Source organism: Sus scrofa, chromosome 3, assembly GCF_000003025.6.
Source record: "Sus scrofa isolate TJ Tabasco breed Duroc chromosome 3, Sscrofa11.1, whole genome shotgun sequence".
Lineage (NCBI taxonomy): Eukaryota > Metazoa > Chordata > Mammalia > Artiodactyla > Suidae > Sus > Sus scrofa.
The window spans coordinates 28,820,145-29,345,357 of NC_010445.4; the positions used below are offsets into that span (position 1 = coordinate 28,820,145).

The window sequence follows — 525,213 nt, forward strand, 5'->3', positions numbered from 1 at the left end:
CCTGTCACATGCTCAGCACTCTAAGAGGTTATTCATGCCAGGAGGAGCTGCTGGTGTTTTAGCAAACTAGCACGTCTCACCTGAAGCTTGTAAAGCGCTAGACGGAATCGTAACTGTGATAATAAGGGCAGGCACTGATGCGGCTGCAAGGTGAGCCAGGGATCCTTCCAGGTGCTTTGCGTGTGTTTAAGAGCAGATGGGAGGTCCAGAGGCTGGGCTGGGGGGTGGCCAGCAAGCCTTGCCCGTGGGCTCCCCTAGCATTAGTTATATGAATGAGTTTTACTCCACAAACGTGGCCTTTTAAAATGTCACAATCCTTACAAAAGTTTTTATGGTAAAAAGCCCTTGCATTATTGAAATATACCTGACACGTAACATTGTGGAAAATTCAGGTGGCCGCCCTGTTGATTTGATACACTTACATGGCAAAACGATTCCCGCCATGGGGGGCGCTAACACCTGCAGCTCGTCACATGGTTACCATTTCTTCTTTGGGGTGAGACATTTACTCTCAGCAACTTTCAGTGTACAATACAGTGTGATTAACTAGACTCCCCCTGCTGTGTATTTGATTCCCAGAACTTCATCTTATACCTGATAGCATGACCCTTGACCAGCGACTCATTTTCCCACCTCCCAGCCCCTGCTAACCACGTCTCTACCCTGTTTCAATGAATTCAGCTGTTTTATTTATTGTATTCATTTATTTATTTATTTGGCTTTTTAGGGTCACACCTGCAGCATACTATAGAGGTTCCCAGGCTAAGGGTCGAATCGGAGCTGCACCTGCCGGCCTACACCACAGCCATAGAAACGTGGATCCAAGCTGCATCTGTGACCTACACCACAGCTCACGGCAACGCTGGATCCTTGACCCACTGAGCAAGGCCCGGGGTGGAACCTGCATCCTCATGGACACTATGTTGGGTCCTTAACCCACTGGGCCACAACGGGAACTCCAGCATCCTCGACTTTCCCCTCTGAGCTCACCTTCCTGCGTGTGCTTGGGGACTGGAATGCTCCAGCTGGCCTTGTCCCTCAACACCGTAATTGTCCTTTATCTCCCACTAAGCAGGAACCAGCTTTTCCTAGTACAGTACCTGCTACAAAGTCAAAGCAATGACCTTGGAAAAGTTGCTCAGTGATACTGAACCTTGGTTTCCAGTTTGGTACTGAGGTCCAATGTGCTTCTGCGCCACCTGTCAATTCTCTTTCCCTTGCCCCTGATGGAAAACTAGTTCATTCCTGGCTTCGGTAAAAAGGTACTGACTGGCCCACGTTATTGAAAAGAGCTAAGGCTTCAGGAATGGCTGGATCTAGATACTTGAATGTGGCATCAGGAATCCCTTTGAGGCGAGCCCCTGGTCCTGCGCCTGCGCCGCCCGCATCCGCGTGGCCGGCGGCTTCCCCATTCCGCGCCCTCTCCCGGCCCCAGACGCGTCTCGGAGGGGGCGCCTGTAGATGGGAGCAGCGTCTCCCATGAACATCCCCCAGCCGGCCCCTGCTTGGGAGCCGCCCCTGCCCCGAGGCTGCCAAGGGCCAGCCCTGAGCAGGTAGCGCCAAGGACCCGGAAGCTCACTGTTTTGGGTGTAAATTCAAATCGGCGGCATATGCGCAACGAGGGACATGGAAGGACTGACCAACAGGGACCTGCTGTAGCGCCCAGAGAACTCTACCCCGGATTCCGCGATGGTCTATGTGGGGAAAGAATCTGAAAGAGAATGCACGTGTGTACATGTTATAACCGAATCGCTGTCGTGCAGCAGAAATGATGACGGCATCCTCAATCACCTCTACTTCAATAAAACGATAAAAAATAAATTAACTCTTAGAAGTTCTCAGACCAAAAGATAAATAAATCAAGAAGGAATCAACAAGATATACTCTATCATTTAGCTATGGCTGAGTAGCAAACCACACCAAAACTTAGCACTGTTGGAGTTCCCATTGTGGCTTAGCAGGTTAAGCACCCGACTCGTATCCATGAGGATCCCTGGCCTCATTCAGTGGATTAAGGATCTACTCTTGCCAAGAGCGGTAGGTAGCATAGGTTGCAATGGCATAGACTGGCAGCTGCAGCGTGGATTGGACCTCTAGCCTGGGAACATCCTGTCGCAAGTGTCCCCCCCCCAAAAAAAAAAAAAAACACTTGGCAGTGTTAAATAATAATCATGTATTATTCTCACGTTGCTATGGGTTATCATCATGGTTCTGCTCATACAAGCTTGACTTGGTTGACCTACACTGCCAAATTAAAGATCTTTACTAAGACTGAAAAAAAAAAAAAATCAAATTGGCTGCTTGCTGTCTGTGTGACCTTGGGCAAGTGACTGCTCCGTGCCTCAGTGTCCCTGTCTAAAAGATGGGAGTAATGACAGAACCCTCCTCCCAGGGCTGGGTGGGGTTACAGCACAGGTGTCAGCAGTCTTGTTGGAGGTTATGAGCTGAGAGGTGAGCCCTTGGGTCCCAGAGTCAGAGGAACTGGGTGCAAATGGCAGTGGCCTTGGGCAGCCCTGTACCCTGAACTTGAGCCTCCCATCTGAAAGATGGAGACCACGCAGCACGTCCCCCATCAGACGGCCGTGAAGATGAAAGGGGACAGGTTGCTGCAGGTGACCCCAGACAGCTCCAAGGGTAAGCAAATGTTACTCTGATTGACACAGATGCTGGGGCCCAGCCGGCGATTAGTTTAAATTGTGGGCAAAGTTCCCACAATCTTTTTCCTTCTGGTCCTTCCGCCACCCAACCGCACATGTTTTGAAGTGTCCCTGAGCTTGCAAGGGGACCAGCGAGGGGGCCCTTCCACCAAAGAGTCAGCAGAGGAGTTCTTGCTGTAGCACAACAAGATCAGCGGTGTCTCTGCAGTGCCAGGACGCAGGTTCGATCCCTGGCCTGGCACAGTGGGTTAAAGGATCCAGTGTTGCCGCAGCTCCCGTGTAGGTCATGACTGCAGTTCAGATCTGATCCCTGGCCCCAGGAACTCCATGTGCCATAGGGCAGCCAAAAGAGAAAAAATTAAAAAAAAAAAAAAAAAAAGCAGAAAGGCTGGGTGGGAGAGAGGGGTCGGGCGACCGGAGACCCGGCTCCTGGCTCGGCTTCATCTGACCTCACACATGCTGGGTTTCTCAGGCTTTGGTTCCTCATCCACAGAATGGACAGAACTTCAGGTTTGATGCCTGGGCTTAGGCTGGAGACGGTTTCAATGGTCTTTCTCCCGGGGGACAGGCTAAGTAGTTTTCAATATTCATCATTCCCTGGACCAGGGCCAGCTTCCTGGCAGGCAATCTGTGTGGCCTGGGACCCCCACTCAGAAGGACCTCATGCTGGGTGGAACGCTCTGCTGTCACCATTCATAATTTTCCAACAAGAGGCCCTGCATTTTCCTTTTGCAATGGTTTCCTTAAATTACAGAGCCAATCCTGCCTTTAACAAACCTTTTCTTTTTTTTGGCAGCACCTGCGGCATATGGATGTTCCCGGGCCAGGGATCAAATCTGAGCCGCAGCTGAGACCTACCCTGCAGATGTGGCAATGCTGGATCCTTAACCCGCTGGGGATTGAAAGTGCGCCTCTGCAGGGACCCATGCTGCTGTAGAAACAGTGCCAGGTGCTAAACCTGCTGTGCCACAGCAACTACTCTGATAAATCTTTTCTGAGCATCAAAGGCGCATGAGGCTCTGTGGCAGATACCAGGAATACACTGGTGAAAAAGGTTGATGTTTTTGTTCTCATGGAGTCCACCAACTAGAAGGATTGTAGCGGGTTGGACAGTGCCCCCCCCCCCCAAAAGACACGCCTAAGTCCCAGGCAGCTGTGAATGTGACCTTATGGGGAGATTGGGCCCTTGCCGATGTAATGATATTAAAGATCTTGGGGTAGGGTCATTCTGGATTTAAGGTGGGCCCTAAGTTCAGTGACTGATGTCTTTGTAAGAGAAAGAAAAGGAGATTTGAGACACTCAGACACAGAGGAGATACTCAGAGGGAAAGCCCACATGAAGACAGAGGCAGAGATCAGAGCCATGGGTCTACAAGCCGAGGAATGGCAGGATGGCTGGCAGCCGACAGGGGCTGGAGAGAGGCAAGGCATGGCATGGATTTCCCCCTGGAGCCTCCAGGAGGCTCCAGCCCTGCTGGCGCCTTGGTCTGGGACATCTGGCCTCCAGAACTGTCAGAGAATCCATTTCTGCTGTTTGAGGTCACCAAGATTGTGGTAATTTGCTAGAGCAGCCGTAGGGAAGTGAATATGAGAGTAGTCGGGGATTGATCAACCCATCACACAAACAGATGTGAAATTGCTGGTGTGACCAGGGACACACTGGGTGCCTGTGTTGAGGGAGGGTTATCTGGGACTTGAAGTCCCAGCAGGAGTAACTAATGGGGTGGGAAGCGCATTTCAGGCTGAGGGAACAGCATAGGCAAAGGGCCTGGGGTAGGAGGCGCTCTGTGTAAATTATTATTATTATTTTTTTTTGGTCTTTTCTTGGGCCATTCCCGTGGCATATGGAGGTTCCCAGGCTAGGGGTCAAATGGGAGCTGTAGCCGCCTGCCTACACCAGAGTTACAGCAACGTGGGATCCGAGCCACGTCTGCAACCCACACCACAGCTCATGGCAATGCCGGATCCTTAACCCACTGAGCAAGGCCAGGGACAGAACCCGCAACCTCGTGGTTCCTAGTCGGATTCGTTAACCACTGAGCCATGACGGGAACTCCTCTACGTAAAATTGAGAGACACCCCACCCCACCCCCAGCAGCTTCAGGTCACATGGGTCGCTGATGTGTTTTCTTGGCCACAGAGGGCTTTTAGAAGCCCAGATCTGGACAGGTGTCACTTCGAGTGGCAGTGGCAGCAATTCAGTGCCTACGGTTTCAACCCACCCGTTTTTGTTCCATGTGTTTATGTTGCCAGCCTGGCCCCTGAAGGAGATCTGTGTGCCAGTCTCTGACCTGCCCAGAGCCTCTGGCAGCATCCTCTGAGCTGGTGGAGCTTGTGCCTGGTTGTCCAGGCCGGAAGTGCCATGTTTTTGCTGTTCCCAATCAGCAAAGGGGAGAGTTTACCTCTGCCTCTCATGGCTCTTTGGAGCTCGACAAGACCTGGCTGAAGATGTGTGAGGGGCCCCAGACCTGCCGTTTTGGGGAGCAGAACTTTCCCTGTAGGAGCTGGGGAGGCAGGCAGTTCTGTGGCCCTGGCTGCAGGTCCAGGGGCCCCAAGCTGCAGGGAAGGACACAGGAGGGGCCAGAGGGATTTGGGCTCCTCTAGGAGGCCAGCTGCATGGCCTGGGACATGCCACCTCTGTGCCTTTTTTTCCATCAATAAATCCAGAGAAATTACTTTCATGGGCTCCACCTCTGTAAACAGGGTTTCTACTCATACGTCCTTGGTCAAGTAGCTGTGAGAATTCAATGAAGTGACTTAACGCTTTCATTCACCAAATTCTTTTATTTTTTACATTTTGGAGTTAGGATTTTATTTTTAAAACGTTTCTATAGGTATTTTTATCTATAAAATATTTTACCTATAAAGTAGTTTATTTATTTTGCTTTTTAAGGCCGCACTTGTGGCATATGGAGGTTCCCAGGCTAGGGGTGGAATCGGAGCTACAGCTGCCAACCTACACCACAGCCACAGCAACACCAGGTCCTTAACCCACCGCACCAGGGCCAGGGATCAAACGGGTGCCTCCACAGAGACAAGTTGGATCATTAACCAACTGTACCACAGTGGGAACTCCTACGTGTCTGTTTTTCAACAGATATTTTTCAAGCAGCTACCAGGTGCTAGGCACGATTCCAGATGCAAGGGATGCTATGGCGAATAAAAGAAGGCAGAAATACCCGCTCTCCTGGAACTGACATTCCTGATCAGGGGTTTGCAAACTTCAGCCCAAGAATCAGATCTGGCCAGTCTGTTTCTGCACAGACTGTGAACTCAAAATGGTTTTTGCATAGTTAAATGGTTGAAACTAATTTTTTTAAAAGAATAACAAGGAGTTCCCATTGTGGCCCATTGGTAATGAACCTGACTAGTATCCATGAAGATGAGGGTTCGATCCCTGGCCTCAAAAAGTGGGTTAAGGATCCTGCGTTGCCATGGGCTGTGGTGTAGGTTGCAGATGCGGCTCAGATCTGCCATTGCTGTGGCTGTGGTGTAGGCTGGCAGCTGCAGCTCTGATGTCAGCCCCTACCCTGGGAACTTCCATATGCTGCAAGTGTGGCCCTAAAAAAGCAAAAAATAAAAAAAATAAAAATAAGAATAACAGGAGTTCCTGCTGTAGTGTAATGCAGTGGGATTGGCAGCATTTCTACAGAGTCAGCACGCAGGTTTCATCCCTGGCCTGGGAACTCCATATGCTATGGAGCGGCGAAAAAAAAAAAAGTGCTTCCTGACATGTAAAAATTATATGGAATTCAACTTTCAGTGTTGACAAATGTAGTTTTATTGGCACACCACCATGCCCATCTGCTCTTGTATTAACCGTGGCTGCTTTGGCACTACAGAGACCACAGGGCCTTCAAAGCTGAAAGTGGTTATTCTTAGGTCCTTTACTGATAAAGTTTGTCGGCTCCTCCTCTGGAGGCTTGCTGTTCACAGTGTGGTTTCTGGACGACAGCAGCAGCAGCCCCTGGGTGCCTGCTGGAAATCCAGACCTCCTGAGCCAGAATCTGTATTTTTTTTTTTTTAATGTCTTTTTGTCTTTTCCAGGGCCACACCTGCAGCATATGGAAGTTCCCAGGCTAGGGGTCTAATCGGAGCTGTAGCTGCCAGCCTACACCACAGACACAGCAACGCAGGATCTGAGCCTTGTCTGCAACTTACACCACAGCTCACGGCAACGCCAGACCCTTAACTCACTGAGGGATCGAACCTGTGACCTCAAGGTTCCTAGTCGGATTCATTAACCACTGTGCCACAACGAGAACTCCAGAATCTGCATTTGAACAAGATCCCCTGGGGAATCTGGTACCTGTTAAAGTGTGAGGTGTGCCGCCCTAAAACAATGCATGAGAGTTCCCTGGTGGTGCAATGAGTTAAGGATCCAGTGTTGTCACTGAATAATTTTCACTGCGGTTGTGCGGGTTTGATCCCTGGCTCAGGAACTTCCACAGGCCACCGGCGCGGCCCAAAACAAACAAACCAAGACACAAAAACAACAACAAAAAAATCCATGATGAGTGTAAAATGCCAGGCACAGGGCAAGCCCTTAGTTCGAGCTGCAGTAAGCTGAGAAATGGTCCCCCATGAAAGCCACAGCTTAACTACCAGAACTTGTGACTATGCTACTTACATGGTTGCAGGGACCTCGCAGATGCAATTAAGGATCCTGAGATAAAGACATACACCTGGATTATCAAGGCGGGGCCCAAAGACGTCATCACCCGGGTCCTTCTAAGAGGAGGTGGGGGAGTGGGCAAAGAAGCCGAGGCTGAAGAGGGAGGAGCAGCCGTGCCAGCAGCTAGAAACTGGAAAAGGCAGGGAGACAGTTTCTTCCTTGCGGAGGGGGTCCCCCCCCCAGGAGGCGTGCAGCTCTGCGGACCCCTTGATTCCGACCTTCCGAACCGTAAGAGAACACGTTTGTCTTATTTTAAGTCCATAAGTTTGCGGTGATTGTTAACAGCAGCGATAGGCGGACGCTAGAGCGGCTATTATTATTACTACCAGTGCCGTTGTTGTTGGTGTGTGTTGAGTGCTGGCTCTGCCATCCCCCGACTAAGTTGTTTCAGGCCAGGTATTAAGTCTCAGGGTGCCTGTTTCCTGGTCCTTAGAATGGAGGCGATGCTCTGCCTTCCTCGGGTCGTTGTGGGGCTTCGGTGGCACGATTGATGTGTGTGGGGTGGCTCATGGGTGGGTGGCCATAATTATGGACCTTGGTGGCCAAAGGGCTGGCTCTGGGTGACCTCAGGCGAGTCATTTACCGGTTCCCCTCCTACCCAGTGCAGATCAGGATGGGGCCTCCCTCCTGACGCGCTGAACCGAGACCCCAAGCATAACTCCGGGTCCAGGCCTCATTGAGGAGAAGGCAGGTGTGTTGGGGGCCAAACTGAGGAGCGTGGAATCGAATCTCTAAACTGGGGGTGGGGGAGGGGGCTCCCCGAGGTGTTCTGATTCAGGGCTCTGCCCGGCTCCTGGCGGCGGGAGATCATCTGCCATTGCTTTTCCGAGACGCGAAAATGCCCATGCCTTTGCTTTCCGTTGTAGCAGCAGCTGATCCCTCATGGGGTTTCTGCCCTCACTGGGCTGGGGGCTCCGCTGGCTCCCCGAGGAGGGGGAAGGGCGGCGGAGCCCAGGAGGGGCCCGGCTCCGCTCCTCTGCGGCTGCGGCGAGCGGAGCCTCGGCTCTCTAACCAGCCTGGCCTTCCCCGCCTTTGCTGCTGTGGGTCCTGGGCTCGGCTCCCCAGGAGCGTTTATTCCACTGAACTGGGACCATCCGTCTGTGGAGGGAGTTCCTTAACAGCAAGGACCTGTTAAATTGAAGGCAAGGGCTCCTGGCATGCAGCTCGGGGCCTGACACACAGAGAAGATTTGCTGGCCCTGTGACGGGATGACCAAAGTGATGGAGAGGCCCCAGCACAGACAGGCAGGCGGGGCTCATGGTGGAGCCTCTGCCAGTACTGGTTGACCAGTTGTTCCCCTGAATCACTGGCAGCAGCATTTCCTGAGTGCCTACTGTGTGCTGATGGGATGCTGAGGGCTGGTCACCTCATCAGGTGTGGGGGACCTCAGTTTTCTATCTGCTGGGGACCCAGGCTCAGAGAGGGCGGGGTCTGAGGCAGTGGTGGGTGATGCTGGCTAAGCCCAGTGGCGTGTTCTGTGGGAAATGAGGGCTACTGAAGGCTTTGTGCTTCCACATTGGTTTTCTTTTGTTACTCCCCACCCCAAGTGTTTTTTATGCAAAATGTTCAAACATGCAGCAACCTTGATTTATGAACATTTTACAAAACCTAGCTTATCACCGATCCATCTATTCCTCCATGCATCCGTCCACGCATCCTCTTTTGGGGGCATTGCTCTTAATTTTTTGTTGTTGTTTTACGGCCACACCTGCGGCATAAGGAAGTTCTTGGGCCAGGGATTGAATCAGAGCCACAGCTGTGATCCTTAACCCACTGTGCCACAGTGGGAACTTCTTGTTTTTGCTTTTTCTTAGAATTTTAACCTTATACAAAATAGGGAGAATAATACAATCGATTTGGATGCACCCAACCTCAGCATCATGGCATTGGGCCTGTTCTGTGTCTTCTTTGTTCCCTGTCCCTGCTTCTCCCTTCCTCCCTTGCCCCATCCCTCCCTCCCTTTTTTTCTTTCCTCTCTTTCTTCCTTTTTTTTTCTTTCCTTCTTTTCTTTAATTTTTTGGGAGGATTTAAATTTTTTTTTATTCTTTCATTTGTCCAATTCAATTAAAAAAAATTTTTTTTTAGGGCCACACTGGTGGCATCTGGAGGTTCCCAGGCTAGGTGTTGAATTGGAGCTACAGCTGCTGGCCTACACCTACAGCCACAGCAACACCAGATCCGAGCCGTGTCTGTGACCTGTACCACAGTAACACTAGATCCTTAACCCACTAAGCAGCATCAGGGATTGAACCCACAACCTCATGGTTCCTAGTCAGATTTGTTTCCTCTGCACCATGGTGGGAACTCCCCTCCATCCGATCTTGATTCACTTACTTACCCATCAGATACCTGGCTCAAATCCAGTTCCAGCTTCCCAACCTATGCACCCTGAGCAAGTCACAGGACTTTTCCCAAACTCTTCTCTGTTGTGCTGGTAACCAGGGCTTGGCTGCAGGGATGCACAAGGCCCAGCCCGCAGCTGGTATTCACAATGGGCAGCTGCGTTTTTTCGTTTTTTTTTTTTTTTTTTAAATGACTTAAAAAATATTTTTTATTATAGTTGATTTACAATGTTCTGTCAGTTTCTCCTGTACAGCAAAGCGACCCAGTGATACATCTACATACATTCTTTTCCTCATATTATCTTCCATCATGTTCTATCCCAAGTGACTGGATATGGTTCTTTGCGCCGCACAGCAGGACCTCATTGCTCATCCATCCTAAATGTCATAGTTCGCATCTACTAATCCAAGACACCTTTTCCTTTTATTTGTGCATTTTTTTATGCAAAGGTTTGGTGGGGAGCCCTCCCTGGTTACCTCCAGGCTAAGGGGCTCTGTCAGAGACACCAGCAGCCTGGTGGGCAGGGCAGAGCTGATGGGCACGGGCTGAGTGTGGGCTAAGAAGAGGCTCAGGTAGCCAGGTCCCAGTGGGTCAGGCCTGGACCACCCCACTCTGCACCTGCTCTGCAAGCCTGGGCCTTGGACACCCACACGAGGAGGCAGGTGCACAGCGCAGGTTAGACTGAGGTCTTCCCTCTCCCTGCCCCCCCACTGCCACCTCCCTCTCTCAGTCACTGTACCAGAGGCCCAGGATCCCTCCTGAGAGCCACTCAGGTGGCTTCTGGGGCTCGGTATTATTAACAAGGCACTATTTTGGAAATTCACATAACAAAAATAACTTCTTTTCCTGTCTCTCTCAGTATTTTCTTTTTTGGGGGGGGGCTTTTTAGGGCCGCACCTGTGGAATATGGAAATTCCCAGGCTAGGGATTAAATCAGAGCTACAGCTGCCAGCTTACACCATAGCCACAGCAATGCTGGATCTGAGCTGTGTCTGTGACCTACACCACAGCTCAAAGGAATGCTGGATCCTTAACCCACTGAGCAGGGCCAGGGATGGAACCCTCGTCCTCATGGATACTAGTTCTTTACCACTGAGCCACAGTGGGGGCTCCTAAAATTAACTATTTTATTTTAGCTTTTTTTTAGGGCCACACCCAGGGCATATGGAAGTTCCCAGGCTAGGGGTCGAATCGGAACTGTAGCTACCGGCCTACACCACAGCCATAGCAACGCAGATCCAAGCCACTTCTGCGACCTACACCACAGCTCACGGCAATGCTGGATCCTTAACCCACTGAGCAAGGCCAGGGATCAAGCCTGCATCCTTATGGATGCTAGTCAGATTCATTTCCGCTGCGCCACCAGAGGAGCTCCCAAAATTAACTATTTTACAGTGAGGAGTTCAGCCACTTCTATCTAATTCCCAAACATTCTTTTCACACACCCACCCCTGCCCACCCCCCCGGATAAACCCCTGTACCCATTAACTCTCTCAGCCCCTCAGTCCCTGGCAACCACTCATCCGCCTCGTGTGTCTATGGATTGACCCACTTGGGGTATTTCATATAAATGGAGTCGTGGGACATGGCCCGAGTGTCGGGCTGCTTCCACTTGGCCTGTTTGTTTTCGAGGTTCATCCGCGTCGCAGCTTGTGCCTGGGGCTCGTGCCCAGCGAGCACCCTTTCCCAGGTCTCCTTGTACCCAGGTTCCTCCAGGGAAACCCCTGAGGCAGGGCTGCAGGGCAGTCGCTGTGCACACCTCACCTGCCTCCTGAAGGTCATCTCGCCACAGCGAGGCCAGACGTGTTAATAGCAGATGTTTTCATTTGGGGCAATCTCAGAAAGAATGCAAAAGAGGCACCACCTTATTTCACGTGGTCTTTTCTGATGCCCAGCACATGAGCACCATTAGGAAAGGTCCCTCCTGGTGACAGTGGAATTCCAGGTGTCTGGGATAGAGGAGTAAGGGGGCGAGATAAGCTGGGAGTCAGGAACCTTCTGGATACCCCCGCATCTCACCGAGTGGGCAGTTGCTAAGGTGACCAAAGGCCCCGGGTTGTCCAGGACTGTCCTGGTTTTAGCACCGGATTCCCATGTCCCAGGAAGTCCCTGCGCCCCAGACTAACTAGGGGTGGTTAGTAACCCCTGTGACTTCCTGGAGTCCCTGAACTTGGACCACAGGGCTGAGGGAGGGAGGGATGGGAGCCCCCATTTCACTGCGGAAAGAGAGCGGGGAGGGGAGAGGGGAGCAGGAGGAGGAGGGCTGGCCCAGGTATGTGTCAGCTGCCCATGCTGGACCCTCTAGTGGAGCCGTTTCACACCCAGGGCTCGCTCTGCCGTACCTGTGCCCACCAGCCTGGTCCAGGACTGGGGGCTCCCATCCTCCAACTCCACGTGCCACTGCCCAGCTCACCGAGCCTTTGGGAGGCAGGACCTGGCTTCTTGCCACCTGCCTGAGCGTCCCTTCTGGTGCCTCCCCCACTTCTCCACTCGTGCGTTAAATGCCCCTCCCTCTGGGACCCCCTTCCAAGAGCAAAGTAGACATTACCCCAGGGTTGGGTGGGGGTCAGCTTTTCCTGTTTGAGAGACAGGGGCTGCACTGTGTCTAGAGAGCTGGGGGTGGGCCAGGCTCCTTCTGGGAGACAGGGGACTCCTGGGTGACACCCTCAGTAGAGAAGTGAGAGGCTCCCTTTTTAACTTTTATTTATTATCTTTTTGGGTCCCCACCTGCAGCATATGGAGGTTCTCAGGCTAGGGATTGAATTGGAGCTACAGCTGCTGGCCTGCGCTACAGCTCAAGCAATGCCGCATCTTTAACCCACTGATTGAGCCAAGGATCAAACCTGCATCCTTGTGGATACTAGTCAGATTTGTTTCCACTGCACCGCAATGGGAACGCCCTTTTTAATTTTTTTTTTCACTTTTAAAAGTTTTATTGTAGTATAATTGATTTACAAGGTTGTGATAACTTTTGCTGTACAACAAACTGATTCAGTTATACACACATCCATTCTTTTTTGGATTCTTTTCCAGTATAGATGAACACAATACTGGGTAGAGTTCCCTGTGTTATACAGCAGGTCCCTGTTGGCCAGTCATTCATATACCACAGTGTGAGGCTCACTTTTTCAAATAATTTAGTTTTGGAGTTCCCGTCATGGTGCAGTGGAAACGAATCTGACTAGGAACCATGAGGTTTTGGGTTCGATCCCTGACCTTGCTCAGTGGGTTAAGGATCCGGTGTTGCTGTGGCTCTGGCATAGGTTGGCACCTGTAGCTCCAATTAGACCCCTAGCCTGGGAACTTCGATATGCTATGGGTGTGGCCCTAAAAAGCAAAAAAAAAAAAAAATTCATTTTATAGAAATATAGTTGATTTACAATGTTTGTGTGTACAGCAAAAGTGATTCAGTTATACACCCACACATATAATTTATTTTTTACATTCTTTTCTGTTATGATTTATTATAGCACATTGAATATAGTTCCCTGTGCTATATAGTAGGACCTTTCTGTTTATCTATTTTATGTATAGTAGTTTGTATCTGCTAATCCCAAATGCCTAACTGATCCCTCCCTTAAGCTCTTTCCCCTTTGGTAATCATAAGTTTGTTTTCTATGTCTGTGAGTCTGTTTCTGTTTTGTAAATAAGTTCATTTGTACCATATTTTAGATTCCACATATGTGATATCATATGGTATTTGTCTTCTCTTTCTGACTTAGTATGAGCATCTCTAGGTGCATCCATATTGCTGCAAATGGCATTATTTTATTCTTTTTTATGGCTGAGTAATATTCCGTTATATAAATACACTACATCTTCTTTATCCATTCATCTGTCAGTGGACACTTAGGTTATTTCCATATCTTGGCGATTGTAAATAGTGCTGCTATGAACATAGGGGTGCATGTGTCTTTTCAAATGAGAGTTTTCTCTGGATATATGCCCAGAAGTGGGATCATTGGATCATATGGCAACTCTAGCTTTTTAAAGAACTTCCATTCTCTTTTCTGTAGTGGCTGCACCAATTTACTTTCCTAACAATAGAGTAGGAGGGTTCCCTTTCCTCCACACCCTCTCCAGCATTTGCTATTTGTAGAATTTTGATGAGGGGCTCATTTATTTATTTTTTTTTTCTTTTTTGGCCACCCTGTGGCATATGGAACTCCCAGACCAGAGGTCAGATCTTAGCGGCAGTTTTGACCTATGCCACAGCTGTGGCAACACCAGATCCTTCAATTCACTGTGCCGGGAGGGGGTAAAACTTGAGTCCTCGTGTGCAGAGATGCTTCTGAACCCCTTGTGCCTCAGCAGGAACTCTGAGAGGCTCATTTTTTTTATCTGTCTTTCCATTTGTACTTCTGTCCAGGAAGCAACCCCTGCCCCATCCAAGACAGGATCCTGATGATAAGACAGGGGACCCAGCCATGTCTGTGTGTCTGGGGAGAGAAAAGATGTGGGCTGTTTGCCCCCAACGTAAAACCCCCAAGTCAGCAGGCCAGTGAGTAGAGCAGGTGGAAAAACCAGAATTGGACTGAGGTGGAGGATTTGGAAAGCAGGCAGCTCTGGGCTCGGCTGCAGGTGTCAGTTTAAATGTCCTTGACTAGGGAATGAGGGCAACTTTAGGACAAGGGCCGTGTCTTACCATGTCCCCCCATTCCTCATGTTTATCACAGGGCATGGCACATGGGAGCTGCTCAGCAAATCTTTTCTGGACGGATGATATCAGAGGGGGACTGACTCATCATGGGCCCCTGGGCAAGTCACTTTTCCCCTCTGCAGGCTGGACAGGGAGTCCTAAGTGTCCTTGGACCTCCCAGCTTGAACAGACCCTGCTCACCCAGCCCGTGCTTGGTGTTTGGCCATTGGTGGTCCTGAAGTGGTTTGTGGGTATCGCCCTGCCCTTTCAGGGAAGCTGGGCAGTCCTACATCTGGCCTCAGGACATGCTGCTTTGCGGGGGCGGGGGGAACCCCTGGACCAGCCCCAGGCTCCAGAGAGGGAGCGCTCACATGGTGTCGGGCTCCAGCTCCACGCGCCAGGAAGATTGGAACAAAATCCAAAATCCTAACCATGGCCTGACCCTGAATCTCCACCCCCTCGCCCCCACCAACCCCAACCCCACAACTACCTCAGTTCTCTCCTGCCTCAGGGCCTCTGCAGAGCTGTTCCCTCTGCCTGGAACACCCCCCTGCACCCCCGCCAGTCTTCCTCTCTCTCTGCCTCCAGTTCACACTTCAAGCCTTGCCCAGGTGCTGAGTTCTCTGAGCCTCCCCGGACTCCCGCCCCCATTACTCTGCCTCCAGACACCCTGTTCTTTCCCTCCATAGGAGTCTCATCATTTTATAGTCATGGTTTGTTCCTTCTCTTTTGGGGACAGGGCTGGGTCCGCCTCGTTCCTTACTGAATCCCCGTCTGGCGCAGAGTAGATGCTCAGTAAGCATTTGTTGAATGAATACGTGAATGAGGAGGATGTTACCAGTCTTTGCTCCCATCATCCCCTGCTCCGCACCCTCCACACACCGCCCTCCCCTCACCAACTGTGTCCTGCTTCCACGTTGCTGACTTACCGAGGGCTGCTTTTTTGCCGGGCACTGTGCTAAACCCTCTGCGCAGAAACGCTATGAGGAGGGTAGCCCCCACTGCCATACTTTACGGATGCGGCAGCTGAGGCTCAGAGAGGTCAGGCCCCAGGCCCCAGGCCCCAGGACACACAGCACAGAGGGAGGAAGCAGAATCCGACTGACGTTTGCTCCAACCTCTGGGCCTGTGCTCTGAATCTCCAACCAAGTGTCCTAAGGTGGGCCCCCGTCCTGGCCCCTGCCCCCTGCAGAAACAAGCAGGAGCTGGAGAGTTCCACGGGGCCCCAGCTGCCTCACCTGGACAGCGGCCTGGCTCCGGGTTAGGTTTCGCTGTTCCTCACTGCCTCCCAAATTAGTTCCACGTTCAGCCCAGGGCCTGCGGTGTCTACTTGTTTTCTGTAACTGGAGCTTCCCCAGCTCTTGGCCCTGAGATCCAGAACTCGGCTTCGGCTCAGGTTCCTGATTTCCTTGGAGGGTGAGATGATGTGAAATGATTTCCCTGGCAGCGGAGAGCCCAGCGGGGGGGTCAGTTTGTTGTCCCCACCACCCACCCCATGAGCAGGTAGGGAAGGGACATAGTGTATCAGCAGCGCCTCCCTTTCTCATTGCACCCTGGCAACAGGTGATGAACCCGAGAGCTCAGAGTGACTGGGTGACGGACCCAGTGTCACACAGCAAGTGAGAGGCGGGGTGCCATTTTTACCCAACCACCCAAGCTCTTCCTCCCAGATGCCCTTCCAAGACCAGAGCCTGGAGGCTAAGTGGTGAAAACCCAGATTTTGCCACACAGGGCTCCAAGTTGAGCAGAAAAAGACCAGATTGAGTGCAAACAGTGATCAAAGCAACACCCGCCAACATGAGACAATGTATATTTTTAGACAGTGAGTGAGTCAGCCCGTGATGATTCACAGGCCTGGCTGGGCTTGCAGGGCAGCCCCAGGCCGCTGAGGGCAGGGCGGGAGATCAGCCACACCGGATGGACCAGGGCAGGAAGGCTGGGAGGGGTTGACCAGGCTCAGCGGGGCGCCTCCTTTGCCATCCACTGTTCTATCAAGGGTTCGATCCATACTTTGAATATCGCTTGGAAAGGGTTCACACCAACACGACTAGAAGTTGATGGTATAGCAGCTTTGTGACACTTTGTAACCACCCACCCTGGACTGGCCATTGTGCAAGGAGCCCCGAGACAGTGGCAGAGAAAAGTAACAAAGCCCTGACCTCTGGCAACTTCTTTGTGGGCCGGTCTCCATCGCAACAGTTCAGCCCCACTGTTATTTTATCTTTTGGTAAAAGACGTTTCATTGAGATTTTGCTACATAAATAGCGAGGAAAAGCTGGGAAGACTGAAGGGAGCAGCTGTCACCTCCTCCTGCGCAGGTCACTAAGGGACCTAAGAGCAGTGAACTGGGGAGGCAGAATCCGCCTGGGTGCTACCTGGCCCAAGAGGAGTCTGATAGGAGAGGAAGAGGGAGGGGCTAGCAGAACAGCAGCCTTGGGCGCTATGTAAATGAATGGGCGTGGCTATGTGCCAATAAAACTTTATTGATAAAAACAGGAAGTGAGCCAGTGTTGGCCTGGGGGCCATAGTTTGCTGATCCCAGTTCTCTAAGATGCCTTCATCCACTCCCTGTCTCCCCTTATTTGCCCGCCACTGTGTGACAAATAGATCCGTCTCCCCACCAGGACCCGCCTGAAACCTCCTCCCTTGCTTGCTAGTTTTACAGGTAAAAAAGGCTACAATGAGAGTTATTGCCATGGCTCAGCAGAAACGAATCTGATTAGCATCCATGAGGACACAGGTTCAATTCCTGGCCTCACTCAGTAGGTTAAGGCTCTAATGTTGTGGTGAGCTGTGGTGTAGGTCACAGATGTGGCTTGGATTAGGCTGTGGTGTGGGCCAGCATCTACAGCTCTGATTTGACCCTTAGCCTGGGGACCTCCATATGCTGCAGGTGTAGCCCTAAAGAGATGGAAAAAAACCCAAAAAAACTGGCTACAGTGTCTACTTTCAATGAAAAGGCATTCTTGTTTGGCTTCACAAGCCCCCTACACACAGGGGTTTATGGACTATGTTGGACTGTGGCCTTCTGGGGCAGCAGCTTCCACATGTCACTCTGTGTCCAAACATGTGCTTGGGGCAGGTAGGAATTGGAGAAGCCTTTGCAGAGCATCCGCCAGGTGGTACCCAGGCCCATACATCTTCTTTGCTTTAGATAGAAACTGGCAACGAACAAACAGACCAAAAAAAAAAAAAAAAAAAGGTGTGTGTGTGACAGAGCAGGGCCTCTTCTGGTCTTCTGCTCTGTCCCTGGGGGGTCTGGGCAGTCCCATTTGCCCATTTCCCACTCTATATTCACTTGACAAGTCCAACAGGAGAGAGAGAAGGGGCAGTGGTGAGGGCCTTGACCTGTACCCCAGCCCTGTGTGTTGTGGGCACACAGTCCCGAGCCTCAGCTTTCTCATCTGCAAAATGGACAGAGATAAGGCCCACCTCCCGGAGTTTGTCAGAGCACCTTGCTGGCTTGGCTTCTAAAATTCGAGACGAAGTGTCTGACATATTAATTGTATATGTATTTATGGACCGATAGTCCCCAACGTAAATGATGGTTTTCCTTATGATGGTTAGACTGAATTTTTTATTTTATTATTGTTTTTTTCTTTTAACGGCCACACCTGTGGCATATGGAAGTTCCCTGGCTGGGGGCTGAATCAGAGCTGCAGCTGCCGGCCCACATCACAGCCACAACACCACCAGATCTGAGCCACATCTGTGACCTACGCCACACAGGGCTCCAACCATGGCCTGAGGTAACACCAGATCCTTAACCCACTGAGTGAGGCCGGGGATCGAACCCACATCCTCACACAGACAACATTGAGTCCTTAACCCACTGAGCCACAACAGGAACTCCATTTTTTTCCCTTTTACTTTAAATGGTGTGAAAGCACTACACATTCAGTAGAAGCCATACTCGAATGGTGAATTTTTATCTCTTCCAGATGTCATATGTGGTCTGATCTTGTCGCGTGATGCTGGGCAGCAGCAGCCACGTGTTCATGAGTGTCAACAACTGATACCCTTACAACCATTCTGGACCCAGACAACTATTCTGATTTTCACTTTCCGCCCAGTATTTAATAAGTTACATGAGATATTCAGCTTTATTATAAACTAGGGTCTGTTAGATGATTTTGCCCAACTGTAGACTAATGTAAGTGTTCTGAGCACATTTAAAATTCCTGTCATGGCTCAGTGGGTTAAGGATCCTACACAGTGTTCATGAGGATGTGGGTTCAATCCCTGGCATTGCCATGTGCTGTGGTGTAGGTCACTGATGTGGTTTAGAACCTGTGTTGCTGTGGCTGTGGTGTAAGGCGGCAGCTGCAAGCTCTGATTTGACCCCTAGCCTGGAAACTTCCATATGCTGTAGGTGCAGTTCCAAAAAGAAAAAGAATAAAAATAAAGTGGTCCAGGCTCAGCTATGTTAGGTGTACGAAGTGCATTTTCCATTTACGATATTTTCAATATCCGATGGCGTATCAGGATGTAACCCCATGGCAAGTAGAGGAGGATCTGTGTGTGCGTAAGTTGGGAGATTATACGGAAGAGGCCTGTCTTAGTAGCCCTGCCATATGCAGTCACTACCCCAAAGCAGCCTATGGAAAGATGACCTGCTCCTTCTGCAGCTAAAAATCTATAATATTATAGAGAACCTGCTCTATGCCAGTTCTGAGCTAAGCCCTTCAGAGCTTTATTTCACTTGGTCCTCAAATAGTCCTGTGAGTTTGGTACTGTGCTTTCCCCCCTGCTACAGATAAGGTGCAGAGAGGTTAAGTCAATTGCCTGAGGTCACACAGCCAACAAGAAGGATGCAGACCCAGGTACCTGGGCCTCACACACGGCCTGGCAGAGAGTAGTAACACTTGCTGGTATGTTTTGACCAGAAATTGGACCTAAGCCTGTCTGGATGCAAAGTGCACCATATTATGAGAGATGAATATATTATTACCTCCAAAAAATTAACCAAAATTCCATATCATCCGGTATCCAGTCCATATTCACATGTTCCCAGTTGTCCCAAGCTATAAAAACATATATATTTCATAGCTGCTGGAGTTCCCATTGTGGCACAGTGGGTTAAGAATCCAGTTGCAGCATTTCAGGAGCTGTGGAGTGTGATCCCCAGCCCAGTGCAGTAGGTTAAAGGATCCAGCATTGCTGCAGGGAACTTCTGTCTGCAATGAGTGAAAAAATACCATATGTATATGTATGTCATCATTGCCTTTTTTTTTTTTTTTTTCCTATCTTTTTAGGGCTGCACCAGTGGCATATGGAGGTTCCCAGGCTAGGGGTCTAATCAGAGCTGTAGCCACTGGTCTACACCACAGCCACGCCAGATCCGAGCCACATCTGTGGCCTATACCATAGCTCGCTGCAATGCCGGATCCTTAACCCGCTGAGCAAGGCCAGGGATCGAACCCGCAACCTCATGGTTCCTAGTTAGATTTGTTAATCACTGAGCCACGATGGAACTCCAGTCATTGGCTTTTAAAAAGAGGATTCTAGGAGTTCCTGTCGTGGCGCAGTGGTTAACGAATCTGACTAGGAGCCATGAGGTTGCAGGTTTGATCCCTGGTCTTGCTCAGTGGATTAAGGATCTGGCATTGCCATGAGCTGTGGTGCAGGTTGCAGACACGGCTGGGATCCCGCGTTGCTGTGGCTGTGGCATAGGCCAGTGGCTACAGCTCTGATTAGACCCCTAGCCTGGGAAACTCCATATGTCGAGGGAGCGGCTCAAGAAAAGACAAAAAAATAAATAAAATAAAATAAAAAGAGGATTCCATCACACTCAGTTCATACCCTACATTTGGTTATTTGGTTATGTCTTTTCAGCCTTTTAATCTATTTTCATCCTCCCATCTTTCATTTCCCCTGTGACATTGACTTTGAAAGAATCTAGGTCTTGGAGTTCCTGTTGTGACTCATCGGGTTAAGAACCTGACTAGTATCCTTGAGGATGCAGGTTCAATCTCTGGCCTCGCTCAGTGGGTTAAAGGATCCAGTGTTGCCTTGAGCTGTGGCATAGGTCACCAATGCATCTTGGATCTGGCGTTGTCGTGACTGTGGCATGGGCTGGCAGCTGCAGCTCAGATTCGACCCCTAGTCTGAGAACTTCCTCATGCCGCAGGTCTGGCCCTTAAAAAGAAAGAAAAAAAAAAGACTCTAGGTCTTTCATCTTATCATTGAGCTCAAATTCTTATCATCTAATTATCTGCTCCTGAAGTTACTTAACGTTCCTCTGTCCTCTGCATGTCCTGTAACCTGGAAAGCTTAAACCTTGAGACTTAACTAGATTCTGATGCAACTTTTTAGGCAAGAATCCCCATGAGTGGCATTTTGTTGCATCACCCTGGGGAACTCACACTGGCAGTTTATACCCCTCAGTGATACTGAGTTGATTACTTAATTTAGGTGTTGCCTACCCGGTATTTCTGTTATAAACTCTGTTGTCCCCTGTGCAATAAGCAACCCATGGGGTGATGTCTTGGTACCAGATCAATATCCTGTCCCTAAATGGACTTTTACCTGGGGCTCCCACAGCCGGTAGAGATCCTTGCCTGAAACCGATATTGCACCTGAGGTTGCAAAACCGTGATTTTTCCCCCGTCATTCCTTCTATGTTTTTAGATGGTATTTACTTCTGCAGAAAGAGCTTTCCCCCCACTTTTATTTTCTAAGTACAGCCAGATCTCATTATTGGTGGTAGTTAGGTTCCGTTGGGTCATCTTGAACGCTAAACCATCACTCTTGGAGGAAATACCGGCTTAGGTTCTTATGAGCCTTGGGTCACCATCTTTTAGTCCACCAGTCACTATACAACCTTGTTTTATGTGCATTTCTGTTTTAAGACTTATTGTTCAATATGTTTTTGATTCATTAAGAGTGAACTCATGGCCAACGGCACTAAAACTCGTGCCTGAAGGAATCTCATCTAACACATATTTTCACCACAACGCATATCACAGCCTCTTCTGCTTAGAAACCGTAGACAGCAATTCACTACACTTGGGGCCATTTTAAGCAGCAAAATCACCAACAAATCCCACAAAAATGTGGGGGGAGAAAACACCCCCTGGCTTTCAGTAGACCATAAAAAGGACCTTTGTTATTGAGAGCTGAAATAAGAAGGCAGAGAATTGCCTTGTTGAAGCTTACCTGGGCACTTATATGCCAGGCTAATTTTTTTTTTTTTTTTTTTTTTTACCACTTTAGGCATGTTGGAGAATGACCATGACAGTTGCTGGGAGAATTGATATGGGGGTTAGAAATAAAGTTTACTGAGTAGACAAACTTGCAAATACTGAATCTGGGGATGATGCGGATACATTGCGTGGATCTGCTCACAGGAATGTTTGTTTACTGAGTACCTTGCTGTTCAGCATGGGCACTGTTCTTCCAGATGTGCCCAAGTCTCAGTTGAGCCAAGGGGACTCCCTTCATGTTGGCTTTTGTGACCTTCTGACATGACTCTTTTTGTCTTTGATAACTTTCTTGCTTTTTGGTACAAGATATCCTAAGCTGATTTGGAATCAGCCATTTCTCCAAAGAGCCTCGGTTAAGAAGAAATGGTGACTTGTGGGTGCCGAGGGGGAGGGGGAGGGAGTGGGATGGACTGGGAGTCTGGGGTTAATAGATGCACACTATTGCATTTGGAGTGGAGAAGCAATGAGATGCTGCTGTAGAGCACAGGGAACTCTATCTAGTTGCTTGTGATAGAGCATGATGGAGGATAATGTGAGAAAAAGAAGATATATGTGTGTGTGTGTGTATGACTGGTCACTTTGCTGTACAGTAGAAATTGACAGAACATGATAAATCAACTATAATTGAAAAAAATAACTAAAAAAAAGAAGAAATAAAAAAAAGAAATGGTATTTAGAAACCAACAGCTGAATATTGTGTGCTCACTGCTACTGGGGTGTCATTGCACTTAGACCATTTCAGTGGACAGAGATAGAAAATATATTGATACCCGTATACATATTAATATTTCTGATTCAAATTTCAGTTGGCAAGAGTTATTTCTTAATGACTTTTTATTGCATTAAAAAATATGACATAAAATTTACCATCTTAACCATCTTTAAGCAAACAATTCAGGGACATTAAGTACCTTCACATTGTTTTGCAGCTATCACCCACCATCCCTTATCACACAGTTTTTATCATCCCAAACTGAAATGATACACTCATTAAAAAATAACTCCCCAGAATCTCCTTGTGGCACAGTGGGTTAAGGATCCTTTGTTGTCACTGCAGTGGCTTGGGATGCTACTGTGGTATAGGAACTTCCATATGTCATGGGTGTGGCCAAAAAAAAAAAAAAAATCCCCATTACCTTTCCTTCCCAGCTCCTGGTAACCACCAGTCTCCTTTCTAGGCATGTGACTACTCTACATACATCATATAAATGAAATCATATAATATTCATACTTTTGGGACTGGTTCTTTCCTTCCTTTTTTTTTTGGTGGAAGTTCTCAGGTCAGGGATTGAACCTGTGCCACAGCTGCTGTGATGCTGAATCCTTAACCATCTGTGCCACAAGGGAATGTCTGTGACTGTTTTTCTTTCAATTAACGTAATGTTTTCAAGGTTCATGCAAATTGTAGCATGTGTCAGAATTGCCACCTTTTTCAAGACAGCATAATATTCCATTGTATATTTATACCACATTTTGCTTATCCATTTATCAGTTTGTGGAGCTATGACTTGTTTCTACCGTTTGGTTATTGTGAGTAATGCTGCTATGAACATGTGTGTACAAATACCTATTCGTTTGAACTACTTTGACATTATATCTATAATTCTTTTCTCTTACACCGAAAATCTAATAACATTCATATTTATCCTTTGCTTTATCCTACAATAAGTATAGCATATTTCCAAAATTGTAATAGCAATGACTTCTAAAATAAACCTACAGGAGATGGAAAGATTAATGGGGAGAGGGGAACGAGGAATGACTGCTTAATGGTTTGGGGATTTTATTGGAGGGGAGAAATGAAAATGTTTTAGAACTAGATAACAGCAATGGTTGCATACCATTGTGAATGTACTAAATGCCGTTGACTTGTAAGCTTTCAATGGGTTAGTTTTATGTTTTGTGAATTTCACTTCAATTTTTAAAAAACCCATGGGTGCTGTTTAAGATTCCTTCACATTTCTTTTTGTCCTTAGAATGTATCACTCTGAGGAAGTGCAGTCCGATCACTGTGTTCAAAAGTTCTGAGAAATACTCTTCTCAGTGTGGTTATCAATCTGATAGACACTTGGGTTCACTTGTTTCTGTTTTGGATTCATATTGGGGGGTTGCTTTCTTTTCCTCTTATCTCATTTACAGAGAATAAAACAACACACAAATAAAATGAGGTCAGGGATGCCACTCACATCCCTCCCCGCTCTACTCCAATCCCAACCAGCTTCCTTTGCGTGACCATTTTCACCAGTTTCTGTTCATTTTCCTTTCTTTTTGCAAAAATAAATATAACAGGGAATTCCCACTGTGGCGTGGTGAGTTAAGAACCTAACTGCAGCAACTTGGGTCACTGTGGAGGTGAGAGTTCAATTCCTGCCTGAGAACTTTTATATGCTGTGGGTACAGGCATAAAAAATACAAACAAAAAAAAAAACCCAAAAAAGGTAGATATAGATATTCTTATTTCTTCTTGTCTAATACAAAAGCGTGCTATATTCACCATTATAGGCCTTGTTTTTTGTTTTTTCTTTTTTGCTTAAAATATAAACAACAAGGAGTTCCTACCATGGCTCAGTGGTAACAAACCTGACTAGTATCCATGAGGATGCAGGATCGATCCCTGGCCTCGCTCGATAGGTTAAGGATCTGGTGTGGCCATGAGCTGTGGTGTAGGTCGCAGCTGTAGCTCTGATTGGACCCCTAGCTTTGGAACTTAATATGCCACAAGTGTGGCCCTAAAAAGACAACAAATAAAATAAGCTATAATAGCATTTTTATCAAACATTGTGAATAGTTTTCAGTTTGTAGTTTGCCTTTCACATCTGCATAGAACAAAGATGAGGAAAAGTGTTCCTGCAGGCTGTCAGGGGTGACTGCTGTGGGGGTTGGAGGGAAGTTTTGAAAATTGAATAGAATTTACTCGGGGAAGCAGGGGAGAGGCAGCTGGGAAAAGCCTGTAGCAAACCAAGGAGGCCTCAGAGGACTGGGTCCAGGACCAAGCCCCTAAGGCAGGGGTGGAGATGAGGTTTGAGGTGCTGGGGAGCCACCGAAGGCTCTAGAGCCACTGGGTGGCTGGTGCCTCTGGTTGGTGATGGATCCAGGGCTGGGAGGGGCAGCTTAGAGGGTGGCTTAGAGCGTTTCCTGGGACCCTCTCTGGGCTCTTAGATTCAGAGCTGAGGGCAATTCTGGTGGCTCCCGAGACCTCTCCCTCCCCTGCTGCCCTCTCTCTGCCCCCGGGGTGACTCCACCCTGTACCCTTAGGTCCTCCCCCTCCCATCCTCCACCCAGGGCCTCCCTGTTCCTCTGGAAAGATCTAGGCCCCAGTAAAAGCATGTACCCATTTGTGGGGACGTGATCTTCGAGCCCACGCCTCCTTCTCACCCCTTGGCCACAGCCTCGGTGTGTGTCCTGGGGTTCACGGGATCATCTCAGTGCGCTGGGGGCCCTTGAGGAGCTGGGGGAGCAGCCGAGAACAGCCATCCAATCCCAGAGCACCTCTTCCAAAGCCCAGGAGGCTCTCTGGACCCTGGGGAGAGGGAGAGCAGAGAGAAGACAGCCTCGGGCCTCTGAGCGGAGTGGCCCAGAGCAGATGTCAAAACGACTTCCCCCACCACCCCTTTATCTCGGCAGAGAAGAAGGACCCTGGGCTCCTCAAAGGATCGGGGTCAGGTGGGGGCCAGGGGTCCGCATAGAGCTCACCATAGTCAAGCAAGAGATGTGCCCTGTTCCTGTGCCCCTGCCTCCCCCTGCCCAGGCTAAGTGCCCGCCCCGCCACACCCTTCCTTTGGGTCAGCGGGTGCCAGGAAGCCCTGAGTGACCTTATCTGTGGGGACACAGTTGGACCCAGTGGGCCTGAAGATCCTTCGATGTCCAAACTGAGATTCTTTCCTGTTTTAAACAGTCGTATTCAAATATAGATCACGCACCATACGTTTCAGCCATTGGCAGGTGCCATCCAGGGAGTTTTAGTGTGTTTACAGACAGGTGCAACCATCCCTAGTGTCAATTTTAGAACGTTTTCAACCTCTCAGAAAGAAACCTGGTACCCATTAGCTCTCCGCCCTCCCCTCCGCCCTCTCTGGAGCTCCAGACCCCACCATCTGCTTTCTGTTTCTTGCATGTCCCGAGTTGGACTTTGATATGAATGAAATCATGGACTACGTGACCTTTTGTTTCTGGCTGCGTTTCGCGTTTTCAAGGTTCGTCCGTGTCCTGGCCCGTGTCGGGACTTTTGATGGTGGATGATCCTCCATCGTCTGGACACATTCCATTTGGCTCGTTCAGTCGTTGATGGACATCTGGGTGGTTTCCGCTCTTCGGCTCCCGTGAATGGCGCTGCTACAAACATGTGTATGAGTTTTTGCGTTGGGGCTAAGTCGTCCGTTCTCTTAGGTACGTACGCAAGAGGGCAACTGCTGGGTCACAGGGTCACGCTGTGTCCCGCTGTGGGAGGAACCACCTGACTGTTCCACAGCAGCTGTGCCGCTTTCCAGGAGGGTTCTGATCCGCTTCTCCATCCTTCCTCCTCTGTTCGAGGTTCTGGGGTGCAAAGGACAAGCTCTCCAGTCTAATGGGCTGCACAGTCCTGTTGGTCTCTTCCCACCTGTCCAGCCCCGCCTTCGATGTGAGAGCTTGCTCAGGAGGAGGTCACAGCAAACAGAGGATGACGCTCTCAGAACGTTCTGTGTCCTCTGCTCTAACTCCTGCCAGAGTCCCCGATGCGGGCACTGGCACACGATGGCCAGTTCTGGGATAAGGAAGCTGAGGCTCTGAGAGGTGATGAAACTGGCTGGGTATGAAACAGCTACCTAGTGACCAAGCTGGGATTTGAACCAGGCTGTCCGAGCCCAGAGCCTGTGCTCATAACCACCCGTCTACACTGCCAGTGCCCCCTTGGTCTCGAGCCCTGGTGGGGCATCTCATGGGGAGAGGGCTCCTGTTCTGCCCAGAGAGCCTAGGGCTGGAGTTCCGATGGTGTCCCTGACCCTGGGGGACAGTAGGGGTCGGTAGGGACTGGTCCCAGGTCCATTGTCTCAGTTGGCACCTACGTAAGTTCATGTTGCCCAAGCCTTCTGGCTGGTTCACTCGGAGGCAGGAGAAGGAGCTGATGCCCCAAATAGCAGTGCTCCTTCCCTTGGCCCCCCTGCCTCCTCCCTCCTGGGGTCTGTCCTCAGCTAGATGGCCTGGAGGGGGTACACGTGGGCACAGCCACCCCCCTGGCAGTCCCTGTATCTGCTTTACAGATGAAGAAGGCTGCTTGGGGCCGTCCCACCCTCGGGCAGGGTCTACCCAGGGTTGGGGGGGCCTTCACTTACCTCTCTGGGTCCAGGAGGCCTTCTCGTTAACAGCTTCCTCGAGGTGTACTTAACATTCCCCAAATATTCATTTGTTTGAAGTGCACAATTCTATGAATTTTGGTCAGTTCACAGCTGGGCCATCCTCATCACAATCTCAGTTTACATTTTCATCCCGGAAAGGAAGCCTCTGCCCACTTGCTGCCATTCCCCCGCCGACCCTCAGATCCAGACAGGCACCCAGCTGCTTTGTGCTTCTCTAGGTTTACCTTTTCTGGCTGTTTTATATAAACAGAATCATACTGTATGTGGGGTTTGTCCCCCTTTTTTCTTTTTCCACGACACCCATGGCAGATGGAGTTCCTGGGCCAAAGAGCAGATCCAAGCCACAGTTGCAACCTATGCTGCAGCTGTAGCAGTGCTGAATCCTTCAGCCACTGTGCCAGGCCGGGGATCGAACCTGCATCCTGCCTATAGAGATGCTGCCAACTCCACTGTGCCACAGTGGGAACTCTTTGTACATGGTCTTTTGTGATTGGCTTTTTTCACTTAGCATGCTTTTTTGAGGTTCATCCATATTGTAGCAAGTATCAGAATGCGCTCCTTTTTTTGGAGTTTCCGTCATGGCTCAGTTGTTAATGAATCCAACGAGGAACCATGAGCTTGTGGGTTCAATCCCTGGCCTTGCTCAGGGGGTTAAGGATCCAGCATTGCCATGAGCTGTGGTACAGATCGCAGACATGGCTCAGATCTGGTGTTGTTGTGGCTGTGGTGTAGGTGGGTGGCTATAGCTCCGATTGGACCCCTAGCCTGGGAACCTCCATATGCCACAGGTGCAGCCCTAAAAAGACAAAAAAAAAAAAAAAAAAAAAAGAATCCACTCCTTTTCATGGCTGAGTAATATTCCATTGCGTGGAGTGCCACTGTTGTGTTTATCTATTCATGAGTTGGCGGACATTTGGTTGTTTTTACTTTGGAGCTGCTGTGAATAATGCCACTATAAATATGCCTGCATAAGTCTATGCAAATGCTATGCTTCCACTTCTTTTTCATTTTGCAGATACCCAGGTGTGGAATTGCTGGATCATGTAGTAACTCTGTTTAACTTTCTGAAGAGCTGTTTTCTGGAGCAGCTGCTCTATTTTACAGAAAGTTTCCAGTTCCTTCTACATCTTCACTAATGTCTTTATTGTCTGGCTGCTTGATTCTAGCCATCCCCATGGGCATGAAGGGGCATCTCGTTGTGGTTTTGACTTGCATCTCCTCTCATGGCCAGTGATGCCGAGCATCCTTCTGCGGTCTGGTTGACCTCTTATAAACCTTTTTGGGAGAAATGTTCATTCAGCTATTTTGCTCACTTTTGATTGGGTTGTTTGTTTTCCTCTTATTGAGCTGTCAGAGTTCTTTACATATTCTGGACCCAAGGGCATCGAATGTCTCTGTTTTCAGGGCAGGTCCTGGCGGGGCTCCACAGTGGGTCTCTACCTGGACTACGGAGTAAGTTCTTTTTGGAGCCAGAGTCCAAACTGGCTCAGCTGGAAAGGGCTCAGAAGAAAATATCAGGGCTCAGGGCCTCTGGACCCCAACTGGCTTGGGACTGTAGTCAGAATGGGGGGTGAATAGGGGTCTGTTCTGACGCCTGCCTGAGAGGGGAGATCCTTGCCTCTGACCCCTCACCCCGACTGTCTCCCTTCTTGTGAGGGGGTCTCCATAACCTCAGAGCCTCCAAGCCTGCCCTTGACCCCAGCTCTCACCAGAGGGCCTCAAGGTGGCCTTTGGGGTTCATGCCCTACTACAGAACCCCAGGCTGGGAGCTCTCCAGGGCACCCTTTCCTCATCCTCTCCCCAGCCCACCCCCTAAGCATCAGGAGCCAGTGTGCTTCAAAGATGCCAGTGTGAGCCCAGAGGCAACCAGAGCCCACTTTGGTCACCCACCTCAGGCGTGTCTGTCCCGAGGGGCTGTGGTCTACCTGGCCTTGGGCCTGTGAATAAGTGACTCTTTGCTGGAGAAAATCCCCAAACGAAGGGGCTTTCTGGGTGGCCTGGCTTTGGTTCTGGCACCTCATGTGGGTTGACTGAGAGCAGCAACAAGAGGCAACCTGAATGGAGTACATGGTCCTGTCCCAAAGCCATGGCATTGGAAGCCCCGGGTTCAAGTTCCCTTCCTGCCCCTCTGTGGGTGACATCATTAACTCTGTGCCTCAGTTTCCTTTTCTGAAAAATGGGACAGTGGTGGCTGTGGCCAAAGAGCCAGGGTGTCTGGTTGGCTAAGAGCCAACTGAGAAGGTGGCTCTGGGTGTCCTCCTCCACCACCTCATGTCATGTCCTTGCGTCGCCTCCATGGCCTCCTCCAGGCCGGGCAAGGAAGGTCCCTTCTGGATTTCGGCAGCCCTGCCGGCTTGCTCAGCAGTCCTTGCGGGGGCGGGGCTGGGGCACTCTTCCTCGCTGTTGCTCAGGGGGCTCGGGACCTGTCCTCCTCCTGGCTTGTCACTGACCGGCTTTCTCGCTCGGCCCAGGCCTGGGGAGCCTTGCGGCTGCTCCTCGCCAGACTAGATTCCTGGTAGAGTGGCACCCCCTGGGGTTTGCTGGCATGACTCTTCCATTCCTAAAAGGAAGGAAATCTGGTAGGAAGGGGACCAGGACAAGGCATGTACATTCTCTGGGACCTCTGTGGGCGGCCCAGCTTCCCTATTTCATCCCAGAGTCAATGGACACCACAGCACTGTCCCTCTCTGTATGTTTGCTGATCTGTAAAGTTGAGGTCACATGGATATTAATCGCTAGCAGTCATCACCCCGCCCCCACCTCCCATACCCACCTGTAGTGAGATAAAGGATGGACAGACTTTTTTTTTGGCTGTGCCTGTGGCACGTGGAAGTTCCAGGCCAGCAGTCGAACCCTTGCCACAATGGTGACCTAAGCCACTGCAGCAGCAATGCCAGATCCTTAACCTGCTGAGCTACCAGAGAACTCCAAGATGTGTACACATTTTAAAAGGGTAATGCAGTGGCCTCTCCCTCCAGGAGCTGAATCGCCTGGGTTCGATCCAGCCTCAGGTAGCCACCCAGTGACTCTCTGTGCCTCAGTTCCTCACTTGTCCTGGTTTTCTTGCAAATATACAGTCATACATAAAGCACGTTCAGCATGGTGCCTGGTCCACGAGTGCGAATGAACATGCTGGGCAGTGGTGAAGGAGCCCCATACCTTCCTCTGCTTCTTGGTGTGCTGACTGCCCTGTGGCTGCCTTCCCCCATGGGTGGGAGGTGACAGCCAGCAGTCAGGGGGCCACCTGCTGCTTGCTCAATATCCTGGAGTGTGGGTGGGAAAGCATTTCTTCCCACATTTGGCCAAGGAGAGTCTTATGTAGGGTTGCCAAATAAAACACAAGATACTTGGTTGTTTATTCAGATACATGTTGAGTGCATTTTTAGTATGAGTGTATCTCAAATGTTGCATGGGATATACTTATACTAAAATTAAAAATGTCTTGGTTAAGCTGAAATTCAAACTTAACTGTCTGTCCTGTATTTTTACTTTTGCCAAATCTAGTCCTGATTGTCCACTACCACCCTGGGCCCGGGGCCAGCCCTGGGCTCCCTGATTTAGGGTGTGCAGAGTTGGGACTGCTTTAAGCCAGTCAGGATTCATCCCCGAACCACCTGGCCAAAGGGGCTGTTGGGGAGATCACCCCGGCTCCCTGCAACTGGGAAGATGCCAGTTACTGTGTGTCCTTCCTTTGCTTATCTAGAGGGAGACCTGGCCTGGAATGAGAAGTCTACAAATTCAGGTAGTGTTTGAATCTCAGTCCCTCTTGTTCTCTCTGAACAGGAGTCTCGCCCATTCCACAGATGGAGAGACTGAGGCAGGGAGCCCGGGGAAGGGAGGTGGCCAGCTGGATGGCTGTGTCTTTTCTGACAGTGGGAGGCCCCTGAACCGCCCATGACTGAGCATCACCTGTCAGCATCTCTTCATCTGTGAGCATCTGGGATTTTTCCAGGGCTGGAGTGATGTTATTCACACCCTTCATCCCTGGGTCACACAGCCATCATTCCCATCCACGCACCGTTTTTGTCCAGGGAGAAGCAGGGCCCTGCTAAGCATCCTTCTGCCTCACTGGGAGCCCAACATGGGCTGGTAGACGCCCTGGGAGATGCCGGAAGTGAAGTCCCCTCTGGGAGGGTTATTTCTGCTTACCGTGGAAGCTCATACTCTGAAAATGACCAGCCCAGGGTCACATGGTGACTTGGCCACAAGGCTGGGACTCAAACCCAGGGCTCCTGGCTTCTCATCCAAGTGCGGTTCTTTCCACTCAACAGCCCACTGCCAGCTGGACTGGGTTTTAAGGTAACCCCACATCTTGTGCCAGCTGCACTCAGGGTGGAAGGACTGGGCTGGGACTCCCCCCACTTTAAAAAGTCTTCTGGAGCTCCCTGGAGGTCTAGTGGGTAGGACTTGGTGCTTTCATTGCTGGGGCTTGGGTTTAATTCCTGGTCTGGGAATTGAGATCCCACATCAAGCCACTGCATGGCATGGAAAATGAAATGAAAATAATAATAAAAATGAAATTAATACAATCAAATAATACAATCAAATAGAAAGTCTGGAAAAGGGACCTGCAGGGCCCGGGGGTTGAGGAGGGAGGAACCAAGGCCCTCTTCTTGGAAGCTGGACAGAATGGGGCACTTGTCCTCCTGGTGAAGAATATGACGGTTTTCAGTGGTACACTGGTGAGCCATGTTTCAGATTTGTAGTTATTAATTTACCATAAAACTGTAGGTGGGCGAGAAGGGTAAATAGCCCCTCAGACTGATTTCACTGGGTAGTGCTAGGATATATCCATTTCAAAGAAATAATGGATTTTTTAAAAAGTGGTCCTATTATGGAAGGTATTAGGTGAGTGATAAGGGAGATGATATGTGTGGGTGGATACAGCGGATCTTAAAGGCTGGGGAACTCATGATGACTTTGCACTAAGTGGCCTCCGTTGGAAGCAGCCAGAAGCCAAACCCTCTACCCTGGGCTTCCTGGCCGTGGCTGTAGCCAAGCTCTAGGGATGGGGTTGGAAACAGTGACTCCCAGCTGGTCTGCCCTGGAGGTCATGGTGACCGAGTGGGGCCCTGTGTCTGCCTATTCTGGCCAGCAGGGCCTTCATCCCAGGGGTCCTCATGTGGGCCAGAGGCCTGGTCTCCCATTCCTGGGCTGGAGCCCCACAGAATAGACTCCCACTGCTGATATCTGGGGACCCTCTTGAGGCTACATCAGTTCCCCTCTGCCCCCCCCCCCCGCCACCCCCATGCTTGTGTTACCTCAGCGTGGCCCCTGTGTGTTCTCTTGTCCTTCTGACAGGACTCCAGGGGGCCAGGTGGTGTGGGCTGTCGCCCACTTTACAGATGTCCCCTAGGGAGGGGGTGCACCTAAAACAGCATAAAGTTCAGACTCTGGGGGACTGGGTTCCAGTTCCGCCACCTCCTCACTGAGACTCTGAGGTCTTGTGCAGATTAAACGGGATAAAATAGAGGGTGTGTCTAGCAGGGGGTGCATACAGCAAGCACCAGATAAGTGCAGAGTTCTGGTGTGGCTGTTGTTCGGGCTCTGGACGCCCAGTTCGCCGTCTTCCTTTGTTTCCGGGCCTTTGGGAAGTGTCCCTTGACATCAGGTATCAGGCTTTGGGTGGGCAGAGAGCCAGGGACCATCCTTGGAAAGGCGGGCAGATAACAGGATGGCATTTCCACCCCCCCACACCCCCCCACCCTGCGGGCTCCTTCCTTGCTCCAGGCCCCAGTGATGGAATGTGGCGTCTGGGAGACCAAACAATGGGACTGAGACCTTTGAGTCAAGCACTGTCTCAAAGAAGGGTCAGCCTGGGGCAGGGGGCGGGCCCCCCTTGTCTGAGGGTCTGAAGTGCTTCTTCTAGGGGACGAGTCATCTGGCAAAGGCCAGGAGGGAGGAGGGGCTCCCTGGGACCTGTGAAGGCCTGGCTGCCATCCCTGGTCACTGCGCAGTGTGCTAGCCTTCCAACGTGAGTGTGTATTTTTTTGTCGTTGTCTTTTTAGGGCCACATCTGCAGCATATGGAAGTTCCCAGGCTGGGGGTCACATCAGAGCTGCAGCTGCCAGCCTGTGCCATGGCCACAGCAATGCCAGATTCAAGCCGCATCTGCAAACTACATGCCACAGCTTGCAGCAACACCAGGTCCTTAACCCACTGAGCAAGGCCTCACGGTTACTAGTCAGGTTCTTAACCCAGTGAGCCACTCCATTGTGGGCATATCTTTTTTTTTTTTTTTTTTTTTTTCCTGCTTTTTAGGGCCACACCACAGCCTATGGCATATGGAGGTTCCCAGGCTAGGGGTTGAACTGGAGCTACAGCTGCCGGCCTACACCACAGCCACAGCAACACGGGATCGGAGCTGCGAGGCCAGGGATCAACCTGCATCCTCATGGATGCTAGTCAGGTTCATTACCGCTGAGCCAGGAAGGGAGCTCCCGTGGGTGTGTCTTGATAACAGACAGGCCTTTGACCCCTTCCAGGTGTCAGGAGCGTGGCCAAAGGTGCAGAGGTATGCACTGCTGAATGGGATCCACTCTTGAAGGTGCCAAGACAGAACTGACACTGGGTACACAGGAGCCAATTCTACCGGGGACGGGGAAGGATATAGAGAGAGGGCAGGGAAGGTTTCAGGGGGAAGATGCCTGCAGAGGAATTAGTCTTGGGACAAAGCAGTGGGATCAGTCTGAAGGACAATTACGCTCCTCCCCCAAACAAGGCGTAGGGAGCAGCCTGTCCAAAGGCCCTGGGGTATGAAAGAGCCGCAATGTCAGCCCAGTTGGGTGGCTTAAAGCCCATCAAACTGTTTAGTGTTTTTTTGTTTTGTTTTGTTTTGTTTTGTTTTTTGCTTTTTAGGGCTGCACCCAGGGCACATGGAGGTTCCCAGGCTAGGAGTCGAACAGGAGCTACAGCTGCCAGTCTACACCTCAGCCACAGCAATGCCGGATCCGAACTGCATCTATGATCTACACCCCAGCTCACGGCAACACCAGATCCTTAACTCGCTGAGCAAGGCCGGGAATCCAACCTGCGTCATCATGGATGCTAGTCAGACTGGTTAACCACTGAGCCACGACAGGAACTCCCAACCTATCAAACTGTGGCAGCTTTATGGATGGAGTAAGGTTGGGGTCAACTGAGGGATGGGTGAGCTGCTCTTCTGGGACACAGGGCACTGCCTGTCTCCTGCTCCCAGCCCAGAACGGAAAATCACAGTTTCTGCAGAAACTGTCTCAGTGCATTTTTTTGCCTGAGGAATGTTATCATCCAGAGTCTAAAGAGCAAGACTGCGCCTCCCAGTGCTTCCCGTATTTGCTGACCAGCCGGAAGGGCAGCTCCTCCCCCGGTCTGGGGGCAAAGGTCGTGTCCCCTGTAGGCTGACCCCTGTGAGCAGAGCTGTCCCTGTGCCAGGCCCCGCTGACCCAGAACCTGTGCGTGTGGGTCAAGACACCCCTGCAGCCGCCTTGGAGGCCACCCTGCCGGGACTGCAGGAAGCTGCTCCCTGGTCTGCTGCTGGGGTTCCGGGGTTCCTGGCTTCCAGCCGGTTCTTTCCTCCTCTCCTTCCCTTCACCTGCAGCAGACAGGGGGTAGGGGAAGCGATGGCGAGCGGGGCGGGTCTCGTGCCTTTTCTGCCATGTAACTTCAATGGGAGACCTTGGCCTCACTGAGCCTCCATGTCCTCATCTGAAAAATGGGCACACCACCGCCTGGCTCCTGAGTCCATTACAGGAGGAATGTGGAATGAGGCAGGGTGGCCTGGAGCCTGCGGAGCTGGACTTGGGCCTCAGGCAGCTGGCTGTGGGGCAGATGCTTCAGTCTTGCAGAGGGAATCCACACAGGCATGTCCTCGAGGGGTGCAGGGGTGCCCAGGAGACACATATTTTAAAGAGAGCAATGCCTGGCCCCTGAGACTTTTTTTTTTTTTTTTGGTCTCCAATGTGAATAATTTCTGAAATCTTAGTGTCCTCAGAATAGCATGTCTGCTTAATGGGCGTTGGCATGGTGTGTGTTTACTGACGCCGGGGTGCTCGTGGGGCCCTGGGGAGGAAGTGGGCAAGGACACAGATGAAGCCCTTGGCTTTGTGAGCTCACATCCATGGTGAGGAGAGGTGGAGAGAAAGGAGTCCAGTAACAAGATTATGTCAGGGAACCGTGATTTCCAGAAGGAAGTCAAATCAGGCAAAGGGAGAGCGAGCAACCGCGGAGGGCCCCTGGGGACACCTGCCCTGGAGAGTTTGGGAGGGCAGGCTTCTCAGAGGAGGTGACTTTTGAACTGAGTCCTGAAGGGGGAGAATTAATACAGGGTCCAAAAATAGGCATCCCTGGCTGAGGGAATGGCCTGGGCCAAGGCCCCAAGATCCCAAGATCCCAAACAGCCTGTGATGTTGGCCTGTTTGGGTGGTTTGAAGCCAAGTAAGGTGTCACTTTACGAAGGAAGGCTGAGGTCAGCTTAGAAACAAACGTGTGCTCCCCACCCACCCATACCCTCAGCTCAAGCCACGGCAAGGTCTGCTGGGAAAGCATTCTAGGCAGAGAGAACGGCACGTGCAAAGGTCCTGAGGCAGGAGGGAGGTGAAAGAGGGTCAGTGAGGCTGTTGCAGAGGGAAATGAGGATGGGGGGAACATTCAGCGAGGCTGAGGTTGCCAGGGGCCACATCATACTGGACCCGCAGGTCTTGGGGATGGGTTGGGACTTGACCCAGTAGATATAGTGGTTATGTTATATACATACATACAAACACATATTATTATGTTATATATATATAACTACATACACATGTATATATTTGTCTCCCAGTGGCTTAGAATGGAGGAAGGGGCTAACTTCAGTCCCGTGTGCTGCAAGCTTTCAGTAGAGGCCCTTGGAGGCCCCAGGGAACTGAGGCCCCTCCTGCTGGGAAGCTCAGGGATGCTGTGTGTGAAGCAAAGTTCCCAGGGTGAGGGGGAGTGGAGGCAGCTAGAACCTACTGGCAGTGTCTGGGGGAGCTGCTGCTACTTCAGGAGGGCGGGAGAAGAGGGAAAGAGGGACCTGGGGAGGTGGCCAGAGGCCGGTCACCAGGGCTTCTCTTCATCTGAGGACGAGGGGCAGAGCCAGCCGTAGGTGGGCTTTGTGTAGCTTCTACAGCACTAGATTTCTTTCTCTGTGCACATATGCAGGTTTTTTTTTTTTTTTTTTTTTTTTTTTTTTTTTTTTTAGAATTGCAATGTTTAGAAATCAGGATTTAAAGCAATCCAGAATTCAGACTAGTTTGAACAAGGGAAAGCTCTGGCAGCCCTGGACCCACATGCCCATCTGACAGGCACCAGTTTTGAGTTGAGTGACAGCTGCCACATCCCGGGCCTGTGAGTTCCCCTTGTCCACAGTCTCCACCACTCCCTATTGTTTCCCACCAGCCTCCTTTCGCTCTTTGGTCCTCAGCCTCATCCCTGGAGGAATGTGAGTGTACGGTTCCTGCTGGAGCCAATAGGGTGCCACATTAGGGGAGCCATGAGGCCAAAGTGGGGACTTGGAGGGGACAAGGTGTACCAGCAGCCCAGGGAGTTGTGGTCACCCTGCCCCACCCCCGCCAGGTGCCGACGAGACTTGAGCCCAGGCAGTGGGCACAGGTTGGAAGGTGGCGCGCACCAGCCTCCAGCCTAGACGGGTCTTCCAGGGCTTCTCATGATGACGTGCCGTGGATCTGTCGCCTTCTCCCAGGCTGTCTCCATCCCCTGCCCCATCACGCCCTTCCGGCTGACCTTTCATCCCGTGAGGAAGCTCTTCATGTCTGGACAGACGCTCCATAAACTGCACCATAAAGGCGGCCGGAAGGCTGTTGTCAGTGGTAATTGAAGGCTTTCCACCCCAGCCGGGGGCACCTCCTGTCAGAAGCCTCCTTCCTGGACGCGTGGGAGGCAGGGAGGCCTCGGGACGGTCCCCAGGGCATTGCTATCCCTGCACATTCCCTCGCCTGCCGGCAGGCTCTATCCTCCTCACTCATAACCACTGACCAGGGTTCTCGGTGACTCAGCATCCTGTGCTGACAGTGTCTGGGGAAACCAGAGCCCCTCCAGACTTTGCAGAAGGCGCTTGTTGGGTCCAAGTTGTCATTTCCAGTCTGGGGTCTGCCCTGCCTCCACTACGGAGGCGGGGTCCGGAGCGGGCGGAGTGGCAGCCACGTGCAGCCCCTCCCCCCAGCCGCTTCCGGTGCTGGAGTCACTTCTAGATGCTTCCAGCAGCTTCTTTCTCCTTGCACACCTGCCCTTGTGTCTTGCTGGGTGTGGCCTTCTCTGCTGGGAAAGTCCTCGAGGGCTGCGGGCCGTGGTGGGCGTGGCTGCCTTGCCAGCCCCGCCCCCAGCCCAGCCCGCGGGCCCCATTGTACAGAGCGGAAAGCCGAGGCTGGGTCCCACAGTGATGAGTAAGCAGGCGTTGTTTCTGAGTTACCTGGCAGACATCCTCCCTTCCATCATGAAGTTCCCGCTGCTGTTCCCTTGTTCCCGTGTGATGTTGAGAAGGCCAGGCACTGTGGTGGGCTGGCGGGGGGCCCCCTCCCTGCTCCCCACTGCAACTGGTCAGGTCTGACTGGTCCTTTTTTTGTGTGGATGCCAGTCTTTAGCCTGGGTGGGGGCTGGGGCCTGAGGACTGGGCTAGCTGAGCCTTGCAGTCACCTTCCCAGCCCAGCGGGTGGCAGGTCTTCAAGTGGGAACAGAGAGGCATTTCCTCCCCTGTATTTCCCTCCCAACTCATGCTTCAACTATGAACATGCTTTCAAACTTAAAATCATTCCCATAAATAGCATTTCCGTGCGGAGGGCCTAGCACTCACTGTTTGAATCACCCGTTCCTCAGTCTAACACTGTGTGACCTTGGGCAAGTTTCTCAACGTCTCTGTGCCTTGGTCTCTTATCTGGCAAGTGGGGTGGTAACCGTTTAGAAGTGCTGATTATTGAAGGATATAATTTGCACGGGGTTCTTCGTGCGGTGTCATGCAGTCAGCTCTGTGCATGGCTGCGGCCACCCTGTGAGCTTTGTGCCACTTTCAACCCATTTTTCAGTTGATGAAACTGAGGTTCAGAGCAGGAAGTGGGCCACCAAGATCAAGCCATCATTTAAGAAAAAAAAAAAAAATCTCTTGAGGGAGTTCCCTTTGTGGCTCAGTGGGTTAAGAACCTGACTAGTATCCACAAGGACGTGGGTTTGGTCCCTGGCCTCCCTCAGTGGGTTAAGGATCTGGTGTTGCCCTGAGCTGTCCCATAGGTCACAGACATGGCTTGGATCCCTTGTCGCTGTGGCTGTGGTGTAGGCCGGCAGCTGCAGCTCTGATTCTACCCTTACTTAGCCTGGGAACCTCTATATGCCGCAGGTATGGCCCTTAAAAAAAGACAAAAAAAAAAAAAAAAAAAGTCTCGGAATAATAATGCCATTGAAGGGCTTGGCCAGGATGCACTGGCACAGCCATTCCCACCCCCAGGGTGCACTGAGGGACCACCCCATCCCCAGCCTCTGCTTGTCTAGGAGCCACCTCCTCCCCAGCTCCCAGACTCTGGGGAACTGCTGTGGATTTAACCCCTTCTTGGCAGTCTCCCCCTCCCCAAACCCTTCCCCATTAGGAGCCCCCTCAGCCATCCCCCACCCCCTACTTTCCAGAACATTCTTTTTGGGAGTTCAGAACAGCCCTTGGATCCCCTTTGGACCCCGCCCTGCAGATGGCCTGACAAACGTGCGACCTGGCGTGGCTGGATTCCACAACGGTGGTTAAGCGTTATTTGTTTCCTTTAATGCACATGTATACACGGACAGCTGTGTCTGGAAGGGTTCCTGGGCTCAGAGCGGGTGTGAGTCAGGGCCCCGGGTGCATGCCTGCTCGCCGGTGTCTGGGCTTACGTGAGCCCACTCAGGCATAGCAACATTCTTAATTTAATATCTTTGTGATGGAAAATTTCAAAAATGCACAGAAGTTGAGGGGACCAGACAGGGGTTCCTGCATCCCCACGGCCCTCTGAATCTTGCAGTCTTGTTTTGTCACCTCCTGGCGGGCTCCCTCTGCTGCTTTTTTCCCTTTTTGGTTGGAGTCCTTGACAGCAAACTGTAGACATCATACACACGTGTGTCATTAAGAAAAAATTTATTTCTGAAATAATTATAGAGTGGCAGGAATTATAAAGACAGTACAGCGTGGTCCTATGTACCCTTCACCTAGTTCGCATGGTTACACCTCACGTAATTATGCTGCGGTGTCAAAGCTTGGAACTGACACTGGAAGAGAGGGTGTGTGCGTGTGTGCACACGGTTCTGTGCCATTTTTGTCACGTGTGTGGATTCACTTCATCACCAGGCTGCAGTGAAGAATAGAACTATTCCTTCACCACAAAGATCTCCCTGTAGAGCCGCACCCACCACCCTGCCCCCTACCACCTCTGACCCCCCGCCACTCTGTACTTTGGTCATTTGAGAATGTTATATAAGTGGAATCATCTAGTGTGTGCCCTTGGAGATCGGCTTTGTCTTTTTTTTTTTTTTTTTTTTTTTTTTTGGAAAACAACAGAATGCCCCTGAGATCCGTCTGAGTTGTTTTGAGAGTCAGCAGTTCCTTCCCTTCTGTGGCTGGGGAGGGAGTGGCCATGCCACCGTCTGCACCACCGTTCACCTGTTGAGGGGCGCCCAGGCCATTTCCAGTTTGGAGCTATTCTTTTTTCTTTTCTTCTTCTTTTTCCTTTTTAGAGCCACACCCATGGCATATGGAAGTTCCCAGGCTAGGGGTTGAATTGGAGCTATAGCTGCCAGCCTACACCACAGCCACAGCCACACAGGATCCGAGCTGCCGCATCAGCAACCTACACCACAGCTCATGGCAAGGCTGAGTCCTTAACCCACTGAGCAAGGCCAGGGATTGAACCCGCATCCTCATGGATAGGAGTTGGATGCATTTCTGCTAAGCCACGATGCGAGCTCCTGGAGCTATTCGGAATAAAGGCTCTTCAGGTTTTTGTGTGGATATAAGTTTTCATTTCTCTGGGCTCCATGCCCACCCATGAGTGGGGCTGCATAAATATCCGAGTTTATGTTTAGTGTTTGAGAAACGGACAAGCTCTTTTCCCAAGTGGCTGTGTAGGTTGACAATTTGTAAGAGAAGCATCAATTAGGAGGCGCCCAGGGAGGGAGCCCAGGGGCCTGGCAGCCTGTGTGCTGTGCTAGGTGTCTTTCCCACAGCAGGTGTTTGCTCCCTTCTTTCTAGAAGAGATGACCAACGGCCAGAGCTAGCAAGTGGGAGCATCAGAGCTTGAATCCAGCCCCCTCTGCTCCAAAGCCTGTGGGGGTGATACCCTCCCTTGCTGAGTGGCAGGAATCGGTGTGGACTCTCTTGGGGAGCAGCAAGCAGACCGGGGGCATCGGGGAGGAAGAGCCTGCTGAGAAGAAGGGGGCACAGGGATTTCTCTCCTCGCCAGGCTGAACTCCTGCCTCCTGACCTTTGCACCGGCCCTTCCTCTCTCCATCACTGATGGGGCTGTTGGTCTGGTGCTAACTGCCTCTCATGTCACCTGGCTCCCTGCAGGGAGGGGGCTCCCCGCCACTGCCCCCTGCACCCCGGAACCTCCAGCGTTCCCCTATCCACCTGAGAAGCTGTGAGGTGAGTGCAGAAGACCTGTTTTTTGCCATTCATTCTCCCTGGCAGCTCTGAGCCCCTTTGCTGAGCTTTGGTATCACAAAGATGCTACTGGCGGCAAGGACAGCAACACCTGCTGTATACCAGGCACCATGGCTGGTGCTTGAATATATGATTTCATATGATAGGCACCACCAGCCTGAAGGCAGGCCTTATGCCACCGCTTTAGACACACATGCTGAGGCTCCCCTGGTTCACAGGTGGCAGAGCTGGGATTCAGAACCAGGTCCCTCCAACCAAGGCCCAGTCATCTGGCCAAGCCAGATAGGATGGTCTCTCGTCAATTCAGTTGAAGGAGTCTTGTCTTTCATGCCCAGGATGAGGTGGCCTGGGGCTCTGAGACACCTAGACTCTGCACAGGGGGCCCACCTGCCCAGATGGGGGTCTGTGGTGGTCCAGGCATTGGGGGAGCAGCCCTTGGGCTGAAGCCCTCACCTGGTCCTTCTCCCCAGCTGGCCATGCCTTTCCTTCCTGGCTGTGTGAGCCCAGGTGGGTGACTTGCATTCTCTGAGCCTCCCTGTCTGCTCTGCATGGGGAAGTCAGCCTTTCCCCTCCTGGGCTGGCCCAGCCACCAATGCCTTCCTAACCTGGAAGACAGCCAGAAGGAGGACGAGTGGGGAGTTCCCATTGTGGCTCAGCGGCTTAAAAACCTGACTCATATCCATGAGGAGGCAAGTTTGATTCCTGGCCTCACTTGATGGGTTAAGGATCCAGCATTGCCAAAAGCTGTGGTGTAGGTCACAGATGTGGCTCGGATCCCGTGTGGTTATGGCTGTGGCGTAGGGCAGCAGCTGCAGCTCCAATGCCACCCCTAGCCTGAGAATGTCCATATGCCACAGGTGTGGCCATAAAAAGAAAAAAAAAAAAAAAAAAAAAACGAGAGAGAGAGAGAGAGAGAGAGAGAGAGAGAGGAATGGACTGGCAGGTGAGGCCCCTACCTGGGATCCCAGCCCTGGCCCTGGTCCCAGCCCTCTCTGTGACCCCGGACGAGTCGCCTCAGTTTGGGGTCTCTGTTTTCACTTAGCAAACCTGGCTGCCACGACAGGATTTGCTGGGCTGACTCACGCGACGGCTCTTTGTGAACCACGATGCTCAACCTCAATGTGGAGCCTTTCTGATCCATCCAACCACAAGTCTGGAGCGCTGTGTTTTGATTTCTGATCCTGCTGCTCTGTTGTGGCTCCAGTTTCACTTTTTAATGTGGCGTTGGGCCAGTGTCTTTCTGAGCAGATCACATTTTCTGTACTCGGGGGCTGGGGTGAGGGTGGGGAAGAGAACGCCCCCTCTGCGCTTGCTCGGCCTCACTGGCATTTCCTGAGCGCTGCCGCCGCCACATGCCGGGCTCAGTGCTGGGGATGGAGGCGAGGGCCGGGCGTGGTCTCTGCCTGCCAGGGCCCCACAGCCCACTGGGGAAGTGACCAGAGCATCAAGACACAGATCTGCCCGGTTAGGGGGAGGAGGACCAACTGGGCAACTTCACTGGGACACAGAAGCCCAAGATGAGTCAGAAAAGACTGAGGGGGTGATGCACAGGGAAATAAGCAGAGAAGGGGGTTCTCGGCGGAAGGAGCGCACAGCCCGAGGCCTGGTGGCGTGCAGTGCAGTCACACCCCCGCCCTCCTCCGTGTGTCCCAGGGTGTGTGAGCTGCCCATCACCCTCCCCTGTGGGACGCTAGGTTCACCTTAAGACTGGGCTGCTTCTGTCATGCCCAGCTGGCACCTTGGGCCTGCAAAGCATCTTCCTTTATCCTTAGTGATTAACGACTCCATCCATCCATCTATTCATCTGTCCATCCACGCATCCACCTGTCTGTTCATCCATTACTCATCTATTCATGTATCCATTCCTCTCTCCATCTATCCATTCATCCATCCTTGCATCCATTGGTCTGTCCATCCATCCATGCATCCACTTGTCTGTTTATCCATTAGTCATCTATTCATCTATCCATCCATCTCTCCATCTTGTCTGTTTCTCCATCTATCCATCCATGCATCCATGCATCCATTGGTCTGTCCTTCCACCCATCCACGCATCTTGTATGTTTATCCATTGCTCATCTATTCATCTGTCCATCCATCTATCCATCTTATCTGTTTATCTATCCATCCATTCCTCCATCCATATTCATCCATCCATCCATGCATCCATCTGTCTGTTTGTTCATCCATCCATCCATTCGCCACTTTACCATGCACTCATGTATCCATCCATGCATGCACCCATCCATTCATCCATCCATGCATCCGTCTGTCAATTTGTCCAACCATCTATTCATCCAGCCAGCCAGTCAGCCATACAGCCACCAAATATTTTTGAGTGCTGACGATGTGCCAGGTCCTGCTGGGCAGAGCCTCCTCCGGGCGGTGCAGGGCAGGAGATGAGCACACGTGAGCTGAGGTTTGATTCACTCCCAGCAGGGGCCCTGCCCAAGACGGGCACACCCTTGCCGCTGAGTCCCTCCCTCTCCGTCCTGAGCTGCCTGGTCTTGCTAGGAGGGAGGTGGCCCTCAGCTTCCAGCTTGGGAAACTGTCCCTGAAAATATGCTCTTGAGAGCATCACCTCCACCCATGAGGGTGAGGAAATCGCCCCAGATCACAGATGACTGCACAGCCCCCAGGACGTGGTCTTCCTGCCGCCCCGCTGAGAATACCCACTCCGGCTGCCTTTCTAGGGATGTGAACCCCCAGGGCATCCTGAGTCACTGCTGAGAACGCTTTTAGCTTTGTCTCCCCACCCCAGGCTTTGTGTTCCCAGACAAAACTCCAAATATTCACACTGCCTGTTCCCATCCCAGCTGGTCCCAGAGCCTCACAGTGGCCCTCTTTCGTTCTGTGACTTAAAGCAAGTCCCCACCAGCGGTGCTTGGGAAAGCCAGCATCACTAACCTCACTGTGGACGCTTCCTGGCGTCCTGAGCCTCAAAGTCCGCAACCGAGGCTCTGATCTGGCTGTTTAGAGATTTGGACAACTTTGCGTCCAATTTTAAAGTAAGGCAGTTTTGGAGTTCCTGTTGTGGCTCAGTGGTGACGGAACTGACTAGTACCCATGAGGACATGGCTTCAAATCCTGGCCTCACATAGTGGGTTAAGGATCTGGAGTTGCTATGAGTTGTGGTGTCACAGACACAGCTTGGATCTGGTATGGCTGTGGCTGTGGTGTAGGCCAGCAGCTGTAGCTCTGATTCGGCCCCTAGCCTGGGAATTTCCATATGCCACAGGTGTGGCCCTAAAAAATAATAATAAAATAAAGTAAGGCCATTTTACCCTAACCCTAACCCTAACCCGCCTTATCCTGTAAACAGGAAGATTAGCTGACACTTCATCCACGTGCCAGCTTGCTAGGAGTGGGCTGGGGCCCACCAGGACTGTCCCTTCAGGTAGAAGGTGACCTCCCCATGATCCTGTTTTGGGATGGAGAAAAGCATGGAGAGAGACAGGACTGAGTCGGTCAAGGTCAAGAGGGAAGGAGCAGTGTTGCCTCTCATAGGTGCTCCTGTGACCCCTGGTGTGATGATGCTGGTAGGGTTGAAGCCTGGTGGGATGGCTTTATTTCAGCTGGGGGGCCCAGCCATTCCTTCCGGGAGGGGTGGGCTTCCTAGAGGGAGGAAGCTCCTTGTCCCCCAACCTGGGAATAAGTCCATCTTCGGCTAAGAGCTCAGTGTGGGGAAGGTCAGCCTAGGAAGCAGGGTCAGAAGTGACCACCTGAGGCTTTGGGGTGTTGTGGGCCTGGATCTCAGAGGGCAGAACTGTGCGCTGTCATGATCTGTGCACACGGGTCAGAAGAATTTCCAGATTCAAGGCAAGGTGAAGAAAGGACAAATTGATTGAGGCAAGAGATGCTGTTAACAGAGTGGGCCTGCTTCCTGATGATTGGAGAGAGCCAACCCCAAAAAGAAAGAAGAGTTTCAGCGGTTAGCGAACCTGACTAGCATCCATGAGGATGCAGGTTCGTTCCCTGGCCTTGCTCAGTGGGTTAAGGATGTGGGTTGCCGTGAGCTGTGGTGTAGGTCGCAGATGAGACTTGGATCCTGTGTAGCTGTGGCGCAGGCTGGTGGCTACACCTCCATTGGACCCCTAGCCTGGGCACCTCCATATGCCGCGGGTATGGCCCCAAAAAGACCAAAAAAAAAAAAAAAAAAAAGAAGAAGAAGAAGAAGGAGAGTTTAAGATGATAGCTGCTGCAAATGCAGCAGGACAATTTCCTGATGACTAGAGAGAGCTGACCCCGGGCAAGTGGTCATGTGTGTTTTTAGAGCCTAGGGAGAGGAGACGTCTCACGATACACTTGCTGGTTGGTGGGGGTGAGGAGTGGGCCACGTGCCTTTCCTAGTAGGGGCAGGAAGGGGTAACCTGGTTCCTCAAGGTGGGGGAGGGGCATTACATTGAGACAGGTGGGCTGCTGCTGAGGGTCTGGTAATTCTGCTCTTGGCCAGAGGCCTTGTGTTTACTCTCCTTGGAGAGTCCTTGAAGCCCCCCCCCCACACACACACACCTCTTTTGAGATGGGAGGTAAGTTAAGAGTAAGACAGGTGGGCGTCAGAGGTGCGCTGAAGATGGGCTTGGGGCTCTGAACAGAGGACCACTGTGGCTGGTAAAGGCCCGGGGAGTACGCCCAGCCCCAGTCTGGGTACCTGGGGTGGGCCTGGATGAAGCTTTGATCCCGTGGGATCCTAGTCAAGTCAATATGATTTGCAACATGACTCTTGTTACCATAGGCTGTGTCTTTGGGATCTGTTTTATCTGATAAATGCTCATTGTGGATCCACTTTAGGGGAGGTCCTCCCTTCAATCAAAACCACATTCTTGCCTCAGGGAAAATGCTGTCTGGGGCCTAAGGAGGGCTTCCTGGAGGAGGTGATGCCTTGGTAGGAGCTGTGAAGGATGCTGTGAGCATCTGACCAGGTGAAAGGAACAGAAGGTACAACAGGAGGAGGCACTGGAGCACCCTGGCTCGTGGTGGGGACAGAGGGACTGGGGCCAACTGGCACCAAGGGGTGAGGCTGGTACACTAAATGCTCATTGGAGCCTGGGACAGAATGGCCTTGTCGAAGGGCTCAGCAAGGTGGAGTTAGAAATTTTCCCTTGTGCCAATGGGGAGCAATGAAATAGTTTTCAGTAAGGGAGTCAGTTTATAGAGCCCTCAGCTGGGCGCGAAGAACAGATAGCGTGGGGGTACTCCTGTAATGCCAAGGGGTGGCCAGGGTGGTGAGGAGAGGCGAGATGTGGGAGGGTTTAGAGGGAGCCCTGAGGACCGATGGCTGGTGGTGGATGAAGGAGGCGTTCTCCTCCCTGGGAGGTCAGGGAGCAGAGCCAAGACCTTCGGCAATGACACACTCAGGGGGCAGTGCCCTGGAAGCCTCTCCCCCAGACACCCTAAGAAGAGGTCCTGAGGTCACTAGTCCATGATGTCAGGAGGCAGGGAGGAGTTGAGATCTGAAGGATGCAGATGGGCTGGGCACAGGTCAAGGGGAAAGGCAGGGGCATCCATGGCAGATAGCACAGCATGTGCTAAGGCCCTGTGGCTGCTAAGGCCCTGTGGCTGCAGAGACGAGGACAGCAGCAAAAAGGTAGCTTGCGTGGCTGGTCAGGAAGTGAGGCATGAGAGGTCAGAGGGTACAGGAGCCGGACCACAGGGACACAGGGGAGGTCACTGAAATGCTTTAGGTGGTGACATCATCTGATGTGCCTGCCATGGTCACCAGGCTGCAGGAGGTGACATTCTTAGATCAGTCCAGGAGCTGGAGCAGGTGTCCAGATGAACAGTGAACTCATATGACTCCCAGAACCAGAAGAAAAAGTTAACTGTGTATATACCATATGCCTTTGTTTCCTTGGGCAGCCATAACTGCCACAGACATGGTGGCTTAAGGCACCAGAAATTGGGAGTTCCCGCTGTGGAGCAAAGGGATCGTCAGTGTCTCCTCAGTGCCAGGGACACAGGTTCGATCCCCAGCCCGGGCTATAGGTCGCAAACTGTGGCTCGGATCTGATCCCCGGCCTGGGACCTCCATATGTGGCCAAAAAACAAAAAAACCCAAACCAACTAACCAAACAAAAAACAACAGAAATTGGTTCACCCAGAGCTCTGGAGACTGGAAGTGGGAATTAAGATATTGACTGGACCACTTTCCCTCCGAAGCCCCTAGGGAAGGGCCCTTCCTTGCCTCCTCTAGCTGCCAGTGTTTGCCAACAAGCCTGGGAGTTCCTAGGTTTGTGGCTGCATCCCCTCCCACCTCTGCCTCCTTCATCACATCACAAGCCTTTCTCAAGTCTGTCTTTTCTTATAAGAATCCTGATTGGGAGTTCCTGTCATGGCGCAGTGGTTAACGCATCCGACTAGGAACCATGAGGTTGCGGGTTCGATCCCTGCCTTGCTCAGTGGGTTAAGGATCCAGCATTGCCATGAGCTGTGGTGTAGGTTGCAGACGCGGCTCAGATCCCGCGTTGCTGTGGCTCTGGCGTTGGCCGGCGGCTACAGCTCTGATTCGACTCCTAGCCTGGGTTCCTCTATATGCCACGGGAGAGGCCCTAGAAAAGGCAAAAAGACAAAAACAAAAACAAACAACAAAAAAAAGAATCTTGATTGGATCAGGTCCGACCCTAATCCATAGTGACCTCATCTTGACTTGATTATATTAGCAAAGACCCCATTTCCCAATAAGGCCACATTCACAGGCACCAGGGGTAGGACTTCAAGGTACCTTTTTAGGGGAATCCAATTATCCTACAACATTAAGAGGATCCTGATTTTATTCCAAAAACACAAACACACACGTGGTTACTCACATTCTGTTCCTTTCTTTTTTTGGTGCAGCACATGGCAGTTCCTGGCTGGGGGCTGAATTCGAGCCGCAGCTGTCAGGCTACACCACAGCCACGTGGATCTAAGCGCCACCTACGACACAGCTTATGGCAACACGAAACACGGGATCCTTATCCTTACCCGACTGAGAGAGGCCAGGGATCAAACCCACATCCTCATAAAAGACAACAATGGGTCCTTAACCCACCAAGCCACAGTGGGAACTCCTCATGCTCTATTTCTTTACCCTATGGAGGTTCCCAGACTAGGGGTCAAATTGGAGCCACAGCTGCCAGCCTACACCACAGCCACAGCAATGCCAGATCCAGGCCGCATTTGTGACCAACACCACAGTTCATGGCAATGTCAGATCCTTAACCCACTGAGCGAGGCCTGGGATTGGTTCCTAGTTGGATTCGTTTCCGCTGCGCCACGGAAAGGGAACTCCATTCACATTCTGTTTCTTGATGTGGATGCTTGTTACATGAGACACTCTGAAAACTGAACTATACATTTATGATCTGCACACGTGTTCTATTTCAATCAGCATATTAAAATATATGCACATGCTGAGAACAGAGCCTGGCGGCCACTGTACCATAAGGTTAATAGAGGCTTCCCCCAGGTGGTGGGTGTATGGATTAATTTCATTTTCTCCCCATATGTTCCCTGTTTTCTGCCATAAGCATGTGTTACCTTTATAGAATAATACAGCCATGCGTATCATAAAAGAAGAGATGGCATGGAACCCTTCCTCAGAGTCCTTTCCTGAGCCCAAAGCTATTGGAAGAGGAAGTTGGGGGTCTGAGGGGGAATTTGGTCTGCCCCAAAGACATATTTTTAGCCCCATTACCTATCCCCTTCAAGTGTCCTGCTAATGATTTGTGGTCCAGATGATCCAAACAGCCTTTCTCTGGAGCGTGTGGCTTGGCAGTTACCTCACCTGTGTCCTCTTCTGGAGGGAGGACGAGGGTAATAATAGAAGTGACCTCATGGGTGGCAGGGAGGCGTCTTTGGAATAATGCACGTGAAACCCTCGGCACAGGGCGGGGCTGCCACAAATACCCTCCTGATTAGGAAATGCCCCAGTACTGTGGCAGGCATCTCGGTGTCCTAGTTTAATGGTCCAGCTGGTCAGGGAGAGTCCAGGAAGTGATACCTCGCCCCACTGCACATGGTCAGCCTTGGGGGATGGTCGGGGGTGGTGGGGGCTTGGGTTCTCGGTATGTTTTCCCATTTTGCTCCCTTTTAATACGCTTGGTGCTCTTCCCCTGTTGGCCTCCTCACCTGTTGCACCTGTGTGCTATTTCATCGCGTTCAAGGCCATGCACTGCCATTGACGGTTAAGCCATCACGGGAAGCTTGAGAGGGAGCAGGTGAGGGTGAGAAGTGAGAGGGTGGTTGGGCTGGAGGAGGCAGCCCTGGGCAAGAGGGAGGAGGTGTTCTTTCCGCCCCAAGCCCCGCCCACTGCTGTGGACCACGCCCCTGGAGGCGGTGCCTCACCACATCTCGGATCCCATCCGCCTTGCAGCCCAAGGGCTTCAGAGTGTGAGCTGTGCCTTGTTTGGAATTAGGTCTCTTCTTTGGCAGTATCTGCCCAAATTACAAATGCAGAAACCTTCTGTCCTAGCTGGGCTGCTGCCCAACAATAATCCTACAGATAAACTGGGACTTGTGGGACATTATTTATGTACAAGGTTATCCTTTGCAACATTGTACAAGCCGAAGACTGAAAACAACGTAAACCCTCCATCAGTAGGGGGCTGATTAAAGACACGGGCACAATCCGTGTAGTGGAATACTGGGAATGCTGTATTCTGCTGCCGTCCAGAACAGTGAGGAACCTTCTCTAGGCTTTATTAGGGGAGAAAAGCCAGGTTCAGAAGGCTGTATGGCACATACCTCTGCGTAAAAAGGGAGGGTGCCTATCTATTTGTATTAGTTTATATTTGCATAAAGAAACTGATTGCCCACTGAAGGACTAAACGTTACTCGTGGAGGTGGGGGTGAAGCCTAGTGGTTGGCGCACACCGGCAGGGGAGGGGACACAGATTTGTTCATTGCCTGTCTTCTTTTTCTTAGGACCTATGTAACTTTCTAGTGTTCAAAATTGTAAATTAAAAAAGCATCTTCAAAACAAAGCATGTTTTGGAGTTTCCGCTGTGGCTCAGCGGGTTAAGAACATGACTAGTATCCATGAGGACACGGGTTCCATCTCTGGCCTCAATCAGTGGGTTAAGGTTCGCCACAAGCTGTGGTGCGGGTTGCAGACTCAGCTTGGATCCCACGTTGCTGTGGCTGTGGCATAGGCCGGCAGCTGCAGCTCGGATTGGACCCCTAATCTGGGAAACTCCATATGCTACAGGTGTAGCCTTAAAAAGAAAAATAAAAAATAAAAAAGGCAAGAGCATGTTTTAAAGCATGAGCTCGGATTCAGGTGTAACACTGAGTTTCACTTCAGCCTCTGATAGCTGTGTGATCTTGGACAGGTTACTCAACCTCTCTGTTTCAGTTCCTCCATCCTGGAGGAAATAGGGGTAGTAACCGTTCTAATCTTGGGCTGTTGGGAGAATTAAATGAGATCAATGTGCCTGGTGCCTGACCTACAGAAGGCAAGCAACAAGTGTGAGTTGGTGGTGGCAGAGGGTTGACTTTCTGAAAGCAACGCAGCTTGGAGCAGGCATCAGGTGGCAGGATGTGAACTCCAGAGCTGCAGTGGCCCTCTCTCTCTGGCATCTGTGTCTTCCCTCTGCCACAGGGGCCCTGGCCTGGTGGGAGCCGCTTGTTAAGTGACAGTGGGGGCTCTTCCTGCTCCTCGTCCCTTTGCTCAGCACAGGCAGCATGGAGAGTCCTTGCAGCTTTGAGTCCTGGGTTTGGGAGAAGGGGGTTGAATTCAAGCACATGAGCATCCATTGGGTTGCTGAAGCCAGAGCGTGGCGAGTCCCCTTCGAGCTGGCCTTGGCCTCCTGTCCTGCCTGACCCATTGGCTCCGCTTCTGGAAACCCAAGTGTGAGGAGAAGAGGGTATAGTCTCTGTGTGGAAGCCCACACCTGCCCCCAGCCCTCGTGCTGCATGGATGACAGCAGCAGAGAGGGGTACCGCCTGCCCACAGTTGAGCTGTCACCGAAAAAGGAGCCAGACTGCGGACTCAGGTCAGAAGTCTTCTTACCTCCTGCCTGGTGAGGGCTTTTTCCAGAAGGTTCTACCCACCATGGCTTTGGGGACTGGTTTCGCTAAACAAACAGCCCTGGTGCCTCACTTTGTTCACCTCTGAAATGGGGGCAATCATGTTCCTGCCTCTTCCACGTGAGGACAAGCTGAGGCTGGCTCTCCCTTTGGAGAGAGCAGGGAACTGAGGACTTGTGCCCTCATTTGCGTGTCTGCCTTTACTCAGTGGAGCTGGTCCTGAAATCTGAGTCCACGTGGTTTCTGTCATGTGCCTGCTCTTGAAACTAAAGGGGATGTGTAAGACACAGCTCCAGATGCCGGTGTGGTGGAATTTGAGTTTTACACACACATTTCAATTTCTGTTGCAGCCTCCAACCCGCCAGTCTGGTGGAAAAGTTTAGCCTCGGTTGGTCAAGGCTAAACCACTTGTGGGCATGGATGCCGGGGTCCACAGGCCCTGGCAGAAGCAAGGGATGCGTGAAGGTGTCAGAGGCCCCTTGAGCTCTGGAAAGCTGGGGCTGCTTGGGACCCGACCCTGTGGTCAGGGTCCTGCCTCTTTCTCTTGGGAGCTCTCTGACACCCGAGAATCAGAATGGGTGTCTTCTTCCTCCCCTCCTTCCCCTACGTAGCAGGATCTTTGCCCTCTTGCTTCCAGCATGTTCCTGGTCCAAACATGGCACCCTGGCCTCAATTCCCTGGAGGCCCCAAGGGCTAGAACAGGGGTTGGCAACCTTCTTGTCAGGCGTCAAATAGTAAATACTTCAAGCTTTACCGGCTGTACAGTCTCTGGAGTAATGACTCAACTGTGCCCTTGGGGGTCAAAAGCAGCCCCAGCTAAGGCATAAGCAAATGGGCATGGCTGTGTTCCAATAAAACTTTATTTACAAAAATAGCATGCAAAAGAAACAATCAACTTGGGAAAGAGGACGGGTGTTCCTCAAAAAAACTGAAAACAGACGTGCCTTATGATCCAGCAATTCCACTTCGAGGTGTATTTCCTAAGGCACTGAAATCAGGATCTTGCATTTCCCTGCGTGGCGCAGTGGTAATGAACCAACTAGTATCCATGAAGATACTAGAGGTTCAATCTCTGGCCTCGCTCAGGGGGTTAGGGATCTGGTGTTGCCGTGAGCTGTGTTTTAGGTCGAGACGTGGCTCAGATCTGGCATTGCTGTGGCTGTGGTGTAGGCTGGCAGCTGCAGCTCCCATTCGACCCCTAGCCTGGGAACCTCCATATGCTGCAGGTGCGGCCCTAAAAAGATCAAAAAAAAAAAAAAAATGAAAGAGAGAGAGAAAGAGAGAAAGAGAGAGAGAGAAAGAAAGAAAGAAAAAGAGAAATCAGAATCTCCAAGAGCTGTCTGCCACTCCCATGTTTATTACAGTATGATTCCCAGGAGTTAAGGTATGGAAACAACTTAAGCGTCCACTGACAGATGAATAGATTAAGAAAATGTGGTATGTACATACAATGGAATATTATTTTAATTTTATATTAGGGTTAGTTGATTTACAATGTTGTGTTACTTTCAGGTGTACAGCAAAATGATTCAATTGTACATATACACGTATTCTTTTTCAGATTCTTTTCCCATACAGGTGATTACAGAGTATTGAGTGGAATTCCCTGTCCTCCAAGTAGGTCCCTGTTGGCTGTTTTACATATAGTGAATATCTGTCAATCCCAAACTCCCAGTTTATTCCCCCGCCTATTTCCCCTTCGGTAACCATAAGTTTGTTTTCTATGTCTGCGGGTCTGTTTCTGTTTCATAAATAGGTTCATTTGTATCTTTATTTATTTATTTATTTATTTAATTTATGGAAGTTCCCAGGCTAGGGGTTGAATTGGAGCTGCAGTTGCTGACCTAGGCTGCAGCCACGGCAATGAAGGACCTGAGCCGCATCTGTGACCTACACTACAGCTCACGGCAACACCAGATCTTTAGTCCACTGAGTGAGGCCAGGGATCAAACCTGTGTCCTCATCGATATTAGTTGGGCTCATTACTGCTGAGCCACAACAGGAACTCCTGTATCATTTTTTAAATTCCACATATAGGTGATATTATATATTTGTCTTTCTGTGTCTGACTTCATTGAATATAATAATCTCTAGGTCCATCCGTGTTGCTGCACGTGGCATTATTTTGTTATTTTTATGGCTATGAAATAAATATTCTATTGTGTGCATGTACCACACTTTCTCCATTCCTGTGTAGATGGACATTTAGATTGTTTCCATGTCTTGGCTATTATAAATATATAAATTAACATATAAATTTATAAATATATAAATATATAGATTAAATCAATAAATATACATTAAATTAATAAAATATACACCATTTCATTATGAATTTAAATATATTGATTTAAATAGTAAATATATATTTTATTAAGTTAAAAAAATATAAAATTTTATATTATTAAATTAAAAAATATATAAATAAATAAATATATATGAGTGCCGTTATGAACACTGGGCTGCATGTATGTTTTCAAATTATGGTTTTCTCTGGATAGACGCCCAGGAGTGGGATTGCCGGATTATATAGAAGTCCTATTTTTAGCTTTTTAAGGAATCTCTAGACTGTTCTCCACAGCGGTGGTACTCATTCTACATTCTCACCGAGAGCGTACAATGGAATATTACTTAGCCTTAGAAAAGAAGGAAATCCTGCCATTTGTCACAGCATGAATGAGCCTGGAAGACGTGTTGTGAGATAAGCCAGTTACAGAAAGACAAATGCTGCAGGATCCCACTAAGACGAGGCATCTAAAATAGTCAGACTCACAGGAGCTGCGTGGTGGCTGCCAGGGGCTGGGAGATGGGGGAGGGGGGAGCTGCTGCCCGGTGGGTATAAAGTTGCAGTCGAACAAGGTGAATCATTTGCAGAGATCTGTGCAGTGCCGCGCCTGGCCTTAACAATACTGTACTGTGCCCTTAAAAATTTGTCAGGAGGTAGATCTGTTCTCGTGTTAAGTGTTCTTACCACATTTCAAAAAAAAAAAACCCTAAAACAAAACCCCAAACCAGGGAGTAGCTGGTTGCCCCCTGACCTCCGCCTTTGCAAGCCAAAGCCTTTATTAAAGACATGGTTTCCATGGTACCCGCTGAAGTTCTGGAGGCGCTGAGCTCTTAGCTCCTAAAGAAGGAAAAGGAGAAAATGCCTCGAGGATTGAGACTTTTGTAAGTCAAATACTCCCTAATTTACCTCTGAGGGGAGGATACATTTTCCTACCTTGATTTGCCTAAAGCTACCTGTGTGTGATGCCCTGGGGTCATCCAGCTCTCAAAAGCTCTTTTGTGGCCACCCCGAGTTTTGGTAAGTCCCAAGCACTCCCAGATGTGTGACTCAGGCCTCTTGACTGAAGTCGGTCTGAGCTGGAGTCCTTTCTGCTTCTGTGACTTTGGGGAAGATGTCCTGCCTCGGTGGCTGGATCTATAAACCCAGGAAACCCACACCACCTCTGGTCAGAGTTGTACCAAGGCTCATGTCCAGCCCTGGGCCCAGCAGAGGCGGATGTTTAACAATGGGAACCGACAGTCCAGCCTCTCTCATTCTAATCGTCTTGGGGAGAAGGGACTTGAGGCCATCAGTTAGAGATGCTTAGAAACGCGTAGGAATGGGGAGTTTCTGTTGTGGCTCAGCGGAACCGAATCTGACCAGCATCCATGAGAACAAAGTTTCAATCCCTGACCTCGCTCAGTGGATTAAGGATCTGGCCGTGAGCTGTGGTGTAGGTCACAGACACAGCTTGGACCCCATGTTGCTACAGCTCCAATTGGACCCCTTGCCTGGAAACCTCCATATGCCTCGGGTGCGGTCCTAAAAGGAAAAAAAGAAGAGAAAGAAAACATCGAAATGACAGGATTCAGCGAGTAGAATCATCCAAATCCTTCCTTCTGTGTTGTCTGTGGACTCCCTATGTAACTTCCCTGAGCCACAATGTCCGCATCTGTGAAATGGGGATAATGGGCGGGACCAACTTTTGGGTGACTTGAGTGAATCAGCGCACAGTGCTGGGCATGGAGCCTGTGCGTAATAACGGGGAGCCATTTACTGTCTCACCTCTGCTGGATCCCCTCCTCACTGCCCTGTGTTTAGGTTTTCCCAGCAGCCGGGGACCCCCTGAGAACAGGGTCCAGGGCTTGGCTGGAGCAGGGAAGGTGCTCGTGCTGAGGCTTCACTCACGCAGAGCCTGGACACCAGCATCTGCCAGAATTTCTAAGATCATTTCATCATCTAGTGTGAGAAAAAGAATGCATGTAGGTACATATATCTAAATGCATAATATATATGCATTATATATAATTATATGTATATGATGGGGTCACTTTGCTGTACAGCAGAAATTGACAGGACATTGTAGATCAACTATAATAAAAAATAAAAATCAAATCTTTTCATCTCCATCATCTCTAGCTGCACAGGTACCTGCTCCCTTGGGCCAGTAGTCCAGGCTTTCCACTGAGACAGACCTGTGCTGAGTCCTTTAAGAATGTTTTTTGGTTTAAAAAGAAAAAAGTGTGTTGGTTGAAAGAAAAATATGAAGCAAAGAAAGAGTACAGAAGGAAAAATCATTCGTGACTCAAGTTTGGGGAGGCCTGGAGTAGCGTAGAGAGCTGGCTTGGGTAACACGGTAACGTGCGAGGGCGGCTGGGGATGGCGCGGCAGAAACCCGATTTGGCAGGTGGAGGGGGTGATGCTTCAAGGACTTCTAATTACTCCAGGCCTCAGTTTCCTCATCTGCAAAATGGGGGAGGTGAGAATGGTGAGAATTCACTGAGGTCAAGCACATGAAATGCTTGGCACGTCTGACGCTTGGGTATTAATTTTTAGGCTGGGAGGGGAGCTGCATGTGACATGGTATCCTGGATTGGGTCCTGGAAGAGAAGAAAGGGATGGAAAAACAGGGGAAATCCAAATAAAATCTGGAGTGTACGTAGTTATACTAATGTACTGATGTTAACAGCTTAGTTCTGACAAAAGTACCACTGTCACGTGAGATGTCAGCGCTGGGGAAGCTGGGGGAAGCGTGTGCAGGAACGGTGGAACCTTCTGTCCAAACAGTTCAACCTGTTTCCCAAATAAAGCTTAGTTACAACCATTACAATGAATGCAGGCAAAGTGCTCTAATCAGAGACGGGAGGTGCTGAGTCCAGGTTAGGAAATGAGGGAGAGGCCTTCTAGGGAAAAGGCAGGCTGAGTCTTGGAGGAGGAAAGGGGCACAGCTGTCTCAGGGGGGGCAGCCGGGAAGCCAGCCCTTCCCAGCCTCCTGGCCTTTGCACCCGCTGTTCCCCCACCTGGAACCGCCTAGTCACCACCTCCCCATCATCTGGCACACAGCAAGAAGTATTACCCTGCCAAGAGCTCTCCCAACCCCCCACCTGGGTCCCCCTCCCTGTCACACGCCCTCAGCCATGTCCCGCCCCCCACCCCAATTCTCTCACTTCTCAGCCCATCTCACCATTGGGATGCTCTAGTTGTGGGTGAGATTCAGGACCAGCCTCGAGGGTGGGCCTCCTGCATATTCGCTGATGGCCCCACACCCAGGAGGGCTTGGTTGAATGCCCTGCGGTTATATTTTGAAATTCTTAATAACTTTTGAGCCGGGGGCCCTGCATTTCCATTATGCACTGCCCACATGTAGCTGGTCCGGATGGGGTTCCTGGGCTGAGCATTGCCCCCTGCTAGACCATCGTAGTAGCTTCCTGTGGCTGCTGTGACAAATTGCCACCAAGTTGGAGGGGCTTCAGCAACACAACTTTTCTTATCCTGCGGTTCTGGAATCGGAAGTCCCAGCTGGGGCAGCAGGGCTGCGCTCTTTCTGGGGGCTTTCCTGCCTTTTCCAGCCTTGGGGGCCATGCGCATCCCTTGGCTCGCGGCCCCTTCCTGTCTTCAAAGCCAGGGGTGCAGTGTCTTTTCTCCCCTCTGACCTCTGCTTCCGTCCTCACATCTTTCTTCCCTGGCTCCGACCCTTTTGCCTGCCTCCTATAAGGACCTGCGATTAGGTTGGGCCCAGATGATCCAGGATGATCCCCGCATCTCAAGATCCCTAATGTAGTCACATCTGCAAAGTCCTTTCTACCATCGGTGTAAAGTAACCATACACCGGTTCCAGGGATTAGCACGTGGATGTCTTTGAGGGGCTATTCTTTGGATCTCATCTGCTCTCCATTGTATTCTCCTGACCTAGGATGGTGCCCAGCTTATAGCAGATGCTCAATAAATAAATGAATGAGTGAATGAATGGAATGAGGCATTGAACATGGCTGGAGCAGCCTCTGTGAGCACCAGGAAGGCAGGAGGGCAGGGTCTGGAGAGTCACTTTGCTGGGCTGGAGCTCTGCCTGTTGGTATGGGTGGTGGTCCTTGAGAAGCTAGCCTGAAGTGACAGAAGCTCAGAGAAGGTGGCCAGTTCCCATGGAGGGCCAGCTGCGGAGGTCCATGGCCTTTCCAAGTCGGCCCAGTGTTCCTGATGGTCCTCAGTGTCCTTGGCTGCCTGGTCACTGGACACACGCACTTTGTTTTTCTCCCCCCACATTGTCACCTCCTTTCCAGAAGGGTCTCCCTCCTGTGTATTCTGGGGTGGTGGGCGGGGGCGGGAGCAGTAACATAACGGGATGGCAGGACGCTCTGAGAGGGACCATAAAGGGAGGCCTGTCATCACGGTGGGGAGGCAGCGACTCTGTGGCCTGGAGGTCCCTCAGCGTGTTTTGTAGATTAGAGGAAGAATCAAGGATGCAGGTCAAGCCCCAAGCCCCTGGTCCTCTCCTCAAACCAGCTGGGGGATGGTTATTCCTTGGGTTCCAGCAAATGCTGAGCACTGACTGTGTGCCAGGGGCTGAGCCCCTGGGGATAGTGCAGCAAAAAGGCCCCTGATCCTCAAAGTCTCCCCAGGGGACACTCAGAACAGCCCATATTGTGATTAGAAGAAGAGGCAAGGACACACGTCAAGGTCATTTCCGAGAGAGCAAAGTGCCATGAAGAAACTACAGCAAGAGGATGGGGGAGGGTCCCCGAGACGGGTACAATCAGGCTCTGGGCGCCCGGCCCTGAGGGACACACGCAGGAGCCATGTCGGGAGCTGGGACACGGAGCTTCAGGCAGAGCCACAGGCCTGGGTGGAGGGGAGGCCAAGGGTGTACAGACTAGAAGGAGGCTTGAGGGAGGGAGGGGATGGGGCTCCTGGTGGCCTGTGGGAGGGAGGCAAGGGGGCAGGGGTCCGAGGTGACTGGCAGAAGAGGGCTTATTTGGAAGATGCTCTGCAAGTCAGCCCACCAGGACTGTGAAATTGGAGCCCCCTCCCCACCAAGATGCTGCCCCCCACCTGGGGTCCCAAGCCCCGTGCCTCTGCAGGGCCTATGGGGTGTGAGACGCCAGCCTCCCTGCCTCCATCCTCAGCTTCTTCCTGAAGGGGGTGCCACCCCATGTCAGGGTGAGAATTGGGTCCCCCCTCCTCCCCAAACCATTTATCCCAGGAAGGCTCTGTCCCCTGTGTTCCATGAGGCTTCCTCTGTATGCTGTGAGTGTGACCCTAAAAAAAAAACCAAGTAGCTGCAGCCCAGTGACATCCCAGAGTGCCCACTGGCCCCACCCATGGAACTCCCACGATCAGCACCAAAGGCTTAGTGCTCACAAGGCCAAGGCCCTGGGACCATGGCAGGTGCGCTCTCTGATCTGTGTCTGTGTGGTCAAGGTCAAGTGTGTCCAGGGTTACCCATTGCTGCCCATCGCCTCCCTGACCCTGGCCCTCGGACGGCTCATTTCCTTGTCTTCCTGGCTTCCTGGGGAAGCTCTGAGTGTATTTTGCTTACCTGCAGCTCATGTGTTTTGAGTGAATGGATGCAGGTGTCTAATCCCTCCTCTGCTGTGGGCTTTGCCTGGGTCACCTCATTCTCACCCATCAGGAAGCCTTACCCCCATCCTAATGAGCCTCTCTCCCAAATTCCTATAGGAACATATGCCTAGTATTGTAACACAACTTTTTTTTTTTTGTCTGTTTAGGGCCGCACCCATGTCACATGGAGGTTCCCAGGCTAGGGGTCTAATCGGAGCTGTAGCCACCAGCCTACGCCACAGCCACAGCCATGCTGGATCTGAGCTGCATCTGTGACCTACACCACAGCTCACGGTAACACGGAATTCCCACTGAGCGAGGCCGGGGATCGAACCCTTATGGATATTAGTCAGGTTCGTTAACTACCGAGCCACGACAGGAACTCCATAACACAACTCTTACGTGTTAGCACTGGCAGTGAAGCCTTTGTTCTTTTGTTCATTTATTCATCCATCTGACACACCTTTACTGTGGCCCTACTATGTGTCAGCTGCTGCTCTGGAGGCTGAGGGTCCGGCAGTGAGGGAAGTGGCCCAGAAGCCAGGGTGTGACAGTGAGAGGGTGGAGGTGGAGTTATTGGTGAAGGGGTATAAGGGGTTGGTTTTCTATTTTTGGCTGCCCCCTGTGGTATCTGGAGTTTCCAGGCCAGGGATCAGATCCAAGACCCAGTTGCAACCCATGCCACACCTGTGGCAATGCTGGATCCTTAACCCACCATGGGGGTGGAACCTGTGTCCCAGGGCTCCCAAGATGCCTCTGATCCTGTTGGGCCACAGCGGGAACTCCTAAGGTCCAGTTCTTGGCAATGGTAAGGGCTTGACTCCAGGGGGTGGGTGGCTGAGATGGGGAAAAGGATGGCCAAGAAGATGAAGGACTCCAGGGGCCCGTGGATGGGCAACAAGGTAGATGGTGGACCAGCTGCAACCCAGCACGTCTTGCTGAATCCTCACAGCAACCTGGGAGGGCTGGACACCCCACTGCTAACCCATTGTCCAGATGCAGGAACAGATGCAGCAACTTGCCTGAGGTCACACCTCAGTCTCTCCTTTGTAGACAAGGGGATTTCAATCCCTTCCCTGCTGGAGTGCCTCATGCACCATGGTGCTGCAGGGGCTCAGCCTGCATAGACCTCCTGGCTCTAAGGGTAAAAGAATTCTTTTTTTTTTTTTTTTTTTTTTTTTGTCTTTTTATGGCCCCTCTTGCGGCATATGGAGGTTTATAGGCTAGTGGTCCAATGAGAGCTGTAGCTGCCAGCCACACCACAGCCACAGCCACAGCAATGCCAGATCTGAGCCTCATCTGTGACCTACGCTATAGCTCATGGCAACCCACTGAGCCAGGGATCAAACCTGCATCCTCATGTATACTAGTTGGGGTCTTTATCGCTGAGTCACGTTGGGAACTCCCAAAGAATTCTTGTCTTCTCTGACCGCTTGGTTCCCCGTTCCCCAGGGCAGGCAGCCCTCTGCTCTGTCTCCTAATCTTGTTTGTGTTGCTGCTGGAGCCACTGCCTGTCCCCTGGAGCACTGGCAAGGGACGAGGGTGACATTTGTCTTCATTTGTGCCTACTTGGAGACAGACCTGAGTCCAGCCTCATGTCGGGAAGTGACGCCCCTTGAAAACCCCAAACTGGGATCACCTCCAGTGCGTGTCCGTGCTCCTGCTTCCCCAGGTCTTCCTCAAGCTCCCAAAGTAGGGTTTAGAGCTTTCTTTTCCCTCCTGGTGCATGAAACTGTGACTCTCTTATTGGCTGGAGGGGATGTTCCTCCCCGCAGGGGCCATCAGGACCCCTGTGGGCATCTGGAAACAGCAGAATAAATTTGGGGCTGCCCAGGATTGTTCAGTCACTCAACACACACTCATTCAGCAGCACATTTTTATTTAAAAAAAATCCAAATCAGGAGTTCTCTTTGTGGCTCAGCGATAACGAACCCAACTAGTATCCAAGAGGATGCAGTTTTGATCCCTGGCCTAGCTCAGTGGATTAAGGGTCTGGCGTTGCCTCAAGCTGTGGTGTAGGTCGCAGGCTCAGCTGAGATCCAGCATTGCTGTGGTTGTGGTGTAGGCCAGCAGCTGCAGCTCCAGTTCGACCCCTAGCCTGGGAACCTCCATGTTCCACAGGTGCAGCCCTAAAGAGGAAAAATAAATAAATAAAAAATAAAACAAAACTGTGCCCTTTGACCCCATCACCTCACTTTAGGGCTGGGGAGTTGGATGCAAGAGGGTCAGTGCAGCATGGCTGGCTGAGTGAAGCTCTGCAAACAGCCTAAATATCCATCTGTGGGCGGGGAGGCAACACCCTGCAGTGTCCTGGGATTTATCACCAATGGGGAATATTAGGAAGCTGTTAAAAAGAGCAAAATTGATTTCTACTCTATTGGCCTGGGAAAATATGGATGGTACTAGCTCACATCTGTGAAAATGAAAGAAACAAACCACGTACAGGCTGATGGATGATTCTGCAAAGAGAAAGGTTTAGAAGGAAAAATGTCCACTGTCACCTCCTGGGCCATGCAGGGTGTGTGGGAGGGGCTTGTACGGTGAGAGTAAAGGCACAGAAGGAGACCCGGCTTTTTCTTTGATCCCCTCTGCTGTTTGGCTTGTTTCAGGAAACATGCATTGCCTCTGTAGCTTGGAAGGAAAATCTAATAAAACATTTTTAGAAATGTACCATGCTACATTCCATATTAACAGAGGTAGAGGCTGCATTTGTCTAGTAGGTTCGCTGTGTCTGGGGCTGTGCTTGGCACTCAGAGACCTTAAGAACCAAGGTAGGCTGGGTGCATTTATTACCTTGATCTTTCGAATGAGGAAACCGGGGATCAGGGAGGTTGAGAGACTTGCCCAAAGGGGCACAGCTGGCAAGCATCAGAGCTGGTGCCTGGGGACAGACAGACAGGGGTCTTGCATCCTAGTACATCATCCGGGTACCATGTTTGAGGGGCCACAATGGGTTGGGGTAAAGAACAGACTTGCCTATCTAGGGGTTGGGTGGGAGCACCTATATCTGCCTCAGAAAATGGTCCTAGACAGTCATGGCGTGAAGGGGGCCAACACGCTCACCTCCAGGTGGGGCAGAGTTAGAACCTACTTACGTCAGGCGTGGTTGCAAATACCTAGCTGTACTTAGAAATCACATGGGGACGTAAGGTCCTTTGTCACTATGGTAAGCAGTGACAACCAGCCCTCAACAGTACCTGGAGAGAGTTGGCGTATAAATACTCCAGTTCCCTTGCCTCTCAAATGGGTTCTTGTGGAGGGGTGAGTTCAGTATTGTCTCCCGAGGCTCCTTTGTGGGAATGAGCCCTGGCTGCTCCTGGAAGTAACTTTGTGACCTGCCCCCACTGGCTTCCTTCCTGGTCTCCCCCTCCCCTCCCTCTGATCCTCTCTCACCCAGATTACTGCCACGGCTCTGATCCTTGTCTCAGCGTCTGGTTCCGGGGGAGCTCAAGGTTACACCTGAGGCTGCTGTTCATACGCGATCCGATCTCTAAATCCTCTCCAGTCTTCTTCCAAAACAGATCGCAAATCCCTTCCTCAACTCCCCAGCCAACAGCTCTTCCTGGACGCTTGCAGCAACATCTTGGTGCCTGTCTGTCCTTCCGTGACCCATCTTTAATCCATCATCCACACAATAGAGGCATCTCCTGAAATCTAAATACAATCATGTTCTTCTTCGGCTTGGAATTTCCCATTGCTGTCCCAACACACTCAGAGAAAATGCCCAGCCGTGTCTCATAACTTCCGCTTTAGACTGAACGTCTGTCTACCCTGAACGTTCATAGGTTGAAACCGAATCCTCAGTGTGATGGTAGGTGGAGGTGAGGCTTTGGGGCGGCGATTAGGTCACGAGGGTGGAGCCCCCATCAATGGGATGAGCGCCCTTATAAAAGCGACCCCACCAAGTTCCTTTCCCTTTCTGCCGTGTGAGGACACAGTGTGAACTTGGAAGTGAGTCTTCATCAGACACCAGCACCTTGACCTTGGACTCCGAGCCTCCAGAACTGTGAGAAATAAATTTAGTCGTCTGCACAGGGAACTCTGTCGAGTCACCCATGATGGCACATGTAATGTGAGAAAAGAGAATGTATACATGTATGTGTAACTGGGTCACCATGCTGTACAGTAGAAAAAATAAAAGGTAAAACATTTCAAAAAAAAAAAAAAAAAAAAAAGTCCTTGTCTGTAAGCCACCCAGTGTGTGGTATTTTGGTTCCAGCAGCCCAACGGGACTAAGACAGCCCCCAAGACCCCGCCATCCGTCCCGGCCCACACTGCCCTGTCTTCACCCCCTCGCCTTCTCGCCCACTCTGTTCCCACATCCCTAGAAATCCCCGTTCTCTATGCTTCCTCAGGGCCTTCGCTCGCGCAGTTGCTTCACCTTGAATTATGATTCCTGTTTCGCTGTGCGTGTCTCCATCATCCTGGTGGACTCAGCTTAAACATCACCTGCTTGGAGAAGCCGTCTCCCATCGCCTGATCTAAAGTGACTTCGTTCCATTCTTTGCTCTGCTCAGAGCCTCTTGGTTTCTCTTGCAATATTTTTTGCAACTTGTCATGACCTGGTTACTGGTTTATTTTGTCTGTCTTTTCCCTGAAACGTCAAGCTTCCTGAGATCAGAGACCTGATGCTTTCTGCCACATACCCAGCACCTCGGATAGTGACTGTCACCTGGTAGGTGTGCAGGTGTTGGTTGCTGGATAAGTGAGACCCCAAAGTGAGTGTTCTGGGAATCTGCGGCTTCCTTCACATGGATGAGCTGGTAGGGTCTTTGGTGGCGTGTCTGTTCTCTGAGTGCCCCACACTCAGGGGCTCTATCCTCTGCAGGTGCATTGTCATAGTCTCTGCCTCTGAAAGGCTCAGATTCTAGAAATGGGAGACCTGGGTTAGCATCTTGGCTTAGACTTTTACAGTGGTGTCTCAGTCAGCCTTGGCTGCATGACAAACAACCCCCAAAACATAGTAGCTTAAAACCACAACTTATTATTTTTATGATTCTGTGATTAGCCTGGTGATTTTTTTTTGACTTTTTTTAAAAGGCCACACCTGCCACATATGAATTTCCTGGCCTTGGGGTCGAATCAGATCTGTAGCTATAGTCTACACTACAGCCATGACATTGCTGGACACCAGCCACATCTGCAACCTATGCTGGATCCTTCCCCCACTGAGTGAGGCCAGGGATAGAACCTGCATCCTCATGGACACTATGTTGGGTTCTTAAGGCCCTCTTTTTTTTTTTTTTTTTTGGTCTCTTTAGGGCTGCACCTGTGGCATATGGAAGTTCCCAGGCTAGGGGTTGAATCGGAGTTATAGCTGCCAGCCACAGCCACAGCCATAGCCACGCCAGATCCAAGCTGTGTTCTGCAACCTACACCACAGCTCATGGCAACACCAGAGCCTTAACCCACTGAGCGAGGCCAAGGATTGAACCTGCGTCCCCCTGGATGCTAGTCAGATTCGTTTCTGCTGAGTCATGATGGGACCTCTCCCCTCTTTTGGTTTTGATTGGGTTCCCTTGGCTGGAGGGTTAGCCAGACTGGAAGGTCCATGGCTTCCCTCGCAGGTGTGGCAGCTGGTGTGGGCTGTTGGCTGGGTGGCCACAGTTGGCTTCTCTCATCTTCCAGTGGGGAGACCCAGAGGCTTCAGGTCAGCAAAGACAGTAGCTGTCAGGCTTCTCGAGGCCTGGGCTTGGGGCTCGAACAACACTCCTGGCATGTTCTCTTAGTTGAAGCAAGTCAGGAGGCAGTGGAGAAGTAGAATCAACTCTTGTTGGGAAGAGCAATAGGGAATTTCTGGACATATATAATCTACCACAGTAGGCTGTAAAGTCTTAGGCAAGTGACCTAACCTCTTTGTGCCTCACTCTCTGCCTCCCCTCTGGCATCTATTTTATAGAATTGTTTGTGAGAATTAGATTATGCATGCAAAGGTTTAGAAAATGCCTGTCTCTTAGAAAATGCCCATTGAATGGGAACTGTTATTATTGCTGTTATTAAAGTTATTACGGGAATTATATTGGGAACTTAGCAAATGATAGATGGACAGGTGGATGGATGGATGGATGGGTAGGTGGATGGATGGATGAAAGAACAAATGGCTTTTGGCATTCAAGTGACATATAGACCCAATGCTTTACCTGGTGATAAGTCATTTCATAGAGTTCAGAATAAATAGCAGCTCTTTGTCGTTGAGTTCAAACAATCTGATTTCTAAAGAGACCTGCCCTCTTGCTCAGTTTACTTCTTGGTCATCTGTATTTGGAAACTGGGGAAGGTCAGGCCATTCCATGCTGCCTTTGTGCACAAAAGACTCTGTACAGCGCTCTCCTTTTCTCTCCACCCCCCACCCCTCTTGCCATCTCCACGACCTTGGTCAAAAGTAACCAAACACTAACAATTGTGACAAACACAGCCTGGCTTCCCGCTGGAACGCTGAGCCACAGACCACGTGTGGTTGCAGCCCAAGGAGTCTGGCTGACATACGTTCCCCGAGGCGCGCTGGCCAGAGAGGGGGCGGCTGGGGTGGGCGGCCCAGGTCCCAGAGCAGAGCCCCCTACTCCTTCTTCAGCCTGCCTCCCAGGGTGCCCTGGGCAAGGGTGGACATAGTCTTCCTGGAAAGGATGGCCTTTAAGAACATTCTTTCTGAGGCTGGCCCGGTGAATTGTGAGAAGGACCTGTTGGTGACATTTTTTCCTACACCAGCCCCGCACCAGGTGTGGGAGAGGCGGGGAGAGGGGAGGGCCGGGGAGGGGGCGGCTGTAACCAACTACCACAGACCTGCTGGGAGAAGACGAGAGGAATTCGCCCCCCTCACAGTGCTGGAGGTTAGAAGTCTGAAATCAAGGTGTCAGCAGGGCCACATCCCCTCCAAGGGCTCGGGGAAGACTCCTGCCTCGCCTCTTCCGGCTCCTGGTGGCTTCCCACAGTCCTTGGCATTCCTGGCTCTTTGTTGTGTCACTCCAGCCTCTGCCTCTGTCATCACACGGGCTTCTCCCTGGGTGTCCTCTTCTCTCACAAGGACATCGGTCATTGGATATAGGTCCCACCCCAACCCATCAGCAAAGACCCTATTTCCAAACAAGGTCACATGCTGAGGTTCAGAGCGGACATGAATGTGGGGGATGAGCATTCAGCCCAGCAGAGGAGGTAAGGCAGAGGCAGATAGGCAGGGATGGATAAGGTCAGGGTGCAGAGAGCAAGGGTTCTGCCATGCAAACCAGAAGGCCATGAACAGAGCAGCTCTGCCTGTAGACCTGGGGAAGGTCTGGCCCCTCCTGTGACTTGGAGGGGCCCACCCTGTCCTTCTCCAGCCAGGCTTCTTCCCACAAGGCAGGGAGCCATGGAGCCAGAGGGATGCACCCAGATGGTCCCCGCTTCTGGGCCACGTTCTGAGTTCCCAGGACTCTGGAACTCCCTGCCCCAGTGCCCTGAGCCATTTCCAAAGCTTGCTCGGGCGTCTCCCCAGAACTGCCCTGCTGAGGGCAGGCAGGCTTCCAGTGTGTGCACCCCTAAACTTAAGCGGGGCTCAGGGCCAGGCGTTTGTGGAGTTTAGGACCAAACTTGGAGGGGGGTGGCCTACAGGTGTGCAGAGTGGAGCATGTGGGCAGAGCCGCAGGTGCTCTGTGGAGCTGCAAGGCCTCTGGGAGAGCTCTGAGTTCAGCCCTGGCTTTCAGGTCGGGTTGAAGGTGGGAGGCCAGAATGTATTTTATTTACATGGTTTCTAGCTTGATTTATAGCTTTAAATCCATAGACATACAATGGGCCTGCATTTCTGTTCTTGCTCCAGGTCCTGCATACATTACAGACTGTGAGTTAAGATGGAAGCATCTGGGAGCTTCTGGACTCCACGAACTACCATCACTCTCTGAATTGTGTGTGTGTGTGTGTGTGTGTGTGTGTGTGTGTGTTTAACGTTTTGTCTGGTCTCCCATATTAGCATATAAGCTTTATGAGGGAGTTCTTACTATGGTGCAAAGGGATTGGCAGTGTATTGGGAGCGCTTGGATGCAGCTTTGATCCCTGGCCTGGCACAGTGGGTTCATGATCTGGTGTTGCCGCAGATTCAGCTTATGTCGCAACTACGGCTTGATTCAGATCCCTGGCCTGGGCACTGCATATGCCACAGGGCAGCCAAAAAAGAAAAGAAAAAAAAAAAAAGCTTTATGAGAATAGGACCTTTTTCTTCCCATCTGTAAAATGCGATTAATGCTAGTCACTGCTTCAGAGAGTTGCTGGAGGAGCAGGCGAGGGAGTGGATGATTTTGTGGGCCTGAAGCCTGGAGTGTGGGGCCTGGCCGGAGGCAAGTGCTCTATGAGTTTTGCTTGGGCCGCTGTTGGTCGTGTCTGGAGCCACAGCCCAGGGGATGGTGCCTGGGAGGGGCTTGCAACTCTTTGTGGAATAAATGATAGAGCGGCTAAGGATGCAGGGGAACTGTGTCTTTCCTGCCCCAAAGTCTGGTGGGACCCGGGGGTTGCATGATTCTCAGAACTTCTCCAGAGGTAAATGTCTGCCGTCCGGTCAGTAAACCCGGGCTCCCCCAGCAAGCCATCAAGACCAGACTGGCAGAGTCCCCATTGTGGCTCAGCAGTAATGAACTGGACTAGTATCCATGAGGACACAGGTTCGATCCCTGGCCTTGCTCAGTGGGCTAAGGATCCAGTGTTGCCTTGATCTGTGGTGTAGGTCGCAGACGTGGCTCGGATCTGGTGTTGCTGTGGCTGTGGTAGGCCAGTGGCTGATAGCTCCGATTTGACCCCTAGCCTGGGAATTTCCATATGCCACGGGTGCGGCCCTAATAAGACAAAAAAAAAAAAAAAAAAAAAAAAAAAAAAAAAAAAAAAAAAGAAAGAAAGAAAGAAAAAAAAGACCAGATTGACATTTTGAGCCAATTCTTCTGGATGCCAAGAGGAGCCATATTGGAGGAGAGGGGTGGGAGTCTATCATATAGGCATATATGTAGGAGAGCCACATGGGAGGTGACTCTAAGAGGCTGAGGTTTCAAGAAATGAAGGCAGCCTGGGCAGGGGTGGGGAGGCGGACCAGGGAAGGAGTAAACTGCTTGCTTCCAGGGCTGCCAAGGAGGTCGATGGACAGGACTCGGGGAGGCTTGGGTGGAGGTGGGAGGGTCAGGGATGGCACCTGGCTTCCAGTGAGGCCCCCCAGACCGAAGGAGGTGCTGTGCTCGGGAGCAGGGACCCTGGGGGGAAATCAGCCTTGAGGGGAGGCCCCCAAATTCAGTGTTTTGTTTGTGTCTTTTTAGGGCCACACCTGCAGCATATGGAAGTTCCCAGGCTAGGGGTCGAATTGGAGCATTAGCTGCCAGCCTATACCACAGCCACAGAAATGCAGGGTCCAAGCCATGTCTGTGACCTACACCATAGCTCACAGGCAATGCTGGATACTTAACTCACCGAGTGAGGCCAGGGACTGAACCAGCGTGCTCATGGATACTAGTCAGGTTCATCATCACTGAGCCACATTGGGAACTCCTCAAATTCAGTTTTGAAGAATCCAACTGTAGTGGCTCAGGTCACAGCTGCAGCTCAGACTGGGTCCCTGGCCCAGAAACTTCCATATGTCACAGGTGCAGCCATTAAAAATTTTTTTTCAGGGAGTTCCCATTGTGGCTTAGTGGAAATGAATATGACTAGTGTCCATGAGGATGTGGGTTCGCTCTCTGGCCTGGCTCAGTGGGTCAGGGATCCAGTGTTGACATGAGCTGTGGTGTCGGTTGCAGACGTGGCTCGGATTTGGTGTGGCTGTGGCTGTGGCGTAGGCTGGCACCTGTAGTTCTGATTTGACCCCTAGCCTGGGAACTTCCATATGCTGCAGGTGTGGACCTAAAAAGAAAAAAAGGGGGGGGGAATTTCAAATTTGGACAAGTTGAATTTGATGAGCCCCCAAGACATCCGTTAGACCAGGTCTGAATCCCTGCACACATACTGGCAGTATTATCTGAGCTGGGCTTCTTACCTCTCTGAGCCTTAGTTTTTCTATCTGAAAAGCAGAATACCGCATCTGGTGATGGCAAGGATCCTGTGTGAGAACACATGCAAACTGCCCACCCCAGAGCCAGGCAGCATGAGGCGAAAGTGTCTCGGCATTATTCACACTCTGTCAGTTAGAAGCAAGAGGCACACAAAGCAAACTGGCTTAAACAGACAAATGACTTACTGTTCCTTTAACTAAAATCCAGGAAATAGATCTGAGATCCCCGACAGCTGTACCTGGAACTCAAGCATTGTCACAGGAGCCCCCTTTCTTCCTCAGGCTCCTTCCACGTGTGTTCACACTGGTCACTAGCTCAGCACCTCCAGGGGCAAAAGGGGCTGGGGAGGTTCTTCTCCTATAATTCTGGCCAAAAAAAAAAAAAAAAAAAAAAGCACAAGGGTAATTCTGATTGGCCCAGTTTGGTCATGTGCCCATCCCACCACCAATCACTGTGGCCAGGCCTGGGTCACATGATCTTCCCTGTCCTGTGGCTTCCCTGTTAGTGAAAGATGAAGCAATGTGAAGAAAAGCAGCCAATGTTCATCACATCATTCTCTGTCTGTCCAGTGGGAGTTTGGGGATGGGAGATGTGTATGTAAAATTTCTAGCACAGTAGCCAAGACACGGAGGCAACTTAAATGTCTACCGACAGATGAACAGATAAAGGAAGTGTGGTATAGAAAGCGGAATATTTTCAGTCCTAAAAAAGAAGGACATCCTGGAGTTCCCTGGTGGCTCCGTGGGTTACAGATCCAGCATTGTCATTTCAGTGGCTTGAGTAGTGGCCATCATGGGGCTCTGATGCTTGGCCTGCTGGGAACTTCAACAGGCCATGAGCTTGGCCAAAAAAAAAAGATAGAAAGAAAGAAATCCTGAAATATGTGAACACAGGGCTGGATGCTGGGGACATTAGGTTAAGTGAAATAAACCAAACACAGGACAAATACTACATGCTGCATGATACCATTTATACGAGGAACCTAAAATAGTTAAACATAACCAGTGAGTAGAATAGGGATCGCCAGGGGATGGAAGGAGGGGGAAATGGGGGGATATTGGTCAAGGAGTACAGGAGTTCCCACTGTGGTTCAGCGGGTTAGGACACCTGACAGAGTGTCCTTGAGGATGCAGGCTCGATCCCTGGCCTCGCTCAGGGGTTAAGGATCCGGAATTGCCACAGCTGTGGTGTAGGTTGGCAGCTGCAGCTCTGATGTGACACCTGGCCTGGGAACTTGCATATGCTGCAGGTGCAGCTGTAAAATAGGGAAAAAAAAAGAGTGCAAGGTTTCAGTTCTGCAAGACAGGTAAGTTTTTGAGATCTAATGTAGAGTGTGGTCATGAAGAGTTAACAACACTGTATTGTATCCTTAACATTTGTTAAGAGAGTAGATTTTTTTTTCTTTTTTTGGCTGTGGCATGCAGCGGCTTGATGTGGTATCTCAGTTCCCAGATCAGGAACCCTGGGCCACAGTAGTGAAAGCATCAATTCCTAACCACTAGGCTCCCAGGGAACTCCCAGCTCAAAGGGTAGATCTTGTGTTAAATGTTTCTATCACAATAAAAAGGGAATGATAAAGAAGGCGGGAGAAAACTTTGGGAGGTGATGGAGATAATGATGGCGTCGACTGTGGTGAAGGCTTCACAGGTGTGCACCTATCTCCAAACTCATCAACTTGTACCTATTAAACACAGACCACTTTTTGTATGTCAAAGCATGTCTTAACGAAGTGATCTAAAAAAAAAAAATACAAATCAAGTTTCTGGTGCACGGTAGGAACACAGTTCTTGGTGGCTCCTTGCACTGGGATTCTGGAGGCGAAAGGCAAGAGTGGTCCCCCATGGCATCCTTACCGTTGGAGTGTTTTAAAGACTTTTCCAACAGAAGCCTCTGCCCACCCCCAACCCCACATTCAATGGCATCTGCTTTTCCTCAGCCTCCTTCAGCCTTTCACCAGCCTTCAGAGATGGCACGGGAGAGCCTCAGTCAGGGGAGGCTGGAGGCTTCCTCCAGCCCGGGGCGGGGCACCTTGCTGTCCTCCATGGTCAACTACAAACAGGCCCTGGGCATTTCTGTCCCTGACCCCAACCTGGCAACTTGGCCACCCCGCGACTCCCTATTCCTCCAGGACCCGGGGGGCTGGCGGGTGGGTGGTGGGGAGGTTCCAGGACCTCTGGCATCCCCGCAACAGCCTGCACTCTGGGGAGAGGCAGACAAGATCAAGAGAACAGGTTCTGCATAATTAGACAGAGACTTTGATGGTTCATAACGTCAGGGAGAACATTCCGATGCCCTGGGGCCAGCTGCAACGTGGATGCTCCTTTCAGCAACCTGCTTGTGATTGGAGCTGCCAGGGCCTCCCTGCCAATCAGCAGGGGCGCTGCGGAACCTGGAACTTTATAGCTTAGCAACGAGAAATCTGGAGGAACTCTGGAATTAATTTAAGGAAAGGGGAAGGGAGAAAAAAAAAAGAACGGAATGAGTAGCCAAATAATCAGGCTGCATGATTTTATTATTACCTTTGTGGCCAAGGCGAGTCATGAACATTTTCAGTATTAATTACAAGCAGAAAGAGAACCAGCCAGCTCCCTTCTCTCAAACTCTGTGACAATGTTTTGTTTTGATTTTTTTTTCTGAGCTGGTACTGGGGGGGGGAGAGCCAAGAAAAAAATGGGCAGGACAGGTACAATAATTAGAAAAAACACACCCGATCCTGTCTGTCGGCACTCCGTCCAGAAGCCTATTGGCCAGGCTTTCTCTGGAATCATCATGTATCACGGGCCATCAGGGATGTCTGAAATGAGAACCGGAGGTCAGGGGGGCTGTAGAGGGTTGCTGCAATTTCAGATGGAGGCCCAGTCAGAGGTGATGGTAGCGTTGGTTGGTCCCTTTGATGACTATTGATTTGGCATCGATTATGTGTCACCATTGACACAGGGGCTGTAAAACACAAGTGAGCATCACACACTGGTCCCTGCCCCATGGGCTGATGGTCTAGCTGGGGTAGGGGAGCCTAGGTATTCATAACCAGTTAATGGTATAAGTGTGAAACCCCAGTACTTCTGTGGGGACTTGCTGCTCGTTCTCAGCCAGCTCCATCCTGGGGCCCCATGTCTTGGAAAACATCCATTCAGATGCCTTGCTGGGAGAAGGCATGATTAATTCATCCCAGTTGGCCCAGGACTTTCTTGGCTTAAGCATTTCAAGTTTCCAGTTTTAGGAAACCCCAGGATGGCTGGTCACCCCACCCTGGGGACAGGATAAAGTGGGGCAGGAAGAGTCAGCCTCCTTCATGGGGCTTCTGTGCCCCTTTTTCCCAGGCAGCCTAGACACAGGCTAAACAGCGAATTTGCTGTGCGGCTTGATACAAGTTACTTGGCCTCTCTGGGCCGCTGTTTCCTCACCTGCAAAGTGGAGTTTGACCTGGAGAGTTTTTGGTCTCCTGGTGGTTCTGGTTTTCCAGCATGCATTTCAGAGCTTAATCAATGCAGAGGGCTAAGCTCTGTGCTCCCTATAGAGCCATTACCTCACTTCTGCAGGCCTAGCTTCCTTCTCCATAAAATAGGAGAAAGAAAAAAAAAAGAAGAAAAAAATGGAGTTCCCATTGTGGCGCAGCGGAAATGACTCCAACTAGTATCCATGAGGATTCAGGTTCAACTCCTGGCCTCGCTCAGTGGGTCGGGGATCTGGCATTGCTGTGAGCTGTGGTGTAAGCTGCAGACGTGGCTTGGATCCTGTGTTGCTGTGGCTGTGGTGTAGGCTGGCAGCTGTAGCTCCTGATTCAAACTCTAGCCTGTGAATGGCCATAGGTGGCAGGTGCTGCCCTAAAAAGCCAAAAAAAAAAAAAAAAAAAATAGTAGGAAGGGAAGTACTTACTTCATGAAAATATGAGCACTTATCTAGGTGAAGATATTCTATGGGCCTGGCATGGCTGGACACTCAGTAGTTGGAAAGTATGGATATCCTGGTTAATGAAAATTATGATACGAATTGTGATATTCCCTAAGTAGTGACTTCCAGTTTTGAAAAAACAAAACAAAACAAACAAACAAAAAACCCAACTCTCTACAATGTGTACTTTCTCAAATACACACTCTCAAGACTGCCTTTTGGAGTTCCTGCTGTGGCACAAGGTTATCGGCAGCGTCTGAGGGGATGCAGGTTTGATCCTTGGCCTGGCACAGTGATTAGAGGATCCGACATTGCCGAAGCAGTGATATAGGTCACAACTGTGGCTGGGATCTGATCCCTGGCTCCAGGAGCTCCATATGCTTTGGGGCAGCCAAGAAAGAAAAAAAATAATAATTGCCTTTTACCTTCAAGGGTCTAGTTCTCTTAGGTGGAAACTAGGTCCTATTGGCCACTGTCCCCCCATAATAATGATTTATTGAGTTAGCTGAAGTCACCCATTTTATAGGTGAGAAAATCAAAGCACGGGAGGTTAAAGATCTCGCTATTACATGAGGTCAAGAGTTGAATCTGGATCCAGTTCGAGGTCCTGTTTCTCCATTCATTGGCCTCTACTCCTCAGGGGGTGCATAGGGAGGGCAGGAGTGATGGCAGAGGGGTACAAGGAGGCGGATGCGGTGGTGGGTGGGGCTGTGAAGATCTAAGAATTCTCCGTCGGGAGCAGCTATGGTGGGTTGGGCACAACAGCAGCAGCCTGGTGCGATCCTCATGTGGACAGGAGGCTTTTGGATGCTGCTTTCTCACCTCACTGGTCGCCATGGAGACAGGAGAGGGTGTGCGGACATGCACGAGACGAGACGTCTCTCAAACCTGCTCCCCAGGCTTGCCCCAGAGATGCCAGCATGGGTGGGCAGCCCAAACCAATACCTTTGAGCGAAGAGAAGGAAAAGGCAGATCCTTACTTCTTTATTTGTATCATGAAAAAACTTTAAGTGTACACAAAAGTAGAGTATATGGTACAGCAAACCCCAGCGACCCGTCACCCAGCTTCAGGAATCACTGATTCTCAGCCAATCTTGTTCCCCTTTCTCTCCTTTCTCATCCCAGATACTCAGAAGCAAATTCCAGACATCAACCATTTCTTCAGCAAATATTTTAGCATATGACTCAAAAAAAAAAAAAGAATTTTTTTTAACCACCATTACCCCTACTCAAACTACCAGTAATGTTTTAATATCAGCAAATATCCAGTGTTCAAATTTTTCTGGTTGTCTCATAAATGTGTCCTTTCTAGTTGGTTAAAATCAGTATCCATATAAAGTTCATACGTTATGACTGGTTGACATGTCTCATATCTTTTGGAATCTGTGGTTTCTTCTTTCCCTTTTTCTACTCATGCAATTTATTTGTTGAAGAAACTTGTTGGTTGCAGAATGTCTCCAACTGGCTTTTGCTTATTTCATGCCCGTGCTGGGGTTTCACATGTTCCTCTCCCAACTGTATTGCTTGTAAATCAGTAGATAGATTTGGAAGTTCACTTAGATTCATGTCTTTTTTTTTTTTTTTTTTTTTTTTTTGGTATTTGTATGACTACTTTCTAGGGGCTGTTCCATATTTTTATTTAAAGGCACATAACATGTTGTTGGTTCTGTTTGTGATGTTAGTAGCCATCAATGGCTGGATCCATTAGATGCTGCAAAATGGTAGCTTACTAATTCTTTTTTTTTTTTTTTTTTTGGTCTTTTTGCCATTTCTTGGCCTGCTCCCATGGCATATGGAGGTTCCCAGGCTAGGAGTCGAATCAGAGCTGTAGCTGCCAGCCTACACCAGAGCCACAGCAATGCGGGATCCGAGCTGCATCTGCAACCCACACCACAACTTTCACACCACAATGCCAGATCCTTAACCCACTGAGCAAGGCCAGGGATCGAACCCGCAACTTCATGGTTCCTAGTCGGATTCGTTAACCACTGAGCCACGACGGGAACTCCAAGTGGCTTACTAATTCTATCCTCTGTCTTTGTTTGTTAGCTGGAATACTTCTAAAAGAAGCTTCTCCTAATCAACTCTTTGGTTACCATAAAGTATGGTTTATACCAGGAAGGATAAATGCTTGGTTCCTCCCCTTTATTTCACAAAAATAAGAAGTTGGTTTCCCAACATTCTCCAAAGATGACAGAATATATTTTTCAGTTTTTCTAGGTAACATTGTAAACTTATAGATCTGGATATATGTGACATGTTTCCATCCACTGTGGTTATTTTTCTTATTGAGGCTCGATCTACACCATCTTTGTCTTCCTGCCTCCATTTTTTTTTTTTTTGTCTTTTTTTTTTTGCTATTTCTTGGGCCGCTCCCGTGGCATATGAAGGTTCCCAGGCTAGGGGTCGAATCGGAGCTGTAGCCACCGGCCTACACCAGAGCCACAGCAACTCGGGATCCGAGCCGCGTCGGCAACCTACATCACAGCTCACGGCAATGCCGGATCGTTAACCCACTGAGCAAGGGCAGGGACCGAACCCGCAACTTCATGGTTCCTAGTCGGATTTGTTAACCACTGTGCCACGACGGGAACTCCCCTGCCTCCATTTTTTGACATCTCCCCAGAAATCTCTGACAGCTTCCAAGATACCTGGATGACAAGCTGTTCCAGGCTCATCTTGTACATTTCCTGCCTCAGACCTGAAGTCAGCCCTATCCCCACAAAGCCTCCCCAGAGCACAGAAGTGGTAATTAAAGACCACAAGGTTGGTGCTGGGAGTGCTCACTGTTATTGAGTTGCCCAAAATAAAGTATGTGTTTCCTACCTGCATCCAGGTAGGAAACACACACTTTATCTTGGAAGGCAACATACTGAGGCTTCTAAGTCCAATCTGGGGCTCCATTTCTCCCTTCATTTCTGCAATCCACATCTCCTTCTGGCCGTGACAGTGTGCAAAGCCTGCTTCTAAAAGAGGAGTGCTGAGGTATGTCTCCCATCAAGCGGGAAGTGTGTGACAAAGCACTTAAGTCTTTCCTTCAGAAGTGAACCTGAGCTCTCTGATGAGGAGGCTTACGTGTGGCTCTGAGAAAAGGCCATGTCGGGGCCCACAAGGGACCACATTCTCATGGCAGGTGAACCAACGTCTTCCACCATCCTTTGTGGGTGGATCCTCTCACCTAACTTTTCTCAATCCTGGCTGCACATTTGAGTCACATTGGGAATTATAAAAAGCCCTCTCAGTCACAATGAAGTCAGCATCTTGGGGACCCTAACATCCATATAGTTTGCAGCCAGGGTAGAGAATCCCTCGCTTCTCAGCCAAAGGAAGAGAAGGAAGTGAGGAAGATAGTAGAGGCTGCCTCCAAAGCCCATTAGCTTGGGTTTGAAGTCTGGCACTGCCAGTTCCTAGCTGTGACATCTCTGGAATGGCACTGATCCATAGAACCTAGTAATCGAAATGTCCAATATGGTAGCCACGAGCCCCATATGGCTATTAGTGCAATGAGGGAGTGAATTTTTTTTTATTAAATGTTTTTAAATTTATTTATTATTAGTGTATCATTGGCTTACAAGGTTGTGCCAAGATTTTTAAAAACGTAACTAATTTACACTGAAATAGCCACAAGTGGCCAATAGCTACCAACTTGGACAGCACCACTCAGGAAAATTACTTAACATCTAGGAGCCTCAAATCTGTAAAACAGGGGCTAATAAGAGTTACTTCCTTGGGCCGCTGTCAGGATTAGGGATAATGTATATTAAGTGCCTGGTACAGACAAGGCATTCAATAAAATGCTGTTTATTTTCCTTATTAACATCAGCCTGTCACTCTGCAAAGAAAAAAACAAAAGCTGGTCTGGAAAAATGAGTGCTCAGAAGCACCCCACCCCAGACACTAAAAATGCTCAGCTCTTCCAGAGAAACTCTCAGAAAATAGTCCTTAATTGTACAAGTTCAATTGTAGCAGGAGGTTATCAGTTGCAAGGGCTGTATTTCATTACAGATCTAGCCACAGCTCAATAAATTAAGCAATCACTCAAAATAACATGTTGCTTTAATCCCCTCTTGGAACAAATTCAAGTTGCTTGGTTTTATATTAGCACAGCTCTTGAAAGGCAACTCACATTGGCCTCATTTCTGTATCCTCAATTCATCAGCCCCTCTCTGGATAAATCTTTGCATCTCCCGACGAGCGGGATGGAGGATTCCATGCTGAGCAGATCTCCTTTTATCAAAACGGAGTGTTTCCACCCTCCGGTCTTTACACACGCGTTCCGTGTTTCATCCTCTGAACTCCCGGGCAGGTTTGTCTGCAAAAAGACAGAAAGAGACTGAGGCAACAGCCCAGTTTTGAAACACCTTCCGCAGCCCGGCTCGGGCACATAAAGTGAAATGGCTTTTCCACCCTCGTCTTCTTTCTAGTGGTTGATAATCTCACAGTAGAATTTCGTTTCCCCTAGAAACTTGGCACCGGAGGTGTCAGCCCGGGAACATATTTGTTTGAGTAAATGAAAAGAAGAATATGTTTTGACCATATTTAAGTTCTAACCGCACTAAAGAAATAAATACTGAGCTGCACAAGGCGTCACTGCACGGTTCTGGCTCACCTCCCCAAACTCTGCCTTTGTTTATAAAACCCAAGTGAGAACTCTGAATGGTTTAGCACCTCTGAAAGCTGCAGGGACAACCTCGGAGGCGGTGTCCGCCCCCACCCCACCCCCAGGACAACATGGAAAGTCCACTTACCTGAGTTTGGGATGGGCTTTCCCTGACCTGCTGCATCCTTGCCAAGGTGGGCAAGAGTGCTGGAAACAGACACCCTCACACGTGCATGGTTTGTTTGTTTGTTTGTTTTGCTTTTTAGGGTCACACCCGCAGCACATGGAGGTTCCCAGGCGAGGGGTCCAATCGGAGCTCCAGCCACCAACCTATGCCACAGCCACTGCAACGCCAGATCTGAGCCACATCTGCGACCTACAGCACAGCTCAGGGCAACACCGGATCCTTAACCCACTGAGTGAGGCCAGGGATTGAACCTGTGTCCTCATGGATACTAGTGAGATTCGCTTCCGCTGCGCCAGGATGGGAATGCCACCCGTGTGTTGTTGGGCGTGAGAATGATATCACCGTGGTGAAGGGCACGGGGCAGTCGCTGTAGAAATTAAAAATGCCCGTATCTTCTGGCCTAGAAATTCCACTTTGAGGAATGTATCTGATGAGTATACTTGGACCCGTGCCAAGGAGTATATCCGTTATAAGAGCAAAATCCTGGAGTGACAGAAATGTTGGCCAGCAGGGGACAGGTTAAGTACGGTGCCTTGCCAGAAGTCATCAGGAAGATGGTTGTGGGTTGGAGGGCTGCCGTGGCTTCAGGATGTATTATCACACCCCCAATGTTCTTAATGTCACAAGCAAAAAACATATATGCTCTCGAACACGCTTAGGAAACGTACGAAGATCATGCAGATGCACACAGGGGCTACATTTAGAAAGTGAAACTGGAGTCAGAGCACAACTGCAAAGGGGCTCCTTGATTTCCCATATTTCTGTACTGTTTTTCTTACCATAAGCATGATAGTAGTTTTAAAAACTGGGATAATGAAAAAAAAAAAAAACAAAAATGGTGTTTTCACAATCATTACACACTCTGACTGGAGCAAATGTGACACAACCTGAATACCCTTTTCATTACTTGTCTGTCAAGCCAATGGAATGGGGGTGGGAATCTTGGCTTTCTGGTCTTTATGCAAATAACTCAGTGGGCTGAAAGGTGACCCCCAGAGAGAGAAAAGATACAGACACTTCTTATTCCCCAGAAACCTTCCTCGGTTTCTGTACGGAAAGGGGTGTGATTAAATTAAGGATCCGAGAGGAGGGGTTTCTTCTGGATCATTCAGATGGGCCCTAAATGCAATTCCATGCACCCTTATATAGAAAAGCAGAGGTAGCTCCAGAGAGAAGAAGAACAGATGAAGATGGAGGCAAAGATTGGAGTCATGTGGCCACATGTCCAGGAACACTGGGGCCACCAGAAGGAGATGAGGCAAAGAATGGATTTTCCTCTGGAGCATCTGGGAGCCAGGTAGTCCTGCCAACTTCTAGCCTCCAGGACCATGAAGTGATAAATTCCAGTTGTTTTAAGCCACTCAGGTTATGGTAATTTGTTATGGCAGCCCTAGGAACCTACCACACCACCTGACTTTCCTCATACTGGTTAAATGCACGAAGTGCATAGGGAGAAAGAAATTTGGTAAGACTCTGGTTTGGGTGAATTCAGTCATTCATCCCAGATATTTACTGAGCATCTACCAGGTGCCAAGGATACAGCAGAAAACAAATCAAAGACGGCTGCCCACCTGGAGCGGCGGCCATTGCAGTGAGCGAGAGAAAGAGAGAGCAGATAAAATAAATACAACACAGAGAAAGACCAGGGGTGGTGGAAGTGAACAAGAGTGAGAATGAGAAGGCATGGAAGAAGGGCAGGGGTCAGGAAGGGGACTGGGAGAACGCAGTTCACTGAGAAAGCAACATTGGAGTAGAGACCTGAAGGAGATGAGGGCACCAGCTGTGTCCACCTGAGGGTCGAGGATCCAGCAGAGGAAACCAGTATAGAACTTGACCCTGTGAGTGACTCGTTGGTTGATTAGAATCCACAGGAAGGAATGACCCTTTCTCCCCACCTCCTCCTCTCCCTTCCTTCCTCTCTTCTATACTTGCTGCCGGCTGCCCGCCTGCCAAGTGTGCCAACAGCTGGGGGTGCAAAAGTGAGTGAGACCTGGGTCCCCAAGCTCAAGGTCACCACTCATGAGGGGGACAGTCATAAATAAATCATTACAAATGGAACCTGGTGGGCATCAGAGCAGAAGCAAGGACAAGCTGCAGGATCTGCCCTTGGTGGACAGAGGGGTGGGGAAGAGAGGTGGGGTGTGGGTTGGGGATGAGTTCGGGTGATGGAAGCAGGCAGGAAGAGGGCAGGACTTGAAGTCCAAGAGCAAGTGAGTAGTTCTGATTCAGCGGTAAATTAAGGGTGGGGGGCACGGCCTGGAGATGTGTCTAGGGAACCCATCATTCTCAATCAAGTACAGCAGGCACACCTAGGGGAGGCTGAGGGACGATAACCTACCCCTTTTAGCTTCACACAATACATGAAGAGGCAAACAGTTCCCAAGTCCCGAATCAGAACGCTTTGGACCATACAGAGTTGATGTGAGATCCACTATTAGGGGAGCTATGATGAAGGAGAGACGCTGATAATGCTCTTGGATACAGAGACAGAACACAGAGCGTGCTCTCGTCCTCCCCTGTCCCCTATCCCGCCCCTGATCTCTCCCACCCTCCAGACTGGCCTCAATCAGCTGCGAGGCGGAGGCTGGAGATCGGGTGCGAAAAGCAAGCTTCCCACCTGCTCCAGTTTGGACAATCCTGGATTGGCTCCGTTTGGTCACATGCCCAAACCTGGACCAATCACTGCGGCCAAGTTCAGAAGTGGGCTGCTGTGATTGGTCCTTGTGAGTCATGACACCCCCACCTGGATCAATGACGGTAGCTGAGGCTTGGGTATTGTGAGCGATTGTCTTTGGCGGTATTCCCACGGGCCATCGTGCCTTTTACTAAAAGTGGGAGAGAAAGTGCTGGCAGGAACAAAAACAAAAGCCAAACCGAGAGCCACCTATCTCCGCCAGAGCCTTCTCCTGGCTGTGCGGCTTCTACGCTTACTCTGCTGAGAATTGCCTCAATGGTGAGTCGGGCTTCGCTTTAAGATCCACTCTTGTCTATAAACCCCACCGCTGCCTGCAGGATTTACTCAGACTTGTTGTAGTTGGGTTTTTGCCATTGTTATTACATTATTTAATCAAATATAAAATGTTTTTTAATTCTTTAGTTTATGATGGCCTCTCCAGCCCCCGAGGGTAGGAACCGTGTCTATCTTGTTGGTTACTGCGTTGCTCCGGCCCAGTACTCAGCCCCTTTTCTATATAGTAGGTCCAGGAACGAATGAATGAACATTCACACATTCATTGAACATCCTACAGAGAACAGGAGGCACCACAAGGTCGTCACCAGTTCGCTCAGTCTCTCTCTTCCACATTCTCCCTTCTTCTCTGTCATGTTGGATTCCCCTTCATGACAAAGTTCTGTTCGTCTAAGTCTATCCTCAAGTGTCCTCCCAACACACACTGCAAAGCCTTGAATCTCTGGGTGGATTCTTGGGTTGAGCGCCTTAGATAAGCCCAGGAAATCAGGTTCATTGGGTTGGTGGAGACTATTCTTTGAGGGCGATAACGGAGTTCTGTTTGGGCTGGAAGGGACTGGGAGGGACTGGGTGCCATGATAGGCTGCCAACGTCTGCCCTGACCGCCTGCCTCTGATGGGACTCCTGGTCCTGTTGCTGTTCTGGATAGTTTGCTGACCAGCGGGCCTCTGTTCTGAAGACTGCAGCTCTGGCATTTGCTGTGGGATCAGAGTACACTCAGTCTAGGACAAAATGGAGTGGCCAGATAAAACAACTGCAGGCGCTTAGGGAAGAAGGCTTAAGACAAATGGCTATTTTTTTTTTTTTTAAAGTACTTATAACCCACATGTCAGCTGGGGTCATCTTATTTTTGGAGATTCAAATGGAATGGGCTTGAACTTGGTCCCACATGCCATGGGAGACCCAACTTTCCTTGGAACCTTTCCAGGGAATGGGGGTGAAGGGCGTTTGTGTCTCTCCTAGTCACCCAAGGTTCTGAATTCCTGCATCCAATGAATCCGTTCTGCTTAGGTGCCCTTTTGCTGGCCTCGTGGGCACATGACCTGTACAGTTGTAGAGGGTCTACTTTGATTTTAATGCTCTACTGTTGTCATCCTGAACTTCTTAGTAATTTCTCTCTTTCTTTTTTTGGATGAGTTAGGCATAAATGATTTTTCTAAATTTAACTTTAATTTTTTAAAATTATAGTTGATTTATAATGTTGTGCCAGTTTCTGCTGTACAGCAAAGCGACCCATTCATTTGTTTACACACACACACACACACACACACACACACACATTCCCTTTCTTACATTATCTTCCATCATGGGCTAACCCAGGAGATTGGCTATAGTTCCCTGTGCTATATAGTAGGGCCGCACTGCTTAATCCAGTCTAAATGTCATAGTTTGCATCTACTAACTCCCAATTCCCAGTCTGTCCTACTCCCTACCACCCACCACTGCAACCGCAAGTCTGTTCTTGACGTCTGTGAGTCTGTTTCCGTTTTGTAGATAGGTTCGTTTGTGCCATATTTTATATTTCACATATTACTGATATCATGTGGTATTTGTCTTTCTCTTTATGATCTGCTTCACTTAGTATGAGACTCTCTAGTTGCATTCACGTTGCTATAAATGGCATTATTTCACTCTTTTTATGGCTGAGTAGTATTCCATTATATACGTGTACCACATCTTAATCCATTCATCTGTTGATGGACATGTAGGGGTTTCCAAGTCTTAGCTCTTGTCAATAGTGCTGCTATGAACACACAGGTGCAATGTATCTTTTTGAATGAAAGTCTGTCCAGATTTATGCCCAGGAGTAGGATTGCTGGATCATGTGGTAGTTCTATATTTACTTTTCTGAGGAACCTCCATACTGTCTTCCATGGTGGTTGTACTTAGTCATTGTTGAACAAAGGGCTGCACATTTTCATTCTGCAAATCAGGTAGCTAGACCTGCTTGATTCAGGAGCTTTCCTTTCCCACCCCACGCTGACCCACTCGAGACTCTGCCCCAATTCCTCCACTGTCCCTAAAGCCCATCCATGGAGTTCATGTGCGTATAGACTTGGACTGAAGCTTTCGGATGAAGGAAAATTTTGGCCTTCGAGCTAAGTTAACAGCATCAAGTCCAGTGTATGAACTGGCTCAAAGCTACTCAGTGGGAAACAATGAAGGAGGAGGGAAGGCCGATGAAACAAGAGAGGCCAAAGGTGGACCCGTGAATATACTCAAAGACACAGAGCTGGGCACTTGAGATGGGTGAATGAGATGGTAAGTGAATTATATCTCAATAAAACTGTTGGGGGAAAAAAAAAGTCATGCCTTCCCCACTCCTCCCCTCATCCTGCCAGGAATCCTTAGGCTCCAGACTCCTGCCTTTGGGGAAATCTGTCTTCCACCCTCTCTCTGCATGTGTGCACACACGCACGTGCACACATACACACAACTTCCATCTCTCCTTCCCATTACCTTCTTCTGCCTTAAGACACTTTTTTTTTCTTCTTAGGGCCGCATCTGCGGCCTATGGAAGCTCCCAGGCTAGGGGTCAAATGGGAGCTGGAGCTGCCAGTCTGTGCCACAGTCACAGCAATGCCAGATCCAAGCGACCTACACGGCAGTTCATGGCCATGCCTGATCCTTAACCCCCTGAGCTGGGCCAGGGATTGAACCCTCATCCTCACAGACACTATGTTGGGTTCTTAACCCGCTGAGCCACAACGGGAACTCTGGGACATTTTTCATTCTATTTCCATTCTCACCAATATCAGGGGAGGGCCTTCTCCCACAGTCAGGGTGCCCCACGGAGGTATTTTCTTACAACACTTTCCTCTTTAAAGGCTACTCAGTTGACAGGTATTAAAATTACAATTTTTGAAGTCCCCTTGGTGCCTATCATGGCAATCACTAACGACTCCTCAGAGTTGTCAGTTCCAAGAGCTTCATCATCCCCTCAAGGAAAGAGGAGTCAGCTCAGCCTCTGCCAAGCGCCGCTGGTCTCTGTTCTATTTTTTTTTTTTTTTCCTTTCCTTTAGGGCCACACCTGCAGCATATGGAGGTTCCCAGGCTAGGGATCGAATCAGAGCTGCAGCTCTGGCCGACACCACAGCCGCAAGCAACAGGAATCCAAGCCACATCTGAGACCTACACCACCGCTCACGGCAATGCCAGATCCTAACCCACTGAATGGGGTCAGGGAGCGAGCCTACAGCCTCATGGATACGAGTCAGTTCTTAATCCACGGAGCCACAGTGGGAACTCCTGGTCTCTGTTCTTGAAACACAACTCAAGTCACTTCACAGAGGTGGGAGAGGCTGCGGAAGAACGAGGGCAGGGCCAAGTTCGTTCTAACTGAGAGGCAGGTTTGAGGGTCTGGACCAGGGTAGGCAAAGGAAGAGCATGTGGGCCCAAAGCAGCCTGCTGCCTGACTTTGCAAATAAAGTTTTCGTGGAACACACAGCTGCCTCCATTCATTTTGCTGATTGTTGCCGGCTGGCTTCTTGTTACAGCAGAGTAGCTGTGATAGGGACAGGATGGCCTGCAAAGCCTAAACTATTGAGGATCTGACCCTTTTCAGAAAACGTTCACTGACCTCTGAGATGGAAGATCCAGGCTCCTCACACGCTGGGTGTGTGGGCTTGGACAAGTCCATTCCTCTCTCTCAGCTTGTTTCCTCGTGGCAAAGCCAGACACAGTAACACTGCCTCCCTTCTGTGTTGCTTGTGCAACAAAAATGACTTCATCCGTGTGGAGGGCTTAGCTCTTATAAAACACTCAGTATAGGGTGATGGTTATGATGTTATTTAGAAAATGAGGATGGTTAACTCCTATTTCACATGATTATTCTCTGAAGCGACCGGAGATCAAGCCTGTGAAAACAGGTGGCAAAACACACGGTTATTATTGGTGCGAGCATCTTAAAGGCTTTTGAGATGATTCTCTGCTTCTCAGGAAAGCTAAGTAAGTTTTTTGAGGAGCAAATGGGGGAACTGGGAGGGTGGAGCTAAATTCTCATTTCGGAGGCAAAAGGATCTTTAGTCCCCAAATCCAAACCCTCTCGTTGAGCTGTCTGGGAAACTCTGCCCCCTGATCCTTGGCTGGGACTTGAACCTGCGCAGAACTAAAGCTGAAAAACCTGGCTGTTCTTTGGGCCGCCTTGGCATCGTCCCCAATAACAGGAGCTCAGGAATCCAGGCCTGTGTGTCTTTAAACACTTGGGTTGCTGCTACGGGCTCCACCAGAACCTGTTTAAACAGTAATCTGCTACAAGATATTAGCGCGCAGGTTCACAGGGGTGGGGAGACCTTTGTCTCCATACCCTTCAGGGAACTGTCCAGAAGCCAGCTGGGGGTGGCTGCCACGGATGACCTGCTTTAGTTTGGGAGCTACAGCCGCCTCCCATTCATTCTTTGTTTCACAACTTTTAAGTGAGCAGCTAATATCTGCCAGGCCCTGGGGATACGGCAATGCATGAATCACCCCCTGCCCCCGGCAACTGCCCTACCTCCCGTCTAATGGGAGGCAACAAACAATCTAATAGGCATCTGGGTGATCTGGTCCTGTAATAAGTCCTGCATTCGCCCCAGGATTTCAGTCCCACACTAAATACTGTACCGATGAACTGGAAAACCAATCTGGACCAGCTGTGTGATACACGGATGGCAGGAGTTAAGCGTGCCGGCTTCGGAGTAAGTCAGATCTGGGCAGGACTGGCTCTGTAATTTGCAAAATAAAAACGTGAGCCCCTTGTTCCAAAATTATTCAGAAATTCACAGAGTTCCCTTCGTGGCCCAGCAGAAATGAATCCAACTACCATCCATGAGGACCCGGATTTGCTCCCTGGGCTCTCTCAGTCGGTTAAGGATCCGGTGTCGCCCCAAGCTGTGGTGTAGGTCGCAGACGCGGCTCGGATCCCGAGTTGCTGTGGCTGTGGCGTAGGTCGGCACCTGCAACTCCAATTCGACCCCTAGCCTGGGAACTTTGACATGGCCACAGGTGCAGCCCTAAAAAGCATAAAAAAGAAGAAGAAACTCAGGATGACACGAGCAGAGCATTGAACTAGTGGGGTCCACAACCATGAAGCCAGCCTTGTACCGGGGGTCAAACTGCTTTCCAGCTGGATACCCTGGATTTATCTCTTCACCTGCCTCAGCATCCTTTTTCTCATCTGAACAAGAGGTGGGAAGGCCTAGGGGAGGGCTGGCTATTAAGTGAGAAGGCAGCAGGTAAAGCATTGAGCAGGAGGGCGAGCTCGGTGTTACTGTGTTCTCTGCCAGCGGTGACGGCTGCCTTTCATCCTATGAGAACAGCGCACATTTATGATTCTGAGATGATAGCTCAGACTTAGCATATAGTTGATGCCAGACGCTGCCTTTAGTTCTTTACAGATGTCCATTTCATCCTGCACACAGCCCTATTGTGTAGGCACCATTTAGCACCTAGAGATGGGGAAACTGGGACCCAAGGAGGAGCGGGAACTTGCTTGAGGTCTCACACCAGTCAGTGGAAGAATCCAGATTCAAAGATGGGACATCTGGCCCACAGGTCTGTGATCTTAACCCACCTATGTGTCCTGGGAGTTGACACATCCCTGACACGCCCATGTGGGTACACGCCCCTTCCCTGAGAGGCTAACACGAAGTTGACAGTGTGGCAACATCCCCATAACACGGGAGTCTTTCTTTCCCTACTTGCTCTTTCGTCCATCCTCCCAAATTCAAGTGGGAGCCCCAGGAGGGCAGGGATTGTGTTGCTCCCTGATGCTCCTCTGGCACCTGGCACTGTGCTGGGCACACAGTAGGCCCTCAAGAGATATGTGCCAGTGAAGGCAGGCAGGAAGCAGAGGTCTGTCCAACTGGAGCATGCTGATCCGGAATCAACAGCCATAGTTTCTGAAACCTCAAGACTGACGGGCTTAAGAACTTCTCTGGGGGAGATCCTGTGGCTGGAGGGGCCATCCTGCCCGCTCCTGGCTTTTCTCACTTGGGGTTCTCCCGCCATGCATGATGGGGGGTGAGAGTCATTTAAGGGGTGCCCCAGGGCCCAGCCCCCCTCCTGGCAGGCTGCAGGGTGAGGGCACGGGTTGTGTGCTGGCAGCTGGGCCGCAGCTGTCCGCCAGCCTCTTGGTGCCCGCCCCAGCTGGCCAGCTGGGCCTCGATGCCACCCCCCACCCCATGACACAGCAGAAAGTGAAACCCAGGCCCGCCCTTGCTGGCTGGGACCCAGTGCCTGCTGTTTCCCCATCCCAGGGGGTGGTGGGGAGCTGGTGCCCAGGACTGGCACCGGGAGGCCTGTCCAAGGAGTGCTCTGCTGGGCCGAGGGTGCCCACCACATTCTGAGCTGGGCCCTGTCTGTGAGCCATCACGGCTACTCAATGGAGCCCCGTGAAGCCCTGATCTTCACACTGTTCTGAGACAGAGGGTTGGTTATTCTCCCCATCTCACTGAGAAAGCCGAGGCTCAGAGAGGTGCCCCGGCCAGGAAGGATGGCGCTGGGGCATCAGGATTCTAAAATAAGAGACAAATCAGAGCTGTGAGTGGGCCTGGGGGCAGAGATCTGAAGAGGCCCACTGGCATTGGCAAGCAGGGCAGGGGTGCGAGAAGGCGACAAGTGACACCCAGGTTGTCGCAGGTAGAGGCCTCCAGAGGTTAGAGCTGGCAACCTACCCCTCCCGACACCAACTCCACAGGTGCAGAAAATCCCTAAGACAAACAAGGACTCTTAAGTAAGCAGACTATGAAAGCTGACAGTCACCTTGAGTTCTGCCCCATCCTCAAGCCACCTGTACTATCTGTTGCTTGCTATTTTTCTTCTGAGCCACTCACCTTCTTTATCTTATATAAATTGATGTAAAAAAAAAAAGAGTCCTTCTAGCAGTTCCCACTGTGGCTCAGGGGGTCAAGGTCCTGACATCGTCTCTTTGAGGATGCAGGTTTCACCTCTGGCCTCGCTCAGCTCGCTGCTGCAAGCTGCGTGGGGTAGGTCACAGATGCGGCTTGGATCCAGCGTTGCTGTGGCTGTTTCCTAGGCCTGTAGCTGCAGCTCCAATTTGACCTCTAACCCACAAACTTTCACATGCCCCGGGTATGGCCGTAAAAAGGAAAAAAAAAGAAAGAGCCTTTCTACCTCTAACCCTAAACTGAAAACCAACCGCTTGGTATGAATAGAAATTAGTTGTTAGAATGTTAGAAATACCTACTAGAATAATTTACTTCTCTAGCCAGGTACCATTTCAAATCACCGAGTAGATGGGCTTAAAAACTTGGGAAACTCCTATTCCAAAATGTGGGTTTCCAGGGTAAGGAAACGGAGGCCCAGAGAGGTTGAGTCACCTGCCTGGGGGTGACACAGCGAAAGAGTCCCAGTGCTGGGGCTTCTTGATTCCAAGATCCTACAAACTGCCGAGCTGCAGTCTTCCCTCCCATCTGCGTTGTCTCCGTAAGTATTAGCGCTAACGCCTTGGACGTTTGATGCCTTGGCGACCCCTTCTCAAAGCATCCTCTGAGCCTGTGTCCCGCTTGAGCACGTGACCACATTCAAGGTACCGGTGGGAACCCTTTCTGGCCAGAGCAGGGGGTGCTGCCCCTCCGTTGCCAGAGAAGGAAACCAAGACAGAGTGGGAAAGTGGGCTGACTCAGGGAGCTGGTGAGCAAATCAGGACTGTCCAGGGCCCCTGGCAAGGTGAGGATCCCAGAGGCCCAGGCTGAATGTGAATCGCCTTGTCAAACAGGTAACACTTGTTTCCTTCCCACTTTCCCCACCTCCCCCCAGGAACCCCCTGAGCAAATGCTGGCAGCAGCCCCGGGCTGTCCTGTTCCCCCAGCCCGGCCTCTACCATTCAGCCCCTGGAGGGCCAAAAGAGCATGTGTGGCAAGCAGCGTCTGCGGAGGGCATCTTTTTATTTTTCGGGGTGGTCCCCAGTTCTGAGGGCCGTGAGGGGACCAAAAGGGAGAGTTTGGGGGAACATCTTTCTCTCTTCTTTTCGTTGCTGGAGAAACTCGGCTGCCGTCCTCCCAGCCGTGCGCGGCTGGCCCAGGCACCCCCGAGGAATACTGCAAGAGCAATAAGGATTTTTAGGGGCATTATGATAGTGGAATGGAAACACATCTGCCCCCAAAAGTCCCTCATTTTCCCTGCGGTAACCAACCAGCCGGGCAGGAAGTGGTGGCTCTCGGGGCACCAAGAGCCAAAACTAAAAAGGAAAAAAATGTACAAAGTTAGAACACACTTTACACAAGCCAGCATTTTCCTGGTGCATGGCTGCGGCGGCGGCGGCGGCGGCGGCGGCTCCACCCAGGCTCCCGACGGGCTGATAATTGGCTAAATGTGTCTCCATAGTGTGGCTTCACTACAGACGCGCCTCCTCCTCTGTGCCCAGAAAATCAGGCCCTGGAGTCCCCAGAGCAGGTGACAAGGATTAGTCCCTAAGGCCAGCGACTCTCGGGAGCCGGTACCATCTCCCCAGGATCCCAAATGATGATTCCAAACTCTCATTAACAACCCAAGTGAATCATGGATCCTTCAATCCCTCTTTTTCTGGAAGGTGGGGAAGTTGTCAACGTGGAAACCCGGACGAAAATATCTGGAAAGCAAGCAGCTGTTTCCAGGGCTTGTCGGAACAAGTGAAGGGCCAGAGCTTAAGGAGGGGAGCCTGGTGGTTATTGCGCAAGGGGCCAAAGGCAGAAGATCACGGCTGAGGTCCAGGGTGCTGGCTCTCAGGTCTGTCCACTAACAACTGCGGAGGACTAAGGGGGCAGGGGCAGGGGCTCCCCCAGGGTGAGGCCTTCAAGGTCTCTGCAGACAGCCCCCCCCCCCACGCCAGCCAGCACCCTCGGGCCTCAAAAGGGTTAACCCCTCCACAGCTGCTGACACCGGAGGAGGAGGAGGAGGCTGCTCGCTCAGCAAGCTGGCGTATCACCCTGGGCCATCGCGGGGGAGAGGGGCTGAACTCGGCCTCCGTGAGCTCTGTGAATGGAAGCGGCCTGATCACCATCAGAGGGAAAACGGGGCCAACAGACTTCCCAGCGCAGAACCCACGACCTGGGCTCTTGCTGGCTCCTTGGCACCTGTCGCATGGCCAGGACGCTCTGGCAGGGACCCGGGGCATCGGTGGGGGTAAGCACCCAGCCACCCTGGCCAGGCCTGCGGGGGAGCCATTCTACACTCGCCATGTGACAGCCGGCAACCCGGCCCAGATCTCGCCTTTCAAGCAGCACCTAAAATATTCGCCGGGTGAACCCAAGGCTAAATATGGCCTAGCCTACGAGTGCCTGGCCTGGACCTTTTAATGCCACTCGGAGATACAATCAGGAACCCACGGGGCCTTTTGGTGGCCTGGAGTCCAGTTACTGAGGCCAAGTGGGAGGCCCGTGGGATTGGCTGACTTGGGGCTGGGTGCCGCTTCCCGGGGCGGGTGCGTCCCGGTGCCAGGGCTGGGCAGGTTCCTCTCCTGCGTGTTTTACCCCAGAACGCCCCTACCCCAGTTCTCTCTCTCTCTCTGCCGATGCCTGGGGTGGCTCAGATGTAGGTCCCCCTGGCCCCCACTGCAGGTCCTCTGATGGCCTGCCAAAGCCTTCTCCCCACTTCCCAGGCTGCAGCCCTAGCCCCTTGGCATGCTGACTGCCACTGGCTAGAGAAGACAGGCACAAGCAAACACACACGCACACGCACGTATGAACACTTGTGCGCGCACACACGGTAGCCTGCACGGTAGCTTAGATGTGTCCCTGCTCCGTGGCTGGCCCCAGCCCACGCCCCCTTGGCCCACTCCAGGGATCACAGCCCTTTGCAGCAGGGAGAGAGCTGCAGCTGAGGCTTGGGAAGCACAGCTCTGCTCTGGAACCTGCCAGACTCCAGTCAGCTCTTAGCAAAGCGGGGTTCTGCCCTCCCCAAAGGCCACGTTGTAAACTGGGACAGTCAACCACCCAGAGTCCCTGGGGAGGCCGCCTGGGGAGCCTAACACTCCCCCACCCCCTTCTAGACTTGAAATGCTGTGGGTGGGAAGGGGGGTGAGAGTTCTGGGAGGAGAGGCCCCACCCCACCCCCCGGGCACCTGTCTGGGGCCTGTTTGGGCTGGGGTGGTGGTTCGAAGGCCACGTTTTGGGCCTGGGCTGGCAGCAGTCCAGGCTGTTTGGGGCAGAGATGCCAACAGGCCCGGGCACTGATCTCATGCATGATTCCAGCGAGAGCCTGGTTTGCTGCACGTCTCTGAGAAAACTTTCACACTGGCCGCATGGTCCCTTCTCCTGCCTGGGCCAGATCCTCTAGCAAAGGCTAATATCTCTGCCTCCTTCTTGCCAGTGCCTTTTTTTTGGCCAAAGGCTTTCTTGGGACACCAACCGTCAGTTTTCATTTTCTAGGTGTGTCCCCCCTCTTTCATGTGAGTGGTGCAGCCTTTCCAGAGACACTGAGCAAAGAGTTTGCTTTCTGGTTCCTTCAGCTCAGATGTTTTATATAAGGAAGATGATGTGAAATCAGAAACTTGAACGCTTCCTAAGCATTTGCACACGCCCCCTACCATGGAGGATGCTGGGAAAGCAGCATCTGATGACCTGGGGCTTTGCAAAGAGCCCCAGAGGAGGAGTAGGGGGCTTGGGGTGACAGGGACCCTGAAGTCCCCTCTTCCCAAACTCTCTTCAGCATCCACCCCTTTGCCTGAAACGTCTGCGTGGCTTCTAGGCCCAAAAGGTCTGTGATTGTTTTATATCACATCTGTGTCAGTGTTTCCCTTGGGTATGTATGTTCACCTTGTTCCAAATAGAAGAAGTGAAAAGAACATGTTACATGTTCCCAAGTTTGGGGTGCTGGGCAAGAAAGAAAATTCCAGAAAGAAAATGGATAATTTTGTTTGCATTTGCCCTTTCCGGCAGGTGGGTCTAGGGATCAGGTTTGCCTTAACTGTTCTTCATTTCTACCCTTAAGCCTAAAATAGCTGTATTTACTCCACCATCCTACTTACAAGAGACTGAAGTGGTTTACTATCAGGCTGTGAGTCTACCTGGCAAGATTCCCCTTTCTGCTCTTAATATAAGGGGGTGGGAAGCAAGAAATAGGGGAGAGTTCCTTTAGGGACTTTTCCACTTTTCATTGGTTTGAGTCAGAAACGCATGTTTTATTTTCCGTTTTTTACAATTATGTGTATGTGGCCACACCCGTGGCAGGTGGAAGTTCCCGGGCCAGGGATCAAACCCATGCCACAGCAGTGACCAAAGGGCCGCTGCCGGGACACCACCAAATCCTTAACCCACTGCACCACAAGGGAACTCCTGCAGGTTTTATTTCTAAAAGAGATGACAGTTTCACCACTGCCCCTCTTCTACAGATTTTAACCCCCTGCTCTTCCATATTCTTTTCTAGTGACCCATTTTTTTTTCCCTCTGAGAGTCCTTATGGCTTATGTATTGCTAAGAGTGAAGTTCAAGTTGCTTTTTTTTCCCCCCTAAATCCACACTTCTTTGGGAAGTGGGAGGGAAACAGCAATTGTTTAGTGCACCTTCACACAGAGGGGCAAAGGCAAAAAGCCAAAATATATTTAGCAGTTCCACGGTTGAGCTTTTTTTTTTTTTTCTTTTTGGTTGTGGGGGAAGGTGGTGGTCAGAATATGAAAAGAAGCTGTGACTCTTTGCGGAATTAATGACCTCTTCTCACTGCAAAGTACTGATTTATAATCTCTTCACCATACTACTGCGCCTGTTTCCAGACTCAGAGAGGGTGGGGTGGGGGCAGTTTGCTCCATGTATTCAAAATGACACGCGCCCTTTCAGAGGCTGCATAGAAGCAGGGACTGTACTGTTGCAAGTGCTCGAGTGAAAGCGGCCCTGGTTCGCATGCAGCACTCACTTCTGATTTTCCACACTTAAAAATTCGCTAATTTGAACATACGGCTTCATCGCTGCGATCCTAGCTCAGTCGCTTGGCCCGACATTTGGTGCTCCGGCCTCGTTAATTCACGTAAAACACCCTATTTGTGGAAGTATCATTAGAGGCTAATTTGGTGAGATATCCTTATTTAGCAAAGCAAATAGGATCTGACAGTCAGCTCTCTGGCGCTACGACCGGGGGTGACAATTCAGCAATTCACAACGTGACAATTTCCCATCCCCAAGCCACGCTGGGATTGTGGACTCCTGAAAATTGTGCTGTTTCATCGCATCCCAACAAAGGGAAAGAACTCTAGAAGTAGAGAACTGTTTTGGCCAAGCCACCCCCCCCACCACCCCATCCTGAGCACAGAGGCCATCGGTGTGTGTAATGTGTCATGTCTATGCAACATGAATCTTCTAGCAGGGGCTTTGTAGTCCAAAGTTTTTCAGGTACAGTTCACTTTTCTGTGTCCTGCTGTAAACACCTGATTGAAATCAGTTTTGCAAATAAATAAACTTGAGGTATGTGGATGTCTATACAGGTTACAACTGAAGGGCGTGTGTGTGTGTGTGTGTGTGTGTGTAAATTAACACAACTTAATAAGGTTAATGTTCTGGGAGGGGCATTTGTACCTCCACCAGCCTTGCCTTTGAGAATTCCCTGATTATCCAGACACATTATCCAGAGTTTCTTATAACATGACTAAGATCGAGGTAGACAAGCATTGCAAAGAAATACTGCGATTCCACGTGAGAGCAAGCAGGCAATCCTAATGTGACTCCGATGCACGCTTTCTGCGGTGTTTGATTTTGGGGGTGTCAAACGGTTTGACACGACCCATGGATGGCTCATTCCCTTCAAATCCTGTCCACTCAAACATCTCATTAAACTACTAGGGGTCGGGGGGGGGGGAGTACTTTCACCTTCTCATACTCTTCTCGGCCTTCCAAAGAAAGGCCCTTGAAAACAGCAGGTTCCCAAACTGCGAACATATACACACACATACAAGAATATCCCCCAAAGGGCCTTGCACTTTCACCAAAAGTGGCAAACCTCCCTCCCCTTTCTCCAACCGACTTTTCAACTGCGGCTAGCTCTGTGCCCCCTCCCTTCAGAGGCTGCTGGGACCTGAATCCCTCGACGTTTAGAATGACCCCAAAAGCGGGACTTTGTGGGCCAGTTGGATAAAACATAAACTCATCTCGCCCTCAAAACCCCGATTCTGGGACCACAGCCTCCAAAACCTCCTTCCTCCAGCAGGGTGTCCAGTCCACCGCTCACAGCCCGGGGCAGGCTGCCTTTGAGGCAGGATTTTGGAGAATCCTGGGTAATTAAAGGAATCATTGCTGGGTTTTCCTGCAAGAATGACAGGGGTGATAGTTCATCTTGTTCAAAAGCCAGGGTTGCAGGGCGGAGAAGGGGAGGCATATCTACCTATCCCATGGGGGTGTCTTTTCCCTCCCTGGCCCCCAGACCCATACTTGGGCCTGAAATCTTCCCCGAGAAGAGGCTGAGCTGCTGAATGTCCAAAATGTCCCTTAGCAAAGCGCAAAAGGAGTACCTGGGGTGCCTCCAGCAGCCCCACACACCCCATCCTGCTAAAGTTTAGTTATTTGTGCTCTTAATTGTCTTATTAAAGTCAAATTTGCTGCTTGCCCAGACTGGGGGAAGTGATTTCCATCTTAATAGCTCAATTAGCCTCCGGGTTCTGGAAAGGCCACCCCCCAACACACACCTTTTCTCCCCACTTTAAACCCCCTCCTTTTTTCACAACTTCTCCTAAAAATAAATTATAAATATGGATGTGTCCTCAGAGGATCTGAGCCGCACATTCCAACGCTCCCCACGGTGGGGCTTGGAAGCAGGAGAAACCAGAAACGCCACTCCCCCGACCCTCAAATCAAAATGCCTTTTCTCTTTTTTCTCCTAACTTTTACCAGAGCAACTTGGTGAGGTCTTGGGCCCTGACACCTCGATCCGCACCCCGGAACCTAGATTTTTTTTTTAACTCCTGTCCAGCAAAATAAAGCCAACGTGCTATGGCCGCCTGCTCCTTGGTGGGAGCGGCTGCCAACTTTACTTCGGGGAGGTGGTAACTCTCTGGGGACTGTGCTCCCGGCTTTCTGGGACGTCCCCCGGGGCTCGGCCCTGGGAGGCTGGCACGGGCCCCCCAGCCCGTGCCAGCGCGGCCCGGGGCGCACGTGGAGTGGCGAGGTGCGGCGGGCGCCGACGGCCGTGCGGGCGGCCTGCTCTCCGCACGGCATTGATATCGGGGTCACGCAGCGAGTCAGTTTCCCGAACGGGCTTTCCGGGGTGGGGGCGGGGTGGCAAGCTTGCAAATCGCCTCGTTAATTTCCCAGCCTGGGCATTAGGGAGGTGGGGGGCTGCCTCACCCCCATCCCACCTCCTCGCCTAACACGCCCCTCTCGGGAGCTAAGGAGGGAGGAGGGGGTGGAGGGAGCCCAGCTCCGCCGCCTCGGGGGGTGGCAGCGGCGGCGGCGGCGGCGGCGGATCCCCTCCCAGACAAGCGTCTAGCGCCGGGTCCCGGGAGAGCCGCGCGCTTCCCCCGCCGCCACCTCCCAGGTCGCGTTGCCACCCACCCCCCCAAGCAGCCGCCCCGCACCCCCTTCTGCCCCGGGGGGCCTGGGCACCCACCTGCCGCGGCTCCTGCCCTGGCCCGGGGGAGGGGTGCCATGCAGGAAAAACGGGGAGACTCACCGCCGCTGCCTCCTCCGGGGGTGCAGGGGGCCCCCCGGGGCTGCGCCTTCCCGGGCTCCCGGGAGGCGTGTGCGGGGCTGGGGGCGCCCCGCGGGCCCTGCCGCCTCCGCCTCGATTAGAGTCCAGCCTCAAATCCTTCACCATGGTGCGTGTCGGGGGGACATTCAGAAAAATATCCCCCCACCTCCCCAGAGCAGATCCAAGTGATGGGCGGGGGGCGTAGAAAAGCCTTTCCTGCCGAGAGCGCGGAGCCGACGGGGCTGCACCCGGCCTCCACGGTCCGCTGCCGCCACAAAGCCGCGCCCCCGCCCCCCCACCCGGCCCGGCCCCCCCTCCCGCTCCCCGCACCCCACGCCCTATGGCCGGCCCGGGGCGGGGGCTGGGTCAGCCCGGGGTTGGTCGCGCTGGGGAGGCGGCGGCGCGGCGGCGGCGGCCCAGGCGGCGGGGCGGCTCCTCCCCGGCCCGGGAGAGAGGGCGAGAGCCTGGAAGCCGAGCGCGCCCGCCTGCCCCGGGTGGGGGCTGGGGCGGGGGCCGGGGGCGGGGGGGGGCCTTCCTAGAAACCCTCGCCAAATATAGTCAGCGGATAGGGGCATTCCTAGAAATGCGGCGGCGACGTCAGCCTGGACCTGTGGGGGCAGAGCCTGGGGTTCTCCAAACTGGGGGGCACGGGGAGAGGGGAGGTTCCCCACCTCCAGTACCCCCGTGGCCCGGAGGAGGGAGCCTAGGCTGGGCCTCCCTCCTGGGGGGCGGGTAGGATTCCTCCAAATGCGCTCCCGGGATTCCTCAGCCAGGGGCGTCTGAATGGGGACACATCTACTTAAAATTCAGACTCGCCCCCCCTCCTCCTTTCGGGAACACTCCGTGCCAGTCGGCGCTTTGAGCCCTTCCTCCGATTTTTCACACTCCCCCGACCCACCGTAGAAGTAGGGGCTGCAGCAACGCTGGCTCCCACACCTGGCCACCTACCCCCTTGGTGGCCCCTTACCACCTCTGGCATCACCGGAGTCCCCTAGAAGCCCCAAGTTTGACATGGGATGGGCGTGTTCTGATCCCAAGAACTCCCCCAAAATACCAACCCACCTTCAGGCCAAAAAATAAAGTTGTGCTTCCCCTTCGCCATTCCAAAGCCCCCCTGTTTCCACTTTCACAGTGCCGGGCTCTGGGAGATAGGCTGGAAATTGGGGAGTGGGGGTGGGGCATGAGCGTACCCTCGCTACCCCCCAAAGATCTGACCCCTGGTGCTGACACCCGCTCCCCTCCCCCTATAAGCCACTCCCCCCTCCCCAAACTACCTAAGGTTCCAACAGTTAGGGTGACGATCCCTCACAACCCAGTGACCTCTCGGAAATCTGCCCCCCACCGCACCCTTTTCCCAGAACCCCCAGATCATCCCAGAAGTGTTGATGAGGATCCCGAAGAGGATCCACATAACTGAGACATGACTAGTCCCCTAGAACCGCCAGGCCTCTTTTCAAGTAAATGTGACTGGACTCAGCCTCCCAGGATCATAAAAAATGTATTTGCTGTCCTCTGTTGGCCAATGGGTGTCACACTCAGAAAGCACATCCCTCAGCCCAGTGGGCGCTTCTGATGCCGTCAGCGGGGGTCCTAGGGACCCCAGCCAGAGGAGATGAGCCACACAGCCCCCTCCTCTCCTTCTGCTCCAGCTGCACTCCCACTTTGCCCCCACGTCCCTGGGAGGGGTGTCCTGGTTTGCAGCCACCAAACTGGACTTAGACCCACTGGCTTTGTGGCTTATGTCTCTTTTCCCTCTTGGGCCCCAATTCCAGAAGTCTGGAGGGCCATGCTCAAGGAGAGGCAAGGAAATCTGTGGTCGGGGGGCCTCTGGGCTCAGTTTGGGCTGGGGGACTGCCCCCCCACCATGGTTTCTCCAATAGCAGCCTAGAGGTGCAAAGGGGGGCTAGGTCAGCCCCCTCTTAAGGCAAAGGACTGATCATTGGATCATTGCTAATCATCAACCCCATTTCCTCTTGAGGACCTACTATGTGCCTAGCACATGGAATTACTTTTTTTTTTGGCTGCGCCATCAGCATGTGGATGTTCCTGGGCCAGGGACTGAACCTGTGCCACAGCAGCAACCTGAGCCCCTTCAGTGACCATGCCAGGGCCTTAACCCACTGCACCACATGGGAACTCCCTGCAATTGCTCTCTTAATGGAACTCAACCCATTACCTTACCTCCGAAGCTTAGAGGTCAGTGGTTCATTGAACTGATGCTTGCTTGCCTCCTGTGTGCCAGGCACAGAGCTGACACTGTGGCCACCGTGGCAAACAGGACAGGTCCTTCCCCTTAAGGAACTCATCATCTCAGAGAGACCCACATTAGCAGGGAATTACCACGCTGCTCTCATGGTCTGGGGCATGAGCTCTAGAGCCCCGCTGCCTGGGGTCAGGGCACCACGAGGCTGCGGCTGGGCGAGGACACCCCACCTGGTCCCACCCTGCTGCCGCCATCAAGGCTTCATCGTCTCCTCTGTCCCCTCTTGTGGGTAGAGCCAAAGGGAATGGGCCTCCTGCCACTTCCCAACAGCTGCAAGTCCCTGGGCCCTGTTGAGCCTCCCTGGCCCCAGTTTCCTCACCTGTAAAGTGGGAGTTATAATCTCTGCCTTAATGGACGTTTAGGGGGATTAAATGAGACACAGTCTATGGAGGAGGTTTTGGCCATCTAAATTTTTTTCTCCTGTATATTCTTTTTCTTATTTTGTGGTTAGAAGTTGCAGTTTTAAGTATGTTGACAGAACATAGCAAAAGCTTCCTAGGAAGTAGAAAAAAAGAACTTAAAAATACTGGGAAAATGGGCTTCCTGAGCATATTTACAGACTTTGGCTTAATACCTACTCCATTGGAAATTAATTATGTGACTTTTATAGGAGCCTTAATATTTCCAATCACTTGGAGTAGGGAGGGGACATTTCAGTGCTTTTCCGTCTATACCCAAGGTGGAAAGTCACTCCGTTTCTGGCTGTAAAACCGACAAACACCAGAAATGGTCAGTCTGACATCCTGTTGACATACTGTTCTGTTCCCTCGTCGAAAGATGTTTCTGTTAAGTGTCCCTTTGCTTCTTTGTCCTCGTTGCTCTGATCTTCCTACAGCTTCAGGTATGTTTCGGATTTCTTCTCTTGTTGCTCTCGTTCTTGGGGGGAGGAAACCAGTTGGCCAAATTCATAGGTAAAGTTAAAAACCAAGAATGGGGCTCTTCTTCGAATGTTGACATCCGACTGAGAAGGGCCTCTGAGCTCGTTCACCAGAAAGTTGGCGGTGCTGGGTGTTATCACCTGGACGGAGGAAAAAAACTGGGCCAGCAAGAGGGGTGGAGTCCAGGCAGGTGTAGCCCATCCGAAGCCGGCCCCTCTGGGGAGCTGGCGGAGCAGCGGCCTGGCTCAGAGTCTTGCAGGAGCTGCCCCTCCACCCACATCTGTGTGTGGAGCCCTGGGATTCTGGAAGCTCCCCTCCTCACCCCCAGGAGCTGGGTGCAAAAGGCAAAAACAGGCTCTGCTGGGACCCACAGGACCCATGGCAGCAAGGCCCTGCCTTTACCTTGAACTTTAAAAGTGCCCTAAAATGCGTCCCTCTGATCCCTTCGAGGCCTGCCCTTGCCCGTCCTGGCTCAGCTTCCCGTGACTCAAGCTAGCGGCGGGCCTGAAATCCAGTGACGCTACGGAAGCATCGCCAGACTCTGGAAAACAGCCCACTCCTCGGCCAGAAGCCCCAGAGGCCCACCCTGGCCTTCTCCCAGGAAGGAGCCCCACCCGCACCCAGGTATCTGGCCCCGGGGAGAGGGCCGAGCCCCCAGGCCAGAACCTGGCAGAAGGAGCCTCCGGGAAAGGCCTGGACTCCTGGCTCCCAGGCCCAGAGAGAGAGAGAGAGAGAGGGAGGGAGAGAGGGAGGGAGAGAGAGAGGGAGAGAGAGAGGGAGAGAGAGAGGGAGAGAGAGAGAGAGAGGCACGAGCATGGGTGCTGGCCTCACCTTGCTTCTCTGTAGGTTTTGCTCAGGGCTTTCAGGATGGAGACCAGAGGACCTCGCCAACACCCGGTCACTGCCATCTCCTGAGACGCCTAGAATGTTGAAAATGAACACCTTCCAAAGCAGGAATGCAAAAATGATTATACAATAGGTTTTTAACATCTGCATGGAATAAATGTGTACCCTTAAAAACCAGATACACACAAATAGGAACGCAGTCACAGCAGTGCAGTTAGGCTAGACGTGGGACAGTGGCAGGATTTACATAGGGTACATTCTATTTTTTTTTTTTTTTTCTTTTTAAGGCTGCACTTGCAGCATATGGAAGTTTCCAGGCCAGGGGTTGAACTGGGGCTGCAGCTGCTGGCCTACACCACAGCCACGCCAGATCTGACCCATATCTGCACCTACACCCACCACGCACGGTAATGCCAGATCCCTAACCCACTGATTGAGGCCAGGGATCAAACCCTCATTCTCACAGACACTATGTCAGGTTCTTAACCCAGTGAGCCACAGTGGGAACTCCCAGAAAATACATTCTTATGTGCTTCTGGCGAGATTCATGGGACAGAAGTTTGGAGTGGCCTGATGGCCACCTTGCTCCCTCAACCCTATCAGGAGGTGGCTGTGGCCACCCTTAGGATATCTTCTGGAGATAATGTTTAAGAATCTAGCCTTAAAAATCTTTCTGAATTCCAGGACTTAGGCCAAGTGGCCCCCGGCTCTGCAATGTCAGGTGGAGGCAGCTCCTGGCCTGCCTGGATCTCTTTAGGGCCACCCAGGGCCACGGGTCCCTGTGGGCCTGCAGCCTTGTGTTTCTTTATGAAATGGAAAAGGCTTGGGGGCAAACTGTTTCCTCAGGACCTGTGGCCCTGGTACCCTGCCTTGTCTGGCACATGCTGGAGCGAAATAAAGATTTGATAGAAAATGAATAAAAGAAGGAGTTCCCATTGTGGCTCAGTAGTTAACAAACCTGACTAGGATCCATGAGGATGCAGGTTTGATCCCTGGCCTTGCTCAGTGCGTTAAGGATCCGGCGTTGCTGTGAACTGTGGTGTAGGTCACAGACACGGCTCGGACCTGGCGTTGCTGTGGCTGTGGCATAAGTCAGCAGCGACAGCTCCGATTGGACCCCTAGCCTGGGAACTTCCATATGGCGCAGATGCGGCCCTAAAAAAGCAAAAAAAAAAAAAAAAAAAAAAAAAAAAAAAAAAAAAAAAAAAAAATATTGGAACAGAGGCAGAGGGCCTGTGATGTCAAATTTCCCAGGAATCAGACAACTCCAGGTCCTGGTGGACAGCAAGACACACTGGCCTTGGTGAGACTGAGGGGTCTGTGGTTCCTAGTGGGCTGGGAGCAAGATGCTCACCCGCCAAGGGGATCATGACCCCAGCCCTCCAGAGGCTGATGAAGAAAGGCTTTGGGATGAAAAAAGAAGGCAGAAATCGGGATGTGACTTGGGACACGTCTTCCTGAATTTCTTTCCTCATTGACAACAGTGATTTGCATGAAGTGCGTGTCTGGGTCTGGCACATACTAAGTGCTCAATAAATTGTAGCGATTGGAGTTCCCATCGTGGCTCAGCGGTAACGAGCCCCGCTGGTATCCATGAGGATGTGGGTTCAATCCCTGGCCTCTCTCAGTGGGTTAAGGATCCGGTGTTGCTATGAGCTGTGGTGTGTAGGCCGCAGATTGTGGCTAGGATCTGGCGTTCCTGTGCCTGTGGCAAAGGCGGCGGCTGCAGGCTCTAATTTGACTCCTACCCGCGGAACTTCCATATGCCACAGATGCATCCCTAAAAGGCAAAAAAATCAATCAATCAATTAATCAATCAATCCTAGCGATTATCATTAGCTATTCAAAAGGAATGTTGATGCTGTGACTTGGGACTAGATTTATGTGGGGGTTTCTCCCATTTCCCCTTTAAGATGTGGTTGGTGTCAGTTTCATCCTCACCCCTTCAGTTCAGTGTAACCAAAGCGGAAGCAGCACCAGGGGCTGGGTGGGTGGGCCAGCCTGGCCCAGCTGGACCTTGGTCACCTAGAAATGCAGAGCCGGCTTCTTGGAATTTCAACAGTGTGGCCAAATTGTATCATGAAACTAGAATAATGCTCTGCCTCCAGCCTTAGGTGGAAATTAAAGAGTTGGTCAATGTTTCCATCACCATAGAGTCTTCTCTGGAACCCGCAAGACCATGGACCTGGCACCGCTGCCACCCTACCCCCCACCCCAGGCCAACATCAACTTAAGAATATATGCTGTTATGCTGTTGGATTTGGAGTTTTTTGACAAGAGGTTGCAACCAGCAGCCCACAGGCCAAGTGGAGCTCACAGATGTGTTTCATTTGGCTTGCAGAGCATTTAAAATAATAATAATACATTTGATTTGGTGGCCAACGTTTTTAAACCAGGAAATTTCATATTTTTTAAAAATCCAGATTTCTGGCTTCTCTTAAAAAAAATTAGATGATAAAAAGATTTGGCAGCCGTGGGCCTGCCTTCCCACAGGGTAACAGTTGGTTGGAGCAGAATAGTGGATAACAGGATGCTAGTCAGTGAAGGCTCGCTGCTGTAACAAACATCCCCAAGTTTTCAGTGGCTTACTTACCACAATACAAGTTTATTTCTTGCTCATGTCACAGTCCAAGAAGTGGGGGTGGGGGTGGGCAGGGGTGTCCACATGATACTTAGGAACACAGGTGTCTTCTGCTTCTACTTCTGCTTCATTCCTCCTACCTTGAGCTGGAGGATGGTGACAGAGGCTGTGGGAAAGCAGACCAGTTTTAACTGTATCAGCTGCAGAGTGTCCCACACTGGTGAGAACCAGTCATGAGGCCCAACAGGGAGCCAGTGGGACTGTGAAATGTAGTGCCTGGCTCAGGGTCCAGGAGGAACACAGAGGCTTATAAGCAGTAGTATCTCTGTTTCAAGTGGCTGCCCTATATGCTCTCTTCAGACCCCTCCAGGGTCCGGAACTCCAGCGGCATCTCTGGGATGCAGTGATCCATGCATGACACCAACCGCAAGGTAAACAGGTATGGATTTGAGCCTGGGTTCCACCCCTTCATAGCTGTGTGAACTTAGGCAAGCAAGCCGGTTAACCTCTCTGAGCTTCCTCAGTTGAGCATACCAGTGCTTGGACTGCCAAGAGCATTGCGAGAGGGCCAAGACTCAGCACCCAAAGAATTCACAGTAGATGTTGGCTGGTGGCATGGTCACTGGCTGGCTGCTGAGATCCACTGAGTGATCGGACAATGGGGAGACCTAGCCCTGAAACCCGAAAGTGCTAGAACAAGGTGGATTTTAGATCCCTCACAGAGAAGGCATTAGGTACTTGGATAACCTTGTAGAAATGTATTCCCCTTTCACTTTCTAATACCCCTTCTGATCTTGTGAAAGGAGAAAGTCTCACTTGGGTGTTGCTCTGTGTTTAACACTTTCCTGACACTTACGTAGCCCCCTGTTAAGTAAGGGAGCTCAGGCTTCTGGCTCATAACTCTTCACTCGTAACCATATCGATATGCTATATACAGACACCATTTTGCTTTCACTGCATTTTATTTTATTTCAATTTATTTATTTATTTATTTATTTATTTTGTGTGTGTGTGTCTCTTTAGGGCTGCACCTTGGCATATGGAGGGTCCCAGACTAGAGGTCTAATTGGCGCTGCAGCTGCTGGCCTACGCCACAGTCACAGCCGCCAGATCCGAGCCGAGTCTGAAACTACACCACAGCTCATGGCAACGCTGGATCCTCAATCCACTGAGCAAGGCCAGGGATCAAACCCGAAACCTCATGGTTCCTAGTCAGATTCCTTTTCGCCACGCCATGCCGGGAACTCCCCTATTTCAATTTAATTTTTATGTTGGAGTACAGTTGTTGATTTACAATCATGTGTTTCAGGCGTACATTTTTTTAAAGATTCTTTTCCCATATGGATTATTACAGAATATAGAGTAGAGTTTGCTGTGCTACACAGTAGGTCCCTGTTGATTATCTGTTTTATGTATAGCGGTGTTAATCCAAACCTCTAAATTTATCCCTCCCTTGACACCTTTCTCCGTTGTTAACCATAGCTTTGTTTTCTAAGTTGTGAGTCTGTTTCTGTTTTATAAATAGGTCCATTTGTATAATTTTTTTAAGATTCCACATATAAGTGAGGTCATATGATATTTGTCTTTCTCTGACTTAGTATGGTAATCTCTAGGTCCATGCCTATTGCAAATGGCATTATTTCATTCCTTTGATGGCTGAGTAGTATTTCACTATGTGAAATACACATACCACATCATCTTTATCCAGTCATCTGCTGATGGACATTTAGGTTGCCTCTGTGTCTTGGCTATTGTGCATAGTGCTGCAGTGAACGATGGGGTGTACATATCTTTCCAATTGTAGGTTTCTCCAGATATATGCCCAGGTGTGGCACTGCTGGATCATATGGCAACTCCATTTTGAGGAACCTCCATACTGTTCTCCATAGTGGCTGTACCAATTTACATTCCACCAACAGCATAGGAAGGTGTTTTCACTGCATTTAAAAATAATTATCAGCTATTGGAGTTCCTGTCATGGCGCAGCAGAAACGAATCCGACTAGGAACCATGAGGTTGCGGGTTCAATCCCTGGCCTCGCTCAGTGGGTTAAGGATGCAGCATTGCTGTGAGCTGTGGTGTGGGTCGCAGACCGGGTCAGATCTGGTGTGGCGGTGGCTGTGGCTGTGGTGTAGGCCAACAGCTGTAGCTCCGATTCAGTCCCTAGCCTGGGAACCTCTATGTGCCACGGGAGTGGCCCTAAAAAGCAAATAATAATAATAATCATCATCATCAGCTATTTATGGCAGATGATGCTCTTTTTCCATTTGCAGAAGTGAGATAACTTGTTCTTTTGAAATAAAAATGTCCATCTTTATAGGTTAAATAAAAATGTTAGTGGACTAGAGTGCGGCGGTACGGAGTCCGGCAGAAATCAAGAAGGGAGGATGTGAAAGACTCAAGCTTGGGGCCTTGTCAGAGGAGATCGTGGATCCTGAATCTCGACTTCCGCGCTCTCACACGTGCTTTTATGCTTTCACTACCCGTGTAGCTAGAAACAACAAATAGGGTATTGTTTGCACAATGTTAACTCTGTGTAAATGGTGTCACGGTGGATCATCTTCCTATGCTTGCCCTCTTTTGCTCCTCGTTTTTTATTTTTATTTTTTTTTATCTTTTTAAGGCCACACCTGTGGCATATGGCCATTCCCGGGCTAGAGGTTGAATCAGAGCTGCAGCTGCCTGTCTATACCACAGCCACGGCAACACCAGACCTGAGCCACATCTGTGACCTACACCGAAGCTTGTGGCAACGCTGGATCCTTAATCTACTGAGCAAGGCCAAGGATTGAACCCACATCCTCATGGACACTATGTCAGGTTCTTAACCCACTGAGCCACAATGGGAACTCCATCCTGCTCCTCTGTTTGTGAGTTTTATCTGTGTTGAGCGATGGAGTTACAGTTTATACATTTCAACTGCTGAATTTGAGTCCACGCTGTGAACCTCCCACTGTTTATCTTTTACTCCCCTTCACGGACACTTAGCTGTTCTGAGCCACTCTGCTTCAGCAGCTGAGTGGATGTGACTGAGAAATTCTACACAGTTTACAGCTCAGAGTGGGATTCTGGGCTCTCATTTACATGGGATTTTCAGCAACACAGTGGCCTTTTACTCGCAGTGTCCTCTCCCCTGTGTTTCCTCTGTCCCCACTAGTCCCTGTTGTCTTGTGCCCAAGCAGCTTCACAGGTTCACATGATCTGTCTGGCTCCCGTCGGCATCTAGGCTTTCAACCTCTGGGTTCTTAGGAGATACATGGGCATGTAAGCTCGTAACTGCAACATCTTGCGATAGGTGCTATCAAATAGATACCCCCTATGGTGCTGGTGATTCGCAGACGAAATAACAATTAGCTCCAGCTGAGAAACTAAGGAATGACTCAAAGTCGTAGTTAAGCTAGTATTGGTTAGGCAGGGTTTTGAGGCATGAATAGGAGTTTGCCAAGAAGATGGGGGTGGAGGAAGGACATTACAGGCTGAGAAACAGCATGTGCACAGGCATAGAGGACTGAATTGAAGGAAGAACAAAGGCTGTGGCAAGAGCAGGAGGGAACATGGTAGGAGGGACACTTGGGGCCAAGAATACCATGCTGAGGAGTTGGGATTTATCCTGGTGGCAGTGGCGGGCTTCTTGTGAAGGACCAGGGTTTGAGAGAGGTCAAGTGACAATGGAAAGAGATGGAAGAGGAAGGAGACTAAAAGCTAGGTGTCTACTGCAATAGTCCAGACACCAGACCTCTAAGGAAAAATGGGATAGTGAGACCTGAAGCTACACAGAAGAGGTGGCCATTAGGAGAGAGGTTTGGAGAGTGACCAATGAGAGGCACAGGTGAGGAGGAGGGCTGAGTCAAGGGTTGGGGTAGGCAGAGTAATGGTCTCCCAAATATTGTCCACACCCTAATCTCTGGAACCCATGAATATGTTACATTTTGTGGCCAAAGCGATTTTGAAGATGTAATTAAGTTTTTTGATTAGTCTGGGTGATCTATGTGGGCCCCACTAAATCCATGTGCTCTTAAAAGCAGAGAATATTCTCTGGCTCACAGAAGAAAGAAGCAGAAAGGGAATTCAGAGAGATGTGAGGAGTTCCCATCATGGCTCAGTGGTAATGAACCCGACTAGTATCTGTGAGGATGCAGGTACGATCCCTGGCCTCGCTCAGTGGGTTAAGGATCCAGCATTGCCATGAACTGTGGTGTAGGTCACAGATGCGACTCAGATCCCGTGATGCTGTGGCTGTGATGTAGGTTGGCAGCTGTGGCTCTGATTTGACCCCTAGCCTGGGAACTTCTGTATGCCATGGGTGCGGCCCTAGAAAGACCAAAAAAAAAAAAAAAAAAAAAAAAAAAAAAGAATTAAGCGAGATTTGAAATGTGAAATGGATTCAGCCTCCATGTATGGACAACTGCAGAGGGACCTGTGGAGCCAAGGAAACAGAGACCTCAGTCCTACGAGTACAAGAAACTGAATTTGGCCAATAAAATGAATAAACGTGGAAGCAGATTCTTCCAGAGCCTCCTGATAATAGCCCATCCTGTCAACAGCTTAATTTAATTTAATTGATCAATTTATGTTTTAAATTTATTTTTAAAAATTTTATGGCTGCACTGCAGCATATGGAAGTTCCCAGGCCAGGGACTATATCTGAGCTGCAGCTTTCACCTGAACCACAGCTGTGACAACACTGGATCCTTTAACCCACCCAATGCGCCAGGCCAGAGGTTGAACACACACCTCTGCAGCGACCTGAGTGGATGCAGTTAGACTCTCAACCCACTGTGCCACAGCAGGAACTCTATCACCTTGATTTTAGACTCGTGAAACTCTGAGCCGAGTAACCCTCCAAACCAACCCGGGCTTCTGACCTACAGAAACCGTGCTGTTTTAAGGCGCCAAGGCTCTGGCAACTTGGTGCAAGAGTAATAGAAAATGAACCCAAGGATGAAAGCCAGGTTTCTCCCTGGGCTCCTGGGCAGATGATTGGCTGATCAGATTTTGGTGTTCCCTATAGATTTTGGTGTTTCCTATCAGAGTCTTCCTGCATAATAATATCACCACAAACGTAGCAGCTGACAATTACACATGTGTCATCTCTCAGTTTGGGGGTCAGAATCCAGGCACAGCTTAGCCAGGTCAAGGTGTGCCTGGGGCTGAGGTCAGGATGTTGGCTGGGGCTGGATCCTCAACACCTGGCCAGTGTACTTGTCACCTGAGGCTGCCATAAAAATATACTACAGACTGGGTGGCTTCAACAGCAATATTTATTTCTCACAATTCTGGAGTCTGGAAGTCCAAGATCAAGGTGCTGGCAGATTCAGGGTCTGGTGAGGGCTCTCTAACCAGCTTACAGACGCTGCCTTCTCGCTCCGTCCTCACACAGCCCAGAGAGAGCCTCTGAGAAGGCACTAATTCTGCCATCAGGGCCCACCCTCATGACCTAATCTCCCCTGATCACCTCCCAAAGGCCTCCCCTCCACATACCATCACACTGGGGATGAGGGCTTCAGTGGATGAATTTTGGTGGGGGGGTGGGGGGCACACAAATATTCAGTCCACAGCAGCTAGGGAAAGACTTGACTTCATGTTCCTGTAGCTGTAGACAGAATTCAGTTTCGTGCCTCTGTTTTGTCCCTGTTTGGGCTGGATGATGGCCTCTGTTCCTTGCCACATGCCCTCCGTGCCGGCCCTCACGTGGCCGCTTGTTTTAACACATCAACAAGAGAGTCTTCTGGCAAGATGGGCGTTGCCATCTTATGTGACAACAAGACGTGACACTGTCACCTCTGCGGTGCTCTGTGGGTTGGAAGCAGGCCACAGTCCCACTCACACTGAAGAGGAAGGATGACCGAAGGGCACGAATATTAGAAGCCAAGGATGGTGGTACCTGGGGTCTGTTTGCCAACACTTCTCAAAGGAACATGTGGGCCTTCTTCTCTGGGCCTCTTGTGAAAACTGTTACAGATTTTTTTCATCTGGTGGGGACCTGAGGGTCCAGGGTCCTTTTGGACACCCCCATAAGTAAAAATCAGCTCAGCTCACCTGAGTTGGGAGGACAGGGCAGGGGCAGAAATGCACACGGTCCCGGAAAACGTTTGTCGTGCGCCAGCCTGGTGATTTGCTAAGCAAAACTCCAGTCGATGTGACATAAACAACGTCTGTTGCTTCCAGGGGCCTGCCACAATATTTTCTTTTAAGTGCTACTCACGCCTGAAATACGCTTCTGGTTTTGAAATGTGGTTCTCAGCGCCTGCTCAGCAACAAACCACTCGCTCCCTTATTAAGCGTCCCATTTTTTATTCTTTAGTGTCGGTTTTTGAAGCACATGATGTCAGCCCAGATGGGAGGCGGGCCAAGGGGAGGGAGGCTCCCCTTGGATCGGGTCAGAGTGGAGGACAAGAGCGAGGCTCCCTGCAGGACACGCTCAGCGTCTTGCGGATGCAGCGCCAGCTCTGGGTTGATGCCTGTGCTCCCCGGCGCCGCCGGCTCTTTACTCGTCACATGTTCTCTTTTTTTTCTGTTAGCATAATTTTTTTTTGCTGCAAAAATCGTGCATCCAAAGTAAGACAGTTTTTCTTTCCAATGCCTGCCATGATATTAGGAAGAAATTAGTAATTATTCCTGCAACTCCTGTCCACCCCTTGCCCCACCTGGAGGTATTAACTGTCAATAGCATGATGGGGAAACTTCCACCTGGCATGTAACATCCTTCAGATTCCAAAAAGCAATCTACACACCCCTATGTGTATTGATAAATATGAATATTTATTTGTTGCATCTTCTATATGTTATACAATTTTTAATTTAAGTGGAGGGTTTTTTTGTTTTTTTGGGGTTTTTTTTTTTGTCTTTTTCGGGCCACACCCATGGCATATGGAGGTTTCCAGGCTAGGGATCTAATCAGAGCTGTAGCTGCTCAGGATCTGAGCTACATCTGCAACCTACACCACAGCTCATGGCAATGCCGGATGCTTAACCCAATGAACAAGGCCTGGGATCAAACCCTCATCCTCATGGAAACTAGTCGGGTTAATTAACCACCGAGCCATGACAGGAACTCCTGAAGTATAGTTAATTTACAATATTCTATTAGTTTCAAATATACAGCAACACGATTCAGTATTGCGTGTGTATATGTGTGTGTTGTGTGTATATACTTTTTCAGATTTTTTTCCATTATAGGTTATCATTAGATATCGAGTATGGTTTCCTGTGCTGTACAGTTGGTCCTTGTTAAACAACCCATCTATTTTATATATAGTAGTTGTGCTTATTTATTTAGACAGAAACAGTGTATCAGAGTTACCAGCTATATAAGATGAATTTACACAACACTGTAAATAGACTAAACTCCAATAAAAAGTAATTTAAAAAAAAAAGACAAGTTCTCGAGGTCTGCTACACAACCTGGTGCCTATATGAACAGCACTGGACTGTGTACACACACATTTGTTGAGAAGGCAGATCTCATGTGAAGTGTTCTTATCACATACACACAAAAAAGCAAAGGGACATAAGAAACTTGAAGGCGATGGCTATGTCTGCTACCTTGAATGTGGGAGTGGTATTGCAGGTGTATGCACATGTCCAAACACATCAGTTGATATGTAAAATAGGTGCCTTTTTTTGTTTTTTGTTTTTGTTTGTTTTGCTTTTGCTTTTTAGGGCTATACCCTCCCCATAGGGAAATTCCCAGGCTAAGGGTCGAGTCAGAGCTGCAGCTGCCAGCCTAGGCCACAGCCACAGCAAGGTGGGATCTGAATCACGCCTGTGACCTACACCACAGCTCAGGGCAACACCGGATCCTTAACCCACTGAGTGAGACCAGGGATCGAACCTGCGTCCTCATGGATACTAGTCGGATTCGTTTCTACTGCCCAGCAATGGGAACTCCCCACACACGCGCCATTTTTGGCTATCAGTTGTAACTCAACGAAGCTGTAAGATGAAACCCTTAAAAACAGGATGTCAGCTGTTCCCTATTAACCGTATCTCATTAGCGCCCTTTCAGATCATTCCTTTCGATGGCCAGGCCGTGCCTCCCTGGGGCAGCTGGCTCCCGGTTTACTGAACTCTCCTGCCTGGCGGAGGTTTGCAGCGTTGTCCTCAGAAGAACTCTGAGAGGAGCAGCCGGAGCGTGTGCATCACTGCAGTTTTAGGATGGGAGACAGCGAGGCGTGGAGAGGTAATGTGTCGGGTGCATGGTTTTCCCACCTGTTCCTGCAGTAGATGAGGGGCAGAGAAATCATTCCAGCGTGCTCTTGCTTCCCGCGGCCACATGGTGTCATTGTTGTAATTTGCTCCTGTGCAGCCCCTGTGGACAGGACCCCCGCCCTTGTTCACACTGGGATCATGGGTTCGAGTCCTATTAAACCTTTTTCTGTCACGAACTATATCGTTCATGAGTTATCCTTACTCGTCTCTCTAACTTTGGCCAACAGGAGGGTGGGCTGGAAGAGTAATTTCTTCTTAACCCAGAAAGCTCCTTCATGCAAATCCACTTTCTCCCAGTGGTCAAGTTTGGAAGTCTCAAAGGGTCCCTCTCTTTCCTCCCACCCCCAGCATCATGGGCCTTTTTGTTTGTTTGTTTTCTCTTTTTTTAGGGCCACACCTGTGGCATGTGGGAGTTCCCAGGCTAGGGGTTGAATCAGAGCTGCAGCGGCCAGCCTATGCCAGCAATGTGGGATCCATCTGGACCAATGCCACAGCTGGCAGCAATGCCAAATCCTTCACCCACTGAGCAAAGCCAGGGATCAAGCCTGCCTCCTCAAGGATACCAGTCAGGTTCTTAACCTGCTGAACCACAGTGGGAACTCCCAGGCCTTCTTTTCCCGTTACATTTCTAAGGGAGAGCAGTGTGATTCTTCACAGAACAAAGACCTCTAACTTCAAGGTGACTTTCAGACCTGACATTCATACGAAAGGCACAGAGATCCAAACGCAGCTTCATAAATTCATGAACACAAGTGGTTTAAATCAACACAAAACATCTTGCTTATGCAGACGCACAATCAACTTTACCCATTTGCGTGGAAACAGGACCTGAATCCAGGATTTTGCTTACTAGTTTCTGATCCTGCAGCCTGCCCCACCTTGGTTCTACAGCTCCCTGGCATCCCCAGATTGCAACCAGCAGTGATGGTTTTGAGATTGGAGTATAATCTTCCAGGTTTAAAACCAAAAAAACCAAATGAAACAGCAAGCTCCTCTCCATACCTGAATATATACCCTTATTTTCTGCAATTATTTTGTATGTAAATGAAACCTCCAGTAGATTATGTAAATTTTCTAAAGTCTGGTCTTCACCTGGGGCAGAGAGGGGAGTGCCCTGTATGGGGGGGGCAGTGGTGGGGGTGGATGAAAATGAGCTCCTTTCTAGGAAGGTGTCACACAGGAGTACTGTTTCATTTTTTAGAGGAAAGGACAGGAAAATTTGTGTGGATGACTAACTAACCAGTTCCACAGACACTGGACCCCCTGGGGGGGCAGTGTGGGTTTTTTGGTTTTTGTTTTTAATGGGGAGGACTATTTTAGGATACATATATTTTTTCTTTTTATGGCCACACCTGAGGCATATGGAAGTTCCTGGGCTACGGGTCAAATTGGAGCTGAAGCTGCTGGCCCCCACCAGAGCCACAGTAACTCCAGATCTGAGCCGTGTCTGTGACCTAGGCTACAGCTTGTGGCCATGCTGGATCCTTAACCCACTGAGGGAGGCCAGAGATTGAACCTGCATCCTCATGGATACCAGTTGGGTTCTTAACCCACTGAGCCAAAAAGGGAACTCCTATTTTGGGATGTTTTTAATGAGGAGAAACAGAAGTGTTTTTTTGTGATATTTAGACATGATGGACCTGTTGCTAAAACTCGGCTCTTCCCACCTGTGCCAAAGAGAAAGCAATGCAGAAACAGTGTTGGGTGAAGGAGAAAAAAATCGCTTTTATCGCTTTGCCAGGCAAAGGAGGCCACAGTGAGCCAATGCCTGAACCACTGCGCCCCGCTTTGGGCAAGAATTGTAGGGAGTCTTCTGGTCTCAAAGGAGAAAAACAGGGTTTCAGATAAGAATCAGAGCTGGGGCAGACATGCATTCTTCTTTCTCTCAGGGAATCTTAGTCATGGAGGCTGGTGTCTGGAGATCTCAGGGTGATCCTGGCAGTGGTCTTCTGGGTTACAGCCTAGAATAACTGCTTGCAAAAAGGGCACATTGATCTGAAAATAGAACCAACTAGAACGTTTCAAAAAAACATCATGTGTGAATAATCTTATTTATTTATTTTTATTTTGGGGTCAAACCCACAGCACATGGAGGTTCCCAGGCTAGGGGTTGAATTGGAGCTGTAGCCACTGGCCTACACCACAGCCACAGCAACGCGGGATCCAAGCCGCATCTGTGACCTACACCATAGCTCACAGCAATGCTGGATCCTTAACCCACTGTGAGAGGCTAGGAATCAAACCTGCGTCCTCATGGATGCTAGTCAGATTCATTTCCGCTCACCCACTGGGAACTCCCCATGTGTTAATAATCTTTAACCCACGGGCAATTGTGTTCAGGATGCTTAATCTTTAGTTTACAGGTGATTGTGTTTAGGGTGCAATTACAGTAGGGAGAAGAAAAGGAAAGACTCTGAGGTGTTCAATTTTAATTTTAAAGTATTCATTTCTAAAAGAAGCATAAGGAATCTAACTTTGCTCTTAGGTGTGTAAGATGCCTGTATTATTATGTGCGTCCCTTGAGAGGGAACCAGGATCCTGCCCGAGGCTGTACTGTTGTTTCTGGACGGTTCCTCCCTTGTCTCTGCATCCCCTCCGCTCCCTCATCAGGCAACTGTCTGCACCTGCCCCTTGGAACTCAGGGAAGATCACAGAGGCTGAATGAGGCCCATGTCCTAAAATCAGGAAATGGGGGACACAGAAAGCTTTTGTGCCCAGGAGCCCCACAGGGCCCTGCTTGGTTTCAGACATCCCAGTGGAGAGCAGAGAACAGAAAACACTCAAAGATTTATGTGACTTAATTCTGGATCGTTCTAATTTGCCAGAGTTCTAGTAAGTTACCTTTGCCTTTGTGGGTTTTGGAGGTGATGGGGTGGAGGGGGGGTTACATCTGTGGTACAATCATCTGGTAGAAAGTCCAAACGATGGTAAGAAGTAAAGGAATCCTTTCAACAGCTCCCCCATCCTACTGCCCTCCAGAGAGAAAAGAACTGGTATGTTGGCCGGGATCCTGCCTTCTTTGCTGTGGATGCTTCTTTGCCTTGCTCCTCAGTGAGGTCTGGGGCTGGTCACATCAGCATCGCCAGGACGCAAGCTCCACCCACAGACCCACACGGAGTCAGACCCGCATTTTAAGGCGATTCCCAGGTTGGAGTGTGAGGAGCACTGGTGTCCACTGCTTTTCTGTGTGTTAACTCGCATGTTTGTATGCGTACATACGCACGTGCTCCGGGGTTTAGAACGTGGCCTTGCAATAAGCCCCCCTTTAGCCGAATGGTTCTCAATGTGTGGTCCGGAAACGAGCAGCCTCAGCATCACCTGGGAGCTTATTAGAAACGCAAAGGTCAGGCCCTCCTGCAGACTTGCAGAATGTAGGAGGCTTTGAGGTGGGGCCCAGCGGCAGCATTTTAACGAACCGCCCCCGACCCCGTCCCAGTCGGGGGTGCGGATGAACGCTCACAAGTGTGAGAACTCACTCCTGGCCGCTCCCCCAGGCTCTCCGGCCCTCTTCACATCCATCTCCCACCTCCCCCAACTGAGAGAGCCCACCCTTGTTCACAGGGATACCCCTAGAATCCAGCTCCACCAGGCACACACCGGGAGCTCCATTAATGCTTTCTTCCGCGAAGAATCTCGCGCTGATACAGGTTTCCCCAATTTAGGCCAAGTTGGTTTTCAGATTATACAATATGCCAGCTTCTGGAGGTTGAGGTAATTATAACATCTTTAAGTGCATTCGAGCAGCCCCGTGGTGCATCCTCTGCTGATGCAAAGAAAACAGGTGTCTTGAGTGAGGGGAGGGAGGAGGGCCGAAAGAAAGAGAGGGAGAGATTTGGATTTTCTCGTCGGAGCAGCTCCAAGTCTGGGCAGGATTTCCTCCTCTAATGCAGTGCCTACAATGGATTTCCTTTTAAAAATAGCAAGCCAGACACCAGCTGACTCTGGGTGTGGGCTCAGTATCAGGCAACGGTAGTTCTCTCATTAGAGTGGACGCACTGGACTTTAATATTTAGAAGAATGCTTAGTGGCTCTTGAGCCAAGTTCCATCAGCTGTAGGGTTTGTTTTGTTTTGTTTTTGCGCTAAAATCGTCGATCGGGCCACGGTTTCGAAGTGACTCCTGGGGCTTTGGACTTTGCGACCCCCATCCGTCCGGAGCCCTTCACTATCCCGCACAGAACAGGGGTCCGAGGACAGCAGGGGACGCTGTCTGTAGGGAGCCAAATGCCCGCGGGGCCAACTTTGTGGCAGGCTCAGAATCACCGAGCTCGGACCACGCGGACTTTCACTTTCTGCTGGATGGGGAGTGTCTGAATCCAAAATGAGAGAAAACAGTTGGCCGGGTGGGCACCTAAACGCAAGGATCTGAATGTGAGATCCAGGACCTGTAGACCGTAACCGAGGTCGTCCGCAAAAAGAGGTCCTACCCCTAAAAAGTCTTCCACGAAATCGGAAGAAAGATGTGAGGCACGGACGGGGTTCGAACCCGTGATCTTCGGTTTACGAGACCGACGCCTTACCACTTGGCCACCGCGCCTGCGTTGCAATGGCGGCTTCGTAAGCCTCTATCCTGGCGTCGCTCCCGTGAGCCCGCCCGGCGGGCACGAGCGCGGGCGCGGGCGCAAGCGCGCCCGCCCGGCCCCGCCCCTTCACCGAGGCCCGCGGGGCGGGGCTCCAGCGTGCGCGCGCCGGCACTCCCCGCGGGCTCCAGGCAGCTTGGCTGGCGGGAAGGTCCTTTGGCCTCTCTGTGTTCGAATGCGGCCAGGGCGGCGTCCCGGGAGTCCCCACAGGAGCGGCGGGAGGAACTCTTCTGGAGCTCGGGAGCGGGCGGACGCTAGCTGACGTCTAAGAGCCCGGCTTCGAATCCCGGCTGGGTCGGAGCGACTCCACGACCTCGGAAGACCGGTCTTGGAGCCTCAGTTTCCCCACTAGGGCGGAGGAAAGGTGGCAGCTCCCTTACTAGCCCGACTCCCGGACCATCCACGGCTGCCCTGCACGGAGCAGACGCTCAACAAGCGTTGTTGAATGAAAGTGTAAGTTTTCTGGAATAAGAAGCCCAAATCGCCTCTTCCCCTAGATTGCCACCGTCGAGCCCCGGGACCAGCATCACACCTGGGAGCTGGTTAGAAAGGCAATTTCCCTGGCTCTCCCCACACCTGCCAAATTAGACCTGCTGGTGGAGCGGGCAGCCTGGGCTTTACGAAGCTCGGCAGGTGATGCTGATGCTCAGGAAAGTCAGAGCCCCCGATGCCCTAGACGGTTGATACTCATGTTCACATTTATATATTGAAACATGCCCCTTTATTTTTATTCAGATGAACTTCCGTGCACTTTGATGTTCCAGAATTAATGTATGGATGTGTTAACGAATACAATGGCTTGTAGTACATAATACGATATCATCACAACAGGTAACAGCATATATTATTTTAAAAATTGTTTCTCTTATACATTGATGTGATATTTTCTCATACGTTAATGTGATGTATTGCAATTTGGCGTCATAAATTATATATACTATGATATCATTATGCATGCGGAGGTTACCTTATTCTCTTTAAAAGCTACAAGGTTTCCCAGCCAGCGGCTGTATAACAATTGATTTAATCAATTTCTGGGAGTAAGGCTTGGGTTGTCCAGCTTTTTGTGCCTTTGCTGCCTGGTACCAGTGATGCTTGTAGGATGTAAGACAAATTAAGAATGTCCACAGCCCACCATTCAGATGTATAGGCAAATAGCAAATAGGAAACTTATAAATAACATGAAACTGGGTTCACCAAGTTGTTTTATTTATTTGTCTTGTCTTTTCAGGGCCGTACCTGCAGCATATGTAGGCTCCCAAGTTAGGGGTCCAATCAAGGCTGTAGCTGGTACGCCACAACCATAGCAACGCTGAATCCGAGCTGCAGACGCAGCCTACACCACAGGTCACCGCAACACCAGAGCCTTAACCCGCTGACTGGGCGAGGCCAGGGATCAAACCCACAACCTCATGGTTACTAGTAGGGTTTGTTAACCACTGAACCACGACGTGAACCCCAACGCCGTGTCGTTTTAAATGTCAAATTTGGGGCAAGGGACTGGAAAAGGGCTGACATTTACCCTCAGATAATGTGCCAGAGTGCTTGAGATCTACATGCAAACCTCACTGCAGCTCCTTAATTAAAAAAACGAAACAAAAAAAAAATCCCCCAAACCTGGGAGTGCCCGTCATGGCGCAACAGAAACGAATCTCACTAGCATCCATGAGGATGAGGGTTGAATCCCTGGCTTTGCTCAGTGGGTTGTGCATCCGGTGATACCGTGAGCTGTGGTGTAAGTCATGGAGGAGACGGGGATCCAGCTTTGCTATGACTGTGGTGTAGGCCTGCAGCTGCAGCTCCAATTTGACCCCTAGCCTGGGAATCTCCATATGCCGTGAGCGCGGCCCTAAAAAGCAGCAGAAGAAAAGAACTTTTTTCAGATTTAAAATATGTATTCCTGAGCATTGCTCACATATAGGTGAGGATAAAATTGGTTCCACTGTCCTCCTCTGGGGGGGCAGGGGTTCACTGAGATGTTGCCATTATTGAGCAGAAGTGATGGGGCTTATAAGAAGCAAAAATAAATTAGCAAATGAGAGACCATCCCATGGGCGCTGAGCCCGGAACTAACAGGTGGAATGGAAATCAGATTGTAACAGGTGCTTTTTTCAGCGTTGTCTTCTGAGGGGAGGGAGGGGACTGAATGGCAGAGGTGTATCTGTACCTTGATGGGCAGGTGGGATGCCCGAGGCAAGGAGGGGGTGTCTGGAGTGTTCTGAGGGAGGCTGGCCCTCCCACTTGCCTTAAAGTAGAGAACACAGGTGCTGGGCCTCTGACCCTGCTTCAGTCAGGGCCACAGATGCTGAACACCTGCCTGGAGAATCGGTCTCTCCTGGCCCCATCGGTAGGTCTTCCGGAAGTACCGGAGAGGAAACTAACATGTGGATTCCTCCAGGGTGACCTCCAGGTCCTCCTTGGCCGGTGCCCCCCAGCCGTGGTGCCAGCAGTCTTGGTGCTGAACTTCTAATAAACGCTTCCCCCGTGAAGCAGAAACTTTCAGTTTCTCAGTGATGAGGTGTTGTCCACTGTTCACCCTTAGGGAAGGGACTTAAACCCAGCCAGTGTTTGCTGTGCTCTTACAGGGTCCCTGGGGCAGGTGGGGGCCTTCCTTTGAGGAGCCTGGGCAGGTGATGTTTTAAGTGACAAAGTGTCAAAATTGATCTGGTGACAGGATGGAATCTTTTTTTCTCTTTTTCTTTTTAGGGCCCACCTGTGACTCATGGACGTTCCCCGGGCCAGGGATCGCATCTGAGTTGCAGCTGTCAGCCTACACCACAACCATGCCAGATCCAAGCCGTATCTGCCACCTACCCAACCTGCATCCTCACGGACACTGTTATCTGGCTCTTAAGCCGATGAGCCACTACGGGGACTTTGATGGAGTAATTTTGATCTTTTTGGTTCCTTTATGTAATTGAATTGCCTAGATCTGAAAAATTCGTAAGTGTCTGCATTTCTTACATATTGAAACTTTGTCACTTTTTTCCATTTTAGAAAAAAACCCACAGTTTTCAGTCTTTTATTTTCCTGCCCCCCTTTATTTCTCCATGCCTGTCCCCAGAGCAGGAATTCTTCATCTGGGGCCTCTTGCGCTCAAGACTAAGAAATCTGCGAATTCCCCCAAAATATATGTGAAGTGTGGATGTGTTTCTGGGAAAGAGAGGTCACAGTTTTTATCAGGTTTGCAGGAAGACTTACTGAAGGGCCTAGAAACCTCCAAACCTTTTGATCTCCACATCCCATGGTTCGTGATTCACCCAAAACCCACCCAGAAGCAGTGGGGTCTAAAGTGGATTAACCAGGGAGTTCCTGCTGTGGCACAAAGGGATCAGCCCCAGCATCGATGGTGCAGTGCAGGGGCGCAGGTTTGATCCCTGCGCCAGGCGCAGTGGTTTAAGGTTCCCTGCCCTGGGGAACTCCATAGACCGCCAGAGGCCACAACAGGAAAAGGAAAATACAGAACAACAACAACAACAAAACCCAGTTGAGAGTTTGCTTGAAAAAAATGAGGGCATCTCTGAGAAACTCTCTGCCTTCCAGGTGTGGCCGCACTCGGAGGGCTCCTCTGGCCTGGCTGCCCCCCACCTGCTGGCCGCTCCCTCTCCCCAGCCCTGGTGCTGTCACCCCCTGGCTTGGCCAGTGCTTGGAGAAACTCGTTTTCTTGCAGAAGAGGCAAACCCCTCCTCAGGCTTGGCTGTGGAGGTCACCTGAGGTGCTGACCGCAGGCTTTTTTCTCTGATAACCTAAATCAAAGCTTTGCCTGGAGAAAGCTCACTTAGCTACCCACAGCTCCCCTGCGAGGGCACTCAGGACTCCAGAGCCCGCAGCCCCCTTTCATTGCTTTATCTGATAAATTCAGCATTTTAGAGCAGCTGAGCACCTCGAATGTTTGGTGGGACCAAGCAGGTGATAGGAACCTGTGAACTGAAAGGGTGCAGGACACAGGGTAAGGGGCTGGGGGGCCAGGTGATGTGGCACCACTGCACACTCACTGGAACTGCCACATGTGAGTTCCAGTTCAGTCCCATCTTTCAAATCCTATCTTTTTATTTATGTATACAAACATTTGTATTGAAGTATAGTTGATTTACAATGTTGTGTTAGTTTCAGGTGAACAGCAAAGTGATTCAGTTATATCTGTCTCTCTATGCATATATGCTTTTTCAGATTCTTTTCCATTATAGGTTTTTACAAGATACTGAGTACAGTGTGCTGTGCTAGACAGTAGGTCCTTGTTGTTTATCTGCTTGATAGATAGTAGTGTGTATCTGGGTTTTTTTTTATTTTTATTTTTTGTCTTTTGTTTTTTTTAGGGCTGCACCCGCAGCATCTGAAGTTCCCTGGCTATGGGTTGAAACAGAGCTGCAGCTGCCAGCCTACACCACAGCCACAGCCACTCCACATCCAAGCTGTGTCTGCAACCTACACAACAGCTCACAGCAACTCTGGATCCTGAACCCACTGAGTGAGGCCAGGGATCGATCCCATGTCCTCATGGATCCTAGTCAGGTTCATTAACCACTGAGCCACGATGGGAACTCTGTGTATATGTTAATCCCCAATTCTAATTTATCCCTCCTCGTCACTCTCTGCTTTGGTAAGCATGGTTTGTTTTCTGTGTCTGTGAGTCTCTTTCTGTTTTGTAAACATGTTCATTTGTATCATTTTTTTCAGATTCTACATAGAAGCGATAGCATATGGTATTTGTCTTTCTCTTTCTGACTTATTATGAGAATTCTAGTTGCATCATGTTGCTGCAAATGACATTTTATTCTTTTTTATGGCTAAGTAATATTCCAATGTACATATGCAGCACATCTTTTTTTTTTCCCCCACTGTACAGCAAGGGGATCAAGTTATCCTTACATGTATACATTACAATTACATTTTTCCCCCCACCCTTTGTTCTGTTGCACATGAGTATCTAGACAAAGTTCTCAATGCTAATCAGCAGGATCTCCTTGTAAATCTATTCTAAGTTGTGTCTGATAAGCCCATCAGGCAGCCACAAGTCTTTTCTCCAAGTCCATGATCTGAGGAGGTATTCATTTGTGCTGGATATTAGATTCCAGTTATAAGTGATATCATATGGTATTTGTCTTTGTCTTTCTGGCTCTTTTCACTCAGTATGAGATTCTCTAGTTCCATCCATGTTGCTGCAAATGGCATTAGGTCATTCTTTTTTATGGCTGAGTAGTATTCTATTGTATATATATACCACATCTTCTGAATCCAATCATCTGTTGATGGACATTTAGGTTGTTTCCATGTCCTGGCTATTGTGAATAGTGCTGCTATGAACATGCGGGTGCATGTGTCTCTTTTAAGTAGAGTTTTGTCCGATAGATGCCCAAGAGTGGGATTGCAGGGTCATATGGAAGTTCTATGCATAGATTTCTAAGGTATCTCCAAACTGTTCTCCATAGTGGCTGTACCAGTTTACATTCTCACCAACAGTGCAGGAGGGTTCCCTTTTCTCCACAGCCCCTCCAGCACTTGTTATTTGTGGATTTATGAATGATGGCCATTCTGACTGGTATGAGGTGGTATTTCATGGTAGTTTTGATCTGCATTTCTCTTATAATCAGCGATGTGAGCATTTTTTCATGTGTTTGTTGGCCATCTGTATATCTTCTTTGGAGAATGTCTATTCAGGTCTTTTGCCCATTTTTCCATTGATTGATTGGCTTTTTTGCTGTTGGGTTGTATAAGTTGTTTATATATTCTAGAGATTAAGCCCTTGTCGTTGCATCATTTGAAACTATTTTCTCCCATTCTGTAAGTTGTCTTTTTGTTTTCTTTTGGTTTCCTTTGCTGTGCAAAAGCTTTTCAGTTTGATGAGGTCCCATGGGTTTATTTTCCTCTAATTTCTATTGCTTTGGGAGACTGACCTGAGAAAATATTCATGAGTTGATGTCAGAGAGTGTTTTGCCTATGTTTTCTTCTAGGAGTTTGATGGTGTCCTGTCTTATATTTAAGTCTTTCAGCCATTTTGAGTTTATTTTTGTGCATGGTGTGAGGGTGTGTTCTAGTTTCCTTGCTTTGCATGCAGCTGTTCAGGTTTCCCAGCAATGCTTGCTGAATAGACTTTCTTTTTCCCATTTTATGTTCTTGCCTCCCTTGTCAAAGATTAATTGACCATAGGTGTCAGGGTTTATTTCCGACTCTCTATTCTGTTCCATTGGTCGGTCTGTCTGTTTTGATCCCAGTATCACACTGTTTTGATGACTGTGGCTTTGTAGTATTTCTTGAAGTCTGGGAGAGTTATGCCTCCTGCTTTGCACCACATCTTCTTAATCCATTCCTCTGTCAATGGACATTTAGGTTGTTTCTATGTCTTGGCTATTGTGAACAGTGCTGCAGTGAACATGTCTTTTGGAATTATAGTTTTGTCTGCATATATGCCAGGAGTGAGACTGCTGAATCACATGGTAGTTCTGTATGTAGTTTTCTGAGGAACCTCCGTACTGTTTTCCATAGTGGTTGTACCAATTTACATTCCCACCAACAGTGCAGGAGGGTTCCCTTTTCTCCACACCCTCTCCAGCATGTGTTATTTGTAGATTTATTAACGATGGCTATTCCGACTGGTGTAAAGTGGTACCTCGTTGTGGTTTTGATTTGCATTTCTCTAATATCAGTGATGTGGAACATTTTTTCATGTGTTTGTTGACCATGTATATCTTCTTTGGAGAAATGTCTGTTTAGGTCTTCTGCCCATTTTTTGATTGGGTCATTTGTTTTGTTGTTTTTGAGTTGTATGAGGTGTTTGTATATTTTGGAGATTAAGCCCTTGTCAGTTGTATGGTTTAACTATTTTCTCTCATTCTGTAAGTTGCCTTTTCAGGTTTTTTCCTTTTTTTTTTTTTTTCTTTTTTAGGGCCACACTCTCAGGATATGGAGGTTCCCAGGTTAGGGGTCAAATCAGAGCTGTAGCTGCAGGCCTACACCATAGCCACAGCAACTCCATATCCAAGCTGTGTCTGCAGCCTACAGCTCATGGCAACATCAGATCCTTAACCCACTGAGCAAAGCCAGGGATCGAACCTGCATCCTCATGGATCCTAAAGTCAGATCCGTTTTCACTCTGCCACAATGGGAACGCCCCTTCTTTTTTTTTAAATGGTATCCTTTGTTGTGCAAAATCTCGTAAGTTTGATTAGGTCCCATTTGTTTATTTTTGATTTTATTTCTGTTGCTTTGGGAGACTGACCTAAGAAAACATTTGTGTGGTTGATTCAGAGAATGTTTACCTATGTTCTCGTCTAGTTTTCTGGTGTCATGTCTTATGTTTAAGTCTTTAAGCCATTTCGATTTCTTTTTGTACATTATCGAAGTGCAAAAATTTGAAATTTTATGAAGTTTTAAATTAACGAAGTCCAATTTATCAATGTTTTTCTTTCACGCTTCATGCTTTTTGTGTCCTATATAAAAAAATCTTTGTCTACCTAGGTTGCAGGGTTTTCTCCTAGAATTTTTATCGTTTAGCTTTTATGTTTTAGGTCTATGATTCATTTTGAGTCAATTGTTGTGTATGGTGTGAGATTGGGCTTGATGCCCATTTTTTTCACATACCCAGCACCACTTGTTGAAACAATTCTACTTGCTCTGTGCAATTGCTATGGTACCTTTGATAAAATTTAATTGGCTGTATACGTGTGTGGTCTGTTCCTAGAGTTTGTGTGGTATTCTGTTAATCTACATAGGTATCTTTATGCCAATTACCCTGTAGTCTTTGATTGTATTTTTTCTTTTTTGTCTTTTTAGGGCCGCACCCTTGGCATATGGGGGTTCCCAGGCTAGGGGTCCAATCTGAGCTGTAGCTGCTGGCCTATGCCACAGCAACGTGGGATCCGAGGTGCAGCTGCAACCTACACCACAGCTCACGACAACACTGTATCCTTAACCCACTCAGCTAGCACATGGATCGAACCCGAGTCCTCATAGATGCTAGTCAGGTTCGTTAACCACTGAGCCACGATGGGAACTCCAAGTCTTTGATTGTATTTTATGAGGAGTACTGAAATCAAACATTATAAATCCTCCAACTTTGTTCTTCTTTTACAAAATTGTTTTATCTATTCTAGTCTTTTATTTCCATGTGATATTCTATGTAATTTTCCGAATCAGCTCATCAGTTTCTTCAAAAGGCTGCTGGGATGTTACTGGGATTACAATTGAATTTGGGGAAAATTGATGTCTTAGCACTAGTGAGTCCCTCCACCCATGAGTATTTCAGTTGTTTGTTGCTGGTGCCTCTGAGTCTTGGATTCTACGTTTATTTTGCTGGCATTTCATTGTGTGAGTTTCCTGTGATTTTCAGCAGAAGAGTAGCTAGAATGTTTGTGGTATCTGTGTTTCCCTTCTTTTGGCTCCATCCAAGCTTGAGTCCTGGCCACAGGTGGGTGGTGTGCAGGATTTTTCAGAACATAGCAAGCTGAGGACAGAAGCAGGGAGTGTTGCCTGTGTAACCTGGGAAATTCAGAGGCAAAGGCCTTCTAGCTTGAAAGAGACGCAGTGGTTGTTTCAACTCCCTTTCACAAATAATGCTAACCATATACAAAATGGTACAGAGATGAATTCTGCTGGAAAATTACAGCTGAATGGAAGGCTCTGGTATCACCTCATCAAATCAACCTTAGCCCCTCTAACCTTGGAAGATTATGTTTCAATTGATTCATTCCAGAACCAGAATGAGATCAAGTTGGCAGCTATGAATAATAAAAAAAGTTCTATTCTTCCTTTTTTCTCCGTTTTATTTTTCAGATATGCTCTAAAAAGGTCAACCAGATTATCTGAGGCACTAACATTAGCGGGCAGAGTTGACAACGCTTTTATAGATATTAAAAGCAGGCGACAGTTACAGAATAATTTGTTCTGCACTCAGCAGGGGATTCTTCCCCTCCCAGCCCTCATTCCCCTCCTCCCACTCCTCTTCCCCTAAGAGGTGACCACTCTTAGGAGTTTATTTGGGATCATCTCCTATATTTTTCTTCATTCTTGTGTTGACAGGTGTTTATACATAGGAAATGTAGTGGGTTTTTTGGGGGAAGTTCCCACTTTTACAAATGGTATCATATGGTACATTTTCAAATTTTATTTTTATTTTTTGGCTGCCCTGCAGCATGTGGAGTTCCCTGGCCAGGGATCAGATCCGAGCTGCAGGATCCTTAACCCACTGTGCTGGGCTTGGGATCAAACCTGCATCCTGGGGCTCCAGAGATGCCACTGATTCCATTGTGCCAACTCCTGTATATGGTTTTTAAACATTTTATTTTTTAAACTCTACAAAGCATGGAGGTCTAACCATGTCATTCCTTGTGGCTTTAGCTCACTCCTTTTATTTTTATTTTTATTTTTGTCTTTTTAGGGCTGCATCCACGACATATGGAGGTTCCTGGGCTAGGGGTCAAAGCACCAGATCCGAGCTGTGTCTGCGACATACACCACAGCTCATGGCAACACCAGATCCTTAACCCACTGAGTGAGGCCAGGGATCGAACCTGCGTCTTCATGGGTGCTAGCCAGATTCGTTAACCACTGAGCCACAATGGGAACTCCTTTTTTAATTTTTTCTTTTTGGCTCTCCCCGTGGGATATGGAAATTCCTGGGCCAGGGATGGAATCCAAGCTGGAGCTGTGACCTATACCATAGCTTTAGTAACAGCTGATCCTTAACCTGCTGTGCCAGGCTGGGGATCCAACCTGTGCCTCCAGACATAAGCCAGATCATTAACCCACTGTGTCACAGCAGGAACTCTAGCTCATTGCTCTTAACTGCTGTGTGCTAGTCCACCGGGCACTGCAGCACAGTTTTAATAAATCCCCTATTGCTGGCCACCTGCTCTTGCATCTTTGCATATGGCTCCCTGTGCACACTTTAGCATAGATGTCAGGGTCATTGCTTTCCTAGGATAACTTTCTGTCGTATTGTAGCAGCCTTAAGCAAACAGTTCTACAAGTGTCTGCTTGCTGGTGAGTGAGTCCGCCCTCCGTGTCACTGGGCTAGAGTGGTGGCATTTGCTCTTGCTTGAGTCTCTCATTTTCAACTGATTGATTGATTGGTCTTTTTAGGGCCATACCCGTAGCATATGGAAGTTCCTAGGCTAGGGGTCAAATGGGAGCTATAACTGCCGACCTACACCACAGCTCACGGCAACACAGGATCCTTAACCCACTGAGCGAGGCCAGGGATCAAACCTGTGTCCTCACGCATACTAGTTGCGTCTGTCACCGCTGAGCCACAGTGGGACCTCCTCTCATTTCCAATTTTGTTTGGAGTTGGTTGGGAGGAGGCAGAAAAAATTGGCCACATACTTTGTGTGATTTCCTGGCTGATGTGTTATGGCTGAGTATGTAGGTGTCACACCAAACGAGTTCCTTTGGTTTTCAGTATTATGAGCTGGGAAGAAACATGATGTAAATGTCCTAAATGGCTTCCTTCATGTATACTGAAGCGCTCTTTTTCTTTCTTTCTTTCTTTTTTTTTTTTTTTTTTTTTTTGTCTTTTTGTCTTCTCCAGGGCTGCACCTGAGACATATGAAGGCTCCCAGGCCAGGGGTCCAATTGGAGCCGCAGCTGCAGGCCCACGCCACAGCCACAGCAACAGATCCAAGCCGAGTCCTCGACCCACACCACAGCTCAGGGCGATGCCGGATCCTTAACACACTGAGCGAGGCCAGGGATCGAACCCGCAACCTCATGGTTCCTAGTCGGATTCGATAACCTCTGCACCACAATGGGAACTCCTGTTGCCACTTTTTGTTAAGCAGTACCAGCATCTCACGTGAATGTTGTGTGGTGTGTGTTTCTTAGGACTGCAAAGGATTATTTATTTCCCTTTTGGGTCATTCATCTTATATTTCAAAAACTTAAAACCCTTTCTCATTAACTGGAAAGTCATATTGATAGGTAAGACAGGCAGATAGATGGAGGTTGACCTTTTTCTAGGCCTTATATTTTAAGATCACTGTTATATAAGTGATCCTAAACCCTTGATCTAATGGGTTTCAATTTTTTTTTTTTTAAGCTAATGAGACGCTTTGGTGAATTTATGCTTGTTACTGGGGCATCTTCCACAGACACTGCCCCCCTTTTAAAAGCTAGGAGTCAAAGCAGTATAGACATGGTTAAAGATGAAAGATCCGTGATGAAGTTAAAAGTAACTCTTTAAAAATGTCACCTCCCATCATCAGACTCCAATTATCCTATGCTCAACTTTCCGCGTGGGAGGTGATTATTCCCAGGGATGTTCTTGGCAAGTTGAAAAGATAAATGGGTGGAAGCAAGTGAGAGCAAATGTGATAAATTTACTCACAGAGCAGAACGTACCTTTTGCACGTTCCCCTCGTGTCTCTGCTGCTGGGCTGTATGACCAAGTGGGTAAAACGTGGGTGGAAAAATGTCCGACATGAAAGGTGGTCTTTCCCCTGTTCCATTATGGACACATTCGAATTGCTTATAAGACTTTTTGGGAAACATTCTGTTGTTCTGTCTCATTTCATGGATCTTAAAAGTCTGTCACTGGAGTTCCTGCGATGGTGCAGTGGGTTGAGAATCCACCTGCAGTGGCTCAGGCCACTGCTGAGGTGCAGGTTCCATCCCTGGTACAGTGGGTTAAGGATCCTGCGTTGCCACAGCTGTGGCGTAGGTCACAGCTGCGGCTCAGATTCTGTCCCTCTCAAGGGGACTTCCCTATGCCATGCGTGTGGCACAAACAAACAAACATGGAAATGCTATAAAACTGGGTTGTGATGATTGTTGTACAACTATAAATGTAATAAAATTCGTTGAGTGAAACAAACAAACCAAAGAACCTGTGCCTGTGTTTTCTCGTGATGCTTTCTGTCTCTGTAGCTGCTCCTGGATGCCAGCTAGAGGCTCTGGCAGTGGAAACGGTTTCTTTGGGGTTTACCTTTGCACATTGGCCAGTCGGTGCGGTATACTTGTGAGTGCTGTCTAATCCTATGCCAGCTCTAAAAATAACACCAAGGGAAACTCTTTGGAGAAGTTTAAACATCTAGACCTCCGCTTATCTCAAAAGCCACTAATAAAAGTTCCATTCAGATAAAAAACACCTGGTGGCTTTTTTTTTGGAATTGGGGTTTAGACTTTGGTTTTTTGGTTGTTTCTTGCTCTTTTGTAATTCATCCTGCTCCCCGCCCCCCGCCCCCAACAACCATTCCGCTTTATGTCACCGTATGTTAGTCTTGCATATCCTAGAGTTTTATCTAAGTGGGCTCAAACAGTATGTATTCTTTTTTTTTTTTTTTTTTTTGTCTTTTGTCTTTTGCTGTTGTTGTTGTTGTTGCTATTTCTTGGGCCGCTCCCGCGGCATATGGAGGTTCCCAGGCTAGGGGTCTAATCGGAGCTGTAGCCACCAGCCTACGCCAGAGCCACAGCAACGCGGGATCCGAGCCGCGTCTGCAACCTACACCACAGCTCACGGCAACGCCGGATCGTTAACCCACTGAGCAAGGGCAGGGACCGAACCCGCAACCTCATGGTTCCTAGTCGGATTCGTTAACCACTGCGCCACGACGGGAACTCCAACAGTATGTATTCTTTCCCCAACTTTTTAAAAATTTTTTTTGCTTTTTAGGCCTGCACCTGTGACATACTGGAAGCTCCCAGGCTAGGGGTCGAATCAGCTGACTTGGTTCATGCAGCCTGATTAATATCAAAACCCATCTGCGTCGTACGTTATTGTGAACCAAGAAATCTGTTCCTTGTTGCTGATGAGCGGCCTGGACAGTTGGGTTGCTGCCAGCTGTTCTAAATAAAGGACCTTTGAAAGGACATAAAAAAGCTTTCCTTCCTCTTGGGCGAATATATATTTTTAGGAAACTGTTTTCCTGAGTGGTTGTGCCATTTTCCAGCCCCATCAGCGGCGCTGGAGAGTTCCAGTTCCTCCATGTCCTCATCAGCACTCGGTATGGTCAGGTTTGTTAATTTAAGGTAGCCATTCTGACAGGTGTGCAGTGGTATCTCATTGTGTTTCTTCTTCTTTTTTTTCAAACTCGATGAATTTTATTATATTTATAGATGTATGGCTATCATCCCAACTCAGTTTTAAAACATTTTTGTCCCAAACTCACGGCCCATCCCTACCCCCGCTCCCCCGCAAGCTGTCTCCTTTGGTAACCATAAGTTCTTTCAAAGTCTGTGAGTCAGTCTCTGTTTTGCAAATAAGGTCATGGCATCCTTTTTTTAGATTCCACGTATAAGTGATAGGCATTTCTCTAATGACCATTGAAGCTGAGCATTTTTTCATGTGTTCATGTGTGTATTTACTATTCATCTGTCTTTGGAGATGTGTCAGTTCATATTTCTTATGCATTTTTATTGGGTTGTATTTATTATTGCATTTTGAAGGCCCTTGATGTACTCTGGATACAAATACTTTAGCAGGTACATAATTTGCAATTATTTTCTTCCAGTCTCTGACTCTTTTCCTTCTCTTAACAGTGTCCTTTTAAGAGCAGAAGTTTTAAATTTTGACAAAATCCAGTTTATCTCTTTGTGCCCCTATGCATCACACTTTTCTGGTTATACCTAAGAAACTTTGCCAAACTCAGAGTTAAAGTATTTTTTTCCCCTACACTTTCTGCTGGAATTTCTTTTCTTTTTGCTTTTTAGGGCTGCACCTGCAGCATATGGAGGTTCCCAGGCTAATGGTCGAATCGGAGCTACAGCTGCCGGCCTACACCACAGCCACAGCAACATGGGATCCGAGCCGTGTCTGCAGCCTACATCACAGGTCAAGGCAATGCTGGATCCTTAACCCACTGAGGGAGGCTAGGGATTGAACCCACAGCCTAATGGTTCCTAGTCAGATTTGTTTCCACTGCCCCACAATGGGAACTCCTTGTTTAGAAATTTTATTTTTTGGAGTTCCCGTCATGGCTCAGTGGTTAACAAATCCGACTAGGAACTGTGAGGTTGAGGGTTCAATCCCTGCCCTTGCTCAATGGGTTAAGGATCCGGCATTGCCGTGAGCTGTGGTGTAGGTCTCAGACATGGCTCGGATCCCACGTTGCTGTGGCTCTGGTGTAGGCTGGTGGCTACAGCTCCGATGAGACCCCTAGCCTGGAAACCTCCATATGCCACGGGAGCGGCCCTAGAAAAGACCAAAAAAAAAAAAAGGAAAAGAAATTTTATTTTATTTTTTGCTTTTTAGGGCCACACCCATGGCATATGGAGGTTCCCATTCTAGGGGTCTAATCAGAGCTACAGCTGCTGGTCTACACCACAGCCACAGCCACGCCATATCTGAGCCATGTCTGCGACCTACACCACAGCTCATGGCAACACCAGATCCTTAACCCACTGAGTGAGGCCAGGTATCGAACCTGCAACCTCATGGTTCCTAGTCAGATTCATTTCCCCTGCGCCACGATGGGAACTCCCTAGAAATTTTATAATTGGAGATTTTACATTTAGGTCTATGACCCATTTAGTTAAATTTGTGTATAACATGGGTTGGGAGTGGAAGTTTGCTTTTTTGTACATAGATGTCAAATTGTTCCAATGTCTTTTGTTGAAAAGACCATCCTTTCCTCCCTGAATTGTCTTTATACCCTTGTTGAAAATCAGTTGTCCACATATGTGTGGGTCTGCTTCTGGGCTCTGTTTTGTCGCATTGATCTATTAGTTTATTTTTACACCAGTTCCACACTGTCTTAATTAATGTAGCTTTATAACAAGTCTTGAAATCAGGTAGTGTTCATATTCCAACTTGTCCTTCTTTTGACTGTTCCTAATTCCTTTACATTTCCTCATGAATTTTAGAATCTGGTAATCATTTATAAAAGAAGCATTAAGCTTCAGAGTCCTTTAAGAGTTTTGTTTCTGTTTTTTTTTTTTTTTTCTTGTTTTTTATAGCCACACCTGTGGCTCATGGAAGTTCCCAGACTAGGGGTTGAATTGGAGCTGCAGCTGCAGGCCTACGCCACGGCCACAGCAACACCAGATCCAAGCTGCGTCTGTGACTCAATGCCCTAGCTTGCAGCAATGCCAGATCTTTAACCTGCTGAGTGAGGCCAAGGATTTGAACCTGCAAGCTCATGGACACTATGTCAGGTTCTTAACCCACTGAGCTACAACGGGAACTTCTCCTTTAGGAGTTTGTCATCTTGCATTTATGTCTTTAATCCATTTGGAGTTTATTTTTGAATATGATGTTAGAGAATGTTCTTATTTCATTCTTTTACATGTGGCTGTCCAGTTTTCCTAGTGTCACATAGTGAAGAAACTGTCTTTTCACCATTGTATATTCTTGCCTCTTTGTTATAGATTAGTTGGTGATAGATGCATGGGTTTATTTCTGGGCTTTCTTTGCTGTTCCATTGATCTGTTTCTGTTTTTGTGCCAGTATCATACTGTTTTGGTGACTGTAGCTTTGCAGTATAGTCTTAAGCCAGGGAGCCTGATTCCTTCTGCTTAGTTTTTCTTTCTCAAGATTGCTTTGGCTATTTAGGGTCTTTTGTGTATCCCTACAAAGTTAAAAAATTTTTTTTCTAGTTCTGTGAAAAATGCCACTGATATTTTTATTTTTTTGTCTTTTTGCCATTTCTTGGGCCGCTCCCATGGCATATGAAGGTTCCCAGGCTAGGGGTCTAATCGGAGCTGTAGCTGCCAGCCTACACCAGAGCCAGAGCAATGTAGGATTTGAGCCGCGTCTGCGACCTACACCACAGCTCACGGCAATGCCGGATCGTTAACCCACTGAGCAAGGGCAGGGATCAAACCCGCAACCTCATGGTTCCTAGTCAGATTCGTTAACCACTGTGCCACGATGGGAACTCCATCCACTGATATTTTTATAGGGGTTTTCTTGAATCTGTAGATTGCCTTGGGTAGTATAGTCATTTTGACAACACTGATTCTTCCAACCCAAGAACATGGTAGATCTTTCCATCTGTTTGTGTCACTTTCAGTTTCTTTGAGCAGCATCTTACAGTTTCCAGAGTACAGGTGTTTTGCCTCCTTAGGTAGGTTTATTCCTAGATGTTTTATTTTTTTTGAATGTGATGGTGAATGTGATTGTTTTCTTAATGTCTCTTTCTTATCTTTCATTTTTAGTGTATAGAAATGTGAGAGATTTCTGTCTATTTTGTGTCTTGCCACTTTACCATATGCATTGATGAGCTGTATTAGTTTTCTGATAACATCTTAAGGATTTTCTATGTATGGTATCATCTGCAAACAGTGACAGTTTTACTTCTTTTCCAATTTGGTTTCCTTTTATTTCTTTTTCTTCTCTGATTGCCATAGCTAGGACTTCCGAAACTATGTTGAATAAAAATAGTGACATCCTTGTTTCTGATCTTAATGGAAATGCTTTCAGCCTTTCACCATTGAGAATGATGTTAGCTTTGGATTTGTCATGTATGGCCTTTATTATGTTGAGGTAGTTTCCCTCTATGCCCACTTTCTGCAGGGTTTTTATAATAAATGGGTGCTAAATTTTGTTATTTTCCCACATCTTTTGAGATGATCATATAGTTTGTATTCTTCAGTTTGTTAATGTGGTGTATCACACTGAGTGATTTGTGGAATATTGAAAAATTCTTGTGGAGTTCCCATCATGGCTCAGGAGTAACAAACTTGACTAGTACCCATGAGGATGCTGGTTTGATCCCTAGCCTTGCTCAGTGGGTTAAGGATCCAGTGTTGCCATGAGCTGTGGTACAGATCACAGATGTGACTTGGATCCTGTGTTGCTGTGGCTGTGGTGTAGGCCGGCAGCTTCAGCTCCAATTGGACCCTAGCCTGGAAACTTCCATATGCTGCAAGTACAGCCCTAAAAAAAAAGCAAAAAAAAAAAAAAAAAAGAAAAAGAGGAAGAAGAAAAATCCTTGCATCTCTGGGATAAACCCCACTTGGTCATGATGCATCATCCTTTTATTATATTGTTGGATTTCGTTTGCTAGTGGTTTTTTTGTTTTGTTTTGTTTTGCTTTTCAGGGCTGCACTTGTGGTGTATGGAGGTTCCCAGGCTAGGCATCCAATTGGAGCTACAGCTGCTGGCCTACACCACAGCTACAGCAGTGCTGGTTCTGAGCCGCGTTTGTGACCCACACCTCAGCTCAGGGCAACGCCGGACTCCCAACCCACTGAGCAAAGCCAGGGATCGAACCTGCAACCTCATGGTTCCTAATCAGATTTGTTTCTGCTGCACCACAATGGGAATGTTTGCTAGTGTTTTGTTGAGGATTTTTGTATCTATATTCATCAGTGATATTGGCCTTTAATTTTTCTTTTTCTTTTTTTTTTTTTTGTGGTATCTTTGTCTGGTTTTGGTGTCAGGGTGATGGTGGACTCATAGGATGAGTTTGGGAGTGTTCCTTCCTTTACAACCTTTTTGAAGAGTTTCAGAAGGATAGGTGTTAACTCTTCTCTAAACGTTTGATAGAATTTGCCTGTGAAACCATCTGTTCCTGGACTTTTGTATTTTGAAAGTTTTAAAATCATAGTTCGAACTTCAGTAACTTGGGATTGGTCTGTTCGTAGTTTTTATTTCTTCCTTGGTCAGTGTTTGTTTATTTCTTCTAAGAAGTCCATTTTATTGGCATCTATTTTCTTGTACTTTCTTATGATCCTTTGTATGTGTGTGGTATCAGTTGTAACTTCTTTTTTCATTTCTAATTGTATTGATTGGAGCCCTCTCCCCCCCACCTCCTTTATCTGGTGAGTCTGGCTAAGGGTTTATCAATTTTGTTGATCTTTTCAAAGAACCAGCTTTTAGTTTTGTTGATCTTTTCCATTGTTTTCTTTGTCTCAATTTCATTCATTTCTGCTCCAATCTTTCTGATTTTTTTTTCCTTCTACTAACTTTGGGTTTGATTTGTTCTTCTTTCTCTAGTTGCTTCAGGTGTAAAATTAGGTTGTTTGAGATTTTTCTTGTTTCCTGAGCTAGGCCGTATTACTATACACTTCCCTCTTAGAACTGCTTTTGCAGTGTTCCATAGGTTTTGGATGCTTGTGTGTCCTTTTTCTTTTGTCTCTAGGTGTTGTGATGTTTCTTCTTTGATTTCTTCCTGATCCATTGGTTGTTTAATAGCATATCGCTTAATCCCCACATGCTTGTGCCTTTTGCAGTTTCTTCTTTTAGTTGATTTCTGATCTCATAGCATTGTGGTTGGAAAAGATGCTTAATATGATTTCCATTTTCTTAAATGTACCAAAGCTTGATTTGCGGCCCAGAATGTGGTCTGTCCTTGAGAAAGTTCCATGTGCATCTGAGAAGAATGTATATTCTGCTGCTTTCAGATGGAATGTTCTATAGATATCAACTAAGTCCATCTGGTCTAATGCGTCATTTAAGGCCTGTGTTTCCTTATTGATTTCTGTCTAGACGATCTGTCCGTTGCTGTAAGTGGGGTAGTAAAGTCCTGCGTTATTGTTGACTTCTTTTATGGCTGTTAGCCGTTGCCTTGTATTTTAAGGTGCTCCTATGTTGGGTGCATATATATTTTACAACTGTTATATCTTCTTCTTGGATGGATCCTTTGGTCATTATATAGTGTCCTTCTTTGTCTCCTGTAGCCTTCTTTACTTTTTTTTTTTGTCTTTTTGTCTTTTCGAGGGCCACTCCCGAGGCATACAGAGGTTCCCAGGCTAGAGGTCCAATCAGAGCTGTCGCCACCAGCCTACACCACAGCCACAGCAACGCGGAATCCAAGCCACGTCTGCAACCTACACCATAGCTCACGGCAACGCCGGATCGTTAACCACTGAGCAAGGGCAGGGACCGAACCCGCAACCTCATGGTTCCTAGTCGGATTCGTTAACCACTGCGCCACGACGGGAACTCCACCTTCTTTACTTTAATACCTATTTTAATGTCTATTGCTACTCTGGCTTTCTTGTAATATCCATTTTCCTGGAATAGCTTTTTCTCTCCTCTCATTTTTAATCTGTACATGCCCCTAGATGTGAAGTGGGTCTCTTGTAGATGGCATATACACAGGTCTTGGTTTTGTATCCATTCAGCCAGGCTATGTCTTTTGGTCATGCATTTATTAAATTTGCCTATACGGTGATTATTGATATGTCTGTTTTTATTGCCATTTTGTTAATTCTTTGGGTTTGCTTTTGTTGATGTCTTTCCTTCCTCTTTGTTCTCTTCTCTTGTGGTTTGATGACTATCTTTAGTGTTGTGGTGGGGTTGCTTTTTCTTATTTGTGTGTGTACTCTATTATAGGTTTTGGTATAGCCGTCTCTCTGTATACAAGATTAAGTTGCTGGTCTCCTAATTTCAAATGCCTCTCCAGTATGCTGCAGGCATCCTCTCCTCTCCTCCCATCTGTTGGTTTTAATATCATATTTGTGTGTGGATGATTTCCTACCTTTCTTTATTTTTGCCTTTACCAGTGAGCCTTCTCATGTGTAATTTTCTTGGTCCTAGTTGTGGCCTTTTCTGCCTAGAGTAGTTCCTTTAGCGTTTGTCATAAAGCTGGTTTGGTGGTGCTGAACCCTTTTAGTTTTTGCTTGTCTGTAAAGCTTTTTATTTCTCTGTCAAATCTGAATGAGAGCCTTGCTGGGTAGAGTATTCTTGGTTTTAAGTTTTTCCCTATCATCACTTTAAGTATATCGTGCCACTCCCTTCTGGCCTGTTAAGTTTCTGCTGAAAAATCAGCCGATAACCTTATGGGGGGGGGGCTCCCTTGTATAATATGTGTTGCTTTTCCTTAATTGCTTTTTGCATTTTCTCTGTCTTTAATTTTGGTCAGTTTGATGAATATGGTGTCTCGGGATGTTCTTTCTTGGGTTAATCCTCTATGGGACCCAGTGTGGTTCCTGGACTTGAATTAATTCGTGTTTCCTTTCTCATGTTAGGGAAGTTTTTGGCTATTAAATCTCCTCACATATTTTCTCAGGCCCTTTTCCTCTCTCTTCCTTTTGGGGCATCCATAATGTGAATGTTGGTGCTTTTAATGTTGTCCCAGGGGTCTCTCCGACTGTCCTCATTTCTTTTCATTCTTTTTTCTTAATTCTGTTCTGCTTCATTGAGTTCCACCAGTCAGTTTTCCATCTCACTTACTCATTCCTCTGCCTCATGCCATCTGCTATGGACTCCTTCTAGGGTATTTTTCATTTCTGTTATTATATTGTTGATCTGTTTCTTCTTTAAATGTTTTATTTCTTTATTAAACATTTCTTGTTCTTTGCCTCCATTTTTTCCCCCCCTGAGATCTTGGGTCATCTTTACTGTCATTGCTCTACAGTGTTTTTCATGGAGGTTGCCTGTCTCCACTTCACTTAGTTGTTGTCCTGGGGTTTTGTCTTGTTCCTTTGTCTGGAGCGTCTTTCTCTGCCCTTTCATTTTGTCTAGCTTTTTGTGTTTGTGGTCTCCTTTCTGTTGGCTGCAGGGTTGTAGCCCTTCTTTCTGCCAGTGTCTGCCCCCGGTGGGTGAAATTGATCCAGGGGCTTGCGTAGACTTACTGATGGGAGAGACGAGCGCCTGCCCACTGGTCGGGGAGCTGAGTCCTCTCCCTCTGGTGTCAGGGCCATGTTGAGGGGTGGGGCTAGATGTGACTTTAGGTAGTCTAAATGTTGATGGGTGGGTCTGTTTTCCCACCCCATTTGGCCTGGAGCTTCTCAGCACTGGTGCCTGCAGGCTGTTGGGTAGAGCCATATTTTTCCAAAATGGCAGCCGCCAGGGGACCACACACTGGTGGTTATTCCCTGGGACCTCTGCCTCCAGTGTCCGGCCCCCACAGTGAGCTGCAGCCGATTGCTTCCTCACCAGGAGACCCTCCATGATCCGCAGTTAGGTCTGGCCCAAATTCTTAGGGAGTCTCTGCTTTGCTCTGGTACGCAGTACACATGACACTTTGTGTACACCTGCCAAGAGTGGAGTCTCTTTCCCCCTCAGTCCTGTGGAGCTCCTGTGCTCAAGCCCCACTGGCCTTCAATGACGAATGCTCCGGGGGCTCCTCTTCCCAGGGCCAGACCCCCAGGTCTGGGGGACCTGACATGGGGTTCAGAACTCTCATCCCTGTGAGAAAGCCTCTGTGATAGGGTTACTTTCCAGTTTGTGTGTCACCCGCACAGCAGGTGTGGGGTTTGCTTGTATTGTGAATGTGCCCTCCTGTCATCTCGATGTGTCTTTGTTGTAGTTTTGTTTGTTGTAATTTTGGTGTTTTCACGAGAAGGGATGAGCTCGAGTCCTTCTACTCTGCCGTCTTATCTCATTCGGCTCAGAAAGCTTGTTTTTCAGATGGACTCAACCAGGTGTGAGCCACCCTCCAGGCTGCTTCATCGGTCCATGCTTCCTCCTGTTGTCTTAGGATGAGAACTTTAGTTCAGCCTCTGGACCACATGGGGAAAATACTTTCTCCCTTTTCTTTGCCACACAGGGCATGGGATACATAACGCGAGTTCAGCCAAGCGGATACTCTGCCTCGAGTGTGACTCTTGAGCAAGTAGCATGGAGTTGCAGGGTAAGATGAGAAGTCACTCACAGCACGGCAGTGCACCCAGCAAGAATCCAGCAGTGGTGGCGCAGTCATCAAGCGGTGACTGTGCCAGTGACAGTGTTCGACAGTTTCATCACCAGAACCACTGGTTTTGGTGGTTCCTTTGAATTTTACCCATCAAGGCCCCCCAGCTTCCCTCCTTGTCTCGGGGCGCTCTGGTATCTCTTCCATCAATGCCATTCCCACTTCTCTGGTGAGGAAGTTTATCCAGGTCTGTCAGGTAAATCCATGGGTCGTCTCTGGAGAAGACCTTCTTTCTTCCGTTGTGCCATGTGCATGGCACTTGAGACCAGAATTCCTAGAGCAAGGTGGGCACATCGGACACCGCAGCTGGCAGGCTGCCCGTGGAAGCCTTTTGTATCCTGAAAGTTTATCATGAATATTGATGAGCTGTCGTGGTTTTCTGGTGGTGCCTTTTGAATTTTCTGCGCATAGTATGTCATCTGGAAACTGACAATTTTACTTCTTTTCCAGTTTGCTTTTGTTTCCTTTTCTTCCGTGATTGCTGCGGCTGGCCTTCCAACTCTGTGTTGAACAAAAGTAGCGAGAGTGGGCATCCTTGTCCTGTTCCTGATCTTAGAGGAAGGCTTTCAGCCTTTCCCTGTTGAATATAATGTTCGCTGTGGGTTTGTCATATATGGCCTTTATTATGTTGAGGTATGTTCCTTCTGTGCTCACTTTCTGGAGCACTTTTATCATAAATGCATGTTGAATTGTGTCAAAACCTTTTTCTACATCTATTGAGCTGATCATATGACTCTATTCTTCAGTGTGTTAATGTGGTGTATCACATTGATTTGTGGATACTGAAAAATTCTTGCATTCCTGGGGTAAGTCTCCACTTGGTCATGGTGTATGGTCCTTTTATTGTATTAGGGGATTTGGTTTGCTAATATTTTGTAGAGGATTTTTGCATGCATATTCATACTGGTCTCTAACTTTCTTTTTTTGTGATATCTTTGGTTTTGGTATCCGGTGAGGCTGCCTCGTAGAAAGATTTTGGAAGCTTTCCTTTCTCTGCAATTTTTTGGAAGAGTTTGAGAAGAATAAGTGTTAGCTCTTCTCTAAAAGTTGGGTAGAATTAACCTGTGAAGCTGTCTGGCCCTGGACTTTTTGCAGGGAGTTTTTAAATGAATGATTCAGTTTCATTACTGGTAGTAATTGGTCTGTTCATATGTTTTATTTCTTCCTGGTTCAGTCTTGAAAGATTGTACATGTCTAGGAGTTTGTTCATTTCTTCTAGGTTGTCCCTTCCATTGGCCCATACTTGTTTGTAGTAGTCTCTTATAATCTTTTTTTTTTTTTTGTCTTTTTCTAGGGCTGCACCTGTGGCATATGGAGTTTCCCAGGCTAGGGGTCTAATCAGAGCTACAACTGCCTGCCTACGCCAGAGCTACAACAATGCAAGATCTGAGCTGCGTCTGCGACCTACACCACAGCTCATAGCAATGCCGGATCCTTAACCCACTGAGCGAGGCCGGGGATCGAACCCACAACCTCATGGTTCCTAGTTGTATTTGTTAACCACTGAGCCACGATGGGAACTCCTCTTATAATCTTTTATATTTCTGTGATGTTGGTTGCAACTTCTCTTTTCTCATTTCTGATTATATTGAATTGAGTCCTCTCTTCTTGATGAATCTGGCTAAAGGTTTATCAATTTTGTTGATTTTTTTCAAAGAATCAACTCTTAGTTTCATTGATTTTTTTTTTTTCAGTCTCTATTTATTTCCTCTGTGACTTTATGATTTCTTTCCTTTTAGTAACTTTGGGTTTTGTTTGTGCTTCTTTTTTTAGTTCCTTGAGGTGTAAAGGAACAACCTTTAGGTTATTTGAGATTTTTCTTGTTTCCTGAGGTAAGCTTCTGTTGCTATAAACTTCCCTCTTAGAGCTACTTTTGCTGCATCCCATAGATGTAAAAAAATTTTTTTATTAACGTATAGTTGATTTACAATGTTCTGTCAGTTTCTGATGTACAGCAAAGTGTCCCTGTCATTCATATTCCTAGAGATTTTGGATTGCTGTGTTTTTGTTTTCATTTGTCTCTGGATATTTTAAAATTTCCTCTTTGATTTCTTCAGTGATCCATTGATTGTTTAGTAGCATCCTGTTTAGCCTCTATGTGCTAGTATTTTTGCAGTTTTTTTTCTTGTCGTTGATTTCTAGTTTCACAGAGTATGTGGTTGGAAAAGGTAATTATTATGATTTTGATTTTCCTAAATTTACAAAGCCTTTTTTTTGTGTGTGCGGTTTAACATGTGATCTTTCCTGGAGAATGTGCCTTGTGCACTCAAAAAGAATGTGTTGGAATCATACAGGATTTGTCTTTTTGTGAATGGCTTATTTCATTTAGAATAAGGTCTTCCATGTTCATCTTTGTAAGTGTGCTGGAATTTCCTTTTTAATAACGCTGAACAATAGTCCATTTAAATGATAAGCCACATTTGGTTTATCCATTCATTTGTCAGTGGACACTGGGGTTGCTTCCACCTTTGGGCTATTTTGAATAATTACGCTATGCACAAGAGTGTATAAATACCTCTTTAAGACCCTGCTTTCCTTTATTTTGGGTATATTCCCAGAGTGGAATTGCTGGGTCACATAGTCATTTTATGTTTAATTTTTTTTTGAAGGAACCGTCTTAGAGTTTTCCATGGTGGCAGCACCATTTTATGTTCCCACCAATGATGGCGCAAAGATCCCAGTTTCTCCAAATCTTCATCAATACCTGCCATTTTTATGAGTATCCATCCTAATGGGTATGAAATGATGTTTCATTTGATTTTGATTTCCTTTTTCCTAATGATGGATGATGTTGAGCATCTTTTTATGTGTTTATTGGCCATTAATATACTTTCTTGGGAGGAATGTCTGTTCAAGCTGTTTGGCCACTTTTTTTTTTTTTTGTCTTCTGTCTTTTTAGGGCTGCACCCGCAGCATATGGAGGTTCCCAGGCTAGGGGTCCAATCGGAGCTGTGGCCACCGGTCTACACCACAGCCATGGCAACGTGGGATCTGGACCACGTCTGTGACCTACACCACCGTTCACGGCAATGCCGGATCCCCGGCCACTAAGCGAGGCCAGGGATCAAACCTGCAACCTCATGGTTCCCAGTCAGATTCGTTAACCACTGAGCCACGACGAGAACTCCTGTTGGGCCACTTTTTAATTGGGTTGTTTTTGTCGAGTTGCAGGAATTCCTAATATATTCTGTCAGCATTTGTTTTATTTGGGATCTGTGATGTTTGTGTATGTTTGTAATCATCATATTCTTGGTGAACTGACCTTTTATCATTGTAAAGTCGTTTGCTCTCTCTTAGAGGAGTCTTTTTAAAATTTGAAGTCTATTTTGGGAGTCCTTGTAGTGCAGCAGGTTAACTCTCCGGCGTGGTCACTGCTGTGGGGTGGGTTTGACTCCTGGTTTAGGAACTTCCACATGCCACAGGCATGACCAAAAAACAATAAATAAAATAAAGTCTATTCTGTATATTAGTATAGCTACTCCTGTTCTCTTATGCTTACTATTTGCACAGAATAACTTTTTCCATCCTTTCACTCTTAAGTCTCTTATATACTTAGTTAATGCTTAGCTGTGCCTGGGACCCTCCATAGGGGTGCAGCCCTAAAAAGACAAAAAAAAAAAAAGAGTCTCTCGTAGACAGCATCTAGTTGGATTCTCTCTTATCATCCGGTCTGCCAATCTTTGTCTTACTGGGGGAATGGAATCCGTTTGCATTTGATTACCGACAGGGACTTCCTAGTGCTGTTTTACTTGCTTTCTGAGTATCTTCTACCTTCTTCATCCCTCCCGTCCGTATTGCCTGCCTTCATGTTTAGATGATTTTTGTAGCCGTGATGCATTTTGATTTCCCTCTCATTTTCCTTTGCTTAGTCTTTGTATATTTTCTTTACAGGTTACATGGCGCCTATACTTAACATTCTCATGTTGTAACATTGTATTTAAACTGATAACTGCTTTGCTCACATACAGAAATTCCTCTTTACAGCGTCCCCTTTATTAGTGCTGTCTCCAATCACGGCATTACATGTCGTGTACCCACTGATACACTTTGGAATTATTTTTTATGCTTTTGTCTTTTAAATCCTAGGAAAGAATGAAAAGTGGAGTGAAGATCCAAAATGACAAGAATGCAGGTTTTTACTTGTCCGTCTAGGTACCTTTACCAGAGCACTTCATTTTTCACAGCACTTTGAGTGAATTGTCTGGCAGCCTTTCATTTCAACGTGTAGGAGTCCCTTGCACATGTCTCGCGGGGCAGGTCTGGTGGCAATGAACTCTTTCAGCGTTTGCTTCTCTAGGAATGTCTTCCTTTCTTCCTCATTTCTTGAAGGTCACTTTATTGTATATAGAATTTTTGGTTGGCAGTTTTTTCCTTTCACCGTTTTTTCCATCCCCCCGCCCCAGCTTTACTGAGGTCTAATCAACTGTATGTGTTGAAGGCATATTTGATGGACATACACATTGCAAAAGAATAACCATCATCAAGATATACTCATAACTGGAAGCTGGTACCCTTGGACCAATAGCTCCCCATTCCACCCCCTGCCCTGTCCCCGATAGTTCCGCTCTGCTCTCTGTTTCTCTGAGTGTGGCCTTTTTTGAGGTCACATCTAAGTGACACCGTCGACAGTACCTGTCTTTCTCTGTCTACGGATTTCACTTAACCTAATGTTCTCGTTTCATCCACGCTGTCACAAATGACAACATCCTTCTTTTATAGGAGTGAATAATATTCCTGTGTTTGTGTCACATTTTCTTTATCTATTTTTTTTTTTTTTTTGTCTTTTTAGGGCACACTTGAGGCATATGGAAGTTCTAGGCTAGGGGTCGAATTGGAGCTACAGCTGCCAGCTTATGCCACAGCCACAGCAATGCAGAATCCGAGCCACGTCTGTGACCTACACCATAGCTCACAGCAACACCAGATCCTTAACCCACTGAGCGAGGCTAGGGATTGAACCCACAACCTCATGGTTCCTAGTTGGATTCGTTTCCACCGCGTCACAATGGGAACTCCAGGATTGTTTTCTTAATTTCTCTTTCTGATAGTTCATTATTGGTGTATAGATATGCAATATATTTTTGTATATTAATTTTGTGTCATGCAGTGTTACCAAATTTGTTTATTAGTACTGACAGTTTTTGGGTGGAGCCTTCAGGGTTTTGCTATGTAATACCATGTCATACCCAGATAGTGACAGTTGTGCTTTTTCCTTTCCTGTCTGATGACTTTTCTTTCTTCTTCTGATTGCTCTGTCTAGAACTTCCGATGGTATGTTGCAAAAAAATGCTGAGAGTGGGCATCCTTGTCTTGTTCCTCAGTCTTAAAGGAAAAGCTTTCACCTTTACTTTCTTTTTGAGTCAATTTTTGGTAGTTTGTGTCTTACTAGGAATTTTCTTTTTTTTTTTTTCTTTTTAGGGTTTCACCTGCAGCATGTGGAAGTTCCCAGGCTAGGGGTCAAAAGGGGTCAAATGGGAGCTGTAGCTGTTGGCCTACACCACAGCCACAGCAACTCGGGATCCAAGCCACGCCTGCAACCTACACCATGGCTCAGGGCCACACCGGATCCCCGACCCACTGAGTGAGGCCAGGGATTGAACCCGCATCCTTACGGATACTAGTCAGATTCGTTTCTGCTGCACCACAACAGGAACTCCAGAATTCATCTGTTTTATCTACAAATGAAAATTAAATTATCTTTAAGTAATGTATTGGCATGCAGTTGTTCATGGTATTCCTGTGTAATTCTTTTTATTTTTAAGCTTATCATTTTTTAAACAGGAACTATTTCCAACTTAGCGAAAGGAATGAGGGAGAATAAAGAATCGACTGACAGAAAACAAATGTTAATATTTTGCTAGATGGCTATAGACTTCCTAAAGAATAAAATATAGAAGAAATTAAATAAAACCGTCAATATTAGTTGAAGCCTGTTTTACACCCTCTGCAGTCTCATTCCTCTTCTTTCCAGAAGTATCTTGAATCTTGGTATTTATGTGCATCCTTACCTCCCCATATTTTTGTATTTTATATATTAAAACGTCAACAGCTTCATTGATTTAAAATATTCCTTGAATTATGTAGGCTTCCTTCTGGACTTTGCTTCCCCTCAGCATTTTATTTTGAGATTCTTTTAGCGTGATGCATTAGATTTTACTCATGTATGTCAATTGCTGTGTTTAAATGTTCACAAAACGATGTTGTTTTCAGTGTTTGCTTTGTAGACGATGCTTTTATGGTCATCTTTGCACATGACTGCTTGTGTGTTTCTCAAGGATGTGTATCCAAGAAACTGAGTTGCTGGGTCATGGAGTTTATTCCTTCACTTCACTAGATCTCGTAAGACTGTTTTATGGCTCCTGGGGTTGGGGATGTGCTCACGTGGCTGCAGAAGTCCGGGTCCAGGTAGGCAGTGCTTCATGAGTCCCTGGGCACGGCCTCCTCAGTGGGGTTCTCTTCAGATGCCCCAGTCTTGTGACCCGGGTTCTGGTTGGAGTTAACCCAGTAAAAGCTGTGCTGTGGGTGCTGTTCACCATCCTAGCTCCGTAGCTACCCTGTCCATTGTGCGAAATGGAGGGGACTCGAGAGACACCCCGTTGGGGTGAACTTTACGATGGACATGAAGTCAGTCTGCCATGATCAGTTGATTCTGTCACGTATCTGAACAAAGATGGTTTATTGTATGTGGCGTCTATAGAAACAAACGGTCTGGGTGCTGGGCTGTCAGAAGCTTGGACTCAAATCCACACTCTACTGTCTTTGTTATTTTGGGCAAGACGTTTCCCTTCTCAGTCCTTAGATGCACATGTATAAAATGGGGACAGTAAGAGTTCCTAGGAGTTCCCGTTGGGACTCAGTGGGTGAAGAATTCCTAGCTTAGGAGTGCCCGCTGTGGCACAATGGGATCGGCAGCGGCTTGGGAACGCTGGGCCACAGCTTCGATCCCTGGCCTGGCGCAGTGGATCTGGCGTTGCTGTGCTGTGGCTCAGATCTTTGTGGCTGTGACTCGGATCTGATCCCTGGCCCAGGAGCGTCACGTGCCACAGGGTGGCCAAAAAAACCAAAACACCTAGTTCCTAGCGTATACACTTGCCGGTGGTGTGTAGCACCATTTCATACGTTTGCTGCTCTTTCTGTTAACTGTCCCCAGCTGCGTTCCTGGGCCTTGGCGCTGTGGACCAGGGCCGGGGGAGAAGGGTGAGCGCCATCCACTTGGACCACCTTCTCTGGGTTTCCCGGTTGCAGCTTCCACGTCTCTCATGCACGTGATGTCTCGGTCAGCTTTCCAAGTGGCTTAACAGACATAATTTCAATCAAGACTCTAAGACTACGTGTTCCAGCAGCTCTGCAGACCTTTTCTCGAGCTTAGAGATGAATTGGGACAAAACCCCTGTAACCCCTCACTCTTCGGAGAACTTCACGTCGGGCAGCGGTTTGCCATTCTGCTTGCTGTGACTTGGGCTCCGTCCAGCCGCGGGTGAGAAAACAGCAGAGTCTCTGATGGGAAACGCTTAACTGTCAGCCTAAATGAAAGCCTCATGTCACCATTGATCAGACTTCAGCTTTGGACAGGACAGCGCCTTGCATCTGCATCCTTTGGGCGTTGGATGCTCCAGGTACACTGGGGTTACTGCCCGTGGGCCATCCTCGTATATCACTGGCCATAGCCTTGAGGGACATTCAAATAGTTGGTGAGCGGCCTTAGTTTTGGTCTAATTATACACGGTGGGTTGAATTTTAATAACTTGTGATAAAATTAGCAGGAAAGATAGCCGGATGTCAAGATGAGGTTTCTTTCTGGGAGTTACCATCCATCAGAGAGGGCAGCTAAGCGCCTTAAGGGAGGGTGAAGGCACAGTCGTTAGGTGACGTGGGAAAGCATTGAGGATTATGTGACACGTAAAATTGGTGGTGACAGGCAGTTGACATCTGGCCTGAAGTCCGTCTTCCTTGGACTCTGGACTCGCTGGTGTGTGGGTGTGAGTGCGTTTCCGGTAGCTCTGGTATCGCCTGGATTCTAGAGCAAGGGTGGCGCGGAGGATTCTGAAGACGCTGAATGAGGGCTGTGCCTGCCCCCTAAAGGGCTTTCGCAGGCCTCTCGAACCCCGAGAAACTAGAATGGGCTGCAGAAGATTCTTAGCCCTTTGCGGTCTGGGATCCCTCCGTGCTCTGCTGTCTGCTCTTGCAGACGTGCTTTCTCTGTTCTCTGGACCAGACCGGCCGGCAGCCCAACTCTGGCCTCCAGCCCTGGGCCCGGCCCCGAGCAGGGCCTCAGCCCGTCTCTGTTGATGCTGACCCCACGCAGGTGGCTTCCTCTGCAGCGCCCTTCTCGTGCCCTCACACCTCTGCCCCTGAGCCTGCCCCACGCCCCCAGCTCCGTCCCTTGCTCGCTCCTCGGAAGGTCTGGGGCACTTTTGCTCTTCCCTCTGACCTGCTTTTCTCCCCCTGAGGGCAGGATCTGGGCTGGTGACGTGTGATGTTACAGATGTTTTAGTCCCTTGGACGCATCATCTGCTTGTCTGTTGCGGCTGCTCTTGGTCCCTAAACGTAAGGGAGAGTAAACATTTTGTGTATTTAGGTAACTGGCAATCTTTCGTTCCTCCCCGAGGGTGACATGATGGCCACTTTCATAATTAGATATTGATATGAAAGTTACAGCTGTCATTCCGATTTGTTCATTACCATTGCATCTCACCCAAGCAAAGGAACCAGAGTGCAGTTCTCAAAACGCACTGGTAACCGCGGGCGTCTGGGTTGAGTGTCAAACGCCAGCTTACTGCATGAGTACTGAATTCTAAAGACTATTCTGCTTCGTCTATAAAAACACCTCCTACGAACAGTTGCTTTTGAAGCTTGGTCTCTCAGGAAGGTTGGTGGTGGCTTGTTCATCCCTGTCACAGGAGAGACTGATGCCTGCGTGTGGGCTCCAGCCCAGCCTAACTCTAACCCTAACCCTGACCACCTCTCCCCTGGGGGGTTTCCTGATGATTTGGGGAGAATGACCATGTGTTGGTGTACCTGTCATGTTCAAGTTCAGCTAATACCTGTTTCTAGTCTCAATCCCATGGTCCTGGCCTTAGGGGAGGGGCTTCAGCAGATGAATGAGCCCCTGGATGTGCTGTCTGTCTGCTGTGAGGCTTGATCTGGAGGTTGGTGTCACCACAGGGTCCCCCCGCCCCCCAAGGTCTGCAAAGACGCTTCTGAATAGTCGTAGTACATCAAAATGTTTTTTATTTGAGACACAAAAATGCAAAATTGCTGAGATATCAAACATTTCCCAATCAGCTACAATACAGCCACTATGTACAAAAGATCCGATGATAAATGTGCACACATATAAAAATACAGTATGCGTTACTTATGTACAGTACATGTGCAAAATGTATGGCATTCAAACATGATATGGAATTGATTTCAGGGGTGCAAACAGCAAATACAAAGGCATCATGGTTTTTCTTTTAAAAAACAACATAAAGGCAATACATGAATGGACCCCCGACTGCCATAATTTTTTGTTATTAAACTAGTGCTTTAAGAAGCAGGGCTCTGTGGATTGGTATCTTTCTCCTTTTTTTCATAGAGTGAGATGCTAAGACATAATGTGACAATGAAAATAAGAAGAGAAACACCTATCACGTTGCAGTTCTGTTGCAAGCAAGAAAACTAATTTGTACGTAGAAAAGAAAAAAAAAACTTTATTTCTGCTAACTGTGTACTATTCTTAACCCAACAAAACAAATCTATACTATTTTACATGAAAACAAGAGAGAAATATCTACATCTCTGTGAAAATTATAACCTTAAGTGGATAATACCTTTTTGGGACTGATTTTTGAGATCTCATTCGTCTCAAATTTTACATAAAAAGTGCCTGCTTTTGGCAAATACTTGGCAATGCCTTTGGTTCCTTTAAAGCAAGTTTGTATTACTATTACTCGAGGTTAAGTATTTTTTGGTAGCAACTAAACCCTTTCCTAAGTGCTTCTTCCTCCTTCCCAATGAGCAAATTTCCTTACGGCGCAATGCGGAGAGGTAACCTTTCCCGTCTCGGTGATTCCGGGAACTTGGTGAAAGCTTGTCTTGGTGGTTGGCACAAAGCTCTGCGAAACACGATCGCCACTAACATGCTGAGTCCAGACAGCACCTTGCAGATCTGAGACTGCCGTCCTGTTGTCACAGAGTCATGACATTTTCCCATGGGAGTCCCAGAGCAACGTGTTCTCGTGGAGGGGAAGAGCTCGTTTGTAAACATGTGCAGCTTTTTAACGACAGGCCTCAGAGGTTTCCGGTGGAAACCCTTTGCAATGATGCAGTTCCTCAAATACTGCAAGAAAGGGGGAGGCCTGAACCAGGAACAAGAACGACTGCAACTTAATTGCTATTTTCCAGTTTTGACTGAAACCACTTAATGGATGAGCTGCAACGCAGTCAGGATGCTCTCCAGACACACCTCCCTGCACTTGTGAGCTGAGTTCCATGACAGCCCTGGCCTTCCAGTTAGTGTTCTTTGATAGTGTGGGCTGATATTGTGGCCTCCGGGCAGTGGACACTTGGGTCTCCTGCTCTGGTGCCAGGATCAGGATGGATGTTTGCAGTGATGGACAGTAACACGCGGAGGGTTACCTGTGAGCCTGGACCCCGGGCCCGGGTGGCAATGCGGGTGGCCGCTGATAGCCATTGTCTCGGTGCAGGAGCGTGTGAGGGTGGGAGCAGTCTGTGGGCAGTAAAGGGGCTGTTGCTGCGCTTGTGGAGACAGCTGTTGTGTCAGCTGTGGTGGCTGGTTTCAGCCTGGGAATCCTGAAAGTTGCGTGGCCTGGAATGATCCGGGGGTGGGTGGGGGAACTGATCAGCTTTGGTGACACAATGGGTAACACGCTCCTGATCCCTCATCATGGCTCATGATGGCGCCTCTGCAGGTGGCCGCTTGGGGGCGACACCAGGCTGCCTTTGCCTCGGTTCTGAAACTGCACTCAATGGAATCCAGAAGCGTGCAGTTTGTGAAAAGGAAATCTGAATAGCTCTTTAGTGCTATAAAAATATTCATAGAAAATACAAGTCGTATCTGAGCCAGAAGTTCCGTGAACTCAGACTACATCTCTGTACACACACGTGGCAAATGCTATACAGTAGGTTGCACATTTCAGGAAATACACTAGAACTGAACCATCACCCTGTCCTAAGGGTTTCCTAGTATCTGCTTTGCTGAAATGTACAAGACGACCACACAGCCCCGGACTCCCAAGACGCTGCAGAAGCTGCGGTGTGACTCTCTCCTCCCATCCCTGACGACAGGACCCGATGCCCGTACACACTACAAAGGTAGGCTCGATGCTACTGTGTTTCAGGAATATTTAGGAAATAAGACTGGACGTGAGATCATCATTTAGGAGTTAGCTTGTTTCTTGGCGGTGTGATATCCTGCAAGACGATACACAATGGGACCACTTCTAACCACACGCCTGCCCACTGGGACGCCCGCCTCAGTCCTGACCTGTGTGGAAGGGCTTTGGAGCTCAGACAAAAGCCAGTCCTTTTTAGCGCATGCTCACCTTTCCCGTGGCACTTACCGTCGTGCACACTGAGTTGGGGTGGAGGGGGTGTGATCACAGACGCTGCTCCCCTCTGGTCACGTCCCATGCTGCACACGGTCCCTGGCCTCACCCGAAGCAGGAAGAGCCGCTGAGACCCTGGAGGGCGGCACTGATGTCACAGGTGCCCAGCGCACTGTGCAGGGTTCAGGAGGGCCGACGGAAGCTACGAGTGGCCTTTTCAAGGAAATGCTGCTGCGGGAAGGTTTGAACCCCTACGTGCAGAGGGCACCTGAGCAACTCATCATCCAAAGAGAGAATGAGGGCGCAGGAGTGGGTGCTCCCTGTGCTGCAGCCCCGCAAGGCCTGTTTCTACCATCGCTCTCAGAAGCAGCAGAGGGAGCCGAGGCTGGACTGTGGTCTGTGCCCGCAGCCGGGATGATGGGATGGCGCTATTCACCAAGGGACCCCTGCCAGCCGTTCAGCTGCCCCCTTCTGTCCCGCGATGTTTGCTGCTCCTTTAATAAGCCTTCAACTTCGGTCGCAAGGAAGCTGGTGCTCAGAGTCTAAATATGGACCAGAGAAGCTGCAGAGGAAACGCCAGGGCCCAGACCGCCCTTCCCCAGGAAACAGCCCCGGCCCGGGAGCCAGGCTCTCGGAAAGGAACGGGCACCCTGGTTCACAGGACTGGCTCCCAGGGGCTGGACTGGCTCCCAGGGGCTGGACGGGCCATCGCTACACGACGCTGGGTACATGCGCCAGCCCACACTGCAGGCCCGGCTCGGCCTTCAACCCTCCAGCAGCACCGGCCGGTCCGCCGGCGCCAGTGCTCTGGGCAACCGAACGTGGGGAGGAGGGCCTTTGCCCACGTGGGGTGAAGTTGACAAACAGAAAGAAAACGTGAAGGAAGATGGGTTCTCAGGCAAAACGCGAACCCAGAGGGGACTGCGGCTCCTCGCCAGTGCGGGCTCAGGCCGCCTCCTGCTTTGCCTGCAGGCACGTCAGCCCTTCCTGACCAGAGAAGGAAGCTGCCGGCAGCATCTGCACCCGGGGCCGGGGAGGGCACGCGCGTGGGCCCGGAGAAACAGCTCCACACGCGGGGGTGCATTTCAGGATGGTTTTTTTTTTCTTTTTTTTCTCCCCCTCCGTTATTTACACTTTGTCATACACTTAAAAGACTAGCCCGAAATAGTCTTGGAAATCCTGCGGTAGTTGGCATTTTAGAAAATTCTGAAACTACTCAACAAATATAACATTTTTCTATATAAAAAACTACTAATAAAACCTCCAGTTTTTCAATCGTCACCTTGATTACAGAGTGAGAGCGCAGGTGTGACATCCAGTTACGAGCCTGTCCAACGGCAACCAGGGCTGAGAGACGGCGCCGAGGCCAGCCAGTGCGGGGCTCTGCTGGCCAGCCTGGCAGCCCTGGCTGCCCGCGAGCGCCCCGGGCGTGTCGGGGCGCGACGACAGACCTTCCCGCTGCCCCCTCTGTGCCGCTCACCAGCTCAGGAGGGCAGGTGATGCGAAAGCCTCCTCTTGGTTCTTTGAGATGGCTCTGGTTACCTGAACGTCAGTCGGCAATTCCTTAAATACGGAAACGCGTGTGGCTCAAGTACTCTAGAAATATTCGAGTTATTAAAAGAAGTAGGACCACGGGGTGCCCAGTCCCTTAGGCCAACACAGGCTGTACAAATCGCAAGGTCAGGGGTGCACACAACTGTCTAATATACACAGTAAGTTCAACCTAAGCAACCCAGGGGGTTGTGCTCGTAGGCGTTTCAGTGTTACTAATACACCTGGACTTTTTACAGTGGATTGTTTACGACAGTAGTTTGTAGACACTGTCTGGTTGCGGTGGAAGGTCTTCCACTGAAATTTAAATTTGGAAATCTAAAAGAAGATTCCAGAAATCACAGAATAAACTACAACACGGAAAACAATTACACTGGTGTCTGAATGGAACCACAAGTCTTCAGCAGGACGCTGTCACTGGCCTGGCGGGTGCTGCCCCCGCCTCTGACCCCGCGGGGGCTCGGGCTGGGCTCCGGCCATTTCTGGGCCATGCCGTGGGCAGGGACCGCTCCCCTCCCTCCTCTGCCGGGTGGAGCTGCCCGCCCCGTCTTGGGGCGCACGGCCCCCAGGAGGCTCCAGTGTCGTGCGTCACCAGAGAGCCCCCGGGCCACCGCCCTGCGCACGGCGCTCTTCTTCATGGTTTATCTAAAGGTACCTCTCGTTCTTTACTCAAGTCTGGAGCAACAGAGGAGCCCTCGTGTGACTTCGCAGCAGGCCCTGTGCTCTATGCAACTGCAGACACGCACTGCGGGACGCAATGAAACGTCTGCACACGTGCTTTCCAGACCCCGACCGTCCAGCCGTTCTTTCTGTGACAACATATTATAACTGCAGGGATGCAACCGCGGAACTGTCTCTGAAAACGGACCTTTTCGAATCACCTTCCCCTGCTTCAGCGTCAGGAACTCCGAGACGAGACCTCGGCGACCTTAGTCCCACGGCAGCGGTAGGTCCTGCGGGTCCAGGAAGTCGGCAGAGAACATGCTGGGAGCGGCGGCGCTGAGCGGCGTGAGTGCTGCCGACGTGCCGGGCATGGTGATGTCCAGCCACTCCATGTTGTCCAGGTTCGAGTCCGAAAGGTCCAGCGACAGACAGGGAGCGCTGGCGGCAAACTGGGCCTCGGCCGTCTCCATGGGCGAGTGCGAGGGGTCCAGCACGGCCGCGTGGCTCAGCAGGTCGTTCTGGAGATCCTCGATCAGCGAGAAGGGCTCTCTGTCCTCGCTGCTGCTCTGCAGCGGAGCGATTTCATTAGCCGAAGGTAAAGTTCCATCCAAGAAAGCTTCTAGTTGGTTCTCCAGGCTGGCAGATAAACTGCCCATAGGTTCTAAGGATATGGGTGGTGCCATCTGGACCTGGGGGGGCGGCCGGGACACCACTGTGCTGACGGGCATGGTGGTGATGCTGGCTGTCACTGGTCGCATTTTGGAAATAGGAGAAGGTTCTTCTTTTATAGGGAGGGAAATCTCTGTGCAAAATAATTGAAGTAATTAGTAAGCAATGATTTACTTCTATTTAAAATTTTTTTATTAATTACTGGGCAATTATTTTGCTGTATTTGGGGGATGATTTATATACACTGTCCATCTGAGAGTTAGGAAGAGGATGCTGCTGGTTGGGTGCAGTCCTGGATAACCTTTAGGATGACAGGTCACTTCAGTTAAATAGATAAACATTTAAGCTGATAACATCCTGGTAAGGGTTTCAATTCTTTTTAGTAAGAGTAAGCCTTAAAAGCACTCTCCACCACCAGATAGGAGTCGACAGCTTTAGGTTGAGCATCCTTATTCTCAGTCGTTTTAGGCTGGAGACGGGCTCCTGTCTAACCCTAGACCTTGAGTCTGCTGTCACAGTGGCACATGACCCTCAAAGTGAATGTCAAAATGTATACCTTTTTTTTTTTTTGCCTCTTTGGCCGCACCTGCAGCATGTGGAAATTCCCAGGCCAGGGATCGAACCCATGCCGCACCAGTGACAACACTGGTGAGTCGCCAGGGAACTCTCAAAATGTGCATCTTGAGTTTATGCAGACTTAAAGTCCATTCTTAATATTATGAAAGATCTAATTTTGTTCTTTTTTTTTTAATCACTGTAGTTTAACTGTGTGCCCAATTAAGCTATTTACATTCTATATAAAATTCTTAAAAGATACAACATTCTCTGTGCCATTTCTGACTTAAAGCTGACACATGGCTCCTTGGACCTTCTTTTTCAAGCTGAGGTAGATTACCTTGTTTTCCTCTTGTTTGTCCTCTGTTCTGAGTTTGTATAAAATCACAAGGATTTAGTAAACAGCTTAATAAGCAGGAATTATGTGTTATTCCTTGACAGATCAAGTAGAAAATGAATGGACCATCTGCTATAGATACTAGTGTTCACTTGGCTAAACAGTATAAAGTCTAATAATAAAGTATATCTTAAAGTAATAATAAGCTATAATAATAATAAAGTATCTTTTTTACTTACAAGTATTTAATCGGTCTCATTTCTAAGCAGATACACTAAGAAACATGGATTTATATTGCTTAGAAGTTTTGAGTCTATGGAGGTGCCACTATCTGCTTATGCTTTTGTCTTTGTGTGTTTGAATTTTTCCAGTTTCTGATTGTTGCGAATAAACCTGCTAAGATATTTGGGGAAAAAAATCAATGATTGGGATGCATAAAGAGGTGACAGAAAGAACTTACAATCTGATTCCTATATGTGAATTGTCAACTGGGTATACTGCATGTGTTTTTAGGATAGTTTTGTTGCTTTTCATTATCCCTAGAATTGTTTTGAAAACTGAAAGTACAATCTAGACTAGTTTTACAATCAACTATTTAAATCTCTGTTCTCATTATTGGAATTTAGTATACGATAAAATAATACACTCATTATTTTAATATTTTGTCATTTAAAAAAATCATCCTTTTAGAAAAGTAACTCAATTGGTTGATGACTTTGTGACATTTTAATTTCAAAGTTTAAGTTGTAAAAATTATTTTTAATCATTTCAAAAAGTATTTTAACCAGATTTGGCAAAAGGCATTTCACCTATCTATCTACCTATCTATCTGCTGTGCCGGTGGCATGTGGAAGTTCCCAGGCCGGATCAAACCCACACCTCAGCAGTGACAATACTAGATCCTTAACTACTAGGCCACCAGGGAACTCGTTTATATATATATATATTTTTAACCTTAAATTCAGGCCATGGAATGTCTATTTCTTTAATTTCCATAGTTTAGATATCTATATCCTGAGTTTGGGTCTTAGCAGAAGGAAAAAAAATGTTGTTTGCACATGCAGGCCTGTAGTCAAATATCAAGAATTTTCTGTTATGTCAAATATTGTGACAAGATCATCAACCTCAAAATCAAGTAGAACCTACTATGAATGGAGAACTTTTGGTCATTGTTTTATAATCTGAATTCCTTTCATCAATTTGAGAATAATTTAAAATATTCCAAAAGAGCATTTGAATTTTTGAAATACTGACTTTATACTTACTTTTAAGAATATGTAAGCTGAGGCGGAGTGACCCTTGATTTTGTGTGTGTGTGGTTAACATCCCTTATCCCTTTTTAAGATGACAGATTGTAAAAACCTAACATTTTCAATAGTACGTAGAAAGTGCTTTGCCTCTCAATTTTAATAAAGTTACTAGAGCCCAAGCTGGGTAACTTGGTTTTTACGGAATTAACACACAAACTGGAATGTTTTTATTCCGTCACAACGACATGCATTTGAAGCAAGTTCTGAAATTTTTCAATGTGGAATTTAAATCTGGTTCTCCTGAGCTATTTTGAGAGAGTCTTCTTCAGCAGGCACCCGTTTTTAGCAAAATCTAACATTACGTGTTACACTGAAACAATGGCTTTTCTTCCATTTTAACAGCCTCAAGTTAACGGAGTTTAGAGTAAACTGAGTTAGAAGAGTATGTTTCTCACTACTCTGAGATCTGCTGCGAGCTCCAGAGGAAAGCTTTCATAAACCCGTGGTGAGACCTCGAGGGGGTCTGAGGTGACCGTGACCTACCTCCACTTTTTTTTTTTTTCGTCTTTTTGCCATTTCTTGGGGCATTCCCACGGCATATGGAGGTTCCCAGGCTAGGGGTCCAATCGGAGCTGTAGCCGCCGGCCTACGCCAGAGCCACAGCAACTCGGGATCCAAGCCACGTCTGCAACCTACACCACAGCTCATGGCAACGCCGGATTGTTAACCCACTGAGCAAGGGCAGGGACCGAACCCGCAACCTCATGGCTCCTAGTCGGATTCGTTAACCACTGCGCCACAACGGGAACTCCAACCTACCTCCACTTTTAATGAGGATGTCAAAGAGGTCGTCCATCTGCTGGCTGTGAGCGCTGGCAACCTACAGCAGGGGACAAGACACGTTAGCCTGCTTCGCATTAGCCTGCACGCGTCATACGCCTGGGGGCACTAAGGGAGCTTCCAGAACACCAGCCTACTCCACCACTGGAGAAGTTTGCCAACACTGAGGTCACCTGAAATTAAGCAATGTCCCCACCGCGTCACAGCGGCTCAGCTGACAGCGGGAAGGGGACCAACACCCCGCTGGCTGACTTGTGTGCTCCCCTTACTCTGTCGCCGGCTGCATTTTGAGGGGCCTCTCTCCTTTAGCATTCAGGTAAAAGATGAGGCATATATCAAGGGGCTCTCTATTTTTTTCACCTTCACTGACAGCTACCTAACATAACGAACTACCCTTAGACACAGTATATAATCTGCTAAGTTCTGGCATATGGACACATCCACAAAACTATCGGTAACATCAAGGTAATGAACGCACCCCTTTCCCCTAAAGCTTCCTCATGCCTTTTTGCGGTACTTCTTTCGTCTCCGGGCAACCCAGTCGTCTGCTTTCCTTGATTACAGATGAGCTTACATTTGCTAAAGTTCTATATGCGTGGAGTTAATACAGTGTGTGCTTTTTTGGAGCGGGGGTAGAGGTGGCTTCTTGCAACATAATAAATTGGAAATTGTACAGCTGAGGAATAGTTCATTCCTTTTAATTACAGAGATGTGGTCCATTACATAGAAAAACCAGTTTTTTGGACTGTTGCCATTTTTTGGCTGTTACAAATCAAGTTGCTGTGAACATCTGTGTATAAGTCTTTGTAACAGATATATTTTCTTTTCTCTTGGATTTTATGGAGGAGTGGAATGCCAGAATCACAGGGCAGGAAATCACGGGCACATTCTAAGAAATGACTGTTTTCCAAACTTCACCAGCAATGGATGATATTTCCAGTTGTTCTCCATTCCATCAACACGTGGTATGGTCACTCGTTCCCACTTTACATCTAAAAGGTGAGCCATGGTGGTGTATATTGTGGTTTCAAGGTGCAGATTTGCTATCTGTGTATTTTCTTTGGTGAAGTGTCTGTTCAAATCTGCCTCCCCACATTTCTTTTATTATTTTTTTTATTACTCAAATGAATTTATCACATCTGTAGTTATATAATGATCATAACAATCCAATTTCACAGGATTTCCATCCCACAACCCAAGCACATCCCCCCACCTCGCAAACTGTCTCCTCCAGAGATGATAAGTTTTTCAATGTCTGTGAGTCAGCATCTGTTCTGCAAAGTTCAGTCTGTCCTTTTTTCAGATTCCACATGTCAGTGAAAGCATTTGATGTTGGTGTCTCATTGTATGGCTGACCTCACTTAGCATGATAATTTCTAGGTCCATCCATGTTGCTAAAAATGCTGGTACTTTGTTCCTTTTAATGGCCAAGTAATATTCCATTGTGTATATGTACCACATCTTCTGGATCCACTCCTCTGTCTATGGACACTTAGGTTGTTTCCATGTCTTGGCTATTGTAAATAGTGCTGCAGTGAACATTGGAGTACATGTGTCTTTGCGAGTCGTGGTTTTCTTTGGATAGATGTCCAGGAGTGGGATGGCTGGGTCAAATGGTAGTTCTACTTTTAGCTTACTGAGGAATCTCCATACTGTTTTCCACAGTAGTTGTACCAATTTACAGTCCCACTAACAGTGTACTAGGGTTCCTTTTTCTCCACACCCTCTCCAGCACTTACTGTTTGTAGACTTTTTGATGATGGCCATTCTGGCTGGTGTAAGGTGGTACCTCATAGAGGTTTTGATTTGCATCTCTCTAATCATGAGTGATGCTGAACACCTTTTCATGTGTTTCTTGGCCATCTGTATGTCTTCTTTGGAGAACTGTCTGTTCAGATCTTCTGCCCATTTTTTGATGGGGTGGTTTTTGTTTTTTTGGTATGGAGCTCCCCACATTTCTTATGCATACTGTTTGCTTGGTGTTTCCAGCCATCCGCTTGTTTGTATTTACAGTCTGACTTGTAGACGTGTGTATCAGTTATCTATTGCTGTGTTACAAATTAGTCCAAAAAACTTAGTGGCTGACACTACTAAACAATGATTATCTCCTAGTTTCTGTAGCTCAGGAACTTAACCGGGTAGTTCTGGTGTGAGGGCTCACATGATGCTGTAGTCAAGATGCTGGCCAGGCTACAGCCATCTTGAGGAGTGGCCAGAGAATGTCCTTGTCAAGGTGACTTGCTTCCTGACAGGTTGGTGGTGGTGGTTAGTGGGCGACCTCAGTTCCTCTTCACGTGGGCCTCTGTGGAGTGCTGGACTGCCCACACGGTGTGACAGCTGGCTCTCCCCACAGCCAGCAACCCATGAGAGCACAGGCAGGGTGGCGGGGCTTTTATGCCTCTGTTTCAGAAGCCAAACACCATCTCTCCTGTCACGGCTCAGCGGTAATGAACCTGACTAGGATCCATGAGGATTCGGGTTTGATCCCCGGCCTCACTCAGTGGGTTAAGGATCTGGGATTGCCGTGAACTGTGGTGTAGGTCACAGATGTGGCTCGGATCCTGCATTGCTGTGGCTGTGGTGCAGGCCGCAGCTGTAGCTCCATTTCAGCCCCTGGCTTGGGAACTTCGATATGTTGCAGGTGTGGCTATCTAAAAAAAAAAAAAAAAAAAAAGACAGGTCACCAAGTCCAACCCAGGGACAAAAGTCAAAAAATTTGCTGATGTATCTTAAAACCTTTACACAGCATGCATTTGGGTCTAGTTTTGTATCTATTCTGACACGTTCTGCATTTCAACTCTATTGTTTACTAGTATGTCTTGTGTAATCATTGATATGGTTAAGTCTGGGTTTACCATTTTATTATTATTTTCATTTGCCTCCCCCCCCTTTTTTTTTTTTTAAATGGGTGTTGGTTTAATGTTTTAACAAGTCTGTGAGGCAGGTATTGTCTGCAGTTTAAATGGGTTCAGGACTTGCCAAGGGACATAGCTAGGATTGGAACCCCAATCTGTCGGATTTCAAAGCCCTGGTGCCAGGCCGTTCACTGGGTCTCCATGGACAACTTCCTGTGATTCATAATCTTGCCAGTTGACTCAATGAGAATAATATTATCCACTGAGAATGTGACTGAACACTCACATAACAGAGAAAGCTAGATTATTTTATTTTGTCTTTTTGCCATTTCTTGGGCCGCTCCTGCGGCATATGGAGGTTTCCAGGCTAGGGGTCTGATCGGAGCTGTAGCCACCAGCCGACACCACAGCCATAGCAGCTCGGGATCCAAGCCGCGTCTGCAACCTACACCACAGCTCACGGCAATGCCACATCCTTAACCCAATGAGTGAGACCAGGGATCGAACCCGCAACCTCTTGGGTTCCCAGTCGGATTTGTTAACCACTGAGCCATGATGGGAACTCCTGCCCTATTTTTTTTTGTTCCTTTTTGAAAATTTTTTATTAAAGTATAGTTGATTTACGGTGTTCTGTCAATTTCTGCTGTACAGCAAAGTGACCCAGTCATACACGTATATACATTCTTTTTCTCATATTATCTTCTGTCATGTTCTGTCACATATGACTGGATACAGTTCCCTGTGCTCTACAGCAGGACCTCACTGCTCATCCATTAAATGTAATAGTTTGCATCTACTCACCCCAAACTCCCAGTCTGGGTCACTCGCTTCCCTTCCCCTGCCGCCTCAGCAACGACATCTCTTCTTTGGGTCTGTGAGTCTGTTTCTGTTCTGAAGATAGGTTCATTTGTGCCGTGTTTCAGAGTCACATGTAACTAACTGAGATCATGTGGTATTTATCATTCCACTTTCCGACTTCACTTAGTATAGTATCCCTAGTTGCATCCATGTTGCTGCAAATGGCATTATTTTGTTTTTATGGCTGAGTAGTATTCCATTGTGCATATGTACAACATCTTTTTTTTTGTTTGTCTTTTTGCTATTTCTTGGGCCACTCCCGCGGCATATGGAGGTTCCCAGGCTAGGGGTCAATTGGAGCTGTAGCCACTGGCCTACACCAGAGCCACAGCAACTCAGGATCCGAACCGCGTCTGCAACCTACACCACAGCTCACGGCAACGCCGGATCCTTAACCCACTGAGCAAGGGCAGGGACTGAACCCGCAACCTCATGGTTCCTAGTTGGATTTGTTAACCACTGCGCCGCGACGGGAACTCCACAACATCTTCTTAATCCATTCATCTGTTGATGGGCATTTAGATTGTTTCCATGTCTTGGCTATTGTGAAAGTGCTGCAATGAATATAGAGGTGCATGTGTCTGTATGAATGAGTTGTGTCCAGATAGATGCCCAGGAGTGGGATTGCTGGATCATATGGTAGTTCTATATTTAGTTTTCTGAGGAACCTCCATACACTTTTCCATTGGAAAGTAACCACTTAAATAAGCCAGTATACAGATCAAAAAGAAACAAAAAAACTATTTGTAAAAGCAATGATAAATACAAGGAACAGTAAAAGGATAAACCTGAAGATAAAAAAAAAAGGATATCAAAATCATCACATGTGGGGAAGGAAAGTAAGAAAGTCTAGACTCTTCTTTTTAGAATGTGTTTGAGCCTGTATGACTATCAGGCTAAATAAAGCAAGCAGACATAGGAAGGGATTGACACACTTGAAAAACAGGGCAACCACAAATCAAACATCATATTCACAAAAATGTGAAAGAAGAGGACACAGGCGTAACATAAAAGGAAATCATCAAACCAAAAAAAAAAGGAATGAAGGAGAAACATAGAATCAACTGGAAATCAAGGTCTAAAATGGCAATAGATAAATACTTATCAATAATTACCTGAAATGTGAATGGACTGAATGCTCCAGTCAAAAGACAGAGTGGCAGACTGGATAAAAAACAAGAGCCTACATACAAAATGCTGTCTACAGGAGACTCACCTTAGGGCAAGGGGCAGATACAAATGGAAAGTGAGGGGATGGAAAAAGATTATTTCATGCAAATAGAAATGACAGGGAAGTAGGAGTTGCGATATTCCTATCAGATAAAATAGACTTTAAAACAAAGGCCATGAAGAAAGATAAAGGAGGACACTAGGTGATAATAAAAGGGTCAATTCAAGAAGAGGATATTATACTCATCAATATATATCCCCCTAATATATAGGAGCACCCAAATATATACAACAAATATTGTATTTTATGTCTGAGGAACCAGACATAAAAGGAGACATAAAAGGAGAAATTGATGGCAATAGAGTAATAGTAGGGAGGCTTTAACACCCTGCACACAATAGTGGATAGATCCTCTAGACAGAAAATCTGTAATGCATCACAGATCTTAAAGGACCCAAGAGAACAGTTACTTTATTGGTATTTTTGGGACATTACATCCAAAAAAAAAACCAGAATATACATTCTTTTCAAGTGCACAAGGAACATTCTCTAGGACTGACCACGTACTAGGGCACAAAAAGCTAACCTCAACAAATTTAAGGGCACAGAAATTATTTCAAGCACCTTCTCTGACCACAAGGCCATGAAACTAGAAATCACCCGGGGGGCGGGGGGAGGGAATGTGAAAAACCTGACAACCTGGAGACTAAACAACACGCTACTAAAAAACCAATAGGTCAACAAGGAAATCAAAAAATACCTTGAGACAAATGACAATGAAAACACAACCATTCAAAATCTAAGGGATACTGCAAAAGCCATTCTTAGAGGGAAGTTCATAGTGATACAGGCCTTCCTCAAAAAAGAACTCAAGAGTTCCCATGTGGCTCAGTGGAAACGAATCTGACTAGCATCCATGAGGATGCAGGTTTGATCCCTGGCCTCGCTCAGTGGGTTAAGGATCCAGTGTTGCCGTGAGCTGTGGTGTAGGTCACAGATGCGGCTCAGATCCCTAGTTGCTGTGGCTCTGGTGTAGGCTGGCAAGCTGCAGTTCCAATTCAACCCCTGCCTGGGAACTTCCATATGCTGCAGGTACGGCACTAAAAAGACATAAAAAAAAAAAAAAAAAAAAAAGAAAAGAAATCTCGAATCAACAACCTAACTTACCACCTAAAAGAATTAGAAAAAGAGCAAACAACCTAAAGTTAGCAGAAGGAAGCGTGGGGGGGGAGTCTAACTTAATTTTTCTACTTTTTAAAAGTGCTACTTCCTTAGTTATTACTGTAGGTATACAATTTACATCCTCAAATTTTTACAGGCTCAACGTACCATTCCCTATAAAATCTCAGTAAACATAAAGACCCATTTATTTCCTCCATCCTTTATTACTTAAGTATTATAGCTATATATTTTATAAACCCTTTAAGATAGTGTCTTTTTAAAAAAATTATTTCAGAATAGCCGATTTACAATGCTGTATTAGTTCCTTCTGTACAGCAAAGTGATTGAGATATATTCTTTCTTAATGATGGCCATTAGCCATTCTGGCTGCTGGGAGGTGGTACTTCATTGTAGTTTTGATTTGCATTTTTCTCATGGTTGGCGATGATGAGCATCTTTTCATGCGCCTTTGGCCATCTGTATGTCTTCTTTGGAGAAATAGCCATTTAGCTCTTCTGCCCATTTTTTAGGTTTTTGTTTTATTCCTGAGTTGTATGACCTGTTTATATATTTTGAAAATTAAGCTCTCATCATTGGCATTATTTGCAAATACATTCTCCCATTGCATAGGTTGTCTTTTCATTTTGTTTATGATTTCCTTTGCTGTACAAAAGCTTGTAAGTTTTATTAGGTCTCATTTGCTTATTTTTGCTTTTATTTCTCTTGCTTTGGGAGACTGGCCTAAGAAAACATTGCTACAATTTATGTCAGAGAATGTTTTGCCTATGTTCTTTTTTTAGGAGTTTTATGGTGTCATGTGTGAAAGTCTTGAAGCAGTTCTGAGTTTATTTTTGTGCACGGTGTGAGGGTGTGTTCTGATTTTACTGACTCGCATGCAAGTGTCCAGCTCTCCCAACACCACTTGCTGAGGAGACTCTTATCTCCACTGTATATTCATGTCTCCTCTGTCATAGATTAATTGACCACAGGTGTGTGGGTTTACTTCTTGGCTCTTTATTCGGTTCCATTGATCCATGTGTCTGTTTTTTTGTGCCAAATACAACAGTTTTGATTACTGTAGCTTGGTAGTACAGTCTAAAGTCTAGGAAGTTTATGCCTGCAGCTTTGTTCTTTTACCTCAGCGTTGCTTTGGCAATTCTGGGTCTTTTATGGTTCCATATAAGTTTTAGGATTATCTGATCTGGTTCCGTGAAAAAACGTCATGGGTAATTTGATAGGGATCACGTTAAATCTGCAGATTGCTTTGGGTGGTGTGGCCAATTTTATAATCTTAATTCTTCCAATCCAAGAGCATGGTTTATCTTTCTTTCCACTTCTTTCATCATGTTCAGTTTCCTTTATGAATGCTTTATCATTCTCAGCATGTAAGTCTTTGACCTCCTTAGGTTTATTTGCAAGTTTTCTTTTTTTTTTTTTTTTTTAACTCCCCAACATTTCATCATTTGTATAAAGAAATGTGACAGATTTCTGTTTATGTTGTAACTTGCTATCCTGAAATAATTAGTTCTAATAGTTTTTGTATGGAGACTTTAGGGTTTTCTATACACAGTACTATGTCATCTGCATATGATGACAATTATACCTCTTCCCTTCCAATTTGGATACATTTTCTTCCTTTTTTCTTGTCTGATTGCTGTGGCTAGGACTTCCAATACTATGTTGAATAGAAGTGGTGAGAGTGGCTATCCTTGTTTAGTTTCAGATTTCAGTGGGACAGCATTCAGCTCTTCACTGTTGAGTGCTATATTGGCTGTTAGTTTGTCATAAACACCTTTTCTTAAGATATGTTCCCTCTATACTCACTTTTGTAAGAGATTTTATCATGAATATTGCATCTGTGATAAAACATTGCATCTATGCAATATGAATATGCATCCATATTTTATCATGGATATTGCATTTTATCAAATGCTTTTTCTGCATCTATTGAGATGACCATGTGGTTTTAAGATAGTGTCATTTTTTATAGTGCAGATTTTCTGGTGCTGAATCCTTAATTTTCCCTTATCTAAAATTATCTCTAGTTCACTTTCATTCTTAAAGGATATTTTTACTTGATATGGAATTCTGGTTTGACAGCCAACCCCCATCCCCACCCCCACAAGAATTTTAAAGATGTTGTTCTATTTTTTCACGCTTCCATAGTTTCTGATGGGAAGTCAACTGTAAAATCAAATACAGTTGACCCTTGAACAACATGGGACTCGGGGCACACTCCCCCTCCCCTGGGGAGTTGAATATTCACGTATAACTTTACAGATGGCCCTCCATATCCATGGTTCCAACCAACCATGAATTGGGTAGTATTGTAGTATGTATGTATTAGAAAAAAATCCATGTACTCATGTAGCTCAAACCTCTGTTGTTCAAGGGTCACCTGTAGTTGTGTGTGTTGTATTGCTTTGTTTTTGATGTTTCAAGATTTGCTCTTTATTTAGCTTTCAGTAATTTGACTATTATATGACTAGGCCTTCTATTTATCCTGCTTGGTGTTCACTGAGCATCTCAAAGCGGTAAACTTCTCTTTTGTCGTATTTGTGCAAATTCTGACCAGTGGTTTTGTTTTGTTTTGTCTTTTTAGGCCTGCACCCACAGAATATAGAGGTTCCTAGGCTAGGGGTCTAATCAGAGCTGTTGCCGCCAGCCTATGCCAGAGCCATGGCAACACCAGATCCGAGCTGCATCTGCAACCTACACCACAGCTCTGACCTACACCACAGCTCACGGCAACACCAGATCCTTAACCCACTGAGCAAGGCCAGAGATCCAACCTGCAACCTTATAGTTCCTAGTCAGATTTGTTTCTGCTGCACCACAATGGGAACTCCTCAGTATTTCTTAAAATATTTTCTTTTCCTCTTTTCCTGGGACTCCTCCCACACCCATGTTATACTGTTTGATATTAAATAACAGGTCTCTGAAGCTCTGTTGACCTTTTTTAAAATCTTTTTTTCCTTTGTTATTCAGATTGGATAAGTTCTACTGATATTATTTATTTTGCCTTTTTTTTTTTTTTTTTTTTAGGGCCACACCTATGGCATATGGAAGTTCCCAGGCTAGAGATCAAATGGCAGCTATAGCTGTGGCCTACACCACAGCCACGGCAATGCCAAATCTGAGCTGCATCTGCGACCCATACCACAGCTCACCAATGCTGGATCCTTAACCCATGAGCAAGTCCAGGGATTGAACTTGTGTCCTCATGGATACTAGTTGGATTCGTTTCTACTGTACCACAACAGGAACCCCTCTTGATCTATCTTCAAGTTCATTTTTTAATCTCTGCCATCTCCATTCTGTTAAGATCATCTCTAATTTTTTGTTTCAGACACTGTAATTTTTACTTTTAGAACTTTCATTTTTTCAGAGTTCCTGACCGAACTGTGGCTGTGGCATAGGCCAGTGGCTACAGCTCCAACAGACCCCTAGCCTGAGAACCTCCATGTGCCACAGCCCTAACAAAAGACAAAACAAAACCCAAAAAACCAAAAAAACAAAAAACCACTTTTAAAAAATTTTTATTTTTTTTACATTTTAATAAAGAACTTTCATTTTATTTAAAAAATCCCTTCTATATCTGCTTACATTCCTTATTTTTTCTTCGTTACAAATATATTTTCTTTTAGATTATTCAGAATAGTTGTTTTTTTTTTTTTTCTGGCTGCACCCATAGCACATGGAAATTCCCAGGCCAGGTTTTGGATCCAAGCCAGAGCTGTGACCTACACCACAGCCGCAGCAACACTGGATCCTTAACCCACTGCACCAGGCTAGGGATCAAACCAGCACCGCCACAGAGACAAACTGGATCATTAACCCACTGCGCCACAGCAGGAACTCTGTAATAGTTGCTTTAAAATCCTTGTGTGCAAATTCTAACATTTAAATCAGCTGGGGGTTGGTCTTAGCTGACTGCCTTTTTCCCTTGAAAAAGGGTCACATTTTCTTGATGCCTTGTACATTGCCATGTTATGTACTGCTGTCATGGACATCAAATCATGGAGACTCTATCTTGTTACTCTTCTCAGATGAATGGTTTGTTTTAGTAGGCAATTGACTTGTTTTGGATTTGAACTGCAAAATGTTCCTCATGCAGAATTTCCAATCTCAGGTCAGATCTTTTGTTTTTAGTAGATTTGCTTTGACTGTATGGTTTAGGGATTAGCCAGAGGTGTGGGCAGCCCGAATTTGGGGATCTCCTCTCTGAGTTGAAGCAACCCCAGAAGGGAAAGAACTAGTCCTCTGGGTTCTCAAGGCATGAGGCTGGAGTTTCTTTATCAGTAACCCCACCCCTTAACCTGACCTAGAGCAAGAGCAGCAAAAAGAGGGCCCCTGTGCCATGTAATGCCTCTCCTCTCAGTGCAGACTCCTCATCAGAGTAGGACTCGTTCAGTTCCTTCTTCACCGACTCCACAGCGTTGCTTTTGTTTTAGGACCAGACCTCATGGCTGTTAACTGTGGGAAGATTGAACTTGTAGGGCCTTAGCTGTTGGCTAATAATGGAATTGGAAGTCTGAGTAAATCTATTTCAGAAACCTCAGAGTTCCTGGACTTTGATGCTCAGTGGTGTATCAAGAGTGCTACTGAGGGCTACTCATCTGAATAGAACCTGACTCCTTCAGTCTATATGCAAGAACCAGGGACAGACAAACAATCAGCTCTCTCAGATTAAGGCAAGAGGATGACTGTTGTTGGTACATCAGTCAAGTAAATGGTACAGAGTAACCTGCACATGAGAACCAGGTTTGAAGGATTTTCTTAAAAATGGCGGTTAAGCTCTTTCATTCTACCTCTGCTCCCTGTGAAGAGAACAGATGTCCCTTCTGGATGGGCCAAGGGGAGGACGATCTAGTCCAGCACTATTTGTTTCCGTTCTTTTTGCAAATATCTAGACAGAGTCCTGAAATTTGGCTTTCCCCCTCACACATAACAGCCCTTGCTGAGTCTGGAACAAAAAGAACATTTTACAACTAGAAAAGTGAACTTCCTTCCACACTAAAGGGATACAAAGAAGCATGTGGCACTGTCTGCTCCCTCAGGGAGCCAGTCCACCCTGGGCAACCTGCATGCCCTCTGTGAGTGTGCCAGACTGTGCACTGTTGCTGGTACTGAGCAATGTCTGCAGCTGCTCGCTGGGGTAATTTGGTCAAGGTGACCTCAGCATGGCTGCTGCAAAAAGTACCAAGTCCTTGTCCCTGCACACCTCACCCCATGCAGAGGCCCCACAGAATTGCGCAGGGGCTGTGGGCCAAGGGTCAGCGACATGACCCTGCTGATGCCCTGCTGTGGCCGTGAGAGCCGAGTCTTGTTCTGAGCAGCATGCCTCTCAGCAACCACGCAGCACTGACAGGGTCACTCCATGTCATCTTACGAGGCCAGGGTTCTTCCTCAAAAGTCAGGAAGCTTTATTATTTTTACATTAAATTTTTTTTTTTTTTTTTGCTTTTTAGGGCTGCACCCACGGCATATGGAAGTTCCCAGGCTAGGGGTCTAATCACAGCTACAGCTGCCGCCTATGCCACAGCCACTTTTTCTTTTATTTATTTATTTATTTATTTATTTATTTAATTTTTCAGGAAGCTTTAGATAGGTAGAGAGACTGGGAGGTGTATTCAGGGTTAGCTATGACGAGGCTGTCACTGATGGGCACTCACCAGAGGCCAGCTGCTTTTACAAACAAAAGCCCTAACTTTTCCCATCCCTGGAAGGGGTGTGGGGTGGGTATTTGTACATGGCCAAGCCAGGGGGGCTTCTGTCCCTTCCAAGGGCGTCTGCTCAAGATCTGAGCAAAGCTGCTCGCGTGGGCTGGCCTGCTGGGGAGAGAGGGAGCCGCTGCAGACAGAGCAGGCGCAGGCGCGGGTTGGTCATGAAGGCCAGCTGGCCTGATGAATGGAGGCTTTAGAAAAGGGACCTGTATTAACAAACTATGTGTGCAGGTCACACATCCATCAGCCCCTAACAGGACCCACCCCCCCGAAAAAGTTCAATACCAACAGTGAAATTCTCACTAAGAGGAATTGCAGGCTATCTGGTGCTGAAAACCATCCGGAGTCTGCAACATAAGTATTTTAATTTTAAATAGCACCTCAAAGGCAAACGAGGCTCCTCGTGATGACACCTGCGCCTCTGGGTCCAGACCGGGGCTGGGAGGCGAGGGGGCCCAGCACCAGGGCGCCCGGGGCCGGCTTACCTCGGGGAGGGACGACTGGGCGCTGCGCGTCTGCTTGATGGCTTCCTCGTAGCGGGGCGGGTCCTTCGCCTTGGGGACCGGGCTCCCGAACAGAGAGTGCGGGACCACAAACTGCTGGGGCGGAGGGGGCGAGGCGGGCTGCTTCGGACAGAGGAGGAGCACGCTCAGCTCGGGCCGCCCGCCGCCCGCCGGGGCGCTGACAGCGCAGGCCGGGCGCTGCCCCTAGCGGCATCCCTCCTGGGATTCTCCCCGCCCCAGGCTCGCGCCAGGCCCCGGGGCTCCCGGAGGAAGCTGCCCGCGCCCCACATCTGCCCAGCCGGGCAGGGTTACCTTGCTGGGAGGGTTGGGGCCGTTCTGCAGCGGCGGCGGAAGGGCTGTGCTTCTGGACGGCAGGACGCCGTTGCTTGTCTTGCTAAGAAAGGACTGCTGGGCTGCGGGGGCCGGTGGTGTCTGATACGGAAGAACCGAATTGGAGGCTGAGTTTGTGAACACCTGTCATGAAGAAATAGTTGCTCATCAATTTGGCCTTCTGCTCTTCTAGGAAGGAAAATTATGTTTTAGGACAAAGGCTGGCAAATTTCTTCTGTGAAGGCCACAGAGAGAAGGGGTCAAGGGTTTGCGGGCTGTGGGGTCCCTGCTATAACTGTTCCCCGGGCGCTGCCATAGCACAGATGCAGTCGAGAGCAGACGGCACGGAGGCGTGGGGGGGCGCAGGACACCTTTATCTCCAGGCACAGGCGGGGCTGCATGTGGCCCACGGGCCGTGGTGTGTGGACCCCAGCTTTGGACCCTCAGTGGCCTCTGCCCTCGATGGCAGAGGGGACAGCATGTTGCAGGAAAGCAGCATTTGCTCTGTGTGATCTTCATCTGCCCTCATAACCCCCAAGCCCACCACTCTCTTCCATCCCTGCTCCCATGTGCCAAAGCCATTTACAAACATAAATTTGGGACATCTCAAATATAGTATGTTCCAAATCACACTTTCCCCTCTCCTCCCACTGCCCCCAGCCTCTGAGGGAAAATAAGTCTTGGTTTTGCCTCTATTTGTTTTTGACACTTAGGTGAGCGGAGCCCTCAGTCTGCCCTGCTTTTTGCCCTCAGCTCTCACCCATCTCAGACGTGCCTTCTGGGTCGGGCCCTGCAGTCCGCTGGCCTAATCTGGGTCCTTGCCACCCATCACTGGAACACTGCTGTGCCTCCCTGCCTGTCAGCACTCCGCCACAGTGACAGCCTTGACACATGCGGGTGTGGTCGAGTCCCTCCTGCACTCATGGGCTATCCCGCCCTGGGGTAAAATCCTCATCTTTGGCTGTCAGGTAAAGCTGGTCCCTTTCCTATCCTAACTGAAGGGCCACACGTGCTGTGACCACATTCAATTTTCTGGCTTCTTGAAAATTTCTCCAAATCCTTAAAAGTAAGGCCTCATTTAAAATCTGCCCCCTTCAGAGAAGCTGTCTTCTACTGTCAGCCAGAGGTGAGAATTTCTTCCTTGGAACAGCAGGGTGGGTTGTTCGGCTCTCATCAAGAGCCAAAGGTTGTGGGGCCTTTTGCAAATGTCTGGCCATACTCTTCATTCTATAACTGTTTTTCAGAGAACTTGCTTGCTCATAAAAATTTCAATATACTTTATACTTCTAGCATTCTGAAAGAGGAAAAGCCTCCCCTCTGTATTTTTATTATAAAAATGCATGAGTATTTCTTTTTCCCTTTTAGGGCCACACTTGTGGCATATGGAGGTTCCCAGGGGAGGGGTCAAATCAGAGCTTCAGGTGCCAGCCTACACCACAGCCGCAGCCACAGCAATGCGGGATCTGAGCCATGTCTGCGACCTACGCCACAGCTCACACAATGCCAGATCCTTAACCCACTGAGCGAGGCCAGGGATCAAACCCACATCCTCACCGACAGGTGGGTTCTTAAACTGCTGAGCAACAATAGGAACTCTGAGTGTTTCTTAAGCATGAAAGTTTGTGTGTGTGTGTGTGTCCTTCCAAACAATACAACTTCCCGGGTGATGAGTTCTATAACTAGACTCTTTCTACTTATCCTGTCTGTCTGCTGTCTTTCTCTCTCCTCCCACAAAGAAAGCAGTTTTAACACTTGGACATTCTCTAAGCTTTTCACTCCATTTAACGTTATTTTGGGCCCAACGCTAACTCCTTGCTCACTGCACTCTCAGAGAGAGCTTGTGCATTAGCATGAATGTTGCTGCACCAAGAGGTCCTTTTGGTCTGCTCCTCATGCTGTCCTGGCCCAGAGAGGTCGCACCACCTTGAGGCGTAAATACAGGTGCTGAGGATTAAAACTCTGGGTCTAGGGAGTTCCCATCATGGCTCAGCGGTAAGGAACCCGACTAGTATCCATAGTGGCACTCAAACTCAACAACACTACGCAATACTTAAAATTCAAGTATTCATCACAACCATACAAATTCTCCACTAAGTTTGATCCCTGGCCTTGCTCAGTGGGTTAAGAATCTGGTGTTGCCATGAGCTGTGGTGTAGGTCGCAGACGTGGCCTGGATCCCGTGTGGCTGTGGCTGTGGCTGTGGTGTAGGCCAGTGGCTACAGCTCCGTTTCGACCCCTACCCTGGGAAACTCCATATGCCACAGGTGTGGCCCTAAAAAGACAGACATACACACGTATATACATACAACTCTGGGTTTAATCATTCTCAAGGTTTAAAACAGCAAGACCTGCTTTTGGTTTTTCTGGCAGGAGATGTGTGAATAGCTCCACCTACTGGATAGAGGGAGTCTGGGTGACTCTGGGCTGCTGAACAGAACTCCTGTGTAGGAAATCCTGGAAGACAATGAACCCGGCTCAACACCGTCATTTGAAAAATGGGGAAACGGACACTCAGACACATGAGTTCTGCATGAGGCACAACTCAGAGGAGGCGGTGAGCCTGAATGATGGCCAGACCTGGGCCTTCTGGCCCTTAATCCCTAGGACGGCCAACTCTTAAAAATACATCTTACTCAAGATAACCATGTCAGAAAATATCTTCCTTATCTTTAAAAAAATATACCTTTTTTTCCCCAGGGCACTGCCCCCCACCCCAATGATCGCTTCGAAAAGAAAGTTTAAAACCTAGAAAATTCTATATATGAGAATTGAAAAAATACTTCTGAAGCTTTTCCTGGAAGAGGGGCTTAACTGTTAAGATGAGCTACCTTCTAGTAATAAACAATCCTTTACTGTTTCTACAGCCAAATGGCATCTGACCCAAGGCTCACTCGATGAGAGACAGATCACAGAAAAGAACAAACAGGAGCTTCCCATGGAGGAGGGGCCTGTAAAAACGCCTGTTGAGTGCCAAGCGGATGACAGTAAAAATCGGCAAGAGCCTGTCACCCGTGCGCGCTCACCAACCTTTCGGACTTGCTGAGGCTGACTGAGCATGTGTGGCGTGAAAGCGTCTTGTTTCTGAGGTACAGTCTGGGCCAAGCCGGCGGGCAAGGTGGCAGCTGCTATCTGAGGCTGAGTCTGGATTCCGGTCTGTGGCGGCGTCTAGAGAAAAAATAAAAAATATTATTTATAAAGTCAAGGTTAGAATGAAGGGTTTAGATGTGGAATAACTCTGGAACTTGGGGATCATGCCTGAAAAAAAAGTTTATAGATAACGCGCTTCAATTCATCAGCACATAAATTTGAACCTTAATTCAAAATCATAAAGTTAAACACCAGACCCATTATATTTGTGCTCTGTTTCTTAAGTGGCTGAGATTTCCTTTGAAAATATTTGGGAAAGAAAAGACTTAAGTAAAAAGAACCTATAGCAGCTCTACACATAATAGGTCAGATATTAAAATTTTAATAGCAGCAAGGAAATCTGTGAGCCTAACTGTCCAAATTCCTGCTTTTAAGCGACAGTACGTGCAGCCTCTGGGGCCAGCCAGCCATGTGCCGGGGTTCCCAGGCCCGGAATGAAACACAGTTCCTGTTTCCCGAACAGCAACTCTCACGGAAGATTTGGACAGGAAAACAGATGTTTAGAAAAGCTAGATTGTAGAGCAGACATTCTATGGATTAATAGAGGAATTAGAACTTTTGCACACAACAAGGGCCTTTAGGTCAGGCCTCCTAGCCCCCAGGGTACAAGACTGTAAAAATCGCAAGAGCCTGTCACCTTTTCGTTACAAAACCTCCCAAGACTGCACTGCCAGAAACAGCTGCAGGTCTGTACGCAGGTAACGTTGGCATGAAAGGAAACTTCAGGCTCACTAGTCGTGTTTTATCGTCCCTCTCTATACCAGCCTCACTCCTGAATTTGTGGTCACATTTTCCTTGGTTTAGGCCTTGTCACCCTAACGGTGCCCTTCAAGAGCTACACCCGGGAGCGGAGTACAGGAGTGGGCTCAGGGTGAGGGCTCTGCGACAGAAGGCCTGGGTTCCTTCTAGAAATGGGCTTTCTCCCTTGGGTCTTCGGGGGAAGGGAGGAGGACAGGAAGCACCGCCATTTAAAGGACTTGATGCCTAGAAGGGAAACAGCTCTCCGTGACAGTGGCTATCCTCAGGATGAGAATGCCACTGGTACTGAAAAAGGCCTACGCTGCCCACACTGTGTGTGAAGGGGAGAGGCGCCCTGGTGGGTCCTCGCTGTGGCCAAACGGTGCTGGCTATGCGCCGTTTTGAATAACCCCTGGCAGGTGCACACGTTCCCTGAGTTGCGAGGCCTGATCTGGCTGCATTTATGAAGAGGCTTGGGTCAGAATTCCCCACCAGCGGCTTCAGGTCTACGCAGGCTGTAAGGCAAAGGAGCGAGAAGACAGGCTTCACACCTGGAGTCTGAGGCTGCCTACTGGGAGCTGCACTGAAGTGACACTGGAGCCCTGGATGGACACGGGGAGCAGCAGCTGCGCGGTCTGCGTGGTCAGTAAAGCCTGCGGCCCAGCGGCCCCGGCGGGCGGCGGGCCCTGGGAACTCACATAAAACTGCGGGACCAGGCTGTGCGGCTCTGCGGGGGCCGCGGGGACCTCCTGCTTGATCACTACCGCCTTTTTGGCAACCAGGCTCTGGCCTCCCGCGGGGGCGGGGGCGGGGCCAGGGCCGTCAGGGAGCGGGGCCTCGTCCTTGACGGAGGGAGCGGTGGCGGCGGCGGGGGCACTACGGGTCTGCTCGGCCTTGGCGGCAGGAAGGGCCGGGGCGTTGGGCAGGGGCTCCAGAGGCCGCTGCTGCTGCTGCTGCTGCCCTCGTTTCTCCACCTCCAGTTGCATTTTCAGAACTTCCACGAGCTTCTGCTCTTGCTCCAGTTTGCGCTTTAGCTCTTCGATCTGCTTCTCCTTCTCCTGCAGCTTGCGGTCCTTCTCGGCCGCATCCAGCTCCAGGTTGGACAGCGAGCTGCTGGTGGGGCTGAGGCTGTCCTCGGTGCTGGCCGCTCTCAGGGGAGACGAGCACAGGAACTGGGACGGCGACATCATGGTCATGATCTCGGTGAACGTGTCGGCCATGCTGGTGTCCTCGGCGCTGAGGCTCGACTGTTCGGAGGCGGAGGGCGAGACGGGCAGCGGGGAGCTCCCGGTCTCGAGGTGCGCCGCGCTGCTAGTCCCCGTGGGGGGCCCGTCTGCCTTGAACGTGGCGCCTGAGCTGGTCACAGAGTTCTGCAGTGTTGTAACGGGTAGTGCCACGGTGACTTCTGGGTTACTGGTGACGATGGCCGAGGTCGACACGGCCACGATGCCACCTGCAGCAGCGCCGCTGCCGCTCAGCTCCTGGTACGGTTTCAGGCGCTCGATGAGGTCCGGTTTGGTGCCTGACACCGGAAGACCCCTTAACTTCAGCTCTGTCTTCAGTTCCGACACCTGCAAGTACAAACAAATCGGGTCTCGTTTTTGGTGTTGTGACCTTCTGACAGATCTACTGGGCGCTTTGGTGACAGGAAAGGTGCCTGTATCTGCCAGACGGCTCTGGGTTACTGCATATACCAAAGTGGGACACTTTCTTCCTTTTTTTTTTTTTTTTGTCTTTTTGCCTCTTCTAGGGCCGCTCCCGTGGCATATGGAGGTTCCCAGGCTAGGGGTCTAATCGGAGCTGCAGCCACCAGCCTTCACCACAGCTCACGGCAACGCCAGATCTTTAACCCACTGAGCGAGGCCAGGGATCAAACCCGAAACCTCATGGTTCCTAGTTGGATTCGTTAACCACTGCCCCAGGACCAGAACTCCTTCCTCTTCTTTTTTTAAACAGGCGAGAACACACAGAGCTACAGACATAAAGGACTGGAAAGGCTAGTGATCAGGCAGAGGCTATTAGAGGGTAACTCCTCTGCTATATGAAAAGCTTTACTACCAGAGATGCTGATGATAAGTTACACTTATGGCGTCACCACCATGGCCAGACATATCTGGAAGTCTATCTTCACACGAGGTGTAGGAATTATTGGTCCCCTTTCACAGATGAGGAGATTGGGGCTGAGAGGGCACCACGGGTCCAAGCTCGAAGTTAACAGAAGACTGGGCAGAGGCTGGACCCGGAAAGGATGCCCTGGAGATCACATTCTTAGCTGTTATATTTTCCTGCTTCTCCCAAACTCGGCAACAAACAGGGAAGATTAAAAAAAAAAAAAAAAAAAAAAAAAACCTGCCTCTGTAGTCGGAACTGATGTGGGGCTTGCACATGCCATGTGCTAAAGAAGTGGAGATTTACCGCTGATTTTTTTTTTTGTTGTTGTTGTTTTTTGTCTTTTTGTCTTTTGTTGTTGTTGTTGCTATTTCTTGGGCCGCTCCGCTGCACATGGAGGTTCCCAGGCTAGGGGTTGAATCGGAGCTGTAGCCACCGGCCTACGCCAGAGCCACAGCAACGCAGGATCCGAGCAGCGTCTGCAACCTACACCACAGCTCGAGGCAACGCCAGATCGTTAACCCACTGAGCAAGGGCAGGGACCGAACCCGCAACCTCATGGTTCCTAGTCGGATTCGTTAACCACTGCGCCATGATGGGAACTCCTACCGCTGATCATTTTAAGAGAGACTTAATGGATGTTAAAAAAGAACGCACCTCTATACAGGTTATCCTACTGCTCGTAAAGCTGAATGTCTATTAGAAACCACCTGCATCTGCCAGACAAATCTGGCAAATGATTTACGTTTCTGTGACACTTATGGGTAAACACACCCCGCCTGCAATTATCACCTTTAAGTCATCCAAGCTAGAAGGCAGAGGCCCTGGCTTTCTCACAGGAGCAGATGCATTCTGTCTTGGTGTGTTAGGGGTGGTATTGTTCAGAGCTGGATTCCCACTGTTGTTATTCTTGTCATTGAGTGGCCTTCAAAAGAAAAAGAAAATTAGAGATTAAAATAATTTCTGGAGTTGACAGTGCTTCTGCTGACAATCTGTTAACTTACGAAGAGAAAAATTCCTGGTCATGGGTTGGAAGACTCAATATGGTAAAGAGGTCGATCAGATTAGACCCCAGTAAAAATCCCTGCAGGGATTGTTTGCTTGCTTGCTTCATAGAAATTTAGAATGTGATTCGAAGCTTTGTGTGGAAATCCAAAGGACCAAGAACAGCCACGGCATCTTTGAAGAAGAAAAGCCAAGCTGGAAGCACCAAACCACCAGGTACCAAAATGTATTACAGAGGCAGACATTACGAGGGTGCAGTGATAGTGCCAGGACAGGACGACAGCCAAATAGGAGAGGTGAGAGAAGCCAGAAACAGACTCCCCACACAAGGGCCCTTGAGTTAGCACGACGGTGCCACTGCAGTGCATGGGGAAAGGGGGTCCCTCCCATAAGTGATCACGGCCAAACTGGATAGTCACACAGAGAACAGGGAGGGCTCTTGACCAACCCTACGTCACACCACCCCGAAACCCAAGTGTGCACTGAAAACAAACTCAGGAGAAAACTCAGGCTAATATCTTTACAGCCTTTGATAAGCAAAGATTTCTTAAACAGGACACAAAAATCACTCACTAGGAGTTCCCACAGTAGTTCAGCGGTAACGAATCCATGACAATGTGGGTTCAATCCCTGGCCCTGCTCAGTGGGTTAAGGATCTGTGAGCTGTGGTGCAGGTCACAGATGCGGCTCAGATCCTGCATTGCTGTGGCTGTGGTGTAGACCGGCAGCTGCAGCTCCAATTAGACCCCTAGCCTGGGAACCTCCATATGCTGTGGGTGCGGCCCTAAGAAGACAGACAGACAAAAATCATTCACTAAAAAATGATACCTTTCAGAGAGTGAAATGTCAAGCTCCCGGAGAGGGTACTGGTAACACTTATCTCTGACAAAAGCCTCGTCCAGAATGTACACGAAAGCTTTTGCAAACTAGTAAGAAAAATAAAAACCCAATGGGGAAACCATGAACAAGCCAGTCACAAGAAAGTATATCCAGATGGTTGAAAACTATGTGACCAAATCCTTAACCTCATCGGGTGTGAGGAAAACAAAAATGAAAACCACCACCAAAGAGCTCTGCACACCCGGCAGAAGTGCTGCCGTAACGCGTGAGACCGACACCAACGAGCACCCGGTGCAGCACCTGGCACAGCCCCAGCTCACGCGCAGCTCGCTGATGCGCGAGGAGGTACGACCACGATGGAGAAGTGTGTGTGGTATCTACAACAGAAACACCCACGTCCATCCTCTGATACAACGACTCCGCTTCTAGATCAACACTTGACAGAGACTTGCAGGGTAGAAGATGTTACCACGGCATCTTTTATCACAGCCCCAACCAGAAGCAACCAAATGCCCGTCGAGGGTGTGATGGGCGGATCCATTACAGGACACTAGACCACAATGAAAACCAACTGCTGCCGTCTGCACCAACAAAGACAAACATACTGCTGGCCGGAACTAAACTAAAGGGCAGAAGTCGGGATAGTCACTGAGCAAGGATGCAAAGTAGTGAGGATGGACCCGAGAGTTCCATTTCTTGATTTTGGCAGTGACGGGGGGTGGGGGTGGGGTGGGTACGGTCACTTTGGTATCAATTTTCACTTATGATTTATGGACTTCTTTAACTTACACTACATTTTTAAAAGTTTACTTTAAAAATGTTGGTGAATCTGTGTTTTTATTAATTTCCCTAAACTCCTTTCCACACTGAAGCCAGGTGCTGCCAACGTCTTCTGATGGTAATAGTCTTGGCCACAATGGCATTCCCTTTTCTGGGTGTTTGATACTGTACAGCCAACTCCACTGCAGCCAAAGCCACTACGAATCCCATGTTCTGAAAGAGGGGTCTCAGGTGATGGTGCCTTTGGGTCGAGGTCTGTGGCTGGATGAGCTTTCCCTGGGAAGCCTGTGTTTGAAGCCATTTCTGGCCTTGTCAACAGCTAACTCTTGATGTGCATTTGAGTCTTTTAAAAACTGCCTGAGTTTAACTGAAATTAAATACTTGAAGTATTTAAAATGAAGTTTCTTGAAGTTCGGATGAAAGGAAAAATATTTTAAAATGCATCACTGGAGTTCCCGTCGTGGCGCAGTGGTTAACGAATCAGACTAGGAACCATGAGGTTGCGGGTTCGGTCCCTGCCCTTGCTCAGTGGGTTAACGATCTGGCGTTGCCTCGAGCTGTGGTGTAGGTTGCAGACGCGGCTCGGATCCCGAGTTGCTGTGGCTCTGGCGTAGGCCGGTGGCTACAGCTCCGATTCAACCCCTAGCCTGGGAATCTCCATATGCCGTGGGAGCGGCCCAAGAAATAGCAACAACAACAACAGACAAAAGACAAAAAGACAAAAAAATAAAAAAATAAAATAAAATAAAATGCATCACTATTTTCCTTTCTAAAAATTCAAGTCTTCAGCTGCACCTGCCACATACAGAAGTTCCCAGGCCAGGAGGGATAGCCAGAGCTGCAGGTGCCAGCCTATGCCACCGCCACAGCCACACGAGATATAAGCCGAATCTACGACCAGTGCCGCAGCTTGCAGTGATGCTGGATCCTTAATCCACTGAGCGAGGCCAAGGATCAAACCCACATCCTCATGGAGACTACGTCAGGTTCTTAACCTGCTGAGCCACAACGGGAACTCCAAGTCTTACTTCAGAATTATGAAAACATTTTAATCATAGTCTCTCATCCTTGTATTTATTATAATCCCAAGAAGCCTTTTAAGACAGTTTTTTTCCTAATTACTCTATGAAATGTTAATGCCATAGGTTATTGCATATCTAGGTACTATACATATGCCTGTACTTCATTAAATAAAAAATGTAGGAGTTCCCGCTGTGGTGCAGTGAGTTAATGATCCAGTGTTGCTGCAGCAGTAGTGTGGGTCTCAGCTCTGGCTTGGATTCGATCCCTGGCCCAGGAACTTCCATGGGATCGTGGGTGCAGCCAAAAAATTGGGGGGGGGGATTTAAAAAGTGTAAAATTCCCCTCAATCACCTTTTGCACCCTTGTGAATGATACTCTCTTCTTGAGAATGCACAATTACTCTGTTCATGCTGTCTTTTTAGTTGAGATTCTGCACGATGCTGTTTGTTGCTATGATTAACGCTACAGTGTTTAATTTCAACTTTTAAAATACCAGAAATAAGCTGATCTATCTCCACCCCCCCCCAATCTAACAGAGAAAACACAGGAGGCGAGCGCCTGATGAAGGCAGATGAGGATCCCCCAGTCCAGGGACCCGCTGGGACCCTCCTGCCACCCGTGTGTGACCCGCTGGGACAGAAGCTCCAGCTCTGCGGGTTCTTGCTCCTTCTGAGATGTCCGAGGGCTTTCTTATCAGTCAAATTCCAGGACTCTGGCCGCGGCAGGACTCCCACACTCAGTTTTTTGTATTGAAGTGTGAAAAAAGAAACAACGTGTTTGAAACAGCTCCATTTTTAGGACCTGGAATTTAAACAAAACTGACGTTCCACCTTCGTGTGGTGACATAAGACATAAAAAAGAGTGATCTCCCTTCCTAGTTCCTGGGTCTTTTTGTTCAGTGCTTTCCGGGGCCAGCTGGCCCAGTCACTTCAGTGGTGGCAATGTTTGAGGGGGCCAGGGAATTGGAGCCTTATGATGGAAAGACAAGGCACCTTCGAGTCTGGGTACCTTGTACCTCAGATGTTTCCTGCCTATTTACAAGCCAGCCTCACACAGACAGTTTCTTGCATGACAGAAAAGACTTTCATAGACAGACAGACAATGCCAAAAAATCCTTGGTGAGATGCTGAGTTCGCAGTTTCCTTATCTGGAAATGGGGTCAATGACAGCAGCTCGTCCTAGAGTCGCTGTGAAGAGGAGGATGAGCACACACTTGGGGTGCCACGAGTGGCACCTACACATGAACCCCACTGTGGGTCTCCTTACTGGGGCCCAGCGGGGTCGGGGGGGGGGGCGAGGGGGCTGCCTCCCTGGGTCCCGGACGAAGCTGGAAGCAGCGGTGGTCTGCCTTTGATACTCGTCCAGCGCTCTGGCCTTCCCTGGGTCCCTTCCAACGTCAACAGCCCTCTCAGGCCTGCTTGCTCTTAAAATAATAACATACTACAAAAATTCTTTCTTTCTTCATCTCTGTGCCCTGATGTTTTAGATTTAAGTACTTCACAGGAAGGTCTGAATGACTAATAGGTCTAATCTTCCTTGAGATATTTGGATCTTAAAAAGAAAAAAGTGAATCGATAATTATAAGCATATGAGGGTATATTTTGTGCAGAGAAGCTTTTCAGGAAGTCTTAATCCATTTCTACTCTTAGAAAATAGGGGCTCTCCAGGGAGGAATGCTTGGCCTACGTGTAGAAAACAAAAGGACGGTTTCTACCCATCATAAACTGAGTGGATGGACCACAGAGTATAATTTTTCCTTGGTATGAGATTTTGGATTGTTTTCTAGAGTTTCTTTTCTCCAAGGTAAGGATGCTTTTTTTCCTGAAAAATGAATGAAACGAAGGACAGAACCTTTGCATTTTTATCTTTGTTTCCCAGAAAAAGGTACTGAGGATGTATATCTAGAAATTCCCTTTACTGTTTCAATAAGGTAAGATGTCCTGCTATGAATTCAGTCTCGGGATGTGTCAGAACCCACTCCCTTCTGTCCCTCCTGACTGGGCTCAGAACTGGGGAACGTGTTCCTTCCCCGTGGTTGCTGGTCGCCGAGACCTTTTATGATCTTCTGAAGCTTCTATCACCCATGCCTTCCTTTCCATTATCAGTGCCTGTTCATCTTCTCGCATCTACTTCATCACAAAGCTTCTAAGTCTAGTTTTCCTATTTCCAGACCCACCTTCCAGACTGGTGCCAAACTATTCTTTGTTGAATTTCGATTTTACCATGTCACTATGGCCCTCTGAAACACCTACCACATGAAGATTAAAGTTTTCCTAACTTCACGTTTCTCTCAACATTGGCTCTGCTCAAATGTCTTCCACTCTTCCTAAAAACGAATCACGTTTTTTTCAGACCATTTTCCTCACCATCCAATAAACAGGCATTGTTTACTCTACCCTCCTCTGTACTCGTACCGAGATCATTCCCCTTGGCTTGCGAGGGTCCGCCCCAAGTTTTGCTTGTTTTTTTAGGGCCACACCCACAGCATATGGAGGTTCCCAGGCTAAGGGTCAAATTGGAGCTGTAGCCACTGGCCTACACCACAGCAACACCAGATCCGAGACTTGTCTGTGACCTACACCACAGCTCACGGCAACGCCAGATCCTTAACCCACTGAGCGAGGCCAGGGATCGAATCCATGTCCTCATGGATACCAGTCAGATTAGTTTCTGATGAGCCACGACAGGCACTCCGGTCCTCCTCAAGTTTCAGGCCGTTTCCCATTTAAATATCCTACCCTTTTCGTAAAGCTTTCCTGACCACTCCAACTTTCACGCTCATCTTTTTTTTTTTTTTTTTTAAACTGTTTATCCAGGTTTATACTTATGTTTTTCTCATAGCACCTAACTAAGACTATTCAAGTAAATAGCAGGCAAATCTTTCCTGGATGAGTAACTGTGCAAAGTCATTTCTAACTTGAAAAGTTCAGAACCTGCTTGGGAGGACAAAAAATGGACTGGAATGTGGGCTATTCTCACTGTGTTGACTTCAGACACTGAATGAGCTTTGATGACAATAACGTGAAACTAATCACTGAGCACAAATAAATTACAACATCCAACCTCTAGCAACTAATGGTTGCTCATAAAAAGCCACAGTAAGATCCACTTTCCGCAGCCAGCCCTGACCCCGCCCGTACTTGAGTGGCGCCGGCAGGATGGTCTGGTAGTTGTAGTGCTGCTGCTGCTGGCTCAGGATCTGGAGCTGCAGGAACAGCTGCTGCTGCTGGAGCAGCCGGGCGTAGTTGGAGTCCATCTGCGGCTCGTTCTTCTCCCCTTTCTGATCTGGTGGAATGTACTGGTGGTACTTGAGCTTCTTTACCCGGGGCTTGGGGTCTTTGCACTTTTTGCTACGGTGTTTGTCGTTTGGATTCTTGGGATGGCTTTGCTATTTTCGAGAAAAAGAAGATAACATTTTAAGAGATGCCCCCACATGCCATCTATGCTACTGTGCACCCAAATGATCTGAAAACAAAAAGCAACGCACCTGAGAAGCTGGTAGTGCCGCTCTGGGAAGCAATACACCACATACGTTTTAAGAGTCACGAGAACATTCCCATACTCCCTTTGAGCAAGAAATCTTGCTCCTAAGAACTCCTGCTGCCTTGTTCCCTTGGACTAAGGGCAAGATGCTCAGCTCAGCCTTATCCAAGTTTAACAAACATCTACTTCGGGTCTCCTGTGCAGACGCACTGCCTAGTGCTTAATACCTTATCTCCTGGCGAAAAACAGGTCTCACACTAAATATACAAAGGGAAAGATGATGTATATTTCACCGTATCTATGTCATATTTTATAGTCATTAAAAAATTCTACAGTAAGTAAAAGCAGAAAAATGCTTCTAATGAGAATAAACCAGAATATAAAGCTATGCATTTTCTGTGAAAAGTATACAGAATGCTAAGTAATATGAATTTTTTTCCAAAAACATTACATTTTTATTTTGAAAATGGGTTGTGAGACCCCATCTTCTGGTTTAGAATCAGATGACTTTTCTGAACTTCTCTCATCTCCTCCATTTATGAGTTATCAGGTCACTTTCCATATTTAAATTGTAAGATTCCTTCATTTGAAAAAAAAGTCCACCAACAAAACAAAACAACAAGGCATAGGAAATTATTCTTAAGCTCTTTTAGATAAAATAGTCAATAAGAACACTTTGAGAAGTACTAAATTAAATATAGCTATTGGTGTGATCATGTTTTAGAAGTTCATATTTAAAGATTTAGGAAATTGCAAAAAAACCCAGAAAACAAACCAAAAAAAGTCACCATATTCGGTACACCAGAAATCATTCACCATTACTATTTACTTTTTACCCATTGGCCACCTCTCTCAGTCCAACTGGCTTCCTTGTTCAGAGACTTCCAGTGTTCTCCCCACAGATGTGCTCGCGGCTACTCCCTCACCTCTTTTTCATCTCTGCCGAGATGTCCTCTGCTTGCTTGACCAGAGCATTCTATTTACAACAGAAATGCCCCCCCTTGTCTCCCCAGCATCGCCGGTCCTGGCTTTATTCACCACCCAGCACACTCTGTGTTTCACGTCTGTTTACTCCGGCTCCTAACCCAGGGGGGTGATGTGTGATGTTTTTCTTCATTGCTTTGTTTACTCCTCGTACCCACGACAGTGCCTCATACACAGAGGGGGCTTGGTAAATATCTGCTGAATAAATGAATGATGCCATGGGTAGGTTCATTAGAAACCACTGGAATTATTAGGCACTTAACATACAACGTTAGAAAAGATCCTTGCTGCTAAAACAGCCTCCTGCAATCTCACGATATTAATCAATTCAGTGTCATCTGCTTACTTTATCAACAATAAATAATAAATTTTATTTCTAGTCTCTTCTAATCTTTAAAATTTCATTTCTAATAATTCTGACGAAACGAATGGGGAGTTTGACTATAACGGTTATTTAATAAGACAACAGGAGTTCCCATTGTGGTTCAGTGGGTTAAGAACCCAACTAGTATCCATGAGGATGCGGGTTTGATCCTTGGCCTTGCTCAGTGGGTTAAAGGATCAGCATCGCCGCAAGCTGTGGTGTAGGTTGCAGACAGGACTAGGATCTGGTGTAGCTGTGGCTGTGGTGTAGGCCGGCAATTAGACCCCTAGCCTGGGAACTTCCATATGCCACAAGTGCGGCCCCTTAAAAAAAAAAAAAAAAAGACAACTGACCCAGCTACCGTCAGGAAGGAACCTGTTGAAGAGAGGGGGGACATGAAGGTAAAAACCAGCATTCCTCAGACTAACCCTTATGACCGCTTAGCCTGCACATATCTATTCTCTTGAGTAAGGCTGGGAAACAGCTTTCCTCATAGAAAAACCCAGAAGAATTGCTGTTTCCTAACGTGTACCTGCCCTTTCCTCATGAGCAGAGTTCCTAGGAGAGTCTGCTCAACCCCTGAATCTCACATTCTTAAACAGTGCCTCTTGCTCTAGAACCAAAGCCCTCCTTAAAGACAGAAGCTAGCGAGGAGCAGAAATTCAGAAACCAGGCAGGGCAAATTCTTAGTATTTGTAGGAAAAGATGGGTTGGCATTCAAACCCTCTGTGTGCTGTCAGTGGGACATGCTTGGGGTTGTGAGAAGCGGAGGTAAGAGCTGACTGCATTGGCACCGTTGCCACCTGCCACCTCTGGCTCCCATCCTAAGCGATGGAAGGTGGTGAAATACACTGACGTGCCCTGAAGCCGCAGGGACCTGGCCGCACTGATGAGCAAGGCGGACAGAGAGAGCCTTCTCTCCAGGAAGTCAAGGACAAGGACAGGTCTCGGACAGACGGAGGTGAGGAATATGCCCGGGCTGCCGCCGCCTCCGCAGAGCGCTGCAGTGGGTAACTGAAGAGGAAGGGAGAAGGCGAGGCTGGGGTTTGGGGATGGGGGTCCTTCTGCCCTGTCACTACCTTCCTCACTGCTCTGGGCCTCAGTCTCCTCATCTGAAAGATGGTGGGAGGCTTAGCTTGGTCTCTAAGGTCCTTTTTTCAAAGTTTGCGATCTGTGTTGTGCTAGTTCTGGCAAATGTTACACCTGAAATGATTAAATGATTCCTCAAGTTTACAATCCCTGCTTTATTTAGTAGTTCTAGAAACACTTTAAAAATTTTTTTAAATGTACTATATATTGAAAATTTTAATCTTCCTTGGGACTTCTTCTGAGTTGTTTTGACCAAGTAAAACGTAGGGAACAGTGCCACGAACCTGCAGCTTATCTGAAGAACAAACCCAGCTCCATCAGGCCAAATCTGCTAAATCAAAAAAACCTATTTGCTTCTCTAAAACCTTTAACCTGTCATGCATATGTCTGCAGTACCACTGAGTGTGACCTTGGGTATAAAGTTCAAAATCACGTTACCGCTGAAGACATCTGTTTGTGAGGGTCATGAATCCCACGTGCTGTGCTAAAGTCACTCTCCCTTACTCTCTTTTCCCCTTGTTTCATCTAAGTGGCCAGGGTGGAAGCGAACTCGGAACCACTGATAAAATGATGGCTAGTCTTTCTGCACTGCTGCAATTGGCTTATACAGACTGAATTTTGTGCTGCTCTGTGACCACAGAATGACAGGTCACTTGTTGAAGGTGGCGGCTTCAATGACTAAAGCGAGCAAGTCCTCCCAGGCTTTTGTTTTCAAGGCTTCAGGCTAAAAGGCAGGCCGAGCAACGTGGACATGGCTTTCGCCTCTGTGCTCGGGGCACCCACCTTCACCAGCGCTGGACCGGGCTTTGCTGAGGACACGGTGTTGGCGGGGAGTACGGGCGCCGCGGACCTTGTGGGGGGCTGATCCGTAGTAGGACTTTTCAAGAATTCAGGAACTGCTGGGGACACGGAAGTAAACTGGTGGAAAAGGCAGAAAGGAGAGAGTCTGTGAAATCGATGAAACGGTAAGGACAGAGAAACCAAAATTATAAGGGAATGACCTTGTTTTTAAAAACAAAAGAAAACTACAGTGTTATGTGTGAGGCCCAGATGGTGGAATGACACTCTTTTCCTCTGTCCAGCCAGTGAAAAGTTAAAGCTAAACAACGCTGGATTGACCCAAAAAACCTCTAGTGTTTTCTCAGAGAAATGGCCAGAACTGCCCTTTTTGGGCAGAAAAAAAGTCCAAGACTCCTGTAAAAATGCTCAAAACAGTATATGGTACTCAAAAGGTTTTCTTGCCACGTAGGTCATACTAATCGGGGCTAATTCAAACGTGAGTGACATTCGGACTTGCTTACAGCCTGACGCGCGGCCCCACCACGCCCAGGTCCACAGTCAGGCAGCCCTGGTAAGACAGCCTCCCCTGCTGGAGGCCCGCTCCACACTCGGCTCCTTGTGTGCTCGCTTGACAGACCGTGTTTCAATCTCCCAACCCCCATCGGTCCTCCTGGTCAGGACTCTTGTCCCCCCCCCCCCATTTCCTGCGATGGGAGAAAAAGTTGGAGAATAGAGTCTGGTGGGACTGACCTGCGCCTTGACAGTCCCCTCGCACCAAAGCAAGAAGCTATTTTGTTACAAAGCCAAAGGAAGCAATTACTGAATTGCAAGCTGGGGGCATACGTTAATAAAGGAAGCTAACTTTGCTAGGTTTTTATCAACGCCCCAACAAAGTGTTCTCACGAACAATCTTCGTGAAGGAGATTTTAAGCATTCATTTACTGGAAAGAGATAATGACCATTAAATCAGTTAAATGTTGCATATCGATTACTACGCTTGCCACTAGCCCGAGCTTAAGGAAAAACATCTTCCTTTCTCACTCCCACTTCCCAGAACAACTCTCAAAATCATTACAACAATCAAAATCAGTTCTCTTGCTGAAGTATTTGGGTTTAAAAATAGCAAACTGTATTTTCCCTCCTTAAAATAAATGACCTGAAAACTCAGAGGGCCATTACCAGCAAGAAATATGAAGCTTGGCACATACTAGTTACTCAATAAATATTTGTTTAATGGGTGAATGGAAATTCCTTGTGGCGTTACTCACACTGGGTCACACTCTCCAGCCCCGCTGAGCCTGTGAGATGGGGGGCGGCAGTTGGTTGTCCATGCCCGTGTCGCCTCTCTCCCTGGGCTTTGCCATTGATTTCAGTTTCTGAGTAACTATTAGCAACAGTAAGTGCTAACAACATAGGAGGCCATACTCAACCTCATTTCAAAGACTTCTCCATGAGTCTTGGCACCTCTGCTCCAGGAGGACTTTTGCCCCCAAGCAGCCCTGAGACAGCTGGCTCCTTGCCGAGCTGCTGACCTGCAGTGAGTGATGGTGGCCAGCTGATCACTGCTTTAAGGGATGTGGTTTTATGTCATTTGTTTTCCTTTCACTTTGTACTTTTTTTGGAAATGAGGATACTTATCTCTGGGCCAGTTTGCACATAGGGGAAAAACATTCTTTGGCTATTAAATTACTGGCATACGGAGCAGAACCAGATAACTGAATTTTGAAATATACATATATCCATAGATATATGCATTTCCTTGCAGATAAATTCTACGAACCTGGCAGGCTCTTTTACAGTCCAGCCCCCACTGACTGCTATGATAGTAACCTATTTGAGAGCAGCGTTAATGATCTGAAAAAATAACCCAGGAGCATGAACGTGGTGTCAACTGTAATATTTATGAACATCTTCGGCCTATATTCTAGATCTTGCCTGACGTCCACCTTGATCACTAATACTTCCATCTGAGTAGCTTTTTTGGTATTTCAGTGTGGCTTTGCTACCCAGAAAACCAGACTGCAGTACGATACCAGAACACCTCAACCAAGACACACTGGTCGTTAACTTTACCTAATATGAAGGTAAGTCTGCTTAGAAAGGGAAAAATAGCTCAGCGCTTCACATTTTGCTGTCTTTTAAATGTGTCTTACAAAGAACCCTTCTCCCATCTTAGATCATGTCTAGATGTGAGGATTCTAGTGGCTAGAGTTACCCCCAAAGTCCCATGACTGTTAATATTTTTGAGACGACAGTATCCCAAAAAGGACTAAAAGAATATCCAAGGCAAAGAGGCTACTACACTTACTTGGTTCCACCGTAAACTGAGCAGTATGTTAAAAATCTTAAAAAGAATGCTTTAAATATGTTTAAATGGACACTGAGAACTAAATTTACCTTAGAGACTATCAAAATTTAATCTCAAAATGATTCAGAATCTTTTCTCTTAAGAAACAAAAAAGTGGCAAATTTTGTTTTTGCTGGATCTGATACACTGTTCTCATCACAACTTACAGGTCTCAAGACAACGGTTCTTTCATAACACCGTGAAAGGAAACGTCCAGAAAACACTGTTTAACGGGGGACATTTACGCTTTCAATAAAACGCAAAAGAAAGCACTTCAAATATTAATGACTGAATTTTTTTTCTCTTATTAGAAATTAGTATGGAAAAGTTCAACTATAAAAGAAAAAAGACGTCAGAGCAACTGTGTAAGCTGAGTAGACAGAGATGTACGAGACCTCAGATATATCTGCACTGGCTCCTTTCTGAAAAGATGACACACTCGCCAAAGGCCAATTATTCTTCTCTGCTAAGTTCCTTTTTTATTAGAATGTCTTTATGCATATAGAGGGACAGAAACTAGATATTTAAAAACGAAACATTTCTGTGCTATAGATTTTAAATCTATACATGTGTTTTTAACTTAGGATGCAGCAGAGGTCTTTTTTTGTCTTTTGTCTTTTTACGGCCGCACCCACGGCATATGGAGGTTCCCAGGCTAGGGGTCAAATCGGAGCTACAGCTGCCGGCCTACACCACAGCCACAGCAACACAGGATCCGAGCCACATCTGCGATCTACACCACAGCTCACAGCAATGCCAGATCCTCAACTACTGAGCAAGGCCAGGGATCCAACCCGCAACCTCATGGTTCCTAGTCCAATTCATTTCCGCTTTGCCATGATGGGAACTCCAGGATGCAGCAGAAGTCTTAAGACAGCAATATGCAAATAAATTCAAAGTGCAGGAGTTCCCGTCGTGGCGCAGTGGTTAACGAATCTGAGTAGGAATCATGAGGTTGCAGGTTCGATCCCTGGCCTTGCTCAGTGGGTTAAGGATCCTGGCATTGCCGTGAGCTGTGGTGTAGGCTGCAGACGGGGCTCGGATCCCGTGTTGCTGTGGCCCTGGCGCAGGCCAGTGGCTACAGCTCCGATTCGACCCCTAGCTGGGAACTTCCGTATGCTGCAGGAGCGGCCCTAGAAAAGACCTAAAAAAAAAAAAAAATGCAATTATTCTTTCGATATTTCCATACTCCAGTCCTCAAATAAAATGAATGAGTTGAATAGAAATCAAAAACATATGCTTTGTATATTTAGTAGATGGATACGTAAAACTCTAACTCTGTTAAAATATATTATCTAGCACTGACCATCTGTTTCTGTAATACACATACAGTTATAAGTTTAAGCATTTCAATTTTAGAAATGCTTACATTAAAAATCATTGAACAGGAGTTCCCGTCGTGGCTCAGTGGTAACAATTTCGACTGGTATCCATGAGGATATAGGTTCAATCCCTGGCTTTCTTCAGTGGGTTAAGGATCCAGCATTGCCGTGAGCTGTGGTGTAGGTCGCAGATGCGGCTTGGATCCTGTATTTCTGTGGCTGTGGTGTAGGCTGGCAGCTGCAGCTCCGATTAGAACCCTAGCCTGGGAAACTCCATATGCCATGGGTGTGGACCTGAAAAGACAAAAAAAAAAAAAAAAAAAATCGTTGAACATTAAAATCCATTGGCGCAATTGCTAGTGGACATGTAGTTGGTGTTCAAATACCTGATTAGTAGTGAGGATCTGCATGTATCCCTCCTTGAAAAAAATCTTGTTATTTTAAAAAACTGTGGTAAAATACACCTAACAAAATTTACCATTTAAACCATTTTAAAATATATCATTCTATGGTATTAAGTATATCCGTGCTGTTCTGCAACCATCACTAGTATCCATTTCTAGAACCTTTTCATCACCCCAAAGTGAAACTCTACGTTCATTAACCAACAATATCCCATTTTCCCCTCCCCCAGTCCCTGGCAACCACCTCTGCTTTCTCTTTGTATGACACTGACTATTCTAGGTATCTCAAATAAGTGAAATCATACATTTTCCTTTTTGTGGCTGGCTCATTTCACTCAGCACAACATCCTCAGGGTTCTGTAGCCTGTGTCAGAATTTCTTTATTTTTAAGGCTGATTAATATTCCACTGTATGGGGAGCTCCCATTGTGGCTCAGTGGTTAACAAATCTGACTAGGAACCATGAGGTGGCGGGTTCGATCCCTGGCCTTGCTCAGGATCCGGCGTTGCCATGAGCTGTGGTATAGGTTGCAGACGCAGCTCATATCCTATGTTGCTGTGGCTCTGGCATAGGCTGGAGGCTACAGCTCTGATTGGACCCCTAGCCTGGGAACCTCCATATGTTGCAGGAGCAGCCCTAGAAAAGGCAAAAAGACCAAAAAAAAAAAAAAAAAATTCCACTGTATAGATATACCGCATTTTGCTTATCCGTTCATTTATTGATGGATACATAGGTTATTTCACCTCTAGCCTATGCCAAATAGTAAATAATGCTGCTATGAATATAGGTGTACAAATTACTGTTCAAGTCCCTGCTTTCAGTTCTTTTGGCCACATACCCCCAAGTGGAATTACTGGATCATATAGCAATTCTATTGTTAACTTTTGAGGAACTGCCATACCATTTTCTTTTCTTTCTTTCTTTTCTTTTTTTTTCTTTCTTTCTTTTTTTTTTTTTTGCCACACCCATGGCATGTGGAAGTTCCTGGGCCAGGGACTGAATCAGCAACACAGCTGTAACCAGAGCCACGGCAGTGACAATGCTGGATCCTTAATCTGCTGAGCCAGGAGGGAACTCCTGCTATACCACCTTCTACAGTGGACGCACCATTTCATAATTCCATCAACAGCACACAAGGGTTCCAGTTGTTCCACATCCTTGCTGACAACTTAATTTCTATTCTTTTGATACTTGCTATTCAAATGATGTGAGGTGGTAATGTGGTTTGATTTGCATTTCTCTAGTGAGTAATGATGTTGGGCATCTTTTCACGTGCTTATTGGCCTTCATATATCCTCTTTGAAGAAATGTCTATCTGAGTCCTTTGCGCATTTAATAACGCAGTTGTTTTTTGTTGTTGATTTGTGGGAGTTCTTTATATATTCTGGGCATTATTAGCTCTTTATCAGATATGCTATTTGCAAATATTTACTCCCATTCTGTGGGGTGCTTTTTCCTTATATTCACAGTGTGCTTTGATCCAGAGTTTTTAATTTTGATGAAGACTAATTATCTACTTTTCCTTTTGTTGGATATGATACCAAGCAATAAATTATTGCCAAATCCAATGTCATGAGGCCTCCTATGTTTTTTCCCTAAAAGTTTTAAAGTTTAGGTCTTATGTTTAGGTATTTGTCCATTTTAAGTTAATTTTCATAAAACTACTGTTATTCATTTTTGGTAGCTGAGTTATGATACTTGAGTAGACTGCAGAGAAAACAATGTCTGTATGTTTTAGTTAATACCAATAATAGCTGTCACTATGAGTCATAATAGGATGATGTGCTGGGGAATAATCTGTTGGCCTGATAAGAACAAAGTCATTAGTTCAGATCCCATGCAGGCCAGACAGATACTTTTCTCATGACATCTGGCCCAGATAATGCATGTAAAGTGAGTTGTTCAGTGCCTGGCCCAAGGAAGTGCTTGGCAAATGTTGGCAATTATTTTTTTATCATCTCAATTATATTCAATAAAAATGTATTTATTTATCAATAAATAGGAAAGGCCTATTTTGCACAATGCACTACTTCAGGCACTTTTCTATTGGTCACAGGAGAAATGAGTTAAGAACTGGGATGGAACATAACTTCACAGTTAATGTGGGAAACCAATTTAAAAATCCATAATAGTGGCAGTTCTTTCGATAAGTAAGTTATAAAAAACAAAATTAAAGGGGTTAATAATAGAAATTATAGTTAAAATCCTTGATGCCCTCTTCAAGCCTTTATTGATAAGTATCTGTAATAAAAGTATAATTTTGATTATTTAGTATATGTGTACACAGCCTGTTAGACTTTACTCATTCTCTTTGTTAGCTTAAACTTTTTATGTTATTTGGCAAAAGGTCATCTACTTGAAAGTTCCTTGAAGCAATGGAGAAAAAAGTTTACTAAATTCTCTTAGGCTTGTCTTCCTGAAAATACACAAAGCAAGTGACCACCAAGGCTCCTTTCAGTATCACTCTGAATTTGAAATTTGAAAATGAACACAGATCCTGTCAGAGCACACGTTCAGCTAAACATCTGGGTGTTTGTAATAAATGATTAATTAAATGACTTCAGAAATTGCTGAGAGAAAAAAAGTCTTCAGATTAAAAGGACCAGTGTCACAGCTCCTGGTACCCAAATGTGGCTCGCTATTCTTAATTTGCTACAGCTTTCCGTTGTTCAAGAGTTTGCTTCAGCATAAAATAAATTGAGCTCCAATATGTGATGTGTATTTCATTAATATTTTGGCAAATTCCTTTCTAGCTGTACTTTGATTGGAATTGAAAATACAAGGGAAAAGTCCAAGAAAAAGCAGTTTTGGTCTCTTACAGACCACACAGAAACATGTACTTCAAAGAATTTACAGTTGGGAGGAAGGACATGGTAGTGTATTATACTGTTCTCACTGTGAGGTCATTAGCTTTTTAGCACTATGATTGTTAAGAGAAGTGCATAAAAAATCTATTCTTTGCCTAGATATTATGCATTAAATGTTCATTTTTTTTTTTTTTTTTGGGTAGGGAATGTTTCTTTTATTTGAGTACTTTCCTATGGGACTTAATCCTCTGGTATCTATCTGTGTGCTGTGAGGAAGAATTAAGGAGACTACGGCATAAGACATTTTGCTATAAAGCAAGGCATATAGAAATTGTGAGCCTAATTTTCTTCCAACTAATTATCTATAAATATAACTTTCAAAGAACCTAAGTGAAATTCCCTAAACTGGTCTTGAGCTTTATCTTAGGCCAGTGTGGGAAAAAATGAAAAAACAAAAAAACAAAACTGAACAGGAGAGAATTAGAAAAATGTATTTAAGCCACAGGATTAAATGTGCAGCATAAAATGATGACTAATCACCACATGAAAAAACTGACTCAGGAGAACAAGAAGCAAAGGGAAATCTACATCAGAGCCACACAAAGTGTAGTCCGTGGCCCTCGGTTACCTGCCTGTGACAAGTCGGGAAGTCTTAGCAAATTTGATGCCACTTCACCACTTTTATTGTGTTTTACAAGAGGATTAGTCCACAATGCATTGTAAATTAAACAAACTATATAAAACACAAACATACTGGTTCTTCACTATAGGCAATTTTGAGGACCACTGGTCAATAGTAACTAAATTCAACACCAAACTCTTACATTGAATTTCCATTTTAAAGATTCAGAATTAAGAATCTTAATACTCGAAACACAAGATGTTTACATTGCTTTTTTAAAATGTGGCGCCATCCTTGCTCCCTGGAAACTTGCTCTCTAATGAGAAGCAATGTTTTTAGATACTTTCCCCTTAAACTATAAATGTGAAAGGAATTCTATCTAGGGAGATAACTATATTTAACATATATATCAAGTTAGCCGCCTTGACAAATTCTATAAACAAACTCTATATAACAGTGCTTTTCATAATTAAGGCACAAAGTTTGCACAAACAAAACCTAATAATCACTTCTAGATGATACAAAAATCCCAAAGACTTTAGAGGCATCATAAAGTTTGCCTCTGTAGTTGATTTAAAAAAAATAAATAAATAAAACAAGAACCTATAACATACGTACAATCCTACTTAAGGATTATTTTTCTTTGACATCGATATAGCATCATTAACATGGATGCACTTCTTTAATGGCATGAATAAAAGTACGATAGTGAGAATCTTTGTCAGAGTCCTTACTTGTAAATACTAAAACATTTCATCAAAGGGAATTTTTATGAAGGGACACAATTTAAGGAGGTTTTAGGGTATGTGGTACAGAAATTATGTACAGGGTAAAGGTGCAGTGAGCCAACCTTGATTCTAGGTTCTTTTACTTAAACATGTGAGCAGGGAGGGTACCCTTCTCTAAGCGGGTCTTTTCTCCTAGGCACCAGCTGACATATGAAAAGCAGACTGTTAATGCGCTGCATGCAGCAGGCGGAACTGGCGTTGCAGCAGCACTAAAGAGTGTTATAGGAGTTCCCGTCGTGGCGCAGTGGTTAATGAATCCAACTAGGAACCATGAGGTTGCGGGTTCGATCCCTGACCTCCCTCAGTGGGTTAAGGATCCGGCGTTGCCATGAGCTGTGGTGTAAGTCACAGACACGGCTCGGATCCCGCGTTGCTATGGCTCTGGTGTAGGTCGGCGGTTACAGCTCCGATTAGACCCCTAACCTGGGAACCTCCATATGCCACGGGGGCGGCCCTAGAAAAGGCAAAAAAAAAAAAAAAAAAAAAAGAGAGAGAACCTACTGGTACACGCCATGCGGGAAAGAGGACTCTGATCCTCTCTCAGACGGGGGCACTGTCATGAAGCTGTTACCAGGCAGATGGCTGAGGTGACAAAAATTCTGTATTTCTAAAAGCTAAGGCCATGCTGACAGCTGTCTGATGTCCTGACCTCCTTGGACAGAAGCGGAGAACAAGCAACCCAAACGGATAAGTAGAACTGTTTTCGAATGATATTTACTTGCATGTGTGCCATTCTTTTCAGCCCTGTTTTTAAAGCTCAAAACCAGGGTGCAGCAGAAATGTGACAACGATAGGCGCTCGTCTCCCTTCTCTCCTTTTCTACCTGCTTAGCCCTCAGACCATGGGCTGGTCACTGACCCTCATCCTTCTTCCAGGCCAGGTTCCCGTGAAGCTGAGGGAACCAGCCACCCTCGCCCTGTAAACTGATGGGAGAATATGAAGTGAGGCCCCCCCACAGGGCTTCTGATGACTCCAAGCGGAAGAGATGCCACTCTCAAATAGGAGAGCACCAGCGCTGCTTCTAAAGGCTGTGTCGGTCAGCGCTTGCGGTGCTGAACTCAACCCTCCCTGAGCACTTTTTCCGTACCAGGCCCTGGGTGAGAGGCTGAAGGTACACACACACACACACACATTTCAGATCACGGTGATGGGACAATGAAGAAGATAATGCTGAAAGACACAGCCCCTGACAAAAACAGATAGTCACAAATGAGAGGAAATGCTGCATAAAAATATGTAAACATTTTAATGCCCAAACTTGCACATTTCTCTGGACCCAGGCCTCCCCTAGTGAAAGAGTTAAGGCAGACAACTGCTGAATTCCTTTCCAATTCCAAAATTTATGATGCTTTGCTTTAACAAGAACATTTTCTACTGACCTTGACCAATCTCATTAAGTAGTTCAATAGTTCTGACTTTAAGATAGCTAAATATCATTAAAATTTCAGTGAGGCAAAAATACCATAAGAAAGAGAAAAAAACCAACATGTTATGTGTAGCTTAAGAGTTCTTATAAAACCAAAAGCAGCAAGAATAACCACTTTAAAATAAGAAATGTAAATTTTTTTCTTTTGTCTTTTTGTCATTTCTTGGGCCACTCCCGCAGTTCCCAGGCTAGGGGTCGAATAGGAGCCGTAGCTGCCAGCCTACACCAGAGCTACAGCAACGCGGGATCTGAACCACGTCTGCGACCTACACTACAGCTCCTGGCAACGCCAGATCCTTAACCCACCAAGCAAGGCCAGGGATCGAACCCACAACTCATGGTTCCTAGTCAGATTTGTTAACCACTGCGCCACGATGGGAACTGCCAGAAATGTGAATTTCCAATGTAGATATCAAAAATATTTATTAGCTTCCTCTGCATGCACTAGATTCTATGTTCCCTATATAATCTGATATATGATAGATGCTTGATAAATATTTGTTGAACAAATGAATTCAATCTAACCAAAATCAAGGGGCCAATTAAAACATTCAAATCTCCAGTTGTGCAAGGTTTAAAGTAGTGATATTGACCTACCTGGAGTAAAGACACAGTGACTATACAGAAAGACAAATACCAAATGATATCACACATATGTGGAATCTGAAATACGACACAAATCAACATATCTATGAAACAAAAACAGACTCACAGACATAGAGAACGGACATGTGGAGAGAGAGAGGGGAGAGGTGGGCAGGGGAGGGAAGGATTGGGAGTTTGGGATTAGCAGACACAAACTATAGTATGTAGAGTGGATAAACACCAAGGTCCTGCTGCACAGCACAGGGAACTCTATTCAATATCCTGTGAAAAACCATAGTGGAAAACATGAAAAAGAATAACTAAGTCACTCTGATGTACAGCAGAAATTAACACAACACTGTAAATCAACTATACTTCCAGAAAATTGTCTTTAAAAGACAGTGACTGTGGAAATCTGTATTACTTTTCTGGAAGGCAGTTACAGTGCCTACCTTTTGCCTAACAAAAGGTCAAAATCCATTTCAGCCTCTAGCAATTACTCAAAGAAATTATCAGACAAGTGCCCAATGATGTTTGTATGAAAAACCAGGGTGTAGCAAGTATATGAAAATACAACAGGGGCACATATTGTGTGTATAAGAATGAAAAATAGGAAACAACTCTAGGTAACCAACAATAGGGAACTGGTTAAAAGGGATATAGCACACCAGTTCAACTGAATACCATGTGGCAATTAAAATGATATAAATGCATATTCATTGACAAGGAACACTATTATGAATATTCATAAGGTATAAACATAGAAGCTTGTTCACATATGTTCACAGCACCATTATTCATAATAGCAAATGTCCACTGACTGATTAAACAGAATATGGAGTAACAATGGAATATTATTCAGCCGTGACAAGGAATGATGCACTGATGCATGCTACAACATGGATGGATCTTAAAAACACTATACTAAGAAAAAGAAGCCAGTCATACAAGGCCACATACTGTATGATTCAATTTATATAAAATGTCCAGAATAGGTTAATCCAGAGCCAGAAAGTAGACTAATGGTTGCTTAGGGCTGAGTGGAGGAGGCAACAGGGAGTGGCTGCTAGTGGGCTGGGGCTTCTTTTTGGGAAGATGAAAGTATTCTGGAATCAGACAGTGGTAAGAGCTGCACAAGTCTGTGAATATACTAATAACTTTTGAATTATACACTTTAAAAGGATGAGTTTTCACAAAGCTATTTTCGTACAGAAATAAAAAAATCCATCCTAACATTAATATGGAATCTCAAGGGACCCCAAGTAGCCAACACAATCTTGAAAAAAAAAAAAAAAACAAGGTTAGAGATCTCTCACTTTCTGATTTCAAAAGTTATGATGAAGCTACAATAATCAAAACAATGTGGTACTGGCATAAAGACAGACATACAGGCCACAGAATAGCCCATAAATAAAAACTTATGTATATGATTAAATGATCTTTGATAAGAGTGCCAAGATCATTCAGTGGGAAAAGGACAGTCTTTTCAACAGTGTTGGGAAAACCAGATGTCCATGTGCAAAAGAATGAAGCTGGCTCCTTATACCATATACAAAAATTAAAACTGATTAAAGTGGAAATTGGGAGTTCTCGTCTTGGCGCAGCAGAAATGAATCCGACTAGGAACCATGAGGTCATGGGTTTGATCCCTGGCCTCACTCAGTGGGTTAAGGATCTGGTGCTGCCGTGAGCTGTGGTGTAGGTCGCAGATGTGGCTGGGATCTGGCATTGCTGTGGCTCTGGCGTAGGCTGGCAGCAACAGCTCCGATTGGACCCCTAGCCTGGGAACCTCCATATGCCGCAGGTGTGGCCTTAAAAAGACAAAAGACAAAAAAAAAAAAAAAAAAAAAAAAAAAGTGTAAATTAACTATAACTAAAAAATTAATTGAAAACTTCTGTTCATCGAAGGATACTATCAAAAGAGTGAAAAGGTGGACACATGGAATGGGAGACAATATTTCCGAATCATATATCTGGTAAGGGGTTAATATCTATAAAATATAAAAGAATTCATACAGCTCAATAACAGAAAAACAAACACAAATAAAGGGGCAAAGGATGTGAAGAGATATTTCTCCAAGATGATAGACAATGACCAACAACCATATGAAAAGGTGCTTGACATCCCTAATGATTAGAGAAATGAAATCAAGACCACAGAGAGTATATTCAAGATCATGTAGTAACTTATAATGGAAAAGAATCTGAAAAAGAACACATACATATTCATATACATATATATGAATCACTTCGCTGTATACTTCAAACTAACACAACATTGTAAATTAACGACTTCAGTAAAAACAAAAACAAAACACAGTGAGATGTGGCTTCACACCATTGGAATAGCACCTATCAAAAGAATAGAAATTAACAAGTGCTTGCAAGGATATGGAAAGTGGAACCGTTGTGTACAACCGGTAGGAGTGTGAAGTGGTGCAAACACCTAGGAGAAGAGTATGGAGTTCCTTACAAATTAAAAATAGAGCTACCATATGATCCAACTATCCCACTTCTGGGTATCTGCCCCAAAGAATGAAAAACAGGTCTTGAAGAGACATTTCCACACTCACGTACAGAGAGAGCATCATTATTCATGACAGCCAAGCGCAGAAGCAACCCAGTGTCCACTGAAGAATGGAGAGACAACATGTGCTACATCTAGTCAATGGAGTATCATTCAGCCTTAAAACTGAAAGCGATCCTGTCACACGCTACACATGGACGAACCCCGAGGACACTGTGTTAGGTGACAGAAGCCATCACAAAGAGACACACACTGTACGATTCCATTTACATGAGATCTAACTTAGTCAACTTCATAGAGACAGAAACAGAACAGGGCTTGCCAGGTCTAGGGGAATGGGGAGTTGTTGTTTAATGGATTTAGTTACAGCTTCACAAAACAAAAAAGGTCTGGAGATTTGCTGCTTGACAAGGTGAATGCACGGAACACCACCCAACTATGCATTTAAAGCGGTTAAAGATGGTTAAAAGGAACAAAGGATGGGCTTTATGACATGTGAATTTTACCTCCAAAAATGTTGCATGAAAAAGTCTTAAGGAGAGTTAAAAAACTATAACATAAAAAATGTGTACACAGAACAGGAATAAAATGTAAAAATCTATTGAAGATGTTAACAATGGTTGAAGTACAAGTGAAAACCTCTATTTTTCTGCACTTTCAGACTTTTCTTCTGGTGAAAATGATTTATAAAAAAAAACAGGGCATTTTCTCTGCTTGGGGGTAGAAACGAGAAAGGTGGTACCTGGGCTGGAGTGTTTGCAGTCACAGGCGATGGCGATTCACTAACTTTTGGCTCACTTGGGGATGCGGCTGAGCCCTGAGACTCCTGGCTAGCTGGCTGGTCCGGAGACAAAGCGTCACTGCTGTCCTCGTCAAATGAGAAATCGCCCTGAGTTTGGGGATAGTCCTCCTTCCCAACGCCTAAACAAAGAAATGACTCTTAACTTAGCCTGCCTTAGGATACCAAGGTTAAAACAAAAAAGGAGAAATATGGTTTATAAGGATTTAGGAAGCTGGTTAAAAACAAAATTGAATATACTGTACTTCCCAATGGAAGAACACACCATTAGCTGTGATGACTACTTGGGGGGAAACCCAACTTGAATCAGATCAAGTCTTTGGATCCAACTACTAGTTACAGGAAGTACAGGAGACAAGACAGGTTTTTGTTTTTTGTTTTTTGTTTGGTCTTTTTAGGGTCACACCCTTGGCATATGGAGGTTCCCAGGCTAGGGGTCAAACTGGAGCTATAGTTGCTGGCCTATACCACAGCCATAGAGATTAGGGATGCAAGCTGTGTCCGCGACCTGCACCACAGCTCACAGCAACGCCAGATCCTTAACCCACTGAATGAGGCCAGGGATTGAACCTGCGTCCTCATGGATGCTAGCCAGATTCATTTCTGCTGAGCCACGATGGGAACTCCACGAAAGTTTTTAATGACACGTGAGGATGCAAATGCATTCAGAAAAATCCAAAATGCAGAGATGCTAGAGGACAAAACCAGCCTGTCCATCAACAACAAAAAAAAAAAGTAAGAGAAAGGAGGAAGAGCCACCCAGGAGATTAAGACTGAAGAGATGTGTCGGCCAAAGGCAAAGTGCAGACCTTGTTTGGATCCTGATTTGGAATCTAGCTACTAAAAAATCATTACAAGGTAACAGAGAAAATGGGGCTATGACTGGGTATCTGTTGATAAGTCCCAGCTCATGGAGAAGCCCTGCTGTACCTACCTTACCTTACCTTTTGGGGCCCATTTCTTTGGGAATGAATGTTATCATAGTTGACTGCACTACTGAGAATTACTGACTACAGACTGCCTGAGACTAAACTCCTACTAATGCAAAATACAACGGCCCCAAGAGTAATGGGAACTACATTAGTTTTTAAAGTAGGATATTAACTTTTCAAAATTGAAGAATAAGTAGTGTTACTCCAGGAAAAAAAAAAAAAAGTCTTTTTCTGCTAAAGTTTATGCCAGAAAAAAAGGGCAAACATTAGTAACTGATATGATAAGACTAGGATAAAATGGACAGATTCTACTTTTTTTTTTTTTGGCTACATCAGTGACATGGAGAAGTTCTGGGGCCAGGGACTGAACCTGTACCACAGCTACAACCTGAGTCACAGCAGTGACCACACCTGATCTGTAACCTGCTGTGTCACCAAGGGAACTCCAGGTTTTACCATTCTTAATGAATACATCTATATGCATTTGCTAGTCACCTTACTGAACTAATGCAGAACTATTTATCTTTCCTAGACGTAAACAAAACTAAAATAATGAAAAGTCTGTAAAAATCTTAAAACAACAGAAACGAAACATTATAATAATAAATTTAACTTAGAAAATGTAACAGAAAAATCAGAACTTAAACCTCAGATGTAGTAAGTGGAATCTCTGAGTTAACGGGTAAGAGATGCTAGTCTTAAATAATATAAAAACAGTAACAGCAATAATGGGAGTCAGTGCCCATGTTAACAATTTCTCATTCACCCGGAAAACAATGCTTGTGATTGGTGATGGCTTTTTATAGGACCAGTGCTCTAACCACTAAGCTATGGAGCCAGTGCTGGCTTTTTAAATTTTATCTAAATCTTCCAAGCTACTTTTTCTCCCAGAAAAGAGTAAAATTTTGGAGTCTTGCCTATAATTGCTTCCTTCACACTGGAGTCCACGGGAAGGATGTTTTTCTCTACCAGCTCCATAGGACCAGGTCGCTGAGCAATCTTTTCATTCAGATCATCAGCTAGTCGAGCTCTTTTCAACTTCATCTGAGTGGCCTGCAGGGATGGCTCTGCAAATGTTTCTAAAAGAAGAAACACAGTTTTAACCCTTATTTGAATTATTATCTCTAGTCCACGAAGTTGTTTCAGGCCAGCTAACTTAATTTAAACTGGTATAAACATACGTATGTGTTCCTAACATATTTGTGGAGAGGCACTGACGGCTTAAGAATGCTCCTATATTACAATTTACCTTTTTAGTCCTGGCTAGCTTTATCTTGTCTACACAATGTGAATGTCCTCAGACTCCAATTAACAGGAACTCAAGCCAAAACTGGGGTACTGCTGTTGCTCATTTATGGCAGGAAGGTCAAATTAACATTTATTAGGTATTGCGGATACAGAGGATGACAAGAGAGATGTGGTCCATGGCTCAAGAGGTTTGCAGTTTCAGACGTGGCTTCATCAGAAAGTCAATACCTAGACGAGGAGACGCTGAATCCCAGGATGTAAACTTCTCTGCGGGAGTCAGTGGGAAGAGCTACAAATCACATCCGGAGGCTGATCCCTGTGCGTTTACCCTCAGAGTCCTTTGCCACAGCTAAGAATGTGGGTGTATCTCTGAAGACGTCACGGTGGCGGGACGGTCAGTTACACAGTGGTCAGTGCCATGTAGAAAAACATCAACTCATCTACCCACAAAATGCATAAAGTCACAGAACAGATGTGAAACTGCTATAAATATCCTAACTCCTTTATCTGCAAAATTCTGTCAGTTGCTTGTGTTTCTGGTAACTCTCATGAACATTTTATTACATTGTTCTAAAAACTGTTTATGAGTCATTAAATATAAGGATGAAGTGTTAACCCTATATTGAAGTGAAAGGTGCTTGTCCCTTAAATTATTCAGTTTAAGGTCTTTTAATGACATTCCCCATAGGTAACCTCAGCATTATCTCATGTTCTTCATTGTGTGGGTTTGAGGTCCTGGCGGAGGGCCAAAGTGTCCGATAAACGCTCCTCCAGCACATCTGAGCCCTTCTCTTCTCACCACGCTGAGCTGGGTCCTCCCCAAGAGTCAATCCTGATTGTCCACACACTCGTTCAGAACTATTGTGATTGCTATTGTCAATACATAATTTAACTGTTACGGGAAAAATCGTAAACTTCAAACTTAAAATGATTATTTCTTGGAAACCTGAGTTAAATTCTTTGAAATGACTCAAAAGTTTTTTGGGAGGAACGAAATCACCGTCACATTACTTAGGGTAACTAACAACTGTAAAAGATGTGGGGAAAAATGATAAAATCTAGGATTTTTAAACTCCGGTTGCTTTTCACGTGTCTTTTAAGTTTCGTTCCACCAGGAGTGGAAATTGCAGATGGTGTACAATGGCTTCGCTTTACACAAGAAACATGTGAACTCCGTTCATTAAAGCCTTGACGGTCCCAGCCCTAAGCTGGAATACTGGCAAGTAAATGCCCATTTCTCAAAGTTAAAATAACATGTGTGCCCACCTCATTTTTATAATTTTCTCATGTAAATAACTACGGCCCCAATCTTGTTAATAAAATACGTCTAACCACCCAGGAAGATGACAAGTGGGGAGAGGCAGATCATGCAAATCATGCTTAGGCTGAGGCTTAAACGCTTCCATTAAGATCGAGGCAGCACAGTTTTCTGCCTTTTCCTCTCCCACTGACCCTATCCAAGGTGGTATCAGGAATACGTTTGGCAAGAAAATATTCCAAATGTAAATAATTACAGGCTGATGTTTTGGTGTCTTTCTGTTCCTAGTTTCACTGCTTCTTTATCTCCAGGAGGCAGAGGCTGTATTTAGGCTACTAAACGACAGGAAATAATTTAGATTTTGGCCTGCCAAACGTCTAATTCAATCAAAACTGGACTAATGTTAAATAAGGTGGGGGTGGTTTTAAGGTATTTAAAAAATTACAGATGAGGCATTCTTTCCTACTTCAAAAATCTCAACCTGAGAATAGATGTCCTAAAAACATCACTCATGGTTCATTCCTATACATGGTTAGATTTTTAAGTGTTGGGTAGTCCTCTTTGAGAAAAAGCAAATATGACTCCTTGTGGTAGTTAAATATATTTGCCTTAGTTTTAATTATATTAATAAAGCCTCTTACAATGAGAAGGCAACTGAAATAGACAGCATTATTTCTATAAATATGTCCCTTATGGGTCAAGATATTTTCAGGCACAGAAGCAGCCCAAGTTACTTACCAGCAAACTTGCTTATCTGCAGATTCACTTATCCCTGACAGCTGGTGGTTGCGCCTACCCTACCAGTGGAGTTTTGGAAAAGCTTTTTCAGTCCAGTAGACTTCGAGAACACAACCCAAGGTAGGGAAAGGAATCTACCTCTCACCTCCCACTCCAGATAGGGCAGTCACATAATCATAGATTATTTGGATTAGAAGAGACCCTACTTGGGACTATGGAGACCACCTTCATACTTGGAACTCCTTTTAAGGGCGGCAACTGGCATATGGAAGTTCCCAGGGTAGGCAATAAACTGGAGCTGCAGCTGCTGGGTTACAACACAGCCAGAGCAATGTGGGATCTGAGCTGCATCTGTGATCTATAGGCCACAGCTTGTGGCAAGGCTGATCCTTAACCCACTGAGTGAGGGCAGGGATTGAACCTACATCCTCATGGAGACTGAGGTTCCTAACCTGCTGAGCTACAATGGGACTTCTTTACGTCTTTAACATGGTGTCGGTCTGTGTTTACGCCCTATCACAGCAGTCTGTCTGTTTCTTATAGAGTATTTTCATGATCTGTAATTTATTTCTTTGGCCTGTTTATTATCTATCTCTGACACTAGAATTTAAGTTCCCCGAAGTGGGGTGTCCATCTGGCTCACTTGAGTCTCTGGTGCCTAGCTACCTGGCCAATGAACACCCCCCTTTGGGAAGTGATAAGTAACCATATCACTTCCCAAAGATTTTAGTTGGACATAGCTGAATGACCTTCGGGATATTATTCCTTATGTTGAATTATAATCTAATACTATGTAATGTCAACCTAAATCTAATACTAACCCCATCATCAGGCCAGACAGGACAAATCTAATCTTCCTTCTGCCTAATAACTGTCTCTAAATATTTGAGAAGTTCTCTGAATCTTTCTCTATCTTCTCAAGGCCTAACACTCTCAAGACTATCATAGGGTCAAGCTCCTATGATTTTGTCAACAAATTAGTGAGAACAAGGAAAGAAAATGAAAGTTGGGAATTTATGGTGGAGATAACCAGCTTTCAAGGGTGCTCTGTCTTTAGAGAGAAAGACATCAAGGCCCGGGCCACACATCTCACCAAAGATGGCATGGAACCATCCTCACCAGCTTCATAAGTGATGAGACTGGGGCATCAAGAAAATGCAGTGGGCCGCAAGGAGCCTGCCTGTGATAGTGGTCAGATCAAGCTGGCTTGTTGTGGGTAAGAAGCAACAAAGAGAATGGCCCTTGGCCCAAGTGGACAAAACAGGGTCCAAGTAGTTGAAAATCCAGGGTTAGACTTGAAGCAGTCCCACCCTTAATGACATAAGGAGTAGGCGCATATCCTTTGCCAATGAAGAAATCCTTTGGACGGGCAATGTTTTTCCAGAACAGTATATGGGAGAGAAGAGTCAGCCCTGCAACTGGTTATTTGGAGAAGCAAACCCTCCCCATGAATCTAGCGGAGCGTGTTTAGCTTTGGGCCTTCCTGTTGCTGTTCAGTTTGGAGAACGTCAGCCTGTGGGGTGACAGTTGTTAAAATGGGAGTGAACAGAAGAAATGGTGGAAGTCTCACTTTTTTCCTTGAGAAACTGTAACAAGCAGAAATAAAACTTTTACCTTCTAAAATGTGCATCCTGACAAGTTCAGAACGATCTGGTCGGCTCCGAATCTTGTGCTTCAAAAAGTTTTCAGTCTTAAAAAAAAAAAAAAAGACAGACAGAAAGTCTTACCATATATTGCTCATGAGTTACTGTGGTTTTGTACTTTTTTTTTCCTTCAAGGTACTCCTTTTAAATAAATTGTATACCCTTTTGGTCATGATTTTGAGAAAAAGAAAAGAGTAGAAATTAGTATTTTGAGAAACTATTATCCAATATGTGATTTAAATTGCAGCCTTCAAAACTGTACAGGGTATGCCGGTATAAAGAGAGCACTTTATAGACTTTTAAACTTGGAAAAGGCAAAGGCTCATAATTTTGAAGGTGATTTTTGAACAGAGAGATGATTTTGATCACTTAAATATCAAAATCAATAAAATCCACACTTTGGGTGACGTAAAAATCCACCTAGATAATCAACACGTTTCCTGAAAACCCTCATGTGTTTTCCTGGATGAGTTCATATCCTTAACCATAATTTCTTATTCAGAACTGTACTCAATTCTAAACAGTGGGGCTTTAAAATGGGTTTTGTATTTTATAAGACTCTAAGAGATCATTACTGCATCCTGGGAAAACTCTTAAGGAATTTTTTGAATATGCTTATTTTCATACCACACGATAGATGTTTCCCCTAAAACAAAAAGAACAAATAATGGCACTTTTAAAGAAAAATAAGAAACATCAATTCGATGTGCAACTACGGTGGAGTCATCTCAAAGAACAAAACAGAGCTGAACATATAGAAGCATTACTCGTTCAGCCAAATTCTCCCTCCTTTGGTCAAATAAATGTTCAGTTAACATAAACCCAGTAGGGAAACCACGCAAGGAAAGATCTGGTGTCAGTACATGATTTGGGCAATGTGTCTGCAGGGGTAACAGAGTGCAGACCCACTCCGCTATTATTCTAAAAGCTGTTGTTACGCTCCCAAAGCAAGAAAGTATGTACAAAACTAGTTACTGGTTTTAAAAGAACAAAATTTGAATGTTCTGTATTTTCCACAAACCTCCAAGATAAAACTACCCCAGGGTATATTACTTTACATGCCATGTATCCTGAAAATTCACTACATTTTCTCTATTGACATATTTAGGAGCAAGACCGTTACGTGTCCACAGGTGTTTTCATATGAAAGAGAGAAGGGGAACATTTTAAACTGAAATTTCTTACTCTGGCTCGTTCCAAGCTTTTTATCTGCTCATGGAATGCCGCTGGGCTCTTCAGAGCTGTGAGAGGAAAAGAAATCATCTCTGAGGTATAAATAGAGGAGTTAATTCTTCAGTCAAATGTTACAGTGTATCATGTCGATGTTTCCTCTTAATCTCATTAGTGTGCACTACAGTTCCATTTACTCACTAGTTCCTTTAGGAGATCAGCAAAATTGAAACCTTAAATGTTTCAGAATTAAAATCATGTCTTTCCACAAATAAAACTAGCGAATATTTAAAATGCAGCTGTATATACATAATGACAACTGAAAGATCAGATCAGGCTGGTTGCAGCCTACGCCTGGGGCAAATTACCATTACCAAGGGAACTGTCACACGCTTCCTTAGCAGGTCTTTGTTCTTAATGGCCATGTAAGCTACTGGAAAATGCCCACATGTCCTCAAGGCATTTAACCTTGGCGTGATCAGCCTTGAGTATGAGGACTCGCTGCTCTCCAAGTCTAACAGATTAGAGCTATCACTTACTAAAACCCCACAATGGGCTTAGCCCGCTGCTCAGTGGTCAATCACAGTTAGACTGCTGTTGCGAGGTACATATAAGCCCCAAGACAGATGACAGGCTCCAAGAGGCTAAACGATTCTTGAAGTTCTATAGCGAGATGGTGGCTGAAGTGGGATTTAAACTAGAATTTTGAATTTGGAAGGTTCATATGCTCTTTCTACCATACCACATGGAACTCATTCTAAAGACACTGGTTCTTTAACATGTTAACTGCTAGTGCATTAAACATTCCAGAATCCCAGAGAGGGGGGTAGGCAGTATTTATTAAAATATCACTCATTACAGTATTTCTATGAGTATCTTTGCAAAATCTCTTGCATGCATGGCCACCACTGTCTGATGACCCCCTGCACTTAGAACCGTGGGCAGTCAGATGCTGCGGGTGGGACACAGGACTAGGATACTTGGGCTGGCACATCCTAAACTTGACCAGTCAGCTCTTGGTAACATTCTTTTCAACTCTGGTACTAAGGCCAGCCAAGCAGGTTTGGCTAGGGACCAACTCCTAAAAGCAGACTACAGCTGGCTTAGCAGCAGGGTTTTGAAGCATCATACTTTGATCCGGTTTGATTGGTTCATATCAGGAATGTAGTGGTGGGGAAATCTGGCAGATTATCAAATCAGCTTCTGATAGCTGGTTTTATCACAATGCCGGATTTAAAATACTTAGATACGCAATTAAGAACATTAAGAACAGCCCAGAAAAAAAAGTTTCACTGGGAAAAATATCTCCTGCAGAGAAAAATCGTTCCTTATCACAAACCAAAAAAAGCTAACAGCAATGATTCTGAAGACTGGGAGACATAAACGCATTTTGTAATTTCTTTCTAGTTTTTTGAAGCCAAGTAATTTGCTTCTTGGGGAAATCCAAAAGTAAATCCTAATAGCCTATACAAAACGCCACTCTTCTCTAATATATAAAACCACCTCCACACTTGCTAATGAAAGGTAAACAAAACAACTTGGACAAATATTCCAAAATTAATTAACTCTCAAAAATGAAGGAATGAAGCCTACAGTGACTTGGGAAAGACCTGTACTTGGGCAAGAAATATTTTATTAATTACAAATAGAATGTTTATTAGTCCTGTAGTTGAGATACACTGAATTATACAGGCCATACTACAGCATCAGAGAATTAATTTGAGTTTAAGTAGAAACAGGTTTGGAATTAATGTATCATGTTACTTTTGCAAGCCTAAGTACCACTGGATTCATTATCTAGAGTGATTACCTCAGGTCTTAAAAACCAATACTAATGTTGAAGTTTGAGTAAGAACTGATGATAGCTTAATTACAGAGTTTTAAAGGCCTGCTGCGATAATATAAAATTCAAGTCCATCTTTTAAGCTGCATCTAGTTCCCAAAATGCATTTTAAATGATTCCATTAAAAGGTTAGCAAGGCCAAGGCCTGGCTTTTCCTTATAAACTCATTTAATAATTATAACTGGAGTAAATGGACAAAACTGAAAGGAGAGTGTGATTTAGCTGCTCCTTAGACATGCCCATTCTGTTACATCACGTTAGAAATGACGACGACACTTCTGTCTTACGTGGCATGATGCCCTGGTCCACTAGTTGTTCTCTCGTCCTCCTCTGCTGCAGCCTCAGCTGGAGCACTGCGAATAGGAAATAAGCACCGTTAGAGATGACGGGCGACTGCAGGACCCAACCTAGCAAGTTCCAGAGGAGGTACAACTAAGCTGTATTAAAACCCTTCTTTTTCATCATTGAATAAGGATACTACTACCTGGCACCATTTAACCTGTAACAAAAAAAAAATCAGTTTGTGACTTCTGCCTGTTTGGTGAACTCTGAAGTTCTCTCAGCTTTTCTGTGTAGTCAGTTAGTAATTTTAATTTGATGATTAAAGCTAAGTATTTGTTGTTTAAATATAATCACACAGGACTCGGCAAATAAAAACAGTTGGCTTACACAGTGTCTTATTCATAAAAACACGAATGGGCGGTTACTTGATGTTCCTTTGTTTTTTTTTTTTTTTTTTTAAGTTAATAGCAAAAAATGTATATTAAGGAAAGCCTGATGTATCTGGAAGAACTTACTCCATCTGGAACAAATTTTAAATAGCTTTAATGAAGGCCAACTTCATAATAAAAATTAAACCTATGAGATATTACTAATGACCCAAAAGGAAAATTTCTGAATTAAGATCTTAAAGTCTAATCTTCACAGCAACCTAACACTGTATATCATTCTAAGTTCTTAGAAAGCCGCAAACCAACTGATACCTAATCATTTTAATTAAAAGAGTAAATACATCTTTAAACTTGTAGAGAACAAGGCTTACATCACAAAATGTGGAAATCCAGTTTGCCAAGCTTAACTTAAAAAAAAAAAAAATTTCCCCTAGATTTCTCAAGCAGATTCCTTTCATAGCATCTCCATGTTTTTGCCTGGAAAACGAGCCATTTTCAAAAAAGAGTAATAGATGAAATAACTCAAAAATGTTTTCCTTGGTTTACCTTATATTCAATTTAAAATTTCCACTTAAAATTTTTATTTCATACCATGGATGAAAACAAAGATTAGGATTTTTAAGAGTTTGCTTAAAGGTTGTCAATATGCAAAAAAAAAAAAAAAAAAAAAAATTACCCATGTGTATTCCTTAAATGGTAGGGAAGGAAGACAATTTTTTAGCAAGAGAGTGATGAGGCTGGCTTGGACCAGGTTCAGATGTGATGGGACATAACAGCTCCTATTTGCAATGAACCCTGAGACCTGAAGATGCAGGGCCTGTGGCCCTTGGAACCTTTGCTTTTTGCTGGCCCTTGTGCTGACTGCAGAGCAGAGCACAGTCTTAGATACACTTCAAAAAATGTCTAGACTGTAAAATGCCTTTAAATATATTTTCATGTTCATTGCATATTCATGGTGTATTCTTTTCATACTTATTAAACACTGAAAAAACTTCTTTTCTCTTCTTTTGGGTGCCACAGGATCCCAAAGCTTATTGACATCCCATTTAGAACTGAAGCAGCCAACAAGACTCTACCACACAAAGCAAAAGAAAAACTTAAGGAGTCAAAAAAAAAAAAAATGCACGTTTCTCACATTAAAATGTTTTGTGATCCTTTGAATCAATTATGCTCTAACACAAAGATCTTTGCCCTGATACCTTACAGTTTACTGGGCATGGTATGTTCCCACTGTACTTTCCTAGGAACAAATACAACCAAGGGATGACCTGTGCATCTGATAGCACCCAAATGCCGGCATACTCCGACATTCTTCTATGAACACTGAAGTTAACGCTTGTCTGAATTTAGGGTGGTCATCTTCAAGAGGCAGAATCTTAAGAAAAGGAATATGGAGGAAGAAAAGGGTCAGAACAATCTCTGGTTCAAAGGCTGACACTTCTGGAACAGGGTGACCATGGCTGTTGGAGAATCTCTAGCAGCAGTTAGCTTTCCCTCCTCCCAAAGGAATCTTCAAAGAAAGGGAGACAAAAACATCAGCAGCCCCCCTTTTTGGGTAACAAACAAACAAACAAACAAAGCACCATACCAGTGAGACAAATGTACCACACACAATACGTATTTTTAGGCGAATGGCATCTTGGAATGACAGATCACATTTGCAACAACTTGATGACAACAGCTTGTTGGCCTTGAAGCATCTCCCCACTGTACATGGGTCAGCTGCCCTCAGGCACGTGGAGAGCAGCCCTGTCAGCTGTACTGTCTTTCACTAGAAATTGCATTTTCATGCTGTCGTGTGAGGGTATCTGCTACCATGACGGTAACATGCAAAATGAGTGCATGTCACTAATTGCCAGCTCTTAAATAAAACAAAGCCACTGTGTTTTCCATCCAGTTTTCTTCATGGCATAGCAATTAAGCCTACTAATTTCACACTGCTCAAAGGCAAGAGAATAGTCTTCTAATCAATGCTCGCATCATTGCCTATTAATTTTCCCAAGAAGCAATATCCTCACACTACAAGTACTCCAAGGAGGGGTGCAGGCAGCCTTCTGCAGGTATGTTCATTCATTAAAAGCCTATTAGGTGTCGGTTAGTGCCTGCAGGGTGTGTGCCTGGGATTCACGGGAAAGAGCAGCAGCAGCTGTGAACAGAGGGTCTGTTTCTAAGCAAAGACATTACAAGGAACATGAAAGGAGAAAGAGGCAAATAACTAGTCATGGTGTTAGGGCTGTGGATTACCCAGTTTGATTTAGTTTTCACCTGCATCAATAGGGGGGCAACACGAAACATCATGCTAAATAAAAGGCACAACGCCCCATCAAAAGACTGGCCACTTTTGGTTAACATTAAAACACAATTATAGGAGTTCCCATCATGACTTGGTGGTAACGAACTCAATTAGTACCCATGAGGACTTGGGTTCAATCCCTGGCCTCCGTCAGTGGGTTAAGGATACAGTGTTGCTGTGAGCTGTGGTGTAGGTCGCAGACACGGCTTGGATCCTATGTTGCTGTGGCTGATTTGTCCCCTAGCCTGGGAACTTCCATATCCTGTGGGTAAGGCCCTAAAAAGACAACCCCCCCAAAAAACCTATAAAACACAATTATAGTATTGGTTCAAATCAGATATAACCCAGTCACTGACAACTTGATGGACACTCTTTTGTGAACAACTAATGGTTACAAAAAGTACCAATCAAATAGGTAAGGCTCATAATTTGACAACATCTAACTTCCTTTAACTACTTTCCACTCATCAAATGAACAAAAACTTAACAAAGTAAATGACAAGCAACAGCTTCACCTTAAAGGCAGACCATCCAGGCTGGGACAAAGCTTGCATGATGTGAACAGCCTAACTGTCCTGGAACACTAGAAAACTAGAGTTGGGCAGCCTTTGGCAGTGCCCATCCAGACTCTGAAGGGGCAAGAAACTCGGGAATAAGAGGACCCGACTCTTAAAGACCAGGTAACATTCACAGTTGTGCATATGTGCTCATCTTGAGATGCTTTACCAGGTTAAGCTTGGAGACTGTCCTCCTCCCTTTGCAGCCTCCACACTCAGCATCTGCGTGGAGGGAGGAAAGGCCCAGGTCACTGGACGCTACTGGGCTGATGAACACTTGCAGTTCTTAAGACCAGTGGATAAACCAACAGGCTGGCTGATCTCTGGAAATGACATACTTTTGTTCACAAGACTGCTCTCCTGTAGCCACACACCAAAGAACAGATGCTGGTCCAGCACTGCTTTCCTATGGCAGTAGTGGTGGGGTGTGGGGGGCTGCCCCAAAGCCAATCTCGGGGGCAATGGCCTGTGTCTGAAAACTAACTCCAGAGCATTCCTCCCCCCACCCCCACCACGGGTGCCTTGCTGACTTGATAAACTGTACTACTGGGCTGATATCATTGCTTCTAACCTACTAGGAAACTGACTAAAATTCAGTAACTCCATGGCCATCTTGCTATAGAACACTGGAGGGAGGAAAAACAGTTCCAAAGAGTGAGTGAATAGTTACATCTTTCAGAAACAAACGACACACTAACAACTGAGTTCAAATAGAATTCATGTTACAATTGCTCACATTTGAGCATTTTCAACAAATGCCTTTATCTTGGAAAAATGTAGAAGTAAGTGAAAATAATCTGATACACAGTTCTAAGAAGTTCTTAAATTTATCTATTTTTTGTCTCTTTAGGGCCTTGCCCACAGCACACGGAGGTTCCCAGGCTAGGAGTTGAATCAGAGCTGCAGACACTGACCTACACCACAGCCACAGCATCACCAGATCCAAGCCCCAACTGTGACCTACATCAGAGCTCATGGCAACACCGGATCACTAACACACCGAGCAAGGCCCAGGGATCAAACCCGTGTCCTCATGGATGCCAATCTGATTCGTTTCCACTGAGCCACAATGGGAACTTCAGAAGTTCTTAAATTTAAGATGGTTGGGGTTAACCTGTTTGTTTTTCTCAAAAAAGGGTGTGTGTGTGGGGGGGGGGCACAGAGGTTTTAAAAAAATGTATCTCATTATACAGCTAGCATTGTATTCTCTGCAGAAACAGTTACTACAAGTTGAGAATCCTGTAACGACTCGGCTCTGTATTTCCTTTTTGCGAGTGCATGCATACATGTATGCGTGCATGCGTGTGTCTTTTTAGGGTCGCGCCAGCGACATATGTAAGTTCCCAGGCTAGGGGTCGAATTGGAACTAGAGTTGCCGGCCTACATCACAGCCACAGCAACTCAGGTTCTGAGCTGCACCTGTGATCTGCACCACAGCTCACTGCAACACCAGATCCTTGATCCACTGAGCGAGGCCAGGGATTGAACCCGCATGTTCCTGGATACTAGTCAGATCTGTTACCACTGAGCCACCATGGGAACTCCTGTAACAGCTCTGTATTTCCTGATGACAAAACTCACAAGAGGTACAGCAGGGACCCCCCCCATTCACAGAAGATGAAGTTATAGAGCCATCTGCTTTTTTAACTAGTCTGAGTACAAGTCTTTTTATTAAAAACAAAACAAAAACAAAAACTCTTCACCTACTAAAAGAACAATATATTACATTACACAAAATAAGGACATATAAAAAAGGAGAGGAAGAAACCAAAAAAGAAAAACCATCAATAATATCATCACCTGGAGAGACACACAACTACTGTTACCTTACTGGTGTACTTCCTTTGTCTCTCAGCTAAGCATATTTTTGACTCTCTGCTTCTACATACTATGATCTCATTGTATGTACAATGATAAGCAATCTTACTTCAATGGCTACATAAAATATTCTGTTGATAGACACGCGTATCTTTCTAAACATCCCCTTCTTATTTATCACTTAGGTTGTTTCCAATTTTTGCCAATACTATAACTAATGCTTTCGTGGATTTATTTATTTATTTTTTTGGCTTTTGTCCCCCCCCCCCCCCCTTTTAAGGGCTGCACCAGCGGTATATGGAGGTTCCCAGGCCAGGGGTCCAATCGGAGCTGTAGCCACCGGCCTACACCAGAGCCACGGCAACGCCAGATCTGAGCCGCCTCTGCAACCTACACCACAGCTCACAGCAATGCCTGATCCTTAACCCACTGAGCGAGGCCAAGGATCGAACCTGCAACCTCACGGTTCCTAGTCAGATTCGTTTCTGCTGCATCACGAGGGGAACTCCTCTGGTGAATTTTTTGTGTATGAAGTTTCTTCCTTACTTCTAGTTACTTCCTTAATTCTTAAAAGGAGTAATATCCCTATGTGGTCCATATAAGGCATGGCTGTAAAGTAAGGAGACTAATTTGTGTACAAACTATCATCTTTGAAATTACAGTAGATGTGTGAGAACATGTATATTTTATATCTGTTGCATTTAGAGAAAAAATGTTAATTTACTTTTGAATTTTTCCAAGGTGATGTGTCTTGTTACTTCTTAGGACTAACATTCATGTTTTCTATTGTGCTTCAACAAAGAGAAAAATGGTTATGATTTTGAAAATTCTAGTGTTATTCCTTGTTACAACCAACAAAAACAGTATTGTGTCAATATAAGCGTTTTCAACTTGCTCTTCTTTTAATACATAAAAGTAAAAAATTCCAAAAAATGAAAGGTAGCTTATCTAAGGGCAAAGAGGAAATATCATTGTTATTTGTTATCAGAAATAGTTTAGATATTAAAAGTCTCATCTTTTAGTTCCTTCCCCCTGAATCTTAAATGGATTAAAGTGCTTTTAGAACAAAATTTTAGAATTAGTTTCCAATATTAAAAAAACCTTAAAATATAATGATGTCTTTCACATAATACTTATACCCCACTTTAAAATTTTTAGCTGCTTTTTGAACCAAGGTGGTACGTCAATTCTCTTTTGTTTCTGTAAGTAGTATGTTTAAAGTGTTTCCATAATATGACATAAAGTGCCTTTCACTCTAAAGAAAAAAACCTACATTATGTAGCATTTTAAAAACATATAGCAGTATAGCATGAGTTTAACAAGCCAAAACAAAGCATCTTTTGGGGCCAGGGGATTTGCAAGGGGATATCTCAGGGCTATATATTATAAAAACAAGGCAGAAATGACACTTTCTAGAAAGCAGTGTGGCAGGCAGCCACAGTCCTAGAAATTCTTTATGAGCAGCTAGTTTCACTGTGGGGTCTGAGGAGGGTGGGGGGAGATGAGCAGCTGTCTGCAGGTCAGAGAGAGGATCCAATGTACATTACTTAGTTATAGGACAAGGAACAGAATCAACTGCAGAATCATGAGGGGAGGGGAAAAAAATCCCCAAGCCCTGAGCCAGTCAAGTGAAGGATGGGTAAACCACTGGGCAAAAGCAAAGATGGAAAACTAAAGAATATTCTAGAATTGGCTACATATTGACCCCGAAGTTAATATTAGGTGAAAAACAGAACTTCGTTTGGGTTTTTAAAAAATTTTAAAAGATATTTGAGTAGTTAAAAGACAATGAAATACTTGGAGTTTGGCAAAAATTTATTATGTGTTATTTAAGTAGTTAAATAGTTTAAATTTAGGGGCCTAGTCCTAAATCATTAAAAAAAAAACAAACAAAAAAAAGAAAACCAATTTAGAAAAGCCAACATCCTAATATTATCTTCTGAATTTAGATACTGGAGGGATTAACTGACCCCTAAGCAATACCTTAAAACAATTACATTTGAGAGCCCCATTCAATCCTGGCTTAAGTGTTTTATTGTTTTTATTTATTTATTTTTATTTATTTATTTTTTAATAGTTATTTCCCCAATACAATTTTTTTCTACTGTACAGCACGGTGACCCAGTTACACATACATGAACACATTCTATTTTCACACATTATCATGTTCCATCATAAGTGACTAGAGATAGTTCCCAGTGCTACATAGCAGGACTCATTGCTCATCCATTCCAAAGGCAATAGTTTGTATTAACACCAAGCTCCCCAAGCAACCCACTCCCCCCCCCCCCTCCCGGGCAACCACAAGTCTATTCTTAATTTTTAATTTCTATTTTGCTTTTTTAGGGCCATACCTGTGGCATATGGAAGTTCCCAAGCTAGGGGTTGAATTGGAGTTAACGGCTGCCAGCCTACATCACAGCCAACAGCAACTTGGGATCTGAGCTGCGTCTGCGACCTACACCACAGCTCAGAGCAACGCTGGATCCTTAACCCACTGAGCGAGGCCAGGGATCGAACCCACATCTGCATGGATACTAGTCAGATTCATTTCCGCTGAGCCACAACGGGAACTCCTGGCTTCAGGGTTTTATTAAGCAGCAATTCAGCAATAAAATTTACAACTGCATTTGGTGGTGGTTGTTTTTCTAATAATCCAATGCATTTTATTATATTTACAGTTGTACAACCATTATGACAACCATTTGCTTAATCAGGTAGAGGCAAATGAAATCTTGAAAGAGTTTATATCAAAAGAACAAAAGACTGATGAACAATTTTTCCTGTTCCTCAAAAATAAATGTTTAAGAAGGTGGTTATTGTTATGTTTCTACTATTATTTGAACGACTGGTGAAGAGAACCCCTTTCTTCCCAAGGGGAAAAAAAAAGGATTTAAAAAGACTTCATTCAGTTTTTTAGGGCAGTTAAGGTTTCCAACAAAATCGACAGGGAGGTACCAAGAATTCCCATACACTCTTCACCCACTAACATGAAGAGCTTCTGCCATTATCAACAGGATTAAAAAAAACAAAAACAAAAACACAATTCCATAAAGATTCACAAAATATACTTCTTTGCTGCAAATGTTTTTTTGTTTTTGTTTTGCCACCCTGTTGCATGTGGAATTCCCAGGCCAGGGATCAGATTTAAGCCACAGTAGTGACCTAGAGTGCAGCTGTGGAGACGCTGGATCCTTAAACCACTGTGCCAGGCCGGGGATCCAACCTCCAGAGCTCCAGAAACTCCATAAATCCCACTGCACCACAGCGGGAACTCCTGAATGAGTATTTTGTAGTCACAGGGTAAGCAGTCACATCCGGAAGGCTTTCCTTCTGAGCCTAGGACTCAGAGATATGCCACTAATGCCTCTATTTAAAAATCACGTTTTGTAGGGATTTTTCTATTTATTTATTAAAATAAAGTGATGCATGCACATTAAAAAAAGTGAAAGATATTTTCTTAGATCAGTCTCCCTAGGTGAAAGAAACAAAAGCAAAAATAATAAATGGGACCTAATTAAACTTAAAAGCTTCTGCACAGCAAAGGAAGCCATCAACGAAATGAGAAAACAGCCTATAGAATGAGAGGAAATATTTACAAATGATGTAACCAACAATATCCAAAATATACAAACAGCCCATACAACTCAATATCAAAAAAATCCAATCAGAAAGTGGACCAACCTAAATAGCCATTTCTCCAAAGAAGACACACTGATAGCTAAGAGGTATATGAAAAGATGTTCAGCATCAGTAATTATTAGAGAAAAGCAGATTGAAACCACAATGACCTCACACTGGTCAGAATGACTATCATCAAAATGTCTACAAAAAATAAATGCTGGAGAGGGGGAGGAGAAAAGGGAACCCTTGTACACTGTCGGTGGGGATGTAAATTGCTGCAGCCCCTATGGAAAACAGTAGGGAGGTTCCTTTAAAAACTAAAAATAGGACTACCATATGATCCAGCAATTCCACTCCTGGGTATATATCCAGAAAAAGTAAAAATGATATTTCAGAAAGATACACAAGAGGAGTTCCTGTTGTGGTGCAGTGGAAACAAATCTGACTAGTATCCATGAAGACACAGGCTCAATCCCTGGCCTTGCTCAGTGGGTCGGGGATCCGGTGTTGCCGTGAGCTGTGGTGTAGTCGCAGAAGTGGCTGGAAACTAATTACTCAATAATCAAATTTCTTGTTTCCCACCCACTCCTAGTTAGCCCCCATCACCACCATAATTCTATTAACCACCAACGGTGACTTCATCTTTTAATGATGTGATAACTACAATAACAGCTACATATCATATTATCACAGTCCCTGTCAAACTGAATTCTAGGTTTGTTCATTTCTTTGGTCTCTAATTTCCTTTCCAGACCTCATCCTTGTAGTCTAGCACCTTCTACAATACACACCATACAGAAGCCTTAATAAATGTGTGCTGCTTAATTTTGCATATATACTTGAGTATATAACTGTGTTACTATTTTCTAAGGAAAGAGAATTCTACCCAAATTTAAGAACAAGTCACCAAAAGGATTTTCTACGGGTAAGTGATTATTATGAGACAGAACCAAGACCATCTCACTTAGTTGTATGAATGTGAGGTTTGGGGTATTTTTGAATTGATGTGGGTGGTAGAACAGAAGGTGGAATCTAATTATTTTGTTTTGAAGAGTAAAAGAAGACTAAGGAAGGGAAGGCTAAGGGCAAAGGAGTAAAGAGTGTAAAAACTAGTAGACAATAACTTCTTTTCACCTCCATTTACAATTAATGTGAAATTCAGGCTGCATTAGAGAAGAGTAAAGAAAAGCACTTAAGTATTCTCATAGGCGGCAAAAAGTAGCAACCAAAGATTACGGACCTTTGGTTCTCTTTTCAGGGGTCTAATTTGCCAGTTATAAATAAGGTTCTTCTTAAAGTAATTTAAGATAATGGAATGCAAAGAGTATTAAAAATAAAATGGTGGTTTGTCCTGTAAGTCATGCTACCTGCACTGATTAAGCAAATTTCCATCTCCACTTCAGGCCTGAAGGAGTTACACGGTTTGCACATAAATCTAAGCCTCTGACACTACCAAGTGCAAACAGCATTTTCACCAGGAATTTTTATACTGTGATAATTTTTCATTTAGAAAAAAGGAGAGACAAAATTAAAAAAAAAAAAAAAAACTTGTGCAAATTAGTGTTTCAAAGTTAGGCCTCTGACTACATAGGAAATATTGCCTTTCGTTATAGTATCAGAAAGTCTACTGCGACCTTGAGGTTGGTCACAGTCTAGAATGCAGCATTTACCCTTTATTAGGAATTAAAGAATGAAAATGAAATGAAAACTAAACATGCTAGCAATCCAGGCTAACACACTGTAGGTTTCCTGCATTAATCTGCAGCATGAGGTCAGGAAGACAATGTTTTCAACACTCAGCCTTGGAAATTTACAGGCACTTTGATAACTCTGTGGTTGGCTGCTGCTTCTGTTTCCATGGAAACAGACTGCTAAAAATGGGGCATGTTTCTTTAAACTGATCATACCTTCACACGAATTCCCTTTTCCTTTTTGTCAAAAGTTGGAATGAATTTAAAATTTGCTTCTTGTGTTGTGGTGATGTGATGTCATGCCAGGGGACCTGGTACAGAATGGCAGGGACAGCATTAGCTTGTGGCGGGCATATAGAAAGGTACTATATCTATGAGCATTTTATTATTTTTTTTTATTTTTATTTTTTTGGTCTTTTGTCTTTTTTTTTTTTAGGGCCATACCAGTAGCATATGGAGGTTCCCAAGCTAAGGGTCAAATCGGAGCTACAGCTGCTAGCCTACATCACAGTCACAGCAATGCCAGATCCAAGCCTCGTCTGTGACCTACACCATAGCTCAGAGCAATGCTGGATCCTTAACCCACTGAGCGAGGCCAGGGACCCAACCTGAAACCTCATGGATACTAGTTGGGTCCCTTAACCACTGCACCACGATGGGAATTCCCCATGTGCATTTAAAAAATCTCACTTGGTCGCCAGGTAGAGCATGAGACTCTTAAAAACTCTCACTTGGTTAAAAAGTAGTGGAAATAAATTACGCAGTGGGATAAATGGAAGTGTAACACAAAGAGTAGGCACTTCAAAACCATCCACTTAATTGCCTGATTATCAAAGATGTAAAGGGGCTTTAAAAAAACACCTTAATTTGATTTTTCAGATGATTTTTTTTTTTTTTTTAAGGCCGCACTCTCAGTATATGTAAGTTCTCAGGCTTGGGGTCAAATTGGTGCTGGCTTATGTGACAGCTACAGCAACACCAGATTCAAGCCATATCCGTGCAACGCTGGATTCTTACCCCACTGAGCAGGGCCAGAGGTTGAACCCGAGTCCTCATGGATACTAATTGGGTTCGTTACCACTGAGCTACAACAGGAACTCTCGATTCATGTTTAATCTGTAGGAATATGCTGTTCCTACACCCGAATGTCTAGATTCCTTACCCTCCATGGTTCCAAAAGAAGATAATATTTATTTTTCTTATTTTGGAGGTAATCAAAAATTCTACATTTCACTGATGCCTTAGAATTTCAGTGTGGGAGTTCTTTCTCATTGTGGCTCAGTGGGTTAAGAGACTGACACAGTCTCCATGAGGATGCGGGTTCAATCCTTGGCCTTGCTCTGTGGGTTAAGGATTGGGCGTTGCCGTGAGCTGTGGCGTAGGTCTTGGATGTGGCTTGGATCTGGCATTGCTATGGCTGTAGCAGCTCCGATTCGACCCCTAGCTTTCGAACTTCCATATACCATAGGTGTGGCCTTAAAAGAAAAAAAAAAAAAAAAAGAATTTCCATGTACAGCCATAGGTAGGGGTGCTACAGCTCAAAGCTATTTCCTATTCCCTCTAAAATAGGAAAATATATAAAAGATTCTGAAATGCCTTAATGTAAATTCCTAAGGCAGCCTCTCTGAATAAAAGGATGATTAACAATGAAACAGGAAAATGCCAGAATATTATTTACCTCCAGTTTGCCCCAGAATAGTAAGCACATGCTACTCTCTTGAGGTCATTTGATCCATACACACATACACACCTTTGAACACCACAGGATTGAGCTGTGTGGGTCCACTTATATATGGATTTTGTCCAAAAAATACAGTACCTGTCTTTTCATTTCACAGACCTTTAATCAACTAACTGTAGAGAAAAGCTTGTGTCTGATTAGAGATCGCAATACATGCAATCAAAAGAGCTAGGGTGTGAGTCCTAATTCTACCCAAACGGCTTCAGCTTCCTGCCCTTGGTTAAGTCATTTATCATTTCCTTTGTTTTGGAGGCAGAAAGAGCAGGACCTGGATTTCCGACCGTGTGGGTGTGTCAGTGCCCGTAACTCCCGTGGTGTTCAAGGGTCAACTGGATACACACACGCATGTGCCAGTGTGTCCACAGCAACACAAGAGCATGGAGCAGCATCCGGCCTGGTGTGCAATCCTAGTGGGGGGGTGGGGTGGGCAGGGGGAGGCCCTCTGGGAGGGACGAGCTCTGGGAGAGAGAGACCCCCAGAGGCAGGACCTCCCCTGATGAAGGGGTGGGAGGCGTGGGGAGAGGTGGCGGGGCGGCTCCGTTGAGATCCTGTCTGAGGAAGGGGACCTGGGCAGGGATGGGGGCTGTGAGGAAACTGCTACGGATAAGTGATTTTTGAGGCAGAACGGACAGATCTGGTGACGGGTTCTGAGGCATAAGGAAAGCACTGGGGACCATGGCCGTCCAGGTTCCTGCCGTGAGCCAGTGGGTGGATAGAGGTGCCATAAACTGAGACAGGAAATCCTGGAGGGGTGATTTCATGGGAAGAAGTGAGGGACCCCTGGAGACATTAGGGGTGGATGACGGTGCAGGTCTGGCCCTCACAGTCTGTGATCCTCACCCACAGCACATCAGGGTTTCGTATCTCTTTTGTGTGTTTTTGTGTGTATATCTGGACTCCGAGATTATCATTCAGTTTCCCACTTCTCAGGCTATGAGCTCCTTGAAGGCCATTGCTCAGAGAGGTTGACCACCTCTGGCGTGATGCTATGGGCCAGCACTCCAATCTCAGCCACGTAACATGATTTCCCATTAAAACTTCAATTATGACTAATTTCATCTCAAAAGTAGCACATACCCATTCTTAAAAACATTTACCTACGTCTTGGAAGAGGAATCTTCTACCTTTTTCTTCCTACATTTATATTATTTGAATTTAAGGACCCTATCTTACCCTTCAAATTTATTTAAAAAATTTAATTTAGCAAGAACTCATTTATACAATACTTTCAATTATGTAGAACACTGGCAGAGAACAAAGAAGAAATTCCCAAAGAAATAAACACTGATGTTGCAAAGTTCATGTACTTTACTTATAGAAGAAGGCTTGGCAGCATTTTCTATTTCAGCTGCCTATGTGTCTGCTTCTCCCACTATGGTTTGATTTTTTTTTTTTTTTTTTTTTTTGGTCTTTTGTCTTTTTAGGGTCGCATCCGCCACATATGGAGGTTCCCAGGCTAGGGGTCAAATTGGAGCTGTTGCTGACAGCCTATGCCAGAGCCACAGCAACGCCAGATCTGAGCCGTGTTTGCGACTTACACCACAGCTCATGGCAATTCCGGATCCTTAACCCAGCGAGCGAGGCCAGAGATCGAATCCACAACCTCATGGTTCCTAGTTGGATTCGTTTCCGCTGCACCAAGACGGGAACTATCCTCAATAAATTTTAGTTGGATCAACAACAGAATCAGGATTCCACTATTACATTGTGTTTATTTGCTGCTTAATTTAAAGATTAGAAGCCGCAAATCAGAAAGGGAAAAGCAGCTGAAGGCGGCAGATGACAAAAATCAAATAATAATGATTTTAATAATCTAGTAATGATCTAGTTCATTCTGCGCATAGGCAAATGGTTTTATACACCTCAACAATGCCTTAAGGCACCAACATTTTGGGTTAGACACTAATTTGTAATTTACAACTGAATTATAGATTACATAGGAAAGTAATAGCTCACACTACATTAAGAAAGTAGAGGGTGATCTAATATTCTTTAAATACTTGTTGCATAAAAATAATGTATGTATGAGATGCAGGACACTGGGGGTGAGGTATAAATATCATCCAAGTAAGAGTCCCGTTGTGGCAGTCGGTTAAGGATCCAGCGCTGTCTCTGTGAGGATGCGGGTTTGATCCCTGGCTTCCTTAATGTGGGGTTAAGGATCTGGCGCTGCCACGAGATGTGGCATAGGTCACAGATGTGGCTAGGATCCGGTGTTACTGTGGCTGTGGCATAGGCTGGCAGCTGCAGCTCATCCAGTTCAACCCCTGGCCTGGGAACTTCCATAGGCCAAAGGTGTGGCCCTAAAAAGAAAAAAAAATATCATCCAAACAATGACTCTATCTTCATGAAATATTCTGGTTCAATAGTGAAGATAATACAGATTTATATCACAATGGCAAAAGGGGACAGGTGATAAAAAGATGCAGATCAAGTTATTGGAAATATATGATAGAGACGAAAATATTTTTACTGACAGGATCAGGTGACTTTCTTTAGGAAATGGCCCAAGGTTTGGGTTTTAAGAAACTCTGGACATGCAAAGCTGGGGTGAGAGGAACACTGTGAGCAAAGGAGGAGGGAAATATGGAGCGAGCTGCTGTCCCACCGAACTTCCAGCAGCGACGGAAACGCTTTAAAATCTGCACAGTTCTGTACAGTAGCCACTAACCACATGTGGTGAGCAGGTAGTTGAACAGTGTATACTGTGATGGAAGAGCTAAAGCTGAGAAACGTTTACTTCCTTTTAAGGACTTTCAATGTAAATCTAAACAGCCATCTGAGGCTAATGGACAGTGCAGGTAGAGTATGTATGAGATGATTTCTGTTATTTAGAAAAGTTCTGCTCCTTGATAAAGGTAGTTATTTTTTCGGGGTTGAATTACTCAGAATATCTCAGGCAAACTGCATTTTTCCCATACAAAGATCTATAGTTATGCCCCTGGACACTAGGTTAACCTACTCCACTCTCCACAATGCAATCCAACACAAACTTTCACATACGTTATCTCAACTCTTAGTAACCAGACTGGGACATAACTAGGCATGTGGCCCCACAGATCTGTAACTCCCCCCAACTCACACTGTTGAGCCACACCATAAAAGGAGCCCAGATCCCTGAGTCACTTCTTGGAGAAAGAGCTGACTAGTACAGCTGTCCAACCCACCCAGGACGATGTTCTGAGCAAGAAATGCACCTTGATTGGTTAAAACGATTGAGTTTGGGGGTTGTTAGAGCAGTCCAGTCCATTTAGTCAAAGTAATTAATACACAACCCAATTTTCTTTGGTATTTCATTTCTACCATGAGACAGCTCTGTGTACTGAACATCAATTTTTTCCTCTTTAAATCTACCTGCTACCATTTTTGTCTTTGATAAATATGGGATATAACTAGCTGGTAGCATCGGCATTTTAACTCATAGTCTCAGTAATGTTTCATATCAAACCACTTATGTGAACTAAATCATTTTCATTTATTTGATTTTCCCTTAAGTTTTGTTATCATTAATTTGTAGGTGGTCAAGGGAGTGATTTGTAATATCCTTCTTTAGTTGTTAGAAACAGAAATTAAGTTTAAATCTCATTCGTGCTGAGCACTACTAGGAAATGTTCTTTTGCGGATAAGTCAAAAGTTGAGATTCCTTCCAGCTGCTTTGACAAAAGACACTCATCTAAAGAAAGTAGCCTTTTTTTTTTTTTTTTTTTTTTGTCTTTTTGCCATTTCTTGGGCCACTCCCGCTCCCACGGCATATGGAGGTTCCCAGGCTAGGGGTCTCATCGGAGCTGTAGCCACAGGCCTATGCCAGAGCCACAGCAACGTGGGATCCGAGTCGAGTCTGCAACCTACACCACAGCTCACAGTGACGCCGGATCCTTAATCCGCTGAGCAAGGCCAGAGATCGAACCCACAACCTCATGGTTCCTAATCGGATTCGTTAACCACTGCGCCACTATGGGAACTCCAGTACCCTATTTTGAATTTGATCAGAATTTATGACATTTACTGCTATTCTCACCTAAAGCAGAAATTAATTAAATTCTCCAACTATACACATGGGTTGGCATTTATCAGAAAGTTTACATAAGCATCAACAAAACTGTATGGAGATGTGCTTCATTACTGAGACACTTCTCTGGTACATGGTGACAACTATTCACAGGCACTTGATACCTGGAACATTCTTCTCTTCAACTTTCAACAGTTACTCAGTTTCCTTCTTAAGGTGTCACATCAATTTTGAAACCTATGATTATGTGCTTACAAAGTCGGTTTTTCCCCCTAATAACTTTAGCTAATTAGTGCTGTCAACAGTAACAGGAATTCTAAAATGTCCCCAAATAAGCAAGAGCTGGAGCACCTGCTTGAGAAGCAGCGCACACTTCCCACCCTCACGGTGAACACACACGGGAAACCCCAGGGGCCAAGCTGTTTCTATGGACTAGAGCTCAATGGACAACAACCTAGCCTTCCCTCACCGTCTGAAAACTTTAGATTCAGACATTAAAAAATAAATAAATAAATAAATAAAATCCCAGAGATTGTTCTTTCACATACAAAACCCAACTTTGCCAAAAATGAGTGGAATACCAAGTACTGTTCATGTGAAAGATAATAAATATTTTAAACTAGGATCCCTTAACATGAGGCCTAAACCACACACGTGACAAAAAGTCAGACATGTGTCTTTTGACAAGACAGCTTAGGATCTGATTAGACTCGGGGGCATATTGGTGTTTGAACACTCACTGCTGCTGTATCAGTCAGCTTTCGTGGATTAATACAACTGACGTATCACCAGGAGCTAGAAGCAGATGAAGCTCAGCAGGGGCCTGTCCCGGTGGTCGACCCCACGAGTTTGATAAGCTGACCGCTGGTGCTCGATTGCAGACAGTGACTGTGACATCCTGAATTCCAGGATCTCAATCCTGCACAGGAACCTAATTATTTTTATACAATGACAAGTTAAAATGCAGCTTTCTGCAAAATTTATCCTATTTTTTCCATTCTAATTCAAGTCTAATCTTTCTGAGTCACTCCCTCTGAGGTAACATACAGATCACCTTTGGTAATTCTGTATGTTTTTTTGTGGGTTTTTTGTTTTTTGTTTTTTTTGTTTTTTTTTTTTTTTGTTTTTTTGCCCTGAGTCCCATCTAGAGCAGAAAAGTAGAAATACAGCCTGTTGAGATATAAAGCAAAGCCTAGTTTAATGCAACTGTGGTGAGACAGATGAATTTTATCATCCGATCACTTCTGTGGAGTGTTTTAAAATACAAAAGTGCTCTCCCTGTATACCTCTTTATACTGATGAATTTACATGACAGTAACAGGTAGATATAAAGACACTTCTCTACTTTGCCAATATACACGGGATTTTTAAAATTAAATTTTAAACAGAAGGGAAAAGTAACAAAGGGTTAAAAAAGTAAGAAGAGAGCTGGCAAACTGGCATTAAACTGGGCATCTCATAAAAACACTATGAAGTGGGTTCTGTTTATCTTCATTGCACAATTGAGGAAATGAAGGCTCAGAGCAGAGAACTTGCCCTGGGTCACAGAGCTAGAAAATGGGAATTGATTCTAAGTATCTCTCACTTCAGGGGCCATGCTCTTGCTCTTGAGACATGATAGTGCTGCACATGTATAAATTCAAAGCATGGTCACAGTCGTTAGGGAAAGAATTGATACATTATGTAATCATCTCAAGGCCGCTTTGCTGTTCCTGTTGATACTCCTACCCTGTTTTCTTACATTTTTAATTCTTGCTCTCCATGCTCCTTATCATACTGCCATTGTAACATCTTTTTATTTCCCTAATTTCATTTTCCTCTACTTTCCCAGTTTTTCAAGAAGCACAAAAATTGTGTAAAATGTATGGTATTAATACCTCATTAATGCTAAAGCTTGACTTAACTGACACACAGAGATAATCCCTGTTTTACGTTAATGATTTAAAAATTCGAAGTTCCTTGCAGGAGTCAGGAGACCGTGCCCTCAAAACTCTTCTGATACTGATTTTATGAGACTCTGCAAGAAGACTTACTGTACACAGGCAGAGGCAACCCTATTGTCTGGTTCCTGGCAACAGCTATTTATACTGCATTGTGTGTTTGTTTCCATCTAGATGTTTGTTTTTTCTACCAGTAGGCAAAAGTACTATCTTCTAAAAATGCACTAGTTTGTCATCACATTCTCATATTCTAAATGTATCCAAAAAATCAAGGAGGCATATTGTTTTGGAGAAGCACAAATGCTGTCCGGCAGGTAACTACGTTTACTGTCTGGGTCTCTAAAGGTGAGGAAGAGCGGGTGGAGAGTGGAGGGGGCGGCTGAGGGCAGGAGCTGAAAGCAGAGAAAATGAAAAGAGGTGACTGGGTGGGGGTGCAGTGGGGTTTCTCCCAAAGAACACCAGAAAATCAAATTCAAAGTAAACAGGCATGAGAAAGGTGACTTTCAAATCTCAAATTCAGGAAAAACTTATTCTTTGAACATTCCAAATTTTGTACTCAGTGGTCTCTGGTCTCCAGCGGCTATAGCAAAGCATGTCATGCACAGGTCTTGCACACTTGGGTGTGCCAGAACACAGGACGGTAATGCCCAGACCTTTGGACATTTTTCTTAAATCAATCAGTGCCATACCTGTGCAGTAGCCATTTACAATATTTGAGAGTATTCTTAAGCTTTCTTGCTTTGTTTAAAAAAAAAAAAAAACCCACAAAACTATGTAATGTGCTTAAGAAAACAAAACAAAACAAAATGATGGTGCAATGTGCATGATAACCAATTAAACCAAACATTTAAAGATATAATTAAGAGCTAGTTACCTTCTTGGTTTTAAACAATACAAACCATAAACATGCTAATTAGAAAAAAAATCATTTTCCTGGAATTACGTGCTTGTAAATCTAAAAGAAGCGGTGTTCTGAAAAACACTGAAAAGGAAATGGCCTCTCCGCAAGTGGGGGTGGGGGCCCCCCAAGATTGGAGAACATGAGAAAATAGACAAAATGAACCTGGAAGGATTTTACTGAAATGACGACTGGCTTCCTAAGCCCTCTCCACTGTATCCACTGCTGCCAAATCTCTAGAGTTCTATCAGTTCAGCAATCTTGAGAAAGAGCTATCAGGAACAGCATTAAGCTTTCCTTTCAGAGAACTTGGACCCGGTACACACTGGACAGAGAGTAGACAGACACACAGCATGGGAAGCAGACACACGCTGGGCCCGGCTGACAGGAATATGAATTCGGCAGTTTTGCCCCTGGCCACAGACAGACTGACCTTCCTTGAGACTTTTCTGGTTGCTCCCTTCAAGGCATTCCTTTTCTTTGAGCGGCTCAAAATCGCCAGCAGTTAAAATCTCCGGGAAGCCCTGTTGCTGCTTCTTGGAGCTATCGATCATGGTGAGAGGCTTCTGCAGACAGGCAGCATCAAGCAGGAGAAAAGCTCAATTTGCCGAAGGAACGGCAGAGGCCAGCGCTCAGAATCCCCTGGTCCCTGGCTCCTGGGTGCTCCTCACAATACCCAACCACCAGGCAATTCTGTCTTTTAAGCCGCAGAAGGCAGACGCTACCCCTTAGTTTCCAGCTTGACCTGCAAATCCACTTGGGCTGCTGGAAGCCCTAAACTCTCCCACGTAGTCGGGAGGCAGAGCCCCGGAGGCACGATGCTGAGAGCCCACCCCTTTTCCCAGCCAGCCCCCTTCCCCCTGCCATGCCAGCTTCCCCCGCACCGGGGACTTCGAGCTGCAGTTTGATGGTCCGAATCATCTGACAAACACTGACTCAAGCAGTTAAAAATAAATCCCCTAGTTGTTAAAAAGAGAAGACTTTGCTGATACCTAAGAAGACAAATTGCTGCCTGTGGTCTCTCTCCGGCTCTCTATAAACACAGCCGCGGACCGTGGAAATACTTTCTATCAGCCGGCCAAGCACATTCATTACTCATTAAGTTCTCCGGCTAAACAGACGGCGGTCTAGGGCATCTAGAGGAAGAGGGTCTTATCTCAGCAGAGGCACCACACTGAATAAACATGCTACTGGCAAATCTGGATAAAAACAGAGGCATGCCACCTCACAGCACTCTCGTGGCGTGCCTCTGCTGCGCCCGGCTCTCCCCGCCCCGGCTCGGCCGGCGCTGTCACAGGGAAGTGTCCGAACTGCGGCTTTCCGCCTCCGCCAATGCAGACCTGGGCGGCAATTTTCCTTTGTGCCACTAGTCGGCCGAGAGAGTTAACATCGCCATGATTGTGCTAAGGAAAAATCCTCTTCCCCCGCCGCGAAAAGCAGACACCGAGAGCTTCTAGCTCCTAACAGACTGATCCAGCGACCAGCCAAGTTGAAGTTCACCTGAGCTATCAGTGGGCACCTCTTCCCCGAGTCATGGTGCTGTCCTCTAGACACAGAGATGCTGCGTGAGGAAGATCTCTAGGTAAGGCAACTCCAGGCAAAGCGGAAACAAGTCTGCCTGCATACACCCCAAACGTGCATCTATCTACAGCCGACGCCAAAAAATAAATAAAATCTTATTTCAATGGTTCCAAGTATGTTCATTTGCAAAGAGCTCCCATAAAACCCCTCAGAGGTTGTGAGAGCAGTAGACGGAGTCCTCCTCCATGAGAGATCTGTTCACTTTTCTTAAAAAAATAATCAATATTTAGCAGTGTCTGGAATGCTGGAGAGTTGTCAATAAATACTTGTTGCATGACTGAGTGAATGAATTAAAGCAAAATACTCAGAGCTCTTCTTTTGATAATACGCAGCGTCACTAATTTAAGGTAAACAACTGCATACATGTTCTTTAAAGAAAGCCCATTTTTTCTCTTTAAAAGAAAATACACAAATACACTTTCTATGTGCATCTGACATGGTCCTTCTGTGGAATAAAGAAAGGTTCATTTTACAGACAGAAAAATCAATATTTTCATCAATTAACAGAGATACGGACTAGAAGAAGACTCTTTCCTTTGTCCCTGGTTCCAAGGCTGGTGTGCACTAAACCTGTGCTGTTCTAGAAAGATAGTTATCTACTCTTCTCCAGCATCTCTCGAGAATGAGATTACACAACACATGACATGCGTCTTGTCAACTGAAATTCCTTCTGAGGCAGTTTAAAGCCATCATTGCTGGTCTAAACCCCTGCAGGAACAAGCAGCGGACAAACTTAACACACTTCTCAAAAATGCCCTTGAATGCTGTTATTTCTGATCCTAAGGCTTCTATTCGTCAAAATTAACTGTTCCTACACCTTTAAGAGAGTGTTCTTACACTCCTTTAAGGAGTAAGAAAAATAAACATCATTATTTGCAGACATTCTTTCGGTCGGTCACTTTATTAGAAGTTTTATAAAGTTTATCTCATTTAACCCCCAATAGCCCTGTGCGATTCTTTGATTATTCATACATTATAGACATTTTACAGACCGAGGCCAAAGTCACAAAGCTTGAAAGAGTGGCAGGCCTGGAATTTAACCAAAGTCTTATTCGTTCTTCAAAGCCCATGTCTTTTTTTCTATGGCAATGCAGTGCCTGCTACCCACTAAAATATGCTCCATTTCCAGCATATTTTAGTTTGATCTTGGGACATGTTTAACAGCAGAGACCATAACTTTTATGGCCTTCTAGTAATTCTATTCCTAGTGAGGGCGAAGGAAGCCAACATAATCATACTAGAAGGCTTTTATGAAAGCAATTTAATTTTTCCTGAAACAATAACAGCAGCCAACTTAAGTGTTTACAAAGAGCCGCAGTCTAAGTACTCTTCATATAGTATCTCATTTATTCTGTTGACAGACCTGTGAATTCAATGTTGTTATCTGAATTTATAGATGAGAAAACTGAGGCTTAGAAAAAAATCAAATATTTTGTCAGAGGTCACATATCTCATAAGCGGTGGCCAGCTTGATTCCAGGGCCTACATTCTTAATTACTTTGCAAACAGAACAAAAACGATAAACCCCTAAATCCTTTTTAGGATGCTGCTTTTTAAATTGTGCCCAACTGCTTTTTAACTGCAAGTGTAGAAACCTGAGTAGATACAGAGCTACACCAGCCATTTAAAAATCCTTTATTGGCTCTGTGTATGTGTGTGTGTTTAGTATGTTTAAAAGTAAAACAGTTCTCTTTTAAGGATCCTCTGTAAGCTTATTGTTTTTGTATCCAATAAATATTAAAAAAAAAACGCAATAAGGAAACATTTTCTTGTTGTAAGTTTATATTACAAGTTTTGCCTCTGTAATTCTGAAAGGGAATAATGATTTCTCTAATAGTGAATATGCCTAAAAGAACACTTAATTTGCTTCCCACCCCTTTTATGGCTGCACCTGAGGCATATGGAAGTTCCTGAGCCAGGGGTCAAATCAGAGCTGCAGTTGTGGCCTACACCACTGCCACAGCAACACCAAATCTGAGCCTCACCTATGACCTACGTTGTGGCTTGCATCAATGCTGGATCCTTAACCCACTGAGGGAGGCCAGGGATCGAACCCGCGTCCTCTCAGAGACATCTGGTCCTTAACCCACTGAGCCACAGAGGAGGAACTCCCTACTTTGCTGTTTGAAAACATCTGCAATAATTTCACATTCACAGAGCATTTTCCTGAACCATCTGAGAGAAGGCTCTGGTACCCCACCTCTTTAAGTGCTCTGCTGTACAAGTCCTACAAACAAGGATATTCTCCCCGTGCACAGTATGACCACCAGTATTGGAAATTAACCCTGATATATGACTGCCGTCTAATTCAGACTCCATTCCAGCTCCACTTGCTGTTCCAACAACATCCTTTTGAGCAAAATTACATATGGCACTGAGTTTCCAAGTCTCTTTAGTTTTTTTCATCTTAAAACAGTTTCTCAGTCTTTCCTGACATTTCTTTCCTTGACTTTTGAAGATTACAGGCGAGTCACCTTGGAGAATTACCCTCGGTTAGAATTCACTTGATGTGTCTTCAAGATTAAATATAAGCCACGGCAGGAATATTTCTGCCAGCAATGCCACGGAAACAACGATGTGTTCTCTGCATCCCATCAGGTGGTGCACAAATTCAATCTGTCTCACAGCTGATGATGTTTATTTTTATTAATTTATTAAAGTCGTATTGGCCAGGTTTCTTCACTGCAAAGTTAATTTCTCTTTATAATTATTTTATGGGGCCGAGTTACTTATTTCTAGGATGACTGCCAAATGGTGATTTTAAAAATCCCATCATTCCTTCTACATTTCATAGTGGCACACCCTAATGTAAGGAAAAAACCTTCTCTTCATTTGGCTTATCTATTTGTATCAGTGTGGTCTCAGGGATTCCTATGTCATTCAAAGGGTTGTAACATGCTCTTACATTATCATTTCGAAGCTCAAATCATTCCAGAACTGGTCAGTGGGAATCCCTTTGAGCTGGCTTCCGCTCCTTACTGTTTTGACCTCATCATTTGAGCACTTTCTTACTTCTTGGCACACGATGGTCGAAGCTTACGATTCACTTTTCCTGCTCTGCTGAGAAACCATGGTGTGCTCAATGCTATCTGAGGGTCACTGTTCCCAGGCCTTTTCTGCAGTCATAGGTAGGGAATATGTCTGTGAGTTTATTTTATTTATTTATTTTTGGCCGCCCTTCAGCATGTGGACTGCCCAGGCCAGGGGTCAGATCCCAGGCACAGTTGCAGCCCTATGCCACAGCTGTGGCAACAGCAGATCCTTTAACCCACTGTGCTGGGCCAGAGATCAAACCTGTGTCCTGGTGCTGCAGAGATGCCACCAATTGCGCTGTGCCACAGCGGGAACTCCTGTGAGTTTACGTCTATTAACAGATGTAAACACAGACCTATATTTAAGTATGTACATATATATATGTATATTAAAAAGCCATGAGTTCAGCCCAGTGCCTCCAACTCCAATAACCCCGCAGGTTTATGCTGTTTCTTTCTTTTCTGTATTTGTAACCTCCCTCCCCTGTAGTGAGAACCTTGTCTCAGCCACTCCACTCATGGATGCCCTGTTCACCCCATTACTGTCACTGCAGAAGCCAATCCCTGTGTAGATGTCTCCTTGCCCCAGAGGGGCTCTGAAGCCTGCACTCCCACAGGACAGCTGCCTTGCCCAGCCCCAATGTCTTTTGGATGGAATCAGGGCTGGAGGGAAGAAGGAGACTAGCATTCTCTCCTGGTAAAAGCAGCCCGCAGGTGACACGTGAACTGCTTACTCAATGTGCTACATCATCCACAGGGTCATTTGGCTCTATTGTCATGAGGGACATTTAACGTCAGATGATAGGTGATTAAATTCACTTTGGCTATGATAAATCTGCTTCCACGGTGTTTGCGTCTACACTCAAAAGAGCTGTTTTAGTATGAAAGAGAATACCATAAATCTGGTCAATTTTCCCACTACCCCAAGCACAGATATTTAATAAGCGTGAGAAAAAGCGTATGGCTTGGAGACTAGGAACAATCCAAGAAAGGCTTCAGGGAGTCGGAACAGAAACAAACACGGCTCAAGGGACCTACACAAAAACTTGGCAGAGTCAATATATGCTTACAAAACTGCTGACAAAAAAGACCGTCGCTCTGATGAAGATATGCTTCAATAAGGAAAAACCTGAGAGTGCTACCAACTGGGCAATGTTCCACCAACGTAAAAACACTCAAAAATAATGAATGAACAATCAGTAGCAGAATGGAAAGAGATGGCTAAGCACTGCGCGTATGGCTTCAGGGTTCTGGCCCGAGACGAGGAAGACGCCCTTGTCGCCTCTGCCTCTTGGTGCTTCTTTGTAACAGGTCCTCTGGGGGCCGCTCCCTGGTTCACAGGAGCAAACGCAGGCTTCCTTCTCACAGTCTGAATGCAGTACCACAAAGTTTATGGAGAGGTGGTTGGTCAGGTGGGATGCATTTAGGGAGAAAAATTTCAATTCAGATGACACATAAGTATTTTTCCTATGGGTGTCATATTTTCAGTAAAATATCTATTTGAGCTTTAATTTTCTCTTAACATTATAAACACCACAATAAAATATTATACCTCTTGACAATTACTAAAGGGTTATGGTAAATCCCAATAATTCGATAATTATTTGGCCCAACTTGATAATCCTGGTAACTGAAAATATATATATATATTTTTGGAAACAAGGACATTCACAGAGTGCTGTCTGGGCACTCAGACAGTGCGTCTTCCAAGTCCTCCATCTGAACCACTGTTCAGATACACGGACACTGAGTAAGACTGCAGATATAGAGAGATTACGGAAATGACGGACGGTTTCATGGGGAGGGGTTCATTTTCTGACACGTCTAAGATCATAAGATTTTGGAAGAATATCAATGATTTGAGCAAGTAAGTACTGTAGCATAACTGATACTACAACTGGGCAAAAGAATCCAATATTAGGTCTGTCATCTGTGTTTATGATAACCTTTCATTCAAGAATACGGCCTCTTGTGTGGGCTTCATCCTCTCTGAGGACGTGAACGGCAACCCTGGCGAGGTTTCTCAGGATTGGAACTGGACCACACGCGCCCTGCCGATTAACCCTGCTTCCACTGAGGGAAGACAACTTGCCGTGCGGCAGAGGACACGTTTCCTAACTCCTCTTGGGCAGATCTCACACCACAGCGGCACCAGCCCATCGCAGCGTCCTGACAGCAGTTAAGTGACTGGTGCCCTCTGTCTCCTGCCCAAACCTTTAGTTTTGTGGAGAATCAAGAGATGACAGAAGGAGCTTTGTCAGTTCTAAGAAAGTCATCCAAATCCTTTCTCTGTTTCTAAGCCTGATAAGTTCCTTATAAACACATAAATACAGACAACTGGCTGGAAGATGGAAAACAAAGATTCTGCACCTTCCAAGCGGCCTTGCTGGAACTCTGAGGTATGGAACACAAGGGAGAAAGGGATGACTACATCTCAGAGGGTTTAGTGTGAATAGAAGGGAGGGGTGACGGGGTAAGAGGTTCAAGTCCTAGTGGGGACCAGAAGGCACATCGTGAAGTGATGACCAGTGTGATGCTGAGGTCAGCACTTGTAGCAACAAGGAACTGTCTACCGTAGGGCTTCTTGACCTTTTTCTTTCTTTTTTTACAGCCTAGCTCCTGATCCTTTTTAATATAACTTCTTTCAAATCGCTTTCCATGCAACTTTAATACCACAGACTTACTGTATACCTGTTTGTATGTTGTATGTATAGCTGTACATTATACATTAAAAAAGGATTTTTTGCCCATTCCCCAAGCATCAATTTTCACTCCTGTTGAGAATGCTTCATCTGCAAGAGGGAAAGCCAGTACTTCTTTGTTGAGGAAAAATAGTACAATAATAAGAATGAACTGTGTGTAGGAAACCCTCAATGAGAAAACAACAAATGTTCACCATCTGTGATAATGGTTTTTCGATCACAAGAAAATCTGGTGGATTCTTGAGGATCTTTCTGACCCTCAGCAGCTCTGAGGGAAACATGTATTGATAGTTGCTGTTGTTTTTTAAAGTGCAGTTCAGGAGTTCCCGCTGTGGCTCAGCAGTAATGAACCTGACTAGTATATGAGGATGCGGGTTCGATCCCTAGCCTTGCTCGGTGGCTTAAAGGACCCGGCATTGCCATAAGCTGTGGTGTAGGTTGCAGACGCGGCTCAGATCCTGCGTTGCTGTGGCTGTGGCTCAGATTCAACCTGTAGCCTGGGGAACTTCCACATGATGCAAGTACAGCCCTTTAAAAAAAAAAAAAAAGTGCAATTCAGATAAGGAATGAGTGTTTTTAAGTCACTCTTCCAGTGAAGGCATAGGTTTTTTGTTTTTTCTTTTCTGGTTGCACCCGAGCGCTGGTCCTGCACTGATGCCTGCGTCTGTATGTCTTGCCAGAGAAACCCCAAAGCTAGCAGACATGCAGCCCTTGGAGGATAACCAAGGAGGTAATTCCAGAAATGAACCCCAACAGATTCCACCATTTGGGGAGTGCCTGTTGGTCCTGTCCTAGGAATTTTATATGCGTTTTCCCCCAATTTTTATAATCACAGGAAACAACTATTTCCTGTGATTTCCATATAATATTCACAGCCAAGGATCAGATCCAAGACACAACTGCAGCCTGTGCCTCAACTGCAGCAATGCTGGCTCCTTAACCCACTGGACTGGCCAGGGACTGAACCCACGTCGCCACAGAGACAATGCTGGATCTTTAACCCACAGTGCCACAGCAGGATCTCCCGGTGAACACATGTCCTTAGTCCTGGTTTTCTCACCCTGACATTCTTGTCACCAAAAGCCTGCTTGTTTGCTTTTTCTTTTTACTATATTTACATGTGATTTTCAGTGGCATGTATTAGGGAAAGTTGGGAATTTAATTTTGGAGAGGGTGGTGATAATATCTAAGATGGATTTATGAATATTAGAGACAGGACGGTTTTGTGGAAGGAACATGACTTCAAACGTAAGTTGGCTGAAAAATCTCTGAGATCTTGGAAAAGTGGCCACATCCTTGTGCTGTGGCTGCCTCAGCCATAGAAGTGCATCAACAATAACAGCAGTAGTTGTTTCCTGTGATTATAAAAATCGGGGGAAAACGCATATAAAATTCCTAGGACAGGACCAACAGGCACTCCCCAAATGGTGGAATCTGTTGGGGTTCATTTCTGGAATTACCTCCTTGGTTATCCTCCAAGGCTGCATGTCTGCTAGCTTTGGGGTTTCTCTGGTAAGACATACAGACGCAGGCATCAGTGCAGGACCAGCGCTCGAACCAGGCCGCCACACACATTCTGATGCCCGGCCCCACCCGCTGAGGCTGCTGTGGGTGCATGTAAAGTTCATCATTTTTTGGTTGGGCCCTTAATACCTTCCAACAGCTTTCTGCGACTTGAGATTTCATTTACTAGATTAAATGTGAAATATTTATACTTGCAGAGAACCTTGCTGATACTTTTTCACTTGACGGGAACAATGAAATAGAAAAACTGCCCCAGGGTACTAATTACAGCCCAATAGTCAGCCATGGGCTCTGAGAACTGGACAGAACAAACCATAGGACATAATTTCAGGGACCCAAGGATGTATTCTTGGATGAGTTCTTTATGGAAAATTTAAAAATTTTGTGTTTTCAGAGTTCCTGTTGTGGCTCAGTGGTTAATGAATCCAACTAGGAACCATGAGGTTGCGGGTTTGATCCCTGGCCTTGCTCAGTGGGTTAAAGATCTGGCGTTGCCGTGAGCTGTGGTGTAGGCTGCAGACTCGGCTCGGATCCCGAGTTTGCTGTGGCTCTGGTGTAGGATGGTGGCTACAGCTCCGATTGGACCCCTAGCCTGGGGAACCTCCATATGCCACGGGAGCAGCCCAAGAAAAGGCAAAAAGACAAAAAAAAAAAAAAAAAAAAAAAAAAAATTGTGTTTTCATGTTGTTAACCTTGAAGAAAAAAAAGCCAAGTGTTGCCATGTAAGAATGAAGAGTAAAGAGAGCCGGATATTGTGATGCTGACATATTCAAGCCTGGAGAAGACAAAGTGTTTGCAGCCTGCAGGGGTTTGAACAGAGAAGATGGGAGAAATGCGTCATCATGGCAGGTGCAGCACTGGGGCTGAGCTGGTGCTGGAGCCAGGAGCACCGGTCAGCTGATCCGCTGCAGCCACATTTATGCAAAAAATGTATCTGTCATGGTAAATTAACATTGACTAGAATTTCATTAGCTTTGTAGATTTTTGAAAATAATGTACAAAAAAGTGTTCTTGCTTTACAGTTGTGTAAGTGCTACTGAGCACAAGGAGTTTACACTTCTTTTAGAGTTGTACCTAATTCTGCAACATTATACTAATAAAAATTAAGTCACCTACTTGTTCTTAAAGGGTCAGTACATTTCTTAAGTTTGGGAACCGCTACCTTCACTGTATGACACAAATGGGGAGAGGGGGCCTGTTTAACTTTGCTGCTGGGCTTCCACAACCTTATCCTGAGATGAGCTTTAAGTATTGGCCTTTGTTTAGCTCGTATGACTGGGTATCCTATTCTGCGATCTTGGGAGTCATGACAAAAGGCAGAGATAACACCAAGCATGGCTTGAGAAATTAAGGGAGCATGACGATGTCCCAGGTTCAATATAAAATCCTGCCGTGCCCTCACACATGCTCCCAAATGTTTCCTTTATCACTCACTGACTCACTTTGAATGACCGGCACCACTGTTCCAATACGTTTTTCTGCAAGTAACGGGCCCTGTGAGATTTATGAATACTGAGGTCTTCAGACATAAACTCCATTTCGCTTTCTCACTCTCGTCCTACCTTCTGTCTTCGAGGAAAAAGTCATCTTTTTTTCTTGTCAAGGGGAAGCCTGACACTCTGTTTAGGACTGTAGTTTCCTTCCACCTACTTACAAAACGGTGATCAGTGAATCCAACTTCTCCGCTAGGATCCTTTGTGCCCACTGAGACCACACTGGCATCAACTCTCGACACCCCAACGCACACAGAAACACATATACCCTACCTCGGATTCCTGCACTTGTTGCTTTCTAAATGGCAATTTCTTTTCTTTTGTCTTTTTAGGGCTACACCTGTGGGATTAGGAGGCGAATTGGAGTTGTGGCTGCCAGCCTGTGCCACAGCCACAGCAACTCGGGATCCAAGCCATGTCTGTGACCTACACCACAGCTCACAGCAACGCCGGATTCTTTAACCCACTGAGCGAGGCCAGGGATTGAACCTGTGTCCTCATGGATGCTAGTCAGATTCGTTTCTGCTGAGCCATGATGTGAACTCCCTAAATGGCAATTTCTAAATGCATTTTCCTTCTGCAGTTAAAATACCCTTGATTTTAAGATTATATGCTATACTCAGCACTAATTCATCTCTAATTTCGTAAGACAGGCTTTACTTGACTTTACTGGAAAAACAAAGTTGTTTTTCATTTGTTTGTTTCTTCTGTTTTTTGTTTTTTAAAGACAAGCAATGGGCTAGCCTAGACCTCAGTTTGGTCCAGCTCTAGACAATGCACTTTAAAACCAATCCATGCTGTCTTATTCATGCTTGTAGTCCTTACGCCTGCTCAATGAATGCTGCTGGTATAAATAAATGAATGCCACTCAAATGACCCATATGCACCCCGGCCTCTCCCTACCAACCTAATTCTGCCCACATTTCCTAGCTTGGCATTCGAAGTGATCAATGCTTTGTCTCCACTCTCCTGAGGAGCGTTATTAACCTGCAATGTGTTCCCTAGGCTTCAGCTCAATCAAGCTGCTTTATGCCCTAATACACTTGAGTTTTCCTTGTCTTTCTTTGCTCAAGTTTTCTCTTCTGCCTGAAATTCTCTTATTTCTGACCTCTGCCCATGGAAACTGTACCCAAGCAAGAACTAGGTCCAGTATCAATCTCTTCCAGAAGCTTTCCAGGATGTCGCTCAACATCCCCAAAGAGACAGGTCTGAACACTCAGAGCACCTGTCACAGGAGGACTCAGCATTCTGTGACTACTAAGATGATGGTGCAGGTCACCAATGGCTGCATGTCCCGGGCTGTGCACTGACGCACTGCATGTGTGCACAGTGCCGGGTACATCACACGTGCCGGCTCCATTTACTCTCCTTGATAACTCTATCTACTACTCTCTCCTTTTGCATCAGGGCACCAAGGGGTAAATAACTTGCCCAGCAACACGACTTCTAAGGAGCAGAAGAGAGACTTGTAACCGAGGCGGTACAGTGCAGGACACTAGCCTTTCGCAGTGGGTTCTGTGAGAGAATAAGCCCTCATGCCCAAAGGCATCCACGGTACAGAACAAATTAACTTTTCTCCTGTGCATCTAGACTGCTCTTAGCTATGCCATCCTTGGAATAATTGAAAAAAAACAGTCACTCTAACCACATTTGTAAGGATTAATTTTCTCACAGAACCTTGGTTGAAAGCGCTTTTTTTTAATCTGTGCTCTAGTCTCTAAATTATTTTTAATATTTATTCATTTAATTATAGCTGATTTACAATGTTGTGCCAATTTCTGTTGGACAACAAGCTGACCCAGTCATACATATGCATATATACAATCTGGGAAAGACTTTTTTTTAAAGCAAACTTTCTTTCGTATTAGAAAAGTAAAAAAATATTGCATAGGTTGCAGTCCTTGACAGTCAAGTGTATTCATGAACAACGAACATCTTCACGTAAGCATCTCTGCTTGGAAGACGCAGAGGGTACTCCACCGCGGAAAGGGGTGCTTTTCACAGCTCCTCTGCTTTCTCTCAACTCATGTGGATATTCTTCACATTCCTGATATCCCTTCCCCATCTTATTCAATTTACAATTTTCAAAAGCTGGACCTGCATTTCCTTCATCTGTAATGAAGTTCTTACATTCGTAGTCCACAGTAGATGGTAAGCATCTTCCTTACAGGAAACGACCTGCTACTTTTTTGTTGTCATCATAGGGTCTGACAGACATTTAAAAATCAAGATTACTGAGGTATAAAGACAGTAAGGTACATTCGCTCAGTGTATAATTTGGGGAGTTTGGATGGAGGTAGACACCTGTGAGACCACGGCCCCACTTGAGGTCCACAACATTTTCATCATTCCCGAGAGTTTCCTGCTGCTTTGCAGGACATCCTCAGCCTCAGGTAATCCCCGATCTGCTTTCTATCACTACAGAATAGTTGGCCTTTCCCAGTATTGCAAGTCAATGAAATCATACAATATGGAGTCTTTTGTGTCTGAATTCACTCACTAAGCAGAATGATTCTGCGAGAGATCCATGTGGCTGCACATAACACTAGTTGGCTCCTTCCCATTTCAGTTTTGAGCTACTATGAATCGTTTTGTCGTGAACATTTTTGTATAAATCTTTACATAGACAGTTACACTCCTTTTGAATAAAGGCTTGGTCATATAGGAAGTGATGCTTATCTTTTGAAGAAACTATGGTTTCATGAATAGAACTTTATTGGCAGCTTTATTTTTAACAGCTAGAAACTGCAAATAACCATCTATACACAGGTAAATGAGTATGTTTTGGTGTATCCATAAAATGGAATATTAATCAGCAATAAAAAGTAATAACATACTATAACATGGATAAATCTCAAAATAATTATGCTGAATAAAAGATGCCAGACAAAAAAAAAGGGAACATGTATGTGTGATTCCATTTATAAAGAATTCTAGAAAACGCAAACTAATCTAGAGTGACAAAAAGCAGATCAGTGGTTGCCTGGAGACTGTGTGGTGGAAAGAAGAATGATTACAAAGGGCCACAAGGAAATTTTTCAGAGTGATGAAAATGTTATTTTGATTATGGTGCTATCAAAATTCTTTAGGTTGAATACCTTAAATATGTGCAATTGATTGTACATACTTCAGTTATACTTCAATAACTTTTAATGAAAAACTTCCTTTTGTTGCTTTAAAAAAAAAAAGACAATGGCACTTCTGGAAACAGACAAATTGTTTGATGTGATATGGTAACTTTGAAAGAGTCTCTACTATTTACAAAACTTTAATGTCACAGAAGATTATGTACCTCGGCATCTAAACTCTGAAAACAACTGAGCAGCAGAACTGATCTAAAGACTCTTAAAACAAAAACAACCCCCCCCCAAATCCCATTAAAATAAATAAAATAAAACGGGGCCATATGTAATAATGGAGTGACTTCTCGTGTGTGCTGGTATGATGCGCGTGGTGGCGGAGGGTCTGTAGGACTCTGGTGGACTGGTGTGTGCTACAGATGAGGCCCGTGAAGGGGTAGTGACCCTGAACAGGGAAAACAAACAAACAAAAATGTCAGCAAAAAACATTTCATGCGACAAAGAAGGACATGCTTAATGCGAAAAGCCGTGATGGATGAGGATATGACAGTTGTGACTATGGACAAAACAATAGAACTACCCTTAGAAAACAAACAGGCCAGGAGAAGCACAGTGGCATAGACCGAAGCACACAAATAACAGGAGACTGTAAATGCTACTCTCAGTGCAAGACGGATATGCAGACAAAAAAATAAGTAAGGATACGTAAAACCAAAACGGCATGATCAATGAGACCTATCGCTCTATAGTGACCTTCACACCCTGAGACAGAAGACGCCGTCTCAAAAAACACGGCTTATGCAACAAACAATCATATTAGGTCACAAAGAAAACTCCAGTGAATTTAATAAAATAAAAAATATTATAAACACACTGATATCAATGTAATGTAACACTAGAAATTACTAATAAAATAAAAAACTAAAAAGGCTTGTCTACGTGGAAATTAATAACATCTATTAACTCACAGAAGAAAAAAATATAAACTGAAATAAAAGAATTTTTTTAAAAAAGAGTGTTTTGGGGTATAATCAGAATCTATGGCATATATTTAAAGCGATGATCTGAGAAGAATTCAAGTCCATAAACCATTATATCAACAAAAATGAAAGAATGAAAATAAACTATGTGCCTAAGAAAAAAGATTAAAAAAAAACAACAACCCAATAACAGAGCCCTAGTGGGCCCATAGGATGACATACATCATAAGGCTATGTGTAGCTAGAGTTCCAGGAGGGCAGAGACAGAACAAGGCTGAAAACATCTTTGCAAAGAGAATGCCTGAAAATTCCCCCAATCTGATGAAATACATATATTTACTGATTTAGGAAACCTGACAAATTTTAAGCAGGATAAATCAAATACATACAGAAACAAATAGCTTTTAAATACACAAATAAGCAGTTAAAGACTATAATAGCAGAGAAAACTCCATGAAAAAAAGCAAAAAGACAGAAACTTAAAAGTAAATTTAGGAGTTCCTGTCGTGGCTCAGTGGTTAACGAATCCAACTAGGAACCATGAGGTTGCGGGTTCGATCCCTGGCCTTGCTCATTGGGTTAAGGATCCGGCATTGCCATGAGCTGTGGTGAAGGTTGCAGATTCCGCTCGGATACCGCGTTGCTATGGCTCCGGTGTAGGCCGGTGGCTACAGTTCCGATTAGACCCCTAGCCTGGGAACTTCCATATGCTGCAGGAGCGGCCCAAGAAATGGCAAAAAGACAAAAAAAAAAAAAAAAAAAAAAAAAAGAGTAAACTTAAGATATGTGCAAAACTCCTAAAAAAAACCACAAAACAGGCTTGATAGAAAGATAGTACTTGTTCTTGGATAGGATAATAGCACATCATAAAAAGTGCTGATTTTCTCTAAGTTAATGTACAGATTTAATGCAATTTCAATAAAAATTTCAACAGGCTTTTTTTGGTGTGTGTGTCTTTTTAGGGCCGCACCCACGGCATATGGAAGTTCCCAGGCTAGAGGTCCATTTGGAGCTGCAGCCACTGGCCTATACCACAGCCACAGCAACACCAGGTCCAAGTTGCATCTGTAACCTACACCACAGCTCACGACAATGCCGGATCCTTAACCCACTGAGCGATGCCAGGGATTGAATCTGCATCCTCATGGATAATAGTCGGGTTCATTACCACTGAGCCACGACGGGAACTCCTCAATAGGCTTCTTAATGGAGTTAAATAAGTTGATACTTAAGTTCATATGGAAAAAATAACACCCAAGGTAAACCAGAAAACATACGAAAAAAAGTGCCATACAGGGAGGGAGAAAGAGCCTTAATAGATAAAAATAAACTCCAAGTAGATCAGGGATAAAATCATTTTTAAAATAATCAAATTATATGAAGACTCTAATATTGATGGAATCCATAGTCATAAAGTTTTCTAACTATGATCCTATACCCAAAGGCAATAAAAAAAAAAAGAATGATAAATTTTGGGTGCAGTAAAAACAAAACAAAAACTCTGATGGGAAGGGCTCATCTCCTCAATTCATAAATAACTCTTTAAAAATTTTTTTAAAGTTTAAAATCCTGACAGAGAATGAATAAATAATTCACACTCTCCTCCAAAAAACAGATTCTGAAATGGCCCTTACACTTATGAAAAGATGTTCAACCTTAATCATAATTATAGATATGCAATTAAAATTACATCAAAATACCAACAGGGAAAAAAGTTTGACAATACATTCTGGTGGTGTGCTTGTGGGGGAAACAAACATTCTCATACAACGTTGATTGAAATGCACCCTGCAACAGCCCTTTGAAAGAGGAATTTGGCAAAATCTAACAAAACTACAAATGCAATTACCTCTTGACCCAGCAATTCCACATCCAGGAATTCACTTGAAGGATACACCTCCAAAATTATAAAATGGTATATGCCCAGAGTTATTTACTACAGCACTGTGTGTTACTGCAAAATACTTGAAACGACTTAAATGCCCACACACAGGAGACTGTTTGAAAAACTATGGCACATCCACACCACAGAATACTTCACAGCTGTAAAAAGGACTAAGGAATAACTCCATGAACTGACTGGAGAAGGTCTTCAGAATACATTAGGTGAGGGGGTGGGGGGAAGCAAACTACAGAACAGTATCAATGTTACTTCTTGTGTAAAAGAGAAGTGGGAACAATAAAATACACTTATAACTGCTTCAGTGGCGGAGGGGGAGAAGAAGAGTAAACTAGAAACTAATGAGATGAATTGACTTCAGTGGATATGGAAACAGGGTGGAAAGGAGTAGCAGACTGGAAGGAGATGGGAAAAGAGGCAGGCAGCAACACTTTACTGAGAACATCATTTCTGGTATAGTTTTGACTTTTAGAAGCGTGTTAATGTATCATATACTCAAAAATAAAGAAATATGCAACACCCAAAATTGAATACAAACACAATAAATGAACCCAAGTGCATTTTGTAAAAATACAGATCTAAAGACACACACAGACTGAAAGTAAGGGGATGGAAAAAAGTATTCCATGGAAATGGAAATGAAAATACAGTTAGAGTAGCAATACTTAGAAAAATTTAGACTTTGAAACAAAGATGCCAATGAGAGATAAAAAAGGACGTTACATAATGATCAGAGGATCAATCCGAGAATACGTAACAATTGTAAAATTATATGCACCCAAAATAGGAGCGCCCAAATACGTAAGACAAATATTAGCAAAGATAAAGGGAGAAACTGACAGTAACACAGTAATAGTAGGAGACTTTAATACCTCACTTACATCAATGGAAAGATCATAAGACAAAATATCAATAAAGAAACACTGGCCTAAAAGACACATTAGACAAATGGACTTAATAGATATATAGAACATTTCATCCAAAAACAGTAGAATACACATTCTTTTCAGGTGTACATGGTACATTCTCCAGGATAGATCACATCCGAGGGCACAAAAACAAGACTTGTTAAATTTAAGAAAATTGAAATAATATCAAGTATCTTTTATGACCACAACACTGTGAGATTAGAAATCGACCATTAAGAGACTATAAAAACACAAATACATGAAAGCTAAACAATATGCTACTAAACAACTAGTGGGTCACTAGAGCAATAAAGAGGAAATAAAATAATACCTGGAAATGAATGAAAACACAACAATCCAAAATCTGCAGGATGCAGCAAAAGCAGTTCCTGGAGGGAATTTTATAGTAATACAAACCTGCCTGAGAAAACAAGAAAAATCTCAAATACACATCCAAACCTTACACCTAAAGGAACTAGCAAAAGAAGAACAAACAAAACACAAAGTGAGTAGAAGAAATCATAAAGATCAGAGCAGAAATAAATGACAAAAAAACCCAAAAAAAAACAAAAAAATAAAACCCAAACCTAAATCAATAGAAAAAAAAGTTAGTGAAGCTAGGAGCTGGTTCTTAGAAAAGATAAACAAAATTGACAAAATTGAAACCTTTATCTAGTTCATTTGAAGGAAGAGAGAGGACACAAATCAATATAAATTAGAAATGAAAAAGGAGAAATTACAACTGATATCACAGATATACAAAGGATCATAAGAGATTACCATATGCCAATAAGAAGGAAAACCTAGAAGAAATGTGTATATTCCTATAAATATACAATCTCCAAAGACTGAATCTGGAAGTAAAGGAAAATATGAAGAAACCAATTATCAGGAATGAAAAAGAATCAATAGTAATAAACTCCCCAAAACAGAAACCCAGAACCAGATGGTTTCACAGGTGAATTCCACCAAACATTTAAAGAGGAGTTAATAACTATTCTCTCCAAGCTATTCCAAAAAAAAAAAAAAAAAAAAAAAAAAAAAATTCACAGAGGAAGGAATTCATCTGAACTCACTGTACCAGTTCAGCATCAGCCCAATACCAAAACCAGACAAAGCTAACACACACACACACACACACACACACACAGAATTAATTACAGGCTAATATCATTGATGAACATAGATGCAAAAATCCTCAACAAATTATTAGCAAACTGAATTTAACAATACATTAAAAGGATCATATAACAAGTAAGTGGGATTTATCCCAGGGATGCAAAGATGGTTCAATATTCACAAATCACTGTGATACACATTAACGAACGAAAAATAAAAAGCATATGATCATCTCAACAGATGCAGAAAAATACCCGCTGACGAAACTCAACATTCATTCATGACAAAAACTCAACAAAGTGGCTATAGAAGGAACACATAACAACATCAGAAAGATAATGAAAGAAACTGAAGATGACACAAAGAGATAGATGTACCATGCTCGTGAACTAAAAAAATACTGGGGTTTTATTTGTTTTTGTTTTTTTGCTTTTTAGGGCCACACCCACAGGATATGGAGGTTCCCAGGCTAGGGGTCGAATCCGAGTTGTAGCCGTCAACCTACACCACAGCCACAGCAATGCCAGATCTGAGCCACATCAGCAACCTACACCACAGCTCACAGCAATGCTGAATCCTTAATCTACTGAGCAAGGCCAGGGATCTAACTTGCTTCGTCATGGATACTAGAGTCAGATTCATTTCCACTGAGCCACAATGGGAACTCACAGAAAAATCAATATTGTTGAAGTGACTATACTATCAAGGCAATCTATGGATTCAATGTGATGCCTATCAAAATAAAAATGGCATTTTTCACAGAACTATAACAAATAATTTTAAAATTTGTATGGAAACACAACTTGAAGAGACAAAACAATCTTAAAGACACAAGCAAAGGAATCATGCTCCCTGATTTCAAACTCTACTAAAAAATTACAGTAATCAAAAGAGTATGGTACAGGCACAAAAACAACACATAAATCAATGGGACAGAATAGAGAGCCTAGAAATCAAATCACATTTATATGGTCAATTAAGCTACCACAAAGGAGACAAGAATATAGAATGGGGAAAAGACTGTCTCTTCAATAAATGGTATTGGGGGAGTTCCCGTCGTGACTCAGTGGGAATGAACCTGACTAGCATCCATGAGGATGCAGGTCTGATTCCTGGCCTTGCTCAGTGGGTTAAGGATTCAGCATTGCTGTGAGCTGTGGTGTAGGCTGCAGACACACCTTGAATCTGGCATTGCTGTGGCTGTGGCAGAGGCCGGCGGCTACAGCTCCGATTCCACCCCTAGCCTGGCAACCTACATATGTCGCAGGTGCAGCCCCAAAAAGACCAAAAAAAAAAAAAAAAAAAAAGAAAAGAAAGAAAAGAAAAGAAAAGGTACTGGGGAAACAAGAAAGCTACACGCAAAATGATCAAACTTGATTACTTTTTTATACCATATTCAAAAATAAACTTAAAATGGATTAAAGACTTAAATGTTAAGATCTGAAATCACAAAGCTGGAAGAAAACATAGGCAGTCCACTCTTTGACACGGGTTTTACCAATATTTTTGGAGATGTCTCCTCAGGCAAGGGCAACAAGATCAAAAGTAAACAAATGGGACTACATCAAACTAAAAAGCTTTTACACAAAAAATGGAACTTTCAACAAAATGAAAAGGCTGCCTACGGAATGGAAGAAGATACTTGCAAATGATGTATCTGATAAGGCGTTAATGTCCAAGACATACAAAGAATTCATACAACTCAACATAAAAACAAATAATCTAATTTGAAAATGGGCGGAGGGCCTGAACAGACATTTTTCCAAAGTACACATACAGTGCCCAAGAGACACATGAAAAGATATTCAACATTGCTAACATCAGGGAAATGCAAATCAAAACCACAATGAGATATCACCTCACATCTGTCAGAAGGGCTATTATCAAAAAGCTAACAAGTAACAAGTGCTAGTGAGAATGGGAAGAAAAGGGAACCCTTACGCATGACTGGTGGAAATGTAAACTGGGGCAGCCACTACAGAAAACGGTATGGAGGCTCCTCAAAAACTTAAAAACAGAATTACCATACGATGCAGCAATTCTACTCCTGTGTATTTTTCAAAGAAAATGAAAACACTAATTCAAAAAGATATATGCACCCCTAGGTTCAATGCAGCTTTACACAAATGACGATATGGAAGCAAGTTAAATGCCCATCAATAGATGAATACAGGCAGACACACACACACAATGGAATCTTACTCAGCAATAAAAAGAATGAAGTTGTGCATTTTGGATGGGCCTAGAGGGTATTATGCTAAGTGAAATTAGTCAGAGAAAGACAAATATTATAGGGCTTCATTATCTGTGGAATCTGAAAGACAACACAAATGAACACAATACAACAAAACAGAAACATAGTCATAGATACAGAGAGTGAACAAGTGCCAGAGGGGTTGGGGGTGGGGAATGAGAGAAACAGGTGAGGGAGATTAAGGTGGAGAATGTCCCCATCACAAAATAAATGGGTGGCAGAGGCGGCATCGTGCCGAGTGGGGAACAGAGTCAGGAACCGCGTGCCATCTCTGTATGCCCACAGACGATTATCCCTACGCTGTGCACCCGAAATTAACACAGTACTGTTAGGTCAATTAGACTTCCGAAACGAACAAACTTTTTAGAAAAAGTTTGGACGGGCCTCCTCAGGCATGGGGTGCGGCGGGGGCCGGGGGTCCTGGAGGAAGGCAGCCTAGAGGAGCAAACTTCAGCTGCAGGACAAATAAGCACCGGGATGCAATGCTCGACGTGACTGCTGACTGTTACACACATAAAAGCTGTTCAGAGAGTAAATCCTAAGGGTTCTCGCGACAAGGAAAACTTTTGTATCCATGAGATGTCTTTATAGCAGAATGTTGTCTAATAAACGTAAGGAATGATGAAATTAGAAAATCACTTGGCAATTACCAGCATAATTCTTGTTTTAGGCAAGAATTAGAAATGGATACTGAAACTGTTTAGTACAGGTGAGAGTTTGATGAGAGACTGTATAATGTCAAAAAATCTCATAACGTACTTATCAATTACAAAATAAGAGGCAAAGAGTAACTTCACAGTGAAACAAAAAAGGAAGACAGCGCCTCAATTGCGTGCCGAGGCCGACAGCACTAGGACTGCAGGTGATGCCTGTGCCGCTGAGAAGACACAACATCACTTCTGTGATCTTCCTGCCAAAGGGGATCTACCTGGTCTAAGGGGACGAGCCCAGAGATGAACCCAAGTTGAGTGTTATTCCCGTAATAATTGACTTATACTCCTCAAAAATGTCATAAAACATGAAAAAAGAAAGAGTATACATACAGAAAATATTCCATTTTATTTCTATTTTTTGCCTTTTTTAGGACCCCACCCGAAGCAGATAGAAATTCCCAGGCTATGGGTTGAATTGGAACTGTAGCTGCCGGCCTACATCACGGCTACAGCAATGCCAGATCCAAGATGCATCTGTAACCTACACCATAGCTCATGGCAACGCCGGATCCTTAACCCACTGAGCGAGGCCAGGGATCGAACCCGCAACCTCATCGTTACTAATCAGATTCGTTTCCGCTGAGCCAGGAAGGGAACTCCAGAAAAGACTCCATTTTAAAGGAGACTGAGCCCAGACAATTAATTGCAACATGTGATCCTAGACTGGATCATGAAACAGGGAAAACATTTTATTTCTTTTGCTATAAAGGATACTGCTAGGACTAATGGCATGATTTGAAGATCTGGGATTGGTCAATTGTGCTATATCAATGTTAATTACTGAATTAAATAATCGTTAAATAAGAGAATATCCGTATTTTTAGGAAATACATCTGTTTAGAGGTAAAAAGGCATCATGTCTGCAACTTACTCTCAAAGGTTCAAGGAAAAAACCATTATGTATAGATATGGAAAGTACACGCTAAAGCAAGTTTAACTGGAGTTCCCATCGTAGCTCAGCTGAAATGAATCTGATTAGTATCCTAGATTTGATCTCTAGCCTTGCTCAGTGGGTTAAGGATCTGGTGGTGTTGTGAGCTGTGGTGTAGGTACAGATGTGGCTTGGATCTGGTGTTGCTGTGCCTGTGGTATGGGCTGGCGGCTACAGCTTCAATTTGACCCCTAGCCTGGGAATCTCCATGTGCCGCTGGTACGGCCCTAAAAAGACAAAAAGACCAAAAAAAAAAAAAAAAAAGACAAGTTTAACTAAGACATTCACATTTGGGGAATCCGGATGGAGGATATACAGAAGTGTTTGTACTATTTTTTTTATAACTTTCCTATAAGTCAGAAATTATTTCATAATGGAGTTTTAGGAAAACTCATCCAACTGTACGTTTTAGAGCTGTACATTTCAGTGAATGTACTTTAAAAAATTTTCATGACGAAGTTTTTTCAAATAGATAAGAATGCTCTGAATACTGTCAAACACTGCCAACAAAAGTATAAATTGGTATCATATTTCTAGAAAGTGCCTGGAAATATGTTAGAATACACAGAAAGAGTTCTAAACACTTTGACCCTGTAATTCAATATCTATGACTTTATTCTAAAGAAATATTCTGGAAAATGGATAGAAATAAAATGACTTATGTGCAACGCTATTCATCTCAGCATTAACCATAGCAGCAAAGCCCAGGACATGATCTTAAATGTTCAATGACAAGGGGTGAGTAAATTATGGCAAATATATAGTGAAACATTGCACAGCTACTGAAATAATGGCTTCAAATTTTTAAAAAAAATGTATTGGCTTTTTATAGTGAGCCAAAGAAATAACAAATGATCTCATTTTCAGAGAATATTTAATAATATGGAAAAATGTTCACTATGAGGGTGAGGGGAGAATAGGAGGCCATAAAAATGTATGCTCAGCATAGTCCCCATTTTGTTTCTCTAAAAATGATGTGAATTTTAAAAAAGACTAGAGCAAAATACTCTGAGTGGTAGGACTCATTGTTTATTTACATGTTCTGCTTTTCATCCTTCCAAATTTAAAAAAAGATCTAAAATTATTATGCACTATATTTATGATGAAAAAAGCTAAACCATAACAAGATTTTTTTTATATTAAAATATCTTGAATTGGTAATCCACATTGTTTCTTCATTATAACAGCCTGTAATTCAGATACTCAAACTTTAAGGTATTGTAATTCTAGATAAGCAAATACATATCTCTATAAAAAGAAGACAACCATTGAGAAAATACTTATTACAATCTTATAGCATTTCTACAGATTTAAAATAGAAAAGAAATGAGTATTTTATTTCATCAGACCTGGCAACAAATCATTATATTCTCTTTGCAAAAGAGGTATTTCCTTACCTCATATGATTCTGATATTGTTCTAGGAAATGACTCTGATATACCACACACTATCGTCATTCTCCGTGTTTGGGGCAAGTAAGTTATGCCTGACATTTCTTTTAAAACATTATGAAGCCATTTGAAAAGAATTAACAAGATTTTTTTTTTTAAAGTTTCTACATATCACAAATTCCACCCAGTCTGAATGCCTGAGGGAAAGTCAGACGACACACTATGCCACCAACCCTGAAGTCACGTATCAGTAAGGCAGTCCAGTAAGAGAAATTAGAGTAAAAACATTTTAATGAGGAGACTGTGATATAAGAACAAGCACTCCAGAATTTCTAATTGCAAAAAATTAATTTACAAGAGGATTTTTATCATCTCACAAATTGCAATTCTCTCATTTACTATGTAAGCATTTTGATGAGCCACTCAAATAGAGATGACAGTTTAGGCATAATATATAAATGTGACTAAATTTCATTTTAACTCCTTATTTGCATAAAATAGAGACAGTTCAATAATAATAATAATTACTATAGATATTTACTGAGTACATAAGACACCACGCTAAAAACTTTCATTTCATTTTACTCCCTCAACAACCCTAAGAGAAAAGTACATCCATACTACTTCCATCCCAGTTTATAGAGGAAGAAGTCAAAACATGGCTGGGATCCGTAAACTCAGCGCTGTCTGTGCCCACATTCCACGCTCTCAGCCAAGATACATCTGAAGACGTTACATGAGCTAACTAAATACTACTTTATTAAATGGAATTAAAGTATATTTTAACAAGTTCAAAAGTGGTAGTGTATTACTGCATACAAAATTCTAATCTATGACCCAAAAAAATCCCCCCAAAACCAAAACAATTTAAGTATCCAAGAGTAAGGACTTGGTTAACTGAACTATATCTGATGCAGTCACTTAAGCAGATATGCAATGATTAAGCTGATGCTTATAAAACAAAGTATTAAAAAATATTTTTTAAAAAAGTGCAACAAATGTATATACAAATAACATTTTAAAACCAAAACAGGAGTTCCCTTCGTGGCGCAGTGGTTAACGAATCCGACTAGGAACCATGAGGTCGCGGGTTCGATCCCTAGCCTTGCTCAGTGGGTTAAGGATCTGGCATTGCCGTAAGCTGTGGTGTAGGTCGCAGACGCGGCTCGGATCCCGCGTTGCTGTGGCTCTGGTGTAGGCTGGCAGCTACAGCTCCGATTAGACCCCTAGCCTGGGAACCTCCATATGCCGAGGGAGCGGCCCAAGAAATGGCAAAAAGACAAAAAGACAAAAAAAAAAATAAATAAAACCAAAACAGCCTACAGAGAAAAGATGAAGGAGACACTAAAAAATTTAACAGTGACTAGCTCAGTAGTGGGAATAGGGTATTAACTTTTTTTTTTTGGGCCACACTAGTAGCATATGGAGATTCCCAGGCTAGAGGTCGAATCAGAGCTACAGCCGCCAATCTACATCAGAGCCACAGCAACGCCAGATCCAAGCCGAGTCTGCAACCTACACCACAGCTCACGGCAACGCCAGATCCTTAACCCACTGAGCGAGGCCAGGGATCAATCCCATAACCTCATGGTTTCTAGTCGGATTTGTTTAAGCTGCGCCACGATGGGAACTCCCGTATTAACCTTTTTATTTCTCTTCTTTCTTACAAATTTGCCCTAAGTATACATTACTGACATTATTAGAACAAATAACCAAACTTTTGTTTTTCAGGGCCACACGTGCAGCATATGGAAGTTCCCAGGTTAGGGCTTGAATCAGAGCTGCAGCTACCTGCCACAGCCACAGCCACAGCGGCATGGGATCCCAGCTGCGCTTGCAACCTTCACTGCGGGTCATGGCAATGCTGGATCTGTAACCCACTGAGCAAGGCCTGGGATCAAACCTGCATCCTCATGGGTACTAGTCGGGTTCGTAACCCACTGAGCCACAACAGGAACTCCTCAGACTTTTTTTTTTTTCCTCCTTTTTTTAGGGCCGCACCTGCAGCATATGGAAGTTCCCAGGCTAGGGGTCAAATCGGAGCTGCAGCTTCCAGCCTATACCAATGCCGGATCTGAGCTGCATCTGTGACCTGCACCACAGCTCAGAGCAATGCCTGATCCTTAACCCACTGAGCAAGGCCAGGGATGGAACCTGCATCCTCATGGATACTAGTTGGGTTTTTTACCACTGAGCCACAATGGGAACTCTATCCCCAGACCATCTTTTAAAAGAGCTACTAATAAGCTAAGTAGCTAAGCTGCACCAAACAAAAACAAAGAAAATGCAAAACCAAGAGTGAGAAGTGCAAACCATGACTAACAATGAGAAAGAACACTTCTCATAAAAATTGATATCAGCTTTTTTTTATGGATGATCACATGGTTTCTCTTCCAGAGTATGGTGTTCATTGTGGTTTAAATTTTTCCCTTAAATACTATTTTTGGAAACATGAAGATATTTTTAACCTTAGAAAACATTACTTATTTGTTAACTTAAGAGGAGTTAGGAAGTTTCAAAGAGAAGTGTGAGAACTTCTAATAAGGAAGATAAACAGGAAAAAAAATAGGAAACAGCAGGGTGAATTTCCCTAAAGCATTGTCAAGGAGAAACATTTTCTTAAGTCCCAATATTAGAGACTATTTATAAACAGAATACAAATATAAACAAAAAATAGAGAAGTGGGATTACTAGATGTATTACAAATGTTTTATATATACACATATATAATAAAAATATTTAATAAGGAAGGATAAGAAACCTTGGAAAATAACTTGATAAAGTACATTCCTACTGTTTTTATTAGGCTACACACAATTTTCAAACGAACCAAGAAAAAAAAGACTAAGGAACCAGAATATTCTAGAAATAATCTCAAAATAAAAGGGCAAATTCTTGAACATAGAGATCTATAAAACACCAAATTGTGTATAACTAAATAAACGCAACATAGAATATAACATTAAAGTCACCCACATCGGTTCTTTTCAAAATAAGATTCGTTACCCCTTCAGAACATTTCCCGCAGCGGGGCACTTCCTGAGCATCACAGAGCCTCAACAGATGAGTATCCCCCGGGGCTCAAGGCAGGACTCTTCACTTCCAGAACCTGGTACCAGTGTTATGAGTCAGAGCGGGGGGATCTTTCTTGGTTTGCTTTATATTTGGTTGATCTGTTTCCACTGCAAACACAACCCCAATAACACTTACCGATGGTTGTGGAATGAACTAAGTGCTGGACTGTTCCTTAAGAGACTATAGCTTTACGCCTTTGCAGCCCAAGCACGTAGGACACAGTCCAACACTTAATATACGCGACATCAAGAGACGATAACCACAAAACCAGTTAGGTCAAAATACATCCACTGACAGCAAGGGAAAGAGACACCTATTTATTGTTGTTTTCTTAAAAATATTCATTATCTCATTATCCACACACAAGTATGGGATCACAAAATAAAGGCACAAATAAACTTACTCTTAGAAATTTCTAGCAGTTTTGGCAAAATAAATTCTTATCTGAATTGATGCAGAATGAAGTCTTTCAAAGAGATTTCTCAACTTATGCTTCACAGAAACATAAATTAATACAGACTTCCTGTATCAATGGCAATTAGTTAAGTAAGAAAGGATTATTAGAAGTCTACAAAATCATCTGCAAAGGAGAAAAGAAAGCAATATTCAGGTCACAAAGTCAGAGTATCTACAATGAAATTTGAGAAACAATTTCATTGGCAACATGGTTAAAAAGAAATTTATACTTGACGTTAAAAACGAAAAAATTTTGCTGAAAGAAAGGAAGGTCTATATAAATGGAGAGATATCATACTGACGGAGTGGAATTAACCCCAAATTAATCTACAGATTCAACACAATCTCAATCATGCTTCCCGCTAGGTTTTTTTTTTTTTTTTTTTTTTTTTTTAAACAAGCTGATTCTAAAATAGAAATAGAGAGGTTCTCTTGTGGCCCAGCAGGGCCCAGCGTTGTCACTGCAGTGGCTTGGGTTCAATCCCTGGCCCAGGAACTTACACATGCTATGGATGCAGCCCCCGCAACCTCCCCCCCCAAAAAAAGAAAAATGGAAATGCAAAGGAACAAGACTATCCAGAGCAATACTGGAAAAGGAGAACAAAGTTGGAGGATTTACCTTAACTAATTTCAAGACTGACTGTAAAGCTATGGTAATCAGGACAGTGTTTCTGGCATAAGGATTAAGAAACAGATCAGTGGTACAGAATGGAGAGCCCAGGCACAGATCCACACTTAAACGACCACCGGATTTTAGACAAAGATGCCAGAGCTTCCCAATGTGGAAGAGGGAGAGTTCCCAACAAATGGTGTTGAAACAACCAGAAATTCACCGGAAAAACATGCATCTCAATCCCTACTTCATACCAGACACAAAAGTCAATTTGAAGTACACTGCAGATGAAACTGTAAAATCAAAAATGGTAAAGCCTTTAGAAGAACACAGAGGAGCGCATACTTCCATGGTTTGGGAGTAGGCGAAGATTTCTTAGGTCACAGAAAGCAGTATCATAAAAAAAAACCAATTAGACTCCATCAAAAATTAAAACTTTTGCTCATCAAAAGACAATTTAAATGAAGAAGTAAGCCACAGACTGGAAGAATATGTTTGCAAAACATGTATTTGAGGAGTTCCCATTGTGACTCAGTGGCTTAAGAAAACAACTAGTCTCCATGGGGATCCCCTGGTCTTGCTCAGTGGGTTAAGGATCTGGCGTTGCCACAAGCTTCGGAGCAGGTCTCAGATGGAGCATCGATCCGGTGTTGCTGTGGTTGTGTAGGCCTGAGCTGCAGCTCTGATTAGACCCTGAGCCTGGGAACTTCCATATGCTGAAGATGCAGCCATAAAAAGACAAAAAAAGCCAAAAACCAAAAAGAAAAAAACCAAACCAACCCACTATTTGGAGTCCCTGCTGTGACGGAATGGGACTGGCAGCATCTCTGGAGCACTGTGATGCAGGTTCAATCCCTGGCCTGCCCCCTGTAAGTTAAGGTTCTGGCATTGCTGCAGCTACATCAGAGGTTGCAGCTGTGCCTCAGATTGGGAACTCCATGTGCCACAGGGCAGCAGCAGAAGAAAAAAAAAAAAGACTAACTTTGCCAAGTGTTGGTGAGGATGTGGCCCAATTAAAACTCTCACACATTTTGGGGACTCAAAATATACGGCCACTTTTGAGCAAAGTCTGCAGCTTTTTATAAACGAAACAACTATCCAGCAATTCCTCTGCTACATACATAACTAAAGAAACGAATTATGTGTACAAGAATATTCACAGAAGCTTTATCAAAATAGCCCCAAAATGGAAACAGCTCAAGTGTCCACTGAAAGGAAAACAGATGACCAGCTCTGGTGGCACACATCAGTATACCACTAAGCAATAAAAGAGAATGGAGTAATGATACATGCCGTGACTCCTAAGTGCAAGAAGCCTTTCACAAAAGAGCACAGACTGTACGATTCCTTTTATACAGAACTCCCCAAAAGATAAACGTAATTGGTGGTGAACTAAACCAGGTCAGTTCTTGTCTCTGAGGGGCTAAGGTGAAGACCGATTGCAAAAACGCATCTGCTTGGTGTACCTTTTAGGTTTGTATTTTTTATTACACCCACACACGTACATGGATTTTGCCTTAGAAAACGTAAACCACTACTGAACCTTTCATAACGATGCTCATGAAGTGTTTGGAGGTGAAGTGTACTCATGTCCACAACTTTTTTTTTTACGTACTTGAAAATTTTGATCGATTAATAACTGAATAGAGGATATATCTATAATCAAGTGCAGAAAAATGTTTCTTTCTTTTTTTTTTTTTTGTCATATGGAGGTTCCCAGGCTAGAGGTCTAATCAGAGCTATAGTCACTAGCCTACACCACAGCCATAGCAATGCGGGGTCCGAGCCACGTCTGTGACCTACACCACAGCTCACAGCAACAACAGATCCTTAACCCACTGACTGAGGCCAGGGATTGAACCTGCATCCTCATGGTTCCTAGTCAGATTTGTTTCCGCTGTGCCACAACAGGAACGCCAAAAAATGTTAATTATGGAACGTAGGAATTTATTATGTGGGCATTTTGTGTATAATCCTTTCGACTTTTCAGTACCATTAAACTTTTTCAAAATAAAATGTTGCCCCCCCCCCAAAAAAAAAACCCGGGTGTCCTTTATTTTTATTTTTTAGGGTTTTTTGGTTTTTTTTTTTTTTGTTTTTTTTTTGTCTTTTTGCCATTTCTTGGGCTGCTCCACGGCATATGGAGGTTCTCAGGCTAGGGGGTTAAGTCAGAGCTGTAGCTGCCGGCCTACACCACAGCCACAGCAACACGGGATCCGAGCCACATCTGCAACCTACACCACAACTCACGGCAACGCCAGATCCTTAACCCACTGGGCGAGGCCAGGGATCGAACCCGCAACCTCATGATTCCTAGTCGAATTTGTTAACCACTGTGCCACAATGGGAACTCCCCAGGTATCCTTTAATTTCTGTCATCAGAAAATAACATGTCATCCTATTCTTGTTAACTTTTAAGTGATAAGACTGACATGCACACTTGGAAACAGCTGCTCTGTGTTGCACAGAAAGCAAATATTGCCACAATTTCTTCCTTCAAAGTTATTATGTTCTATTTTTTACTTTCAACTATGGGGAAGGAGAAATAGAAACATATGGCTCTAATTGCACAAAAACTATGCCTCGTGTCATTTCAAGCAAAACATTCAGAGAAGATTAAATGACAAAACAGTACCTAAAAAACAGGGAACACTGAATGTTTTCTACAACAAAGTGGACCCGAACTGAGAAGACGCACAAATTCAGGTTTAACACTCAAGGCAAAGACTGTTAACCGTTTTGTGGTTCACGGTGACTAACCACGGCTGCCTCTGAATCATCCAGTGGGATGAAAGCTATTTTATGGTGCCATCAGTACAAGAAGAAGGAGTGTTGTGATGGTGCCACACAAACAGGGCTGTGGGGGTGACAAGGGGAAAGGCAAGGACAGTGACAAGAAGGCAGATGAGGAGTTCCCGTCGTGGCGCAGTGGTTAACGAATCCGACTAGGAACCATGAGGTTGCGGGTTCGATCCCTGCCCTTGCTCAGTGGGTTAATGATCCGGCGTTGCTGTGAGCTGTGGTGTAGGTTGCAGACGCGGCTCGGATCCCGCGTTGCTGTGGCTCTGGCTTAGGCCGGTGGCTACAGCTCCGATTCAACCCCTAGCCTGGGAACTTCCATATGCCGCGGGAGCGGCCCAAGAAATAGCAACAACAACAACAACAACAACAACAACAAAAAAAAAAAAAAAAAAAAAAGAAGGCAGATGAACCACATGTGCAAAAACAGAGTCCCAAGAGTGCATGACGTAGAGGAAAGAACTAGAGGCTCAGCAAGGCTGGCGGTCGGCACGCAGGAACCCAAGTGAAGACTGGAGAGCGAGGCATGGTTTAGGCCATGGAAGGATGGAAAGGTCCATTCGGTGTCTGGACTTTATCCTGGAGGCAAGGTGGGGTCACTCGGTGGTGGGCGAGGCTGTTACACCTACACATAAGAAGGAGAAAGATGGCCCGGCAGCTGTGTGGAGGGAGCAGGGACAATGAGCAGGTTGTTGCAACTCCCCAGGGCAGCAAAGACAGAGGAGGTGGGACAGACCAGAAGTCATTTTCCTGTGGTTTCTCGGAAAAACCTTATATTAATCCTTATACACGGTAATGTGACCTATCCTCAACTGGCAGTGCTGCCTAGACTTTAGAGCCACATGTCAAGCGATTAAATTATTGAAACGTGCAACCTACTTAATAGTAGATACACTTTTTCTTAAAGGAAACGCAGTGTTGGGAGAAAAGACCAGTAATTCATCATGAAAATTACGTTTCAAACCAAGAGACCATGCAACAGTCTGATCTTTTTTAGCCAGCAAAAAAGTGCTAAAATCTCAAACATGAAACTTAAAGAGAAAGGAAGACATTATTGGAAATACCATTTTTCTTTGTCTTCCGTTTTTCTGCTTTCTTCTTTTTCATACGGAGTCAATCCTAAACCTCAATAAAAAATGATTTAACTCTAAGAACAGGAAAGAGGTTTATAACTCAGCACCTGCATTGGCGTCAGAAAGATCTGGGTTCAGACAAACCCCAATCTGCCATTTCTAGCCATGCAACGTGGGGGAAGCCTCCAAAGAAGAAGGTAATAATGAGGTAGGTTCCTCACATATAAACCAGGAGTGACAACTCTTGCCCAACTGGCACAAGTGCTGGGAGGATTAAATAAGGAAATGCAAGTAACATGCCAAGTGCACTGCACGCACCATAAGAAGCCATCGGAAAACACGTGTGCCCAGTCCCTTCTCCTTCTTACCTATGGTTTCTAGCAAAAATAACTAAGAGAAAAGAGGATAAAGGTTTTTCCCCCCACCCCAAGAACAATATAAATATGTGTGACCTCTTTGGAAAATGGTTTTCAAATGGTCTTTACCCCTCAATAAACAACATTACTGAAAAGTAAATATGCTCATTAAGTAAAGATGCAGCTTGTTTATAAAGTCTTCTCAAGGGAGTTCCTGTTGTGGAGCAACAGAAACGAATTCAACCAGGAACCGTGAGGTTGCAGGTTTGATCCCTGGCCTCGCTCAGTGGGTTGGGGATCCGGTGTTGCCATGAGCTGTGGTGCAGGTTGCAGATGCAGGTGGGATCTGGTGTTGCTGTGGCTGTGGCTGGCAGCCGTAGCTCCAATTAGACCCCCTAGCCTGGGAACTTCCATGTGCCGTGGGTACAGCCCTAAAAAGCGGAAAAAAAAAGAAGTCTTTTCAAAATGGTCATGCCTGACCAGTCTCAAGAAAATCTATCCAAATGATACAAAAGTATAAAAAAAAGTATACTATGAATCTGTTACCTGCTTCAATAACAATAAATAATAATATGCAAGGAATAATAATAAAAAAAGCAAAAGGATAAGTGTGAGTAGGGGAGAAGAATAGAAGGGAATGAGTTTTTTTGAGTATCCTTCTTTATATAGTTCTTTGAACCATGGTAATTTTTCACGTATTTTAAAAAGTGAAACTAAATCAGTGAGGACTGGGAACACATTAAAAATGAATACAAGCAGAAACAAATGAACCTAATTATATATGTCAAATTGGTAACATCACAAAACAAAGAAAGGAATGAATCCAAGACATCCTTAAGTGCAGTCAGGACTGTACACCCTCAATGCAAGACAGTCTCTGGACAAAACTCCAGAGCAATTTTGAATTTAATAGGCTTGTTGTTAGCAGCAGTATTGGGAGTGTAATCCTGAGATAGTCTATGTATTGTAGGACTGAGTTAATGAGGAAGTAGACTAATTATTTCAGGATCAAGGTTTTCATTTTGGAGGAAAAAAAAATACATAAAAAATGGAGGAAGGAGAGGAAAAAGCCTATGGTATTAGACTGGAGGTACATTTGTGATTTTTATTAACTTTTAATTTTAATGTAACATACATACAACAAAGTGCACCTATCGTAACGTACAATTTGCTAAGTATTTATAAACTGAACACACCCATGCAGCCAGCATTAGGAAACCAGTAACTTCTCAGACCCTAAAAGCTTCGGCTATCAAAAATGATAACAGTAATGGATAGAACTTTTCTGATTTTTTAAAAAAAAATAAACCTATGCGTCCAAAGTGATATGTCTCCTAAAAAAGAAGGTTCTTCTTTTCAGAAGAATGAATGCCAGCTAATAAAGAGAAGGAATTTTCAAATTGGAGAAACATCAATTTTAACTATCTTTATAATAATTTATTCAGGCAAGAATCACCATTAAAACCATGGGTGAAAGATGGGTGGGAAATGTAACAGCCAGTCTCAAAACGCCATCGCCCCCTGTTACTTTGCAATTAAGTATACAGGAGTTACTTATTAATTACAAAGAGGACACAGGAGAAATAGGGGGTGAGGGGAAACACCACCTTAACCAAGGGATCAAACTGATATCACCAATAATGGAACAAACTGTCACACACATCCTGATGTAATTCACCGAGGACACCATGTCACCGGTGTAACATTCCCACCAAAATGTTTAATCTGGACTGATCACAAGGATCTGAAACGCACAAATCCAAATCAAAGGTTATTTTGCAAAATAAGAAAAATGTAAAATCATGAAAGATGTTTTTTAAAGGAAGTGGCTGTGAATACAAAATAGTACAGCCATGGAGTTCCCATTGTGGCTCAGCAGAAATGAAGCTGACTAGCATCCATGAGGGCGTGGGTTCAATCCCTGGCCCTGCTCAGTATGTTAAGGATCTGCCATTGCTGCAAGGGGTGGTGTAGGTCGCAGAGATGCTCATATCTGACATGGCTGTGGCTGTGGTTGTGGTTGTGGTTGTGGTTGTGGCGTAGGCCAGCAGCTGCAGCTCTGACTCGACCCCTACCCTAGGAACGTTCATATGCTGCATCTGTGGCTGTGAAAAATAAAATAAAATACTACAGCCACTTTAGAGGATAGTTTCATACACAACTAAACATGCTCTTACCACACAATCCAGCAATCATGCTCCTTAGTATTTGCCCAGAGGAGCTGAAAATTTACGTCCACACAAAAACCTACACACAAATGTTTACAGCAGGTTTTTCCATAACAAACAAAACTTGGAAGGAACTGAGATGTCTGTACACAGGCGAATGGGTAAAGAAACTGGTGTATTTAGACAGTGGAATATTATATACTACCTTATCGCCATTAATTTTTGTGAAGGTGGAAACTTTTTTGGTATAAAGGAGAATGCATTTATTTTTAGAAGATGCATGCTGCCATGTTTTGACATGCCTACAACTTACTAGTCAATGGCTCTTAAATAAAAAGTTAATAAACTTCTCTAAGTTTCGGAGTTAAAAGGAATACATAAAAAGATTGCTACCATATTATAGGAAATCAGAAGAGAAAATGTCCATTTATATTTTTCCATAGAAAAGACACAAATGATTCATAGAACAAGATTTTTATTTTAGTCTTTAAATGTCAGACACTTTATTATGAAAAAAAAAATCGCCACTAAGAGGATGATCTATTATTAGGTTCTCAATTTTACCAGCAAATCTTAAAATACATTTGTTTAAAATATGACAAAGGACAAAATGACTCTGTGGATATTTTCCACTTTAAGAATTTTTTAAATTTCCTCATTCATTTAGCTGAGTACCCTCAAAGGTACTCTAAAGCTAGAATGAAGAGAGACACAAGCCTGCCTGACAGCATCTGAGAAGAGGATAAAGTGAAACATGACAGGAGAAGGGAACACTGAACAGGGCCATGAGTTTTTCTTTACCTGTTTGAATGTCCACATGAACAAACTTCATACAGCATCGACTGTACATGCTGGGTACGTTCAAACTAGAAGCAATCCTGACAGATTTGACGAGCCTGATGGCGACTGTACAATGTCTCTAACTCAACAAACTCTTTGGGTAAAACTATTCTGCCCAAGTAAAACATTAACATGTAAAATTTTAGCTGTATATGTGGTTATGTGTATACTTCTTATAACTATATAAAAGGTAAAAAGCAATAGTTTATCTTCAAAATACCTTTATTTTTAACTATCCTCCACAGAAAACTTATCTTTCCTATTGTAATACTGCTCTTTAGAACCCTAGACAACTATAGCCAACCCCATCTTTACAACTTTTTTTTATTTTTATTTATTTTTTGTCTTTTTGCCATTTCTTGGGCCACTCCCGCGGCATATAGAGGTTCCCGGGCTAGGGGTCGAATCGGAGCTGTAGCTGCCAGCCTACGCCAGAGCCACAGCAACGCAGGATCCAAGCCATGTCTGTGACCTACACCACAGCTCACGGCAACGCTGAAACCTTGACCCACTGAGCAAGGGCAGGGATCGAACCCGCAACCTCATGGTTCCTAGTTGGATTCGTTAACCACTGCGCCATGACGGGAACTCCAACAACTTTTGTTTAGAAATAGATGCTTGTCTTTGCATTATTTAATCCCCCGACCCTCAGTTTAAAAGTCTCATAAAATGGGAATCATTACAACCTACCTAATAAGGTAAATGTCTGTACCTATTTAGGGAAGAAAACCTCTCTTTACTGGCAGAATTTAGCACTTTAACTTGGCTGTTTATCATTTTGGGGTCCAGGCCCGTGGATGGTCCTGGAGGAAGACCAGTGATGTGTAGAAACACATGGAAGAACACACAGAGGTCTTGCTGCAGGCGGATTAAAAATATGTATACGGACTGGTTATATCATAGAAGAGAGTGAGAAAGTATTTTGTTTTACTGAGAAGACACAGGGTACTAAGAAGGTCAGATTATAAGTGTAAAATAATTTAAACCGCTATATTCTTAAAAAGCAAAGGTGGGGGAAAGCATCTTCTAAAAAATGTCTGGCTTAAAAGTTTTATTGGAAAAGATTCTGTATTTAAACAACGTAACACATTAATTCAAATAATTATGTTTTCAAACATTCTGGACAAAAAAAATGGAATTGGATATATGAAACATTCAATAAAAAATATATTCTAAAGTACACAATATGAGTCTGTATCGATGATTCTAATTGTTACACACACAGTGTTTTTATCCTTCATTTATCCAGGATGATCCTATTTACTTGGTTTCTACCTGTTATTGTCAACAGGTTGCCTGGGCCAAATAAGAGTGAGAACCTGACAGCGCTTCACTGGGGCTGAACCCCTGCTCCAGGCCTGGCTCCTCTGGATCTCTGGGGCCAGCCTGGACACACACGCCTCATTCGCTCCGCCCACCACTAGTGACTCCCATCTGTTCTTTGTCCCCTAACTCACTGTGGCTTCTCAGTGACTGTGAGGCAGCCACATGAGGGCACAGATGGGCAGCAAGGGTGGCGGTATGACCCAAGGGGGGCCCAAGGGTAAAGCAGGAAGGGCAGACCTCAGAGAGCCAGACTGCAGAGATTTTGATCAAATTGTGTTTCTACGATCGCTAGATGACCTCCGTGATACTATACTTTCTTTCTATCACACCACTTACCACCATGATAAAACTCTTGATCAACATAAATTCTCTTTAAGGCTCTGTTCGTCAACAAAGGATGAGGATCTGTGATGTGTTGTAAAGATGCAAGTGGACGTCTGGGTGGCTCTAAGTAGAATCCCTCCGATATTTACATAATCACAAGCTACCAAATCACTCTGATAGTCCCCATTATACAGCATTTTTTTTTAAATAAGGGTTTTTTTTCTTCATTGATATAACAGTATTATATGTACATTATGAAAAACACAAACTGTAGAAATGAAAGGAAGTGAAGCTGATGTAATTCATTCCAGAGCATTTTCCCCCTATGTGTGGGTTTTCTTTTTTGGAAGGAAGGGGAAGGATGGGAGGATGTAAAGAGAATGGCCAGCTGCATCCATGACGAATCTGCAATTTTATTCTTTGCTTTTTCACTTAGTATAACCTAGATATTCTTGACAAGAAAATTCCCATTAATACATGAGAAGAAAAATAGAACCTTTAGCTATCTCCTCTAGATTCTCTTGCCAAATTGAATCAAATTCAAATACTGAGGCAAAAAGAATTTTCCTTCATTTTAATATTATAAAGAGAAAATAATATAAAATCAGTTGTGCTGACCAGTGAAACCTTTCCTCCTTGAGGCTCCAAAAAATAAAACGATGACCTATTTTTTTTAATTGAGGTAGTTGATTTATAATATTATATTAGTTTCAGGTGTACAATATAGTGACTCAAAATTTTTATAGATTATACTGCATTTATAGTTATTATAAAATATTGGCTATATTCTCTATGATGTACAATATACCCTTGTAGCTTATTTATTTTATACACAGTATTACTCTCCTACCCCTATCTTGCCCCTGCTCCCTTCCGTTTTCCCCACTGGCAACTGCTAATTGGTTCTATCTATCTGTGAGTCTGTTTCTTTTTTTGTTATATTCACTAGTTGGTTTTATCTTTTAGATTCCACATATAAGTGGTAACATACAGGATCTGTCCTTCTCTGACTTATTTCACTAAAGCATAATACACTCCTCCAGGTGTATCCATGTTGTTGCAAATGACAAAATTTCCTCTTTTTTGTAGCAGAGTAGTATTCACACACACCCCCCCCATATCTTCTTTATCCATTTATCTACTGATGGGCACTTAGGATGTTTCCATATTCTGGCTTTTTTTTTTTTTTTTTTTTTTTGCCACAGCCATGGCATGTGGAAGTTCCCAGGCCAGGGATCAAACCTGTGCCATAGCTATGACCCGAGCCACAGCAGTGACAATGCCAGATTCTTATCCCACTGAGCCACAAGGGAACTCCTATATTCTGGCTATTGTAAATAATGCTGCTATGACCACTGGGATGCGTGTAAAAAGATGATTTCTTGAACCAAATAAATAACTATGTCACTGGCTTCAAGTGACCTAAGAAGTTCTAACAAGTTATCTTTTATGACAATCTTGCTGACCATTCTGTACAAGAGCAGAAGCTGGAAAGCCACTTACCAGGAGAACCAAACACCCATCCGTCTTTAACCAAAGGTTTGATTTCACTCATTCACTGACCAACTGGCTGGGAGCAACTTGGTGTTCTCAGCAAAGCCTGAATGTTCGGGCAGATGCAAGAGTTCAAGGACACTGCTGCTGTAATCCAGTCAGAAACTAAGTGACTGGATCTCAGAGAGAAAAGGGGTTGCAGTGGTAAAGCCCTGACCCCTGTGCTAAAATCCCAGCTCCAGACTCCTGTTTTCCGTGCTCATGGAATAACAGCAGGACTATGCTCAACCTCTTGCCACAAGAAACTAGAAGACTGGGCAGAATACATGAAACAATTGCTTTCCTACACTGGGAAGCAGGCAACACAGGACTGGGACCCCAGAGAGAAGGGGAATAAATGAGAGGAGCCCCATGACGCCCTGGCTTTCTGTCTGAAGGCAACTTCTAGAATGGGAGTAACTCAAACAGAGCTGGTGAGGCTTGCTAAACGGAGACAGGTGAGAGCCTGGGGAAGCTGAGACAGCCAGATGCTGCAGTGTAGATTTCTGACAAAGAGCTCCAGAAATTTGCATAAGAGTGCCTCTGAGTCTTCGCTGAGTTCTAAGCTACATGTCTACAAAAGAAAATTTCATAAGGCCGGGCAAGAAACGACCAGGAAACTGTAACTGAACAGTCCCCAGAGCGCACACAAGGTTGGGAATGTATGACCTCCAAGCAGCCTGCCTGCAAAGTCCTCCCGGTGCATTTCGTGGGGTGTCAGCCCAATTCCAAAAGGGTCAAAGCCCTGGCAGTTAAGGCACCAGATTTTCCTAGCAAAGCTTTAAAAAGGCCTTGTGGGTGATCCAAAAATCCAACACTCTTACCAAACCAAAGCCCAACACCCTTTAAATGAAGAAGCAAAGGCGAAACATGGCCAACTCGGCAATGTAACACCCATGATGTTACATCCAATAAAAAATTATGAGACGACTTGCCAAGAGGCAGGAAAATGTCTCATAAAAGGAGAACGACGTGTCAATAAAAATACAACCCTGGAGTTCCCGTCGTGGTGCAGGGGAAACGAATCCGACTAGGAACCATGAGGTTGTGGGTCCAATCCCTGACCTCGCTCAGTGGGTTAAGGATCCAGCGCTGCTGTGAGCTGCGGTGTAGGTCGCAGACGCGGCTCGGATCTGGCACTGCTGTGGCCCTGGCGGAGGCTGGCAGCTGTAGCTTCGATTAGACCCCTAGCCTGGGAACCTCCATATGCTGCGTGTACAGCCCTAAAAAAAAAATACAACCCAGAAATGACAGGAAAAAGAGATTAACAGCAATTATAACTGTATGCAAGTATTTAACGGAAAATGTGAATATCATGAAAAGAGAAACGGACAATGCAAAAAGGAGGCTCTGAAGATAAAAAAACCTAAATTAAACATTTTATTGGATAGAATTAGCAACATATTACACCTGCATTAGAAAAGATCAGTAAACACCCTAAAAAATGAAGCATGGCTAATAAGATGTAAAAACAATAATGAAAAGAAATACGAAAAGACTTGAAATAAATAGGCAAGAAAAGAAGAATAAAGGATCAGAGAACAGATTGGACAAATATAACATACAACAAAATATTAGATTTAAACTCAGTTGTGGCAAGTTGCCTCTAAGACAGCCACCAATCATTCCAGACTTCTGGTGTTTATGCTTGTATAATCCTTTCCCCTTGAGTAATTTGCCCCCCCCTTTTTTTTTTTTTTTTTTGCTTTTTAGGGCTCCACCTGTGCCATATGGAGATTCCCAGGCTAGAGGTTGAATCTGAGCTGCAGCTGCCAGCCTGCACCACAGCTATGGCAACGTGGGATCTGAGCCATGTCTGCGACCTACACCACAGCTCAGAGCAATGCCGGATCCTTGACCCACTGAGTGAGGCCAGGGATTAAACCCGTGTCCTCATGGATACTAGGCAGGTTCATTACCGCTGAGCCATGATGGGAACTCCAGCAATTTGCTCCTAATCAATTGAATATGACCGTGCTGAGGGAATGTTGCCAAAAATGATCACCTTTTTCTTGCTGGCATTCTTCTTTCACTGGCTTTGACATAGTAAGCTGCCATGAAGAACAGTCCCATGTGGCAAGGAACTGAGGCCCTCAGCCCAACAGCCCTCAAGCTATCTTGGCATAAATCTTGCCAACAACAACTGATGGTCAGAAATGGATCATTCCCCAGCTCAACCTCCCCCATGAAACCTTAGCCTTGCCTGATACCCAACTGCAGGCTTGACAGGCAGAGGTACCCAGTTAATAAGCTGTGCATAAATTCCTGATTCACAGAAACTGTCCTGTATTAAGATGCTACAGTGTGAAGCAGTTTGTTACATGGCAAAAGGTAAACTAACTTACCAAGTATATCAATAATTACTTTAAATGTAAACAATCTAAACATTGCAACTGAAAGACAGAGACTTAGGCTAAAAAAAGAAAAATCCAGCCCTACGTTCTCTATGAGAAAAGTACTTTAAATATAAAGGTACAGATGGGTTAAAGGTAAAAGCTAGGAAAGGATATACCATGCAATGCTCATTACCAAGAATGGAAGGATACTTCCCAACATAAAGAAGTGAATTCATCACGAGTAAAATATATGTAGTAAAATATATGTAGTAAAAACAATACTGAAAAGAGACATAAACAAATCCACAATCGTAGGTGGGGTTTTCAGTATATCTTTCTGAGTATTTGCTCGAACAACTAAAAAGAAAACCATGGGCTACATAAGACTGCAACAATCCTAAAAAACCAAGTGGACCTAACCTAATTTATATAACATGACACCACCCAGGGTACAGAAAATCTTCATGGTCATTTAAGAAATGTATACATTTTTATGAGAGTATACTTTAAATACTTTAAGTGTAACAGGTGAGGAAAACAAAAACCAAAGTACTGTCTAAAGCCACTGGACTCAAACTAAGTTCTTAGATTCCATTAAATTTCAACTTTTTAAACCTACCTTTATCTCACCGGTGTGAGTTAAAATTCCTTTATTTGGAAAATCCTCCAAAATTAAAATATGAGGATGTCCGAATAAAAAATCTTCAAATTTTTGAAGGTGTAATACAGCACCTGTTTCCGCTGAGGGCTGAGAAAGTGTCCAGCAACCAAGCAAGCACCTACTCCACTTCTATGCACAAATAAACAAGCACACAATTATGCAACTAGGGATTTCCACTACTTAGCAAGTTATGTACCCAGATTTCATTTCTTTGAAAAAGAGACTATCTAGCAAAAATAGTGAGAGAGAGAAAAATCTACATTAGAAAAATGTACTAGAAAAGCAAAACTTTCTGCTAAGAGCATGCCTAGTTAAGAAGATCACTTTTTAATTCTTGGCTTGAGGAAAACATAATATAAATATGTATATATATTATATATAATATTATGTTATAAACATATGTATCTTTATCATCACATATATTTTTTACGCCTCAATAAAGAGCCACGCAACTCTTTAGTACATTCAAAACTATTTGTGATCCATTACGAAGCAACTTTTTACTTCACTTTCATTTGCATTTTACTAAGGAGACCTCTACAGCATCCTGGGTTTCCGACAGGTTATTAGAACATGATAAAAATGAGCTTTCTTTTTACTGCTCATTTTAAGAGGCCTGGTTGAGATCATCTATCAATTAATTTATCTCCTGTGTCCTATTTTAAAATTTGTGCAAAACATATTACAAGCCTACGACAGAATCAGATATCAAATCATAAGAAACGTGTTGATGTTAAGACTCTTTTATTTAATAGTTGAAACTCTGTACCTTCATCCAAAGGATTAACTTACTGAAAAGAAACATGCGCAGAAGGAAACAAACCACACAGAATCGCCCAACAAACCTGATCCTTCAAAGGTGGACTGCTGTTCACCTCGGAACTTCATACACGCCACCCTCAGACTTCAGACTGGGACAACCATGCTGCTGTAGCCTTTAAAGCCAACTCTAAGCCCCATTATCCTAATTACCCATTTCCTTAAGCCGTCCAGCCTCCAATTCTCTTGGGCTCTGCCCTTCTCATTTATTTTTAGCACCATATTCTTTTTTTAACAAATAAATGTATAATAATACACAAAATATTTTAAGAGAACTCAGATTAGTTGAAAAAAACAATTTATAGATCTGTTCTCCCACCCCATGACCTGAGAGCATCGTCTCAACAACTGCTATCACACCAAGAGTTTATAGAATAGTCTACAACACTAGATCTGTTTCTGTTCTCACATATTCCAAAGGTCACTATGAAACAAGTCATCATATACACATTTATATGTTTAATATATATGTTTGTTTTTTAAAAGATCGCTTGATTTTAATCAAACACTTTGTTAAATAATTGGGTTCATAAATGAAAGAATTTTAATTTAGACATGTGATTGTGACATAGATTTCCTGGGATCAAACCAAAAAAGAAGAAAAATTTAAAAGACGACTCAGAGCAAGAAATCTCTTTAAACATAACAAAATGTTTTATTACTTCAAAATGCCAAGTCTTCTGTACAGTACTTATCATACACATCAGATGCCTCCAAAGAGTCTCAGCAACCGCATCTACTATCTTAATCTCTTCAGAACAAGTACATAAGAAGGAGGAAAAATCTATAAATCAGTCCTTGATGACAGAGGGTTTGTTTAGGAGTTGACCAAATGGAATGACCCTGCTGGAATTCCTTCAAGCGGCCTGTGAAAATGTCAGAACGGAGTCTGTTTTGGAGGTCATAGTCCCTAGAGAGCTCTGAGTTTTGGCCTGTTTGTCTTTTCACATGCTTTAATATTTGAAAATCGTTCCTTGTAGACACTGACTGATGCCCAGGGAATGCTAGGATTGTGGGAACTGGCAGTACCCGCGAGAGGGACAAACTTCATGGGAACCCCGTGCCTACTCCATCTGCCCTCGCAGCTCCCTTACGCTAAGTGTTCCGTGAATATCACGTAGGCAACACGGCCAGGCATTAAAAAAACTGCTTGTCATTCTGACGTTTTTAAAAAGAAATACTTGTGGAAGAGGGGGCAAAAATTACTGGGACTACTGAAAGAAACACTAAGTATAAAACACCACAGCGGAACCCTGAAAAACTGTATTCACTTAGTACGAATTTAAACATTGCATTCTCAAAATATACACGATAATAACAAATAGTTATAAAGGGTTAATTATATGCCCACATTGTTCTAAGCACTGACTTGGATTAATTCATTTAACCCTACAGCAACCTTATAAAACAGGTTCTAGTGTGACCCCCATTTGCAGAGGAGGAAACTGAGGCAAAGAGAGGATAACTCATTTGTCTAAGTTCACATAGCTCGCAATGGGGGAACCCGCCAGGACAGCTCGAGTGGCGCCCTTAACCACTGTGCAGGCCCAACCCCTGCGCCTCTTCCATGGTATTTTACAGCAAGCACGCGATGCTGGGTGCCTACAGCACGTGCTGAGGACTGAGGCTGTGTCATGTACACGTAGCTCCTATCAGGGCTTTATTTCATTTAAGCCACCAATAACCTCAGAGGTCCATGACTCCTATTTAGAGATGAAAGACACAGGCTGTGTGGCCTCACACCACACATCCAGGGCAGCGGAGTAGGCTCAGGCCTTCACTCTGCACCCTCTTTCTTAAAAATCAGGTTCTTCTTCCTCCCAGTTATTTGGGCAAATCATCTCCAAACTAATTTTCTTTAGTTGAGGAATCACTTTCAAAGATCTGTGTATCTAACAATTTTATGAGACTAGATTACATTTTGAATTACCATCAATGTACCAGACGCATAAAATCTAAGAAATATTTAGGGTAGGAGATACAATGATTATTTAATAAATGTTTTCTAATAACAAGAAGTACACCCATTTCCACTCTTGTAATACTGATTTCTTTCAATGCTTTGAGAAAGCTAAGCATTCCGATGTGGCAAACTTTACTTTTATCTAACATGAAATGGCTGTTGGATCAGGCGTTCTAATCGATATCCTTAAATGCTATGTCGGGAACAAGGATTCTGTCAAAGAGCCTCTCCTGTTTTGCAGCTATGAACCTTAAAGCTGCAGGGAGGGCTGACAAATTCCAACATTTGTCAGTTTCAAAACTTAGCCTACAAGAACCAAAAGCAAGTTGTGAATCAGACTTTTTGCTTTTCTCATTATAGCTTTACTAAACATAGAGGTCATACATCAAAAATTTAAGTTGGTGAAACAGATACCCAACTATCAGCATTTTGATAATGAAAGCAACAGCATAAACAACCATAAAAGGACAAGAATAATTTGGGCTTACAAAAAAAAAAAGCTAAAATATTGTCTTTTATCTGCCGACTATAAAAATGTTAACACATACCTGCCAACCCTTGAAAACCATGAATAGAAAGATACTGCATATTCTAAATTAGATATATTAGATATATTAGAAATACAAAATGAGTCCATTTCTCTTTCCTTTTAAAAATGGGGGAGGGAGCATCTGACTAATGAAGCGAGCTGGCATGTATGTTTAATAATACATCTGTGAGGAACGCGTTAAACAGCGACATTACTAATTCATATCTATGGAAAATTCCATCAGTTAGCTGAGATGGAAGTCATCTTCCATTCTTTCTGTTTCTGCTGCCCAATGAATAGCGCAAGGCAAAAGTGACAATGAGGAATAAGAACACATGATGCGATGAGGAAGGGCAGCCAGAGAAAGACACATGGGCGGAAAGCTACCATACGGAGAGGAGAGTACGATGGGCAAACCGCGACACAGAGAGCTTCTGAGACTTACCCCAGCTCACAGACTGAGTCAGCAGAGGCGACTGGAGTCCTGTTAATACTAGTGAGGGCAGCAGGTGAGGAAGCCAGCGGTAGGGATGGATTTAAAAGGAGTTAGAAAAACAGTGGGTATAGTATTTGCTACTTAGTCTAGGCGATTCTTAACTATAAGCCAAAAAGAAAATTCCAGTACATTTGTTATTCCAGCGTATTTGTCCTGTTGCTTTCTGTTCACAATAGTACTTTATTACTCATATCTTAAAATTAAAAAAAGGAAAAAAAATCATGGATCACTTTTTTTTTTTTTTCCAGTCCACTCCCTGTAATTTATCAGGTCCTTTTAGAGTTATGGTAGAAAGCAGGCATCCCATACCTATCCTTTCTCTTCCTTTTAAGCTAGAAGAGGTCACAGTGTTTGGGTTAGGTGGCAGACATAAGTAAAAAGAGCCCTGACTTAATTTTAACAAAGTTTCTCCGCCCAGCATAAGGTCTGATTATAAATTGACTATTCAATTCCAAGTAGCCTTAAAAGGTCTAAGTAGCTAGGCAGTTATAGTTGAGTAATATTTATGAACTAATCATTTATATTAAATATGTTATTTTTAAAAAACTGCTGAGAGACAGGAAAGTCTGTTTCTTAATAAAATAGTTTCAGTTTATTCACTGGTCCAGTGCCTAATAAACACTACATGGTGGACTCCAGTTTTATGAAAATTACCTCAATCTATTTAAGAAACAATGTACTTCTATGACTAATAACTCTCGAAAAGTCTTGTAAAAGGTTTAGGTAAACATTTTGTAAGTTTAATGAAGTCTCATGATGGATTACGCTGCTAATTACGACTATTTTTTTTTTTGTCTTTTTTTTTGTTGTTGTTGTTATTGTTGTTGTTGTTGCTATTTCTTGGGCCACTCCCATGGCATATGGAGGTTCCCAGGCTAGGGGTTGAATCGGAGCTGTAGCCACCGGCCTACGCCAGAGCCACAGCAACGCAGGATCCGAGCCGCGTCTGCAACCTACACCACAGCTCACGGCAACGCCGGATCGTTAACCCACTGAGCAAGGGCAGGGATCGAACCCGCAACCTCATGGTTCCTAGTCGGATTCGTTAACCACTGCGCCACGACAGGAACTCCACGACTATGTTTTAAAGCTTACTTTTAGCAGAAATGTTAACTGTTGACACTCCAAGGGCATTTTTCCCAGAGGACACAACTTAAAGATTGCATAAATAACTCAAAATGAGCCTTCAGGGGTGCTACACCTGGGGCCTGTGGTCTTACTGATACACTTTTGCAACGTAAGCTTCATCCACCCCCTTGGTGATAACTGAAGCACTCTTTTCAGTCAGTGTGCTGACACTACCAGCTGCGAATGGAAGGCTGTAAATGAAAGCCCAGCCCTCTCCCTCCCTCCACACACACACCGGGTGTGGTTCAGCAATGCACTGAAGCAAACTAAATTCTCAGGAACAGCAGAACTATCTAAATAAGAAACCCCTAGTAGAAGAAAGAAGGCAGACAGGATTACAGGTGCTTGCTGACACTGTGAAACAAAACATGCTATTCAAAAGGAGACTTTATAAAGTCCATTGCGAAAGAGAGTACCTCACCCTTAAGCTGCTTATACGGTTTCTTTTTCATTTTGAAGGGTTCAAGAAATTGTCACAAACAAAATGTATGAGAGCTGCCACAATTAATCAAGAATTTCATCTGCAGCTGCCAGGAAGTTCACGGCTTACTTTTAAACTTTTAATTGTGTGCAGTATAAGTCCTAGAGCTTAATTTTAAAAATATATTAGAAATTGACTAAGGAAAATTATATTCGAGGAGTACATGTTTCTCTTCTCAAAGTACTCTTCAGTAACACCTGAAAGTGGGAAAGGAAATTATCTAAATGTATCAGAATGTTAATTAATAACTTTGAGAATTATTTTAATTATTCAATATCCTAAACATGGTAACAATAAAGCAATGACAAGACGATTTTACACAAAGTTATTCATTTCCATCACCTCCAGTTAGAGAGAGTGAAAGCAAGAATCCCACACTTCCATGTCTTGGTTATTTAGCATTTATTTTTTTCTTTCCCATTTATGACACTGTGAGAATTTTATGTCTGGCTCTTTGCTCCAGAGAAAAAAAGAAATATCCTCTCTTTCTCTCACCAATTTTATTAGTCCATCCCAGCTCGGGTACATTTTAAGGAACAGGGTTTGACTCCAGACAAATGCTCAACACCTTTGTGTGCTTACAAACGCCTGGACCGACAGCGAGTCTAACGGGCTAATGAGGCATGTGGTGATGTTTTCAAAGTAAAACCCAGAGAAACGACCAGCTGTGAACAAATATCACTTATTTTCTATGGTACAAGGCAAGCAGTTTTCTTCGCTGGGTTCCACAGCGAGGCAAAGTTCACCTGACTGTTTGCAAGTGTATTAGCACCTATACTGAATCCAATGCAAAGAGCCACCTTGTAGTCTCTAGTGCGTAACAAACTTAGAAATAATTATTTTCTTTCTAGTAAGTGATCATCTGGAACAGAACAAGAGATGTCTCAGACTATTCCGTGTGATCCATTTAAGGGATGGAAAATCTAAAAAAAAATTTATGATGGGACTATAAGCTCAAGAACCTAAAAGCTGCAGTAACTAAGGATATCAACGTTTAAAAGGAATAACAAACACGTCTGTCCTCTTCACGGGGGCCTAAAACACACTGACTATTTACCAGTAAATAAAACAGGCCTGCTACCAGAGGGGGAGCAAGATGGCAGATACTTGTTTTCCACCTCCCAGGTACCACTCACGGCTGGCCTGTGCTATGTCTGTGGTCACGGAAACATGATTAAGCCGAATCTTCAGAGATGTGCAAAGAAGCATGAAAATTCTAAACTGTTTTATAAAAGGGGGATCTACTGCATCTTGCTGGTGTACTCTGTGATAATGCGGGCAATGACCCAAGAGCTTAAGTTCTCCAACCAGCATGCTACCGTCCTTGCAAACGACCATCTGAGAGAAGAGCTTCCTCCTTGTGGTCTCACCTAAGTGGGGGCACAATGAGCTCTTTCAGGTATGCTGTTTCTACCTCACGTGCCCCTTCCTGCATTTATAAAGTTTTATTCGCCTTACAGCACCTGAGCTTTTTCTATTTAAACAGTGAGAGAACTCACTCACTCTGCCTTTGACTGATTTCTGTTTTATTCCCAGGGTTAGCCATCTAAAGGAAGGTTAATATTGAAACATGAAAATGGATCTGTTATGTGTATAAAATGTCAAAACAAAGTTTAAGGTCCCTGTGTGTGCATTGCTTTAGTAAAGGGACCGTACTTAGCAAAAGTATATCCACCTTCCTTTAGGAAGGACTATCTTTTGGGGAAGAGTTAACTGCCTCAACGGTTGCCTTATGTGTGAGGTGCCATTAATTCCACAATTATTTTGGCTATGTTCACGGGTAAAGGAAAATCCTAGCTTAGCGTTATTAAACATCGTTCATATTTACTCCAGTAGTGGAATATTGTGTCCCTCTATTACCACTGCCAACAGAAGTATTAATCAAAAATAAGGGACGATCCTAGAATCATTACTGTACTTAAATATCACCTTCATTTTTCCTTGTAAAGTTTATTTAAAAACTGTTCGGTGATACAAGCCTTCTATACACTAACCCCCAATTGAAATACCTTTATTTCCTCCTCAATAGAAAGTAAGTCTTACAAGTGAAATTCGAAACCTTAGCTATAACAACAAAGCACAATCACCAAGAAAGTATCGATATTTGATTATTTTATGATGTCTAAAGAGTACTTTGTGTTAAATAATTTTGAGGCTAACATCTACACTTTGTACATGATACAATTTAAACCTAACATTAAGAAGACCTGAAAAGATGAAGAATAAACTTAAAAAAAAAAAAAAGTAACAACACTGAGGTAAGAAAGTTACAGTTCTTCCTCCCATATGCTTGATGTGGTCCTATTCTACTCACATTATTGTATCAAAAACCTAGATTTTTGACAGCTATACAATTCCACTTATGCCTTAGAATGTATATACGAATTAGGCCAATACATCATAACCCTGAAATTAAGTGTAATATGCCTGAATATAAGGTAAAGCTTTTAACTTCCTGAAGTTACTTGGTAGAAAAGCGACATATTTGAGTCCTTGCACAATATCTCATATTATGAGATGCTCTTTTGTTTACTTATATTGAACAAAAAAGTACTTAAGGAAAATGTATTAGCTTAAAAATCTACCTCATTTGAAGCTAGTTTTAGGATGTTTATAGAAAGTCTTAATAGAATGGGGGGGAGGGGAGAAAAGAACCAACACATTAATTATTCCCAGATAATACCTTAAAAGTGTTGGATGCTGTGACAAAGAAGACTTACAAACACTGCTTTCAAAAAAAATACTATTCTAAGAGTTCCTGTCTGGCTCAGCAGTAATGAACCCAAACAGCATCGAGGAGGATGCAGGTTTGATCCCTGGTCTTGCTCAACAGGTTAAGGATCTGGCACTGCTTTGAGCTGTGGTGTAGGTGCAGATATGGCTCGGATCTGGCGTTACTGTAACTGTGGTGTAGACCGGCAGCTGCAGTTCTGATTTGACCCCTAGCCTGGGAACCTCCATATGCTGGGGGTGTGGCCCTAAAAAGACAAAAGAAAAAAAGAAAGAAAAAAAGAAAGAAAAAAAATACTATTCTCTCAGAAAGGACACAAGTAGGAGTTGTTAATTCTGGGGAGGTAATAGGCAGCTAAGGTACAGGACTGGGAGGGTGACCTACTTTTCACTGTGCACCCATTTGTACCCTTGACATTTTAAGCCAGATAAATGCATCACCTACTAAAAAAAAAAAAAAAAAAAAAAAAAAAAAAAAAAAAAGTTAAATCCTACAATAGAAATTACAGTTTCATAAAACATTATAACCAATCACAAACCAAACATGAGTGATTACGAATGTAACATTATAAGACATACTAAAAAAAAATAAAAATAAAAAAATAACTTCACTATTTTGCAAATGGTACTTGTGGTTTTGACATAAAATCTTTAGTGTCAGATCATGCATGTACTCAAATACTGCTGTAATTCAAGTAAGAAAGACAGAAATGAAGATACGCCCTGGATTTGGGAGCTAGATGGATAAAGGAGAGAGGCTCTGCTAATGATAAACACCACCGAGATTCACAGGCAAGAGTCTGGGCAAGATGATTTAATGAAATATGAGTGTGGATAAAACAATCCTTCTCTATTATTGCATTGCTTCGCAGTATATGATTTTAATTGTGTACATGTAATTAAATTAATATTAAAATGTTTACCATTTCATCTACCTCCCTCTACAAGTTTATAAGGGGAAGACTACCTCGTATTTGAGCTTACCTTATGTTCAGGCATTCATATTCAAGAGAACATTCTTTCAAGCTCTAAGAACATCCTTGCAAGCAATATCAAGTAAAATTGCCACAAAGTATAAATTTTCCCAGTACATATGACCTTCTCTGCTCAAGATCATTTCCTTGAGCAACTGTATATTATTGCAATTTTATACCAGTTCAACTCTCTTTTTTTTTTTTTTTTTTTTTTTGAGGGTAATACTTTGAATATTATACTGGTCCAAGAGCACTGTGTAAATCTGATCAGCGTAGTTATGGTTTAATACGTGTGGTTATACTCTCTCAGCCACTGTTTGAGATAAAGCTGGGTTCGTCATTGACAGATGGTTCTAAAGCCATCACCAGCCAACCACAGCTTTCTGAAGGCTGTGACAGCCCCAGCAAGATGTTGCTTTATACTAATCAAATTGGACAAGGGTCATGCCTAACAAGCACCAGAGAGGTATCAGCTATTTTGTTTGAAGGGAGAACAACGACACTCTCCAAAGACGGGTACTAAAGAACTGAGAACAGGAGCAGAAGTCCTCAATCCACTTTCCGGAATAAGATAAGGCTATTATTTGAAAAAGCTCAGGAAACACTTAGAATCTAGAAATCTAAGTAACATGATACAAAGGAAGTGCTCCACAGAAAAAGTTTTATTTCTTTTGGCTTTTAAAACAAATTTAAAAACTATATTTGTTTGTGACTGTAAGACTCACCATAAAGCATGAGTGGAAAAGCATCGCAAATCCAGTTGAAATTCTTAATTCTGCACCTTTATGTGTATGCTTGGTGTGTGTATAAGTTTTAGCACTTTGTTAATTTTGATATTTTGAGTATTAAAAATAAGCATAATCATCTACTGCTATTCATTTTTGTGAAAAACTGATAGTATTGTGTTTTCCAGAGACTCTAGGATGCCTCTATGATAAATCAGGAACAGATACTGTTCTCCTGAACAGATAACAAATGAACAGAAAGTATCCATTTGGTATACAAGCATGAGCCCGCTGAAGACTATATGGCCATATCCTATACTCATGAATATAAAAAACACTCAGACAAGAAATCCTTGCTTTCTTAGAGGTCCTTAAGCTAGCTCAGACCTTGCAATTCTGAAATTAAGGTGCAACACACATGGGAGGAGAGTCTAGTTGAATCCACCGTCTCTCTTCCCTGGAATCAGCATAGGAAGCTACTTTCCAATGCCGCCCTAGCATGAAATCTCTGCTTGTGCTAAAATGGCTGAACCTAAAGCTTATTTCCAAAGATAACGTTGCTACCAAAGATACTTTCTCAGGAAATAATGAAAAAATTGAGTGGAAAGTGAAGTTCTGTTACTCAAAACCAGCAAGCACCCCTCTGAAGTTCTCTCCAGACAGCCCAATGGAACCGACCAAAAAAAAAAAAAAAAAATTACTATCAAAGAGGAATACATTTGGCTCACAAAGAGCTACATCTTTAAGGCGAAGAACTCACCATTCTTCCTTTCGTTCAGAGGAGGCAGGTGCTGACTGGACTGCAGGGAGAGCTCCTGCAGTTCGTGGGCAACGGCTTCACTTTGAGGACTTGGAGCAAGATGGGCTAGAGGCCCCAGTTCGTCCTCTGCGTCTAGCGCCCCTGTGTGATCCATTGTGCTCCAGTCACCAGCAACAGGGCGTTCGAGACACCTCTTAGATGTGGCCTGTCAAAGAGACTGTCAAAACAAAGAATGGGTAAATAGGTGGTACATACATTTTTCTCTGATTTGCACAAAAGTATTAAAATAGAAACCCCAGGTTCTAGTTCAGTTTCACTGCTGTGTGGCAACTGCCAATTTATTTACCCTCTGTGGATTCAAAGTCCTTGTCCAATACACAGGAATAATATACCTCTCAACTAAAAAAGTGTTTACTAGGTAAAAGAAAGTTGAAAGAGTTTGCGTAATTTTTTATACTATAGATCAAAGAAAGCTAGTTACTGGTGTCACTACTTAAAAGATTTTAATGCATCCTAAAATGAGACTAATGCTGATGAAAATAAAAAAGCTATCTGGCTTGAAAATCAATCTCAACTTCTACAAATCAAATGATTTTTACATTAAGTCAACATTCTCAGCAAACAGCAGTATTTTAGATAATGATTCCTCCATCAGCCTGGGTCTGGGAGTGCCAACAGAGAATAACTCTCAGCCAACACACAATGGATACATAGTTCATGACAAAGAGACAAAACTTTATTTTAAGCCACTGAGATGTGGGGTTGTTTATTGTAACAGCATAACCTACCCCATTCTAACTGATACAGAAATTGGTAACAAAAGTATCAAAGACACAATAAAAACCCTAAATAGGTGACACTGGCTTAGGGGCCAAGCAGCAGGCAACAAGAAAACTGTTAGGGGACGCTTTAAGCTCAAAGATCAATGGTCTGTATTAGGCAACAGCACCGCACCTGCCATGTCGCCTGCTTCGTGGCATCCCACATCACTGTTTATCCATTCGCCTACTGATGGACATTTGTTTCTAGTTTTTGACTATTGCAAATAAAGATGCCATGAACATTATCATACAAGTATTTATACGGATATATGCTTTCACTTCTCTGGGTTAAATACCTAGGCGTGAAATGATTGAATCATATAGCTGCTGCATGTATAAATTTTAAAGAAACTGACAAACTATCTTCCAAAGTGGCTGCACTATTTGGAAGTCTTACAAAAGTGAATGAGAATTCTAGCTGTTGTACATCCTTGTTGATAGCTAATTAGGGTCAATTTAAATGTTTTTAGCTATTTTAATGGGTGTACAATGGTACCTTGTGGTTTTAATTTGTATTTCTCTAATGATGTTGAGCATATTTTAATGCGCTTAGTTGCTATTTATATATCATCTTCGGTTAAGTATCTGATCAAATCTTTTTGTTGATTTTTAAAATTAGGTTGTTTTTTTTCTCATTATTGTTTCGAGAGTTCCCAATATATTCTGAATGAAAGTTCTTTATCAGATACATGATCTGCAAATATGGCATCCCTATATTTGTTTTATTGGTGCTTCACTTTACTGTACTTTGCAGATATTGAATTTTCTTTAAAATTGAAGGCTTGTGGCAACCCTGCATAGGGCAAGTCTGTCAGCACCATTTTCCCAAGAGAATTTGCTCACTTTGTGGCTCTGTGTCATATTTTGTTAATACTTTTTTTTTCTTTTTATAGTTACATCTGCAGCACATAGAAGTTCCTGGGCTAGGGGTCAAATCTGAGCTGCAGCTACAGGCCTACACAACAGCCACAGCAACACTGGATCCAAGCCACATCTGTAGCCTACACTGCAGCCTGTCAAGGAGCGAACCTACAATCCTCATGGATGCTCAAAGAAAGGTTCTCAACCCACCAAGCCACAATGGGAACCCCACAAAAATTTTCACTGAAAAAGACACATGCACCCCATTTTCATTGTAGCACTATTCACAATAGCCAAGACATAGAAACAACCTAAATGCACATCAACCGATGAATGGATTAAGAAGATGTGGTACATATACACAATGGAATACTACTCAGCCATAAACAAGAACAAAATAATGCCATCTGTGGCAACATGGATGGAACTAGAGACTCACACTAAGTGAAATAAGTCAGAAAGAGAAAAGACAAATACCATATGATATCACCTATATCTGGAATCTAATATATGGCACAAACAAACCTGTCTACAGAAAAAAAATAAACTCTTGGACATGGAGAACAGACTTGTGATTGCCAAGGGGAACGGGGAGGGAGTAGGATGGACTGGGAGTCTGGGGTTAGTAGATGAAAACTATTGCATTGAAGTCATATATATATATATATATACATACATACACACACACACACACACACACATACATACATACATATGACTGGGTCACTTTGCTGTATAGCAGAAATTGACAGAGCATTGTAAAGTCGACTATATTAAAAAAATAATTTTAAAAAGGATTCACCACTTTAGATGCCATTAGCAACATCTGTGATTCATGAGAAGAGGTCAAAACATCAATATTCAGAGGATTGTGGAAGGAGTTCCCATTGTGGCTCAGCAGGTTAGGAACCTGACTAGCATCCATGAGGATGCGGGTTCAATACCTGGCCTTACTCAAGGGGTTAAGGATCTGGTATTGCTGTGGCTGTGGTGTAGGCTGGCAATTGCAGCTCCCATTCAATCCCTAGCCTGGGAACTTCCATATATCATAGATATGACACTTAAAAAAAAAAAAAACCCAAAAAACAAAGAGCTGTGAAAGAAGTTAATTCCAACCCTCATGAATGACTTTGAGGGGTTCAAGACTTTAGCGGAAGAAGTAATTGCAGACGTGGTACAAACGGCAAGAGAACTAGAATTGGAAGTGAAGCCTGAAGATGGAACCGAATTGCTGCAATATCATGATAACCAAGTGGTTTCTTTTGAATGGTTTCTTGACATGGAATTTAATCCTGGTGACAATGTTGTGAAAATTGTTGAAATGACAACAGAAAATTTAGAATATTACATACATTAGTCGATAAAGCAGTGGCCGAGTTTGAGAGGATTGAATCCAATTTTGAAAGATGTTCTACGGAGAGGAGAGTAAAACGCTACCAAACAATATTGTATACTACAGAGAAATTGTTCGTGAAAGGAAGAGTCATTTGATGCAGCTAACTTCAGTGTTATTTTAAGAAACTGCCACATCCACACCAACTTTCAGCAACCACCACCCTGATCAGTTAGCAGCTGTTAACATCAAGGCAAGACCATCCACCAACAAAAAGATTGTGACTCACTGAAGACTCAGATGATGGTTAGCAATTTTATTTTTTGGCATATGCTACCGCATACCTAATGACCTACAGTATGGTGTAAACATATCTTCTACATGCACTGAGAAACCAGAAAATCCGTGTGACTTGCTTTATTGCAATATTTGCTTTACGGCAGTGGTCTGAAACCAAACCTGCAATATCTTTGAGGTATGCCTATATTTTCTCCCAGTCTCTGGCTTATCTTTTTATGTTCTTAATAATGTTTTATAAAGAGAAGATGTTTTTAACTTTATCAGTTTTTTTCTTTTATGGATCATGTTGCTAGTGTTCTAGCTAAGAAGTCTTTGATTAACCAAAAGTCACAAAGATGGTCTCCTATGTTTTCTTCTAGATATTTTACAGTTTAATGTTTTACATTTAAGTCTGTGATTCACTTTGAGTTAATTTTTGTATCTGCTGTGAGATTACAAATCAAAGTTTTTTGGTTTTGGCTTAAGGATATCTGATTGTTCCAGCACCATTTGTTGAAACGGTTATCTTTTCTCCACTAAATTGTCTTTGTATCTTTGTTGCAAGCCACTGACCATGTATATGTGGGTCTATTTCTTGACTCTTTATACAGTTCCCAGAAGGGAAAGAATCACAAAGGAGGAGCATCTAAATTTTGTGCATAAACTCTGCCCAAGTTTCTGGCTGACCCTGAAATTATACACATGTAGGACAGACTCCCAACAGCTCAGCTAAGTCAAAAAGAATGGGAAGACAGTTTGCAGAAATGAGCTCAGCAGAGTTAACTGCTAAAATAAAAAAATTACTCTTAAGAGGGAACTTTACAGAATCCAGAGTCTCCACAACTATTCATATCTGACAAAAATACCCTTTAATAATGAAAGCTAAATCATCGCCAGCAGACACACACTACAAGAAATGCTAAAAAATTTCCTCAGGCTGAAGGGCAATGGTACCCCATAAAACTTGGATCTTATGAACGAAAAGCATCAGAAATTGTAAACATGCAGATAAATACCAAAGATTAGATTTTCCTCTTGATTTCTTTAATATTACCATTCAGAGTTAAAAATGGTAACGGTATTATGAGGCTTATAATGTATGTAGATGTAAGATATGACAATTACAGCATAAAGGATAAGGGAAGGGTAACCATATTCTTATATACTTATATTTCTATATATTATAAAGGAAGTTGTACAGTTTTATTTTGAAGTAGATTGATAAGTTAAGGTTGTATCTTATAATTCTTAGAACAACAATTAAAAAAAAAACCATAGTTTTAGCTAAAAATCCAACAGGGATACTAAAAAGGAATTCAAAAAATACTCAATTAACCTAAAAAGAAGGAACAGAGAAATATAAAAAGAGGACAAACATGAACAGTAAAATAGCAGACCTAAAACCAATCTTATCAATAATGATATTAAGTGTAAATGGACTAAACACTATGATTAAAAGAAAGAGATTGATAGAACAGATCTTTAAAAGTCCAAAAATGTATGTCTATAGATAACATGCTTTAAATATGAAGACATAAATAGGACAGAAGTAAATGGATAGAAAAAGACAAGTCATGTAAGACGCCCAGGAAGGCTAAAATAACTACATTAACATCAATTAAAATAGACCTTTGTATGTATTAGGCAGGTGAATTTGTATGTAAAATGACTTATTTTGCAATGAATATTAAAATGATTCCTAGATTTTTTCTCAAAATTATGAATTTTCATTTCAAATCATTAATACAAAATAAAATCTGTTCATAGCAAATTAATACTAAGATAAGTACCATAAGGCCCTTACAATGGCAAGATGTACAAACTCTGAACATTAGTGCTAATGATTTGGAAGATCCTTTAGGCATAAGATTTTAAAATATTTTCCTGTGCTATTATCTGCTTTTCATATTGAAGAATTTTTTTTCAACCTATTATTCCTTGACATTAAGCTCACCTTAAACTCCCACACATTCCTCCAAATTAAGAAAATTATAAGTTAAGAAACTCTTTATAAAATGTATCAAAAGGAAAAGGATAAGTATTCAAAAATTTTAACTTAATATTCATGAACATTTTTGATGGAGTACAGGCTCTTTCTATTCTGAAATTCTACTATCAAATTTGCAAGCTGTCACCTAATATCTACTGAAATGCTTGATAATTTTCTTTTGAAACTGAAATTCAACATCAAACATAAAGAAACACTCTCTGTCCAATAGTCTCTAATTGAGATGTTATTAAAGAAATGGTATTGTAATGAATTTTTTCATTGGGTCATAATCTATGGAAGTCAAGCAATCATTCAGCTTTCATAAGACAAACTGTGATAAAATATTAATCTGTCTAGAACTGACAGAACAAATGGATATGGAATTAATATCTGACACATCCCAGTAACATAACTTCATTCCAAAACGAAACTAATCCAACATTTATCCAGCACTAGGTCAAAGCACAGCACAACACCAGTAAGATCAACCTTGGATATGGCACCTGCTCTCAAAAATCCAACCATTTCATTGTTACATACTACACCAGAGACAGAAAAAATAAATGGAAAGAAACGAGATTATTTGGTCTATTGATTCACTCGTATCTTTTTTTCTGAATAGAGTCAAGATAACACCAATAAAGAGCTTATATTTAAAAAAGATGCTGTGGGGCTTCCCGTTGTGGCTCAGCAGTTAAGAGATCTGACTAAATCCATGAGGACGCAGGTTGGATCCCTGGCCTTGCTCAGTGGGTTAAGGATCCAGCATTGCCATGGGCTTGGATCCTGTGTTGCTGTGGCTGTGGCGTAGGCCAGAGGCTACAGCTCTGATTCAACCGCTAGCCTGGGAACCTCCACGTGCCACGGGTGCGGCCCTAAAAACCAAAAAGAAAAAAAGATGCTGGGGGAATCCCCTGCTGACCCAGCAAGTAAAGGATCTGGCATCGTCAGAGCTGTGGCTTGGGTTGCTAGTGTGGCACGGGTTCAATCCCTGACCTGGGAACCTCTGCAAGCTGCAGGTGCACCAAAAGAACAAGACAAAACAAAACAAAATAATGTAAAATAAAAAGATGCTGGGCTACTGGGCTAAAGTGGTGCCCATATTAGTCTAACATTTGTTCTGAGCCAAGTGAAGTCCAAAGTCAAACCTCATTCCACTGTACCTTACTGTTCATAACGACTAATTCACATGAAATATTCGTAAAAAAAGCAGTATAAAATCACTGCTATATAAAAAATGCTAAATAATAAAAGAATTCAAAGAACATCAATGTCAAACTTCAGAAGCTTATTAGTCAGCCAAAGGCAGACAGGTAGAATATCCAAATAGCCTCAACGAAAAATGTTTTAGCAATAGCAAAACTGTTTTCCCTGCCCTTTAAAGCTCCCCTGAATTACAGACATGACAAAAACAGCTGGCTAGTAGCCAGTAAAAATACATTTCTAAATTCAAACAAGATAAAACCTGAATCAAGAAGTTCAAGTTCAAAGACACAGTAGACCACACACAAAAAGTAATCATCTACATTAGAAAAGTATTTACTGTTAATTAAGTCCTATGATCAAACGAACTGAAATTTTCATACCAAATACACTTTTGAGAAAGAGAATTTTGTGTCACTGCGTTGGGTAAATTAGTGGTATAAACCCTGGATTATTTTACATTATCAATTCTCCTTCAAAGCTCTTGGTGGCAATTTGTTAAACATACAATATTAGAGCTCAAAATTTATGTATGAATGTAAAAACAAATTGCTGTCAACTACACTTGCAAAAGTATTTTCTAAATATTTTATTTCTGCATCTGTATTATGTTCTAAACTAAATCTTTTAACGGCATGAAGAATTCAGGATCATGTCTGTTTACATTTTTATATAAGTAACATTCACTTCTCAGTTTTATAATTTGGGGGGCAAAGAACTGCTAAAAGGAACACTTTATCTAATCTGTCCATATTCACTCTTAATAAGTAGGATAGAACCAAAAAAAAAAAAAGAGTTCTAAAAGCAAGTTTCTACACAAATATTATTTCACGACATAATGTTTTTATTCAAGAAAATATTTTTGTTCCACTATTTTTTATAATTTTTGTTTTGATTGCTTGAATGTGCTTATATTTTTAAAGACTATCAAAGTTGGTAGAATAACAGGACATTTTAGCTGAAAGGAATCTTAGAATCTATATCTAATGCATGTGCTTCTCTACCCACCTCACAATATGATAATCATTTAGAGAACTTAAAAAAAAAAATCCCTAATGAGTGAGGGTACAAGGGAGGCTGCCCTGAGATTTTCAACAAAATTGTCTCGGATTGAGTGATTCTAATGTAGCCAGTGTTGAGAATCACTGATCTAGTGGAACCCCCTTATTTTATAGAAAGGACATATCATTTGCCCAATGAGGGGGAAGAGAGATCAGAAGCAAATTATTGCAGGATGTGTGACAAACAATAGCATATATGTAGATACAAAATGCTGTGGAAATTAAAGGAATTAAATGTCTAATTGTATTTAGGTTAGGGAAGTCTCCCAAAATGAACAGGAATTTACAGGAACAGAAGTTTTTCTCATTAGTAACAGTAGAGTGGCAGCAACAACTACCATCTAATAGCAAAAAGTTTGATGGGGCCAGTGTAGAAAGAAACACTGGACATGGAGAAGCAAGACAAGGCTGTACAGTGAGTTAAACCACAACCGTGAAGAAATGTGTACTCTAAGAAACAGTGATATTATCAGATTTGTATTTTACAGAGATCATTCTGGCAAAGGTATGTTACTGATACAAATCTCATGCTGAGGAGTTCCTGCTATGGTGCCATGGGTTAAGAATCCAACTGCAATGACTTGGGTTGCTGCAAGGTGTGGGTTCAACCCCTGTCCTGGTGCAGTGAGTTAAAGGAGCCAGCGTTGGTACAGCTATGGCTCTCGGATTCAGTCCCTGGCCTGAGAACTTCCATGTGCCATGGGTGCAGCCATTAAAAAAAAAAAATTCTCACACTGAATAACCAACATTGAAGATTAAAGAACAAGCAAACAAATATGAATAACATAGCATCTAAAATGAAAAATACACTAGAAGGAATCTAAAGCAGGATAATTTAGGCAGAAGAACAAATAAGCGAGGTAGAATTGAGGAGAGTCTAAGATACCTCTGGGACAATATTAAATGTACCAATATTTGCATCATAGGGGTCCTAGAATGAGAAGAGAGAGAAAAAAGGCCAGAGAAAGTGTTTGAAGAGATTACAGCCCATACTTCTCAAACATGGGAAAGCACTCACTCACTCAGGTTGAAATACAGAGATCCAATACAGAAATACAGAGACAAACCCAAGGAGAAATATACTAACCAAAGGGGCAAAAATTACATACACAGAAAAAATATTAAAAGCAATAAGAAAAAAAGCAACAAACCACATACAAGGAAACCCCCATAAGGATATCACCTGATTTTTCAGCAGAAATTCTGCAAGCCAGAAGGGAGTGGCAAGATATATTTAGGGTAAGGAAAGGGAAGAAACTACAACTAAGAATACTCTATCCAGCAAGGTTCTCATTCATTGTTTCCATGTCTTGGCTGTTGTGAATAGTGCTGCAATGAACATAGCAGTACATCTATCTTTTTGAACGAAAGTTTTGACTGAATATATGCCCAGGAGTGGGATTGCTCCTGGTAGCATTCCTGGCATATTTAGTTTCCTGAGGAACCTCTATACTGTTTTCCATAGTGGTTGCACCAATAATTTACATTCCCACCAACAGTGCAGGGAGGTTCCCTTTTCTCCAGCATTTGCTATTTGAGGTCTTTTTGGAGGGGGGCGGTAGGGTCTTTTTAGGGCTGCCCCTACAGCATGTGGAAGTTCCCAGGCTAGGGGTCAAATCAGAGCTGCAGCTGCCATCCTATGCCATAGCCACAGCAACGTCAGGTCTAAGCTGCATCTACAACCTACACCAAAGCTCATGGCAATGCCAGATCCTTAACCCACTGAGCGGGGCTAGGGATCAAACCAAGTCCTCATGGATACTAGTCAGGTTTGTTACTGCTGAGCAGAATGGGAACTCCTATAGTCTTATTAATGATGGCCATTCTGACTGGTGTGAGGAGGTACCTCATTGTAGTTTTGATTTGCATTTCCTTACCAATTAGTGATATGAGCATTTTTTCATGTGCCTATCGGCCATGTGTATGTCTTCTTTGGAGAAATGTCTAACTAGGTCTTCTGCCCCTTTTTCATTTGGATTGTTTTTCCTTGTTGAGCTGTATGGGTTGTTTGCATATCTTGGAGATTAAGCCCTATTTCCATTTCCTCCTTCAGTTGCAACTATTTCCTCCCACTCCTTAGGTTGAATTTTCATTTTTTTTTTTTTTTTAAGGTTTCCTTTGCTGTGCTAAAGCCTATAAGTTTGTTTTGGACCCATCGGTTTATTTTTGTTTTTATTTCTATTGCCTTGGGAGATTGACCTAAGAAAATATTCGTACTGTTGATGTCAGAGAATGTTTTGCCTATGTTTGCTTCTAGGAGTTTTATGGTGTCTTGCCTTATGTTTAAGTCTTTGAGCCTTTTTTTTTTTTGGTCTTTTTTTTTTTGCAGGTGGGGGCACACCCGAGGCATAAGGAGGTTCCCAGGCTAGGGGTCAAATCAGTGCTGCAGCCATCAGCCCACACCAGAGCCACAGCAACATGGGATCCAAGCCGCATCTACCACTTACACCACAGCTCACAGCAACGACAGATCCCCAATCCACTGACAAGGCCAGGGATCGAACCCACACCCTCATGGATGCCACTCAGGTTTGCTAACTGCCAAGCCATGACAGGAACCCCAGAGCCATTTTGAGTTTATTTTTGTGGATGGTGTGAGGGTGTATTTTAGTTTCACTGATATTCATGCCTCTCTTCAATTTTCCCAGCACCATTTGATGAAGAAACTTTCCCATTTTTTTTCTTGCCTCCTTTGTCAAAGATTGATTGACTATAAGTTTTATTTGGGTTTATTTCTGGGCTCTCAATTCTGTTCCACTTGTCTGTATGTCTGCTTCTGTACCAGAATCACACTGTCTTGATTACTGTAACTCTGTAGTACTGTCCTAGGTCTGGGAGAGTTATGCCTCCTGCTTGGTTTTATATCCTCAGGATTGCTTTTAGCCAAAGCAATCTTGAGAAAGAAAAGTGAAGGAATCAAGCTCCCTGAGTTCAGATTATACTACAAAGCTAAAATAATCAAAACAGTATGGTACTAGCACAAAAACAGAAATACAGATCAGTGGAACAGCATAGAAAGCCCAGAAATAAATCCACACACATATACTCAATTTATGACAAAAAAGGCAAGAATATACAATGGAAAAAAAAAAAAGTCTTTTCAATACGCAGTGTGTAGAAAACTGGACACATGTGAAAGAATGAAATTTGAAAACACTCTCGGAGTTCCCGTCGTGGCGCAGTGGTTAACGAATCTGACTAGGAACCATGAGGTTGCAGGTTCCATCCCTGCCCTTGCTCAGTGGGTTAATGATCCAGCACTGCCGTGAGCTGTGGTGTAGGTCACAGACGTGGCTCGGATCCCATGTTGCTGTGGCTCTGGCATAGGCCGGTGGCTACAGCTCCAACTGGACCCTTAGCCTGGGAATCTCCATATGCTGCAGAAGCTGCCCAAGAAATGGCAAAAAGACAAAAAATAAAAAATAAATAAAAATAAAAACACTCTCTAACATCATATGTAAAGATAAACTCAAAATGGATTAAAGACCTAAATGTAAGACTGGATACTAAAAATCTCCTAGAGGAAAACATAGGCAGAACACTCTTAGACATAAACTGCAGTAAAAATCTGTTCTGATCCACTTCCTAATAAGAATGAACAAACAAATGAGACCTAATCAAACCTGAAAGCTTTCACACAATAAAGGAAACCATAAACAAAATGAAAAAACAATCCACAGAATGGGAGAGAATATTTGCAAATAAAGTGGTCGACAAGGGATTAACCTTCAAAATACACAAACATCTTACACACCTTTATATCAAAAATAAATAAATAAATAAATAAATGGTCAGAAGATCTAACCAAGGAAGACAGACAGCCAAAAAGCCCATGAAAAGATTCTCAACATCACTAATTATCACCAAAATGCAAATCACAACTACAACGAGGTATCACTTCACACGAGTCAGAATGCAAAGTGATGCATCACAAAGTCTCCAGACAATAAATGCTGGAGAGGGTATGGAGAAAAGGGAACACTCCTACACTGTTGGTGGGAAGGTAAAATGGTACAACCACTATGGAGAACAGTATGAAGGTTCCTTAAAAAACTAAAAAGAGAACTACCATATGATCCAGCAATCCCACTCCTGGGCACACATCCAGAGAAAACCATAATTCAAAAAGATACATGCACCTCAATGTTCACTGCAGCACTATTTAACATGGAAGCAACCTAAATGTCCATCAAGAGAGGACTAGGTAAAGAAGATGTGGTATATATATTCCATGGAATATTATTCAGCCATAAAAAAGAATAACGCCATTTGCAGTAACATGGATGGACCCGGGAATTATCACATTAAGTGTAGCAAGTCATTAAGTGAGGTAAGTCATAAAGAGAAAGACAAATACCACAGGAGACCACTAGTATGTGGAATCCAATTTTTAAAATGATACAAAAGAACTTACAAAACAGAAACAGACTCAAAGACTTCAAAACCAAATTTATGGTTACCAAGGGGAAACGTAGAGAGGGCAAGGGGAATAAATTAGGAGGTTGGGACTGACACATACACATGACTATATATAAAAAAGATAAGTAAAAGGACCTGTTGTACAACACAGGGAAATCTACTCAATATTATGTAATAACTTACATAGGAAAAAATTCTGAAAAGGAACAGATATAGGTATAACTGATTTACTTTGCTGTACACGTGAAACTAACACAACTTCATAAGTCAACTATACCCCAATAAAGTTTAGAAAAGAAAAAGGAAGTCTATTACATTACCACTCTGTGTGGTACTAAGCTTACTCCATGCCTTCCTTAATTTTGCTCTAATGACCTCTCTGTGGGTTAAGTATTACTTCCCTTTTACAGATGAGAAAACCAAGGCTTGGAAAGATTAAATAAAATTGAGAGATTAGCCTCAAAGTCAGGATTCCAACTTCAGGGCTCGTATTCCTTCTACAATAACACGACACATATGTGCCAAAACGCAAGTAAAGTTGGAGCAAATAATTGGGAGAGACAGATGATGCTGGGCGAGGAGGAAGCAGTGTGGAAGAGGAAGCTGTGGAAAGCTCCATCGGCACAATTCTTTACACACACACACTGTAGGTCAAGTGCATCGGGCACTGCCCTGGGCACTGGGGGTTCCACAAGGACTCATTCACAACCCCTGCTCTCCTGGATGGAAGGACCTTGTTGATCAGGCAATTATGACACAACAGTCGTGCTGAATGAGACCAGCACAACACACCTGCTCCAGGGCAAATGAAGGAAACCACCTTCTTTTACTGCTCACTTTAGCAAACACTGAGGGAGTAGCTGGAATTAAACTCCAGACCCGAAGAAAATGAAATCTAACGTTGTAGATGTGCTGCACATAAACAGGATATGTTTTTGACATTAGGTCATAATTCTTTCAAATAATGAGTTTTTATTTGCACCAGTTGGATTTATGTGTAGACATTAAATACATAGCAAAGTGTACTATAAATATACCACATACTGATAATACACTGTATAGAAGAAGTTACATAACTGCTCTTCTATGCCTAAAGCGGCTCTTATAGCTCTAAAAATGCCAATGTGACGATTTATTTTTTTAACTTGTTTACTGCAGACTTGCTTCAAATGAACATAGCATGGAGCAAAATGCATACTTAACAGTCTCCAAAGCGATGCATTCTGAAGTACTGCAGCTAACATTTAAGTAAAGAGGGTTCCTGAAATATTCATTGCAGTCCATCTAAAATTTTGAATTAGCAAAGGCTTAGAACACATGTGGTTTTTTGCATTGTTATACAAAAAGAACTAGAAAATTGTATTTGTTCCCCAAGTAAAATTGCCAAAGCCCAAATCTTTTTAGCTTCAACAACTGCATTTTCCAAGTGTATTCAAAATGAGTGATTCTCAGAGAATAAAAATTGATTGGAGGAATAATTTTAAGCTGAGATGATTTCCATATTTATCAAACACTGGGGTAAAAGCAAACTCTAATCTTGCTGAGCCATAAATTAGCATTTGATTTAAATGCCAAGAAGTAAATATTTATAAACAGATTAAACCAATGTTTTATTTAACAGATAAAAAACATACTGTACTCCTATCTCTAAGTTCTCCAGGGCAGGAAGGGGAGGTGAAAGGGAAAAGGGAGAAGAGGGGAAGGGGAAAATGGAGAGAAGGCCACTAAAAGGACGGCAGTCTCGCTGTTTTCTAGCTCTTTACTCTTCTTGATAATAGAAATCAGTAGAATTTAAATTTAAACAAAGATATCAAGCAAAGTATTGCAAAACTCATGAAAAGAAATGAAGCTGAATTTACTTGTCCAGGATATCCGGACCAGTTAAGCAACAGAGCAGGGACCCCGAGTCCTCCTCTACACAAGTCCCCCAAGTTTAGAACCGAGTTCTTCGGTACTTAATTAACCAGAAGAGAAATGCTCTTTTCTGAGGCGACCACGCCAGATAGTCAGACGGTAAACTGAAAAACTCAAATAAAGGAGTCACGAAAACTGACAGGCACCAATCTAAGACACTTTCTGTTAAGTTAGAGCGCACAGTCAGTTGCTTGCCCGTCTCCCGTCGCGGGGTCAGGGTCTTCTCTGTGCGCATGTGTTGGCTCTTTGGCACAAACCACCACCGTCTATGATGTCCCGTTTCTGTGTCTTTAAAGTGGAGCAAAAATGGATAGGATTTTGAGCACGAAATGTCTATATTTTTACAATTTTGAACACAATTTTTTTCCACTTCTCACCCACACCCAAGTCAATGGTATTAAGTAACATGACTTTGGGGTTCCACACATTAAACATTTTTGCATTCATATTTATCAGTTTACGCAATATTTAAACTACATACTTAGGCTTACCACTACTACTGGCATAAACACACTTAGGAACAAACACAGCTGACTTCTGGTTAGCACACAACTTAACTAGTGAGAACAGAAACGTTACCAGACTTCCGTGTCACCTCCCAGCCAAGCCCATTCGGTATGTCCTGGGACAAAGGGACTGGAGAAGACTGGTGAACCAGCAAGCCAGACAAGTGGGGTGTGGATAGACAGGTTCCACCACAAAACATTTTAAAATGGATGCTGATGCCAAGGGCATCCCAAATGCCCTTGGTCTCTTTAAGGTCTCTGGAGACTATTAATACGAATCACTTCTTAGAAATTATTTCATTACTAACTCTATGCAAAATGAGTTGGCACTGTCCTCGGAGACAACAGGTCAGAGTACATACCAAATAAAAGTTCGTGTGCAGTTTTTTAACAGCACTGTAGCAGACAGTACAATTAGATATGTTTCTAATGTCATTAAATATGAAACAATAGGAGGAGTTCCCGTCGTGGCGCAGTGGTTAACGAATCCGAGTAGGAACCATGAGGTTGTGGGTTCGATCCCTGCCCTTGCTCAGTGGGTTAACGATCTGGCTTTGCCATGAGCTGTGGTGTAGGTTGCAGACGCGGCTCGGATCCCGCGTTGCTGTGGCTCTGGCGTAGGCCGGTGGCTACAGCTCCGATTCAACCCCTAGCCTGGGAACCTCCATATGCCGCGGGAGCGGCCCAAGAAATAGCAACAATAACAACAACAACAAAAAAGACAAAAGACAAAAGCGGGAGCGGCCCAAGAAATAGCAACAATAACAACAACAACAAAAAAGACAAAAGACAAAAGACAAAAAAAAAAAAAAAAAAAGAAACAATCAATCCTCATTGTATCACAGTCCTTTCAAAACATTTGTGAATTCTTCTGTCCATTAAAGGCACTTTGGCATGTATCATAAAACCACCATTTCAATCAGCTGTGAAATTTTTATTAGTTTTATAATAGTTGTGGATAAGTATTTGTTGTTGAGATATAATTCACACACCATAAAATTACCATTTTAATGTGCCCAATTCAGTGATTTTTAATAGAGTCATGAGGGGTGCAACCATCACTAATTCCAGAACATTTCTATCATATTTAAAAGAAATCCCACCCCCATCAGGAGTCCTTTCCCATTCCCCTCTTCCCCCCACCAGCCTTTGGTACCACTAGTTTACTTTCTCATTTCTATGTATTTGCCTATTCCAGGCATTTTTAAAAAAAACAATTTTACTTCCTTTCTAATCTAGATGTCTTTTCTTTCTTTTCTTGCCTAATGTCTCTGGCTGGACACTCTGAACAATGCTGAAGAGAAGTGGCGAGAGTGGATATCCTTTCTTGTTACTAATCCAAGTGGAAAAGCTTTCAGCCGTTACCCATTAGGGTGGCACAGACTGTAGGTGTTTGGCAGGTGCCCCTTTACCAGGCTGGGAAAGTTCTCTTTTATTCCTAGTGTGTTGGGAGTTTTTATCATGAGAAGGTGCTGGACTTTGTCAAACGTTTTTTTCTTTATCTATTGAGATAGCAGTGGGTTCCCTGTCTTTATTATGTTAATATAGTGTACTGCATTTATTGATTTTTTTTTTTTGGATGTTAAATCAATTTTGAGTTCTTGTGATGAATTCCATTTGGTCATGGTATATGATCCTTTTTATAAGCTGCAGATTTGGTTTGCTAGTATTTTGTTTAGGATTTTTACATTCTATTTACAAGGGATATAGCTTTTATTTTTTGGATGCAGCCTGCAGCGGCTTCATGTGGAATCTCCACTGCCAGACCAGGGACTGAATCTGGGCTGCAGCAGTGAAAGTGCAAGTCCTAACCATCAGACCACCGGGGAACTCCCTTACAAGTGATATAGTCTGGTTTTCATGTGCTGTCTGGCTTTGGCATCAATGTGACACTGGCCTCAAAGAATGAGTTAAATCTTCCCTTGTCTTCTACTTTCCGGAAGAGTTTGTGAAGAACTGGAGTTAATTCTTCTTTAAACCAGTGAAGCCATCTGGTCCTGGGCTTTTCTTTTTGAGATGTTGTATGATTACTAATTCTATTTCTTTATTTGCTATAGGTCTACTAAGATTTTCTAATTCTTCTTGAGTCAGTTTAGGTAGTTTGCATCATTCTAGAAATTGGTTCATTTCATATTATCTAATTTGTTGACATGTAACTGTTGAGAATATCCCTTATAATTCTTTTTATTTCTGTCAGGTCAGTAGTAATGTCCCCACTTCCATTCCTAATTTTGATAATTTGAGTCTTTTCTCTTTTTTCTTAGTCTAGCTAAAAGTTTGTCCATTTTTTTGATCTATTCGAAGAATCAACCTCTGGTTTCATTGATTTTTCGCAACTGTTTATTTTCTGTATTATTTACTTCTGCTCTTCATTATTTCCTTCCTTCTGCTTGCCTTGGGTTTAGTTTGTTCTTCTTTTTCAGTTTTATTTAGGTGGAAATTACCGATTTAAGATCTTTGGATAAATATTCCTAAAGTTACAAACTTTTCACAAAGTGATAACATACACTTTAATGCACAGTATCTACATTATTCTTACAATGTGTGGTATTCATAAATTTCAAAAAACACTTATTATGATGTTTAAATTAGTTAACCTTAAACATTCCTGGGACCATTTCTACAACACTGGAGTATAAGAGGACCAAAAGCACTTCAGAAATCAGAACCGTTACACCTTCCAGACATTTAGCCTTTTTCTGAACATACCCAGCAATGCAAACGGATCACTCTTCCACAGGCGGTCCTTTTCATCTCAGAGAATTCTACCACATGGCCCTTCCCTGCACTGAAAGGAAACCATCAGTGGAGTAGGTTGGATTTTCAAAAGGAAGACATGACACTATTTCCAATCCTGCATGTCCTTACAATGTGACTTTGGCATTACTCTCATCAAAAGGTGGGATGCTCTAAGCCTCCTCTGCTTGCATTTGGGCATCTGTGCTACAGCATAAGGGAAGTTACATGACTTTCAAGATTAGGTCATAATAAGTCTGCCTAAGTCTCTTGGGATATTCATCTTTGGGGCTGCCGAGCTGCCATGTGAGCCACCTGACTACCCCTCAGGCTGCTATACTGTGAGGAAGCCAAAACTACCCCATGAAGAACACCTGGAGAGGCCCCAATATGATGTGAAGCAACAGAGAGCTACACGGCTAGCCCCCAACTACCTTAGCCACCTGCCCTTGCCCCTGCAGTTTCAGCCAGTGTCTGAGTGCAACCAAGCAAAAGACCAACCAGAACTGTCCAGCCGAACCCACCTCAAATCCCTGACCCACAGAAGTCATAGAAAATAATAAGTAACTGCTATGGGTTGCAGCCACTAAGTTCTGGGGTGAGGTGCTACACAACAATAGTAACTGAAATATTTATTCTAGGCAACATGTACTCCTTAAAATTCCAGAGTCCACACTTGGGATCATGAAGAGTTAGTCCAATTAATTTTCCAAGGCTGGAAATACTAAAAAAAAAAAAAAAAAAATCACAGTGGATTCTCGGTCTTCTGTGAGCTTATCATCATTTGATGATGTTATTTTAAACCATAGTTTCACTTTTCACAATTCTGGTCATGCTAGCTTGTATTAGTTAAAAGACAGTTTATCTATGCTTTCTTAATTATGAGACTCAGAACTGAGTTCAGTCCTCCAATGAAGGCGTATGTGAACTAACTGCTGAGAAATGCAGGAAGATGATTTCACTCACTGGTGAGGCTTTTATTAATTTGCCATGAGTTTATACATGTGAACTTTGAATAAAATCCCTTTCCACAGGGGAATGGTTTTGTACAGGATATCAGTTCCGAGTGAAGGTTTTGGAATTAGACAGATATGGAGGCAAATGCAGCACTATTACTAAGAAGTTACACGACCCTGAGCAAAGTGTACATCCTCAGTAACGCTTAATTCTCCATTTATAAGATGGGATCACAGTACCCAACTCATGGGATTATGGTAAAGGTTAAATGTAAGCATACAAGTAGCTACTATTGTAACAGTTCCTCTAACTACAATGTTCCTCATCCTCTTCCTATTGAACTGATTTTTTGTTTTGATCCAAGGTCAAGGCCTCACATTTATCTCTATTAAAGTAGATCTTGCTATATACAGCCCATTGCTTCATTCACTTATCACTTTTTTTTTTTTTTTTTTTTTTGTCTTTTTGCCTTTTCTAGGGCCACACTCGTGGCATATGGAGGTTCCCAGGCTAGGGGTTGAATCGGAGCTGTAGCTGCTGGTCTGTACCAGAGCCACAGCAGCACTAGATCTGAGCCACATCTATGACCTACACCATAGCTCACGGCAACGCTGGATCCTTAACCCACTGAGTGTGGCCAGGGATCAAACCTGCAACCTCATGGTTCCTAGTCAGATTCGTTAACCACTGAGCCACGATGGGAACTCCTCACTTATCATCTATTAAACAATCATTAACAGAAGGGCAATGAAAGGAAAAAACATATATTAACAATAGCAACAAAAAGATAAAATATCTAGAAATAAATGTAACTAGGGATGTATAAAATCTTTTATAAGGAAAATGTTACAACATTACTGAAGACCTCCAAAGAATCTGAAGAACAAGTGTATGGCATTCTTGGAGAGGAAGATTCAACGTCATAACGAAGTCTATTTTGCATAATTCAACTTATAAAACTGAAATGACTGAAATAAAAATGAAGAAAGGATTATTTTTCCTTTGGAAGTGGGGTGGGGAAACTGGACAAGCTAATTCTAAAGCTCTTATAAAAAAGGAAAAAAAAAAACATGCAAAAGTTGTTTCGAAAACCACTGAAAAAGAGGAGAGTACTATACTAGCCCTAGCATATATTAAAATACATTACAAAACCTCAATAACTCAGTATGGTATTAGTACATGAAATGAGAGAAAGACAAATGACACAGATAAGAATGTCTAAAAATAACATACATCTGCATGGAAAATTAGTATATAATAACATTGTAATTGCAAATTAGACCTGAAAAGGTGGACTTTTTGAAGAAAGGTACTGAGATAAATGAGGAGCCACTGGGGAGGACAAAAAAGAGCCAAACTTAACACAGTTCACCAGGATAAATCACTCATGAATCAGAGATTTAAAATGTTAAAATATGAGGCTATAAAGATTATGTAAGAAAATACAGGAGGTCCTCCATAGCCTTGGAGTGGGGAAGACCTTTCTATCACTTCAACTCCTGAAGCCATGAAAAAAAAAGATGGATATAGTTATATATGCATATGGATTGCTATGTATATTCACATAAACTTCTACCTGCCAAGAAAATAAAGTTCAAAAGTGAGATACCAGGAAATCTGTATTTGCAACTTATAATACAAAGGAATAAGCTCCTATAAACATAAAAGGAAAAGGTCAATAATCAAAAAGTTCAAATGAGCAAAAGATATAAATAAAGCTCACAGAAAAGGAATGTTCTTTTAAAATATGGTGAGATGGAGTTCCCGTCGTGGCGCAGTGGTTAACGAATCCGACTAGGAACCATGAGGTTGCGGGTTCGATCCCTGACCTTGCTCAGTGGGTTAAGGATCCGGCGTTGCCGTGAGCTGTGGTATAGGTTGCAGACGTGGCTCGGATCCTGCGTTGCTGTGGCTCTGGCGTAGGCCAGTGGCTGCAGCTCCGATTCGACCCCTAGCCTGGGAACCTCCATATGCCGCAGGAGCGGCCCAAAGAAATAGCAAAAAGACAAAAAAAAAAAAAAAAAAAAAAAAAAAAAAAAGGTGAGATGCTCAATCCTCCTCATGAAGAAAAAAATATTAAAACTACCAAGAGAAACCATTTGCACTTTGATTGGCAGAATTCCAAAAGTTTAATAGTACAGACTGGCAAGGCTGGACCTTAACTCATAAATTAAAGGAATACAAAACTGTACAACTTTTATGGATAAAAATTTGTCAACATCTATTAAATTTACAAATGCACTAGCCCTTTGACCTAGCAATTTATCTTCTGGGAATTTACACGTCCAAAATGAAACCGCAGGTGGGACTTCCAGAAGGGCAGTGAAAAGAACTCGGCAAATCCTTTCCCCAAAGGCAATGATAAAACATGACAAAATTGCCAAAAATAACTTTTTCAAAACTCCAGAAATTGACCAAAGGAATATAACAAACGGGGAACCATTTACTCACTAAAAAAAACTACTCAACATTGCTTTAAAAAAAAAAAAAAAAGATTCTGTGGGATTTTGGAAAACATATACCTGGTAAGGAACTGCTTACATCCAGAATTTAAAGGATGCTTACAATTCAAAATAAAAGACATTTTCATTTTTTAAAAACGGTTTCCTTTGCTATGCAGAAGCTTTTGAGTTTAATTAGGTCCCACTGGTTTACTTATATCTTTATTGTCTTTATTCTAGGGGGTGGATCAAACAAGATATTGCTGTGATTTAACAAAAAGATAACCCACAGAATGGGAGAAAATTTTTGCAAATGACTCAACCAACAAAGGTTTAATCTCCAAAATATAAGAACAACTCAACAACAAAAAAACAAACAAACAATCCAACTAAAAAATGGGCAGAAGACCTAAAGAGACATTTCTCCAAAGAAGACATACAGATGACCAGCAGGCACATGAAAAAATGCTCAACATGACTAATTATTAGAGAAAAGCAAAGCAAAACTACCATGAGGTACCACCTCACACCAGTTAGAATAGCCATCATTAATGAGTCAACAAATAACAAATGCTGGAGAGGGTGTGGAGAAAAGGGACCTCTCCTACACTCTCGGTGGGAATGTAACTTGGTACAACCACTATGGAAAACAGTATGGAAATACCTCAGAAAACTAAATATACAACTACCATATGACCCAGAAATCCCACTCCTGGGCATCTATCTATCTGGACAAAACTTTCATTGAAAAAGATGCATGCACCTGTATGTTCATAGCAGCACTACTCACAGTAGCCAAGACATGGAAACAACCTAAATGCACATTGATAGATGAATGGATTAAGAAGATGTGGTACATACATGTATAATGGAATACTACTCAGCCATAAAAAAGAACAAAATAATGCCATTTGTAGCAACATGGATGGAACTAGAAACTGAGTGAAGTCAGAAAGAGAAAGACAGACACCATATGATATCACTTAAACATGGGGTCTAAATTATGGCACAAATGATCTATCGACAAACTAGAAAAGATCATGGACATGTAGGACAGACTCGTGTTTGGGAGGGGAGGAGGAGGGAGTGGGATGGATTGGGAGTCTGGGGTTAGTAGATGAAAACTGTTGCATGTGGAGTGGATGAGCAATGAGATCCTGCTGTACAGCAAAGGGAAGTATATATCTAATCACCTGTGATGGAACATGCTGGAAGATAATGTGAGAAAAAGAATATACATATATATGTATGACTGGGTCACTTCGCTGTATAGCAGAAATTGACAGAACATTGTAAATCAATCATAATAAAAAATTTTAAAAAAAGACAAAAACATTGAAAAACAAGTGAAAGATCTAAATAAGCATTTTATGAAAGAAGATATACAATGCCTGACAAACACATAAAAAGAGGCTCATCATCAGTCACCAGGGAAATGCAATTAAAATCACGAGATACCACTTGACACTCACTAGACTGGCCGTGGTAAAAAAAAAGAAAAGACATTAAAAAGTGTTGGCAAGGATGTGGAGAAACAGGAACCTTCACACACTGCTGGTGAGACTATAAAATGAGATCCCTACTTTGAAAAACCATTTGGTATTAAAGTGTTAAATATAATTTTACCTTCATCCAGCAATTCCACTTCTAATTATCTAGCCAAGAGAAATGAAAACATAAAATCCGCACAAAGATTTACAAACAAATGTTTATAGCAGCATTATTCACAATAGCTCAACACTATAAACAACTTGAATGTCCATTAATTAGTGAATGAATTAATTTAGTGGTATATCCCAGTGGAATATTATTTGACCACTGAAACACATTTGGTAAAGAAACACTGACACAGCATGAACAAAACTAAAAAACATCATGCTAAGTGAATGAAGCCAGATGCCAAAGAATACATACTGTATGATTCCATTTATGTGAAATTTCCAGAAAAAGCAAATCTGTAGAGGTAGAAAATAGATCAGTGGTTTTCTGGGGTTGGAAGTGGGAATAGAGCTTAACTGTAACTGGGCAAGAGGTTTCTTCTTGGCGTGATGAAATGCAAAAGTGATTGTAGTGATGGTTGCCTAACTGTAAACTTATCAAAAACCATTAAATTTTACACTTTTAGTTGAGTGAATCTTAGAGTATGTAAATGAAACCTCAAAAAGGTTGCTTTTCAAAAAGTATTGTAATCTGTGTGTGTTTATAGGAGCTTTATTCATAATTGTCAAGAACAGGAAACAACCCAAATGTCCTTCAGTTTGAATGGAGTAAAAAACCCGGGGTGCATCCTCTGATAGAATGCTGAGCAATTCAGGGGGTGATGTGCTAATACCTGCACCAACAAGGCTGAATCTCAAATGCATTGCGCTAAGGGCTGGAAGCCATCCAGTACATGGATGCTGTGGGAAACCCAAGGCTACAGGTACAGAGAACGGACCAGTGGGCTGCCAGGAGTGGGGCCGATACAAAGGGGAAGCAAAGGGAGTTTTGGGGGAGTGGAACTGTTCTATATCGTGATTGTGGTTACACAACCCTACATATTTGTCAAAAATCAGAACTGTGGGTCAAAAACAGTGCCCGTTACCATGTATATATTAAAAATAAATTTAAAACAATGATTTTAAGATTTGTTGCAATATGATTTTTTATATATATAATTATTTTTATTTGTTTCCACTATAGCTGGTTTACAGTGTTCTGTCAGTTTTCCACTGTACAGCAAGGTGACCCAGTTACACATACATGTATACGTTCTTTTTTCTCACATTATCATGCTCCATCATAAGTGACTAGACATACTTCCCAGTACTACACAGCAGGATCTCATTACTAATCCACTCCAAAGGCAAAAGACTGCATCTATTAACCCCAAGCTCCCAGTCCATCCCACTCCCTCCCCCTCCCCCTTGGCAACCACAAGTCTGTTCTCTAAGTCCATGAATTTCTTTTCTGTGGAAAGGTTCATTTGTACCATATATTAGATTCCAGATATAAGTGATATCACACGATATTTGTCTTTCTCTTTCTGACTTACTTCACTCACTATGACAGTCTCTACTCCCATTCATGTTGCTGCAAATGGCATTATTTCATTCTCTCTTTTTTTTTGTCTTGTTGCCATTTCTTGGGCAGCTCCCATGGCATATGGAGGTTCCCAGGCTAGGGGTCGAATCGGAGCTGTAGCTGCTGGCCTACACCAGAGCCACAGCAACGCGGGATCCGAGCTGCATCGGTAACCTACACCACAGCTCACGGCAACGCCAGATCCCCAACCCACTGAGCAAGGTCAGGGATCGAACCCTCAACCTCATGGTTCCTAGTCGGATTTGTTAACCACTGAGCCATGAAGGGAACTCCAATTATTTCATTCTTTTTTACGGCTGAGGAGTATTCCATTGTGTATCTATACCACATCTTCCTAATCCAATCATCTATTGATGGACATTTGGGTTGTTTCCATGTCTTGGCTACTGTGAATAGTGCTGCAATGAACATGCGGGTGCATGTGTCTTTTTCAAGGAAAGTTTTGTCCGGATATATGCCCAAGAGTGGGATTGCTGGATCATATGGTAGTTCTATGCATAGTTTTCTAAGGTACCTCCATACTGATTGTACCAGCTTACACTCCAGCCAACAGTGCAGGAGGGTTCCCTTTTCTCCACACCCTCTCCAGCATTTATTTTGTTGCAATATGATTTTTAATAGCAACCAACTATTTTTAATAGCAACAACTCCAGTCATGATCAGTAGGAAATAGGTTAAATAAATTATTGTACATTCATACAACATGATACTACACAGATTTAAGAACGAGGGAGCTTTCCAGGTAATACTGATATGGAAAGATACCTAATTTACTGGTCAATGAAACAGTGAGGCAGAAAAAGAAAAAGGAAGACTATAAACATATTCATTTTTGCTAAAATGAAACTCTGAATGAGACATAAGAAAGCAGTAGAGCTGCTTTCAAATGTGAGTGAATGTGAGTGAAGTGGTGCAATGAAGTGGCTGCTGGCAGAGGTGGGAGCGGATTTTAGTATTGTCTAATTATAATCTTTGAACACATTAATGTAAAAAGGAAACAAAGAAAGAATTCTTTGAATATTGGTCCATCCTTCAACTCTCATCCTCCAATACATATATATATACTCTCAACTTTGTGTCACCTGAAATTTGTTTGCCTTTTGAATAGTCATCTTAGTCAATTAAAATATTGAACTGAAGAGAACAAAGGAAATCCTTGCCATCAACTAATAAAAATCTTTTCTTAAATTGATGTTAATCCATTACGCTACACTATCCCAACTTTATGAGTTACATGAAGCACAACTATGGGTGAGTTATTTAACTCCCCTAAACCTCTTTGTAAAATGGGTGTAGACATCTCCCTTGCAGAGTACAAATTAAATGAGACAATATATGCCAAGTGCGAGGAATCCTGCATGGCACCGAGCAGGCGTTCAATAACTGTCCACTGGCTACGTTTTTAGTTCCAGCTGCTTCCTAGCTGATGTAGTCACCTAACTGTCAGAGCATTCAGCCTCTATTTCATGAGAGACCCTGTCACAGACTTGGGGTGGTGAAAGCTTTCTCCTAGTTGTCAGGCTGCCTGGGTTCAAATTCTGCCTCTGCAATTTTCCAGCTGTTGGAGAAACCACTTAAGTTTTCAAAGCTGTTAAGATTTTTTACTTAAAAATTGGAGTAACAAAGGTACTCATTTCACAGGATTAAAGGAAGAAGCGAATGGATTTGTGGTGCAGAGCAGAGCTCTGAGCACATAATAAGTATCAATAAATATTAGCAATTGGTATCATTATTTTGTCTACCACATTCCTGGTTCCCCCATTATGTGAAATAACCTAAGAAGTGTGGCAATTATTATCTGCATTTTGTAAAAACCTCATGCTAAACCTCATTTCTAGCTTGTCTTGACTTTCTAATGATACTTCCAAATAAAAAGTTTATTCCTACCAACTGTTCTGACACACACACACAAATTCTGCTGAGTAAATGATAACAGGGTTTTTAAATTTCCCTAACAAAGGCATAACACAGGCTAGCTCTAAAAGTAACAGAGGCTGAAATCAATACTCACATTTTGTACTGATTTCTCTAACAGTACTGTTAAATCTCTTAACATCTGAGATTTAAAAGGCTTTGGCTGTCCAGTTATTTGGCAATATAGCATGGCAATATACATACACACACACACACGCAAATTTTTTCTGAAAGGAAAAACAAAACTAATCTCAATGATTATATTTTAAAAAAAACTTTGGGAAGTTCTTATAATCAGTAAATAAAAGCTGTCTACATACTTTTCATCCCTTATAACATGGTCATCTCTTTAGTTTTCTCCTAAAGTAGCCAGAAAAGTTTAGGATTTTTCAGTTAGCCCTTGAAAGTGATTATTTAGGGTTAAAATTTCTGTACTGGAAATGACTAAACTAACCAAGGGGAAGGAGCTCAGATTTCTGTGTTCCGCAAGCCCTTTGTTTGTCAAGCAGCATTATTTTAATTATTTCCTATAAATACATCATTGTCCTTAAGAAAAATATTTTTCAGATAAAGATTAAAAATCTTTAATCATCCCTTGGAACATCACTTGGAAATGACCTCAGCACATTATAAACCTCTTAAAACAGATTTAGTGCATCAAGATCCATTTGCCAAAGAAGAAAAGCAACGACTGTGTGGAATTTCATTAATCGAATAATTCTAAGAAGAGAAAGATTTTAAGAGTTTCACTCAGATGAGAGGGAACAGAGTATTTTTCGAAAATTCTGGGAGAGGCGGTAAAACCGGGCCAACTGGAGAGAACCGCGGTGTTAGCCAGGGGGAGTCCGCTTCCCCCGCCCTCGACTCTCCACTCGGGAGGTGCCCCCTCCAAGCTGCCCCTGGGGGCCGACCGAACTGTCCTCTTCGCCAGGCACTGAACTTCGAGAAGGAGTTAAGACTTCCTTTCGAATTCCAGAAGGACCTGGAACCCCAAGTATTTATCCCCAAAGGAACCCGGCCCATGAAGCAAAGATGGTCTTTCTGGAAGGGCTGGGCAGAGCGTGCGCTCCGCGCTGCCGCTCCCCAGCCGTCGGTCGCCGAGGTCAGGGCCTGGCAGCTGCCCCGCCGACCTCTCACCTCTCGAGGCACAGAGCAGCGCGCAGAGCCTCCCCATACACGACCCCAGTCTCTTCCTCCTCAGCGCGCTGCGTTGCTGAGGACTGTCTGCCTCAAGTGGTCCCTGAGGCTGCAGCAAGCAGCTCGAGAAGGGTCCTTATCCGAACTGCTAATGGGATTCCAACAGGGACGAAAACACAAAGCAAAAGGCCGCTGTCTCAGTTTTGAACAACCCAACCCCGTGCACACCCAGCCAAATACTCAAAGAATACACAAGAAAAAATATAACAAGGAGAAGTGCAGTCATTTTTAAAATCTTTATAGAGAAAGACTGAAAATAATCTATGGCCCATCAGTTAAGTAGGTTAAATAAATACTGGTACACTCATTTCACTGCGATTATACTATACCTGAAAATAACCACATAGAGCTCTACATGAACTGCAAAGGGGAAATCTCCACGATATACATCATTAAGTAGGAAAATGTGGCTACTGAACAGATTCAATCGTGTGCATATGTAACGCATACACAGCGCAAGCAAGAGAAACAATGGGGTGGGTAAGGAGAGTGGCATGTAGCCTGCAGCCCAGGGGTGTCAGGAAGAGTGTGTGTGCAAAGCAGGCCGAGTGCCAAAGAAACAGAGAAGCTGAGAGGAAGACATGGGGCAGGAGACAAAGACAGAGAAGAAATCGGTAGGGGGCAGATAGAGGGAAACCAAGAGACACACGGGCGCAAAGAAGAATACACGCAAACTGGCTTCGAGTAGGAATGAGGATTTCCTTTCGAATTCCAGAAGGACCTGGCACCCCATGTACTTATCCCCAAAGGAATTCTGACCATGAAGCAAAGATGGTCTTTCTGGAAGGGCTGGGCAGAGTGCGCACTCGGTGACAGACAAGGAAGAATACATGCAAGCTGGCTATTGCCCGAGTGTTCCACACAGCAGCCACTTGCCACGTGCGTCTGCTTAAATTTAGTTAAAATTCAATAAAATTAAAAATTCAGTTCTGCAGTCCACATCAGTCACATTTCAAGTGCTCAAGAGCCATAAGTGATTCACAGCTGCTGCCCTGGCAGCAGAGAACACGACCTTCCCATCACCGCACAAAGTTCAACCGCACAGGGCTCTTCTATACCCTTTGGTGTTGTGTGCATGTTTTATAGTGACTGTGTTGTACTTTTACGGTCTGCAAAGAAAATAAAGATTCTTCTAATTTGGAAAAAAAAATCAGGTTTGGGTTTTTGGGTTTTTTTTCTCATTCTGTATCTCTTTTAATAGTTATTTTTCAAGTATCACAGAAGCACCAGAGGTTTCATAAGGGCTTAATGACCTTTATTCTGCCAATTTTCTCTAAACTGTTTGATTCTTACTAATTCAGTTCTACTTAACAAGGGTTCAAATGTCACCAAAAGAAGGACTACAGCAACATACATTTGGAGCATCATGACATTGCTCTCGTCCTCTAAAATCTAAAAAAGGTCATGTACTCATTCTTAGTAGAAGCAAGCACAGTTGACAGACACCCTCTGCAGTTTTGACAAACATTTTAAATTGAAGCTTTTATTCAAAAGAAGAGCATTTAAAAATAGTATTCACTTTTTTCTGATGCAATTCAGCACAAAGTAGAGAAGGGGAAAAAAAAAAAGCTGAAAGCTCAAAAAAAAAAAAAAAAAGGCTACTTTAATTGAAAAAGAAAATGGCAATACTAGAGCCAGTTTTCAAATGAAGGCTGTAACACCAAAGCAGTGAATGGTCACAAAAACCAGTTCCCTGAAGCTTTCTCATGTAATAGAAGTCTGAAGCATCTGGTGAGGTTTGAAGAAGGTAACATTTTAAAAAACAGTTAATAGAAAGGTCTCCAGAAAAAAACATACAACATGAATACAAGTCTGCGGGGAATGCACAAATAAAACCATTTTGAGACCCTCAGCCCCCTTTGAAAAAGCACTGACTGCTCCTGGAGGATGGCGGCCCCTGTCCCTACTGAGGTTCCCCCGGGCAGTACCCAGGGACCCATGGGATCCCAAGGCAGATCTAGCCTGTGCCCTGAAAGTTCTCCTCAAACCCTCTGCAGATCACATGCGCCTACTTTCCTAGTGCAACCACCCACTGCTCTATCACCAGATCCTAAATTCCAGTCATAGCCATCTAGTCAAGGTTCTGACCACAGGGCCATGGGCAATAAATAAATACAAAAAGGCACAGTAATTGGGACAGTGTGGAGGTGACAAGGAATATCCTCTAGACCGGTGCAGCAGAGCCTGTGCACACTGAGCAGTCTGGACACAAGACCAAGGGGCAATACAAATCCGTGGGAGAGAAGATGGGCTATGCAATCAGAGATGTTGGCTTGTGCAACTGAGTTTATTCACATGGAAAACTGTTCCCTATCTCACACCCACACACACATAAATTCCATGTGGATGAGGCGCATGCTGAAGAGAACACAAACTTTTAGAAGAAAAATTATGGTAGGATCTCTTTATGACCCCCAAAGTGTTCAGAGTACACAGGGATTTACTAAACATGGTGTAAAAAGTACCAACCATGAATGAACAGACTAATAAATGATTTGATAAAAATGTAAAACCTGTACACGACAAAGAACACCATAAACAAAGTGGAATGATAAGCCACTGGGAGAACATATTTGAAATGCAAAAATATCAACAAAGATGAACAGCCAGAATATATAAAGAACTAAAAATATATAAGGGGGAGGGGAACGCAACAGAAAAACATACATAAGAGAAACACAGAAGTCGCAAAAGAGGCAACTGAAACAAAGAAATAAACATAAGAAAGGATGCTCAAACACAACAGAAATCAAAGTATTGCATTATTTCAAATCAGCAAAAAATTCTAAGTCTGGCAGTACCAAAGCTTGGCAAGGATATAAAGCAACAGTAACTCTCAGACAGTGCTGTTAGGGGCGGAACTTTGTACATCTACTCTGGAGACTGACCTGACAACATCTAGTCAAGTCAAGGAGGGACACGACCTATGTCCCAGCAAGTCTACCTCTAGGTACCAGCTCTAGAGAAGCTCTTACATATGCCCAACAAGACACGTTCACAGCAACACTGTTTAATAGCAAAGCATGAAAATAACCACAACTTCCATTGACAGAGAATCAATAAACTATAGCAGAATCCTAGAAAGATGGCAACAATGAAGAATTACTGCTACACGTCTAGGTGGATATATCTCACACATCATGTTACGTGAAAAAGCAAGTTGCAGAAATATATACACTGTATGATACTATATTGTACAAACTTAATACACCGTTTATTAATAAATATTCATGTAATAGAAGCAGGAATGATACACACTGACTTCAGGATGCTGGTTCTTCTGCAGAAGGAAGATGGGGAGGTGGCACTGGAGAGGCTACACACAGAGCAACAGATATGTTTTATTTTATATCATTTTAACCTTTTGATGTAAAGCAAAGGTAGTCAAATGTTTAGATGTTACTAAGCTGTGTAGAGATAATCTTGTTCTCTATATTTTTCTGTATTCATGAAATACTTCCAAGTGTGAAGTAACCTGTATTTTAAAGAAGAGAAAAAAGAAAGCGGAGGCTGAAATTTACCAAAATGCTTGCTTCCCAATATTGAGCCTCTGGCTATGGATAACTTTTCTTCTTTCCTTCCTGGTCTTCTATATTTTCTAATTTTTTTCCCATAAAGTCAACCCAGATACTTCTAGTTCAATTTATTCTCCCATCTTACCCCGCAAACCAACGCTATACTTTCTCACTCCTCTGGTGCGGAACCTGGCATTGTAGTACACACTGTCTCCTTCAATGGAATATGAGTTCTTGGAAGGCCTACCACACACACTCTCATTTTTAACTAAATTATGTACTAAATCCCTACACTGTGCCAGTTACTGTGCCAGGAGCTACAGAAACGTAAATGAACAAAACATATGCTGTTCCTTTCTCCATAGAGTTTCGTCTCAAAAAAGAGAAATATAAACAAACATAAGAAAAAACCTATATAATTAAAAATTGTGAGAAATACTAAGAAGGGAAAGAATAGCTATCATAGAACCACATAATAGAAAGGCCTAATATAATCTACAATGGGTAGAAGCAACAGGAAAATGCCAGGACAGGCAGGGCAGAAGGACCTCTGGACAGAGACACCCCCCCCCCCGCCCCCACGTGCTTCCCACGAGCCTGAAGCACTGAGGGCAGGGACTGCTTCTCACCCATGCTTGTGCCCACTACTTTCACAGTGCTTTAATAAATGCTCCGTGGCTGATTCCAAGAAGCTTCTGGGCCATCGGGACATCTGTGCCTATGGCTCTAAGTCAGGAAAGACATGCCTGGAGGATGGCCCAAAAGGCAAAAGAAGTCGTCATTCAAAGAGGCAGAACAGAGTCAGCCTGCTCTGCAGGAGCTCGAGTTGCTATATATCCTCGCACCCCCTGCCATGAAAGAGCGCACCATTCTCTTCGTCCTTCCATCCAACTGTCCCCTTCCTGCATCCCCATTTAGTCCATTCAACACTGAAGTGGACCTATGTGTGCCAAGCTAGGTTACGAAGACCCACACAGGCACAGCCTCTGCCTCAATGAGCTTTCCTTCTAATCAGTGGGTCAAATGGAGGTGACTGTGTCCTCCAAGGGACATTTAACAATGTCTGGAGACATTTTTTGGCTGTCACAATGGGACAGAGGGGAGAGGGTGTGCTACTGGTAGCTAGTGGGTAGAGTCCAGGGATGATGCGAAACATCCCACATGATGCTTACAAGGACAGCCCCCCCCCCCGCCCCCAGCAAAGAATTATCCGGCCGAGGCTGAGAAACCTGGTATAAGTACTTAGAACCATGTATAGAAGTTGACTGCTAAAGCAGGACAAACGTCAGAGGACGATGGCCAGAGGCCAAGCAGGTGGAGTGTCAGAGGCCTGGTATTAAACATCAGGTCTTAGACAGATGTACTACAAAAATAAAATAAATGTTGAGAAACCTGCTCCAGAAAATTAGTGATGTAATTACATCACACTGCAGCAGGAGCACACGGTGTTCCACACAAAGGTGAGGAGGCATCTCATCTAGGACCAGGGGCAGAAAGATTTCCTTGGAAGCGATATTTAATTCAAAACCTGAAAAACAGATGAGTTAGTACAGAATGGAAGGATGGAGGCAGGATAAAGGAGCTTCCAGACAGAAGCACAGCCAGTAAGCAAGGGACCATGGAATGGAAAAAAATATATATATACATATGTATGTTTGCTGGAAAAACAGGGAGTGGCTATGAAAGGGCTGAGGAGGTAACGGGCCCAGACCACCTGGAGCCTGTGTGATGGGTTATGAAATGCAAATTTGATCTTTAGGGCAGTAAGAAGCCACTGAAAGGGTTTACAGAGAGGAGCGGTATGAACAAAACTTGTTTCAGGACAATTACCCCGGAGAATGAACCGCGAGGGAACTGGGCAGGAGCGAGCTGTTGTGACCCAGGGGACAGAGCCCTGGCTTAATCTCAGGGTGGTTCTGAGCACGGAGGGAGGCATCCAAGAGATACTCATACAGGCTGTGATGTGTATCTATGACAGTTCTCTAACTAATAATTCCAAAGCCCTCCAATTCCAACAGCTAAAATTTTCTGTAATTCATCTGTGGCCCAACCTAACCAAAATTATGTGGCAGCAAAACCAAAACCTGAACTGACTTGAGGCTATTTATAGTACATTTATCCTATTTAATGCGAATGTTTCAAGGCAGAGGATTAATGTTTGATTGCCAGATGCTGCCCCAGACCTCACCGGGTAGCATATTTTTAAATATGCTTTTTTTAATAGCAACTTTTTAAAATTCAAAGAAGTCTGTATTCCAAAATGCAGCTGGGTCCAAAGGTTTAAGATAAGGGACCTGTCTGGTGGACCTATACAAGATACTGAAAAAACTTTTGTCAAAGCACATGAAATTAGGCAAAGTGAGTTACTGAATTATTACTTGTCCAGAGTATTTTTCTAACAACAGTATAAAACTTCCAGATACCACATATATAACACATACAAGATTCATTTCATGGAACTTTGCCTTAAAAAACCTAGAAACTTGGCAATGTGATCCTAGCAGACTCACAGCAATGGGATTTGGGGAAAGAACTTAAAAAAATTATGTCACAGAAATTTATTTACTTCCTAATTCCTCCTCCTGGGATTGCCACAGAAGAAAGAGAAGGACCAAGAACCAAATCCTCATCTTAGCAGGAATGCCAAAGTCAAGTCAGCTAGGAGCTGAAAGCAATGTGAGGTCACCTTCCTAATTGCCCTTAGCAGAGCCACGAACACATCAGAAACCTGACTGACGTTTTCTTGGTGACGGAGACCTGACTGTTTTGCACTTGTGTCCAGTACTGAAAATAGTTGTGTCAAGTGGTCACGGGCCACAGCTGCAGTGGCAAGGAGGAAGTCACCCTCATTCACTCATTCCACACAGGCCTGTGAAGAGGTTTCTGCGAGCCCAGCACACAGGTCTCTTCTAGGTGCTGGGGATACAGCGTTCGTGGGACAGACGTGGCCCCTCGGAGGTTATGGGTTTTACCAGGGCACACAGCCATGAAGCATGTAACTACAATCAGGTGTAAAAAGTTAGCATGGGAAAGCATGATGATAATACACAGCAGAGGGACCACATGTAGCAGGAAGACCCTAGAAAGACCTCTCTGAGCAAGTGACACTGACGCTAAGACCTAAAGGATAATGAAAAATTACTGATCTAAGAGACTTAGAAAGAGAAAGAGAAACTGAACTGAAACAAACCAGAAAAGTGGAGAAAAGCAGAGAATAGGAGAAAATAATGGTTGAAAGCTGAGGGTGGGAGGCAAAACTCAGCGAAGCTCAGAGCCGGCGGCAGCGGGCAGACTGCAGCCTCAAGGGTAGGCTCAAAAGAAGCTATTGCTCTGAAGAAATCCTACTGAATGCTGGTCTACACTTTCTGATGTTCTGGAAGATATTTTGCACCTAAAAATAGAATAAATGTGGGAAGTGGGGTCTAAAATACTTAAACATTTATTTTATGCTTATTTAGACTACAGGAAAACAATGCTTCTATGTAATAAAGTACACCTAAAATGCACTCCAAATGGATAAATTGAATAGCTGTTTATACTGAAACATTTAGAACACTTACAATGAGTCTGAATAATAAATTAGGTCATCGGCAATGTGCTGCCAACTTTGTAAAGCACTAAGGTCTGGCAGGGTATTTTAAAATAATAAATTTACCAGAAACATAATTGAGATATTCAGATGTCAACTGAGAAGACTTTGGCAACACTAAGTTTCCAACCACAAATACATCAGTATAAATCATATGCTATATTTTGAACCTATGACAGTTTGAAAAGCAAATGCTAGTACTCTACCCCCAAAGATCTAAAGGAATGAGCCACAGTAGCTATTTTTATTGACAGACTCTTGTTATCCCATGCCAGAGGAAGAGACTTTGAAAAACTAGTGTTAGCACTTTTTAGTACTATCTGGGTAATATTTTTTATCCTAAAAAAAAATAAATAAATTTCAAGAGGTTTACTACAGTACCTCACATTTGATGACATGCATCCGCAAGAACTGGGTGGGGGGGACTCTAGCTTGATGGAAGAGAAGGCAACAATACTTCACAACTGCTACTTAGTACCTTCATGGATATGCTTTTTAAAAAAAAAAAAAAAACTACATCCTCCCCAACTTTCCGGAGTCATCTACTGACCACACAGACATTGCTGCATTCCTCAGGGACTGGGCCTGGCTCGTAGTTCTCCTTTCTATGTCATCTCTGCCATCATGTCCAGTGGCCCCCAACTCCACTTCCTCAACAGCGGGAACCTTCCATTCTCTCCAGCCTCCCACCAGACCAATCACATTCCAGACCCATCACAGAACCTGAGTTCTGGAACAAACTCCTATGAATAAACACATCCGTTTCCTCCTTTGGCATGCCTCCTGTACCTGTCCCATCACCCCTCCATCCATCCATTCTACAAACTGAACTACTCTTCGCCAGTGATCTGCCTTTTGCCAAGTTGTTCTAGGTACAGAGGAAAAAACGGTATTAAAAAATAAAATACAATACCCCATATAGAAATATCTGCCATCGTGGAAAATACAAATAAGTGAAAAAGGCACTGCCCAATAGTGCTAAATGCCGTAGAGAAAACAGAAAGGGGTGCGAGTGCTTGGAAAGAGGACACCACGGCAAAATGGGTGTCAGAAGCACCCAGAGGAGGAGATAGACCCCGACTGACCTAACGCTGACGGAGGTGAGAACCCAATGACCAAGAGCGCGCTGAGTGAGGCGGGAAGAGAGCAGCAGGCTTCGACGCTAAGCGAAGCTCTGCAGGGTTCAGAGCAGAAGCAGGAGACCTGGTTTCCCTGCGGCTCTTTGGCGCGGTGCTCGTTCTCCCTCCCACAACCCTCGTGCTGCTGGGCATGGAGGTGAGGTAGGCAGCACCCTGCCCGTCCCTGTGGCTTCCTTCTCTCTCCTCCGCGAGTCCCTCGGTTTTGAAGGTCCTACCAGAAGGCTCGGCCACGACTACTGCGGCTGTCACCCAACACGCCCCCCTTCCCCAGCCCCTCGCCTCCTCACCCCGCGCCCCAAACCAGGACGCAGCCTCTGGCAGTGCAGTTACCCGCCCACCACCGCCCCCTACCTTTCCAGCTCGCTTTCTTTCAAATTCTAGGTCCAACAATCTGTTCACCGCCTGAGCTCACCACACCGCTGACCCCACCACCTTTGTACGGCCCCCTCGTTCCGCGAAGGTCTCCCCTCTCGGCTCTGTCCTCCGCTTTGTGCCTGCTCGGCAGACCCTCAACGCTGGGGAATCTCACGCCACCCCCACGCCACACCTGCCCCTGAGCAGGGAAAACCGAAAGGGGGACGGGGGTTGGGGCGCCAAGAGCCAACCGAGCAGAGCGCTCAGGCAGGTGAGAGGATGGCATCCCGCAGACCTGAGCCAGAACCTCCTCCGGGGGGTGTCACACTTCCAGGCGGGGAGCGGGGCAGCCGAAGAGCTCAAGGACCTTCTCTTCCAGCTGCTGCCTAGTGAATGGGAGGGAGGCCTTCAAGCGAGTGGGAGGCGAGGAAAGGGGTTTTAGAGGCCTAAGAAGGAGAGGACAGCAGACAGACGGAGAACCTGCACGACGCGGCCCCGAGCTCTTCTCTGGGAGGCAGCCCCCCCACCCCCACCCCGGGGCCCTCACGTGCTGGTGGAAGGATACAGCCACTTCCGCCTAAATGCCCTACTCAGGGGCTTCCCTGTCTAGATCCCCAAAGCCAAGCAGTGCAAACAAATTCAGAAAAACTGAAATGAGCCCACCTCATACACACATGCTGATTCATTTCAACTGGATTCTCAAGGTTTCCCAGTGAATCCTTTTATTCACCTCTGGCCGTTAATGCACAGCAAGTGGTGGGTTTCTACTTTCTTCAAGTCCCTAGCGTCATTCCCCACCACCACTCTGAGCAGATGAACTTGGCTTCTATTTTATTAAGAGCAAAAGCCACTTGCTGGGAGCGAGCTTCTTTAAAACTTCCTTTCTCTAAGGCTCAAAATCTCTGCGTGATTTACATCCACTTGTGCTTCCCTCCTGGCTCCCAAATGTTCTTTCCTTGTGCTGTGGCTAACTCACCTCTCCCTGTGCCACACCCATCCTCAATCTACAAAGCTTTATTCAGATATCCCACCTTTCCCGCCCCTTGAACTTGTTAAATATGTAAGTTATAAAGAGAAAAAAGTATTCCAGATGAAAGAAACAAAAGCAACAAGTTATAGAAGCAGGAAAGGGTATGCTTATGAAAACAATGCTAACACTGGTCTCATTACACAGCAGGGTGTGTTGGCAAGTGAGAAAATAAAGTTAGATGGATAGAGTGGGACAAGATTAGAGTATCTTACCCCAAAGTGTCAGGTTGATGATTTCTGAACAAGAAAAATGCTCATGATGAATGTAGGAATGAAGAGAGATGAAGCCTCACAGCATGGGGTGGGGTGGGGTGGGAAAGGAGGGATTTGCCCTTGCAAGGGGAAGCGGATGGGGACTGGAGGGAGACAGGCCAGTGTGGTGGAACCTGGTCAGCTGTGGAGGTAGTAAGGCAGCAGAAAGGAAACGAAAGAAGACATTTCCCGGAGGGACATGACAGAACCTTGTGCATGGCAACACACTGTAAAACAATTTCAACCTAAATTCCAGGAGGGGGCGGTGTGACTGTCACAAGATGGAAGACAGGGTGCTACACGGGTGACCTTCTTGGAGGCTGGAAGTGATCGGGACCTCTGAGATCATGGGACTGAGCTTCCTCGCTCTATAAGTGAGGAAGCAGAGGCCCCAAGAAGTGACGTGTTCAAAGTCGCAAAGCTAGTTGTGGAGAGAGTTGGGCCTGGACCCGTCTCCTCTCTGCCTTCAGAGCTCCGTCCACGACACCCTGCTGCCTCTTCCACAGCGCTTGCTGTCTGTCCACTGAGGCCCTCGGTGCCACACCTCCACTGACAAAAACTACACTGTGGAACCAGCCACCCGGTTTTGGCCTCTGCACAACCGGTCCGGGAAAGCTAGCTCGTAAGGAACAGAACTTCAAAGCTGCTGGACTGCCTCCACCCAGGACCTTCCTGAAGATAAGGAGAGCCCAGCTCAGGCGTGTTTTGAAGTTTCTAGTAAGTCTCAGGGCAGCACTGTAACTAAGACACAAATCCTACTCCAAGGATCATTAAAATGATTTTAAGATTAAAGGGCGAACCCTATTGACTCTTCCTCTCCTACTCCAACTCTGACAGGACTTCAGATGCTGTTTGCCTCATCTGTGGTGGAAATCGTGAAGGATTTCTTGGCAAAGACTGGAATTTGTGTTTGGTATTCTTCATACAGTCAGCTCAGAGAATGCTGCTGATAACAAAATGCTGCTATAATATTTCCAGCAAGCCTTCTACATATTTTTTCAGGCAATTAGTAAAATAGGAGTTTCTAGGTAATTTGCTAGTGAACTTTGAGCCTTGACAGAAGTTAGCATGAACAGAGCTTCCAGTGTTTTACGGAAACCAAGCACAGTTATTTACGCTGAATAAATGTGGACAACTTGGCTATCTCATTTCTTTTTCGGTGTCAAGAACTTTAACAAGCTAACAGACTTCAGCAACCTGTCCATGTGAAAACAACATTTAGAGTGAATTCTCTTGAACTAACTGAAATCAACAGATAATGCTGAATAATTTTATAGCAGAAGGATTTATTGTGTGCTTCTTCTCCCCTGGCTATTCCAAAGAGTTGCAACAACAAATCTTAAAAAAAAAAAAACAAAAAAACCTATAAAATTTGCCAAATCATTCTTTGGGAAAATATTGACAATTTTGTGTTTTCCAGTACAGATTTTCAAAGTACCAGTCCCTGCAGTGATGACAGTACTGCAATTAAAGTGTACACAAGGTATCAAATTTGACCCTTTGGTTTATGTTTTCTTCTGACTTTATTTTCTCATACTGTGCATTTTGAAATTTATTTTTTTTTGCCACACTCTTTGAGCATCTCAAAAGCTTAAACTGAGTACATCTGTTTGCTTAGCAGCTTCAGATATTCCTTTTGTGACTAAGCAGCAGGTGCTGTTCAGTTTATTTTCATGCACGTAAACGAAGCCCTTGAACTTGGAGTGAGGAAAAGCATTCGGCTTAAATTTTAGAAAGGAAGGAACTACACAACAGCTTCCTTTAGAACAGCCTGCTTTTTCAGCTTCCTGTATGAAAATAATATTGTATTTTTTATAGAAATTGCTAAGAAACAATGAAGAAATTATATTTAAGCCTTTAGACAGTTAACCTTCAAATCTTTTAAAAACAATTTCTTCCAATAATTTTGATATTTAAGCCAAGACAGGAACAGAAAAAGAAACTAATAAAAGAGTGATGTAGTCCAAAGTTTAAAGTGGATTATACATATTTCAGATTACCATAAGGAGTTCCCACTTTCTGTGGTAAACAACAAATATTAAGACTTTTGGCTTTAAAAGTCCCAAATATCAAGCTCCTGTAGCATCTGGTAGAGATGATGGGACGAAGGTTTGCTTTGTTGGTACAGTTGATGCTACTGCTGTTGTGAAACTATTCCGACTGAAACACATGAACACACATACATATACACACCAAGTTTGTTATTAAAACACAGCTTCTGAGACTCTAACTGAAGATAACAGAGTATTCTCTTTAAAAATAAAAATAAAATCCGTTCAGAATCTTGAATCCGGGGAGAAAGAAGTAAGCTCCTCAGGATAAAGCCTTAAATGTCATCTCCCAAACGTCTAAAAGTGGCTAGGTCGCCCATGGGGACTTGCTCCCATGGCTGTCTCTCTCACACACAGATTTCTACAGCTATATGTACATGGCCCATCAGCTCAGAGGACACCCCCCTCCTCGGGCGTAAGTCAGTATGTTACTATTCTGCCCTCAGGAACTGCCTATCAAGGGCTGTGAAAAGAACTGAAGCTTATTAGGACGTTCAGCCTTCCATTCGCACAGTATTCCTTCCTGAATAGTCTCGTCTTACTTCAAGCATTCAAGACTCAGATGCGTTAGAGAATGCCAGACATGTGGACTGTGGAGGAAGCAGCAACAGACATGCAACACTATAGATACTAGAGTTCCCTGTATGTTCTTTAACCTGCCCCAGTCCTTCCCCTTCACAGCACCTGTTTCCAAACCAGCACTCAGAGAAGCAACGGCCTTGAACTAGGAGATGGAAGCCAAGGGCAGAGCAGCGGGAGTCACTGCGAGCTCCAACCTGAAAAACACTGCAGTTCACTGCTGTGGCCTGGACCCCATGAAGTAAAGAGGCACCTGCTGGAGGCGGTGGTGGCAGATGTTAGGAAGGAGAGCTCAGCGCACTCTGTCCCTACCTGGAATCATACACTTGGAGAAGACAACAAAAGGACATGTGTCTTGTGGAGTTCCCAATGTCCCCTGCTGTGCCCTCTCCTTGATGCACTTTGCTACACACCTTTCTGCACCTTCCTCTCCAGGAACCGCCACCCCATGGGCACCACCTTTATCCATTTAGCTTTGTCTGTTCACCTGCCCAGAAGACTCTAAGGTCAGTGAGGTGAGAAGCTGCTCATCTTTTCCTGTGTTTATCCCTCATTGCCAGCAGAACAGATGGTGCAAGGAAGTTTGCTCTTGAACTTTTTGTTGGAGAGCAGTTAGAGACCAACATGACGTCTGTGTTCTGCGAAGTTCACCCCGCTCCCCAACTACACTACCTCCTAGTTTATGCTTAGTGCTCTTTCCTGCATCTGATCAAAAACTACCATCAGGAAAGGCTATAATAAATCCCTTCATCCTGCAAGAAAAATGAGATAAGTGGTTGAGCTCTTCAGTGGCCCTGCAAAATGATGACATTTCAATTGCCTGGATGCAAACAGGAGAAGTCAGGTGGCAGCCCTGGATGCACAACCATCCCCTTTTGTGTCCAGCAGATCCACCGCACAGAAAAGTTTTTGTTTTTTTCCCTGAGTGATAAGCATCTTTGGTTCTGTCTACGTGCTATATGCACCCTCTGTTCTCTCTCTGGTTGCTGTGTCTAGATGCCCCTGAAAAGTAACTGGGCCACACAAGCAAATACACAGGCCGGCCTATATAGGTGATTTTGTAAAAACTCTTAAAATAACTCCACCTCTTAGCCCCTATCCAGGCAGTTCCTTTGGTGGGAGCATCATCTTTGGCTCACCTCCCTGTCTTATCAGGAAAGTCCACCCAGCATTAAAGTCACCTCAAACATTCCCTTCCACAATCCTCCCGCTGCACCTTGCACACACCGGCATTCTAGCAACGGTGCTGCTCTGGTCCATGTGGCTGTTGACTAGTTCCCCACTGAACCGGAGCTACCAGAAGTTGAGAATCTTGTCTTTCCATATGTGGGAAGCCAGAGTCCAGGCCTCTTGCATAGTACCTTCCACATGGCAAGTGCATGCTCAATATTTGTTCTCAAAATAGTTGTAGGAGTAGCATTAACATTCTTAGTTTACAACATCCACCTTTCATAGCAGATGTGTATAGAGAGCTACATCATACATTTCAACTCAGTAATTTAAATGTGTTTCCATAGCAACTGGGCAAAGTGCTTCTTATAATCCTGGGAAAGGCAAGCTCTAACTTAAGGTTCAACTCACTGAAACACTTCAAAATCATTTGCCTTTGTTCTTAGTATGAAGAGACAGAATGACAGCATTTAGCTCCCTGTAACTTCCTTTCTCCTTAAGAACACTCCAACTTTACCTCTAAAAATAAAAACTTATTTTTTCAAACATAACTAGACTACAACTTCCAGTAACAAAAGGAAAGAATCTTATTACTTCACAAATCTAAAATACCTATCAAGAACAATACATCTAATCAGGCCATAGTGTATTCAGACTCCCACAGACCAAGAGATATAAATTGTGACATTTTATCTTTAAAGAAATGAACACCACTCCTTTCTGACAACTGACTTTTTTATAAAATACATCATGGACAATTTTATATATTTGAAGATCTCTATGGGCCAATTTAAAACATGGCCTAAATCATCAGGCCTCTGCCAGCTCAGTCATTTTAACCCAAAGGAGAAAAACTGTTTCGACTTTTCATTCTTAATCACACTGCTTACTTTCTGAAAGTTTGCTGATTTCCATAATATTAAATTTCAATGTCTGGGCATTTGTTCACATCTTAAAAAAAAAAAAAAAAAAATAGGAGTTCCCCTCATGGCTCAGCAGTTAACGAATCTGACTAGCATCCATGAGGATGAGGTTTGATCCCTGGCCTTGCTCAGTGGGTTAAGGATCCAGCGTTGCCGTCAGCTGTGGTGTAGTCGCAGAAGCGGCTGGAATCTAGCATTGCTATGTCTGTGGCTGTGGTGTAGGCCAGCAGCTACAGCTCTGATTAGACCCCTAGCCGGGAACCTCCATTTACCTCGGGTGCAGCCCTTAAAAAAAAAAAAAAAAAATGGATGGTCTCTTTCCTCCCAGGGGCTCCCTCCACTCCTAGAGATATGATCAATAAAAAACACTGCTGCTACCTTGACAGCCCTAAGTCCCAGGCCAGGCCAGGCGCTGAACCCTCACCACAGCAGTAACAAGAGCCACATCAGTGACAATGCCAGATCCTTAACCCACTGAGCCACCTAAGTCCTTAAAAAGATAACAAAGTAGAAATGTAAACACACCTCCGCTCAAGGCTAGGTTGACTACACTCAGCTGTAACTTTTGCAACATGGAAGCCATGGACTATAGACAGTGAACACCCATCCCATCTGGGAAAGCTACCCAGTGAATGGGTTGGCCACCCAGGGAAAATGGACTGTGGTGCCTAAATCCGTGTGTTAAGTAAATCTTAAAGGAAAAGATCTCACTGAAATGTCCTAAGTCGCTCAAAGCTTACATTTAAAAACCTGTCTTTCTCCAACTTCACTGCCCAAAATATTTATGTATTAACAAAAATAATACTTATATGAGTTTTAATTATTTACAACAAATAGGATACTCTTTGGTTTAGAAGTGTGAAAGCCAATATCTCAGTTAATGAAGACTTCAAGGAACTCTGAGATTTACTGATACATTTAAAAGCTAAAATTCAGCTAGTTGAATAGACTAACACAACTTCATTATGCTGTCCTGCCGAGTGAAAAATACAGACATCAATCCACTCTGTGAGCTTCACGCATCACACTCACTCATCAGGGTGCTGCTGCATCTGATGAACATGAATTTCGGGAATAAGTTAGGAGACTATGTCACAGAGCTCTCTGAAGTCTCTATTAGAAACTTGGAGAAATGGTGAAAAGGGAAAGAATGAGAAAATGTGCTCGCTCCAGATAATTCAAACAAATTAGGCCTTTATAGGTTTCTTCCATTCTGAATAACTGACCATATTCAGTATCCATCACCAGATGAATGGATAAAGATGTGGTATACACACACACACATATATACACACACACACAAGTGAATACTCCTCAGTCAAAAAAAAAGAACGAAATTTTGCCATTGCAGCAACATGGACGGACTTGGGAGGCATTATGCTATGTCAACTAAGTCACAGAGAAAAAGACAAATACTTTATGATATCACTTATTTGTAGAACTAAAAAATACAGCAAACTAGTGAATAAAACAAAACAGAAACAGACTCACAGCTACAGAGACCAAACTAGTGGTTACCAATGGGGAGAGGGAAGGGGGAAGGGAGGGACTGAAAAAAGGGCTATTATGGGATTATGTGGAATGTGGGTAAAACCTTTGAAAATTGTAAAGAAACTATAAAGTTTAAGAATCTTTCATTCAATAAAGTAAGTAAGCTTTTTTTAAAAAAAAACTCAACCGAACAAAAACAAGCAATATTCAGTCCTTCTGGCTCAACTTTGGTTCAAGAGCTCTCTGTTCTATATCAAAATTCATTTGTAATTTGCCTTCTGTAATCCCCACCCCCACCCCGACAACTGACTCTGGTTCAAGAACACCCTTTAAAAGAAACTGTCACCCATCAACTACCTGGGTCATAAATGAATACATATGTCACATCATCATGTGATTTCATTGTTTTTTCTTCCAATAATCATCACGGCTTCTGGGCCTCAGTATCCGGAAACCAGAGAGAACTTCTGCAGGGAAGTTAAGCGTCCCCATCAGTGGCAGCAGCACTTCATTCTCTCTACTATTCCACACACAGCACAGAAGAAGAAAGCAGAGCCAGTGGCTCTTTCCAATTACTACTATTTTCAACCTCAATAATTTCAATTTCAGCACCTAATCTATTGCAGCTTTGCTGGATTGGCTTTGTGAAGGTATTACAAGCAGCCTGTGTCTGCAGCCAGCTGGCCTATGTATGTGCCCAGCATAAAAGCACAGCTACATCATACGCTAAGACTCCGTTCTCCTAACTGGAGCAGTGGAAATGGGAATTCATGGATGTATCCCAGGGTTCCACTAAAGTCCCTGGATCTAAAAAGCATGGAGCACTAGGGTGTCAATGACACTCAGAAAACCCCTGAGCTCATTCTTGTAGCTCAAATGTTTCCTTAGTTAAAAAAAACAGTAACAAAACACCCAAAAAACAAAAAAATAAAACCCAAACCAACCAACTAAAAACAAGAAGAGACTGGAATACAGACGAAGAAATAAATACCTCTGTTAGATAAACAGTATAGTCTTCTCATTCTCGGAATGTAATGCCCCAAACTCAAGGCTTTCTATACAACAAAACTTCCCCAAGCACCTTTAATCAGGCCTTTGGCTGGGTGCTGGGACAGGGACAGGACCAATTCCCTGCCTTTTAAGGTTTGTTAAGGAGAGACAAGAAAGCAGATCAATCCCAACACTGCGTGGTAAAGAGGTTAGATGGGAGCAGGTGTGCAGGGAGCATGGGAGGGAGGAGCTTTAACACAACTGGGCAGGAGGATCAGCAAAGGGATGGAGAGGAGCTAAGGAGTGGAGTTAAATCTTCAAGAGTAAGACAGAGAAAGGACAGGAAGGCGAGCAGGAAGGGGAATTCCAGGCAGGGGGAGCTGATTTGCAAATAATCCCTCTACACCAAGACTTCTTATTACTCAACGGGAAGTCCTCAAATAGAAGAAAAGGCACATTCCAAAGTGCCTGTCCTGAGAAGGAAAGAGAGAGCACCCATGCCCCCCGACTACACGAACGTTATATAAACTTCAAGATCTGGAACGCAAGAGAGGGCAACACTTGGTTTAGCATATATTGTTCGCTGATCGTGTCGCTGCAAAGCCTGAGGTCAAACAAAACTGAAAAGCCTATCTCTGACTCTGAAAGAGCTGATGGTCTTTGGGCAATTACCAACGCATGGACATTCAGTTGCATGTGTCCAATTAGAAAAGGATCCTTCTCCAAGTAGATGGAGTGGATTAGGTGGCATCACTTCAGGAAACAAAAACTCTAAGTAGCTTTTTATCTGCACGTAACCCTGAATTATTTCCTTGAGTCCTTGAGAAGAGGAAAATGGTTCCCTTACCCAAAACAGTATTAAACATTTCAATGATAATGCACCCATTTTCTCATTTCAACCACAACCAGAAGAAAAGTATCATTAAGCTAAACTCACAGTTACACAGAGTGTAAAGGAGGGGCTGGATTGCCTGATGCAGGAGTCCGGGTTCTGGTCCTGACACTATGACAGACTAGCTGCTTATTAATCCCATTGCTATTTTCTTCTCTACAAAATTAAGGCATGAGAATTTTTGTAATTTTGAAAAGCAAACAGTTAAAGAAGTAGTTTGCTCTTTCAAGCATAAAATTTTTTTAAAAGGCTCAGGTTGATGTTGCCTTTTTTTTTTTTTTTTAAGAGAAAATAAAATAATACACATAATTCTTGGCCCTCATGGCTGTTTGAAAATAACTCCTCTACTTTTTCCCTTTTGTTTCTTCCCTACAATTGACCACCAAGCCCTACCAGTGCCTCCCAGCAAACAGCTGTTATGTATTTTTCAAAATCCCTAAATATAGCACCTTGATTCAGATTGGAGAGGAACTCAACCTTCTAATATGGGCCTTGAGATGTTATTACATTGTGCCGGTCTTACACCATTTGTAAAATAATTATGGAATTAAGGCTTTTTAAGGATAAAAAATACTCTTTAAGAAGTTACGATGTGTTAAACAAGGAATAGTTTGTTAGAGAAATACCTGTTACTAAATGAACTAAGTTTGCAGTCAGATACTGATATAAATCTTTGTAACCATCTCCTCATATTCCGCCCCCAGATTTTCCTCCTATTCAACACACTCTTGTCAGCAACACCTGCCACCACAGTTACCATGACCACCACAAACAGTCTTCATAGAAATAAAAAGCAGATCTGCCAATTAAGCCCAAGGGAACATTAGCTGTATGCAGTTACTCGTGGAATATTCTAACTTATTTTTCAGAATACAGCAACCAAGGGGGAGATCCGCAACCAAAGCAAAATAAACTTTAGGAACTCATACTTTGGTTTTGGCCTCCTGGATTTATCCTGGACCTCAACAGAATAAGATCCCTCAGACATGACATTCTGCAAAGAGGTCCTGTGACCCACTCTTTACAGGCTAACCCCCTTCTTATGGTGGTGCTGCACTCTTCCTTGTCGCTATCACAGCATTTATGACACTAAGAAAACGGATATAGGGCTATGCATTTTAACTGTTGTCTCAACTTCGCTGAGCCTCAATATTCTCATTTATCTTGGGTAGGAAACAGTTTGGGTGTTTTCGGTTTTTTGTTTTGTTTTGTTTTTGCTTTTTAGGGCCACACTGGTGACATATGAAGTTCCCAGGCTAGGGGTCAAATCAGAGCTACAGCTGCTGGTCTACACCACAGCCACAGCAGATCCAAGCCATGTCTAGCGATCTATACCACAGCTCATGGCAATGCCAGATCCTTAACCCACTGAGTGAGGCCAGGAAATCAAACCCGCATCTTCATGGATATTAGCCAGATTCATTTCCGCTGAGCCACAAGGGGAACTCCAGGAAATGGTTTAAATCAAGACCTTAGAAGAACTATGTTGTATACAATTAGAAAAAATTAGCAGAAGGAAAAATAATTAAAATTATACTACACACACAGTAAGGAGAAGAAAAAATAATGAGGATCAAAGCAGAAAATCAATGAAATTTTTTAAAAGAGAGAAAAATTAATGAAACCAGAAGCTGGTTCTATGAGAAAATAAATAAATTTGATAAACTGCCAAATGGACTAATCAGGAAAAAAAGCAAGCAGACACATTACATACCAATATATGGAGTGACATATGTGATATCACCATATATTCTACAGATATAAGAGATAATTAAGTACCATTATGAAAAACTTTATGGCAATAAATTCAACAACTTAGATAAAATGGATAATTCTTTGAAAAATGTAAAATACCAAAACCCACTCAAAAAGAAACAGATAACCTGGCCCTAGACTATTTTAAAAATTAAACTTGTAGTTAAAAATCTTCCCTTAAAGAAAACTCTGGATTCAGATGGCTTTACTAGTGAATTCTAACCAACATTTAAGGTAAAAATATTACCAATTCTTTCAGAAAATTGAACAGGAGGAAATACTTCCCAGTTTATCCTATGAAGCCGGCATTAACCTGATACCTGAAGTTAGGCAAAGAAAGACACTGTAAGAAGGTTTTATGGCCCTCATGAACACAGATGCAAAAATTCCAAACAAAATTTTAGCAATCAAATCCAAAGATATATAAATAGGGTAATATATCACAACCAGGAATGCAAAGGCTAATTTACCATTTGAAATATATTTAATGTAATTTAGCAGATTAACTAATAAATAAAAAGCCTATGATCATCCCAATAAATGCAGAAACATATCTAGCAAAATCCATTCCTAATTAAAAAAAAAAAAACAAAACTCTGAGCAAACTAAAATTAGAAGAGAATTTCCTCAATCTGATAAGTTAATCCACAAAAAATCTACAGCTAACATCACACTTAATGGTGAAAGACTGAAATGATTTCCCTCTAAGAAGAGGAACAAGGATATCCACTCCCACCACTTCTATCCAATATTATACTAAAGGTTGTGCTCAGCGCAAAAGAATTAAGAAAAAGAAATAAGGCGTCTAGATTAGAAAGGAATACATGAAATTGTTTTTTATTCAAAATGACCAAATTATTTATATAGAAAATCTGACCGACTCTATAAGAATAAAGTTACTAGAATAAGTGAGTTTTAGCAAAGTTGCAAGGTATAAGATCTATATACAAAGCTGTATTTCTAAATTGTAATGAACAATTTATATTGAAATTGTTTAAAATACCACTTATAATGAGGCCAAAAAAAAAGAAATAGGGCTAAATCTGGCAAAAGATGTGCAAGATCTTTAAAACATTGTACTTTAAAACATTGCTAAGTGAAATTAAAGACATAAATAAATGAGGAGACGTAACATGTTCATGGGTTGGAAGACTCGATATGTTATCAGAAGTCAATTTCCTACAAACTGACATACAGGTTCAATATAACCCCAAACAAAATCTGTTTTGTATAAATTGATAGGCTGATTGTAAACTTCATATGGATATGCAAAGGACCTGGAACACCCAAAGCAATTTTGAAAAAAAAAGAAAGTTGGAGGACTAACACTACCAAATTGCAAGACTTGGTCTAAGACTACAGTAATTAAAACAGCATGGTAGCAGCATAAAGATAGACAAATGATGAGTGGAACAAAACAAACACCAAAAAATGCCCACATATATGGACAACTGATTTTTTACAATGGTGCAAAGGCATTTCACTGCATTTCAGCAAATGGTGCTAGAAAAACTAGATATACATATGCAAAAATTATGGACACTGATCGTAACTTGTATCACATGCAAAAATTTAGTCAAAATGGATCATATACCTAAATGCAAAGCCTAAAACTATGAATCTACTAGAAGAAAACACAGACCATCTCTATGACCTAGGATTAGGTAAAGATTTCTCAAATATGATACCCAAAGCATAAAAGGACAAACTGATAAATTGAACTCCATCAAAATTAAGAATTTCTACTCTTTGAAAGATAATTGTTAGGAGAATTAAAAGACAAGTCGGACTGGGAGAAAATATGTGCAGATCATACATCTGATAAAGAATCAATATCTAGAATATATAAAGAACTCTCAAAACTCAGTAATAACAAAAATACAATGAAAAATGGAAAAGAGCTGATATTTCACAGAAAAAAAGGCAAATAAGCACATGAAAATATGCTCAACACATCAGTCATTAGGAAAATGCAAATTAAAAGCACAATGAGACACCACTATGCATTTATTAGAATGGCTAGAATTAAAAAGACTGACCATACCGACTGCTGACAGAGATGTGAAGCAACTGGAACTCTCATGCTCTGCTGGTGAGAAATGCAAAAGGACACACAACTTGAAAAATAATTTGGCACTTTTTAAAAAGTTAAACATACACCTACCATATGATCCAGCCATCCCACTCCTAGGTATTTGCCTAAGAGAAAAGAAAGCATATGTCCATGCAGAGGCTTGTGCATGAATGTTCAGTTCAGTTTTATTTATAATAGTCAGTACTGGAAACACCCAAAGAGCCATCAACAGTGAATATATACAAAAATTGTGGAATATCCACATTTTTCAGGAATAAAAAGGAATAACTATTGACACACTCAACATGGATGAATCTCACAATAGCTGTGCTGAATGAAAGAAGCCAAGCCAAAAAAAGAGTACATACTATATAAATCCACTTATAAAACTGTGGAACAGGCAAACTAATACATAGCAACAGAAAGCAGATGGGTGGCTACCTGGAGATGGGGTGGAGAGGCATGAGGGTAGGATTAACCAAAGGGTACAAAGAAACTTTGGAGGGGGGACATTTTCATTATCCTTATTGTGGTAATGGTTTTAAGGGTCTATACATTTGTCAGAACAGATTAAATTGTACAATTTAAGCAGGTATCATTTACTGCAGGTCAATTATGCTTCAATAAAGCTGGGGGAAAAACAACTGCCTATATTTTATAATATCCTTTTTTTTCTTTTTTTTTTTTTAATGTTATGGCTGCACCCATGACATATGGAAATTTCCAGGCCAGGGACTGAATCCGAGCCATAGGTGCCACCTGTGCCACCTTTGTAGCAAAGCCAGATCCTTTAATCCACTGTGCCAGGCTGGGATCGAACCCACACCTCCACGGTGACCTGAGCTGCTGCAGTCAGATTCCTAACCCACTGTGCCACGGCAAAAACTCCTAAAATAACCATTTTTAATTGTCCTTCTTTTTTTTCATTAACATACTGAAAATCTTTCACGAGTGAAGCAATTGATGTAACTGACTCAAATACACCTTTTCTTTTGACCTTTACTCTATATAAACACAACTGTAAAAGTAAATTACTACTGGATGGAAAAGTGAACAGACTGGTCTCCCTGGATTCCACAGCGGTCTGTTTACTGGCCTCAAACAAAGCCCAAATGTTTAGCTAAACTACCAATATTGAATGCTTGGTCACTCAATATTGAAAATATAACCACAAGCCATCCTAGGGCAATTCATTAATTCTAATAAACATTTATTGCACATGTACGCTGTCTGGCACTGCTGTACATGTTGGATCTCATGCAGAACGGTCAGCACCAAATTACAAAGCCTTTCTGCATCGAGTCTCAGAATAATTTGTAAGGTTTTAGTTGTTGCATTTAAAAAATACAACCAGGAGAGTTCCCGTTGTGGCGCAGTGGTTAACGAATCCGACTAGGAACCATGAGGTTGCGGGTTCGGTCCCTGCCCTTGCTCAGTGGGTTGCCGTGAGCTGTGGTGTAGGCTGCAGATGTGGCTCGGATCCCGCGTTGCTGTGGCTCTGGCGTAGGCTGGTGGCTACAGCTCCGATGAGACCCCTAGCCTGGGAACCTCCATATGCCGCGGGAGCGGCCCAAGAAATAGCAACAATAACAACAAAAAAAAAAAGACCAAAAAAAAAAAAAAATACAACCAAAGAATATCAATGGAAATAGGATGATTCTGCTAATACAAAGTTAATAAATGCCAGTGATAAGATGATTAAAGACTGCACACTGGCGGCTTAAAGTTCCAGAACAAAGTTATCACTTGAAAGCTACATGGATTCAGGACAAATGTAAAAAGAAAAAAAAAAGTATTTCCATACACAGCCAAAGAGCGGAGCCTGTCCACCCCAAGAGGTCCTACCAGCTTGGAGGTATAAAAAGTTGTGAAAAACTTAGGTAGACAGATTCAAAAGGGTGGACTGAAATGACTGATTGATTGATAACAAAATAGCAACCAGGCAGCTTTATGTAAATTCCGTGTTGGTATCAGAGCACACTCTCTATTGTTGATTTTACAGAATTCCATGCTAACTGGACCAAGGGCCGAAACTCTTTACTCATCCCAAATAAAACTGAATAGGTGTATGCCTCTCACAACCAGTACATAGTATATTTTACAGCTTAACATGGGTATCTATTTGAAAACCTATACTATTTTTCTCCCCTTGCAATGATACTTCTCTTTTAGGATTCTTCTATGAAAGAATCCAATGAACTCATTACCATGGACCAAAAAAGTCAATAAATATCCCTTGTTAGGAAAAACTGTTGATGATATTGTGCTTCAGATTCCCCCAGAAATTGTTATTCCTTTCCTAAAATTCTCAGGCTGCCTTTGAACTGCCACGTTTTCTGTTCTCAAAGGAATAATTCTACCAAACGATAAGCTTTTAGTGAATTCTGACATAAATCCCCTGCCACACGTTCCAAACACATCACACCCAAATTCACATCCACATTAAACACAGCTAATCTCCTAAATATTCACTAACCACAGCATTCCAGACCACAGGTTCTGCGAGCACAGTTTGTGACTACTCTCCTTCCCACAGAGAAGCACTAACCACTAGAACAAAAGATGAAAACCAAATCACAGTATTCAGCCATGTGAACTTCTGGGTTTTGTTTTTCAGATTTTTAAAAATAAAAATGGTTTTGTCTTAGGAAAAAGGTAGGGAAAGCGTCCAGAAAGTAGAGACATTCGACAGCTGATAGTTCATTAACATAAAGTTCCCCTCTCGGAATGTTGCCATCTCGCCTCCAGGATTCAGTTAAAATGGTGACATGACACCTGCTGCAGTTGGAGTTCCATTCAAGCTGAGGACCCAATCTGTGTTTCTTCACAATGCACGCACTGCCAACTGCTGACCTCCTACGACAGCTCCTTCTGCAGGAAAGCACTGTTCCATCACCTGACATCTACTGGGAATTCCTAACGTGCCGGGCTCCATGCTAAACGCTTCAGAAGCAACATTTCTACTCGCCTTCACAACAATCCTGTGATGCGGTATTTCAGAGCTAGGTAGAGTGGTAACGATGACCTTAAGAACCTGCCCAAGGTCACAGAGCTATTCCCCGTGACTAACGACAGACAGGAAATCTTAAACTCCTTAAGGATGAAGTCTCCCAAGCCAGACCCCAAATGGGACCACGAGGTCTGAGAACGTGGACTATCACAACCATGAGCTTTTGGAGTTTGTTTATTCTCGGTGTGTTCATATTCTCGACCTCACTTTAATCAGACTGTACATATTAATGGGGAAGAGAAACCTATTAAGATGTACAGGACCAGGTGCATTCGACAATTTATCTCCCACTGGCTGGCTTGTGGGTACCCTTTGTTATGGTAAGTCAGGCAAGGTCGGTCGTAAGACAAGACTGCTGCCTTAGAGCAGCTGGCAGTGCGATGAGTACTTCTGACCAGGCATAAAGTGGTGTTACACATTTAAGACAATTCTGATTTAAAGTCGTATCAGTGTTTTTTATATAAGCAAATAATACAGTATAAATTTATAATAAACAGTAAACACAAATGAGTAATTTATCATTCATTCCTCCCCAAACTGGACATTTCATTCATGACAGCCTGGAACAGTGGCTTCCGTTGGCGCTCCCAGAGCCCCTATGGGGAGCCAGCCCAGCCTTTCACCGCCCTCTGAAGCTAGGCTGTTTTATACCCTGGGGTTTCATAGGTAACACAGTTGTAAAAGAAGCCAACAAACCACACGCTTCCACCCTTATAGGATTTCTACACATCATTTTGCTATCTTTGAGGTGGAGAATAAAACTTACTTAAATTCAGGCATTACTAACATAGCAGCAAAAACTGGTTGCAGAGCTTCTGCATTCTCTTCTATTCTATTAAAAAAGACTATTCAAGATTTGTCAGCTACTTAAACTACAGAAACCACAGTTGAAGCACTTTAGAAGGTCTATTTACATACAGAATACTTACGTTTTACTTAGAACCGCTTAACAGATTCTTCACAACTGCTAGGCAATAATACATTAGCCTCAAATTCTACACACACTTAATCAGAGGTGTGTTTCAACTGTTGTGGGTTTTTTTTTTTTTTTTTTTTTTTTTTTGTATTTTTAGAGCCACAACCATTGCACATGGAGGTTCCCAGGCTAGGGGTCCAATCAGAGCTGTTGCTGCCAGCCTACGACAGGGGCACAGCAACACCAGATTCGAGCCGAGTCTGTGACCTACACCACAGCTCATGGCAACACCAGATGAGCGAGGCCAGGGATTGAACCTGCAACCTCGTAGTTCCTAGTTGGATTCATTTCCGCTGCACCACGATGGGAACTCCTCAATTGTTTTATACTTTGCATAACTCAGACAAAATCTTCCCTAATTAGGAGTTCCCGTCGGGGAGCAGCAGAAATGAATCTGACTAGAAACCATGAAGTTGTCGGTTTGAACCCTGGCCTCACTCAGCAGGTTAAGGTTCCGGCGCAGTCAGATCTGGCGTTGCTGTGGCTGTGGCGTAGGTTGGCGACTACAGCTCCAATTCACCCCCTAGCCTGGGAACCTCCATATGCCATGGGTAGGGCCCTAAAGGACAAAAAAAAAAAAAAAAAAAAAAAAGAAAAGAAAAAATTCCCTAATTAGACTAAATCTGGGTAGAGATAAAATATTTGTATTTTCCCCACACCATTATTTAATGCTCCTTATTGAATTGTATTTATCAGTCATCAAAAAAATTCAAAAATTAGTGCATGAAAATACTGTGTATGTGGACAGTCTTATCATTTTAGATGGGTGAGTGACCCTGACAAGGCCTGAGCCCAGACACATAGGGATTCAGGCTTCCTTCTCCAGGGCCACTGTTCCCCACCACCTATAAGAGCTGCTTACTCCTGCTCTAACATCAAGTCTGTGAACTTGCATATTTGATGCTACCGGAGTTCTTGCTGTGGCTCAGTGGTAATGAACCCAACCGGTATTCATGAAGATGCAAGTTCGATCCCTGGCCTCACTCAGTAGGTTAAAGGATCCAGCATTGCTGTGAGCTGTGCTGTATGTTGCAGAAGCGGCTCAGATCTGGCATTGCTGTGGCTGTGGTATAGGCCAGCAGCTGCAGCTCCAATTGGACCCCTACCCTAGAAACTTTCATGTGCCACAGGTGTGGCTCTAAAAAGGAACAAGAAAAAAAAAATCCATGAATGATGCTACCTCTAAAGAATTAATTAGTAAAGAAGGAAGCTAACTACCTTTTGAAGAATAAGATCATCTCAGAATACAGAATAAGCTAAACTATATCAGAGGCATTTTAATTATTTTTTCCCAGGAGCTAATAAGGGAGTACCTCCAGAAATTAACATCCTTTAATTCCAGCTCTGTAACTTATTTCAAAAGGGATACAATTTGCAGGGTTCTGGGGTCTCATGCCAGAGACCCCATGTATTACTTAACTAATTTTTACAGGAATCAAACCCATAATTTTGACCTTATCATTAAAATCTGAAACGCACTCTCTTCCCCAGTCTTTGAGCAGCTTCGGTAAAATTCAGAATGAAGAGATGGCTTAAATGGCTATTAGGAGATAGGAATCAGAGTCCTGATTCCTACAAGATGCCAACAAAGGCTATTAGGTATTTGTTAAAGCTCTATTTGAAAGAACAAGCATTTATCTATAAACCAAAAGAAAATTATCTATGTTATATTTTAAATACACATCTTAATTAATTTAGTTAATTTATAAAGCTGAGATTCTATAATCTACTCAATTTGAATTCTTGGATGTGCTCCTTTAAATTACAATTTGCTGAAAGCCATCTTGCCTGCATTGGGAGTCTAGCAAATTTAGTGAAAGTTCTTTGATAAAAAAAAAAAAAATTAAATAAATTAAAGTGGCTCACATCTCTACCGCAGGGAGAAAAGAAAAGAATCTGGGCAATAGGAGTTCCCGTCATGGCACAGTGGTTAACGAATCTGACTAGGAACCATGAGGTTTCGGGTTCGGTCCCTGCCCTTGCTCAGTGGGTTAACGATCCGGCTTTGCCGTGAGCTGTGATGTAGGTTGCAGACGCGGCTCGGATCCTGTGTTGCTGTGGCTCTGGCGTAGGCTGGTGGCTACAGCTCCGATTAGACCCCTAGCCTGGGAACCTCCATATGCCACGGGAGCGGCCCAAGAAATAGCAACAACAACAACAACAAAAGACAAAAAAAAAAAAAGAATCTGGGCAATAAACAAAAAAGGCATTTAAAACACATGCAACTTACTATAACATTTTGTCATATGGCAAGGGGGTAGGATGAGCGAGTTTAGCCCACAAAAGTTATACATTTGTATTTATGCCTTAAAATGAAGGAAAAAAGCACAAAAGCCAAAGAAACCACCTCTCCCAAGTGTCAACATACTATTGCTTCAGATAAACACAACTCTATTTTTCTAATATTTAAATAATAAAAATGATGCCATGTCCAAGCTACCAGTGGTTTGGTTTTCTTGAATACAGAGTTGGAAAAGAGACCTGGAAGCACACTCACTTCAAAATTAAAGGGTAAAAAACCAAAGTCAAATTCCATTTCTAGATTAGTGTTCCAATGGCTATTAAGAGATAGGAATCAGGAGTCAGATTTCAAGATGCCAACATCTGAAATCTGGAATTCACTATATTTTTTTATATAAAAAATGAAACTACATTAACATCTGCTATTCAGAATACAAAATTTAAGTTGTGACATGAACTGAATTCTTACTTTTAAGGTGAACTTCCAGTCCTTTCCATTCACAAATAGGACTTGATTTATTAAGTTCCCTGCTTTGTATCTCCAGAGTTGATCAAAGCACATTTTCTTAGTACAATCTGTATTGTTCCAAGTGTTTTATAAACATCTTTTGTGAGGGTTTACAGGAGGGATCTGAAATCATATCCAAGGTTTCATCCTATGAGTCAGTTATTCTTAAAAGGAAACAGAATCTCTGTTTTTATCACCTTTATTTCCCTACTTAACACAAATGTAATTCTAATCGCAAATTTTAAAAAAATAATTAGCAGGACTGTCATTAAATAACTAAGTAGGGCAATGGTTTAAAAAAAAAAAAAAAAAAAAAAAGGAAAAGGCATAATTTTCTTACCTGGACATGAAAACTCTGGTCTGTACAACATGTGAATGCTCACAACAGTTCCTCTGCCAGTAAGGTCACCTCACAAAGCCTGTCTACTATCGAGCCTTATACCACTAACTCCCAAATCCTTATTTCCTGCCCTCACCTGAGATCCAAACTGTCCATCCGGCTGCCTGCTGAACATGTTCGCCTGAATGCACTCAAGCAGCTATTTCCTGATTACCTACTATGTGCCAAGTATAGTATGCTGGGCTCCGGAGGGTTCAGAGTAAAGAAAACAAGACAGCATCTGTTTCTTCTAATTGTGAAGAAAGCCAAACCCATCACAGGATCATAAAAACATGCAACACACAAACTGTGATTAGTTCTATGTCTCATCTGGTCAAAACTAAACTCAGTTTACTCACTGCCCTCCACTCTGCTAGGCCCCGAACCCCTATTCTTGGGTGGAAACAGTGCCGTCACAGGTCGCCAGCGTCACGAATGCGGAGGCATTCTTAATCCCCCCATCCTCCTCAGTCTTCTCAAAGTCGCTGTTCCCAGAGTAGATGTGCATGGTTGGCTCCGCCCAGAACCACCTTCCCCCACTTCTTCTGGGAACCCCCAGTGTGATGGTGACCCCAGTGCCTGGGGAAGGCACAAAACCTAAGGCCAAGAGAGCCCCTGGGACCTTAAAAACTGAAGCTGGGAGAGAGCACCTCCTTCCTCCTCTTGGCTGCAGAGCATGAAGACAGCCCCTGCCCTGTGGGGAAGCCTGAGGGGCCAGCGATGGGAGCCAGAGTCCCTGTGATGAGCGACCTCTTCTAAACCCGGGAGTGCCCGGGGTTGCCCTGGTTTGTGCCGCATTTCATAACTTTCATGAACTTCTCCAGGAACCTTCCAGTGAATCCCCTTATAATTTAAGCTATTTTGAGAAGGGGTTTGTTACTTGTAGCCAGGATTCCTGACAAATAGCTCCTACACGTTTCCGGCCTGTCTTATCCAACTCTGCCACAAGTGCCCCAGCTCAGGTCCTCATCAACTCTTACTGGACTAGGGGAGCAGCCTAATGGGTCTCTGTCTCTGGGCTTGGCCCTGACATCCAGCATTCGTAATACAGTGGCCAGAAGAGCCACATCACCCTCCCCCTGCTGGACAGTGGCTCCAGCATCAATATGGACAAACCACAGAATGGGGAAAAAAACTCTACAATTCATATTATCTGACAAGGATATATGTGAGGGGGTGCTCATGTGTGCGTATCTAGAATATACAAGAAATATTATAACTCAACAATAAAAAGGCAATCCAATTTTTAAAATGAGGAAAGAATTTGAATAGACATTTCTCTAAAAAAGATATACGAATGGCCAAGAAACCCATGTTCAACATCATTAGCCATGAGGGAAATGCAAATCAAAACTACCGTGAGATACCCTTTACACCCACTGCAATGGCTACTATGAAAAGCAAAACAAAACAGGGTAATAACACATGCTGGCAAAGATGTGAAGAAAGTGGAATCCTCTAACTTGCTGATGGTAATGCAAAATAGTACAGCCACTTGGGAAAACAGTTTGGCAGTCCCTCAACAAGCTAAATATAGCATCACCATGAGACCCAGCAATTCTACTCCTAGGTATATATCCATGGACGTGACAGCAGATGTCCACCCAAAACCCTGTGCATAAATGTTCACAGCAGCACTATTCATTTAATAGCCCCAACAGGGAAAGCAACCAAATGGCCCTCGGTGGATGAATAAACAAAATGTGGTATGTCCACTCAATAGAGCATTATTTGGCAATAAAAAAGGAATTCTGACACATGCTACAACATGACTGAACCTCAAAAACAGGCTAAGTGAAAGGACTCAGATGCAAAAGATCACACATATGGTAAGATTCCATTTCTATGAATAAATGCATAGACGTAGAAAGCAGAATGGTGGTTGCTAGGGGCTAAAGAGAGGGAAGAATGGAAAGAGACTGCTACTGGGGATGGGGATTCTCTTTGGAGTGATGAAAGGGTTCTGGAATTAGACAGGGGGGAGCGGTGCACAATTCTGTGAGTATACAAAAATCCAGAATTGTATGCTTCATCAGGTGAACTTTATGGCATGTGAATTACACCTCAATAGAGCTATTATGGGAAAAAAATGACTGCACAAAGTCATAGAGTGACACCTCTGTGCAGGAGGTGGGGGTGGGGCTGACTGAATCACTTGGCCAGCTACAAAATAACCTGTCGTAAAAAAAACACAGTCTCTTCAAAGGAAAATGATTTGTTTTCCTACCACCAAATCCCTATAGCGACCAACCATAAATCAAATCCAAAGTAAAAAGAGGAAAGAACAAGAGAGCCCACAAACTGTAATTCGCTGGCAGGTATGAAATGGAATTAACCAAAGACTGCACAAAGAAAAAATGTTTATCAGAACTGCTCACTTCCCTCTGATTACACAGATTTAAACAAGTCAAAGTCCTTCTTAACTAATGAGAAAATGTGCCAGCTTCTTTATTAGCAGAGAGCAAGGAAACACAAGCATTCTCTCCGTATAACAGAATTAACATCCCACAGCAGGTCTGTTTGTACTTGGCCGTCATGAACCTTTCATCTCAGAGCGCTGCTAAATTAAACAAGCCTATGTTGTATTGAACACAATGAGCCAGACGCCCTGGCAGGCTCCGAAACTTCACCAGTTAATGTTGAAGAACATTAGAAATAAAGAAGATGCTTAAGAACGATGGTGATGGTGGTATAAAGCAGCTGTGTCTTCATTCCACCCCACATTTCACTTGCCCACAGTAATGGAAACATTCTTACAACCACAAGGCTCTCTGGTGTACACAAGAAGGAGAGATCTGGATTCAAGTCAGGGGCTTTCTTTTTTAACATACTAACTGAGGGCCCAAGGACACATCTCGAAACAGAGGCCTTCTCGTCTCCAAAACTGGGGTGACTTTATCTAGGCTCACAGAGTCGCCACAAGAACCAGATGAGAGAACCTCAAGGTAGAGCCTGGTGCTCAAAATGCACATCCCCCCCATAAAAATCCTCCCTGCTCTCAACTCTTCAATGCAAATACTCATTCTGGAGCTTGCAGCATAGTGTAAGTACTTGACATGAGCCATGCTTTTCTATCCAGGGACATTCAAGGAACCAAAAGATCCTATGAAAATTCCATGTGAATTACTCCCCCTCCCACAGAACCCAAAGCAAGAAAGCCATCACTAAAGTCTGTCTTAAATGTATTAAGTCAGGGCTCGACACAAAGCATTCATTCACCTAGGAGGTATTTAAGAGCAATGAACTGAGAAAGACACACCAAGAGAAACACTTACTATTAGAGACAAATGCTATTTTTCAGCACAGTAATTGGTAACCTTTCCATAAAGATTGATGCAATCTGATTCTAATTCCCTCGTGTCAGTAATCAGTTCTTAAGGTAAAAGAAAAAGGAAGTGGGATGGTTTCAAGTGCTCCAGAAAAGGTGTAGGAGGATATCCTTTCCCACTGACAGCAATTAACGTTTGAGTGACGGCTGCTAGAACATTCAGACTGGAAAACTTTGTTCCATTAGAATAGACAAATCTGCTTAAAACTAACTGGGTTTAACAGACACAAACATAACCCTCACCATGAACTAGGCATCCTCTCTGAACAAACTGGCACAAAGGTAAAGCCTGCTAGGAACTCCCTACTTGTCAGTACAAAGCAATAAGCTGCGCTCCCCTGTCGGAAGTCTATTAAGGAGCGCATCTAGACTCTGCAGGAGCAGACAGACAGACTCCCCCGGCCCAGCTCCTCACAGAGTTACATCATGCCACAACACCTGCAGAGCTTCCAGGGTCAGCAAGGAAGGGAAAGTCTCAAGGGGGATGGGACATTCAGAGGCTGCTGCTATCTATCCCCAGGGGGTTTCACTAAGCACCACAGTTATGATGGAAATTACAGCCCAAAGCTACAGTTCGCTACCTCTCTTTCCAAAACTCTCCCCTTAAGACTCTTGAGTTAATAAAAGCTCTGAGAGACCAACTCATTAGGGATACTACAGAAGCAGGGTTGGAGTGCTGGCTTTGCTAGGGAGCTGTTAGCCATACCACGTATAAGCACTTAACATTTTTTTGCCCTCCTACTGCAGTTCTGCACTCCCCCAACCAGAACCCAGCTTCATCTGAATACTCTACCACCACCAACCCTGTATATGAAGACAGACCTTCTCCTCTCTCCAACTTTCCAATCAAATAACCACTTACACTGGCAGTCTACACTTTAAGCTTTATGCCTAAAATAGGAAGAAACTGTTGCAAATGTACAAAATCCAACCCATTAAATACATAAGAATGTCTTAAAGTCTGTTTAAATACAGTATAAAATTTTTTTACAAATGCAGTTAAGAGGAGAAATAAATGATAAAATCTTAATTTTAATTAGGTCTCCAGTTTAAACTACTACTAGCAATCCCTCACTTTCCAGGAGTATTTTTAGAATTCAAATTTAAAAGCATGCAATTAAAGAAATTGACTCATCGTGAAATGAAAGCTACCATAGAGGCAAAGTCCTATATACTGCAGAAAAGAGGCACAAGAACTTAGAACTGTGGTTGTTTTAGAAAACAAATACAAGATCATACCATTAGCCACAATAACATATCAGAGGGTAAAGGCCAGGAAATCTAATAGACCCTACTAAAGAAAATTCAGTAATTTCCTTTCATGTCTGCATAGATTTAACTTTAGGCTATTTATTAAAGGTTCTAAGAAAATTAAAGTACAAATAAAAATTGCTAGAGGATTATTTAACACATTTAAAATTTTTTACAAGCAAGTAACTGCTGTTAAAATACCATTTTAAGCTAGCTCATGCATTCTTTAGAATTCCATATTCCAGTGGAAACAAAATGTATGAAAAAAGAGTCCACAACATTGCTTGAATCTATTAGATAATTGTTCCATCCTCTCTGTTTATTTTGGCTGTGAAAAACCGGTTAGGAGTCAGAAAAGCTTAATAGGCAGGATACTGGGCAAAGATTTATACATTCTTCTTAACTGCTGGCAATCTATTATTCTACTTTTATTTTTAATAACTGCTAAAACGTACAATTAAAATATAATTCAATATAATTCAAAATGTATTTGGGGGCATTTATTTTATCCTTGCCCTCAAATAACATAATGGAAAAGTATTCCCATGCCTATAATATGAAACATAAATAGGATTCTTTAGTAAGATCTAGTACCTCACCTACTTCAGACACTTCCTTTGCCTTTTACAGCAATAACAAAAAACAAATAAACAAAAGCACAGATTTAAAACACAGTGGTATATGTGATTCTGAAAAGAAACAGGACATAGTCCCAAGCAACAGTCCAAAAAAATCACAAAATGTTATGGTAGCAAGTGTCACTACAATCATGTAGGTCCAGATTTAGGTGCACTTAAAAATGAAAGATGCCAGTTTTCTTCTCCAAGAAATTAAATTTCTTAATGAAAATTTAAGGTACTTCTCATTTACATCTTAATCCTAACTGAACAATGATGATATTCGCCCATCATTAATTCCTTCAAAAATGATGTCAGCATCTGCCACGTCTGCACCAGATATCCTATCTGTTGCTGGATACAAGCTGGTAAGTAAAACACTCGGTCCCAGGCTCGACAATGTTAACTTGGAGTGAAAAGAAAAGTACCCACATGAAAAGCGATCTATGCTGTAAGAAGAGGCATTTTATATCAAGGAAAAAGAGATGAATTTTAATTGGTTTTTTATTTTTTTTACTAAGTCAAAGAACAAACAGTAAGTCAATGACTAAGTTGGTTGGTGTCTGTTTCATGTGAGACCTTCCTTAAGGAACTCTTATTTAACTGAAATAAAATATAAAACAAACATAAAATTAGAGCTCACATTCATATCAGAAATTGGCAAAATCCTTCGGCCAGATGAGACCTAACTAATATCAATAGTCCCAGGTTTACATGTGAAGGCATATTCACAGAAGTCACTAATACCGCATTATCACCCACGGGTGTAAATCACATTCTGTATGCTATTCTGCAAGTGGGCTCCTGTTTGAAAGATGATAAGTTAGTTTTGAAAGCTTCTCTAAGCTCCACCACAATAAAAAAACAAAGGTATTGCTTTTGGGAGTTCCCGTTGTGGCTCAGTGGTTAACTGACTAGGAACTGTGAGGTTGTGGGTTCCATCCCTGGCCTTGCTCAGTGGGTTAAGGATCCAGTGTTGCGTGAACTGTGGTGTAGGTCGCAGACGTGGCTCGGATCACACGTTGCTATGGCTCTGGTGTAGGCTGGCAGCTACAGCTCCGATTAGACCCCTAGCCTGGGAACCTCCATATGCCAAGGGAGCAGCCCTAGAAATGGCAAAAAAAGAAAAAAGACAAAAAAAAAAAAGAGGTATTGCTTTCTATAAGGGAAAACTTTCACTACCGAAGATAGTTACCAATAATTTTAAAACATTCATAATGAGTGAATCAGGTCAACAGACCTAAAAACAAACTCCATAGAGTTTAATATTTTCATCACATTTAAAATCCAAGAGTATGTCTCACGCACAAGAAACATAGGTATGTTCTCAATACGGAAATTCCTCAGGTAAGGAGGACTATCGAGAGTGAAAGGTCTTTAAAACATAAAACGTTTACTCCAGTCAAAAATGGCTATTTCAAAAAGATACCATTTTTTCTTCTATTAGATTGGCAAAGATTAAAAAACTCTATGGGGGGAGCCCCTTTGCCTGCCTGCTTATGTCCCTCATAAGCCTCCTATACTAATAAATCTACTTCTCGCCTATCTAAAAAAAAAAAAAAAACCCAAAAAAAACCCCTGTGGGTACAGCTATGGAAAACAGGACTCTTAAGGACTTTGGTGGAGGAGGGGGTTTTTACAGGGGACAGTTTAGCCATAAGGATCAACATTTAAAATACGTATCATTTTGACCCAGTAGTTATACTTGTAAGAAGATAAATGAACACGTATACAATAAGTACAAGGTTGATTATAAACAATGAACGCATCATTATCCAATGGAAGCAACCTAAATGGTCATCCAAGGAATGACCCAATACAGTGTGGCGCCTCTAAACAACGGACTATTTTAGAGTCAGTCAAATGAGCAGGTACCATGATGCAGGTCTTTTCCAATTCATGTGTAGAGATCTACAAAACACTACATTCAAAAAAGACCACCAGGAGTTCCTGTTACGGCACAGCAGAGACAATCCAACTAGGAACCATGAGGTTGCAGGTTCGATCCCTGGCCTCGATCAGTGGGTTAAGGATCCAGCATTCCCATGAGCTGTGGTGTAGGTCGCAGACATGGCTCGGATCCTGCGTTGCTGTGGCTGTGGTGTAGGCTGGCAGCTGCAGCTCTGACTAGACCCCTGGCCTGGGAACTTCCACATGCCATGGGTGCAGCCCTAAAAAGCCAAAAAAGAGAGCACCAGATATATAGTATAAACTAATTTGTTTCAAGATTTCTATGTCAACACTGCTATATCCATAGATAAATTTCTAAAAGTATGTTCACCAAAGTATTAATGGCAGTCATTTCTGGGTGGCAGGAATTAGGTATTTACTTTTGTCATTAAGCTGTTCTATACTGATGGAAATTTCTCACTCTTACAATAAGAAAACAAACCAACACATTTTCATTTAAGGAAATGAAGTGTTAACAATCTCACCCAAAGTAGCCTAAAATCCCTTCAACTCCCTACTTTAAAAACAAAATTTTCACTGAATGGTGCAAGCCTACATAACCACCCAACAGCTTGTGGTTTTTCACCTGTGGTATCTGCTGCTCAGCACCATGCTTTAAAACAATGAAATAAGGGGAGTTTAAAGATTAGCATCAAAAATGTAAGGAAGTCAAATAACTGTGTTCAAATAACCCACATTCCTAGCTTAAAAACCCTTAAAAACCCCAGGTTCTATGAACTTAAACACTCCAAAAACAATCTCCCTCTTACATCCTAAAAAAGCAGGCTAGGAAGAGGTTTTTGTTTTTTGTTTTTTTTTGAGACATTTTCTGTAAAGAATTAAATCATATAAAACTTACCTCAGTAAAAATATTTAATTTATTTGCTGTCTTACATTCTCTGGCTTAGCACCTTTACTGTGAACCTGGGAGGGAAAAAAAAGTTACAATTACTTTTTACTGAACATTTCCTACATGCCAGGCTGAGTAATCAGAGAAGCCTCGTGGAGAATATGAAGCCTAAGAACAATCAAAAAGAATAAAATAGAAGTCATTAAAATGGGACGACTGGAAAGGAAAACGGGCAGTTGCATGTGTAATTACTTAACTTTTCCTAAATTGTCTGAGCACCTACACATGACTATTCCACACTGCAGCAGATGAAAAACTAGGCTGCTAGACTCAGAACATCTGCATGAGTCCCAGCAATACCACGTCCTAACTTGTCTGATCCTGAGCAAATCCCTACATCTGTGTGCATCACAGCAGGATCCAAGTCACAGGATGGCTGAGCATTATGTGAGATAATCCACAACGGGGGACTTTAAACCAGTTCCTGGAACATAATAAATGTTTGACGAATGTCAAGATTTCATTTATTACTAACATGCTCTTACACAAGAAATCCATTTGGCTCTCACCACCACCACCCTCATCCCCACCATGACTACTGCATAATCCTTATCTTCCAGGGGCTTACAACGTGCTAGGTGACTGAAGAATTATCCAGACTTAGAAGGCAAAAGAAAGATCAAAGTCAATTATTCATTTGTGTATTTGAAACTATCTGAGTGTCTATTCTTTGCCAGGTAGTTTGCACTCTTTGGTGGACATGACCAACAGTTTCCCTCCTCACAGTGTGGAGTCTATCGGGGTCCAAGCTACAGGACAGACAAGCGACAGAGGAGACGGATACTGTTTCCACCTGGGCGCGGGGCAGTGCGTATCTGAACTGGCATAATTAGGGAGCAGAATATTCTGGGTGGAAGGGATGGTGTTACAGGAAATACACGGCCTCTGGGGGATGCTGAGTAGCTCCATGGTCGGAGTGCCCCCCACAGGGCCGTGAGCAGTGTAGAAAGTAAGGCAGGAGGGGCCTCGAACAGGTAACACTGTTCTGTCTTCTCAAGTGCATTGATTATCCTGCTCCGGGTGAATCACGGCTTACTCTTCTTAACATCAACTCTGATATTGTTTACTATTTTTCTTCATGGTTTCTTTTTCTTCTCCTTTAAAGGTAGGAGGGGAAAGAAAAAGAGAACAGCAACCTCAATCCATGTGGGTGCTGTGAGTGATGGCGGTAGAAACAGCACTAAGTGATGACTTTCACATTCTAATTCTCCCAACATTCTTACAAAGCCAGGATGTTCTGTTTTGTTTTTGTTTGTTTTTACTGGTTGTAAAATGTACATTTTAAAAGAAATGGGCAAAACCTATATGAGAAAAACTTGAAAATGCTCCAGAAGGATTCAGGAATAAAACCAAAGGAAAAAATACACAATGTCCTGGGATAGGCAATTCAATATCAGAAGGATATCAATTCTCCCTATGTTAGTTTATAAATTTAACATGATCTCAATGTAAGTGTTTTTTTCTGGAACTGACAAATGATTCTAAAGTTCACATGGAAAAATAAACAAGCAAGAATTGCCAGGAAAATGAAGGGCAACAGGAGAAACTAGTTTTACAAGGCATTAAGACATTTTATAAAACCAATAATGTGTACTTGTGCAGGAATAGAGAGACTTAATGGAACAGAACAAAGTCCAGAGATGCACCCCAACACACCTAGAGACTCAGAATATAACAAAGGTATACTTTATTCTGAAACAAGTGAGTAAAGATAACTGGTAGCCAAATGAAAAAAGTTAAATTTATATATCATCCCTGAACACTGAAATAAATTCTAAATGGATCAAAGATTTCAGTGTAAAAATGAAAACATAAAAGTACTAAAAGAGAAGTTCCTGTCATAGCTCAGCGGAAACGAATCCAACTAGGAAGCATGAGGTTTCGGGTTCAATCCCTGGCCTTGCTCAGTGGGTTAAGGATTCGGCGTTGCCGTGAGCTGTGGTGTAAGCCAGCAACTACAGCTCTTATTAGACCCCTAGCCTGGGAACCTCCATATGCCATGCGGGCAGCCCTACGATACAAAAAAAAAAAAAAAAAAAAAAAAAGGGCAAATTCCTAATTCTTGAAGGCTTTTCTGTGACTCAAAATCCCCGTAAAATATTAACTAATTAAAACTTAAAGATAAAACTTTAAAGCCTTCTCTACGCCAAAATACATGACAGTAAATTAAAAAAAAAAAACAACAAATGACAAACTTGAGGAAACTGCAACTCACATCACAAAGGGCTAATCTCTCTAATTTATAAATTCCTAGAAATTGACAAGAAAAAAGCAATCCCAAAGAAAACTGTGCAGAGGTCATAAGCAGGTCACAGAAAAAGAAACAGAAATAACCTTTAACCATAAGAGAAGATGCTCAGCCTCACTCACAAAGTAACACACATTAAAGCTACAATGTTTTGGGGTTTTTGCTTGTTTTGTTTTTTGTCTTTTTTAGGGCCACGCCCACAGCATAAGGAAGTTCCCAGGCTAGGGGTCCAATTGGAGCTGCAGCTGCCAGCCGACACCACAGCCACGCCAGATCCAAGCTGCATCTGCAACCTACATACACTACAGCCCATGGCAACGCCAGATCCTTAACCCACTGACCAGGATCAAATCCAAGTCCTCATGGATGCTAGTTGGATTCCTTACCGCTGAGCCATAGCAAATAACTACAATGAGTTATTTCTTACCTATCACACTGACACAAACCCAAAGATTGGTAAACAGTCTACTGGGAGACGCTATAAAGAAGCAGGTACGCTAATGCACTACTTGCAGGAATTCAAAATGGTATAACCCTGAAGGACGGAAGCATTTATCAAAACTATAAATGCATTCCTGACCGACCCAGCAAACCTACTTGTGGAAAGATATCCCTCAGATACATCTCACATATATGAAATGACATGTGTACCAGGTTATTCACCACAGGCCATGACTGCAAGAGACTGGAAAACACTCAAGCATCCATCACTGGGGACTACTTCAGCAAACTATGGCACAGGCCACAAAATGGTCTCTTCTCCATCTGTTAAATAAATGTTTTCTATATACTAGTGTGGAAAGATACCAAACATACACTAACTGAAAAAAAGCTAGGCTCAGAAAAAGTTACAGAGCTTACTTAATTTCATCTAAAAAGGAGGGGGTATATAGAGCAATGGCTATTTGCTTATACCTGCACAAAGAAACATAGATATCTACATGAAACAAATACAAAAAATTATCTATGGGTGAGGGGACAGGTTGGACCAGGACAGAGTTGGAAATTAAGACTCCTCAAAATATGCCATTTTAGGTTTTGAACCATATGAATATTTTACATATACAAAAAGAATTTTAAAGTGTTAGGAAGTATAACCACAAGATGAAGAAAAAGAAAACTATTTATCACCTGGAGTCAAAAATCCGACATACATTAAAGAAGAATTTTTTCCTAAACTAGGAATTTGGGATACACACTGCTATAGATAGATAGAATATATATATATTCTATGTATAGAGAGAGAGAATATATATATATATACTCTATATATATATTCTCTATTTAGAGAGAGAATATATGGAGTATAGAGTATATAGAGAGAATATACATATATATAGAATATATATATATATACATATATATATAAAACGACAAGGACCAACTGTATAGCACAGGGAACTATATTCAATATCTTGTAATAAGCTGTAATGGAAAAGAATCTGAAAAGGAATACATACACACACATATATATATAAATAACTGAATCACTTTGCTGTACACCGGAAACACTGTAAATCAACCGTACTTCAATTTTTAAAAATAAAAGAATTTTTCCCTGAAATTGGATATTAACAAGTTTAGTGTGGCCACCACTAAAATTCATAGAAGACAAGGTAATTTTTTCTTCAAGCTAAAGCACACGATTGTAACAATCTATAAGAATGCTACATAGGGGACAAGGAATCAAGGAGAGAGAATGGGCAAGTGCACCAAGAAGGATGCTTTAGCCTAATGGTTCTCACCGTATGGTCCCCAGACCAGCAGAATCAGCATCACCTGAGGACCTGATAAAAATACAAATTCTCAAGCCCCAACCCAAGCCTACTGAACCAGAACCTTGGAGAGTGATAGGGAGCAATTCCTATAATACACACTCAAGACCGACAGCCAGTGAACAGGCCCAGGGCTTCTTACTTGTCCTTGAGCTCCAGTTGGTGGAGAATCTCCTTAAAAGCAGATTCTGAGAGTTCCCATCATAGCTCAGCAGAAATGAATCTGATTAGTATCCATGAGGATGCAGGTTTGATCCCTGGCCTCACTCAGCAGGTTAAGGATCTGGCGTTGCTGTGAGTTGTGGTATAGGTTGCAGTCGCAGCTCGGATCCTGAGTTGCTGTGGCTATGGTGCAGGCTGGCGGCTACAGCTCCAATCCGACCCCTAGCCTGGGAACCTCCATATGCCTCGGGTGCAGCCGTAAACACACACACACACACACACAAAAGGGCAGATTCTGGTACAGTAGGTCTGAGGTGGGCCCCAGCACATGCATTTCAACCAAGCTCCAGGAGGCTGCTGGGGAGTTGCTGATTTGGGGACTGCACTTTGAGAAAGAAAGCTCAAATCCGCCTGGAGAAGAGGGTTTGCAGTCTTCATGCGGTTGAGCTTCCTATGAACTGTCCTTAGTAGCAGCGAGTCTTCCCAGTTTCTTGGCTGAGATACACAATATAACCTGACACATAAATTCTGTCTTTAACATGGAATAAACATTTTCAAACATATTTCTTATCAAATATCAGTGAATCATTGAAATTCAATTTAAGGATGTCCCATTTGAGACAAGTTTCATTTATAAGTGGACCTATGAGCCTTCCAGAATAGGAAAAAAAAAAAAAAAGAAAACATATTCATACATCTGCCTGGTTATACTTTCTGATTAACTTTATTTCAAACACGTTAATGACACCATCTGCTCTCCATGAAAAATCACCAAGCAGTTTGTTTCCTTCTAAATGTTTTTTTTAAATGGTTCTTAATATTTACAAACACTGATTCTCCATTCGTTTTACATAGGAGAAAAGTCTTGTTGTTGTCATTGTCGTCTTTTTAGGGCCCCATCCACAGCATATGGAGTTTCCCAGGCTAGGGATCGAATCAGAGCTGTAGCCACTGGCCTAGGAAACAGCCACAGCAACTGGGGATCCAAGCCACATCTGCAACCTACACCACAGCTCACGGCAACGCCGGATCCTTAACCCACTCAGCAAGGCAAGGGATTGAACCTGCATCCTCAGAAATACCAGTCAGATTCATTTCCACCGAGCCATGAAGGGAACTTCGGGGGAAAAGTCTTTATAGGAATCTTCCAAGTAAAGAAACTAGTTTAGATGGAAGGGCCTGGCCTGTATCTTCATTTTGCAAGTCATCCTCTGGATGAAATTTTTGGTGTTAAACATTAATCAATGTGCTGAAATTTCTACATATCCCTATTTCACTGCATCTAAGATGCCATCATTTTCAGACTCTCTTATTTTATGTACCACTGAGAAAGAAAAGTTGCCAATGAAACCATTACATGTCAATTTTAAGATACAATTCCATCTCAGATATGAATCTTAAAAATCAGTGAAACCGCTTAATTACAAATCTCAGAGATATATGCATAATTATGCATGTCCATCCACAATCTGTCCCCACACCTAAACCCTGGAACAGTTTCAACATCCACACAATATCACTTGGTTCACTTTTGTACAAGTGAATATTTTTTTAAAAAAGCAGTGATTTAAAAAGGAAGGAAAAGGAGTGACCTCCTTCTAACCTGGAACATGATACTGCTTGCTCCAAGTAATAAAAATCAATCACTCCTTTTTTTTTTTTTTTTTTGGTCTTTTGTCTTTTTATGGCAGTGGCCCGAGGCAGGCTAGGGGTTGAATTGCAGCTGTAGTTGCCGACCTACATCACAGCCATAGCAACGCAGGATCTGAGCAGAGTCTATGACCTACACCACCGCTCATGGCAACACCAGATCCTTAACCCACTGAGCAAGGCCAGGGATCGAACCTGTGTCCTCAAGGATACTAGTCAGGTTTTCACGGAACTCCTCAATCACTCTTAATTTAGATAATTTTCCAATCCAAAAGTATTCTATGTATTTATCTCTAGGCAATATAAAATATATCCTTCTATTTTGACAACAGCCTTTACTTAAATGTTTGTTTCCATAGCACCTTTCAAAAGTAACAAGCAGTGAACAATAAATAAACATCTTAGAGCAAAGAAACTATTTAACAAAAAGGAAAAATAAACTTCCTTGGTAGATTTAACAAGAGTTGAAGAAATTGATAATGTTACACTGTAGCTATATAATAGTCCTGGATGAATTTTCTTAACTCAATTTGCATTTTTCCCATTGCAGCCAGACTAAAAGAGTTTCATGTGACAAGAATTTCTAATGAATATCAGGAGGACTGAGGACTATGTGATTATAGGTCATTTTAATTTTCATCTTTGTAAAATATGCACTAACCAACTTCTCTAATATAGTTATCAGAAAGAAAGAAGAGGGAAAATTTTTTCCAACAAAAACTGTGTCAGTTAAATTCTGCCCCTCCTTTTGCCCAGTTATAACTGAGTAGACCACAGAGATGTCTTTAGAGTGGATCTCTAGGGATCTAGACCTGTACTCTAAAAGATGCATTTAGTTATCAAAGTGACTGGGGGACACCACTAGTACTTAGTGTTTGAGGGTCAGGATGCCTGACCTCACAATGCACGGGCTAGATGGGCAAAGATTTGTCCTGGTCCTGAGAATCTTGTGAATGCCCGGCCAGATTAATCACCATCAACTGGCATTATTTTAGAACATAATACTGAATAGTTTTTACAAGAAATTATGAACAAAACCCAGTAGTTCAGGAGAAGGTACCTAAAGTGAGGGAAGTTGAGACTGAATGGTATCAAATGTCTGAAAATGAGTGACTATTACCTCACACCATGTACTGCAGGGCCATAATGCTGAACATATCTAAACGATGAAGACACCAGCACCGAATCAAAAAAACTTCAATCTAGCTAATATTTTATTCATTGTTATAAGGGATAAGTGGTAGGAATCCAGAGTGGTGCCTCCAAGCAGCAATACCTCAGAGCTTGTGGCACCAAAGACTCCCTACAAGGTAGCCTGGCATCAAATACAGCATTCATGGCGGGGTTATAGTAATATTATTTATAGGTTGATTGAGACAGTCTGTACTTTACCTTGGCATGTTATTCCTAATTCAACCTAGGCCTGGTTCGCTCTTCCTGATCACAAATAGGTTATCCCAACACTCAGGTGTCCTCCAGCCCCATATCTGTATCTCTGATCTTTCCTTTTCCTATATGGCGTGGCTCTTCGATATTTTTTACCTCTTCAATACAAACTTTTTCATTAGAAGCAGGTACAACCACCCCAGTCCACACTGTCTTCAAGCACAGCAGTGCATACTAACGAGATGGGCATAGACAAGGCACGTCATATTGTTCTCCTTTAATTCCTCCCTTACATTTAAATTGGAGCAGCACACTGATTTTCAATTAGGTAGGGAGGTAGGTTACAGTACAGATGAATTTCATTTCAGAGCTGTATAGGGGGATTTACAAACGTTTGCTGCAAAGGGAGAGGCCTTGGTTCTGACAAAGTTGACCACCACTGCTCCAAAAAGTGGAATCACGTGCTTAACAAAAAACAAACTAAAAAAGTTTCCTCTGCCTCAAGCAAGCCCTGGGCTCCAAGATTGCACTTTAATTCGCTCTGACACCCCATTCCCAGCACACACCACTGCTCCAAGCCCACTTCTGCCCCCACGCTCGGCCAAACAAAAGTTCTTGACAATTTCGGGAGCAGGGACCTTTTGCGAAATTGACAAAAGCCAAGGACTCTCTCCCAATAAATTCTTATACCGTGCTGCATTCAACTGGGGCGGGAGGGGGGGTACCCAGACACGCCCTCTGCAGCCGAATAGGGACCCGAGAAGAACTCGAGCCCTAAAACCCTGCGAGTGGGGGTGGGGAGGATGGGAGGCAAGGACCGGGCGGGGCGGTGAAGTCGGTGTGCCTGGGTTTGGACCCCGATTCTGCACTCTGGGCAGGGCGCTTCAACTCTCCGTGCAGCCACGGAGCAGAACCACCTAAGTTAAGTGAGGGCAGACGGTTAAGGCTCAATACACGGTGTTGCTCCGGCTAGCAGCACCGCGTCCTCGGCGCCAACCCGCCGCCGGGGGACACCAAAGCGCGACCCGCAGTCCCAGCCGCGTGCGGAGACTGGCTGCGAGCGGGACTGGCCCCGGCGGCCCCGCGGCCCCGGCCCGGCCGCCCCGCCCCGCCCGCGCGAGTCCCGGGACGGCGCGGACCGGGCGGCTCCGCTGCAGCCGCGGGGCAGGCTGGGGCGGCCGTCCAGGACGCGGGGCCGCCCTCCCGGCTGGCTCCCCCGCCCGGTCCTCGGCCTCCGCCGCTCTCGCCCACTCCTCAACCCCCAACGGCAGCCGCCGCCGCCGCTGCCCGCAGCTCACCTCCCGGGCCGCCGCCGCCACCGCCGCCGCTACCGCCGCCGCGCGCGATCTCGCGAGACTTCGCTCCCCTCCGCGCTTCCCCGCCCTCTCCTCCGCGCGCGCGGACCCCGGCCTAGAACCGGTTCGGCGCGCTCCCAGAAGCTACCCTCTCGCCTTAGCGTTAGGCCTAGCCGACCCCGCGACCCTGCGCTCCAGTCCTTGTAACCGTTCCGCCCACCGCCGTGACGGCGAAGGGTTAACAGCCAGGTGCGGGTCGGCCGCCTTCCTCTCACCTGGCCGCCCTGGTGAGCGTGCGCATGCGCGCGCCCGGTGCCCTGGACCTGCGAGCCTTTCCAAAGGCTCTGACCGCTGTGACAACAATAATCCTAGCAGCCAGTCTCGGAGGGCTTCCTGGGTGCCCAGTACGTTTAGAACTCCTAAGTCCTCACAAGAGCCCTCAAGAAGTTGGTATTACCATCCTCTTCATTCCATAGAGAATAAAATAGAGGCTTGGCCAGGTTAGAAATTACCTCCAGGTCACATAGCCTGGAATTGGCATCCAAGGTTGTCTGACCAAGCCAAAGCCCAGCTTTCCTGCCTCCACGACAATCCCCAGGCCCTGTCCCTGTTCCTTCTTCCGCTGAGGGCGCCAAATCTCAGCCCTTCTTTACTTTCCTCCCGAGATTCCACCAGGTAAGAGGAGGCGCTGCTAAAAGGGCTGTCAGGAACATGCTTCTCCCTCATGACAGGAACTTCCTAAGGCCTCCATGTGCCAGACCTGCACAAGGCCCGGAAAACGATCTATTTATATTCGGTTGTCTCCTCTTTAGACTGGTGGCATTTTGATGGTAGAGAGCATGGTGGCATGGGATACAGGACATAGATCCAGAAGGTACGTTATATTAGGGGGCACAGAGCAAGATGAGACTTCTTGCTGGGGGTAAAATCTTAACATATAATTACTTTTTTTTTAATAATAAAGAGGGGCTAGCATTTATTTCAAGGTCGCTACCAATATTCTTCGAAGTTAAGTCATAGGAAAATAGAGATTCAAGGAGATGAAGAAATTGGCCTAAGTCTCCACAGTAAGATGGGTTTGAACCTGGGTGTGAGCCCAGATCCCAGTACTGCCTTGCACTCAATTCCCATGAGCCAGCATCTCTGGGCCAACCAGCTGCTGTGAAATCGAAAGCCTTGAGGGATTCTAGCTATTCCTTTATCTTGCATCAGAGTCTGCCTGGGCTTGCCCAACCCACGTGACAGTCACATCCATCTCAGCAAACGTTGGCCTGCCTACCCTGCAAGCCTGTCCACTCCCTCCAGAAATAATGCCACTTCCTATGGGCCAGGGGTTATGGGTGCCCTGCAAGTGCAAACATCACTTAACCCTCCCAATGGAGGAAGTGAGAGAGGAGGGGAAATTACATTTGATGGGCAGGTCCAAGGTATCAAGCTCTGCTCCAGGTGCTGTCCATTCATTAGCTTATTTAGTCCTCCCATAATCCTCTTGGGAGGAGGTATGGTTGTCCCCACTTTGCAGATGGGGAACCCAAGGGCTTAAGAGGGGAAAGAAGTTGCCCAGCCAAGGGTACACATAGGTGGTAAGTGAGAGGGCTGGGGTCCCACCAGGTCAGTCTGTTTCCAGACCTACAAACATTGGTTTCAGTGACAGAAAGGCCTGCCTCAAAAGCCTGTGTCTTTATGAAGCAGAAAACCTAGAAATCGCCTGAGGTCAAGACTCTAGGATACCATATCTTCTCTGGGTGGACTGTGCCTTGATGGTCTCATCTAAAATAAGGATATACAGGAGTTCCCTGGCGTGGCAGAAACAAATCTGACGAGTATCTATAAGGACGTGGGTTTGATTCCTGACATTGCCCACTGGGTTGGGGATCTGGCATTACTGTGAGCTGTGGGGTAGGATGCAGAGGCAGTTCAGGTCTGGCGTTGCTGTGGCTGTGGTGTAGGACGGCAGCTATAGCTCTGACTCGACTCCTAGCCTGGGAACCTCTGTATACTGTGGGTGCAGCCCTGAAAAAGCAAAAAATAAAATAAAATAAAATAAGGATATACATAGGTTATTGGGAGGATGAACCCAGTAACAGTATGTGAAGCATGGAGAAAAGTGCTTTGTACAGACGAAGCTCTTAGTAAATTATAGCTATTATTATACTGGTGAGACGTCTGAGTTCTTTGATTTTCTCTCCATCTCCCAATATCAATTCCAAATCGACGTGGAGGTTGTGACCTTATCTGCTCAGGTGTGGAAAATAAAATTAGTTTCTAGTGCACTGGAAGCAATCTACTGCTTTTTTTTTTTTTTTTTTTTTTTTTTTTTTTTTTTTTTTTTAGGGCCACACCTGCGGCACATGGAAGTTGCCAGGCTAGGGGTCGAATCAGAGCTGCAGCTGGAGCCGACACCACAGCTACAGAGACACAGGATCCCAGCCGCATCTGTGACCCATGCTGAAGCTTACAGCTATGCCAGACCCTTAAGGCATTGAGCGAGGCCAGGAATTGAACCCACATCCTCTAGGTGGTTCATAACCTGCTGAGTCACAACGGGAACTCCTCAATCCACTGCTCTTTAGTGGACAAAACCCCTGCACTTGCTTCTGAGCAGAGAAAGAGACCAGACTCTCCTGAAGCTCTAATGTGCTCTCTCTTCCCAGTTTCCTGGCAGATTGGCAGGAATAGAAAAGGTTTTATAATAGGTTCCTCTTATGTAGGAAAAACCACCCGAATATTTTTAAGTTGTTGACAAAAACTAAAAGAAAAAAAATTTTTAACTAAGCTGAAACCTGTTAAGAGAATTTTGGTGAGGTCGGGGTGAATATAATTACTGTGACGTCACAGGGAAAGTTTTCATAGGAACTGAAGCTGCCACCACACTCAGGCCATGGTACCCCAAGTTAGTTCCTACCCTGATAAAAGGCATATCACATGTTCCCACCAATGGCAACAGCTCACTGTGGTAGTAGTGATCCTTACAGGGCAGGGGTGATATAACAGGATCCACTAAGAGCATTATAGATGGACCCCAAAATCAGGGTGATTCTAATATGTACACCTCTAAGGATTTAACTTGTGGTTTCCAAAAAGTACTATTGAAATCTTTGATCGGAAAGGAAATTTATAAATACGTATAATGGGATTTGTTTAATGCTCTTTGATTCAATAAAAACTTAAGCCCTTAAGTGTCAATTACTATGTTAGTAGCTGTGAGGAAGACAGAGTCCATGCTCTTATCACGTGATGGCCTAGAAAAGAGGTGTAAATGAAGTAATTGAACCAATAAATGTTAAAAGGTGATAAATGGAATGAAAAAGAAAAACAGGGGTGTTCCTGTGGCTCAGCAGGTTAAGGATCAGGTGTTGTCACTGCAGTGGCTAGGGTTCAATCCCCGGCCCAGGAACTTCCACGTGCCACAGATGTGGCAAAGGAGGAGAAGGGGGAGGAGGGGAAGAAGGAGGAGGAGGGGGAGGAAGAGGAGGAGGAGAAAAACAGGAGGGGGAGGAGGAGAAAAAGAGAGGAGAGGGAAGAGGAGAAGAGGGGAGGAAGAGAGAGAGCAACTGACAAAAAAAAAAAAAAAAAAAAAAAGCTAGCTGGAAGGTAGGAAAGAACTTGCCTTGAACTTGAGCTCTGGAGGATGTATCGGTGGTGTGAACTGGGCAAGGAGGAGGGTGGAGAGCCCTGGGAAGATAGGGCCAGGGTGGATCAGCAAGGAATTGGTGGGAGTAGGAAGGTGGGAGAGCAGAGTGGACTGGGGACATTAAATAAAAAAATTCTCAGGCATGTACACACCCTGAGCAGGTGGGGACCGTGGAGGGGAGGGAACCCTGCTGGAGGCAGATGAGACAATGCAATTGGTCTCCACATACCTATCCTTCCCCATTGGCCCATCCACGCTCATTATGGACTCCTGCCCCCTCTGCTCCACCAGTGCTTGGTCAAGGATGGGCAGGCTGTCATGACACAGCTGTCGTACCTTTAGCCAATCTGTCTTTGAGGAAATTTCACATTATACGTCCCATCACCCCAGTGCAGAAATCAGGTTGCAAATCTCCTGCTTCCCTTGCGACTAGGACAAGGGGTATGATTTGGGCTTTGCCAGCCAGATGTGCCCCATGAGACTGAATCCAGTTGTGAACCTCAGTTCTGTGGATGTGACCAGTGGCTCAAGTGACCAGCTTTGGGATGGCAGTTGCAGGCTTGAGCTCCTGATGGAGAAACCGCACGGATGCTGACGGCAGCGGTGGTTGTGGTGACAGCAAACTCAGGCAGGGTGGTGGTTAGCTGATGGGGCCAGGCCTGCAGTGTGGTTTAGGGCATTTTTCCTAGAAGCTTAGCCTCATTTTCTTCTCTCCAGCCCTCCCAATGATTCTGTGGAATCCCTAACATCTTGTATCACACTCCCCTTTCAGCATAAATCAGGTAGCATTTCTACCCAGAATGCTGACCTCCCACAGGCCAAAGCCAGTTGGAGCCAATGAGACTGGGGAGAAACTTACTGGTGGGCAGCGTCGAGGGGAACTTTCTGCCATCCATGGTTTCTTCCATAACTGTGGGATAAGATAGGGTCTGTGCAGCAGAGTGGAGAAACCAAAAGATTTGGGGTCCTTGACTACATCACCAAGCCGCGAGACTGTCCCCAGACTTACATGGCCCTGGCCATCCCCTTCTCCAAGCTAATGCACGTGGTTAAGTCAGCTTGAGCCGGCTTCTCTGTTCTTTGCAGCCCAAACAAGCGCACTCGTACGGGGAGGGAAGAAGCAACTTATGGGGAACAGGCACGCATCTTTCCTGGGTGTGTCAGGAGCCGCCCCAAATCCTAGGCAACCTTTGACACCAACCTCCTTCACCCCCACCCAATATCAATCCCACTCAGGTAAGCCCCACCTGGTCCCAAACACTTCATTTGAAAACACATCCTTTCATTGCGCTTCCCATCCTTTGACTGTCTCCTTGGTGGATGCAAAGTGGTGATGTGACTTGCCCAGCTCACACATCTGGTAAGTGGCAGAGCTGAAGGTCTGGAGGCAATCCAGAGCCCAGGCTTTTAACCACTAAGTTTAATGCCAGGCACCAACCAGCCTCATTACATTAAAAAAGAAAAAAGAAAAAAAAATGTATGGCTTTGAGCCAGGAAAAAAAAAAAAAATAGGAAAAGAGCTCAAGTCCAACTCCATATTTGCTATCTGGTCTTGACCAAGCTGCTTAAGTCACACTTTGAAATGAAAATGAAATTAAGGATACCAGCTTCACAGAATCTGGCAGTCATCTCTGGTTCACCCATGACCTCTGGTTCCCCACCTTCTGGGCACACGCTGGAACCCACTTTCTGGGCCACGTGGGTGGGGTCACGTGACTAGTCCCAGCCAAGGAGTGTGAATGGAGGGAGTATGTGTCACTTCTGGTTGCTGCTCTATAGAGCAGAGAATCCATCATGGACATAGAACGTGAGCGAGAACCAACCCTTTATTGTTGGGAGTTGATGGGTATCATTGTATGTATCAGCCCATCCTGAGTCATACAGACAGTATGGTCATTTACTCATTTACTCACTCAAGAAACACTTTTCTGCTATGGTCAAACCCCAGACAGACAAAAGAGCAAGCTCAGCCAGCAGTCTTTAGATTCTGGTGCAATGTGCTGAGATGGGGTGCAGCCCCCTGCAGCGTCCCGGGGCTCCCCAGTGATTCTGATGCCTCGGCAAACCTGAGACCCTTGCACTACTATTGACCCACCATGTGATGATAGAGAGGGACAGGTCCTTACCCTGGAGGGCCCCATAGCCTGGGGATGACATGCGCAAAGAGAAAAATTACAATGCAAATATGGTTTAGTGACCTGAAATCTGTGTGATTAAGTAAGACAGACCATGGAGCAGTTTTCTGAACCATTAAGCTGTATGTGTAACCGAAAGTAGATGCGCATCCTGGCAAATCCATTCATCAATGGTGGAATCCAAGATCAGCATTTGGGCTCTCCCTTCCTCATCCTAACATATAAGGCTTTATCTGACTCTTTTCCAAGTATGAAAATTGAAACTCAGAAAAGTTCTAAAACATCGCCCATGGTCACACAGCTAGTACACGGCTGAACTGGAGTTCATGCCAGGTTCTTCTGTTTCTAAAGCCCGCTTTTTAAAGCACTGGGTTAGGTGTTCCTGTTATGGCTGAGCAGCAACAAATCTGATTAGCATCCATGAGGATGCAGTTTCGATCCCTGGCCTTGCTCAGTGGGTTAAAGATCCTGCGTTGCCATGAGCTGAGGTGTCGATGGCAGATTGGCTCAGATCTGGCGTTGCTGTGGCTGTGGCATAGGCCGGTGGCTACAGCTCCTGATTCGATCCCTAGCCTGGGAACCCCCATATGCCATGGGTGAGGCCCTAAAAAAAAAAATAAAAAGACAAAAAATATAGAAATAAAAAAATAAAACCCTGGGGGTAGCTGGTTCATGCAGGGCTCCTGCTTGTCTCCCCTTCTACAGAGAACTCTAGCTTCTAGCCACACCAAACTCCTTGTGGTTCTCAGCCCACACTGTGTGATTTCACGCCTCCGTGATTTAGCTCCTGCTGGTCCCTCTGCCTGGTGCGCTTTCTCCCCTTCCTGCCGCCCTGCCTCCAAACACTGGCCAAATCTTGGGATACACAGTTTGATGAGCCCCTCTCTGGATGGTCCTTGGCCACCCCCAAAGTGTGGTCCCACCAATGGACCATTAGAGTGCTGCCTGTGAAGGGAGGGCCCTTTGCTTCCTTTCCCTAGGCCACCTGACTAGCATCATGGGTGCTGGTGCTAAAGTATCAGCCACAGCCACCTGAACACCTCGCTCAGCAAAACCAACGTCCTACAGAGTACAAGGTGGACTCTCCCAAGAAGACCAATAGCGAAGTATTTCAGAAAGCAGTTTCAGGGACTCTAATCCAGCCTCTGCTACTTTGTAGCTCTGTGACTGCAAGCCCCATGCCTAACACCCTGCGAGCCTCAGTTTCTTAGATGAAAAATGGGATCAGTGACAGTACCTGCCTCACACAGTTGTGAGAATTCAATGGGGTAAAATGTGCACAATAAATGGATGCATAGCGCTTGGCTCATAAGGAAGAACTGAATTAAATTCCAGCCGATCTCTCGCTCTTATCACTGTTGCCATCATCCCCTTCTTCTTATTACTATTACGATGGCTTAGCATACCCCCATGGCTATTATTGTTAATATTATTACTCACCATGTCCTCCTCCCTTCCCGCCAGTCCTAAGTGACTTTCCTAAGCATTCCTTCCAAGAACGGATGGTATTCCTGGAATTCTCAAAAGCATTTCTTCATTGTCTCATTGATGGTTCAGTGCCTGTGATGATTTAGCTTCCCTGGTACCCCAGGAAGCTACCCCAGGAAGTTGTGGCTGCAAAAGACCTTTCCATCTGGGCTTCCTGCATACAACTAAGAAAACATGGGCTCTCCCAAGCTCCCGCGCTCGCTGACTTGACATCATTGCCCCTCTGGGTTCATTCTGGGTTCATTTTTTTTTTTTCTTTTTTCTTCTTAGGGCTGCAATAGGCCTCTAGGCTACTGGAATTGTTGGTAATAGCACCAAAAGGAATCATACCTCCTACAGGCTTATTTTTTTTTTTTTTCTTTTCAAGGGAGCTAAAAGAGTCAGGCTTTTGAGTTTCAAATAAAAAGTTCTCCATATGCCATCAGAATGAGCCACTTTTGCTCTTCCTTACTTATCTTCCACATATTTGAAGGGTGGAGGGCAAAAACATGGGCTTTCTGCAAAGAATTCCTTGAGGTTTTATGCTCAACAACTCCAAGCTGTTATGAAAGGACGGAAAAACAGAACATTCCCCCACACCCTAAGTGTTACAGGAACAGGGAACGGAAGAGGAAAACCAAACCTCAGACAACAAAATCTTTAAAAATGTAAAGTTGGCTTCTCTGATGGAGAAGGTTCTGAAGACCCAGGCATGAATGCTTTCTGCTGGGATTTGCTTACAGGTGAAAATTCAAAACGTCTGTGAAAATGGAAATAAAGATGGGAAGTCAGAGGGAAAGAGGACAGCATGTGTGTTCAGAGGGGCTGAGGGCAGAAATCCAAGAAGCTGTAAGAAGGCAGCCAGTCAGAGGCAAGGTGCTTCTAGGAGCAAGAGCAGTGATCCGGGTAAGAGTTTTCTCCAGAGAGCTGGAGCAGAGAAAAGGCAAAACTTTTTTTTTTTTTTTTCAGAACCATTTTGATACACGACTGCTTGAATAAATTTGCGTTCCCATCTCTACTGACTCATTGGCAGGAACAATGAGCTCACATTCCAGAGTCGGAGCTGACCCTCATGCACCCCATTGCTGATAAAGTCTGTAGTTAGTGCTTTTTTGGCACTAAGAAGGATCGTGAATGTTATTAGGTTCTCTTTTGTTTAGCTTATGATGGCAACATCTAGAAATCAATGTTGCACTCTTATGTCAGCCACTTCCAGGAGAGAAAGGAAAAGGGCAGGGATGAGAAGGGAACATTTTTCACAATTTATCAAGCTCTCCAATTAAAAAACAAATTAAGTTACAAATCAGGAAAATTACAAATAAAGAGGGAAGCTTTTATTCAGCTTACAGCAATGAAACTGAAATCAGTAGCATCTATATGAACTAAAATTAAAAAAAGATAAATAGGTAGATAGATAGATATAGAAAAATGTATATATGCATGGATTATATATATTTCCAAGGTCTGAACCCTGAGAAAACCTAGAAGCAAGAATTCCCCAGTGGCAATGAGCACACTTACCACTCAGATCTTGGTTTCTAAACACTATTCTTCAATAAAAGGAACCAGGGCTCCTTGGAGAAGTGGTTGATTCCAAAGTTGGGGCATGGAAAACACAAGATAAGCCTGGAACACCATGTAGTGCCAGAAAATAGGAAATTACTCCAAAAAGTTTGGGGGCTTACGGAAAGGATACAGAAGTCAAACTAAAATATCTACCAATGGTCAAAGCTGGAACAAATAGAGCAACAAAATAATAATAGTATTAGATTATAAGCCATAGAATAAAATAAATACCCATGAGTCCATGTTGATGGAAGGAAGGAAAGAAAGAAGGAAGGGAGTCTTACCTTAAAAAAGAATTATAATCAATAAATGTAGAAGGAATGAGAGAAATAAAAAGTCACCATTGGAACACCACAGTAAGAACTGCCTCAGGTAAAATTCACAGATGGACATTAAAATTGAGGTGGGCAAAAGTGTGAGGAAAAACAGAATGGTCTCAAAGTTTATCCCCCAAAATATGTATTAATGATGAAGGGAAAAAGAAGTACCTTGACCATGAAGAAAGCCAGCAGCCACCACAGTAATCAAGTAGTTGAGAGTGACGTCACTAGTAATAAGTTATGGTTTTTATGGATTTCTGACACGGTTTGATGAGAAGGACACTTCCCCTCTGTGTATCCTTCCTTAGAACCCATAGCGCCTGTTACATTAGAAGAAGACACACACACACACACACACACACACACACACACACACCCCAAATTGAGGGATTCTACAAAATACTTGATCAATTTTTTTTTAATTTTTTTTTTAAATATCAAAGGCATGAGAGACAAGGAAAGACTGAGGAATGTCACAGGTTGGAGGACATCGAGGAGACATGATGACCAAATGCAATGTGAGACCCTGGACAGAAAAATGATGTTAGAAGGAAAAACTGGTGAAATCTGAACAAAGCCTATGGGTTAATTATATTGTACCCAGCTTAATTTTTTTAGTTTCCACAACTGTACTATACTTATAAAAGATGCTAACATCAAGAGAGCCTGGGTGAAGGGTGTAAGGGACTCTTTTGGTGTGTTTGCAACTTTTTTTGTAAGTCTGAAAGAAAACGTTTGTAAAAACAAGGTGCTGAATTTACCTAGTTATTACTGATAGGGTTTTCTAGAAGCAACCTGCAAACAGTCCATTCTAAAACCGACATAAGGAGTTCCTGCTGTGGCTCAGTGGTTAACGAATTCTACTAGGAACCATGAGGTTGCGGGTCTGATCCCTGGTCTTTCTCAGTGGATTAACAATCTGGCGTTGCCGGGAGCTGTGGTGTAGGTCGCAGACGTGGCTCGGATCCCATGTTGCTGTGGCTCTGGTGTAGGCCGGTGGCTACAACTCCGATTTGACCCCTAGCCTGGGAACCTCCATATGCCATGAGAACGGCCCAAGAAATGGCAAAAAGACCAACAAACAAACAAACAAACAAACAAAAAACCCGATGTAGGAAGTAAGGCCCTTCATATATCCAGGCAGATACATGCACCCCTCTGTTCACTGCAGCACTATTCGCAATAGCTAAGATAGGGAAACAGCCTAAATGCCCATCGACAGATGAATGGATTGAGAAGGTGTGGTATATACACAATGGAATACTACTATGCCATAATTAAAAAAATGAAATAATGCCATTTGCAGCAACATAGATGCAACTAGAGATTCTCATACTAAGTGAAGTAAGTTAGAAAGAAAAAGACAAATACCATGTGATATCACTTATATGTGGAAACTAAAATATGGCACAAATGAACCTTCCTACAAAGCCGAAACAGACTCACAGACATAGAGAATAGACCGTGGTTGCTGAGGGGGAGGGGGAAGGGAGTGGGATGGACTGGGAGTTTGGGGTTAGTAGATGCAATAAGCAATGAGGTCCTGCTGTGTAGCACAGGGAACAATATCCAGTCTCTTGGGATAGACCATGATGGAAGATCATATAAGAAATGGAATGTGTATGTATATCTTTGGGTCACTGTTTTACAGCAGAAATTGGCACAACACTGTAAATCAAATATACGTTAATTTAAAATTTTTTTTAAATTAAAAAAAAAAAAAAGTAAGGCCCTTAAGAGTTATTCATTTCTTGGGGGAGGGATTTGAGGTAGGGTGTTTCATGCAATCACCCATGCATACTAAGTGCTATGCTGGCTCTGGGGATGTCATGACGAACTTCAGACATGGTTCTCAGCCTCAGAGAGCTTACTTTCTAGGGGAGGAGAACAGACCAGACATAAAGTACAGAAGAAAACGAGGATAACTGTGAGCCGTGATAGAAAGCATGAGGGAAATCAGCAAAGAGGTCTGGGAAAACGTTTCTAAGGTGATGACACCAAGGCTGAGACCCGAGGAATGAAAAGGAGAGAAACGCATCAAAAATGGAGAAGAACAGAGGGAACAATGTGGACAAAACCCTGAGCCAGATGGGAGCTTGCTGTGTTTGAGGAGATGAGGCACCAATTACCAGGAACACTAGGTTCTAATTTGACTTAGAAAAGAATCCTAGGAGTTCGCACCTGGCACTGTGGGTTAAGGATCTGGCATTGCTGCAACTGTGAGGCAGGCTGCAGCAGCAGCTCAGATTCAGTCCCTGGCCAGGAAACTTCCATATGCCTTGAGTGTGGCCAACCAAAAAAAAAAAAAAAGAAAAGAATCCTAAACCCACAGTCACCACCACAACCACCACTGCATTTCACTTGGTCCTGCCAACGGCCCTACCAGACAGCAGCGGTAAATGAAATCACCACCACCAGGCCAGAACCTCCGTAAATTTAATAGCAGACAGAGCGTAATCATATGCTGTACTCTAAGCGTTTATGCACTCCCCCAAATTCTTCTGTTGAAACCTAATCCTCAACATGATGATATTAGGAGGTGGAGGCCTTTGGAGATGAGGGTGGAGCCCCTGTGAAGGGATTAGTGCCCTTAGTGCCGTTAGAACAGAGGTCCCTTTGTGTTCCCTTGCCCCTCAGTATGTGAGGACATGGTGAGAAGTTGGTGTCTATGAATCCGGAAGTGGACTGTCACCAGACACTGAATCTGCCGGTGAATCATCCCTGGACCACCAGCCTTTGGAATGGTGAGCACTAAATGTTTATGTATCACCCAGTTTATGGCATTGTTGTTATAGCAGCCAGGAGGGACCAAGACACCATGCTGGTGTTTTATGGTCGTGTGAGGACATGTGGCATAATTCACGTCAGTGAGGAAATCAATCTCCTTGCTGCTCTTTTCCTTCACGAAACCTGATATGAGAGGAAGAGGCCAGATTGGAAGGCCTCTTCGTTAGCAGAGCATGTTTGTGAGAGAAGAAACTTGGGAGGGAATGTCCAGAGCAGAGCTTGAAATGGGGAAGTTGAGAAGAAAAGAGTTGTTCTTTTAAGAAAAGGTGGAATTTGCAATATCCAAGCCATGGAAACAATCTAAATGTCCCTAGGCCGATGAATGGATAAAGAAGATGCGGTACATGTGTACACAATGGAATACTACCCGGTCATCAAAAATGAAATAATGCCATTGGCAGCAGCATGGATGAACTGGGAAATTACCATACTACTTAGTGGATTAAGTCAGATAAAGACAAATTTCATATGATATCCACTTATATGTGGAAGCTAAAACGTGACCCAAAAGAACCTATCTGTAAGACAGAAACAGACTCACGGACACAGAGAAACGACTTGGGTTGCCAGGGGTGGGGGAATGAGGAGGGAAGGACTGGGAGTTTGGGGTTAGCAGTTGCAAACTACTATATAGAGGATGGATAAACACCAGGGTCCTACTGTCTGGCACAGGGAACTATATTCAATAGCCTGTGATAAACCATAACGGAAGAAAGTATGTGCCAAAGAATCCATAAAACTGAATCACTTTGCTGTACAGCAGAAATGAACACAACATGGCAAATCAACTCTACTTCAATAAACTTTTTTCTGAAAAGGTCAAAGCGGAGAAGAATATTGGCAGGGGGTGGAGAGGGGTGGTAAAAGAAGAAAGAAAGAGAAGGATGTTTCCAGGACATGGAAGGATGACCCTGAAACTCATTTATCAGTCGTCCGTATTGCAAACTCCTTCCAGACCCCAAAACCCTTGTAAAGTCTACCACACACTCAGATCTAGTGCATCTTTGTGCATCTGTGTGTCTGGGAGTGCCTCTGTGTATGTCTGGGTGTGAGACTGTGTGTGTCTATCTGCGTGTGTGGGGGTGAGCATCTGTGTGTGCCCTGGGTGTGTCTAGGCGTGTGTGTCTGGCTGTGACTCTATGAATGTCTGGGTGTGTGTCTGCATGTGAGTTTGTATATGTCTGTGGACCTGTCTGTTGGGGGGAGGGCATGCATCTGTGTGCGTCTGGGTGTAAGTGTCTGGATGTGCATCTGTGTGTGTGAACATTTGTTTGTGTGTATCGTTGTGTCTGTCTATGCTTGGATGTGTCTGTTTTTATGTGCCTTTCTTCCTGAGTGTGTGTGTACCTCTAGCTGTATATGTTTGTGTCTGGGTATGTTTGTGTGTGTGTGTGCGTGCCCTGGAAATCACAACAGGGAACTGAACACGTGCAGAGTGAAGACAAAGGAATTGCCACAAGACCGCAAAAGTCTGCTGAGACAGGAGGCAGTGGAGGTGCAGGTGACAATGAGAGTGTAAGGGCCCAGGAATCCAATGACATCTTTGCAAGGACATCGGTGTCTCCCCAGGACTTGGACTGTGCGTGGGGGTGGCGAGTCAAGTCAGTATTGTCTAGAGACCTCAGCAGGCAGGGCGACCCTTGCAAATTGGCACCTGGCTTGTAGTGTGTTATCTCCACTCTGCAGCTGAGAAAACAGTCTCACAGCTTGGGCTTGCATGGGATGGGGAAAGACACCTAAGGGAAGCACGGGGGCCTGGGCCTCCGAGGCCACCGGGTGGCTGACCCTGGGCTGAAACCCTGAATCACAGATTGAGGAAGTCACTTCTCTCCCAATTGGTTGTCAGTCTTTCTGCTGAGAAGGTCTCTTGCTGGTGTTCGTCTGTCGTTAACACCTGGCTAACACCTGCTAATCCCTTTCGAAAGACAATGTTTTTTCTTTATTACCAGTCCGCACATCCTAAGAGCATCTGGACCTCAGGCCCACGGATGGGAACACACTCTCAAAGCTCTGCATAAATAACCACCTCTCCACAGACACCAAATATCACAACATTAGGACACCCACACAAAACAATTCTAGCATCGTCCTAACCTCAGTTCAGCTGTCTCATCAACACAAATATGACGGCATGGGACATGTCATTCTTTGCATTTGATAGACATCGTAACTGTTGTTAAATAGTTTGTAAAAAAAAAAAATATGAAGTGTTCAACCAACACTGAAGCCTTCCTGAACTTTTAAAAAATTCGAGAGCTTTGTGATATTGGAGGGACAGTTGGGAGAGATTTCTCATTTGTTTTCTGGTTTTAATTTTGCAAAAATCCAAACCTACAGAAAAGTTGCAAGAACAGTGCAAAGACTCTCTTATACCCTTTATCCAGATTCACCAACTATTTACCTTTGTGCCATTTCTGCATCCTCTCTGTGTGTATGTATGTGTGTGTGCACAAACATACAAAATACATACACACATATAACCATACATATGTGGATATGTATATATACAATCATGCACATACACACACTTTTGAAAAAAGCATTTGAGAATAAGTTGCCAATATTATGATCTTCCTAAATATTTCATGTACCTCCTAAGAACACCTTTCCTTTACATAGTCCCAGTAGAGTTACCAAATCCAGGAAATGTAATATTTACACTAAGCCAGTATCTAATATGTAGTCCATATTCAAAGTTTGTGAATTGTCCCAATAAAGTCACTTCAGTAATATTTGATTTTCGAATCCAGGATTCAGTCCAGAATTATATGCATTTATCTGTTATTTCTCTAAACTTTCATTTAGTCTGGAACAGTTTCTCAGTCTTTCTTAGACTTTCATGACATTGACCAAACTCCCCACTTTTTTTTCCTTTTTATAGCCGCACCTGTGGCATATGGAAGTTCCCGGTCTAGGGGTTGAATCGGAGTTGCAGCTGAGGTCTACCCCACAGCCACACCAACATCAGATCCAAGCTGCTTCTGCAACCTACACCACAGCTCATGGCAATGATGGATCTTTAACCCACTGAGCAGGGCCAGGGATCGGACCCATATCCTCGAGGAGACTACATCAAGTTCTTAACCCACTAATCCACAGTGGGAACTCCTGGCAAAACTCCCCCCCCCTTTTTTTGTCTTTTTCAGGCTGCACCCCTGGCACATGAAGGTTCTCAGGCTAGTGGTCAAATCGGAGCAGCCACCCAACCAGCCTGTGCCACAATCACAGCAACACCTAATCCAAGCTGCATCTGTGACCTACACCACAGCTCACGCAACGCCGGATCCTTAACCTAGTGAGGGAGGTCAGGGATCAAACCCATAGCCTCATGGATACTAGTTGGGTTTGTTACCACTGAGCCATAATGGGAACTCCCCAAACTCCCTTTTTAACAAAAGGAAACTCAGAGCCTTGACTAATAACAACATCTAGCTAGGATGTAATCGATATTTGTTTTTTGAGTATGCATCTTTCCAGTTATCTTCTATTTATGGCAAGTGACACTGCTTCTTACTTATGCTAGTTATACCTGGTTTCTCTAAAGTTTTTAAAATTAAAAAGTGAACTAATTTATGGGAATGTAAATTGGCACAACCACTATGGAAAACAGTATGGAGGTACCTTAGAACACTGTGCACAGAACTGCCATATGACCCAGCAATCCCACTCTTGGGCATACATCTGGACAAAACTTTCCTTGAAAAAGACACATGCACCCACATGTTCATTACAGCATTATTCACAGTAGCCAAGACATGGAAACAACCTAAATGTCCATCAACAGATAATTGGATTAAGAAGATGTGGTATAGGTATGCAATGGAATACTACTCAGCCATAAAAAAGAACAAAATAATGCCATTTGCAGCAACATGAATGGAACTAGAGACTCTCATACTAACTGAAGTAAGTCAGAAAGAGAAAGACAAATAATATGATATCACTTATATCTGGAATCTAATATATGGCACAAATGAATCTTTCCACAGAAAAGAAACTCATGGACTTGGAGAACAGACTTGTGGTTGCCAAGGGGATGGGGGAGGGGGAGGGAGTGGGATGGACTGGGAGCTTGGGGTTAATAGATGCAGTCTTTTGCCTTTGGAGTGGATTAGTAATGAGATCCTGCTGTGTAGCACTGAGAAGTATGTCTAGTCACTTATGATGGAGCATGATAATGTGAGAAAAAGAATGTATACATGTATGTGTAACTGGGTCACCTTGCTGTACAGACAGAACACTGTAAACCAGCTATAATGGAGAAAAACAAAAGTCATTATGAAAGTAAAAAAAAAAAAAGTGGACCAATGTAAAGGGAAAGATTAAGAAAATAATGGACTAGGTATGTAGATCTAGCCCAGGTTTCCTCAACCTCAGCACTGTAGGCACTTGGGCCAGATCATGCTGCGCTGTGGGGGCTGACCCATGCAGTGTAGAGAGTTCAGAAGCATCCTTGGTCTCTTGACCACTTGATACCAGAAGCAATCCCACACTCCTTCTGGTTGTGACACCCCAAACTATCTCCAGACATTGCCACATGCCCCCTGGAAGGCAAACTCACTTGGTTAAGAGCCACCAATCCAGCCAAAATTACAAGAGTGCAGTGCAAGTGGCCAAAGTTTGGGAACCCTGGAGGGAGGGGCTCACCTCCCTCCAGTTCAGCTCCAGTGAGGTTGGCCAAGGGCTACCACGTTCATGACCTTGACCCAGGTTCTGGGGGCACAGAGGGGACACAGTCCAGCTCTCCAGCTGCTGCTGTGGAATAAAAAAGGAGCGGAGGAGGTCCAAGAGGCAGGGAGAGTAAATCCAAGAAGAATCTGGGGAAACTATACCTCTTAGGATTAAGTCTCCTTAAGCCTCGTGACTCTCACAACGGTTCTTCCTCCAATAATTCTTCCAAAGACATGAATCAGATCGTTTCACTTCCCTGATTCAAAGCCTCCAATAACTTCCCACCGCCCATAGAGTAAGATCCAAACTCCTTAGAGGACCTAGGAGATCCCCATGATCTAGACGCCTGTCTTCCTGTCACCCTCTGTTTTGTCTCACTCCCCAAGATTCTCATGTCCCAGCCATTCTGGATGTCTCTCTCACCCTACTCATTTCCAAATGAGGCTCTCTGCTTTGCCACCTCCTCAGATCTTTGTAGGGCTGGCCCCTCGTCATGTCTGTTCAAGTGCCCCCTCCCCCGACCAGAAACCCCCTCCCCCAGGATCCCAGTTGGTTTCTTTCATAGCACGTTCTGTGTCAGACACTGTTGGTCAGAGGACCTGACTCCCACCATCGACATCCTTCTCCTTAGTGACCTTGCAGGTGGACGTGGCCATGGGACCCAGATCTGGCCAATGAGAGATGCAGGCACTGCCCCACCACCACCTTCCTGCTGCATTGCAGGGGCAGGAATTGGAGCTGTTCACCAAGAGGGGAAGACCATGCAAATACTGGGTTCTTGAGCCATAGAACCAGCACCAGCATCCACTAACCATCTTCTCCAGGGAGAAAAATAACCCCCTAAGGTTTATACCACTGTGTTGGGTTATCTGGTACTTGCAGCCAAAAGCACCCCAGCGGAAACATGGTGTTTGAAATTACTGTTTCCGCTGGGGTGTGTTCTTTTTTGTCCATATCCTTCTACTAGACTCTAAGTAGGAATTCATGTCTGTTCCTCTTCATCGCTGCATCTTCAGCTCCTAGGCAGGGTGCCTGAATCAGGATCCATTTAAAGAACTATTAACAGAGGCCTCCCTAGTTTCCTCACATATAAAATAAGAACAGCCACAATGGCTGGAAAGATTGGAAGGGTTAAATGAGTCCCTACATGTATCATGCTTAGAGCAGCACCTGGCACACACTCACTGCTCAACGTAGTCCTAGTATTTGTTGACTTAAGGCACTAATTAGTATCTGGAAGAAAGGATTCCTTCTCTGTGTGCTTTTGCAGCAGTGTCTGTAGCATCCTCCTCTTCAAATCAAAGCTGTGTTCACTCGGTGCTAACAAGTTGGGCTATTGATTAAGAAACATGACCGTGGCAGTTGGAAGAAACTCACACCATTTACGATGAGCTGCTGGATTAGCACCTTTAGAGGGTGGTGAGGGAGATAGACACTGGCACACAAAGGGGTAGGGTACATAAAGCCTGGCATATTCCAACGTTCAGGCCAAGATATACTGGAAATGAAATCTAATATGAGATTTTGCTGCTGTGCACCGTGGGAAGAACAGAGCTGGGCTTTGCCACGGGTGTTCAACTAAAGCCACTCAGAGGTCAGTTGGAGGTTATGGGGACAGAGATTCAACATGCGTTGGGGAGGGCACGTCAAAGAGGTTCATTCATCCATTCTTGAACTCAACGAAATAACAATGAAACACCTACTCTGTGCCATGCATAGAGGGATGTGTCAGCGAAGGATGAACACTGCCTTGTCTGCAACGGTGACAACTGAGTGAGTCCAAAGGACACCTCAGTCTTTCTTCCCTAATTGTCTTGTATGCATGGAGTTGCCAGTCCTGATCGGATCCCATGGATGTAGTTCATGACCAATATCACTGCCACTAATTAGCATTTCACATACGTACTAGGCACTATGCTGGAATACCAACCACAGCCAAGATCATTTGCTAGGAACCTACCCAACATCCATTTCCTTCGACTTTATCAACAAAAACACTCCTTCTCATTCAGGGTGGCACCCAAGGGCACATATACCTAATTAAAATGCGCACCCAATATATTTTAGCTGTGCCCACAGCAAGCAGAAGTTCCCAGGCCAGGGATCGAACCCATGCCATGCCACAGCAGTGAGTTGTGCCACAGGAGTGGCCTGAGGCACAGCAGTGACAATGCCCCATCCTTAATCGACAGGCCACCAGGGAATTCTGGCACCCAATTTTTATTAGCACTCAAAGACACATCCTAACAAACAGGGGCATTCTTTCATTTAATTCTCACAAGTCAGTGAGGTAGAGGTTAATGGAAGCCCCATTTTACAGTTGAGCAAACTGAGGTTCCAAGAGTTTAAATGATTTGCCAAATGTTACTCAGCTTCTAGCTGGTGGAGGCAGAATGTTAACCCAACAGTTTTATTCTAGAACCTATACACTCTGTATTTTTTTTTTTCTTTTTACAGCTGCACCTGTGGCATATTCTCAGGCTAGGGGTTGCATCAGAGCTACAGTTGCCAGCTCATGCCACAGCCACAGCAATGTTGGATCCAAGCCACATCTGTGACCTATGCCGGAGCTTGTGGCTACGCTGGATCCTTAACCCACTGAGTGAGGCCAGGGATCAAACCTGAATCAAACCCAACATAGGCCTGGACACTATGTTGGGTTCTTGACCCGCTGAGCCACAAGGGGAACTCCTACACTCTGTATTTTTTAAAAAATCCATTTCCAGGTGTACAGAGAGCACATACATACATACATCTTCCATTTAATCCTCCCAAGATTCTCGGCAGGTAGCACAACAGGTGAGATTTTCAAATAGCTGCCTACATAACTTCCCTAAGCTGTCAGCTGGCTTCCTTTCTCAACCCACCTTCCTCCCCACTCCTAGGGGTAACCCCTTCCAGCCCAGTGGAGTGGAGCATATAGAAGGGGGAGAGAGGTGGGGAGGCAGCCAGCTATGTTGGGGTGTCCATCTAGGCAGGACTCCTAGGAGAGGATTGTCAGAGAGGGTGTGAGACAAGCCAAAAGCAGAGAAGCTTTTGCACCATTTCCCATTTCTCGCCGGGGATTCTGAGAAGAGACAATATTAAAATAAAATTGGTACAGGAGTTCCCATTGTGATGCAGCGGAAATGAATCTGACTAGCATCCATGAGGACGTGTGTTCGATCCCTGGCCTCACTCAGTGCGTTAAGGATCTGGTGTTGCCGTGAGCTGTGGTGTAGGTCGCAGATGCAGCTCGGATCTGGTGTTGCTGTGGCTGTGGCGTAGGCCAGCAGCTGTAGCTCTGATTCAACCCCCAGCCTGGGAACTTCCATATGCTGCAGGTGCGGCCCTAAAAAGCAAACAAAAAAATCCGTATACACTATGGTTATGCAGAGGAAGATGGTTCCACATACCCCGTAGAGGGATTCAGAACAGAGCTGACCCTTCTTGTGGGTGAGATTCGTAGGAGTTGCTGTGGGAGGGATGAAAAGGCTCTGAGACCAAGAGATACGAGGTGACTAGAGATGACCAGGGGCACATGGGTGTGGCAGCCAGGCCCTAGAGGGAAATTCTGCACCAGACAGAGCTGAGGTAGGGCTGGCCAGGTGCCGTCAGTGGTCTGAGCCAACCGCCAACCATCTAGGTAGGAATCCACCAGTTATAAACCCAACAATCATGACCTTCTGGAACAGTGATCGGGGGATGGGAATAAGATGCCACTTCCCAGGAGGATGAGGATAAAATGAGCGCCAGAGCCAGGAAGGAGTATGACAAGGGTCACACTCCAGACACGGGACATCAACACTCACCCGCCCTTCCATCCCCTGTCCTGCCATGGATGCTGCCAGGAGTGAGGCGTGGAGCTTCTGGGACCTGGATGGCAGCTCAGTGACAGGGAAGGAACAGACAGTAACAGACATTTGAATGGACCTGGACCTGAGTTCCTCATCTTGTCACCAACTGGTGTTGACTGAGACTTAGTAGTTTGATTAGCTGAACAAATGAATGAGTGAAGGATGATTAATGTTTTTGCTGGAGACTGGGAGTCATGGGAACCTTTCTGTTAAAGAGTGGGGACATTCATTCATGTGCATTGAAAACCCAATATATATATAGGAGAGAAGAAATAGTTAAGAGTACATTTCCTTTTCCAGCTCAGAATTGAGGGAGTTCAAGAGAGGAGGTCAGGGCGTTCCCGTTGTGTCTCAGCAGTAATTAACCTGACTAATATCCATGAGGTCATGGGTTCGATCCTTGGCCTCAATCAGTGGGTTAAGGATCTAGCATTGCTGTGAGCAGTGGTGTTGTCACACATGTGGCTTGGATCCCACATTGCTGTGCCCGTGGTGTAGGTCGGCAGCTGCAGCTCTGATTTGACCCCTAGCCTGGGAACTTCCATATGCCTTGGTAGTAGCCCTAAAACAAACAAACAAACAAAAAAACAAAACAAAAAACAAACAAACAAAAAACACACAGAGGAGATCAGTCAGTCCTAGAATGACAGGAAAGGTCTTCCACTGGACATGGCCATCAGCTGATATCATATGAGGCTCTGGCGCACTTTGGCAGGATACCCTAAATAGCAAAGGGAGTCACTCTTCAGTCTGTTTAGATGTTACCTCCTCCAGGAAGACTTCCCTGATAGCCCTAGCCTGGCTGAGGTGCCTAATCTGTGCTCCTCTCCGTCACTGAACTGTACGTATTAGTCTGTTCCCTGTGGTTCTCTCCCTTGAAGGTGAGTTCTTAGAGACGAGGTTCTGACTCGTACCATCTTCCCGTGTCCCCAGCACAGGGTCTGGCCCAAAGCGGGCACTCAGGAAATAACAGGAACCATTTATTGAGTGTCTCCCAAGTACCTACAAAGAACTAGGTGCTTTAGCTGCCCATGTCCTTGACTCTCAATAACCTTGGGATCCAGGGTGGCTGCGTCATGCCATTTTTCAGATAAGACAGTTGAGGCTTGGGGAAGCTAAGAAGCTTTCTATCTCCTCCTTATTTCCGCATCCTTCTCTGCCAGGGTGCCTGGCCTAAATGCTTGAGGTTTGGGAACAGAAGGGAAGCTCGGGGTAATGCCCCCATCCCCCTCCCCACGTCTGGCTCGGTGGGTGGCTGGCTGGGTGGGTTGGAAGATGGAACAATGAAGAGGGAGCACATGTTAGCAGCTGGCATCTGCACCACATGCCAGACCCCCTGTGTGCTCTCAGACCACCCGAGGAAAGCTGCCGAGTGGCCTCAGCGAGGAGTGTGAACCACGCGCCCCACGGCGCCATCTGCTCCCTGATTTGGAACAAATGGGTGCAAGGGAGTGTGGGCTATTAGGTGTGTGATGCTTCTGGCAGAAAGAAGTGGGGGGAACAAATCCTTAAAATCCCAACACATGTGGAAGTGTCCAGAGGTGAGTTGACATGGGAGGCAGACAGGGACACAAAACATGAGCCAAGAGGGAAGAAAAGTCCACCACCCTGTTACAAAGCCAGTGTTTAAAAGAATATGGAATGAAATAAATAAAATAAAGCAAATAAAGCAAAATCAAATAAGTAAAATCAAAGGAAGAGAAAGTGAAATAAAATAAGCAAACTAAAAGAAAGTAAAATAAATAAAACATACAGCGAAACAAGTAAAATAACTAAAATAAAAGAAAGTAAAGTAAATAAAAGTAAAGTGAAACAAAATAAGTAAAATGAGTAAAATAAAAGTAAAAAGAGAGTAAAATAAGCAAAATATAAGTAAGATAAAGTGAAATAAAATAAGTGAAATAAAAGTAAGATAAAGTGAAATAAAATAAGTAAGATAAAAGATAAAGTGAAATAAAATAGGCAAAATAAAAAGATAAAGTAAAATAAAATAAGCACAATTTTAAAAGGAAGGTCAATGAAAATAAAATAAATGAACATAAAATAAGATAAAACAGGGCCACATTTTTACTTTTCAAGGAAGCCCCAGACAGACTCCAGCAGTGCCCCAGGGGACCCGTGCCTTTCTGGGCCTTTCCGGGCCACACTCCGGGCTACCGGTAAATGTGGCCTCTGTGCGGCCAGCGGGCCTCAGGAGCTTAGAGCCTCACCGGAGCAAACAACTTCACCAAAACAATCTGTCCCATAAACAAAGTTGGTGGAAAGTGTCCAGCCGCACACAATGGAGCTAATCTTCTGGGCACACACTTCCCGTCCAGGGTATTAGCTTAGAACCGCTTCCTCCTGGCTGCAGGGAATGCCGCTTGGCCTGCGGATCCAAGAACAATACTGCTCTGTGGATGCCCCACTTGTCAGAGGCCTAACAGGCAGGCATGCAGAAGCGAGCACTGCTCTGCCCTGCTCCTCTCTTTTCTTAAAGAAGCACTGCAAGTTTAAAGGCTGGGTCATGCAGCAGAAAGCACGCGGGGGTATGGGCCACACGGGTGCTGAGTGCTGGGTGCTGGCTCGTCGGCCCCCCTGACCAGCCCTGCGCTTTATGGCAAGTGACTCAATCTCTGTAACGTCTCATTGTTCAAGTGCGATTATGTAAATTGTCCAACCTCTCTCTGCTCAAGGAGGTAAAAGATTAAAATGTTGAATGGTCGCCATTCAAAAAAAAAAAAAAAAAAACCAAACAAAACACGGAAAAATAACATGTATGGGTGAAGCTGGGGAGTCAGAATGCTTGTGCACTGCTGGTGGGAATGGAAAGCAGCGTGGCCCATTCTGGGGAAGAGAACGGAGGCTCCTCCAAAAATGACAAATAAAATTGCCACAAGATCCAGCAATCCCACTTCTGGGTATGTGTCTGAAAGAATTAAAAAGGAGGTATGTGTACACTCGTGTTCACAGAAGAAGATTCACAATAGCCAAGAGGTGGAAGCCACCCAAAGATCCATCTTCAGACGCATGGATAAAGAAAAATGAGTATATCTCATACAATGGAATATTATTTAGCCTCGAAAAAGAAGGAAAACCTGTCCCATGCTGCAACATGGGTAAAACGTGAGAACTTTTGCTAAGTGAATAAGTCAATCACAAAAGACCAACGCGTGTGTTTCTGCAACCTACACCACAGCTCACAGCAACGCTGGATCCTTAACCCACTGAGCGAGGCCAGGGATTGAACCTGCATCCTCATGGATACTGGTCGGCCTTGTAAACATGGAGCCATGACGGAACTCCTTAAGATAGTAACTTTTATGGTATGTGTTTCCTATCGCAGTTAAAACATTGAGATACCATTTCTCTACCCATCAGGTTGGCAAAAAGGTAAATGTCTGACAACATCAAGGGTTACTGATATAGTGGAGAAATGGGTACTATTTTGTGGGGGAGTGTGAATAGGATAACTGTTACAAAGGGCAACTGGCCTCAGTCAGTAAAATATAAAATACTCATATTCTCAACTATACTTTCGTTTATATAAAAATAAAAAAGAAATTGGCGCAACATTGTAAATCAACTATCATTTTAAAAAATGAAATAGGAGTTCCCGTTGTGGCACAGCGGAAACGAATCCGACTAGGAACCATGAGGTTGTGGGTTCAATCCCTGGCCTTGCTCAGTGGGTTAAGGATCCGGCCTTGCCGTGAGCTGTGGTGTGGGTCGCAGATGCGGCTCGGATCTGGCGTGGCTGTGGCTCTGGTGTAGGCCGGCAGCAACAGCTCCGACTTGACCTCTAGCCTGGGAACCTCCATATGCCGCAGGTGCGGCCCTGAAAAGACAAAAAGACAAAAAATAAAAAAGAAATAAAATAAATAAAATACATGTATTCTATACCTCAGCAATTTCTCTTCTTGCGATCTCTCCTAGGACATGAATGAAGATGTTTCAGTCATTGTTGTTATAAAAGCAGAAAATTGGAAATAATCTAAATGGCCATTGAAATGTGTGTGTGTGTGGGGGGGGGTGGATAAATAAAAAAGGCACCAGATAATTTAATGGCATGAACCAGATCTTTTTTTTTTTTTTTTTAAACAGCTGCACCTGTTGCATATGGAAGTTCCCAGGCTAGGGGTCGAATTGGAGCTGTAGCTAAAGGCCTATGCCACAGCCAAGGCAACACTGGATCCGAGTCATATCTATGACTTACGCCACAGCTTGCTGCAATGCCAGATCCTTACCCCACTGAGCGAGGTCAGGGCTAGAACGTGCATCCTCATGGATACTATGTCAGGTGCTTACCCTGCTGAGCCACAACGGGAACTCTGAACCAGATCCATTTAGAGCCACATAGATGGATCTCAAAAACATAGACTTGAATGGGGAAAAAAGTAGATTATATATTTAAATATAGAATATCAGTCATGTAAATTCAATGAGTATGCATATTAATATATATTTTCTCTGTGTACAAATACAGATGAGGGAACCGGAGAAAGGGTTACCCAGAAAATAAAACTCTCATTAGTTTCTATCGCGTCAGTCTCTGAGCTGGCCCTCAGTGATCCTTACCTCGTGTAACTGCCCTGGTGTGGTTTCTTCCTAAATGAATAGGGCTGGCCTGTGCCCTGTTCATTCCACCATCTCTCCATAGGAGACTGTGGGAACGACAGTGCATGACTTCTGAAGCTAGGACATAGAGGACACTGTGAATTCCTTCTTGCCCTCTCGTTTTCTCCATCGCTCATCCTGGAGGATGCCAGCCGCCGCAATATGAGGAGGATCAAGCAGCACATGACGAGGAACTGAGGTCTCCCTCCAACAACCAGCACTACGTTGATGCACCTTCAAGATGTATATCCACAGTCCCAGGCAGCCCTTTAGGTGACAGCACCTCATGAGAAACTTTGAACCAGAACTACCCACCGAGGTTGTTTCTGAATTCCTGACACATGGAAACTGTGGTGCACTACATGCGAATTGTTTCAACCCAAGAAGTTTCAGGGTAGTTTGTTACACAGCTATAGGCAACTAAGACAGATAGAGTTGCCTGCCCATGGCTCTGTGCCTGAGACCTGCTTTCCATGTGCTCTGCTTAGTGTCAAAAAGGTATTCAAGGCACATTAGTACTGAACCTCCTTCCTCAAGTAATCAAAAGGATTGATTGTCCTTTTTTTTAAAATTGAATTATAGCTGATTTACAATGTGCTAATTTCTGCTATTAGCTAAGTGACTCAGTTACACATATATACGTTCTTTTTAAAAATATTTTTTCCATTACGGTTTATCATAGGAGACTGAATATAGTTCCCTGTGCTAGACAGTTGGACCTTATTGTTTATACATTCTACGTATAATAGTTTACATCTGCTGATTCCAACCTCTCACTCCTTCCCTCTCCCAACCCCTCCCCCTTGGCAACCACAAGTGTGCTCTCTATGTCTACGAGTCTGTTTCTGTTCATAGATAGGTTCAATTGTGTCCTATTTTAGGTTCCACATACAAGTGAGATCATATGGTATTTGTCATTCTGGCTTATTTCACTTAATATGATAATCTTTAGTTGCACCCATTTGCTGCAAATGCATTATTTCGTTCTTTTTTATGGCTGAGTAGTATTCTATCATATATATGTACCACATCTTCTTTAAGAACTGATTGTCCTTTAAGGCTTATTTCTGCATTTGATGTGAAGTTAGTTCCACCAGCAGCAGGAGGCCATACTTTGGGAAGCACTGATCTGGTCTGTTATGGGCTGGATTGGGCCCCCTCCACAAATTCATGTACTGAAGTCCTCACCCTCAATACCTCAGCAAGTGACCACACGTGATGGGGTTTTTAAGGAGGTAATGAAGTTAAGATGATGTCATTAGGGTGGGCCCCCATCCAATATGAGTGGTGTCTTTATAAGAAGGTTAGGACACCAAAGCACACAGAGAAACAACCACGTGAAGACACATGATGGGCACCCACAAGCCAAAGAGAGCTCTCACCAGAACCCAACCATGCTAGTGCCTTGATCTTGGACTTCTAGCCTCCAGAAGGCTAGAAGGTGAGAAAATAAACTTCTGTTTGAACCACCCATCAGTTGAACTTTGTTTTGGTAGCCCTGGCAAAACTTGCACACAGTCCAACACACTTGCATTTACAAATGATGACCCCAGGGCTAAAGGGTGGAAGTGACTCAGCCAAGGTCACAGAGAATACAAAGCACAACAGCAACGAGAGCCCACATCTCCTAACAAGTCTAGGGGTTCTTCCAAAAAGTGAGAATTCTCTTTTGGAAATGTTTGTCGGCACATTTTGCTCCAGTTCCTTGTTCAGGATGGAACTTATGCCCTCAACCTCCATCACCTCTGCCTCATGTGCTGCCATTTTCCTCTAAGAACCAGCCCTGGTTTAACTTTCTCCTCCCAGGTTCAACTCCCACCAGAAGAGCAGGCAGTTGGAGTTCCCTTGGGACCTAGTGGTGAAAGATCTTGCATTATCATGCTATGGCGCAGGTTCGATCCCCAGTCCAGTAACTTCTCCATGCTGTAGGCGTGGCCAAACAAACAAACAAACAAAAACCAACCAACCAACCAACCCTCTCCAAACAAACAAATAGAAAAGAAGAGCAGCCAGACAAAGGGTTGTGTTATTTTCCAGGAAACGATGACGACAAGCCTTTAAAGCATCCAACATGAAGGTGGTGACCAGAAGGCCGGGAACTTTCAGATAAAGAGTAAAAAAAAGAAGGTCTCACCTCAGTGGAAAGAGACACTCTTAAGAGAAGAACCCCTCCCATGCACGAAAATCTCCCTCCTCCGCACACATTTCCAGTTGCCTCTGGACAAGTCCATCTGGGTGTCTCCCCAGCAGCCAAAACCTGACAAGCTCAACATGGGATCAGCTTCCCTTGAGCATCTCCACCTACCACAGCCCTGACTTCATTTAAGGTCATTGCCCTCATGATAGCAATGATCTACCACCTATGGAGAGCCAGTAATGAGTCAGGTTCCTTACCCGGATCATCCATCACTCAAACTCCATCACGCTAAGTGGGGATTATTATGTCCTTCGGCAGAGGAGGACACCCAGGCTTCCAATGATGATGTGGTGACGGATCTCCTGAGTGGCAGAGCTGGGATGCAAAGCCATGCCTGCCTGACTCCAAAGCAAACGGGTGGCCCACCAGCCACATCTGGTCTGCAGATGGGTTTAATTTGGCCTCAACAGTGGGTTTTTGTTGCTTTTTTGTTTTTAATCCTAATTAGTTGCTAACATTAAAAAGTCAGAACACTTCACATAAAAAAGCCAGATTTCTGGAGTCTCCAGGAAAAAAAAGAGAGAGCGAGAGACAATCTGGCAATGTAACCCTGACAAAATTGTTAATGTCTCTGGGCTCGGCAGGGATAATAAAAAGGAGGCAGCTGCTACTCAGACTAGAGAGTGTTTGAAGGTTGGGGTGGGGGCTGGCCCAGAGTGTCAGGGTGCTAGCAAAGGTGAAGGTGTATTATAAAGTCATCATGTTTCAGGAGCATGCACAGTGGAACTGGGGTTCCATCCCAGGCCAGACTCTGACCCAGACCTGTGAAACCCTGGACTATGACAGATGTAGGTAGTGCAGGAAGCAGTTACCTAAGGATTGGTCTGTGACCCCTGCTAGACTGTGAGGATAGCATTCAAGACTCATCCTTTTGGAGTTCCTGCCATGGCATAGCGGGTTAAGAATCCAACTGCAGTGGCTGCAGAGGTGTGGGTTCAATCCATGGCCCGGCGCAATCAGTTAAAGGATCCAGCGTTGCCGCAACTGAAGCTGTGACTCAAATTCAATCCCTGGCTCAGGCACTTCCATGTGCCACCGGTGTGACCATTAAAAGAAAAGAGAAAAAAAAAAAAGACCCATCCTTTCTCTGCCCAGGAGTGGTGCAATACATATTTGTTACATCACCTTGAATAAGAAGCGGTGATCATGGAGTTATCGTGGTGCGGCAGAAACGAATCCGACTAGGAACCATGAGGTTGCAGATTCGATCCCTGGCCTTGCTCAGTGGGTTAAGGATCCGGCATTGCCATGAGCTGTGGTGTAGGTCGCAGATGTGGTTCAGATCCCATGTTGCTGTGGCTGTGGTATAGGCCGGTGGCTACAGCTCCCATCAGACCCCTAGTCTGGGAACTTCCATATGCTATGGGTGAGGCCCTAAAAAAAAAAACAAACGAAGAATCAGTGATCAAGGCAGAGTTAGTTTATAGCCTGGCTGCTTCTCTGCTCACTAGTAGGAGAGGCACAGAATCAGGGTAAAAATAAAATAAATACATACATAGACCCTGGGACCCACCGATTCCACTCTGATATATATTCACCTGCATGCAGAAATCACACAAGTACGAGGAAATTCACAGCAATATGATGATAGCAAAAGACTGGGTGGTGGGCAAACGCATTTAGGCCCTTCTGTCAACAGGCACTTATGTGGGAGGCTGTGACAAGGAGAGGAGGGTGCAGTCCATGAGTCCAGATTCCAGTGCTGCGTGTCCTCAGGCGATTATCATAGAGCCTCAGTTTTCTCATCAGAAAAGTGGGGAAGTGATAGGGCCTATGTCACGGAGTCGCTGAGCTTTAATATATGATGAACATTTAGAAAAGTGTCTGCTAAAAAAAAAAAAAAAAAAAAAAAAGTAGGAGTTCCCGTCGTGGCGCAGTGGTTAACGAATCCGACTAGGAACCATGAGGTTGCGGGTTCGGTCCCTGCCCTTGCTCAGTGGGTTAACGATCCGGCGTTGCCGTGAGCTGTGGTGTAGGTTGCAGACGCGGCTCGGATCACGCGTTGCTGTGGCTCTGGCGTAGGCTGGTGGCTACAGCTCCGATTCAACCCCTAGCCTGGGAACCTCCATATGCCGTGGGAGCGGCCCAAGAAATAGCAACAACCAAAAGACAAAAAAAAAAAAAAAAAGAAAAGAAAAGTGTCTGCTGTACATTTCAGTAACCTGATCTAAGCATATTAGTGCGGTAATAATAGTTACAGCAGCATGACTACTGCTCCACAGCCCTCAAGAGGCAGGAGGCAGTGCTGCATTTTGCAGCAAGATTATATAAAATGCCTCTTTAAAAAGTCATTGAGGGAGTTCCCATCGTGATGCAGAGGAAACAAATCCAACTAGGACCCATGAGGTTGTGGGTTCGATCCCTGGCCTTGCTCAGTGGGTTAAGGATTCGGTGTTGCCAGACAATCCGTAGGTTGCAGAAATGGCTTGGATCTGGCATTGCTGTAGCTGTGGTATAGGCCAGCAGCTGCAGCTCGAATTCTACCCCTAGCCTGGGAACTTCCATATGCTGCGGATGCAGCCCTAAAAAGAGCAAAAAAAAAAAGGGGGGGGTGGTCACTGAATTCCCAAGAGAAAAAGGCAGAAAGGGTGCTGTGGACAAATCAGGTGGTGTGAAAGCAGATTTGGGGATCAGAAGATTCCTACCTGGGGACCTGCCACCTGCTGACTGTGTCCCGCTTGCGGTGACATAGCTCCTTGGTACTTCAAGCCAGTTTCTAGGAAGGGGAGTATCACGCAGGCTGGGGAGAAGCACACTTGAACGTGCTCTCTGCAAGGTCAAGTTCAATGCAGGGGCTGCCACAGCTGTTTGGGGTATAATGGAACATCCTCCGGCAGCTTTGACTCCTCTGGGGTTTGGGGAGCAAACCCTGGGACCATACTTCTGTCTCCGCTGATGGAGGGAACCTACCCTTCCTGGAAGCCAAGGCCGGGCAGACCGCACAGAGACTGCGGAGGGCCTGGAGCCAGGGCAGGGAGGCTTGGGTTGGTGGGGAACCTCCCTTCCCCTCCTCGAAACAGATTAGGTACGGGTCAAATTGATTCGCTTCCAAAGACATTGAGTTCCTCACCCCAGGACCTTTGAAGGTGACTGTTTGGAAACAGTCTTTGCTGATGGTCAAGGTGCGATGCGGTCGACCCTGATTACAGAGGACCTGAATCTGCTGACACTGGTGTCCTCACGAAAAGCAGGAATTTGGACACAGAGACAGACACACACGGAGGGGAGACGATGTGAAGACGCAGGAAGAGCACCGTCTCCAAGCCGAGGATGTAGACCAGACTCGGAGAGGGGCCTGGGACAGCTGCCCCTCCCAGGATCAGAAGGAAGCAAGCCTGCCACCACCTTGGCCTTGGATTTACAGCCTCCAGATGGTGAGACCGCAAATTTCTGTTGTTGAAGTTACCCAGCTGGTGGCACTTTGCCACAGCAGTCCTTAGAAACTAAGATAACATGGCCTGAATGACAAAGAGCAGTGGCAGGGCCCAGGCCTGGTCCCTCTCTCCCTGGCAGGTTCTGGTGGGGAGGGGGTGAGGGTAGGACCCCCTGCTGATACCAACACAGACCTGAGCTCGCAGTGGCAAAACAGAGAAAGGGGATATGGGGCACCCTCTCCTCCATCCCCTCATCTGTCACTTGAGTAGCAGTGAATTTCCCTTTTTAATCACTTTGTGCCCCATCATGGTTTTTGATGCCCATTTTAGGAACACAATGGCTGCTGGGGGGCACCCCGGGTCCAGAGGTTCCCTATGGTCCATCATTCTCCAATAACCTTCCTGATTTTTGCAAACCCACGCTGGCCTTGTTACTGAGCATTTTCTATCTGCTTCAAAACAAACTTAACTACTTCCTTTACACTCATCTTAAATATAACATCCATTTAATTGCGAATCTGATGTGCCCGTTACTTTTCTAGTACGTGTTAAAAGATGTAACTAATGGGAGTTCCTGTCATGGCTCGGCAGTAACGAACCTGACTAGTATCCGTGAGGACTTGGGTTCAGTCCCTGGCCCTGCTCAGTGGGTTAAGTGTCTGGTGCTGCCCGGAGCTGCAGTGTAGGTTGCAGACATGGCTCAGATCCAGCATTGCTGAGGATGTGGTGCAGGCCAGCAGCTGCTGCTCCTATTCGACCCCTAGCTTGGGAACTTCCATATGCTGTGGTTGTGGCACTAAAGGGACCATAAAAAAAAATGTAACTATTGAAGCAATGAATGTTGTTCCATATACAAAAGATTGGGAAGCACTGACTTCATCTAAACCTGATCTTTCTTCGTTGTATTTTTTTCCCCTAGGTGACCCAGAGAGAGGCCCAGGGCCCCAGGTGCCTTGCCCCATCCTACAGGCCCCTTAGATGCCCCACCTCAAGTGACTCGTCTCATCAAAGGCTTGCCCTGGGGTCTCTCCTCAAAGACAGCCTGGATGTTTTGAGAAACATCAACAGGTCTCTCCGTTGGGGAAGTACTGGCATTTGGAGCAGGACAATCCTTTGCCTCTTTCCTGCTGGACATTTCCAATCTCTGGGCCCCTCCTGTTGCAGGCTCTGTTGTCATGGCAACCAGACCCCACACACCCATTCCCAAGGCCCTTCATTGAGAACGCCTGGGGAGTCTCCTGGTCAAAATGGTCTGGTTCCTGGTCCTACCACCACGATGCCCAGCCTCTAAGTCTCACACTTTTACCGAAAAACCAAGGTCGGCTGCACACTATGCTATAACCTAAGTAATCAGCTCGAATCCCCAGTGGCATGGGAGTTCCTCGGTGAGTCGGTGCCTCCACTTCCTCTGCTGTAGGGTGACATTGAACCAGTACCTGCCTGTCGGGAGGATGGAGTGAGCGGATACGTGCATGGCATCTGAACAGTGTCTGGCACACGGAAAGCAACAGAGGTCAACTTAATATCCACACGCATTCACTGACTACCATGCTCCAGCCAAGTGTCTTTCCCATCCTCTTTCATCCTCAAAGTTGTCCTGTGAGGTTCATGTTACGATCCCATTTCACAGGTGGTAATACGAAGGCACAGAGTGATGTCCACGGCAGCTTTGCCTTCCCCAGTGAACGAGCGGGGGAGTCTGGGGCTGAACCCCGTTGTCTCTGACTCTGTAGTAACCTGGGGAGCGGGCAGAGCTCTAGCCGTGAGCTGGGAAACCAGGTTTTGGGAGCTTTTTTCTCCTGCCTGTGCTGGACGTCATCCGCCCTCTATGGACCTCAGTTCCCTCATCAGAAAATAAGAGCTTTGGACTGAAGGCTTTCTCTTTTCTTTCTTTCTTTTTCTTTCTTTCTTTTTCTTTCTTTCTTTTTCTTTCTTTCTTTTTCTTTCTTTCTTTCTTTCTTTCTTTCTTTCTTTCTTTCTTTCTTTCTTTCTTTCTTTCTTTCCTTCCTTCCTTCCTTCCTTCCTTCCTTTCCTTCCTTCCTTCCTTCCTCCTTCCTTCCTTCTTCCTTCCTTTTTTTTTTTTTTTTTTTGTCATTTTAGGGCCACACCCATGGCATAAGGAAGTTCCTAGGCTAGGCGTCCAATCGGAGCTTTAGCTGCCTGCCTACACCAGAACAACAGCAGTGTGGGATCTGAGCTGAATCTTCGACCTGCACCACAGCTCGTGGCAACGCCAGATCCTTAACCCACTGAGCAAGGCCAGGGATCAAACCCATGTCCTCATGGATGCTAGTCTGGTTCGCTAACTGCTGAGCCATGATGGGGACTCCATGGACTGAATTCTTTCTGAAGCTCTGCTGTCTCCTAAGACCCGTATCTTTTGGGAGGGCCAGCCAGCGAGGCCAGAGGGGACATCAGCAGCCCTGCAAAGGGCAGCAAAAGCCTGCCCCCCAGAACACTGAGTTCTCCTCAGTGTGCCCGCTGAGAGCCTGCTGGCCAATCACAGTCGGGCTTTCACTCCTGGCCCTCCCCTCCCAGGCCCAGGTGTCTACTCACTGATGCTCAGGGCATCTGAGGACACAGGGGATGTTATCTGGCCCAGAACGCTGGGGCCCAGTTTCCGGGGAGTGAGTTGGGTGAGGCTGCAGGTAACCCAGATAATAGCCTCCTGTCCCCTAGGAGGCTGCCTAGGGGACAGGACACGGGGGCAGTGGCCTTGGCTCTGGAGCGATGGCTAGACATTGACTCCTCGTGACAGCCACAGGGGTGGAAAAGGATGCAGTTCAACAGCTCCAGGCACCTGCAACTTCTGTAACGGCTTTCCCTGCATGAGAGCAGTAAAGATGTGGACAAAGGAGACGATCAGCCATGATCATCCTTGTCACTTACTGAGAACCCTCAGCTGCAGGGCATGGTGCTAAGTGCTTTGCATCCAGTATTTTTTTCTTTTAAAATATTTATTTATTATTTTATTTTTCTTAGGTTTTTTTTTTTTTTTTTTTTTTTTTTTTTTTTTTTTTTTTTTTGCTTTTTAGGGCCACACCTGTGGCATATGGAAGTTCCCAGGCTAGGGGTCGAATCAGAGCTATAGCTGCTGGCCTACACCACAGCCACAGCAATGCGAGATACAAGCTGTGTCTGCAACTTACACCGCAGCTCACGGCCACGCTGGATCCTTAACCCACTGAGTGAGGCCAGGGATCAAACGTGCAATGGATGCTAGTTGGGTTCGTAACCACTAAGCCACAATGGGAGCTCCCCCCCCCTTTTTTTTTTTTTTGCTTATTTGAAAATTCTTATTCTTATTTCTTTTTAGGGCCACACCTGCATATGGAAATTCCCTGGGCTTGGGGTCAAATCAGAGCTTTAGAGCTACAGCTGCTGGCCTATACCACAGTCATGGCAATACTGCATCTGAGCCAAATCTGCAAACTATGCTGCAGCTTGTGGCAATGCTGGATCCTTAACCCACTGAGCGAGGTCAGGGATTGAACCTGCATCCTCCTGGACTCTATGTCAGATTCTTCACCTGCTGTGCCCCCACAGGAACTCCTCTTTTAAAATCTGTAATGCTCACACAAACCTCTGAGTTGGGGGCCTTTGTCCTGATGTTCAAATGGGGAAACTGAGATTCTATGACCTTAAATATGGTGCCTGAAGGTCGATAAAGAGTAGAGCTGGGATATGAATCCAAGGAGCCTGATCCATCCCCTGCAACAGCATCCTGGCACCTTCACCAAAGCCCTGTCCACATCCCTGCCCTGAAAGGCTCCTTCATCCCTTTGAGGTTTCCCTATATGTTTGGTTTAACTTACCTGAAGCCAGATACAGAGAGAAGTCAGTGCAGTGGATCAGTGGGAAAAACAAAGCTTCCCAGAAACCCACCTAGAATGCAGGAGTACCCACCATCTCCATTGGCGCCCAATGCGCCTTACAAAGAAGAAGGTGAAGGCATCATCTCCCTTGAACACGGATAACCTACCCAGCTCTCAGTCCCTGACCCGAACAATCTTGATACCCACACAAGGGTTTGGCAAGGTAAGGGGATGTTATTTCTGGTTTACAGATGGAAATACTGAGGCTCAATGAGATGGTGACCCATTTCAAGATCATCCAGCTAGGAGTTCCCATTGTGGCTCATGGGATTAAAAACCCAACACAGTGTCCATGAAGATGCAGGTTCAATCCCTGGCCTTGCTCAGTGAGTGGGTTAAGGATCTGGTGTTGCCTTGAGCTGTGGTGTAGGTCACAAATGCGACTCGGATCCAGTGTTGCTGTGGCTGTGGTGCAGGCTGGCAGCTGAAGCTCTGATTTGACCCCTAGCCTGGGAACTTCCATATGCTGCAGGTGTGGCCCTAAAAAGAAAAAAGAAAAAAAAAAAAAAGATGACCCAACTAGGAAGCTGCAATGGGGATTGAAACCCAGGCCTAAGAGGCTCCAAGCAGAGCAGTACAATTCACAGAGCTGCAGGCAGGCCGTTCAGAGCAGCCCAAAGCCCAATCTTATGCCAGAAAAGGGGCTCCTTCTGCCCGGGGCCATCCGCCCAAGCAAATGGCCAGAAAGGAACCCTGGGAAGATGGGGTTCTGCCCGAAACCTAGTTCGGCCCTGGTGCCCTCTGCCCATCTGCTTGTGGCGTTTCCAGGAATCCCCAGCTCTGCCACTCAGCCTCACAGACACCCATCTCGGGCTCCAGGAAACCCGAGCCTCCCTGCACCTGCCCAGCCAGGATCCCGGGACCTGGGGGAGGGGAAGCATAGAGCACGAAGGTCTGGGCTCCTTTCTCCTACCTTCAGAGTCAGATGAGGACAGACATGGCACGGAGCGTGTGCATTTACTCCCCAGTCCCTCGTTGCTCGCGATTTGCTATGCATTGTGGTAAGCGCTGGGGAGATGACTGTAGATAAGCCAGGACGGCTCCATAAAGGTACTTTGTTGTTTTTTACGGCTCTATACTGCTCTATTGCTATCCCCAGACTTTTATAAATAAGCCCCTTTAATGTTTTTTTTTTTAAAGTTTTTAACTTAGAAATAATTTTAGATTCCAAAGAAGTTACAAAAATAATGCAGAGTTCTCATATACCTTCCCCCTGCTTTCTCCAGGGCTAACACCTTACATAACCAGGGTACATTTTCAAAACCCAGAACCTGACAATGGCACAACAGTAAACTACAGAAACTTATGAAACGAAATGGGAAACTAAACTATGGGACGTAACAGATTTCTGCAGGTCATCGTTCATTAAAAAATTTTTAGTATAAATTTTAACACATTTATAGATTTATGTAACCACCATCACAGTCAGGATAAAGAATTGTTCAGTCACCACAAAGAAACTCTGTTTTGCGGCCCCTTTACAGTTAGACTCTCTCCAACCCTAAACTCCGGCAACCACCGATCTGTTCTCCGTCTCTATCAAGTCGTCATTTCAAGATACCGTTTGTATGGAATCACATGGTATGTAAACTTTTGAAACTGGTCTGTTTTTTCCCTCCACATAACACCCTTGAGATCCACCCAAATTGTTGGATGAATCCATAATGAATCCGCTGTTGTGGCTGAGTAGTGCTTGGCTGATCCATTTGCTTGTTGAAGGACATTGGGTTGTTTCTATTCGGGGTAATTACAAATAGAGCTGCTATGAACACAGCATTACTTACAATAGCCAGCACCTGGAAACAACTTAAATGGATAAAGATGTGATACACACACACACACACACACACACACACAATGGAATACTACTCAGCCCTAAAGAAGAATTAAAATAATGCCATCTGCAGCAACATGGATTCAACTAGAGATTATCATACTAAGTCCATCAGAAAGAGAAAAACAAATACCACATGATATCACTTGTATGTGGAATCTAAAATACAACACAGGGGAGTTCCCATTGTGGCTCAGTGGTTAACAAACCCAACTAGTAACCATGAGGTTGCAGGTTTGATCCCTGGCTTCGCTCAGTGGGTTAATGATCTGGTGTTGCCATGAGCTGTGGTGTAGGTCACAGACACGTCTCAGATCCCTCGTTGCTGTGGCTGTGGTGTAGGGTGGCAGCTACAGCTCCCATTTGACCCCTAGCCTGGGAACCTCCATATGCTGTGGGTGCAGCCCTAAAAAGACAAAAAGACAAACATAAATAAAATAAAATAAAATAAAATATGACACAAATCAACATATCCACGAAACAAAAACAACTCACAGATACAGGGAACAGACTTGTAGCTGCCAAGGGAAAAGGGGCTGGGGGAGGGAGGGATTGAGAGTTTGGGATTAGCAGAGACAAGCTTTTATATACAGGATGGAGAAACAACAAGGTCCCACCTCAGAGCACAGGGGACTATATTCAAAATCCTATGATAAACCACAATGGAAAAGAATAAGAAAAGCATATTTATATACACATATATATGTGTGTGCATATATATATATATATATATATATATGTCACCTTATTGTGCAGTAGAAATTAACACAACATTGTCAATCAACTATATGTCAAAATTTTTTTCAAAAGTTGCTGTGAACAGTCATGTACAGGTTTTTGTATGGTTCTTATGTTTTAAATGTGTGGAAGTGCAATTGCTGAGTCCTATGCTAAGTACATGTTTAACTCTAAGAAATTGCCAAATTTTTTGGGGGGAGGGGCTTTTTAGGGCCCCACTTGCAGCACATGGAAGTTCTCATGCTAGGGGTCAGATCACAGCTACAGCTGCAGGCCTTCACCACAGCCATAGCAACGCAGGACCTGAGCCGCGTCTTCGACCTACACCACAGCTCATGGCAATGGCAGATACTCAACCTACTGATTAAGGCCAGGAATCAAACCCACATCCTCATGGATCCTATTTGGGTTCGTTAATTGCTGAGCTCCAAAGGGAACTCCTGCCAAACTCTTTTTTAGAGTCATCATACCATTTTATTTATTTTTTATTTTTTTGTCTTTCTGTCTTTTCTAGGGCCACACCCACAGCATGTGGAGGTTTCCAGGCTAGGGGTCTAATCAGAGCTGTAGCCACCAGCCTATGGCCAGAGCCACAGCAACACACGTCTGTGACCTACACTAGAGCTTACAGCAACGCCAGATCATTAACCCACTGAGTGAAGCCAGGGATCGAACCTGCAACGTCATGGTTCCTAGTAGGATATGTTAACCACTGAACCATTACGGGAACTCCCATCATACCATTTTAGATTTTACATTCCTACCAGCAAAGGGGGAGAGAGCCAGGGCTCCACATCCTCATCAGCACTTGGTATGTCAATTTTTCTTTAACTTGAGCCTTTCTAATAGGTGTGTAGTTATATTTCACTGTAGCTTTACTTTGCATTTCTCTAATGGCTGCATCTTTTTCATCTTTTTATGTGATTATTTGCCATCTATATTTCCTCTTTAGTGAAATGTCTCTTCACATCTTTTGCCCATTTTCTAATTGAATTTTTCTGTCTGTCTATCTCTTTTTTTTTTTTTTTTTTTTGCTGTTGAGTCTTTAAAGTTTCTTATATATTCTGGATCCAAGTCTTTCATCTATTCTGAGTCCAAGTCCTTTATGCATTCTGGATCCAAAAATTGGCAAATATTTTCTCACCATCTGTGACTGTTTTCATTTTCATAACTGGTTCTTTCATAAAATGAAGTTTCAAATTTGATAAGGTCCAACTTAATATTTTCTCTCTTAATACCTATGGAACTCTTTGGCTAACCCTAGATCATGAAGATTTTCTCCTATATTTTCTTGCAAGTGTTATGGTTTCCTGCTTAATATTTAAACCAAGGGTCCGTTTTGAGTTAATTTTTTACAAGGTAGGGAGCTTGGATGGAAGATCATGTTTTACTTCTGGATGGCCAATTGTTTGTTGTTGTTGTTTGGTTTCACTCATGGCATGTGGAAGTTCCCAGACCAGGGATCCAATCTGAGCCGCAGCTGCAAACTATGCCATAGCCGGAGCAACACCAGGTCCTTAACCCACTGCACCTCTGCGGGAACTCCTGGATGGCCAACTGTTTTGGCATCTTGGTCAAAAATCAGCTGGTTGTTCTTGTTTGGGTCTATGTCTTAGTTCTCTGTTCCGATTCTTTTATCCCTATGTCTCTTCCCTGCTGATACCACATAATTTCAATTAGTTTATATAAGCCCTGACATCAGAGTAAGCCCATAACCTCCCACTTTCTCCTTCTTTTTCAATGTTGTTTTATAGTCTTCTAGAATATTGCTAGTCTGGTTCCTTTGCCTTTCCATGTAAATTTTAGAATCATATTGTCTATATCTAGGAAAAACACTGCTGGGATTCTGATAAGACATGTTTTCAACCTATACATCAGTTTGGGGAGAACTGACATCCATGCTATGCTGAGTCTTTCAATCCATGAACAGGTTATATCTCTCCATTTATTTAGGTCTTTCTGCATGTCTTTCATCACTATTTAAAAACTATTAGCACAAAATTTCTGTACATTTTGGGGGTTTATAACAATGTGTTTTATTATTTTATCTTTTGGAGCAATTGTAAAAGGCACTGTATTTTAAATTTTGGACTCAAATGGTTCATTGCTGTCATTGCTAGTAAGAGACTCATACATGTCTTTCTGTGTTGACCTTACATTCGGTAACCTTGTTGTGCTCAATTAGTTGATCTAGAAGTTTTTTTTTAAGTACCTTATTGCTGTCCCAGGACTCCTCTGCTCTGTCACTTCGCCTTGAAGATCTTGTCCCCATGCTCCAAGAAACCTGAGCCTCCCTGCACCTGTCCAGCTAGGACCTGGGAACACAGGCCTGGGGACGGGGAGCAAGGAATACAAAGACCTAGGTCTGGGCTCCCCTTCCCCACCTTCGGAGTCAGGCTAGGACAGACATGGGACGAAGCTGAATCCTTCATTCCCTGGTACCTGACCAGTTCTTACCATGTTAAGGCACCTTGGTAAGCACCAGAGAAGTGCACGCAAACAAGACAAAACTGGGAGTTCCCATCATGGCTCAGGGATAACAAACCTGACTAGCATCCATGAGGATGCGGGTTCGATCCCCGGCCTTGCTCAGTGGGTTAAGGATCTGGTGTTGCCATGAGCTGTGGTGTAGGTGGCAGACGCGGCTCAGATCACATGTTGCTGTGGCTGTGGTGTAGGCTGGCAGATGTAGCTCTGATTTGACCCCTCGCCTGGGAACCTCCATATGCCATGGATGTCGCCCTAAAAAGACACACACACACACACACACAAAAACAGAGAGAGTGAGAGACAAAACTGGACCATAAAGACCTACTTTGTCCTTTTCATGGCTATATACTGTTCTATAACTATCCTGAAAGTTCTGTGATCAAGAACCCAGAAAGTTTTGAACTTTAAACAATCCTCAGTTGCTGCATGTTGCTTTTTTTTTTTACACATTAAGACATGAGTTATTATATCAATATATTTTATATGCTACAAAAAAGAAAAGCTGTTTAGCATAGTGATTAACCCCACTTATTTGGGAGTCAGATGCCTGGATTCAAATTTTAGGTCCACTGGGCAACCTTGGTGGAGTTACTCAACTTCTGTGCGTGTCACTTTCCTCATTTATAAAATAGAGATAATAATAGTACCCACCTCATAAAGTTGTGAAAATTATTTTTTATTTATTTATTTTTTATTTTATTTATTTATTTTTTTTGTCTTTGGTCTTGTTGTTGTTGTTGTTGTTGCTATTTCTTGGGCCGCTCCCGCGGCATATGGAGGTTCCCAGGCTAGGGGTTGAATCGGAGCTGTAGCCACCGGCCTACGCCAGAGCCACAGCAACGCGGGATCCGAGCCACGTCTGCAACCTACACCACAGCTCACGGCAACGCCGGATCGTTAACCCACTGAGCAAGGGCAGGGACCAAACCCGAAACCTCATGGTTCCTAGTCGGATTCGTTAACCACTGCGCCACGACGGGAACTCCAAGTTGTGAAAATTAAATGAGTAAATAGGATCTGGCTCATAGCAAGTTTGTTATTATTAAAATATGTAAAGTACAGGATTTCCCTTGTGGCTTGGTCGGTTAAGAACTTGACGTAGTGTCTGTGAGAATGCAGGTTTGATCCCTGCTCAATGGGTTAAGGATCTGGCATTCTCGCAAGCTAAGGTGTATGTCACAGATGTGTTTTATATCCATTTCGCCATGGCTGTGGTGTAGGCTGGCAGCAGAAGCTCCAATTCAACCCCTAGCCTGGGACCTTCCATATGCCACAGGTGTGGCCATAAATAGAAAAAAAAGTAAAGTACAAATAAAAATATGAAATTTGATAATAGAGATTTCGAAGTTCTGCATTTATTTCTTGCACCACCTTTCAGAAGATGCTGTTTTATTTCACCATTCCCCCTCCTTTTTTTTAAATCTTTCTGTCTTTTTAGGGCTGAACCCATGGCATATGGAGGTTCCCAGACTAGGGGTCTAGTTGGAGCTGTAGCTGCTGGCCTACGCCACAGCCACAGCCACAGCAACGTGGGATCCGAGCCTCATCTGCGACCTACACCACAGCTCACAGGGATCAAACCCACAACCCCATGGTTCCTACTTGGATTCATTTCCACTGTGCCACGAGGGGAGCTCCTCACCATTCCTCTTTTGATGAAGGCCTAGGTTGTCCCAGTTTGGCTATTAGGAAGGATGCAGCCGTGAACATCCTTCTCTGGGGCTCCCTTCGTGTATGTGCCAATGCGGCTCTAAGGTGTCTTCTGAGAAGTGAAACTGCTGAGGCATGAGAAATGTTCATTTTTAATTTTAATGCCCACTGCCAGGCTACCCTCCACAGCGACTATATCAATTTACAATGTCTGGGCATTGCCATTTTTCACACCCACAGCAACACTTGATACTGTCAGACTTTGGGCCACCTCTCTCTGGGGAGGACAGAAGGGACCAGGAAGACATATAGTTTCCAAAGGAGACACTCGCTTTATCCTCACTGTTTCCACTTGTGTATGAAACGCATTCTGGATGACTTACATAACTAAAAATCCTGCAGGATCAACTCCCCTCAACATAATAGCACTTATGGATCTTAAATCCAGTGTGAGTAATAGACACTGAGCAACCACACAGACAAAGATGATGCTTGCAAATGGTACAAAGGCTGTGAAGGATGTGGGGATGTGGTTGCTGATGATGGTGATGACAGCGGCGGCCACTGTGTCGGGCCCTGTTCCAAGCACTTTGTATCTATGAACTCATTTCTTTGTTTTAATTACCACATGGGGCAGATGGTACTCTTTCTCCGTTTTACAGGTGGTGAAACCAAAGCATGCAGCTTAAAAACTTGGCCGGGTTCGTGGGGTGAGCTGTGGTACAGGGCGCAGCCACGGCTCCACCCTACACCAAAGAGGCAGGTGCATGGGGTAAATAGGGACCAGGATTTAAGTACAAGCAAGACAGCTCCAGAGCCCAGATGGTTAGCCACCTCTGTCAAAGCTGCTCCATCCTGCTGGAGAACTACTGGAGGTGGCAGAGAGCGCGCATCAGAGCCACCATAGCACCACGCAATATAGGAACCATAATAACAACAACTCATAAATGCATGCTGCGGTGATGAAGTGCTTTTGTGCGTGTAGTTTTCTTTAAACTGAAACAGTAAAATGGGAGGAGGATAGGGTTAAGCCTTGGCTCTCATCCCTTCCCTACAGAGGTAGAAGCTGGAACTCAGGGGATGAACAGGTGTGCTCAGAGTTACAGTCAGTGTCAGAGCCAGGGTGCAAATCCCACTCCTCTGCCTCCTTGCCCAGCGTGGGGGACAGTATGTCCCCCAAAGATGTCCACACCATAACCCCTGGAACTTACGACGAGTTTCCATTACATGCCCAAAGAGACTTTGCAGCTGTGACTAAGGTTATAGACCTTGAAATAGGGAGAAGAGTCTGGATTTTCCCAAGGGGCCCAATATAATTACATGACTTTAAAAGTCCCTAGACGCAGAGAACTTTCTCTGGTTGGAGGCAGAGAGATGCAGCAGAAGAAGTTGTAGAGATTCAAAGCATGAGAGGGGGTCATCCCACTGTGGCTTGAGGGGGCCACCTGGAAAGCATGAGAAGGAACACACACTGGCAGCCTCCAGTTGCAAAGAACAACCCCCAGCTGGAGATAGGAACCTCAGTCCCACAACCATGGGGAACTGAATTCAGCCAACAAGCTGAATGAACTAGAATGGATTCATCCCAGAGAGGAATCCAGTCCTGCTGACACCTTGGTGAGACTCTAAGCAAAAGACACACTGAGTCACTCTATACTTGGAACCATGACATAATACATAGACTTTTTTTTTAGAGCTGCACCCATGGTGGCATATGGAGGTTCCCAGGCTAGGAGTCCAATCGGAGCTGTAGCTGCTGGCCTATGCCACAGCCATAGCAATGCTAGCTCCAAGCCAGGTCTGCAAACTACACCACAGCTCACAGCATCGCCGGATCCTTAACCCACTGACTGAGGCCAGGGATCGAACCCACATCCTCATGGCCACTAGTCCAGTTCATTACTGCTGAGCCACAATAGAAATTCCAATAGATGTTGTTTTAAGCAACTAAAATCTTCGAAATATGTTAGAGGAGCAACAGAAAAATAACACACCAATATTGGTGTCACCACACCTCAGATGGTTTGCAGGGCCTGAGCACTCACCCATGTCTAAAAATATCTCTTCTACTGACCTGCCACATTGACCGACATTCCTGCTGTCAGAGGCACATTTTGAAATCAAGGCATTTGTTTTCCATCCGAAGTTTTGTTGAGAAGCACAGACACAATCTGAGATGAAGTAATACATTAGCAGCCTATCACTAATTAACACGCAACCAGAGGCTTTTCCTGCTCCAGAACATGAAACACGCATTTTTTTTTTCTTTTAAGGCCACACGCATGGCATATGGAAGTTCTTGGGCTAGGGGTCAGATCGGAGATGCAGCTGCCACCTATGCTCCGGCCACAGCAACACTGACGCTCCCTCTGCAACCTTTGCCACAGCTTGTGGCAACCCTGGATCCTTAACCCACTGAATGAGGCCAGGGACTGAACCCACATCCTCATGACACTATGTTGGGTTCTTAACTTGCTGAACAGCAACGGGAATTGCAAAAGAGGCATGTTTTGAAGCAGAGTCCAGAACTTCCAAACAGAAAAGGATCCTGCTCTGAAGGAAAGATCTAGGTAGGAGACAAAAGTTGGGGGATCCTGTATGCTGTGCAGGGACTAAAGGCTCATTAGAGACAGGAATGAGAGTGTCCCCCAATATAATTTATCCGGAGCCAGTATTCTGCCTTGTTGCCTTTGCGCTTGCTGTTCCTTAGGCCCAGAATGCCTTTTCCTCAGCTCTTCTTGGGGCAGGCTTCCTCTCATTATCCAGGGTCAGCTCATCACAAAGGCCTCTCATGGAGTTCCCATTGTGGCTCAGTGGAAATGAATCTGATTAGCATCCATGAGGACGCAGGTTTGATCCCTGGCCTCGCTCAGTGGGTTGAGGATCTGGCATTGCCATGAGCTGTGGTGTAGATCGCAGACATGACTCAGATCCTGCGTTGCTGTGGCTGTGATCTAGGCCAGCAACTACAGCTCCGATTTGACCCCTAGCCTGGGAACTTCCATATGCCGCAGATGTGGCCCTACAATTAAAACAAACAAACAAACAAACAAAAAAAGGTGTGGCCCTAAAATAAGATAAAAAAAGGGGGGGGGGCTCTCATACCATCAGCTAAAGCAGCATTCCTTTCCCCTGGTCACTCCATGGCCAGGCTCTCCAAGGCCCTATCACTCTCTGAAATGATTTTATTTGCATTTTAAGGTGCTTATAAGGTATACCCCAACTAGGCTATCAGCTCCAAGAATGCTAGGACTTGGCTTCTTTGGGGGTATCCCTAATGTCCAAACAATAGCTGAAACATGATGGGCATTCAACAAACGTGTGTTGAATGAACGGAAGACTAAAACACAAGGTCGCCTCTGCCATAATCAATAAGAGACATACAAGGTGAGATTCTTTAAGGGTATGGAAGAGGATGGAAGAGAATTCATTGAAAAACGTTGGGATGTGTTCATGGCAGACGGGTGATTGACAGGATGATGGACCAACACAAGCAGGGTCTTGGCAGTGGGTGTCAATCCCATTTGGCCAGACCGAAGCGGGTATGGACAGAGGTGACTCTGTCGTCAAGGTCGTTAAGGTTAAGCTTCAGGGTTCATCACTTGCACGGGCACTTCTGAGGTCCTAGCAAGGAGCTCGCATGGTTATTCATGCGGATAACCTTTGCCAGAGTGTGAGAGTTTGACTGCACTCCGTTGAGACCAATGTCTCCTTCCTTCCACTGCGCTCATCTCACGTCCTCTTGGGGTGGGGAGGCCGGAATTTCTGTGGGTTTTCTTGGATCTCGCTGAGGGAAGTTGAGTTGGAGATACACGTGGTCTGGGTCGAGAGGGCTCTACTTGTGCAGTTCAAGGTCACTTCCTCATCTGGTTCAGTAACTGCTACCCCCGGAGGACTGGACAGTGAGCGGAAGGGTCGGGGGACAGAACCTTGAAGAGGCTCCCCCTTTAACCAGAGGAAAGGAACTAGCACTATTGAGCAATCACTCTTTGCCAGGCGTCATGCCAAGGACTGGATGTACATGCTCTTGGTTAATTCTCAAACCACCCGATAAGGCAACCTGATACTGTACCCTTTCCATAGACGCAAACCGGAAGCTCAGAAGCATTAGGATTGAACCAGGTTTATTCCGCTCTAAAACCTATGTCATTCCCACACATGGGGAAGGAGAGGAAAGAGAAGTGCTTTGGGGCGGTGACAAGGAAGCTGGTGGGGGACAGAACATGAACAGGAAGGAAACAATGGCCAGTGGGGACACATCTCACGGAGCCAGGGATGGAAAATGCAAATGCCCGCCAGGCTGGGCAGTTCAGCAAGTGAGTGCGGGTGTTTTCAGCATAAAACTCCTAAGGATTGTCTTTGCTTACAGAGATTGATTTATGCTTTCTTTTCAAAAAACATACCACTTCCTTGGTCTGGTTTTCAATTTCCTGGGTACAGGAAGGATTTCTTGAGCGTAAGGAATACGACTCTGTGTGTGCAATGATCCTGGGCTCTGGAGTCTTGGTTTCAGGGCTGGGGATGGGTGGGGAGTATGGAAAACTGAAGAACTCCTGCAGATACTCGGCTCCAGTCCACGATGCCAGGGGGGAATGGGGACCTAGGATTGTCAGATCTGACTTTCTAAGAGAAGCCAAAAAAAAAAAAAAAAAAAAATCAGATTTTTGTGTAAATTCTTAATTTCTGAATGTTGTCAATGATTTTTTTTTTTTTTTGTCTTTTTGTCTTTTGAGGACCGCACCCGCAGCATATGGAGATTCCCAGGTTAGGGGTCTAATCGGAGCTGCAGCCACCGGCCTACATCAACGCCAGATCCGAGCTGCGTTTGTGATCTACACCACAGCTCATGGCAACGCCGGATCCTTAATCCATTGAGCGAGGCCAGGGATTGAACCCAAAACCTCATGGTTCCTAGTCAGATTCATTTCTGCTGAGCCATGACAGGAACTCTGAATTCACTTTTTAAAGATTAATGTAGAGCCTGCAAGGTATATCTGTGAGTCAGCTATGGAACCATGTTTGGTCTGGAATTAATGAGGTCAGTGAGAATAATAAACAATGATGCGGGAGTTCCCCTCGTGGCGCAGTGGTTAACGAATCCCACTAGGAACCATGAGGTTGCCTGCCGGTTCGGTCCCTGCCCTTGCTCAGTGGGTTAACGATCCGGCGTTGCCGTGAGCTGTGGTGTAGGTTGCAGACGAGGCTCGGATCCCACGTTGCTGTGGCTCTGGTGTAGGCCAATGGCTACAGCTCCGATTAGACCCCTAGCCTGGGAACCTCCATATGCCGTGGGAGCAGCCCCAAAGAAATAGCTAAAAGACAAAAAAAATAAATAAATAAATAAAATAAAAAATAAAAAAATAAAAAAAACAATGATGCAACCTGATGATGAGGAATGTGAGACTATTTAATATGCACCAAGTACTGTTTTAAACGTCTGAACTGAAAGAACTGATTTAAGTTTCACCACAACCCTGTAAAGGGAGATATTATTATCCCCATCTTATCATTGAGAAACTGAGGCTCAGCGAGGCTCATGTTCCCATAGACGCAAAGGGTGGAGCCAGGATCGACAACAAGCCGTCTGACTCTAGAACCCAGGTTCTTCAACCCCAAAGCTGGTTTAAAAGAAGAAAAAAAACAAAACACCTCTGGGAGTTCCCTGGTGGCCTAGTGTTTAAGGATCTGGCATTGTCACTGCTGTGGCAATGGGTTAAATCCATGGTCTGGGAAGTTTTGCATGCCACAGGGCATGGCCAAAAAAGAAAGAAAGGAAGAAAGGAAGAAAGGAAGAAAGGAAGAAAGGAAGAAAGAAAGAAAGAAAGAAAGAAAGAAAGAAAGAAAGAGAAATCCTCTGAGTTTCATGCTCAATAATAGATTATTATCCTAGAGATCAAGGGTGGGGTTTTGAAGGTACATGAACTCCTGAGATTATTTACAAATTTGTATGTGGATACAAGAGTATGTTTTCACAGGAAAGGAAGTCACAACTTTCATCAAGTTCCCGAAGGGACCCAAAAAGGCAAGAGTGACTGATGTAGGATCCTGTGTAATTCTGGGCCAGAGTCGCAGTTCCACAGACTAAGGCTCAGAAGCTGGATGGCCAGGGGTTGAAGAGAGCGTCGGCTGTGGATGGCAGGTGTGGGCCCTTTCTAGAACATTGGTGGTAAAGGGAGAAGGAAGGTAAAGAAAGATCCATAAGATAAAGGAGGCCTGGGCATCCTGTCTGTTGGGAAGGGGGGCGGGAGGAGAGGGAGAGACGGAAGGATTTACAGTTCTCACAAATGAAGACACTGCAAAAAAGCCAAGCTTGAGCATCCCAAGGAGGCTGGTTGGGCTGAACCAAAACAGGGTTTCAGAAAGGGGGAGTAGCTTCCCTCCTAGTCTCTGCACCACCCCCGCCCCCGCCCCTGCCACTGAGAGGAAAGCTGGAGAGCTTTCCCCACCTCCCACCTGCCCACCCCTTTCAGCTCTCCCGTGAGGCTCTGCCAGCAGCCCCTCACGCTGCAAAGCTGAGGTCAGTACCCCCCAGAGGACCCGCTGGTGTATGTGTCTTACACCACCAGCCAGCTCCTGCTTCTTTCCAGGCCTGGGGAAAAGTAACTGCCTCTTTGCATTTCTGCAAGAAAGGCAGCCTCCCCATCCCCCTCGCACATGCTCTGCTCTTCTGGTGTCATTATCACTCAGATTCATTTCATTTCAACAATATACTAGCACCACTTCTAAGAGGAAAGCACTGTGTGATCATTTGCTGTTGGGCAGAAATCTGAAGTACATCCTGACATTAACTGAGGACGACGGCATCCACCTGTTCGTTATTCTATCCAAGCCATTTACAGGGTGCCTGCACCAGGCGAGCGGCTGCAGATGAGCAAAACCACCGGGTTTTTCTGCCCTTCTGGAATTTAGAGTCCAGTAGGGGAGACAATTTTTACAACACACAAACTATGATCAGTAGGCGGTAAATTTACTAGGACAAGATCCTATGAAAGTAGGCTGTGGGATGACTGCGTCCCCACAAAATTCGTATGTTGAAACCTCATCCCCAATGTTCTGGTATTAGGAGGTAGAGCTTTGGGGAGGTGATTCGGTCATGAGGGTGGAGCTCTTGTGAATGGGATTAGTGCCCTTATCGCAGTGACCCCAGAGGGCTCCTTCACCCACTTCTGCCACCGTGAGAAGGCGGCCGTCAACAAACCAGGAAGTGGGTTCTCAGACACCAGGTCTGTGGGCACCTTGAACTTGGACTTCCCAGCCTTCAGGATGGTGAGAAATAAATGTGCGTTGTTTAAGCCACACAGTCTACGGTATTTTTGCTGTGGTAGCGTAAATGGACTGAGGGGGTGTATAACGCAGGACAGAAATGAGCATTCGTTTTTCTGAGGATATTGTTTTTGAGGTGAGACGTGAAGAACTCAGAGTTAACAAGGTGTAAAGGTGGAAGGGCAGAGGCCGGGAGCAGAAGGGCAGTGCAGGCAGAGTGAACTGCATGGCATCAATGTGTGAAGAAAGGGTGCCCTTGACCTGGGGAATGTGACCAGTGAGAACCCTGTGCCATCAGAGCTGTAGATGCAGGTCTAGTGGGAACACAGAAGTAGTACCTAACTGTGAGGAGAGGTCATGGTGACACCTTAGCAGAAGAAGGAAGTGGAGTGTACCATTTCTTGTGCTTTGGGCTGGACCTCTTACACACAATTCCTAGGTTTGGGAAAATTCCCAACTCAAGAGTCTCTTCTAAAAGTGGAAGCCAGAAACCCCCTTTCCGAGACTCCTATGAAACTAAGATGTACATACGCTCCAAGCCCCATTATCTGGTCTCCTTGAAGAGGCTGTGAGTTACCTACTGCAATCTAACATTTCCCCCTTCTTTTCTTTTCTTTTTTTTTATTTTATTTATTTATTTTTTTTATTTTCCCACTGTACAGCAAGGGGGTCAGGTTATCCTTAGATGTATACATTGCAGTTACAGTTTTTTCCCCCACCCTTTCTTCTGTTGCGACATGAGTATCTAGACATAGTTCTCAGTGCTATTCAGCAGGATCTCCTTGTAAATCTATTCTAGGTTGTGTCTGATACGCCCAAGCTCCCGATCCCTCCCACTCCCTCCCCCTCCCATCAGGCAACCACAAGTCTCTTCTCCAAGTCCATGATTTTCTTTTCTGAGGAGATGTTCATTTGTGCTGGATAATAGATTCCAGTTATAAGTCCTCCTTCTTTTCAAAGTAGCTAAAATGAATTCTGTTTTTGTTTTTTTGTTTTTCCTTTTTACGGCTGCACCTGCGGCATGTGAAAGTTCCTGGGCTAGGGGTCAAATCAGAGGTACAGCTGCTGACTTTCACCAGAGCCACAGCCACACCAGATTTGAGCCACATCTGCAAACTGTGGCAACACCCGATCATTAACCCAATGAGTGAGGCCAGGGTTTGAACCCGCATCCTCATGGACACTATTTTGGATTCTTAATCTGCTGAACCATAATGGGAACTCCAAATTCTGTTGTTTGCAACCAAGAACTCTGACAAATACAAGAAGGATGATTAAGTAAATACGGGGAAAAGGTGGGAAAGGAAGCAGGAAAGGAACCTATGCACAGTGGTGAAAAATAGGATACAGTAAAGAGAACATAACAGCTGAGGATGCCAGTTTTCCCAGAGTCTGAGAGGGGAGTATCTTGAGCTTGGGAACAAAGAAAATCTACGTTTGCTTTGCTATTCCTGACAGTCCTTATAGGCATCTGCTACCACAAACAGAAGATTAGAGCTGTGGGGACCTGCAGGAAGGGGCATGTAGGGTACAGTGAACAGAGCATCTTGTTCATGATTGGGCTACTACCCACATCTCCTCGAATCCATTAATCATCTGCCAGGGGTATATATGAAAGAACACACTCTTGAGAACCAGAAGTCCTGGGCTGGAGATGACATACAACCTATTAATTATGTGGCCTTGGGCACAAAATCACTTCATTTCTCTGATCCTCCGTTTTCTTATCTATAAAGTGGATAATACAGAGTTATACGGCGGAGCGCCTGTGAAGACCCTCTGTAAACTGTAAACTGATGAATAAATGTGATAGATGGTTCTCACCATTTTTGTGGTGCTAAAACATGCCAAAACAAATGAAAATGAAGATTAGTCTTTTCAGTGGGTCAGCGGGTTCAGATGGGACTTGAGGCCACAGGTTGGAAACAGTCAACATCAAGAGAGGAACAGCTCTTGGCGAGGATATTATCTCAGTCCCAAGTGGCTTCAGACAAAAAAATACAACTTACATCTCATGTCATCAAAAATGGATGCTTAATAATTTAGGCAAAATTGGATTCAAGGACTCAAGTAATAAAATCACAACTCTGTCCCTCTCTATCTCTTGTTCCATTTCTAGCTGGCCATCTTCAGACAAATTCTCTCTTCCTGCCAACAAGAGGTCTGCAGCAGCTTCAGCCCCATGTAGAGTTAGGTTTTAATCTATTTGAAAGGAGCATGGTGGCATTTCAGAAATTCTTACAAAAGCCTTTGTAAGAATTTACATCTCATTGGTCCAAACTAAATGACATACTCATACCTGAACCATGAGCTTACCACGGGGGTGGTGGTGGGGGGGTGTAAGGATCTAATTGGTCCACTCTGAGTCATATGACCACATCTGGAGCCAGTCGATACCACTTTGCTCACATGGACAAGGAATGGGGGCAGTGTGGTTTACATATATAAAAGGAGTGTTAAAACCACCACACATACCCATCATGGATCGTTCCCAGCAGAGGGTATTTACTATGCTTAGAAAAATGGGTTCCTGTTGTGGCTCAGTGGAAATGAACCTAACTAGTAACAATGAGGATGTGGGTTCGATCCCTGGCCTTGCTCAGTGGGTGAAGGATCCTGCGTTGCCATGAGCTGTGGTGTAGGTTGCATATGCAGCTCAGATCCTGCATTGCTGTGGCTGTGGTGTAGACCATCAACTGTAGTTCCAATTCAACCCCCAGCCTGGGAACTTCCATGTGCCGTGGGTGTGGCCCTTAAAAAAAAAATACAAACACTGCAATTTCTACATCTGACTTCTGACTTGAGAGGAGCCTTAATCCAGGGACTTCTAGTGGTTGTTGGTCATGAGGGTGACCTGTATCCTGGTCTCTAAGTTGATCTTTTACATCTTCTAACTCTTCTAACTTTCTACAGAGCTCTTACATCTGTTGCTTTATTTGATCTAAATTTAACAACACTCCTATGAGTCAGAGAAGTGAACTAACTTGCTTAACATCACACAGCCCCCTAGATTTCTTGCCTCCTGGCTTATAAATGAAGCAGCGGGTCTACCCACTCTGATCCCTGTGACTTACAAGAAATATTATAGGAGCAATTGGAGAGGGGAGAAGCAGGACTAGCAGCATCTGAATACGAAGGATTCTGAAAGCGGAAGGTGAACCAGACAAACTTGGTCCCTGAACACATAAGCTCAAAGACTGGGGTGGACACAGACAAAGAAGAAGACCCTGTGCTTCGGACACAGGTAAGCACAGAGCCCTCTGGGAGATCCAGCCGATTTTGATGGCGACAGCGTTCTGCAAATGCAGATGGGAACAAGCAAGTCTGCATCTTCCAGGATCACGTAATCCCCATTTTAATTATTAACTTGCTGCATTATTAACTGACCAGCTGGGTGTGGCAGAAAACCAAGGGTCAGGACTCCCCAACAACAATTCATTCCTGGTGGGTCCTCTGGAATGATAGTCTGAGACCTTCTCGGGGCACATGAAGAACCTGATGAAGGAGTTCCCATCGTGGCTCAGTGGTTAACGAGACTGACTAGCCCCCATGAGGACGCAGGTTCGATCCCTGGCCTCGCTTATTGGGTTGAGGATCCAGCATTGCCGTGAGTGGTGTAGGTTGCAAACGTGGCTCAGAACCAGAGTTAGTGGCTATGGCTGTGGCGTAGGTAGATTTGACCTCTATCCTGGAAAGCTCCACATGCCACAGGTGCAGCCCTAAAAAGACAAAAGACCAAAAAAAAAAAAAAAAAAAAAACTGAATCTGGTGAATGATGGTGACTTTCTTCCTAGAAAAGCACATGATTTGCCTGCACATCAGGATTCAGCTAAGATCATAGCTCTAGCTGTTTCCTCCCAGTACCCGGAGCGGCTAGGGTTGTCCCCTCTTAGGCCTAATGTTGTCCCAGCTCCCCTATTTTCCTGGTCCCTTTCTGGACAACAAAGGAAGCCTTGGGAAAAGAAGGGGAGGAGGTTAAGAGGTGGGATTTAATGGCACAGACCTACACGGTTGGGAAGTGAGGAAAATAAAATGCTCTTTGCTAACCTGCCTTTCACAGGGGCCTGGCCAGACAGAACACCGAGTGTCTGTTCCCACGGGTGACCCACCCCCAGGCTGTGTTCACGCACCTGCGCTTCCATTCATTCCCAAACGGCGATCGCGCAGGTACCATCTTCAAAACTTCAGCTTCATTCCACCTGCACTTTTACGATTTTTCTCTAAAACAATACCCTCGAGCTTAAATTTCTTTTAAAAGGAAATTTTCTATCCCTACTCTAAATCAAGAGCCAGGACTACAATTTGAGGGGGGAAAAAAGAAAAGAAACATTCAGAAAACCAATGTGATTAAATCCTAGATGATCTTGGTAACTGTCTTTAGCGCTGAACCCAGAGATATTCTTTCTGGTCAAATACAAACAGGGTGGGTATACAGTATGGCAGGGGGCGTGCGTGGTAGGGTGGGTGGGAGGGAGACGGCAAGAAGAAAAGAGATGTTAGAGCCACATTAACACTAAATTCGATTCTTTTTTCTGCTTTTTTTAGGGTCGCACCCTTGGCATATGGAGGTTCTCAGGCTAGGGGTCAAATCAGAGCTGCAGCTGCCGGTCTATACCACAGCCACAGCAATTCGGGATCTGAGCTGCCTCTTCCACCTACACCACAGCTCACGGCAATGCCAGATTCTCAACCTGCTGAGCAAGGCCAGGAACTGAACCTGTCATGGATCCTAGTCAGATTTGTTTCCACTGCGCCATGAAGGGAACTCCTAAATTCGATTCTTGATGTTAGCAGCAGGACTGTGATGATTTTGAAGGCGATAGCTTTCTCACAAAATAGTTCACTCTTACAGCATTCTCCACCTAGACTGGGGAACACCATGATTTATTTAACAGTATTATTATTATTATTATTATTTTCCCAGCCACATTCGTGGCATATGGAAGTTCCCAGGCCAGGGATCAAGTCTGAGCCACAGCTGTGACCTATGCCACAGCTGCGGCAACGCCTGCTCCTTAACCAGCTGTGTCACAGCAGGAACTCCTTATTTACCAAATATTTATCAAGTTATCCGCTGAGTGTTCTTGGCCCCAGTGGAACAGGGATGTGAGAGGAAGAGACACAGGGAAGGGAATATCTTCGTGGAGGAGACAAACAAGGACACAACAAATAAAACAATTTCAAATTGAGTTGAATACCACCAACCAACCAAACAAACAGATCTGTTTGCATTGGAGAGGCACGGGAGGTGGGAGGGAGGGCTTCAAATCAGAGCCAAGACGGGAAGGCAGTTTGGTCCTTGACGAGGGAGAGCTGAGTTTCCAGGGGAAAACTCATGTTCAGGACTAGATTCTTAGGCAGTGGGAAAGTGGTTAGCGGCTGTAACTCGATATCTCAGTCATAATCTCAAGGACACTAGCGAGGCCTGCTCTTTGCCCCTGATTCAATTGGAAAGCAAAGCAGATGTTGTCTTAATAGTTTTCCAGTCCAATGGCCAAGAGAAAACAAAATATGTCATACATGTGGTTGTATTTAAAGGCAAAGATTGCAACACATGGCCAGCCAACGCTGGATATTACTGGAGCAAGGGATCCCATCTGTAATCGCAGCTGAGTTAATCTAATTCACTGCAAACCAAGACGCCTGTTTTCAAGTTCAGCCAAAAAACAGTCACAAGGACGCAATAGTTACAATGTTTTCCCTTTTTGTCTTTGTAAGGCCCCAACCTGCCACCCTGTTTTTAAATGCCAACATGCCCTGAGCATTTCTGTTGGCTCTTTTGGCTTGATTACCACACAGACAAAGCTTCAGTGCCCTTAAGTAATTCAATCTGTGAAAAAAAAAAAAAAAAAAACGAAAAACAAAAAAACAAAAACCGAATTGGTACAATGGCTTCTGATCACCATTGATCAATATCCAGTCCCCAAGATGGAGACTGTACAGTCCGCCAACAGGCAGACTCCATTCTCAGAATTACTGCTCCCCTCCCCACCCCCTCACCCTGGCTGAGAGCCCAGGCCCCCACCCTACCAGCTGGTGCCTCTGGGCTTCCCTCAGAGGGCTCTGGATACGGGCGAAGGGCTCTCAGAAACCGTTCCCAACATCTCAGGCTTCACGCTGGCCTCGTGAAGGCTGGCAATTCCCAGGGGCGTGAGGAGTGGGAGGTGACAGGGAGGAAAGGCTGATTTTAGCTCTGCTTTGGGGGCCTCTTGAATCATCTTTGAAGGCTGGAGAGACTTGGGGAAAGAGAATGCATTGAGCTCATTGCATGTAAAGAAGTGCCCTCAAAAGGGAAAAGCCAGACGATGACAATACTAGATTTACAAATGGGCAGGCAGATTGCACCCCATTTGCTACAGGATTAAGGCTCCAGGGCCGTGACACTTTAGACTCCCTGAGGCAGAAGGGTTAGGGTGTGGGGCTTTGGACTCAGATAACCCTGGGTTCACATTCCAGCTCTGCTGCCTACTGACTACGTGTTGAAACGCGTATAAATTGCTTCTTCACCTCTCTGAACTTCCTCATGTTCTAATCTCTGAAATGGGCATGACACCACCTGCCTCTCTGAGGATGGGTGATGATGCGTATGACAATGTCAAGGTCAGTGGCTGGCTTGTGGTTTGCATCTGCATTCAGTAACCCCAGCGTCTCTGGGCCGCTCTGCACCTTCCCTGCGGATCTGCCCTCTTCTCTCCCTTCTCTGGCTTTCTTCTGTGGCTGCTCCCACTCTAAGCAATCTCTACCCTGATCTTTCAAATTCTTCCTTAGGTCCTACACTGTTCAAGGACCGCTCTGGGTCCATCAGGACAAGCTGCGGCCCCTGAAATCACTCCATCCCTCTGAGGGCTGATTCCCAAGTGTGTTCCGTGTAATCAGAATTCATGCCTGTGAGCATTTCTTGGGAAAATTAAAAAAACCGAATGGAAATCTGTGGCCCTACCAATTTGGGAAATGCTTAGAGATTCCCAGTGCACATAAGAATATTAAAGGAATCTTGCAGCCAATAAACTCATTTAGTGCTGTTTATGATAACTTTTCCACTGTATCTGGCCTAGTGGCATCCTGTGATGCCTGGTCTTTTCTCCAAGTGCCTTCCTTTACATTCTCTCCGTTCATTCTCTCCATGGTCCCCTCTCTTCCCAGACGCAGCAGTGGGGTTCAGGCAGGGTAGGTGACTTGCCCCTGACGGGACAGCTGAGTAGCACCAGAACCAGCTGCTTTCTCTCCAGGTTCAAGGCTCTTTTCTCCACATCTGGAAGAAACAGCTTCGTAGATCTCTTTCTGGCTAAACAACCACAGAATCTATAAATCATTGGATGGGCTCCTAGGACTACATTGGCCAGCAATTTCATTTTTTTGGCAATGGAAAAACCATAGAGGAGAAGTGATTTTTCCAAAGAATTGGGAAGTGGCAGAGCCAGGACTGGCACCCAGCCTACTGACGTCCAAGCCTGGCTGCCTTTACCTTACACCCAGGGCTCACATGTCTGGCTCAAGCTCCTATGCCATCTTCTCCCTCTCCAGGACTAGAGCAATACTGTCCAAAAGACCTTCCTGAAATGATGACGGAAATGTCCCATGGCTGTGCTGTCCATTCTGATAACCTCGAACTACATGTGGCTATTGCTCACCTGAAAGAGACCTAGTGCACACATGGAACTGAACTTGTAACGCTATTTAATTTTAATTAACTTACACTAAAATAGTCATGTTGGCTGGTGGGTACCATATTGAGCAGGACAACTCCGAAGACCAGAAATCATAGTGAGTCTATAGACTCAATCCATGCAATTTTCATACGAGTAGAAGATCTTGGCCATAAAAACTAAGTCTAAACTACCTGGACATCATTAGGGGTAACATTCAGTTTCTTCTTCTTTTTTTATTTTTTAGGGCTGTACCCACAGCATATGGAAGTTCCCAGGCTAGGAGTAAAATTAGAGCTACAGCTGCTGGCCTATGCCACGACACAGCAATGCAGGGTCCGAGCCTTGTCTGCCACCTACACCACAGCTCGTGGCAACACCAGATCCTTAACCCACTGAGGGAGGCCAGGGATGGAACCTGAAACCTCATGGTTCCTAGTCGAATTCATTTCCACTGTGCCACAGTGGGAACTCCAACATTCAGTTTCATTTATGGCAGGGTACAACCTGGGACAACTGTGTGCAAATGTATTCCTTGGCATTGTCCTACCCATCCTTCTAAGGTAGGCTCAAATGCATCCTCCTTCAGGGAGGAGGATTTACTCTGGTGATGTACTCCTCTGTCATCAAGCAGAGTGAAGAGATTCTTCTCTGGAACGCACCCATTTCCTATACTTGTCTGCGGATGGATGAGAAAGAGAAGAATTTCGGGTTTTGTTTCTGAAAGCTCGTTGATGATTAAGTGGGGTAAGAATGAGAGAGTTTGCCTGGGGGGAATGAGGTGTGGCAGGGGTGCTGGGATAGGGGTGAGAGAGATAAGGAAGAAGTAATTAAGGGAGGTGAGTGACATGTGATGCCTCTACAAAATCCTTAGCAAAAGTAGGCATTACAAACTATGGTATACATTTCGCCAACAATATTGAGAGAGAAAAGCAAATGACATGCTTTGCAATAAAAACACTCAATAAAATAGGAATTGATGGGAACTTCCTCAGCCAGATAAAGGGCATCTGCAGAAAAATCCAGAGCTAACATCACATTTAAGAGTGACAAGCTGAATACTTCACCCTAAGATCAGGAACAAGACAAAGCTGTCTGCTCTTGCCTCTTCCCCTCAACATTATACTGGAATTACTAGCCAGGACAATTATTCAGGAAAGAAAGGGGAAAAAAAAGCATCCAGATTGGAAAGGGAGAAGTAAAACTATCTTTATTTACAGATGACATAATCTTGCACATAGAAGAGCCGGAGGGATCCACCAAAAGCAAAAAGCAAAACAAACAAACAAAAAACCCAAACTATTTGGATCACTAGATAAGTTCAGTGGGCTTATGGGATAAAAGAGCAATAGACAAAAAGTAGTTCTATTCCTTCTATATGTTGACAATGAGCAAACTGAGAATGAAATTAAGGGAAAGCAGTTTTATCTATGATAGCATAAAAAAGAATAAGTACTTAGGAATAAATTTAACCAAGGAAGCACAAGACTTTTGAACTGAAAAACTCCAAAAAAAAAAAATTAAAGAAAACCTAAATAAGTGGAAAGACATTCCACATTCATAGATTGCAAGATTTAATCTTGTCAAGATGCATAAACTGCACAAATGTTCTCTTAGGTCAGTCTCCCAAGGCAATAGAAACAAAAACAAAAATAAATGGGATCTAATCAAATGTACAAGCATTTGCACAGCCAAGAAAACTATAAAAACAAAAACAAAAACATGAAAAGACAACCTACAGAATGGGAGAAAATAGTTATATGACCAACCAGGGCTTAATCTCCAAAACATACAACTCTTACAATTCAACAACAACAAAACGACCCAATCAAAAAATGGACAGAAGACCTAAATAGATATTTCTCCAAAGAAGACATATGGATGGCCAATAGGCACATGAGAAAAGGCTCAACATCATTAATTATTAGAAAAATGCAAATTAAAACTACCACTTCACACCGGTCAAAATAGCCATCATTAATAAATCTACAAATATCAAATGCTGGAGAGGGTGTGGAGAAAAGGGAACCCTCCTATACTGTTGGTGGGAATGTAAATTGGTACAACCACAGTGGAGAACAGTGTGGTGGTTCTTCAGAAAACTGAATATCGAAACTACCGTATGATCCAGCGATCCCACTCCTGGATACATATCTAGACAAAACTGTAATTCAAAAAGATACACACACCCCTATGTTCATAGCAGCACCGTTCATAATAGCCAAGACATGGAAACAACCAAAATATCCATTGACAGATGAACGGATTAAGAGGATGTGGTACATATATATACAATGGAATACTTCTCAGTCATAAAAAAAGAACTAAATCATGTTATTTGCAGCAACATGGAAGCAACTGGAGATTCTCATACTAACTGAAGTAAGGTATAAAGAGAAGGACAAATACCATATAATATCATCTGTGTGTGGAATCTAAAACATGGCATAGGGGCTCCTGCTGTGATGCAACAGGATCGGCAGTGTCTTGGGAGCGCTGGGAAGCAGGTTTGCTCCCTGGCCTGAAACAGTAGGTTGAGGATCCCACATTACTGCAGCTGCAGCTTAGTTTGTGGTGGTGGTTGGGATCTGAACCTTGGCCTGGGAGCTCCATATGCCTTGGGGTGGCCACAAAATAAAACAAAATAAAACGTGGTGTAAATGAACCAATCTACAAAACAGAAACAGACTCACAGACCTAGAGAAAACACTTGTGGTTGCCAAAGAGGAGGAGGGAGGGAGTGGGATGGATGGGGAGTTTGGGGTTAGTAGATGCAAACTATTACATTAAGAATGGATAAGCAGGGAGTTCCCATTGTGGCTTAGTGGTTAATGAATCTGACTAGCATCCATGAAGTTGCGCCTCAATCCCTGGCCTCGCTCAGTGGGTTACGGATCTGGCATTGCCGTGAGCTGTGGTGTAGGTTGCAGACGCGGCTCGGATCCCGTGTTGCTGTAGCTGTGGTATAGGCTGGCAGCTACAGCTCTGAGTTGACCCCTAGCCTGGGAACCTCCATATGGCACAAGCACAGTCCTAAAAAAAAAAAAAAGAATGGATGAACAATCAGATCCAACTGCCTAGCACAGGAAAGCATATCCAGTCTCTTGGGATAGAGTTCGATGGCAGATAATATAAGAAAGGAAGTGTATATGTATGTATGACTGGGTCACTTTGCTGTACAGCAGAAATTAGCGCAACATCGTAGATCAAATATATTTTCGTTTTAAATAAATAAATAAATAATTTGAAAAAAAGTAAAGACAATCCAAAGAATGGGAGAAAGTTTTTGTAAATTGTGTATCTAATGAATATATAGAGAACTATTACAACTCAATAGTTAAAAGACAAGAAAGCCACTATACAAAATGGACAAAGGATCTGAAGAGATATTTCTCCCAAGAAGGTAAACAAATGGCCAATAAACATATGGAAAGATGCACAATATCGGTGGATACCAAGGACATGCAAATCAAAAGCACAATGAGGAGTTCCCATTGTGGCTCAGTGCTTAAGGAATCTGACTAGCATCCATGAGGACGCAGGTTTGATCCCTGGCTTCCCTCAGTGGGGTTAAGGAGCTGGTGTTGCTGTGAGCTGTGGTGTGGGTCACAGATGCAGCTTAGATCCTGCGTTGCTGTGGCTGTGGCGTAGGCTGGCAGCTATAGCTCTGATTCAACCCCTAGCCTGGAAACTTTCAGATGCTGCGGGTGTGGCCCTAAAAAGCCAAACAAACACATGAAAAAGCACAATGAGATGCCACCTCACATCCACAAGGATGACTTTAATAAAAAAATGACCACAACAAGTGCTGGTGAGGATATAGAGAAACTGGAAAGCTCATCCATTGCTGATGGGAATGCAAAGGGATTCAGCCCCTTTTGAAAACAATTTGGAACTTTCTCAAAATGTTAGGCATAGAGTTACCACATGACTCAGCAATTCCACTCCTAGACGGATGGAAGAGAAATGAAAACATGTCCACACAAAAATATATACATGAATGTTCCTAGCAACAGTATTCCTAATAGTCACCCAAATGGTGGAACCACCCAACGGTCCCTCCGCTGATAGATGAATCAATAAAATGTGGCATATCCATCCAACGGAATATGATTTCTCAACCATGAAGCACTGATTCATGCTACAATGTAGAGGAGCCCTGAAAACATTAGGTGATGGGAAAGAGGTCAGCTGCAAAAGGCCAGTGATTTCACTTATGCTATTCCATATACGGAATGTCCAGAAAGGGCAAATCTACAGAGACAGAAAGGAGATAAGGGGTTGCCAAGGTCTGCGGGGGGCGGGGGGGGGGAACGGAGGTGAGTGTTAAGAGGGTGGCAGTGTTTTGTTTTTGAGACAATGAAAATGTTCTAATATTGATTGTGGTGATGGACACACAACCTGTGAATATACAAAAAAGTCTGTACATGAACACATTGAATTGCACTCATAAATGGAAGAGTTGTATGGTATCAATAGAGCTGTTTACAAAAGCAGAGTTGCAGATGGACACATGTAACACGCTATCATTTATTTATAAAAACACAGGCACATGCAAACAACACTCTTTCTTTAGGAACATGTGCAAATGCAGCGAAAACAAAGACAGGCACGTGAATGAGAAACACACAAATGGATGGCAGTTGCAAGGCTGGGAGGTGGTGGGTAGTGGGTATGGAGGGAGACATAGGGTATTTCAGTTCTATTTGTGACACTGACTTCTTAAGCTTGGCAATTGGGCCTTCTGGTGTTTGTTTGTTTGTTTGTTTGTTTAGAGCCAAATATGGAAATTCCCAGGCTAGGGGTCGAATCAGAGCTATAGCCTCTGGCCTACACCACAGCCACAACAACGTGGGATCCCAGCTGAGAGTGTTACCCTCACCACAGCTCACAGCAATGCCAGACCCTTAACCCGCTGATCGAGGCCTCATCCCCATGGATACTAGTCGGGTTCTTAACTCACTGAACTACAATGGGAACTCCCCCTTCTGGGTATTTTTCCATACATCTTTTCTGTTTGCTTCAGTGGTTTGTGCACATTTTTCATAGACATTGTCCAACATTTTGGAAGTTGGCCATGTGTGTTCGAGGCAGGGAGGCAGGGAGGCTGGCCTCTGGACTCCCAGACTAGGGGAGCACGGGACTGGACCAAAAAGAGCTGGGTCCCTGGGGGTTCCTTCCATGCAGTAGCTGTATCCTGAATAGAGTCAAACAGGGTACCATCTCTGGAGCTTCCTGGCTGGAGTTCTGCAGGAAAGAGCTGGACCTTGTGGCCAGTTAGCCCCTGGTTTGAATCTCCACTCTGCCGACCTTAGCCAATTACTTAACCTCTCTGAGCTTAACTTCCCCATCTGCCAAATAGGAAAAAGACCAGCTACTCCTCAAAGCTGGCGAAGCAGGTTAGGAATCCGACTAGTATCCATGAGGATGCAGGTTCCATCCCTGGCCTCACTCAGTAGGTTAAGAATATGGCGTTGCTGGGAGCTGTGGTGTAGGTCACAGATGTGGCTTGGATCTGGTGTTGCTGGGGCTGTGTTATAGGCCGGCAGCTGCAGCTCTGATTCGACCCCTAACCTGGCAACTTCCACATGCCACAGATGCGGCCCTAAACGGCAAAAACAAACAAACAAACTGTAGAGGAGCCATGCTTCCTTTCTCTCCTCCTCATGGCTTCAGCTTCGCAAAGACCTGTGAAGAGAGTTCCCTGCACTGCTCTTAATGATATGAAAAAGCATGTAAATAAGCCGGCTCTGTCATTCTCCATTCACTGTCATTCTCTCTGTAATCCCAACTGTTGTGCACCCTCTCCCGGAAACTCCCAGGGCAGGGCTTGGCCCCGGGGGGCTGAGGGAAGGGACAATGGTGTGTATGTGTCTGTCTGGAACCTTCCCCCACCTGGCTGGGTGGGCTCTCTCAGCCCTTCTTGGTCCAGACCCTTGGCAGGTAAAATCCAAGCTTCTCAGCCTCCCCCTACCCCCAGCAGAGGCAGCCCAGGCCCTGCGGGGACAGTGGGGCCTTAGAAAGGGGGCCTGAGAGCCAGGCAGATGGATGGGACAGGGCCTGTGCTGGGGGCTGACAAGGCTGGACGCTCACTCTGGCTTCGTATGGGAGCTGCCAGGGACATGCTCCCATGGAGGTAATTCTGGTCACTGAACTGAATCTGGGAAGTGCCGTCTCAGACCTTGGGGCACTTCAAACCAGGGCAGAGTCCTGGCAGGGAGCCACTCCCTTCAACCCTGGGACTGGGCTGGTTGGTTCGGGGAAGGCTGAAGCCTCTGTGCCTGGCTTGGGTCTCCACACCATCTAAGGTCTGTGGCTGATGCGGAGAGCAGGGTGGCAGGATCCCGTGGGGGCCCAGTGGGTGGTGCCCTGGTCGCCCTCCAAACAGCACCACACTGGTCAGAGCACAGGCCCTGTTGCTTGCCTTCCGGCTGACCTGAGATCACCCCACTATGACTCCCTGGGGTCACGACTTAGCTGGAAAAATGCTGCATGGCTGTAGCTTCTCCTTTGGGAGCTCATCTGTCCAGTGACTGACCCTTATTAACCTCTGGTCTTCCTGGCCGACAGCCAGCCAGGATGGAAGGCGATGGGTGGCTTTGGGAAAAGAGGGAAAAGTGACAATTCATTCTCCCCACCCCCGGTCATTTCCCTGGGGTCCAGCTGGGCTGTTCTCTCACCCAGGTGCAGGCCTTCCAGAAGCCAAGGGCCAGGGCTGCCACCAAGCCTTTTATGTATGTCTCTTGGGAGTCGCTCACAGCCATGGCCTTCCTCCTGTCCAAACTCCACCCAGCGGCCAAAGCCATCTGTCTATAACATGAAGGGGGCTGTGTCACAGGCCTGCCTTAAAAGCCCTGCCTGGCTCCCTCCATGACTGGAGGCCTCCAGAAGTGTTTTTTGCTTGGCCTGCACTGAGTGTTTCTTTTTCATTTTCTTTCTTTCCTTCTTTCCTTCCTTCTTTCTTTCTTTCTTTCTTTCTTTCTTTCTTTCTTTCTTTTTTTTTTTTTTTTAATTTGGAAGTTTTGCATGAAAAGCTGGCATTTGCAGCTTTTCCTGAGACATCAAGTCCAAATTCCTGCATAAGTAGAGCTGTCCGGAGCTCAGCACAGCACTTCCCCAGGCAGGTGATCCTTGGGAACAGCCGCCATCATTCCCTACTGTCGTCCAGCCAGCCTCCTTCCTCATCTCACTACCTGCCTGGTACCTGCATGGTCTTGAGTGTCCCCCACTAGTCTCCAGGGAAAGGCTTGAGGGCACGAGGTGACATGACCTGACTGCTTGCCTGCTCCCCCCGCCCCATTTCCTTTCTCCCCTCAGCCCCCACCCCCCCACACACACACTGCCCATACCAATCTCTCTGCTCACTAGACAAGCCAGGTACCAACATAGGTCCACTCCCCATGCAGCTTCCACCATCTGCGCCTCTGCAACCTCATTTGGCAGGTATATACAGAGCACCTACCGTGCACCATGGATCTGGGCCAAGTACTAGGGTAGAAAGATAACGAGACCCAGTGTATTAGCCTGGGTTCTCCAGAAAAATTGGGAGTGAAGAGAACTAAGAGGCTAGAGAGTCAGAGACTTATCATAGGGAACTGGCTCATGCAATGTTGGAGGCTGAGAAGTTCAAGATCTGCCATCAGCAAGCTGGAGGCCAGGAGAGCTGATGGTGTAAGTTCAAGTCCAAGTCTGAGGCCAAGAGAAGACGGATGCCCCAGCTCCAGGACATTTAGGAAGGGAGGAAAGGATTCTTTCTTAACTCTTTTATTCCATTCAAGGCTTCAATGGATAGCATGAGGCCCTCCCACCCTGGGGAGGGTAATCTGCTTTATTCCGTCTCCTGATGCCAAAGTTAACCTCATCTAGAAACATCTGCACAGACACACCCGAAGGGGTTTGACTAGATGTCTGGGCACCCCATGGCCCAGGCAAGTTGACATATAAAATTTAGCCATCACATCCAATTCCTGCTCTCCTGTAGCCTGCAATTCAGCAAGGTAGTCAGAGCAGCCGGACAAGAACTCCAAACTACGCAGTAAGTGCAGGAGGAAGTGTTACGTGTGTGTGCGCGCGTGCTTTTTAGGGCCGCACCCACGGCATAGGGAAGTTCCCAGCTCCAACTGGAGCTGTCGCTGCCTGTCTACACCACAGCCACCGCAATGTGGGATCCAAGCCACGTCTGTGATCTACACCACAGCTCACGGCAATGCCGGATCCTTAACCCACTGAGTGAGGTCAGGGACCAAACCTGTGTCCTCATGGATACGAGTCGGTTTGTTACTGCTGAGCCATGATGGGAACTCCCTGAAATTCTCACTTTTATTTCCAACTTGACTTTGACTAGTACCTCCTTCAAGTCTCTTCTGATCTCCCCATGCAATCAGTGACTTTCTTGGATGCTTCCAGACACATATTTCTCGGGAGACATGATCCTCTCGCTCTCTCTCTCTCCCCAGTGAGATGGTCTAAGTCTACAAAAAGATACAGTGATAATATAGCAAAGTCCTGGGTACCGACCACTCATCCTTTTCTTTTCTTTTTTTTGGTCTTTTTGCCTTTTCTAGGGCTGCACTCGAGGCATATGGAGATTCCCAGGCTGGGGTCTAATCAGAGCTTGAGCCATCTGCCTACACACAGCCCTAGCAACGCGGGATCCAAGCTGTGTCTGCGACCCACACCACAGCTCACGGCAACGCCAGATTCTTAACCCACTGAGCAAGGCCAGGGACTGAACCCACAACCTCATGGTTCCTAGTTGGATTCATTAACCACTGAGCCACGATGGGAACTCCCTGACCACTCATCCTTAAAAGATAAAGCATTATAGATACAGCAGAGCCTAGAGTGCCTAAGTTATCCCCATCTGCCCAGATTTTTCTGGTTTTAGCCCTAAAAGTTCTGAGTCCTGGGACCCCCTCAGTCTTGGGCAAACCAGGACAGGTCACCCTGGTGCAGCCCTCCTCTACCCCCACCTCCGTGTATACCCCTTCCTCAAAATCATACCCTCCACTCCCCATAGGGGGAACTGCTAATTTATTGAGGGTTACCATTTGTGTGTCTTTATTACTTTAACCAAGCCCAAAAGATATTGGAGTGTTGTTTTGCGCCTGCGCGCACACACATAAACTGCACACACACACTGGGCTGGGTCTGGAATATTGGACGGCCCTTTCCTGAGCCGGGGTGGCGGTATGAGTATGGGAAGGAGTGGATGAAACTTCCTGCAAGTTTGAAGGCACAAACCAGAAGAGCAATACCCCGCAAGGCACAAAACCAGATAGGGGAGAGGGGCGCGAGGATGTGGGCGTCAGGGCGTGAGAGCAGGAGCCGGAAGAGAGGCAAGCGGTCGGAAGAGGATCCGAGAGAGAGGGCCGGGTGGAGGCAGAAGGTCTCCGGGGGAAGAGCGTGCAAGGGATGTCGGGAGAGGCTGCTGCCAGTTCCCTCTTTGGCTGCTCCTGTGACAGCCTCGGGAAAACCCTACAGCCCTGACCAACGTGTGGAGGCAAAGAGATGCTTTCAGGGGGCCCACCGCTGATGGATGCCTGAAGCTGCCCACGGGGTCGCCTGATAGACTCCAAGTGTTTCCCGCTGGTTCCAGCTGCCGGTGTCTTTGACCCCCGCCAAGCTCCTTGTGGGACCATGACACATGGTGTTGGGTCTCATGTGTGGAAAGAGGAAGGGAGTGAGGGAGGGCAGGAGGGAAAAGAGAAAAAGAAGGGATGGAAGGGAGAAAGGAAGGCAGGCGTGAGGGAGGGAGGGACAAGGGGGGGGGGGAAGGGGAGGGGCCATCGTGGTCTTTTTGGCCGGGCTTTAACAGCACATCCTGCAGAGAAGGTCGGACGCAGGCTGCGCACCGTCCGCGGCCGTGGCCCTCGGAGCCAGGGGACGCTCAGGGGCTGTGGTCTCATTTCCGAGCGGGGCAGGGAGGCAGAGAAGAGCCTGCGACCGCGCCGCTTTGGGGGTGGAGGGTGGGGCGAGACAAAGGCGCAGAGTCGGCGGAGGTGGAGAGGGGCGGAGGCGGGCTGCTTAGCAACCGCGGAAGATTTAGGGAAGTGGCAGGAGCTTTTCTCCCGCTGCCTCTAAGGGAGGATTTTTTTTTTTTTTTTTTAAAGACCTCCCCCACACGCCCACACTGGCTGTTGTGTTGTGGCGGCTCTGAGAGTCGGGATCTGAAAGTCAGGGCCACGGGGGAGAGCTAGCGGCCACGTGCGCAGTGGGAAAAGCCACGGAGACTGGGGGAACATTCTCCAGCTCTCTGGAAGGTGTGGAGACACCGCCTCCTTCTCCTCCCAGCTGCTCCTCCTCCTCCTTGGCTGCCAACAGCGGGACAGGAAGGTGTCTGGGGACCGCCCCCCCCTTCTTTTCCCCAGGGCCCTACGGACAGCCCCAATCCTGCTCTTACCCACCCCGCCCCCAGAGAATTCTTTGTTGCTTTTTTCTCTTAATTTGATTTTCTCTGGCTCAGAGTCAAGATCAAAAGAAGAAATTCTTTCCAGACTTTTAGGAATAATTCCCAGAATCTCCCACTGGAAATGCATACATAATGACCACCATTATTTTTTTTTTTTTACAATTGTTCTCCCTCTCATCCATTTCTTTTCCATCTCTGCTGCAGGGGTGGGAGTGGGGTGGGGGTGGGGGTGGAGGGTGGGAGAGAGGGGACTCTTCTGTGCCTTTGGGATGCAGACTGACCCATATTCACCCTACCTTCCAAAGTGAGAGTTTGAGGCGCAAGGCAAGGAAGGTGAAGAGCGCCCTGAAATCACCTGGTGGAAAGTGATTTCTTTTCTGATTTAATTGTCTTAATTTCGTTGAGTCTCAAATTGGTGCTGGCCGGGTCCTTAGTGCCTCCCTGACACTTGCTAACCTTCCTTTCAACAGCAGACCTCAAGCTTCCAGCTCAGGAGAGCAACCTGGCTGCAGTTTAATAACAGTGTCACTTTTCATTGTGTTTATTTGGGGGGTACCATCAAGGGGGCTTTGCATTTATGACTGGTTCCTGTTTAGAGGAAAAACAAATAAACAGTACATCACAATCAAGGTGGAACAAGGATCCAGCGCCTTAATGATGGAGGCCTTTGGAAAGGCCCCAGGGCTGTCAGCCTTCCTTCTAGGATGCTGCTGGCTTTGCTCCTGGCAGGCAGGTTGCGGGTTGGGCTCAGGGAAGGATCCTGTTTGAGGTCAGCTGGTCCAGTTGGGCAGCAGCTGGCACTGAGAGAGCCTCCGATGAGAGCTTTTAATTTTGGTTGGAGCCAGTCAGCCTGGCTTTGCAGCCCCGCTGTGGTCTGTTTTGCTCCCTGGGATTACAGACGTCCACTCATCAGTGTCCACTTTGGGCTGTAAAGTGTGGGTGGTTGCCAGGCACCTGATTCCCCTTTGGAGGCCACTTCCCTGTCCTCTCAGAGCTGGGGTTTGAGAGGAGTAGACTCACCCCTGGCTCTGGGGCTGGCATGTTAACAGGGCCTGAGTCTGGGCAACTCACTTCTCTGGGCACAATGATGGATGAGTTCAGAGATGAGCAGTGAGATACATAGAGATTTTTACTATGAATGCTGGGGCTGGTTCCTTCCTGCTGGCCTTCATCCTGAGATGAGAGGGGAGCGCTTACAGCCATTTCTGCCACCACGAGGAGGGAGCCAACAACGAGGGAGCAGAGAAGAGCAACTGGAAAAGAAAGAAACCTGATCCTGATGATATCGTTTCCATCCCTGGATCCAGCTGTGCCTGAAGCTAGCCTCTACCCTTGGCTGCCTTTGGAGCTCCCCGCTGAGCCAATAAATTCCCCTTTCATGTAATCGGGTTAGGATCAGAGTTTCGGTCACTTGCAACCACAAGAGTCTTAACTGACGAAATGGCTCGTGCAAATCCTTGGCCACTGAGAGAAATAAGAACTCAAACGACCTGTTCTACTGACGTGGGTGAGTGGCATTGTCACTATACACAAACACCGGCATGGGAAAAGCTGTCATTGTACCAAGAAGCTCCAAATTTCAGATCATCGTGTAGATGACCCAGGCTGAGGATATTGCATGCAGTGGCTGATTGAACAGTCCGAGTGCAAACAAATGCTTTTATCACCATTTTGTAGATAATAAGCTTGAGGCTTGGGGAGCTTCTGTGACCCTTAGCGGCAAGTCGAGGCTTAGTCCTCAAAACTGTGGTCCCAGCCACCCCTCCACGGTAAACAGGAGACCGCTCACTGGAAGGTACAAAACTTTGAGAACCTGTGACTGGGAGGGGACTGAGGGGGTGGCGCCATCGAGCAGCACTTGATGATGCTGATGTCACAGGGATGTGAATGCTCTTGCTCATGTGGTACCCAGCCGATGTGGCCGTACTGGTCACTGAAATAAGCTGGGTGACTTTGGGTATTTCGTCTTTCCCAGCCTCACTGTTTTTCTCACCTGGAAAATGGAGACCAGGGTCCCCAGCCTCCCTCATCCCCCCTCCCCGACCCCCCCCCCCCAGCCACCAGGCATTTCACATGCGGGCAAAGATGTGAAAGATTATTTGCCAAATAAAAAGCGAGGCTGCAGGAAGAAGGGAATGGCTAGACTGACCAGAGGTGGATGGGCAGGCGTGGACAGATGCAAGCCAACCACCTACACTTCCTCCTCCCCATGCAGGGCTGGAGGGAGGTGAGCCCTGTGGTGACCTGAAAGGAACCTTTCTGTCCCCAAAGCAGGGAGAGATAAGAACTGTGAAGCAGAGAAGCGAGCGCTGCTACAGGCGCTTGGGGGTTTATTTTTACCCTGTTATCTCTATCCGAAAATGTCAAGCGTGGAGCCACCCCTCTCCCCAGCCCCCCACCCTCCCCAGCCATTAAACGTGGCAGCACAGCCTAGAAACAGGCCCCTTCTCCCCCTCTGTTCCTCTGCCTCTCCAAGAGAGTCACAGTGCTATGGCGACGGGAGGCATGGAAACCCTGAAATAGAGAAGTGGGAGGTGAGGCCTTTTATTTGGGTTCTGGAACAGGCCCACTTCCTCCTAGAGGCCCGGGGTGCAGAGGAGGCCCTTGGCACTGTTGGGTATCTATTCTAAGGTTTGCATCATATGAGCTCTTTATGTTGCAAGAAGCAGAAATCCTTATTTAAAATGGGTTATATAATAAAGAACATCTATTTGGCTTAGGCCACTAAAAAGTCCAGCAATAGTTCAGGCTTCAGGTGAGGCTTGATCCAGGGGCTTAATGCCATCACAAAGGCTCAGTTCTCTCCTCTTGCCTCTACCTTCCGTGGTGTTGGCTTCCTCCTTAGTCACCATTCTGTGCACCTCCACAACCTCTGTAGCAATTCCAGAGTCTTCCTCTGGGGTCAGAGTGGTCTAGACCTCACATCCACAAACTGGTGCTCCCAAGGAAGAGAGAGGAAATGTCTTTTTGCCAGAAGGTCCCAAAAAATGTCTTCTTGTGTTTTGTCGGCTCTGTCTGGGTTCTCTGTTCATCCCAGAGCCAATCACTTGGGTGTGGGAGCAGAACATGAAAAATGCACTGATTAGATGGAGTGAAACCAGATCGCCAGGAACAGGAAAGCAATAATGTCCCAAAGGAGATTTCAGGCATTTGCCCCGCAGAGTGATGGTATGGATGCTGAACAGCAAGAGGGACAGTTTCGTGGTTTATTCACTTTATACTTTCATTCTCTCCTATATCCCAGAAAGCCTTGAAGATTAGGGGTGATTGTTCTTTCTTATCCAGAAATAATAGGCCAACATTAATTTCTTCTCTTTCCATCTGTAGATTTATCTGGGGTTCCGAGCTCTAAGATTTCCACGTCTGTCACTTTAACAATTTCACTGAGGCAACAGAATCTCCCCCGGGTGGACAGGTGAGTACAGGCTGAAATGCATGGGTTTACCTGCTGAATGCTCCCTCTGCATTCAAAGTAAAACTCACCCTCTACACCCTGGCTTACCCATCCCTCAGCCCCCTGACACACCTTCAGCCACATCCTTAAACAAAGCCATCACCCTTGAGTGGCAGAGCCTTCCTGTTGGTTCTTTCCCTCCACCTGGAAGATCTTTCACAGTTGACTCTGTCCCACCATTCCAGGCTCTAATCAAATGCCACACCTCCTGAGAGGTCTTCTCTGACCAGCCTTGCATGTAAAATCATTGGAAACTCTCCTGTTCCTTGGTGTTTTAAGTATCTCTCTCCCTTCACTGGACTGTAAGCACCACAAAGCCAGAGCTGGCCAGTCCTGTTGATGTGTATAACTTCTTTCTTCTTTCTTTTTTCTTGTTTAGGGCTGTACCCTGTGGAATACGGAAGTTCCCAGGCTAGCAGTGAATTGGAGCTGCAACTGCCAGCCTACACCACAGCCACAGCAATGCCAGATCTGAGCCATGTCTGCGACCTACACTGCAGCTCACAGCAACACTGAATACTTAAACCACTGAGCAGGGTCAGGGATGGAACCTGCATCCTCATGAATACTAGTCAGGTTCATTACCCCTGAGCCATAGTGGGAACTCCAGATGTATGTACCTTTTGGGTCTGGCACATTGGAAGGTACTCAAGAAATATTTTTGGCTCAATGAATGAAAATTCTTTTCTGAATGGCTTTGGAAACTTCCATAGGGCAGGAAGTGTGTGTGTGTGTGTGTGTGTGTGTGTGTTTCTTGGTTTTAACTTGGTACCTACCAAAGCACTGGGCATCATAAAAGTGATGACATACAACAATATTTTTTTTCAAATAAAGATCTCTCTGATGAAAGGATTTGCTCAAAATTGCACCCAAACTAGTCCAGAAAGATACCTGGGAGCATTGACTGCTTCTCTGAGGAATTCCCTTTCCAAAGCCAGTGTACGTGAGCATTTGAAGGCATGAAATTGCAGAGGGGGACCTCGGATCACCTTTCTATTCAGATCTCTGAATACGGTGGCGAGACTACCATTCACAAGTAAAAGCATGAAAACAACATGTCACAATGGTATTGTTTACTCCTTGACCCAACAAGGCAGACTGAGAAGAGTGTCCTATGAGAAAAATATTGCACCGCATCCATTGCAGACCCATAAGTCAATGTCAACACTCAGTGAGCTGATGACTCAGAAGGAATGCCCATGCTCTCCCTGGACACAAACTCTCCCCAAGGCTACCAAGACCTACTGCCTTATGACGGTCCTCAAGACAGCCAAGCGACCCAGCGCCACTCATGGAAACCCAAAAACACACCTCCTGCAGAGAGACATCAGTCCTTTCGTTACTGAGTGGGCAGCTCAGGGATTCTTAGCCATTGCTGATTCTTTGTTCATCCAGCCAGGTTGGTCTCACTCTTAGGCTCGCACATGGCACTCTGAACGTGGCTCTATAGAACTCACCAACATTGGTAACAATATCTACATTTAGGTGATTATTTGATAAAGATCTATTTTCCCCCCAGAGCCCAGACTTCTTAAGCGCAAGGATAGATCTCTTTGGCTCACTACCGTGTCTAGGCATTCTATCCATGTCTAACATGGAGCGCATGCCTCACACATACTTTTTGAATGGAAGAAGGGATAAATGAATGGTGCTCAGGTGTCTGCTGGGAAGACACCTCCCAGCCAGCCTGACTCAGCTGCAAGAGAGCAAAGAGGCTGCATTTTTTTTTTCCCAATGTAAATCCGACCTTATCATCACCTGACTGCCTTGTCATCTTCATCAAGGCGTCTCCTGTGCCTAGAATAGTATCTGGCACAGAGAGGAGGCTCCACAGATATTGGGAGAATACACACATGAATGGACACTTCCCGGAGAAGCTCGGTTACCGTCTTAGGATAAATTCCTGGAAAGGGGATATGGGGGGAAGGTACAATATGCGAACATCCTGATCCAGAACCCAGGGTCCCCCTTTGGACCCAGTGGGTCTGGTTCCAGGAGTTGCTAAACCAACAGGTCAGCATGGGGTCAGCTTGGATTGCAAACGAAATGAGTTTTCTTGAGACTGTGCTCCTTGGGACTGTTGGGCACCACGCTCCGGGGTTATGTACTTGAAGTTATGGCTCCTGGTTGTCATCACACACTCTGAAGAAAATAACCCCAACCCAGGAATGGTACTGTACCTTAGAGAGAGCCGGGCCTCAGTCTCCGCTATTGGGTCAGGAGGATACAGAGAGGGATTTTTCTTCCGCAGTATCACATCTTCCTTCCTGAGGGCTATCTGAATCCAAATGCGTCTCTTTGTATCTGAGTTTAACTCACCAACGGCTCGACTATTTGGTTTTGGTCCCCGCTTTGAGGGCAAGAGAGAGGTCCGAGACCTGTTCTCCAGTCGCCAATCCAAAAGCAAACATCAAAAAAACACCTCTGAACCGTTATGAACAACCGCCGTAAATCCAAACTTCCAGGCACGCCTGGGTCTCCAGCGCCCCCCAGCCCAGCAAGCAAAAATGGCTCACCTTTGAACTACAGAATCCCTTCCAGAACCAGGAGGAAAGGGAAAGGGATTTACGGTTGTCTCAGAGTTGTAGGCTCTGGCTTGCCCCCAGGATGAGTTCATTATTTATTCTTAGAGACTGGACTCAAATTAAACAAACAGTGCCTATAAATAGAACGGGATACGCTCAGCTCAGTGTCACTGAAAGGTCCTTTTCACAGGGACAGACGCGCTTAAATGGGTGTTCTCGAGTTACCCTGCTGGTACTACGCGGGGAAGGGTTGCCCTCTTTCTTTGTCAGTGTGGTCCGGGGGTGCGGGGGAAGCAGATGAGTCAGATGTTGGGATTCGGCCCGATTCTGTCTTCTTCATCGCTTTTTCTCAACGCTCCTTCACATCATAACCCAGGAGAAGTTGCAGAGGAAGGATGGGGCTCTATAAGCACCCTGGCTGGGAGCTTGGCAGTTCCCTCGGGGAATGGGTCCTGGTTCAGGCTGTATTTGACAGAGTGTTCTGCTCTTTGAGACGACACACTCCCTGAGGAAAGGGACCGAGTGCCGGGATCTCTTCTTGGTTTCCCCCGTTTTGCCGAGCACAGGGATGCCTAGGGTCTCAGACCCCGAGCCATGACTTCAGAGGACCCTCTCTCTGCATGGATGGCTTTATGATGGGGATCATGTGTTCCAGGGTTGGTGGGGCTTTGCACTGAAGTGCACTGGTGGTGGTGGTGGTGGTGGTGGGGTTGATGCTTGAAAGGTGGACCAGTGGGGATGGAAAGATCTGGAATAACTGTGAATAAACATCAAGCAATGAGACAAAGTCAAATCACCATAGTAGCAATAAGCACCACCATGGATTCGGCACTTGGCCAGATCATTCCAGACACTATTCTAAGTGCTTTGTAAAAATTCATTTAATCTCTCTACAATCCCTACAAGGTAGGGACCATTAGTATCTCTGTTCTATGGATGAAGAAACGGAGGTACCAAGAGATTACAGATCTTTGCTGCAGGTCACACAGCTGGTAAGACGGGATTGGAAGTCAGGCACTTGAGCTCCAGAGCCTGGTCTCCTGCGGTAGAAACTGAGTACTTGGAGTATGTGTAGCTATTGGTAATACGGCCTGGTGCCAAGCCCATAACTCCCCGCCAACATGAGACCTAGGTCAGGTCAAATCACAATGAATCTCAGGACTTCCGCTGGGAAGGCTAGGATGAAGATGCCTTGCATTTTCCTCTGGAGACAGGCAGCCTCGAGAAGGGCCACAGCCATCCTACTCTTCCAGGGAAGCCTGGCTGAGAATGAAGACAGCACTGAGCAAAAGCAGAGCTGAAGAACAGATCCTGCTGACGTCATTTAACCTGAATACAGCCGGACCTGATGCTGGAACCTACTCCTCAACTTTGCACTTTCAGGAGCCGGTATTTTCCCTCTGCTGCTTAAGCCCATCAGAGCTGATTTTCTTTCATTTGTCATTGAAAGATCCCTTGCTGAGAGGGGCTGGCCCATAAGAAAACATCATGTAGGCAAACTAGCCACCCAGCCCATCCATAAGTAAGAGCTCATCCTGACTCCTCTTTGTTGCCCTGTTGGGCTCTTCCAGAAAAACACGCCATCCTGTATCCATGCACTTCTCAATGGCTCCATTCTCTATTTACTGAAACTCCAAATACCACCTCCCCGCTGAGGCTTCCTCTGTCACATCTGTCTGAATTATCTACCGCCTCCTTGGTTGCCATGATACAGAGCTTAGACACTTATTTAGCACTTACTTTATTCTGCCTTGAAATACAGGTAGCTATTTACAAGCCATTCATTAACATTTATGCATGGATGTGCCTATGTGTCAGAGCCTCAGCTAAGTGCTGGGGATTCAGAGGGAATAAGATCAGCCGGTATCTGAGGTCCTTCTAAGTGCCGGGCACTGCGTTTCACACTTCACATGCATCAATTAAGTCACTACATCGCCTAAAATCCCCCACAAGGTAAGTACAAATAGTATCTTCACTTGGCAGGTAACAGGATGGTAAATTGGGAAGGTGCAGTGAGACATGGAGATCACATTGAGAGGAAATGGTGAAGGGAGCTCCAGAGGAAGATGTAGATTTTCAGAGCAAATACTTTAGAATTAGGTTCACAATGCTAATCTCTCCAATTTCACAAATCCCTAATCCACAAAGAGGATGAAAAAGAATTGATAAGTATTAAGAGGATTTTAGGAGGATTTTTTTTTTTTTTTTTTTTTTGAGAAGACCCTGTTGTCATTCACCTCCCAAAAGACACACATGCAGAAGGTGGGGTGTTTCACTCATTCTTCCACCTCAAGTCTCATGAGAACAGCTCCTTTGAGATACTATGGAGCATTTGAGGCTCTGTCCTTGTATCAGGGGAGACAGAGGCTGACTCCCGAGCAGTCACAGGGGGAGGGACGTGGCTGGGAAGCCAACAAGAGCATGAGTATTTCCTAGGGACCATCTGTGGACCTCACATGAGCGAACTGGCCAGTGGACCATCTTAGATGCTGTCTCACAGGGCGGCAGCAAAGGGCCACCAGGGAACGCTGAACTCTTAAGTATCCACCCCAAAGAAATAAAAACATATCTCCACACAAAGTTTGTATGTGAATGCTCACAGCAGCATTATTTGATATCACAACAGCTAAGAAGTTGGAACTATCCAAATGTCCATTATATACAAAATGCGGTATATCTGGGTGGTATAATACTGTTCAGCCATAAGAAAGGAAGAAAATACAGCCGGGTCCCAACGTGACGTTTGACTCGTGATCTTTTGATTTTACAATGGTGCAAAAGTGATATGTGTTCTTTAGAAACCATACTTCCAATTGTGATCTTTTCCCGGCTAGTGATACACAGTAAGACACTCTCTCATGATGCTGGGCAGCGAGTGCCACTCCTGGTCAAACACCTGATCCTGGGGGTTAACAATGAGTACACTTTCAACTGCTCTGTACCTGGGCAACCATTCGTTCTGTTTTTCACTTTCAGCACAGTGTTCACTAAATTACATGAGATATTTGACACTTTTTTTTTTTTTGCTTTTTTGGGGGGCCATACCTGTGGCATGAAGAAGTTCCCAGGCTAGGGATTGAATTGGAGCTACAGCTGCCAGCCTACACAGAACCCCAGATCTGAGCCTTGTCTGTGACCTATACCACAGCTCATGGCAACAGTGGATCCTTAACCCACTGAGTGAAGCTGCGGATCCAACCCATATCCTCATGGATACTAATTGGATTTGCTTCTGCTGTACCACCATGGGGACTCCCAACACTTTACTGTTAAATCGGCTTGGTGTCAGATTATTTTTTCCAGCGGTTGGTGAATATTTTGAGCATGTGTATGGTGGGCTAGGCATAGTTAGGTAAGGTGTGTTAAATGAACTTTCTGTTTATGATATTTTCAATTTACGATGGGTTTATTACAACCCCACTGTAAAGCCAAGGATAGGTGCTACCACATAGACCAACCTCAAAAATATTGTACTAAGTGAAAGAAGCCAGATCCCCCAAACATATATTAAATAATTTGATTTCTATAAAATGTGGAGAAAAGACAAATTTGTAGGGGCAGAAAGCAGTTCTGGGGCTGAGAGTGGGAGTGGGGATTGATGGCCAACAGGTTTGAGAGGGTTGGGAAGGGATTGGATAGTCTAAAACCGCACTTTCATAATGACTGCACCACTCTCTATATTTTCTGAAACATCATTGCTTTGTACACTTACAATGGGTCAGTCTTACGGTATGTAGAGTCTATCTCAATAAAGCTGTTTAAAAAAACCCAAAGCGGAGTATGCGGCACATGGGGAAAACTTAGTAAATGATATTATTTGAAATGCTAGGACTGAGACTCTGCAATGAATTGATTAGGATTGAAGAGGTGCAATTCAGTGGAGAAAGGAGATCTGGCAGTTGGGGCTTGGCAGGGGCCCCAGTTCTTACATCCACCAGTTTTGTGTGTCCTCTATGCTGACCATCACCTGTAACTGTCCTGCATCAAGTTCTACCTGGAGGCCAGGGTCAAGGTCAGGTATCCTAGCCTCAGCCCATTGTTGTCCTCTGTGGACATTCCAGGATGCCCTGAAACTGAGCCTTTTCAAGACTTTATGGGCAGACTTAACCCAGTCTGGCTGCAAAGTGTGTTTTACTCCCCATTGCACCCCATCCTCCAACCTTTACTGTCCATAATTCATATGCAATCAACTCTCATCACAAGCTCCCTTTTATTTTAGCTTCATGCTCCTCTGTGAGTCCCTGCATGAGTCCTGCAGAGCCAGGAATTGAGGAGAGAATGTTAGGATGTTAAGATTTGAATGGGGGAAGGATAGAAAACCTGCCCAGGACACGCAGTTGTCCGTCAAGCCCAGTCATATCATTTGCAGACTGGCTGACATAACTCCAGATGATTACCTCTTAGACCCTGGGGCCCCCCAAATAAGATAAAACTGATTCAGAGATGCCTTGAATCCTTAGTGGGTGACAGTTTGAAGGGTCACGGTTACAGTATCACTGACAGAGAGACGGAGTCCAGCTTTCACTCACATGTTCAGGCTGCTATAACAGAATACCGTAGGCTGGGGGGCTGTAAGTAACAAAAATTTGTAGCTCACCATTCTGGAGGCTGGGGAGTCCAGGTCAAGGTGCTAACAGACTGAGTATCTATGAGGATGAGCTTCCCGGTGCATAGATGGTCATCTTCCCACTGCAACCTCACACAGCAGAAAGGGCGAGGGAGCTCTCTAGAGTCTCTCTCTGCGTTTTTTTTTGTTTGTTTGTTTGTTGGGTTTTTTTTTTTTCGGCAAGAGAATGTAATTTTAAGGATATCAATCTAAGTTATATATAAAGAACAATTGAGTGATTATCACTAAGAGACAACAGTATAAAAACACCGTAGAGACATCTACATAGAGGAAGATGAATAAGTTTGTGCTTAGCCAACAAAGATTCTTCCACCTCAAGGATATATATTTCATATAAGTCAGTGAAATATTATTAAAAAACACAGTTGTTTGTTTTCCTAATCAGTAATACATAACAATCTTAAGATTCACAAAGATTGGGAGTTGATTGGGTTGATTGGGGAGATACCCTCTGAGAAAAACATTCAACGTTTTATTTATTTGTTTGTTTGTTTGTTTATTTATTTATTTATTTATTGCTTTTTAGGGCAGCACCCTTGGCATATGGAGGTTCCCAGGCTAGGGGTCTAATCGGAGCTGCAGCTGCCAGCCTATGCCACAGCCACAGCCACGCAATATCCGAGCCATGTCTATAACCTACATACACCACAGCTCACACCAATGCTGGATCCGTAACCCACTGAGCAAGTCAGGAATTGAACCTGCATCCTCATGGATGCTAGTCAGATTTGTTAACCTCTGAGCCATGACGGGAACTCCCAGTACATTATTATTTTTTTTTTTTCTGAATTTGGGGTCTCTTTTATAATGGCACTAATCCCATTCATGGTGCCCCCACCCTCATGACTAATCACCTCCCTAAGACCCCACCTCCAAACACCATCACGGTGGGGGTTAGGTTTCAAACTAAGACTTTTAAGGGGATGCAAACAGTCAACCTCTAGCTGTCTAGAGATCACCAGAGCCCTCTAATTAGCATTTGGCAGGAAGCAACAATAAAAAGAGATCATGTGTGTAGTAACATTACCTGAACAAATAGCCTTTTGGACTGATAGCCAGGTCCCTAACAGAGAAATGTGGTTTTTGTTTTGCTTTTTAGGGCTGCACCCACAGCATAAGAAAGTTCCCAAGCTAGGGGGTCAAACTGGAGCCGAAGCTGCCAGCCACAGCCACAGCAATGCCGGATCCAAGCCGCATCTGTGACCGACACCACAGCTCAAGGCAATGCCAGATCCTGAACCCACCGAGCGAGGCCAGGGATTGAACCTGCATCCTCATGGATGCTAGTTGAGCCACAAAGGGAACTCCCAAGAAAGATGTTTTTGATCTTTTCTATTCCCAGGCCCTGACTCCTGGCTATGATGGTCTCACAGTGCGCCCATCTCTCTGGCTACTTACTGGAGAAAAGATAAAGCTAAGTGGTTTTGTTATAAGATAAAAATGAATAAAAAAGCAATTAACTAAACAACTGAGATTAAAAACTAATAAAATAAATCTAAGGGTGGCAGAAGGAAAGAAGGAAAGAGAAAAGCAGACAAAAGCAAATTAGAAAACAGAAAACAATAGAATTGATAAGACAAATCAAAGAGCTAACTCTTTTAAAAGATCAATAAGGAGTTCCCATCGTGGCACAGTGGAAACGAATCCGACTAGGAACCATGCGCAAAAAAAAAAAAAAAAAAAAAAGACCAATAAATGAGACAAACCTCTGGCAAGTTTGCATGAGGAAAAAAAAGAAAAAAATGCAAATAAACAGCTCTAGAAATATAAAAGGGATGAGAGACAAAGACATGAAAGAGGATTCAAGCTAAAAGCACACTGTGTTTAAATTTATGCTAATAAAATATTAACCAAAATAAGACAATATAATCCACTCAAGAATAGGCAGAAAAATTCAACAAGATGAAAAGTCACAGAAGCAGCTGATAAAGAACTCTGCAAGACTTTGATGAAACGTGAACTTAGGCAATTTGGGGGAGGCGTTGGGCAAATTCTGTCAAACCTTAAAGGAAGAGAGAATTTCTATATGATCGAATTGTTTTCAGGGTATAAAAAATTTAAAAGTGTCCCAATTAATTTTTACAAAGCTAACTCATCCTGCAAAGAAGAGAGAATGACAGAGACAAAGAAACAGAGACAGAAACAAAAAACAAGAGTCTTTGTACAGGGTTGAATAATGTCTCCCCAAACTCCACATCCACCAGGAACCTCAGGATGTGACCTTAACTGGAAATGGGGTGTTTGCAGATGTAACTGTTGAGAGGATATCATACAGGGGTATGGTGCGCCCTAAGTCCAGTGACTGCTGTCCTTCTAAGACGAGGAGAGACTACACCGAGATACACTCAGAAGGAAGAAGCCCATGTGAAGATGAAGGCAGAGACTGGAAGGGGGAAGCTGCATAGGAGTTGAGCAATGCAAGCCTTACCCGCAGCCTTCAGGAGCTGGAAGTGGTGAAGGAGGATTCTCCCCTGCAGCCTCTGGGGGAGCCTGGCCCGACTGATACCTTGACTTCCAACTTCTGGAACTGGGAGAGAATAAATTTCTGTTGCTGTAATCACCCAATGTGCAGTGCTTTGTTATGGCAGCTCTAGGACACTATGGCAGGTGGGTATGCAAGGATTTTTTTCTAGTTCTTTGGTCATTTCAGTCATCTGAAAGGCAAGAGGATGTATGGGCTCAATTTAGCATTTGGGAAACAAGGGCATGCACAGGTCGAAATGATGCTTCCTCTCACAGGTATACTCATGTGGTCTTTTGCCCACGTGGAGGATGGACCCAGCAACAGGCTTTCCCCAAGCAACGGTGGGGCCTGGAGCAAGGGCATAAAGGGAGGCCCATATACCATATGGCTAAAGAATTTAAGAGCTGTAAATTAAGCTGTGTTTAAAAATTGTTATACTTCTATCTTGATGGATATGCTTTTTTAAAAAAAAAATTATTTATTTTTTCTTTTTTAGAGCCACACCCATAGCATATGGAAGTTCCCAGGCTAGGGGTTGAACCAGAGCTACAGCTGCTGGCCTTTGCCACAGTCATAGTAATGCAGGATCCAAGCTGCATATGTGACCTACAACCACAGCTCATGGCAACACTGGATCCTTAACCCACGGAGCAAGGCTAGGATTGAACCTGCATCCTCATGGATAAAAAAAAAAAAAATCGGGTTCATTACTGCTGAGCCACGATGGGAACTCCCTGATGGATATACCTTTATAACCACCTGGGAAGCCAAGTTTGAATTAAAGATTCTCCCAATCTCCTTGGCATTCTAGTTTCTTATCAAATGGCATAAGAACAGTTGGACGCACCCTTCCCTCACGGCCCCCAGCTGCTGGGGAAGAGGGCTGGCATTTCAACCCCGTGTCCAAGCTTGTCCACACTCCATACAGTCAGTTGTCTTTGGACTTGGAGTACAAGCGTCTGTCGTGCTGTCCTCCCCTAGGGGAAGGGACCTAGGAAAGAGGCCCACCGAGGCCCTGGGTGCAGGCTAGGGCCATTCAGGAAGAAGGTGGGGGCCCAGGGCCCAGGCACCCAGGACCCCAGAATTCTCAACCCAAACAGGCCTGCAGCCATCTGCAGGGCCTGCATCCTTGGCCTTGTGGTCTGCTCACCTGTGGGCCAGGACTGCGACTTCAAGAAGGACAGATTAGGGCCCTGCTAAGCAAGGGCAGAGACTGCCCTCGCCTGGGTCTAAGGATGGTGTTGCTTAATAGTTTGTCACACTGCAAAAAACAAAAAAACCAAAACAAACAACAAGCAAACAACAGCAACAACAACAACAACAACAAAACCCCCTACTTCTACGGCACGCTGAAGGCAAATGGATACCCTGTGAACAGCTTTATGGGACATCAGAGAGAGGAAGGAAGCACATTACAAACCATGGCAGACACCATCAGACATCTCCCTCTCTTCCCCAGTGTTCTTTCCTCGTCTTCCTCAAAGAGCCACTACAAACCCAAGATTTCTTGGGAGTTCCCATCGTGGCACAGGGGAAACGAATCCGACTAGGAACCATGAGGTTATGGGTTCGATCCTTGGCCTTGCTCAGTGGGTTAAGGATCTGGTGTTGCCATGAGCTGTGGTGTAGGTTGCAGATGCAGCTCAGATCTGGCATTGCTGTGGCTGTGATGTAGGCTGGCAGCTGCACCTCTGATGAGACCCCTAGCCTGGGAACCTCCATATGCTGTGGTGGCAGCCCTAACAAAACAAAACCAAGATTTCTTTACTGAGAAAACTCTAGCTTGATCTTTCCTCCTTGCAAAAAACAAAAACCATATAATCATCTACCAATCCTCAAGGATGTCTGGGTGGAAGTGGTGGTCTTTTCACCTATCTTTTCGCTCTAAGCAGTGCCACACTATTTTCACCAGAAAACAAGTAGGTGACAGTGGTGGAGGTGGGATAAAGACGATAGCTGAGTTTTGCTGAAAAAAAACAAAAACAAAACATTTCCCCTCCTATTCTGTAACCCTTAAATAAAATGGAAAATGAAATACAACTGTATAATAAAAGAATGATGTATCATGACTAAGTAGAGCTTAGTACCATAAATCACAAAGGCAAGAATGGTTCCATATTAGAAAATTTATGGATTCATCATATTCATCCATCAAAGAAGAAAGCCATGTCAGCTAATAGAATTCAAATTTCTCCCTTCTTACAATATTCCTGTTAAATTGGAGAGAGAAAGGCTTCACATGAATGACAATAAATCAAGAGTCTACACAATAGCAAATTGGTCAAATAACTGAGGCATTTTGACTCAACCAGAATGAGGGAAGAATGCCTGGTATTCCAACTCAATGCATCCTTAAATTCTGCAAGTTCTAGGAGTTCCCATCATGGCTCCAACTAGGAACCATGAGGTTGTAGGTTCAATCCCTGGCTTCGCTCAGTGGGTTAAGGATCTGGCATTGCCGTGAGCTGTGGTGTAGGTTGCAGATATGGCTTGGATTCCGGCATTGCTGTGGCTATGGTATAGGCCGGTGGCTACAGCTCTGATTAGACCCCTAGCCTGGGAACCTCTGTATACTGTGGGTGTGGCCCTAAAAAGAAAAAAAAAAAATCTGGAAGTTCTAGCCAAAGTCTGAGCCTGGGAGTTCCTGTCTTGGTGCAGCGGAAATGAATCCAACTAGGAACCATGAGGTTGTGGGTTTGATCCCTGGCTTCGCTCAGTGGGTTAAGGATCCGGTGTTGCCAGGAGCTGTGGTGTAGGCCGGCAACTAGAGCTCCAATTCGACCCCTAGCCTGCGAACCTCCATATGCTGTGGGTGTGGCCCTAAGAAGCAAAAAAACAAAAACACAAAAAACAAAAAACCAAAGTCTGAGCCTGGGTTGAACCTGATCACCAGATGTTCTATATTGACTTGTCTGTTGTTTAAAACATTTGAATTCATTTTCAACATGTAAAGACTTACAGACTTCACTTTTTTTTTTTTTTTTTTTTTTTTTTTTTTTTTTTTCCTTTTACAGCCGCATCCATGGCATATGGAAGTTGCTGGGCTTGGAAGTTCCTGGGCTAGGAGCTGAATTGGAATTGCAGCTGCCCAACTACACTTCAACTTGTAGCAATGCTGGGTCCTCAACCCACTGAGCGAGGCCAGGGATCGAACCCACGTCTTCATAGGCACTATGTCAGGGTCTTAACCTGCTAAGCCACAATGGGAACTCCAAATTTCAAATTTTTAAAAACACATCTAATCTTTGGTAGATCTTTTAAAAAATCGGACCATCTGTCAACACGAGGCCTAGTTCTCAAATGGCAGAAAAGAGCTAGAGCTAAATAAGAACATCTTTCAGACAAGACCTGTGCTCTCCCATTGGCCAAAGGTCTCACCTGGCCCAGTTTCACTCATTTAGGTGACCTGCCTGGACCCCACAAGCATCGGAACTTCTGAACCCTTGCTGAAGACAAGAAATAGAAAAAGAGGTGGAATTACTGGGAAGGAGACGGAGTGATCATTTTTGGGAAGTGAAGTGATGAACTACCTCACTCAATGAATCAATGCAAAACCATTAAAAAGAATAAGTGATCCATAAGGCAGCCAGTTACAAAAGCCATAAAAATGAATATAGCAGAATGACTAGGGGCTAGGGGCAGGGAAGAGAGTTTAGTTACCATCTGCAATAACAACAAATGACTTTGAATTAACTTGGCCGGAAACATACAGGATGCATACGAATCCAACGAGCAGATACGGCAGAACAGGAAAAATGACTTCAATACAAGTAAAACACACTGTCTTCCCAATATTGTTGTAAGGATGTCCATTATTACCAAAATAACACAAATGTAAGACAACTCCAAAACGAATCTAAACATATACTTTTTTGGGGGGAAACGGGACAGAAAGAGTCTTAAATGTTCATCTGGGGGCTTGAGGAGAGCCAGCTGGCCAATAAAGTGTCCAAGAGCATAGGAAGCATCTGCCTAACAAATAATGATCATTTAATTATAAACCGATAATGAGGAGTTCCCATCATGGCTCAGTGGTTAACACACCCAACTTGTATTCATGAGGATGCAGGTTCAATCCCTGGCCTCACTCAGTGGGTCAGGGATCTGGCGTTGCCATGTAGATTGAAGATGCGGCTCAGATCCCATGTTGCTGTGGCTGTGGTGTAGGCAGGCAGCTACAGCTCTGATTCGACCCCTAGCCTGTGAACCTCTGTATGCCATGGGTGCGGCCCTAAAAAAGACCCCAAAAGAGTGATCATTAAACTTAGAAGATGATGATAGGAACCATCAACCTAACAGGAACAGAATCGAAAGCATAGAATCCTATCCAAATGTACACAGAAATACAGCAGAAGCCTTAGTTCAGACCAGCAGGTGAAGAAAATATTTTTCAACAAATAGTGTCAGGCAGCCAGCAGGCCACTGTGAAAATGCCAGCTCCATACCTTCCATTAGAAACTGACATAAGTTTTTGATGAAACAGAGATTTAAATGTAAAAAAATGAAACAAGAATATCCCAGAAAAATTACAGTGAATTCTACATGTTCTCAAAAGAAAAGGGAATTTTTGTTTTATTTTATTTTTGTCTTTGTGCTACTTTTCCAGTCTTTATTTTTTTTTTAAATAAATTTTATCAGAGTATAGGTGACTAACAATGTTCAGATGTGCAACAAAGTGAATCAGCCGTACCTATACATATATATCCATTCTTTTTTCATTTTTTTCTCACTCTTTTTTCAGATTCTTTCCCCTTAAACCCTATTACAGAGTATTGGGGGGAATTTTAAAAAGACTAAACACATAAAATTTAAAAAATCTGAAAGGCAAAAAGCACGGGAAAAAAAAAAGACAAATTTATAAAAATGTGTGCAATGTTTGAGAAACTGGTTAAAACCTTCAAGCTGCAATTCTTATTAATATTAAGAGAAAGAATAGTGGGTCGATAACAGGGGAGATACCAATAGACAATTCACACACACACGCACACACACAGACACGGGGGATGGAGTGGGGAGAGGGCTAGAGGAGAGAGAGAAACAAATGTCCAGGAAACATGAAAAATTTTAACATCAATGGTAACTGAAGAAAAACAAATTAAAATAGTGAAAAGTGCCCTGTTGACAGAAGTCACAACGACACTCCTCAGTGAGAACCCCGAGGAGCACGGGTTCTCACCTCTTGCTGATGTGACTCTCAATGGACAAAACCATTTTGGAGAGCAAGTCAGCTGGGTATAGCAAACAGTGAAAAAACAGTCTTCCCCTTGATTAGGAATTGCCATGGGCTGGAATTTATCCTACGAACATTATCGTGGACGTGCACCAAGGCTGAGCCAAAAGGAGACTCGTGTCGCCATTTCTTCTAAAAGGGAACGACTGGAAATGCAGGGTCGACAGTGCGGAGCTGGTCTTACAAAGCCCAGGGCTGATCCACGTGTGTGAGAGCAGCTTGGACTGGCCGATGGCTGTGATGCACTTTTGGTGAATACGTTAGATTCCACCCACACCAGGAAATACGCTGTGCCACTTGGAAAATGACACAGAAGAAACACTGACCACATTGAAAAACAGTATACAATGGCGCCTATGGGAAAATTCCATTTTAAATGAAATATGTAGGGACGTAAAGACAGAAAAAAGCCTAGGATACATGTAAAAAATGCTAGAAATGATCTCTCTGGCTAGTAAAAATCAGATACAGGTTTTGGCTTACTCTTATTTTCCAATAATTGCACAACATTCTCTATATAATTTCTTTTCTTTTCTTTTCTTTTTTTTTTTTTTTTTTTAATTTTTGGCCACACACACAGCATGTGGAAGTTCCTGGGCCTGGGATCAAACTAGAAACACAGAGTGACAATGCTGGATCCTTAACCACTAGGCCACCAGGGAACTCCTATATACAACTTCTTTAACAGAAGTTCATTTTTTTTTTTTAAGGTAATGGTTGACCCTGTTAGAGGTTACTTCTGGGTCAAGGGTGGTCATATTTGGAAAGTTCCCATGGTTGGAATCAGGGTACTGGTGGCAAGATAAAGGGTTATAGTCTTTCAGGATAACAAGATGTGTGTGTTTGATAACTAGTACATGCATATATATAGAAAAAAGCCTGGTGAAGGGATTAGGGTTGTTATTTTCTTTTCTACATTCTTTTCTTTAGTCCAAATATGATGAGATTATGTGATGTTTATAATGTGGGCTCTGTGAACTGAATACAACTGGTAAATATTACAAAAACCTATGACAACTTATACAACTCCACAGCAAAAAAACCAACAACTTAAGTGAAAAATGGGCAAAAGGCCTGAATAGACATTTCCCTAAATAAGATACACAGATGGCCAACAGGCACATGAAAAAATACTCAACATCATTAATTATTAGAGAAATGCAAGTTGAAACTACTATGAGGTACCACCTCACACTAGTCAGAATGGCCATCACTAACAAGTCAACAAATAATAAATGCTGGAGAGGGTGTGGAGAAAAGGGAACCCTCCTGCACTGTTGGTGGGAATGTAAATTGGTACAACCACTATGGAAAACAGTATGGAGGTACCTCAGAAAAATATAAAACTACCATATGACCCAGCAATCCCACTCTTGGGCATATATCTGGACAAAACCTTTCATTCAAAAAGATACATGCACCCGTATGTTCACTGCAGCACTATTTACAATAGCCAAGACATGGAAACACTCTAAATGTCCATCAACGGATGAATGGATTAAGAAGATGTTGCATATATACACAATGGAATACTACTCAGCCATAAAAAAGAACAAAATAATGCCATTTGCGGCAACACTGATGGAACTAGAGACTCTCATACTAAGTGAAGCAAGTCAGAAAGAGAAAGACAAATACATATGATATCACTTATATCTGGAATATAGGGCACAAATGAGCCTTTTCACCGAAAAGAAACTCATGGACTTGGAGAACAGACTTGAGGTTGCCACGAGGGAGAGGGAGGGAGTGGGATGGACTTGGAGTCTGGGGTTAGTAGATACAAACTATTGCATTTGGAGTGGATAAGCAATGAGATTCTGCTCTATATCTAGTCACTTGTGATGGAACATGATGGAGAATAATATGAGAAAAAGAATGTATATGCATATATATGTGGCTGGGTCACTTTGCTGTACAGTAGAAAACTGATAGAACACTGTAAACCAACCATAACGGAAAAAATAAAAATTATTTAAAAAAAATAAGAAGAAAATCTACTGGGGAGAGGAGTGGGGGTCTGCGGGCAAGATGGCGGCTACTGCAGTTGGTGTGGGTGGGTTAGAGGCAGAGGCGTTGCGGTGAGAGGAACAGCTGAAGGCCCTATGGTAGAAAACTGAGCACAAGGACAAGGAAGCTGGGGAGCCAAAGACTAAGCAGCTCAGAGGAGGGGAGCAGGAAGGCGAGAAGCACAGAACTCCACTACTGCGTTTTCTGTTACAGAGAAAGCCAACTTGCTCTTCCCCTGAGTGGCATGTACTCATAGTTCTCAGACTGCAGAACTATGTCCCAGAGGATGAGGGCGCCCCAGGCCAAACCAGTCAAGAGAAGGTCAAGGAGCAGATGGGGGCTGCCAAGCCAGAGCCCGTCAATGGCCACGTGGACTTGGCCAACCCTGCGCCCAGGAAGCCTGACTGGGCCCTTGAGAGCAATGCAGCCAAGAAGCTGGAGAAGCTGGAAGAATGGACCCTGAGGATCATCGCCAGGCTGATCAATGAGAGGCCGAAAGGCCAGGAGGACAGTCTGGCCTCTGCAGTGGCCACCATCAAATAAGAGGCCTGTGGCTCTGACGGAGGGGTGCCTTGTCTCCTCACCCTCCCGTCAGGCCTTTCCTGAAGGAGGACGGTCTCAGCAAGGATAGGAGTTGGGCTTGCTATCACCTCCAGTTTGGCTTCAGAACAGTGACTCCCTGCCTATTAGTCTGAACCCCATCTCTCCCCACAGGGTGAGGTCAACTCCTTGTCCCCCGAGTGGTCCCCACCACTCTTGAGTGGGGGCAGAGCCAGCAGCAACTCAGTGGGCTTATTGTACCGAGACATATTTATGTATTCTGAACTTTTTTTTGGAATCTGGAAATAGAAACAAGCAGACCAACCAAACAACCAACCAACCAACCAACCAGCAAAAAACCTCCTAGGATTATCAATCCCACCAAGGCCTGGCCTTGCCACTCCCGGGTCCACCCTCATCCTCAGGCTGCTGAGCATCAGCGCTGAGCGTTCTGCTTCATCCTCCTTCCTACCTCTGCTTTCCTGGTTTCTTCTGTCAGGACAGACTTTTCATTTTTTATATCGAATACAGATAAATATCTTTTAGATATTACAATAGAAATAGATGTATTAGGAGGTTTTTATATTTTTTATTTTTTGTCTTTTTAGGGCAGCACCCATGGCATATGGAGGTTCCCAGGCTAGGGGTCAAATTGGAGCTGTAGCCGCCAGCCCACGCACAGCCAGGACAACACCAGATCTGAGCCACATCTGCGACCTACACCCCAGCTCAAGGCAACACCAGATCCTTAACCCATGGAGCGGTGAAGCCAGGGATCGAACCCTCAACCTCATGGTTTCTAGTCAGATTGGTTTCTGCTGTGCCATGAGGGGAACTCCATAATAGATGATTTTTAAAGGATTTCTTAAATAAAAAGCATTAGGTACAAAATAAAAGATGGACCCATTTTACTCTATTAAGAACTTTTATTTCTTAAGAGATTCCTTAAAAAAAGTGCAAAGTACAGCAAACAAACAAAGGATCAGCATTGAGAATACATTAAGTGCCATATATATAAGAAAAACACTAACGAAGGTAGAAAACCGTCCAACAGGAGTTCCCGTCGTGGCGCAGTGGTTAACGAATCCGACTAGGAACCATGAGATTGCGGGTTCGATCCCTACTCCGGCATTGCCGTGAGGTGTGGTGTAGGTTGCAGACACAGCTCGGATCCCGCATTGCTGTGGCTCTGGTGTAGGCTGGTGGCTATGGCTCTGATTGGACCCCTAGCCTGGCAACCTCCACATGCCGCGGGAGCGGCCCAAGAAATAGCAAAAAAAGACAAAAAAAAAAAAAAAAAAAGAAAACCGTCCAACAGACACTTCTCAGAAGAAAGGAGCTCTATTTGGCCAATCCTATTCAAAGAGATGCTCGGCATCAAATGTAAAAACGCAATCAGAACCATGAGGAGGTGCTTGTTACACAATCAGCAAAAATTTAAAAGCCTGACCAGACCGAGTGCTGGAGCGTGTGTGGACCTACAGCTTCTCATACACTTTGCTGAGGGGAGTGTAAATTGGTGCAACCCCCTCAGGAACCAGTCTGGCTCTGTACCCTGACCTCAAGCACACGTATGCTACCCAGCTCAACACCTGCACTCCTAGGTAGGGGCCGAGAGAAATGTCTGCACATGTATAAGACCAGGCACAAGGAGGTTCATAAAAGCCCTATTTACAATATCAAGAATCTATCAACAACCCAGAAGACCAATAATGAGAGGCTTGCTGGATAACTGTGTAATGTTCACATACTAAAATATTATAGAGGAGGTGGAGTTCCTGTCGTGGCTCAATGGAAATGCATCTGACTAGTATCCATGAGGATGCAGGTTTGATCCCTGGCCTCGCTCAGTGGGTTAAGGATGTGGCGTTGCCGTGAGCTGTGGTGTAGGTCGCAGACATGGCTCGGATCCTGTGTTGCTGTGGCTGTGGCGTAGGCCAGCAACTACAGCTCCAATTTGACCCCTAGCCTGGCAACCTCTATATGCCACGGGAGTGGCCCTAAAGAAAAAAAAAGGCAAAAAGAATATAGAGGAGCCCAAACAAATGAAAGATAGCAACATGCAACAATAGATAAATCTTAATAGTATAAATCCTAAAAAGTTACACACAACATGGCACCTTATCTATAAAATTAAGGGGAGTTCCCGTCGTGGTGCAGTGGTTAACGAATCCGACTAGGAACCATGAGGTTGCGGGTTCGGTCCCTGCCCTTGCTCAGTGGGTTAAGGATCCGGCGTTGCCGTGAGCTGTGGTGTAGGTTGCAGACGCGGCTCGGATCCCGCGTTGCTGTGGCTCTGGCATAGGCTGGTGGCTACAGCTCTGATTCAACCCCTAGCCTGGGAACCTCCATATGCCGCGGGAGCGGCCCAAGAAATAGCAACAACAACAACAACAAAATACAAAAAGACAAAAAAATAAATAAATAAAAAAAATAAAATAAAATTAAGGACAACGCATATATACACCCCGACACAGACACAGGTGCCTTTCTGAATACATACATGTGTGTATATATGCATGTATATGTATATAATATATGTACATATGTGTATGCATATATAACATATGTATATTTTATATATTATATATTTTAAATGATATTATTTATCTATTTTAAATAATTTAAAAAGAAAGCAAGAGCACACTGACCATATAAATCAGCACGAGGGTTCCGGGACTGGTTTGGGAGAAGCAGGGAAACGGGGTCGGGGGGGAGCTCCATACGGTTAGATACAGGTTGTAACCTTATTGTCAAGGTTCTAGCTTTGATTGGTGGGGGTGGTGGCTTCATGAGTATTTTCTGCCTTATTAAAAATAACAAACTAAATAAGGCAGGTCATGCCTGGATCAAGGGTGAAAGTGTTTCATGAACCAGATTATTGATGAACTGTGCAATTCTGTGCCCTGAGGTTCAATAAGAAACACCTATGTTAAATGAAAGTTAGAATATGAGAAAGGGAACAGAAATATGAATTAGTGGAAATATAGGGAACTTGAATCTGGATGATAGAGGGAAGATTCCGTCTGAAGGCACACATCAAAGTTTGGAGCACAAAAGCCACGTGAAGGTACCTCTTAAAGTGCTCCGAGGAGGGTGTTACACAGACCTACCCAAAGACCGTCTCTCCTCCTACAAAAATCCTCTTCCATTTCCGAAGCACCCTCTCATATCACTCAGCGGCACCAGGGAATAGCCAGAAGCCTTTCAGCAGCTGAGGACACAGGTTCCTCGGCTTTTCGAGATAACTAAGCTCTCTCATAAGACTCATCTTATGCTATCTTATTCCGACAAGGCATTAAATGTGAAATAAGGCCCTGCTGGGCAGTTTGCCACCAAGTCTACTTTTACAGTCTCTGTAACCAGGCTCACAGCATCCCAGGACTCTGAAATCACAAGGCTTGGGAGGGTTGGTCATTTCCAGGCAGTGTGTGTGTGTGTGTGTGTGTGTGTGTGTGTGTGTCTATGTTTCTGTGTGTGTTTAATATGAGGAATACGACCCTGTATTCCATTATTACAAATACAAAAGCTGGCTCTGCTTTTCAGGCTCTTTTAAGATCTGAAAAACACAACCACTTGTAACTCCAGCCACTGGGCTGTATTTTACTTACTGTCTGGCACACAGTAGGAGCTTCAGGAGTGGTTGTTGAGTAAACGGGCATTGTTTTCCAAATAATGATTTTGAAGACCCTGGATTTCAAGAGAAAATATTTGTTAAGTGAGTCATTCTTTCTACAGATTACATTTATGCGGGCACACCTCATTTTATTGTGCTCTGCAGATGCTAAGTTTTTTACAAATCGAAGGTTTATGGGAAACCAGTATCATGTAGGTCTATGGATATGATTTTTCTGACAGCGTTTGCTCATTTCGTGTCTCTGTGTCACATTTTGGTAATTCTTGCAATATTTCAAGGTATTTCATATATTTTTTTTCATAAATATATATATTGTCTTTTTGCCTTTTCAAGGGCCGCACCTGTGGCATATGGAGGTTCCCAGGCTAGGGGCTGAATCAGAGCTGTAGCCACAGGCCTACGCCACAGCCACTGCATCGCAGGATCCCAGCCGTGCCTGCAACCTACACCACAGCTCACGGCAACGCTGGATCCTTAACCCACTGAGCAAGGGCCAGGGATGAATCCGCAACCTCATGGTTCCTAGTCGAATTTCTTAACCACTGCACCACGAGGGGAGCTCTTCATTATCATATATGTTATGGTGATCAGTGATTGGTGATTGGTGATCTGTGATGTTACTACCAGGCCTCCGAGGGCTCAGATGACGGTTAGCGTGTTTGAGCAATGAAGTGCTCTTTAATTAAAGTATGTATATCAGAAAGTTCTCATCGTGGCTCAGTGGTAATGAGCTTGATTAGTATCCATGAGAATATGGGTTTGATCCCTGGCCTCGCTCAGTGGGTTACGGATCTGGCATTGCCGTGAACTGTGGTGTAGGTCGCAGACACGGCTCGGATCCCGCATTGCTATGGCCGTGGTGTAGGCCGGCAGCTACAGCTCCGATTTGACCCCTAGCCTGGGACCTTCTATATGCCACAGGGGTGGCCCTAAAAAGCAAAAAAAAAAAAAAAAAAAAGTATGTACATCATTTTTTAGACAATGCTACTGCACACTTAATAGATGACAGAGCAGTATAAATATAAATATACCTTATATATGTACCAGGAACCTAAAAAGTTCTATTTCTTGATTTATTATGATATTTGCTTTATTAAGATGGTCTAGAACCAAACCCGCAATATCTCCAAGGTATGCCTGTATAGCAAAAAAAGATCTAAAAAGTATGAATATGTTTTCAGGGGTATGTCAGAAGAACAGTTGAAATTTGGGACTGTCTTTGGATATTAAGGACACAGTCATTACATGTGAGATCAGCTGCTGTGGCAAAGACACACCTTCGAAATATTTACAGAATCCAGCGAGTCAGAAAATAGCACACGTGCGCGCGCACACACACACACACACACAGATTTAGTGATAGAGAGACTGGGTGATTAAGACAAAGCTCTCCTACATTAATGACCCTCTCTCATAGTGATGACAAATTTCCCAAATCATTTTGTTGTGTCCGTTGAATTCATTCACCAACAGACAGCAGCAGGAACAGGCATATGGGACAATGAAAGAAATAATTAAGACCTTACCCATAAGGTTATCAGCCAGAAGCTGGAATTAGCAAGAGACTCTATAGCAAGAGGAAGGAAAAGTGACTTTTCCTGCTCACAACGGGGCATGTTATCTGGAAGGAGAAAAACATCACATACTTTTCAGAAGAAGATCCTGGGCTAGTCCACGCAGAAACACATATTCATATTTCCCCAACTGAGGTCGTTTACATCTACAAGCATCTGGGCTGCTCTTCCCTTCATGGTGACTCTTGATGAGCCCCTCCTGCCAAACCGCTCCTTCTTTTTGGCCACCTAAGCACACGTGTTCACTTCCCCCTAAATTAACTTGCTTGCGGGTTTGCTGGGGTCCGAGTGTTAAGTCATTTCACGTGTGCGGGCTCTATGGGCACCGCCCATCGCCAAAGCTCCTGCAGTTTCGCTGTGGGCTTGACCTGACTTGTATTTGCTGAAATGAGAAGGAAGGTACCTGGGGCGTAAACACATGGCGTCTCCAGTCTCGAGGCTGCTGGGAGCAGCGGGTGGGGGCAGGTACATGCAAGGTCCTTCTTTTTGCCTTTGCTACCCAGCGTCTGCCTCCTTTCAAATCTTTTGCCAACCTAGGCTTTACTGATCCCCCGTCTTGGGTCAGTGAAAATAAATAACTCACCTATTACACACACTCTGGGCGTGTGGGATCAGCACACCAGCCTTAGATGGTATGACTTCATGATCGCTTCAGGTGTGTACCCTCGGGGTTTGCACCCAAATACAAGGCAATAGATGGGTATGGATGGGGCAGTGAGGGAGTGTACGCAGAGCTTCAGGGTAAACCACCATAAAAATGGGTTGGCCAGGTTTTTTTCCCCCTCACCAAACTGTATTTCTTAAAAATCCCTGGTGGCTTAGCTGTTAAGGATCCAGTGTTGTCACTGCTGTGGTGATGTTCTATCCCTGATCTAGGAAATTCTGCATGGTGTGCCCCCCCCCCAAAAGACCAAAAACTTTGCAGTGTAATTTACATACAACACACAGCAGTACTTAAAATGTATACTTTGATGATAACTGGCATATGTGTATGTTGTGACACCATCAATGCAAGATTCCGGACATTCCATGAACTCCAAATGAGTTTTCTTGTGGGTATGGCCAGTTTTTATCTTCAGTTTGGAAACTTTTTTGGTTTTGAGGGAATTGGATCTCACTAGGAGCCCAGGGCTCACCTTGGGGTCACTGATGGTATTGAAGTGATCCCTTAGCACCCCCATCCCCCACTCAGCAAATCCACCCCTTCCGCAGGGAGAACAATCCCTCTGACCAACAAAAGACGGGACTTCCAGTATGACTCACCCTCAGTCCTGGGGCTCATACTCAGGCTCTGATAAGAGGCAGTCAATCTGTCCTCCGTTTGTTTATAATGAGTCACGCTGGAAATCAGGCAGCTCCTTTTTTTTTTTTTTTTTCCTCTCCCGCGTCACCGTTGGGCAAGACCCAGAGGCAGCTACACCCCCATTCAAAGTGCAGTCATCCTTATAGAGTCCGGTGACTCAATGGGGCCCCCTACCGGTGGAGACAGGCAGGGCCACGTCGTGGAGCTGAGGTCGGCCTTTCTCCCCTGCTTCAAGGACGGATCTCAGCGACTTCCAGATTTGCAAGAGGAACTCGGGAAAAAGCAGCTGAGTTTTCTGTGCATCCTGTCCACCGCCCCCAATTATTAGTGACAGAGTGGGGAATGAGTCACAACTTGCAGCCGGTGCCCACGCTGCAGCGATTAAGCACATAATTGCTTCAATGATGAACCTTCCTCCAACTGCAGTCCCCCCCACCCCTGACCCCGGAGCTTTTGACTGTGAGCCTGCAGTCTCGGGGGCAGGAATTGTGAGGGCCTGGCTTTAAAAAGACGATGCCTCTTGGACCCGGATTTAAAATTCCTGCGTACAAGTCCTGATGGGAGCCTGGGGGAGGTTTCAACTAGAATTAATATCATGATCAAGTCAACATAAAGTAGATTGATCTGCTGTTTCAAGGTACTGCGGCAAAGCCCTCTGTTTGGAGAACAAATCACCATAGCAACTCAGCCGCCCCAGTTACAGTAGGCTCAGGACGACCAAAATAAAAATCCTCACCAAATCTCAGGATTGGCTGAGAGCTGCTGTCAGACTTTCGGTTTCCAGCCGACATTAGCCAGCACGCATTAATGTTTCCTAAATCGCTGAAAGGGATGCTTTAAATAGTAATAAAACTATCCAGCCAGGTTAGAGAGGGGTTCTGCTCCCCCCGCCCCCCGCTTCTAGTTTAAACACGAGCAGATCCCATCGCCAAACAGCAGCATTTGTCCTTAAAATAGACCAGAAAAGGGCTCATTGTTACTTATCGTGGTTTGCTAGTTCCGTTCCAAGTTAGGGGTACATAGCACAATAAATGCTGATTTGTAAGAAGAGCCAAATCAGTATAACAGGTTTTCTGTAGGTGTGAAAGGAAAAAAAGGGAAAGCACTCTTTTCTCCCTCCATCCCCAGGACCTCAGCCCTGGGTTTTGGTTCCATTCATTACCTGTTCTCTCTCCTGCATCTTCCTTCTCTCACTGGGTCCTGGCGCCTTCCTTCTGATCACCTTGGCCTAAGGCTTGCCCAGTCTCGCAATCCTAAGGATTCCTCGGTGCCTCAGTCTGGCGTGTGCCCCAGGCTCCCTGCAACCACCATCCTGGACACCCAGAGCTCCCCTGCCGTGTTGCAAACTGAGGCCACCAGCGTTCCTGCTGCTCAACTCCTGACCCTGTGGGTCACTGCCTTGAAATTCTCCCCTGCTTTTGATTCTGGTGGCGGCATGATCCAGAATCTTCTTTTTAGAATGTATCCTCTATCATCTCACCTCCTAAATGTAGGCATTTTCTAAAGTCCTGTTTCATATTTGCTCATTTATTTTTTGTCTTCAATTCTCACTTCCCAGCAGAGGTCTGCCACCTCTTCGGTTGAGACTGCCTGACCATGGCTCTCGCAAAACTCGATCCTAAGTGAGCTGAGCCTTGCCTGCACAGTCTTTCTCCAGACTCTTTGTTTCTGTTAATGGCTTCCTTGTCTCCTGAGGCTTCAAGGCGAGGTGTTATTCAGATTCTTCCTAGGCATGTAATTTCCTTGCCGCATTCCCTAGACTGTCCTTTGATGCTTCTTCAGTTTATGTCCTTTCCATTCCCAAAGCTATACCATCTGAGTTTTGGCCAAAACCACCTGTTGCTTAGATTGTTAATGACAGTTTCTGAAATGGTCTTTTCACCTGCAGCCCTTCCCCCCAGGTAGCAAGGTATGGTAGAAAGGAAGGCGGCTTTGGAGTTGGGGTCCCATCTCTGCCCTTTATGTCCACGGTGACTTTAATTTCTTGATCCCTCCGAGGCTTCATCTCCTCATCTGTAAAGCAGGTGTCATCCCTCTTTCAGGGTGTGAGGATTTAATGGGGGTAACATATGTGAAATATCTAAGTGCTCAACCGATCTTAGTTCCTTTCCATTGCAAACTTACTACTGCCAGACCCAAGTCTTAAAACAGCCTTCTTGGTCACGTCCTTCCCTTACTCCAATGTTCCTTTTTCTACTGAAATAAGAACAAACTCCTCAAGCCTAGCACTTGGGAGACTCCTACACTATGCCCCCCGTGTCTTGTTCCCACTCTGCTGTTCACGACTTTCTTGAAACACCATTCTGTTTCCCATCTGTTTCTTTGCTTGTGCTCTGTGCTTGGACGTCAGTGCATCATCTGCATCTCTGTCTGATGAAATCCTAGCTGTGCTTTCAGTCTCATCTTGAATCCTACGTTCTCTTTGAGGCCAGCCCTGCCCCTAGCCCTGGATATGACTTCATTCTCTGAGCCCTGCCGCACTGATCCCTCTCTAGAGGTGTTTTTAAGACCTTACTTGCTCATGTTCTTTGTTGGACTTCTCTTTGCTGCACGACTGAACGTCCTTGCTGGCGTGGACTGGTACAGCATCAGATCCAGAGGGGGCCCTCCGCCTTATGCAATAAATGCCTTTTGCCAAAAACAAACCTGCCCAGTCACGCTTCCCTTGTTCTACTGAGCTTTCTTCTTCCCCCAGCTGCGGCTGGGTGTCACCCTTCCCAGAAACAAGCTGTTCATGGGAGCAAACCTCTCCTCTCATTGACACCAAATTCTGGAGGTCCTAATTAAAAGTGTCCCCAAATATCATCTCAGATATACCCTGTCACCGTTTCATCAGACCCTGTTTATTCACTATTTTCATGAATCCTAGGAAATTCCCTTGTTTAAACCACAAGTTGATTTTGTTTACCTGCCTCCCAGGCCCTCGGGGAGCACTGTTCTTTTGATGCAGAAATATCTTCATGCAAAAGGATCCTTCGGAATATCTGAAATTCCTCTTCTTTCTCACCCACGAATCAGTCTCTTTAACAGTGACAGTCAATACTACACAGAAAAGGAACTCAGATTAGGGATCCAGGGGAGATCTGTTTGTAAACAGAATGAGAAACAGGGGTCCACTGAGCCGGTTCTATAGTGTGTCTGTAGTTCTTAACTATTTGATCAATTTATAGTTTTTAATAGTAATGTCCTAGAACCAAAGTACATTTCTTCACTATATATGTATATACACATGAATATTATCTACCTTCTAGTTTACAAGGTTTCATTTTAGGATGAATGAGGCTGGAAATATGGTTTCATCATTATATGGAGCTCACGTTGGCCATACCATTTGCCAAGTACAATTTTCAAAAGGTTAACAACATGACTCTTATACAAAGAGAAAAGCAACAGAAGTCAAAGATTTTATTCAGTTCGACCAATGAGGAAACCAGTAAGATGTTAAGACTGATTCAAGAGAAAATCAGGGACCTGGAGAGTTATAGTTGGTCAAAGGAATGCAGATATAAATTTGCTGGTAAATGCAAAACTGGTTAATGCCTCACTGGGTTATAATCTTTGGGATGGTGTTGGGCAAGAGTCATTGGTAATGCTATCAGTTTTCTGCAAGGTTACCTATATTCTCATAAGCTTGCGATATAGCCTTCCTAATCATCAGCAAAAGGTTTGCAGCCTCAGAAAATGAGATAATCCCTGGGCAGCAGAGGCCACTAGACACCATCCAGGTCTACAGAGGAAGTGTACTCAGTATTAGCTTCGACCTATTTCCAAGTTATGCATAATTGCTCTGGATGCTCTTCTCTGAGAGGCATGGAAACAATCCAGTCGGTGTTTTCTATGACATAGTGGTGATTAGATTTACAGAAGGGGACACAAAGCAGGGTCTCCCACTCTCCACCAGCCCTCCCCACTCCTCTCCTTTGCTCCAGTTTCATCATGGGCTCTGGAGTCAGACTGCTTGAGTTCGAATCATGGTTCCACCACATACTACTGGGTGAGCTTGGAAAAATTACTTAACCTCTCTGTGCCTCGGTCTCATTATTATAAAAGAGGATTTTAAGTAATGGAACCATTAGGGCTTTGCCATGAGGATTAAATTAGGTAAAGTGCAAGTGCTAATAAATGTGAGTTATATTACTACTGAGTAAGGGTTCATTATTTTACCAAAGTAGTCAGGCATTAAAACATTTTGAGGAGTTCCCTGGTGGCCCAGCGGTTGAGGACTTGGCATTATTACTGCTTGTGGCTCGGGTTGGATGCCTGGCCTAGGAACTTCCACACGCCACAGGAGTGGCAAAAAAAAAAAAAAAAAAAAAAAAAAAAAAAAAAAAAAAAAAAAAAAAAAATTAGGAAAACATTTTGAGAAATAAACTGACACCTTGTTAAAGAGGCTGTTGGTTCTACATTTTAAAGCAGAAGCAAAAATAATTACATCGCTGAAGTGAGTCAATTAGTGAACTAAAAATTAACTTGGTTAAGAGGCTACAATAAATTCTCAAAGTGTCAAAAGGATAATTCACTTCTTTCAACTCCGACACTAAAGGAACAAAACTGTATGCATCGGGGCGGCAGGAAATTAACCTTGGTTGAGTTAAAGTGTCCCAGGCATTGTATTTACCACACATTCACTACATGTCAACAAATGAGTATTTTTCAGAAGGAGAAGAGTTTTTCTCCCCTCCTGAAGGACACATGCTGCACAGTGATAAGCAGGAAAGGAAAACAACCAAAAGAAAATTCGCTGAAGCTGTAGAAAGTGGGTTTACCAAGCAAATCAAACACAAAAGCAGTGGTTCAAAGCACATTTCTGCTTCAATCATTTATTTTGCATTAAAAAACCCAATGAAATATCTCTGAATTTTAAATTATATTTATCAACACACTGGTAAATATAATGTCCTGGGAATATATGGACTCTATTTCTTTTCACTATACATGGTTATTTTTATTTTGCCCACATAATGCTGAAAAAATACTGAATAAATACACATTTTGTTAAAACACACACAACTGTTACAAATTAATGTAAATGGTCAGGGCTCCCTCCCATCCAAATTTTGGCTTATAGACCCTTAAATCAAAAAACAACAGTGGGGTAGGCCACCAAAAACCTGTGGACAAAGATAGTAAATTGAGTACTGAGGTTCAGAATCAGACAGGAAATAGCTATAAACCAAAATAGAAAGCAAAATAATGAAGAAAAATGACAACTCATGTCGAAGTCTGGGTAAATTTTAATACGCTCAAGCCTGAGAAGAGAATTTTCCTAAATGTTGGTTTTTAAGGGGACATTCCTAGGTTGAACTGAACACAAAAGAAAAGGGAATTTCCCCAAAGAAGTTTTCTGAGCCAAAAGAAAATCAAATTATGCTTGAAAAACAAAAGCAGAGACTAATAATGCCTGTCTTTCTCCCCCACCACCCACTTCTCCAGATTTGCTTCAGTGTAGGTTTTCCTGCTGGAGGCCATTTATTAATTTCATACTCTGTTATCTCAACACAACCAAATCTGGACTTAACCCTCTATGTCTCAGTGGCTGATGAATGAGACAATTACTTTCAGCCCCTCATGAGCTGGGAAAATGCATTCTGGATGGGCTCAAACATACGTGGACATACATACGTAGTCTACTAAGCCTTGGGTTAAAGAAATAGTACCTTATTGCCCAAAGTTCATATTTATGGCCACCATTAAAAATGAGTGCTTCTTGGAGTTCCTGTTGTGGCTCAGCAATAGGGAACCTGACTAGTACCCATAAGGATGTGGGTTTGATCCCTGGCCCCATTAGGTGGGTTAAGAATCCAGCGTTGCCATGAGCTGTGGTGTAGATTGCAGATGTGACTCAGATCTGGCACTGCAGCGGCTGTGGTGTTGGCCGGCAGCTGCAGCTCTGATTCGACCACTAGCCTGGGAACTTCCATATGCTGTGAGGGTGGCCCTAACCGCCCCCCACTCCCCCCAAAAAAGAGTTCTTCTTGTATAATTTTAAGAACATATCCAGAGAGGCACTGTGATTTAAACAAAACTGAAAACAATTTCTCACAATATTTCATATGCTCAAATTTCTATGCAAAAAACATTTAAAAGAGAATAATGCTGGTCTCAAGTTTTTAAGAAAGATTTTAGAAAAGCCAAGCATGAGTTCATAAGCAAACTGGATATTCACAATTTTGAAAGGAAGAGGTAAAGTTAATAAAATGATGCTAGAAAATAAAGTGATAAACAGTTTTTGCAACTGCGTGCATTTCTAGTTCTTTGCCCAAGACTTTTAGATTGTAAACATTTGTAAAAGAATCTGACAAAAGTAAATACATGATGGTTGTATTGAAGGCTTTCCACAACTGGAGACACTAAAAATATATTTATTTAGCTGGAAGAGGAAGTGGCAGTGACAGCCTTTCAATCAAAATGACCATTTTATTATTAATTAATTAATTTTTTGGCTGTGCGCCCTTGGCAACGCAAAGGTTCCCGGGCCAGAGATTGAATCTGCGCCACAGATCCTTAACCTGGTAGGCCACCAGGGAACTCCCAAAATGACCATTTTAGAGTTCATTTTTGTTCATAATTGGAACACACGAGACAGTGCATTGTCTCTGAATGTCCAGTAGGTACAACAGCAAATAGCAATTTGAGAGCCAGCAGACACTGGCTCTCTAGGAACAATTATGACTGTTTTCCATGTTGTAGGAGATAACAAGGACTGTTTAAAATGGTAGCTTTAAGGGAGCTTATTTTTGAAAACTTAACTCGGAGTGTGACCTTTATTGAAGAATGTGCTATGTTAGGATTTTCCTTTTACGTAATGAAAGCACAATAAACGGCAGGTGGAATTATACCAGGAAATAAAAAGAAATTATATCCCTCAAGCGCAAGTGCTAGCACAGAGGGAAGAAAGATGATAATAACCACTATTATTTGAAGTGGTGTCTATTTTAATGTACTTTTGACTCTGACGCAACTCTTCAAGCAACGCACACACAAGCGAAAGTTAACATATGTTACCCTGGCGTTTTTTGTTTTCTTTCTCAAGGGTCTATCTTTAGCCCTGGGATAAAACTGGCAGCCCCAATCTTTCTTCTACCTTAAGTCAATTTTTCTTTCTTGTCCTCTTCCCTCCTCTCCGAGTCCCTGTACAGAGTTTGACGCTAACAGATAGGGTCCTTTGATGCCCCTTAATTCATTCTTGCAGGACCCTCGTGGAGAGGGACAAAATCCGCACACGTTTTAGCAGTAGTAACACAGGCCGACATACCCAGGAATCCAGATGCCAGGAGAGGTGCAGTTTGGAGGGGAGCGCTCAAAGGCTTCTGTGCAAGGTGAGGCCATCTCATGTCCCAGGGTCCACCGTCTCCTCCAGGTTCAGACGCTGTGACCAATAAAAACAGCGCTGACGAGGCCTGAACCTGTGTGAGGTGGCTGATGTCTTCAGCAGCTCTTGAGGTAGAAAACGTATGACTCATTGCGAAAGATGTGAATGACACCTACGTTAGTGATGTTTCAAACGTAAAAGTTAAAAACTGCACAGAGATGCTGCCAAAGTCCTGTGTGTCCACTTCGGCAAGAACCTAAACTAAATCAGGAGGTGGTTGGGAATGAGATTGTTTTCTTTACAGGCTTTAAAATATATTTCTTTAAAATTTTTATATATTCTACACATTGATAGGCCATTTCCTTACGACCTGTCTAGCTCAACTCAGGGGAGGGAAATCAAATCGTAAAAACTCTGGGGTCCCTCCTTGGCCGGCCCTCGGGGAGACACAGAGGCCGCTTTGGCTCGGGAATGTGGGAGGCGGGACGCGGGACAGGACCCGCTGGGGGCCCAGGACAGGTGAGGAGAGGCTGGGAGGGAGCAAGGCTGAGGGACTAGCCATTCGGGCTTAGGGATCGCGGGGCTTTAGGAGGTGGAATATCTGTAAAAACGGAGCCTTTTCAGGGGTCCTTCATCTACGCCATCCAACTCTGTAAATAGGCAATTCATTTCCTGTTTTAAAAATATTAGCTTTGAGCAACTCAGTTATAGCGCATGCTGCGTATCTCCAGGTGATTAGAAAACCCATCGGCTGGTTTTAGAGGGGACTGTCTTTCCAAAATTAGCAGCAGGAAGGCCCCAAGGATGTGTCTCAGAGGCAGACAGGTGGGAGAAGCAGGCTGCTGAGGAGAAGGTGGAGGAGAGACGTGGTCAGGAAAGGCAGAGAGGCTCCCTCCTCAGTGTCCGGGGCCCGTCTGTAGACAGGTGAGAACACCCCTGTGTTTTATCGGTTTGTGGAGGAAGCAGAAATGCCTGCTGGTATGGGAAAGGGCCTTCTATCAACACCACTTCGTTTAAAAACTGAATGTACTAGACAGTGGGAAGGCGTGGGAAGTGAAAGTGATTCCTAAAGGAAAAGCACAGAGCTTGGCCTCTGGTCCCCTGACCCAGCAAACAGCGCGGTCGTGAAAAGGTTGGAAGAGAAGGCGCTCCTGGGCTCAGAGCGAAGGCCTGTCCGCGCAGGCAGAGAGCAGCGGCAAAGCGCAGGCCGGGGAGGAGACGACGGCGCCGCGGATCATTGCTTCGCCCTCCCTCTGGCCAGGACGTCGGCATAGGACGTGTGCAGGAACTCGTAAAGCTGCCTGGCGCTGGCCGCGTTCCCCAGCAGCCCGGCCAGCTTGTCCTGCGACAGGCTTGCTAACTCGGCGATGTTCGTAACGTGGTTCATCAGGGAGCGGCAGTTTTTGGCGTTCACCCCTGGCATTTTTAACAGGAAGTCTTGGGGGCCGGGATTATACTTCTCTGACTCGGGGAGGGTCTCGGAATCGGCTGTCACGGCCATGGCTGTGGCCGCGTCAGGCTGCGGCTTGTTCTGCTTCAGCTCCTCGAACAGCTCGGCGGTGGCGTGGGGGGACGGGCACCAGAGGATCCGGAGTCTGGGGAAGTGGAGCGTGAGGAGGGTGAGCTTGGAGCTGACATCGGTGCTGGAGATCTCCTGGTGTAAGGCCCCCCGGGACATGAGCGAGAAGGGCTTGCTGGGGTCGAACTCGATCAGGAGCACCGGCCGCTTGTAGTAGCGGGACATGGAGATGCACTGGCTGTAGAGGCGGCCGTTGTTCAAAGAGCCAATCAAATCGCTGATGCTCTTGCGCTCCACGCACATTTCCGGGGTCAGAATGTAGTCTCCAACCTCTAAGGTCACTGGCTCAATGTCAATGCCCCGACGGTGGATCAGGACGGGAGTTCGCTGCGGAACTCGCGCATGTCCACAACGATGCTTTGCTGGGTACCATTCTGCTCCTGGCCACCTATTCAGAGAAAGGAGCATCTGAAGTCAGGTCACTGGGGAAGAACTCGCCAAGACAGATGATCACATGGAGGTTTAAATCTGTGCTTCTGTTGTTCACCTCCAATGCCTGGTTACACAATACTAGGTCATTCCACATTTCCCCATATTTTCGAAAAGGTTTATTGACAGCAAAGATAGGCGCTCTCGGTTCTTTCTGATTTAGGATTTCTAAGTGCCAGCATGTGCCATCGTCTTCCCTCTGCGGTTCCCAACACTGGCCCGCATCGTTGCACAGACCTCCCTTGACTGATCATCCTCGTCCCAATTGCTAGGCCAGAGCCTGGCACACAGTACATGCCTAGAAGTGTTCTCTGAATAAACTGCCTTATAAGCAGCTGTGAAAAATTTTGGAGCTTTTACTGCTTATATCAATGAGTCCAGGGATGGGAAAATGGAAGAAGGTGGGAAAAAACAAGAGCTCAGAGCTTCTCCCACAAAGCTCTGAAAAAAACCTTAGCTCAGAGCTTCTCCCACGAACATGCATATGAATCGCCTGGGATGGAGTTAAAATATCTACTATATTCATAGGTCTGGGACAGGGCCAAGACTCTGCATTTCTAACAGGCTCCAGGTGATGCCATGGCTGCTGGCTGAAGGACTATGCAGGGTTGCTGCAGGCACAGCAATGGCCCCCGAAGGTGTCCATGTCTAAATCCCTGGAACCTGTAAATGTTACTTTCCATGGCAAAGGGCACTTGGGAAATGCCCCTCTCAAGATTGGGAGATTACTCTGGATTATCTAGGCAGGCCCAGGAGTCCTTATAAGTGAAAGAAGGAAGTCGGAAGGTCAGAATCAGAGCTGCTGGTCTTGAAGGTGAGGAAGGAGCCAAAGGATGCAGGCGCCTTGATGACGATGACCCATAGGAGGAAGGATTCTCCCCTAGGGCCTGGGGGACAGTGGGAGGGCGCAGCCCTGCTGAGACCTTCATGTCAGCCCAGTGGAACCCATCTGGATTTTGGAATTGCAAGGTAATAACTGTAAGATACTAAATGTGTGTGGACTTCCCATGATGGCTCAGTGGTAACGAACCTGACTACCATCCATGAGGACATGGGTTTGATCCCTGGCCTTGCTCGGTGGGTTAAGGATCTGGCATTGCCATGAGCTGCAGTGTAGGCTGAAGACGTGGCTCGGATCCCGCGTTACTGTGGCTGTGGTGTAGGCTGGTGGCTATAGCTCAGATTTGACCCCTAGCCTGGGAACTTCCATATGCCATGGGTGCGGCCCTAAAAAAAAATGTTGGGACACAATGGACTTCTTTGCAGAACATATACTGACTCACAGACTTTGAAAAACTTATGGTTTCCAAATGAGACAGGTTGGAGGGTGGGGGGATACGCTGGGGGTTTGGGATGGAAATGCTATAAAACTGGGTTGTGATGATTGTTATACAACTACAAATGTAATAAAATTCATTGATTAATAAAAAAATGTGTGTTGTTTTTAATTTGTGGCAAACTGTGATAGCGGCAAAAGGAAGCCAAGACGAGCCCTTGAAAGGACTGAACTGAAAAGGGCATTTTTCTGTGAATAGCTTTTTCTGTGACGCCTACATGCTCCCGTGTGCCTCCCCGCATACTGCCCGACATCCTGCAGTTCTGCCCCCAACCTATCTGAGTTAGTAAGAGTCTTCTTCAAATGAGACATAGGTGCTCTGAGGCAGTGTTTCCCAGAGGAGGGTCCAAGGACCACTTCCATCAGAAGCCCCTGAAATGCTGACTCCATTTCAGATCCACTGAATTGGAATTTCTAAGGACTGGGGTCCATGAATAAGTCTACAGTTTTAACAAGCATCAGAGGTTATTACCCTTAAGTATAATAAATTCTGAGACTGATCCAATGCTCTAACTGTGCTGGGCCCCACTGAAGGTTAAGCGTATTGCTTTTCCCATGCCTTGGCTAAAGCCAGCTGCTGTCATGGGGAGGGGGTGTGTGGGGAGTGGGACATGGTTATCCCTGGACCACGGTGCACATGGGATGCAGCAAGTCTCCCTGGGGATCTGGAAAAGTGTCAAGAAGCAACCAACAACAAAGGAAATGAGAAGGCACCCCAACTATCCTGCCTGTGAGCAAACTGGCTTCTTCAGGTTAAGATGAGAACCTAATCACCATTTGCAGAACTACGTGCTGACTCTCAGCTGATGCTGAATGTAACCGATTTCCAAGTGCTGGTGCCTAGAACGCAACCTCGCTCATTTCACAGGTGAGGATCTTGAGGTCCAGGAAGGACACGTGGCTAGGTCAGTGAATGCAGAGCTGAGACCAGGGTTTGCGAGCGGACTCCATGCTGAAGAGCTTACTAAGAACCACCTAGCTTCCGCAGAGAAAGGCTGCAACCTCCCAGCTCCCTTGCAGGCAGCAGGAGCGGCTCAGCCAAGGGCAGGACTCACCTGCTTTGCGGGTATCAGCAGGAGCACCCGCAGACACGTGGCCTCTGACGAGGTCCAGGTTTGTCTCATCTCGGCCTTCTCTTTCTTCGGGGACAACCATGCTGGCCTTTTCCCTGGGGGAGAAAAACACCATCAACATTTCTGAGCTAACGTCAAAATTCCAGGTGTTGCTCTTTTGTAACCTACAGTACAGAAAATGATCTATGTAACTGCCGTGGCAAAGGGATCACAGGAAACATGTGGGAAGTAAATACACACAAGACGTGACGGTATAGGAGGCAGAAAGAGTGTCCTGGTTGGATACTGCTGCTCATCCTCCAGAGTTCAAGAAACTGTTATTTATCTTCTATTCTATATGACCTCTAAACACATTGAGACATGAAATAAGCGTGTAAAAACTCCCACAGATAGATTGAGACTTTTTATAAAAACATGCTAAGTGGGTTACTGAACATTGAAAAGAATTCAGGTCTTTTATATTCCACTATTTTCAGAGTAGTCAAAACTAAGACAGTTAAAAATCAGTGATTGGAGTTCCCATCGTGGCTCAACAGAAATGAATCTGACTAGCATCCATGAGGATGCCAGTTTGATCCCTGGCCTTGCTCAATGGGTTAAGGATCCAGTGTTGCTAGGAGCTGTGATGTAGGTTGCAGATGTGGCTTGGATCTGACATTGCTGTGGCTGTGGCATAGGCCAGAGGTATAGCTCCAACTCGACCCCTAGCCTGGGAACTTCCATATGCCGCAGATGCACCCCTAAAAAGACAAAAAATAAATTAAAAAAATAAAAAAAAATCAATTATTAAGCAACTGAAAACATCCACAGTAGAATTTGATTTGAAAAACTCCAGAGTTCCCCTTGTGGCTCAGGGGTAATGAACCCAATTAGTATCCATGAGGATGTGGATTTGATCCCCGTCTTGCTCAGTGGGTTAAGGATCTGGCGTTGCCATAAGCTGTGGTGTAGGTTGCAGATGTGGCTCGGATCTGGTGTTGCTGTGGTTGTGGCCAGCGGCTACAGCTCCAATTTGACCCCTAGCCTGGGAACCTCCATATGCCACAGATGTGGCCCTAAAAAGCAAATAAATAAATAAAAACTCCCAGTGGGAGGCCCCATTAAACATCCTCAGTTTTAAAGGAAAACCAAGACTGATACTAGAAAGCAAACTTCCAGAAGAGATTTGAACAACAAAAAAAATCAACACCTGGGTTATGCAGTAGAGCAGCATTGATTCACTCACTTGTGCATTTACTGAAAACATTTCAGGAGGGCTCCCACGTGCTGTTCAAGGTAGTCTGGATATACAGAGGGTTCCCCAATAATTCCTGCCTTCAAGGAAGCTCAGTACCTTAAACCTGGTAGTCTGACAAGCCTGTACAATCAAAATTTGGATCTGTAACCAGAAGCCAGAATCATGACAAGATCCTCTATAACCACAGGAAGAGGAAGCCAGGTTGGCCACAGTCTTATTTTTCTTTTCTTTCATTCTTTTTTTTTCTTTTAGGGCAGCACCTGTGGCATATGCCAGGCAAAGGGTCAAATTGGAGCTACAGTTGCTAGCCTACACCACGGCCACAGCAACTGGGGATCCGAGCTACATCTTCAATCTACACCACAGCTCACGACAACGCCGGATCCTTAATTCACTGAGTGAGGCCAGGGATCCAACCTGCACCCTCATGGACGCTAGCCAGATTCATTTCCACTGAGCCCTGACGGGAACTCCTGCCATAGTCTTATTTTTCAAAACCGGCAAAGGTCATAATCAGCTCAGGAAATGGCAAGTACTGCGTGTGTCCGTTATGGCAGCTCCACAGAAAAGATGTTTAAGGCTGGGACTCTTCCCTCACAGGGCTTGCAACTGAGTTAAGGAAGCACAGCAATGTGAAAAGCAACGGTGGAACTAACTGCAGTAAGAGAGGGTCCAGGGAAGGTGACACAGAGGAATCTTCCATAGCAACCAGAGATTTCAGTAAGAGTTGAAACAACAAGGATTTTCCAATGAAAGGAAGTAAAATCAGACGGAGCAATTCCCCAACCGCTCTGGATACCTGAAGTTTAGGGCAGGGTACCATGAAGAGGTTCCAAGAGAAAACAAACTCCAAGTTTAAATTCTATACTATTTGAAACAACATACAAATGCAAAGCTATTATTAGAATAATGTCTTATAAATAGATCGCATGGGGGCAGACAACGGTTCCAGTTCCCTTCTCCCTCGTTATTCTCCAAACCAGTGTCAAGTGTTGCCTGCTGAAGAATTCTCTGCAGTGACAGTGGCTCTGGCGGCCCCTCATTACTGCCCCGTCACACCCACTAGACTCCAGCCAAGGAGAAAGTGCACACCATTCAAACAACTTCCTGCTCTTAAATTTCTTTTTCTTTTACATTTGGGATCACCATGGGGATTATTTTTCTCTGATCCACTTACCTTACTGGCTAAAGCTATTGCCCGTGTGGAGGACCCTAATTCCCTGATTAATCTGTAATTCGCTGATTAATCTGCAATCTGTGGGTGGGTTAAAAGGGAGACTCTGCATCCATGTTTTGTGGCTCCGAAACCACTTACTGGCTATGTGAACTTAGGCAAGTTGTTTAACGGCTCCGTCCCTCAATTTCGTCTGTAAAATGGGGATAATGCTAAAACCTAACCTCAAAAGACTGTTGGAACGATCACATGATACACGCAAAGCACTCAGAATAGTGCCTGGCCCATAACAAGTGCTATATAAATGTGAGCTGTTATTATAACTACTTTTCTTATAATGTGGTAACCTGATCCCCTCATTATCCACGATTATGCTAAAACACTGAAGATTTACTTTCAAATGATCCCACAACTGTTTCAGTTAATACTGTTGAACCAAACAGCCAGTTCATCATGAAATGTTATAACTGCAAATTGAGTCTGAGGAAAAAAATACACCCCTGAAATGAACTAGGGCTGTAGGAGTTCACGTGATGGCGCAGCGGTTAACAAACTCGACTAGGATCCATGAGGATGTGGGTTTGACCCCTGGCCTCGCTCAGTGGGTTAAGGATCCGGCGTTGCCCTGAGTTGTGGTGTAGGTTGCAGATGCCGCTCAGATCTGGCATTACCGTGGCTGTGGTGCAGGCTGGCAGCTGCAGCTCTGATTCCACCCCTGGCCTGGGAGCCTCCATGTGCCATGGGTGCAACCCTGAAAAACAAAAACAAACAAAGAAACCCGGGCTGCGAAGAAAATATTAACTCTTCCTAGCCAGTAACTCAAATTAACAGAAATGTGCCACCAGTATAAATATGCAGGCCTCTGCTTTCAACATGTAGCAGTTATGTAAGTTACTCTATGTGATAGACACAAAATAATAAACAATTCGGATTCCTATTACTTTAAGTACTGAGGTTTTTAAATTTTGCTTTCACATCTCCAGTGATACTTGAACAGCCTGTACAACTGATAACACAGGGAGGAGGTACTAGACTATAAGTTTCTTCAAATGGGCATTTATTCAAGCCCTCATGCTAATTCATTTTGTGACCATATTTTCTGACTGTAAAATTTCAAATACTCTAACCCTTTCTTTTGAAAAGTGGTGACCTTTCTAAAACTATGTATACTCAGAATGTTACCGCTAATTTTTTGACCCGGGGAGCATTTTATTATCAATACTTACAAGTGTAATCTTTTTTCTCGTTCCCTGTCATCCGTAATCTACTGATCTCCAGTCCAGCCAAACAACGCTTCCACTGCCAGTTCTCCTGATTCATTCCTCTCTGGTTATTTTAAAAGGCAGCACTGCTTTTGTTCTTACAACATCCCTCATGGAGGTCCTGGCAGGAGCACTTTTCCTCGGTCTCACATTAAATTTTTCTCTAAGTCCAGGCTCAGGGCAAATGCTCTTTTAGCCACACCCCTTACATGTATTGTGCTTTTCAAAACAAACTTCTCAAATTCCCCAATTTTCTGGGAAAGTAAGTATTTTAGGATTCTAAGCAGTGTAACAACCTGTGTAACGGGGGAGATTATAACAAGCAGACAACCCCCACTGAGAGAGTGGAGAAACTCACGCCAGATGGTAGATAAAATTACTGTAAAGATGAACATGCAGGCGATAGTCCTTATTTCCGGTTCTTCGGAGTGAGATTCTAGTACGTGCTGGGTTTATCTGAACCCCGTCCCTGAGTCCTTTGATGTGCTGAGTCACTCGTATAAACCCCGGGAACGGCATGGGGTCCCCCAGGTCTGGCTAGGATCCGCTGACAGCACTCTGTCCAGGGTCAGGTTCCGGAGGTCCCGGAGAAGGGGCAGCTGCGGGAAGGAGGCCTGGAGCATAAAACTCACCTGCTCAGCTGCTACCAGCTCCCTTGGCTGCAGCATTGTGCAGGAAAGGGTTAAGCGAGCAGGCCTGGGCTGCTCAAACCCTGCACATTCCCAAGAAAGGCTTGTCTCCCCAGCCTGTTTTCCCAGAAGTCCTTGGCCAACTTCTGGGAGTTGAGCTCTGAGCCCTAGGACTATTCTGCCTGATAAGTGGGCTTTTGTGCGCCTGGGGCCACATGGCACCAGTGTGATCCGAGGGTTTATGCCAACAGTGTGATTAATGCGGAATACCTGTTTCTGCTCCGGGAGCTGGAGTCTGTCACACGAGTACTGTCTCTACAAAGCCAACCCTCAGTAAGAGGGCTGGAGTCCACGTCTCTGGTACAGGTCCCTGTGGACAACACTGAGTGTGTGCTGTCACACGTGTTGCCATGGGAGGACTGGGCATGTCCTGTGACTCCACTGGGAGAGGACACTCGAGAGCGTAAGCTGGATTTTTCCAGGACTTGCCCCCGTGCGTCCTTCCCCTGTGATAAACCGTGACTGTGCTGACACCTGTCTTTCTGACTTCTGTGGCCCCTGTAGTGACTCACTGAGCCCGAGGGTGGTCTTGGGGACCCTCAACACGACGCCAACAAGCTCGTGTGGCTTTGTTAGCACCATGTGCTCATCTGTCATTTGGAGACAATTACTTTGATCAGCGAAGCCTTAGGCCAAGATCTTGTAAAAAGAGTGAAGGAGCAGTTAGGAGGTACTGGCTCACATTCAGCAGCACCAATTCTTTGATTCCATTTCCTCAAACTCTCCTAAAACTGTCCTCTTCTCCCCGTCGACCTGACCTTGGCTGCCAACCGTCCTTATCAGACACCTGCGGCAGCTTCCTGACCCCTTCTCTCCTCCATCCAGAGGGAGCCTTTGAACACACATGATGTCACTTTCCTACTTGGAGCGCTTCAGTCCTGTCTTCCTGCCTTTACCCTAAATCCTTAACAGGCCTTGTCACACACCCCCTTGTTCAACAGAACCCCCCACCCCCGCCGCCTCGTCTACTTCGCAACTGGAACATGTGTTCCTGCGTCAGCGTAAAGGTCACTCCTTTCGTGACGCTGCCTCTGATGCCCCAAACAGGGTCAGGTCCCAGACAGATTCTCGTGCAACACCCTTTCCTTTAGCCTCTGCAGCCCATGGCTGTAGCCCTCTGCCCGTGTCTACTTATTACACTTTCCAGGATCATCCGAAATTTGTCCACTAGAGGGAAAACTCCAGGAGGGAGGGCAGAGACCTTTTCTGCACCACCGTAGCTCTAGCACTTGAATATTAGCCAAAGGGGTGGCTCGTGATAGACGCTCCAGAAATATCGGTTGACTGTTTGAGTTTTGGGAGATGAAGACTCAGGCACTAAGAGCTTTGGAGAGGAAGAGGCAGTCTGTCTAATACCTGATTTGTTATAACACCTTCTGGAATATTTTTTTGAAAAACACTCATATCCAGATACAAACTATCCCACAGGGCACATTAATAGAAAATACATTTTCATAGGCTGAAAGGACTGACCAATAATTGAAGGACCAGTAGCTGTAAGAACCCACGGCCAAGGCACGCCATAGTCACAGAGGACGGCAAGGGTACTGCCCACGTACTGTACGGAGTCTCTTCAAAGGGCCTGGTGGCACTGATTCAGAAAGCACTTTTGTTTCCAGGGACACATGCCCTGGAGGAACTGGGGTTATGTGCATATTTTAAGCATATGGTGAGAGCCCATGGCCAGTGCTGAAGGATGGGTATCCATTTTGAAGTTGTGTCTAGGTCCTGGCTTGCCAACTGCCACTAAAAATGATTTCTGTCCTCTCGCTGTCACTGGCATATTGCCAATGCCTGAGGCTTGGAAGACTGGTCTGGCCCTGCCACACTCAGGCCAGGCCATGGTCTCCTCTGGTCCAGTCTTTTCTCTGATTCAGCTCAAGGATGTCCTGTCTGGCCCCTGCCCTCGCTTCTGGGACCCCTTAGAGACCCTCTGATCCATCTGTTCTCACCCAGCTGCCATCGCCCTGACAACATCCCTCGGGGGGGGCGCTAAGATTTCTCAACTGCGTGCAGGATGTCCATGCAGTTTGCAAATACCTCTCTTAGAAACATCTTCCTTATGTCAAACCAGAAAGCTTTTTCGATTTGGATTGGGAACATTAAAGGATACTCATTCTCAAAAAAACACACATCTGTTCAGACAAATGTCGCACCTTTTAAAAAATATTTTCCCAGAGCGATTCTATGGATTGGAACTCAGCGGGGCAGAAAAGTGTTTCCCAGCAAACAGCAGTCACCCACCTATGGACAATGGACATTTTAGGAGAGGAAAAAAAAAAAAAAAATCACGATTCCAAGGGCAGGGAGAAATCTTGTACATGGGGGGGTGGAACGGGGGAGAGAGAGAACAAAGAGAGATTTCAGAACAGATTTCTTAGAAAACTTGTGTTTTAGTTATACTGCTGGTTGTTTTGTATTTCTTTACAAACAGAAGGGCAGTTTTCTTCACATTTCGAAGAGTCTATTAACCCCCTGAGCAATTGGAGATGGTGGAACAGAGAGGGGGAGAGAAAAAGAAATGTGTGTCGCTGCACAGAAACCCTGAGTGACCCAGACCTCGGGCTGTACCTGAACGTGACCCTCCCCAGTGGCTTCCCTTCGCCATCTCTCCTGAGGGCTACAGGTACTCCCCCAACCAGAGAAACCTCTGGATCTTGCAAGGCCTCTGATTCCTTCATCCTCTTCTCCTACGTATTTACCTTATGAGCTTCTCAAAGGCTTCCTTTTCTTTCCGCAAGGCAGTGAGATAGCGTTGTTCCTCGGTTGAACCTCCGTATATGAGAAAGTAAACCCTGCAAGTTAAGACAGAACTCTGTTAGGCTGCAAATGCGTCATTTTTAATCCCTGGAAGGAAGAACATGGCGTTTGAAATCAGCAACCTAGAGTGTTCAAATAATAAATATTTGACTGAGGAGAAAAGGTTCCATTAATCACACACTTACTAAAATTAAGCAGCATAAACCCCACCTGTTAAAGGTCTCACTACCGCATGGATTTTTTTCCCCCCTTCTTTCACCAAAAGAAGGGACAGAGTTTAGGTAAGCACTGAAATATAACAAAAAGGGACAGAATAATTCTTCCCTCCTAACTATAAACAAATCAGAAAACACACGATCCTAGCGGCTTCTCTTTTTTTCAGTTTTTTCTTTGCACCTCTGCCAAACAATCGTTTAAAGAGTTGGATAGTAGTTATAAAAGCCAGCTTATGAAAGTTCATGTTAGTGAAAAATAAACAAATGAAATCTATATGACCTTTATCTGCACAAATAATTTCTCAGTTGCTTTTTATTCACGTCTTAACAGAACCGAGTCATCACACATTTTATACAAACACACGGACACAGAAGACATATGGATTCTATCAGGCGCCTCAAGAAATCATTTGACATATTCTTTTCTTTCAGAAAAGTTCAGCTTTTCTATCTTGTCTGTTGCGAAGGAGCTGAGTTAGGCACTTCGTCTGCCCCTTCTCTTCACCTTCTAGTAGAGGTATTTCCCTTTTTGGCCCTGGATTTTTCTCCCGGCCTTCATCTTCCTAGACTCTATCTCTTTAAGGTGGGCACAGAGAAAAGCCCACTGGCCAAAAAGTCCAGAGACCTCAGCTCTCCCGAGAATGTTATCGCATGGCCAAGCGTAGGTCATCACCGATTCTGGGCCTCAGTTTCCCCTTGATGGAGCGAGTGGTTGAATTCCCAGGTCCCTTCTGCCTCTGACATTTGGTTTCTAAACATCACACGATCCTACCCTCAGGCAATGGGGAACTTTGGCACACACAAGCTATCTACCATGTTGATCAAGAGCAAAGTATGAACAATTTATCAGCCTATAATTATTTTACCAGCTTCGTCTAATCTCTCCATCCTGCGTGATTTCTGATCCACCTCCTCCATTCATCTCTACTCTGAAAGGGGCATTAGTCAAACTGCTAGAACAGTTTCTTTTGGCTCTGCTTTTGGTTCAGGCCGAGTTCAGGATATTAATTTTGTTGTTTATTTCCCTCAGATAATTGGAGAACCAGAACACTATATTCTTTGGGAGGCATCATTTTCTCATCTGATATTTCTGTAGATTTTTCATCTGATATTTCTTGAAACTCAAGAAAACTTGGTATTATAATCCCCCCAATACTTTAGTTTTATGTGGCTGTAACGTCTTCAAATTTATAAGAAAGGCATTTTAGACGGCTGGGATTATTTAGCTGAGTCATAATTACATTACCGTTTGGTAGAAGTTAGGATCTTCTAAATTTCCTAGACTTGTTCAGATGTAGCACCCCATCAGCTACAACCCAAGCATAAAGACTACGGCCCAGACCAGCAGAAGCGCAAGGAAGAAGGGCCAGAGCGTTCACCCCCGCCCCCAGGCTCGATGCTCCACTGCAACGTCCCACCGCCTTCCCGCGCACCCTTCCCGGAGGATCCGAAAGCCAAATAAGGTTTCATAAACTCAAGCAACATCCTAACCCTGTAATGTTCACGATAAGAACCCCGTGCGCAAGCGGCATATCTGTGTTACACCCTAAAGAGCTGGGACGCGGAAGCCGATTAGATCACAGTGCCGACTCCCGAAAACTTGCCTCAGGGGTCTCCCGGGCCGGGCGGCCCTGTAAATTTCCAGCTGACGCACGAACGTCAGCTCCGCGTCGTACAGAACCACGTATCTCGGCTCCACCTCGTGCAGGACCCGGGTCAGCGCGTAGGGGTCGCTGCAGCCCAGGAGCGGGTGCAGGATGGTCAGGGGGTCTTTCAGGATTCCGTAGGCGGAGTCGGAGGACAGGTTTAAATCAAACTCCTCGTGCTTGATTTCCTGGAAGCAGCTCTCAGGGCTGCTGCTGCCGTCGCCGGGCCGCTCCTCCTCGACGGCCCCCTCCTCCGCCGCCGGCTCGTCAGCTCTTCCCACCATCTGCGTTAACGTCAACCGGGGCTTCTTCTTTCTGAGCGCCCTCTCTTTGGCAGCCGCCCTGTCTTTGTGCCGCAGGTCTTGGGCCCTTTTGCTGGATTTCATGGTTCTCTTCGAGTCGTCCTCCTTCCGGAACTGTATCCACACCGCGTCGTCTTTGCTGTCCTTGTCAAAGGTTTTCCTGTAGAGCCTTAATAAAAAGGCCTCTGCTCCGACAGCCAGGTATTCTCGCAGCTGCGAACACGTCCTGTCGTCACTTGCGCAAATGAGGACTTGTCCTAAAATTAGAAAACAGCGTTACATCGCTATTACCTACCTGTCGCCCTGCGGCCCACCTGCCCCCGTGGTCCCTTCCCCCACATGGACAACCCATCTCACCTCTGGGCGCTAAAGATACTTTTACAGTTTGTATGATAAGGGTCTCAGATGCTTGTCACACACTTTTACCTCCCTGGCAGGATTACCTAAATCTTTTGAGTAAAGTTGAAGCCAGAAATATTTAGTCTTAGGAAAGTATAGCTGTGGTATAATGGAGGCTTTGAAGAAGCTCTTTTTAATTAATAATTTTTTAGAGGATCTTATATACCAAAATAAATTCCAAATGGATTACAAAGGCAAATGTTAAATATCGAATCATAAAAAGATGCCTATTTTCCATCTCTCCAGATAAGGATGATTTTCCAGGCTTAAAAACGATGGAAGAAATCTCAGAGAAGATTGTTATCTATACTCTAAGATAGATTCTATGAGCATAAAAAAACTATGCATTAAAAAAAGCTTAAAAAAAAAAAAAAGGGAGTTCCTGTCGTAGCACAGCAGAAGCAAATCCAGCTAGGAACCATGAGGTTGTGGGTTTGATCCCTGGCCTTGCTCAGTGGGTTAAAGATCCAGCGTTGCTGTGAGCTGTGGTGTAGGTCGAAGACACGGCTGGGATCTTGCGTTGCTGTGGCTCTGGTGTAGGCCGGCAGTTGTAGACCCGATTTGACCCCTAGCCTGGGAACCTCCATATGCCTCATGTGTGGCCCTAAAAAGACAAAAGATAAAATGAAATAAAATAAAAAAAGCTAAACACAAAAACAACTTATGCAAAACTATGATAAATCTTAATATCTTTAATACATAAAGAGCTGATACTGAGGACATAGCCTAAACCAGCAGAGGAAACTATGACAAGTCACAAAAGGAAATGCATTTGAGAAAACACTGAGCTCATCAAACATTAAAATTTAAAACAAGATGTTTCTCCAATCAAATTACTGAAATTGTTATATATATGTAGACACAAACATATACAGTCTCTAGTCACTGTCAGCTACATGAAAAAAGAAGCTCTTATATACAAAAGCAATGACGATGGATAAAAACTTTCTATAAATTAATGTGGTAATATGTCTCAAGAACTTTAAAAATGTCAGGATCATCGACTCATTAATTCTATACCCAGAAATTATATCAACATGTAACTTTAATGATGGAAACAGAAAATACATGAAAGAAAACCAGGAAGGAAATATGCCAATGTTAACGATGGCTGCTAGAGTAATGTCCCCCTTCTCCTTTTTCTTTCCTCGTTTTCTAAGTGGATGTGCATGACTTTGGGTCTTAAGTCACTGCACCATAAGGTCTGGGATAATATCAGAGTCACATAATTACTCACATAAGGATTGTGTGCCTGCCTTTGTTGCTTTATGAATTCAAAGTCTCAAAGGTATTTTTTAAGATCTAGTTTTAATTTCTGTCTCATTTTACTTTTAAGATTTAGTTCAGGTTTAGTCTACTGTGCTAATCTCCTAGTATACTCATGTTTGAAAAGAGTAGCCCTAAAACTTGGAATTCTTTTAGGTCAAAGTCACTCCATAGAAGAGGTGAGGTTTTTTTGGGGGAAAGCACTTGCTGAGAACCCAAAACATAAGCCCATTAGCTTTCTACCTGGGAGTTCCAGAGTGAAAGCCTGGTGAACATATATGTGGAGATGAGCTGTATCTTTAAATAGAAGTCATGAGAACGTGATCAGTTAAAAAAAACAACCACCAAAAAACCTACTTTCATGAACATACAATGATGTGACCTGGAAATAAACCATATCCAATGAACATAAAAGAGGTTGTCACTAGATTTCAGTGGTCATGTGGCATTGACTCTTCTACATTTTATAAACAAAGTAACAATATGAGTTATTTTTTAAGAGCTAATCAAAAAAGCCTCACTTGCTAGATTTTGAAGGCAAACTTCACTGTGTCCTTTTTACTCACCTGGACCACCAAGGGCTTCGCTCTCCTTATTCTCTGCCTCAATTTCTTTCAATACTTCGGTCAGTGCTTCCCATTTTGGGTTGCTTTCTAGGACCAGTTCCTTTTTTGTGTCTGTGTAGAAATAAAAGATAACCTTATTCTATGTGCTAAAATGTATCCATAAAGTATTCCAAAGGCTTTTAAAACAATAGATAACACAGACATCACTCCTGGAGGGAGCCCATTCCTCTGAGCATTCGTCACAATGCTCCACAGATAGAACCTGTGTCCGCGAGGAAGGTCTCCTCATGGACACTTCAAACCCACATCAACACAGGCTTTGACAGGAGGGGTTATGCATGGTCGCTAATAAGAGGTGATTATGTCTTAGTTGTCAGCTGCGACCTTATATATACACTGCTACACAAAATAAAGGAATCGGTGCCAAATAATAGTATTTATTATTTCTAAGAACCCCATGTTTTTCACAATCCTTAACATGGGATATGAGCAGACGACAATAAAACTTCTATAAGTACTCAAACATATTAATTATGTAGTTAAGTTTCGAAATAGACCTTTGAATTAGGCAGGACGTGAGCATTAATGCTATCCCATGCCTTAAAAAAAATGCTATTTATTATACCTACTAGATGAATATGAGATAAATCCAGTATTTGCCTCACTTTGGTATTTACGTTCCCTAAAAGCTGGAAGGGATATTAAAATGTCCCACTGAGTTAAGGATCTGGCATCACCGGGAGCTGCGGTGTAGGTCGAAGACGGGGCTCAGATCCTGTGTGGCTGTGGCTGTAGCTGTGGCACAGGCTGGTGGCTACAGCTCTGACTGGACCCCTGGCCTGGGAACCTCCATAAGCCTTGGGTGCGGCCCTAAAAAGACAAAAAGACCCCCCCCAAAAAAAACCCCACAAAAAAACGTTCCACTGAGACTTTAAGTGCCCAAACAGTAATTACTCTGAAGTTAAAAAAACACACAAGAGTTCCCGTCGTGGCTCAGCGGTTAATGAACCCAACTAGTATCCAAGAGGACGCGAGTTGGATCCCTGGCCTTGCTCAGTGGGTTAAGGATCTGGCGTTGCCATGAGCTGTGGTGTAGGTCACAGACATGGCTTGGATCCTGCGTTGCTGTGGTGTAGGCTGGCAGCTACAGCTCTGATTTGCCTCCATATGCCTCGGGTACAGTCCTAAAAAGACAAAAGACAAAACAAAAACCTCCAAAAAACAAAAACACACAACAATCTATAATTCTTAAGTAGCAGTAAGAATACTCTTAACTGACATTTAACATTTGCTGCTTGGAATCCCCTGGCAATGGCTCCATATGGACTACTTTGAACACACTCTGAACATACATTACACACGTCACATATAACATAGAATTAACATGCAGTCACATTTTCACTTGGCCGAAGGAGATTTAAAATTATACTCTAACTTGATAAGCATTTCCACACCAATTAATTAAATAAAAGACACGTCTGAAGACTTAAGCATACGAGATACCTTGCTCTTCTTTAATCTCTATTTCTTCAGGCATTTTGCCTTTTTTACTCATTTTGGTATCTGGAACGTGATAAACCCTTGCTCGAGCATTTACAAACAGTGAGGTGCTGGAGTCAAGAAACAGCCAACCTAATGTAAAAAGTTAAAAAAAAAAAAAAAATCCTTGAACTTATGGTTAATTTCGGGAGACTCTCTGAGGGTCACGTGACCTGTGTACACAACCAGTTACCCTCCTGCTCATCTCCCTACCACATCGTCTCCCTTACCATGGCCTCTGTCACTGTTTAGTTTTTAAAGTACAGCCTATAGATCCTCGGGGGTCCCCAAGATGTGTTTAGGAGGGCCTGTGACCTCAAAGCCATTCCCATAATAATACTAATTCCTCATTGACTTTTCCCCACCGTGTTGCCATTTCCTGTGATGGTTCAGAAGCCTCCGTGAGTAACACGGCTGGTGCCTGAACTCAAGGGGAAGGCAGTGAACTCAAGTGTACTGGCCATCAACATATTCCTCGGGGCTCTGCATGTGTAGTTTGTATTCGAGAATGTCCCCAGTGAAGCAGGAAAAAATATTAACTGTATTAAATCTTGGCCCCAGCAGCCCCTGGACCACACTTTAAACATCACTGATGTAGCAAGACAGTGAGAAAGGTCACAGTAGCGGGGGAAGGATGTGACTGGTAAAGAAACAGGATGGTGGATGGCTGCCTAAGTGTGTTTCCCTACAAATTTCCTCTTCTCATTCTTCAGCACTTGAACTGATGAAACTCCAAATTCCCTTGCTGTTTGGGGAAAATGAATTTTAAGTTCATAACAACGAAACTTTTAGAACACAACCTATTTCTAAGTTAGGGACTGCCTGTAATAGACCCAGCTTCTTCTAGAAATAAAATTGCCTGGAATGGATATGAATATGTATTATTATACAGAACAGAAGTTAAGTAGGTGGAAACATTAGCTATCAATAAAACCTACACCCTTATGCTATGAACTTAAACGTAAGTTGAAATCTTAGTATATCATGTAGTTGAATATGGCACGCCCCACACCTGATCCTCCAACAAAATCTGGTACTTTATTCAAATCAGCTCCTAGGATAATATTAGTATTTTTATCTCCCACCTGAATTCTGACCAAATGCCTTCTCTGTTGCTCTGAGAGATTCCAAAAGATTAAGAAATGTGACACAATCATATTGAGAGAGATATTGTAGCAGAGTTCGTAATATCTTCAAATCCTGAACTAAGGATTTAGTCTTGGCTCCAAGCTGGTGCCACAAAGGATCCAGATAATGGCGAATTGTCTAAAACAAGAATAAAATTTAGTATTGCTAAAGTATGTTCAATATAGCTCTTACTACAAATTATACTTTCAACACACATTATCCCTCATATACCTAAAAATGGCTAAAATGGTAAATCTTATGATGTATATTTTACCACAATAATTAAAAAAAATCCCAAACATTACCTCCCAAGGAAATGGATAGAAAATTTAAGTTCATAAGATTCTAATAATAATGTTTATTTTTTCAAATATAAAGCAGCATGTCATCACCAGAATCTTTATGATCAGATAGAGTCAACTCATAATTACCCACACTTAGATTATTAGGAGAAAAAAGGCCTGATAGACATTACATAATCAATGATTTGCTTTTGTGAAGAATCAGAGCAAGTAGCTGAGACATACTCAATTTCTGCCAAGGTTGGCTGTGCCCTTATCCTGGATGGACAGCAGTGAGAGATCCAGTTGAATGAGGAAGCAGAGGACATAAACTAGAGATACTTCATGGTATCAAATTAGCAGTGATATCAAGTAACAATGGACCTAAACTTGTTGGCATAGAACATTCATTTATTTATTTTTTAAAGTGTGATTTATGGATGGGAAGATAATTCCAACTAAATCTGAATACCTTATAAGATCCCAAAAAGTAGCCTAAGTGCGGGAGGGCTTTATGTATTTACTATGTAAGTATCTACATATCCACGGTTATGTATTATGTGCATTTCCTTTGCAAGCTAATTCTGTAACTAAAAAGGTGATACGGTACGTGGAGCATAATACGGAAGCAATTTTACTACCTGGCATTGTATCTAATACATACTGAGCAGGGGTAAAATGTGGCTGATCATATACGCTACTGTCCAAACCAGGACTCTTATGACAATGAAATTATACTTTTAATAATTACGCCATGACAACAGGCAGTTAGTGTGACTGTGCTAGATAAATGGGGACATAGAACTCACCTGTAGATTATTTTACATACAGTCATCTAAATGCTTCTTTTGTAAAATCATTTACAGAAGTTAAATTTTCTTGAAAGATGCAAATTATGTCTATATTTTGTTTTGGCTACTAAAAGGATACATAAGACAATACTTTGACTTTTACCAGCCAGGGGGTGATAAACAGAAATTTCGTGCAAAACATATGGGTTATATTTTGTTTTTTCTAGGGACACATAAATTCTATTAAAAGAATGTTAGCGTGTTTTTTTTTGTTTGTTTGTTTTTTTGGTATACCATGCACTAAATTATAGTAAAATTTTACAGAGGAACAAAACACATGAAGTTACTTTTATGTATCATGATTTCATAGCAAAATGACGTTTTGGAAGAGTCAGAAAAATGAGGCCTTACACTTTTCCTTTTTAAAAATCACTATGCATTACTTGCAGTGACAAAAAGATGGATTCAGAGTCTGAAAGACAGGAACTTGTTCTACCAACATACAAAAAACGAAACAGAAAAAAAAAAAAAACGCTGCTTGGAGTTTTTTAAAAGTCAGCATTCTCTGGATCCACCATTCCACATTAATGTGTCTGTATTAACATTAGTCTATGATGAAAAAATTAGTTAGAATAAAAATTCCTTGAACTAACGTCTTACCATTTTCTCAATTCAGAATGTAATTTTAAGACAGAGCAAGTTTCACATCCCTCAGTAATCAAACTCATCCAAATTATTTTTATTCCAAATAAGAGGGCATAAATTTTGAAGCATTCTTATGTAAACTCTTCTACCTGTAGATATCCAAATGTTGTCATTTCAGAGCAAAAGGTTATTTATTGTCCTTTTACACATCCTTAAGAGATAATCACTGTACAACAACAAAAATCACAGTTCTGCTTATATGCCAATCAATGTATTCTACTAAACCTACTTTTCAGTCAACCAAAGAAGCTATACTTTAAATCACTCAAATTTAATTTTAAAAATAGCAAATTTCTATTAAGAACAGTGTAAATAGTAAAATAACCTGTGTCCTTTAAAACTACAACATAACAAATTGTGCTAAAAAAGGAAAAGAAATAGAGTACCTTGTCAAAAGGTTTTCCAATAGCATTTTCTAAAGATAAATCTTCGACTTCAAGTGATGGGTTGTGGCACTTTAGTTCCTTTAGACATGCATTTAAAATGTCCAGAATAGCAGTCTGTATAGCAAGCATGGCTGGTGTCATAGAAACATGAATTTCTACCACTTCAGGTTTATGCTGTTCTAAAAACGAGTTTACTGATACATGGAACCTAAAGAAACAAACATTTTTCAAATATTTTCTAGAGTTGCAAGAGCTATGTGTTTCTGGTCTCAGTTTAACACTCTAATAGCTTTTTGTAAATGCAATTGGGAAACAAAATGGAAAGCAAAACGACAATGTTTTCAGGAATACTTGTAACTTCTACGAATGGAAGTATTATTCAAATAAGGCAGGGTCAGCAAATTATCTTCTGGGCCAAACCCAGTGGCTGTTTTTATAAATAGTCTTACTGGCACACAGCCAGGCTCACTGTTTATACATTGTCTGTGGACGCTTTCACACTGTCAGAGCAGAGTTGAGTAACTATGACAGGTATATGGCCTGCAAAGCCTAAAATATTTACTATCTGGCTCTTTACAGGAAAAGCATGACAAAACCTGAAATAAGGTATAATCAAAAAAGGAAAGGGGAATTCCTGTCATGGCTCAGTGGTAACGAACCCGACTAGTATCCATGAAGATGTGGGTTTGATCTCTGGCCTCGCTCAGTGGGTTAAGGATCTGGCATTGCCATGAGCTGTGGTATAGGTCACAGAGTTGGCTCAGATCTCGTGCTGATGTGGCTGTGGTGTAGGCTGGCAGCTGCAGCTCTGATTCAACCCCTGGCCTGGGAATGTCCATATGCCACAGGTGTGACCCTAAAAGGTCAAAAGAAAAAAAAAAAAGGAAAAACACCACAACAATTACTCTCAAATACAGTATAACCAAAACACATATTAGCACAGGTTGTGAAATGTTTGAAAATTGCAAGGTTGTTTTTCCTAGAAATTTACATAAATTCTTCAGAATCTTGGTGCTTTATTTCCCTGGTGGGTAATTTTCAAAGTGGAAGCTGGAGGCTTAGCCAGTAAATCTTTAGTTCACCTAAAGCTGTTGTATGTGTGAACTTTTAGATCCCTGGGAGGAGTGGGGTGGGGGTGGGGGTGGGGTCACTATATGTACAAACGGCTGCCAAAGGCTACCAGAAAAGTAACTATCGAATTTCTCTCTCCTTGTAACAGAATCACCAATGTGGTGGCCATACATTTATATTTGGATGTACTTGTTATGAACCTGACTAGCATATATCAAGTGCAGGTAAATTTTACATTAGAGCGCAAAATTAAGTCACAGCAGGTTCCCTCGTAGGAGTTTGTCACATAGTGCTACTTGCCTTGGCCACAGATACAGCTTCTTTACGAAAAGATTTCTCATTACTCTTTCCACGTGACAAAAGCCGGTGTCAAAGGCTATGGCGTTGTCTGTGAAAGCTTTAATAAAACCACGTTTGTTTTTCTGTCGAAAGAGGCGCAAGATGAAGGCTTCTTGGCAAGATTCGATGATTCTGTGAGCTCTGTACACCAAAATGCCTGGGGGGGAGATTATAATTTATTTATATTTTATAATGATTTTTATTTTTTCCATTGAAAATCATAATTTAAAACACAGAAGAGACATGTCCCTTTCACGCTTGCTTTCACTGATTCATGATACTTCTCCTGAATGCCTACTTGAGCATGGGCAAGTTCCGCTCGAGGCCGGGACCTGGCCATGAACAGAACACACAAAGTTGTCCTGTGCAGTACAACAAACAATATATATAAAATACTTAGTAGGTTATAAGGTGATAAGTGCTAAGAAGAAAAAAAATGAATCACAGGAGGGAGTATGTGTGAGGGGTAGTTTGTAATTTCAGTTTTTATTTATCTTAGTTGTATAATTGTGCAGTATAAATTCACAATTTTTAAAAGTTCTATTCCATTTACAGTTATTATAAAGCATCTGCTCTATTCTCCATGTTGTACAGTATTGCCTTATAGCTTATTCTCCACCTAGTAGATTTTATCTCTTAGTCCCCTACCCATATTGCCCCTCCCCCTCCCCTCTGGTAACCACCAATCTGCGAGTCTACTTCTTTTTTTTGTTATATTCTCTAGTTATCTATTTATTTATTTATTTTTTAGGGTTTGCAATTTTACTTATTTATTTAATTTTTTTGGCTGCACTCATGACATGCATAAGTTCCTGGGCCAGGGATCAAACCTATGCCACAGCAGTGACAAAGTTGGAGCCTTAACCTGCTGAGCCACGAGGGAACCCCTCCAGGGTTTGCAATTTTAGATAGGGTGGCCTTACTAAGGTCTTGTGTGAGTAAAGGCTGGATGGAGATGAGAAGGTGAGCCTGGCACCCTTGGTGGGCCAAGGGAGTTCCAGGCCAAGGTGATGATAAGAATGAAGGCCCTGGGGTGGGGTGTGTCTGCACTGGTGGAGGGAGAATTTCTGAAAGCTAAGTAGGCCACTCATTCTTTTACATGTGAATCAGATGTGAACTATGCAAAATAGCTGCCTTTCAGAAGACGAGGCTACATCTGCATCACCTATCAGAATTCAACTGTCAGAATCAGAGTCTATTTGATTGAGGTAAATTAGTCCTTTTGAAATAAAAATTTTTAATGAACATGCTTAAAACATCTGCTCTTTGGGGTAGATGTGATAAAGACCCCTCTAAATTGCAAAAACATGAACAATTACACGTGTCTCTACTTATAAAATGAGACTGCTGGACCAGGTGAGCTCTCATATGCATACTTTACACACACACACACACACACACACACGCACGCGCGCGCGCATGTGTGCGTGCCATTGTGGTGCAATGTGATTTGTGGAAAATTAGCGACAGACATGAGATGACATAAGGTGCATAGACGTCATTTATGGATCAAGAACTCAACTCTTGTATGGGAATTCTCAGTCTTTTAGAGCTAAACTAAGCCAGTTACCACATACATATTTACTATAAATGCACTTGCATGTTTCTGCTCCTATTCTCATCACTCTGAGGACCCAGAAAATAACACCAATGGTAATTCATGTCTCCTTCCAGTAGTTCAACAGACTCAATTCAGATTCTACTACTTTGATGTTTAAATTTTAGATCCAGGTGGAGGGAGCTAAAATTTATCCTAGCAAAGCAAATCAAATTTTTTTTTTTTTTGCCTTTTTTTAGGCCTGCACCAGTGGCATATGGAGGTTCCCAGGCTAGGGGTCGAATCAGAGCTACAGCTGCCGATCTACACCACAGCTCACAGCAACACCAGATCCTTAACCCACTGAGCGAGGTCAGGGATTGAACCCACAACCTCATGGTTCCTAGTCGGATTTATTTCCACTGTGCCACAACAGGAACTCCACAAGTGTTTTTCAAATATAAAAATTAATAGTGCCATTTAGGAATGTGTAGATATAAAAGATTTTCAATAACTCCAATATGTATACATAACTGATTTACTTAGAAAATATTCTGTACCTAGCAGGTGGGTGTTTCTGAGGATGCTACTGGGCCACAGTTGTTGGCCTGCACTGAAATATGACATCAAGTAAAAATAATAAAAATAAAAAAGCCCACCCAGCCTGCAAATAAATGGGAGACCAAAGGTTTCAAATCATGAGTGTCTGAGAACAATGATCTATTTTTTCTACCAGGTGACATCATCTGAGGAACATCCCCTTCCCCTTTAAAAAATACAAGCAGGTAAGGTCTCTGGGGGCAATTCTAGTTCCACATGTTAATGCTTTCCTGACGTTCTGCATCTCGTGCTGCCTCGGTCATTCCTTCTTTCATCTGTCTCCTCCACTGAACTGCTCCCAATAAGTAGTAATCAGAGAATGCGTCCTCTGTGCCATGCGGGATGCTAGGAGTTTTACTTACATTATCTCAGTTCACCCTCACGATACTCCTAGGAGAGTACTGCTACTGACTCCAATTTATAGATGAGTAAACGGAGTCACTCATAAATGAGGAAACTTGCCCAAGGTCACACCGCTGGTGCCTGGTGAGGGGGAGCTTAAACCTGGGAGCTGCCTAACTTGGGAGAACACCCTACTTTGTTGTCACCTTTCTGTCTTCAGCACCTACCTCGATGCTGCCAAATAGGGGAGTGTCAGCAAACAATGTTTACGAACATTTACTGTTAATGCTGAATGAATGCAAAGCTGAATCATAGCCCTGGGTACAGAAATCTAACATGTAACTTTTTTTAAGTTTCCCATGGAAAGTGTGTTCTATTTGGGGATGTCAGGGTCCATTTAACAATGAACACATCCTGCTACCCTATCCTTTGAAAGTTTAGTCTGGGGAGATACCCACTATTGAGTTGTGTTGGCAGGGATGCCTACGGTGGGGTATGGTCTGGGCAACGGGTAGTGACAGGGGAACAAGTCAGGGCTGGGTGCATTCAGTACTTTCCAGCGAGTTACGTGCTTCCCGGACGCTCTTTGGTGAAAGCACCTGCAAGGGCTCTGAGTGGGTGGGTGGGGAGGGAAGGATGATCCCAGGGAGTGAGGCATTTGAAGGAATTCATTTCTGGCATTCATTTGCATTCTATTCAGCCAAGCAGCAGTAACAGCTCCAGCTTCACTAATGGCTGGGACTTGATCCGAAACAGGAATGGCATTTTGCACATTCAATTAGGAACTACCTATAAACTACACTTCAGATATTTCTTTGACTTCAGTTGCTCTCTGCCTGGTTAGGCTGAGCCATTACTGAGAGTCACAGAGTAATACTGACACCTAGTGGTCATTCTGATGTATCTTTTTCATTTTATTAACCAAAAATAAGGAAACATAAAACTAAATTTATAGGAAAGCAGTAAAAAGGCTTTGCAATGCATCAAGATATCTGGTTATTAAAAGTCAGTTTTTTGCTATTATTTACTGTTTACTATGTACCAGGCAAAATACTATGCACTTTATTTCACCTCACTTAATCCTTATGAAAACATTTATGAGGTGCTATTTTCTCAATTTAAGCCATTAAAAAAACGGAGCCGTGTGAAAATTAAGTAACTTGCTTGTAAGCAGTGGCATTATCCTTCAAGGTAAAGGGAGTCTGACCCTGACTGTACAGCTCGTGTTAGAGCCTGTAACCATGATCTATGTGACAAAAGTCTAAGAGAACTTTCCATCAATCAGTTCACCATGAAACATATAAAGTACTCACTCATACATGTATTCATTAACTATTTCCTGAGGGTCATCTCAGTTCAGGAGACCATGACAGACACAGTAGAGAGGACAGTTAGGGCTGTCGTCATCTCTCCGCCCTTCAGAAGTTCACTAAAGATCGCAGGATACACATGCATCATTCACCCAACAAATACGCGGTTGGTACCTACGAGGTACCAGTCACTAAGCCTGGGATGAGCAAATTGTTCCTTGCACTTAGGAAGCTTGTCATCTCATGAGCAAGACAGACAAATAAACAGGCCAACACAATGTGGTGTTCTGAAACGCCCTGAGGGGAAGCATGGGGCAACCTTGGGGCACAGAGGTTGGGCCCCCAAATTAGCTTTGGGGAAACAGAAAGGACAAATAATAATGAAAAATGGCTCCTCTTCTGTATTAATTCTAGCTAAAATTAAACCATTCAAGATAATTAAGGAACTACTTGGTTTAATTTCAATTACGGGAGAGAAGTGGGATCAAGATGGCGGAGGAATTCTGTCGTGGCTCAGTGGTTAATGAATCTGACTAGCATCCATGAGGACGCAGGTTCGATCCTTGGCCTTGCTCAGTGGGTTAAGGGTCTGGCATTGCCATGAGCTGTGGTGTAGGTCACAGACGTGGCTCAGATCCTGTGTAGCTATGGCTGTGGTGTAAGCCGGCAACTACAGCTCTGATTGGACCCCTGGCCTGGGAACCTCCATATGCTGCAAATGCAGCCCTAAAAGAAAAAAAAAAAAAAAAAGCATGGTAGAATAGGAAGACCCTGAGCTTGCTAACTCATGAACACATCAAAACTACAATCACACACAGAGCGACTCTCTCTGAGAACGACCTGAAAAATACCAGAATGGCTCCTCTGCAACCAAGGCTATAAAGAAAGAACCCCATGGAGTTCTTTCCATGGGGTGGGGGGGAGGGAAGAGATTTAGTTGGGACCCACACCCCAGGTGAGTGACTCGGAAGAGGAGGAGGATGTCACAGGCTCAGGGATCTTCTCTACAAAGTGAGAGGTTTGAGCCCCACATCGGGTACCCCAGCGTGGGGTCTAGAACTGGGAAGAGGAGCCTCCTTGGCTGGTTTGAAGAGCAGTGGGGCTTACTGGCGGGCTGTAGGAAACCAAGACTCTTGAAGAGACTGAGCACTCGCAGACTTGGTTGTTCCCAGTCTCAGCAAAGGGAGCAGCCTGAAAACTGCCTGGTCCTCTGGCTGGCCTGCAGGACTCCCCTACCCCAGCTTGCACCGAGCTCCTGTTCCAGCCCCTCCCTATCCCCCACCAAGGCCGCTCTGCCGGGGCACCTTGGGGGAAGATGCTCTCTTCAGATCCTGCTCTCGCTCCAAAATCACCAGGCACAGGCAGACTGCAGAGGGGCGCCCCCACACGAGGACACAGATTCCGGACTGGGATAGGTAACTGTTTTGCCACGCTTCACAAGAACAAACAGAGAAAGTCAAAGAAAATGAGAAGACAGAAGAATATGTTCCAAACAAAAGAACACGATAAAACCCAAGAAAAAACTCTCAAGGGATGGTGCTAAGTAACTTACCTGACAGAGTATAAAGCAAGAGTCATAAAAATGCTCACTGAACTTGAGAAAAGAATAGAGGAACACAGTGAGAACTTCAACAAACAACTAGAAAATACAAAAAAGAACCAATCGGAACTGAAGAATACAATGACTAAAATGAAAAAAAGACACTAGAAGGAATTAATAGCAGATTAGATGACACAATGGAACATGTAAGCCACCTGGTAGACAGAATAGTGAAAATCACACAATCAGAACAGCAAAATGGTAAAATTAACAAAAATGAGGATGGTTTAAGGGACCTCAAGGACAACATCAAATGTACTAACATTTGCACTGGAGGGGTTCCAGAAGGAGAAGAGAGAGAGAAAGGGGCAGGAAACATATTTGATAAAATTATGGCTGAAAAATCTCCCAACCTGAAAAAGAATACAAATGTCCAGGTCCAGGAAGCACAAGTGTCTCAAAAAAAAAAGAGAATCCACACCAAGATCTATCATAACGAAAATGGTAAAAGTTAAAGATAGGAGAACATTTTAAAGGCAGCAAGAGGAAAAGAAAAAGTCACGTACAAGGGAACCCCACCCTCCAAATAAAGCTATTAGTTGATTTTTCAGCAGAAACTTTAAACCAGAAAGGCATAATATATTTAAAGTACTGAAAGGATAAATGAGTATCCTAATATCAAGAATAGTCTACCTAACAAGGGTATCACTCAGAATTGAAGGAGAGGGAAAGAGTTTCCCAGTAAATGAAACTTTCCACAGAAAAGAAACTCATGGAGATGGAGAACAGACTTGTGGTTGCCGAGGAGGAGGAGGAGGAGGAGGGAGTGGGATGTACTGGGAGTTTGGAGTTAGTAGATGCAAACTACTGCCTTTGGAGTGGATAAGCAATGAGATCCTGCTGTGTAGCACTGGAAACTATATCTAGTCACTTATGATGGAGCATGATAATGTGAGAAAAAAATGTATATATGTATGTGTGACTGGGTCACCTTGCTGTATAGCAGAAAATTGACAGAACACTGTAAACCAGCTGTAATGGAAAAAAATAAAAATCATTAAATAAATTTAAAAAAAGTTTCCCAGAGAAGCAAAAACTAAGAGTTCATTATCACTAACCTGGCCTTACAGGAAATGTTAAAGGGTCTTTTTTAAGTGAGAAAGAAAAGGCTATAACAAGAAATGAGAAATATATGAAGGAAAAAAATCTCACTGGGAAAGATAAATATACTGTAACTAGAACAGATCAACCACTTCAGTAAGCTAGTATGAAGGTTAAAAGATAAAAATTGTAAAATCAACTATGACTACAATAAACAATCAAAGGATTCATATAAGATGTAAAATATAACACCAAGCCATAAAATGCTGGGGGCAGGGGCAGTAAAAAATGAAGAGCTCTTAGAATGTGTTTGAACTTAACCATCAGCTTAAAACAGGTATATACAGAGAGAGAGCTAAATATATGCCCCTCATGGTACCTACAAATCAAAAACCTACCATAGGTAAACAAATAACAAAAAGGAAACCCAACATAATACTGAATAAAATCATCAAACCACAGAGAAGAGACCAAAGGAACAGGGAACGACAAAAACAACCAGAAAACTAGTAACAAAAGGACAATAAGTACATATCTATCAATATTCACTTTAGGGCGCTGTCATGGCGGGGTTGCTGAAGACCACTGGCCTCGTGGGACTGGCTCTAAGTGAGACTCCACATGAGAGGCGAAAAATACTGTATACAAAGATTCTTGATGTTCTTGGACAAATCCCTAAGAACGCAGCATATAGAAAGTGTACAGAACAGACTATAGATGAGAAGCTGGGTAGGTGAAAGTGGAACCAGATGTTAAGATATTAGAAGAGCAACTTCAGGGTGGCCAAAGCGAAGAGGGGATTCTTCAGGCTGAAAATGAACTACGTCTGGCAAGAAAAATGGTGCCCTGGAAGCCATGGGAGCCTTTAGTGGAAGAACCTCCAGCCAACCTATGGAAATGGCCAATATAAATATCACTAGATGACTTGTGTGTTGATGGGAAACTGATGTGATTAAATATTCCATAATATTAAAAATGCTTCCATATTATTGACATCTTATAACCAAGAAAACTGATGGAGAACCTATTTAGGGGACTTGTTAAAATTGGTGATTATGGTAATAGGGACTTTGAATCAGTTTTTGATTTGCAGAGCTTTCATTCAGATTGTTTCAAAGACAGTATTTTTTTAATCAGAAGTGGTGGGAAGATTTGAAAGTTAACTGGAAAAATCCCCATAGATTTTCAATGAAGAAGCTACATTTGAAAGGTGAGGTGTTTTTTAGTAGTATCTTCAACACATCATTTAACTTTTATTCTGAAAAAACAGAAAAGTGCTTTATTATTGTTGTTTAAACAAATTTATAGGTCAGTTAGAAGTAGTAAGAGTAAAAACTGCAAATTAGAATTCACTGTACAGTTGAGAAAATTGATTTTGAATTTGAAAGAAAGATTTTTTTTTTATAGTGGGAGTTGAAAAAACTTTTCCTTTTGTCTAATTTAAGGAAGTCAACCTTCTGACCCATTGCCTTTAGTTTTCTTAATCGACTAAAGTACCTCAGGATATAGAGATTCTATAAAAGAAGAGACATGAAGAGCTCCTGAAGTTTAGCTGGCATACAGACAGGCTTATATGCAAAATTTCTTAGCTGTATGGTTATAACGTCAAAGTGGAGTCACTAAGTAGTTTTCATTAATTTCCAATATGAGTGCAGCCAGATATCAAACAAGATAAATGTTATTCAAAGAAAGAAGCAGTTTGACAAGTTTAAGGCTAAACAAAAATAAAATTACTTTTCATATGTTCTTAAAAAAAAAAAATCCACTTTAAATGTAAATGGCTTAAATGTGCCCATCCAAAGACATAGATGGTTGAATGGATTAAAAAACAAGACCCACATATATGCTGGCTACGAAAGACTTACTTCAGAGCTAAAGTCATACACAGACTGAAAATGAAGGAGTGGGAGTTCCCGTTGTGGCGCAGTGGTTAACAAATCCGACTAGGAACCATGAGGTTTCGGGTTCGGTCCTGCCCTTGTTCAGTGGGTTAACGATCCGGCGTTGCTGTGAGCTGTGGTGTAGGTTGCAGACGCGGCTCAGATCCCGCGTTGCTGTGGCTCTGGCGTAGGCTGGCGGCTACAGCTCCGATTCGACCCCTAGCCTGGGAACCTCCATATGCTGTGGGAGTGGCCCAAAGAAATAGCAAAAAGACAAAAAAAAAAAAAAAAAAAAAAGAAAAAAGAAAATGAAGGAGTGCAAAAAGATATTTTATGTAAATGGAAGTGAAAAGAAAGTTGGGGTAGCAATACTCATGTCACACAAAATAGCCTTTAAAACAAAGTCTAGGAGTTCCCGTGTGGCACAGTGGTTAACGAATCCGACTAGGAACCATGAGGTTTCAGGTTTGATCCCAGGCCTTGCTCAGTGGGTTAAGGATGCAGCGTTGCTGTGAGCTGTGGTGTAGGTTGCAGATGCGGCTCGGATCCCGTGTTGCTGTGGCTGTGGCGTAGGCTGGTGGCTACAGCTCTGATAGACCCCTAGCCTGGGAACTTCCATATGCCGCAGGAGTGGCCATAGAAAAAGACAAAAACAAAACAAAAAAAAAGTCTATAACAAAAGACAAAGAAGGCCTTAGATAAAGGGGTCAACCCAAGATGAGGATATAACATTTACAGACATATGCACCTAAAATATAAAGCAAATATTTTTAATTTAATTTTTTTTGTGTGTGTGCTTTTTAGGGCCACACCTGAGGCATATGGAGGTTCCTAGGCTAGGGGGTCTAATTGGAGCTACAGCTACAGCAACACAGGATCTGAGCCGCATCTGCAACCTACACCACATCTCATGGCAACACCAGATCCTTAACCTACTGAGTGAGGCCATGGATTGAACCTGCATCCTCATGGTTACTAGTTAGATTCGTTTCTGCTGCGCGACAATGGGAACACCACAAAGGGAGAAACTGACAGTGATACAATAATAATTTGGAGCTTTAACCCTCTCCACCTCACATCAAAGTATAGGTCAGGCAGAAAATTGATAAGAAAGCAGTGGTCCTGAACCCATACTTTAAACCAGATAAACTTACATTTTATCTAAACCCAGCAGAATACACATTTTTTTCAAGTGCACATGGAACTTTCTCCAGGACAGACCAAATGCTAAGCCGCAAAACAAGTCTCAATACATTTAAGAAGACTGAAATTACATCAATGATTTTTTTTTTCCAACCACAACAATATGAAACCAGAAATCAATTAAAGGAAGAAAAATCAAAAAAATACTGAGACATGGAGACTAAACAACATGCTACTAAGAAAAATGAATGGGTCAATGAAAAAAATCAAATAGTAAGTTAAAAAATACCTTGAGATGAATGAAAACTTTCCAAAATCTCTGGGATGCAGAAAAAGCATCTTACAGGAGAATTTATGGCAATACAGACCTAACTTAAGAAACAAGAAAAATCTCAAATAAACAATCCAATTTTCCATTTAAAAGATTTAGAAAAAGAAGAACAAAGTCCAAAGTCAGTGGAAGGAAGAAAATAAAGATCTAGGTTGAAATAAATAAAATAGAGACAAAAACCCAGTAGAAAAGATCAATGAAACCAAGAGCTGCCTTTTTGGAAAAGATAAACAAAATTAATCCCATAGCCAGACTCTTGCTGGCTCTTATTTGAGGGAGGGCCCAAATAAGTAAAATCATAAATGAAAGAGGCAAATTTACAACTGTTATCACAAAAATAAAAATAATCATAGGAGAATATATTAAGAACTATAGGCCAATAAATTGTACAAACTTAAAAAAATGGATAAACTCCTAGAAACATATAATCTAAGATTGAATCAGGAAGAAACAGAGTATCTGAACAGATTACTGGTAATGAAATTGAATCAATAATTTAAAAAAATCCAAACAAAAAGAATCTAGGACCATATCACTTCACAAGGGAATTCTACCAAACATTCTGGGAAGAGGTAATAGCTATCCTTTTCAAACTATCCAAAAAAACTGAAGAATAGGGAACACTTCTAAGCTTATTCTATGGGGGCAACATTAACCTAATACCCAAAGCACACAAAGACACTACTAAAACTGAAAATTAAGCGCTAATACCTCTAATACATGGATATAAAAATCCTCAAGAAAATATTACCAAAATGAATTCAACAGTATATTAAAAGGATCATGCATCGTGACCAAGTGGGATTCATTCTAGGGATGCAAGAATGATTCAATATTGAACTCTGATTTGTGGACACTGAATCATTAGCAAAATGAAGGATAAAAATCACATAATCATCCCAATAGATATGGAAAAAGCATTTGACAAAAGTCAACATCCATTCGTGATAAAAACTCTCAACAAGGTTGGTATAGAGGGAACATATCTCAACATAATAAAGGCCATTTATGACAAACCCACAGCTAATGTCATATTTAACAGTGAAAAGCTAAAAGCTTTTCCTCTAAGATCAAGGACATAGCAAAGATGTCCACTCTTGCCATTTCTATTTAATACAGTAATGAAAGTACTAGCCACAGTATTCAGACAAGGAAAAAAAAAAAAAAAAGACATCCTAATTGGAAGTGAAGTAAAACTGTCACTATCTGCAGATGACATGATGCTATATATAGAAACTCTAAGGACTCCACAAAAAACTATTAGAATGAACACAGAAATTCAAAAAAGTTATGGAATACTAGATTAATATACAGAAGTCTGTTCTATTTCTATACACTAATATGAGAAATCGAGAAGAAAATTTCATTACAATTGAATTAAAAAAAATACCTAGGAATAAATATAACCAAGAAGTTAAGACCTGTACTCTGAAAACCAGAAGATATTGATGAAAGAAACTGAAGACAAAACAAATAAATGGAAAATTCCCTGTGTTCATGGATTCAAAGAATATTGTCAAAATGTCCATACTACACAAAGCAATCTAGAAATTTAATACAATTCCCATCAAAATACCTACAACGTTTTTCCTACAACTAGAAACAAATCTTAAACTTTATATGAAACTACAAAAGACTCTAAATAGGTATGGTGATCTTGAGAAAAAAGAACAATACTAGACGTATCACATGCCCTGACTTAAGACATACTACAAAGCTACAGTAATCAAAATAGTATGGTACTGGTCCAAAGTTAGACACATAGATCAGTGGAACAGAAAAGAAAGCCCGGAAATAAACCCATTCACATACAATTAATTAATCTATGACAAGTCTCTTCAATAAGTGGTGTTGGGAAATCTGAACAGCTACATGTAAAAGTATGAAATTAGAACATTTTTCTCACACCATATACAAAAATAAACTCAAAAATGGATTAAAGACCTCAAGGTAAGACCTAAAACCATAAAACTCCTAGAAGAAAATATAGGCAGTACACTTTCTGATACAGATCTTGGCAACAATTTTTTTGGATCTGTCTTAGGCAAGGAAAACAAAAACAAAAATAATTAAATGGGACTACATCAAACAAAAAGCTTTTTCACAGTGAAGGAAATCAACCAGCAAAATGCAAAAGCAACTTACTGAATGGCAGAAAGTATTAGCAAATGATATGTCCAACAAGGGGTTAATATCCAAATTACTCATATAACTCAAAAAACCAAAGAACCTGATTAAAACATCAACAGAAGACCTGAACAGGTATTCTTCCAAAGAATAAAGATTCAACAGACACAGACAATGAAATTTCACTTCATACCTTTCAGACTGTCTTCTGTGATAAAGACAAGAAATATGTTTTTTTGAGAATGTGGAGAAAAGGGAAACTTCATGCACTTTTGGGAATGTAAATTGGTAGAGTCATTATGGAAAACAGTATTGAGGTTTCTCAAAAAATAGAACTACCATTATGATCCAGCAATTCCACTCCTGGGTATTTATTCAAAGAAAACAAAAGCCACTAATTCAGAAAGATATATACACCCCAATGTTCATAGCAGCATTATTTACAACAGCTCAGCTATGCAAGCAACCTAAGTGCCCATGGATAGATGAATGGATAAAGAAGTGGAATATATATAAAATAGGATACTACTCAGCCACACAAAAGAAAGAAATTTTGCCAAGTGCCACAACATGAATGGACCTGGAGGGTCTTAATGCTAAGTGAAATGAGACAGAAAAAGATAAATACTGTGTTTTCACTTATATGTGAAATCTAAAAAATGAAACAAATTAACAAATATAACAAAACAGAAATAGACAACAAACTAGTGGTTACCAGCGGGAAGAGAGACGGGGTGGGGGGTAAAATAGGTGACAGGAATTAAGAGGCACAAACTATTAGGTATAAAATAAATAAGGATGTAAGGTACAGGAAAGGAATATAGTCAACATTTATAATAACTCTGGATGGAGCATAATCTGTAAAAATATTGAATCACCACACTACACACCTGACACTAATATAACACTGTAAGTTAACTACACAGGAAATTTTTTTTATATTTCAAATCATGGTAGAAAAATACTCTTTAAAGAGGGAAACCAAACTTTTAGGAAATATACAAAGAATATTTATAAACATTTCAAATCCGATTAGTTTCTAAAAGCAAATGCCAGCCAATTACGAAGCATTTACTAAACATGAGCTCAGAAAAAAGGAAACTTCAATCTTACATTTAGTGTCTTATTCAGGCCATAAATATTTACTGAGCAACCAAAATGTGTCAGGTATTGTGTTAACACCTGCAAGCACAATGTTAAGCAAAAACATCCTGTGCTACTCACAAGAGGTGCCAGTTTAGAGTTTAGCAGAGAGAACATACACAGGAAAAAAAAAAAGTGCAAACATATATATAAACAACAATAAGGGTTCAAATTCTTACCAGTAATTAAATCTGAAGGTATTCTATCAGTTAAGAAATCAACCACAAGTATTCGACTTGTTGCAAAGATCACACCTCCTTGTGTGTAGACTTCATAGCGATTGTTACTTGTGATTTCATTTGTTACACGGCGAGGGAGGTGCTCAACTCCTTCTATCTTCAGCTGATTGATAAAATACTCCTATATCAGATCACACTTGATTAGAAGACTGCTTAAAACAGGGCTGTTTTTATTAGGTTGCAAGTATTTGTATTTAAAATGACATGCTGGAGTTCCCCGTCGTAGCTCAGTGGTTAGCGAACCCGACTAGCATCCATGAGGACGCTGGTTCGATCCCTGGCCTTGCTCAGTGGGTTAAGGATCCAACATTGCTGTGAACTGTGCTGTAGGTCGGTGGCTTCAGCTCCGATTGGACCCCTAGCCTGGGAACCTCCATGTGCCATGGGTGCAGCTCTAAAAAGACCAAAAAATAAAAAAAATGACGCTGCCTTTTGCAGGGATCATGAACTTAATGATGAACAAACCAAATGACTACAATGATCAACCAATCTACGTTTATCAAGCCTTTGGTTTTTGTTTTGGGGTTTGCACTCAAGACTCATCATTGCACTTGAGATGTTATTAGCAGATGAACAACAACAAAGACTGTTAAAGTCCAGGGTTAAGGCTTCTGCCACCTAGAAAATACTGCCCGCCAGAGCCAGTTTTGCAGGCAGGGATAGCATGTGAGAATATAACAAGGACGCTTTTCCCAGGTGGTGTTTTAGACTATAGTTTTGTCCTGGACCGCTCTAGAGGGGATTTCCTCATGTCAATAGACCCCTGGGTCCTTTACACCTTCAGTTCCCTGCCACCTTTCCTGGAGGCTTGGTGCAGTGCTAAGCCCTAGGTAAGCACTGGGGATACCCAGAGGAATCAGACTGGTCCCCACCCACAAGGAGTTTGTGGTCACTCTTCTCAGCTGGCATTTTCTTTCTGGCCACCTGCTCTAGGTATCTAGGAGCTCATCAGACTTGTCAGACCAGGCCGTGTCACCTGTCACTACCCCACGGCACAGGTGTATCCCCTTCTTATCTTTCCTCAGTGTCCTCCCTAACCCAGGGACCTTCCCCAATATCCTCAGCTTCCAGCTCCCATTCCCTTCTGACCTTATGCCCCTCTTCCCACAGCCTCGGTGAACCCCCAGTCCCTCCTCTTCCCTATAGGGTTCTCCCGGCCTTAGAGCCTCCTTTTCACGTCTCCCATCCGGCTCTAGGATTCCTCCATCCCCGTCACTGTTCTCTTTTAGGGACCTCACTCCTCCGCCTGCAGCAGGCTCCTTAATATCCAGCTTTAGGACTCTGCCTCATTATTGCCATCCATAACCCCCTCCAGACATTTCCTCATCCTTTTCAGGGACCACCCCCCACTCCAGAGCTCCTCCCACCTCCATCCTCCTCAAATGACTCCCCTACTCCTCTCAGAGGCCCTCCAGCCCACTCGTGTCAGAGGCCCGCAGGACCCCTCCACCCTTTCAGTGCCCTACCAGCCCGGTCAGGGTCCTGCATCCTCCTCGGAACGCCCTCCCACCGTCTCAGCCTCCTCGCACCCGTGTCAGGCGCTCACAACTGTCTCAACGCCCTCCCGCCGTGTCAGGGACCTGCATCACCCTCAGAGGTCCGGCCTCCGCCCGAGGCCTGTGTCCTCTTAGGAATCCCCCAGTGCTCCCGGGGTCCCGTCACCCCCGCGCTGGCGGCCGCACCTCCTCTGCCGGCTGCGTGTTGAGCACCAGTACCAGGCACGCCGGGTGGCAGTGCAGCCGGAGGAAGTGGTAGAGGAGCCGGTCCGCGCCAAGCCCTCTGGCGCACACTACCAGCCCGTCCGCGTCCAGCAGTTCCAGCACCAGCTGCCTCTCATACTCCAGCAGCGGCGCCATAGCTGTTGCTCGAGCCGGCGGGCCCAGCTCCATGGGCGCCCTTCCGGGGCCGCCGCCGAACACAGCCGAAGAGAGCCGATTCTGAAACGAGCGTGTGCCGAACAGGCCGAAGAGAGCCGAGCCCGAGACGATCGTGGGCCGAATGCAGCCAAAGAGAGCCGAGCCCGAGAGGTCGAGGGCCGGCCGAATGGAGCCGAAGAGAGCCGAGCCCTTGACGACGAGCTCAGGCCAGACTCGCCAAAGAGCAGCCGAGTGGAGCCTAAGATTCTTTGAGTCGCAAGGAGGTGCTAACGTTCGCAACAAGTGTCCCTTCTGGCTTCAGGGTCCCCACCTGAAGTCTTCCGTTATTCTACCTTGTCTGGTACGTTCGATTTGAGAGCCAGGCAGCCTAGACTTAGCGAGCAAGGAGAATGAAACCCAAGGACCTTAGTTCTCCTACCTTGACAACTGAGAAAGTTAATTGTCCATCTAAGGAGTGCGCATAGAATTGGTAGCACCTGCTTCCTAGGGTGAGCCTTGCTCCTTACTTTTGCAATGAGCCTCTCTCCCCCTTAAAGTACTTTTTGAATAAGCCGAATAGTTTGCTAATTTTAGGCTCTTGTTCCTCTCGAAGTCTTGATACAATTAGCTATTTAAAAAGTCCCAGCCAGGTGTCTTCGCCGCGGCAGCATCCCATCTGCCACTAGAGGGACACCTTCGGTAGTTTTTGTTCTATAACTAGAAACGCCTGATAATCTAACTCGAGGAATTGTTCGGGGTCCACATCATTTTCCCCCAACCTTCATTGTCACAAAATAAAAAATGCTATATAAGTAAGCAAAAGTAAAAATCACTTGTTATTCCGTTACCCAGAAATAAGCACTGTGATGTCATGAAATCTGTCCTTTCCGTCTTTTTTTGGTTATATAAGCACACTCTCTCACCAGGAAGAATTCATTTACTGTTACTGATATGAGATAATAAGTAACCCTGATTTAAATCTTGAGTGTGTCAATCATTTCACAGACTTCTGAACATGGTATTTAATATTCTTTTACAAAATCCTTTGATATGGCTAAGATTTCTGCAACGAGGATGTATCATACTTATTTACTTATTAGTGGACATTTAGTTTGTTTCCACTCCCCCCTTTGTATTATAATACTTTGTATTATAATATTTAACTGAGCATCTTTTTTGCATAAATTTAACCATGCCCCTTAGATACGTTTAGAAATGGATACCTACTGGGATAAACATTTATGTCTTTACATTACGTTCATAGTGCTACATTGCCCTCTAGAAGGCATGGTCCAATTTACATCCACCGGAAAGATTTACAAGAGATCTGTTTCTCTACCTCTTACTGCTTAATCCAGTATTTTACTTAATTTTGTCAAGATTAAAACAGCATATAGTAAGTCCTAAATGCTAGTTAAATGGAAGAGAATGTCTGCGAGACATTCTGCATATAGCCGTTCTTAGGAGACAGATATGAATCCCTCCAATTTTGCAAGTGAGAGACTCAGGGAGGTTATGTAACTTGGGCAAGACCACAGATCTTGTTGGTGTATTTCTTAGACTTAGTTCAGGGTGTGGTAAGTAGGGATTCAACACCCATGTAGGTTATGCATGCTGAAGTGACAATGCTGAAATGCAAACCTGATTCCCAAGCTGTGGTATGCAAAGTAATTGTCCCCCCAAATATCTGTGACCTAATTCCTGGAACTTGTGAACATGTCACCTTAGGTGGCAAATGGGACTTTGCAGAGGTGATGAAGTTAGAGATTTCAACATGGGGAGAGTCTCTTGGATTATCCAGGTGGGCCCAAGGTCATTACGAGCGTCCATACAAGGGGAAGAGAGAGACAAGGGGGGTCCAGAGGAGAAGTGACAATGGAAGCAGAGTTTGAAGTGATGTGGAAGGGCTGTGAGCCAAGGAATGAAGCTTTTAGAAGCTTAAAAAGACAGGGAAATGAGTTCTCAGAAGCCTCTGGAAGGAGTATATCCCTGCCAGCCCATCTTGGACTTCTGGCTCCTGGAACTGAAAGATGATGGACTTGTGTTGTTGTAAACCACTAAATTTGTCATAATTTGTTACAGCAGCAACAGGAAACTAATACACAAGATTTCAGTATTTCTCCTACACTGAGCTCTAAAGATGAAATCCCCAGCTGATCAAAACAAGACAAAGCAAAATAAAATAAAGCATATGGGAGAATATAGTAATCAGTAATTTGGAGGATGATTGAGCAATATATATATATATATATATATACTTTTAAAATATCTGTATAGATCCATGTACACATGAAAATACACCCCACAAATGTTTGTGGAGCACCCAATATGTGTCAGGGAACAAAACAGGTAAAATCTTTGCCACCGTAGAACTTGTATTCTAATAGGGATCATGTGTATGAAGATGTTTATTCATCATATTATTTTGTGAAGTATCATTATTTCTCAGACATTTCTCCTGAATGTTCAACACTTGAAGACTCATCAAAACTTCTTCCTGCATCACTAATAAATAGGATATCACACAACTATTATAAGCGGTATGTGATAGAATACGCAATCCATGCTATTACATACTGAAAAAAGCAATTGCAAAACAATAAGGCATAGGATGGCCCCATATTTTCTTATGATTGCTTAGAAAATTTCTTACCAGGAGTTCCCATCATGGCTCAGCGGTTAGCGAGCCCAACTTGCATCCATGAGGTTGAGGGTTGGATCCCTGGCCTTGCTGAGTTGCAGATCCCATGTGGCTGTGGCTGTGGTGTAGGCTGGTGGCTTCAGCTCAGATTGGACCCCTGGCCTGGGAACCTCCATATGCTGTGGGCACTGCCTACACACACACACACACACACACACACACACACACACACACACACACACGACAGAGAGAGAGAAAAGCTCTTATCAAAAGTAATTGCTTCTGGGGGAGTTGAAATGGATGGAGGTGTAGGGTAAGACCTTTACATTTCAGTTTATTCCCTTCTGTTCTGTTTGACTTTCTTACCAAGAACTTATATTGCTTTTAAAACGAAAACAAAAGAAAAAACTTCCCAGGTACTAAATAAACACTTCATCAGCACTGCATAATATTACCTCGTGGAATCTAGATTTAATATGTGTGTGCAAGGCAACGGTGTCAGAAGTTGGTATCTGGGGAAGCAGACTTTTGTAAATTCTAACGGATGTGTCTACGCATTGGAGTTTTGCCCTGGCTGGGCATAAGTTTTCTGCTTAAGGCAAAGGATTTTTTTTTTTCCCCCTATGTCACTGTCAATTAATTCTCCAGACTTTTCCTTATTTTGTAGATTGTTTTGCTCACCAGAGCCATGTCCCTTCCAGGTCACTTGGCAAGTTTCAGTTTTGCCCATGAGGACACAGGTCAGGCAGTGGCCCCTTGATTTTTGCTGTTGGGCCAGGAGTGAGGTTAATCTTCATTTTCCTCCTCACCCGAGGTAGAACCCAGCACACCTTGGGTAACCTTAGCTTGACTGCAGAAGGCAGGCCACTGTAATTTCTCTTAGAAAGCTCAGTCTTTCACATATGGGAAAACGCCTACGAAATCCAGAGGCTAGAGAAAAGATAGCCTACTTCTTGGCCTTAATTCCTCTTTTAGGGCTAGATCAGCATTGGCCCTCTTAGAGTTTGCTTACATGGTTTTAAGTCAGAAAGACCTGGGCTTAAAGCCCAGCTTGGTGTGACCTATGCATGTTATTTAATCTCTCTGTGCCTGAGTTGCCTTATCTTAAAACGAGGCTGACATGAAAAAGAATGCGGTAAGTCCACCTGACTTCTAAGCCTGTATTCTTCGCCTCGACTGCCCCACTAGATGCCTGATGCTGAAAGCCTTGAATGCCATCCTGAATCTTCTAGATTCGAACACGTGGCTCAGATGGTCCTCATCCTTTCCACGCTTAAGCATCCCTTGAACATATATGCCAAATATTCTTGGATCAATCCTTCATGAAGGCAATTGGATTTGTGGGTCTTTTGGCTGGGACAATACATTTAAAAGGAGACTGTGAATTCAGCAACACTATCATATAGATTTGTGACTTATGGATTCCAATAGCATCTATAATCATTTGAAAAACTTTAGCATATGACCTTGAGCGGTCTATTATTGATTCATTGATTCTGTCTGCAAGCGAAGGTTGGTACACATTGGACAGGGGGATGGTTGTAGTACCTGTAGAGTTCTGCCCAGGACCCAAGGGCCATGGGAATCCATTGGTGTGTATCATGTATACTAATTATCTGAGAATGTTGTCACCTGTGTACTAGTGTTGTATGGATAGTACACTAAGAGAAAACTTAATATTTAGTTGACTTATTATTACTCATACAACAGAGGGAATGTAATTATTAAGTGAATCTTTTTCTTGGAAATAAGAACTTTTGATGGTTTGTAATTAAAATAAAAATATGTTCGCTGTTTTGACAAGCCATTCATGATTAACAGAAAAGGAAAAAAAAATGTATGAAGCCAAACACAAAAACCAATTACCTGCCCCACTTTGCAACAACAAGTAGCCTTTTGTGAAGACGATAGTGGTTCCTATGGATTAGCAATTAACCTTTTGTAGGGATTTACGAGGAACCCCATGGAGGCTCTCCCACAGGGAAAATAGTACTTAAATTGGAAAGCTTTGTGGAGTGCTCTTTTCGTTATTTTCGGCAAAATTCTTTTCCTCTTATTGCATCCTCCCTCTTAGAATGCATTCTGAGAAGAGGCAGAGGGCAGTGCAAAATAAAAATTCTGGGAAACTTGCTAAAAAAATTAATTTCAAGATGGCAACAGCAGAGCATTCAACTAAGCATGGGGCCTTCCTGAGCCTGTGTGAGCGTGCATACCTGCCTTGAAGCTGGTTCTGGCAAAGAGCTTTGACCCTGCAAATGACAATGTTCTAAGAGTTGACTGTCTTTGTCGGTAGGCACTGGTGACTCTGCTGTCGTAGCCTGATTGGAGTTAGTCTTGTGGAAGAGGGAAAGTTGGGGTAGTGATGGGAGGGGCCCTCGTCTTGGACATCTTATTCACAGGGGTCTTAAATGTAGACTTTTGATGTTTTCTCCAAATGTGGTTCTACCTGCAGTGTTGTAAGAGGGGGCAGGGGTGATAGAAGAAGACATTAAGTTTGGATCTGATTACTGGACCACATTGCTTGTAGCGACTTTTGACTTAAAGTTTGGGGTGGTTGATGCAAACTATTACATTTAGAATGGGTAAGCAATGAGGCCCTACTGTGCGCTACAGGGAACTCTATCCAATCTCTTGGGATAGAACATGATGGAAGATAGTAGGAGAAAAAGAATGTATATATATGGTGAGCCACAAGGGAAGTCTGAAAAAGAAGGTGTATATATATGTGTGTATGACTGGGTCACCATGCTGTACAGCAGAAATTGACACAATACTGTAAACCAACTATAATCTAATAAAAATTTAAAAGATTAGAAAAATAAAAGGAAATAAATCACATTTGTCATTGGGGTGATTTATAAGTAATACATAGCTACATTTTAAGCATATATGCAATAATACTATGATTATCCCCAAATTCCAAGTAATAATATTTTACTGTAAAAAAATCTCCTCAAGCCCTGTGGTTTTTTTATTAATCAAAACCAATTGCTTTTGTTGAGGGAAGAGAATCAAAGTGCAGAACAATGGGTAAAAATATGCCACTTTTCGTGTAGGATAATTTTTGTGAATATAGATTTATACTTGAATATACATAAAGAAAATCTGGCAGGATATGAGAAACTAAGATTCTTGGTTTTCTGTTGAAGGAAATTGGACAGATGGGATTCAGGATGAGAGGGAAATTTTTTTTTTACGTTGTTATCTTTTAATTCCTTTTGCTGTTTTGAGCCATATCATTAAAAATATTAAAACTTAAAGTTAACATAAATAAATAAAAATGTATTTCAAAAAAATGAGAAATCAATTATTATACATTATACCAAATTTTGGAGTTAAATGCATTAATTTGTTAAATAAATGAGTCTAAATGGTAGCCTATTTGAAAAAGAAAAACCTGTTTTGTCGTGTTCCTGTCCTGGCTGGTGCAGCGGAAACAAATCTGACTGGGAACCATGAGGTTTCGGTGCGACCCCTGGCCTCCCTCAGTGGGTAAGGATCTGGCTTTGCCATGAGCTGTGGTGTAGGTCTCAGGACCCCTAGCCTGAGAACCTCCATGTGCTTTGGGGGTGGCACTAAAAAGCAAAAAAGACAACACATTTTGTCATTTCTTTGTGGCCTGATCCTTTCTTGACCTCTAAGATGCTTAATTTGGAGCTTGCTTCTTATATTTTTCTAAGAAATGCCATGGAGAGGGGGTAGCTTTCTCAATAAAAAATAGGTTTAGGAAATTCAAAGCTGGCTCATTTCAAAAGTGGAATTGATTGTTATTTAACAAAGATCTAATCATGCCTGGTTTTGCCTCCACAGGGAGATATGATATACAGCACTGACATTTAGAGTGAGAATTCTGTTTAGACGACAAGACATGTGCTTGGAGAGGAAGGAGGAAATAGTATGATAGTTTGTGTATCATTTTGGTGAGAGAAATGAGAGGACGATTAGCTTATTCATGGCAATTACTCTTTAAGCCTCATAAATCAAAAAGTTGGTTCTTTACTCATTTTTTTAAAAATATAATTTTATTGGACTATAGTTGACTTACAATGTTGTCTTAGTTTCAGGTGTACAACAAAGAGAATCAGTCTTACCTATAAATATATCCATTCTTTTTTCCCCATATAGGTTATTATAAACTCCTGAGTTGATTTCCTTGTGCTTTACAGTAGGTTCTCATTAATCATCTGTTTTACACAGTAGCGTGTATGTGTTACTTCCACCCTCCTAATTCTTCCCTCCTCCAAATGGTTTCACCTATGGTAACCTTAAGATTGGTTTGAAATCTGTGACTTTGTTTCTGTTTTATAAATACATTCTTTTGCATCATTTTTTATTAGATTCCACATATAAGTGATACCATGATATTTGTCTTTCTTTGAGTTACTTCACTTAGTATGATAATCTCTAGGTCCATGCCTGTTGCTGCATACCCAGTCTTTAAAAAAAAGAGAGTAAATGGCATTCTTCCTTTCTCCTACATCACTTCTGGATAAGTCCATGATATACACTTTTTTCTTTTTTTTTAGGGCTCTACCCACGGTATGTGGAGATTCCCAGGCTGGGGTCCGATTGGAGCTACCGCTGCCGGTCTAAGCCACAGCCACAGCCACAGCAACACCAGATCCAAGCCACATCTGTGAACCTTGCTGCAGCTTGCAGCAACGCCGGATCCTTTACCTGCTGAGCAAGGCCAGGGATCGAACCTGCACCCTCATGGATACGAGGTGGATTCCTTTCAGCCTCACCACAACAGAAACTCCAAGTCTGTGATTTTTTAACCACAGCAAATTTTATCAAGCACTATGAGGGTCAGTGGGTGGAGTGGACACTGATGCACTTCCTCACACTCCATTCAAAATAGAAATGTTCACGTCCTCATCCGCTGGAAATGTTGGTGGCCAATGGTTCTCCTCTGAGTCTCTCTCTAAGACTTGCTCTCAGCTGAAGCGAGCAGAGCGCTGCCTCGCCCCAGGTCACTGCAACTTCCTGGGGTTGGCCAGGCATGATTGGAATGGACATATTAGGGGTGTGGCAGAACCCCATGTTTGTTCCTCAACCTGTGCAGTCACAGCTATCACAGTGGGAGCAAGCTGATAGCAAGTGTCTAAAACGACCCTTCTCTCGCCCATCAGCCAGAATGGCATATAAAACACAATATTGCAAGGGTAGCAATCATCATCATAGCTTCACTTAATTCACTGGTCTGTCCCCTTACAAAAGTCAGGTGAATCTTGATGGGTGAAAATGGATACTGCAAACTCAACAAAGCAGTCACCCCAGTTGTAGCCTAGGGTGCTTTTGAAACCTACTTGCAAATCCTTTGACACTCCTCTACCCAGAGGGGCAGTCCAGATCCACTCTCCTTGAATCTGGAGGAGCTTTTGTGACTTCCTTGATGATTAAAATGTGGAAGCATGCTGTTGTGTGACTTTGGAGAATTGGGACCCTCACTCCGGGAGCCTTCTATTGCCACGTAACCAGTCTGGCTACCCCAAGTCCACCATGTCAAAAGACGGCTTGGAGGAGTTCCTGCTGTGACACAGTGGGTTAATGATCTGGCTTGTCTCTGTGGAGGTGCCAGTTCAATCCCTGGCCCAGCACAGGGGGTTAAAGATCCGGCGTTGCTGTAGCTGCAGTGTAGGTTGCATTGCAGTTCTTGCTCAGATTTGATCCCTGGCCTGGGAAATTCCATGTGATGTGGAGGTGGCCAAAAAAACAAAGTTCCTTTTCCTGCCTCCATCCTCTCTATTCGAGGCTGTTCTCATATGCTTGGTGATCCTTGGCTCACTGTTAATATTAAAGAGTGGGGCACGAAAGGGAGGACTGGAAGCTCTGTGTGCAGGGGTGGGGCTGGTGGACTAATTGAGGGATCTCTATACTTCACCTTCTCTAGGTCTTTTCCTCTTGGGCAGTGTTGTTTTTTTGAGAGAAGAATCCACCAGGTTTCTACCTGGGGATGTATGAGTCTGGCTTCCAGAGTTTGGGGACCTGGCTGGGAGATTCCTGCAGCATGAAGTTTAATTATGGTCATGCTTGCCTCTAACTTTAATGGAACTGTTTGTTTCCACTTGAATATGCTTCTTCTGGTCTGGGTAATTTTCAGATATGTTATTTCTCCTTTTTCGTCATTTATTTAAGATCTGAAATGGATGTTGGATTTTATCAACTATTCTTCAGCATCTATTGATAGGATCATATACATTTTTTCTTTGATCTATTGAAAAAAAGTTGAATTTTAGACTTCCTAGTAATAATCCATTTGGGATATCCACAGGCATTTTAGTTAATTAGGTAATAGCACTTTGGGATAGTTAGAGCAATATATCTGTATAACCATGGTAGCCAAAAGAAGCTTCATTCCAAGGAAGTTCAGCCCAATATACTGGCAAAAATCACAGGCTCTGGAAACAGAGAGCCAGGTCTTTGGGTCCTGCTTCTTCATGTTACTGATTAAAAGGCTGTGGGTAAATTTCTTTTTTCTGGCCACATGCATGGCATATGGAAGCTCCCAGGCTAGGGGTTGAATTGGAGCCGCAGCTGCTGGCCTATACCACATCCATAGCAACGCCAGATCGGAGCCACATCTTCAACCTATGCCATAGCTCATGGCAGTGGTGGATCTTTAACCCACTGAGCTAGGCCAGGGATTGAACCCGCATCCTCATGGCTACTAGTTGGGTTCATTACCACTGAGCTGCAACAAGAACTCTCATTGTGGGCAAATCTCTTGATCCTCAGAATTCTCACCTGTGAAATTGGTATACAGAGATGAAAGATTAACTCATGGGAATGTCGTGAGGATTAGCTGAGTTAGCCTGATGCATTGTCAGAGCTCAGTAAATACTAGGGAAAAGATATTCCTAATATTTTGAATGGAGTGGATCCTTGCAAGAAGGGAGCAACTTGGTAACCACAGGTGTCAAAAGCCAGTACATAGGTAATTTTGTTAGTGGGAGTTGAATCTTCAAAGAACTATATTTCTATTTTATGTTATGTTTGTTACGTTATTTTGTGGCCAAACCTGTGGCGCATGGAATTTCTTGGACCACAGATTGAATCCAAGCCACAGCTGCAGCAATGGCAGATCCTTTAATCCAACTGTGTTGGTCAGGGGATGGAATCTGTACCTCCGCAGAGACCAGAGCCACTGCAGTTGGATTCTTAACCCACTGTGAGTGGGAACTCTGAAGAACTATATTTCTTATCAAATTGTTAGCACTCTGAGAAAATTCTTATTTCTCCCCAATTTTTTTGTTTTGTTTTGTTTTGTTTTTGCTTTTTAGGGCCACACCCTTGGCATATGGAGGTTCCCTGGCTAGGGGTTGAATCATGAGCTATTGCTGCTGGCCCATGACACAGCCACAGCAACGTCAGATCCAAGCCGCGTCTGTGGCCTACATCACAGCTCACAGTAACGCCGGATCCTTAACCCACTGAGCGAGGCCAGAAATGGAACCCACAACCTCATGGTTACTAGTCGGATTTGTTTCTGCTGAGCCACAATGGGAACTTACTCAATCTTTTTATTCACCACACATTTTATTTCTAACACCAGCTGCATATTAAAATATAATGTTGGAGTTCCCTGGTGGCCTAGAGCTTAAGGCTCTGACATTGTCACTGCTATGGCACAGGTTTGATCCCTGCCCTGGGAATTTCTGCATGCTGTGGTGTGGCCAAAAATATTATTAAAATTAAATAAAGAAAATATATTTGGATGAGCCTTTCCCTCACTTCTTTCTCCAGCAAAATTCCAAAGAAGGAAGATTACAAATATATAGAAATTAAATATTAACTTTTTGGGTGAACTTATTTTGAATAAGCAAAAAATCTAAGGGTAGGAACTGAAGAACAGACATATGGATTCAATTCAGTTTAAATATAGAAACATTTCAGATTATATGTGTGCATGTATATGTATAGTATTTATCTGTATATAATGTAGATTATATATAATATAGATTATAGATCTACGTAGATAAATACATAATATCTGTTTAATATATAATATAGATCAATGAGTTTGTGTCTTGCCAATGTGTAACATATAAAGCATGTGTAACTACAGCTGAAAAAAACTTATCCTTGATCTGTGTGCATATAACAATCAGCACGATTTATTATTTTTGTTCTAATTGACTTGCATAACCACAGATTTCCACCTTGATGAAATCAGCAATAAATCACGCAGCCTTTCTCATCTTTTCATGTCCTATTCCCTAATATAACTGCACAAATATGGATAGTGTTTACCGTCTTTTGGGATGGGAGCAATTGCTTGTTTATTTTGATGATGGAAATAAATTACCCTTCCATAATATTAGCATGAGTTCCTAATCTCATTAGGTAAAGAATTAAAAAGACTCCAAAATGATTCAAGACTGGTTAATAGCATCTTAATTATCTCACATCATTTTGGGAAATACCAAATGTCTCTCTGGCGTACACTTTGTCTCAGGAGGAATAATGACTGATGAGGGCCTGGGGAATGGCTGTGCAGCCATGAAGAAAATTTTCCAGAAAGAAACACATGATGACTCAAGACAAATCTGTTGACTGGACTCTTGAGATGTGGCTTCTTGGAAGTGAGAGGGGAAAACACTGGTTATCAGGAGGAAGAGGGATAGAGGATGGAGACAGGGTGGAGAGGACTGGTAGATGAACTGGTTTTCTCTTTAGTAAAGTCACATTGGACAGTTCCATTCTCTGGGAGGAGTTTCACTTACAGGATGAGAAGAAGGAAAGAGTGAAGGAAAAGCTGCCAAAAGTTGAATGTGAAGGAGGCGAACCATGTTTTACTCAAACTCTGAGCCTAGAGTTCTCATCATGGCTCAGCAGAAACAAATCTGACTAGCATCCATGAAGACGCAGGTTCAATTCCTGGGCTCGCTCAGTGGGTTAAGGATCCAGCGCTGCTGTGAGCTGTGGTGTAGGTCACAGATGCAGCTCAGATATGGTGTTGCTCTGGCTGTATTGTAGGCTGGCAGTTGTAGCTTTGATTTGACCCCTAGTCTGGGATCTTCCATATGCTTTGGGGGCAGGTCAGTAGAAGAGATATTTTTAGACTTGAGTGAGTGCCCAAGCCCTGCAAATTTTGAGGTGTGATAACACAAATACTGATGTATTCTTTTTCTGTTGCTTCTCTAACATATTGTGAAGATTTTAGTTGCTTAAAACAACATCTATTGGAGTTCCCATCGTGGCTCAGCAGTAATGAACCTGACTAGTATCCATGAGGATGTGGGTTCGATCCCTGATCTCGCTCAGTGTGTTAAGGATCCAGTGTTTCCATGTGCTGTGGTATAGGTCACAGACGTGGTTTGGATCTGGCTGTGGCTGTGGTTTAGCCCAGCGCTGCAGCTCTGATTCAACCCCTAGCCTGGGAACTTCCATATGCTGCAGGTGCAGCCCTTAAAAAATAGATAGGCAAGCAAGTAAGAAAAACCAAGGGCGCATGATAGAATTCCAGATTTCAAAGACAGGGATCAAACTCAGCAATCAGTACAAAAACCACCTTATGAACTAGAGGTGCTGCAAGAAATGGAAGAATACCTAGGGTTTAGAATATTTCTAAATTATGTTTTAACACAATTCTTTGGAGCACTACATTTGTAAACATATTTGTGGGCGGTCTTAAAGAGGAAAGAGGTGGATATTGGGAAGGATTGTATGGGCGAAAAAATACACCGTGGACAAATTAAAATCTGCAGTGAAACAACATGTATTTATAGATTGTCTATTGCAGAAAATGGAATCAAGGAAGTGCGAGGCATGCTCAAAAATTTCTCCCAAAACTCAGAGGAAGGAAATAAAAACATGAACATTGGCTTAAGAAAAGATAAAAGAACAGAGGGAGAAGAAAGAGAGGAATTTCAAAAAGAACAAACAGCATGTAGAGAAGGAACATTTTAAAAAAATAATAGAAGACACATTTTTTAGCTGAATAAAGACTTGGGTGTTAAATTTATGGCTTACTGAGCATGGACAAAAATAGACTAATGAGTATAACCTGTACAATATTAAAACTAAGAGGGTTTCATGCTTGATTTTTTTCAGAGGTGTCAATAGAAGTGTTTTTCAGAATGACGACACTACTGCCATATGGTAAACGGAAACTGTAAGGTGTATCTAAATTCCAGACAGTATAAAAATGTGAAAAGAATGTCCTTTAGTCAATGAAATAGGCCAACCTAATGAAATGTTTGCATTTTAAAGAGAAGAAAAAGAAGGTGAAGAGCATGTGGGCAGGATAAAGGGCTACTTATTAAGGAAAAAAGATAAGGCTAAGTTTTTTTTTTTAATTTGCAAAACTAATGATCACAAATACTTGTACAGGAGTTCCCATCATGGCTCAGTGGTTAACGAATCAGACTAGGATCATGAGGTTGCAGATTCAATCCCTGGTCTCACTCAGTGGGTTAATGATCTGGTGTTGCCATGAGCTGTGGTGTAAGTCGAAGATGTGGCTTGGATCTGGCATTGCTGTGGCTCTGGCATAGGCTGGTGGCTACAGCTCTGATTTGACCCCTAGCCTGGGGACCTCCATATGCCACGGGTGCAGCCCTAGAAAAGACAAAAAAAAAAAAAATACTTGTACGGAATTTGGAGAGGACAAGGTATTGCATTAAGATCATGATACCTGGCTCCTCTGCCCTTCATGGGAGAATGCAACAGAAAGACATTCTCAGACATCCTCAAGATGTTTCGCTGAACATACCCTTCCTGAAAATAATTACCTACCATCATATTCAAGACAACTGAAAAATGAATCAAATTAAAGAAATCAAGAATGTGGAATTCATGGTATAAAATAATTGGTGGTCAATTAATTGGTAATGCTTAAGTTAAATCTAAATAATTATTGCCAATATACCTGTAAAACAACACAAACATTTAAACAAAATCTTTAAAGACAAGCATGTAATGTATAAGTTATAAGGTTCTCTAGAGAAACAGAACCAATTGGATATGTGTGTGTACATTAATTAATTAGTTAATTGATTGATTTATTGTAAGGAATTGGCTCACCTGATGATGGTGTCTGGCCAGATTCATATCTACAGTGTGGGCCAGAAGGCTGAAGATCCAGGAAAATCAATGCTGCAGTTCCAGTCCAAAGACCAGCAATCTGGAGATCCAGCAGAGTCGATGGCACAGAAGAAGTCCAAAGGCAGTCTCCTGAAGAATTCCCTCTTACTAGGGGGAAGGCTGTTCTTTGATTTCTATTCAAGCCTTCAATTGATTGGATTAGTATCATCTACACTACAGAGGGCAGTCTTTTCATTCCAACATTCACAAAAGGTTAATCATGTCCAAAAACACCCTCACACCAACATCCAGAATAATGTTTGACCAGATATCTGGGGACCCATGGATAAGTGAAGTTGACACATAAAAATTAAACATCACAATAAATGAAAGTTCTTTAGTGATAATAACCAAGATCTGAAAGAAGAAACTGTAAATACAAAGCTGGGAAATGTTGAGGAATGGACAGAAGGAAAGAAGAGTTATGCTAGCAAAATAGATTTCCAAAAAACAGACCATGTGATGTCATCAAATGTAGAGGTGAGAAGAGATGTGAGCCAGTACAAGATGCCTCCAGCAAAACTTGTCCATGCATTTATGCAGACATGCTGAATTCTTAACTATTTTCTCTCTCATCCATGTTTCATTTTTGTTTGTATTTGCCTGCTGTATCTTCCTCTATTACTTTAATCTTTCTCTGCTTTTGGAAAGCAAAATAGAATTTTATTTTTTAAAAACTTACTTGAAATTCCTAACCATTTGACAGGAAAATTTAACTCATTTATAGTTATTTTCACAATAAACATATTTGATCTTATATCTGATACCTGGTATTTTGTTTTCTGATGATTGCTTTTGTACTTCTATCTTCATGTGGATTTTCATTGCTTTTTTCCTCCTCTATATTCTTGAGGGTTTTCCAAATTTGTTGTCTACATCACAGTTTTCTAGTGTCCTTTCAGCTTTGAGCTAACTTTAATGTAGATTTTAATTCTTCTATTAGAGTTTATATTTCCTTGAGTTTTTTCTAACATTTTATGTGGCTTTTTTTTTTTTTCATTCTTGCCTCATCTTTTCTGGCTTTTGTTTTATAGAGGATTTTTCTATCTATCTATCTGTCTATTTATCTAAGTATCTATCTGTCACCTATAGATGGATGTAAAATTACTTGCTATTTACCAACAAGTATTTTTAAAAATTCTGTTCATTTCTTTCAGAAAATCATTTTTAAGTTATGCTTTTTCTCTAAGTCTTTAGGGTAATATTATCTTTCCTTATGTTTCAGTGCATTTTTATAGGCCTCAAATGTGAATCATAATTTTAAGGAAGCAAATCTTTGCATCATTTAGTTAACTATTCCACCAAAATATTGCATATGAATAATAGGATCTGTGATATTTATGACAATGGATTATGGGTCCCAAGTTACAAAGAACTCAAAAGAAAGTACATTCAGTGTGTTTTTTTTGAAGTCCCGGAATAAAAGTGCTTTTAAAATGACTTAATGATCTCTGGAACTTTTTCTTATCTACTGAGGAGAAAGTCTAGGTATAAGAGAGATTATTAGAAATTTGTATCAATGGAAGAAAGTGGTATTAAAATGGCTTAATTTTTGTAGTAATATTTCATTAAATTAGAAAAATCAAATTTCATTTGAGGACTCCCAAATCCTACTTAAAGTTTGGTATTTTAATATTAATTTACAACATATAGGGTTTTAATAGCATAAAGAAATTTGGATATTTACAGTTTTGTTTAGTGAAGAACTCTCAAAAAAGCCATTCTTATTCTTAATTGTCCTGCCTCTTCCTGCCTTTCTCAGAAACAGTGAATTTTAAGTGCATCAGTACCAGAAATTTATGAATATACAAATATCTATGCTCAGACTTAGCAAATCTCTTGTAAAAGTGGAACATCTTCATATAAGATGTATGCAGCTTTCCAAATGTTGTTTGTTTCTAAGTGTTCCTATAGAGAAATATAAGAGGTGTCTATTTTTATAGTCTTAGAAGGCACATACATTTCAAGCACCGGGAGTGAGAAACACCTGCTGGTGTAGGAAGAGCCAGAGATACTTTATTTTGACTTCAGACCAGCTATCAATATTCGACAAGAGCACCTGTGCTGAGAATTAGTCAGTTTCTGCTCTCAGACACCCTGCCACGTGGTTCTCTGCACTGGTAACTCCTTCTGGTTGGAGGGTGCAGGCAGGGTATACTTGATTAGTGGGCCTAAATGTTAAAAGTATTCTTATAACAATTATAATAATTTCTACCAATATGCGTAGGTAAATGTGACCCAGAGGTTCCCCTCAATTCACTGCTTTGGGGGTAGATCAAGTGTCTATAAAGTGGTAGTGTGCCCTAGGGACAAAACATGGACTTCAGTCATGTAGAGCTTGACAGAGGTCCAGCATTGCCTCAATTAACCATGTGGCCTTGGGAAGTCATGTAGCCCATCACTTATGAAGCACTTGGTCTTCATTCAGATTCCCCAGAAACAGACCCTGTGATGATGGTTGTGTGCATTGGCCAGGATTCAATCAGAAAGGCAGAACTAGGAAGAGTAATATGGAAAAAGGACTGTTGTAAAGTGGAACAACTGAGAAATTATAACCAGGATCACGTTCTTCCAAGTATCAGTTGACTTATCTCTAAATTCGGGATGATAAAGCCTTTCTCGTTGTTGTTGTGAGGGATGAATGAGGAAACATGATAACAGCACAGAGTGGGTGGTCAAAGAAGTCCTTAAACAGCTAAAGCAAGTTCTAGGCCAAACCACTAACTAGGCCAGTGGCTCCCGGAATCTCTTTACAGAATGACATGGTAACTTAAAAAAATGAGGAAAGTTATGGGTGGGTGCCAATTTTTCATTTTAATAAGTTATGACATTATATAAGCACTTACTAGCTAGGATATCCATCATTTCACAAAAGAAATGGCATTTTAAAACCAAGAAGTGTAAGAAGGCCATTCATTATTGTCAATGTAGACATAATGATGGGCCATATTGTCAATTTAGCTTTATAATGACATGCTTTTTGTTTTTCCCCTTATAGAATAGGTCATTGAATAGTGTCATGGGCAGGCATTGGTACAGAGGTGCATTTTGAGACACAACTGAACTGAAGAGCAACTGAATTTGGTCTCCTCTCCTTTGCTTGTCTGCATCCCTTATTCCTCTCTGCTTCCTCCTCATTGGTTTTGCAAGAAATCAGTAGCCTCTCCCCACAGCCACCAAAGGAATTCCACTGTCATTGTCAATATTTCCCATCCTCCCTCTCTTCCTGGGCAACTAAAAGACTACATTTCCCAGCTTCCTCTGGTTGATAAAACCATGTGACTAATTTTGGCCAGTAGACTGGCTGTAGCTGTGTCATCTTTTACTCCTGGCTGAAAGCATTTAAGAGCCAGTGCATGAGTCTCCATCTTCTTTCTCCCTCTATAGTGAAGTATCTGTTGAAGTGGAAGGGCCACAGCTAACACAGGGAGGATTGCTTCCCTGGAAAGCTGTCCAGACACAGAGGGCTTTGCAGGAGCAGGAAATAAGCTTGTGTAAAACCACTGAAATACTGGAATTGCCAATTACTTCAGTGTAACTTGGACTGCTCTAAGCAATACCAGCACTAAAACTTGTTTGACCCAAGCAAGCTCACATCTGATTTCATTAATAATTACTGCATAGCAATAAATACCAGTCTGAAAAGATCATAATTCCTGACTTTTAATTTTTAAGTTTTTTTTTAAACTTCAATACTTTCTTCCGCCTGACCCACATTGGAAAACTATGTTGAATTCTCTGTTAGTGCTCTAAATAAAAATATCATAACTTAGCTGGAGGAAAAAAAAATCAGCCAGCCTTGAAATAATTCCTTTATATTGGCCAGATGTGTTTGTAAAGCTGCTTTGTTTGTGGGCATTCTCAGAGAACCTGGATAAATGACTCCCTTCTTGCACTTCCCCCAGGGTCTTGTTATACTTTTAAAGCTCCTTTTGCATAAGGTGCAAGATATGTTCCTTTAGGTTGTTTTCAAACAGTGCAATTGACAGTTTGCAAGTTAACTTGATCCATACAAGAAGGCAAGACCATTAATTTGGAGATTAAAAAGATTAAATTGTTGATTACTGCTCATTTGTTTTTTAGGCATTTGTATCCATCTACTGAGTTCTGGCCTCTGGTAAAAACATATGAATGATGGTGGGTATGTGCCTGAAGTTCAGGATGCCTTGGATCCATGCAAAGGACTTTGGGTTTTATTCTGAAAACAACTGTTTCACCCTCACAGTTTCCTAACTATAGTCCAATGGAAAGAGAGTGTCATTTGCCCTTGAGTTTGGATCACATTCTGAGAGTCACCCTAATGGACATTGAAACATTCTGGCTAGAAAAAGAGAATCATGCTGATTGGTGGGGCCTCAGTCGCATGTTTACTCCTAAACAAATCATGTAGAGTAGAAGTCAAATCACAGTCCAAGGGCAGTCTGCTTATTTTTGCTAATAAAGTTTTATTGGAACACAGACACATCTGTTCATTTAGAGTGTTGCCTGTGTCTGCTTTGACAGCTACAAGAGCAGAGTTGAATAGTTACATCAGAGACCATGTGGCCCATAAATTCTGAAATAGTTATTGCCTGATCCTTTACTGAAAAAGTTTGCCAACCCCAGGGCCAGGGATGTATTAGTTTGCTTGAGCTGTCATTACAAATGTGCAGACTGGATAGATTAAGCAATAGAAATTTCTTATCTCAAATTCTGGGGGCTAGAAGTCTGGGATCAAGATGTCAGCAAGGTTGATTTCTTCTGAGGCTTCTGTCCTTGGCTTGTAGCTGGCTTTCTTCTCACTGTGTCTTCATGTGGTCTTCCCTCTGTAAGTGTCTGTCCAACATTCTTCTTCTGAAAAGGAGACCAATCATATTGGATTAGGGCCTATCCTTATGGCCTCATTTAAAATTAATGACCTCTTTAAAGACCCTCATCTCTAAGTCCAGTCATATTCTGAGGTCCTAGGGGTTTTAACTCCAATATATGAATTTTCTGCAGGGAGGGAGACACCATTCAGCCCATGACAAAGGGAATATGGGCTCTGATTAGACATAACTTGGGTCACGTGTTCTACTGTGAGGGGATGGCTGAGAGTGAGGGGAAGTAATTTTCAAGTGGAAAGTAGGACATCCTCACCAAAATACCCAAGAATGAGTGCTGGGTGGTAAACACATTGTCAGGGATATATTATCACTGCTTTGAGTCCTCTAGAAGACGAAAATGTATGGGTCCACTGGAAAGAACTCTGGAAAAAAACATTCGTGTTTGACTCTGGGGTGAACTGGCCTGCTATAGAGATAATGAATCAAAACACTATGTTAGGAGTTCCCGTCATGGCGCAGTGGTTAACGAATCCGACTAGGAACCATGAGGTTGTGGGTTCGGTCCCTGCCCTTGCTCAGTGGGTTAACGATCCGGCATTGCCGTGAGTTGTGGTGTAGGTTGCAGACGTGGCTCGGATCCCGTGTTGCTGTGGCTCTGGCGTAGGCCAGTGGCTACAGCCCCGATTTGACCCCTAGCCTGGGAACCTCCATATGCCGCGGGAGCGGCCCAAGAAATAGCAAAAAGACAAAAACAAACAAACAAACAAACAAAAAAAAAACCAACCAAACCAAACAAACAAAACGCTATGTTAGAGGGAAAAAATGTGTACATCTATCTTCAATTGCAAAATAAAACAGCAAAACCAAAAGTTCTGAACCCCAAACCTCTTTTTTATTGCAATACAGTTTTGAGCTATTGTCTGTGAAACCTCCAGCATTAAAGATTAAAAGAAAATAGAAAGTATACAAGCTAGAGTGCTTACAAATCATGGATTTACATTAATTGCATGAACCTCTGCCAGGACCCAAAGTCCATGTTAGCAAGTTACCAAGGATTCTTATAATGACAGACATGGAGGGGCCTTCAGACAAAAAAGAAAAAAATCAGGCAAAAGGTACAGTTTGCTGTGTCTGGGAAAGGAATTCCTGGGCCAAAAAGCCAGAAAGAGAAAAACAAGAATGATTCAGTCCCCAGTGTCTTGTTTTCTTCACAGTCTCGAAGAAGAAAAGTATCCAAATAAAGTAAGAATGAGCCATCATGGTTCTCAAATGCTGTTTTCCAAAGCATCAGCATCAGTACTACCTGGGACCTGTTAGAAATGCAAATCCTCAGGCATTACCCCAGAATAAGCAAATCAAGAAATCTGAGGCTGGGGCCCAGAACTCTGTGTTTTTAAAAGTCCACTGATGAATCTGATGCATATCAAAGTTCAAGAACCAATGAGCTAGTGAATTCATTCACATTCAGAATGAAATCTTTATGCTAAGGTTTGCTGTATCAATTAGGATAAGGTTTAGCAGTTGCATGTACAAGAAAACCAACATAGCAGTGGCTTCAATAAGATGGGTGTTTATTTTTCTTATACATAGAAGAAGTCCAAGAGTTGGAGTTTAGCACTGGTAATGTGGCTTCATAGTCATCAAGGACATATGCTCATTTTATTTTTTTATTCCATTAAGATGTCTTCTTTCATAGTCAAAGTGACTCATGGTTCAAAATAGTTGCTGGAACTCCTGCAATCACATCGGCTTTTCCAGGTAGGAAGTAGGAAACAAGGGGGGAGGAAAAAGGTATCTCCTAGATGAATCAGCCTTCTTTAAGAAGCCTCCCTGGAAACTCCACCCAACATGTTATTGTCTAGTATTCACTAACTCTTGTGGTAGGAGAGGCCTGGAAATACTCCTTTTGCTAGTCAATGACCCATGAAATAAAATTGAGATTCTTTCAGTAGAGAAGAAGTGAGAATTGGATAGCAACTCACAATCTTTTCAATAGCTGCAAAGTGACTCAGCCTAAGGGCATTACAAGTTGGGAAAAGGGAAGTATACGTCCAGGGAGGGAGTTCTTTATTGTTTAGAAGATAGTGGCTCTCCTTCTCTCCCCCTTTCTAGAAAGGGGATAAAGATTTGAATAGAGAGATTTTGGAGAAATCTGGGGGGAGAACTGATGACCTGAGCTTGGGCCAGTCAGATCAAGAGCAGGGAGGATGGCATTGAAGGATTTGGCTCATTGTGAAGGGTTTGTGTCTTTAGATGGCTTCCTTTTGCAATGCCAAGGAAAGCCCTAGCAAGGAGAGCTCTAAATGTTTTCTTCCTATATTGAAATTCCTTCTGAAACTGACCCAGGTCTTCAATAAAGAATGACAATACTACAGGGAGTTCCCTTCATGGCTCAGTGGTTAATGAACCCAATGAGGATCCATGAGGATTCGGGTTCAATCCCTGACCTTCCTCAGTGGGTTAAGGATCCAGCATTGCTGTTGCTGTGGCATAGACCAGAGGCTACAGCACCGATCCAACCCCTAGGCTGGGAACTTCCATATGCTAAAGGCGCAGCCCTAAAAAGCAAAAAAAAAAAAAAAAAAAAAAAAAAAAAAAAAAAAAGAATGACAATACTACATACGTTGTGGGAGTGGACTTGGGGGAGAATGAAGGACAGTGCAGTGAGGGAAAGAGAAGTGTTTCAGAGCAGAGAGACTTGAGAGTGACCATGATGCACACATATGTTTATGGGCAAAGTGTGCAACACATTCCTCCCATGGTAGATGAGATAATTTTTGATAGCACACAAAAATAACATCAATAGCACTTAAAAAACTTAGTTGAGGGGTTCCCGTCGTGGTGCAGTGGTTAACGAATCCGACTAGGAATCATGAGTTTGCAGGTTTGGTCCCTGCCCTTGCTCAGTGGGTTAACGATCTGGCGTTGCCGTGAGCTGGGGTGTAGGTTGCAGACGCGGCTCGGATCCCACATTGCTGTGGCTGTGGTGTAGGCCGGTGGCTACAGCTCCGATTCGACCCCTAGCCTGGGAACCTCCATATGCTGTGGGAGCGGCCCAAAGAAATAGCAAAAAGACAAAAAAAAAAAAAAAAAAAAAACACAAAACAACAAAAAAAACTTAGTTGAATCAGTTGAAAAGCACACACTTTGCCTTTCTGTAGGAGAAAATGTCCTGATAAAAATGTAGAAAGGAGAGACCCCGCCATGATGACTAAGCAAAATCCGGCCAACTACCCTAACCACCCCTCCCCCACACACCTGCTTCTGTAAACTTGCCAGTTCTCACTCTGGTCCGCCAGGCATGGCCCCGGAAGAACTAGCCCATAAAAGCCTTGTGAAACCCCTCTTGGGGGCTCAGACTCCAGAGAGTGATCTCCTCTGAGCCCGCTGGCATCATAAACCTGAGTTCTCCACCTCTCCGAGTGCTCGCTTGGCTTCTCACTGGGTGAAAGAGCTGATCCACTGCAGCCACAGAGCTGCTGGAGCTGGTACGCGACAGCCACAGGGCTGTCGCCAGAGCTGATATGCTGTGGCGCAGAGCTGCTGGGCAGCTGCTGTAACATTTCTGGAGGCCCCAGAGAGATTCCAACTGTTCTGGTCCCTTGAGCCACTGGAATGGAGGCAAGGCCAACCGGGAGCCGGGGAGCCTCGAACGGAATGAGGTGGTGGCCCCCCCCCCCACCATGGTATTCCAGGTCCTCCTTCATGAGCAGCATTCCTGACTCCCAGGGAACTGAACCCTGATGGGACTCAGTGGAGAGACAGACGAACTCACCAGGAAGGCATCCGGACAAGGTAAGGCCCCGGGGCAAACCCCAGTCAGTCCCTGCCCCAGTGGGCAAAAGAGGGGGCTGATCACCCCCTTAGGGAGACTCTCCTGGTCGGAAGCTGTGCCTGACCAGAGCAGTAGTCCTCGTGCTCCAGATCAGAAGCAGAGGAACCTCTTGCTTGCATGGAGCAACTGTCGGGCGTAGCCAATTGAAAGTTGTGCTTGATTGAGCTACTAGTTCAGGGAGTGGGAGGCATTGTGATAACCTCTGAGTGTGTGTGAGGGTAACAAGCAGCCTGATTTGCTTGTGCTTCAGGTTTGAGTTTGTGGCTCCACGGTCTTAGTGGCTACAGAGTCCGAGTGGGTCCTAACCTGCAGTTCCGTGGTGACTTCACATGGCTTATGGCTGTAGCAGACTCTGAGGGTTCTCTTCCCTCCCTGCAAGTCCAATCCAAGTTCAGAGCTTATTACGAACCAGCCAATTGCTAAGAGACACCTAAACTCCCGAGAGGGGGTGGTCAGGTGGACATCTGAATGGCCACCTTCTGAGAAGGGGGCACCCTCCCTTGTTTTGTCTGCGACACTGGCACAGGGCTGCCACATGGGGTGGGACTTAACCCAGAAGCTTATGAGCCAGAGACCCATGTGCTCCCACCATTTGGGCCATAAATTCCTCCAAGGAGATGATCTAACTTGACCTTGCCCCTGAGCCTCCAGGAACTCCCACCCCAGATTCTAAACCACAGGACTGCCCATTTTGCCAGTTCACATAAGCCCAGGATCTGAGTCAGGGAGACAAGACTGTCATCCCTGTCTCAGTTCAGAGTATAGGGAGGATTGGGCACAAGGCCCCCTGTCCTTTGCCCAAACATTAGAACTTGTCTGAGAGTGTCTTCCCAAGACCCAGGGCCTAGATGGATCAGAGACACTTGCAAAAAAGCAGGTGCTCTCCCCAGCCATAGAGTGAGCTGAGTGGGAGCTGTCTGCTTAGAGGAGCGGTGGAGGCGATGCTACTGGGGATACCACCCACGAGGTCAGAGAAGGTCTCATAATATCAGGCCACAGACAAGATCCACAGAAAGACACCATGGGTTCACCCAAGTCTAAGCCCATGGTGCTAGACTGTGTGATCAAAGATTTCAAAAAGGGATTTTTCTGGAGATTATGGTGTAAAACTAACCGGATCTTTCATCATTTCCTTTGCCATTACCTCAAATAGAGCTGTGGGGGCAAAGGAAACAGACCTCTAGATGTTAAGACCACCCTGAGTTGTTACCAGGCCTATGGGGGAAAAGAGTTCATAACTAGTATTCATCCAACTTAGGCCAAGTGTTTAGCCTCAGAGCCTGGGCATGTCAGTTTTGCTTTTTGCTGTTTACTTTCACCCTGGTTGGAGAAATCGATGGCTGGTCCATCCAATTTCCCTGTTAACTGTGGCTTAGAAATTTTCCTAATATTAATAGAGGGCATGTCAGAGCGAGCATCTTGGGATTCAAAAACTCAGGGCAGGGCCTGTATGCCTGGGTTTTCTTCACCTCTGTTCAGAAACAGGCAATGGACAGGGAAGAGAGGCTATGCTGGTAAAGAGTGGTTAATTCCAGGCAGCCTGAGGTCAGATGGGATATTTGACCACTAATGTCTAGCTGCTCCATCTAAGAGAGGGGGCGACCTCACATAACCAAGAAGGGACAATAGGCACTGGATGCTGATCTTTTCTCTTTTTCGCATGGGAGCCACATCCTCAAGGCTGGTGCACGGCTCAATAGCAACTCCTCTGACATGTGCTTTGAAGAACTGGAAACATTCTGACCCTGAGACTCTGAAAAAGAAACATTTAATTTTCTTTTGCACAAAAGCCTGGCCACTGTATAATCTGTCAGATGGAGAGCAATGGCCTTCTGAAGGCTCTCTAGCTTATACTACTATTCTCCAATGAGACCTATTTGGTAGATGAGAAGGGGAATGGTCAGAGGTGCCTTATGTCAGATCTTTTTTTTTTAAATTTAATTTAATTTTTAAAATTAATTTATTTTTTTTATTATTACTCAAATGAATTTATCACATCTGTAGTTATATAATGATCATCACAGTCCAATTTCACAGGATTTCCATCCCATAACCCAAGCACATCCCCCCAACCCCCAAACTGTCTCCTCCAGAGACCATAAGTTTTTCAATGTCTGTGAGTCAACATCTGTTCTGCAAAGAAGTTCAGTCTGTCCTTTTTTCAGATTCCACATGTCAGTGAAAGCATTTGATGTTGGTGTCTCATTGTATGGCTGACTTCACTTAGCATGATAATTTCTAGGTCCATCCATGTTGCTAAAAATGCTGGCATTTCATTCCTTTTAATGGCTGAATAATAGTCCATCGTGTATATGTACCACATCTTCTTGATCCACTCTTCTGTCAATGGACATTTAGGTTGTTTCCATGTCTTGGCTATTGCAAATAGTGCTGCAATGAACATTGGCGTACATGCGTCTTTGCGAGTCATAGTTTTCTCTGGGTAGATGCCCAGGAGTGGGATTGCTGGATCAAATGGTAGTTTTATTTTTTGTTTGCTGAGGAATCTCCATACTGTTTTCCACAGTGGTTGCACCAATTTACAATCCCACCAACAGTGTAATAGGGTTGTTTTTCTCCATGCCCTCTCCAGCACTTACTGTTTGTAGACTTTCTGATGTTGGCCATTCTGGCTGGTGTAGGGTCGACCTCATAGTGGTTTTTATTTGCATCTCTCTAATAATGAGTGATGTTGAACATCTTTTCATGTGTTTTTGGCCTTCAGATCTTCCTTAGAATGAGGGAAAACACTACACTGAGGAAGGCTTGTGGACTTTCTCAGTACATTATGCCAACTCCCTCAAGACCTAGGTGCCACCATATCCTGGCCCAACTGGGTCAGACCCTCCAGAAGTTAATCAGCCTTCTCCAACACTGCCCAAGACTCCTCCTCTTCCCCCTCCAGTGCCAAAGTTATATCCCTCTCTACTCCCTTTACAAGAAGTGGCAAACAGAGAATGGGGACGAAATACAAGTCCATATGCCTATTTCACTTCAGGACTTAAGGCAAATAAAAACAGATTTGGGAAAATTTGCTGATGATCAGATATATTGCAGTCTTTCAGGGTCTCATGCCGTCCTTTGAGTTAGCCTGGAAGGACATCATGTTATTACTAAAACAGACATTGACTATAAGTGAAAAAAAAATACATAAAGTCTTTGAAACTTCACAAAGCTGGAGAAGATGAATGGAATGATGCTATAAATGCCAGAGCAAATTAGAAGAGACAGAACAAAATTCCCCACAGGGTGTCAGGCAGTTCCTATGAGTGATTCCAGTTGGTCTGCTGATGAGGGAGATAACTACAGTTGGCATAGAAATCATTTTATTACTTGTATAGTTGAGGGATTAAAAGCCTCATGAGTAAAGCCTGTTAAAAATTATTGGAGGTTTACTAGGGGAACACGAGAGTCCATCAGCTTTCTTAGAAAGACTCAGAAAGGCATTGAGAAAACATATATCAAGGAACCCAGAAACATTGGAGGGCCGAATAATTCTCAAGGATAAATTCATAGCTCAATCGGTGCCAGATATATGGAGAAAGCTCCAAAAATTGGCTTTTGGCCCTGATCAGGATGTGGAGCGCCTCCTCAGAGTATCAATGCAAGTATGTTATAATTCAGGAAGAATGAAAGGAGAACAAGAGGAGAGACAGAGAAAAGGCTGGGGCTCTAGTTATGGCGCTACATGGAGTCAACCTGGGAGCTTCCAAGGCAAGAGGACTAGGGCAGAGACCTATGCCCAGAGCCTGTTTCCTCTTTGGAAAAGAGGGACCCTTTAAATGGGAATGCCCCAAGACTCAGACCACAGCACCTAGGCCATGCCCCATATGTTGGGGAGATTACTGGAAGAGGGACTGCCCCTGAAGACGAAGGTCTCTGGGGTTGACCCCTCAGGCCCAGGATCAAGACTGATGGGATGTTTCCATAATGGCTCCTGTCCTTATCACCATTCAGGAGCCCTGGGTGACTCTAAATGTAGGAAGACAGCCTATCGACTTCCTCCTGAATACGGGAGCCACTTTTCAGTCCTCCTCTCCAATCCTGGGCCCCTCCCTCGTGAATCTGCCACATTCATATTTCTGAAAAGTCAGTTTCAAAAATTTTTACACAACCTTTGAGTTGTGACTGGGAATCCATTTTCTCTCATGCCTTTCTGATTGTTCCAGAGAGTCCAACTCCTCTTTTAGAAAGAGGTATTTTGTAAGAGGTTAAAGCTTCAATTCACATGGCAATGGAGGGTTTCCCATCATGGTGCAGCAGAAACAAATCCAACTAGGAACCATGAGGTTTCGGGTTCAATCCCTGGCTTGGCTCAGTGGGTTGGAGATCCGGCGCTGAGGTGAGCTGTGGTGTAGATTGCAGATGTGGCTTGGATCTCATGTGGCTGTGGCTGTGGCGTAGACTGGTAGCTTCAGCTATGATTGAACCCCTAGTCTGGGAACCTCCATAAACCACGGATGTGGCCCTAAAAAAGAAAAAAAGAAAAAAAAAAAGGCGCATGGCAATGGAACCTAATCAAGGTTTATGCCTGCCTTCGATGGAAGTATATATTGACCCAGAAGTCTGGGCCATAGGAGGAAAGATAGGAAGAGCAAAGAATACTCAACTGGTGGAAATATCTTAAAGATCAGAATTTATTTCTCTGCCAAAGACAGTAACCTGTGAGACCAGAGGCACGACAGGGACTTATCCCAATTATAGGAAACATAAGAGAACAGAGATTATTAACTGAATGTAACAGCCCTTGTAACACTCCTATACTGAGAGTGCAAAAACTTAACAGGGATTGGTGCCTAGTACAAGACATTCATCTAATAAATGAGACACTGGTCCCATTACAGCCAGTGGTGCCCAATCCCTACACTCTACTTTCACAAATTCCAGAAACAGCAGCATGGGTTTACTGTATTAGATTTAAAAGATGCCTTTTTTTCTGCATTTCCTTGAATAAAGCTTTGCATACATAAATTCTCAAAATATGGAAGGTAACTAACTGGCCAGAATTAATTTTAGGTTCAAGTAAACTGGGAAATATTCAGTATTAAATTAGAATTGAAGTTTGCTGATCTAATTAATACATACATGTCATTACAGCTGTCAACATTAGGTATAATATCGTATCATACCTAGTTTTAACAGACGTCAAATGAGACACTGAGGCATCAGTCACTAAACAGAAACTAAAGGTATTTAGAATGATTGATCAATATGATCAGTGTCACCCTCAGATGGTCTCTATAAGAAAAACATGTGTTTTTAGAAATTATAAAGGAGAGTCCATGGTTGCTTGAGAAAAGTAGAATGTGTGTGTTTTCAATATAGAAGGAATGAGAAATGGAATTGCATTTTATTTAGGCAAAAGAAAGATAATCTGTCTTCAGCTGATTGCTCTGGTTGGAAAATAAGGGACAGACTAATATGGATACAGAAAGTGATACAAAGTGTATGGGAAGTGGACACTGATAAGAGAATTTTGTGCATGGTGGAGACTGTTTAGAATATATTTGAGTAAGTTAACTTTAAAAGTAAGGTGGTGCCATAAATCCTACTCCTCACAAGGACATAAGGTAGCTTTCAATTACATGCTGACCAAGGCATACAAATATTTCATAACCAGCCAGAGAAATCAGAAAAATCATACAAGTTACCTGTGCAATTATAAAATCTAAATGTTGTATTCCTGATTGTTCACAGAATGTGTCTAATTCCCTGGTAGATCTTCAACAGTAGATTCATGAAATGTCCTATCCAGCTCCAGCTTTTGGAGCTAGCCTGTGGAACAAGTTGACCTCCTCCTCCTGGTGAAATATTTCTTCACCATATTCATTGTGATCTTGATCCTTTTATTCAGACCCTGTATAATTAATTGTATTTCTCACTTCACTACATCCAGATTAAAAGCTATCAACCTTCAAATGTTGATAGAGGGGGTACCCAAAGGAGTGTATCAAAGCCCACTTGACCATCCCACGAGTGGAGACCTAACTGCTTTCCCTAACGATTCCCCCTTTCAGCAGGAAGAAGTCACAGTGGTCATCTGACTTTTCCCCACAGTTAGAGTCTCCAACTCTGGGGGGAATTGAGGCAGAATATTAACTCAGGTAGTCAGTGTAGGAACATGGGCTTAGACACATTCTTTGTGGCTATTGATTAACATTTGTAAATTAAGGGTTGCATAGCAACCCCAACTGCTATAAAGGTTATAGGTATTACCCTGTGGATCCATCACACCAGAGTCAAGAAGGCTGCATCCGCTGCTGACATAGACACCTGGAAAGCTGTACAGCACCTCGAGAATCCCCTCAAGGTCAAGTTCCAGAGACTCTCTTCACCATCGTCAGAGAGCGCTAAGCCCTGTTCTGGCCATCCCTGGAAGCTGGTCAGTCTATGCACAGTAGAAGCCTGAGGAGTTCCACGCAAGACTTAACTTGAACTTGTGTTCCGGAGGGGGACGTTAGCCATTGAAATCACCCTAACCCTTGTGCTTGAAGTCGGGAATGGGAAGAGGGCCCTAGGTTGTTTATTTGTATGGCGTATCTTCTGACTTCCAGTACATTGGGAGCCCTCTTCATCACCAGCTAACAAACATAATGAGGGGGCTTTTCACCCTAATAATAGCCTTTATGACCAACAAAAAGATCCAAGTTCCCCCACCCATGGAGTTCAATAGTGCCTCAAATGTCAAAATTGGTATACAAGACAGATTGTTGGGCATGATTGCACGAGAACAACCCTACAGGGGTACAAGACGTTGAGGTCGAGGCTCACCCCACAGCCATAGAGGACCTCATCAAGCTGGAGGGAACACTAGGTGGGTTCACCTACACATTACCCACAGAGGTAAATAACACTGCCATCATCCACACCCTGCTCTCCAGCACCAGCACCACCATTAGTCCAGTAGTTTGCTGCAAGACCTAAAACTGGAGCACGCAGAGCCATGGGGATACCCGGAACGAGGCTGGCCCATGGGGATAATTAGCATGTTAGTGGGAAAACAGCCTCTCTTTTCAAAACTGAGGGGTAGGACATTCTATCTTTAGAGGATTGTTTTAGTTTGCTGGAGTACCTCTGTTAGAGAGATCAGTACTTAACCTGACTATAATGGTTCAAGAGTCTTGGAAGGCCACCGTAGTGGCCATAAAAGCCCAACAACAACTGGACTCCTGGCAGAGGTGGTATTACAAAACAGGAGGGGACTAGAATTACTGACAGCAGAAAAGGGGAACTCTGTTTATTCCTTAAGGAAGAATGCTGTCTTTATGGTGACAAGACAGGAGTAATCAGCGGCAGGGCACAACAATTAAAAGAGTGAATAGGAGTTCCCATCGTGGTGCAGTGGTTAACGAATCCAACTAGGAACCATGAGGTTTCTGGTTTGGTCCCTACCCTTGCTCAGTGGGTGAAGGATCCCGGCATTGCCATGAGCTGTGGTGTAGGTTGCAGTCTTGGCTCGGATCCCACATTGCTGTGGCTCTGGCGTAGGCTGGCAGCTACAGCTCCGATTAGACCCCTAGCCTGGGAACCTCCATATGCTGTGGGAGCGGCCCAAGAAATGGCAAAAAAGACAAAAAAAAAAAAAAAAAAAGAGTGAATAACCAAGAGAAGGCAAGAATTGGCAGAATCTTCAAACTATTGGAATAAGAACTGGAACTGGGCTTCATGGCTCCTACACTTAACTGGCCTCTGCCTATACTCATCATTGCCCTCTTGTTTGGGCCCTGAATTCTTAATGCAATTACTCATTTCATAACTACACGGATAGAGTCTATAAGGTTGCAAATGTTAGTCAGGACACAATATGCCCCCTTGGACACATCAGACACAACTCGACCTCTAAAAATTGATGCTTGCTCCAAGAAAGTGGAAAAGCATCAAGAGGGGGAATGTAGGAGAAAATGTCCTGATAAAAATGTAGAAAGGAGAGACCCCGCCATGATGACTAAGCAAAATCCGGCCAACTACCCTAACCACCCCTCCCCCACACACCTGCTTCTGTAAACTTGCCAGTTCTCACTCTGGTCCGCCAGGCATGGCCCCAGAATAACTAGCCCATAAAAGCCTTGTGAAACCCCTCTTGGGGCTCAGACTCCAGAGAGTGATCTCCTCTGAGCCCGCTGGCATCATAAACCTGAGTTCTCCACCTCTCCGAGTGCTCGCTTGGCTTCTCACTGGGTGAAAGAGCTGATCCACTGCAGCCACAGAGCTGCTGGAGCTGGTATGTGACAGCCACAGGGCTGTCACCAGAGCTGATATGCTGTGGCGCAGAGCTGCTGGGCACCTGCCGTAACATTTCTACCTATCCTTCTTTTTTTTTTTTTTCCTGCCTGATACGGAGATGTGATATTTAGAGCTCTATCAGCTATTTTTTGACCATGAGGCAACACTAAGGATGGAAGCCACAGGCTAAGGACAGGGGTATAGGAAGAAAACAGAAGCTTACTTTCATAGGGTACATCTATTTCTAGCTTTCGTCTATCCCCAGACTTCTTCTGTGTGTGAGAAAAAGCAACCCTGAATTTGTTTAAGCTGCTATTATCTTTCAGGGATTTGTTGCTAGCTGCTGAATACCATTCCTAACTGATGCAGAATCATCTTTTGCTATTTAGGAGTGTTTTGTGCTTGTAGGCACATTAATCACTGTTGTAATTAATGTGAAAAAACTGCAGTGTTTTTATTAAGGGGGAATTAGACTCCAACATTAAGCATCAATAATAGGCATTTGTAGTTTGCTTGAAGATGGCTGCAATCTGTCATTACCCCAATAGGAGATGACATTTCCACTTGCAGCCAGGATCTTGGTGGCAGCTGCAGGATCAGTGCTCTCTGATTTTCTGGTTGTTTGAGAAGCCATGTGAACTTGAGTGAATTGGTAATAACACTCAGGCTGCATTTAAGAGGCTTTCGTGCATAACAGAGATGATTTTGGAGTTCCTGTTGTGGCTCAGTGTGTTAAGAACCAGACATAGTATCGTGAGGATGTGGGTTTGATCTCTGGCCTTGCTCAGTGTGTTAAGGATCTGTTGATGCTGCAAGCTGTGGTGTAGGTTGTAGATGTGACTCGGATCCAGGGTTGCTATGGCTGTAGTGTAGGCCAGTAGCTGCAGCTTGGATTTGACTCCTGGTCAGGGAACTTCCATATGCTGCTGGTGCAGCCCTGAACAGAAAAAAAGAAAGAAAGAGAAAGTCTACATGGCTTCCAGGGGGGTGACAATGAATACTAGCTGAGAAACACTGGTGAATTGAGTGTGCTAGATGACATTATTTTGGTCCCAATTCTTCACTCTATGAGCCACGTCATTTGCTTTGGCCAATGGGATTTTAGAGCTTGGGATGTGAGCAGAGGCTTGCAGTGTGCCTGTGGAGCTGGATGGTCCTCTTGCATCCCAGTGACCTTGAAACCACTGTCCCTATAGTTTGGGCCCCTGTAGCAAGCCTGAACGAAACCTAGAACCTTGAGGCATCCAGCCAGTTGCATCCTAGATCGGCTACACCACATGCAATCTGTAGACCCATGAGCATGAGAATGCATACTCGTTTTTGTAAGCCGCTGGATTTGGGGGAAGGGGACTTATTTTGAAGAATTATTATGGCATTTATTCCCTGATTCACCTGGGGACCCTCCCTCCCTCCACCAATAGAGTCCTGGTCCCTCAATCGCTTCCACTTTTAAAGTTTGGGGCACACTGCAATGCAATTAACCAAGCTCTCCTTGGACCAAGGCAGAACCATCACCTCTGATGTAAAACCTGCCTCACAGTATTTCAGCCTCTGTTTCTAGCTCTGGATTCCATTGGTGGCTGCAGTTAATTAGATTGAAGTGGATGGTAACTTCATCAGGATGTTTGCATGTTTTGTGGCTTTCGCAAGCTTCCTATTTATCTTGGTATGTTTTAACTCCTGCTTTGTCCTAGCATTCCTTTGAAGACATGATTCAGTTATGCTTTTGTTCCATTCTGTCTGAAATTGGAAGGCTTTTTGGCTGGTGTGGGGATCCATGGGCCTTGGGGTAAGGGGGTTGCCCAATAATGCTTGTAAGTCTGTATGAGTTTTACTTTAATTATTTAAGCATGGTTTGGTCTGAGTCCTCTTTTCCCTTGCTGTTTGCAGAATGTGAGCAGAAATTCAGTTATTTGCCAGGATTCTTTTTCCTCTCTGTCTTCAAATGTATGTAAATATCCCGAGACTTGGCTCAGTGTAGACAAAACAGTTTTGCTTTAGATGTTTTTGATGTCACATAGACACAACCACATTATAGCATCTTTGAAGAGTCAATTTCCAGAAATTCTTCAAAGGAATTGCTGATGCATTGGCTTCGAAGAGGAGTTACTATTTAATCACAGAATGTTATGGCCTTCAAATATTTTGTGTGCAGTACAGAAAAATATCATTAAGATATATTATATTTAAAAATGCAATCAGTCAGTAGTCAAATGAACAAAAGTATTTAAACCCTAACCAATAAAACACAAGAGCATGATATATTGATTTTGCATTTCCTTCTAAGCATGATCATAACGTAAAAGAAAAATCTAAATGAAATCAAAATCACAATAACTGTAATTTATGATTCTATTCGTGTCATGGAAATGAAAGTGTAGCGTTGAAGGAAAGGATGGTATTTGCATACCACCAGTCCTTTCTAAAGATAGAAATATAAGAGCACAAATAAGCTTAGCTTTATTTTCTTGCAGTTTTATATTAGGGAGCCAAACTTTTCTCATTTCCTAAATGCTTATCTTGCAGTGATGCGTTAGAGAATCTCATTTGTTTTTGAAGTCATTAAACTGGAGCTTTCTACCCTTCAGGCCAGTATTTCCTCAGTGTGCCAGCCTGCAGACTCATTACTGTCCACTACTTTGCTATTAAAAGTGTGGTCCATGGACCAGCAGTGTAGGCCTCACCCAGGAGCTTGATAGACATGCAGAATCTTAGACCCGTCCTGGACTTACTATATCAGAATCTGCATTTTTACAGGATCCTCAGGTGATTCGTATCTTATTAAATGAGATGTACCAGAATCGATCTTTACTTCCATTGCCAGAACTAAGGCTGGGGCATCAACCACATCACTTGTTTGGTCCCCTCTATGCTCCTTATATAAGGATATAAAGATATCTTTAAATATCAGGTGCACTGAAACAAAAGCTCAGCCACATCCCTTGATTTGCAAGGCCCTTAAACAGGCAGGGAGAGAACTTGAACCTGGCCCTGTTTTGCTGAAGGAGGTCTGCTAGGTGGGAGAGAGAATGGCCCCCTGACTACTAATTCCTTTGTGTAGAGGAACACTTGGCCTGAGTAGGCCTGGCTTGGGGTGGAGGGATCTGTATTGCAGCTCCCACTTGGGACGGTCCTGGGGAGGGGTTGGCTGGGGAGACATGCAGGGTCTCTTGGGGCTGAGAGGTTCTTAAAGGGCTGAACTTGAGCCTTTTGGCTCAAGACACTGTGAAACAAGACTCATCAAGTGTCTCAGTTGTTGAGCACCTGCTATGTATCAGGCTCCCATCTGGCTGCCCAAGTACATCATCCCTTTCAGTTTGAATCCTTCCAAGAGGATTTTTATTAGATGAGGAAACTGAGGCTCAGAGAGGTTAAGTGTTTGTTTGAGTCATTGGCCATAAGTGGTAATGTGGGATTTGAACCCAGGACTGACTGACACCAACCCCAGTCTCTTCCTATAGCATAAAAAAAAATAAGTACCTGCTGTTTTCAGAGTGATGAGCTGGGACTTGAAACTTCAGGGTTTGTGGCTAAAGTTGCCACCCACCCCCGCCCCCCGCAAGGATGATGGTTGAGAGGGATGCGAAAGACAGGCTGCATTACTGGTGGACACCATACCCCATGCCTTCGTTCCTCTGTCCTCAGAACTCGACTTCTCATGTATGTGGGCCTGGTTGTGAAAGTCCAAGAGGGGTCCCTGGACCATCCTCCCTGGAATTCATAGTGTCTGGTGTGTGGGCTCCTCTGGGTCCACAGGCCCCACCAGCCACTGGAGAAGGAGGCACAGGTGCCTCTTTGTGTTCTTGCCTCAGGACACGGAAAGAGATATGGGAAGTGAGAAGGGGCCAGTCACACAGGGACACAGAGGAGGAAGGGGAGGAGTTGGCATTAGGGTTCTTGCCTTGATCACAGTATCCTAAAATGCGATGGGTAAAATGCGCCCACTGACGGTCTCAAGCTGTCACCATCCCATTGATGAGTCCCCCCTCCATGGGGTTGGCATGTATAGAAGGGACAGAACTGTTAGAGAGGAAGTCAAGTGTCCTAGTCCCTGAAGAGTTGAGGCATAAACAGTCCTTCCTTTCCAAACAGGGCCCTTTGGGGGGCAATGCCAAAGAAGCTGAAGGCATATGCTCTACCGGGACACACATTGGTTCCAGTTGAAAGCAGGCAGTGGGAGGCTGGAACCTGCTGGTGCTGGCTGGCAAGAGCCCATATATGCATCTTTTTCCAACTCCGCATTTGGTGATGTTGTGATGGTGGCCTGACAGAGGCCATGATGGCAGTGTTTACACCACAGAAATTGGCAAATGCTACACACCAGGGCATCCTCTCCTCAGAGAGCCAGTTCTTAGACAAATACCAGCACCCCTCTGAGAGCTAGTGTGTATAAACACAAAAACGTAGAGAGTAGAGCTAGAGTAATTCATCCATACACTACATCTAGTATTCAAGTCAAATCCTCTCACAACTCATATCTAGCAAGATAGATTTCTTGAACAGATTTCTAAGATCTGGCAACTGGTCTTTTGTTTTTTTTTTTTTTTTTTTTTTTTTTTGGCTGCCCATGGGCATATGGAGTTCCCCTGTTTTGGCAATGCCATATCCTTTAACCAACTATGCTGAGTGGGGGATTGAACCTTAGTCCTAGTGCTGCAGAAATGTCACTGTCCTGTTGAGCCACAGTAAGAACTGTTTTTTTTTTTTTTGGTGTGTGTGTGTTTTAATTATTATTTTTAAAATGTTATGGCTGCACCCGTGGCATTGAATCCCAGCTGTAGGTGTGGCAATGCCAGATCATTTAACCCAATGTGCTGGGCCAGGGATCGAACTCTCACTCTGCAGCGATCCGAGCCAATGAAGTTGGATTCTTAACCCAGTGCACCAGAGCAAGAACTCCTCTTCTGTTTTTTCAAAAATAATTCCAGTGATGGTGTTCCCGTCCTGGCGCAGTGGTTAACGAATCCTACTGGGAACCATGCGCTTGCGGGTTTGATCCCTGCCCTTGCTCAGTGGGTTAAGGATCTGGCTGTGGTGTGGGTTGCAGACTCTGCTCGGATCCCGTGTTGCTGTGGCTCTGGTGTAGGCTGCTGGCTACAGCTCCAATTTGACCCCTAGCCTGGGAACCTCCACATGCCATGGGAGCAGCCCAAGAAAAGGCAAAAAGACATAATAATAATAATAATAATAATAATTCCAGTGAATTCAGGGTTTGTGATGATAAAATTGAGGTGGACGATCCATCAGACATTTAAAGGGATTAGAAGATCCATTACCACCTTGCTTTGAAACCCCCTGGGAGATTTTGTTAAAACTCAAATGACCAGTCTTCCTCTTCAGAGTTTCTGGTGCAGTAGCTCTGGCTTGAGACTTTGAACTAACTTTCTTTCTTCCTTTCTTTCTTCCTTTCTCTTTCTTTCTTTCTTTCTTTCTTTCTTTCTTTCTTTCTTTCTTTCTTTCTTTCTTTCTTTCTTTCTTTCTTTCTTTCTTTCTTTCTTTTCTTTTTCTTTTTTTTTTGCAGGTAAGGTTTATGGCAGGGATGAAATGATATTTCCTTTAAAAAAATTTTTTTTAGGGCCACACCTGCAGCATATGGAAGTTCCCAGGCTGGGGGTTGAATTGGAGCTGCAGTTGCCAGCCTATATACCACATCTGCAGCAATGCCGGATTTTTAAGTCAATGAGTGGGACCAGGGATCGAATCCACGTCCTCATGGATACTAGTTGGTTTTGTTAACTGCTGAGCCACAATGGGAACTCCTGAAATGATATTTCCTTAATCATCAAGATATCCATCGTAGGAGTTCCCAGTGTGGTAGAGCAGGTTAAGGATCCTGAGTTGTCTCTGCGATGGTGTGGGTTGGATCCCTGGCCTGGGAATTTCCATATGCTGAAGGTGCGGCCAAAAAATGAATAAAAATAAAAACGACATTCTTAAATTTGAAGGTAAAACCCAGGTAGTCACTGGAGGCTAAAACATCATTTAATATGTTTGGCAGGAATCCCTAATGTTTGTTTTAACGTATTCATTTTTTCTAACATGCTCTTAGATGCTGCTGCTGCTGGTGGTCTGGGGACCACACTTCAGGCTTTGACAACCCCTGGGTTAGAGTCAGGGACCAATTCTGAAGCTCTTCAGTGAGAATGTGAGTGAGGCCAAGGTTAGAAGGAGGGGAGTGATCTAAGGGCAAAATGAAGGCTTGAAGGTGCCCCATTTACTAGGCACATGCAACACACTGGGCACTGAGTGCAAAATATTTTACACATCCTGTTTCCTTGAGTGAGCATCCTCTTTCACTAGTCAATGCATTCTGAGAGGGTGTCATGGAAACAAACTCAAACGTCTGGGGGACTGAGCCTTTACTCCACTGCAGAGCTGAGTGGGAAGGTGGCAGAGATAGAGAAGGAGACATTGGAGGTTCTTTTTCCTCTCGATTCCTGAGCTTGGGTAGTTATGTCATCATCTGTTGGAGATGGGCAAAACACAGAGCAGACACTGAAGAAATTTGCCCTGTCTTGAATGCCAGCCAAAGGAAGGACTGTAGTTCCAATTTTCCAGGTCCACCCTTGTCCCAGGGCACCTGTTCCCGGGCTGAGCAGGTGCTGCCTGAAGAGAAGGGAGGGCGGCGTGGGGAGAGCTGCAGTTCTGGCCCCTTGACGAGCACCGGTTTCCATCACCACCGCGCTCAAGCCTTATGCTGTTCCTTTTAATTTTCTCGGTACTGCAATTGTAAATGAAAAGTGATATTGCAACACATCCAATTATAACCAGATTCCCATCCCCTAGGACTCATCGAAGAGAAAAAAAAATGTATTTATGGCTGTGAGGAGCCATTAATCTCTGCACTTAGGGCTCCACACACGGCTGTACAGCAGCTGCAGGATTGGGCTTCTCTCTCCCTCTTTCCTCTCTCCAGCAATGCACTTTATCAAGTCTCAGCTGGCCGTTTTATTATAAATGAAGCCCTGAAATATTGCTTCATAAGCACCTTGGTTAGGATCTTCTAAATAAGATTTCTTCTTTGGTCTCCTACCCTGGGACCATCCATCCTTTCCAGTGGGATGTCTCATTTGCATGAAACTTCTGTTGGACAGTCCAAAGCCATGTTTGTTTGGGGTTGGGGGGAGCAGAAGGGAGCCAGAGCCAGACTGTCCTTGGAAAATGGGGAAATGAAGCATTTTGTGTTTTTTTTTTTTTTTTCTGTGTGAATGATCGCTCTTTTGGGTTTATTAGGAATCCAAGTCACATTTCTCTTCCTTCTTATCCTAGATCACTACTTCTATAGTTTTCTGCTACTTAATGTAAATTAATACTTATATATGAATACTTAATGTATTATTACTTCACACTTAATGTATTAATACGTAGTCCATTAACACTTGATGTACTAGTTTTCTTTCACTGCATAACAATATTACCATGAAATCTGGAGCTTAAAACAACTCACATTTATTATCTTACAATTTCTCTGAGTGAGGAGTGTGGACACAGCATAGCTGGGTCTTCTATAAGGCTGATCAATGTATTATCTGGAGCTGTGGTTTCATCTGCTGCTCGACTGGGGAAGGATTCATTTCCACGCACACATCATTTTTGGCAGAGTTCAGTTCCTTGCTATGGGACTATTTCAATTTCTTGCCTTCAGTTCCTGGAGGCTGCCTGTAATCCCCATTGCAGTGCAGTGAGTTAAAAATCCCACTGCAGCATCTCAGATCATTGTGGAGGTGCAGATTCAGTCCCTGACCCAGTGCAGTGGGTTAAGGATCTGGCGTTGCTGCAGCTGCAGCTTAGGTGGCAGCTACAGCTCAGATTCAATCTCTGGCCTGGGAACTTCCACATGCTATGGATAAGGAAAAAAAAAAAAAAATATATATATATATATATATGAATGAGTTTTGGGGTTCTAATGTAGTGGATGATTACAGTTAATAATACTGTATTAGATATTTGAAAGTTGCCACACTGGAGAGATTAAGCAATAGAAATTTCTTATCTCAAATTCTGGGGGCTCGAAGTCTGAGATCAAGATGCAGCAAGGTTGATTTCTTCTGAGGCTTCTGTCCTTGGCTTGTAGCTGACTTTCTTCTCACTGTGTCTTCATGTGGTCTTCCTTCTGTAAGTGTCTGTGGAACATTCTTCTTCGGGTAAGGAGTGGATTTAAAATGTTCTAACCACAAAAAAGAAATGGCAATTACGTGACTCAATGGAGTTGTTAACACTCCAGTGGTAAACATTTTGCAATATAAGTGTATCAAATAAACACTTTGTTCATCTTAAATTTATACAATGTTGTATGTCAGTTGCATCTCAATAAAGCTGGGAGGGGGAGGAAAAGTGAAAGTTCTGACATGTGCTATAACAGGGACGGTCCTTGAAATTACTGTGATGAGTGAAATAAGCCAGACATAAAAGGACAAATTCTGTAGGATTCCACCCCTATGAAGAATGCAGAACAGGCAAATCCATGAAGACAGAAAGTGGATTGAAAGTTATTATGGCCTGGCAGGAGGGAGAATGGGGAGTGACCACTAAAAAGGTAGTAGGTTTCTTTTTGGGATGATAAAAAAAAAACCTGGGACTAGACAGTTGTGATGACGGCACAACAACGTGAATGTACTAAGTGGCACTGAATTGTATGCTTTAAATGGTAAATTTTATTTTGTTACATGCATTTTTATTATTTTTTTTG

General features: G+C 44.6%; 3 protein-coding genes, 3 long non-coding RNA genes, 2 other non-coding genes and 1 pseudogene across 27 annotated transcripts; 3 read left to right on the plus strand and 6 right to left on the minus strand.

Annotated features, from left to right (window-relative positions):
- On the minus strand, positions 87,815–91,861 carry LOC110259927. The gene is made up of 2 exons (XR_002342410.1): positions 91,774–91,861; positions 87,815–87,986 (listed from the first exon to the last, which is right to left on the minus strand). It is a non-coding gene; the product is annotated as an uncharacterized LOC110259927 (long non-coding RNA).
- MIR365-1 (microRNA 365-1) lies at positions 87,993–88,072 on the minus strand. The gene has a single exon (NR_038545.1). It is a non-coding gene; the product is annotated as a microRNA 365-1 (primary transcript).
- On the minus strand, positions 113,776–113,847 carry TRNAT-CGU. The gene has a single exon. It is a non-coding gene; the product is annotated as a tRNA-Thr (tRNA).
- On the plus strand, positions 114,012–168,444 carry LOC110259929. Its single transcript, XR_002342412.1, has 4 exons — positions 114,012–114,343; positions 114,626–114,721; positions 153,665–153,818; positions 168,288–168,444. It is a non-coding gene; the product is annotated as an uncharacterized LOC110259929 (long non-coding RNA).
- On the minus strand, positions 144,614–419,981 carry MKL2 (MKL1/myocardin like 2). 20 transcript variants are annotated; one of them, XM_021086570.1, is made up of 19 exons: positions 347,448–347,701; positions 338,878–338,942; positions 323,729–323,773; positions 275,240–275,456; positions 268,391–268,438; positions 204,512–204,577; positions 202,397–202,452; positions 201,183–201,258; positions 197,242–197,403; positions 195,336–195,514; positions 181,769–181,903; positions 178,206–178,453; positions 172,210–172,342; positions 169,860–170,879; positions 168,451–168,588; positions 165,406–165,567; positions 165,076–165,216; positions 152,799–152,859; positions 144,614–149,970 (listed from the first exon to the last, which is right to left on the minus strand). In XM_021086570.1, exons 4-19 carry the CDS (start codon positions 275,391–275,393, stop codon positions 149,435–149,437), a joined length of 3,315 nt encoding a protein of 1,104 aa, XP_020942229.1. In that variant the 5' UTR covers positions 275,394–275,456; positions 323,729–323,773; positions 338,878–338,942; positions 347,448–347,701; the 3' UTR covers positions 144,614–149,434. The 20 variants fall into 20 exon arrangements, with proteins under 20 accessions (XP_020942229.1, XP_020942228.1, XP_020942227.1 ...); XM_021086569.1 differs by lacking the exon at positions 323,729–323,773 and adding an exon at positions 330,455–330,616; XM_021086568.1 differs by lacking the exon at positions 323,729–323,773 and adding an exon at positions 292,336–292,414 and having other exon boundaries at positions 347,448–347,700.
- Positions 425,833–445,583, minus strand: LOC106509690. The gene is made up of 4 exons (XR_002342411.1): positions 441,259–445,583; positions 439,948–440,042; positions 438,396–438,474; positions 425,833–427,194 (listed from the first exon to the last, which is right to left on the minus strand). It is a non-coding gene; the product is annotated as an uncharacterized LOC106509690 (long non-coding RNA).
- On the plus strand, positions 434,257–435,116 carry LOC110259928 (coiled-coil domain-containing protein 12-like). Its single transcript, XM_021086586.1, is given in 2 exon segments — positions 434,257–434,443; positions 434,501–435,116. Coding segments are annotated over 2 exon segments (465 nt in total). The 5' UTR covers positions 434,257–434,265; the 3' UTR covers positions 434,788–435,116.
- ERCC4 (ERCC excision repair 4, endonuclease catalytic subunit) lies at positions 446,090–485,965 on the minus strand. Its single transcript, XM_003124586.5, is given in 12 exon segments — positions 446,090–450,506; positions 450,509–450,577; positions 453,010–453,122; positions 460,092–460,184; positions 461,969–462,569; positions 464,544–464,654; positions 466,047–466,175; positions 467,168–467,348; positions 469,374–469,581; positions 470,745–470,940; positions 484,017–484,197; positions 485,759–485,965. Coding segments are annotated over 12 exon segments (2,751 nt in total). The 3' UTR covers positions 446,090–449,844.
- LOC110259930 lies at positions 477,777–479,208 on the plus strand (annotated as a pseudogene).

Bases quoted from the DNA above. Each gene is read 5' to 3' on its own strand.
- MKL2 (XM_021086567.1), bottom strand. From the start codon at position 275,393: ATGGATCACACAGGGGCGCTAGACGCAGAGGACGAACTGGGGCCTCTA. The intron at 204,578-268,390 runs GTAAGTCTCAGA...TCCTATTCGCAG, and splicing joins GACTCAGTCTGTGAGCTGGG to TGCTCCAGCTGAGGCTGCAG. The intron at 152,860-165,075 runs GTAAGCCGGCCC...CCCCTGCTGTAG, and splicing joins CCCAGTCGTCCCTCCCCGAG to GTTGCCAGCGCTCACAGCCA.